Here is a 576,716-nt window from a genome sequence, read left to right as displayed (position 1 = left end):
CTTATACATTCAGATTGATTTCTTCTGAGGTTATATCAGCCTGACAAAAAAAACATATTTGACTGAAAATTGTTCTGGCCAAAGAGTACTCGAAAATTGAACTTTCTATACATTCTCATAGACTCCTACTGATGCTTCATAATATATATCCATACCTTGCCAATTGAACTTATTTCTGGTCAAAGGGGCCTCAAATGATTTTAAACTATATAAAGTTAATAGACTCTTTCTGATGATAAATCAGCCATATCCAGAGGTCCCTTATTGACTCACTGAACATAGTTCTGGCCAAAGAGTTCCTGAACATTAACTATATTAGCTGTTATATTAGCTACACAGAAGTCCATATTTGACCCAAGGGAAATATTTCTGGCCAAATAATCCTCAATCTTGAACTTTCTATACATACTCATGGATTCATTCTGATTCTTCATAAGCCATATAGATGTCCATATCTGGTGAATAGAACATATTTTTTGCCAAAGGGTCCTTAAAAGTGAACTAACTAAATACTCAGATTTTTCCAACGATACTTAATTTAACATTTCCCTTTGACAAGAAATAAGTTCAATAGGTCAGATATTGACTTTTGTATGGTTTATGAATCATCAGAAGGGGTCTATGAGTATGTATAGAAAGTTCAAGATCGAGGACTCTTTGGCCAGAAATATTTATGTTCAAATTGTGTCAAATATGGATTTCTGTATGGCTGACTCAGGAGTCAATGAGAATCAATAGAAAGTTCAATTGAGTACTCCATGGCCAGAAAGAATTTCAGTCCTAAAGGACTCTTTGGCCAGCAATATGTTCAGTAGGTCAAATATGGAATTCTGTATGGCTGATTTAACACCAGAAGGAGTCTATAAGTTTATATAGTTTAAAACCAATTAAGGACCCTATGGCCAGAAATACGTTCAATTGGTCAAGATATGGACTTCTCTAAGAACATCTATATATGGCTATATAGTCTTTGAGTATGTCTAGAAAGTTCAAGATTGACTATTATTTGGCCAGAAATATGTTCCTTGGGTCAAATATGGACTTCTTTTTTGGCTGACGCAACATAGGAAGGAGTCTTTAAATATAGAAATTTCTCTTGGTCAGAAATGCGTTTAGTAATTCATATTTTGAATAGTGTCTTCCTGACATCAGAAGAAATCTGAATGTATAAGTTAATATTTAAGGAATCTTTGGCCAGAAACATGTTCAGTATTTCAAAAAGGGCCCTCTGTTTGTCTGATTTAACATCAGAAGGAGTTTATAAATGTATATAGTTTAAATCCATTTGAAGACCCTTTGACCAGAAATTAGTTCAATTGGTCAGATATGGACTTCTATATGGATGGACACCTATATGGCTTATGAAAGCATCAGAAGGAGTCTTTGAGTATGTATAGAAAGCTCAAGATTGACTATTATTTGGCCAAAAATATGTTCGTTGGGTTAAAATATGGACTTCTTTTTTGGCTGACGTAACATCAGAAGGAGTCTATAAATGTATATAGTTTAAATCCATTTGAAGACCCTTTGACCAGAAATTAGTTCAATAGGTCAGATATGGACTTCTATATGAACATCTTAATGGCTTATGAAAGCATCAGAAAGAGTCTTTGAGTCTTTGAAAGCTCAAGATTGACAATTATTTGGCCAAAAATATGTTCCTTGGGTCAAATATGGACTTCTTTTTTGGCTGAGTGACATCAGAAGGAGTCTATGAGAATGTATAGAAAGTTCATGGTTCAATTGGTCAGATATGGACTTCTATATGGACATCTATATGGCTTATGGAGCATCAGAAGGAGTCTTTGAGTATGTATAGAAAACGTCTCGGTTACGTATGTAACCCTCGTTCCCTGAGTACAGGGAACGGAGACGTACGTCGGGTTACCCTGACGAAATTGGGATCACGCTAGGGAGCCTATTACCTTCGAGAAACTAACAAAAAGCCAATGAACATTGGCATGCAACATTTGCATTCCGCGGACCCGCCCGTCAGCGCGGGTATAAAAGCCGGAAGTAAACATTGCATCATCGCTTTTCGCTGAGGAGCCGAAGTAACGGACCCCTGCGAAGGTACAGCCACATGGCAAAGGGACGTACGTCTCCGTTCCCTGTACTCAGGGAACGAGGGTTACATACGTAACCGAGACGTTCCCTTTCGTCCAGGGAACTCCGATGTACGTCGGGTTACCCTGACGAAATTGGGATCCCTAATAAAACGCCATGGTGCTGGCCCCTTCCAGTGCCCAGCTAAGCCGCCCTACAGCAGTTTCGAATAATTTCGGGGGCTTGCTAGGAATCCACTGCTGTTCCGCAAGACCCACACAGAGGACATTGGATAACACTGGGAAGCGTACCTCAACCCCCGGGGGGGGGGGGGGGGCACACTGCGGAAAACCAGAATGCCTGAACTGGCCTGGAATACCCATATGAATTCACATAGTGAACATATGGAGTCCCTGAGATGGCCCCAACCATTGGAATTGAGAGCACATTCAACAAGGACGACGGAGCAAGTCCGTCGGGGGAAGACACGGCTGGACTGCACGTGGCAAAAGCGGTACTCAAGACCACTGAACACCCAGTCTGCTAGACAACTCTTGCTAGAGGAGCAAACCTGGCGCCGGGCGGTCCGCCACGCCGGGCACCGAGGGGGTGATGGAGGAACTCAACGAGGCTACCACTTAGGGTGCCAGCGGAGCGGAAGAGACGCACTTATCTGATTTACAGAGTGGCGCAGCAAGCCGACACAACCTATTCCCTCGACCCACTGGACGAAGCCAGAACCCGGGAGGAAACCGGTTCCACACGGAGGTTATAGAACCTAGCAAACGTGTTAGGTGTCGCCCAGCCCCCAGCTCTACAAATGTCTGTCAGCGAGGCGCCTTGAGCCAACGCCCAGGAAGCGGCAACACCTCTAGTTGAGTGAGCGCGCAACCTGGGGGGACAAGGCTCACCCTGAGCCTCATAGGCTCGGGTGATGGCATCCACTATCCAGTGGGCTAACCTCTGCTTGGAGATGGCCTTCCCCTTCTGCCGGCCTCCGTAACAGACAAGGAGCTGGTCTGAGGTCCTGAAGCTTTGCGTTCTGTCAACGTAACACCGCAAGGAGCGGACGGGACAGAGAAAAGCTAGGGCTGGGTCTGCCTCCTCCTGGGGCAGCGCTTGCAGGTTCACTACCTGATCTCTAAAGTGGTAGGAACCTTGGGCACATATCCGGGGCGGGGTCTCAGTGTTACGTGGGACAGGCCCGGCCCGAACTCTAGGCACGATTCGTCGACCGAAAATGCTTGCAGATCCCCGACCCTTTTAAAAGAAGCCAATGCTAACAGGAGCGCTGTCTTAATAGACAGGATATCAAGCTCTACTGTCAGCAAAGGCTCAAAGGGAGGACTCTGGAGAGCTCTCAGTACCAGAGTCAAGTCCCAAGGGGGTACAGAGTGTACAGGGCGAGGAGGGTTTAACCTCCTAGCACCCTTCAGGAATCTGATGACCAGGTCGTGCTTTCCCACCGACTTATCGTCAACTGCATCGTGATGCGCCGCAATGGCAGCGACATACACTTTGAGGGTTGAAGGGGACAGCCTACGCTCCAACCCATCTTGCAGGAAAGAAAGCACAACACCGATCGGGCAAGTTCGGGGGTCCTCCTGACGGGAGGAACACCAAGCGACGAACAGGTTCCACTTCAACACATAGAGGCGCCTCGTAGAGGGGGCTCTAGCGGAAGCGATAGTGTCTACCACTGCCCGTGGCAGACCACTCAGAACCTCCGCGTCCCGTCCAGGGACCAGACATGGAGTTTCCAGAGGTCTGGACGCGGGTGCCGTAGAGTGCCCCGTCTCTGAGAAAGTAGATCCTTCCTCAGAGGAATCGGCCAAGGAGGGGCTGTCGAGAGGAGCATGAGTTCTGGGAACCAAGTCCTGGTGGGCCAGTACGGCGCCACTAGCAAGACCTGCTGCTTTTCCTCCCTGATCTTGCACAGAGTCTGCGCAAGAAGGCTCACTGGGGGGAACGCATATTTGCGTAGGTCCCGGGGCCAGCTGTGAGCCAGGGCGTTCGTGCCGAGGGTCCCCTCGGACAGGGAGTAAAACCACTGGCAATGGGTCGTGTCCGGAGAGGCGAACAGGTCGACCTGTGCCGCTCCGAAGACACTCCAAATCAGCTGGACCGCCTGGGGATGGAGTCGCCATTCTCCGGGCAGGGGGGTGAACCGTGAAAGCTCGTCGGCCACACGGTTGAGAGCCCCCGGCACGTAAGCGGCATGAAGCGACCTCAGATGCTTCTGACTCCATAGGAGGAGGTGGGAGGCGAGTCGCGACATACGACGGGAGCGTAGACCACCTTGACGGTTGATGTACGCAACGGTCGCAGTGCTGTCCGTACGGACCAGTACGTGCTTGTGTCTGAGAACCCCTACGAGGCGACACAGAGCTAGATGTACTGCTTGCAACTCCAGGCAGTTGATGTGCCAATGCAGCTGGGGCCCCGTCCACAGACCCGAGACTGCATGCCCTTTGTACGTGGCCCCCCACCCCGTGGCAGAGGCATCTGTGAAAACCACAGCATGCCTGGAAACCTGGATCAGGGGCACTCCAGCCCGAAGGAACGCAGGGTCCGACCACGGGGAGAAGGTTTGGCGGCAGTGCGGGGTCACTTGGACCCGGAACGTGCCACTCTGCCACGCCCACCTCGGGACTCGATCGTGAAGCCAGCGCTGTAGCGGTCTCATATGTAACAGGCCGAGCGGTGTAATCGCCGCTGCGGCCGCCATATGCCCCAGGAGCCTCTGAAATTGTTTCAGTGGAACCGCTGTCCTGCCTCGAAAAGACCTGAGGCAGGTGAGCACTGACTGGACGCGCTCCTCTGTGAGGCGCGTAGTCTGGGCGACCGAGTCCAGCTCCATACCGAGATAAGAGATCCTCTGCGTGGGGCAGAGTTTGCTCTTGTCCCAGTCGATTGCTGCAAACCAATCCCGGGGACGGATGCATTCGAAAATGCGCTTCTGCGTGAGCATCTTGAAGGGGAGTTTGTGCAGGGCCCGATTCAAGGAACGCAGGTCCAGGATCGGTCGTAACCCACCGCTTTTCTTGGGTACAATGAAGTAGGGGCTGTAAAACCCGGACCTCATCTCGGCAAGAGGGACCGGCTCGATCGCGTCCTTCGCCAGCAGGACCGATCTCTTTCCGCAGGACAGGGGCATCCTCTGACCGCACACGGGTGAAGAGAATGCCCCTGTACCTGGGAGGCCGGCGGGCAAACTGAATTGCGTAGCCGAGCCGAATGGTGCGGAGGATCCACCGGGACGGAGCTGGAAGCGCTAGCCAGGCCTCCAGGAACCGAGCGAGTAGACCCACCCGAACCACCGGCGTACCCGCGGAGGGGCAGCAGGGCGGGGGACAGGGACCCGGCTCCAGCGACGACGTGGCGATCGCGAGCGGGGTCTGGGCGCAGGTACTGACACCTACCTGTCCCCACCGGGGGGCAGACGGCAGAGAGGGTTCTTCGTGTACCCTCTGCTGCGGGCCGCCCCGTGGCGAGGGGAGGGGGAGAGACGAGGAACGAGGCCCTGACTCCTCGCAGCCCCGTCTCTGCGCCTCCGTGGCCAGCCGCAGGCCGGGGCGACGCGAAGGGTTCCGCGAGGCCGCTACCCGCAGGCTGGGGAGAGGGGAGCGGGGGCCGTGTCGCACTGAGACGACACGCACCGCCGCTGCGACCCTCTCGCACGGGGGAGACTGCGTGCCCGACAGTCTCGGCCGTGAATGACCTGGAAAAGGATACAGAAACTGCTCCTCTATTTAGGAAGTGGGTACCACTGACTGTGTCAGTGGCGGAACACAAACAAACCAAGGATTCTCCACCCGGCCCTCCCCCGGGGGAAGGAGGCGAATAGGGACCGCCTCCCGAAGAGCAGCAGCATCCAGTTCCAAGTCGCCCGCATCAGGAACGACGTCCACCTCTCCTCTTCCTGGAAGGTGCAGGTGGCGTCGGAGCGGGCTGGGTCGCCCTCTTACGGCCCGACCTCCGTCCCCCCGGCTGAGGCTGCTGGCCTGGAGGGGGAGCGGCCGCAGGAGGACGACCTCGGCGACGAGCGGCCGGAGGCTGTACAGCAACAGGAGTTGGGCCAGCAGCGGCTTTCCTCCTGTGCAGGACATGCCGCATAGCTTCCGACTGCTTCTGGGCGGCGGAAAACTCTTGGGCTAAGTTATCCACCGCCACGCCGAAGAGGCCCCCTTGGGACACGGGAAAGTCGAGAAGTTTGTTCCTCTCAGCTTCCCGCATATCCGCAAGGGTAAGCCACAGGTGGCGCTCCTGGACCACAAGCGTGGACATCGCCCGACCCAGCGAACGTGCGGTAACCTTCGTCGCCCGTAGAGCGAAGTTGGTCGCTGCACGCAGCTCCTGCAGCAAGGCTGGGTCGGGACCACCCCCTGCAGGTCATGGAGTGCTTTGGCCTGGTGGACCTGAAGCAGAGCCATGGCATGCAGGGCGGAGGCGGCGTCTCCACACGCCTTATAGGCCTCCCCGGTTAGACCCGAGGAGAACCTACAGGCGCGGGAGGGGAGTGAAGGGGCACCCCGCCAGGTGGAAGCGGTCTTCGGACACAGCTGCATCGCGATAGACCGCTCCACTGTGGGGATTCCCTCGTACCCGTGCGCCGCCCCGCTGTCAAGGGTGGTGAAGAGGGAGGGGCGAGGAGGCCCCCGCCGGTACGCCAGAGGCGCCGACCAGGACTTCCTCAACTCCTCATGCACTTCGGGGAAGAAAGGCACTGGAGCGGTACGCGGGGCATCCGCACGTACCGCAGCAGGCCAATCATCAAGCCGCGAATGCGAGGGCCCGGGCGGAGGGTTCCACTCGAGTCCCACATTCGCGGCCGCCCTTTCGAGCATAGCAACCACCTCGGGATCAGCGTCAGCTGCAGCCACCACACCCGAAGGGGGTAGACCCGCTGACTCCTCACCCGAAGATGATTGCTCCCCTTCCGATGCCGCGATAGACATCTGGTCCTCCGGGGGCACTCCAAAGGAAACAACCGGAACCGCGCGGGACGGCCCCGGAAGTTCCCCCGGAAGCGCCGCTGGCAGCGAGCTACTAGAGGAGTGGGAAGCTCGCGAAGATATTTCACCACACGAGACATTCCGCACTGTAACCCTCATACGCTCACCAACGGGAATGACCGAAGTAGCCACCTGTCGAACTGAATCGACAGACGAACTAGATCGAGCATTAACCGAAGGGACTCCCCCATATTTCAGGGATCTCAGTCTCGAGCGGAGCGTCGCGATGGCCATGCTCCCACAGAGAGAGCATGACTCATCCAACAACGCTGCCTCAGCATGCTTTAAGCCCAAACATGCGAGACAGTGTTGATGGCCATCATCCGGAGGAAGGAGTCTACCGCATCCAGAAACGCACGGGTGAGTCGACATCCTGAAAAGGACGCAAAACACCCGCCAGCTCTTTTAGAAAGAAAAGAGAGAGAGAAAAACAAGAGAGAGAGAGAGAGAGAGAAAACGCCGAAGCGCCGAGGGACCACCGCAGCAGACAGGCGGGGGAAACTGCAACCCTTTGCTGCTTGAAGGCGAAGATCACTGCACCGCGCCGTCACACCAGCGATTCTGCTCTCCAGGTAAGATTGTTGTTCTCTAGAAGGCTTAGGTAGTCAACAGTAGTAACTGAGGCTCCGAAGCGAAAGGCGATGATGCAATGTTTACTTCAGGCTTTTATACCCGCGCTGACGGGCGGGTCCGCGGAATGCAAATGTTGCATGCCAATCTTCATTGGCTTTTGTTAGTTTCTCGAAGGTAATAGGCTCCCTAGCGTGATCCCAATTTCGTCAGGGTAACCCGACGTACGTCAGAGTTCCCTGGACGAAAGGGAACTCAATATTGATTATTATTTTGCCAAAAATTTGTTCGTTAGGTCAAATATGGACTTCTTTTTTGGCTGACGTAACATCAGAATGAGTCTTTGAGTATGTATAGAAAGGTCAAGATTGACTATTATTTGGCCAAAAATATATTTGTTGGGTCAAATATGGACTTCTTTTTTGGCTGACATAACATCAGAAGGAGTCTTTGTATAGAAAGTTCGTTTCGAGAACTCTTTGGTCAGAAATATTTTAATCTTAATCTTGACCAGAAATTAGTTCAATTGGTCAGATATGGACTTCTCTAAGAACATCTATATGGCTTATGAAAGCATCAGAAAGAGTCTTGGAGTATGTACAGAAAGCTCAAGATTGACTATTATTTGGCCAAAAATATGTTCGTTGGGTCAAATATTGACTTCTTTTTTGGCTGACGTAAATGTATAGAAAGCTCAAGATTGACTATTATTTGGCCAAAAATATGTTCGTTGGGTCAAATATGGACTTCTTTTTTGGCTGACGTAACATCGAAGGAGTCTTTGAGTATGTATAGAAAGCTCAAGATTGACTATTATTTGGCCAAAAATGTGTTCGTTGGGTCGAATATGGACTTCTTTTTTTGCTGACGTAACATCGAAGGAGTCTTTGAGTATGTATAGAAAGCTCAAGATTGACTATTATTTGGCCAAAAATTTGTTTGTTGGGTCGAATATGGACTTCTTTTTTGCTGACGTTACATCAGAAGGAGTCTTTGAGTATGTATAGAAAGCTCAAGATTGACTATTATTTGGCCAAAAATATATTCGTTGGGTCAAATAAGGACTTCTTGTTTGGCTGATGTAACATCAGAAGGAGTCTTTGTATAGAAAGTTCGTTTCGAGAACTCTTTGGTCAGAAATATCTTAATCTTAATCTTGACCAGAAATTAGTTCAATTGGTCAGATATAAGATATATTTCTGGATATTACATATATGAATATTACTTATTACTTATTTGTTGAATTGCAATGCATTCAAGAACTAACTCAATCTGAAGTGTGTTGACGGTATTTGCAATGCAATCTGCTGTTGCATTGCATTGCTTATTTTAAGCATTGTGCATTGAAAGTATGACAAATAAGTAATATGCACTTTGTTGCATTGCAATGCATTCAAGAACTAACTCAATCTGAAGTGCATTGAAGATATTTGCAATGCAATCTGCTTTTGCAATGCTTATATCAAGCGTTGTGCATTGAAAGTATGATAAATAAGTAATATGCATTTGCTGTTCCATTGCACTGCACCAACGACCAAACGTTATGCATTGAAGAATAAGAAATATGCACTTTGTTGCATTGCAATGCATTCAAGAGCTAACTCAATCTGAAGTGCGTTGAAGATATTTGCAATGCAATTTACTGTTCCATTGCACTGCACATACGATCAAACGTTATGCATTGAAGAATAAGAAATATGCACATTGTTGCATTGCAATGCATTCAAGAGCTAACTCAATCTGAAGTGCATTGAAGATATTTGCAATGCAATCTGCTGTTGCATTGCTTATATCAAGCGTTGTGCATTGAAAGTATGACAAATAAGTAATATGCACTTTGTTGCATTGCAATGCATTCAAGAACTAACTCAATCTGAAGTGCGTTGACGATATTTGCAATGCAATCTTATATCATTCGTTGTGCAATGAAAGTATGACAAATAAGTAATATGCACTTTGTTGCATTGCAATGCAACGATCAAACGTTATGCATTGAAGAATAAGTAATATGCACTTTGTTGCATTGCAATGCATTCAAGAACTAACTCAATCTGAAGTGCATTGAAGATATTTGCAATGCAATCTGCTGTTGCAATGCTTATTCAAGCGTTGTGCATTGAAAGTATGACAAATAAGTAATATGCACTTTGTTGCATTGCAATGCATTCAAGAACCAACTCAATCTGAAGTGCGTTGACGATATTTGCAATGCAATCTTATATTAAGCGTTGTGCATTGAAAGTATGACAAATAAGTAATATGCACTTTGTTGCATTGCAATGCATTCAACAGCTAAGTCAATCTGAAGTGCGTTGCAATGCAATGCAATCTTATATTAAGCATTGTGCATTGAAAGTATGACAAATAAGTAATATGCACTTTGTTGCATTGCAATGCAATGCAGATATTTGCAATGCAATCTTATATTAAGCATTGTGCATTGAAAGTATGACAAATAAGTAATATGCACTTTGTTGCATTGCAATGCAATGCAGATATTTGCAATGCAATCTGCTGTTCCATTGCACTTCACATACGATCAAACGTTATGCATTGAAGAATAAGAAATATGCACATTGTTGCATTGCAATGCATTCAAGAACTAACTCAATCTCAGCACCAGCATTATCTGACCCGTTTCGTAGATTGGTCATATTAAAAAACAAAATAAATAATTTCATGTATTCCACAGATGTTTGATTTGGTAAAAATGAACCAAGAGTTTAGTTTTACTTCACACTGTTTTAAAACCTATTGGAAAAGGACAGTCACTGTGGATCAGTCCAGACTAGGGTGACCAGATGTCCCGAAAAATTCGGGACAGTCCCGAAATCTGAGCTGTTGTCCCGAATCCCGAATCCGGCCCTAATTGTCCCGAAAATTATACTTATACAAAATCTTGAATAGAACTTGTATGATAAAACATTAAAAACTGTCCGTGGAGGTTGAGTTTCTTTTTATCTTAGAAAAAAAGAAACAAAAACAGATGCCGCAGCCAAAAGCAGCCAGTGTATTATGATATATGAGCCAGCCCCCGCCGGCCAGCGGCTCATTGGCTGCGGGCTGCGGCATCTTTTTTTGTTATCTTTTATTTCTAAGATACCGAAGGCGCGAATTTAGATATGCATAATGCATCACTTCAATCTTTAGATGCTAATAAAACAATTTCAACTCAAATTAATGTTTCATTATGTTTAATTTATTTGATAAGTAATTTTATATCGTTTGACCAGCAGGCGTCACCAGCACGCGGTGTTTACAATTTTTTTTTTGAACACTACAAACCACCCCCCCCCCCCCCCCCCGTCCCCCGTCCCCCCCCGTCCCGAATTTCAACCAATCGCATCTGGTCACCCTAGCCGGAACACGCCTCTTCTTTGCGCTGAACCGTCCCCGCGAGCGCAAGTTCATTCCCTAATTTACTGACGTGCGTCTGTGGAGGGAAAAGTCCGCTGTGCGTCGGGTGCAAAATAGGAATGATACATGTGTACAAAGTCAATTGACCGTTCGCAAAAGCCATGCCCCTTAGTTATTGTTACTATGCCCGTCAAACAATTGAGAACCATAGCCATGGCTGAGTTGAGATCCGTACATCAAGTGATTTGTTTTGGAGTAATGCAGCAGACATATCCTCCAGGGCACGACAGAAAGTATAGACTGAATAACGCACGGGAGCACATGCACAAAACAGTTTTGTAAAATGATATATCAATCATTTTTATTTGATCATATATCATTTTACAAAACTGTTTTGCGCATGTGCTCCCGCGCGCGCTATTTCAGTCACAACACTGCAATCAGAGGACGCGCTGAAACCATCCACTCTCGATGCTGTTCTCTTCATTCATAACTCGTAGCCGACTGACTGAGAAGGATATATTTGTGTAAATAGTTGTGCAACTGCGCGAACTTTGTTTTGAAGTTTAATGCTTGAGTTCCAGAGGAATTTGTGACTGTGCTTTTCTCTTTTTTTTCTCTTGTTTGCTGACTGATGAGGGGGCCGCAGTGCCGTAGTGAAACGGTGTTTGTACATGTAGCCTATTTTTTAATAATAGTTGCAAGCAATCATAAAATACAGCAAGTTTTAAGCCCGTGCAGACCTCACTGCCATAGGCGCATCATTGCACTATCTTGCTGAAATCGGAATGTTTGACGGAGGTCCTTCTCCTAGTTACAGTTGCTGAGCTAGGATTGGACGAGAACCGTTAGAGGGCGGGGTTTTGCGAACGGTCAATTGTGCGAGCCGGAAAAATGGACGTTTCATGAGTTTGACTTTGATTTCTCTCGTAAACAAGCACACACGCATGCATACTCTCCCAGGGATCATTTGTAAGTGTGGGTGATGATGATGTTGACTGTGGTAACGGCGGCTCTGTCCTTGCATTCATCTTTTCCCGTGCGAGATGATTAGATTGAGAAATATCGTTTTAGCGGGCATATTTCTGCCCCGCAAATCACCGGGAGCGGGGCCAGGGCCCCTCATCCCAGCCCTGAATCCCTCTCTTCCGACAGCAAGAGCGCACTGTGGCCTTGAGACCAAAGAGATTTGATTTGGCTCCATTTTTCCCTGCCACGCTCCTAGACACGCGCGCAACTGTGAAATACAACCTCGCAGCGCGTCTGCGAGGATCGCCGTAAACAAGCCGAGTGAGCAATATTAATCCCAATCCTACTTCATAAATCAGACGGGCTTTACAGGCCCACACGCCCTCCAATACAGCAGCAGAAAGAGAGAGAGAGACTGAACTAAAAGCCTGCACATTAAATTATGCTTAAGGCATGCTGGAACATGCATTTGCTTCTCAGATTTACATTAGCTGGAGGATGCTGTCGCTTGCTTTGAGCACACACACAAACATGCACATATAGATCTGAAAGAAATGATGGAAAGGAAGGAAGGAGCTTTTGAAAAAGAAAGAACACAACTAAGAAAGAAAAGTTTGATAAAACTGGGGGATCATGGGTAATAATACATACCATTTCTTGCAGTGATCCTTCAAAATAGCAGATAAAAGTGCGTATAAACCCAAAGGCTTGAGTTAAATTTAAGTGCAGTTTATTTAAATGTATACATTATATTATACAATTATGTATTATATTAACTTATTTAAATAATGTAATGAATATTTTTTTTAATATAACAATAAGCTATTTAAAAATAAATAATATTATATAATGAATAAGCTATTTTATTATATAATGTACATGTATTCTAATTATTGGACAAAAAATTTCCACACGTAATAACCTAGAGTACTGTCTAACACTTGATGGCTGCTCTGTTAAGTCTTCGTCGTCGGTTAGGAACCTGGGTGTGCTCTTTGATACCAATCTTTCATTTGAAAGTCATGTGTCTAGTATCTGTAAAACCGCTTTCTTCCATCTTAAAAATATATCTAAATTACGTCATATGCTCTCAATGAATAATGCAGAACAATTAGTTCATGCGTTTATGACCTCAAGGCTAGATTATTGTAATGCTCTACTGGGTGGTTGCCCTGCACGCTTAATAAACAAACTACAGCTAGTTCAAAACGCAGCAGCTCGAGTTCTTACTAGAACCAGGAAGTATGACCATATTAGCCCCGTTCTGTCAACACTGCATTGGCTGCCTATTAAACATCGTATAAATTTTAAAATATTGCTGATCACTTACAAAGCACTAAATGGTTTAGCTCCGCAGTACTTGAGCGAGCTCTTAACTTATTATAGTCCTTCACGTCTACTGCGATCTCAAAATTCCGGCCAGTTAATAATACCTAGAATATCAAAATCGACTGCTGGCGGTAGATCCTTTTCCTACTTAGCACCAAAACTTTGGAACAGTCTTCCTACCATTGTCCGGGAAGCAGACACACTCTGTCAGTTCAAATCTAGACTAAAAACACATCTCTTCGGCCTAGCATACACATAACACATTATAGACTTATATAATTAGGCTGCATAGTTTAGAACAGCCGGGACCGGGAACACTTCCCGTAAATCCTGATGTACTTGGTACATCATAATAAGGATGGCGTCTACGCTAATATTAGTCTCTCTGTCTATCCCGAGGTTTACTGCTGTCCACCGGAACCAGGCCGTATCCAGATCTGATGAAGGACCAGCGCCAGGACACGACGACGACGCCGCTGACCTGAAGTGTCAACCAGTCTCTCCTCCTCTCCACTCCGACTTCAACCAACCGGAACTGGACAAATACTCTGATTCATTCTGAACTTCATACACTGTTCACTCATTGGCCAGAGGAGAACTGGCCCCCGACTGAGCCTGGGTTCTCCCAAGGTTTTTTTCTCCTTTCTGTCACCTGATGGAGTTTTGGTTCCTTGCCGCTGTTGCCTTACCTTCTGGCTTGCTTAGTTGGGGACATTTAATATTCAACAATATTATAGATCTGCCTTAAAGGTGGATGATGATGAAATTGTTTTTTTGTATTATTTTCATGTTATCACTGTGAAGCTGCTTTGATACAATCTGTATTGTAAAAAGCGCTATATAAATAAAGATGACTTGACTTGACTTGACTATATACAATGGCATTAGAATTTATTAATTATATTCAAATACATACATAAATTATTTTCAAATATACATTACATTACACATTTTAGGTAACAATCTGACAACTTTTAGATTACTTTGGAGCAAACTTGTTTATCACATAGATTTCATAATCTTAATCCATATTGATAAAAGAAAGATAATATATTCCATTTTTTGTTATAACATGTTGTGCATTAAATATTACATTAAGTCAGGGTTTTCCAGCCTGCGGTTCGTGAACGAACTGCATGGGCCTTGTGAGTTTAATGAAAAGCTAATAGTTAAGTGAATCATAAAGATTTTTTTAATTAAAATCAATTTTAAAATGATAAAAAATATAATAAAAATGTGTTTAAAAGACAAAAAGCCTTCCAAATCCATAGCAATACATGGTTAAATGTCTCTCGGTGAGTGATAATTCAAATAAAAATGAATGTGCACTAGATGTTGCAATGTTAAGAAAACGAGTGAATTTTTTTCTGTGATCAAATGCGGCCTCTCAATTTTCCACGTAATTATAGCCACATGACAACACGCTGGCCTGTGTGTGCGCAAGTTCACCGAACTAGAAGACTTTCTGTGTTTATAAGCGATATGCTTTTAAGAAAGTACAATTAAGAGTAAAAAATCTATCAAATCTGAATGATGTACTGCCATTGTGTGAATAATATGAAATCAATAGCAAGTAACTGTAGTCTGATTACGAGTACAGCACTGTGTGTGTGTGTGTGTGTGTGTGTGTGTGTGTCTATATACAGTATAGTGGGAGCAACAAAAAAAGAAAATGTGCTAAGAAATAAATAAACAGGAAAAAGGGAAGAAAAATACATATTTGCAGGAAAAAGAAAGCATAAAAAAACTGTCATTATCAGTTTCCATCAGTTCAGGCCTGACCAATATGCCCGCCTATTCATCTTCCATGAATCATTTATTCTGTGATCGATTAAGCGTAATTGTTCAGTACAAGCAATTTGGCGGCAGCCAATGAGGAGCCGCAGAAACAGACGCGGCTTCATTTGCCACCGTCTAATTAATGCAATAAACAAAGACTGTAACAAATGAACACATTCTCCGTCATCTCTCCGGGAACTTTAGTTGTGGGGATTCATCCCGATCTGACAGAAGAAGGCACATCAAGTGTCCTGATGCATGTAGAGCACCTTCACAGCATAAACACACTTTTGGTAACACTCGCTATGAAGCCAGTTTATATAGCTAATGCATTATATTCTTAGTCCTGGATGCTGGTTGGTCAATCAATCCTTACTATAAAATATAAATACAGTAACAGCTAAGATGCGAGACACGTTAATGCACCAATAATGCCTTACAAAACAGCTTAGAATTATTATGAATACGTACGATAACTTATATATAACAGGTTAAAATGAGAATAAGGCATTGCCAATGGCTGTATAACGTATCATATACACAGACCTCATAGTGTTACCAAGAATGACTTTCTTAATTGAGATCTACAGAGGTAAGTGCTCATCTCTGATCTCTAGGGTGCTGTATAGCTAAAGACTTGGTATCACTATTAAAAAAAAATACAATTGGACGTCCTTTTTGATTAGATACGAGACTCGAGGGATCTGGAAAGGAATCTTCGAATCAATCAGCAGAACTTCCTGCAGGGGAATCATGTGACACTCGCTCGGGCTTTAATTTCAGCTTCTAAAACACCTTCCATCTGCAGATAGCGCAGCAGAGACAATGTGTGGGTGTGTGGAATTAATACAAAAAGAGATCCGAAAGCTCAGATTCGGAGTGGTTTTGGCCTGTCGGGTTTGATGAAAGACACCCGGACGCAGAAGAGACAGACCCTTCCACTCCCGTCCGACTGGTAACCAGTCATTCAAACGAACCCTCACTCTACTTTCCGCCCGAAGCCCGCCGGAAGATTCCGGAAGGGTTAGTCTAGCCTCTCCCTGGGGTAATTATTTTTACATTATTACACATGCTCATATTCCAGCCGCCCAGCTGAGGTGACAGGCAAATTTATCACTGCGGGGGTCCGTACAGGCAGCGGGGGCGGAGGGGGGGCTGACAAATGATAAAATAAAACCCCTCTCTGCTTAAATTGTTCCTGCTAATTCTTTTTGGGGGGTGAGATTTATGAGCGGCTATCCGCCCGTGAAGGGAGATGTGCGGAGATTTGTGTGTGTACGTACAGTAAGTGTGTGTGTATGTGTGTGGTGTGTTTGACAGAATGTAGGGTACACATACAAGCAGAGCTCATACTTTCATCCATCAGTCACATGATGATATCAGAGCGAGCTTGATGCATAAGCGCAGGCTTGCTGTGCGGGTTTAGACAGTGATCTGTCTAAAAAAAGTTCTTATATGACTGTCTTATATAAATGTTTAATTAAATGTTATTACATTATAATATTAGACATTGTACAATTACTTACATTTTAATTTAATATCAACAATAAGCAATTCAATACACTTTTAATTAATGTATAGCTCTTACGTTTATATTTTGAATAGCTTACTGTTGATTTTAAATTATTTTAAATGAGTTAACAATGCCTAATATAATTATTATGTTTATTTATAATTTAATATATAAACAAAATGTAATAATAATAAATATATGTAAAATTAATCAGTTTATTGTACAATTCAATAATTGTATAGTTCATTAATAATTTATAAAAAATTAAAAAGTTAAGATTAAAGGTTTATTATGTATTTTATGTAATAAATTGTAATATATTTTATAAACAAAATCTAGTTGTTTATATCAATGTATATATTAAATTATATTATACTTTACATTAAATTATGTATATTTCAATTTATATATATATATATATATTTTATATATAATATATAATTCCGTCACAACACCGCAATCAGAGGACGCGCTGAAACATCAATTCTCGATGCGGTTCTCTTCATTCATAACTCGTAGCCGACTGAGAAGGATATATTTGTGTAAATAGTTGTGCAACTGCGCGAACTTTGTTTTGAAGTTTAATGTTTGAGTTCCAGAGGAATTTGTGACTGTGTACCTGTTTAACCACATCAAAGTTTTGAATTAGTAAGTCCGTGCTTTTTCTCTTTTTTTTTCTCTTGTTTGCTGACTGATGAGGGGTCGCAGCGCCGTAGTGATACGGGGCCCTATTTTGACGATCTGAAACGCAAGTGTCAAAGTGCAAAGCGCAAGTAACTTTGTGGGCGGATCCCGGCGCTGTTGCTATTTTCCCGGCGGGATAAATGACTCTTGCGCCCGACGCAAATCTAAAAGGGGTTGGTCTGAAGTAGCTTCATTATTCATAGGTGTGGTTTGGGCGTAATGTGAAATAAACCAAACCTCTCACATTCCCTTTAAGAGCCGGCGCGCTTGTTCCATGGCGGATTGCTATTATAACGGCGGATTTGCCAGCGCACTCCAGGAGCGATTCACAGCCGAGGAGACCGACGTTCTCGTCAGGGCCGTAAAACACAGAGAAGTGACATTGGGGATGATGGGAGAAACCCACCCAAATTAGCTTCGGTTAAACAGGTGTATAATTTGGGTAAATGTGTAGCCTAATCTAGATAGATCTTTTCCACATCTTCACGGACACAACAATGATTTCCCTCGTGTGTTAATATTTTTCCTTGTAACAATGTATGATTTGCAAAAATGAAAACTGCTGCTTCTGTTTAGAATTATTAGCGAATCAAAGTGGATGCGCGTTAACATTATGGCCAAGCACGCGCCCTTAAAATACCATATCACTAACGCGCAATGCGCCACTGTCTTTAGACTGGGTTTTTCCTGGTCAGTGGCGGAAATGCTTTCTAAAACTGGAAAATAGCACAAGGGAAGTTTTGCGCCGGAACACGCCTCTTCTTTGCGCTGAACCGCCCCCCGCGAGCGCAAGTTCATTCCCTAATTTACCGACGTGCGTCTGTGGAGGGAAAAGTCCGCTGTGCGCGGGTGCAAAATAGGAATGATACATGCGTCGGTGTTCAAAGTCAATTGCGCTGGGTGCAAGATAGGGCCCTAAGAGTTTATATAATAAAAAAAACATTTTGAAGACCCATTGGCCAGAAATATGTTCATTTGATCAGATATGTGCTTTTGTATGGCAATGAGTTTACATAGTGTGTAGAAAGTATGTGTAGATAGTTCAAGTTTGAGGACTCTTTAACAAGAAATATGTTCAATAAGTTAAATATGGACTACTGTATGGCTGAAGTAACACCAACAGGAGTCAGGAGAATATATATTATAGACTGTTTAAGATCAAGTACTTTTTGGAAAGAAATATATCCAGTAGTTCAAATATCGACAACTGTATATTTGCAATACATGATATTTGCAATGCAATCGGCTGTTGTATTGCATTTCTCTTACGATCAAACGTTGTGCAATAATAACATATAAGAATATAAGAATAACATATGAGTAATATGCAATGCAATCTGTTGCAATGCATTAAAACCTTTTTCCGTTGTGCAAAGAACCTAACAAATGTCATTGTACATGAAGAATAACATATAAGTAATATGCACATTGTTGTCAATCTGCTGATGTATTGCATTGCACATACGGTCTGGCGTTGTGCATTGAAGAATAAGTATATGCACTTTGTTGCATTGCAATGCATTCAAGAGCTAACTCAATCTGAAGTGCGTTGAAGATATTTGCAATGCAATTTACTGTTCCATTGCACTGCACATACGATCAAACGTTATGCATTGAAGAATAAGAAATATGCACTTTGTTGCATTGCAATGCATTCAAGAGCTAACTCAATCTGAAGTGCATTGAAGATATTTGCAATGCAATCTGCTGTTGCAATGCTTATATCAAGCGTTGTGCATTGAAAGTATGACAAATAAGTAATATGCACTTTGTTGCATTGCAATGCATTCAAGAGCTAACTCAATCTGAAGTGCGTTGAAGATATTTGCAATGCAATCTTATATCAAGCGTTGTTCATTGAAAGTATGACAAATAAGTAATATGCACTTTGTTGCATTGCAATGCATTCAAGAACTAACTCAATCTGAAGTGCATTGAAGTTATTTGCAATGCAATCTGCTGTTGCAATGCTTATATCAAGCGTTGTGCATTGAAAGTATGACAAATAAGTAATATGCACTTTGTTGCATTGCAATGCATTCAAGAACTAACTCAATCTGAAGTGCGTTGACGATATTTGCAATGCAATCTTATATTAAGCGTTGTGCATTGAAAGTATGACAAATAAGTAATATGCACTTTGTTGCATTGCAATGCATTCAAGAACTAACTCAATCTGAAGTGCATTGAAGATATATGCAATGCAATCTGCTGTTGCAATGCTTATATCAAGCGTTGTGCATTGAAAGTATGACAAATAAGTAATATGCACTTTGTTGTATTGCAATGCATTCAAGAACTAACTCAATCTGAAGTGCGTTGACGATATTTGCAATGCAATCTTATATTAAGCGTTGTGCATTGAAAGTATGACAAATAAGTAATATGCACTTTGTTGCATTGCAAAGCGTTCAAGAACTAACTCAACCTGAAGTGCATTGAAGATATTTGCATTGCAATCTGCTGTTGCATTGCATTGCTTATTTTAAGCATTGTGCATTGAAAGTATGACAAATAAGTAATATGCACTTTGTTGCATTGCAATGCATTCAAGAACTAACTCAATCTGAAGTGCATTGAAGATATTTGCAATGCAATCTGCTTTTGCAATGCTTATATCAAGCATTATGCATTGAAAGTATGACAAATAAGTAATATGCACTTTGTTGCATTGCAATGCAACGATCAAACGTTATGCATTGAAGAATAAGAAATATGCACTTTTTTGCATTGCAATGCATTCAAGAGCTAACTCAATCTGAAGTGCGTTGAAGATATTTGCAATGCAATTTACTGTTCCATTGCACTGCACATACGATCAAACGTTATGCATTGAAGAATAAGAAATATGCACATTGTTGCATTGCAATGCATTCAAGAGCTAACTCAATCTGAAGTGCATTGAAGATATTTGCAATGCAATCTGCTGTTGCAATGCTTATATCAAGCGTTGTGCATTGAAAGTATGACAAATAAGTAATATGCACTTTGTTGCATTGCAATGCATTCAAGAACTAACTCAATCTGAAGTGCGTTGACGATATTTGCAATGCAATCTTATATCAAGCGTTGTGCATTGAAAGTATGACAAATAAGTAATATGCACTTTGTTGCATTGCAATGCATTCAAGAACTAACTCAATCTGAAGTGCATTGAAGATATTTGCAATGCAATCTGCTGTTGCAATGCTTATTCAAGCGTTGTGCATTAAAAGTATGACAAATAAGTAATATGCACTTTGTTGCATTGCAATAAATTCAAGAACTAACTCAATCTGAAGTGCGTTGACGATATTTGCAATGCAATCTTATATTAAGCGTTGTGCATTGAAAGTATGACAAATAAGTAATATGCACTTTGTTGCATTGCAATGCATTCAACAACTAACTCAATCTGAAGTGCGTTGCAATGCAATGCAATCTTATATTAAGCATTGTGCATTGAAAGGATGACAAATAAGTAATATGCACTTTGTTGCATTGCAATGCATTCAAGAACTAACTCAATCTGAAGTGCGTTGACGGTATTTGCAATGCAATCTGCTGTTGCATTGCTTATATCAAGCGTTGTGCATTGAAAGTATGACAAATATGTAATATGCACTTTGTTGCATTGCAATGCATTCAAGAACTAACTCAATCTGAAGTGCGTTGACGATACTTGCAATGCAATCTTATATTAAGCGTTGTGCATTGAAAGTATGACAAATAAGTAATATGCACTTTGTTGCATTGCAATGCATTCAAGAACTAACTCAATCTGAAGTGCATTGAAGATATTTGCAATGCAATCTGCTGTTGCAATGCTTATATCAAGCGTTGTGCATTGAAAGTATGACAAATGAGTAATATGCAATTTGTTGCATTGCAATGCATTCAAGAACTAACTCAATCTGAAGTGCGTTGACGGTATTTGCAATGCAATCTGCTGTTGCATTGCTTATATTAGGCGTTGTGCATTGAAAGTATGACAAATAAGTAATATTCACTTTGTTGCATTGCAATGCATTCAAGAGCTAACTCAATCTGAAGTGCGTTGACGATATTTGCAATGCAATCTTATATTAAGCGTTGTGCATTGAAAGTATGACAAATAAGTAATATGCACTTTGTTGCATTAAAATGCATTCTAGAACTAACTCAATCTGAAGTGCATTGAAGATATTTGCAATGCAATCTGCTGTTGTAATGCTTATATCAAGCGTTGTGGATTGAAAGTATGACAAATAAGTAATATGCATTTTGTTGCATTGCAATGCATTCAAGAACTAACTCAATCTGAAGTGCATTGAATATATTTGCAATGCAATCTGCTGTTGCATTGCATTGCTTATATAAAGCGTTGTGCATTGAAATTATGACAAATAAGTAATATGCCCTTTGTTGCATTGCAATGCAATGCAGATATTTGTAATGCAATCTGCTGTTCCATTGCACTTCACATACGATCAAACGTTATGCATTGAAGAATAAGAAATATGCACTTTGTTGCATTGCAATGCATTCAAGAGCTTACTCAATCTGAAGTGCATTGAAGATATTTGCAATGCAATCTGCTGTTGCAATGCTTATATTAAGCGTTGTGCATTGAAAGTATGACAAATAAGTAATATGCACTTTGTTGCATTGCAATGCATTCAAGAACTAACTCAATCTGAATTGCATTGAAGATATTTGCAATGCAATCTGCTGTTGCAATGCTTATATCAAGCGTTGTGCATTGAAAGTATGACAAATGAGTAATATGCACTTTGTTGCATTGCAATGCATTCAAGAACTAACTCAATCTGAAGTGCGTTGACGGTATTTGCAATGCAATCTGCTGTTGCATTGCTTATATCAAGCGTTGTGCATTGAAAGTATGACAAATAAGTAATATTCACTTTGTTGCATTGCAATGCATTCAAGAACTAACTCAATCTGAAGTGCGTTGACGATATTTGCAATGCAATCTTATATCAAGCATTGTGCATTGAAAGTATGACAAATAAGTAATATGCACTTTGTTGCATTTTAATGCATTCAAGAACTAACTCAATCTGAAGGGCATTGAAGATATTTACAATGCAATCTGCTTTTGCAATGCTTATATCAAGCGTTGTACATTGAAAGTATGACAAATAAGTAATATGCACTTTGTTGCATTGCAATGCATTCAAGAACTAACTCAATCTGAAGTGCGTTGATGGTATTTGCAATGCAATCTGCTGTTGCATTGCTTATATCAAGCGTTGTGCATTGAAAGTATGACAAATATGTAATATGCACTTTGTTGCATTGCAATGCATTCAAGAACTAACTCAATCTGAAGTGCGTTGACGATACTTGCAATGCAATCTTATATTAAGCGTTGTGCATTGAAAGTATGACAAATAAGTAATATGCACTTTGTTGCATTGCAATGCATTCTAGAACTAACTCAATCTGAAGTACATTGAAGATATTTGCAATGCAATCTGCTGTTGCAATGTTGCATTGCAATGCATTCTAGAACTAACTCAATCTGAAGTGCATTGAAGATATTTGCAATGCAATCTGCTGTTGCAATGCTTATATCAAGCGTTGTGCATTGAAAGTATGACAAATGAGTAATATGCACTTTGTTGCATTGCAATGCATTCAAAAACTAACTCAATATGAAGTGCGTTGACGGTATTTAAAATGCAATCTGCTGTTGCATTGCTTATATTAGGCGTTGTGCATTGAAAGTATGACAAATAAGTAATATTCACTTTGTTGCATTGCAATGCATTCAAGAGCTAACTCAATCTGAAGTGCGTTGACGATATTTGCAATGCAATCTTATATTAAGCGTTGTGCATTGAAAGTATGACAAATAAGTAATATGCACTTTGTTGCATTGCAATGCATTCTAGAACTAACTCAATCTGAAGTGCATTCAAGATATTTGCAATGCATCTGCTGTTGCATTGCTTATTTTAAGCATTGTGCATTGAAAGTATGACAAATAAGTAATATGCACTTTGTTGCATTGCAATGCAATTCAGATATTTGAAATGCAATCTGCTGGTCCATTGCACTGTACATACGTTCAAACGTTATGCATTGAAGAATAAGAAATATGCACTTTGTTGCATTGCAATGCATTCAAGAACTAACTCAATCTGAAGTGCATTGAAGTTATTTGCAATGCAATCTGCTGTTGCAATGCTTATAAAAAGCGTTGTGCATTGAAAGTATGACAAATAAGTAATATGCACTTTGTTGCATTGCAATGCATTCAAGAACTAACTCAATCTGAAATGCGTTGACGATATTTGCAATGCAATCTTATATTAAGCGTTGTGCATTGAAAGTATGACAAATAAGTAATATGCACTTTATTGCATTGCAATGCATTCAAGAACAAACTCAATAAGTAATATGCATTTTGTTGCATTGCAATGCATTCAAGAACTAACTCAATCTGAAGTGCATTGAATATATTTGCAATGCAATCTGCTGTTGCATTGCATTGCTTATATAAAGCGTTGTGCATTGAAATTATGACAAATAAGTAATATGCCCTTTGTTGCATTGCAATGCAATTCAGATATTTGCAATGCAATCTGCTGTTCCATTGCACTGTACATACGATCAAACGTTATGCATTGAAGAATAAGAAATATGCACTTTGTTGCATTGCAATGCATTCAAGAGCTAACTCAATCTGAAGTGCATTGAAGATATTTGCAATGCAATCTGCTGTTGCAATGCTTATATTAAGCGTTGTGCATTGAAAGTATGACAAATAAGTAATATGCACTTTGTTGCATTGCAATGCATTCAAGAACTAACTCAATCTGAAGTGCATTGAATATATTTGCAATGCAATCTGCTGTTGCATTGCATTGCTTATATCAAGCGTTGTGCATTGAAAGTATGACAATTAAGTAATATGCACTTTGTTGCTTTGCAATGCATTCAAGAACTAACTCAATCTGAAGTGCGTTGAGGATATTTGCAATGCAATCTTATATTAAGCGTTGTGCATTGAAAGTATGACAAATAAGTAATATGCACTTTGTTGCATTGCAATGCGTTCAAGAACTAACTCAATCTGAAGTGCATTGAAGATATTTGCATTGCAATCTGCTGTTGCATTGCATTGCTTATTTTAAGCATTGTGCATTGAAAGTATGACAAATAAGTAATATGCACTTTTTTGCATTGCAATGCATTCAAGAACTAACTCAGTCTGAAGTGCATTGAAGATATTTGCAATGTAATCTGCTTTTGCAATGCTTATATCAAGCATTATGCATTGAAAGTATGACAAATAAGTAATATGCACTTTGTTGCATTGCAATGCAATGCAGATATTTGCAATGCAATTTGCTGTCCCATTGCACTGCACCAACGATCAAACGTTATGCTTTGAAGAATAAGAAATATGCACTTTGTTGCATTGCAATGCATTCAAGAGCTAACTCAATCTGAAGTGCGTTGAAGATATTTGCAATGCAATTTACTGTTCCATTGCACTGCACATACGATCAAACGTTATGCATTGAAGAATAAGAAATATGCACATTGTTGCATTGCAATGCATTCAATATCTAACTCAATCTGAAGTTTATTGAAGATATTTGCAATGCAATCTGCTGTTGCAATGCTTAAATCAAGCGTTGTGCATTGAAAGTATGACAAATAAGTAATATGCACTTTGTTGCATTGCAATGCATTCAAGAACTAACTCAATCTGAAGTGCGTTGACGATATTTGCAATGCAATCTTATATCAAGCGTTGTGTATTGAAAGTATGACAAATAAGTAATATGCCCTTTGTTGCATTGCAATGCATTCAAGAACTAACTCAATCTGGTGCATTGAAGATATTTGCAATGCAATCTGCTGTTGCAATGCTTATATCAAGCGTTGTGCATTGAAAGTATGACAAATAAGTAATATGCACTTTGTTGCATTGCAATGCATTCAAGAACTAACTCAATCTGAAGTGCGTTGACGATATTTGCAATGCAATCTTATATTAAGCGTTGTGCATTGAAAGTATGACAAATAAGTAATATGCACTTTGTTGCATTGCAATGCATTCAAGAACTAACTCAATCCGAAGTGCATTGAAGATATATGCAATGCAATCTGCTGTTGCAATGCTTATATCAAGCATTGTGCATTGAAAGTATGACAAATAAGTAATATGCACTTTGTTGCATTGCAATGCATTCAAGAACTAACTCAATCTGAAGTGCGTTGACGATATTTGCAATGCAATCTTATATTAAAGGATTAGTTCACTTTTAAAATGAAAATTCTGTCATCATATACTCACCCTTAAGTTGTTTCAAACCTGTATGAATTTCTTTCCTCTGCTGAACACAAAGGAAGATATTTTGAAGAATGTCGGTAACCAGACAGTTTTTGGTTCCCAATGACTGCCATAGTATATTTTTTTCCTACTATGGCAGTCATTGGGAACCAAAAACTGTCTGGTTACCGACATTCTTCAAAATATCTTCCTTTGTGTTCAGCAGAGGAAAGAAATTCATACAGGTTTGAAACAACTTAAGGGTGAGTATATGATGACAGAATTTTCACTTTAAAAGTGAACTAATCCTTTAAGCATTGTGCATTGAAAGTATGACAAATAAGTAATATGCACTTTGTTGCATTGCAATGCGTTCAAGAACTAACTCAATCTGAAGTGCATTGAAGATATTTGCATTGTAATCTGCTGTTGCATTGCATTGCTTATTTTAAGCATTGTGCATTGAAAGTATGACAAATAAGTAATATGCACTTTGTTGCATTGCAATGCATTCAAGAACTAACTCAATCTGAAGTGCATTGAAGATATTTGCAATGCAATCTGCTTTTGCAATGCTTATATCAAGCATTATGCATTGAAAGTATGACAAATAAGTAATATGCACTTTGTTGCATTGCAACGCAATGCAGATATTTGCAATGCAATTTGCTGTTCCATTGCACTGCACCAACGATCAAACGTTATGCATTGAAGAATAAGAAATATGCACTTTGTTGCATTGCAATGCATTCAAGAGCTAACTCAATCTGAAGTGCGTTGAAGATATTTGCAATGCAATTTACTGTTCCATTGCACTGCACATACAATCAAAAATTATGCATTGAAGAATAAGAAATATGCACATTGTTGCATTGCAATGCATTCAAGAGCTAACTCAATCTGAAGTGCATTGAATATATTTGCAATGCAATCTGCTGTTGCAATGCTTATATCAAGCGTTGTGCATTGAAAGTATGACAAATAAGTAATATGCACTTTGTTGCATTGCAATGCATTCAAGAACTAACTCAATCTGAAGTGCGTTGACGATATTTGCAATGCAATCTTATATCAAGCGTTGTGCATTGAAAGTATGACAAATAAGTAATATGCACTTTGTAGCATTCAAGAACTAACTCAATCTGAAGTGCATTGAAGATATTTGCAATGCAATCTGCTGTTGCAATGCTTATTCGAGCGTTGTGCATTGCAAGTATGACAAATAAGTAATATGCACTTTGTTGCATTGCAATGCATTCAAGAACTAACTCAATCTGAAGTGCGTTGACGATATTTGCAATGCAATCTTATATTAAGCATTGTGCATTGAAAGTATGACAAATAAGTAATATGCACTTTGTTGCATTGCAATGCAATGCAGATATTTGCAATGCAATCTGCTGTTCCATTGCACTTCACATACGATCAAACGTTATGCATTGAAGAATAAGAAATATGCACTTTGTTGCATTGCAATGCATTCAGGAGCTAACTCAATCTGAAGTGCATTGAAGATATTTGCAATGCAATCTGCTGTTGTAATGCTTATATCAAGCGTTGTGGATTGAAAGTATGACAAATAAGTAATATGCATTTTGTTGCATTGCAATGCATTCAAGAACTAACTCAATCTGAAGTGCATTGAATATATTTGCAATGCAATCTGCTGTAGCATTGCATTGCTTATATAAAGCGTTGTGCATTGAAATTATGACAAATAAGTAATATGCCCTTTGTTGAATTGCAGTGCAATGCAGATATTTGCAATGCAATCTGCTGTTCCATTGCACTTCACATACGATCAAACGTTATGCATTGAAGAATAAGAAATATGCACTTTGTTGCATTGCAATGCATTCAAGAGCTAACTCAATCTGTAGTGCATTGAAGATATTTGCAATGCAATCTGCTGTTGCAATGCTTATATTAAGCGTTGTGCATTTAAAGTATGACAAATAAGTAATATGCACTTGGTTGCATTGCAATGCATTCAAGAACTAACTCAATCTGAAGTGCATTGAAGATATTTGCAATGCAATCTGCTGTTGCAATGCTTATATCAAGCGTTGTGCATTGAAAGTATGACAAATGAGTAATATGCACTTTGTTGCATTGCAATGCATTCAAGAACTAACTCAATCTGAAGTGCGTTTACGATATTTGCAATGCAATCTTATATTAAGCGTTGTGCATTGAAAGTATGACAAATAAGTAATATGCACTTTGTTGCATTGCAATGCATTCAACAACTAACTCAATCTGAAGTGCATTGAAGATATTTGCAAAAGCAATCTGCTGTTGCATTGCATTGCTTATATTAAGCATTGTGCATTGAAAGTATGACAAATAAGTAATATGCACTTTGTTGCATTGCAATGCAATGCAGATATTTGCAATGCAATCTGCTGTTCCATTCTACTGTACATACGTTCAAACGTTATGCATTGAAGAATAAGAAATATGCACTTTGTTGCATTGCAATGCATTCCAGAGCTAACTCAATCTGAAGTGCATTGAATATATTTGCAATGCAATCTGCTGTTGCAATGCTTATATCAAGCGTTGTGCATTGAAAGTATGACAAATAAGTAATATGCACTTTGTTGCATTGCAATGCATTCAAGAACTAACTCAATCTGAAGTGCGTTGACGATATTTGCAATGCAATCTTATATTAAGCGTTGTGCATTTGTAGATTCAGAATTATTTCTCTTTTCCCCGGTATTGATTCACGGGACGAGACACCAGTTATCTTGCCAAGAAAAATCTTTTATTCTTATATGTCAGGAGAGAAACTTTGAGAAGATGTTGTATTCACGCCAGGTCTATGCGTTTCCGTTTTTCTCTGAAGTGGTACAGTGAAATTCAGCTTATATACATCACAGACAGACTTACAGCTTCCGTATAAGGTAACAAACATGTTGCTTTGAGCTTCTTAAAATTGGAACGTATATATGTCATGTACACGTCATCTTCAACATGTCACACTCTACTTCCATATTAAGAACTATTGTTGTTTACTTTGGTGATATACTTGGATCAGTGGAAACTGTTGTACACTGTACACACCCTTAGCAGAATATAGCTTCCCTCTGTCTGACATGTGATCCTCACATGGATCATGCTATCTATAGTCTCTTCATGCATTCAAACACATGCATTTAAACTCCATAAGATAATACAACTGATCATGAATACCAATAAAGAATAATAATACAGATACACACTATTTAATACTGAAATTATATTAAAAGATGAAATTTTAGATCTTCATTTCCCTCCACTGGAACTACGGCCGTAAGTTCCACACCATCAATCCCAGGTGGCCAACCTATAGAAGTGATAGTGAGGAGAAGAAATAGCAGACCAAGAAAAAGATAGAAAGGACAGAAGAATAGAAACAGAAAAGAAAAAAACAACAAAAACAACAAAAACCCCTTCCCAGGTTATGTTCCCGCATACTATGTGTCATTTAACGTCTATGTGTACGCATTTAAAATGACCCCAAACAACTAAGAAAAGAAAAATTAATAAGTCTTCACCGATGCCTTGACTCGTTAAGTAAGTACTTAACTACTTCAAGTTCCCGGCTCCAAAATAATAAACTAAAATAAACGTTGATGTTAAAGGATCCTATCCCTCGGGGTTGAAAACCAGTAAGCGGGTGTTCATTGTTTGTGAGGTTGTGTTTTGTAAGTAATGTAGTATGTAAAATCTCCTATTTCACACTGTATGTCCCATTCTTGGTTCTATCCATTTGGTTAGAAATAATCAATTTGACAGGTTTGGTACTTTTCCTTCCAGTAACACATATCATGAATTGTATTACTAACATGAACACAAGAACTCCTACCATAGTCAAAACTATCCAATCCGACCATGATAAATTTCCTAGGATTCGTGTTAGTTTTCTCTCAGACATTAATTTAGCTACTCCATTTGCTACGATAACATGACCCATTGCTTGAATTCCCTCCTCTTGAGCTGCTTTTACACTCTTTTTAACTATTCTAATCATCTCAAAGAGTTCATAATTCCGTTCTTCTACTAAATCATTATTCCACCATTGTGGCTCTAACTGCAACAGTTGCACATGTGGAACATGAATTCCTCCCAAGTGAAGAGGATAGAGAATCTCAAGGCAAAATTGATCAGGAGGAATTGGACACAACTTCCCTCCGTATATCATATTTTCACTTATTCCATCATGTAATATACACCACTGTGCTTCTGACACCTGCCATGCACCTGTGGCTTGATCTAAAGGAACTACTTCCCAAACTGCAGAACCATTAAGAGATAGACTAAACATTGTAGAGCATGAGCAAATTACCCACTCATGTTCCTCAACACAACAATCTGTAGTAGAAATCATTGGTGTGTCACCTTCAGCCCAATATCCATTCCTACCTAATCTAATTACTGAATTTCCTTGTCTAACCCCCATTGATTGGAATTGCCTGACTGTCATAATATTACGTTTCCCATATTGAGGCCATATCATAATCAAAGGTAACATCCCAGATCCTGACAACGAATTTTCATTAATAGCGATTTTAACTAATGGAATATGTTTAGCAGACGTTAAATTAAGTTGATTACCGAAAACCACTAACAAAGATTCTGTTATTCTCTCAGGAATTTGTCCCATTCGAATAACTTGAATATCCTCTACCATCTGATCCTTTAGATTCTGGGCTAAAAATAAACACGCCGCACGATGTGTCTCAAAATTAGATGATTTTGTTAATGCATCTGCCAATTCCTTCGCTGCGTTATTAAGATGCTGACCCGCTGCTATAATATGCAGAGAACCTTGAAGAGCCTCAGTGAGTCCTTTCCCAGTCATTGTTCCCACCCACTGAGTATACTCGCTTAGTTGATTAATTTGAGCAGTATTACTAATTGAATTGACAGAACCAAATACCCCCGCTATGTCTCCCCATATACTTCTAGGTTTACGATATTTACTACTCAGAGGATTTTTAGAGGTATAATACTTAATTTCTTTTTCCAACCAACTTCTTATTTGTGTAAAATTACCACAATAAGACTGATCAAAAACAGTAAGAAGGGATTGCAAATTATAATTAATGCGTTGTCGCACCATATGGGCTTCATTTATCAAGGTTTTTGTTTCTTTTGCCAACAAAATACCATGAGCTGGTGCAATAGTTGTATTTGGGCATGTTGTAGCTTTGTTTGTCTTTTCCGCAGACAGATAAAAACACCTTCCAATTTCCCCAGTTTCTAGCTCAGTCTCACAATATTCATTCTCATCTTCTGAATGCCATACTCGTGCATAATTTCCCTTGAATCTTGTTGTTCCCGAGGAAGTATCCCACAGAAACCCTTCACATGGTACCACTATGGGATAAATACACCCTTGGGCCAATGAGTCCCATATTGTAAGCATGTGAGTACGATTCAAAACGAAATTAATTTCCACATTAGTAGATGTTATGAGGTCTAACCCCACAACTTCGCATTTTTCTTTTGAACAAATATCTCGTCTTTGAGCACTACTAATATACCCCCCGTCTTTTACCGGCCAAATTACTCTGCTTTTGTAACATTGATGGTAAAAGTTACATCCTCCAAAGATGTCCTTACGATATTTAGCAAGGTCTTTATCATTATGTGGCACACAATCCCATAATCCCCATCTGGAAATAAAGGGTAGAGTAAAATGTTGGCCAGATTTCAGAGTTGCATTCCGAGTGATTCCTTGAACTCGAGGAGTCCATAAAGCTTGGCTTTCTTGATAAATGCCAAGTAAAATTAAAAATAAGCATACCATTGTCGTTGGGTATCGAGAATAACTTGCAACCATCTCTAATCAATGTCAATGGAATTGATTCCTGAAATGGAAGCAGAGAAATAATTAACATCACTTCTTTATTCCCAGTCTTTAAAACTAATGGATGAACATTGTTCAATTTCAGGCCATAAGCTATCATTATCATTTTGTTCATTCACTAAGCAAGGTTTAACTTGCGACCAATGGTACCATCTATCTGTTCCTACACCCTTCCCTTTAAGGCAAACACTTGTATCAGTAGTTAAGAGTATCTCATATGGTCCCTCCCATCGAGGCTCTAAACCTTTCCTAAAAATTTGTTTGATCATAACAAAACTGCCTAACTCGGGAATGTGTGGAATATCAGTAGTGGTGTGTTTTTCATCCCATTGCTGTTGAGCTTCTCGCACTTTCTTATTATTGTCTTTAGTAGCTTTATCCAGCATTGCGAGATAGCGTCGTAACTTTTCTTGGAACAAAGTAGAGTCCCCTCCTGTTCCCGCAGGTGGCGGAGCATCATGAGGTAGAACCATTGCTCTTCCGGTCATCAGTTCAAAAGGGGTTAGTCCTGTAACTCTGTTTGGAGTTGCTCTCAAGTTTCACAGAATAGCAGGTAATAACTTATGCCACCCTTGGCCAGTTTGCAGAATGGCTTTGGTAAGAGCGGTTTTCAACGATCTATTCATTCTCTCCACAAGTCCCGAACTTTCCGGCCGATAGGGAATGTGGAATTTCTGTTTAATCCCCATCAACTTCATTGCTTCCTTCATCAATTTCCCAGTGAAATGAGTTCCATTGTCAGAATCAAGTTCATATGGAAGACCCCAGCGAGGAAAAACTTCTTCCACCATTACTCGTGCTGTCGCTTCAGCAGTGCAAGTTTTTGTCGGGAATGCTTCCACCCACCTAGTAAATCTGTCCATGATTACAAGAATGTATTGATACCCTCCACTGGGTGATAAAGGTCCTGTGAAATCAATTTGGAGATGCGTCCATGGACCTGTTGGTCTGGGTGCATGTGACATTCGCACCTTTACAGATTTTCCCACATTTGCTTTCAGGCAGATCAAGCATCTCCTACAGTAATCATCAATGTCTCTTATCATTCGTGGCCACCACCAAGTCTCACTGATTTGAGCTTTCATTGCTTTTGCTCCAGCATGTACTTTTCCATGATACAGCTGCATTAGTTCTCTTCTTGTTCCGATAGGCATCACCACTTGTCCTGTTGGAATTCTCCAGATACATTGATCATCCTCTTTTGCTCCTGTTTTTATCCATTGTTCTTTTTCTTCATCTGTCTCCAGTTGATATGACAGAAGATGGAGCTCAGGATTATCTTTGCTGTTTTCCTTTACCAAGGTAACAGGAGTAAAAGGAAGTAGAGCTGCTTCTCTAGCTGCTGCATCTGCTACCGTGTTCCCTTGACTTTCTTTGGACTTGTCAGATTGGTGTGACTTTACTTTGATCACGGCTGCTTCTCTGGGTAAGTGGCATGCTGCAATTAAGCGACGAATTATGGAAGCATGTTGTATTCCGCTCCCACTGCTAGTGATAAGTCCACGTCTTTTCCACAGGGCAAGGTAGTCATGGACTACGCCAAAAGCATAACGACTATCTGTATAGATGTTGACTCGATCTCCTTCCGATAGTTCAAAAGCTTCCGTAAGTGATAAGCTCAGCTACTTGTGCTGACAATTTCCCAGAAAGAGCTCCTTTCTTTACAACAGTTCCATCAACTTTCACTACAGCCCATCCAGTATGTCGTTTTCCATCGACATAGTAACTGGATCCATCGACCCATAACTCTTTGTCTGGGTTTTCAAGAGGGATTGGATTAACTGGACCAAGACTATCTTCTTCTACCTGTTTTTCACACTCATGTGGTATTCCCTCATGTGGTTCCAGCATCATTGTTGCAGGGTTAAGAGACGTGTCCCTGATGATTTCCACTCTTAAATCTTTGTTCAACAAGGTTGCTTCCCATTTTACTCTTCTTGCGTCAGTTATGGTGAGATTTCCCATCACCTTCCGCATTCCTGTAACTGTTAGAGGTTTTGGAAGTTGACGTAATGCCTCTACACGCTCTGTTGTCATTCTCCTTCCCTCGATAGATATTTCCTGGCCCAAGTAGATCACCTTGGTTTTTGCCAGCTGTGCCTTGTCGGGGTTAACTTTGAATCCCCCTTTCCTAAGGGCTTGTAGGACAACATTCAGAGCAAATACATGACTGTTTTCATCTGGGCTTGCAATTAATAAATCATCAACATATTGGAGGCAGATACTTCCTGAACTCTCAATTTCAGCTTTTTGCTCCGTTAGGAACTGGTTCAAAGCTCTATGAAATACAACAGGAGAAAGATTAAGACCTTGTGGGAGTCTATTCCAAACATACTGTTTTGCGCCCACTGTGAAGGCCAATTTCTCTTGAGATCTTTCGTCAATAGGTATAGACCAGAAAGCCGACAGTACATCGAGTACCGTAAATATTTTAGCATTACCTGGAATATCATTCAAAATGGTGGCAGGATTGGCCACAATAGGATGCGGTTTTGGTGTTACACTGTTAAGTCTTGTGTAATCAATAGTTAGTCGCCATGAGTTATCGGATTTCCTGACAGGCCAGACAGGACTATTAGTGGTAGATGAAGTTTGTCTGATGATTCCTTCAGCTTCCAAGTCTGCCACTATCTCTTCCACGGCTTGTCTTGCTTCAGGTCGGATGGGGTATTGTTTATGAGGGGCATGTATCGGTCCTTCAATAACAATGGGATCAATGTTGGCTTTGCCACAATCCAATTTGTGTTTAGCCCAGACATCCGGATATACACTGCACAGAAGACCCCACACACCGTCTTTTCCCCAGTCTCTGATAATTGGTTTTGCTGTACCAACAGACCTTAGGTTACATGTGCGATCTTCATGTGGTATTATCCCAGCTGTTGTAGCGATCTGACGACTGTCAGTGAATATGATCATGTTTAACAACGGAAGAATGTCCATGCCAATAAGGCTTCCTTGTGAATTTGGCCCAACCCAGAAAGATGTCCATAAGACTTCATCTTCATGTATTTGCAGAGGAACTTGAATACTTTTGTGAAATTTTGTGATACCTCCTCCAACTCCTTCAACTTCCATTGTTTCATCTGTTGTAGGTAGGTTCAAATCTGTTATTGAAATTGCTGCTCCTGTGTCAACCAAAATGTCACATGGGTGGCCCCCTATTAATGCATTGATGAAAAGGCGATTGTCTCTTTTCTTACCAAAACAGGGGGCCGCTGATTCCTATTGCGGACGCATAATTCCCTCAATGAGCTGACGGACTTGTGCTTCAGTCCACGTCTTCCCTTGAGAGGTTTCATCATGGTTTTTTACACTGGCCTGTTTAAATGATTGACCTTGACCTTCTGCTCCACCTCCTTTAGCCCAGCAATCTCTTCTGACGTGGCCAGGCTTTCCACAATTGAGGCAAACAATAATATTTTTCCTTGTGTCCATGTTGTATTGAGCTGTTGCCACTCCTCTTCGATATGGCTTGTTTCCTTCTTCTTTGTTTGATCTCATAACCATTTCTAAGCAGCCAGCCCATTGCATAATTTGATCAAATGTCTCACCTGGATTGACTCCAAGTGATAAGGCTTGTTGGTATTTTGCGCTAAGTCCATCCACAAGTGTGTCAGTGAACTGTACATCATCTCTGTCAGGTTGTTTCTTGGCACAGAGAGCCCATCTCTCATAAGAATTCCACTTACGTAGAGCATATTCATCTGGAGATTCATCATCCTTTTGCTTAATCAATGTCACTAATGTGAAAGGAATTTTACCGCTGCCCAAGATTTCTTGGATTTCTTTTCGGAACTCATCTAATGCTTGCCAAAGACCCAGTGGTCGTCCCTGGCCATCAACCCACAAGTCTATCCATTGGGCTGTTGTGATCGATGCTGGCAAGCGTTCCCATCTGTCTCTTGGGATTTTTGCCTTTACAATGGTGTGTATGTCTTTTAATGTCATTTGATGAGCTTCGACCAATGAGTCTAATTCTCGCCAAAACTCTGTGTTTGGATCTTGTCTCTTCAGAGGAGGCAGGGCTGTGAGAATGGCTTGACGTTCTCCTGGTGTGAATGGTCTCTCTTCTGTCATCAGTTCAGATCCTTCCCTTTTAACAGCAGGTGAAGAAAATTCAGGTCCGATTTTGTCAACAGTGATCATGTCGTCATCTCTTGTCTCATCACCCCAGTCCGATCCATAATTACGAGCTGGTGCACATCGCAACATGTCTCTGTTTGGCTGAACTGATTTAGATCTCATTATTATTGGAGCGGCTTGTGCAGATGCAATATACATTTTGTCAACTGGACCTCCATTTGATCTCGAAGCTTGAGGCTGTATCAGAGGTTTAGATGAATCTATATATTGTTCAGGCAAAACTGGATAAATTGGGTTGTAAGGAGGCGGCGTTACAGTTGTTGCAGATTTCACTGGTGCTTGAGAATATTTCTTTTCAGCTTAAGTTATTATATTTGTCCAATCTGGATCAAATGAATCATTATTGGTTGTATTTTCTCCATCTGAACATTTAATGGACATAATTTTGTTCAATTTGTTATATGCTTCAATTTGAGGCTTCATTGCTTCGACAAGTGGAGTTGGGCACCCATCAATACCGCAACAAATTCCACCTTGTTTTAAAATCCAATGTGCGGCAAGGATTGGAAACACTTTTGACTTGGAGTCTTTTTGGGACTCAAACCAGCTTAACTGCACATCTATAGATGCGTTAATGTCCAATCCTTTCTTCAAAAACTTAGCTTGCTTTTTATTTTTCCTTTCCAGGTACCAAGCAGATATTGTTCTGCTATTATAACAACTTGCTGCCATTGCAGAGTATTCGTCACTCTGTGTCTTGTATACTCAAAACAGCAGGGCTATTTTTGTGTGCGTGCGTGTGTGTGTGTGTGTGTGTGTGTGTGTATGTATGTATGTGTGTGTGTGTGTGAATTCCAGGGGAGGCCCTCTGCTGCTCTCCCTCTGCTTCTCTCCCTCTGCTTTTCTCCCTTTTCACCTGCTCTAATTACTCAAAGAACAAAAAGGGGAAAAAAAGGAAACAAAAACAGAAACAAAAAGGTTAACTCTAATAATTTATGTGTTTTCTTTGTTTGTTTGTCTCAGATCAATTGATTGATTTATTTTTCCTACATATAATTTTATTTTTATTTTTAAAAGTTGCTCTCAGATCAGTCAACCTCCTTAAACACTGAACAGCTTCATTGTCAAAAATCAGAATGCATGCGATTCTAGCTCCTTTTCCATTGATTCCCTTCTTCTAAGGGTTCAATCCTCTGCGTATTTAAACGTTTTAGGGTTTCTTTGTATCTCTATATATACTGCACTAAGCTAACCCGGAGCACAGACCCGCCACTTTAAACCGCTATAAATCACCGCTTGTCACACTATCCTCGTCCCCTTCTGAAACGATTCTTCGGTGTGTTGGAAATATGTAGAGATAAATCTGCCATCGGTTTTTACAGTCTCATCATATTCAACCACCTCCCAGTCATAACAAGCTAATTGCTAAATCGCCTTACAGCTAATTCTACAAATTTGACAAATGGCCTTTTTCTAACAAAGGTCCATTTTCTAAAGTCTTTTCAAAAATTAAAAAGACTTCCCCAGCTTCATTCAATATTTCAGAGGTTTACTGACCAGAGCAACTCAAATAAGTCACATCAAATTCAAATTATTTAATTATTTTCCTTTTTCTGACACATATATTCATTGGCAACACAACTGGTACTTTGAATCACACAGTTCTTTTAAGCAGTTTCAGTCAATGTCTAATCATCAGGCAGACTTATAATTATTTAGAATAAAATAAAGTCTTACCTGAAATGATGAGACAAATGCCTGATCAGCCTGTTGTCCGTGACGCCAAATTGTAGATTCAGAATTATTTCTCTTTTCCCCGGTATTGATTCACGGGACGAGACACCAGTTATCTTGCCAAGAAAAATCTTTTATTCTTAATATGTCAGGAGAGAAACTTTGAGAAGATGTTGTATTCACGCCAGGTCTATGCGTTTCTGGTTTCTCTGAAGTGGTACAGTGAAATTCAGCTTATATACATCACAGACAGACTTACAGCTTCCGTATAAGGTAAAAAACATGTTGCTTTGAGCTTCTTAAAATTGGAACGTATATGTCATGTACACGTCATATTCAACATGTCACACTCTACTTCCATATTAAGAACTATCCTTGTTGTTTACTTTGGTGATATACTTGGATCAATGGAAACTGTTGTACACTGTACACACCCTTAGCAGAATATAGCTTCCCTCTGTCTGACATGTGATCCTCACATGGATCATGCTATCTATAGTCTCTTCATGCATTCAAACACATGCATTTAAACTCCATAAGATAATACAACTGATCATGAATACCAATAAAGAATAATAATACAGATACACACTATTTAATACTGAAATTATATTAAAAGATGAAATTTTAGATCTTCAGCATTGAAAGTATGACAAATAAGTATTATGCACTTTGTTGCATTGCAATGCATTCAAGAACTAACTCAATCTGAAGTGCATTGAAGATATTTGCATTGCAATCTGCTGTTGCATTTTATTGCTTATTTTAAGCATTGTGCATTGAAAGTATGAAAAATAAGTAATATGCACTTTGTTGAATTGCAATGCATTCAAGAACTAACTCAATCTGAAGTGCATTGAAGATATTTGCAATGCAATCTGCTTTTGCAATGCTTATATCAAGCGTTGTGCATTGAAAGTATGACAAATAAGTAATATGTACTTTGTTGCATTGCAATGCAATGCAGATATTTGCAATGCAATTTACTGTTCCATTGCACTGCACATACGATCAAACGTTATGCATTGAAGAATAAGAAATATGCACATTGTTGCATTGCAATGCATTCAAGAGCTAACTCAATCTGAAGTGCATTGAAGATATTTGCAATGCAATCTGCTGTTGCAATGCTTATATCAAGCGTTGTGCATTGAAAGTATGACAAATAAGTAATATGCACTTTGTTGCATTGCAATGCATTCAAGAACTAACTCAATCTGAAGTGCGTTGACGATATTTGCAATGCAATCTTATATCAAGCGTTGTGCATTGAAAGTATGACAAATAAGCAATATGCACTTTGTTGCATTGCAATGCATTCAGGAGCTAATTCAATCTGAAGTGCGTTGAAGATATTTGCAATGCAATCTGCTGTTCCATTGCACTGTACATACGTTCAAACGTTATGCATTGAAGAATAAGAAATATGCACTTTGTTGCATTGCAATGCATTCAAGAGCTAACTCAATCTGAAGTGCATTGAAGATATTTGCAATGCAATCTGCTGTTGCAATGCTTATATTAAGCGTTGTGCATTGAAAGTATGACAAATAAGTAATATGCACTTTGTTGCATTGCAATGCATTCAAGAACTAACTCAATCTGAAGTGCATTGAAGATATTTGCAATGCAATCTGCTGTTGCAATGCTTATATCAAGCGTTGTGCATTGAAAGTATGACAAATGAGTAATATGCACTTTGTTGCATTGCAATGCATTCAAGAACTAACTCAATCTGCAGTGCGTTGACGGTATTTGCAATGCAATCTGCTGTTGCAGTGCTTATATTAGGCGTTGTGCATTGAAAGTATGACAAATAAGTAATATTCACTTTGTTGCATTGCAATGCATTCAAGAACTAACTCAATCTGAAGTGCGTTGACGATATTTGCAATGCAATCTTATATTAAGCGTTGTGCATTGAAAGTATGACAAATAAGTAATATGCACTTTGTTGCATTGCAATGCATTCAAGAACTAACTCAATCTGAAGTGCATTGAAGATATTTGCAATGCATCTGCTGTTGCATTGCTTATTTTAAGCATTATGCATTGAAAGTATGACAAATTAGTAATTTGCACTTTGTTGCATTGCAATGCATTCAAGAACTAACTCAATCTGAAGTGAGTTGACGATATTTGCAATGCAATCTGCTGTTGCTTGAACACTATTACTGTAAGCGTTGTGCATTGAAGGATAACAATAAAAGTAACATGCACTTTGTTGCCTTGCAATGCATTCAACAACTAACTCAATCTGAAGTGCATTGAAGATATTTGCAATGCAATCTGCTGTTGCATTGCATTGCTTATATCAAGCGTTGTGAATTGAAAGTATGACAAATAAGTAATATGCACTTTGTTGCATTGCAATGCAATGCAGATATTTGCAATGCAATTTGCTGTTCCATTGCACTGCACATACGATCAAACGTTATGCATTGAAGAATAAGAAATATGCACTTTGTTGCATTGCAATGCATTCAAGAGCTAACTCAATCTGAAGTGCGTTGAAGATATTTGCAATGCAATTTGCTGTTCTATTGCACTGCACATACGATCAAATGTTATGCATTGAAGAATAAGAAATATGCACTTTGTTGCATTGCAATGCATTTAAGAGCTAACTCAATCTGAAGTGCGTTGAAGATATTTGCAATGCAATCTGCGGTTGTATTGCATTGATCACGATCAAGCGTTGTGCATTGAAGAATAAGTAGTATGCACTTTGTTGCATAATGCATTCAAGAACTAATGTATAACTAACATATTCAGTTGTTTATTATTTAAGCGATGCAACAGCAGATTGCATTGCAAATATGTCCAACACACATACGATCAGGCGTTGTGCATTGAATAATTAGCATTATGCACTTTGTTAAACTGTAATGTATTCAAGAACTAACTCATTCCGTAGTGCGTTATAATCTGCAGGTCAAATGGTCCTTAAATGGTTTTAAACTCTATAAACTTAGAGAATGCGTCTGATGTTAAATCAGCCATACAGAATTTCAAATTTGACATGAATATATTTCTTACCAATCTTGAACTTTCTATAGATAGTCTCCTACTGATGCTTCATAAGCCATATATATGTCCTTATCTGACCTATTGAGCTTATTTCTGGTCAAAGGGTCCTCAAAAGTTTTTAAACTATATAAAGTTATAGACTACTTTTGATAAAAAATCAGCCATACAGAAGTCCATATTTGACCTAATGAACATATTTGTGGCCAGAGTCAATGAACATTAACTTACTATAAATACTTCTCATACTATACAGACTTCTTGTGATGTTGTATCAGCTAGACAGTAGTTCATTTTAGACCGATTGTACATATTTTTGGCCAAAGATTCCTCAAATGTTTTTAAACTATAAAAAGATGGAGTTGTACACTGTAAAAAAATTCCGTAAAAATACGGTACAATGTACCATATTAATTTGAAGGAATTTTCCGTATTTGTCTTTTACAGGACTTTTACCCGTATTTTGAATTACGCGTTGCATTGTGGGAACTAGAACCTGATCGGCGCGAAAAGTTTGAGACGCAACCGCCATTACACACGCAGATGACCGCGGCCAAAGTTGCTTTATAAAGTCGGATTTCGGATGTGTGGAAGTTATTCTGACACTTCTGTGGTAAAAACCGAAAATTATATTTAGCTAAGAGTCAAATAAGCTGTTTACGTAATGTTATTTGGTTGCCACCCGGCTTGTTAGGCAAATGAATGTCGGAGCCGTCGCGTTTATCATTTTATGCTTATCGTCACACATTGAAATATTTATTTCACACTCGTGGAAGTTCCCCTGGTTGTATGTGTTATAGTGTCCTCGTTGTAACTGGTTTATTGGCTTTTATTTGGTCGGTGATGCGGTTTATTTCGTGCCGAGCGCACCCGTTAACCAGGATGAAGTGCAGTAACGTTAACGTTACTCGTGTTTTTGGAGCAGTTTAATGGCTTCAAACAAAAGCCACCAGATAAAATCGTCGAGAAAAGTAAAGGCCATTTAAGACTTGATTTAAAAGGCATGAAGATACAACGTGAAGACTGTGTGTGAAGATGCAGTACAGCTGGATAAAGGAAAACACCACGTTTTCTTCCAAATGAGGTACGTTAATGTTATGTTTACGTTAGACTTTTTATTGTCTTGTTTTTGTTTTAGACGACACACAGACATTATACACACACCCCAGATAGCAGACCAACATTGAATCTACATTGAATCAATGTTAATGCATTAACCAAAAGATCATTGAATCAATGTTTAAATTTAACATTGATTTTTCATCAGGTTTGCACCCTGAAATAATGTTATTTCAACGATGAAAAATCAATCAATATGGTCATAAAATCAATATTATTTCAACCATAATTAAATCGCTTATTTAACATTGAATCAACATAGAAACAATATAAAATCAATATTGCTTTATGTACAGCAATATTCTATGCTAGTTTGGCTTGTAATATGCTTGAATATTTTTGGACTATGACTCCTTTCAGACAGGGTTGCAATTAAATATGGTTTTTAATCAAAATGTCATTCAAAGTAAACTACATCCTTTAGTTTACAAGCAAATGTATTTATTTATGCCCCCAAAACTGAACAGGAAATATCACATTCAGAAAAAAGTGTAATTTCGTGGTGACAAAGACAAAAAACAGCGGAGGTCTACGGTAAGAAAGAATGAAACATTACTCTGATAAATAGTTCAAGTTCAATTTTATTTATGTAGCACATTTACAACAGACCAAAGTGCTTTACAGAAGAACAACATATAGTTGAACAAAGAAGAACAAAGATATCGTATGCATTAACAAATAAAACAAGATATAACATGCATTATATATATAAAACAAGATATAACATGCATTATATATATAAAAAAAGATATAACATGCATTATAAAATAAAACAAAAATAAGAGCAACATAACTAAGAGTTCTATAAAACAGGAGAACCAAAACAGAAATCAGAACTCAGATATAAATTAATAAAACCAACCAAAGAAAAGAATCAATATACTAAATAAAATAGGTAGGTTTTTAAAAGAATTGAAAGTAGATAGAGAAGGGACAGCTCTAATAGGCAAATGCTAGGCAAATGCACTTACCTCTACGCTTGGGTAGAATACCATACCGTAATGAACTCAGGGGTTTCCTCCACGAGCAATGCGTTGTTTAGTAAAAAAATGGCAGGCTTACTACAAAGAGAACCTGGAGTCTAGAAGAGAAATCAGCTTTGGAACACTGTAAGAGACAAAAAAAAGATCATTAAAAAAATACACATGACTGTTTTGAACACTTCGAAACAGTGAATCATTTTTTGAAGCAAATAGTTAAATTCAGACGGATGTATGACATCAAAGTACAGCAAGAGTGATTTAGCAGACGGGTCACGGGTGTACTGTACTTTCTGTACTTTGATGTCATACACTGATATGATTGATGACGTGTAGTGAAACCCCTGTATTACATCGTACAAACTGCATTTTCGGGACAAAAGTCCCCTGGTTATTTAAATACTTAACAAAATAAAAGTAATATAGGCCTACAAGCTTTAATATTGAGTAGTTTTAGAGCTGGGCGATATAAAGAAATATGTTGCTGATATAAATGATACAATGTTTTAGATTTAGCTAAATTATATTTATTAATTTACCCAGCAGATGAGTCAATGCTACTTTAAGTGAGCAATGATCATGACTGCATTAAATTACTAGCATGGCAATGAGAGATAGCCGATTAGGCTGAGATAGTAGACAATATTTTCCGAATGTCATGCAGGGCTCCGTAATTTTACTTCATTAATTTATTTATGCTTCTTAATTTTTCCATTAGGATTGGTGAATAAAAACAAACTCGGGATTTTACACTAGATGATGATAATTCACTGTATTTCAGTAAGACACAGTTCCGAAAGTGACAAATAAGACAATAATAGGCTACCAAATAATACAAGCCCTGGCCATTGTTTTGGGTTTTTTTGCGTACAATGGGAATTTAAAAACCTGCAGTGCTGAAAAGTGGGAAAAAAGTGACTAAAACAAATATTTATATGTCGATCTATAGCAAATATTATTATTTATGTCCTCAATTTAAGTATAAGTATAACTTCAATAAAAGTAGGTATAAATAAGTAACTATTTGAAGTAGGCTACTGTTAGGCTATAGGCCTATTGCACAGATTTACAGCGGTGTTTTTTTTTATAGTTAGGCTATAGCTAATGCCAGTGTTAATATTTGAAACTATTTTTTAACAGGTAAACAACAAGGAAACATGAGTTTGCCATTAAACATTTTATTTGCCAAAAAATGCAAGCATTGGAGAACAAATCTCGTAAAAAAAATAAAAATAATTAAAATCAGCTGCTTGCGTTCGGGTTTGTCCAATGTCTTTCCTTTAATACCGCGATTTATCATAATTTGCGTAAAATACCGAGTTTGAGCTGATCCACCGACCCTGATGGAAATATGAAGAAGCCAAGTGTAGCTAAAACAGCTCTATTAGGTAGGCCTACACTGAGGTGCTGTCACCAAGCATTCGTTTTTAAACAATAACTTTGTCTATTCTGTGTCTTAACAATAAAACATTAGTCAATATATCTTAACTACCATGGTAAACCGATAATAAGATTAACATAGTTAACATTTAATATTTCAAATCATTCACAAAAATAGTAACTTCATGCACATAAAGAATCGTCTAGGCCAATAAGATTGCTGTATAATAAGCCAATTAAATTGGGGGTGGGCGGAGCAACCTGTGTCACCCCGCCCCATAGTCCAGACTGCACTCTGGGCTACGCCGTGCGCGCGCTACGCGGTTTGGAGCACAGTCTGATTCAGGGAGATTGTAACTAATTTGCGGGCATCAGTCTGGCATAACTAGTCGATCACGAGTGGCCCAACAGGTAGATCTATAGATAAACTCATCTTTCAGGCATTTGACCGACCGGGTTGACACTTCAGCGTGAGAAATCGATGGTGTGGCGTGTGAAACCAACCAAATGCGTGTCTCACGGCCAATGCGTGAGAGTTGGCACAACTTGGCAGCTCTGCAATTAACGTTACTTTTGTAAATTATATTTGACCAGATTATAGGGACGTCTCGTCTTTGACCCTACAAATTACAGCTGTTTTTTCTATATATTTTGACCCCTTTTTGGAAGTCGTGGAAACGCTATCATCATGGATTTTAAAAGAAATAGCTAGCTATGGAATAACGTTACAACATTTATATTTTTGCCGTCGTCTCACGTGCCCAACTAACGTTATATGAACTCTCGATCGCTTCTAATTGCGCCTTTTTTGACTTAAGGGTTAGTTCACCCTAAAATGAAAATTAACAATTTACCCACTGTTGGTTTTATTCAATAAGTTATATTATTAGGGAAAATCCGGGCCGTTGGTTTGTGCACGGCGCGCGTTCATGTGACTAATAAATCTAACATTGCAGTTCATTCCGACTCACCCAGGAAAAACAAACAAGTTGTAAGAAATATAGATACATAAACATGCAAAATGAAATTGAGATTTAAGATTAACTTACCTAAAAACCACTCTGTCGTTGCCCGAATGCTTCGTCTGTCTGTCTGTTTTTCGCGCTTGAAATCTGTTATGTCGTGTAGAAATCTGTTATGCCGCGCTTTGATCTGATTGGCGGTTGGCAACCAATGTTAAGATTGTCTTGGCAACCAGTGGAGAAATTTAAGCTGACCCAAAATCAACATTGATTCAATGTTTGTCTTTTCAACACTGAAAAACATTGAATTATCAACATTGATTCAATATTATTTTAACATTGAATTTTCAACATTGTTCCAATATTATTTTAGCATTGATTTTTCAACATTGATCCAATATTATTTAGCATTGAATTTTCGACCTCAACCAAAATGATGATTCTGATGGAATTTCAACATTTAATCAATGTCACCTTGCTATCTGGGACGACACATATGACTTTAAACCCTTAATAATGACCTTGAAAGAATAATTTAACATGACTGCTATTATACTTTATTATAGTTTGTTTCATAGTTTCTGTTGTTTTCTTATCTATTGACAGGACTTTCCTTATGTAAGTTACTGTGCATCCCAAGCACTACCCTGCATGCTCCTTATGGGTTTGTATTTTGTTTTATTAGTATTTTATTATTATTAATCATTATGAGTTCTCAATATTGGCAAAACACATTTAAATTTAAAGTCTGAGGAAAAATGTTTATAGAAAAAGTTGGTTGCTGAATAGCCCCTTCAAAGATTTTTACGCTTATAGGTCAGTAGAAAAGCATTTTATAAGGAAGATTTAAACAACTGTTTTTGGAGCGGTTTTCTGAAGTGGTCGTGTAATGTTTTTCATTTTGTAATATCTTATTTGTTTAAGGTGATGGCTTTCAGGATTGCTGTCATTCAATAAGTTATTATTGACCACATCTCCTACCCTATTGAGGCAGTGAGCTACAAAATGGCACTTATCCTGGAGTTCATAAAGGTAAGCAACACATTTTTAATGAAATTATTTATAGAGCATGTTGTTGTGTTACTGTTTATAATTGAAAATAATGAAACATATAAGGTATAGTTGAGCAGACAAGCTAACATAACATGCAATTGGAGTCCACTGGAAACAGAAGTCTTAGCATTTAATACAGTGTTTGAATTTGAAAGAATTAGGGATGGCAGTTGATAATTTAACGAACGTAAAATACTGTACGATTATTTTTCAACCTCAACCTGGTCTGCATGATACTTTGTAGTTCAATTTCCTTCATTTAATTTCGTGTGTAGCTAAAAACATATATTTTTTTTCTTATGCAACTTTCCTGTGCAGAAATCCTGAATGAAGGTCGAAAAGGCTGAGATGAAGGAAACCAAACATCTACACATTCCTCCAAGACTGCTGAAGTTCCTGTATGAACAACTGAAAATCCATGTAAAGTTTAAAGGGATAGTTCACTTTGAAATTACATTTTGGTGTGTTTTAGCTTACCTGAAGTGCATCCAAGATGTAGGTGTCTTTGTCTCTGCAGTAGTTTCAATTTTGATATTTTTAGGTCAAACCATTCTTGTCTGTCAGTCATATAATGCAGGTATATAGGTACTGTCTCCAAAACCATGCAGAGAAAAGTCCAAATTAAAAAATGCCCCATCGTAAGTGCACATTGATGGCCTAAGACACGAAACAAGCGGTTTGTGTGAGAAAACGAACAGTATTTATATCGTTTTTATCTCTTTTACACAACCACGTCCATCTGATCTGTTTCCGTAGTCTGCGTAAGCGCCGTAAAGCTCCGGAAGTGATCTCCCGGATGAGTTCGCGCGAGCTTGCGTAAATGTATTTTTTTACATCGGTTTAAACATCCCGGATAAGTGCAAACTAGTACCATTTATATTAGCCCTTCCTACCTACAATCTCTGTTCTGTGCATAGGTTCTGGTGTAAACAATGAGTGACGTCCACACGCAAGAGATCACTTCGCCTTCCGGCGCTTACGCAGACTAAGTAAACAGATCACTTGGACGTCGTTGTGTAAAAGAGATAAAAACGATATAAATACTGTTCGTTTTATCACACAAACCGCTTGTTTCGTGTCTTAGGCCATCAATGTGTACTTACGATGGGGCATTTTTTAATTTGGACTTTTCTCTGCAAGCTTTTGGAGACAGTGCCTATATACCTGCATTATATGACTGACAAGAACGGTTTGACCTAAAAATATCAAAATTGAAACTACTGCGGAGACAAAGACGCCTACATCTTGGATGCACTTCAGGTAAGATAAAACATACCAAAATTTAATTTCAAAGTGAACTATCCCTTTAAGCTTTTGTCAAATCTCAAAATGGACCTTTAACTGAACATACCGAAGAAGGAAATTTTTTCACGGAAGTTGTTCACTCCAAAATTAAAATAATGTCATTTATTACTCGCCCTCCTGATGTTCCAACCCTGCAAGATTTTAGTTCATCTTCAGAACAAAAATGACGATTTTTTTTTTATGAAATCTGAGAGCTTTCTCTTCCTCTGTTGACAGCTTACGCAACTACCACTTTCAAGCTCCAGAAAGGTAGTAAAGACATCATTAAAGTAACATGGTGTCCTAACCAGATGCGATACGATTCTAGCAACAAGCTGTTTTTCAGCGATCTATATTTTGTGAGAAAAGATGTGTTTTTTTTTTCTTCACACAAAACATTTGTGCACATTTATTTCATAAATTTGAGGTTAAACCACTGGAGTCACATGGATTACATTTATGTCTGTATACCTTTCTGAACCTTGAAATTGGTAGTTGCGTAAGATGTCAATGGAGGGACAGAAATCTCTCCGATTTCCTCAAAAATATCTTAATTTTTGTTATGGAGACGAATGGAAGTCTTGTGGGGCGTGGAACAACATGAGCGTGAGTAATTAATGACAATTTAAATTTTTTGGTGAACTAACACTTTAAGGAATATGGTGTTCTCTTACAGAAAAATGGCATTAACACTAACATTTCACTCTACTATTGACTAAGTCTAAAGCTATTTTTAATGATAAAAGCAGCAGACCTGTATTCGTATTCCATTTGTTTTTGTTTCTTTCTGTATTGTATTTGTATTGTATTGCATTTGAAAATGTTTTGAATCTTGACTTTCACAGTTAATTAAGTTTTTTTTTCAAAGAATTTTGTGAGCTATTTGGTGCAACACCAATATTGTGCAAGTACCTGCTCATGTTTTCTTTTTTTAATTCTGTCTCTTGTTTGTTTAATGTCTAAACTTATTCCACAATACAAGCACTTTTTAATGGGTCTTTGTACATTGTTTCATTTGTCATATATATTTATATGTATATATCTTTACTCATTGAATGCATTTAAGAATGTTTGCATGAATATTTGTACAAAAATAAACCATGTTAAATTTGTATATATGGTTCTTGAATTATTTGCCACCAAAATATATGGTATAAAATTTCTATAAATATAGAAATTTCTGTATAAGGATTATCCGTTAATAGTACAGAAAATGTACTGTTAATATACAGAATTTTCCGTTTTAGAGGTGAAGGAACTGTCCGTAATTTAACGGAAAATGTCCTGGTAATTTTCTGCCAGTACATTATCCGTTTTTTTACGGAATTATTTTTTACAGTGTAGGTTAGGTTAGAATAGGCTGCTTCTGATGATAAATCAGCCAAATGTAAATCCATCTAAATAGAAGACCATATCTGACCAATTGAACCTTTTTCTGGTCAAAGGGTCCTCAAAAGGTTTCAAACTATATAAACTTAGTTATAAACTTCCTGATGTTAAATCAGCCATACCGAGGTCCCTTTTTGAACATATTTTTGCCCAAAGAGTATTTGAACTCTATCTTTCCAAACATATTGACTCCTTTTGGTGTTCAATGAGCCATACAGATTTCCATATTTGACCTACTGAAAATATTACTGTCCAAAGAGTCCTTAAAGATTAACACTATACATTCAGATTGATTTCTTCTGAGGTTATATCAGCCTGACAAAAGTCCATATTTGACTTGTTGAAAAATTTTCTGGCCAAAGAGTACTCGAAAATTGAACTTTCTATACATACTCGTTAACTCGTCTGATATTACGTCAGCCATAGAGAAGTCTATATTTGACCAAAGGAACATATTTCTGGCCAAAGAGTCCAGGATCTTGAACTTTCTATACATACTCATGCTGATGCTTCATAAGTCCAATAGATATCCATATCTGGCATATTGAACTAATTTCTGGTTAAAGGGGCCTTTACAGATTGTAAACTTTATAAAGTTATACTCTGTTTATGATGATAAATCGGCCATATGCCCTTTTTGACTTACAGGACAAATTCCTCAAATGTTTTTAAACTATATATAGATATAGGCTCCTCCTGATGATAAATCAGCCATAATGAGGTCAGAAGGCCATATTTGACCTTCTGACCTTCATATTACTGGGAAAAAATCCTTGATCTGGAGCTCTCTATAAAATATCATAGACTCTTTCTAATACCTCATATTAAGCCAAATGAAAGTCTAAACCCATCTAAATAGAAGTCCATTGAATGTTTTTCTGGTCAAAGGGTCCTCAAAAGGTTTCAAACTATATAAACTTATAGACTCATCCTGATGTTAAATCAGCCATAACAAAGTCCCTTTTTTGAACTACTGAACATATTTTTGCCCAAAGAGTCTTTGAACTCTTTCTTTCTTAATATGTTGACTCCTTCTGATGTTCAATCAGCCATACAGAATTCCATATTTGACCTACTGAAAATATTACTGGCCAAGGAGTCCTTATAGATTAACACTTATACATTCAGATTGATTTCTTCTGAGGTTATATCAGCCTGACAAAAAAAAACATATTTGACTGAAAATTGTTCTGGCCAAAGAGTACTCGAAAATTGAACTTTCTATACATTCTCATAGACTCCTACTGATGCTTCATATATATCCATACCTTGCCAATTGAACGTATTTCTGGTCAAAGGGGCCTCAAATGATTTTAAACTATATAAAGTTACAGACTCTTTCTGATGATAAATCAGCCATATCCAGAGGTCCCTTATTGACTCACTGAACATAGTTCTGGCCAAAGAGTTCCTGAACATTAACTATATTAGCTGTTATATTAGCTACACAGAAGTCCATATTTGACCCAAGGGAAATATTTCTGGCCAAATAATCCTCAATCTTGAACTTTCTATACATACTCATGGATTCATTCTGATTCTTCATAAGCCATATAGATGTCCATATCTGGTGAATAGAACATATTTTTTGCCAAAGGGTCCTTAAAAGTGAACTAACTAAATACTCAGAATTTTCCGACGATACTTAATTTAACATTTCCCTTTGACAAGAAATAAGTTTAATAGGTCAGATATTGACTTCTGTATGGTTTATGAAGCATCAGAAGGGGTCTATGAGTATGTATAGAAAGTTCAAGATCGAGGACTCTTTGGCCAGATATTATGTTCAAATTGTGTCAAATATGGATTTCTGTATGGCTGACTCAGGAGTCAACGAGAATCAATAGAAAGTTCAATTGAGTACTCCATGGCCAGAAAGAATTTCAGTCCTAAAGGACTCTTTGGCCAGCAATATGTTCAGTAGGTCAAATATGGAATTCTGTATGGCTGATTTAACACCAGAAGGAGTCTATAAGTTTATATAGTTTAAAACCAATTAAGGACCCTTTGGCCAGAAATACGTTCAATTGGTCAAGATATGGGCTGCGTTCGAAACCGCATACTTCCCTACTATATAGTAGGGGAAAAGAGTAGGCGAGCGAAAAAGTATGTACGAATCATAAAAGAGTAGGCGAGAATTACCTGGGTGACGTACTAATTATCGCGAGATTCGGACTTAAGTGCGTTCGAATATGCCTACTTTCCTACTATATAGTAGGCGAAAACAGTACGTGAAGGAAGAAGTACGTTCGAAACATCAGTATTCATAAATGAGTAGGCGAGGAGTTCCCGGATGGCTTACTGCTTCCAGACAGATTTTCGAGTGCAGTCCGATGGATACTCTTCTATCCCAGGAGGCCACGCGAGAGGATAACGTTACGTCATTATCAAACATCACGGAGATCAGCGACGCGCGGGGATTCAAATGTGAGTAAACACGGTTCCTTGTGTTAAAATTGCATGTGTTAAACTACTATAGAGTAAACGTTTTAACTGTTGAAGGTGTAAAGGAGTTAGACAGTATAGTATAGTTGTGATTTTGCTGTAAAAACACGTTTTATTATGTATAGCTCTAGCTGACAGGGGAGCTCCAGTAAGGACACGTAAGTTACGTCTCTAAAGGGGATTTACATAAACCATAAACATCTTAAAGACGCTCATTTTAAACGTCTATTTACATCTGACAGGAAAATCTTTTATAAGTATTGCAGTATTATCTATTTTATTAGTTCCTTAGTACTGTTGATAAATTGAGGAACATCTATGTTGATAAAAAGTTAAAACAACCTCAACATGTAAATGTAGTGTTGAGCTCATAAATCAAGGGACAGAAGAACAGATGTGTGTTTATCCGGTGGAGAGAGGCTCATGAAGCTGAATGCTGCCATCGAAGGCTTTGAGTGAGTATACTACAGAAATTAATAACAACAACTATTTAAATATTAAGCTGTAGTTTATTTTAATTATTGTAATTTCAATCAGAACTATTAAAGCACTTTTCTGATACTCTATTTCTGTGCATTTGCTGCTCAGCTGTTGTGGGACCTGCAAGGAAAGATGATGGCGGCATTTGTGAAAAAAAGCGTTCTTGTCTGCTAAATAATACTGAAATCAAATGACATTGTGCTGTTAAAATGACTGCTTTTGTGTTATGTTTGTGCATTTTTGTAGGATGTGAAATGTTAGCAGACTGGTGTGAGCACTGAGGATGAGGAGCACAGAGCTGAAGATCGTGCCATGGACGAGACCCTCCATCTCTCCAACGGCCCTTATTGCCTCAGATCGTGAAGCACAACACATCACGCAACAACCTCCGGCACGGCTCACCTCTGGTGGTCGGCTGGTTCATCAGAATAAAGCCGCAGAAGGGGAACCGCTGTGTTGAGATGGCAGTAGATGTGGTTCAGCGCCTGTAGTCTACATGATTGTAGTTTGAATAAAGCTTTGTTTCATGTGTTGACTTGTATATGCATTTGTTTATTGTGTGGTGACTTTCATTCATTCATTTACTCATTTATTAATATTTATCATTACTCTGAATGTATAAGTTAATCTTTAAGGAATCTTCGGCCAGAAAGATGTTCAGTATTTCAAAAAGGGCCCTCTGTTTGTCTGATTTAACATCAGAAGGAGTCTATAAATGTATATAGTTTAAATCCATTTGAAGACCCTTTGACCAGAAATTAGTTCAATTGGTCAGATATGGACTTCTATATGGACATCTATATGGCTTATGAAAGCATCAGAAAGAGTCTTTGAGTATGTATCGAAAACTCAAGATTGACTATTATTTGGCCAAAACTTTGTTCGTTGGGTCAAATATGGACTTCTTTTTTGGCCGACGTACCATCAGAAGGAGTCTTTGAGTATGTATAGAAAACGTCTCAGGTTACGTATGTAACCATAGTTCCCTGAGAAAGGGAACGAGACGATGCGTCGATGACGCTTTGGGAACGCGTACAGCGTGAACGAATCTGAAGCAGCTGTGTCAACTTAGTCCAAAGTAATGAATGAACGAGCGCCACGTGCGGGTGACGTCATGACCAGGATACAAAAGCGCACTCGGTGAAACCGGCTCTTCAGCATAAACTTGCCGAAGCAAGACAATCCCAGGAATGCAGGAAGTATGGCAGGGCGACGCATCGTCTCGTTCCCTTTCTCAGGGAACTATGGTTACATACGTAACCTGAGACGTTCCCTTTCGAGGGAACTCGCGATGCGTCGATGACGCTTTGGGAACGAGAATACCCAAACCGCCATAGTTACAAATGCCTGAGGGTAATACTGTCATCCAGAAAACACTAAGCACTAAGAACATGGGACCCTGGGGCAGCATCCAGGTCCAGGCTATAAAATCTGACGAATGTAAGCGGAAAGGACAAGCCCGCCGCATCACAAACGTCTTGGAGAGAAACTCCAGAAATTAAGGCTTTAGAGGCCGCCATACTTCTAGTGGAATGAGCCCTGACCACCAAAGGGCAAGGCTGGCCAGAGGACTCATAAGCAAGAGTAATAGCCTCAACTATCCACTTACTAAAGCAGGAAGACCTTTCTTGGGTGATCCGAAACAAACAAACAGCTGGTCGGCCTTCCTCCAAGAAGAAGACCGATGAACATAAGTGTCCAATGCTCGCACTGGACACAAGAGGTTCAACCTTTCCTGGTCCGATGAAGTGAACGGAGGAGGACAGAAAGCCTGCAGCACAATAGGCCTAGGAGTGATGGTAGGTACCTTAGGGACATAACCTTGCTTAGGGTATAAAAAAGCCTTAACCATGCCTGGAGCGAACTCCAGGCAGGTAGGAGATACCGAAAGGGCGTGAAGATCTCTGACTCTCTTAAGGGAAGAAATGGCTAGGAGGAAAATAGTCTTAAAAGTAAGACATTTTTCTGAGACCGACTCTAAGGGCTCAAACGGAGCCCCAGATAGGCCTTCTAGAACCAATGCCAAATCCCAAGCCGGCATCCTAGTACGAGTTGCAGGCCTTAGCCTCAGGGTGCCACGAAGGAAACGAGTAATCAGGGGGTCTCGACCCAAAGATGTACCACCCACCGGGGTGTGGAAAGCCGCAATAGCCGCCACATAAACCTTCAAGGTGGACGGACATAAACCTGACGCAAAGCGCTCCTGCAGGAACTCCAGTACTGTGTTTACTGAACAGGAAACCGGATCCCACTGTCGCTGGTGACACCAAGAAGTGAAAACTCTCCACTTTAAAGTGTACAACTTCCTTGTAGCGGGAGCTCTGGAGCTTAGAATGGTCTCAACAATCTCGGCTGAGAGACCACTCTCTACGAATTGGGCCACCTCAGAGGCCAAACCCATAGTTTCCAAATCTCTGGTCGGGGGTGAAATATCGTGCCCCCGGCCTGAGACAGAAGGTCTCTCCTGATCGGGATCTCCAAGGGAGGACCGTCTAGGAGATGAATCAGGTCCGCAAACCAGATTCGACTCGGCCAGCGCGGAGCTACTAGTAAAAGGCTTACTCCGCATTGGCGGACTCGCTCCAGAACTCCTGGGAGCAGAGCAACAGGGGGAAAGGCATACAGCCGTAGCCTTCGGCCACGTCTGTACCATAGCATCCAGCCCCAGGGGGGCTGGGTGAGTAAGGGAGAACCAAAGTGGACAGTGCATCGTGTGCTGAGACGCAAACAGGTCCACTTGAGCCTGGCCATAAAACTCCCATATTTTCTCCACCGCCTCGGGGTGGAGTCTCCAATCCCCTGGCCTCAGCTCCTGCCTCGACAGGACGTCTGCTCCGATATTCTGTACCCCCGGAATATACACTGCCCTCAGAGAGCGTAATTTCCCTAGGGACCATAGGAGGATCTGGTGCGCCAACTTGCACAGTGGCCGTACACGCGACCAACACAACACGCGACCGTAGACCTCCCTGGCGATTCAGATAAGAGACCACCGATGTGTTGTCTGTCCGGACAAGCACATGGTGGCCCCTCAGGTCTGGTAGGAAGTGCCTCAACGCATTGAAAACGGCCATCATCTCCAGGCAATTTATGTGCCACGTGAGATGATGACTCCTCCACAGACCCTGAGCTGAGCGGCCTTCCATTACCGCTCCCCAGCCGGTGAGGGAAGCATCTGTCGAGATCGCAACTCGATGACAAAGAGCACCCAAGGAGGACCCTGGGACAGGAACCAATGTTTCCTCCACATAACCAAGGCACGGAGACACCGCCGCGTGATCTTGATTACCCGAAGTGGGTTTCCCCTCGGGGAGAACCCTCTGGTCCTGAGCCACCACTGCAAAGGTCTCATGTACAGCAGGCCAAAGGGTATCACATTGGACGCCGCTGCCATGAGGCCCAACAGTCTCTCGAACTGTTTTACAGTGCGTGACTGGCCTAGCTTCAGCTCTTTTGTGGCTATCAGGATAGCAGCTACACGAGCGGGCGATAGAACGGCCCGCATCGTGACTGAATCCTATACCACACCAAGAAAAGTGGTCCTCTGTAATGGAGTCAGCACACTCTTCTTGGCGTTGAGCCTCAACCCCAATTTCCGCATATGAGCGAGAACAACACCTCGGTGCCGAACCGCTAACTGCTCTGATTCCGCTAGAATCAGCCAGTCGTCTATGTAGTTCAGAATACGTATGCCCTGCAGCCTGAGCGGGGCCAGAGCTGCATCTACGCACTTCGTGAACGTGCGGGGTGATAATGCTAGACCGAACGGAAGTACCCGATACTGGTATTCTTTGCCCCCGAAAGAAAACCTCAGGAACTTCCTGTGCTGAGGGAGGATGGAGATATGGAAGTAAGCGTCTTTCAGATCTATTGTAAAAAACCAGTCCTCGGATCTGATTTGAGTCACAATCTGCTTGAGTGTCAGCATCTTGAATTTGAGTTTCTGTACTGTACGATTCAACAGACGAAGATCTAAAATGGGACGCAACCCCCCATCCTTTTTTGGAACGATGAAATAGCGGCTGTAAAAACCCGATTCCCTGTCGGGTGGAAACACCTGCTCTATAGCCTTCTTGGCTAACAGAGCTTTCACCTCTTGCTCCATCACCAGAGCCTGCTCGGGACGCACTAACGTGAGCAACACCCCGTTGTAGCGAGGAGGACGAGAACCAAACTGGATTCTGTATCCTTTCTCTACTATATGCAGGACCCATCGAGAAACATTTGACAGAATCTTCCACTCTGACAGAAATTCTACTAAGGGAACCAGCCCCTTGGGGCTGGTCTCTGGTGTAACTGAGACACTCAGCTCGGGGACCTGAAACATACCGGCAGGAACTACCCGAACTGATTGTTTTTGAACCCCCCTCAGAAGGTTCATTTCCGACGCAATGTCGGGTCGACCTTGCGCCAGACATTCGCTGGGAACCACTGCGCCCCGAAGCACCAAGGGTGGCGGGGTTGGCAGAATGGTCCCCTGAGGACACCGAGGTGGAACGGACACCGTATCCTGAGGTGTGACCCGCTGCACCCCGGGTGGGGCTGCCCTCACTGGTCTGACGCCATTGGCATCAGGACCTTTTCTTCTGAGCCTTCTTAGCCTGAAGAACGGTCCTCAGATCCGGCTTCGGCTTCGAGGGCTTCGACTGAGAGTGTTGCGTCTGCTTCCAGTATTTTTGCGGAGGTGCACGAGACGCAACACTCTCCTTTTGCTGACCTCTATATGAGGAGCCTGATGGCTGGGGCTGCTCACACACAGCAGCCCCAGGGGGTTGGACTCGGCGAGGGAGACATTTTTTGAACGCCTCTGACTGCTTTTTAGCCTCCTGGAATCTATCGACGACAGAATTAATGGAGTCGCCGAAGAGACCAGAAGGCTCGACAGGAGCATCCAGCAGAAAAGAACGGTCTTTGTGCTTTAAATCTGCCAGATTCAGCCAGAGGTGCCTCTCAGTGGCTACAAGGGCTGCCATAGACCGCCCGATTGCTCTGGTGGTCTCCTTAGTAGCCCTGAGAGATAAATCTGTGGCCCGACGAAGTTCTCGAACCTCCTCGGGACCAACTCCCTCACTCTTATCCAAATCCCCCAGCAGCTCAGCCTGATATGCCTGGAGCAGTGCCATAGTGTGTAGACACGCTCCAGCCTGACCTGCTGCCGTATATGCTTTGCCCACTAATGTAGATGTCGTTTTTAATGGCTTAGTGGGCAAAGCCGAGGTCTTCAGAGACGATGCTGAACCGGGTGACAGATAACTCGCGAGCGTCTGTTCAGCCCGGGGCATTGACTCGTAACCATGCTCTCTCAGCCCTCTAATCCCCGAATAAATATGCACTTGAGGACTAAAGAGCCGAGAAGAATACGGTTTATCCCATGATCTAGACAGCTCACTGTGAAGATCAGGAAAAAATGGAAGACCTCGTGGTGGAAGTGAAACATTAGATGGTAAGAAACGCTCGTCTAATTTGCTTTTCGGACGAGCGCCCCTTTTCTCGGCTGGCCATTCAATATGTAATTTATCCACAGCACGAGTTATCACTTCCACCAGCTCCTCATATGCTGGAGAAGAGGATGGCGAGTCCCCTTCTCCAGTGATTGTGTCACTGCCAATGCTTAGTACATCTACCTCCTCGGAGCTAGAGCACTGAAGCATTGGGCTCTCTACCCGGGCGGAAGAAGCCGCAGAGCGGGCTTCCGACATCGGAGAGAGAGCACTGGATCTCCCAGGACAGGAAGGAGATAAGGTCCTCGGACCCGTCTCCAACCCTTCTGAGAGATCCTTTTGCGATCCCCAGGAATGCATTCTCCGTGCTGCCTCGGCAACAGCGGGTCCTGCACCCTGAGGATCGCGAGCCTGACCACTCTCCTCGAAGAGTGACAGACGGGAGCGGAGCATGCGAAGCGGAAGCTTCTCACAATGATGGCCCCCTCGAAGGCTGACACCGCATGCTCCACTCCCAAACACATTACACACAGCTCGTGTGTGTCCCCACCCGTTAAATAACGCGGGCAGGGAGAAGCACACAGCCTGTATAATTGTTTCGCCATAATACCACAAAATATATATTTATAAATCACGGACAACAGTAAATAGACAGACAGTCAGACACAGATTGTTTTGCTGACGCAAAAAAGCTGAAGTGCCGGTTTCACCGAGTGTGCTTTTGTATCCTGGTCATGACGTCACCCGCACGTGGCGCTCGTTCATTCATTACTTTGGACTAAGTTGACACAGCTGCTTCAGATTCGTTCACGCTGTACGCGTTCCCAAAGCGTCATCGACGCATCGCGAGTTCCCTCGAAAGGGAACTCAAGATTGACTATTGTTTGGCCAAAAATATATTCGTTGGGTCAAATATGGACTTCTTTTTTGGCTGACGTAACATCAGAAAGAGTCTTTGTATAGAAAGTTAGTTTCGAGAACTCTTTGGTCAGAAATATCTTAATCTTAATCTTGACCAGAAATTAGTTCAATTGGTCAGGTATGGACTTCTCTAAGAACATCTATATGGCTAATGAAAGCATCAGAAAGAGTCTTTGAGTATGTATAGAAAGGTCAAGATTGACTATTATTTGGCCAAAAATATGTTCCTTGGGTCAAATATGGACTTCTTTTTTGGTCAAGTCAAGTCAAGTCATCTTTATTTATATAGCGCTTTTTACAATACAGATTGTATCAAAGCAGCTTCACAGTGATAACATGAAAATAATACAAAAAACAATTTCATCATCGTCCACCTTTAAGGCAGATCTATAATATTGTTGAATATTAAATGTCCCCAACTAAGCAAGCCAGAAGGTAAGGCAACAGCGGCAAGGAACCAAAACTCCATCAGGTGACAGAATGGAGAAAAAAACCTTGGGAGAACCCAGGCTCAGTCGGGGGCCAGTTCTCCTCTGGCCAATGAGTGAACAGTGTATGAAGTTCAGAATGAATCAGAGTATTTGTCCAGTTCCGGTTGGTTGAAGTCGGAGTGGAGAGGAGGAGAGACTGGTTGACACTTCAGGTCAGCGGCATCGTCGTCGTGTCCTGGCGCTGGTCCTTCATCAGATCTGGATACGGCCTGGTTCCGGTGGACAGCGGTAAACCTCGGGATAGACAGAGAGACTAATATTAGCGTAGACGCCATCCTTCTTATGATGTACCAAGTACATCAGGATTACGGGAAGTGTTCCCGGTCCCGGCTGTTCTAAACTATGCAGCCTAATTATATAAGTCTATAATGTGTTATGTGTATGCTAGGCCGAAGAAATGTGTTTTTAGTCTAGATTTGAACTGACAGAGTGTGTCTGCTTCCCGGACAATGGTAGGAAGACTGTTCCAAAGTTTTGGTGCTAAGTAGGAAAAGGATCTACCGCCAGCAGTCGATTTTGATATTCTAGGTATTATTAACTGGCCGGAATTTTGAGATTGCAGTAGACGTGAAGGACTATAATGCGTTAAGAGCTCGCTCAAGTACTGCGGAGCTAAACCATTTAGTGCTTTGTAAGTGATCAGCAATATTTTAAAATTTATACGATGTTTAATAGGCAGCCAATGCAGTGTTGACAGAACAGGGCTAATATGGTCATACTTCCTGGTTCTAGTAAGAACTTGAGCTGCTGCGTTTTGAACTAGCTGTAGTTTGTTTATTAAGCGTGCAGGGCAACCACCCAGTAGAGCATTACAATAATCTAGCCTTGAGGTCATAAACGCATTAACTAATTGTTCTGCATTATTCATTGAGAGCATATGACGTAATTTAGATATATTTTTAAGATGGAAGAAAGCGGTTTTACAGATACTAGACACATGACTTTCAAATGAAAGATTGGTATCAAAGAGCACACCCAGGTTCCTAACCGACGACGAAGACTTAACAGAGCAGCCATCAAGTGTTAGACAGTACTCTAGGTTATTACGTGTGGAAGTTTGTTTTGTCCAATAATTAGAATCTCTGTTTTTTCTGAATTTAGTAGTAGGAAATTACTAGTCATCCAATGTTTTATATCAGCTATGCATTCCGTTAATTTTGTGAATTGGTAGGTTTCGTTAGGTTTTGAAGAAATATAGAGCTGAGTATCGTTGGCATAACAGTGAAAGCTAATTCCATGTTTCCTAATGATATCTCCTAATGGTAGCATATACAGAGTGAACAGCAGCGGTCCTAGTACTGAGCCTTGTGGTACGCCATACTGAACTTGTGATTGATAAGACATCTCTTCATTTACTGCTACAAACTGATAACGGTCAGATAAGTATGATTTAAACCATGCTAGTGCAATTCCACTAATGCCAACATAATGTTCGAGCCTATTTAAAAGGATGTTGTGGTCAATGGTGTCAAATGCAGCACTAAGATCAAGTAATACTAATAGAGAGATACAACCACGATCGGATGATAAGAGCAAATCATTTGTGACTCTAACGAGAGCTGTCTCGGTACTATGGTACGGTCTAAATCCGGACTGAAAATCCAGGCAGATATAATTTCTTTCAAGAAAGGAACACAGTTGTGAGGATACTGCTTTTTCTAATATCTTTGACAGAAATGGCAGATTCGAGATCGGCCTGTAATTGACTAGTTTTGTAGGATCAAGTTGCTGTTTTTTAACAAGCGGTTTAATCATAGCTAGCTTAAAGGTTTTTGGTACGTATCCTAGAGACAAAGATGAATTAATGATATTAAGAAGAGGATCTATGACATCTGGAAGCATCTCTTTCAGCAGCTTAGTCGGTATAGGGTCTAACATGCACATTGTCGATTTAGATGATTTGACGAGTTTGCAAAATTCTTCCTCTCCTATAGCAATGAATGAATCAAATTTTCCCTCAGGAAGACTACAATGCACTTCCTGATGCGATACTGTATTAGACGGTTGCATAGTTATAATTTTGTCCCTGATATTATCGATCTTATAAGTGAAGAAGTTCATAAAGTCATTACTGCTGTGTTGCTTGGAAACTTCTGGGCCTGAAGCTTTCTTTTTCGTTAGTTTAGCCACTGTTTCAAATAAATACCTAGGATTATGTTTATTTTCTTCTAATAGGGTTGAAAAATAAGCAGATCTAGCAGCTTTTAAAGCCTCTCTGTAAGCAATCGAGCTCTCCTTCCATGAAATCCGAAACACCTCTAGTTTTGTTTTCTTCCAGTTGCGCTCCATTTTTCTGGCTGCTCTCTTAAGGGCCTGAGTGTGCTCGTTGTGCCACGGCGTTGGACTATGTTCTTTAATCTTCTTTAAGCGCAGCGGAGCAACTGTGTCTAAAGTGCTGGAAAAGAGAGAGTTAAAAGTTTCTGTTGCAATATCAAGTTCTTCCAAGCTATCCGGGATGCTGAGATGATGAAACTGATTAGGAAGATTATTGATAAAGCAATCTTTAGTGGCAGAAGTGATCGGTCTAACATATTTATAACACGGAGACGGCTTTGCAGCCTTGGCTAAATGTAATTTACACGAGACTAGATAGTGATCTGAGATGTCATCGCTCTGCTGCAGTATTTCAACGGCATCAACATCTATTCCATGTGATAGTATTAGATCTAGAGTATGATTACGACAATGAGTCGGTCCTGACACGTGTTTTCTAACTCCAATTGAGTTTATAATGTCTTTAAATGCCAATCCCAATGCATCTTTTTCATTATCAATGTGTATATTAAAGTCACCAACAATTAGTACTTTATCTGCAGCCAATACTAATTCTGATAGAAAGTCAGCAAATTCTTTGATAAAGTCTGTATGGTGCCCTGGTGGCCTGTATACAGTAGCCAGCAGAATTTTCAAACGTGATTTATCGTTTACACTAGATATTTTTACATTAAGCACCAACACTTCAAAATAATTATATTTACAACTAGATTTCTTAGTGGTTTTGAAAATATTACTATAAATTACAGCAACACCTCCTCCTTTGCGTTTCAGACGAGGTTCATGTTTATAACCGTAATCTTGTGGGGTTGACTCATTTAAAGCAATGTAATCGTTTGGTTTTAGCCAGGTTTCTGTCAAACACAGCACATCTAGGTTATAATCTGTAATCATATCATTAACTATTAGCGCTTTTGAGGTAAGAGATCGAATATTCAGCAACCCAAGCTTTATTATTTGCTCATCCGTATTATATCTGTTTTTTATTTGTTGAACATCAATTACATTTTTAACCTTAGATGGGTTTGAACGTTTTTTGGATTTCCAAGTTCGGGGAACAGACACAGTCTCTATATGATGATATCTAGGTGAAAGAGGCTCTATGTGATGGGATTTATCTGACCTTGGTGACGTGAGGCCGCTAGCAGACGGTCGGTTAAGCCAGTCTGTCTGCTTCCTGACCTGAGGCCCAGATTGTCATGTTTTATCTCTAAGACTATGAGCCAAATTACTAGAGAGAAGAGCAGCACCATCCCAGGAGGGATGAATACCATCTCTTTTCAACAGGTCAGGTTTGCCCCAAAAACTTTTCCAATTGTCTATGAATTCTATATTATTCTGCGGACACCACCCAGACAGCCAGCCATTGAGTGAACACAATCTACTAACTATCTCATCACTCCTACGAACAGGAAGGGGGCCAGAGCAAATGACAGTGCTTGACATCGTACTTGCAAGTTCACACACCTCTTTAATATTAATTTTGGTGATCGAACATCATTAGTGCCGACGTGAATAATAATCTTAGAGAATTTACGTTTAGCATTAGCCAGCACTTTCAAATTTGCTTTGATGTCAGGCGCTCTGGCTCCCGGCAAACATGTGACTATGGTGGCTGGTGTCTCTATTTTCACGTTCCGTGTAATAGAATCGCCAATAACTAGGGCACAATCAGAATAATTCTCAGTGGGTGTTTCACTGAGCGGGGCAAATCGATTTGTTATCGGAACGGAAAAGTGGTTTTTTGATCCGCGACTAGAGCGATCTCTCACTGTCACCCATCTGCCCTGCTGCACGGGCTCTACTTCAGCCAGAACCGACTCATGTAAAGAGTTCACTAGGCTAGGCGCATCCAAAATAGTATCTAAAGCTCTAGCACTCTTCTTACTATTCTCGATTAAAGTTTGGATGCGTGTCTCTAGTTCTAAAAAAAATCTTCTCCGTCAGCCTGACTGTCTCCTTGCATTTATCACATATAAATCCTATGTTGCCGACAGAGAAGGCTATGGTAAACATGTGACATGAAGTGCAGGTGACAATAACAGGAGAAGACATTACTCACCGTGTTTGATGACTGATTCTTACTCACCTGGGCTTTTATGAACTCTTTGGCTGACGTAACAACAGGAGCCTTGAAATATTGAAAGTTCTCTTGGTCAGAAATGTGTTTAGAAATTCATATTCTGAATAGTGTCTTTCTGACATCAGAAGAAATCTGAATGTATAAGTTAATCTTTAAGGAATCTTTGGCCAGAAACATGTTCTGTATTTCAAAAAGGGCCCTCTGTTTGTCTGATTTAACATCAGAAGGAGTCTATAAATGTATATAGTTTAAATCGATTTGAAGACCCTTTGACCAGAAATTAGTTCAATTTGTCAGATATGGACTTCTATATGGACATCTATATGGCTTATGAAAGCATCAGAAAGAGTCTTTGAGTCTTTGAAAGCTTAAGATTGACTATTATTTGGTCAAAAATATGTTCCTTGGGTCAAATATGGACTTCTTTTTTGGCAGAGTGACATCAGAAGGAGTCTATGAGAATGTATAGAAAGTTCATGGTTCAATTGGTCAGATATGGTCTTCTATATGGACATCTATATGGCTAATGGAGCATCAGAAGGAGTCTTTGAGTATGTATAGAAAGCTCAAGATTGACTATTATTTGGCCAAAAATTTGTTCGTTAGGTCAAATATGGACTTCCTTTTTGGCTGACGTAACATCAGAAGGAGTCTTTGTATAGAAAGTTTGTTTCGAGAACTCTTTGGTCAGAAATATCTTAATCTTAATCTTGACCAGAAATTAGTTCAATTGGTCAGATATGGACTTATCTAAGAACATCTATATGGCTTATGAAAGCATCAGAAAGAGTCTTTGAGTATGTATAGAAAGCTCAAGATTATGGAAGCTTATGAGTAGCAATATTCAATTTGATATGTAATATGCAAAATGACAATTCAATATGTAAAATGGCAATGCATTTCTGTAATTACATTTACATTTTCCCATACATTTGTGCAACGTTTGGTGCAAAATGAAAATGAAAATGCAATTATATAATTTACATTTGCCATTTCATACACTAGGTTTAATATGTAAATTGAATACATATTTTAACGCTTTATAAGTTGCAAAATGAAAATGAAAATGTATTACAGAAATGATTAGATGTAACATGTTCAAGCAACAACTGTTGCAAAATGATCATTCAAATGTTATTTTTCTCAATTGCATTTACACTCACAGTCAAGACACTTACGATTGCATTTTCATTCAATGTCCCGCAATGTATATAGCAAAATTCAATGTGCACATTGAAAATGCATTCCGAGCAGATCACGTCTGTCTCCGCCCCCTCCCGCCATGTCAATCACTGCGTGAAGGCGGGGTTTTTATCAACAACGGCTCTGGTCGGGGTATTACGGCGGTATAGGTCAAGAGGGTTCAAGTGAGGGAACATGGACAAGTCAGTTCCACAGCTTCTCCGAGAAGCTGCCCAAGCAATAGAGCGACAAAGTGTAAATGCTGCCCCTTCAGAAAGGCCATCGTCCAGTTCAAGCATGACGCCTCCGGATCGAAGTGGTGGGACACGCGGTAAGTTGGCAGAAAGAGAAGAGGGGTCTGTCGTCAAACGGTTAACGTTAGGCCTTGGGTTGCCAACTTTCACTCGGGGTCTGGACTGTGTGGAGTGTATTTGACGATCATACTCTTACAACCATAGAGTGTCTGTACCAAAAGTGCTCGTTTTGGCCAAAAATACAATAAAAAAAAAATTACACAAAACAAAACAAAAAAACGGGGTGACACCCCTGCGGTCACATTAACGTTACTAACGTTATACTTTAAGCACGCGAATATAACCAAAAATTCGAGTCTATCCAAACAGTTAATATTTCACACCTAACGTTACTCCACTTCACTGCAAAAAGTTTGTGTTCTTTTATTTCAGGTAACTTAAAGGTCATGTCGGGATGTAGGCCTATCCATGGGCCTATCGATCTTTTATAGGTTACGTCATACGAATTCGCAATTCAGAGTTTACCAAATTTGAACCGCAGCAGAATTTGAAATGTCCTTGCATGATCTCCCTCCCCCACTCGCATGTGTTTGAATGCAAGTCAGTTGGCAACCCTGATATAGCATTAAACAGTCAATGTATTAAAATAGCAAAGACTAACATATACATTTCATAATGTTATGTCCATTTTATTGCAGCAGAAGTTTTAAGATTATTTGCACCATACCCAAATTCACGGGGCCGCTTGCCTAAACGTCACAACTCTGCTGGACCTTCAGCAAAAAAATCTAAAAGTGTGTCCTACACCCATCGTTTTTTTTGCCTATCCAAAAGAAAGAAATGTGAGGTCCCAAGTCCCTCAGTGAAAAACAAATTAGAGAGGGCAGGAATAGGAGAGAAGAGAATAACATTTCCAGGTAAGTCAATAAAAAAATCAGCTTGCATTTTTATAATCTAACTCATAATCAGAATTTAAATTGCATGTCTTTTATATTTTATCTTTGTTCTAGACAAATACTGCTCTCCACTGGATTTTTCAGACCATATTTTTCAGCATTTCCCCATCCTGAAAGAGTGTGGCGGTTTCCAGCTCTTGCGATCCAGAGGATTAACACGTTCAAAAATATTAGAAACGATACCCTGTCCAGACGATGGCTATTGCCCTGAGTACCTCTTAAGTGAGTCTGTCATGATTGGGCAGGCTATCATATATATCCGGCCACTCCAGAAAGATATAGATGTGCAGGTAGGTTTAAAAAAAGAAATAGTTAAAAACTGTGCTTAGTAATATTCTAAAAGTTGGGTAAAAGTTTAAAATACCAACATTAAGTGATAATCTACTTTTAAATAAGATAGTTTAGGATTTTACCTAAATTATTATTTCTTTCTATTTAAAGATAACCCTACTATCTGCTAATGTTTAGGTCTTTTTTATTCTTCTTGTGGTTCAGATTCTTGAGAGTGACCAGCCTGTATCCACTGGACCACTGACAGAATGCTTGTACTGCAATAAGAAGTATAGCCTGTCAGAAATACAAGACCATGTTGATGTTTGTGAAAAGTAGGTGACCTTTTAAAAAACATGATTACTCAACATTTTATATACATAGGCATTTTTTTCCTATACAATGGGTAACACTTTATTTTGACAGTCCACTTTACACATTCTACTAACTATAAGTAACTTTGCAGCTACATGTCAACTAACTGTCATTAGAGTATTAGTAGACTGTCTGCTTAAAATCTGCTAACACTTTATTTGTTGGTCCTCCAATAGATATTCTACTGACTATAAGTCACTTGGCAACTACAATTCAACTCATTCTCCAAACACCTAACCATAACAGTCTACTAATACTCTAATGAGAGTTAGTTGACATGTAGTTGAAAAGTTACTTATAGTTAGTAGAATGTCTAAAGTGACTATCGAAATAAAGTGTTACCAAATAGTGTATATTTGATGTGGTTCTCTAATCTCTTAATGCAGATTTATCATTTTTTGGACCTTTTTCACAGACCATGGTGATGCCTTTCCCCCCCAAAAAAGTATTACCTCATAAGTGTAGTGATTGTTTTTTTAATTAACACATTTATGCCAACATACTTTTATATTACTTGGACAATTAAAGAAAAAGGTATCACTATTGTGGTAAGGTTTGTAATACTGCTGCTAAAGGAGTGATGTTGAATTTGATATTTTTCACTGTTGTACTGTGGTTATGGTTATATCAGGTTACATGAGTCAGGCAAAGTGATATCAGATAACACTGGCAGTACAAGACAGCAAGAAATGTCAGCAACCATGTCAGAGGATAATGCTGAAAGGGAGGAAAGGGCCTCAACATCATTCACTGTTTTCTCAGCCACTACCAGCCCATCAGCAGAGCCTGCCACTGAAGGTGTCTCCATCTAAATGAACATTACCACTGAACATAGCTTTAGCACACACATCATGTTATGAAAATATTATATGAATCATATCGCAGTTATGTGTATCTTTTGAAGATTTGTAGTCATCACTTGTCTGTGTTTTCATAGAGTGGAAGATTGAGCCTGATCTTGAAACAGCTACCCGGCTGTTTCGAAGACATATCTTAAAGAATGCTGAGGACAAACCAGACCTAGTTGTTACACTAGATCTACACAGCTGTGAAAAGGATCGGGAACGGGAAATGTTAACTTTTTATAAACGTCCAAATGTTGATTGGACAAGTCCATTAACTGTAAGACTGAAAGGTATGAATATTTGTATATACAGGCATTTAATATATGATGTAGCATTCTTGCATACTATTTTCGTATTTTGTTTAATTTTAGTTTGTTTAGTAATGTGGTTTTGTACATTGTATGTAATCTGTGTTAAAAACAGGAGATGCTGCATTAGGGGATGGAGTAACACGGCACTTTTTCACATTGGTAATGGAAAAGCTCCACCATGGATTTGAACTTGACATTGGTAAGTTACAGTTGAACGTATCTTGGACATACCATTTCTTTGACCTCCACTTTAGTTAGGATAATACAAAGGGTAGGCAAATACAGAATGTAATGCATTTTAAGAAAATGTGTTTTTTTTTGTAGTTTTTTTTTGTTCAACTCAATGTAATAAGTATGAGTATAGTTAATAGAAAGGTTTATTAAGAATGGTCATCTGAGTGCATTTGTCTTGTTATAAATTTCCAGATAACTGTGGTAAAACACTTTTCTTCAATGGAGAAGATGATCACAAGGTTCCTTCGACATCTAGAGCACTTTTGGATGGTGACCTGTTCAGAGTTGTGGGAAGAATGATTGGACATTCATTTATTAATGGAGGTCCACTCTACTCAGGACTTAGTGCAGCTTTCTTCCCCCTTTTAAGTGGCAGTAAGGATGATACTCCAATTCTGGAATTGAAGGACTGTCCTGATACAGATGTGATTGAAGTTGTGTCCCTTGTATGTATACTCTTGTCTTTTGAATTTTTTTTTTATGTGGTAAAATATACATTTTAACAAGTTTAAGACTTTCTTTTTCACACATTGTATAAATCATAGCTGGAAAGCCAGAATGAATTGAATCCGAATGAAATGGACAGTATCAACAATCTGGCCATCAGTTGGGACCTGCCAGCAGTCAGCGCCATCAACAGAAGATGGTTGGCAGAAACCATTCTCTACCATGGGGTATGTATTATCTTATTTAAAGGTGAAAGCTGTTAACTGCAGTTGGATATTCTACTTGTACTGTCTCTACCACCACAAAATAAAAATAATCATCTTCACCTAAGTAGTTAGGACCAAAGTTTATCATGGTATTTATCATGGCTTGTATGGCATTTGTCCTATTAGTATGGTTTATTGTTAATTTCTAGGTTATTGGTCGACGTGAAAAACAGATCTCACAGCTGTGGAGAGGACTCAAAGATACTGGTGTTTTGAGAATGATAAAAGAACAACCCAGTTTAGCTGCAGTACTGTTTCCCAGATCTTCTGCACTAGTGCTGGAACCAGAGGTCTTTTCTACTTTATTTTATTTTTTATTGATACTTGCAGTGAATGAACAGTTTATTAGAGTTTCTAATAAAACACTAGGTAGTTGAATGAATAACTGAATAATTTTTGCTGCCCTGTGTTTAGGCTTGTATTCAATGCTGCTGTCTTTGTATTAGATGATACTTAAGAGAGTCATCTGGCCAGAACCTGACAGTGATGAAGATGAAGCCCAATTCAACCTGGAGCAATCTTGTGACGTTACGGCCTTCTTGCGTGAATATATTCAAACAGGTAAAAAAACAAAAACAATTGTGCTTGTAAATGTTTAACATAAAAAAACATTAAAAAAAAACATTTAATGCATGTTCAATATTCATCAGCAGATGATTGTATGTGTACGAATGATGCAATGGAAAATATTGTGTTTGACCCAAACTGATGCAGGATCACCTGCTGAACTGTGCGAGTTGCTGAAGTTTTGGACTGGCTGGACTGTTCTGCCTCAACATCTTTATGTTGAAGTATCACCTGACCTGTCATTTCCAGTGGCTTCAACCTGCCTCACAATACTTAAACTTCCTTTAAGATGCAGAACCTTTCTTGCATTTACACAAGCCATGAGAGCAGCAGTTTCATCCACAAGGTTTGGCTTTGGCCTTGTCTGAGTTGTTACATTTAAAATTGTTCATGAACTGATAAATGCATGTTTGGGGAAAAAATTGAATGACGTGTTTGTCGTCTTCAGCATTTTTATTGTCTTCATAATTAAAAAAAAAAAAAAGTTATGCATGTTCTTGAAAGGAACTTTCCCAGTTTTGCATTGTTCGAAATTCTTACGAGTTAAATGAAGTTAACATAAGAACAAATTAAATACAAATGTTAAAAGATTAGTTCACCTCAAAATGAAAATTTCCTTCTAATTGACACATCCCAGATGTTCATGTCTTTCTTTCTTCAGTGGAAAAGAAATTAAGTTTGAGGAAAACATTTCAGGATTTTTCTCCACACAATGGACTTCAACGGTAATTCAATTGTTGAAGTCCAAATCAATGCAGTTTCAAAGAGCTTTAAAGGAGAACTCCAGCGCCAAATGAACCTTTGGTCTAATTACACATTGTTACCTAGTCAACCGTTATCTGAGATTTGTTTTCATGATTAGCGAATGTAAATATAATATTTTATCTCTAAAAACAGTTTAGCCTATAAAGCTATAACGCTACTATATGGGGCTTAGAGTAATGACAAATAAAAATCGCTATTTAATACCACTAACAAGGCTCAAAATAGCCCCACACTACCACGGTAGCATTATGTAGCATAGATGGCTGCTGTCGGAATACGCGTCTTTATAAAGTAAGTTATTATTCATCTGTTTGTACACTTACAAAGTTCTCAATGCTTCGGTTTGCATGTAAGGACCCTCATTATGCTACCGTGGTAGTGTGGGGCTATTTTGAGCCTTGTTAGTGGTATTAACTAGCGATTTTTATTTGTCATTACTCTAAGCCCCATATACTAGCGTTATACTAGCTTTATAGGCTAAACTGTTTTTAGAGATAAAACTATTTACATTCGCTAATCATGAAAACAAATCTCAAATAACGGTTGACTAGGTAACAATGTGTAATTAGACCAAAGGTTCATTTGGCGCTGGAGTTCTCCTTTAAAGTGCTTCAAAGTCTTTACACGATCCCAGCTGAGGAATAGAGCCTTATCTAGCGAATCCATCACTCATTTCTAAAAAATAAATAATTTATATACCTTTTAAATCACAATTGTTCGTCTTGTGCTGGTCTGCGACGCGCCACGTATTATGTCATAAGTTTGTAAGGTCACATTTTTTTAATAATAAAAATAAATTAAAACAAAGATGACGATTTTGAAGTAGGAGAAAATGAGATTAAGTTTTTCGCCCTTTCCTACTTTTTTTAACCGAAGTACACAGACAAATAACTTAGATGACGTGAAGCCTGGCCTTTCAAACGTGATGACATAATGCGTGTCGCAGACCAGCACAAGACGAACAATTGTGGTTAAAAAGTATATACATTTATTTTTTAGTAAATGAGTGATGGATTCGCTAGATAAGGCTCTATTCCTCAGCTGGGATCGTGTAAAGACTTTGAAGCACTTTAAAGCTCTTTGAAACTGCATTGATTTGGACTTCCAACAATTTGATTACCGTTGAAGTCCATTGTGTGGAGAAAAATCCTGAAACGTTTTCCTCAAACTTAATTTATTTTCCACTGAAGAAAGAAAGACATGAACATCTTGGATGGCATTGGGGTGAGTAAATTATAAGGACATTTTCATTTTGAAGTGAACTAATCTTTAATAAGAAAACATTACTCTTGTTTACTCTTGTCATTACTCATAAAGACTTGCTGTAATTCAGGCATTTCATACACAATGTTACAATAAACTTACCAACAGAATGTCAGTTCATGGTGTCAGTCCTCAATGCTCCAAACAATAACATCTAATTATCTTAACATCTCTGTCAGTTGTGCCACTGTGGAATTAAAAACATTCACTGCGTCATTTAGTGGAACATCCCGATTGGGAAGACCTGCAATCTCCTCTGCAGTGAGGCTGCGTGGCAACTGCACATCTGGGATTGAAATGCTGTTTGCGTCTTCCATGGCATGTGGTCCATCCCAGTCAACACCATAGTCCTCATCAACCTTAAAAAATACAAGGACAGATGCTTTAATATTATGCATTTACCAAATTATGCAGACCCTCCAGGACAGGTTTTGAAAGCACTGGTTAAATGGACCAGAATAAGACTAAGTGTTAATTGTTCTTGAGTTAAATGTGCAAACATACAGTCCCTAAATCATCAGCAGCATCTCTGTTTTGCAGCCAAAGTTGATATGGAGATCGACCGTTCTCTGTTCTCAGTCTGTGCAAGTTCCATGCTTCTTTAAAAGTGTTAAGCTGGTGTTGTAACTGGGGGCAAAAGGTCCAATGCAGAGCAAAAAGGTGGATCTCATCATCAGGATTCAACAGTCCAGTCATTTCCAAATGGTAAAACAATGCGTGGAACAAATCAAGGACTTGTGTGTATTCAATTCTTCAATTCGTTCAATTCTAAAAAGAAAATAATTAACAAGTATCACACTATGATCAGTAAAATTCATAACCTTTTTATAGCACAAAGCCATATCTGCACTTAGATTTGAATAGTCTTGAACATGGGTGTTCAATCCCGTACCTGGAGATCTGGCTACCTTCAAAGTTCAGCGTTTGTAAAGCGGTTATAAAGAATAAATTATTCTGCTTTACGTTCTCAGGATCAACAATTTGATCTCAGGATCAAATATGTATTTATAAACTTTCTATAATTGTTTGCTGATGCCTTTACATTTTTTCATAAAATTGTGTTATTGGCATCAAAATGATTTGCAGGTCATGGGGTTGAATAATTTTGATTGCAACTGTGTATACAGGATAGAAATGGATGCATGTATGGAGCAAGTGGTGGTTTGTTGTCTCACTAGTGTCATCAGGTTCTGTGCTACAATTGGATTTTTATTTCACGGTTGTCGTAAGGAGAAGCCACACTGCATGACTGTGCCTCAACTTCTGTCACTGCCAGAATTTCGTTCTGGTAACATTTGGTTGTTATGGTCCTTAATTATCTGTTGGTGAACATGTCAAGCCAACATATATATATATATATATATCAGAAAAGCATCATGATTTCAAACCATACAAGTACTTTTTTTATTTACCTCTGATTGTGAACGCTCCTTCCCGTAATGTGAGAATTGCGGTTTTCTCCACGGTTCTGAACCATAAATTGAGCCACCTCAATATTTTCTCCTCCTTTATCTGAACGAACACGAGATGGCAACCCATACTGGCTAACAGCACTAAGGAAAGCATCCAGCACAGTGGTGGCATTATTGTTAGTAGCAGCATTCAGATATACTACAAGACGACTAAACCCATCAATGCCTCCATGGATCACGAATCGCCAGCTGATTTTAGACAAAAAGGATGACAGACAAGAAACATGAGTTAGTACACATTCTGAATGGAAAATTCCAATGACTTTTTTTATCACCATCCTTATAAATCTGTCTTGTATATAATTTGATAATGAATATAAATTATAACAACAATGTTGTAATTAAAAATATTATGCTTAATATTATTGTCTCACAGTATAAATGTGTAGTAAAAAAAAATATGTAGGTCCCTCACAAGATCATAATATGTGGGGGTCCTTGGCATCAAAACATTTGACAATCACAGTTGGGTGCCATCCAAAAAAATCGGATTACCGTATTAATTTATGATTTCCATCTATATGCCACATGCAATTTGGAGCAGGAACTGAGTACTGTCTGCGAAGAAGAGTCCGGTTAGCCAGGGCTCGAAGTTGTGTTCCCTCTGGGTCCACTCTGTGCAGTGATTCACGTACCCTAAAAACTTCAGATAATGAGATATTATTGTGATTTTTGTAATGTGTTTGCTTAAAGTTAATGAGAGTTGGGTAAAATCACTTCTACTTAAAGCAACACCAAGTAAGATTTTTTACCTTAAAATAATGTTTCCAAAATGGTTTCAGTGGTTCATCAAGTCGTAACAGGGTGAAAGGCACTTATGTCTCCACTTTGCGGTCCTTTATCTGCTATAACCACGCTATGAAAGATTGCCAGATCGGGTCGAGCTTCTATAGTTCTAATGAGACAATTCCACTTTCAACCTACAGGGCGACCGCAGAGGAAAAAGTTCCTTGGTGTTACTTTAATGCAAAGTAAATACAAGAATTTCAAAAAGAGTTACTGAGAAAAATAATAATAATAAAGACTAGTGGTTCAATTGAATTTTACAATTGAACAGTCCAGAATTGAACTGGACTTAATGTTTGTGTACACACACCAAAAATCGTATTAGCTATCTTGTGAGTGTAGACTGAAGGCTGGTTTATACTTCTACATTGGCCCAAAGTCGTGTGCTCTGTGTAGCTATGATGGTTACACCTCTCCATAATATAACTATACATTGCATTTACGCAGAATGCAAGTGCTGTGATTGGTCAGAACCAAAGACCCTCCCCAGGAATGGATTATACAAAATATTTCGTCAGTAGTTTCACATTCATTATGCCCGATTGCTTATAATGAAAGTGCAAAGGCTGATTACACACACATGTAGAAAGAAAAGCTCATAAAACATGAATCCGAATAAAGATTTATCCAAATAAAAATTTGTCATAATAACGTAAACAAATATCTGCTTCTGCTGTGCTTTCTTCCAGTAGTCAACACTGGTTTGACTGTATACTTGCAGAACAATACAAACACACCAAAGCAGATCTATAAATGCAAACAGCCACATAGGGCACCTCATAGAGGCTAGGCAGGTCTGCCATGGGTCCAATACAGAAGTATAAACCAACCTGCAAGTATGTAAACATAAACAAACTTACACTGAATCAAATGTCCACTTGCTTGGAGAAAAGCTCTCATCATACGGTATCCACACCGTGGGTGCTCCCTTTGAATTTCCATCACCAAACGGTCCAGTTCTGTATTGTCAATGCCAGAGTACAACTCTGAAACTCTGCGGAACAAGTGAATAATAGAGTGATATATATATAGCATTAGATGCATCATATATTTATGTGATTAACAGAATTGTGTAAAACCCTATACACATGTGTCTGTGTCTTAACTATTTGTGCCATAACTGAATGTCCTAGTTTAATTTCTAACTATCAGATAATACTATTCAATTGTATGTTTCTCTGTTGCTTCAAGACGTTTCACCACCACAAAGACTTAGCAGGTCTAAATACATCAGTCACACACAGATAAGACTTACCGGTAGTAATACTACCGTAGTATAGGGGTGTAACAATATTTCGTGAAACATCTTGATTAAGAAAACAAGTTGAGTAGATCATTTCTACATAACTGTTAAAATAAAAACACTCATTTTTTATTATAACCCCCATGACAGAATTCGGGGTAAACAGAGATTATGGCCTTGAGGCGTTTGTATAAAAGCATTAAAATATATTTAAGTTGATGTTTAACTTACCTCAGTCCACACTGCTGCATTCGTCGATGTACCGTCCATCGACTAACTCCATACAAGGCCGCGATATCTTTAACATTTAGCCCATACATAAGATACCCCTCTATGGCCTCTCCAGGGATCTCCACGGCTGGTCTCCCCACTCCCCTAGGCCTATCCGAAGACAATCGTTCTTTCACCACATTTAAGATGTCAGCAGCCAAACGGGTGTCAGCACCTGATAAGGCAGACAATTCTCCCAGACGTTCCAACAACGTATTTGTTCTATCACCTACATACGCGTAACAATCTTCGGAAATACTACCGTTTCTCTGTTCACGCTCCACTTCATCTGCTAGTGTATTTAACGCCCGTATTATCTCTGCCGCCGCCATGTTTCCAACATCTCAAAAAGCACGTTATGTTTACCTGTTGCCGTGCCCGTGCCCCGCCTTCACGCAGTGATTGACATGGCGGGAGGGGGCGGAGACAGACGTGATCTGCTCGGAATGCATTTTCAATGTGCACATTGAATTTTGCTACATACATTGCGGGACATTGAATGAAAATGTAATCGTAAGTGTCTTGACTGTGAGTGTAAATGCAATTGAGAAAAATAACATTTGAATGATCATTTTGCAACAGTTGTTGCTTGAACATGTTACACATATCTAATCATTTCTGTAATACATTTTCATTTTCATTTTGCAACTTATAAAGCGTTAAAATATGTATTCAATTTACATATTAAACCTAGTGTATGAAATGGCAAATGTAAATTATATAATTGCATTTTCATTTTCATTTTGCACCAAACGTTGCACAAATGTATGGGAAAATGTAAATGTAATTACAGAAATGCATTGCCATTTTACATATTGAATTGTCATTTTGCATATTACATATCAAATTGAATATTGCTATAAGCTTCCATAGAATGGATTTGGCTGACGAGCAAGAGACGGGTCCGTCCTTTTCACTTGCTTGTTCACCAGATCCACACGTTCCCTCGCGTGATCCCGAAGCGCACCCCGGTGCTTCTTCGGCTCACGCAGGGGACGATAATGAATCTCTTGGGTCTACGGACTTCGAGCAGCCAACCTCTGAGCGTTACTCGCGCGACGATAAATCTGTCGAGGAACTACTCGAGGTGGTTACTCGCGCGGTGGCCAGATTGCAGCTTGACTGGCCTCGCGAACAAGAGACCCCCAAACGCAGTAAGCTTGAGGATAGGTTTTTGTCCGGTGGCAGGGGGGAGGGCCCCTTAACATCAGTCTCTCCCCTTCTTCGAGGACCTCCATGATGAACTATCTAAATCATGGAGAAAACCATATACCTCTCGTGTCTTCGTGCCCTCGACGTCGACTTTTTCGACTATCGTGGGTGCGAAGGCGCGAGGGTATGCGGAGATGCCCCAGGTTGAAGAGACGCTCGCGAGCTATCTCTCGCCTGGGTCTGCATCTTCGCTTAAAAAACCTACCCTCCCCTCGAAGCCGTGTAAAGTAACATCTTCGCTCGTGGGTAAAGCTTACCAAGCTGCAGGTCAGGCTGGTGCTGCGCTGCACACAATGGCTGTGTTACAGGCGTACCAGGCTGACCTCTTGAAGGACCTGAGTGCGGGTACTACGATAGACGAGGAAGCGTTTTCTGAACTGAGCCGAGCCACAGACCTGTCTCTCCGTGCCACTAAGCAAACGGCCCGTGCCATCGGCCGTTCTATGTCTGCTTTGGTTAGCACGGAGAGGCATCTGTGGCTCAACCTCACGGGGATAAAAGACAAGGACCGTGTCTTTCTTCTTGACTCCCCGGTTTCTCCCTCTGGCCTGTTTGGCGACTCGGTCAACACAGTAGTCACCAGGTTCAGGGAGGTTAAGAAACATGAGGAGGCGTTTGTTCAGTTCCTTCCTCGCCGCACTCAAGGGGAGGGGCCATCGGCCACCCAACCTCTCCCCGGCCCTTCAAGACCTAGGGAGGTGAAAAAGCAGAGCGTGGCGAGCCGAGCTCCCCCTAACAAGATTTGGAGACAGGCTCGTCAGGCTCAGCAACCTCCCAAGCCAGACCTCAGGACTATCATCAACAGAAAGAAGAAGTCCTGATGGTCTGGCGCCCAGTCTGGTGGGGGTAGCCCCCCGCGGGACGGGGCGCGTATTATATCTAACCGCCTCTCCTCGTTACCCCCACGAAACCTCTCCATCCCCGCCACCTCTGGTGCCTCGGGGGGCAGCGGTTTCCAGCGAAATGTTAGATGTTCCGTTACTTCCTGCTCTCATCCAGGACGCGGAACATCTAACATTCCATCAAAAGGAAGTGTTAAAGCTGATACCACTATCAGAGAGTCTGGCAGCGTGGGAACTTCTGCCAGGCATTTCTGCTTGGGTACTAAGCACAGTTCAGATAGGATACAGAATCCAATTTATTCATCATCCTCCGCGTTTCAACGGCGTGGTCTCCACTTCCGTAAGACCGGAGCTGATGCATGTACTGTCACAAGAGCTACAAACTCTTCTGAGCAAAGAGGCCATAGAACATGTTCCTCTGCCAGAGAGGGAGTCGGGCTATTACAGCAGATACTTCCTGGTCCCCAAAAAGGACGGGGGGTTGCGTCCAATCTTAGATCTTCGAGGCTTAAACCATACAGTCAAAGCGCTCAAGTTCAAGATGTTAACCGTCAAGACGGTCGTGTCGCAAATACAACATCGCGATTGGTTCGTCACGATCGATCTGAAGGACGCATATTTTCACATACAAATATTGCCACAACACAGGAAGTTCCTGAGGTTCGCTTTCGGGGGCGAGGCTTACCAATTTCGGGTTCTTCCATTCGGCCTAGCCTTGTCACCCCGCACGTACACCAAATGCATGGATGCAGCTCTGGCTCCACTAAGACTCCAGGGCATTCGCATTTTGAATTACATAGACGATTGGCTAATACTAGCACATTCGCAAAAGATGGCGCTTCAACACAGAGACATTGTGTTAGCTCATCTAGTTTCTCTAGGGTTGAAAATCAACACCAAGAAAAGTGTTCTTTCTCCTGCCCAGAGAACGACTTATCTCGGAGTCGTTTGGGATTCGATCACGATGCGGGCACAATTGTCTCCCGCTCGAATCGAGACCATTCGGCTAACCATGGGCAAAGTCAGGTTAGGCCAAGATCGCACTGTTCGTCAGTACCAAAGAATGTTAGGTTTCATGGCCTCAGCATCCACGGTGATTCCTTTGGGGCTGTTGCACATGAGACCGTTTCAGTTGTGGCTAAAAGCCAGGGGATTTTCTCCAAGGGCCAATCCTCAAAGGCAAATAAAAGTGACGCGCTGAGGGCTCACGCAATCTGAACAGAATAGCGAGGCAGATTTTTCTCTGGGCCCAGGAAAAGTTCCTGTCAATCAGGGCAGTTTACATTCCGGGGTATCTGAATGTGGGAGCGGATTTACTGTCCAATGGGGAATGGAAACTCCACCCAGAAGTAGTAAAACAGATCTGGACCAGATTTTACGAAGCGGAGGTGGACCTCTTCGCCTCCCATCAGACAGCGCAATGTCCCCTCTACTTCTCTCTGAGTCACCCAGCCCCCCTGGGTCTGGATGCGATGGCGCACACATGGCCCAAAATGCGCCTTTATGCGTTTCCTCCAGTCGCTCTGCTCCCAAGAGTTCTAGCCAGAGTTCGCCAGCAAGGGTCTTGCCTCTTACTGATAGCGCCGCGTTGGCCGAACAGAGTATGGTTCTCAGAGATAATATCTCTCCTCAACGGCTCGCCTTGGGCGATTCCGGAGAGGAGGGACCTTCTGCCCCAGGCGGAAGGCACGATATTCCATCCCAGGCCCGACCTGTGGAACCTTCATGTTTGGCCCCTGATGGGTACCAACTGAGGGACACTGGGCTTTCGCCTGCCATTATTGAGACCATTCTAAGTGCTAGGGCCTCCTCCACTAGAAAGAGTTATGCCAACAAAATGGGGTGTTTTTGAAAGGTGGTGTGTTGTACATAATGCAGATCCGGTCAACTGCCAGATTGCTTCAGTTCTGGATTTCCTGCAGGAAAAGTTATCAACAGGCACATGCCCCGCCACTCTCAAGGTTTATGTGGCCGCTCTTTCGGCTTGCCACGCCTTGGTTGACGGGGTCCCACTCGGGAGAAATCCTCTGCTCACTCGCTTCATTCGTGGGGCCAGAAGACTGAGGCCTTCCGTCAGAACCAAGATCCCTTCATGGGACTTAGCAGTAGTCCTCGAGGGTCTGGTTGAGACCCCCTTTGAACCTCTAGAGTCAGCGTCTGATAAACTTCTGACCCTAAAGATGTTTTTTCTTATGGCTATAACCTCTCTAAAAAGAATCGGGGACATGCAGGCTCTGTCAATATCGCCATCCTGCTTAGACTTTGCCCCAGGAATGGTGAAAGTGATTTTGCATCCTCATCCTGATTACCTGCCTAAGGTACCATTCTCGGCTGTGCATCCGGTCACTCTTGAGGCCTTCTGCCCTCCACCGTTCATAACGCCGGAGCAGGAGAGATCTCACAGACTGTGTCCAGTCCGTGCTCTTCAGGCCTACGTCCACCGCTCTAGCCAGTGGCGTAAGTCAGAGCAACTATTCGTTTGTTATGGGGGCAGCAACAGAGGTGCTGCCGCCACTAAACAGACCATGTCACATTGGGTCAGGGATGCTATTGCTCTTGCCTATGAGGTGCGTGGCCAAGCTTCGCCAACGGGTCTAAGGGCTCACTCCACCAGAGGGGTCGCCTCCTCTGCTGCCTTGGCAAGAGGTGCCCCCTTGCAGTTTGTTTGTGATGCGGCAGGCTGGTCCTCTCCGCACACATTCATAAGATTTTATAGTTTGGATGTTCATACCACTCCGGGCTCTCACGTCCTTGAGTCGACATCGCAAGCTAATGTCTAGGGCTTTCCTACGTTTCTTGTGAGCACACCTACACAGCCGTAGGGAGTCCAGACACCTTCAAGCACGGCGGCGTGGGTATTCTCGTTCCCAATGCGCTACTTTGCCGTGCTGATGATGTCCCAGGACTGCTCTTCAGACAAAATATCCTGACGATGCACCTGCGGCTCATCTATTTATAGCCTCGCGTCGCGGGTGCGCGCCGATGACGCGCGCCGAAGACGTCACCGACCGAGGCTATATTACTTCCGGTCGATTCCATCGACGTGTTTACACACTATTTTCACAGCGGGTCACGTTTAAAGACGTTCCCAATGCGCTAAGCAGCGCAGCATCTCGTTCCGCTTTTTCAGGGAACAGGGTTACAGTCAAGTAACCCGGAACGTTGTATTGCATTGCAAATACGATCAGGCGTTGTGCATTGAAGAATAAGTATATGCACTTTGTTGCATTGCAATACATTCAAGAACTAACTCATTCCGAAGTTCTTTGAAGATATTTGCAATGCAATCTGCTGTTGCACCGCTTGCACATATGATCAAGCGTTGTGCATTAAAAAATAACATGTGAGTAATATGCACTTTGTTGCATTTTAATGCATTCAAGAACTAACTCAATCTGAAGTGCATAGAAGATATTTGCAATGCAATCTGCTGTTGCAATGCTTATATCAAGCGTTGTACATTGAAAGTATGACAAATAAGTAATATGCACTTTGTTGCATTGCAATGCATTCAAGAACTAACTCAATCTGAAGTGCGTTGACGGTATTTGCAATGCAATCTGCTGTTGCATTGCTTATATCAAGCGTTGTGCATTGAAGTATGACAAATAAGTAATATGCACTTTGTTGCATTGCAATGCATTCAAGAACTAACTCAATCTGAAGTGCTTTGACGATATTTGCAATGCAATCTGTTGTTGCATTGCATTGCTTATATCAAGCGTTGTGCATTGAAAGTTTGATAAATAAGTTGTATGATTTTTTTTGCTTTAAATGCAATGCAGATATTTGCAATGCAATTTGCTGTTCCATTGCACTGAACATACGATCAAATGTTATGCATTGAAGAATAAGAAATATGCCCTTTGTTGCATTGCAATGCATTCAAGAGCTAACTCAATCTGAAGTGCGTTGAAGAAAGTGCATGTTACTTTTATTGTTATTCTTCAATGCACAACGCTTGATAGTGTTCAAGCGATGCAACAGCAGATTGTATTGCAAATATCTTTAACGCACTTCAGATTGAGTTAGTTCTTGAATGCATTGCAATGCAACAAAGTGCATATTACTTATTTGTCATACTTTCAATGCACAACACTTGATATAAGCAATGCAAAAGCAGATTGCATTGCAAATATCGTCAACGCACTTCAGATTGAGTTAGTTCTTGAACGCATTGCAATGCAACAAAGTGCATATTACTTATTTGTCATACTTTCAGTGCACAACGCTTGATATAAGATTGCATTGCAAATATCGTCAACGCACTGCAGATTGAGTTAGTTCTTGAATGCATTGCAATGCAACAAAGTGCATATTACTTATTTGTCATACTTTCAATGCACAACGCTTGATATAAGCTTTGCAACAGCAGATTGCATTGGAAATATCTTCAATGCACTTCCGATTGAGTTAGCTCTTGAATGCATTGCAATGCAACAAAGTGCATATTTCTTATTCTTCAATGCATAACTTTTGATCGTATGTGCAGTGCAATGGAACAGCAAATTGCATTGCAAATATCTTCAACGCACTTCAGATTGAGTTAGCTCTTGAATGCATTGCAATGCAACAAAGTGCATATTTCTTATTCTTCGATGCATAACGTTTGATCGTATGTGCAGTGCAATGGAACAGCAAATTGCATTGCAAATATCTTCAACGCACTTCAGATTGAGTTAGCTCTTGAATGCATTGCAATGCAACAAAGTGCATATTTCTTATTCTTCAATGAATAGCGTTTGATCGTATGTGCAGTGCAATGGAACAGCAAATTGCATTGCAAATATCTGTATTGCATTGCAATGCAACAAAGTGCATATTACTTATTTGTCATACTTTCAATGCACAACGCTTGATATAAGCAATGCAATGCAACAGCAGATTGCATTGCAAATATCTTCAAAGCACTTCAGATTGAGTTAGTTGTTGAATGCATTGCAATGCAACAAAGTGCATATTACTTATTTGTCATACTTTCAATGCACAACACTTGATATAAGCATTGCAACAGCAGATTGCATTGCAAATATCTTCAATGCACTTCAGATTGAGTTAGTTCTTGAATGCATTGCAATGCAACAAAGTGCATATTACTTATTTGTCATACTTTCAATTCACAACGCTTGATATAAGCACTGCAACAGCAGATTGCATTGCAAATATCTTCAATGCACTTCAGATTGAGTTAGCTCTTGAATGCATTGCAATGCAACAAAGTGCATATTTCTTATTCTTCAATGCATAACGTTTGAAAGTATGTACAGTGCAATGGAACAGCAGATTGCATTGCAAATATCAGCATTGCATTGCAATGCAACAAAGTGCATATTACTTATTTGTCATACTTTCAATGCACAATGCTTGATATAAGCAATGAGCTCAATCTTGATCTTTCTATACTCAAAGACTCCTTCTGCTGTTACGTTAGCCAAAAAAGTAGTCCATATTTGACCCAACGAACATATTTTTGGCCAAATAATAGTCAATCTTGAGCTTTCTATACATACTCAAAGACTATTTCTGAAGCTTTCATAAGCCATATAGATGTTCTTAGAGAAGTCCATATCTGACCAATTGAACTAATTTCTGGTCAAGATTAAGATTAAGATATTTCTGACCAAAGAGTTCTCGAAACTAACTTTCTATACAAAGTCTCCTTCTGATGTTACGTCAGCCAAAAAAGAAGTCTATATTTGACCCAACGAACACATTTTTGGCCAAATAATAGTCAATCTTGAGCTTTCTGTACATACTCAAAGACTCCTTCGATGTTACGTCAGCCAAAAAAGAAGTCCATATTTTAACCCAACAAACATATTTTTGGCCAAACAATAGTCAATCTTGAGCTTTCTATACATACTCAAAGACTCCTTCTGATGCTCCATAAGCCATATAGATGTCCATATAGAAGTCCATATCTGACCAATTAAACCATGAACTTTCTATACATTCTCATAGACTCCTTCTGATGTCACTCAGCCAAAAAAGAAGTCCATATTTGACCCAAGGAACATATTTTTGGCCAAATAATAGTCAATCTTGAGCTTTCAAAGACTCAAAGACTCTTTCTGATCTTTCATAAGCCATATAGATGTCCATATACAAGTCCTTATCTGACCAATTGAACTAATTTCTGGTCAAAGGGTCTTCAAATGGATTTAAACTATATACATTTATAGACACCTTCTGATGTTAAATCAGACAAACAGAGGGCCCTTTTTGAAATACTGAACATGTTTCTGGCCAAAGATTCCTTAAAGATGAACTTATACATTCAGATTTCCTCTGATATCAGGAAGACACTATTCAAAATATGAATTACTAAACACATTTCTGATGAAGAGAACTTTCTATATTTAAAGACTCCTTCTGATGTTACGTCAGCCAAAAATGAAGTCCTTATTTGACCCAACGAATATTTTTTTGGCCAAACAATAGTCAATCTTGAGCTTTCTATACATACTCAAAGACTCCTTCTGATGTTACGTCAGCCAAAAAAGAAGTCCATATTTGACCCAACGAACATATTTTTGGCCAAATAATAGTCAATCTTGAGCTTTCTGTACATACTCAAAGACTCTTTCTGATGCTTTCATAAGCCATATAGATGTTCTTAGATAAGTCCAGATCTGACCAATTGAACTAATTTCTGGTCAAGATTAAGATTAAGATATTTCTGACCAAAGAGTTCTCGAAACAAACTTTCTATACAAAGACTCCTTCTGATGTTATGTCAGCCAGAAAAGAAGTCCATATTTGACACAAGGAACATATTTTTGGCCAAATAATAGTCAATTTTGAACTTTCTATACATACTCAAAGACTCCTTCTGCTGTTACGTCAGCCAAAAAAGAAGTCAATATTTGACCCAACGAACATAGTTTTTGGCTAAATAATAGTCAATCTTGAGCTTTCTATACATACTCAAAGACTCTTTCTGATGCTTTCATTAGCCACATAGATGTTCTTAGAGAAGTCCATATCTGACCAATTGAACTAATTTCTGGTCAAGATTAAGATTAAGATATTTCGGACCAAAGAGTTCTCGAAACTAACTTTCTATACAAAGACTCCTTCTGATGTTACGTCAGCCAAAAAAGAAGTCCATTTGACCCAACAAATATATTTTTGGCCAAATAATAGTCAATCTTGACCTTTCTATACATACTCATAGACTCATTCTGATGTTATGTCAGCCAAAAAAGAAGTCCATATTTGACCTAACGAACAAATTTTTGGCAAAATAATAGTCAATCTTGAGCTTTCTATACATACTCAAAGACTCCTTCTGATGCTCCATAAGCCATATAGATGTCCATATAGAAGTCCATATCTGACCAATTGAACCATGAACTTTCTATACTTTCTCATAGACTCCTTCTGATGTCACTCAGCCAAAAAAGAAGTCCATATTTGACCCAAGGAACATATTTTTGGCCAAATAATTGTCAATCTTGAGCTTTCAAAGACTCAAAGACTCTTTCTGATGCTTTCATAAGCCATATAGATGTCCATATAGAAGTCCATATCTGACAAATAGAACTAATTTCTGGTCAAAGGGTCTTCAAATGGATTTAAACTATATACATTTATAGACTCCTTCTGATGTTACGTCAGCCAAAAAAGAAGTCCATATTTTAACCCAACGAACATATTTTTGGCCAAATAATAGTCAATCTTGAGCTTTCTATACATACTCAAAGACTCCTTCAGATGCTTTCATAAGCCATATAGGTGTCCATATAGAAGTCCATATCTGACCAATTGAACTAATTTCTGGTCAAAGGGTCTTCAAATGGATTTAAACTATATACATTTATAGACTCCTTCTGATGTTAAATCAGACAAACAGAGGGCCTTTTTTGAAATACTGAACATGTTTCTGGCCAAAGATTCCTTAAATATTAACTTATACATTCAGATTTCTTCTGATGTCAGGAAGACACTATTCAAAATATGAATTACTAAACGCATTTCTGACCAAGAGAAATTTCTATATTTAAAGACTCCTGTTATGGAAATTTTACATTTAGATATGTTTCTTTTACTTTTATATGGGTACAACTTTTATTAACGTTGAAGATGTATTGTTTACTCATAAGCATTTAAAGGAATATAATCATATAAGCTAAGGCACAATAATAAAATATGTAACCAAACATTTAGAGATGCATAAGTTAGAACAAGCTTGCAGGAACAATATGTTCTAAGAAGAACTAAGTAGCAAGTGACTTTTTGTTCTCCAAGTGTGAAAAATGTGTGCGCAGCTTTGATCGAACTAAAGATAGACGAGATGTGTGAAAGAGAGCAGCAGTAAGAAACAGGAAACTTTTGCAGACATGACGTTGCTCAGACCAGTTAGAATTTGGGTTGGACATGAGCTAATGAGCTAAGACATCTCCATTTAAGGTAACAAAGGATTTTTACACAGGGTGTGTTAGGGTATATAACCTTGGCGAAAGGGACTAGCCTTCGCCTTCTCATGTCAGATGCTCTCTGCGTGAGAATGCCATGGGCCTTCTCATACTTAGACGCTGTCTGTATGTTGAACGCTTATTTCATGCATGAAATAAAATACTTTGTTTAATCTCTTGAGAATCGACTTTGTCTCCTTCATCCAGGTTTTAATATTGAGTAATTTTCCACAACAAATGGCGACGAGGATGCGATTGCAAAACCGATGATCGTCGTGAGGGGAACAGTTGACTGGCCATCCCGAGAGAACACTCTACGGCTCGATATCCTCAAGCTTGAGGAAAGAGAATTGTTCAACTCCTCACGACGACCTAGGTGGACGCAATTAAAGAACTCACAGACAGTGAGACTCACAAGACGGTGAGAGAAAATTTAAATTATTCACATGGTGGATAAGAAAATTATTTGCGTATTGAATATTTTTTCTAAAAGGGTCAGAGTTTTGGAATAAGCGTTTCCAAACAGGGTTTGAGAATAAGCCTAAAAGTAAGTTCTCAAATGCCATGTGTTAGTTCTTCTCTAAAAGGGCCAGAGTTTTGAGAATAGGTCTGATAGAAAATTTCTCAAACACCAGACAAGGTGCTCGTTCGAAGTTTCGGACATTAGAGGAGGCACTTGTTTGGGAAAGACCTGCATCGACGGAGACAGGCAATTTTGAAAGTCCTAGATTGACGAATTTAGGCATGTCGTGGTGGCCACGCTGAGAGAAGAATTAACACAGTAAATATAGTGCGTGGTGACCACGCGGGGGAAAATATTTAAATACGCAAATATAAATACTGTTGATTAAGAAGAAGGAAAGAGGAAAATTTATAGGTAAATATAAAGTAATAAAATAATTAATAAAATACGCAAATATGGATTAATAAAATTAATTAATATAGGGAAATTGAACAAACAAAATTGTCTAAGTAAAAATGGGTAACGGAAATTCAAAAAAAGAAGGATGGAGAACAGGTTGATTTCTCGAAGGGTTCATACAAAATAATGGACAAAGCAATAGGAATTTGGTATCATGAATATGTGCCGTATTTAAAAGAGCAATATGGGTTCAATGGGGGTTTAAGCGTGTCACATTTGACAAAAACAAAAGCAAAATTGGTCTACTCACGTTGTCAAGAGGAAAGACAAGACACATAGAGAAACGCATTATGCAATCTTAAAAATGACATATCTTTGAAAAATGACGTCTGACATTGTTTCTTCTTCTCCCTATTATGGCATTGTTTTTTGTTTGTTTTTGTTTTGTGAGAATAAGATAGGAGGACAGGATGTATCCGGCTCATCTTCCACCTCCTCGCAATCCTAACCAGATTCCAGCAGCCGCAGAAGGACGGGATCACGCAGTTCCTAACGCACCACACAAAGAACCATGCCACCGCTCTGCAGCCCTCCAGAAAATGAAGGTAAAGACTTTGTTCTTGGATGGATTGGACAGTGACATTTCAAAAGCAATTCAAAAGAGCTGTGTCGGATGGCAACTGGCCTCGACAGCAGAAATGAGACGACACGCAAGACATCATGAAAGTGCAGCGAAAAAATCAACGCAGCCAAGCAAGACAAAGACCTCATGTTGGCCCTGGTGACAATGCAAGGTGTGTATATGGGCAACAACGACTCCACCCATCACCAACAGAACCAGAGAGGCAATGGCAGAGGAAGAGGCAGAGGACGTGGTCGTGGAAAAGGACCAAACTGTCAACAACAACGCCAAGAGCCCTATGATCCAGACAAATGTTTCAAATGTGGACTTAAAGGACATTGGTATAATGATTGCCCACACGGCAAAGGCAGGAATCAGGCGGATTGAAAGGAGGAGGAGGGGGTGAGCGACGGGGTTCCTGTCTCTCCAACTGATGAGTATAATTTACCTTTATTTTCTGATTATGCTCTATGCAATGAAGACTTGCTTGCTAGGGTTTTCTATAAGACTCATATTTCTTTACCCTTGATAGAAATGACTGTTAATGACGTATCTTCACTATTTCTGCTTGACACGGGAGCTTCCAATTTGGTAATTAAAGCGACAAAGTTTGAAAAACCAATTCCACTCTCTGGTAAGACGACTTCTTCCAGAGGTGCAACTGGTCATGTGGTCATAGAACAATATTCGAAAACACTTGAGTGTTCAATTGAAGGGGAAAAATAAAATAATAATGTGCATTGTTTTTTAATTACTAAGTTATGCCCAGTGAATTTAATGCGAAGGGATTTACTTTGTAAGTAGGGTGTTTTTGTTTACTGTGGTGATCAGGGCTTATCAGCTGACATGAGAATGACGCATGAAACTGAAAGCACAGAGGATTTTTCTCTGTTTGTATATGAATGGCAAATTTCTGACACATGTCTGACCACAAAGCGGCTCATGACAGAGTGTTGCCATCTTCTGAATCTATGAGAGACTCAGATTTACATTGCACTTCTCATGTAAGCACTGATCATGATGATGAATATGCGCAGCGATGATTTAATGTTGACATTGATAATGTTGACATAGAAATTGTGACGACTGACTATGTGTATGGGACTGACCAATGGTGTTTTGAATGTGAAATTGACTGACAAACAGACAGTGTTTTATGACATGGAAAATGCACAAGCCTCATATCGCTGGCCAAACCAGTGAAGGCTGAATGGCGTGACGCGGGTCCCTTCATGGCCAGGTGCCATGAACTGACCGACTGGGTCATGATAGATCAAAAACGACTGATCTGCCAAAGTGAAATTACCGTTTGGTTCAAATAGCCATGTCATGGAACACAGAAGTTTGAGAGCAGTCACAGTGTTGGATGAGGAAGTGAAACTAAACAGACTGAGTTTAACACAACTCCCTGTCATAACAGACGGGTTGGAGAGAGTTTCCAAAATGTTTATGGGCTACTGATAAAAAAAATAAATAAATAAATGATGTAGGTCTGATTGCAGATTGTGAGCCGATTCAAATAAAGACCAAATCCGACTATAGACCAAAAAGAAAATGCACTCAAAAAATGAACTAGGAAGGTTGTACACTTTACATAATATATTTATATTTAGTTTACTTATAATAATTGTGTTTGTTGACTTGAAATGTTTTTTTCTATTAAGGTCCACGTAATTATGTCTCATCTTAACAGTACAAAATCCTAACGTGTTGTCTAAACACAAACCATTTATGTTAAGTAAAAAATTCTTACATCCAGAGGGTGGCGATATAGTGCGACGCCAACTGCCATTTTGCCCTAACTTAATTTGATTGTGTTCAATCTGCTTAAATATAAAATTTAAGTTTACTTAATCCGTTTGTGTTGGATTACATGAATGATTTGTGTTGCATTAAATGAAACTGGGCGGTGCTTGTTAGTTTCCCAGCATGCTTTGCATATGGTTAAATTAAGAGAGAATAAATGTTCAAATTAAGTGTTATTTTATGTTTTTTTGAGAAAATTAGAAAAGGGGAAGACTTGATAGTGTGTAATTGTGTTTAATGTTCAATTACATTGGAATTATTAGAACCTTTTAAATTACAGTGGGTTACCATTGTGGAGAAGAGTGGAGCATTTTGTTTGGCTGTGGACTGATTCGGATACGCATAACTGTTTTTGATGGAAGGAGTATGTAAATCTTAGCATTTACTAACATGTGCTACTGCTAGCAAATAGGTAGCTATAGTCTATCGATTTAATTATGTGACACTAAAATAAATGAAATATTAATGGATGATTGAAAATCAAAAACACTTGAATCATGTTGAATCATGTCAGAAAACCTTAAAATTAGTTGGGCTGACACTATTAAATTAAGCTGTGCCAAACCATAGTAAATAAGTTGAATCAACCTTAATAAATTAAGTTGACCCAACGTAAGTACATTAAATTGGAATAACAGAATTGCATAATGCTGAAATAAAGCAAGTTAATCATGTGGAAATCCTTTCCATGATTTTTTTATGTTCATTCAAAGAGTAATTTTTTTGAGTGTGCAGTATCCATTGAAGAAGAAAACAGATTAGCAGAGAAGGCTGCAGCTCGACTTCCTGTTCAGATAACCATAGCAATACAGCTGAATGAGGAACTAGGTGACAGAAGCGATGAAACAACACGCTTCTGCCTATGACAAGCGAAAATGGAGGAAGGCAGGCCGTGAATATAAAAATGGACGATGGGGCCCCAGCCAACCAATAAATAACAAACCATGTTTACCTTCTGATTTCTTTCAGGTATATGCAAGTTTGATGCATGGATTGGACCATGTCTCAAAAGGGAGGATGTTTACTATTATGCAAAATAACTGATTTACCAAAGTTTTTTTTCCACAGTGGCAGCAGATTTTTGCAGCAGATGTTTGATTTGTGGGACTAACAATGTGGGGAAGGGTCAGGCAATGAGACAGGTGGGGCATCCCAGGCCGCAGAGACCATTCTCAAATGTAATGCTCGATTATATTGAAATATCAAAATCTGACAAAAAGAGATACTGCATAGTGGCAGTCGACATGTTTTCAGAATGGGTAGAAGCCATGCCAACAACAAAGGCAGATTCAAAAGGAATGGCAAAACTATTCCTACAAGAAATTGTCCCACCATGGGAATTTCAAATCCTGAAAAATCATTAAGTGACAATGGTTCACATTTTGTAAACAGTGCAATTTCAGCAGTTGAAGCATTCCTGGGTACATCCGGAAGCGGGAGGAGCTAACTCACAGGAGAATGAGAAAGAGGGGACGCGCACAGCTCTCACCATTTGAGATTCTGTTTGCTCGCCCACCTCAGATGGACTGGGAGGCACGAAATCCTCGAACATTGCCTGACACCACTATTTGTGAGAATGACATGTTGCAATATTGTGTTGAGCTGGATAAGGTGTTCTGTGATATCTCAAAACAGGTCCAGGCAGCAGTTGCAGAGCCAGCTGAGACGGCCCTGCACAGCTTCCGAGGAGAGTTCGTGTTGATAAAGGATCTGAGACGAAAGCATTGGAAGGCGAAAAGGTGACAGGGACCATTCCAGGTTTTGCTGACAACTCAAAATGCGGTGAAAGCCGAGAAGCATCAGCTCATGCGGCTAGCTGCAACGGAAGAAGAATCCCACTCAAAGCTAACGAGTGCCAAACAGAGATCAGACTAACCAGAGACGTGTCATCCCGTAGGTTACCAATTTGAAAACCACCGTCACTGGAGAGCAGACGAATCAATAGTAAGAGACGATTGTGCAATTTCAGGAGTGGTCAGAACTGTATCAAGGACTTTGTGGAACTTTAACGGCGTGGGCATTGAAATAACCTGTCTGATCATATCAACTAGACCTGCCCTGAGACCAAAAATACATCGAGAAACGGGACTGATATCGTTCAAACAAGAACATTTTCTCGCCTGACAAGGTTGTAATGTGTGGCAATAGGTCACTAAATCTTATCCTCTTAATTAGTGTGGCTGTAAGCCTAGCACGAGATGATAGCATATAGAGGTGAAAATGACAAAGGGAAAATGGGGTAAGACCATGTATTTTTGTAAGGATCCATGTCAAGGGCAATATGTGTACGGAGGTAATCAGGATGCTATCAGAGAGGGTCTATTGACCAAGGCGGGGTATGTCTCACTTCAGGGTGATTAAATTAGAATATTAGAGTGATGCCAGAGTTTTTGGAATTAGAAGAAATCACTGAAAATTTAGGAGAATTAATAGGGTTAATTCCATGTACTATGTAGAAATTACTGAATGTGAAAATTCTATAGAAATCAAATCAAATTATCTCCAAAGAAAGTCAAAAGTCAGAACCCATCAGAACACAGTACTAGAGACTTTGACAATGTATGGGCAGTGAAACCACAATTAGGCGACGTATGTTTATGTAAATTAGGGACCCAACAAGGGGCAATAATGGCTGGTACAGCACACTGTAAAACCACGATAATCATGAATAATAACAAATGTATAACATCTAATGGTACAAATATCACATGTCCAGGTGACGACGATGACCTCGGAGAGACAACAGCTTGAACAGTATGTGCACACCCTTCCTAAGAAATGGATGGGGTGCTATTATCCAGGACTTTTAGATGTAGGAGGTTTATTTGAAAATATGCAAAATGTTAAGAACCTCTTGTTTTAATTTGACTGACGTCTATCAAAATGTATCAGACATAATAGAACACATGAAAATGGCCATAGCCACTCCAGATGAAATGTAATTTTCACTAGATAATTGGTTCTTGGGCCTGCAGGGGTGGACGAAATTGTTAATAAGTACGATTATGCCAATCGGATGTTTGATTTTCATTTTGATTTTTCTTTTAATGATTCCATGTTTAATGAATTGTATTTCTAGAATCACTGCTAAGGCAGTGACTGCCACAATGGTGAGAATGAGTCCAGGGGAATACACAACAGTGATAAGTAGAGCACCAGAGGTGAAGTTAATGTGTCAGTGGCTGATGATGATGAGGATTATGAGAACGAGAGCGAACATGAGTTTGACTAGGAAATTAAGTAACCATGGAAAAATTTACCTGTTGTGAATTACTATGATTATGGAAGAGTAAATGTAAAATTGTGTGTATGTTCTTTGAATGAACATATGGGGGATTGTTATGGAAATTTTACATTTAGATATGTTTCTTTTACTTTTATATGGGTACAACTTTTATTAACGTTGAAGATGTATTGTTTACTCATAAGCATTTAAAGGAATATAATCATATAAGCTAAGGCACAATAATAAAATATGTAACCAAACATTTAGAGATGCATAAGTTAGAACAAGCTTGCAGGAACAATATGTTCTAAGAAGAACTAAGTAGCAAGTGACTTTTTGTTCTCCAAGTGTGAAAAATGTGTGCGCAGCTTTGATCGAACTAAAGATAGACGAGATGTGTGAAAGAGAGCAGCAGTAAGAAACAGGAAACTTTTGCAGACATGACGTTGCTCAGACCAGTTAGAATTTGGGTTGGACATGAGCTAATGAGCTAAGACATCTCCATTTAAGGTAACAAAGGATTTTTACACAGGGTGTGTTAGGGTATATAACCTTGGCGAAAGGGACTAGCCTTCGCCTTCTCATGTCAGATGCTCTCTGCGTGAGAATGCCATGGGCCTTCTCATACTTAGACGCTGTCTGTATGTTGAACGCTTATTTCATGCATGAAATAAAATACTTTGTTTAATCTCTTGAGAATCGACTTTGTCTCCTTCATCCAGGTTTTAATATTGAGTAATTTTCCACAACACTCCTTCCTATGTTGCGTCAGCCAAAAAATAAGTCCATATTTGACCCAAGGAACATATTTCTGGCCAAATATTTGTCAATCTTGAACTTTCTAGACATACTCAAAGACTATATAGCCATATATAGATGTTCTTAGAGAAGTCCATATCTTGACCAATTGAACGTATTTCTGGCCATAGGGTCCTTAATTGGTTTTAAACTATATAAACTTATAGACTCCTTCTGGTGTTAAATCAGCCTTACAGAATTCCATATTTGACCTACTGAACATATTGCTGGCCAAAGAGTCCTTTAGGACTGAAATTCTTTCTGGCCATGGAGTACTCAATTGAACTTTCTATTGATTCTCGTTGACTCCTGAGTCAGCCATACAGAAATCCATATTTGACACAATTTGAACATAATATCTGGCCAAAGAGTCCTCGATCTTGAACTTTCTATACATACTCATAGACCCCTTCTGATGCTTCATAAACCATACAGAAGTCAATATCTGACCTATTGAACTTATTTCTTGTCAAAGGGAAATGTTAAATTAAGTATCGTCGGAAAAATCTGAGTATTTATTTAGTTCACTTTTAAGGACCCTTTGGCAAAAAATATGTTCTATTCACCAGATATGGACATCTATATGGCTTATGAAGAATCAGAATGAATCCATGAGTATGTATAGAAAGTTCAAGATTGAGGATTATTTGGCCAGAAATATTTCCCTTGGGTCAAATATGGACTTCTGTGTAGCTAATATAACAGCTAATATAGTTAATGTTCAGGAACTCTTTGGCCAGAACTATGTTCAGTGAGTCAATAAGGGACCTCTGGATATGGCTGATTTATCATCAGAAAGAGTCTATAACTTTATATAGTTTAAAATCATTTGAGGCCCCTTTGACCAGAAATAAGTTCAATTGGCAAGGTATGGATATATATTATGAAGCATCAGTAGGAGTCTATGAGAATGTATAGAAAGTTCAATTTTCGAGTACTCTTTGGCCAGAACAATTTTCAGTCAAATATGTTTTTTTTTGTCAGGCTGATATAACCTCAGAAGAAATCAATCTGAATGTATGTGTTAATCTATAAGGACTCCTTGGCCAGTAATATTTTCAGTAGGTCAAATATGGAATTCTGTATGGCTGATTGAACATCAGAAGGAGTCAATATATTAAGAAAGAAAGAGTTCAAAGACTCTTTGGGCAAAAATATGTTCAGTAGTTCAAAAAAGGGACTTTGTTATGGCTGATTTAACATCAGGATGAGTCTATAAGTTTATATAGTTTGAAACCTTTTGAGGACCCTTTGACCAGAAAAACATTCAATGGACTTCTATTTAGATGGGTTAAGACTTTCATTTGGCTTAATATGAGGTATTAGAAGGAGTCTATGATAATTTATAGAGAGCTCCAGATCAAGGATTTTTTCCCAGTAATATGAAGGTCGGAAGGTCAAATATGGCCTTCTGACCTCATTATGGCTGATTTATCATCAGGAGGAGCCTATATCTATATATAGTTTAAAACATTTGAGGAATCTTTGGCCAAAAACATGTTAAATCGGTCTACTATAGACTTCTGTCTAGCTGATATAACATCACGGGAAGTCTGTATAGTATGAGAAGTATGTATAGTAATTTAGTGTTCATTGACTCTGGCCACAAATATGTTCATGAGGTCAAATAAGCTGATATATATGCTGATTTTTCATAAAAAGTAGTCTATAACTTTATATAGTTTAAAATCTTTTGAGGACCCTTTGACCAGAAATAAGTTCAATAGGTCAGATATGGACATATATATGGCTTATGAAGCATCAGAAGGAGTCTATGAGTATATATAGAAAGTTTAAGATTGAGGACTCTTTAGTCCAGTAGGTCAAATATGGAATTCTGTATGGCTGATTTAACATCAGACGGAGTTCCTAAGTTTATATAGTTTAAAACTTTTTAAGGACCATTTGACCAGAAATAAGTTCAATCAGTCAATATATGGACTTCTAAATTGACTTATTATGGCTTATTAAGCATCAGAAGGAGTCTAAGAGTATGTATAGATAGTTCAAGATTGAGGATTATTTGGCCAGAAATATTTCCCTTTGGTCAAATATGGACTTCTGTATGGCTAATATAACATCACAAAGAGTCAATCTTTATGAATAGCAAGTTAATGTTCAGGAACTCTTTGACCAGGAATTTGTCCTGTAAGTCAAAAAGGGTATATGGCCGATTTATCATCAGAAACAGAGTATAACTTTATAAAGTTTACAATCTGTAAAGGCCCCTTTAACCAGAAATTAGTTCAATATGCCAGATATGGATATCTATTGGACTTATGAAGCATCAGCATGAGTATGTATAGAAAGTTCAAGATCCTGGACTCTTTGGCCAGAAATATGCTCCTTTGGTCAAATATAGACTTCTGTATGGCTGACGTAATATCAGAGGAGTTAACGAGTATGTATAGAAAGTTACATTTTCGAGTACACTTTGGCCAGAAAAATGTTCAACAAGTCAAATATGGACTTTTGTCAGGCTGATATAACCTCAGAAGAAATCAATCTGAATGTATAGTGTTAATCTTTAAGGACTCTTTGGACAGTAATATTTTCAGTAGGTCAAATATGGAAATCTGTATCGCTCATTGAACACCAAAAGGAGTCAATATGTTTAGAATGATAGAGTTCAAATACTCTTTGGGCAAAAATATGTTCAAAAAGGGACCTCGGTATGGCTGATTTAACTTCAGGAAGTTTATATAGTTTGTATAGTTTATAACTAAGTTTCTATAGTTTGAAACCTTTTGAGGACCCTTTGACCAGAAAAAAGTTCAATTGGTCAGATATGGTCTTCTATTTAGATGGATTTACATTTGGCTTTTGAGGTATTTAGAAGGAGTCTATGAGAATGTATAGAGAGCTCCAGATCGAGGAACTTTTTCCAGTAATATAAAGGTCAGAAGCTCAAATATGGCCTTCTGACTTCTTTAAGGCTGATTTATCACCAGAAGCAGCCTATTCTAACCTAACCTACAACTCTATCTTTATATACTGTAGTTTAAAAACACTTGAGGAATCTTTGGCCAAAAATATGTTCAATCGATCTAAAATGAACTACTGTCTAGCTGATATAACATCACGAGAAGTCTGTATAGTATGAGAAGTATTTATAGTAAGTTAATGTTCATTGACTCTGTGTTATGAGGTTGATGGAGAGAACCCAAACGCAGACACTCAAGGTTTATTTCGACACTAAACAGAAAACAAAACCCACGAGGGGGCAAAACATAGACAGAACAATGGAGACTAACTAGACTGTGACTGTGACAGATAACTACAAGAAAACAAACAACTAATACAGGTAATAGCGCAACAGGACAACAGCTCTTGACAAGATACTGACAGACTGACAAAGGTTTGACAAGGATCAACAATGAACCGACACAGGACAGCAAACACAAGGGGATTAAATAGGGAGACTAATGATAACATAACAGGTGACACAGGTAAAGCAATAATGACAAAACGAGGATAACAAGGAGGGTGGGGCTAGATGACGAGACAACACAAGCACATGGCCCAACAAAAGGCCATGGGCCCTATTTTAACGATCTGAAACGCAAGTGTCAAAGCGCAAAGCGCAAGTAACTTCGTGGGCGGATCCCGGCGCTGTTGCTATTTTCCCGGCGGGATAAACGACTCTTGCGCCTGGCGCAAATCTAAAATGGGTTGGTCTGAAGTAGCTTCATTATTCATAGGTGTGGTTTGGGCGTAACGTGAAATAAACCAATCAGAGCGTCCTCTCACATTCCCTTTAAGAGCAGACGCGCTTGTTCCACGGCGGATTGCTATAATAACGGCGGGTTTGCCGGCGTACGCCAGGAGCAGTTCACAGCCGAGGAGACCGACGTTCTCGTCAGGGCCGTAAAACACAGAGAAGTGACATTGGGCTTAATTAATTTACTGGCCCAAATTAGCTTCGGTTAAACAGGCGTATAATTTGGGTAAATGTGTAGCCTAATCTAGATTTAAAAAAAAAAATCTAGATAGATCTTTTTCACATCTTCACGGACACAACAATGATTTCCCTCGTGTGTTAATATTTTTCCTTGTAATAATGTATGATTTGCAAAAATTAAAACTGCTGCGTCTGTTTATAATTATTAGAGAATCAAAGTGGATGCGCGTTAACATGCTACATTATGGCCAAGCACGCGCCCTTAAAATACCATATCACTAACGCGCAACGCGCCACTGTCTTTAGACTGTTTTTTTCCTGGTCAGTGGCGCAATTGCTTGAAAATAGTGGAAAATAGCACCAGGGAAGTTTTGCGCCGGAACACGCCTCCTCTTTGCGCTGAACCGCCCCCGCGAGCGCAAGTTCATTCCCTAATTTACCGACGTGCGTCTGTGGAGGGAAAAGTCCGCTGTGCGCGGGTGCAAGATAGGAATGATACATGCGTCGGTGTACAAAGTCAATTGCGCTGGGTGCAAGATAGGGCCACATGTGTTTGCACATGAAACATGGGTCTGTCATGATCCTGCCTCAAGACTTAAAGAAAGGACTAGATGGCAGAATCATGACACTCTGGCCACAAATATGTTCATTAGGTCAAATATGGACTTCTGTATGGCAGATTTTTTATCAAAAGTAGTCTATAACTTTATATAGTTTAAAAACTTTTGAGGACCCTTTGACCAGAAATAAGCTCAATAGGTCAGATAAGGACATATATATGGCTTATGAAGCATCAGAAGGAGTCTATGACTATCTATAGAAAGTTCAAGATTGGTCAGAAATATATTCATGTCAAATATGAAATTCTGTATGGCTGATTTAACATCAGACGGAGTCTCTAAGTTTATAGAGTTTAAAACCATTTAAGGACCATTTGATGAATAAGTGAATTAACTGAATAAGTTAGTTATACATTAGTTCTTGAATGCATTATGCAACAAAGTGCATACTACTTATTCTTCAATGCACAACGCTTGATCGTATGATCATTGCAATACAACAGCAGATTGCATTGCAAATAGCGTCAACGCACTTCAGATTGAGTTAGTTCTAGAATACATTGCAATACAACAAAGTGCATATTTCTCATGTTATTCTTCAATGCACAACGCTTGCAGATTGCATTGCAAATATCTCCAATGCCCTTCGGATTGAGTTATTACACTTCGGAATTAGTTAGTTTTTTGAATGCATTGCATTGCAAAAAAAGTGCATATTACTCAAATGTTATTCTTTAATGCACAACGCTTGATCATATACGTTCAATGCAATGCAGATTGCATTGCAAATATCTTCAACGCATTTTGGACTGAGTTAGTTCTTGAATGCATTGCAAGGCAACAAGTGCACGTTACTTTTATTGTTATTCTTCAATGCACAACGCTTGATCGTATCTGCAAGCGGTGCAACAGCAGATTGCATTGTAAATATCTTCAACGCACTTCGGATTGAGTTAGTTCTTGAATGCATTGCAATGCAACAAAGTGCATATTATTTATTTGTCATACTTTTTTATTCTGCATGTCTTATTCTTCAATGCATAACGTTTGATCGTATGTGCAGTGCAATGGAACAGCAGATTGCATTGCAAATATCTGCATTGCATTGCAATGCAACAAAGTGCATATTACTTATTTGTCATACTTTAAATGCACAACGCTTGATATAAGCAATGCAATGCAACAGCAGATTGCATTGCAAATATCTTCAATGCACTTCAGTTCACGAGTTTACATGTTAATGAAATCTGATGTAATATTATAATGCATATTTGGCTTGCTGTCCGGGGGGAGGGCTCTGAGCTCAGAATTCGGCCCGACCCCAGAGTACTCCCCCCCATAACTTTAGAGATCATAGGTATCTAAAAAAAATATATAACTTTGCACGAGATTGCAACATGTGCAGACTGAGACTTGGATCTTTTTCTTTTCTTTCGTTTTTGTCTGTCTTAATGTTTTTTGTTTATCTGTCTGTTTCTGTAGAGTGTCTGTGTGTATGTGGTTTAGGGTGTGTGTTGACTCCCATGGTGCTCTCATGTTTTTTTCTGCAATATGTACCAACATGGATCCCTTCATTAATCACTGTATTATAATTACTATTTTTGTATTTTATTTTTTTGATAATTATGGGTAAAGGCCTTTACGTTGTGCACCTCAATATTAGAAGTCTACTCCCCAAAATCGATCAACTACGTGCGTGGTTGACCTATAATAATCCAAGTATTATTACACTATCCGAAACTTGGCTTACCAGCAATATCTCTGACACCGATATTAGTATAGACAACTATAAACTGTTTAGATCGGACAGAGGCTCAAGGGGAGGCGGAGTAGCCACTTATGTTTTATCAAACTTTAATTCTCAACGTATGGTTCCTAATGAGATTCCTGTGCATCTTGAAGGACTGTTCATTAAAATTACTCTTCATGAAAATAAGCAGCTAATTATTAGAAATATTTATAGACCGCCTAACTCTCCCAAATTGGAATCAATTAAAAATATTATTTCTACTGTATCTTCCTTAGTTTCTAAAAAGGAAATGATACTTATGGGTGACTTTAATATTAATTGGCTTCATTCATCAACACTAACTGAAAGAAATATGATTACTAGCTTAAACTTGACTCAACTTATAACTGAGCCCACAAGACTTACTCTTACCTCTAAATCTCTTTTGGATTGGGCTCTAGTTTCTCACCCTGAACGAATAATTAAATCTGGTGTTCTACCAGACTGCTTTAGCGATCACCACATGATTTATTGTATTTGGAAAATTGTGAAGCCACGTCTCCCTCCTAAGTTTATCAAGATAAGGCAAACCAAATTCTTTAATAGTGACCAATTTATTAATGATTTGCAACAAATTAACTGGGACAGGCTAAATCTAATTCCATTTATTGATGATGCATGGAATTGTCTATATACTGAGCTTCTGTGTGTTATAAACAAGCATGCTCCTTGGACCACTGTTAAAGTTAAAGGTAGTCATTTACCATGGGTAAATGGAGACCTTATTAATCTCTTTAAACAGAGGGATAGGGCTTGGTACAAGTTTCGACGTACTAAATATATTGCTGACTGGGAAGAATACAAACGATTAAGGAACATTTGCACTATGCAAACGAGAAACTCCAAATCAAATTATTTCAGAAATTGCCTAACGAATTCATTTAAAAACCCTCGACGATTTTGGAAACAGGTTAATAATGTACTTGGGAAATCTGGGCGGGCTATAACTAATTTGAACCTAAATAATGAAAGTATAGATGATCCAGCTACCATTGCTAATGCTTTTAGTTTGCATTTTTCCTTAGCACCACAAGTACAGACTTCTACTTATCAACTTGATTTGGCTCCTTGTTTTCAGCCAGGCAGTTCTTTCTCATTCACAGAGGTCAGCCCAGCTGATGTACAAAAGGCCATAAGTGAACTGTCCTCTATCAGTGGTGCTGGTCCAGATGGCATCGAGAATAAGTTTATTAAAATTGGTTCTCATGTACTAGCAGTGCCACTGGCCTCACTTTTCAACTTATCACTCTCTTCTTGTAAATTTCCTTTAGCCTGGAAAAGTGCTAAAGTTATCCCACTTCACAAAGGTGGTGATCCTGAAAATATTAATAACTACAGACCCATCTCAATCATCAATAGTGTTGTAAAAGTTTTTGAGAAAATATTTTTTTTGCAATTATCGAATTATTTAGCCGACAATAACTTATTATCTCAATGCCAATCTGGATTTAGAAAACATTTTTCTACCACTACAGCACTTCTTAAATTTACCAATGATGTGTTCTCAAGTTTTGATAATCGTATGTGTACTGGTGCTTTATTCTTAGACCTTACCAAAGCTTTTGACTTAGTTGATCATTATCTACTCTTAGATAAATTGTATTCTGTTGGTTTGTCTAATTCTTCTTTGCTTTGGTTCAATTCTTATTTACACAATCGTCGCCAGTGTGTGTCCTTTGGGGGCAGCATTTCTTATTTCACTGGCATTGACAGAGGAATTCCTCAAGGTTCCTCTCTCGGGCCTTTACTATTTTCGATATTTATCAATGATCTTCCGCGTAGCTGCACTGAATGCAATATTCAACTTTATGCTGATGACACGGTTATTTATTGTCACAAGCCTAATATTTATGATATCAGTACTACACTTCAAAATGGTTTTGATTCTTTGATTCTGATCTTTCTTTTAGCACTCATGTACATAATATAACTAATAAGCTCAATTACTCACTTAGAATTCTATACCAATCAATTAACTGTTTTATTCTTCCTGTCAGAAAAAGAATTGTTTCCCAACTTTTATTGCCAATTTTGGATTATGTCGACATCATATACCAAAATACTACAGCATCCTGCCTTCAGTCTCTTAACACTGCCTACAATAGCCTGTGCAGATTTATCCTCCGCTGCCCCTACAGAACACACCATTGTGAAATGTACCATCAACTGTCCTGGCTGACCCTACCAGATAGAAGGCGTTTTCATTGGTTACAATTTATTTATAAATGTATTTATATGGACTATCCTTCCTATTTAAAACAATATCTAATTCCATTTAGCTAATTTTATAACTTGCGACGCAATAACCAAATTTATTTTCTCATTCCTCAAATCAATAAAGAAATAGGAAGATATGCATTTCAACATAAAGCACCATATGATTGGAATAACCTTCCACCTTCAATTCGCTCTTTGACTTCCTTTCCAATGTTTAAAAATGCCCTAGCTCAACATCTTCAGAATACATGCAATTGTTTTTAATTATTATTATTATTATTTTTATTATATGTATGTGTATGTATATGTGTATATGTGTGTATGTATATATATATATATATATATATGTATTTGTGTATGTGTGTGTGTGTATGTATATATACATACACATATGTATGTTTTTTTTTGTTTTTTTTCTCTGTGCTGGTTTGAGGGCACAGGTCAGGACAGAGGCTGGAGCATTATTATTATTGGTGGTCACTATTGCATTACTGCTCTACAGTGGTTACCACTGATAGAGGTGATACCCTGAAACGGGATTAAATGAAACTTATTTTAAGCATGTTGCATTAATCCTTTAAACTTTTGTGTGCTAATGTGTTTACTGTGATGTTTAGGTACATATATACTACATGTGTTTACTCTGTTGAGGGATGAGTGAGCAACCTTTGGAGAGTCTTGTATGAGTGAATGTCTTGTTTGTATGAGTTATGTATTATATATTTTTTGTACGTACTATTATTATAAAGTAAGTTGTTGTTGTTGTCTTCTGTTTTATTTGACTGCTGCTGTAAGGTCAATGTTAATCTCTGTACTTGGAATTGAGGACCCCCTCGAAAACGAGATGGTTCATCTCAAGGGGTTATTCCTCTTCAATAAATAAATGTCAAATATATCTATGAACGGACCCAGCCGAATGTGAGGTGAAGGGGTGGAGGTGGGATGCTGAGAAATTAGTCATGAGACAGGAGGTAAAGAAAGGCTTTATTTATACTGGCTCCTTCTTGTGCTGATTGGATGATTACCTGAACATGCTCCTCCCTTACTTTGTTACATAAAACTTAATTTCACGAGTTTACATGTTAATGAAATCTGATGTAATATTATAATGCGTATTTGGCTTGCTGTCCGGGGGGAGGGCTCCGAGCTCAGAATTCGGCCCGACCCCGGAGTACTTCCCCAAATGCCAGATAAACGAAGGACAGCGAGCGCAGAATTTAACCCCCCAAAAAGTGAAGGGTATGTATTTACCAAGGAACGAGCTTGCCTGTTCGACTGGGAAGGCTCTCGCAACGTCCGACGGGAACTTGGATGCTCACGGCATCGGACGGATAAGCCCATTCTGCAGTTGAACTGACAGCTCGCTGACGCAAGAATTATGCGAGCGTGAATTTGTGGACAAGTTTAACCGTTCACCTAGGAGGGCTCTCGCGGCGTCCGATGGGAACTTATATATGCTCACGGCATCGGGCGGGTAAGCGTCGTCAGGTTGGACGGAGGGCGCCCGCTGGACTCGGTCGGGAAGGCTCGACCGGCGCTTCGAAGGGGGGGGCTGGGGCACGGGAAAGACCCCTCACGTCCCGACGAATGGGGAGCCCACCTGGCGACACGAGCGCGGACGTCCGGCGACGACTAAGACGGGCAGACTCTCACTGCAATTCGAACGGGAGGGCTCAACCGGCGTTTTGGAAGGGGGACGGAACCCGGCCTTGGAACGGGTGAGTCATCGCTGCGTGCGAACGGGGGAGTCTGCAGATGATTGAAAACGTTCCCTATGAATATTAAGCGAGCGTGCAAGCGGCGATCCCGGATGTAATCGGAAGGTTTGGTGTAGCGGATGTAACTGGAATGAGGCGCAGCAGGTGATAATTATAAATTGACTAATTAGTTAGGGCTTGGTGAGCATTTCTGATGTAAAAACGGCTGGATCTAATATAGGTTTTAAAGGCATTCGATGACCAGCGACCGAGGGTTTTGATTTGTTGTTGGGAGAGACCTTTTTGTGCGGCTGTGGTAGCTGCTCCGATGCGGAATGAGTGGCTAGAGAAATGCTCTGCTGAGACGCCGGATTTGATGAGGACTGCTTTAAGATGCTTTTGGAACCAGAATCTCATAGCTGGATGATTGGAGTCGTTAGTGAAAAGTGGGGCGAGTGGGGATTTGGACGTGGAACGTTTGAACTGCAGGTAATTAAAAAGCGCGTGGTACGGTTGGATGGGAGTTTGTAGATTGAAAATATATACGAAGTGACCTCTTTTATCTTTGTCCGTTTTGCTTTGTTTAATGAAAAATGATATGGTTTCATTATCTACGACCTGAAGGTCTGAAATAGTGGGATGGACGTTTGGGTCGAATAAGGAAGTGATGGTCAGTTCGGAACAGCGGAGGAAACCGAAGAATGGTAGGATGAACATAGCTTCTAACGTATAGGCGGTGTTGGTGGAGTGGTATCCAAGACGGAGTGATGAGATGCATCTGGTGAGTATATCGATTGTGATTGGTTGTCTGGTATCTGGACGCGTGGGGCGGGATCTTCGGATTCCCTTAACTAGAAGGGACGTTTGGGAGTTATTTATTGCAGGTGTAGGTTTACCGTGGATTAATTTATGGAAGAATTGAATGCCGCTTAGGTAGCTTTTAATGGATCCGGCTTGGAGACCTTTGATACTATGAAGATGAGATATGAATGAAGTAACTGTTAAAAGAGAAAATTCGGGAAACGACAGGTTGTGAGAGAGGTGGAATGATTTGAACGATTTCCATGCGGTGTAATATGTTTGCAGGGTTCTGGGAGAAACGGCTTGGAGGATGGATTCGATGGACGTGTCCAGGAGGGATTTTAGCGGATGGTTTATGGGAAGATCAGCTGAGAATAAGGAGGTACTGGGGTTGGAGTGGGGTCTGCTTCTGGCGCCAGCATCCTGAATTTCTGAAAAGAGAAACGGGAGAGAGAGTCAGCGATTTGATTTTGAGCCCCTGGGATGTGTTTTGCAGTTATTAAGAACTGGTCGCATGCGGAGATCCATATGAGGCGTCTGAGGAGTGGCATGAGCGCAGGTGAGCGAGAACGACCTTTGTTGATACAGTGTACGGTTGCTTCGTTGTCGCAATGGATTTGGATGCTTTTGGTTGACCATTCTTTCCCCCATAGGGAAGCTGCGACGACGATTGGGTAGAGCTCGAAAAGGGCAGAGGAGGCTGAAGACTGGGGTGTGTCTAGGAGCTGAGGGGGCCAGGAAGACGCGAACCAGCGTCCTTGGTAATAGCCGCCGAAGCCGATCGAGGGTGCTGCGTCTGTGAACAGTTTGATATCAAGGGGGAGAGAGATAAAGTCGTCGTAAAAAAAAGTTAAGCCGTTCCACTGATTGAGGAAATTAATCCATAATTTTAGCTCGTTTTTTGACTCGCCAGAAAGGATGATCCGATCTTCCAGCGCATGAACGGATAACGTGAGGGCTAGGAGATGCGTGATAAAGGGTCGGCCCTGTGGAATAATGCGCATCGCATAATTTAGGTGGCCCAGCAGCGAGAGAAGTTCGCGTTTTGAACAATCTGTGCTGTCTGTAAAATTGGATGCGATTAGGATGATGCGATCGATTTTTTCCTTAGGCAGCGAGGACTGGAATTTTACTGAGTCCAGATTGATGCCTAGGAACTCGATGGATGTAGTTGGACCCGATGTTTTCTCCCTAACGGAATCTCTAGCTCGGCGAAAACTTTTTTCACTATGAGGAGGTGAGCCTCGGGGATGGTGTCGTGAGGTGAAATTATTAGGAAATCGTCGAGCAGGTGGAGAAGATGAGGAATTGCGTAATTATTGGAAAGGATCCAACATATGGCTTCGGAGAGCGTGTCAAAAATTTTTGGGCTGCTTTTGCAGCCGAAAGTTAAGCGCACGGCGAAATAGTACTTTTTCTGCCAGTTTACACCGAATAAGTGCCATGAATCGGGGTGGATAGGCATTACTTTGAAAGCAGAGGAGATATCTACTTTTGCAAGCCATGCACCTCGTCCAGCTATTTTAATCATGGTTATGGCTTGTTCGATATCATGATAGTTGAGAGAATACTCTTCGAGAGGGATGAGACTATTGATGCTCGGATACGGAGAATTATGAAAGGTCAATTATCAACCGCTTTTTCCCAGAGAATTTCCTGGTAGCCACGCCTATGGGGCTGATGCGAAATTTGTCGAACGGGGGGGCCTCAAAAGGACCCATCATGAAACCGGATTCAATTTCTTTTTTAATCAGCTTATTCACTACTCCAGGCTCGGCTAAGGCGGACTGAAGGTTGGCGCAGGTAATATTTTGTGTGGGATGGCTTTCTACACCGGATTTAAAGCCTTGCTTGAGACCTGTCAGTAAATAATTTGTGAAGTTGGCATCTGGGTGGTGTGAAAATTCTTCGGCCAGGCGGAAAACATTCACAGGAGTCGAGAGATAGTTTTTAGCGTTTTTATTGACAGATTTTTTGACTGGGCATATCACGCGGGCGTGTGCGCCACCACAGTAATCGCAGACGTGGAGAAAACGACAGCGTTGTCTTGGGCATCTCCCTTCGTTGAAGTTCCTACAGACTTGTCTATCGGGTGCCGAGTATGGTGCTCTGATTGAAAAATCTTCTCTTGCGTGACGCAGAACGTAACTTGTGGATTTGGCATTCTGCTCTGGGCAGGGAGGGATCGATGGATTGATTTGGGGGCAAGCCGTGGTGGCATGGATTGTGGATCTGCAGATTGCGCAGGAGATATTTCTGCACCCGAGGAAGACTTGGTTATGGAGATCGGTGTCCAACGCTCCCCAATAGGGACACTGATTCCACTGGGAAACGCGGACGGCGCATTTTGCGGAAAACAGCTTGTGGTACGTATAAAAATGACTTCCCCCGTAAGACAACGCGAGCTGCGCTATGATGGAAAGATAATCGTTCAGCTCGCGCCGTCTATGGGGGAAAGATGAGCATATGATTTCTGTATAGCGGCTGAAGGCAATACAGAATTCGGCCAGTGACAGTGAACGCGATGTAACCTGTGCGTTATTTTTTAGAGTGACTGAAATGTCGCCGCAGTCTACTTGGCGATTGGACTCAGCTGGGGGAAACAAGGACAGGAGAGAACCCAAATCAACATCTGCACCTGTGAGGATTTGGGCTCTGATGTTGTTCGTCACTGGAGGAGGTTCTGTGGCTACTGCATTCGGAGGGGCTGGTTGAGGAGTGGCTGACAAGAGAGAGAAAGGAGAACGCATTTGGAGTGGTATTAAATGGAGGGAAAAACGGGGCTGTGGCCGTTTGCGGAGGCATCCTCGCGCGGAGATCGGCCCCCGGGTTAGTTGGAGGAGGAATAGGAAGAGCATAGTTTGGAAGGGGAAGGAAGGAAATGCGCCGGCGATTGACCGGCTAACGGAGGCATCCTCACGTTAGGGTAAACACCTGACGCTTGGGAAGGAGGAAAACTGAAAGAAGTAGAAGGGAAGAAAAATGATTGGGGATCGTGTAAGAAAGTGGAACTGCCGGGATCTAGAGTGAGAGGTACCGCGATGGGAGGGGCTGGGGAGGGGAGTTGACCTGGAGCAGGTTGACGCCCTTCCGTGACTGGTTCCGGGGCGCGGCCCAGGCTAGCGGAAGGTCTGCGACGACGTGGCGCGGGGGCGGGGCCCGGCGCTGCAAGTGAGGAAGGAGATACTGCGGGACGAGCGATCGGGGCCCGGCGAGCCTTGCTCGTTCGAGCCGATGGGATTGGAGCTGAAACAGAAAGGGGAGAAGATTGTAAGGTGACATATAAATCATATAATTCTGCTTTTTTCATCCTGCGGGAGAAATTTGCATCAGAATTAATTAGGGCTTGTCTTAGCCACTTAACTGTCCACTTCCCTATGGGAGGGATGTTTTGGGGAGCTGGAAGGTGGGAAGCCGCGGAGGAAGACGATGATGAAGATGATGAGTTCCTCGCTGGCGGTGGTGAGGGGAGTCTTCGGCGTCTTGGAGTATGCGGAGAGGATCTGGAAGGCCGACGTCCCCTGCCTAAGGATGGAGGCTCAAAGTTGTTGGCTGCTGGAGAAGAAAGAGTCGCTGGATCTGCGTTTTGCGGTGGAGATGTCTCCGTGATGAAAGATTCATCGTCGGAGGGGAAGAGCTCTAACTCTGACATGACTGCACGAAGGCGGAGTCTAATGCTGAGAAATTAGTCATGAGACAGGAGGTAAGGAAAGGCTTTATTTATACTGGCTCCTTCTTGTGCTGATTGGATGATTACCTGAACATGCTCCTCCCGAACTTTGTTACATAAAACTTCATATTGAGTTAGTTGTTGAATGCATTGCAAGGCAACAAAGTGCATGTTACTTTTATTGTTATTCTTCAATGCACAACGCTTGATAGTGTTCAAGCGATGCAACAGCAGATTGCATTGCAAATATCGTCAACGCACTTCAGATTGAGTTAGTTCTTGAATGCATTGCAATGCAACAAAGTGCATGTTACTTTTATTGTTATTCTGCACAACACTTGATGGTGTTCAAGTGGTGCAACAGTAGATTGCATTGCAAATATCGTCAACGCACTTCAGATTGAGTTAGCTCTTGAATGCATTGCAATGCAACAAAGTGCATATTTCTTATTCTTCAAAGCATAACGTTTGATCGTATGTGCAGTGCAATGGAACAGCAGATTGCATTGCAAATATCTGCATTGCATTGCAATGCAACAAAGTGCATATTACTTATTTGTCATACTTTCAATGCACAACGCTTTATATAAGCATTTAATTAACGCTTTAAATATTGCTATATAGCCAGGTATACAGTATAGGACTTTGGCAGGTAATTATTAAAGGGCACCTATTATGACATTTAAAATGTTCCTAATGTTGTTTTTGGAGTCCCCAACAACAGTTTTACATGCATGCAATGACAAAAAACACTTTTGTTGTCGTATAATATGCATTTATTTTTACCTGATTTGCTCACCGACTCCCAAATGATTCGTTCAACGACTCATTTTTCCAAACCCATCCTTTGCACGACGCTAATCTGCGTTGATTGGTCAGATGACCCTCAGTCAGTTGTGATTTGTGAACTTATTGTTTAACACGGAGTACAATGATGCTTTTATCAATTAAATTGTGTTATAATAATGATTATAGTCCACTGCTTTGTAGTTTGTAGTAAAAAACTAAAAATAAGATAAAGAATTGAATGTTATGTTAGCGAGCATAGCCCAGAGTTCATATTGTAAAAGCACAATCAGTCTTTGTTTGCGTTAGCCCGATGCATAAACATAACGTAAAAAAAAAAAAAATGCAGTTACGTTACTACGAGGTATTACTCTATTCTTTAAGACAACTCCGAAAACAACGACAAACACTTTACATATCTCAATGCAATTGTCATTGAAGACCGTCTCTGGTTACGTATGTAACCTTAGTTCCCTGAGAGGGAACGAAACGCTGCGTTTACGCAATGGGAAACACTTCCAAGTGTCTCGTCATGAAGCACATGTATAATCAGTCCAATGAATGAGCGGAAGTCAGGTGACGTCATAGACCAGGAAACTATAAATCACCCCTGAACGCAGAGCGTGACAGCTTCTGAAAAGCCTGAAGCAAGTCGATCAGGGCATGCAGGAAGTATGGCAGGCGAACGCAGCGTTTCGTTCCCTCTCAGGGAACTAAGGTTACATACGTAACCAGAGACGTTCCCTATCAAGGGAACTCCCACTGCGTTTACGCAATGGGAACCCCATACCCACTACGCCATAATGACAAGTGCCCATTCTGTGTGAAGACCTTGCACACACTAGAAGCAAGCAACCTAGCCCCAGGAGTGGAGAGGTCTAAGTCATAAAATTTGACAAATGTATGCGGCGAGGACCAGCCTGCCGCATCACAAATGTCGTGAAGGGAAACTCCCAAAATTAGAGCCATAGAGGCAGCCATACTCCTCGTAGAATGAGCCCGGACAGCCAAGGTGAAGGCTCTCCGGCTGCTTCATAAGCAAGTGAGATAGCCTCAACTACTCACTTGCTCATTATCTGTTTAGATGCAGGGCAACCTAACTAGTTAACCCAAAACAAACAAATAATTGCTCTTTTATACGCCACAGGGCAGCTCTGTGGACATAAGCATCCAAAGCCCGGACAGGGCATAACAGATTAAGTTTTTCCTGATCTGGGGTTTTAGGTGGAGGACAGAAGGCCTGCAGCACAAATGACCCGCAATTTTAGAAGGGACCTAGGAATACAACCCGGCCTGGGGTGAAGAAAGACTATCACCCTACCAGGTGCAAATCCAAGTATGTGCAGGCCTCAGCCTCATGCACCACGGAGAAAACGAAATTAAGGATCTCTCCTCAGAGATAACACAGCAAAGAAACATTAATTGCAGAAATCAAGTATTGTACCATCAGGGCAGATAACAAGATTCAGAAGGTGTTCTCCGCACCAGGCAGAGAACAGTTTCTATTTCAATCCATATTCAGTATTCTCGTGGGGGGAGCTTTAGACTGGAGTATGGTCTCCACGACCTCGGTCGAGAGACCTGAATCTATGAGCTGGGCCCCCTCAGAGGCCGAGCCCACAGTATCCATAACTCCGGAAGAGGGTGAAATATTGTGTCCCTGATTGGGTCTAAGTCCCTCCTGAACAGAATCTCCATGGGAGAGCCATCTAGAAGGGACAGTAGGTCTGAGAAACACTCTCGGGCTGGCCGGAATGGGGCTACTAATAATAGATGAGCCCCTACCCGGCAAACCCTCTCCAGAACTCCCGGGAGCAAAGATATCGGGAAATGCGTACAGGTGTAGCCTCAACCACACCTAGTACATCGTATTCAGTCCAAGCGGAGCTGGATGCATCAGGGAGAACCACAAAGGCAATGCGTAGTATAAACGATGCAAAAAGGTAGACTGAGTTTACCGAAGTTTTCCCAAAGGAGCTCCACCACCTCGGGGTGAAGTGTCCATTCCCCGGGCCTCAGCCCCTGCCTCAACAGGATATCTGCTCTGATATACGAGACCATCAGTGTGTTGTCCAAAAGGACAGGCACATGGTGACCTCTCGGGTCTGACAGGAAGTATTGAGATAATCGGAATACCGCCATCACTTCTAGCCAATTATGTGCAAAAAGGAAGATGGTCCTGCCAAAGACCCTTCGCCAAGTGACCACTCATGATCACCCCCCACTTGTGAGGGAAGCATCTGTCTTCCCTCACGGTTCTTCCACATGACCGAGGCACGTAGGCATAGCCGCGTGACCTTGATCATGTGAAAACGGATTTCCCATCAGAGAAAACCCCTTGGTCCTGAGCCACCACTGCAGGGGTCTCATGTACAGAAGGCCAAAAGTAATTACGTTGGACACAGCTGCCATGAGACCCAACAGTCTGAAACTGCTTCACAGTGAGTGACTGGCCTAGTTTTACCCCATTTACGGCGAATCGTTATAGCACACCTAGAAAAGTGGTCCTCTGAGCTGGGAGGAGCACACTCTTCTTGGTGTTGAGTCGCAACCCCAACATCTTAAATAAAACAGGACGACATCTCGATGTCGAACTGCCATCTGCTCAGATTGAGCTAGGATCAACCAACCGTCAATATAATATAATACGTGAATGCCCTGGAGTCTCAGAGGAGCCAGAGCTGCATCCAGGCATATTGTAAAGATGCGGGGTGATAAACATAGGCCGAATGGAAGAACCCGATACTGGTATGCTTCACCCCTGCAAGCAAACCTCAGGAACCTCCTGTGATGAGGATGGATAGATAAGTAAGCGTCCTTCAAGTCTATTGTGACAAACCGGTCCTCGGACTGAATCTGTGCACAATCATATTAGCGTAAGCATACTTTGAACTTGAGATTCTGAAACCTGCTGTTTAATTGACACAGATCTAGAATAGGACGCAATCCTCACCCTCTTTCGGAACAATGAAGTAACGGCTGAAAAACCCTGACTGTCTGCTGGGAGGGGGAACCCCTTCTATAGCTCCTTTTGCAGAAGTGTCAGCACTTTCTGCTCCATAACCAGAGCCTGCTCGGGGTCCACCACTGTGGGCCGAGAGTCCAAGATGTCGTGGACTCGGTAGATGGGCTCATCTTCCACGGGAACGGGAGGAGGAGGCACGTCATCCAGGGCAGGAACTGAGGAGGGAGGAGTGACAGGTTCAGTGTGAGGTTTCAACAGTGATACATGGAAGGATGGTGCAATTTTATACTCAGGTGGAAGGTTGAGACGGTAAGTGACGTCATTGAGCTGCCTCTGCACAGTGAATGGTCCGATGTATCGAGGACTCAGCTTTTTGCAGGGCAGGCGGAGTCGTATGTCTCGCGTCGAGAGCCAGACCTTTTGACCTGGGTGGTATTGAGTAGGTTCGGTTCTACGACGGTCGGCTTGTCTCTCCGCACTGCCTGCTGAAGGTGTACATGAGCTGAGTCCCATACCCTCTCACTTTGATGGAACCAATAGTCGACAGCTGGAACCTCTGACGGTTCCCCTGACCAAGGGAAAAGAGGAGGTTGATAACCTAAGACACATTGGAATGGGGTGAGTCCAGTGGTGCTTTGTCTTAGGGAGTTCTGGGCATATTCTGCCCAGGGGAGGAATTGGTTCCAGCTGTCTTGGTACTGGTGGCAATAGGATCTGAGGTATCGTTCGATCTCCTGGATCTTCCGCTCAGTCTGGCCGTTAGTCTGGGGATGATATCCGGAAGATAGATTTACCGTGACTCCGAGGAGTTTGAAGAAAGCTTTCCATACCCGAGAGATGAACTGAGGTCCTCGGTCTGATACAATTTCTTCAGGGATGCCGAAGTTTCGGAAGACGTAGGTGAAGAGAGCTTCGGCCGCTTCAAAGGCAGTAGGAAGTCCGGGCATTGGAATCAACTTGCATGATTTGTAGAACCGGTCCACTACGACAAACACACAGGTGTATCCATTGGATCGTGGGAGGTCAGTCATGAAATCAATGCCGAGGTGGGACCATGGACGCTGAGGAATAGGTAGAGGCACTAGTTTTCCTTCAGGGAGCTTTCTGGGAGTGTTGGTAACGGCACAGACTGAGCATCCTCTGATGTAACGTGAGACGTCCTGGGAGATGGATGGCCACCAGTACCGTTGACCGAGGAGCGAGAGGGTACGCCTACTACCTGGATGTCCAGAGCCCGGAGCGGTGTGAGCGGAGTCCAGAAGGGTGGTATGGAGTTGAGGTGGTACAAAGATGAGCCCTTCTGGACCTCCCGGCGGAGCAGGTTGGAGATTATTTGCTTGGGAGATTTGTTCATCAATGTCCCATATAATGGGGTTGAGGAAGATGGCTGGAGGGAGAATAGGTTCAGAAGAGTTTTCTTCGGAGGAGGATTGGTGAAGACGGGATAAGGCGTCTGCTTTGACATTCTTGCCGCCAGGGCGATAGGTGACCCGGAAATCGAACCTGGTGAAGAAGAGTGCCCAGCGGGCCTGACGAGGGTTCAATCTTCTAGCTTCTCTCAGATACTCAAGGTTTCTATGATCTGTTATAACCTCAAATTGGTGGTTCGCCCCCTCCAGCCAATGCCTCCACTCTTCCAGTGCCAGTTTGATAGCCAGGAGTTCCCGGTTGCCGACGTCATAGTTGTGCTCCATAGTTGTGCTCAGTTTCTTGGAAAAGGCGCATGGATGGAGTTTGGGAGGCTCACCCTGCCGCTGAGATAACACAGCCCCAACACCGGTAGATGAAGCGTCCACGTCGACGATGAATGGGAGATCGGGGTTGGGATGTACCAGTATTGGGGCAGTAGCAAATGCATCCTTGAGGTCGTGAAATGCTTGGAGGGCTTCTGAAGATAAGGACAGAGACTTGGGCCGGCCTTTCAGAGATGAGGTTAACGGAGTACTGATGAGACTGTAACTCTTGATGAATCTTCTGTAGAAGTTTGCAAATCCTAAAAACCGCTGGAGCTCTTTGACTGAAGTGGGTTGTGGCCAGTTGTGAATGGTTTCCACCTTCCTCTGGTCCATTTGTACTCCATGTTGGTCAATGATGTAACCCAGGAACTGTACGGAAGGGATATGGAATTCACACTTCTCGAGTTTTAAGTACAGTTGATGTTCTCTCAGTTTTTCTAGGACCTGGATGACGTTTTTCTAGGACCTGGATGACGTGTTTGCGGTGTTCAGAGAGTGAAGAAGAGTAGATGAGTATGTCGTCTATGTACACTATGACGAACCGATTGAGGTAGTTTCTGAAGACTTCGTTCATGTAACCTCATCGATGGCCGATGAGGAGGTAATTTGGTCGCTAGTTGTTTGCTAAACACATCCTGGAACGCCCCATACTCAGTGGGAATCGTCACAGAATGTTGGACTTCAGGACTCTCGACTGTGGTTGAATTGACTTGACACGATGGGTTAATTTCAGATGAAGAAGATGATTTTTTGATTGAAGACAAGCAGTTAGAAAAACAATGTTCACCCCAGCGTAAGATCTCTCCAGTTCTCCAATTGATAGAGGGTTGGTGTTGTACCATCCATGGGCGTCCCAGGATGAGTTCAGCGGTTGACTCCTCCAGCACCATGAATGACATCCTCTCAGTATGGAGACATCCGATTTGTAGAGTGACAGTGGGTGAAAAGTGACGGATTCTACCTCGACCCAGGGGTTTACCTTGAATGGTTTGTACTCTGAGATCTTGGTGAGTTCTGAGCCTTCAAAGGTTTAACTTTTGGAGTAGTTGGGTGGAAATGAAGTTCCCTTCGGCACCGGAGTCGAGTAAGGCTTGCGCTGAGACACAAAGACGAGGGGTGAAGAGTAGAACCATAGTACGATTGAGAGTTTCAATTTTAGGAGGAACTTGAATAGTGCTTACCGCAGTATGCGGAGGTCGAATGGAACAGCCACTGAGGAGGTGTTGATCAGAAGCGCAATACATGCACAAGTTATGCTGGATCCTTCTTTGCCGTTCGGTTGAAGTGAGACGAGAGGAGTCAATTTGCATGGGCTCTGGTGCTGGAGGAGCGGTAGATGATGCGGAGAACGGAGAACTGACAGCGGCTGATGCAGTATGTTCACATGCTGAGAAACGTTGTGAAACTTGAATGGTTTGTTGAATGAGATTTTCGAGACCAATTGTGTCATCAAAAACGGCCACTTGCTGACGGATTTTCAAACTCAAGCCATGTCGCAACACTGTAATTAAAGCTGTTTCGTTCCAGTTACTGGAGGCCGCTAGGGTGCGGAAGCGAAGAGCGTAGTCACAAACTGAAGTTGAGCCCTGATGTAAATTGAAGAGTTGATCGTGAATGGACAGTTTATCAGCAGATAACCCGAATACAGTTTTAAAATGTTGAAGAAAACTGGAGAGAGATTTTATGATGGGTGAGTTTGAATCCCAGATGGAATGCGCCCATTGGAGAGCGCGGCCAGATGACAGGGATATAATAAACGCCACCCGGGCAGAGTCGTTAGGGAAAAGATGGGGGTTGCATTTCAAAGTATAATGATACTTGAAGGAGGAAGCCGCTGCAGTTCTCCGCCTCTCCTGAGTATGTCGCCGGTCGGGCCATGGGACTCGCAGAGGCAGCTCCAGAAGAAGCGGGTATTTGCGGAAGTGAAGGAAGGAGAAGATCTTGAGGGACAGCAGAGACGATGGGAGGATTAGCTGGTGGATTTTGTTGTAAGGCTTGACCAACAGCTTGAACCAGATCAGCGAAAGTATCTCGCGGTGGTGGATCCTCGGTATCGGCTGCAGCTTGCATGATGGTCTGGTCTTCTGTCAGGTATACAACGGAAGCAGACAGGTGGTAAGTTGAAATGTAGTTTATTGAACAAGGTGCAAACAGATCCGGGATGCAATGGTGAGTAGTTCAATTGAAGATAGAGTTCACTTAGACTTAACTGAATGGAATCAATGTCTCTTGGTTGTAGATGCGGGCGAAAGGGTTCAAGAGGTTCTCAATGGATGGAAGACGGATGGCTGATGACGGAAGATCGGAAGATCGGATACCCAGGATACGGAAGGTAAGTAGCTTTCTCTGAGGTGAGTAGCGTGGGTGAGTCTGTATGTCAGTGGTATTTGACAGGACCAGACAATGACTGGTGAGTGAGAGTGGTTTATAAAGGGTGTGACTTGATGAAGTGGCCAGGTGAAGGTGATTAGAATTCAGGGGAGAGTGAACGAGTGGGTGGAGCGAGTGATGATGAGGATGGAGTGAGTGATGATGAGGGCGTGGCTGTGACACCAGGTATACAGTATAGGACTTTGGCAGGTAATTATTAAATAATAAAAAAGTAAAACAACATGAAAATCACCACAGTGGTAGTCTGTGAGATGAAGAACAATAATCAGGTGGAGTTTGCAGAAAATAATTTGATTTCGATTTATTATTAATTTATTAAATATTGCTATATAGCCAGGTATACAGTATAGGATTTTTGCAGGTAATTATGAAATAATTAAACAGTAAAAAAAACATGAAAATCACCTACAAATTACAGCCTGACAGTGAAAATCACGTACATGACAATCTGGGCCTCAGGTCAGGAAACAGACAGACTGGCTTAACCGACCGTCTGCTAGCAGCCTCACGTCACCAAGGTCAGATAAATCCCATCACATAGAGCCTCTTTCACCTAGATATCATCATATAGAGACTGTGTCTGTTCCCCGAACTTGGAAATCCAAAAAACGTTCAAACCCATCTAAGGTTCAGAATTGAATTGATGTTCAACAAATAAAAAACAGATATAATACAAATGAGGAAATGATAAAGCTTGGGTTGCTGAATATTTGACTCTTACTTCAAAAGCGCTAATAGTTAATGATATGATTACAGATTATAACATAGATGTGCTGTGTTTGACAGAAACCTGGCTAAAACCAAACGATTACATTGCTTTAAATGAGTCAACCCCACAAGATTACGGTTATAAACATGAACCTCGTCTGAAACGCAAAGGAGGAGGTGTTGCTGTAATTTATAGTAATATTTTCAAAACCACTAAGAAATCTAGTTGTAAATATAATTATTTTGAAGTGTTGGTGCTTAATGTAAAAATATATAGTGTAAACGATAAATCACGTTTGAAAATTCTGCTGGCTACTGTATACAGGCCACCAGGGCACCATACAGACTTTATCAAAGAATTTGCTGACTTTCTATCAGAATTAGTATTGGCTGCAGATAAAGTACTAATTGTTGGTGATTTTAATATACACATAGATAATGAAAAAGATGCATTGGGATTGGCATTTAAAGACATTGTAAACTCAATTGGAGTTAGACAACACGTGTCAGGACCGACTCATTGCCGTAATCATACTCTAGATCTAATACTATCACATGGAATAGATGTTGATGCTGTTGAAATACTGCAGCAGAGCGATGACATCTCAGATCATTATCTAGTCTCGTGTAAATTACATTTAGCCAAGGCTGCAAAGCCGACTCCGTGTTAGACCTATCACTTCTGCCACTAAAGATGGCTTTATCAATAATCTTCCTAATCAGTTTCATCATCTCAGCATCCCGGATAGCTTAGAAGAACTTGATATTGCAACAGAAACTTTTAACTCTCTCTTTTCCAGCACTTTAGACACAGTTGCTCCGTTGCGCTTAAAGAAGATTAAAGAACATAGTCCAACACCGTGGCACAACGAGCACACTCAGGCCCTTAAAGGAACACTCCGACTTTTTGGGACTTTAGCCTATTCACATTATCCCCCAGAGTTAGATAAGTCCATACATACCTTTTTCATCTCCGTGCGTGCTATAAGTCTGTTTGACGCACCCACCGCTAGCCTAGCTTAGCACAAAGACTGGATGTAAATGGTTGCAGCTAGCATACTAATCCAAATAAGTGACAAAATAAAGCAAACATTTTCCTATTTACATGTTGTGATTCGTATAGTCACAGAGTGTACTAAAAACAAAGTCACATGAGACACAGACATATTTTAAGCATATAAATACTGGGAACTATATTCTCTGAAGGCGAAGCACTGCTACTTGGGCGGAGTACCTGAGACGCGCCGTGGTGAGGAGCAGAGAGTTCGTTCAGAGCGCGTCTCAGGTGCTGCGGTTATCACTCCGCCCAAGTAGCAGTGCTTCGCCTTCAGAGTACTTCACTAGAGTAATGTCTGCTCTGTTAAGTCTTCGTCGTCGGTTAGGAACCTGGGTGTGCTCTTTGATACCAATCTTTCATTTGAAAGTCATGTGTCTAGTATCTGTAAAACCGCTTTCTTCCATCTGAAAAATATATCTAAATTACGTCATATGCTCTCAATGAATAATGCAGAACAATTAGTTCATGCCTTTATGACCTCAAGGCTAGATTATTGTAATGCTCATCAAGCGCTCTCGCATCTGCACCACATAGGACACAATGTTCATTGGCTCATTCCTGCTCTGATCTCCTTCCCATATTTCCAGAAGCAGAGCAAGAGGACCTCTCACCTCATGGCTATATAAGAGTTCAAATGGGGCAAAGCCCGTAGACGATTGTGGTACCTCTCTATAGGCAAACAGAAGGTAGGGGAGCCATTGGTCCCGATCGTTACCGGACTCAGAGACAAACTTACGCAGCATCTGTTTGAGGGTCTGGTTAAATCTTTCTGTCAGCCCATCTGTCTGAGGATGGTACGGGGTTGTTCTTAGACTCTTTATGCCCAGTAATTTGTATACCTGTTTCAAGAGGATAGACATAAAGTTGGTTCCTTGATCAGTCAAGATCTCACAAGGAAACCCAACTCTAGAGAACAATTGTACAAGACAGGTTGCCACATACTTGGCTTTGATGGACCTCAAGGGGAACACTTCTGGATATCGGGTAGCGTAGTCCGTTACCACAAGCATAAACCGGTTACCTGAGCGACTTTTCTCAACAGGTCCGACCACATCCATTCCCAGTCTTTCAAATGGAGTGCCTATGATGGGCAGCGGTTGAAGAGGAACCCAACATGGGCCACGTGTTGAGACCTTTTGACATTTGGGGCAACTTCTACAATATTGGGTTACCTCAGTTTTCAGACCAGGCCAGTAAAAGTGTCTTCTAATCCGAGCAAGAGTCTTTCCGTTCCCCAGGTGGCCAGCCCAGGGAATTGAATGGCCCAGGGTCAGAATAACTTCACGGACACTCTGTGGCACCACCAGCTGTCTCGTCGCACCAAACCGACGGTAGAGTATCCCCTGCTGAAGATAATAGCTTTCTTTTGTGAGGTTACCTTCAATATTCTCTACACCCTCTTGCTCTGCCCGCACCAGGTAAGGAACAAGACTGGCATCCTCCTGCTGTAATTTAGCAATGTTAGTTGGTAATTTAAAGTCTGGGGAAAAATCAGAGAAAGAGTCAACTGGCATCTTCGAGGCATTATATTGAACTTTTCCCAACCGTCTCTGTCGACGAGATTTCCTAGGCTTTGCCGAGTCAACAGCATGGTCAAAGAAAGGGAGGGCCCTCAGCAACTGCTCCTCTTCCCCCTTGTTCGCTTTAGCTCGGGTGACAGCAATATTACATGAGGATACTGGCTGCAACAAGTCCCAGAGCACTGGCACGTCATGGCCCAAAACCACCGGAAACGGTAAGTTGTCTGCTACGCCCACATCCAGAAGGTAAGTTTGACCTCCCATTTTGATATATACATTGGAGGTAGGAAGCAGTTTTTCATCACACAGCGAATGGCTTTCTTTTCACTAAAGTTCAGTAAGGCAGGTAGCCTGGCTAACGCCAGACCCAATTCTCGTTGAGACTTGGGTCTGGGAACCACATGTGCATTTTCTCGTATTTGAGTTGTGGTTTACGAATGCCCGGTGCCGTTTATTGGGTGCTAAGAATGTCTATCAAAAGCGCCTGTACGTAGCTCATAGCCAATCGTTTCCATTATACCAGATGACGTGTGTAGAGTGACAGAAATTAGACAAGGAAGAAGACGATGGGTAAGATATTTTTGAGGGAACAATGACGTTCAGCAACTATTGCCGTTTGTGCAAGATAAACATGAGGGTCGAAGGTATATATGGATGTAAACAAACTGCTTAGATGTGTCGCATATATGTCGTCATCGTCTTGCTGCTCCCTCACCGTTCTGTGATTGGTTCCCTAGATGAGGCGAAAATCTGGTCCATGGTATCCAGACTGCCTTTTAGCGTGAACAAAATCGCGCTGCGCAAAGGCAGTATGGGGAAACCCAGGCTATAAGGCAGGTGGAACATACTTGTGATGCACCAGAGTCTGATCACTCCCAGTGTCCACCAGGGCCTGCAATTCCCTTCCATTCACCTCCACTGTTACCATCTGTGGGGCCCAATCAGCTTTTACCTGTGAACTCGGATGACCCCTGGGCACATAAGTGAGCAGTCTTGGCTGTGTTCTTAGGGCACATCGGTTTTGTGTGGCCCTCCTGACCACATAGATAACAGATTGGCACCTTCCTAGGATTCTTTGGAGGAATCCCAAAAGCAGGTCCTCCAAGAGACTGACCGGCACTGGAGACATTTCTCTGGCTTTTCTGGGGAAGATTTAGTCGGCGATCATCCCTACTGGCTTTCCAGGCCCACTGACTCTTCTTCCGTGTAGCGATAATCAAATTTCGGGGAATAATTAATTAAAATGAAATTAATATGAATATGATTTATCGTCTATGAATATAAATTTACCCTTAAAAGGGAATAAGTTGCCCGTGCGTATATGGACACTCAAATACAAGGAATTTATATTTGATGATCCATACAGTTAGGCATAACTAGATCCATTTGTGTACATCAATAATTAATCATAACGAATTATAATTCAGCATTAATATATCACTTGTCTAGAATCGATCAATTTTCGGGATAACTTTTATGGAATCAATTTATCATCACACAAATCTATTCGTCCAGCGAACAGATCGCTGATCTTTATTGACTCTCATTAAAGCTACCCCTTTATAGAAACTCATGGAAAAGCTATTCCTCTGGCCATGAAAAATAACTTCCTGTTCTATAAAATTACTAATTTACGTATCAACAAAATGTAAAGCTTGTAGCTTAGATCGAACATTTTAGTGACTGGAGACATGAGCTTTAGGCAGTTCCAGTAAATGAATATAATGCATTTAATACATGAATTACAAAACAAACAAATGACGACAGTTACACGTAATATCTACAGAATAATAACAGTGAATAACGAAAGAGGAAGTAAGAATGAGAGAGGAAAGATGAGAGAGAGCGAGAGAGAGAGAGAGAATGAGAACGGCTTGTCTTAGGTCGACTCGGAGCAGGAGTGTGAGAGAGAGAGAGAAAAATAGATCATGAATGATCATAGAATAGCAAAATCACAGACCTTTTTGAGAGCCAATAGTCTCTAGCAAGAATGTTCATTGTTCAGATGAACCAATCATGAATTCAGCTTCATACGCTACACCTGTCTAGTACCTATGTTCAACGGGATTGCATCCGAACAGCACAACCCTGTTGAGACCAGTACAGAAGAGTTAGCGGGTCTGAATCATATGAATAAAACGAGGGACAAAGCCAAAACGAGTTAAGACAGACCATAAATATGTCCACTCGACCCGGTCAAAGGCTTTCTCAGCATCTAGCAAGAGAATGGCACGTTGTTCGTTAACCGGGCCGGGTGAGTCAATAATATTCAAAAGACGTCGCATGTTATCCGTAGCAAAACGTTCCTTAAGAAATCCCTTCTGGTCGTGGGCAATTAGAAAGCTAACGACTGTTCCCAAACGATGGGCTAGAACTTTAGCATATAACTTGACATCCATACCAATTAGAGAGATCGGCCTGTAGCTAGAGCAGTATAGGGGTTCTTTCCCTTTTTTCAACAGCAGAGAGATAAGAGAGGTGTTCTGGTCTCTATGGAAACAACCTGTAGCTATAGCATAATTTATGGAGTCAAGGAGGAGTGGTCCGATCAGATCCCATATCACCAGATACAGCTCCGGGGGTAAACCATCCAGACCAGGGGCCTTACCCTTATTCATAACCTCTAAAGCCTCCTTCAATTATTTTAATTCTTTTGGAGAATCAAGAAAATCACATTGCTCCTTGCTTAATTGAGGGAGATTTAAATTTAACAGAAATTCAATAACAGGCTGTTTTGTTTGGTACGGTGTATCAAAAATTCTACTCTTTTTAGTAAAATCGCCTTGTAGTCAGTTTTTAAATTCCCCAAGATTCTACTTTTCTGTTCCGTAAAGGTTTTTTTGAGATCCTTCTCTACACATTTGATCTGGGCCTCCAGTTAATTGTTTTACTCTGGATTTATTTACATAGAATACAGTTTCCTCTCAATAAACACTTGGTTGTTTCCCATAGGATTTGTGGATTAGTAGTTGAACTTGAGTTTTCTTTGAGAAACAGAGATCATTTAGAACGTAACTGTTTCACAAATTCTTCATTTTGCAAAAAAGTGGTATTCATACGCCACCTTTTGGAGCTTAGGGGAATTATCGGAGGAGATAGATTACAAATCACTGCGGAATGATCTGAAATTAGTATGGGTAGAATATCAATATGGTTTACGCCATGGGTAAGGGATTTAGAAATCAAAATGTAATCTAACCTTGAAAATGATTTGTGGCGTGCTGAATAAAAGGTATAGGCTTAATCTCTACAGTTCTCATTCTTCACTCTCCAGATATCGCATAAGTCGTTATCAACAGTAAACTCGTTTAAAGACTGCGATGCCTGATCACCATGAGCAGAAACAAGGGATCTATCGATTAAGGGGTTACAAACTGCATTAGCATCCATACCTACGACCAAGTTGTAGTCGACAAAGTTGAGGAATTTGGTAAGAGATGGAAAAAAAGTCTACCTCATAAACATTAGGGGAGTATTCTGAGAAGAGAACCATTTTTAAATTATTCCATGAACCTGAAGCATATGTAAACCGCCTGTTTTTGTCCCCAACCGTTTTCTCTACTAGAAATGGGAATCTTCTGTTCTGAAGAATAATAACTTCTCTTGAGGCACTATTATGCGATGATGAAGCTATCAATTTAAAATGTCTATTCTGAAAGCGGGTAACATCGGAAGCTTTGAGATGGGATTCTTGTATTAGGGCAATGTCAGCTCGTTTGCGATGCAGATAATCTAGGCATTTGGATCTTTTTATGGGAGAATTTAGACCATTAACACTCCACGATATCACATTAAAGTCCTTCATTCTGCCCCAATATAATTAAATGTGAGACAAAGGTAGCCATAGTAACCGAACGCATCGATAAGAGTTTCACCCCCATGAAACATATAAATAGCAATATAACAAGAACAGCAAACCCTGGTAGTTCTAACAATCGGCAGCTTGCAGAGAGGAAGAACACACCCTCTTTTCTGCCTGGAAAATAAATCTACTCGAGGCCATGCACTCGGACTATGAGTGGTAACAGTTACTCAAACATCAGCATCTCTCACCTGAGTGTCCATTACAGAGAAAATTAAACTTATATCCCTACTCGAAGTACAAAAATATATAAAAAATAAAAATTTAAAAAGTGGCCGAATTTACTCTTCAGGCATCCCTGTAGGCGCAATGATGTCCATCTCTGTAGTGGCGCTCAGAGACGAGATGAACCGCTCCAGGTCTCCAGGGGTTTTAAAAAACAAATGCTCCTGGCCGTTACGCACTTTGACCGACGCAGGGTAGACCAGAAATGACTCAATGCCTAGTAGTTGGAGGCGTTTCCTCCCTTCGGCCATAGCTTTTCTTTTTTGTGACGTTCCCTTGCTGAAGTCTGGAAAGAACAGTAAATTCCCTCCTTCATAACTCAGCGGCTAACCCTTACCCTAACCCTTCCATGTTAACTCCTTGTAGGATCGCCTGTCGGTCATTGTAGCGAAGGAGCTTGAAAATCAAAGTGCGCGCTCTATTCCTGAAGGAATCCTCGTTCGCGTACAAGCGGTGCGCCCGTTCGATCTCGATCGTCTTCCCCCGTAGAGCCGGAATCCACTTAGGAATATGGGTCAGCAAGAACTGAATTGCATTCCCTCCTTCAGCTCCTTCCCGTAGGCCCACCAACCTTAGGTTATTTTGTCTGGATTTATCTTCATAAAGAAATAGTTTCTCCTGAAGCTCATAGGCAGGACTTTTTAGCAATCGAGACTCTTTTAACATCCCGCACCGTAGCCTGCATGTTGTCACATCTATTGGCTAACAATTTGACAATCTTTTCCAGCGAGTCCAATCGCGCTGTGATCGTCGATATTTCCTCGCAAACAATCGTCGACATGCTTAGCTTTATGGCGCTCAGTTGTTTATCAAGCATTTCGACAATGGCGTCGTGAAGGCGCTCGTCATCTTTATGCTTTTTCTTCGCCGGTGAATGGATTAAATCTCGTTTAGATGCCATCTAGAGTGCCACTAGAACAAGGGATTTACATAAAATACGGCCAAAAACTTAACCCTCAGACGGTCCTCGGTCGGTTCTGACCGAATTTTTTTTGATTTTTTCAAAATCACAGCTTCATTGGAATGTTACGAAACTTTGTGACTTTTATGGCATTATGTATGTGAACACACAAAAAAATTGAGGTCATGATCCGAGCATGTTAAGTGGTCATAAAAAAAATAGTTACACTTGTGGTCTTTGGTCAAAAATGACCCCCATAGGAAATGAATGGGAAATTGACAAAAACACAAAAATTCACCAAATTTTTTTTTTAAACTTTTTTTAAAAGTACACAGCAGTAAAGGGGTGACACTCTAAAACATCTAGAGAGAAAAAAAAGAAAGAAAAAAAAAGAAAAAAAAAAGAATTTTTTTTTTTTTCATTTTTTTATATTTATTAAAAAAATATATATTTATATTTATATTAAACATCTCTAACTTTCTAACACAATGTTTAGGTTTGACTAATCATAATGCAAAAACTAACACTATTTCTAAAAATATATATATCTAAAACTTGATAAGAAATAGTTTTTGAGATTGTTTAAATATATATTCAAATCCACAAAAAAAAAAAAAAAGTAAATGTGTCCATTAAACAGCTGGGGAAGTCACATGCCTCTCCATAGAGTGCTGTTTATGCCATCTAGTGGTTACAACATGGTTCTACGCTTTCTCTCCATACTCTCACCAGATGGCGCTAATCTGCTTCAACTAAAAAAAACTAAACTAAAATACTGCATAAAAAAAAAAAAAAAAAAAAAAAAATTACAAATAAAAAAAAAATGTCTTTTTTTCAATGGCAAAAATAGACCATAAATATTGCATAAATATTAATAAATTCAATCAAATTCTCTCAAAATACAAAATTAAAAAGAAAAAATATTATAGAACAAAAATAAATTGCATTGGTTTTACTGGGATGGAGGAAATTGAATTTTTAGGTGTCCGGTCACTTCTGACCGGGAAGGCCCAGGAGGTGACTCCGAAACGAAGACCGTCAGGGATATATAAACCGAAAAATGGACAACTGAGGTAGAGCGTCGATATTAAGCAGCCATCACCGTCCGCTGCGCATGCGCATATCATTTTATTTACCTTTTAAAGTACTAGATTTAATCAATAAATAAATAGTAATTTAGAGGCACATTCTTTCAACTTATTCAAAATAACTCACAATTGTATGCCTAAACCTTTTAATTCAGCTCAAAATATCTTACATTGTTTTCCCCCTTTTCCCCACAAATGCCCCATCATCTTTCCTTGCAAGCTCTGCTCCACCACAAAAGCTCTGCTAAACGTCTTGTGGAAAAATAATAATATAGCATGATATTTCATGACTCTTGCCACTAGATGGCCTTATAGCACTATTAGGAGCAAAAGAGCTGTTCCGCTGGGTCCTAGTCATTCTCCTTCAGTATGCTTTCAGATACACACGTAGACATTGTAAATAACACGTAGAATTATTTCTATGGGGGTCAATGTGTCAACCACAAAACTCCTAGATTTTTTCATTCAATTTATTTTGTGTGTATTCATGGTTCAGGTGCGACCAAAGTTTTTTATTTCAATTTATTTTGTGTGTATTCATGGTTCAGGTGCGACAAAAGTTTTTTCATTCAGTTTATTAGGGGCCATGCCCGTAGGGCAAGGCACCTATTGTATCCGTTAGTTTTATTTAGGGGCCATGCCCGTAGGGCAAGGCACCTATTGTATCCGTTAGTTTTCTTATTAGGGGCCAAGTCCCGAAGGGGATAGACCCTATTGTATCCGTTAGTTTTCTTATTAGGGGCCATGCCCGTAGGGCAAGGCACCTATTGTATCCGTTAGTTTTCTTATTAGGGGCCATGCCCGTAGGGCAAGGCACCTATTGTATCCGTAAGTTTTCTTATTATTAGGGGCCATGCCCGTAGGGCAAGGCACCTATTGTATCCGTAAGTTTTCTTATTAGGGGCCAAGCCCGTAGGGCAAGGCACCTATTGTATCCGTTAGTTTTCTTATTAGGGGCCAAGCCCGTAGGGCAAGGCACCTATTGTATCCGTTAGTTTTCTTATCAGGGGCCAAGCCCGTAGGGCAAGGCACCTATTGTATCCGTTAGTTTTCTTATTATTATTATTATTATTCTTCCTCCTCTGTAAGTCTATGGCAGCCCTATGAACCGTACATAGGAAAATGATGAAATTTGGCACAGTTATAGATATGACCATGAATAGTAATTGGACCAATTTTTGAGACTCTAAGTCAAACTCTATAGCGCCACCACCAGTTCAAAAATTGAACATTTAAATAGTTATAACTTTTGAACCCTTTGATCTAGGAAAATTAATCTTAGTACACCTGAATCCACTCATTATGGTGATTGCAATCAATATCGTACATTAAGACTCCGCCCATTACAGTAGTAGCCATTTTGAAAAGTACAGTATTAAGTTTTTTTGCTACTACTCATTCAAACTTTGTTCAATTCTTACGAAAATTGGCTCACATGATATTTGGACTGAACCGCACAGAAATGACTGAACAGATTTTTTTAATTCATCTTTGATCAAAAGTTATGCTGTTGCAAACTTAACAAACTCGACCCAATATTGGTTCAGAAGCTCTATCTCGGCCAAAGTTTGATCAATCGAAAGGAAAATTGGTACGCTTCATCGGAACCATGATCTCAGGGTCCATGCCAAATTCGAGAACAGCGCCACCTACAGGTCATGAGATATGAAAAATTGATATTTTGGCCAATAACTTTTGTACAGTTTGTCAGAAAATCATGAATGTGGTATCTATGGATTCATTGGGTCATGCCGAATCCGAGGATGCCAATTTTGTCAGGATGGGAGGTACCACGTGTCCGCCATTTTGAATTTTGACATAATTTGCAATCATTTTTAAACTATTTGACATATCTTCACAAAATTTAGTATGGATCATCGACACAATGTCCTGAAGGTACATGAGAACAATGAACACAGCGCCACCTAGTGTTCCAGAGATATAAGGTATTTTTCAAAAACGCTTATAACTTTTGAAAACATTGTTCAAATTTGTATTGATTTATGTCATTATGTTCCTCGGCTTATGCCAATTCCGACGATATCTCATTTGTCATTTTCCAATAATGTGACTATCCGCCATTTTGGAACAAATGAAAAACAGTTTTTTCACTACTTCTCCTTCAAATCTTGCTAAATTTTGTCCAAAATTTGATCAGATGTTCTTTGGACTGAGACGCACAGAAATGACTGAATAGATTTTTTATATTTGCTACCGTTCCCGAGATATTCATCTTCGAAGTTGACCTAGCCTGTGTTTGTTGCCTTATGCTAGTTAGCTTAGCATAATAATTGGTTAGCATGCTAACCAGATGCCATTCTTTCTAATGTGGCTCTTCAGCTATCAGGATAACCATTAGCTTCATTAGCATTAAGCTAGCTTAGCATGCTAATCTCGTTAACATGATTTTGTGTGCTTATTCTTACACTGAAGCCTATCCTCTGCAGCTTTGAAAGTTACGTCCTCTGAGTGGCGCAATTTGATAAACCACGTGTCTCGAATCCCGAACCATTCTGGTCGTGGGTTCGAATCCCGTGTGACACATGCAAGAGATACTGTGGCCTTAAGTGGTGGAAAAGTTGTTTCAGTTCTGCACATGATGTGTATCTGAGAAAGGATCTCCATAAAAATAACATGCAGCAAATTTATATAAAAAATCTTCATTTTGAGTACATTTTCATAACTCTCTGTAAAATTAAGCAAACCACAGTGTATGAGTATAAAGCAAATGCTGAGTAAAGCAAAAGGCTATAACTTTGAAGATTGTTTAATCAAATCCGATGTGTAGCAAAGCATTAAACCATGTGAATTGTGGAATGTTCAAAAGATTCCTAATAAGGAAATAAGTGTTTTTTCCTCTTCATTCTGTGTTTGTTCTCATCAGAACTTCTGTTCATTTTTCATTTCATCCTATCTGTACTTCTGAAGATATCTGTTCTTCATGTATATTCTATTTCTGCTCTTTTATCTCTTCTGGCTCTGCATTGCGCTACAGCCCTTTCTGGGCTTGGCCCCGTGTTGCTGCTTGCAGCTATATTTATTATTATTATTCTTCCTCCTCTGTAAGTCTATGGCAGCCCTATGAACCGTACATAGAAAAATAATGAAATTTGGCACAGTTATAGATATGACCATGAATAGTAATTGGACCAAATGTGGAGTCTGTTGGACACACTCTATAGCGCCACCACCAGTTCAAAAATTCAACATTGAAATGGCTGTAACTTTTGAACCATTTCATCCACAAAAATGAGACATAGTACACCTGATTGCTCTCATCATACTGATCTGAACCAATATAATACATTAAGACCACGCCCATTACAGTAGCAGTCATTTTGAAAAGTACAGTAATCAGTCTGATCACTACTACTCATTCAAAATTGATCCAAATTGGTCCACATTTTGCTCAAATGATCTTTGGACTGAGGTGCATAAAAGTAATGTGCCCGATTTTTTATATTCGTCATTGTTCAAAAGTTATGACGTCACAAAGTTAACAAGGTCGACCCAAAATTGGTTCAGAGGCTGTATCTCGGCCAAACTTTAATGCATTGAAATGAAAATTGGTATGCTTCATCGGAAGCTTGATCTGAGGGTCCATGCCAAAGTTGAAAACAGTGCCACCTACTGGTCATGAGATACGGAAAATGGCTATTTTGGCCAATAACTCGTGAACGGATTGTCAGAAAATTATAAACTTGATGTCAATCGATTCCTTGGATCATGCCAAATCTGTATATATTGATTTTGCTATGGTGGGCGGTACCATGTGTCCGCCATTTTGAATTTTGTCGTAATTTGCAATATCTTTTAAACTATTTGAAATTTTTTCACCAAATTTGGTATGGAACATCATTAGCATGACCTGGAGGTACCTGATAAGTTTTATCACAGCGCCACCTAGTGTTCCAGAGATATAATGTTTTTTTTGCAAAAACGCTTATAACTTTTGCAAACATTGCTTGAAATTTGATTTCTTTATGCCATTATATTCCTTGGCTTATGCCGATTCCAACGATGTCTCATTTTTCATTTTCCAACAATGTGACTGGCCGCCATATTGGAACCAATGAAAAACAGTTATTTTGCTACTTCTCTTTCAAAATTGGTTCAAAATTGTCCAAAATTTGCTCACATGATCTTTGGACAAAGCCGCACAGAAGTACTGTCCCCGATTTTTCATATTCATCTCTGTTCAAAAGTTATGATGTCACAAAGTTAACGAAGATGACCCTAAATTGGTTCAGAGGCTGTAACTTGTAAACAATTGAAGTGAAAATTATAAAATTGGTGTCTATCGACTCCTTGCATCATGACGAATCCGTGGATATATAATTTGTACCATGTACCACATTATAAGTAATTGGCTAAATTAGCATTAAGCTAGCTTAGCATGCTAATCTTGTTAACTTGCTTTCGTATGCTCATTCTTACACTGAAACCTCTCTGCAGCTTCCTAAACCAGCATCTTCCGAGTGGTGCAAGCTGCTAAACCATGTGCTATGAATCCCGAACCATTCTGGTCGTGGGTACGAATCCCTCTTGGGGTGACTTTGTCAAATTGTATATTATGTGATGTCTATTCCTGTGTTGTTCTAATCTTTTGCTCTCATGGCTCCGCACTGCTCTTTGTGCTTAAATGCTTGCTGCACTGCTGTGCTTACAGTACTTGCTGTGCTTGATGTACATTGACATGTACATTAAATTTCTGATTTTTTTGCTCTTACGGCTCCGCACTGCTCTTGGTGCTTTAATGTTTGCTGCACTGCTGTGCTTACAGTACTTGCTGTGCTCTATGTACATTAACATGTTCATAACATTTAAGATGTTTTGCTCTTATGGCTCCGCACTGCTCTAGGTGATTAAATTGTTACTGTGCTGCTGTGCTTGCAGTACTTGCTGTGCTGCTGTACATGATGTGCTGGCTGTGCTATATGTGCCCCATGCTTGGTCTGTTTGCTGTGGCCTGCAGGGCATGGCCCCGTGTTGCTACCTGCAGCTATATTTTTGTGTGTATTCATGGTTCAGGTGCGACAAAAGTTTTTTCATTCAGTTTATTTTGTGTGTATTCATGGTTCAGGTGCGACAAAAGTTTTTTCATTCAGTTTATTTTGTGTGTATTCATGGTTCAGGTGCGACCAACGTTTTTTCATTCCGTTTATTTTGTGTGTATTCATGGTTTAGGTGCGACAAAAGTTTTTTGATTCAGTTTATTTTGTATGCATTCATGGTTCAAGTGCGACCAAAGTTTTTTCTTTCAATTTATTTTGTGTGCATTCATGGTTCAAGTGCGACCAAAGTTTTTTCTTTCAATTTATTTTGTGTATATTCATGGTTCATGTGCGACAAAAGTCATGGGGTCTTGGACATGCTGGTGCTCTATTTTCTTCATAGCCGTGCCTTTGTGCCTGCAAGTTGTTGCGTGCTGCGCTGTGCTTCACAATCTGGGGCAATACGGGCCGGTGGAGTGATGGAGGGTTTCATCCATGTTACTACACCAGTTCCAGGATTCAGCTTTGGCTCCCCATCCTCAGTGCTCAGATCAGTCTGCCGAGATTTCAGATCCGACAAAAAATAATAATAATATATATATATATAATACGAAAGCAGTCATTTTAACAGCTCAATGAAATTTGATTAGAAGTAACAAAATGATCGATCTTTATATTTTTGTTTCAGGTTTTTCCCTTTTTCCCCACAAATGCCCCATCATCTTTCCTTGCAAGCTCTGCTCCACCACAAAAGATCTGCAGCAAATGCACAAAATCAAGAATCAGAACAGTGAACAGCCAATACCTCTGTTTAAAATACAATAATTAAAATAAACTACAACTTAAATGAGTAAAAATATCAATTTAAATTGTATGTAGTATACTCACTCAAAGTCTCCACGAGCTCTCTCCACTGGAGCTCTCTCCACTCCACTTGTAAGAGCCATTGCCTTTTGCATGAAGCTCCGCTGAGAACCTCATGCAAATCCCAGATAACTTGCATATGCATACCCCAGATAACTTGTGCTCTTGTGCTGTTTTTGAGTCCGATGCTCATCTGTCCCTGAAACATCCAGACCTCTGTGATTTATGAGCTCAATACATTTTCATGTTGAGGATGTTGCTGATGTGTTAACTCACGTTTTATCTATCATAAAAGTTCCTCAATTTATCAACAGTACTAATGGACTGTAAATGGACAGTAAACTAGATAACTTATGTTTAGTTAGTTTAAGTAGATTTGTTTATTTACATAACTTACATTCATGCAATGTAAGCAGTGTTGACAACAGTGAATTCTACTATGCACACATAGTAGAACACGTAGACATCACTGATGTCTATTTCAGTTTGTGATGTGCTTATCTGAAATACTTCAAAGATTTTCCTGTCAGATGTAAAGACATTTAAAATAAGCGTCTTTAAAATGTATATGGTTTATGTAAATCCACTAAAGAGACTTATGTGTCCTTACTGGAGCTTCCCTGTTAGCTACATAATAAAGCATGTTTTTACATCAAAATCACAACTATACTATACTGTCTAACATCTTTACACCTTCAACAATCCTACTCTACAGTAGTTCAACACGTGATTTTAACACAATTTTAATTCACATTTGTAAATCACCGCTGATCTCTGCGGTGTTCGATAATGACGTATCCTCTCCCATGGCCTCCTGGGAAGGCAGGGATAGAAAAGTATCCATTGATGGATGCTTCAGAATCTGGTCGGAAGCAGTAAGCCATCCATGGAACTTCTCGCTTACTCTTTTGTGAATACTGAGGTTTCAGACATACTTTTTCTCTTACATACTGTTTTCTCCTACTATAAAGGATGCGGGGCGGCAGTGGCTCAGTGGTTCATGTAGGTTGTCTAAAAACCGGAAGGTTGGTGGTTCTATCCCCGGTTCCACTTGACCAAGTGTCGAGGTGTCCATGAGCAAGACACCTAACCCCAGCTGCTCCCGACGAGCTGGATGGCTCCTTGCATGGCTGACACCGCCGTCGGTGTATGAATGGGTGAATGTGAGGCAAAATGTAAAGCGCTTTGGTCTGTGAAAGCGCTATATAAATGCAGTCCATTTACCATAAACTAGGTAAGTAGGCATATTCAGACGCACTATCAATCTCGCAAGAATAAGTACATCACCTAGGTAATTCTCGCCTATATATAGTAGGGAAGTATGTGTAGCACGACTGGCGTTGCTGCAGTAAATGAATTCTGTTTGGTAAAACAATGAGACAGACACTCAAACAAAACACAAATAAACATGTTACAGCACTCTTATAAGTGTTTTTCTTCTTATACTCAGGTAGTGTTTTTCTCAGATAACTCAATACTCTTTCACGTAAAACATACATCACCATGTATTACAGTCTCTGTTGTCTGTGCAAATGTATCCTACTAAATACTGTATACCTAAATAGTTGAGCGAACCATTTAAACTGAATTACAGTACAGCAGATATACTTAATCAAAAGATAATTAGAACAACCAAATATCAGTAGTAACCTATATAACAGTATGCAAAGATTATATAATATTCAACAAATAACGTATATGTCTTATAACCCATGGCGATTGCTTAATACATCGCTTTTTATACTAAACACAATTATAAAGCTATAAACACTATTATCATCACATTACTTTGGGTATTCAGTGTGCTGGAGCCTCTATCCATTTAGATTGTATAATACTAATACCAGGCCAAACGCGGCACGTCCGCGAATGAAACGTCATTTTCCTAAACACAACACCGTCTCTATTAAACATCTTTACTTTACTCAGGAAATGTATATAACCCTCTTAAAACAGTGTACACACGGTATCAACATATTGTTTAATGTTTTTTATGTCCATGGTGATTGATTTCACCCACCTGTTTGGTAAAACAATGAGACAGACAAAGTTGTGCTGTTATCAGTACCGAGTCGCTCTTGTAATGGCGGCTTCTTCTCCGCGACTCAAAGTTACTCAGATAATCTCAGATCAGCACACTGTCTCCCCCTACTGTCCACTGAGTGTATTACTCATCACAAGTCCAGCATATTAACAGTAATTGAAACAATATCATAAACATAATAAAATAAATCAAATACATAAAGAAAAATAGAATTATTCCTGTGACTATACATATAGGGTGTCACATATGCGGTTTCGGACACAGCCTCTGTGTCTCACTCTGCTTGCTTAGCAGTCGCTAATTGGCCACAGCTGATGTTGAGAGTGTGCTGCAGAGACCAAACCATATAATAAAGCAAGAAAGAGTGTTGGAGGGAGGTTCACTTCTCCCCTGCTCCAGACTTATGCTTTAATTCTGTTGAAATTGAGAACTTGTGTGGTGTTCTGTTGTGAGTTAACTGTTAACCAGTATTTATGTGAACTACCAGTGTTGAGAGATCCTTAAACCTGTTAAGAGTAAACTCTGAATTAACTGTTGTCTGCTGTGATACTGCATACAATGTAGACTTAATGATTAAGGGAAAGATTTAAGGGATTCTCTACCTGGAAAACCCTTGTAAGAGCCATTGCCTTTTGCATGAAGCTCCGCTGAGAACCTCATGCAAATCCCAGATAACTTGCATACCTCATGCATACCCCAGATAACTTGTGCTCTTGTGCTGTTTTTGAGTCCGACGATTAGAAACGAGCTAAAGCAGTCATCCGGGAAGGTTGTTTGATGGGCCAGGTTGAGATAGTCCTCTAATAATCTCTCGAAGGAGCGATCTCCCTGTTCAAGGCACATCAGGCAAACTGCAGGGAGGTAAAAAGAAAAACAAACAAACACAAACTTCTAACCATAAAAAATAAAGGACTCAAACACTGCAAATCCCTTCTTTTGGTTGGGTCTTCTGTCACAAGAATAGAATACACACAAACACGATGATGAAGATAAGGCAGTCTTTAATAAATCCACAGGCAGATAAATAAGAACAGCTTACAACACATATCCCTGACAGTAAATTAATAGACACAGAGGACTTAAAGTGCCCCTATTTTGCCATTTTAAAGGCTCCTAATTTTGTCTTGGAGGTCTCCAACAACAGGTTTACATGCATTATGGGTCTTCATTTTCTCACAATATACATTGCACATCACCACATTTTTCGATGATTCTCAAATGACTCGACAGATGAATCAGTCTCTCTAAATCCTGCTCTGCTCTGATTGGCGAGATGTCCCAGTCTGTTGTGATTGATCTACCACGTACAGCTCCTGTTTCGGAAGCTAACTTTTACCAGTTATTACCATAACTGAACTATAACTATCCGGAGGCTTCCTCAGTCCTCAGCGATTGTACACACTGTACAGTCAATAACGATGACGTCAATTTTACCATATCAATCTGAGCACGAGTCCGATGAAGAAACATTAGAAGAACTAGTTATTCAACCCGAACCTTCATTCAAGGATGTCTTGAGCAGGACATTTCTCAGTGATACACTACTCAGTTTGAGGTACATTATGAGATGTTGCAGCTGTAATTTCTCATCATCAGCATTATACAACATCAACAAACCGATATATTTCTAATTTATTGTGGTGCACATGCGGGAACTGTATTAACCCTCTGGGGACCAAAAATGCACCGGTGCGTTTTGCTCGTGTTTTTTTTTAGCAATGCAAAATAAACTCAAAATGCTGTTAATTTTGATCTTTCATTTTCGTGTTATACATCAATCGATCCTGTTCAGTTTCTATTTTTTTTCTCTATACTCACAATAAAAATAAAGTGTTTTGCTTTTTGCCAAATAAAGAAAAATTAAAAATGCGAGTTCTGCACTCTCTCTGTCAATGAACTCCAATTTGAAACGCGTTAGAAAATGATCTGTAACTCCGCGAAACTGCAGTCAAACAGGCAAACATACCCACGGGCATAAAGCTTGAGATCGCATCTTTCAAATGAAGTAATTTATATATAAAAAACAAATATTCTCAGTTTCTGTAATCTGTATGAAAAGAGAGCGATTCCAGTCGAGCTCATTACGAGCTCATTGACTTTAATTCGTTCACGCCTACTCACGGAGCGCGCTATTCACAAGATAATGTGTTAAGCCATCTATGCAAAACAGGTAAACACCCCCAAGCAAATGCTTTAAGTTTCATCATTCAGTCACCTGCGCGTTGGGAAGATGGCACGATAATATTCTTCAACCTTTTTAAAAGGAATGTAGCTTCATCACTACATCACTGTCTCCTCTCCACCAGTAAGCTGGCGTGTGGTGGGCGTTCTGGCGCAATATGGCTGCCGTCGCATCATCCAAGTGGATGCTGCACATTGGTGGTGGTTGAGGAGATTCCCCCCTTCTATGTAAAGCGCTTTGAGGTCTCAGATAAAGCGCTATATAAATGTAACGAATTAATTAATTACCTCCGCCTGCAACCCGGAGTGCGCTTAGGAACAGATTCAGAAATCAGAAAGTCGTAAGTACATATTTACCCACTATTATTACAGATATTTTACAGATATTTTCAAAAATTAATATGGAAAACATGTCGATTTTACTGGTTTTCTAAGGCCAAATTAGAACCTGGAATTGATATCTTTACCGCAGTGCTGAATGAGAAGAGCCATTCATATTATTAATAAACTATTGTTTTCTAAGTCGGCTAAAAACATCTCTATCTCCGCTGTTAAGCAGATGCGCTTTTAGAGAGAAATGCACCTTTCATACGCATTACATAATCAGAATGTATTAGCTTTCGATTCGAATTTGTTCGTTTTAAAGTGGACATTTAAGCTTTATTTAGTTTCTTATTTATTTAATTATATATTTAGTTTCAGTTCTCGCGCTCCAGTTCACGGAGATCATGAAAGAGTGCCTGATTGTTTTATTTTATTTTACAAAAGCACAACGTTTTCTTGTTATTGTGAGTTTACACAAATAAAAGTAGTTGCGAATAATGTATTATTATTTTCTGTATGACCAGAAATGATAAGAGTATTTTAAGTTGTTTCCACTGTTGATAGGAAAATGCAAGTGTTCGCGTCCGCGGCTCTGTGCCAAGTAGTGCGCGCTCCACACTCCACACCACAAACCGTTGGATATGCGTCAAAATCTTGTGTTTATTTGTGATAATCTTAGCCCTGTATTATTATTGTCTAACCCGTATTATGAATGACATTTGACGAATTGCTTTGTTCATTTTTTGGATAAAAGCGTCTCTAAATTGTAGCCTAATAAATGTTATAATAATGATGATAATTATTATTATTATTTGTGTACACGGACCCCAAACACACCGCGTCTTCTAAGTCAGGTGACTGTAATTGCGCAAAAACTGTTTCTATTGCAGTTTTGCGAAATATTCCTTTTTGCACAGTTGGTCGCAAGATCTGTGTGCTTTGTAAAAGGACAGCTTGGTAAAAGGCAGGACACACCTTGTGGGAAATGCCAGGCATGCAATGTTCACTTGTGTCTTCAGTTGAACATTTAGCTCCTCCACAGAGGAATTACAATAAAACAGATTGAAAAACAAAACCTTTGAATCTCTTAGGCTTGCCTCATGATGGGCCATTGGGGGAGTGTCTGTCACACCCCGGGTCTGAATCTCATTAATATTGATGGACCATTACCACTCCTGCATAAACCTCTTCTGAAAAAAAAAACAGTCTTACAAAGTTTAAATCAATGTATTGTTTTTTGTGAACGATTAGGCAGGATGTTTTTCACATCATTTTGAAGCCAGAACTCGAAGCGACAATATCCATTAGTCAAAAGTCTTCGGAACACATATTTAGTATGCGTTTTGTGGTCTCATTTCAGCAACTTTCATTTTTATTTTTTTCAATAACCACGCATAAACATTATTCTCTTAAAAATACAAACATGTACATACATGTTGCTCACATATTATGGTAGCCCCGTTTGTGCTATATAGAGTGAATTTACACCTTTGCCATTAACATGTTTATAAATAACTGAAAAAAGCACAAATGTCAGGGCATTTCAAAACATCCCAAGGGCCCCAAAAACACCTTGGTCCCCAGAGGGTTAACTATCAATAACGGTGCATTTGTTTGCCCATCACTTACGTGAATGACTGATGTAATATAAATGTTTGTAAAACAAATATTGCTCCATCATTTATCTTTACTCAAAGTAGCAAGAACGACAGACAATCTGGATTAATAGATGCAGTTTTAGGTAATAGTGGCCCACAGCTGATTAGCAGAAGTATTTCAGTAAGACAGTAAGTTAACCGGTTAGCTGGAAACTTACACAACATAAAACACAAAACTATTTTGAACACCCAGAAAATATATACTGTACATCAATAATTATTCATACTTACAGGTTGTGATTCTGAGGAGCAAGCTGGTGCAAATAAACTGGGTACTGGGTAAATTTGCATTGAGTTACACTAGGCGGCGAGCTACATAGGCCTACCGTGCATTATATTTTAGTTTACAATTTAATATAATTGACCCCTCTTACTACACTACATTGATGCTTACTTTAAATATTTGTTTTTAATGATTTTAAATGACATTTGATAGATTGATAGATATATACTTTATTTATCCCAAAGGGTAATTTTAGACATCCAGTAGCTTATACACACACACGCGCACACACACACACACACACACACACACACACACACACACACACACACACACACACACACACACACACACACACACACACACACACACACACACACACACACACACACACAATCTAGTCGGTTATGTAGTTGGTTTCTTCAACATAGCTGAACTGCTCAGTTATGTCTGAGTCAAGACATGAGTCAGTGGGCCAAGTGACTGCAGGTCCTTCAAGGCATAGGGGATGTCATGGGACAAAACCAAAGTCCAGATGCATTGTGCATGTCCCTGGTCTTGTATATGGACCACTCGTGTAATTATGGGCAAACGCAGATTCTGATGCAAGATTAGCCAGAATGAAAGAAATACGTGACAAGAGATTAGCTGAACCACTGGAATCTGCTCACAGAATGACTGTAACTTGTGAACTTATACCAGACACTATTACAGAAGGTGATGGATATCACAGAGAATGCTACCAAAGATTCACCCTGAATCTCAAAAGACTCAACCAGAAGCCTGAACTATTAGCAGCAAGTTCAAGGCAAAGTCAGAGGGCCTCAACTGGTGACAAGGTGCTCTTCACACCTGACTGTATATTCTGCAACTCAATTACACGGAAGAAGGTCAAAAATAAAGGGATATGGACAACTGAGGGGTTAAGAGAGTTTGAGTGTGATGGGTGGAGAACAGTCCTCAAAGTTGCAGAACAAAAATTTGATGAAAATTTGCTTCGCAGAATTAGAGGAAAGGATCTATTTGATACAGAAGCTAAATACCACAAATCCTGTAGAGTCCAATATACACAAAATTTTGAAAAATGGAGAAGTGCAAGCACAGAAAACAAGGCCAAACAAATCCAACTAGTGGAAGCTCACGGTGAGGCATTTGGTGCTGTATCTCGAGTAATTGACAAGGAAATCATCGGCAGCAACAAAATGATGAAATTGACTGATCTGACCAAAATCTACATAGCTCATCTGGAATGCACAAACTTCCCCAATCCCACATTTCGTGGGGAAAAGCTCAAAGCTAAGCTAGAAACACATGGACAATACAAGGAAAAGGTGGCATTCTGCAAGCTAAACAAAAAAGGCAGTTTCTCGACATACATTTTGCACAACTCACAAAGTGACATTACAAACCTAGTGCAGTGTGCATATGAACTTGGTTCCAAAGACATGATCAAGGAGACTGGCCATTATCTACATGAGGAGATTCTGGAAAGCTTTGCAAAAGCTGATGAGTTGAGATGGCCACCCTCTGCCCAGGATCTTGTAAGCATGAATATTGTAATTCCATCTAATTTGGAGACATTTCTGTGTCATGTGATATGTGGCAAACCATTGATGTTGAGTGAAATGTCTCATAGTTACTCTCAGCAGCATTTGACAGCACTAATGGCACTTCACGCCTTCAGTGGTTGTGATACCACTAGTGCATTCAATGGGTTAGGCAAAGTCAGGCCATTGAAAACCCTCTCTAGGATGCCAAAGTTTGGAGAAACTCTTGCCAGGCTGGGAGACATCGAGGGATCTCGTTGATCTCAATGAGTTCACCTGTGCTCTGTTTAGTAGACCACGAGTACGAAGTGTTGATGTGTTGCGTTTCTTGCGAATGAGTGAGCGGTGCTCCAAAGATGACAAGCATCTAGCCCACTCAAGAAATGTGGACCTGGCTACACTTCCCCCATGTGGGAGGAGTTTAGAGCAACACATCAGGAGGATTAACAACCAGGTTGGAATATGGAAGGTTGCCCATATTGCCAACCCTGACATCCCTGATGCTTGCAATTGACACGGTTGGACACTGGTTGACCAAAATATTGAGCCTCTGTGGTATGAGGGATGTGTTCTCCCACAGCAATTGGCAGATATCATTGAATCTGTGAGTGGCAGGGATGAGGAAGATGAATCAGATGATGATAGCGTAACAGATGAACAGTACTTATCTGATGATGACAACTCTGAGTCAGACCAGGATTGAAAAACAGTTTGAGTGTCATGTTACACCTGACATATGTATGAAAGATGCATGTATTTTATTGATTGGTAAAACATATTACCCTAATAGTAGGTCATTATACCTACTATTTGTTCAGTGTTTCTTTGGGAAAGGGAAGCTATGTATGCTGTAGTTCTCTTACATCATGTGTTTGTGTGTGTGCATGATGTATATAGTTATTTTCAATACTGTATGTAATTCTTGTATATAGTTATTGTGTGTCTGTGTGCATGCTTGCATGCTGTATATAGTTCCCTATCAAGTGAACTCCCGCTGCGTTTACGCAATGGGAACACTTCCAAGTGTCTCGTCATGAAGCACATGTATAATCAGTCCAATGAATGAGCGGGACGTCTTAGACCAGGAAACTATAAATCACCCCTGAACGCAGAGCGTGACAGCTTCTGTTTCTTCACCCGTTTGAGACGGGCACCGCCCTATCTCAGCCTTTACCTGCTGGATCCAGTGTCTCTGCCAAGGGGAAGCCCTCCCTGCGGTTTCTTCTCCCCGGGTTGAGGCACCAATGCCGCAGCTATCCAGTTCCGAGGAATTGGACGCTGTCAGTGTTGATACAGGGGATTATGAGTTTTCGCCAGCTCATACCTCTTGTGATGAGGAGCTTATGGAGGTTTTATCTCGCGCTGTAGCTAAATTAAATATTGACTGGCCAGCCGATGATTTTGAATGTGATTCTAAAGAGTTTACTAGATGATCGCTATTTTCCATCTAGATCACAGCCTCCCCGTCGGGAACTCCCGTTTTAACGTTAAAGGTATTAAAGATTTTGGTTACGTGACAATGCCTCAGGCTGAAGAGACGCTTGCGAGCTATCTCTCTCCCGAGTCAGCGTCATCACTGAAAGCCCCGACATTACCCACTAAACCATTAAAAGCTACATCATCGTTTGTGGGTAAAGCGTTTTCGGCAGCAGGTCAGGCAGCAGCGTGCTTGCATTTTGCTATTTTGCAAGCTTATCAAGCCGACCTGCTGAGGGATATCGATCAAAGTGAGGAAGTTAGTGCTGACGCAATTCGAGAATTGCGTCGCGCGACAGATTTATCTCTCCATGCCACCAAGGAGACGGCCAAATCAGTGGGCCGGTCTATGGCAGCCCTGGTGGCCACGGAGCGCCATTTATGGTTAAATCTTTCTGAAATCAAAGATAAAGATAGATCTGTTCTTCTGGACGCCCCGCTTTCTCCTACAAGTCTGTTCGGCGATGCTATAAATTGTGTCGTTGATAGGTTTCAAGAAACAAAAAAGCAATCTGCAGCGTTCCAGAAGTTTCTTCCTCGCCGATCTGATGCCCCCGAGACTGCTTTTCGTAAAATCATTAAATCAGAGCAGCCTCGGCCGTCTACGAGCTCCTCACAGCACAGAGTGCAACAGAAACGTAGCGTCGCCGCTCGGGCTCCTCCACAACCTGGGGGGTCTGGGTGGTGGTCGCAGGCCACTGTCATATCTAAGAAGGCTTGGTCTAAGAAGAAGAAGTCCTGACGCCTATGGTGTCAAACTTCTGAGGGTGGTCCCCTCCGGGGAGGGACGGTTTCAAGAAATCGTTCCTCCTCGGCGCCCTCTGGGGGGCGACTTTCTGAGGAAAGTCCCAGCGCTGCCACAACGGTTGTTCCCTGCCGGTTCGCCGTTACAGGGCACCGTGGTGTCAGCGTCCCCATACGATCCTCCGAGGAGGGTCGTGGAGCGGTCAGTTCGGTTGTTCCCTGCCGGTTCGCCGTTTCAGGGCGCTGAAGTGACTGTTCAACCAAATCCAGAGGCCAGTCTCGAGAGACTGGTTCCCTTAGTGGAATTTCTGGCAGCGTGGAAACTTCTGCCAAATATTTCTCAGTGGGTCCTGCGTATGGTAGAAAAGGGTTACAGAATTCAGTTCGGTTTTCGTCCACCCAGATTTCTAGGGGTCCTCTCCACAGTAGTGGACCCAGAGCAGGCTCTGGTCATGGAGCAGGAAGTACTGACGCTTCTTCAAAAGGGAGCTATAGAGAAGGTTTCTCCTACCAGCAGAGAGTCAGGGTTTTACAGCCGTTACTTCATCGTTCCGAAGAAGGATGGAGGGTTGCGTCCGATTCTAGACCTGCGTCATTTAAACAGCAGAGTTCAGAAACTCAAGTTCAAAATGCTTACGCTAAAACAGATTGTGTCACAGATTCAGTCCGAGGACTGGTTTGTCACAATAGACTTGAAGGACGCGTACTTCCATGTGTCTATCCATCCTCATCACAGGAAGTTCCTGAGGTTTGCTTTCGGGGGCGAAGCATACCAATATCGGGTTCTTCCGTTCGGCCTAGGATTATCACCCCGCACATTTACAAAATGCGTGGATGCAGCTCTGGCTCCTCTGAGACTCCAGGGGATTCGCGTATTAAATTACATCGACGACTGGTTGATTCTAGCTCAATCCGAGCAGTTGGCAGTTCGGCATCGAGATGTCGTTCTGTCTCATATCAAGTTGTTGGGGTTACGGTTAAACGCCAAGAAAAGTGTGCTCCTCCCAGCTCAGAGGACCACTTATCTAGGGGTGGTGTGGGATTCGACAACCATGCAAGCACGATTGTCTCCAGCACGTATCTCTGCGATTCTCACAGCCGTAAAAAGAGTAAAACTAGGCCAGTCACACACTGTGAAACAGTTTCAGAGATTGTTGGGTCTCATGGCAGCTGCGTCCAACGTGATAACTTTTGGCCTTCTGTACATGAGACCCCTGCAGTGGTGGCTCAGGACCAAGGGGTTTTCTCCGAGGGGAAATCCTTTCCGCATGATCAAGGTCACGCGGCGCTGCCTACGTGCCTTGGTCATGTGGAAGAAGCCTTGGTTCCTCGCCCAGGGCCCAGTGTTGGGGGCTTCTTGTCGACGCTTAACGCTATCGACGGATGCATCCCTCACAGGATGGGGGGCGGTCATGAGTGGCCGCTCGGCGACCGGTCATTGGCAGGACCATCAGCTCTCTTGGCACATAAATCGGCTAGAAATGATGGCGGTATTTCATGCTCTCAAATACTTCCTGCCGGACCTGAGAGGCCACCATGTGCTTGTCCGGTCAGACAACATGTCGGTGGTTTCTTACATCAACCATCAGGGGGGTCTGAGGTCTCGTATACTGTGCAAACTGGCTCATCAGATCCTCCTATGGGCCCAGGGGAAATTGCTGTCTCTCAGGGCAGTTTATATTCCAGGGCATCTGAATGTGGGTGCAGATATCCTGTCGAGGCAGGGGCTGAGGCCTGGGGAGTGGAGACTTCACCCCGAAGTGGTGGAGCTCCTATGGGAGAACTTTGGTCGAGCAGAGATCGATCTTTTTGCATCGTACGATACAACCCATTGTCCGCTGTGGTTCTCCCTCACTCATCCAGCTCCTCTCGGACTGGATGCCATGGTACAGGTGTGGCCGAGGTCACACCTGTACGCCTTCCCCCCAGTATCAATGCTCCCGGGAGTTCTGGAGAGGGTTCGCCGGGAAGGGGCTCATCTATTGTTAGTAGCCCCGTATTGGCCGGCCCGAGTTTGGTTCTCGGATCTAGTGTCTCTTCTGGACGGCTCTCCGTTGGAGATTCCTGTCAGGAGGGACCTGCTGTCCCAAGCAAGGGGCACAATATTTCACCCTCACCCAGAGTTGTGGAGACTGTGGGCTTGGCCTCTGAGGGGGCCCAGCTCATAGAATCCGGTCTCTCGACTGAGGTCGTGGAGACCATCCTGCAATCCAGAGCTCCCTCCACGAGAAAACTTTATGCTTTGAAATGGAAATTATTCTCTACCTGGTGTGGAGAACGTAATTTGGATCCTGTTAACTGCCCGGTTGGTACAGTTCTCGATTTCCTTCAAGACCGTTTCTCTGCTGGATTATCTCCTTCCACCTTAAAGGTGTACGTAGCAGCTATATCGGCATATCTCACCCCTCTGGGGGCTACTTCTCTGGGGAGAGATCCTTTGGTTAATCGTTTTCTCCGTGGCACATTGAGGCTGAGGCCTGCACTGCACTCTAGAGCGCCGGCTTGGGATTTGGCCATTGTACTTGAGGGTCTGGCCCTGGCTCCCTTCGAGCCTATTGAAGAGGTTTCAGAAAAGTTCCTTACACTAAAAACTTTATTCCTACTTGCCATTTCTTCAATTAAGAGAATTGGAGATTTGCAGGCCCTGTCGGTTGCTCCAACATGCCTAGAATTTGCACCTGGTATGGTTAAGGCATTTCTTCACCCTAGGCCGGGTTACATTCCTAAAATACTGACTAATGTTGCAGGCCCAATTGTGCTGCAGGCCTTCTGTCCTCCACCTTTTAATACCCCAGATCAGGAAAGACTAAATCTGTTGTGTCCAGTTCGGGCTTTGGATGCCTACGTTCACAGAGCTGCCCTGTGGCGTAGATCAGAGCAGTTATTTGTCTGCTTCGGTTCAACCAAGAAGGGTTGCCCTGCATCGAAACAGGTTATGAGCAAGTGGGTAGTCGAGGCTATCTCACTTGCTTATCAAGCGGTCGGACAGCCTTCACCTTTGGCTGTCCGTGCTCATTCTACAAGGAGTATGGCTGCCTCTACGGCTTTGATTTCGGGAGTTTCCCTTCATGACGTTTGTAATGCGGCAGGCTGGTCCTCACCGCATACATTTGTCAAATTTTATGATTTAGACCTCTCCACTCCGGGGGCGAGGTTGCTCGCTTCTTAGTGTGCGCAAGACTCACACAGAACGGGCACTTGTAATTATGGCGTAGTGGGTATGGGGTTCCCATTGCGTAAACGCAGCGGGAGTTCCCTTGATAGGGAACGTCTCTGGTTACGTATGTAACCTTAGTTCCCTGAGAGGGAACGAAACGCTGCGTTCGCCTGCCATACTTTCTGCATGCCCTGATCGACTTGCTTCAGGTTTTTCAGAAGCTGTCACGCTCTGCGTTCAGGAGTGATTTATAGTTTCCTGGTCTATGACGTCACCTGACGTCCCGCTCATTCATTAGACTGATTATACATGTGCTTCATGACGAGACACTTGGAAGTGTTCCCATTGCGTAAACGCAGTGTTTCGTTCCCTCTCAGGGAACTAAGGTTACATACGTAACCAGAGACGTTCTTTTCCATGCTGTTTGTAGTTTTTGTATATAGTTATTGTGCGTTTGTGTGTCTGTGTGCATGCTGTATATATTTATTTTGAATTTGTGTGTGTGCATGCTGTATATAGGAAATGGGCTCATTAAGTCAACATAAGGCCTTAACTATATTCATTTTAGTCACTTACCAGGAAGCAGTATAGGGTGCCCTTTGACCTAAGTCATCATGTTAAGTTTGAGTGTGTATTGGGTCACCTAAAAGCTGTTCTGATTGACTCGGCCAATCTCCACGTGTTAAAATAGTTTAAAATCGTTTAGTTTAAAAAATAATTCTTTTTTAGGGTTTCCCTATTCACAGGGCTAAAACAAGTAGTGTATCCCACAATTTTCAATGTTAACATTCATATTCATATTCAACACATCCGACCTTTCAAAAAAGTATGGTTTTGTTGGGAGGTGGGGGGTGTTGCACGGTAGTTCTATGTAGCTCGCCGTCTACACCTTTTGAGAGCAGGGGACCATTTGGCTGGAAGGCCCACCCTCCTCTGTGTGTAAGTTATCTCTAAACTCTTAAAAACTTAATTACCTTTTGGTTTACTTCTTTGGAAATGAGATCTTTGTACCAGTTGCACTGAGACATTTCAAATGATACCAAACATGTATAATACTGTATGATAATTATTCACAACTTTGGTGATCTCAGCAAGAGGGAGAAAGAGTAAAGGGGAAGAACTGTAGATTAGGATGATTCGGAGGTGAGACTTTCGTCTCGGAATGTGATGCTACCTTCGCAAGAGTGGGTTCAAATGTTAATTTCCTTTGTTCTCTCTTCCAGTTCTTTCAGTTTTTTCCAGTCTTACAGTTGAACAGGAAGGGGGCCAGAGCAAATTACAGTGTCTGACATTGTAAAAAAGTGGATAAAAACAAACCGCATTCTCTTGACATTAGATTTACCTCTTTATTATTTATCTTTATCAATTAGTGGACAGAAATGGATCGTATTGGTCAAGTTGTATGTAATGCAAGAGAAGACCTATATGTATGAACAAATAAAAAATGACCCACATTTAAAATGAGTTTGATTGCAGTTTTTTTTTTTTGCCACTTACTATCAAAAATTTTACATATGTTTCCGATTTTCCTACAGTGGATATAAGATATTCACGAAAGTTGTTTAAGTGCTAAAACACAAACCATAAGGCGAAACCTAGCATGTTTGGTATCATTGACCTCGGCAAGGATTCAGGAATCTAAGGAGACGATTAATTTTCTTTCCCATGAAAATAAGTCAACCAAATCCAAAGTTATATGCATGTGAATATTTGATTTTACCATTAGGTGGCGCTGGTTCGACACTTCTTAGGCTCCTTCAGGGCATTGTTTCTTAACCATACGCTAATGCGTGCATAAAATACATAATTTTACTACAAAATTCTAAATGGCCAATCCTAAAATGGCCAATATCGGAAAATTGGATATCATTCAATGAATAATTCAATTGAAGAGATACAACCGTACGTCTATTTTTGCAAGCGCTACATAATAATATGCCCGTTTTTCTAAAACATTTTAACAAATCGACTTGAATTGCATAACTTTTTGTCGACATGGTCTGAAGATGATCTGGTTCAGTTTTCCTGAAAATCAGAGCAACCGCCTAGGAGTTCGAAAAAAGTTTTTTTTTCAGAAAATTCTATACCGCGGACACATTTCCATGGTGGAAAAGGAATCAGTGGGAAAAATAATTTAGTTTCTAGCCCTTATGGTTCAAAAGTTATTAGCATATATAACATGAGTGCAACGTAGGTGGCACTAGAGGGATTGAGTTAGAGATTCATGTAAGAGACACTGGTGACAGTCCAGAGTCCAGACTCTATCAGTGTGCCAAATAACTTGAGGGATCAAACGGTTCTATGGGGTGCCATAGACTTCCAGAGTGGAATAATAATAATAATATGAAAAAACATTTTGTTAATATCAAGCGTATCCTAACATGACCATTGCTACTGGAACACTGACATATACATTGCTAATGGAGGAAACACTGAGTAATATAAGATTGTATTGTCATCATTTAATATTCGGGTCGTCATTTACACATTTTTATTGTAAAGAACATTTAACTGTCATGAAGATAAAATTGGTTTCATTTTCTATATGAAAAAGTCTCTTAATTTTCTTAAATTCTTTATTTTTTGGTGATATTGTCCCTGTACAACTTGTACAAATCATTTCAAATAAAATAAAAACACTGACAATGTGAAGTCATATTACACAATCTCCACCAAGATTAATTTTTCAGGGGTTTGCTTAGAAGAGTGACTGCTTAATTTTTTGCAAATCAATGTCAATTATCAAAGTCTGTGCTTGCATCACTGTCCAAGGTGAATTTAACAGCAAAATAAAGAAATAGAAAGCAGTAGCAACATGAGGCTCTACCAAAAGGGGCACCTAAAGAGAATAAGAGAGAAAAAAAAGACTTAAGCAGAAGCACACAACAATCATATATCACAGGATAAAATAACACTTTCAGAACTATGTTGGGAAAAAAAATCCATACATTTAAATATCTGTTTTACACTCCTTACAATCTCTTAAGCAAGACAATAAAACACATACCATCCAATGTAACACTGGCACAGGTTTTCATGCGAAGTAGCTTGTTTGATAAGCAGCTCCACTTGAGTAGGTACGTCCAGGGTCTCATCATGGGAAAAGTCTCGTCCTAGGAGTAAAAATCATCCACATGAATCCTTTAATATTTTTTTTACTAGCTATTGATGTTTGATAATGTACTGTATGTTAGTGCTTGAATCGTAAATTAAGTGACTTAGAAATGTGTGCTTAGTCTTCAGTGGTCTAAAAAAGAAAAAGCCAGAGTTTTGCTTACCAGTTAGCTTGTCCCGCACCCTGTTGATAATTTGGATGGCTTTCTTGTTCAAGGCTTCAGGTTGCACAAGGCCATCTCCAACTGAAGGAATAAAAAATGACGAAACAATGTCAATGACAATCACACGGCCTGAAATCTGATTCTTTGTATGAATCCAGTAATATGACATAGTAAGCAGATTCTTTCTTTTATTTTCTTTTAAGCGTAAACGCTTAATTGGCTTAATTGGCCGTGTTATTGGCTTGAGAAGCCAACATGCTGATCTACTATTTCAATTAAAAATTATGATTAGTTGTGCTAGCAGAACAAGCATTATCATAAACCGGTAAGTGTATCTCGTATTTTAGATAATTACACATGAAACAGGTGTGCATTATTATTTATTTAAACTACGGGGCTGTTAAATGCTTGAATCTGATTGGTTGACGAACGTTCTAAGGTGTGCAATTATTTCCAGGGTAACGCACCGCAAAATTAGAAAGCATAAACTCTTTCTCCCACTCTCCCCCCCCTCAAACACACACACATACAGTACGGACACGCACTCGCACAGTAACGTGTTGCAAGTGCTGTTTTGAAAATTTTATCAGTAAAATAGTTTAAAAGCTACATGACATTTCTCACTAGCGAGGTAATAACGCCGTTTCTTCGAGCAGATATTGGTCACCTGTCGTCAATTATTCCTTACATAATTGAATCCTATTTTCCATGCCATACAATAAAAATGATAGGAATTTCTCTGCATGGAAGCATTAGTGGCTTAGTTGTCTAATACATAGATTAGTATATTTTGTCAATATGATGACCACATTATTTAATATTTCTTACAAATACATATATATGAAATGTTTAAAATTCATATAAAAAAGGTAATACGCCGATGTATTTGAATAGATCATGCACATACTTTGTTATTTATTATCTGGGATCTAATAGGATTAATAGGGATCTAATAAATAATATAAAAAACAAGGGATCTTAAATGAAAGAACAAATTAATAAAATGTTGTCATGTTTGAAATTAAACGAAAGACTAATTGGTAACAGTTTACAATAGTTAATGTATTTACTAACATGAACTAACAATGAGCAATACATTTGTTACTGTATTTGTTAATCTTTGTTACCGTTAGTTAATAGAAATACAGATGTTCATTGTTAGTTCATGTTAGTTCACAGTGCATGAACTATTGTGTACAAGATTTTAATAAAGTATTAGTAAATGTTGAAATTAACATTAACAAAGATTAATAAATGCTGTATACGTGCAATTCATTATTAGTTCATGTTAACTAATGTAGTTAACTAATGTTAACTAACGCACCTTATTGTAAAGTGTTACCAACTAATTAATAAAACATGCTTGTAAGTTCATATCATGTTTCTGCGTATCATGTGCTGGGCTTCGTGAATTACAAAAAAAGTATAATAATTACTAAACTATTTAACTAGGGGTTCAAGCGCAAAGCACAGAAACCCTATTGTAACTAAGGATTTATTATTTTATTGTTTTTATTCCGCCATTTTTTTTTTTTGCCATTTTGACCAAAAGCTACTTTTTCGAACTAGTCCTAGGTTTTTAGCACAATCGGAACCAAACCAGAGCAGAAATATGCTCTGGAGTCTAAATATCTATAATTATCAATAAACAAATTTCGATTCACGTGTGCAACAGGACGCCAAGATGTTTTAAGTGGGCGGGGCTACATTTACTAAAATGATTATAAAAATGGTACACACATGTAAGTGGTCTGAGGTCACAGCAAAAAATTAAATAAAAAATTGTAGAGTTTGGCCTCTTGGTGGCGCTATAACACATGACAATGGCTATAACCATGGGCCTAGAACCCAAAAGCATTGATGTCAATGAACTCGATGCTTAAACCCCGATAAATGCTGCTCACAGCTATATTTATTTTAATGATTGTTGTTCCAACCCAATAAGACTTTCATTCATCTTTAAAAAACATTTATCGATATTTATATATATTTTTTAATTTAATTTATTTATTTAATTTGACCAAGATTTAAACCTTTTCACACTGGTGATTTAACCCCCTACCTTTCGACAATAAATTCACTTGAGAAAGTGAGTTTATAATAAATAATATTAACTTAAAAGGTGAAACTAATATATTTTATAGACTCATTACATCCTAAGTGAGATATTTCAAGCCTTTATTTGTTATAATTTTGATGATTATTGCTAACAGCTTATGAAAACCCCAAATTCAAAATTAGAATATTGTGAAAAGGTTTTCATAGCTGTATGTTCATAGCCATAATCATCAAAATTATAATAAATAAAGGCTTGAAATATCTCACTTTGCATGTAATTTTAGTTTCACCTTTTAAGTTGAATTACTGAAATAAATAAACTTTTGCACGATTTTTCGAGTTTCATCTGTATACAATTAATTGAAATATTTGTATTACAAGTATAGTACATTTTATTACTCTTGAGTTTGCCATGAATTACTTGATGCTGGTATGGTGTTAATAAATAAATAGATAAAATAACATTAGCATGTTATCTCATACCTATTTGAATATATAATAAACGATCATTATTAATTAATGATCCGTAAGCATTATAATATTTATATAATGTTTGTTAACTCAAGCTTCCCTCGCGGGTCAAAAAGACCCAAGCCCAAAATCATACTTAATTTTTTTTTTGTCCAGAAAGCTTATTTTATTTCATTTTGATAATATTTGTTCTATCTGTTTTTATTTTATTTACCTTTGAATTACTAAATTTGATCAATAAATAATTATTTATATTTATAAATAGGCACATTCCTCACATTCCTTCAACTTAAGTAATTTCTACAAAATAACTCACAATTTCATGCATGAACCCATATGTAACAATATAGCTGCAAGCAGCCATTACGGGGCCAAGCGCAAGCAAGACGACAAGACATGCCAAAGTGGCTGGGAGTGTGAGACCAACTGCAGCAAGGATCAATTGAAGACATTTAAAGATGAATTTTGGCAAAATGGTTGAAAAATCACATACAATAACTAAAAATATGATTATCACCTTCGACCAATAGGTGGCGCAGTTACGAAACTGATGTGATGTGGTCAGAGTGAAGTGACAATGACACATACAAAGTTTGGTGTCAATATGTCGAGGCATTGCATATATAAAGCCTGAATAGTCATTTTGGCATCATGCCTCAATTTTGCCACTGCGGTATACAAAAACGGTTTCGTCTATCGACACGAAATCCATAACTTTTACTCGGCACCGTCTGGAGATGACACGATCCGATTTTGGTGAAAATCGGACGTTCGGTCTAGGAGGAGTTCGAAAAAGTAGGTTTTAAAAGAAAATAAAGATGGCGGACAGGAAGTTTGACTGACTACACCAAAATTGGTATCTATGTTTTCAGCATAACCCAAGGAATCTATTGAGATCAGTGTCATTACTATTGGCAAATTTATTCAAAAGTTATTAGCATTTTTGGAAATTTCATTATAACTTTTGACCAAAAGGTGGCGCTGTCTCATAATCTTTTGAGTACCTTTAGGGCGTTGTACTGATGACCCATACTGAGTTTCGTAACGATACGTTCATGCATTCATAAAATACAGCATTTTAGCACATAATTCAAAATGGCCGACAGCCAAAATGGCCGATATGGACAAATTGGATATCAGTCAACTCAAAATGACGCCCTGAATCTATCGAGACCACTTTTATGATTTTTGGACAAACCGTTCAGAAGTTATAAGCAAAAATAGCCTTTTTTCATATCTCCGGACCAGTAGGTGGCGCTGCGCCGAAACGGAGCATGTAGCCTCAGGTCACGCTTGTGATGACATGTAGGAAGTTTGGTTTGAATACGATTAAGCGTTGCGGAGATACAGCCTTACGTCTGTTTTCGCAAGCGCTACGTAAAATTTGTTTGTGGGTTTTTTCGAAAATTGCTAAGCGAATCAACTTGAATTCCATAACTTTTTGTCGGCATGGTCTGTAGATGATCTGATTCAATTTTCATGGAAATTGGAGCAACGGCCTAGGAGGAGTTCGAAAAAGTAGCTTTTTCGGAAAATTCAAAATGGCGGATAACTTTTCATGGCGCAAAATGACGTCATTGGGTGCAATCGAATCGTCACGAGGTCAGGAATCAGAGGAAAAAAGAATTTTGTTTCTAGCCCTTGTGGTTCAAAAGTTATTAGAATAAACATGAGTGAAACTTTGGACAGTTGGTGGCGCTAGAGGGAATGACTTAGACACACCAAAATTGGTGTATTTAATGTTGGGACTGTCCTCTATCCGAATGTCAAACCATTACAACTTTCCCGCGATCGGTTCTATGGGCTGCCATAGACTCCCAGAGCGGAAGAAGAAGAAGAATTATTTTTGGTACGGGAACAGATACAATAGGTGCCCGCACCTTCAGTGCTTGGCCCCTAATGATATTTCATGACTCTAGCCACTAGATGGCATTATAGCTTGGATAATTAGCTGTTCCGCTGGGTCCTAAAGTCAGTTTTTCTCAGTATGCATTCAGATACACATGTAAACATTATAAAATAATTCTTTGGTAAAGTTTTAGCATTTTTAGTTTGAATTTTGAGCATTTATAGGGTTTTCTATGTGTACTGAAGCATTCCTCGCATTCCATTCATTCTATGGGGGTCAAATTGACCCGCGAGGGAAGGATTTGTTACTATTTTAGATTTCGACCAAAAAACTCCTCAAATCCATTCATTTCTTTTGTGTGTATTTGTGGTTCAAGTGTGACAAAAGTCCTGGGGTCTTGGACCCCTCCGATGAACACTCAATTGAATTTTTTTCTTCAAAAAAAGATTCCGGGTCAAAATGCCCAGAGGGAAGGATGAGGGTTAATCATTGTAAATAGTAATCACCTGTCAAAATAATTTGTAGATTTCTAAAAAGTGCATGATCATACGAATTGAAAGTTTAATGACATTTGTAAGCATTTCAAGTTACATTAAATAATGATCTTTTAATCAAAATTGATTTTGATTGATTGGTTTAATAAGTTCCTTAATTAACATTAACAAGCACATTATCTCATATTTCTAGCTATGTGGAAATATATAAACTAATAATCTGTTAAGCATTTGTGTCAATGATTTATTCTTGAAAGTTATTATAAAGTGTTACCTGATGGGTGTACAAATGCTGAAGCGTGTCATGACAACCAGATACATTGCACGCCATTTTCCTATTAAGGCCCAGATTTAAAATACCTGACCAACAGTTTGCAAACATTCCTATGCTGCCTTTGCTGTTAGAAGTGGTGGTTAGATGAATATGTAAATATGTGCTACGCTTACCCAACAAACACAAGAATGAGAAAAGTGTAGTTGAGAAAGCATCTGATAGGGATCTGATAGATCCATATAAATGGCACGAGAAATAACATTCGTTGTATAGATACTGTACGCACTTTCATGAGATCGGGCAGAAATGTTCAACAAAGTTCATTCACCCCAATTTACATAGCCTACAGTACGTGTAATTTATCAAATACAGTTAGCGATATGAACATAACTGTTTAAAACAATATTATTTTGGCTTCCCAACACAGGTTTTGTTCAAAAGTCTCTGCAGCTTTGATGGTTTTAGCGCCTCATTTGACAACATTTCTCCACATTCAACACACTGCGCCTTCGGCTTAAGGGGGTCGCACACCGGACGAGAAGCGGAGCGGCACGTCTTTAAAATTCGAACACATGATTTTCTTAGTGTACACACACCGGCGGCTCCTGTCCGCAGTGCCAGCTACGGTTCAGGACGCTGTTCAAAATTCTGTCGCGCCACAAAGCGCCATTTACATAGTTTTATATAAAATTTACGCTGTGCTCTGCTTCTCGTCCATGTGCCCATTTAGTCTCAGTACCTGCCCTTATAAAACCAAATTTAATGTATTTAACGTCACCACACACTTTGAAGCTTTTCCTTGCACAGGTCTGTCTCCCACATCTGCTTTTCTTTTCAGAAAATGTCCGTATCCATAATCCATATTACAGTAATGTTACTGCATCTGATCGAACAAACGTTCAATCTGACGTGATTGGTGTTGCGATATTTAAACATAAATTAGCTTTTAGATAATGCATCTTGACTTGACTTGAGTGTTTTTGATCATATAAATTCCTAAGAACAATTAGATAATTATCTAATTGTTCTTAGGAATTTATATGATCAATTTTTATTTATTTACAAATCTTGTTATTTTCTAATTGTAAATAAAAAAATAATTAATTTAGGGGTAGTCTACCACTGCCTACATCTGGCCCACCAGATGGCGCTCCGAGGCCCACTGGTTGAGAATCACTGCTTTAGATCATAATCATGACTTCTGAGTTTGTAAATTGGGACTAGCAAGGAGGACATAACTTTAAGGAGTGAGGTTAAGTCTTCAAGGACTTACTGAAGGAGTGAATTGACTCAGGCACTGTAGTTCCTGGCTTTTTGTGGGTTGTTTCTCCCAGGTCAATACCCTCCATGGCTTCTACATGAAACATACCAAAAACATACCACAAAATTAAATCTATTACCATGAACATGCATTAGTTTTGATGGAAATTCTGGATGAGTACATCAGATGCCATATCATAACGTCACTTAAGTCTCTACTGCTTGGGAGTTTTTTGTAAATAAAAGCATTGTATACGGGAAAGCTCTGGCCGTGTGAACAAAATCATGCAATGCTAGAACAGTTGCCGGAACAACTTCTCAGTACATATTCTGTAATTTTTGTGTGAACAAGACTTTAGCTTGAGGTAATTTATATACTACTGTGCTTCTAAAAGTTGAAAAAAAAGAGACTGGCTTATTTCATAGGGGAGTTTAACCTATTATGGTATTGGAAATTAGAATGGGTTAAAGTCAAGACTCACCAACAGACTGTCCTGCCGTATAGGAGTCAGTTCTGGTTCTGGAGCGCTTGTTTCCTTTAGTGTTTGCTGTAGGAGAGAACAGAAACATCCAGTTCTTAACATTCACAAACATCTGAGGATTGACTGTCAACCTAACATCAATATTTTAGGTTAAAAGAAAGAAAGAAAAAAAAAGAATGGTGTAAGAAAAAGTATTTTTTTAGTTGTTGTGGCTAGTTCCCAAGGGACCAGTTTTTGGCTGGTTTGTTTTAGTAGTTAGACTATTCCTGCTGGAAGATGATACAGTACAGTAAACCTATTTTACAGTGCTTGTTATTCATGTTACATGTACTATAGTAATACAAATAAATTAGGCATAATAAGCAACTAAGTAAAACAAACCCTAACCATATAGACATACATATTGTTAATTATTATTATTCAGCACTTCTTTGTGTTGAATTCTAACCTTAACCCTAACTTGTAACAATGACACATTAAAATAGAGTATTTATCCATCTATTCTTCAAACACTTGTTTAATTACTGATAAGCATGGCATCTACTGTGATAAAATGAAATAGGTTGTTTGCAAAACAAACAAACAAACACACTGTTTGTAGCTCAGCCTAGACACGAAGGCGTCACACACAGACACATACATTCATAACTACAGATAATTTATTCTCCAATTCACTTATGCTGCTGTATGAGGTAAAAGTAGTGACTAATTAATAATTTCCTTTGAGCTTTTTTGACCCGTTTTACTTAAAGGTTGGGTAGGTAAGAATTGTCTAAAGAACTTTTTTTCAACAACAACACAAGTTACAATATTTTGGGCAACATGGTGGCTCAGTGGGTAGCACTTTTGCCTAACACCAAAATGGTGCCAGTTTCAAGTCCTGGCAGAGCCAGGAGATGTAGCTCAGCCTAGACACGAAGGCGTCACACACAGACACATACATTCATAACTACAGATAATTTATTCTCCAATTCACTTATGCCGCTGTATGAGGCTTGAGTTTATCAGAGTCAAGAGAGGGTCAACACCGCTGCTCATTTCCCATGCTTTCACATCACGCTAACCGTGACATTTAAAATCATTTTCAGCTCAAAACAACAGCGAGTCGAGTGTGTGAAAAAAAACTTCTGATTGCGATCAGATGTGGATTCTTGATCACCGTATGCACATAACATAAGAACACTTCTCTTTATACTTCTCAAATGAGACTTAATTGATTGACATTCACAGGAGTTGCAGAAAAAAAGAAAGAGATGAAAGAATGAGTATTAAGAGAGTGAGATGATGAAATCCCATTTTAGTTTTTAGCAATATATGCACATATAAGAAATTACCTGAATGAACCATCAATCATTGATTTAACCCATCTATTGTTTCTTAGGCAGGGTTATACAATTTTATATCAGAAAATGTAATGTTTTTAAACTGCTGATAGTTTGGATATCAATATCCACTGCAGAGCTGATAGTGATGGTTACAGCACGTTCAAGTGAACGCAGGACGAGTCATTTGCGTGGTCGTAAAAGTAGTGACTTTAATTAATAATTTCCTTTGAGCTTTTTTGACCCGTTTTACTTAAAGGTTGGGTAGGTAAGAATTGTCTAAAGAACTTTTTTTCAAATTGGCTTAAACTGTCTTTATATACCAATACATAATTAAAATGTAAGTACTTTGAAAAAGAGAGTATAAAAATTGAGTGACTATAGTGTATTTAATCTTCAAAAAACACTGCTCATTAATTCCATTAGATTCCATAAGCCTTTTCAAATTTTGGCTTTTGTAAATTTCAACATAAAAATATTCCACATATTTTTTTATAGGCTATTAAAATAAAGTCATTATGGACTAACACCCAACACTGGACAAACGTTTTTGTTGTTGTTGCCCTTACTCTCTGAAGGTCGCTGTGTAATTCACACCCAAAGACACATTAGAGGATTACTTAAAATAATCCTATGAATGCACTTAAAAATGCAGAATCAAATCGCAAACCTATGAATCGTGATTCGCTGTCAAAGATTTACAGCCTAATCAAAAGCTTTTAGCATTTTTTAAAATTTCATCATAAAATGAACAGAATGTGGTGCTGTTCAGACACTTTTGTTGTACCTTCAAGGCATGGTGCTGATGACTTAAACCAAGTTTTGTAACAATATGCTAATGCACTCGTAAAATATATAATTTTATGACATTTTTTTTTTTTTATGACATATTAGCATATTAAAATTCAAAATGGCTGATGGCCAAATAATACTAATATGGGAAAATTAACCAGGTGGCACTGTGCCAAAACGTTGCAAGTAGCCTCAGTTCATGCAGTTCTGATTCTTCCCTCAACTACTAAAAACTGCTCAGTCACATTATCCACCGCCATAGTCTCAGCTACCCTGTTATGATGAATGTTCAGTTTGGCTCAATTTGAAACCTTGAAAAATGCTGTTTAAACACGTTTTAGATGTAGTATAGCAAGTCACACAGCAGGCCAACTTCCCTTTAGTATATGAGCAGAGATGTTTACGACTCAACAGTAGGATTGTGTGGCTCTGGTATGTTTAAGTCTTGTGAATAAGGAAAAGTTGTGCTTACTATCCATAAGCCTCCAGTTGAGTAATGGGTCATAGACAAAGGCCTCCAGAACAGCCATGACACTGTCCCTGTGTTCACGCAGTACCTCCATCACCGTGTGACATGTAATACGGTAGTTACCATCCAGTCCAGTCACCTAAGAGGAAACATGATCTGTTATTCAGCCAGAAAGATAGGGAATGTCAATCATGCAAAATGGACAATGCAGGGATTATTTTAAGTGGATATCTGAGGCTTAGCATAGACATCTGTGGATGTTTCTAAGGCCATGGGCCCTATCATACACCTGGTGCAATGCAGAATCAGGCGCGTCGCAAGTGTCTTTTGCTAGTTTCAGCCCGACGCAGTTATCATTTTCACATCCTGCGCCACGTTGTTTAAATAGCAAATGCATTTTTAGCCAAAATGTACGCCCATGGTCTGAAAAAGAGGTGTGTTCAGGCGCATTGTTGGAGCGTTACTATTTTGAGGCAACTGATTTTTTTTGTTATTTAAAGAGCGCGTTCGTAATGTGCGCCTACAGGCGGGTCCATAACGCGCGTACACTCTGCCACACAGCCTCTGTCCCACATGGTGTTCCCCAGGGTTATGTTCTAGGGCCTTTACTCTTCATCATCTACATCCTCCCATTAGGTAACATCATCTATCATCATGGCTCAATCATCAACGCAATGCTCCTTTCCCCACAAATTCCATATCAGCTTGTATTGATGATATAAATGATTGGATGACCAGTAATTTTCTCAAACTCAACACTGATAAAACAGATCTACAATGACAATGTTAATATTGCGGGAGTTTTCGTTCAACCTTCCACCACTGTCAAAAAACTTGGTATAATCTTTGATTCCTCTCTTTCTTTCCTTCCACACATCTCCGTGCTAACTAAGTCTGCCTTCTTTCACCTTCTTAATATCGCGTGCTTATGTACATTTCTGAATATCAGCGATACTGAGACCCTAGTTCAGGCTTTCATCACTTCATGGCTTAACTACTGCAATTCTCTTTTCTATGACTTACCCAATTCATCAATATATAAGATCCAATATATTCAGAACTCCGCAGCTAGGATCCTCACATACACAAAGAAATCTTCCCACATTACTCCGATTTTACGCAGACTTCACTGGCTACCCGCTCGCTTTTAAGATACTCCTTATATCTCTCTATATCTCATCCATACCTACTCCCCAGTTCCCCACTTAGATCTTCCGATACCAGTTTGTTGACGATCCGTAGGCACAAACTATCATCGTTTGGTGGAAGGGCTTTTTGTACCGCTGCCTCAACTCTTTGGAATTCTATTCCCTAACACATCTGTGACCTTTCATCATTACACGATTTCAAAACCAACCTTAAAACATATATTTTTGCTACTTGCTTTCCTGACCCCTGACTCTATGATCTGATCTTTTTATGTATCTGTGCCTAGATCTATTCTGCTATTCATCTCAGTTTATTTGTATCGTTTCTATGTCATGTCTATTTGTACTTTATTGTAAAGCGACCTTGAGTTTTCTGAAAGTCGCTTTATAAAATAAACGTACTATTATTATTATAATAAATAAAAGGATTACAATGTAATAATGAGTATTAAGAGAATAGGGACAACCCTTTTAGACCAAGCGCTGGGCATGCCTACCATTTTTCCCGTCATTAAACTGGATTCGGATACGTCCTAAGTGCGCTTGCGCCGTGCGCTTTAGACTATGCGCTTAGATCATTAAAATAGGGCCCCATCTTTTGATAAAATACTAGAATATCTGTGTTTTATGTACCACTGTATAATGACAACTGCTGAATCTCCAAAATCATGGTAAATTAAATTGTATTTTGCCTTAGTTGTGAATATGTGTTTGCAGTCTAAATGAAATGTACCACAAATTAATGAAAATAATTGGTTGGTTTTCTATTGGTTGTCCTCGCAGGCTGCAAGCAAAAACAAACAAAGTGTAGTCTTCTCCCCACTCATTAAAGTCAATAGTTATATTTGGTGTGATTGCTGTCGTAGAGAGGAGGAGAATTACTTTAGGGAATTTTAGCTTCAGGTGTGCCCTGCTTATATTTCATGTAAAATAATTATAACATATCTGCTGCTATAACTCTTCTATGATAAAATTTGTGCCATATGTTTTTTAATGCATAGTTTGGTGTGGAGTTTGGGTACCTCAGCTTGTAATCGAGGTGTAAAATTTCTATGCTCCCTCATTTGTAGCAATAACACTGACTTTAAATGAGTAATCGTAGAATCGCAGACATAGTGGTCTGGATATGCTGGTCTATGTACAAAGAATTTAAACCCTTCTGGTTAAAGAATAGAACAAAATTACAGTGCTGAATGAATTTTATAGTGATTTTTATAAAAATTAACAAGCATGAAAAATAGCTAGTAAAGACGAGGTGAAAAAGATTTTAGAGCTTTAACACTCCAAATACACTCACATAAAAATGACCATCTTACCTCCATGGCATTGGTCAACATCCGGGTTAATCTGAAAGGTATTTTCTCAGGGAATTTTTCTCTGGTCATTGCAACCTTAAAATATAAAACAACATTTCAGTTATGAACGAACAAAACTACTGTATGTTGCTTATTTGTTGTAGTTTATAAGAAAAACTACCTCAAAACAATCCCCAAAATCGATATGCAGTATCTTTCCACTGAGCCTATCCAACATTAGATTGGAAGGATGTCTGTGGTTGGAGGGAAAAAAGAGATTATTCATAATATAATAAATAATGAATAAACTACATTGATAAATGCTGATAAAATGCAATAATTTTTGTTCAGTTTGTACCTGTCCCCAAGCCCTAAGATATAACCAACCATGGACATGACAGCTAGTGAGCGGGTGTAGTTGGTCCTCCTGTCGAACCAAACCTGCATAAAGAGGAAGCTATGTAAACCCATTTTTCATTTTGTAAATTAAAATAATAAAATAATGCATAAATAATTGATAGTATCTTGTAGAAACAATGGTATCTACAATGGCATACATTTCACCACTAGAAGGAGGGAAAAAGAACACATATCCAAATTATCTCCAAGAGTAGCAAGATCAAAACAAGACATGAAAATAAACGAGGAAAATCTGCACACAGTTTAACTATTCCCTTTATTTGTGAAATAAAGCGTCTGTGTGGACATGGTATAAATAAATATATGAAATAGAGAGTGCAGTTTTTCATCTTTATTTGAAATAAAACAGCAACATTTCAGATTTTCTTGTTTATTTTCATAATTTTAACCACTGAATCTTTTGATGAAATGCCCAGGTCAAATTTCACACCGAAATCAAACAAAACTATATTTTGCAAATAGTAAGTAAATCCTAATGTTACATAAAACAAATCTCATTTTCACTTTTGTAATATTTTAAATACATTAAAATAATCCTAGCTGGACACAGTAAATTTTTTCACAATACTAATTTTCTGTATTTATGGTAATACAATTAAATGCTTAAAACTGGTACTCAAATAGGCTTCATGTTGTTTATGCACATATCACTTGCTTCATGGCTGAATGAATCATACATTCAAACATATCTGTTGAATTACTTACTGAGTGATTCACTTTAATGAAAGTGTTTTGCTTAGTTTCATATTTAAAATATTTTATTTTTAAATGTATTTTTTAAATGTAATATTTTAATGTTCAAAATATTATTTTTAAACCAATCTCATAGCATTATTTATGCAATTGTAAATGCTGCCTTAGATGCACTGCAGAAGTGGCACAGAAGCAGGAAAAGTGGATTTTGTTGATACTGATTTCATTTGATTCGTAACATCCTATAGTTCCTTATTTTTATTGATTAAATGCAAGAAGTTGACATAATACATGATGCATACATCTAATAAAAAATTGCCATTATAAAGGAAAAACTCTCCAGGAAATCGGTTTTAGGGTGTACACAAAATATGAAGAATATGAAAAGCTTTTGGGAGAAAGCTGTCCACAAACAGCACAAAAACACTCAGCAAAATCTCAGAAAATATTGATATTTAGTATTTTTTGTCAATATCGCACACCCCTAATTCCTGCCTTATTTAAATTGAAATGTGCTTATACATTCCTTCCCATCAGATGCTCAGTAATGTTAGAAAGAGTTTAATATGAAGTACCTGGAATGGACTCTGATAATATGACCACATGCCTAAGTACAACACAACAGTTTTTTGATGAGAAGGAGAGAAGATAATGAATGCGAACCTCTGAACTGGGACTCTTAAGCCAGAGCAGTTTGGCCAGGTCGTCTCCTGCTGTATTGTTCACGGCATGCTCAAACACCTCCACCTTCTCCATGAGAGTCAAGTGATCATAGTCAGGGGCCATCTAACATAAATGACACAGTTTTAGTTAACAACTTCATTGAATAAGTTATTTCGGAGATCAGTTTTACTTCTTCCTGCACTATCCGCATAATGCAACCCTTTTATTTAGTCCATTTTACAGAGTGGCATAGTGTCTAAAGCTCAAGGTTTGCAACCAGAAAGCATGTTGGCTCTAGCCAAGAGTTAGCACTTATGTCCTCTTTTAAAGAATGCAACTCCACATTACTTCACAGGGAATTGTCCCTTTAATAATTGCCCCCACAGTTTATTTTAGATAAAAGTGTGTACTTCATGACTTGCTTATTTTATTTCATGTCTCATTAGCCATGTTTCCAGCTAAGGATAAAAAAAAAGGTTTAGCGCTTCAAAATGCTTACCGATGTCGAACACAATATTTAACTTTAATATTTAACATACATTTTATATAGTTCAAATATCGCAACAAATTAGTTATTTTGTAAAGAAAAGGGTCTTTATCACAAATAAATGTGGTGTCACATCAGGAAGCTGTATTTGTCATGCTTAAGACGTGTTACCCTAAGCATAATGCGGTGTTCAATGTTGAGTAGAATCTTCTTCTTCTCTCGGTAGTCTCGAATCAGTGCATGCAGCGTGTCACAGTGAGGAACCCAGCCGATCAGACCAGAGTTGGTGGAAAGTGGGATCACAGCATAGCGCTGAATACTGTTAAAAGACACATTAAAGGAAACATGAGCATTTTATCATCATAACCTACCTATAGGGGTAGGTGATATTTTGTAGTTTTGAAAAAGCAATGCAAATAGACTATGCTTATGACTTGAGAGTATGAGCAAAGGTTTCAAGTAACAAAGTACAAATAGTTTGTTACCTTATTTAAGTAGAAATTTCGCCAAAGCAAATTTTTGTCCCGACAAAGCCTTATTTGATCGTGAGTGATGTAGAATAGAATGACTGCTGCACTTGACAGGGTGCATAAGAACGAGCAGAGAGAGACTCTCTCGGCCGCGTGCACTCTCACCGTCTTCAAACAACACGAGCGCTGTCTTGCCCTCTCTCCCTCACGCATATTAATCAAAATCAATTGATACGATGGTAAGCATTCTGAGATTTTTTCTCCTGAATTACAGCGGGGTGTGAATTATGCTAAAAAAAACCTGTTGCCTTATCTTCTCTGAAAAGCGTTCCGCACATTCAGCTGACAAACCACAATTTAAATTAATGAAAAAACCTATCCAGTGATGAAATGCTTTCTGTGTTGCCACAAATCTTGTGTGAACGTCCACTAATGACACGTCTGATTCGCGAACTAATGACTCCTTTGAACCGATTCACTTTAATGAATGGTTAAAACAACTGATCTGTCCAACACTGAACTCACACGAGACGTCTGAATCGGTGTATAACAAGTTGGTAACACTACAGTAATGTTCCGTTTATTAACTCTAGTTGACTACATTAGTTAACATTTATTATTAATAAACTGCACTTCTACAGCATTGCTAATGTTAATTTCAACATTTTAGGCTACTTATAGCCTACATTATTTAAATCAAAAGTTGTATTTGTTAACATAGTTGCACTGTGAAGTAACATGATGAACAAACAATGAACAGCTGTATTTTTATTAACTAAGATTAAACAAAGATTAATAAATACAGTAACAAATGTATTGCTCATGGTTAGTTCATGTTAGTTATTAGCCTAATACATTAACTAATGTTAACAAATCAAACCATATCATAAAGTGATACAAACAAATAATTTACTCAGAACACCTCTTAAGTGTGCTTAGCCCATTTTTGGGCCCATCAGTGGCTAGCAAGATTTAACCTTAATGAACAGTATTTTCAGGTTATTTATATGACAATGTGTAAAAAAATTACCTAAAACAATAATGTAGACTAGTTTAGACTGGAGTGAGATGAAAACAGAAAAAAGTTCAAAGCAAGTTGTTGTTAGCTAGCGGTTCATTTTATTCAATTATAGGCCTATATGGTAGAAAATACTTTATTTTGACTATACTTAGTCAAAATAAACGTTTTAATGCTACTTTTTTAAAATTCCACTTTTTGATATTGATATGATTATATACCAAAATAATTATCAGGTATAGCAAAGAAGGATTTTATCTTATAAAGCTATGAAATCCAGTGGTAAAATCAGAGCTTTAAAAAAAAAAAAAAAGAGACAGTGTCTGTCGGCAACCACCGAAGACCATTTTTGAACCAGGACAAACCCTGGACACCCTATTGGTTTGTAGCTACGCAATCCATCGCACCTGCACATGACACAAATCACGTCACACTCAAGGACATAGCCAGTGTTGGTGTTCCAATTAAGGTTATTGATAACATTAATCGTTAATCTTCCGCTCCATGAAACACGTTAATGCTGAGTAGTACACATATATGGTTCTTTAATGTATTTGCATTGTACTAAAATGCGTTCATTTTCAATGGGCATATATGCGGCTGAGACATGTAGCCTAGTGCATCCCAATGTTTTCAACATTAACATTTTAATATAACATTATAGTAATTATGGCATTTAGATTTTTTTTTTTTTTGGAGGAGGTGGGGTAGTGCACTATCGCGGCCTAAGCTTTTGTCCTCAATGGCATTTCTTTCCTTACAGTTTTGAAACCAGTACTTTTAAACTTTTACTTGAGTAAAAAGCTTGAGTTGATACTTCAACTTCTAAAGAAGACTTTTTAAACCCTAGTATCTATACTTCTACCTGAGTAATGAATATTAATACTTTTGACACATCTGAGTATGAGCATAGTATAGAGTCATCCACAAATATAAGCACCCTCGGTGCCCTTCATAGCCCTTTATTTTCATAAAGGGCTATGTAAATTTGCCTTTTTAGACAAAAAATCCAAGAACAAATAAATGTGAAATGTTTTTGCCCCTACATTTGTGCTACAATTATTGGCAGCCCTAGAAATTCTTATGAGTAAAAATCTGAAGTATGTTTTCATTAATAATGTACGTTTTTATGTTCTTGTAAATCAGTGGTTCCCAACCTTTTTTTGTCTGAGACTTTTCCCAAGAAAATATTTTAGGACCCCCCTTCACATTTAATGATATTATCGCTCTTGTAAGCTTGCAGCAAGGATGACAAAATATGTTGTTTTCAAACAAACGGTATGTTTACTATAACCAGATATGTTTATGCACAAACAATAGCCTATAATATAGAAAATACAATAACAAAAACATCAGTAGGCCCTTTGTAATTTAAAAACGTAAGCCTAGGAGTAGCCTTTAAATTGGCCCTATTTGAAATGCAATAACATTATTCACACTGGTGGGTAGGTAAAAAAAAGAAAGAATATAGGCTATTACTAAATGACTGCTGTCTGGGACTTCAATACTTGCATGTTATTTGTGAGGCTATATCAATGTGAGGCTTTATTTTTGGCGCTATAGCGAGCGATAATAAACTTGCGTATATTAACAGAATAATGCGTCTTTCGGAAGAACATTGAAGCCGGAACTACTTCTCTCTGTGTACATCTATGACGAGCAGTGATGCCGGTAACGCGTTACTTAGTAATGCGTTATTCTAATCTGACCACTTTTTTCAGTAACGAGTAATCTAACGCGTTACTGTTTCCAATCCAGTAATCAGATTAAAGTTACTTATCCAAGTCACTGTGCGTTACTATTTTTGCCATTTTCCTTAGTAAAAATTAGGGCTGTAATGCGATATGAAACCGAAATCGGTGTGAGAAGGGAGAATCACGAAACACCCCTTCCAACTCCCAGAGTTATCCTTCCCGTCCAGATCCAACGCTACCACATCTTTAAATTACTATTAGTATTATTTGAAGTCAACATTATAAAATACGTAGACCTACACCGCAACTAGTTGTGGATAAATTCTTTAAAATTGGGCAATTCCAGCGTTATGGACGTGACATTTGCAGGAATATTTTTTAAATATAATTTTTGATATATGTTATGTTTAGAACCAATTTATTTTTTATTTTTCATTTGAACTCAGTAACTAAACTTTGCATTCTCAGATTACCTCAAATGTGTATGAATAAACAGTATATGATGGTTTACTGGTGACTTAGTATTTTCATGCAATTTTGTTCACAAAACCAGAATGTCTTGCAAGGGGTTCAATCATTTTGATTGCAAGCATATATTTAAAAAAAAGATTTTGTGAAAAAAAAGAAAGATTTAGTGAATATTTGAAATAAAAGACCAAACCAACAAATCAACAGCAAACAAGTTTTGCTCATATTTTCCAAAGGTGCCAATATCTGAGGAGGTAATTCCAGCTCTGCTCAGTGGGTAGCACTGTTGCCTCACAACAAGAAGGTCCTCGATTTGAGTACCAGCTGAGCAAGAATTATATGGGCAGTTTTGCAGTTCCCTCCGTGTAAGCATGGGTTTCCTCCGGGTGCTCTCATTTCCTCCACAATACAAGTGGACTGAACATACAAACAGAGAGAGAGAGAGAGAGAGAGAGAGAGAGAGAGAGAGAGAGAGAGAGAGAGAGAGAGAGAGAGAGAGAGAGAGAGTTGTGTGTGTGTGTGTGTGTGTGTGTGTGTGTGTGTGTGTGTGTGTGTGTGTGTGTGTGTGTGTGTGTGTGACTGCATCCCAGTACTGGGGTTGCATGAGTTACACACCCAGTGCTGGGTTGCGTCGGGAAGGACATCTGGTGTACAACCTGTTCCAAATAAATATGTGGTCACTGTGGTGACCCTTAAAGGGAGCATCCAAAAGTGAGAGAAAGACTGTAATGCCTAATCTGATTTTGTAATCTGATTTAAAGCATTAAAACATTAACATTAGTAAATTCAGTTCAGTTCATTTGTGGGAATCTTTTTAAACTGGCCACTTCAAGGAATCAATGCAAAAGATGTCCTTGCGTGGGATTTTTTATTAAAATGTTTTAGTGAAAATATGCAGTTGCACTCACAAGTTTGAATACTTGTTGCAGAATCTGCAAGCTGTTTTGTCATTTAAAAAATAATAATGGGGTCATACTTTTTTATTTTATTTAGTACCACCATGAATAAGCCATTTCATATAAAATATGTTTACATATATTCCACAAGACCAAATAATAGCTGAAGTTACACAAACTACCCAGTTCAAAAATTTACATTGCCTTGGTTTCTTTTATAATGGTGTGCAGCTGCCTCAATGATCAATTGTTGTGTGCATGAGTCCCTGCTTTGCACTGAGTAGTGAAGCTGCCCACTATCTGAAGCCTGCATTGGCTATATGACGATGAGATCCAGCTTTTCATACTTAGGACAATTGAGGGACTTTTAAACAACGATTATAAAATGTGAACATTCATTGATGTTCAAGCAGGCAACACACTACATTAAGATGTTAACTTTGAACATGATGATCTGTGTAAATTGTTATTATTTTGTATTTAGAAAAATATATATCTCATATTCCTGAAGGGCAGTAAAATGTTTGCATGTGTCAGTGATTAAAAATGCTAAATAGTGGCCGATATATAATACTGCAAATCGGTCGACTACTAATTTGAACTGTATCACGCTTCTTGCATCAAACATTCTGTATCTACTTGACAACGTCAATTGGTGATTCTACTAATCAAAAACCAAAATGGTATTTTTAAGTCATTTCAGAGAAAATAAATAAAGTGAGATTATCAATCAAGATCAACATCAATATATTTTTTGTTTTAGCTATGTCTTATTTGCCTGATATCATTTGTTTTAAAGAATGACACTGTGAGATGCTCTGATGCATGAATGCGAGAGGCTTGCCTTAGATTCTTGCGTAAGGAGGCTGGGTCATTTGCCAGTAGAGTGTTCACTAAGCCAAAAAGCTGCATGACCCTCTCGTCTTGCCGTAGATCTTCATGGCCCTTCAGCAGGAACATGAACTCATGACCGTTGCTACCTGCAGGGTGCAGAGGAGAACAGAGAAAGCTTTTGTCTCTCCATATCACCAAGGCAATGTAAGGGCAATCTAACTTCACATTGACAACCAAGATTACAGCATGTGTATGGAAAAAAACAAACTCATGTCTCATGTATCTTTACTTAACTTTAATTTTTTGTTTTATTTTTGCATTGAAATGTATGTGAATATAAGTGAATTTAATTTGTTAAAAATTAAGTTCACTTATATTAAACAGGCAGTTTGGTGAGATATGCTGTCAGACAAACTGACAGTATAGCTGCCCATTGCTCAGATCAAGCCATGAGCCTGATCAGATGTAAAACTGTGTATTTTTGTCTTTTGTTGATCATTTTCTTTACCCCTAGCATTAACCTAATTTACAGCCTATGCAAAACTGCAATTTTTCATTTGGCTCTTACCCATGATGGTGAGTTTGCGTGGCCGCTGTTTGGAGGTGATAACCTGCAGTGAGGGAGCAATGGACTGGATACGTATTATTGGCTGATTGGGGTCATATGTTCCGGGCACAGCCAACTCCAGATCACGACACATAAGCAGTTTAGGTGAGACGTACTGAAGCTCTAGAGAAGTGAGCTGTGGACACAGCAATATGCAAGAATGTTTCACACTTTTAACACCTTTATGAACAAACATAATTATATCCTGGCAAAAGTAAGAGGTTTATTTTAAAAGTACACCTCTTTTATACAATTTCACATCTGACATATCAACACTGTCAGATATACATGAAATAATAATAAAATCATAAAAATATAAAATCAGGTAAAAAATTAATGGCCTCAGTGATCCTCCAGGGGGGCCACGAGATAACTTTAATTTAAATATATTAATATAATTCACTAATTTTATTATTTATATGTTAAATAATTTTTTTTAAATCCTGTATGCATTCTGTAATTGTTTCAGAGCAACCCAAGGCGTTTCTCATCGTGCAGAGTGAAATACAGGCTGAACTGTGGCTAAAAACACCCAACTGCTTCATTAACAAAGAATATTAAAACTATATCTCTCACTGATATAGAGCAGAGCGAGCATTTTCAATTTAAGCGTGCGTGAGCGCGAAGCTCAACTTCCATAGGAATGAACTGAAAACGCTCGCTCTGCTTCGTGACAGTAGACAGCACCGTCAGTTGGGTAAAGATGGATGACAATTGATGAATGAAGGTAAAGACGATTTCAGTGACATACAGGAGTCCTACATTAGACATGCGCCAGTCCCTTATTATTATTGATGCACAAACAATGATGCTCTCTGCATCGGAACACAGTTCAATATATCCGTGCAGTTATCAAAATGAATGTACTGTAAGTGTTTTATAAAAGATGCTCGCCGAAGAAGTGTGTTTTGGAGAAGTTTGTGAGGATCAGTGGTGTTTATGTACACATGGGCATCAGACGCTCCAAACATAGACGCAAACGTGTTCTGACAAAGGAACTGTTCACTGATGACATGGACCCGCCTTCAGATCGCTGAGGTTACACACATTCAGAATGTTTAATTTTTTTTTACTTTGTTTACTAAGTTTACTTGGAGTTAAAATATTTTCATGATATTACTTCTGGCTAATGTAGATGATCTATTGATTATTCTGAGCACTACACCATTAGGAAACACTGTTGGCAGACCTGTGGCAGCTGTTTGGAGATCCTGCGGAACACGTGGTAGTACAGGTCCCAGGCCTGCGTCAGGTCCTTCACGTTTCCTGATCGCATGTACTTTCTGCACCAGTCCTGCGCCTCCATCAGGTCTCGGCCATAAGCCTGAAACAACAGCCACAGTTACAAAATGAAAAATCTTTATTCTCAGTAAAGGACTTTCTTGTATGGAATGAAAGTCGTTAATGTTTATATATTGAATGAAAGTGTTTAACGCAATCTCCAAAGAATACACAGATACGTAGTTAAGAGAAAGAAGAAAAAGACAAAAAATCCTAACAATTTATTAGATTGATTGTAAACTATAAATAATGCTGCATGACAACTTCGATTGCTTTATGTTACAAAATAAATGTTTACAAGGTTTACAAGTCTGTGACAGTAAATGGTTGATGCAGCTTAAGTGTGTGTCATTATAGAAACATTATAGACTGGTCTATATGGTTCTCAACCTTGTTTGGCTATTCATTAGACAGCATCTTAACAGATTTGACATTATTGACAACTACACTGAGAATAATTACATGCAAACCAATTTTCACTGTGTGTTTTTAATTTAATGCACTCTGAGTAAATATTTTAGGACAGAGTAAATAAAATAAATACAAATATTATAACAATAAAAAATCAGATTTTTCTATGACGATTTTATTATTTTCAATAACTTTTCCAGGCCTGGAAATCATAATTTTAAAATTCCACAATATTGTAGTTATCCAGGTTTACCATGACCATGGGAAACAATGGTAATACATATTTTAAATGAAAGTAAATTTTGCATCTAGTGGATTTTGTTCAATGATAGGCAAAGAAAGCACACATTTAGTGAAAAATGGAAACATATCACTGAAGATTAATGTACAGTATATGCACAAGAAGTCATGTGTTACAGTGCTCAAAACATCCATTAACTGAGGTAATATAATTCCTTTAGTACTTTAGGCACATAAAGGTCTTATCTTCTCAACTGATACTTTTTTTCACGAAGTATGTGCATTTTTACCTGATTAAAGGACGTTTCTTTCAAAGTTTGTGGCCCTCTCTCCATCATGGCATGAAGGGGCTCCAGGACGGCAAACATTCCCTTGACGTTCCTCTCTCCAAAGTACAGACGTGACGCCTCCTCCAGCCCTTCGTGCCACATTTCATGCCACAGAATAGCCACCCTGATCAGCTCCTCACTTACCTGAACATGGACAGAAACAGGGGTCATGTGGTGCTTCTACTTAGACTAATTTCACTTTTAGCAGATGTTTTGGATCATAATTGGCCCTTTGGCTAAGCTCTGCCTTAAAATCATTGCTTATCAATGCTTCTCCTGTACCTTAGCGATGTTTGTCATTTACCATGTTATCAGACAAGCTTTTTCTCTTTTCTGGTGTAAGTCTCGTTCTATGGAGGATCTGTGAGTTTGAGAAGGGTCTGGCTGCTGACTTGAACTTGCACTCTCAGACTTGCGCTTCCTCTGCCGGTAACGTTACTTGTAATCGGCAACCTGCATTTTCCACTGACTGCAACACCATCACAACTCAATGCATGTAGGCTATAGTTTACCGTCTGTTTTACTTTACATTCTCACAGTAAAAATGTGGCAGTGAGTACATGTGTGACTTAACTAAATGGAATGAAATTACAACTAAATGTAGCGTCTTTAATAGGAAAATCTGTGATTTTGGAAACACAAACACAACATTTTATATATAAAGAAAATTACTATTTGTCTTTAAAAAGTCATTTATAAAATTAAGACAGACTAAATGTAATATAAATTTGGTTGTATAATTTTTTAGGCAGATTTATTCATTTATTTTTCATTTTGTATTTATTTGGATGAGACAGTGCATATGGATGAACGTACAAGTATAAGTTGACGTAAATACGACGGATTTAGCACAATGCTAATTTCCATCCGTAGTCTTTCCTGTACGGCTTTCTTGTAGCTCAAACAATAGAGCGTTGGCGCTTGCAAGGTCATGGGTTTGATTCCCAGGGAAAGCAAGAACTGATAAGAATGTAAAATGTGTACCTTGAACTGCAATGTAAGTCGCTTTGGATAAAAGCGTCTGCCAAATGCATAAAAATGTAAAATGTAGTCCCAGACATAGAGAAAAACAAAACAAAAACATACATAACTAACAGACATATAGAGCTAAAAAGAATTAAAAGTACCTATACTATATAAAGTACTTGATATAATAATTATTTAAAGTGCATATTTTAAAATGCCTGTGCATAGACATCCCAAAGTGCTTGTTATGAATATATAAATCTACCTATCTGAAAGTGCATATTTTAAAGTGCCTATGCATAGTTCTTACTTAATATTCACAGTTTTGGTTGTTAGATATCTTTTAAGCTGTTTCTTATACAAAACAAAAGTGGGGCTACCTCTAATTACCGTTGGCATACTGTTTCAATTTGTGCAGCCTTTAATAGAGAGGATGTTTTGTGCAAAGGTAGACATTCTAAAGTGTACTTCACTTTTAGCAGTAAAGTGAAAGTTCCTTTAATTTTTTATTGGAACATTCATGCAATGTTATCGTTATTGTTTTTGGTTTATTGTAATTAAACACGCCTATATATTTCACAGAATTCATTCATGGTGGTTTTGAAGACAGGCAGCAAGTCGTGTGTGGAACACTCAAATGCTCTTGGTTCTGTTCAGCTGCCCAAAATACTGTGGGCAGCTGAACAGAATCTTGTTACTGTGTAACAAGACCAAGGCAATGGCCAAGTAACTGAAGGCTGAATGTCCAGAGAACAGGAATAATGCTCTGGAACCCCCTCCAACTTTGTTTTTACTCATATGCAGGATATGCTTATGTTCTTTGAGAAATTTGTTGATGTAATGAAATGTATTATATTCCTGCAATAGACACAAGCAGAAACAAAAATATTTTTTGAAAAAATAAATAAATAAAAGATAATAAATTTGTCTCATTTTATTAATGAATAACTTTTAACCATTTATTCCAGCAGCTTGGCCCCACTGGCAATCCAAACAAATTGTTGGAAAAATATTTTCGGTTTAAGTGTAAGTGTCAAGTGTAAGTGACGACGCAGGCAGCGGAGAATGCAGGTGAGGACTGCAAGTGACGAGGTAAGGGAGAGTACAAGTCTGAGAGTGAGTTGGAATAGTAAAAAAAAACAAAAAACATTCACATTCACAGAAAAACTCACTGTTTATGGAAACCTCTAGCTCATTCTTATAGCACATTCTGTAAAGGTTGTCTGAGTGAGCAAAAGCAACCAAGAGGGAGAGGAACATAGCCAAGGGCCAATGTGTACCTAATAAAATGTATTATTCAGACAGTCAAACTGAATGTGCACTCGTACCATAATGGCTTGCTGGACCAGGGTGTTGCAGTGCTCACACATGTTCTTCAGGATCTTGTTGGCTGCATTGTGGCGGGCAGTGGTGGTGGACTTGGAGGCCACGGTGAGTGGATAAATCAAAGCCTTTAAGTGTACAAACAGAAAGCCTATGAATCAATCTGTTGCTAACAAAGGTAACAGGCCATATGATTCATGTACACTACCAGTAAAAAGTTTGGGCACACCTACTCTTCTTTGTCATGACTATTTATCACATTTTAGAATAATAAGTCATCACAACTATGAAATAACACAAATGGTACTATAGGTGCAATATTTGTAGGTTCTTTGTCTAGATTCCAAAACTGCAAACTCATTCTGTCAAATGTCTTGAGTTTTTGTCTCTGAATTTTTCTGAGCTTTTAAAACAGCATTGAATGAATTCCCATGTGTGAACTTTTTTTTTTACTTCTGACTAAAATGTCAGTTTTGTAAAGAAATTCATACATAGACATAAACATACTGTATGTTTGTCTAATTAAACTAAAACCAGGTCAAGCAATTAGTCCAGAACCACATCAACTTAACCTACTTATCTCCATACACACAACATCGCGGGACCTATTATACAAGGACATGGTTTCCCCCACCATTGCTACATGTATGCTGATGACACGCAGCATATATTTTCATTTAATCTAGACAATCACATGGTTGTGAAGACAGAACTTCTTGTCTTCCCAGCTACTGTGATGGTACAATTAAGTTTCACCATCCAGCTAGGATCATTAATAATAATGCCAACCAGGTCAGCCAGAAATCTTGTAATCTTTGATGACCAACTGACCAATGCAAAGACAAATCAGTCATGCAAATTTGCATTCCACAATATCAGGAAGATCAGGACCTTCTTTAATCAGAATGCAGCAAACCTCTACAAATGATCCAAGACGCAGCAGCACGACTCTTTCTTTACCTCTCTGCACTGGCTATCGATTGCTTTATGCGTACAGAAAAGCCATGAGCACCACAAAATCGTACCTCCACTTATCGACTACAGGATTCTGGAGAAGATGTAGACTTGAAAGAGTTTACATCTCCTCCAGAATCCTGTAGTCAGTGAGTGAGCGCCACCTCACAGTACCATCACAGAAAGGCATACAATTCCATTCCAGACATTTTCATTCAATGTCCCTTGGTGGTGGAATGATCTTCCTGCAAAATCCCTGCAAAAGCTCTGACAATATTCAAGAAACAGCTAAATACTCATCTCTTCTGTGAGCACTTAAAAGGATTATTTCACTACAGAATACAATTTCACCCCCATGCCATCCAAGATGTTTATGTCTTTCCTCTAAAACCTTAATTTCTTTTTTTGGCTGAGGAAAGAAAGACACGAACATCTTGGATGACATGGGGGTGAGTAACTTATTAGAACATTTTAATTCTGGAGTGAACCAATACTTTAACTGCATCCTGCTGACTCTTGAAAATAATTATTTTCTATGCTTTCACTATTTCTTAAATCCTACAATACTAGACAATGTTTGAAACCTTATATTGTTAGCTATAGGTAAAAGTGTCTTATAAATAAATAATTTAAAAGAAAATTCACATATTTCAGGCTTTAGACCAAATGGCTGACATCACGAGAAACAAATTTAAGTTAGTCCAAACTTATGACTGGCAGTGTATGTGAATAAAATACCTTTACAATAACAAAGAGCAAGGAAATAAACTTGTTGGCCTACATAATCTGGAGCTTTGGTTTTGCTTATGTTTTTAAATAACAGAACACTATAAAGTTGTACACCAACTTTAATCAACAACAAAAACTCTTCTTGAATAATGTAAAAACATTTTTTTTGCTATATGCAGTAATGAAATACACTTTCCCTCACATCACCTAATGCAACCGAATGCACTGGGTATCACTGTGAATGTGTAACGTTAAGGTGATGAGAAATAATAGTGTGTGCTTTCAAATTCAGCCAAGTGCTGAAATAAGTAAAAAATACTTATTGGTATATTTGGTTTTTGATAGTTATGCATTCCACCAGATGAGCATCCAATTTCATGGTGCAGGAAAAAGTCACTTATCAGACCTCTATTCAACAGTATGTAGCCCCAACAGAGCACTTCTAAGACCAATTAACAGATTTTCATCAGATTTTTTTTTTAAATAAGAAGATGTGAGATGATACAAATGTGCATCATGGAGATGGAGCTTATTTGTGCATTACTCTAACCAATGCATAGTGATCATTACTAATTTTTATGTATACCTGGGGGTGGTAGCGGCCAATGTCGGTGAGTAGCTGGTGAATAAGACGTCCCACCAGAGCACGTGGGGTATCAATTCGTGCTATCAGTTGAGGGATGACCTGATTACAAGGAGGAATATAATACATGTTCTTTTTGCAGCGATTTAAAGCTAAATTCTGCCGTTAAGCAATTTTCTTTAATATCAGTATTTTTGCCTTGTTGTCCAGTAAAAAATATGTAAACATCCTTTAACGAACATACATTTGTTTGGGAAGCAAAATTGTGCAAAATAATAAGAATTCATAAATTGAGTTTATCTTTCTTACCTCATTAGCATGTATCTTACTTATTTTAAGCTTAAAACCAAATACATTTTGCAGATCTACAAATCTAATAAAATCTGATAAAACCACATTTGAACACAAAGTGCTGCTGCCAATGGTAATAGATTTTAATTATTAAACTTATGAGCATTTTTGTTGCAATCAGGACCCTGCTTATGTATAGAAAGCTTGAAATGGGCTTACCTGTAACCAGGTGTCTATTTGGATGGTCTTAATACCTTCAACTAGAGCTTCATTCACCTCAGGCCAGTGGCCATAATCAAACCATAAGGTCAGGACTCTAAATGTAAAGGAACAAAGACATGGTCATGCACAGTCACCCCATGAAGTTACACACTATGAAGTTACTCAATGAATTGTATTTAAATTCAATATATTTCAATTGTTTTTTGTTTGGTGCTGCACAGAAGTATCTATTGCTGGATTTCAGAGAAAGCATCTCATATCATCACACAAGTGCAGCTTTATTCTTTCACTGCTATAGGTCAAGAAGAACCAACAAAAATATTTACAAGCATCAAAATGCCCACTAAACTACTAAAAAAGGTGCTTCCTGTAGTTTTAGAACTCTTCTCAATTCTCAATCCTATGGACTGTATTCTTAGGGCATGCTGGCACTTATTTAAGTTGGCATGAAAAGGGAGTTGCATTTGTCTTTTCTTCCCTATTGTAATGTATATCCAAGTAAAATGGCTTCTGAAATATAGGGTGGAACTTGATTTTGTTCAATGGGACTGGAACATTGAAATCTTTGTCATCTGCCACTGCTGTGATTCATGTGAGTGACAGGTTGCTGGAGGGGGTGAGGTTATTGTTCTGCCCTTGTGCAGATGTCCTTGCAGGGGGAAGGGGAAGTCATTTTGATTAAAGATTATGAGGGCATAAGAATTGTCAAAGTTGATTTAATGGTTACTTTAACCACTCATCAAGAAACTTAATCTTTGTTAATTATACACCCATTTCAAATTCCATTCCATTTTGGTATAAAATATTCTAGAAAAACTTGTGTCTGCTCAATGAGATCTTTTTGCTGATAAATGGCATTTATGAAGAGAGTCAGGATTTAGACTCCATCAGAGGACATTGTGGACAGCTGAGCTGACACAAAAACATTCATGTTATTCATATTCTATGCGGTGGTCAGTTCACAGCAGTGACAGAAATTCACTTTTTTTTTTTATTAAGGGGCAATATTTGCAACCTTAAATTGATTTCCAGGGGCATTTTTACCTATATAAGGTAATTTCTTTCTAAACTTATTAGATGCATACGTCTAATGCGTCTAAGATGCGTCACCTTTTATGTCAAATTATATCATTCAAATGCAATTAAATTAGAATAATAACTACAAGTATTATACAAGAATAATAGTAACAAGGCTGTTACCAATCAAATTAAATCATTATCAACAAAATCCATCTTTACAGTCCAAAAGTTTAATTCAGTATTTAAATATATAATGATTTAATGATATAATGAATTTTAACTTTTTAATTAAAAGGTGCTTTAAATATGAAACTAAAACTGCCAGTAGATGGCGGCAAGTCACTGTCTTAATGAGCGAGTCATTCATTCAACCGATTCGTTCAAACGGCTGATTCATTCAGTCTTTATTGAATGGGTCATTGAATCATTAATTAAACCGATTCGTTCAAAACGCGGATTCGATTCAGTCAGTAAAAAACTAAAACGGCATATACAGTGAAAGTGTCAAACTGTTGCATAGTTAAAACAATAATTCCGATATCATCATAGACAATACATATCACACACAACTTTTACAATTGAATTTACATTTACCCATTTTCTTCTCTTCCTTTTGGTTGCAGTACATAGCAATGTTGTTTTCGTCAACGATGACGATAACGCAATTATTTCGTTGACGCACCTTTTTTTTATGACGATAACGTTACGATGACTAGCTAAAAATGGCTCCAAGGTGACTAAAACATGACGAGACGTTTTCTAGTTTTCGTTGACGAGACGAGATGGAACGAAAATGATTATAAGTATGACGTTCACAATGCATGTAATTTCTGCCTATAAATACGATAATTTTGACCTCTGTACGATGTACGATCAATAATGAAAAAAATCCCATAATGTACGATAATTTCATAAATTGCCCGCAAATTAGTTAAAATCTCCCGGAATCTAGATCGAGCAAGCAAGAGCGCACATGTGTAGCGCGCGCACAGCAGAGAAAGGGAGCGAGAGACCTTGCGTGTGTGTGCTAGTGTGCGTGTGTGCCTCACGAAGCGCATGTAAGGACCCAACCAATCGAATTATTCAGAAAGTCTAGTTTATTATGCAAAGGTTTTACTTACCTCAGAGTGTCCTGTAAGTTATTTCCACGTGAGAGTGAGATAGATCTGAAGAATCCTTGCACTGCAGGAACTGTGTACAGAAGGAGAGTCTTGGACAAATCCTGAAACATGAAAATCATAGAATTCAACCATAAACTACATGAAAGCCAACATAAAAAAAATAATAATTTCATATGTAAATCCATGTGATTTCTTTCGCATACACTTTTAAGAGTGTTGCATGTGCTAACTTCATGTTTCTGACTTCAGGCTCTTGGGACTGAATGTCAATTCATTTGCTGTTTATTTGCCCAAATGTCTGTTGATAAACATTATTTTACTTTCCATGCAATTCTGGGTTTTAAACTGTTGATAGGCTGATTGGTAGCGATTTGGTAGCGATCATTTGGTAGCGATCACGTCATTATCTACATAGCCCAGTTGATTGGTTGTTGCTGCATCAGCGGCCAATGAGCTGCGGCTCAACATTCAAACAAATAGAGAGCCTAAGTCCCGCCCCTCCGCTTCCGGCTCATGGGACCTTATTTCGGAAAAAATATGTATGGAAGTCAATGGCGAGAGATAACTTATCTTTTTATTCCGTCTGAACTGTCCCCTGAACTACACATATGATGTTTGTCAATTTAAAAGGTAAATATGAAAGTCAAGAAAGTCGCAGTTTGTCATAAAACAGAAGAGTAACGTTTAGTTGTATGTGAAAATCGCTCGATGAACTACATCTCTCGTCTCGCACTATGTAGCCTACGTCACAAGATCCGTTGCTCGTATGTGTGTATTCTGGCTCAAAACACGAGTCAGGCATGACGGCGTAACGTTAGGATTATAATGTAAGACTATAGAAAAAATGACAGACGTTAGCTTCAGTAAAGTTAGCTTCATTCATTGAGAGAAAAGGTATGACGTCGCATGTGCGCCTTCTGGGTTTGTAGTCTTTGTAATTACGTATTTTCACAGTCTTATACCTCAACAGTTTTACATCAAACTGCGACTTTCTTGACTTTAAAATGTATCTTTTAAATTGACAAACATCATATGTGTAATTCAGGGCACAATTCAAACGAGATCAAAATATTTGTTGTCTCTCGCCATTGACTACCATACAATATTTTTCCGAAATAAGGTCCCATGGTGGTCGACCGGAAGGGGAGGGACTTAGGCTCTCTATACTGGTAGTGTTGCTGGTAGCAGTATGCAGCGAGCTTTTCAGCATGCTTTCCCTCCACCTTCCCCAGCTCCACCTGTATAAATCTGCTATGGGGGTTAATTCATGTACGTTGCATGTGCAGCAACATGTCTTACATGCTTACAGCAATGTCTGTGTATTGGCAGTAACAAGTCTCGGTACTTGCTCTGCAGCAAAAACATTAGCATTGCCATATCCCTTTACCATGCTAATCTCTATTAACATACTACCGGTAATCTCCCAAGAGTTGTCATGACAGAACTTGTTTTAAAAAATTGTTTACAAGTTATTTGGAAAAACAGTAAAGGTGAATATTGGAGAAGCTTTGCACACAAGCTTCAAATAATACTTGAGTGTGTGATGTCTGGCTTTGGCTTGTTCCTCACCTCATTGACTTTCTTCTGTCCAGGGGAGGGTACAGGACTGTGCTCACTGTCTGCCTCACTGTCACTGTTACTGGCTTCGCTGTTGGCACTGGCACCACTTGCGTGCCGTAGTTTTTTCTTTTCATCCCGGCCCTGGTTCTGGTGCTTGTAGTGAAGCACGGCTTCAAAGTTCATTACTGCCCAAGCGTGCCAAGCCTGCAGAGGCAATATCTTTTATCTCAGGTTTTGACAAAATTGAAAAAAAACATCACAGATACAAATATACATAACTAAACAGAACAGAATATAATACACAACCGAACAGTTTAGTTGTTAGTTTGCTATTTTTTCAATCCATGTGATAGTGAAAAAAAAATGGTCAACTGCAAAAAAGACTACAGGAGTTACAGGATAAATAACAGCAAGCTGTATCCAATCAAAAAAACTTAGTAAATGACTTGAAAAGGGATGTACACAGGTTACCCCCTGAAAAAAAACCGACTGACAAAGTCCATAAAATTACTACTTAATTATTTTCATTGTTTTAAATGTTTCCAAAAATTGCTACATTGTTATTGAATTTGTATTTGTGGTCCCAAACTTTTTTATTTAAACTGTTAAGTATTTATGCATCATGATAACATAAACATCTAATAAGGATCAATGAGAATCAGATTTTTAGGTGACAAAGTGGACATGTTCTTGACAGGTTTCATGAGATTTATCCACATACATTTAAAGTTTGTGAGGTTGACGAACCTTGTACCAATTGCGATCATGCTCCGTTGAGTGACTGTAATATTGTAATACTTTAGGGATGGTACTCTCATTGATACCCTGAAGGCTGAGCTGCCACTCCCCCAGCTTCAGAAAACACCTGCACAGAGGAGAAACACATTAGAAAAATGTGGAAAATGTCTTGTGTATTTCCAGCAACCACTACACAAATAATCTCACCTAAATAAACCATGAAAGCAGGGACAGCATCCTGCTAAAAGTATAAGGCTTCATTCATACATAGGTGTCTGACCTGGCACTGCTTTAACTGGACGGAATTTGATGGCAAGGAGCCCAGACTGCCAGGAAACTTCCTCAGTTTAAAGCACATCAACTGTTGTTTAAGCAATTTATTTGTTCAGCCCTGAATTGACTACTTGCACTGTGCTTTGAGATGTACTTCCGATTTAAAATAAAGTGATGTGGTGATGTAGTCACCAAGTTAAACACCACTTAAAATCAGTATTAAAAATATGGTATTTTTTAGAGACAGAAGTAGTAGTTTTCAGAACATCTTCAGAAATCAATGGAAGAATACATTTTCAAAGTGATAATTTAACCCAAGCTGAGAAAGCAATGAATGTCACTGCATTAAAGGAATAGTTCACCCAAAAATGAAAATTATCTCATAATTTACTCAGCCTCAAGTCATTCTAGGTGTATATGACTTTCTTCTTTCAACCGAACACAATTGGAGCTATATTATAATATCCTGGCTCTTGTAAAGGCATTGAATAATGCCCAACGGCCGTACGCACATTCGCGAGAGTTACGTTGTTTCCGCAAGAGAAGTCTATTCTCACTTTGTGAACGTGTATGGCCATTGACGGAAGCCAGTGATTATAGTTTATAAAGTTTTAAATATGGATATTTTTCTTTTGTTGACGTGAACTCTGATCAATTTGCATATAGAACGGGAATTAAAGGTCGGACTTATATTAGTTTTGCGGAGACCCATTTAAACAAGTGTAAATGGAACCGTATTAACAAATCAGATAGCTATCCGATCAGTAGAAATACATGAAGTGAACAGGTGTAAACAGGCCCTGTGTTTCTTTGCCAGTGAGTTCTGTGCTCTCACGTTTCACACATACCTTCTTAGCCTTGAAAAGTCTGACGATCTAGTCTGTCAGTCTAGTTTTTGGTTTTGCTCACATTTCGCCTTTACCCAGTTTGTTCTGTGGTTGTCCGTCTCCTACAGAACACACCGGTCTCAGACTGCCCAATATAACGTTCCTGGTTCTGGATTCTAGATCCCCTTCCTGCCAGGGCCAGTTGCATAAACATAGCCATTATGTTAAGACTGTGTCTTAAGAACTAGTATGATCAACTAGAAGTTAGTTAGGGGTAATCAGTCTTACTGTTCGGTGTCAAATTAGACATTTACATTTATTCATTTAGCAGATGCTTTCATCCAAAGCGACTTACAAATAAGAACAATAGAAGCAGTTAAACTAACATTGGGACAACAAAATGCAAGTGCTATGACTCTTCTCAGACCAATCTACATTTTTATGTTACTGACTTAAAAAAGTTATTAACAGTCTTAAAGAAAAAATAGGCTGACTAGTAAGACTAGTCTTAACAGTTTATGCAACTGGCCAAACAGTATTGCTCGCTTCTCTGGACTGTCTAACTTTCTGACTTGCGCTCGCCTGTGATTCTATATTGCCTGATCTCAGGCTCTGATCTGTTTGCCTGCTTGTCCTCCTCTTTCGCTGATGATTCAGATTTGGTCACTGTTCTAACGGAGATCTGGGTTGACCCTCGCCTGGCTGTTCTCTCTTTTGCCTACACTTGCCTATTTATTGTCAAATCTTGTAGAGAGCTGTCCACCTATTTCAACTCAAGGCCACAAAACATGCTCTTGACAATAAGGATGTTCCAAAAGTAAGGGATCACCCTCATGCTAATAACTCATGTTGGCCAAAAAAAAAAAAAAAGTGGGCTGAAATCAACCACAAATGTACTTCTATTTCACACAGTAGTTAGAAGAACCAATAATTTAATATTATACCTATTTTTCTGTGTCATTAGCTTAGCAAACATGCTACTGAATGAGGAGAAATGCATTTCATTCAATAAAGAAAAGTATTACAAAAATAAAAAAAATTTACAATTTGTAATTGAGTGTACAAATAATTTTTGTGTTTACTAGAGTGAGCATCACATTGCTAGCTTGAATGATAATATCAAACTTTTTCGTAAAGCTGTTGCTTAAAGGTGCACTACGCAGGATTATCCCAAAAAATAAGTATAGACCTGGACAAAAACAATCCCTCTCAATCATTACTTACGATCCAATAGCATTGTGTGATGTTTGCTTTTACAGAGAGACTGTCCTCTGTCTGTATATTCTTTTTTCATTCTTCTATTTATATGCTCGGGATGTTTCTGGGCTGAAAACCACTGTCATCTGTGTCTGAAGCTCGGAAAGCTCTGCTAAGTTTTACGTTTTTATTAAGTTATATTTGCTATTAAATACGTTTTGTATGTTTAAAAAAGGTTAAAGATATGGTTGTGAGTTGTACTTACCGTGCCATTAGCTTGTGCAGCTCCAGTTTGTGCTGCTGGTCATCGGCTGCGATGGCGTGTTGTGCTTGCTGTTGCATCCCCTGCACAAAGTGCTGCATATGCTGGAATGCATCAATCTGAGAGAGATGCAGATAGAACAAATGCCTGAATATAGTGTAACGTGTTCAAAATGCTGTTCTGTTAGAAATAAGGATGCATGTAATGTTAGTGTTTTACTTTATTCATGTTATGTGAGTCAATGTAATTTGTTGCTCAAGTTCAATAGGGAACAAGGCTCCGCCCCTTGGGGGAAGTCAGGGGAAAACTGGGAAGTTAGAGAGGAGAAGAGTGCCTCGCTGGTTCAAGTGCGGTTCTCTGTTAAGTCGGGTGTGTACGGCGTGGGCTGTGGCCGACAACAGCCTTTAATAAACACCCTTGGTTATGTAAAACTGTCTCGTCCTTGCCTGAAACGCTACAATATCATGCAAGTAAATTCCTGGGAAAACAGTGATGGATCATGCTCAAACCAGCAACTTGCTAGTCCATGAGCATTAACCACTATGCCACAAAAGCTGATTTTCTAGAGACTTGAATAAGCTGGCCATTGCATTATGTAGATATAGTATTTTACTGTAGTAATACACATTCAATACAGAAATTGTTCAGCTCATTCAACAACAAACAACTAGTCAATTGTGTTTAGTGATTTCTATTAAAATGACCATTTGCAATTCACAATTCATTATATTTTAGTAATTTTGTGTATTTGTTTCTCATATCTTTACAGGAATATTTCAATGAGGCTGATGGCTTCTTATGTGTATGCCAATAATTTTGAACACAATGCTGGGCTGCGTGCAGGAACTGGCTCTCTGGTTTAGTCTGGGATTTTTAGTGCCTGGCACCTGTATAGACTCTCACAGACACAACATAAACTGTATTATTGGACATTGACGTGACGTCATCATACTGTCTTTAAAAGCTACGATTTTTCCTCTTAAATTTTCACCATTTGGCAACTTGCCTATTCAAATTGTGTTGTAGTTCTTTAAACATTTCCTGAGGTGTAACAGTCCTCGTAATGAACTGTAAAAAAAACATTTTCAAAATAAACAATGTGGATAAAAATTAAACTTAAACTAACATTATCTAATTAGATCATTAAATGACAGTCTATTTAAAAAAATCTGATCATGATTGATCAGTAAATATAATGGTCATTGTAGTTCTAGACTAAATGAGAGCATGCATTTACTCATCTCACTTGCACAAAACAGATTCATTATTCCTCAAAATAAATAAAGACTTTAATTATTGCAGGTTTACATAAAATTCTAAGTATACTTTATGTTTTAGTCTCATTTTGTTAACCAATGTCTTTGCTGCAGACCTTTGATGATCCTATAAATCCAATTCAACCATATGAATAATAAAAAATTATTTTAGATAAACATCACATTTGTGATTATTTAAAAAAAATTTAAGAGTAAGAGTCGAACTTCGCCTGCATCCTATTCTTTTGCAATCCAGAATGACAGCACGGCTGAAAATGGGTTTAAGCTGCGCCCTGTACTGTACAGATGTGAACTTGCATTTCCTTCAGCCTGAGGTTTATTTATTTTACTTTTGGAGTGAAAGGGACTTTACATTTGCCAAAAATAGAACTTAATTTTTTTTGTTATTAAAAATTAACACATGCATTACTTTTCATAAAAAGTAACTTAATAAGGCCCGTTCACACCAAGGACGATAACTATAAAGATAACGATAAAGATATAATTCTAAAAATCGTTCTCCATATTAAAGAATAACAGAGTTCACACCACAACTATAACGATAAAGATATGAGGAACGATATCGTTGGGATCACTTTCAGAACGATTTTTTCCCAGCTGTCCAACGATAAACACTGACAGCCAATCAGAATCCATTCTAATTTAAAGGTCTCGCGCATTTAAAATGGCAGATGACATCGCGTGCTTAGAATAAAAAGACTGTTATCGGTCGTTGGTGTGGACGCATATATAGTTATCTCTATCGTTATCTTTATAGTTATCGTCCTTGGTGTGAACGGCCCTTAAGTAATGCAATAAGTTACTTTTTTAAGGAGTAACAGAATATTGTAATAGATAACTTTTTATACAGTATGTCCATGTTCATTTTTCATATTTATAATCAAAAGGCAACAGCTCTTTACAGGGCAGTAGAGTTGAGAAACAAAAAGACTGGGAAGCTGAAAAGCTGAATGTAAAGCCACATGATCTTTCCACTCGTCTTGTTACATTCATCACAGCCAGTAGATTTGTTTCAAACAAGGATGTTTTTAAGAAACAAGTGTACTTTTGTGAAGTTTTTGTGAGTCAGTCTTCCTCTCTTGAAGGAGTGCTTCCATTGATCTTATTTAAAATGCTTTGTTAGGCACATGGAATGTTGTTGGCAAGGCAGGAATTTCCCAAAACTCACTACAGTCCTGTTCAATTAAGCAGTTTTCATTTGACAAACTAAATGGAATCCATAAATTTCACATGATTTTTTCTTAACCTCGAACACATATCGCATATAGAAAATATCTATTTCAACTTTTATTTATTTATATAGCACATTTAATAGAAACAGTGTTGCCCAAAGTGCTTCACAGCACTATTTGACATCTTTTTTTTTTTTTTTAAATAGCATTCCACAAACTGCTAAATTGATCTACTTCATCTTATTTTATGAACATTGCATTAGTGTTTGTTGTTGTGACATCCCAGTCTTTACAATGAATACAGGGCTCGAAATTAACTTTTTTACTTGGTAGCACCTTAACAGCACAACCTTGTTACCATCAGTATATTATAGTACGTACATTATATATTATTATACTACGGGCTGTTGAATGCTTGATTCTGATAGGTTGACAAACGTACTAAGGCGTGCGATTATTTTCAGGGAAACGCACGACTAAAGTAGTTCCAGGCAAGTCTGGACCGCATTAAAGTTCCATATCACTACGCCAAATGATTTCAGTTATTTCAAAGGTCGTTACAGCCTACAACAAAATAATCAAAACCCACAATGACACTGACCAAGCAAATAAATATAGTAAACAATAGGATAAAAACGACAAATTATTTCCAAGTTTTTTACCACAAAATTACGTCACTATGTATTAAGCATTTATTAGTTATTACGTAAAAGCACATCTCTTTCTTGAGCTCTCTCTGCTACTCAAACGCACACACACATACAGTACTATGAACACACACACGCATGTGTCAACAACGCTGCTCTGACGATTTTATCAGTAAAAAACAGTTTAGCAACTTAAAAGCTACATTTCTCGTTACTCACTAGGGAATTGCTTATAAACGTAGTTTTGCAATTACTGAACACTGTTGAGAGCAGCACAGACTAAGGTAATTCCCACACGCTTAACCTCTCTCCCTCTCTCTCTCTCTCTCTCTAATAACTGCATTATTAGACTGCTATCAGTGGCTCAAGTCTCCGTTACTAGCTCTAAAATTACATTTTGGAATTAGCAATGGAGGCTTGGGATGAGATGCATAAGAAATTAGAATAATTGACACCGGGCTGTTGAATTATTAGAAAAATAATGCACACCGAGGTGTAACGGCCACTCTGCTTTGTGTCGCATTTCCACCTTGGGTGTGCATTATTTTTCTAACAATTTAACGGCCCGGATAAAATCAGAATCATTATTGCATTTTGATGATTCCCTAATTATTTTGATATATTGATGGTCCTTGACAGTATGAGGCTCGGGCAGTATGAGCTCTAATTCTGATTAAATTGTTTGCAAATTTTTTTTATTGTAAATATTTATGTTATATAGATTTTTCACCAGTGAAAAAACCAATTAGCGTTGTCATGACATCATTTTCCTGTGACACCAGAATCGGATTAGTGAATAGCATTTATGTCTCCTTTGAGTAGTCTGTAGTCCCCATGAGCCAAGACTGCAGCACGAAAGTCATGTATTTCCAGGACTGAATTTAGATAAGCAACTGCTTATCTGCATTCTCTGAATGGGAATGTTAATAGATGGCTTCCTCCAGATATTGCACATTTATTATTGGAGATTTTTGCACATTCAAGCAGACAGAAGCTGTACTTGACTGTACATGACTGGAAATACTGTCCAGAGGGACTGATTCAAGTGTTTACCTTGCGAGTGCTCTTCCACATGTACTTCATATAAGCGTAGGTGACATGAGGGTGGGCGGTGGGCAGGGGATGGTCGAGCTGTTTGGAGGGATCCACACCGAGTAGGAGAACAAGCGTCTTATGGGCTAGTGCCTGAGGAACACAAGATTTGACATTAAATCTCAGAAACTAACAGTTTATCAGGGTTTTAAAAATGTGTTATTGCCATTTGCCAAACTATGTTAGTTAATCAGGCTTAGTCTTACTATTGATCTTTTATTTATGATAAAACAGGTTTGTGTGGGAACTACGGGGGGTTTGTGAGTTGATGGAAAGCCAGTAATTAATTAAATCATGAAAAATGTAAAAATCAAATAAATATATAGGGCTGCCAAATAATAAATAAATAAGTTCGAAATAAAACCAATTAAAATAAATATTTACTAAAAATATTTTATTTGTTTACCTGCATGTCATGTCATGACCATTAACTGACATCACAGAACCATGAACATGCAAATGCTAAATTGTTGCTAAATTAACTTTAGATTCATGAAATCTAATGGGGGGTACTTCATGACAAAAGGGGTTCAGATGACGAAAATAACTAAACAAAACAATGAATGAAAAAGCAAAGTGTCTGCTTATGTCTCTACACTGGTGTAACGATAAAAATAAGATGGCAAACATCCGCAAACTAAGTGAAGTGCAAGTTCAAGGCCCCTTTTAATTTTTGTTGCTGTGTGTTTACCTTATGAAACCTTGCAAGGTCTATGTAGCAACTGATTCACGTCGTGCCTAACAAAGCCCCTTAGCTATTCTAAAATAACTGTAAACCAAGGTTTATAGGGGCATATTACTGTAAATGTATATTTCCTTGTTGGCAAACTTTCACATCAAAGCTCAGGATAGTCCGTATTTATTTAAACATGAGACATGACAAACGTAGGCATACACATAGGTACAATACAAACATCAGTTTTGTGCACAGGTTTCATTTTAGCTCTTGGTTCTAAACACTGTGCCACATTTTGGAAGACATTTAAAACTTCCACAACTGAGTTTTTTCTTTTGTGAATTTGAGCTTTGAGCAATGATGTTGTATTTGTTACATAATGAGTTCAGTTCTAAGCTTGTGATTGGATGTGACACTGTTGTTCTTACTAGTCTTCCACTTTTTCCACAGAGGCTAGCATACTTCAACCACGTCCTCATGTCCTCATGTGGACTAATGACCAGGGAGCGCACCATCAAGATCCTCTGCCAGTCCTCCACAATACGCTGGCAACCCTGAAAATAAGCACATTTTTAGCTCTTACATATATAAACTACGCTGAAACTTGAATTGGTTAGATTAGACTTTGGAATTAAATGTTAAGAAATTGGTAAAGAGCAGCTGACAGCTCTAAAAATGGTGTGTTTGCCTTTAATTTAAGACAATTTAATTTGTTGACAGAGATGAAGACTTTTTGCCATTACCAATAGACATAGCCTACATAGCCAGACTTGACTAATGGCAAAAAGTATGGGTTAGTGTTGAGGTTATAAAGTGGGCAGTCCTTGGCCAGAATAAGCTGCTTCTACAAATGACATTTAGGGTTGGGTAAAGCTGAAAGCAGAGATTAGAGATCGCGATTCTGATAGAGATCGCGATTCTCCCACAACAGACAACTAAACAAAATAAACACATATCATTTACTAGAGGTTCTGATAAAATATTAATTGGTGCTATTTAAAAAAAAATCAGCTTGAATGAATGATTCAATGACTCACTCACTCATGAATACTTCACTTGTTTTATTACTGGACGAATCAGCGATTTTGAATAAATCTCTTGAATAAATGATTCAATTACAAATAAGTTTTTTAACAGTCACTTGTCACCACCAAGTGGCGTAACGATGCAATCAATGTAATCGTTATTTAAAGTGTCAAGTTTTTTTCAAGAGGTGATTTGCTCTATTTTGATCGCTACCGTAGACATCAGTGTTTTTTATCCGAACTATTAACTTTTATCCCAGTACTTCTGAGATAATTTGAATATTTGTAACACAGAAATAACTGTTTACTACTATACTAGCCTGCCCTGGATGCCAGCCTAACTTAGCCCCGCCCACAACATTTGAGGTCGGGATATTCTGACTAGAATCGGAGTATGACGACGTCAGGCACTTGCCTGACGTCGTCATACTCCGATTCTAGTCAGAATATCAGTGGATCAAAATCACAGTGGATCATTCAGGTCTGGGTTGGCATTGCCACTGACCCATAGAAAGCAGTTGTCATGTATAGTACTTACTATACATGACAACTGCTTTCTATGGGTCAGTGGCAATGCCAACCCAGACCTGAATGATCCACTGTGATTTTGTTAAAGGTTTAAAGGGGTCATATAATGGTACACGCACTTTTACAAGTTGATTGCACTGTAATGTGTGTTGGCAGTGTCTGTACACAACCATCATAAAATGATAAAAATCCATGCAGTGGTTTTTAAAAAAATCTCCTTATATGTTTTACCCTGTCTCAAATTGAGCTGTTCGATTTTGTGACGTCACAAAATCGACGCCCCTCCCACGATTGTTGATTGACAGCAGCGTTTCAACACAGACCCGCCCTCGCTCGTGAGCGAGCTGTCAATCATAGTCCGCGCGTCATTGTTGATACGCTGGAGCACTGTCTATGAGCAGAATGGCGTCTAAGCGATTGTGGTGTTCTGTTCTTGGGTGCAATAAGGAACACAGCAGTCATTTTAATGTTCCTAGATCAGAACCGCTGAAGACACAGTGGCTGAGTTTTGCTTTAGAAGGGAATATTCCCCAGGCCAATGTTTTTTTGTTTGCGTAAATAATTTTTCACCAGACTGCTTTACAAATGAGGGTCAATATAAAGCTGGTTTTGCTAAGAAGCTGCTCCTGAAAAAAGGATCTGTACCAACTATTCGTGTTCCTGCTCAACCTCCAGAAGAAGTGAGTGTAACGTTTTATTAACCTTTATATTAATCTTTATATTAATCTTTGCAAATCGCTAGCACGCTTCACGATGAATGCGGCTAACTTAATGTTTACACTCAGGGTAACGTTACATTACGGCATGTTTTTACGACGCTCTCAATATAATTAATAATTCCACGTTTATACTGAACAATGCGTTATAGTTATTATGTTATTACAAACTGTGTATGCAGGTGTTAAAGTTAACATGGTAACACTACACTAAGCTTACTTTTGGTCCGACTCCGGTTCGAATTGATACGGTTGCACTGTTGCACAGTATCCTCAGAGACTCCCGCTGCCATTCTTTAAAATATAGCCTCAACTGTTGTCAAGGCAACACTCTACGTGTGCTGTGTAAAAAACGCCCCACAGAACAGAGGGGCGGGGTGAGCAAAGCTCATTATCATTTAAAGACACATGCACTAAAACAGCGTGCTGAAAACAGAGCTGTTTTTGACCAGGTAAAATGAGTGTTTTCTTACAATACTAATGAGAATTTTTAATTAAAGTATATTACAAACTTTTAATTTAGACCCTAAATAATCATATTAGCTTATACAAAAATGGCATTATATGAACCCTTTAATAAGGTTAATAAGTTCAAGATTGAGATTCTTTAATGATTAATCGTGCAGCTCTAGCTGATATTGATGAAATCTGACTGTACATTAACCCCTACTAATACAACTGATCACAGTGTTCTGTGCCTGTAATTCTCCTAGACTGGAGTGGAGCAATAAACCTTTGACTAACATTTGTTTGTCAATGATACATCAGTTCTGCACTCTTACACCTTTGTTTATGAATGGAAAAGTCTGCAGGTTTGCACCATTAGTTCACATTGTTAATGGTTTGTTTTTCCCCAGTGGCATTACTGAGCATATAAAATAATTGCATGCTGTTACACTACATCAAAGCACCCTGCTGAGCTTATGTCAAGCCAACCACAAAATGTTTGTTTAATGTAACCTAATGTAAGCCAGGTCAGGATAGGATTATTGATGCAGGAACACAACCACAACAACAACACCAGATGGAAGTTATTGGTTTGAATCTGTTTGATGAGTCCTTGTTTATGTAACTTTTATCTTAAATTTTAGATATAGAACCCCAAATTCCTCTTTACCTTGCACTGCGCTGACACTATTGGATGAGAACTGAACTGAGCTGGACTATGACATCACTATTTTCTGCAGAACTGCTTTATAGATGAAATTAACTAATTTAACAATTGATGATCTTTACAACGGAACTGAATCAACACTGAACTGACTTCAGCTGAACAATGACACTGTTTTCTTTTAGAGCTGCTATACAGCCGAAAGTCAGCCAAAGTACAGCCAGTATTGGTATCAGGCCCGCTCATATACTCGTACTCATTAAAATGCTCTGATACCAACAACCAATAGGCCTACCACATAGCGTGTACAGTACAGTGCTTGTGACAAAGAAACATAGACAACAGAGCAAACAGAGAGCAGAATGGATATATCAGAGAAAGATGTCTATCATTTGAATGTATCAAATTAATAGAATGTTAAACAAACTAAATATTTATGCCTATATGCTGCTGTGCACAAGCCGATAAGCAAAACACACGGAGTGGACTGGGCACGTAGCGGTACAGACACGCAAACTTGTCGATCGCTGCACATCCCTTTTTTTCACAGACATTGCTGGAAAGTTTGTAGTTCGGTCGGATATGGCAATAACAAAGAAAGTAAAATGAGGAGCATATTACTAACTTTAACTGACAGTAGAAAGAGAGTGCACTTCTGTTGCATGCTCTTGATTGCTGATCGTTCACTTAGCACACATGCGTCATTTGAATTAAAGTAAAAACATGAACTGTTACATGATTTAAGTATAACGAGTGGTAGGGTTGGGTACCGTTCACATTTTAACCGGTACCTGAAATTCGGTGCCGGTACCAAACGGTATCTTTTTTCGGTACTTTAGACATGTTTACCTCAATAACTGTAGAAGTTTTGTAGAAGTGTTATTGACATTATGCCAGAGCTGCCTTGGTTGCTGTCTGCCATTGTCTGTGATGCTTGAATATTAATAAAAACATTTTAGAAATATATATTTTTTATTTCTATGAAATGTTTTGCTTTTGTCACAAATTGTGTTGTGAATTTTCTAGCAATCAAATGAAGACATAAAACATTCATTTAATTGATCTTTCATATGAAATTAAACTTTTTTGTCAAACAACATGAGCTTTATTCAGTTACAATTACAACATAGAAGAAAAAGTGTGATTATTCCTTAAAAAATACATTTTTGATAATGTATTATTATTAGTGTTAGTGTTATTATTAAATTGTGATATCTAAATTCTACTGTACAACAGTAATATATTATCAAGTTAAACCAAACTTTTATTTTGAAGGGTTGTGGTGAAGACCTTTGAGTTTCTGTGTGTTAATGATATATAACAATAGTTTTTCTTAAATTAAACTGATGAACTTCAGTGACTCTCACTTTCACAAATGAAACTGCACGTCTGCGCCACTCATTCACAGAGACACGCAGAACATGCAGGATTCGTATTTAAATAGTCTTACTCTTGCGCCCAGATGCGTTCTCAGGTACCGAAATTTGCCACCAATTGATTTAATGTGAATCGGTACTCGGTAGTACCGACGTAATTCGGTCTGTGCCATTAAAAGTAACAAGTTCGGTACCCAACCCTAACGAGCGGTTCCCTACATTTTTACAGTAATCACATGACGTTTTAAATAAGTTTTCTGTGCGCAAACATTCGAAGCGCGTGCCCAGAATGCTGCCTTAGACAGCGCGTGAATAGTCTATTAAATTGAGTTATTTGTCATGTCTTGCACGTGAACGGACAAATTCACACAAAATGATGTCAAAATGCCTCTATAGGTAAGTATTCTTGTGAAACACGATTGGTTATATCTTAAGTGAACGTAAACAGTTGGAAAGAAAACGTGTGTGTAACAGTATGTTGGATATGTGTATATGTGTATGGATATGTGTAACAGTATATATATAGATATTCTTTTGGTTTCTCTGTCCAATATTTGTAAAATTAAAAATGCAATGAAAATACAGGTATCGGTACTCGGTATCGGCAAGCACTAAAAATGAAAATAATCAATATCGGACTCGTTCTGGAAAAAGTGGTATCGGTGCATCCATAGTTTGCATCATTGAATTATTTTCCTATTATCACTGTAAAGCTCCTTTGTTTGAAACAATCTGTATTGTGTAAAGCGCTATAAATAAAGGTGACTTGACAAGGAATAACACTGCTGTTACCTGCAGCCTCTCCCACCACGTTTCCCTGATGATGTCCCTCCTTTCAGGAACCAGTTTATACTGGATCACCTCCTCTAACTCAGACAGCATCTGACATGACACCATGGCCTATAAGAGAAAGAGAGAGATAAGAAAAGAAAAAAAAATCATAGATTAGATATTAAGATCCATTATCTCACCCAATGTGAGATTATATGTGTGTGTGTGTGTGTGTGTGTGTGTGTGTTCATTAAGCTGAAATAATGTAATAGTCTTACTATGTAATAGTCTTTCCTGAAATGGTCTCGACTTTACCTCACATCCTGAACAGCATTCTTATCAAAGCAGTTTATGTGCGATTAAAAAGAAAATATTTGAGATGAATGATGATTTGACTTAAGCCTAAAAAAATCTACTGTATTAAGACTGAGGTATGTGTTCTTACCCCATATGCTCTACTGTAACTCTCTCCAGCCATAGCTGTGAGCTCAGCATCCAGTAGATCTCTGGCCTTGTCGATGCACTGAAATCACATTAACACACAACATTATACCATTGCTGAATGTTTTATTCTAGTTGTTTCACAGGCGTGGGAACCCTGGTTAAACTCTGATGCTATGCAAGAGCTATGTTAACTTTTCATCAGGGCAACTAAAGGAGAATTTAAGAGCTTGGATACAATGAATTAAGGATGAACCTATGACGTTTTCTTCTGTGTAGATATGTGCAGTTCTAATAAACTTTATGAAATTTAATTATTGAAAATATGAATTCAATAATTAAGAGCCCGCAATATTAATATTGTTCAACACATGTGCAGTATATTAAAAAATATCTATTATTATTAGTTTCTTATTTTTTCTAAAACATTTATGTAGGAACGTGTGGGCTGGATGGGCTGAATTTTAGGCCTAGTCAGGGCTGATGATTCTTCTCTTCTAAGGCCAGAAAGAAGACCTTCAAATAATAAAACTATTTAAAGTCAATTTTGTGCAAACGTTGTTATTGTTTCTAGAAACCTGTTTGCTTTGACCTCATATCTGGTGTTAATATATTTATGCTTTTAATGTGGAATATTTAGATATTTACAAACATACTCTTTGTATTAGAGATTAGTTTTAAAAAAACAACAACAACTAATTATTCTTGTTAAGTAAAAAAAAGTTGTGGCACCATAGGCCACTATGAAGTTCTATAAAACCTTTCTCTTTTTCTATAGCACTCAGGGCATTGTGTGTTCTTAATCCATGCATGTCAAACTCTCTGCTCATTGTCTATTAACTGAAATCTCAATGCTGCAATTTTAGCATAAAGGGAGTGAAGGAGAGATGGGAGGAGGGAAAGTATATTTCCGACTTCATATCTGAGCTGTTTGAGGACTCATTCCAGCTGGACCGGGCACACAGGACTTTGAGATCGAGACCAGGAGATGATCAACCAGCAAGGGCAAATATAGTGAAGTGTAACTATTTTCAGGAGAGGGAGTAATTACTTAAGAAAGCCACACACAGAGGAAGATTGTCATATCGGATGGAGACAAAATACACCTTCAGCATGACTACACCCAAAGTTCATGACTCATGAGACAATGAGCAGTCTTCAATGAGCTACGAGGTCTACTCAGACCCTGTGAGGGTGTACGCTACGGCCTGTTCTACCCTGCTGAGCTGAGAATCACTGTGAAAGATGGAGTGAGGCGAAGCTTTAAAGATCCAAAGCAGGCTATGGACTTTGTGAGAGACACTACATTTTTTTTAATTCAAAATCTACTGGGAAAAGTCGAGATACAGCCTTATTAATTCACAGAGATGTGCCATTTGAAGATTCAAAGGGGAGTACCGATAAGGAGGGCTGTTATGTTATTGTCTAAGGGAAACTGTTCAACCAACCAGTGTTGCTGGCCAACATATACGCACCTAATTGGGACAATGTAAAAATTTTCAGTGACCGCTCTGCACGCTTTCCTTTTTTTTTGCATGTTGAAAGTCGCCAGTTTATTTTAGGAGATTATTTTAATTGTATACTCCACCTAGTACTGGACCGATCCAAAGCCACTTCCAGGACACTTAGTAAATCAGCTTGATGTGTCAATGAGTTTCTGCAAACTTGTGGTATGTTTGACGCATGGAAATATAAAAAGCCAACACCGCGGCATTATAATTATTATTATTTTTCAGCAGTTCATCAGATCTATTCCAGGATTGAATTCATCTTTATAGACAAGATAATCTCACCATTACTTAGATAAAACTTTACGCAGCCATTGAACAACTGAATCAAAACTGAACAGACTTCAGACTACTGAACAATGATACTGTCTTATTTTTAGAGCTGCTTTACAGCATATATGAATTCAGTTTGCATCATTGATCAATACTTTCTGTTTATTAATGAAAATCTGCTTTGAAACAATCTGTACAGTATAAAGCACTATATAAATAAAGTGACTTGACTAGAAACAATGTGTTAGAATTTTTAAGACGATGCTGCCTCACACAAGCATTTCATATTCACCACACAGTGTCTGCAGACTTTGATCTTTTGCGCATGCTCACACGTTTTTTCTGCTATCTATCACCATAAACACCTTTTTGAAGTATTCAAATGATTGAGTTATCGAAAAAGACACGTTGGTGATATTTCAATCATTTCAATATATCATGCAGCTCTACTAACCAAAATGGGACTGTGTTTCATTCAAAATAACCTGTCACAATGTCCTCATGAGTAATAGAGCAGGTGGGATGACAGGATAATATTGATGAACACAAGGAGTACATGGGTGTGCCTGTGATGTTCTCCATGTGTATGATCTCATCTCCCACACACACACACACACACGAAAAAAGAACATCAAATCACCACAGGGTCCAAACATTAGCCAAGTAATTTTATGTGCAGACTGAGGGTAGCCTTTGACCAATATTACATAACAGACACAATGCACCACGCCAACTTTTGTGCTCCTCGTTTTGACTGAACAACTTTTCCCCTCATCTCCCTCCTGGTTGTTTCTTCCATGTCCAGTGAGTTGGACATTTTTAGATGATGAGAAATTAGGTCCAGCTCATTTAATATTAAATAAGTTGTTCATTATGTAGTACCTGTTGAGCCAATGAGAAGAGATCCTGATGTAGAGCAAGCACTGCCCTGTAAAAGGCTCCATCATGGGTGTCTCGTGGGATCATACAGGTATACTCTTCCATACTGTCCCAGTGGCCTGACAAACACACAAAAAAGCAAATTATAAATTGACTGATGATAATGACAGCATTTTAACTCTGAGTTGTGTGTTATCAGGTCAAAAGTCACAATAGAATCTTGTTGCTTCATTAAAACATATATTTTTGTGGCTGTTGTTAATTTTAAGCATTTCATATGAACTCACCTACTTGAAATATGAGTAGTGAAATGCAGCTTTTTTATTGGTAAGCAGAGACAAAGACACCTACATTAGGTCTTTAAATTTAAATATTTAGTGAATTACAATTATAAAAACAAATATAGCTGCAAGCAGCCATTACGGGGCCAAGCGCAAAAGCAGACGACGAGATATGCCTACATGGCTGAAAGTGTGAGACAAACTGCAGCAAGGAGCAATTAAAGACATTTGAAGATGAATTTTGGCAAAATGGTTGAAAAATCACATACAATAACTAAAAATATGATTATCACTTTCGACCAATAGGTGGCGCAGTTACGAAACTGATGTGATGTGGTCAGAGTGAAGTGACAATGACACATACAAAGTTTGGTGTCAATATGTCAAGGCATTGCAGATATAAAGCCTGAATAGTCATTTTGGCATCATGCCTTAACTTTGCCACTGTGGTATACGAAAACGGTTTCGTCTATCGACACGAAATCCATAACTTTTACTCTGCACGGTCTGGAGATGACACGATCCGATTTTGGTGAAAATCGGACGTTCGGTCTAGGAGGAGTTCGAAAAAGTAGGTTTTAAAAGAAAATAAAGATGGCGGACAGGAAGTTTGGCTGACTATGGCAAAATTGGTATCTATGTTTTCAACATAACCCAAGGAATCTATTGAGATCAGTGTCATTACTATAGGCAAATTTATTCAAAAGTTATTAGCATTTTTGGAAATTTCATTATAACTTTTGACCAAAAGGTGGCGCTGTCTCATAATATTTTGAGTACCTTTAGGGCCTTGTACTGATGACCCATACTGAGTTTCGTAACGATACGTTCATGCGTTCATAAAATACAGCATTTTAGCACATAATTCAAAATGGCCGACAGCCAAAATGGCCGATATGGGAAAATTGGATATCAGTCAACTCAGCATGACGCCCTGAATCTAACGAGACCACTTTTGTGATTTTTGGACAAACCGTTCAGAAGTTATAAACAAAAACATAAATTCTTCATATCTCCGGACCAGTAGGTGGCGCTGCGCCAAAACGCAGCATGTAGCCTCAGGTCATGCTTGTGATGACATGTACCAAATTTGGTCTGAATCCGATAAAGCGTTGTGGAGATACAGCCTTACGTCTGTTTTCGCAAGCGCTACGTAAAATTTATTTGCGCGGTATTCGAGAACGGTTATTCAAATCAACTTGATTTCCATAACTTTTTGTCGTCATGGTCTGGAAATGATCTGGTTCAATTTTCGTGAAATTCGGAGCAACGGCCTAGGAGGAGTTCGAAAAAGTAGGTTTTTCGGAAAAGGTTTTCCAGGCGAATCGTCGTGAGCTCAGGAATCAGAAGAAAAAATAATTTTGTTTCTAGCCCTTGTGGTTCAAAAGTTATTAGCATAAACATGAGTGAAACTTTGGACAGCTGGTGGCGCTAGAGGGAATGAGTTGGAGACTCCAAATTCACTATGGTGATAGTTCAGGCTGTCCTCTATCACTGTGCCAATTTTCATAAGTTTCCCGCAAACGGTTCTATAGGCTGCCATAGACGCCCAGTCGGAAGAAAAAGAAAAAGAAGCAGAATAAGAACCAGAACAGATACAATAGGTGCCCGCACCTTCAGTGCTTGGCCCCTAATTATATTTTGGGCATTTTAAAACACAATGTTAATATTAAATGGAATATAAAGCATGAACATTACATGATTGTATGATATTTCTGTAATAATAAATATTCTAATTTGAATGGCCTTCAAAGCACTTACATTAAGAAGTTGCCTTATTGCTTCATGTAACCAACTGTAGTTAACATCTAGCTTAATGTTGCTATGTATATATAGTATTGTCAGATTTGCATTTGGCTGCTGTTGCCGTCTGACATCAAGAATGTGTTGTACATTCGTGCACTAACCCCAAACAAAAACTCAAAACTACAAAAACTATGGAACAGCAGAACATAACAGAATTATGTAAATAACCAATTTTGCTCAAAATGTATAACTAAATTCACTCTAAAAGGTGAGCAGTTTGCATCTCTGTCCTATAGATGTGTATTTTTAATTATGCATCATTGTGTTAATGTGATTATAGTGCTGCCTTTTGAGAAATAAGTGGAAATTAAACAGGGGGCTTGCAAGCAGTGTTTTATCAAAACTAGAGAAACACACACACACACACATTCCTAAACTTCAACCTAATTTTAGTACAATGCAAAAAACAATGATGGGTCCCACTTTATATTAAGTGGCCCTAATACCTGTGAACTTACATGGTAACTACATGTGTACATAGTATGTAACTACAGTGTAAGTACACATTAGTACATAGTATCTACAACTGTAACATTTGCGTAACTACACATATGTAACAACCCTCAGAATGGTATGTGTAAGTACAAATGTGTAACAGGACATTGGTAACAACATTTTTTCACTTCAGTAAGTACACATGTGTAACAGTAATTATGTAACTACATTTTGTAACAACAATATGTAGCCTATTTGTTGTTCCACTTCCACATGCAGTTTTAGATACTGCAGTTACCAGTTTGGAATACATGTATTTATGACTGGCAGGACTAATGTTGAATTACGACTAAAGTTTCACCTTGTGATACCAGTGTTACATGGTAACTCCTCAGGAACTGTCCACTTAATATAAAGTGTAATTGTTAAGGTAATTGTTGTGTACATCAGTGTCGTTACATGATAATTCCATAGGAACTGTCCACTTGTTGGAAATTAAATACATTTATACCCAAACTGGTAACTGCAGTATCTAAGACTGCATGTGGAATTGGAACAACAAATAGGCTACATATTGTTAATACAAAATGTAGTTACACATGTGTACTTACTAATGTGAAAAAAGTGTTGTTACCAATGTCCTTTTACACATTTGTACTTACACATACCATTACGTGGGTTGTTACATACGTGTAGTTACACTAATAATACAGTTGTAGATACTATGTACTAATGTGTACTTACACTGTAGTTACATACTATGTACACATGTAGTTACCATGTAAGTTGACAGGTATTAGGGCCACTTAATATAAAGTGGGACCCAATGATGTTTTTTTTATTTATTAGGCAAAGCGTCTCATTTTTTCCTCCCCTTACCCAGTCCCCATGCTGCAGCTGCTGCCATGCGGGCCATCTTAGCTTGAGTCTCTTCACTGACCAGAGTCCACTCCTCACAGCACTGCTGATGCAGCTGACCCCTGACAAAGAAACAAGAGAAAGAGAATGAGAAAGAAGGACAGAAGAGGAGGAAGCAGCCTCACATAACCAGAATTTTGACTATCGGAGTAAAGTCTGATCCACAATAAAGCTTACTCTTGTCAAGAACCTTGGAGATTGCAATGCATGCTCATTGCCAGTACTTTTCTAGTTTGCACACTTAAGAGACACCAACTAGTCACAGAAGCCACAACAGATTTTTTTTCCCCGGTTATTGTTCTGTGAAAATCAACGTAAAAACAAGCATAAGCCGTTCCTCCGTGATGTTTGACAAGCTCCGTTCAGAAAAAAATAAATAAAGTTGCATCAGATTCTGTGAAACGCAATTTAAAGATTAATTTGAATCATCACTCAAAAATGTCCCTTACCACACTTAGCAAAAACTATTAGTAAATAATTCTGTTTATTAGTTGGTGCATTCATATACAATGCCTTGCGAGAGTATTCAGACCCCTTTATTTTTTTCACATTTTCACATTGCAGTCTTATATGCTACACCGCTTTACTTTTTTTCTTTACCCCATAATTTTTTTTTTTTTAAACACACAAAAAAAACTGATTTGTGATAAATGTACATTTATAAAAAAAAACAAAAAAAACAAAAAAAAAACAATTACATAGCATAAGTATTCAGACCCTCAGGACTCTGTACGTACTTTGGCACCTTTGGCGATAATTACAGACTCAAATATTTTGGGGTATGATGCAACATATTTGCACATCTGTTACAACAAAGTTGTTCCTAGGTCACTTTGTATTGTCTAGGCTGTGTGCTTAGGGTCATTGTCCTGTTGGAAGGTGGGCTTTCGACCCAGTCTAAGGTCCTGGGCACTTTGAACCAGATTTTCATTAAATATATCTGTATTTTCCTTTGTTCATTTGTTCATATTCATTCTTGCCTGACTAGTCCCCATGTCCCTGCCCCTGAAAAACACAACCACAGCATGATGCTACCACCACCTTGCTTCCCAATAGAGATGATATTGAGCAGGTACTGAGTGGTCTCTGGTATCCTCCAGACATGATGCTTGGAATTGAGGTTAATCAGACCGACCAACTATGTCTTTTAGGTGCTTGTTTCAAGTGTGGGTATCTGCAGATCGGAGTAATGAGCTTGCCGAAAGGCCTTTACAGTTGGTCGCAAAAGCTGCCTGTTAGGGTGTGGGGTAGGGTTAGGGGTTAGTTTCTCTTCTAGCACTGTTTACCTTTCAGCATGCCCATTACGACCTGCAACTATCCCTGTCTCGTTATTTTGAAAACTCCAACAAGTTCCTCAGTCTACACTGAGGTGAGGCTTCCATCTGAACAATCTGCTATAAAGTCAAGATCGGTGAAGTGCTGCAGTGATCTGATCCTTGTCCTTCCGTAAGTTTTTCTCATCTCCACATATGATCTCTGAGATCAGGTTCTTGGTCACCTTTCTTTATAAGGCCTTACTCAATTTGGCTGGGCGGCCAGTTCTAGGAAGAGTCCTGGTTGTTCTAAAACCTCTTCCAATAAAGAATTATGGAGACCACTGTGCTCCTATAAATGTTTAATGCAGAAGTTTTTTTTTTTAACAAAATGCTGCCTCAGTCAGTTCCTGCAGTCAGTTTCTTTGACATCATGGCTTGGATTTTGCTCTGATATTTTCAGCTGTTAGATCTGCATAGACCTGTGTGTGTCTTTCACAATCATGTCCAATTAATTGAATTTAAATTTAAATCCATTTAAAGTGAGAAACATCTCGAAGATGTTCCAGAGAAATGGAATACTCTTGAGCAGATTTTAAGTCTCAGAGAAATGGGTCTGAAATCTTATTCAAAGTATTTTTTCAGTTTTTTTTAAATATATATATAAATTTGCAAAGTTATTACAAATCTGTTTTTTTCTCTGTCATAATGGGGTGTGGGGTGTGGAGTGTATACTGATGTGAAAAAGTAATTTAAAGCAGTTTAGCAATGATCCAAGCATGCAATATAACAAAATGTGAAAAAAGAGGTCTGAATTTCTTCTCACTGCCTTGTATATTAAAAAAATTCTGTAAACAATATGAAAATGATTACCGGTAAATACAAATAAACAAGAATCATTATTGTGTTTATTAAATAAAAAGGGTGTTGAAAAAAAGAACAGGATTTAACATTATGCTGCCAAAGCACAAGCACACCATCTTACAGTTCATAAAGAACAAAAACAATGAACAGATGTGAAAGGTCAGCTACTCCTCAGTGAGAGCTTCTGTTTGTGTCCAAGCCAGGAACTTTTCACCAAAAACATCCCTTGCCACAGCTCGGGCTGTGATAAACTGCAAAAAGCAATGACATATCACATTTAGGAATGGTGCACCTTTAAAACAAATGGGCCCTTTGAGGCTAACAGTGCTGACACAGACACAAGCCAACCATGTGTGTCGTTGCTGGGGGTTGTGAAAAAGGGTCCCCACGATTAGCCCTGTGAGACACAGCTCATATGGGTTTCATGAGATGTGGTGGGGGATCTGAAACAAATGTGCTTTCCCTGACACCTGGAAAAAACATTACTTATGGGGCCTTGCAAAATACAAGGTTCCAGGCAGCAGACAGGCCTAAAACACAAAGACGCACATTAACAGCGAGACAGGAAAAAGGGCTCCAGTACCTTTACACAGGAACAGTCTGTTACTCACTGGAATGGAATGTCACATGGAAATTTGACCAACAAACAAAAACCAGCAGAAGTTTGAGAGGCGTCACGTGAATTACACGTTTAGAGGAGAGCTGGATACTTATGGAGGTGTGCAATGTGGATACTTATGGATAATTATGCTAGAGTAATGCATGCAGACACTTTAAACCTACAAACAAGCGCTTCATTTACAGTATGAAGCGTCATACAATACATATTGTGAAATACAATAAAACGAAAGCAATATGTCGGGCCTATAAACAGCTTATAGTATAAACTTCCAGTAGACTCTAAATTAAATATTGGTTTGATATAATACGTAAGATAAAGTATAATAGTAAATATCAGTATTAGCTAAAATGTTGTGAATTATGTTTAAAAAAAGAAGTCGGTGAGGTCTAGTATTGGTTAGGATTTTTGACACAACACATAAATTTTTTATTTTTGGTCATCTGATTCTATTTCAGTTTTCTTGCTTAATGCTGTAGAACCTTTCCCAATGACAAACATGCATGGAAAAATGAGCATAAACCTTGTATAATGATTTGAAGGCTTTACCATGCAATTTATAGCTTTAAAAGAAAAAAATATTGAGTCCAGCATATTTTTACGAAGCATTGGAAGGAATTCTTGATAACAGAATCAGGTGTGAAATAAATAAATGTACTATTGAGCAACAAACCATAAATCTCAAGATGATAAACCTCTGAGGTCATGACACTAATAATCATTAATCAGTGAAGCTTACTGAATATATAAGGAACTAGAGTTAATACTGTAAGTGCTTTTATATGCACACATCAGAAAGCTGTTTATAGTAAGACGTAAAACGACATTCATGTTCGCATTACATGCACTATGTTAGCGGTGTACTAATAAATCGCTGTATGCATGCGATGTAATTTTACAAATTTAATTTTAAATATTAGTGTTGTCACGATACTAGAATTTCTAACTTCGATACGATACCTTGAAAAATATCGATATTCGATACCATTTTCGATACCACAGAGAAGAAAACTGCCACAATATTAAAGGGGTATTTTTTTTATTTAAAGCTAAATATAACAAGTCTAGAACATGACAATGAGGTATATTTTACATGAACAAAAATGTCCTGAGTTCTATCTGTTAATTATATGTTTTAATTGGACCAGGGCTAACCTGACCCGTTGTATTTGTATAACCTACTGTTATCAAATATTAAAATATAGCCTACTGTAACAAAAAAGCACTTAACAGTATCAAATTGGAGGATAGAGTGTCAGTAATGTATAATAATAAGATTAAACATTCAATTTTCAGTTAAAGGCATTTCATTATTGAATTCAGAGATGCCATTGTCTAGCTGTTTAGTTTAATTAATATCTGTGTAATCAAATTGATGATAATCGCGAATGAAGGCAAATTGCAGAATTAAATAATAATTTTCTGAATAAAGTTAAATAGGCACAAGTTAATTTACATTTGACCACAGTTAAAATATTTACTTGTCTAAGATTCCTCAGTCAGATTATGTTAACTTTAAGAATTACGGTGAAAAAACGAGACAACACAGACTCATATCAACAACAATACTAGGCCATCTTGGTTAATGTTTCAGAAAAGTTAAAATGAGAAGAGTTACAGTGTTTTCCTTTAGGATTTTTTTAGCAGTGGGGAAAGGTCTGTCCAAACAACAAACACCCCTGATGCTGAGCGTAGCCTATGCTTGCTAAATGGTACCCCTGGAGCCTGTTCCTTAAGTCTGTTTTCACCTATAAAATAATTTGAAAAAGTGATGTGAGGGATTATTGATTGTCAAACAATCTTTTGGGTGCCCGCAGCCCGCTAGCAGTGTGAAGTGCGTGTCTGTGCTATTCTCTGACATACCCACTCGCAGTGTGAAGCGCGTGTCCGCGCTATTCTCCGACTCCGACATGCCCGCTCGCGGTGTGTCTTTACGCGTGTCTGCGCTATTCTCCGACATGCCCGCTCGCGGTGTTCTTTATCAATCAACCAAAGCCGGTCGCGGGGGCGCCGCCCTCGCCATCTTTCCATTCACTTCACTTCTGCTATTTAACCAGAGCGAATGAGACGAGTGCGTCACGTGTGGTGTTTGTCAACGCGCCTTTGGAGAGAAGTGAAAGTGACCGCTCGGCTAGTATTGATACTTCGGGAAATTAGTATTGGTAGCCTACCGTTCAGATATTTCAGTATCGATATTTATCAAAATATCTATATTTTTGACAACACTATTAAATATAGCTGCAAGCAGCCATTACGGGGCCAAGCGCAAAAGCAGACGACGAGATATGCCTACATGGCTGAAAGTGTGAGACAAACTGCAGCAAGGAGCAATTAAAGACATTTGAAGATGAATTTTGGCAAAATGGTTGAAAAATCACATACAATAACTAAAAATATGATTATCACTTTCGACCAATAGGTGGCGCAGTTACGAAACTGATGTGATGTGGTCAGAGTGAAGTGACAATGACACATACAAAGTTTGGTGTCAATATGTCAAGGCATTGCAGATATAAAGCCTGAATAGTCATTTTGGCATCATGCCTCAACTTTGCCACTGCGGTATACGAAAACGGTTTCGTCTATCGACACGAAATCCATAACTTTTACTCGGCACGGTCTGGAGATGACACGATCCGATTTTGGTGAAAATCGGACGTTCGGTCTAGGAGGAGTTCGAAAAAGTAGGTTTTAAAAGAAATAAAGATGGCGGACAGGAAGTTTGGCTGACTATGGCAAAATTGGTATCTATGTTTTCAACATAACCCAAGGAATCTATTGAGATCAGTGTCATTACTATAGGCAAATTTATTCAAAAGTTATTAGCATTTTTGGAAATTTCATTATAACTTTTGACCAAAAGGTGGCGCTGTCTCATAATATTTTGAGTACCTTTAGGGCCTTGTACTGATGACCCATACTGAGTTTCGTAACAACACGTTCATGCGTTCATAAAATACAGCATTTTAGCACATAATTCAAAATGGCCGACAGCCAAAATGGCCGATATGGGAAAATTGGATATCAGTCAACTCAGCATGACGCCCTGAATCTAACGAGACCACTTTTGTGATTTTTGGACAAACCGTTCAGAAGTTATAAACAAAAACATAAATTCTTCATATCTCTGGACTAGTAGGTGGTGCTGCACCAAAAGGCAGCATGTAGCCTCAGGTCATGCTTGTGATGACATGTACCAAATTTGGTCAGAATCCGATAAAGCGTTGTGGAGATACAGCCTTACGTCTGTTTTCGCAAGCGCTACGTAAAATTTATTTGCGCGGTATTCGAGAACGGTTATTCGAATCAACTTGATTTCCATACATTTTTGTCGTCATGGTCTGGAGATGATCTGGTTCAATTTTCGTGAAATTCGGAGCAACGGCCTAGGAGGAAGTTCGAAAAAGTAGGTTTTTCGGAAAATTCAAAATGGCGGGAAAACTATTATGACAGAAAATGACGTCATAGGGTGCAGTCGAATCGTCGTGAGCTCAGAAATCAGAGGGAAAAAGAATTTTGTTTCTAGCCCTTGTGGTTCAAAAGTTATTAGCATAAACATGAGTGAAACTTTGGACAGCTGGTGGCGCTAGAGGGAATGAGTTGGAGACTCCAAATTCGCTATGGTGATAGTTCAGGCTGTCCTCTATCACTGTGCCAATTTTCATAAGTTTCCCGCAAACGGTTCTATAGGCTGCCATAGACGCCCAGTCAGAAGAAAAAGAAAAAGAAAAAGAAAAAGAAAAAGAAAAAGAAAAAGAAAAAGAAAAAGAAAAAGAAAAAGAAAAAGAAAAAGAAAAAGAAAAAGAAAAAGAAAAAGAAAAAGAAAAAGAATAAGAACCAGAACAGATACAATAGGTGCCCGCACCTTCAGTGCTTGGCCCCTAAATATCCTAAAAAAAAACATTTGAATGCAATGCGAGCAGATCTAAATGTAATGCGCAATCGAGCCTTTTTTTATCCATTTTAGCATTTAACTTTAATCATGACAGTCATAATGTTTTTAGTTTAATTGTGTGGGGCATTTTTTTTGCCCCCATATCTTGAATTTAGGACCATTTATGTTTGTTTTGTTTGACACTTTTGCCCCAAGCCCCCTTTGATTTCTGACTCTGTTTCGGACTGATATGTGTGTAAAAAATCGCTTATAAAGTAAAGTTATAGGCTCACTAAAGAGACTTGAAACACGCAACATTATATAATATGTTGACGTAATTTCCACTGAAACAGGAAGACAAGTCAGGACATATCGAACAGCTCCTCTTCTTTTAAAAAAAAGGCAATAGCGTTTTGTTCATATCACCGAGCCAATGAGCTCGGTGAAAGCCAAAGTTTCTCCTAATCTCCTCCATATCACTATCACATATACCATTCTGTGTAGAATTCAAATGGGTCCAATACGTTTTGTGGTCTGTGCCGACTCGCAAATACGATCCACTCTGTCATCATTTACTTACCCTCAAGCCATTTCAAACCTATTATTCAAACCAATTTCTAAACCTAACTTCAAAACACAAATAAAGATTCATAACCCAAATGGATATTTATAAGAGAGTATTTTGGAATGTTCTACATAGGCAGAATGTTTCTCATGTGAAATGCACAAGAGACTTGGCTCACCAATATTTCCAACATAACTTGCTGTTAGTATTGAAGGGGTGGATTGGAATCCACTGCTGCTTCAATGTATATGTAAGTGATTATAATCAAGGTATTAATCAATATTTTTCCTTCTAAATATCAAATGAGTTGAATGACTTCTCTGGAGATTTTACTTTGTTATAGAAGTTACCAGTGTGATTACTGAAATGTTCTTTTCATGTATTCTTTAATGTATGTATTTGATATCTGAATGTAGTAACAGTGCTTGTTTATTTAGCCCGGGTACCAGAAATTAAATAGGGACTTGTTTTGTGTTTGAGAAAAGTCTTCAACGTTTTAAAACATATAGGGGTCATTGAAGCCAATAGTTTAAGGGACCATTTCTTTGTTAAAGCCTTACTTTCCAGTTAGACTAGAGTGTAGCTCTCCTTGAGAGAAAGAACGTAATTATCTTGATGTTTTGAGAAAACTCTCCTGTTTATAAGTTAGAGTCTGGCCAAATCCAACCTTTGAGAAACTGCGATTCCCTAGTGCTTTTGTGTGTGCGTTGGATGTTCTGTGCAGGTCTTGTATAGGAGCAATGGGACACTTCCATGCAACAACAGACCCGAAGACGCCTTTCTCCGTCCTCCAAGGTCACCGCAGACCTAAATCTAGGAATTGTGCGACAACTATCTTGACTAATGGCGACATACTCTCCTATCTATCCATGTGTGGAAATTTGCTTAGACTATATGTGTTCTTAGCCAATCAGAAACAACTGCAACCTGAAGCAAGGACCTAGCTTAGACCAGGGGTTCCCAAACTTTTCCATGACAAGGCCCCCCAAATACCACTAGGTTCTGGCCAAGGCCCCTCTTTTGCAGGATGTGATCTTTTGCAAGATTTTAGCCGATTTCCGATTTCATTTTTCTAACCACTTTACAGCACACACAATTTTTTATTTTCTATATAATTTTTTTTTTATAAAACACCGTATACTTTTACCCAAACTGAATAAAAAAAAAGTTGAAATGGGTAAATTTTCTATAAATATTTTTGAGTCTTCATTTTCTTTTCTGACATAGCCTACTCCAGTTCTTGTTAAAACACACTAGACATGCAAATAATGTGCGTTTTAGGCACTTTTTGTGTGAAATCATATTTATTTTGTCCATCAAAAGAGTGCTTTCCCTTTTCACTGCTGCTCACGCTCCTGCTCACGTTTTTTTTTTACAGCTAACTACTGCTATTGATTTCCTATTATTCCGTTTCCACTATTGCCATCTATTCCTGTCCTATTACCGGATTCACTGACTGCTACAAATCCAGGAAGTCAGCCCTCATGCCAGGCACTCTCCCACACAAACTGTTCCCAATAAATGACTGCCAGTAAGATTTTTTTTTCTTTCAAAAGTCGAGAAAAATAATCAAATGACAGCACTGTTTCCATGAGGGCAAAACAAGAAACAGTAAGAACACACACGCAATCTCTGCTTTTACTCACTCAATCACATTCTCACCTCATTGTGTCATCCTGTATTAAGAAGTATTATATTTCACATAGGAAATTACTTTCCATAGTGTAATTTTGAATATATCACAAGCTAGAGTTAATACTGTAAGTGCTTTTATATGCACACATCAGAAAGCAAAGAAAACTGTTTATAGTAAGTCGTAAAATGACATTCATGTTTACAGTACATCCACTATGTTAGCGATGTACTATTAAATCGCTGTATACATGCAATGCATTCAGTAACCAGCATTGTCCTCATCTTTCTGTTCTTTTATCCAATCATTTCCATGCACTCTTGACAAACCTGTAAGAACGCCACTTATGCATTTACATGGCTTCATAAGTCAGAATTGTAGTCAATTTTCCTTTGAGTATTTCACAGCTTGTGGTTAGCATGTTTTTTTCCCCCATCAATATAATAGGTTTCCTGAATTTATAAAATTATGTTTGGCACAAATGTAAAAATCAGTTCACAAATGAATCAGTAACTAATAACATCTGGGTAACATCGACAGCACTACAAACTGCCTGCTTAGAAACATAGACCTGTCCATCCTATCTATCACAAAAAAAAATAAACATGTACCTTCACTTGATGGCTGCTCTGTTAAGTCTTCGTCGTCGGTTAGGAACCTGGGTGTGCTCTTTGATACCAATCTTTCATTTGAAAGTCATGTGTCTAGTATCTGTAAAACCGCTTTCTTCCATCTTAAAAATATATCTAAATTACGTCATATGCTCTCAATGAATAATGCAGAACAATTAGTTCATGCGTTTATGACCTCAAGGCTAGATTATTGTAATGCTCTACTGGGTGGCTGCCCTGCACGCTTAATAAACAAACTACAGCTAGTTCAAAACGCAGCAGCTCGAGTTCTTACTAGAACCAGGAAGTATGACCATATTAGCCCCGTTCTGTCAACACTGCATTGGCTGCCTATTAAACATCGTATAAATTTTAAAATATTGCTGATCACTTACAAAGCACTAAATGGTTTAGCTCCGCAGTACTTGAGCGAGCTCTTAACTTATTATAGTCCTTCACGTCTACTGCGATCTCAAAATTCCGGCCAGTTAATAATACCTAGAATATCAAAATCGACTGCTGGCGGTAGATCCTTTTCCTACTTAGCACCAAAACTTTGGAACAGTCTTCCTACCATTGTCCGGGAAGCAGACACACTCTGTCAGTTCAAATCTAGACTAAAAACACATCTCTTCGGCCTAGCATACACATAACACATTATAGACTTATATAATTAGGCTGCATAGTTTAGAACAGCCGGGACCGGGAACACTTCCCGTAAATCCTGATGTACTTGGTACATCATAATAAGGATGGCGTCTACGCTAATATTAGTCTCTCTGTCTATCCCGAGGTTTACTGCTGTCCACCGGAACCAGGCCGTATCCAGATCTGATGAAGGACCAGCGCCAGGACACGACGACGACGCTGACCTGAAGTGTCAACCAGTCTCTCCTCCTCTCCACTGCGACTTCAACCAACCGGAACTGGACAAATACTCTGATTCATTCTGAACTTCATACACTGTTCACTCATTGGCCAGAGGAGAACTGGCCCCCGACTGAGCCTGGGTTCTCCCAAGGTTTTTTTCTCTATTCTGTCACCTGATGGAGTTTTGGTTCCTTGCCGCTGTTGCCTTACCTTCTGGCTTGCTTAGTTGGGGACATTTAATATTCAACAATATTATAGATCTGCCTTAAAGGTGGATGATGATGAAATTGTTTTTTTGTATTATTTTCATGTTATCATTGTGAAGCTGCTTTGATACAATCTGTATTGTAAAAAGCGCTATATAAATAAAGATGACTTGACTTGACTTGACCTTCAATAAGAATATGACTACATATAACTGTCTGAAAAAAGAGGGGTATTCAATAAATTTATCCTGCAACAAAATGTACAAATGGCATGCATGAACTGACAAATGCAAATTCCAAAAAAGAACCAAAGTTGTAAAAAAGCAAGAATGAGCCTGCTCACTTCCAGAAACTGACAAGTTATGTAATGTGTGCATACCATTCGCCTAGCGCTTCCAGACATCTCATGCGACCCAGAATTAGCTCCGGATCATCTTTGTTCATGTCAATTTTTTTATCGTAGGCAACCAGAGCATCTTCCCACTCATGAAGTTTCTCGTACCAGGTGGCCTGAATCTCCTGTAGTGGAAGACAAAACATAAAAGAATGAATGATGGAAATAATTTAAATGAACCAAAATCTCATAGCACACATCATATCATTATTAAAGGGAGCAGAAAAATCAGGGACTAAAATTTATTTAAGATGAAAATCAGTTTTTCACAATTGCTAAGACACTAAACCCCATTCTCTGAACCAAATTCTCAAAGGCCTAAGCTCATTTGTTGAATTAATCACTCTTTCTGCAAAACCTTAAACAAGCTCAGGCAGTTAGACACCATTTGCAAATGTCATGCACTCTTTTAGCAAAAACACATTCTCACTCACTAAAACACATTTTGCACTGTGATGTACTTGTTGCAAAACAGTAAACACAAGTGGCAAAAGTTACACAACTACAACACAGTTGTCATCGTTTGCACACAACGGCTCAACATTGTTCACACTTGTTTTTAATGATGTGATCAAACCAACTGTACAAAATATAAGCCAGCAGAGTGTGCAAGTGGCACATGTACACTTAATATTGATACGGGCAATGATCTGAGAAGGAGAGCAGAAGAATATGTGCAAGAGGAGGTGGACGAGGAGGAAGAGGATCAGGATGAGAAAGAGCAAGGTGTGGAGAATGTTGTCAAGGCTGGCTCCGGCACACCAGAGGTTTTTCTCCTTTGCCTGGCAAGAGAATTGTCTGTGATGTGAACAAAGTCCTCAGGCTGGACCCAACTTGAAGATGTGATGAAGAATTAATCTCTCATTGACTTTAATTTAGCAGCTGTACAACTTTATTGAGTGTACAGTAACATGCTTTTCATTTAGAGCTTTGACCTTTTGTGCTTGACATTTGGCCCACTGTATTTTTACAGTATGCAAGCATGTTTTTTATTTAAGTGCATGCTCTGGATGCTGTGTTTTTAATTAATTTATTTAGTGTCTAATAAATTATCTGTAGTGTTTTTAAATTGACTGAGGTGCGCATGATCTACAATTTGAGTACAGGTGAAATGGTTTTGAGATGATTTTGCCAGAAGAGTCAGGGGTTCTCTAATGTAGTTTAAAGATTTGGTTTTGTGTTTTGGTTGTGAGGAAATTAGTAAAGGTTTCAAGAAATTTGTCTTAGCAATTGTGTAAAACTTTAAGTATGCCAAATTAATTAAGCTCATCTTGGTAATTAAAAATCAGGATTTTCAACATCACACAATCACATCTATGGGAATGCAGACAGCAGAGTATAGACGGCTCCAATTGCTGTTCCAATATTTAATGGAAGGGGAAAGCAACCGTTTATTTGAACCCTCTGCGGTCTAAGGTGTTTTTGGGGTCCTTGAGATGTCCTTGACATGCCCTGATATTTGTGCTTTTTTCAGTTGCTTATAAACATATTAATGGCAAAGGTGTCATTACACTCTATTCAGCACAAACAGGGCTACCATAATATGTGAGCAACATGTATGTACATGTTTGTATTTTTGAGACAATAATGTTTATGCATGGTTATTGAAAAAAATAAAAATGTAAGTTTCTAAAATAAGGCCTCAAAACACACACTTAATATTGTGTCCACAAGACTTTTGACTAACGGATGTTGTCGCCTTGAGTTTTTGCTTCAAAATGATCTGAAAATCATCCTGCCAAATCATTCACATAAAACCATACATTGATTTAAATTTTGTAAGGCACTTTACTTTTTGTTTGGAAAAGCAATATGCATGAGGGTGATTCAATGATCATAAATACTGCTGTGATTCACACCTGAGAAGACAATGACCTGCATAATGAGGCTACCACAATAAAGAATGCAAGGACAAAAGAATATATATATATATATATATATATATATATATATATATATATATATAATCCAAATATAAATGAAAGTCAAAAGCACATTTTTAGTACATAGTCATACATGGAAACAAATCATGTTCAAATAGGATATATGGGCCATTCTACAGAATTGGTTCAAAGTTAGAGTTGGAAACAAATTTTGTATCTAAAAAATTGTATAATATCCAAGAAAAACATTTCTAGTAATTGTGCAGTTAATTATCATACTGTATTTTCAGAAAGTTTTGGAATATATCCTCTCCCCAAATGTGTCATATAATAAATAATTTAATGAGAAGGCTTATATTGACCTATCAAGATGTTGCTTACATCTACCTCTTAAAAATATTTTTTGCTATTTTATTAAAAGTTTTCACATGTAAATCAACAATAATTATAATGTTAACAATATTTCAAGTGTAATCTTTCTTTGTAAAAAGTATACATTTTATCATATGTATTTCAAAGATAAGGATTCATTAGTTTGAATATTGGAACAAACACTATAATAACATCTTAGTTGATAATTCAATATACCTACTTCAAAACTAATCAACGAAATCTTGTCTAAACATTAATATTTCGTCTGTAACACATCATTTTTATGATAGCATATGAATGTTAATTTGCAGTTTAATACATTGCTTATACAAAGACATTTTATTTAAACATATTTCAGTCGAATAGACACTCAACAGGAACGAATGATGTACAGTATAACACTTATATGTAAGCTCAAAATCAACAGAGTATTTTGATTCTCTTTTGCACTGATAAGAAAAAAAGCGAGCTGGCGATACCGCCGACCCCAGGGGGTTAAATTATGATTGAAATTATACAAATGTAAATTCAGTTATTTGTACCCTAGCAGTGTTGCCACAGTTACTTTGAAAAAGTAATCTGATTACTGATTACTCCTTTAAAAAGTAATTTAGTTACTTTACAGATTACTTGATTTTAAAAGTAACTAGTTAGATTACAAGTTACTTTATTAGTTACATTCAGCAGCTGCCGACAACACCCCCGCCGCCTCAACATAAAAATGACAACCGGTTTTGCCTACACTCACTTTATTGGAAGTGCATTTTTAACAGTAATGTCAACATGTATCTCCTGACATTTTAAGTTGAACTTAAAAACTATTTCCTGAAAAAAAAATTTTTTTTATAAAAAAAATTGTAAATAACTCACTTTCTCACTTAATTCACTTAACATAAATACATGTTTTTTTTCAAATAAAATAATGACAGTCTTTCTTGACCTGACTCCAAATGTTTCTTCAAATTTGATGTAGTTTTTTTTGTGTTTATTGTAGCTAGATAGCACTTTGTTGTCACCAGATTGTACAACGAACCTTAATATTGTCATCTTTAGCTGACACAAACTCAATATAGTTACGGGGTGATACGTTCATGTAACATGTAAGGGTGGCGTTGCCAATAAAGCACCTACAAGCTCACAAAGAACGTGCCAAAGAGAAATGCACATTTCATACGGATTACATAAGCAGAGAGCAGTCTGTTTTCGTTTCGAATTGTTCTGTTTAAAAGTAGACATTTCAATATAAAAATAGCTTCCGTGTCGTGATTATCTATTGTCTGCTATATTTAGCCTACTTCTTATTTATTAAATCCAGGCAATTGGTCGATGAAACATTGATTAAAATTAAGATACAATTAATACAAAACGAAATTCACTTTAAAGAAATGCTTTGTGCTTTCTGTTTGAGGTCTCTGTGAAAAAGCAGTATTTTAGTGCCGCTTTCAGAGCGGTCATGTCCGTAACGGAGAACTGTCACCGTGTCACGTCCGTAACATTGTTTTTTCCTCATAAATGCGAACACGAAAAATAAAATAAAATGGATATTTTATGTTCTCTGGAGAGCCAACCCTTCTTCATCCGGTGTTTAGTATTACTTTTGGTTTGCGCAGTGTGTATTTCTCTCATATTAGCCTAAATATAAAACGCATGTGTGTAGAGTAGACTGATATTTTTCTAATGTCTGGACTCCTTTATTAAGGGAGTATGCAGACGTTTCAATATATTGGTATTAAATGCATTTTCTGATCATTTATATTTCATTATATTACCGGTATATGTAAAGTTTTTTCCTGCAAATGTCACGTCCATAACGCTGGAATTGCCCAATTTTAAAGAATTTATCCTCAACTAGTTTTGTGGTGTAGGTCTACGTATTTTATAATGTTGACTTCAAATAATACTAATAGTAATTTAAAGATGTGGTAGCATTGGATCTGGACGGGAAGGATAACTCTGGGAGTTGGAAGGGGTGTTTCGCGATTCTGCCTTCACCGCGACACAGGTTCGTTGATCTGAATGTCGCGATTTCGGTTTCATATCGCATTACAGCCATAATTGTTACTAAGGAAAATGGCAAAAATAGTAACGCACAGTGACTATGTGCAAGAGGAGGTGGACGAGGAGGAAGAGGATCAGGATGAGAAAGAGCAAGGTGTGGAGAATGTTGTCAAGGCTGGCTCCGGCACACCAGAGGTTTTTCTCCTTTGCCTGGCAAGAGAATTGTCTGTGATGTGAACAAAGTCCTCAGGCTGGACCCAACTTGAAGATGTGATGAAGAATTAATCTCTCATTGACTTTAATTTAGCAGCTGTACAACTTTATTGAGTGTACAGTAACATGCTTTTCATTTAGAGCTTTGACCTTTTGTGCTTGACATTTGGCCCACTGTATTTTTACAGTATGCAAGCATGTTTTTTATTTAAGTGCATGCTCTGGATGCTGTGTTTTTAATTAATTTATTTAGTGTCTAATAAATTATCTGTAGTGTTTTTAAATTGACTGAGGTGCGCATGATCTACAATTTGAGTACAGGTGAAATGGTTTTGAGATGATTTTGCCAGAAGAGTCAGGGGTTCTCTAATGTAGTTTAAAGATTTGGTTTTGTGTTTTGGTTGTGAGGAAATTAGTAAAGGTTTCAAGAAATTTGTCTTAGCAATTGTGTAAAACTTTAAGTATGCCAAATTAATTAAGCTCATCTTGGTAATTAAAAATCAGGATTTTCAACATCACACAATCACATCTATGGGAATGCAGACAGCAGAGTATAGACGGCTCCAATTGCTGTTCCAATATTTAATGGAAGGGGAAAGCAACCGTTTATTTGAACCCTCTGCGGTCTAAGGTGTTTTTGGGGTCCTTGAGATGTCCTTGACATGCCCTGATATTTGTGCTTTTTTCAGTTGCTTATAAACATATTAATGGCAAAGGTGTCATTACACTCTATTCAGCACAAACAGGGCTACCATAATATGTGAGCAACATGTATGTACATGTTTGTATTTTTGAGACAATAATGTTTATGCATGGTTATTGAAAAAAATAAAAATGTAAGTTTCTAAAATAAGGCCTCAAAACACACACTTAATATTGTGTCCACAAGACTTTTGACTAACGGATGTTGTCGCCTTGAGTTTTTGCTTCAAAATGATCTGAAAATCATCCTGCCAAATCATTCACATAAAACCATACATTGATTTAAATTTTGTAAGGCACTTTACTTTTTGTTTGGAAAAGCAATATGCATGAGGGTGATTCAATGATCATAAATACTGCTGTGATTCACACCTGAGAAGACAATGACCTGCATAATGAGGCTACCACAATAAAGAATGCAAGGACAAAAGAATATATATATATATATATATATATATATATATATATATATATATATATATATATATATAATCCAAATATAAATGAAAGTCAAAAGCACATTTTTAGTACATAGTCATACATGGAAACAAATCATGTTCAAATAGGATATATGGGCCATTCTACAGAATTGGTTCAAAGTTAGAGTTGGAAACAAATTTTGTATCTAAAAAATTGTATAATATCCAAGAAAAACATTTCTAGTAATTGTGCAGTTAATTATCATACTGTATTTTCAGAAAGTTTTGGAATATATCCTCTCCCCAAATGTGTCATATAATAAATAATTTAATGAGAAGGCTTATATTGACCTATCAAGATGTTGCTTACATCTACCTCTTAAAAATATTTTTTGCTATTTTATTAAAAGTTTTCACATGTAAATCAACAATAATTATAATGTTAACAATATTTCAAGTGTAATCTTTCTTTGTAAAAAGTATACATTTTATCATATGTATTTCAAAGATAAGGATTCATTAGTTTGAATATTGGAACAAACACTATAATAACATCTTAGTTGATAATTCAATATACCTACTTCAAAACTAATCAACGAAATCTTGTCTAAACATTAATATTTCGTCTGTAACACATCATTTTTATGATAGCATATGAATGTTAATTTGCAGTTTAATACATTGCTTATACAAAGACATTTTATTTAAACATATTTCAGTCGAATAGACACTCAACAGGAACGAATGATGTACAGTATAACACTTATATGTAAGCTCAAAATCAACAGAGTATTTTGATTCTCTTTTGCACTGATAAGAAAAAAAGCGAGCTGGCGATACCGCCGACCCCAGGGGGTTAAATTATGATTGAAATTATACAAATGTAAATTCAGTTATTTGTACCCTAGCAGTGTTGCCACAGTTACTTTGAAAAAGTAATCTGATTACTGATTACTCCTTTAAAAAGTAATTTAGTTACTTTACAGATTACTTGATTTTAAAAGTAACTAGTTAGATTACAAGTTACTTTATTAGTTACATTCAGCAGCTGCCGACAACACCCCCGCCGCCTCAACATAAAAATGACAACCGGTTTTGCCTACACTCACTTTATTGGAAGTGTATTTTTAACAGTAATGTCAACATGTATCTCCTGACATTTTAAGTTGAACTTAAAAACTATTTCCTGAAAAAAAATTTTTTTTTATAAAAAAAATTGTAAATAACTCACTTTCTCACTTAATTCACTTAACATAAATACATGTTTTTTTTCAAATAAAATAATGACAGTCTTTCTTGACCTGACTCCAAATGTTTCTTCAAATTTGATGTAGTTTTTTTTGTGTTTATTGTAGCTAGATAGCACTTTGTTGTCACCAGATTGTACAACGAACCTTAATATTGTCATCTTTAGCTGACACAAACTCAATATAGTTACGGGGTGATACGTTCATGTAACATGTAAGGGTGGCGTTGCCAATAAAGCACCTACAAGCTCACAAAGAACGTGCCAAAGAGAAATGCACATTTCATACGGATTACATAAGCAGAGAGCAGTCTGTTTTCGTTTCGAATTGTTCTGTTTAAAAGTAGACATTTTAATATAAAAATAGCTTCCGTGTCGTGATTATCTATTGTCTGCTATATTTAGCCTACTTCTTATTTATTAAATCCAGGCAATTGGTCGATGAAACATTGATTAAAATTAAGATACAATTAATACAAAACGAAATTCACTTTAAAGAAATGCTTTGTGCTTTCTGTTTGAGGTCTCTGTGAAAAAGCAGTATTTTAGTGCCGCTTTCAGAGCGGTCATGTCCGTAACGGAGAACTGTCACCGTGTCACGTCCGTAACATTGTTTTTTCCTCATAAATGCGAACACGAAAAATAAAATAAAATGGATATTTTATGTTCTCTGGAGAGCCAACCCTTCTTCATCCGGTGTTTAGTATTACTTTTGGTTTGCGCAGTGTGTATTTCTCTCATATTAGCCTAAATATAAAACGCATGTGTGTAGAGTAGACTGATATTTTTCTAATGTCTGGACTCCTTTATTAAGGGAGTATGCAGACGTTTCAATATATTGGTATTAAATGCATTTTCTGATCATTTATATTTCATTATATTACCGGTATATGTAAAGTTTTTTCCTGCAAATGTCACGTCCATAACGCTGGAATTGCCCAATTTTAAAGAATTTATCCTCAACTAGTTTTGTGGTGTAGGTCTACGTATTTTATAATGTTGACTTCAAATAATACTAATAGTAATTTAAAGATGTGGTAGCATTGGATCTGGACGGGAAGGATAACTCTGGGAGTTGGAAGGGGTGTTTCGCGATTCTGCCTTCACCGCGACACAGGTTCGTTGATCTGAATGTCGCGATTTCGGTTTCATATCGCATTACAGCCATAATTGTTACTAAGGAAAATGGCAAAAATAGTAACGCACAGTGACTTGGATAAGTAACTTTAATCTGATTACTGGATTGGAAATAGTAACGCGTTAGATTACTCGTTACTGAAAAAAGTAAAGAGAATCGCTCTTCATTCGTCTCATTCCTCAATAGAATAGTAAAAATAATCAGCATCATTGCAACTAATTTATTTTCACTGACTGTGAGATAGGCCTATGATGGTCTTTTGGTGTATTTTTTGTTTGTTATTGCGCTGTTCCCTGAGGAATAGGCTTATGTTGCCCACCAACCTCTACAATATTAAATAGGCTATATTGTTGTCATCTCTATTTTTAACTTTTGATTCTATTTTTCTGTTCTAAAAGTTTGTTCTATTCGGTTTAAAATGTACTATTACATATTTCATTTTTGCTTTCGTTAAATTTAACCAATTCTGTTGTAGCCTAATAGGCATAGGCTATTTATTTTTTTTTTTTATTTGTTCTATTCTGTTTTGTTTGTTTATATATTTAATCAGTCTCATTCTTGTTGAAATAATGAAAAAAATTTTTTTTTACAATACGTTGTGATGTAAAAAAAAACAAAAAAAAGCAGATAGCCTACAAACAAAGATATATAGTTCACTGTTCGTTCAAATAATAGTCTATATATGTATTGTTTGTTTAAACAACATTAACCAATTTTTTTTTCTTTCTTTAATAATAAAATTAGCCTATTACTATAACATGCAGTTTCAACTATACCAAATATTAGGTTGTTTCATTACTGTACAGCAAATGTCAATAGCTCTTTTTTATTTTTCATGTTTGTTGTAGGCTTATTTGGAAATAACCATAGCTGTAGTATTTCATCCTTACTGTTAATTGACATTAGCCCCACTTAAGTTTCAAAATGCGGCAATTGCAACTGTTTTGCAAAATGTCCCTTTGCGCCACCTGGCAGTCATTTCACGAACGACTTTGAAATGGGATTGTTTTATTTTTGCCGCGCCAGCTGTCGCGGCGGTAATAGGCATTCTGGTTGACTACCTACTGTAGATGTGTAAACGTAGCAACATATCTTCCAAGACATGTCCTGTGTTTCTGGACAGCAGGAGACACTTTGAAGACAGGCGTACTGTGCATTACATGATGTCTCAAAACATCTCAACAGTTAAAAAAATACATTACTAAAAAAAAAAAAAAAAAAAAAAAAGCTACATAAATGTGAACAAAAGGCTTAGCTATTACGAAATGACTTTCAGATGAAGAGAGACAAATAGCTACTATTTCCCCTTAATTCTCATTAAAATAATGAGGGAAAAATATATTTTTTTAGGTGAAAAATTACCAAAACCTTTCTTGACAGGGTTTGTGTAATTCACCCAAGTGCTCATCTTTTGTAATCAATGCATAAATAATAAACAGATGAATAAGGTTGTAAAGCTCTTACCAGTTCTCCAAAGTGTTTCATGGCATACTCCAGCACTCCTGATGCGGCCTCTGGCTGCTGGAGCTTATTATTGATGCTATTAAAAGAAACAAAAATTAAAGTTTTAGTCCGGAATCGCTCTAAATCTACTTTAATACTACACATATGATAATGGCTAAAAGTTTTAGGTTGGCTGTAAACAACAGTCTCTATATTTCCTTCTCAGCTGAGGTCCAGACAATACTTTTTTGGAATAGTTATAATTTCCATCTGGGCAAGTAAAATAAAAATAAAATTCAAAATAGTTCAGCTCAGTGAGTACAGCTCCGTTGTTTTGACGGGCTGCTCACTTTAAACGGTATAAACAGTTAAATAGTGCTACAGTTGTCAGTATGTATCGCAGTCCAGTTGGAACACAGCCAGGCTCCACTGTTTGAATATGTCTGGAATAGACCCATTCAGAGACCTTTTGGCATTAGTATAGTCTCAAGTATACAAGGAGGAAAGTCATTCAACAAAGGCAGAACAAAATCTGCTGACACGAATCAATATAAGTGTAATATAATTTATAACTGTACAAAACGATAGTATCTCCAAGAAGATGAGGAATTAGCCAGTAAATTTGCACAATAAAGGTTCTGTCAAGTATTTCATTTTTATGTTTATGATGCTTCTAATGACCAATTCAAAAACTTCCCATCTGGAAGCACTCTTATGTAACGCAACTCTGAAGTTTTCCATGACTGCCAAACTTGCCAATATATCTTGTTTTACAAGGGTAAGGGAATCCCAGTGAAAACAAATGATGCCATGAATCCAAACAAAAAAAAAACGCATACATAGGTCATTAGTAAAACAATAATATATATATATATATATATATATATATATATATATATATATATATATATATATATATATATATATATATATATATTTGCAACTCATACCAAAATCATTGATGTTACAACACTAAAAGAAACAGCAACTATTATGGTAACGATAAAAAAAACACACACAAAAAAACAAACACATTTTACATTATGGGAGGCATTTCTGGTTCAAATCATAAAGTTGCACTATACAAATAATCTTTATCTGTCAGTTTGACTGAAAGAGCTGTACAATTTCTTCATGTTCTATTTTCAGAAGAATAACGTAATACTTAGTATATTAATGTCAAGTCAAGTGTATACAGCACTTTTTACAATACAGATTGTTTCAAAGCAGCTTTACAGATATAACAGGAAAATACTGCAAAAAAAGTTTGTTTCCAGAAGAAAATAGCGTCACAGTCCAGCTTAAGTAAGTTCAGTGATGTTTTATTTTTGTTTAAAAAAAAGTTATTATTTTGTTTCATTTATACAGTATAGCCGCTCGAGTAAACCATGATCGTCCAGCTCAGTTCAGCTCTTGTATAAAAGTGTCAATGCAGGCAGATCAATATTATTGTTGAATATTAAATTAAATGTTAAATTTAATGTCCCCAACTAAGCAAGCCAAGTCAATGGTAACAAAGGTGGAAAAAGGTGACAGTGGCAAGGAACCAGAACTCCATCAGGTGGCAAGATGGAGAAGAAATAAAACCTTGGGAGAACCCAGGCTCAGTCGGGGGCCAGTTCTCCTCTGGCCAATGAACGAACAGTGTATGATTATTATTATTATTAGCCCGGTTCTGTGAACTCTGCATTGGCTCCCAATTAAATATCGTATGAATTTTAAAATATTGCTGATTACTTACAAAGCACTAAATGATTTAGCTCCGCAATATTATCCAGTTCCATCTAATGTGACATAGTATAACAAGAATATCTATGGCAAAGGCTCTTTTCAGTCGCTGCAAACATTGTTTCTTCTTTCTTTTCTTTTTATTCCGCTGTAACAGTATGAAATACATACATACAGTACATACACACATATATACGGTAACACTTTACTTGAAGGGGTGTGCATAAGACTGACATGACATTATGAAGAATCATGACATGACACGTCATGAATATAAAGGAGGTTTTATGCATGTTTATGACAACTGTCATTATGTGTCATTCGCTCAATTATGACATTTGTAATGCAAATATGACATTGTTTGAGATGTCTCTGTTATGACAACTTGACATAAACCAATACATCTTAACCTGTCAGTGTCTTTGTCATGACAACTTGACATTACCAAGAGAACATAACCTGTCATAAATATGTCATAAACATGTCATAGCAGATTCATTATCCTACTTAAGAAACTACTTAGCTTTATGGATTGAATTTGTCATTAAAATGACATTTTAATGACAAATACAAATTTTACCACTGTAGTTGAGGTCAAGAAAAATATTCATGACACAGTTATAAAAAAAATTGACGGAGTATTAACACTTAATGACATTTTAATGACAAATTCAATTTGTACCACTAGTTGAGGTCAAGAAAAACATTCATGACACAGTTATAATGGCCTCATGACAGCCAACGTCAAAACCAACCACATGACCGTTTACTGTAATGTTAACCCATAAAGCTAAGTAGTTTCTTAAGTTTGATAATGAATCTGCTATGTCATGTTTATGACATATTTGTTGTCATAAACTTATTTTAACATAAATCAAGATTTATGTTATCTTGGTATTGTCAAGTTGTTAAGACACTGACAGGTTATGATGTATTGGTTTATGTCAAGTTGTCATAAAGAAATCTCAAACAATGTCATAAAGAAATCTCAAACAATGTCATATTTCCATAAAAATGTCATAATTGAGCGAATGACACTTAATGGCAGTTGTCATAAACATGCATAAAACCTCCTTCATATTCATGAAATGTGTCATGTCATGATTATGAAGGTGTCATGTCAGTCTTATGCACACCCCTTCAAGTAAAGTGTTACCATACATACTCATGTGAGTAAGAAAGGACACCTTTTATAATTTTTTGGTTTTACGTATCACAACATAATAAAAAAAAAGCATATGGTGGTTAGCAGGTCTTAAAATAAGGTAAATACAACTGCAGAAGAGCAACAACAAATGAGAAATTACACTGTGTCATTATTTATTTAACATAAAGCCAAGATGGAAAATCCATGGGTGACAAACTAAGTACACCCTATGATTTAATTGCTTGTAGAGACACTTTTAGCAGCAATAAGTTGAAAGAATCTTTTTCTGTATGACAGTATCAGTCCCTCGCATCGTTCTGGAGGAATTTTGGCCTGCTCTTCTTTACAACGTTGCTTCAGTTCATTAGTGGCTTTTGCACCGGGTAGTTCTAGGAACTAGTCACCAGGGTGGTTCCCTGAACAAAATGTTCCCTAGGGCCATTTTCCTGGTTGCATTCGCACCGCCGGTAGGAACTCTGAAGTGACGTAAGCGGCGCTTGATGTTGTGACCTTTCTTTTGACGGCGCAGAGAACACCTGAGCACACAGTGCTCGCATTCTCCGTGTTCAGTAGTTTATGATCTGTTTAACAGTCCTGTCTAATACGTCATTAGATAGAGTTGCAATACAAAGAAAGTAGACAGTATATGAAAAAGTATTACGGCTGTTTCACACCGCAAGCTTGAGCTTCACGTCAGCGTAACTACATCTTCACTGCAGATGCAGATGCGCGAGAGTATTCACACTGGAAGCGTTGGTGCAGCGTCACAGCAGCGGCTCCAGGGCTACTTATAACAAGCATTCCTTTACAAAGACAACTATAAAATAGTTTTTAGAAGTTGGTCATTTATAAACTTGATGGTCTTGAAAGTTTGTTCATATGGGGAGGTGTACATTCGCATGTAAATGGAAAACAACAAACACAACAAAGAAAACAGCTCCGATCTTGTCGTTTCAGTCATACTTTTAGAAGACACCAAACTCAAAAACACACACTCGGTTTGATGTGGGTAGTGCTAGCCTATTATATACCTGTCTGTGTATTACATAAACTAAAAGAAAGTTTATATATAATATATTCTGGCTAGTTTACTAGTTTCTTTTAAATAATACACCATACTTTCACCCAAACTGAATAACTAAAAACAAGATCCTGTCTTCAGGATCACTAGAAACTCACAGCTAGGTGTGTTTGATCAGGCTTGGAGCTAAACTGTGCAGGACAGTGGCCCTCCAGGACCGAGTTTGAGAAACCCTGGTGTAAAGCATAAGAGGTCCATCTTTTACCATTTTCAAAGTTCATAGAGTTAGATTGTGGAGTAAATAAATTGGCTATAATCTGTGTTTTTAAATGGCGGGTGCTGGCCAATCAGCATACGCTAACGTCACTGGTAGTTCCTATTGTGCTGGGTTAGACCCTACTCTGAAGTAGGAGCTAATTTAGCTCCCCCAAAAAGTTCCTAAAACTAAAATCATTCCCAGTACCTGCGGTGTGAACACGCCAAAAGCAGGTACTTCCACCATTAGTTCTAGGAACTAAGAAAATGTTCCTCTGGTGCAAAAGCCCTTATTGAGGTGTGTGGGTCTTTGTTTATGCACAGCTGTCTTAAGGTCCCGCCGCAACATTTCAGTCGAGTTGAGGTCTGGACTTCCACTGGGCCAGCACAACACCTTGATTCTTTTCTTGATTGCAGTGCATTTGTAAATTTTTATATTGGGTATAGAGAAACCAAAATAATATAAATCTTATTAGTTGGCCTAATTTGATCAATAAATATATATTTCCTTAAGTAATTTTAATGCTTACGCATGTTAAAAAGGATTGTATGAGCTTTTGTTACTTTCACTGTTCATTCTATTGTTCTATCATATTTTATATATAATTTAATTGCACAGCACATATTTAGAGCTGCTCTAGTAGGGCTCAGTGCTAAGGATTGGGTCACTGGTTCAAATATTTAGACACCAGTGAAATTTCGACACTACAGCGAAAACTACTAGCCTAATTAATGTAATATTAAAACTCTAGCCTAATTAATGTAATATTAAAACATTATTAAAGTAAGAAGTCAATAATAAAATGAGAACAAATAATGATGGATGGATTTGTTGCCCATATTGCCATTATTTGTTGTATGGTCTGAAATAATTTGGCATTCCTATAGTAAAGTGTGATATGAAAAGTGCAGTGCAGCTTTAGCTTTAGTTAAGTACAATGAGCAATTTTTTGTAGGGTGTGGGGTGGAATTGGCAGCACAACCAGTTCTCTCTGAGAAACTTCTGGACATTAAAACCATTGCATGCTCGATTAGTTCGAGACAGAACACAATTACCTGCTCAGGGCAGTTTGCTGTAAAAAAAGAAAGAACTCCTTAAAACGAGAAAGAGGCTAGTCTAGAGCAGTGCTTAATTGGGATAAAATCTGGATAAAAACAGCGATTAAAAAGTACTGTGACCGACACTGACCATAACTGAAGATTTCCCTGAACATAGTACAAGTGACGGCACAACTGTAGAGTTTTTGTGACTTGTGACGGCACAAGTTTCTGCATAGCCCTAACTACAGCTTAGTGTATTATTCTGTCACGTACATAGCTACGTTGAGACCAAAAATAATTCAGTTGATCAGTGATATTCTCTCACGGACGACATCGTTGCCTTTTCCATTATCGATTTCTGACTCTGACTGATCTAACTCCAGATGCTCATGTCTCCTGCTATCCTGATTATTATTAGCAGTTCTATCTTCGGGATTTCTTATTATCAGAAACACTACCAGCTTTACTCGTGGAAATTGAAAATGAAAATATGCTTGACTGAAAATATTTATTTATATTAGTAGAATTAATCAGGTACACTCTCTCTAAACTTGATACTACTCTGCAAACGTTAAGCTTTACTGCGTCCAAAACAATAAGCAGTAAGCACCAACCAATGATAGTGATTTTGAACTTAAGAAAGCTGATCAAATATATATGAAACCCCAAACTGGCAGCTGATTCCTGTGGACACTGGACAGCATCATGTCGAGGAGACGCTTTGCTCTACAAAGTGAAGGTAAAGGCAGTTTTTTTTCACTGCCCAAGGACGAGCATGTGAAGAATCTGTGGTTAAAATTATTATTTACCATGATAGAAGTTTAATCCTAAACTTTTCCTGTTACCTTTATTTTACTGACGAGACGACTGCTTCTCAAATATCGGAATTCAATGCAGGATTCGCAAACCGCTTGCTCTTGAAAGACAGTGTTCAAAATACTAGTTTTGAGTTTTACATTGTGTAGGTCTCCTGCTAACTGAAATATCCTTGTGCAAGAAGTAGAAGTAGAAAGCAGGAAGATGTCTGTTTAAAGCTCCATTCAGATTAAATGCCCACAATGGTGATGGTTTCACAAATCAACCCTTGCAGAATCTAAACCTAGATTATTTTGTGGCATTGTGTTAATTTTATTGAAAGCAATATTGCAGAGGAAACATTAAGTGAGAAGGAGAAGACATTTGTGTTGACTGCTAGAGCACTGCTTAATGTATCGGTACTTTAACCACAAGGTTATACCATCACCATAATAAATACAAAGGAGCCAACATTTTAATGATGTTTGAAAAAACAGCAGAATTTGTGGTGAAAAAACCATGATGCTGTACAGAAAAAGTCAAAACAAGCAAAATGTGCCAAAAGATCTCGTTAGCTCTGCCCACTCCCATGAAGAACACTGCAAATGAAGTAATCGAGTTGGTCTTCCTACACTCTCAAAATACTTAAATGTTTGAATATATATGCATATTTTGCAGTAAACTTAAAATATTTAGTTTTTTATATATATAATCAACAGTTTAAATCAGTAGTATTCAGTAGTATCAATAAAGTATTTCATACTTTATTGATTATATTGTTCGCAATGCTTCATGGGATTAAAGTTATTTCTATCACTTAAACCGTATTTTTGTCCGAAATTTCAAATAATTTTTACTTTTAAGTTTTGTAATGTTTCACCTCGTACCTTGGCTTGGATCGTGGCTTATAATGCTTTAATTAAGACTTTTTTGAAATCCCAATAGGAAAAATGAACGGAGAAATCTGAATAACATGGCTCTCAGACCACAAAGATTTTCTGTCCAAGCCATAGATGGATCAGTCATCCACCTCTTTTGAACTAGGATATGTCTTCCATTTTGTTGTGTGGATTGCAATATTTTATGTACAACTGTGCTATTGGTCTGTTAATTCAATCTTCACACTCTGCTTTTCCCGATAGAATCTGTAATCAGTGAAGATTGGTGGTACGGTGGAAAAGCCGCTAAATGCCTACATAGAATATTTGTTCTCACATTCTGACAGTCTTTTAGGAGGTCATCGGGTTTATGCTCACCCCTCTAAGACCCTTTCCCCCCGATTGCTCAGTCTGGCCAGGAGTCCAGGTCAAGGAAGAGTCCTGGTTGTTCCAAACTTCTTTCATGTAAGAGTTATGGAGGCCATTGTGCTCTTCAGAACCTTAGATACAACAGATTTTTTGGAGCCTTCCCCAGATCCCACAATTCTGTCTCTGAACTTTGCAAGCAGTTCTTTTGACCTTATGGCTTAGTTTTTGCTCTGATATGCATTTTCAGCTGTTAGACCTTAACGACAGATGTGTGGCTTTCTAATCAATTTACCACAGGTGGACAAAAAAATAAAATAATAATAATAATAAAAAAATAAAAAAATAATAATAAATATATATATATATATATATATATATATATGTATGATGGATACATTTTTTTTTTACTTCCTTGAACACAACAAAATCATAAAAACAACAAAACAGCAGTTTTTAGCATGGAGGTAAGGTTAATGAACAGAAAAAAGCTATATGGACCCCCTTTAGGATACTTTTAATGTCTCACCTGAGATAAAGTAAATCGTGTTTTTAAACCAGTTAAAGACTATGGGCCCAATCATACATGTGGTGTAATGCGGCGCCAGGCGTGACGCAAGTGTTTTTGCTAGTTTCAGCCCAACGCAGTTATCATTTCCATGTCCTGCGCCACGTTGTTTAAATAGCAAATGCATTTGCGCCCATTTGGGCGCCCATGGGCGTGCTGGTCTGAAAACGAGGTGTGTTCAGGCACATTGTTGGCACATTGCTATTTTAATGCAACTGAAATAGACTGACTTTAGACCAGGTTTCAGTTGGTCAATGGCGCAATGACGCAATATTTTTTTTGTTATTTAAAAAGTGCGTTATTAATATGAGCCTATAGGCGGGTCCACAACACGCGTATTACACACAGGGACACGCAGCATTACACAAACTAGCCAAATATGAAAAATAAAAGGATTACAATGTAAAAGATTAATATTGTGTACATAAAGATATGGTGGAATCCGGCTTGTCCTGTAGATGGTCTGCTTGCGTGCTTTAACCTCGCACATGAGCAGATCCGTTTCCTCTCTGGAGAACCATTCAGTCTTTCCGCTTGCAAATTCTGCCATGTTAATAGCAATCCACCATGGCACAAGTGCAACTGGCTTTTAAAGGGTATGGGAGATGAGAATCTGATTGGTTTACTGCACGTTACGCCCAAAACACACCCATTACTCATTAAGAGAATAGGGACAACCGTTTTAGACCACGCGCCGAGCACGCCAACCATTTTTAAACTAGCAAAAGTGGATTCGGACTTAAGTGCGCTTTAGACCGTGCACTTTAGACCATGTGCTTAGATCATTAAAATAGGGCCCTATAGTAGTCAAATTTCCTGTCCATGTCTGCACCAGAACAGAACATGTCTGCTGCTACAGCCGCATGAAAGCACTTAAGTTTACAGTATATTATATGTTCATCAGTAGCAGTGGCTCCCCATCATTTGGACTATATTATGGGTAGGACTACCAGCATTAGTGGTCACAAAATGTCAAAACTGCATTGTAATAGAGGACAGATGTGTTCACCTTTGGCTTTAGTATGATGAAATGGTCTGGTTATGATGTCTTTCTCTGAGAATATAAACTTTCAGAGGCAGAAAAAAATATGAGTTAACCCACAGTGCAATGAATAAAAATAATCCAGATGTTTAATGTCCAGATGTTTGAATGTTTTTTCCTCACCTCATGGAACGTGATAAAAGACTAAGCCATGCATTCCCAATTCAGCTCTGACAACACTGCAAGGTCAGTTAAGATTATATAAATGAAGTAGGGTGGACCCAAAACTTCTGGCCAATCCCTTTTATTCCTCTAGTAATATTCATGAAAGGTTTGACATGCAGTTTAGACAATAGTTTCCATTTGATTCCATTTGATCCAATGGCATTTTTCTGACGTGCTATTTCTGACACATGGTTGTACATGTGGATCTACTTGTGGTCTGACCAAAAAACACCACTGGAAGAAGTGATATTGTGTTATATAATATTATGTAAGCTGTATTATTGTAAGGGTCATGTTCAGTTTCTTAGTTTTCATTGTGTTTAGTCTATTCAGTCTATGTTAGCATGTTTTTCTTTTCTTTTCTCCTGTGTTAACTATTGTTCAATCTCTTTCACCTGTGTCCTGGTAATTAACTCCATTGTTCGCCCTCTTGTATTTAACCCCTCAGTTTCTGTTTGTCCGTTGTCCTGGATTGTTTTGCGTTGATGGTTATGAGGTCGTTTTATCTCCTAGTTATTCTCCTGTTGTTTGAAGTAAGAATAAAATATTATTCCCTTGGACTCCTTCGTCTTGTGCTTTGTACAGCCAATAACCATTACAATTATAGCTAGTTCATCATAATAATATGCCTGCTGGAGAGGTGGATAGCAGAGGTCAATGCTGAGTATGTTTTAGAGGTGAACAGCATAACACTCCCTTTATTACATGACATAGGAAATTAATTAGGAGGACTTAAACTCCCTGTAAAGGCAATAATAAAAAAAAAAACTCTAAACACATTATAAATGTTAGAAATGTATTGCTAAAACACATTACAAAGACTGTGAACTGTGAAGTACTGAATTGTGGAGTTAGACCGTTAAACAGTTTTTCACCGTTGCTGTGTTCAGGATTTTTTGGGCGGGGCTAAAACGGTGGCTCGATGATACACTGGAGCCACTGAGCTCCACATTCGCATCAGTTCACTGCTCAATCGCGAGTTACTGTCAGATACTACGTACTGTACAGCCTACTGTTTGCTAGCTAGCTATGCCTTTGTCACGGAAATGCGTACAGTATTACCTGGTTGCGATCACTTACAAAACGGATAGGTGTCCCTATTTAAATTTCCGAAAAACAACCATATTAAGAAGAGGTGGATTCATTTGTGAAGAGCCACCTTGATGAGGATCACCACCAACACCCGCCTCTGTAGTGATCATTTTACACGGGATAGTTTTATAAACTTTTGTCGGAGACAACTGTATTCACTGATAATCCACTGTTACTGGTGAATGTGGCCGAATCGACTATCTCAGCTTTTAAATAAAAGCAAAATAATGCATTTGTGTGCGTGTGTGTGATGACGTAAATATTGATTACAGATAGCGAACTGTGCTTGAAGATTTTCTGGGCAGACTTAACTACTCGCTCTAGTTCCCTCCTGTCAGCAACAGAACAATTTCCCCACCACAGTGATACAAGAGGAGAGGACACTCTCGATCAAACATCTGTAAAAGGATGTGAGGACTGTATTGTCAAGGCCAGCATGCTTCAATTTCCTCAAGAAACAAAGGCGTTGATGGGCCTTCTTTATCAGGCTGGCCTTACTGATACTCCAAATTAATTCCTTACTAATATGCACTCCCAAGTAGCTTGAGACCCCCTCAACAGCAACTCCTCCAATATCTAGAAGAGGAGGGATGTTGCCACTTTTCATAAAGTCCACAATCACCTCTCTTTTGAGCATAAAAAAAAACGCATAATTTTTTTTTCAATAATCTAATTCATCTAGAAACTTCATGTAATAAATATAATGTGGCATCATGAAAAATTTCGAGAAACCACCTTCTCATAAGATACTGGAATATTCTTCTGTCGGGTAAATGCTCAATAATGCGTACACCTCACTATTAGTTTTTTGATGGAATACTTCTCCACATGTAGCTTTTGAAATAACATTAAAACACCTGTTGACTCTTCTATATTGGTTGTAGCACCTCCTAAAGTTATTCTGTTAGAGAGTATTTAGTCTAAAGGAAAAGATAAAATAGTTAAACAAAACAACACAAATAAACTTAGTTCCTCAAACTGCTCTGACATGAGAATTAATTTTTGAAGTGGAAAATTGGAAAATGTAAGAAATCAGAAGTGGTGACAGAAAACACCAGGGGCCTGATGTATAAACGTTGTGTACGCACAAAATGGGCATAGAAACGTGCATACGCAATTTTCCACGCACATATTGTATATATACACAATAAAAAATGTATTACAATTTTTAAATAAATAAACTAGGCGTAAATATTATGCGCACACCGTACGAACACTCTAGGCCGTACCCACTATTTTTACTGGTGTGAGCAAATTAATGAAGTAAAAATAATTATTTTAAACACTGGTTTCATTTTGATAAACAAATTTAGATTAAATATGCCACTCTCATTAAGGAAGTTATGCACTCAAATTACATGAAATCATTATCCAGATTTTTTTTAAATCTATATATATGAATTTAAATAGAAATATTTGTAGTGGATTTGCTGCTTTTGAACACTTTTCCGGTGGCATTCTGTGTTTTAATCTTTTAACTACAGCGAGGATTCCAGCGAGGATACAGCACCTAATAATTCTGCTTTAAATTGTGTTCTAAATAGCAGAACTCATGTTGTATAAAAATATTATGATTTTATATTATTATGAAAAATACCACTGTATTTGAACAATAGAATTTTGAAGGAACCCACTGACTGGGTTTTATAAAGGGAATTTTGTGCAGGTTCTGGTGTAATCTTACGTGCACTTTTAGGATGAAATCTATGGAAAGTTTTATACATGAGGCCCCAGGTGTAAAGAGTGATGTGTCTCAGCTGACCACTTGTGACTGGATCACCCACGACGCATTTCATTACAAGACGTAAACAGAATCTAAAAGTTTATTGTGGTCCGATTGAAAAAAAAAGAAAAAAAAGTGACCAAGAAATTAGACTAAAAAAAAGTTGCACCAACCTCCAAGTGGTTTCGACAGAAAATTTTACATTTGAGAATTGGCACAAGCCTTACCCATAGGGTCAGTATACAAACATACATGACAGTGAAATTCTGAGGGTCAGCCTGCACATGTCTGGCTGAGGATGTGAAGATAATAATCATGATTAATTTCATGGTAAAATACTAACAGATGTGCAGACTCCGAAAATAAATCGTTGCATGATGTTTGGAAATAAGCAAGACACAGCGACAGGCGATATGACGTCAACTCCTCCAGACTGTTTATGTCATTCATTTGCTGATAAATGTGGGGCGTCAAGAGAATCTCTCGCGCCATCTGTTCCACTGTTAATGCTGATGTGAACATACATTGTGAACAGCTACAGAATCAGTTTTTCTGAGAATGTTTTTTTAAAAGGGGAGCTATTAAGCAAAATTCAAGTGTTGTGTTTTGGGATGTACCAATGCACATAAGAGTCTCCATAGCCTCCAGCCATCTGAGTCACTGAGGACATTGTGGTTAAATTTCATTTTCAAAGGAAATGTCTCAAAGAAAATGGCAATAGACTTATACGTTTGCGCCAATCATTGTGCGCTGGACTGCTTCACAAACAAGGGTATTTCAAAGCTGGATTTTCAAAAAGGTTGATTCTGAAAGATGGGTCAAAACCAACGCTTTGTGCACAAAATTCAGATCCAGACAAAGTAAGTATCACAGGAGTTAAGGATACGTTTTGTTAGTTTGAAGAACACATTTTGAGCCAAACAATGAAGTGCTTTAGCAACAGGTTCTGTCAAAGTTAAAGTTCTTTTCAGCTTCAGAGGCAGATAGCTAGATAGCTTTGTGACTTGAAAGATAAAAATGCAGCTCTTCAACCTGAGTAGATTTCAGGGGTACTGAAGAACGTTAATTAGCAGACACTTGGGGTCTCACAACAGTCTGAAGCTCACCAAAACTGCAGGGAAAACATCTGGATGCCTGGCTGTGGCCTATGGCAATCGGACAACATCCTCATTGATTTCAGCTGTGCTAATAGTACCTTTGAGTTGTGGAGCACATTCCTGAATATTTTCTGCAATAAAATATATTCAAAAACAAATCCGCTTTACTCTTTTAAAAATGTACACTAGTATACAAATTTGAATGAAATTGGCTCATTATAAGACAAAGGGTAAAGAAGCACAATAAAAAAGAAAAGAAAAAAAGCTTGCATGCAAAGACCCTGTCTAAGATGTTTTGCCATTTGCCTCTTTTGCATACTTTCACCAGACTTTTGCAGACTCACACAGCAGTATGACATCGTAAACAGCTTCCTAACACCCTCTCAAGAGTATCATTACTGCTACAAGAGCATGTCTTGTCTATAAGTGTTTTTTTTTTGGAGTCAGCACCCTGACATCTGTTTTCTTTTGTTGTCTGAACCAGAGGGAATACAACCTGTGATCAGTGTTGTCACGATACCAACATTTCAGTAGTCGGACGGTACCAGTAAAATATTATGGTTCTCTGTAATGCGACCATAGTATATCTTTTAATGGTTTAAAAAATATATTAAATTAAATGTCAATTTTTAACGTTAATAATAATTGACAATAATAAGTAATAATAAATTAATTTGGAACACAGCCTTTTTATACATTTTTATAAGTAAACAATGCTTCATAAAGGTTAAGTGAAAAGTCAGTAGTAAAATAAAGAACAAAGCTTTTATTCACATATAAACCAATGATCAATTCCTGGTTCTAGGAATTGATCAGCAAACATAAACAGAAGATCAACTGTACTTGCTTGCTACGTGAGAACAAACCTCATTGGTTCTTGCATGTCAAGCCAGCATGCTTGGGCTTTTGTTTACCACAACTAATTTAGCACACTAAATATCTCACGGGACAACGCAGGATTCTCTCCAAAGCCCTGTCATCAAAATCACTTGTTTGCTCTCTCATTTAAGAATACAATATTTGATTATTGGTTTGAAAAATTCATAGCTTTACAGACATATTTATTGATAAAATATGTCCATCATTTGAGTAGGTACAAAATAAATACATACCTCTGTGACATAAAAAAAAAAAAAGCCGGTGCAAAACTTCTATTCTATCCTAACTCTCCAAACTAATCCATAATGGAAATTATACTTCGCAATCCCCACAATAAAGGAGGTATATCATATATGAGAAGCTATTTCAGTTGACAACTACATCAACTTTAGAACACTTAAAATCTGCCTGGGAGGATGACTTAGGATTTGAGATTGCAAAGGGAAAATAGCAGGTAGTCATTAAACAGATATATAGCTCATCAGTGTGTGCAAGACATGGCCTCATACACTTGAAAGTAATACATCGGTTACATAAGTCTAAACAAAAACTCAAGGATATTTCCAGATGCAGCCCCTTCTTGTAATGTGGCTTGCACTGGCATCATTAGCTCATACAGTATGTTTTCAATAAACCAGAACAGTGTTTTTGTCAAGAATACAGCATAGGCTTATTGATTTAGATCCCCTGATGGTGGTTCTAGGAATTGTTGAGTCAAATATAGTTAAAAACAGGGCAGAACATACTACAGTTTCATTCGTCAATCTACTCTGGGGTTTAATGTTATATTTAATTGAAAAGCTACACCAACACAGTTAAATCTGATAAGGGATAATTAAATATTTGGTGCCAAGTAAAATTTGTTTCTCCATGAAAAAGAAAGAGTGGTTGGATTTGAGAAATTAAAAGAATGGGAAGCACATCTTCCTCTCACGAGTCTTCCTCTTTGATAAGAGGATGTCACACAGAAAACTACTTTTCTTTAAAAGAAAAGGTCAGAATATAAGAGTGTATGACCTTCACAAAATAAAGAGTCTTCGTGCAATCTTTAGTTTACAAACAAACTCTGCTTGTGCAGAATGGAAGCATTGTGAGGTGCATTGCACACGTGTTGACGGGTGGGACCAGACAAAAGGCGGAGGAAAATATTTTGCAAGGGGGAGATGGTGGGGAGGGCCGAGTGGTGGTAGGTGGTGGTGGTGGGGGGGTCAATGACTGTGGGCCTGAGCAAAAGGGGAGGGCACAGCACACGTGAAAAAATATTTAAGCTGCATCCGCTGTGAGCAGACATTTGATTCTGAACTGAAGAAAAGAGACTTGCCTGGAAAATATTCTACAGTTCTACACTTTATTCTAAAGAGTTACATTACTTACATTTATCTTTTGTCACTGTAATCTGACAAACATTCAAAAGAGCAACACAGCCAGGATCGATCAACATCTTCCTCAAAGCAAGAGCACTCAAAACTTTCTCCACACATAAGAATAATGAAAAGCATGAAGTTGACGGCTACAGCATTGGCTCTGTTACTTCTAGTCCTGGATCATGCGATGGCTCAGGGTGGCCTCAAGAAGAACTTGGCAACAACCAAACCGGCAAAACCAGCACAATGCTGCGATGAGGTGCGCTCCCTGAAGGTCCAAGTGGCCAATCTGAGCAGCATGTTGGAAGAAATGAACAAGAAACAGGAGTCTGATCTTATGAAGGTTGTGCGGCAGATGATGGAGCTGGAAAAGCACAATCAGCAGCACGAGGCCCGTGTCACAGAGGCCGAGAGCAAATATTCAGAAATCTACAATAAGCTTGAAATCATGCAGCTGCAGGCAGCCCAGTCCGCCCCACAGCAGAGCACTTCAGGTGAGTCTTGACACAGACAACTCAACATTTGCTTGAAAGCTTTTTTTCAAGCACACACCATGTGTTATTCTACTCTCTGCAGGGTCACAGGTCACATATGCTGGTTGTTGACATGTGTCAGTGATTGTCCTCTAAAGTCATGGGATAATGTAGCCCACCTACTTAGAATGTGAGATTTGCTATGTTAAAGAAAGATTGAAAATATGCCTTGGCCAATCATTCTATGTATAAGTATGGTACCCTATGTTCATTAACCAGGCATTATTAATTATAAAAATAAGCCATATTTCTTAGCAAAATCAAGCAAGAAATAGCAGAAGACTGTTGTACTTCATTTAGACCATTTGATTTAATTTAAATTACATTGACAGCCATTCACAATTCTCCCAAACTGTTGGCTGATAGAGGGTTATTTATGAATTCATTCTTTGCTTTCTAAAGTTTTTCCTGCAAAACTACATTTCCAAATTCTACTCTGGAAGCAGATCTTTACTTTGGAATGAAGGATAACAGCTCTATTATCATAGTACACTATCCAGTAAGCATCAAGATTACAGAAAAGTGTAGTGTAGAGACAAGAAACTCAGAGAGGAAAATAAAAACAAAGGTTTGAGTAGTTTTATCCGGACAGAATGCTTTAATGTATTTACATGAAATTCTTCAGACACACACGTTTCATTTGGAGAAACTTTAACATAGTTGTACCCAAGCTGTGAAATGTCTGGGCAGCAGTTGGAGGCAATTAGTAGGTAATAATACAGGTTACCTTGTGCAGGAATGTCTGGCTTTCCAACAGTAGCCAAGTCACAGCAGGTAATGTGGGCTTCTTACTCTGAACCCACAAGAACAAAGGAGCATTTTTCCTTCAAAACTATTAATCTTTCAAACCAGAAAGAGATGTTAAACGAAGCAAGTTGCAAAGCTGTAGTTTATTAGGCAATTAATTATTTGTCACGCTGTTTCCATTTTACTAGCGGCAACCGCACACACAGTGAAGCTTTGTTAGGAATGTGCTAGTTTCACAGAGACACATAGCCTAAAGTCAGCAGGAGTGCATACTAAATTAAGATTCTTCAGTTGGTTTGAAGGTGGATCGTGATGGATCCCATTAGGTTTAAATCCTTTGTTCTTCAAAAGCACCTGGTTTTTGACACCCTAAACTAAGGAATTCTCCCTCCCTTAGATGCAATCTATGATTGTGCATCCCTATACAGCAGAAGCTACAAAATCTCTGGAGAGTATAAACTACCAAAAGATGACTTCCTTGGAACACCTGAACTAAATGTAAGTCTGAATCATAGTCTTCATACAAGAAGCGACTTCAGTTTAAAAGAAGATTTGTCATTGATCCCCAGATTGTTTTTTTCAGGTATATTGTGACATGGAAAACAATGGTGGTGGCTGGACTGTCATTCAGAGACGCAAGATTGGTCTGACAAGCTTCGACCGCGACTGGAAGCAGTACAAGAATGGTTTTGGTACAATCCGTGGTGACTTCTGGCTCGGCAACGAACACATCTTCCGTCTGACCAGACAGCCCACAGTGCTTAGAATAGAGTTGGAGGCAAGTATGCACCAAGCACAATATTAGAATTAATGTGTAATCACACAAATTAATACTTCATCCTCATTAAAGGTGATCCGCCTTAAAGAAATTTGAATCCATGAATAATGCTTAAAGCACGACACATTAAAAGACACATTCTTTTTATATTCTGCTAGGACTGGGAGGGTAAGACACGGTACGCTGAATACGGCTTCTTCACAGTGAGCAATGAGATGAACAGCTACAAGCTTTTTATTGCCAACTACAGTGGGAACGCTGGTGACTCTCTGCGTTACCACAATAACACCAACTTCAGCACTAATAACAAAGACAATGACAAGTGTGTGGACAACTGTGCACAACTTCGCCACGGTAAAAAGAAACACCCACCAGACATGTTTCTGCTGTGCTAATGAACTTCATGTTTTAACCTTAACAACTTTATTTCACAGGTGGATACTGGTACAACTGCTGCACTGACTCCAATCTGAATGGTGTGTTTTACCGCTATGGGTCACATACCAAGAATCCAGACGGCATCTCTTGGTATGGATGGCATGGACAACACTACTCACTAAAACGAGTGGAGATGAAGATCCGGCCCCAGAGCTTTGTTCCGTAAAGACTTTCCAAAACAAACTTATGTTCCTGCTCACCACTAAACCTTGGATCAACATAATCTACAGCTTAAACTGGGCAAACATTTCTGGGGGAATGCATTTGTAAAACAGAGTTTTGAATATGTGAAAAAAAGATGTTTGATTGTAAATTGCATTTTATACAAGGTATTTATCTCTTAAATATTTTTATTTTCTTTAGCCTTTTCTAGAGGATTTTATGCACATGATTATTGAGTACAGCCAGAGCAACAAGCTGATGTAAGTCATTCAGACAATATGTTCAATTTGTGTAGAATTACAAACAATTTGACAGTTCAGAAACATTACGGTAAATTCACTAGTAGAGTAAATGAACTCTGTAAAAAGTTAAATATTGAATGATTAATAAATTGTATTTAAAAAAAGAAAAACATTTTTGCTTCACCTAAATTATGGGTCTGCATTAGTGCAAAATGAACAAACAGTCAAATTAGTAGTGACAAACATGAAAAAAACAACAACGAAATACACAAACCTTTACCAAACAACAGTGCAATTGTCCCTAATTAAAAGTACTAAAAGTACTTGTCTGGACCTTCAATAATGGCCACCCTATTCATTTGACTTTGTCAAGATCAGTTTACACAACTAGACAGGCAAAATAAAAAGGAGCAAGCACTTTGGTTATGCAGATAGCATGGCCATAAACCTTCAAAGGGCAAACACAAAAATAAATAAAGATTACATACAAAAAGCTAATAATGAGCAACCAGCAAAGGTAAAGGGTGAAAACTCATAGAGAAACCACCACAGCTATTAAACTAAAAACATAAATCCTTTAATTCCTTACACAGATACCCAAAACCTGGGTCATGAGCACATTCCACATGATCATTTTAACTGATGCAGAATCTCTGGGCATTTTGTGAGGTCCAGATGAGGATGAGGCCTTATATGAACTTTCAGTGCATTGGAGGACTTCCTGTGCCCAACTGGTTGACACACTTTGTTTCTCAAAGCCGTTTTTCATGTCATATAAGACCTGGCACAAAACCGTAGCTTAAGTTTTTTTTAAATGACTATATTAATTGAGTTCTTAATAAAGTACTGATCAAAACTCTGAATATAATGTAGTTAAAATATATATATATATATATTTAAAGTTTTTCAGTTAAGGGGTTTGCCACAGAAGAGTCCCTTTGAGAAGCAGCCAAGCAGAAACTATGTGCTTGTAAATGAACAAATTTTGTTCAACAGAGAGCACCGTTTAACACTTAAATGCAAAGCAAATTTGATCATCATCATGTGCAGAAAAAAATAAAATGTACCAGAGCAATATGCAACTGAGCACTGCCACTTACAGTATATAAAAATTATTTAAAGGCACAAAAGTTGAAAAGGAACCATTAACCATTTGATTACCCTCATGTCATAGCAGACCCTTATGACCCTTATGAGGTGTTTATTAATCTTGCAGATATATTTCTTAGGCAATAAAACCCAGAAGTAAATTTCAAAAGACAACATTGCATCTTATTGTACTTTAATCACATCGTTATCATTTTACGTAAGTAAAAAAAAAAATTCCGGTAGTTACCGAAAACTACGGTAATTCGATATTTTCTCCAATGTTCTCAGCAGCTTTATTTTGCCACACAAAAGAATATTATACTGACAAAACAAACAAGACCAAAAGACACCAAGGACCCAAGACATGGAACTCAATCAGTACCAGGACGGAGGACTGGCTCAGTCTTCAAAGTGTATTTGAAATTCCATGAGAAAACGCCTTACCACCAATTCAGAGACACATTATTTGGACAAAGGTGGACCAAATTATGCAAAAAAACAGCAACAAAACACCTTTAATTTTATATCAAGCACAACAAAGACAATAAAGGTGGTTTTGTTACTGCCAATCTGGACAGTATCAAATGTCTATATGTCTTTATATGTATATGTGGTGGTGTTTTTAATATGCTTTAAGACAAACCATGTACAAAAGCATGTCAACACCATTGCATAAGTATTTTCTCCTTAAAGGGATACTCCACCGTTTTTTCATATTAAACTATGTTATTCCCTTAACTAAGACGAGTTGATACATACCTCTCGTCTCAGTGCGTGCACTTAATCGCTCTGGCGCGCGGTGACACTTTGATAGCACTTAGCTTAGCCCAGTTCATTCATTAGGGACCAAACAGAGATCAAGTTAGAAGCGACTAAACACCTCCACGTTTTCCCTATTTAAATACAGTTACACGACCAAGTATGGTGACACAAAATAAAACGTGGCGCTTTTTAAGCGGGTAAAATGGATAACTATAATGTATGGCGGAATAGCACTTGGGAGCACTTCGACTCGGAGCAGCAATATTTCAGGAGTGATGATATTGCTGCACCGAGTCGAAGTGCTCCCAAGTGCTATTCCGCCATACATTATAGTTATCCATTTTACCCGCTTAGAAAAGCGCCACGTTTTACTTTGTGTCACCATACGTGGCGCGCCAGAGCGATTAAGTGCACGCACTGAGACGAGAGAGGTATGTATCAACTCGTCTTAGTTAAGGGAATAACATAGATTAATATAAGGAGTATCCCTTTAAAACTGCAGTCTCAAAAATGCTGTTTGAAATCGCTGGTGTTTCTGACGTCACAAACTACCTTGTAACAAATCACGTCAACGTGTGATCGTCAACGAGTGAATGTCTGAGCTGGTGTGAGTGAGTGGAGGCAGGGGTAATTTGTATATTCACAGAACAAGGAAAACATTTTTAAATATGTAATTTTGATTATCAAAGATGGTTTTTAAGGGATAAATTATTGACTACAGGGGGACTTTAAGGCATATACTTACAACTATCAATTTTAAGAGGCATATGACCTTTTTAAAACTCAATGAGGAGAGAGTACAGTGTACAAGAGAGTACGAGTATGAATGAGAGATGCAGTTTACAGCTTTCTTATTCTTGCTTATAACATTTATTTCACACTGGTCTTTTTTATTAATCATTACATGATTAAAACATTAAAATAGAAAAAATATTATATATATGAATTTTGCAATTAAATTAAATTGTTACTTTTTTTTAAAAAGTTAATAAAAAAATATTCTAAATTATTTGTTTATCACCTGTACAGGGTAGATACATGGTTTAAAAATCAACAAATTATTTATTCACAAATAAAATCAATATCATATTAGGGGGGAGAACAGTGTTTATGGTAACATCCTAAACTATAAAATGACTGTAAAAATGATGATTTAAACAACTTTTAGTGTTCAAATAATAAAACATTTGACAAAAACAAGTTTTATAAAAAAATATATATAATGCTTTATAATAAGTGTATGTTTATTTAAAATGATATTAAATAGCTCCACGTTCATCATGAGGGGCTGCCTGTGTGTTATTACGAAACATCCACTCGAGGCAGCAGAGGTGTTTTGTTCTGCAGCTCATAAAGGCCAATTTTTGTAATAGCACCAATGCTACTCTAACAAATTCAGTTCAATTGTAATTTAAGCACTTCCAAGGACCTACATTGGTTTTCACAAGCTTTCCAGTCTTTGAATCCATGTTTCAGAAATTAAAGTACTTTTAAATGCTTTCAAGAAGCGCGTTAACCCTGAACTGACAAAAAAAAAAAAAAGGTCCCACTTTATATTAAGTGGCTTTAAGTACTATGTACTTACATCGAAAAATAAGTACAATGTACTTATTGTGTTCATGTTGTATTGTAAAACACTTTTGCTGCTATTGCAGTGTGATACGGTAAGGTTAGGGACAGGTGTGGTGGTATGGTTAAGTTTAAGGGTGGGTTAAGGTGTAAGGGAAGGCTCAACAGTGTAATTACAAATGTAATTACATACATTAATTACAGCTGTAATTACATGCAGGTATTTTAAAAATATAAGTACAATGTAAAAACATGTATGTGCACAATAAGTCCATTGTATCAAATTAGTAATTTCAATGTAAGTACATAGTACTTAAAGCCACTTAATATAAAGTGGGACCAAAAAAAGCACTTTCATAACGCTGAAATAACAGAGCAACGGAATGAGCTTTTAGGTGCTGTCTGACACAGTCATTCTTCAAACATGCAGAGAACCTAAAGGGAATGTTTGCCAATTTGGTAAATTAACTATACATGTGGCAGAGAAGCTTATTTCTTTGGAGGACAAATTGGGATATACTTTAAGTTTCCTACCTGATAAGAGATTCTAAAATGAGCGGTGAAGGGCCCTTTTGAAACTCAAGTTCCTTGTAGTGCAGGGCCTTTGCATAGGCCCGACATTTAGCAGCTCTCTCCCCCAGCAGAACAATCCCATTGTCATCTCTCAAAGGAAGAGGGCCCTGACAAAATACAGAAAAGAAAGATTTTAGATATAGAAGAGAAGAACTGAATGGAATAGCATGTAACAGGCCAAAACAGAGCATCTAGCCCTGAAAATGCTGGAATAAAACTGAACAAATGTACCATTCATTCAGACTTCAAGACAATGAGATCATTCTAAATATGGAAAAGAAATGTATTCGTCCAAGTGCGCAGGAGAAGAACAAACTATAGTGCTCCTTTTAGGCTTAATTGTGCTGTAAAAAATAAATATTAATATTTATTAACATGACTGACCTCTCTGGATAGGATACATAAATCAGGGTTCGTACATATTTCTACCAATAAACTTTTGAGGCAAATATTCATGACCTAACGTTCCATGAAATGTCTGTGTATACATGCAAAATAAGAATAAAAAAATCCATGTTCAAGTTTTAAATCACAGCATATCTTAACTTATTAACGACAAGCTATGTGGTTTAATACAAAATCAACGCTGACACACAAGACGGTTAGATAAAATACTGTCTTACCCTCAGAACTCCACTATGTAGTAGTGCTGCTGCGATTTGTCCACGTAATCGACCATGCAAATTAGTCGACGGTATTTTTTTTTAGTCGAAAGTGTCATTTTACTATTGACCGCCTATTTATTTTTGGTCTCCCGTCTCAAACGGCTCACTGTAATTCACCTCCACACAACAATCTGTGCGCCCTGCTGGTTAATCTGCTATCCTCTTCCTCCCCGCTCCCCCCACCCCCCTTGATAAGAAAAATGGCAGAGACAGGTGACAGTGCTCTCACAGTGGGCTTGTTCGCTGCGGTCCGAGCGCGATTGTTCCCGGAGCCCCCCGCAGTGTTGGTCTGGTTTCACACTCAACTTAATTCTACCGAACCCTGGTGCGTTTGCGTGCATCTTACGCCATCGCAAACGTACACGGCGCATAATAGAAAACAGAACGCGGGTCAATATATATTTTTTATTTATTAATTCTGTAGTATTATATGCAGCTGAGTGAACAATGCAGGTTTAATGAGTGTGTGTCGCATACGGTGGCCTTCTGCTGCTTGCAAACGGACTCTTTTGAGGAGACAGTGTATTTCCAAATTTGTTGCCCTGATTCCATACACTCCAGGCTAACTCTCTCGCTCGTATCCAAGGTAAATCATCAACACTATCAACCCTTACATGTGTTTTATTTAACTTAATACATCATAATCAGCTAAAACGCATGCGCAGGTCACTTTACTTCCTGAACAAGTGCGCACCCGAGTCCGTGTTGAGTCCGTGTTGCTTTCACATTCACGCGAACCGCGCACGGACATGCACGCAAGTGTAAACGCGAGCTGCATAGCTGCGTGCCTGCCTGCTTTCAGCGCGATTCATTATTAGGCAAAGCTAAGCGTAGTAGGCTAGTCCAGACTCTTTCAATTCTATTCCAATTTATTCGTATAGCGCTTTTCACAATACATATCGTTTCAAAGCAGCTTTACAGAAAATGCATGCATTGCATATACTTTACAATTCAGAGTGATGTTATCAGTTATGCATTTCAGAAATGTACATATAAAAATGTACAGTAAGCCAATAATGTATTAATTTATTTAAGGCAGAAAAAAGAGCTAATTTAAGTAATGAATACATGTTTGTTAATAGAGGATTAGATTAGGACTCTGACTAATATGGTATAGCCTAATGGATATGCAGATATTATGCTCAGATTGGTAATACATAATGTTTTTGAACAGGTGACATTTTATGTTTTGGCCCTTCAGTTGAGTTCAAAATAAAATGGACACAATGGAATAACAAAAACTTGATTAAAAAAAAAACTAAATTAGTCGCTTAGATTAGTCGACTAATCGAAAAATTTGTCGAAAGATTAGTCGTTAATGGCAGCACTACTATGTAGCAATGAATTAACATACATCAATGGAATACAACAATATTAAATAAGTTAAAAAAAGTGTCCAGTAATACTGACAGTAACTTTACAAGGTGGCAGTGCCAGAGTCAAACTTTTGAAATACAAAATTTGGTAACTAAGAAGATTTTTAAACAGCTTTGCCTCCTATTTACCATCAATCTCATTGGATAACCATCAATCATCAACAAGATAACGTCCCAATTTGAATTCATTAAAAATAGTCAAGATTATGTTTTCATTTTTTGCAATTTACACCCAAGTACAAACTGCAACTGCCAGGTGTTACTCCATGCCAAGGTCAGAAATTAACTTTTTCATTAAGGGGGCCCTTGCAATTGATTTCCAGGTTCCAGGCAATTTTTATGATTACCTGCGTTGTCTTTTATGTCAAATGCTTGAATTTAACCAATTACTTAAAGCTGCATCTGAAATAGCATGTTACTCATAAATTATAAAATTAACTGGAACTCGGTACAGGGTCATTATTGTAAATGAATGCTCTTGATATTGTAATAATGATTATTAATGTTGATTAATAGAATACATCAAAATATTTTTGTGTTTGGGGAAACTGCACATCATATTCTGGCTACACAGATCTAAGCATCAAACCATTTATTAATTATTTTATTGTTTTTTTACAGACTTAATCGTGTCAGCATGTTGAATAACTATATTAACTGGGATAAACTGTATACAGTAACTGTAACTTCTGTTAATATCACAGAAGCTGACTACACTGCGACATGAATCTCTTACATCAAATCTGCACTTTGTTGTTTATGATGGGAGGATTCACGATTTCTTTCAGTCAGAGAAAGAAATTCACATTCAGTTTGTGCACTGAACAAAACTCTTCGTTTCAGCGATGACTAATCTGAATGCCTCTGATTGGCCCTCACATTCATAAGCTCAACAGAAACATGTGTGATTGGTTATAATGCTCAACGTTATCGTAGTTTGTTTAAACAACATTATAACTTATAACATATGTGACCCGTCACGAAAAGTAGGGACACAAGTCGGCAGCACAACTTTTGAGCAAAATGAGAAAGAAGCGGGTTTTTTTTCCAAAACTGGTGATTTTCGCTTTTTTGCAGAATCTGTTAGTTGAGATCACGAAGAAGCCTCTCCATGTTTTAGATATCAATATTGGTATATTTAAAATCGTAAATTTTTAGGTTGAAATCGGCTTGTTTTGTGAGATTATAGCTCGCAGTAGGGGCGTGTCATTGTCTGTGTGTATTTCCATACTGGATAAGCCGGCTTTTGTTTCTTTTGTTATTGCCCCCGCCCTCCAAGGGAACAGCGTGGTAGGACTGGGCGATATAATATCGATATAAAAAATATATTGATATATTTTTTAAATGGGATATGGAATTAGACCATATCGCATCGATATAGTTCAAAGTTGCGCTGTGATCCTTGCTACCAGCTGCTGCGTGCTTTTGAAGCAGTCCGTCTCAACAGCCCAGTGTACAACGCGACAAATACTCACATTAAATGTTTACGCAGAGGAACAGGACACTGCAGTTCTCAAAAGTTCATTATTTGCATGTGCTTTAAAGCCTTGCCGGTTAAACATGTCATTCGCTGCTGAAGCGCTGTTCTAATGCGCTTTTCTGCGCGCAAACAGCCGACGCGCGCATGCACTAAAAGCCTGTCTAACAGCGCCTGGATACTGGACTAAGTTATCTTTTGAGTCTTTTTGAGCTAATACTGTCAAATACACTCAAGGTTTACATAAAGAAAGTTGGTTATGTCTAAACTTTGTCTCAGATCAGTTACGAATAAGACTTTTATTCTTAATGACTATTTCACAACAAATGATCTTGACTTTTTTATGCTGACCGAAACTTGGCTGAAACCAAGGGAAAATAGTACTTTTACGGAGCTCCTTCCACCTGGTTGCTCCTTTTTTAATACCCCGCGAGTTTCAGGTCGAGGTGGTGGTTTGGTTTCTCTTTTTAAAGATGTGTATAGATGTAGATTATTACCTGCTTACTGTTACACCAGTTTTGAGGTACAATCACTTGTGGTCGACCTAATTTCACCTGTTTTATTTGCTGTTATTTATCGTCCACCAAAACCTAACAAAGATTTTATTTGTGAGTTTTCTGAGTTTTTAGCTGATGTTGTTCCAAAATTTGATAAATTTCTGATCTGTGGGGACTTCAACATTCATGTTTGCTGCCCTTTAAACTCTTTTGCTAATGATTTTAAAAATCTGTTAAACTCTTTTGGCCTCAATCAGTGGGTAGATGGGCAAACACATAATCTCGGTCATACTTTGGATCTTATTATTTCTGTTGGTCTTTCAGTTTCAGTCACAGAAATATCTGAATCAGGTTTTTCGGATCATTTCCCCATCAAATTTGAGATCACTGTCCCACAACCTCCTAAATTTGTACCTATAGTTTCTAAGCGTCGCTATTTCACATCTTCCTCAGCTGGAGAGTTTGTTTCAATGTATTTGGGCTCTCAGTTTTATGCTAATAATGGTATGGTCCTTCCATCTTCCTCAGATGATATGCTCTCTGCGTTTTATTCTACAACTACCAGAATCCTTGATTCTATTGCCCCTTACCGGTTTAAGTCTTCTAAAGCTAAACCGGACTCTTGGCTAAACGACAACACAAGAGCCAAAAGGCAACATTGTAGACAAGCTGAAAGGAGATGGAAGAAGGATAAATTGCAGGTTTCTTTGAGAACGCTAAGGGTTAGTCTTGTTGAGTATCAAAGGGCAGTAAAGGTGGCAAAGATGGACTATCTCTAATCTGTCATAGAAAATAGCTGTCATAAACCTAAGGTCTTATTTAACACTATTAACTCTGTTTTAAATCCATGTAATTTAGCTTTGACAGAGGTTTCGACCAGTATGTGTGAGAAGTTTTTATCTTATTTTATTGACAAAGTAGCTTCAGTAAGGCAAAATGCCAGTATCGATCTTAGTGCGATTGTACCTGCTGAACCTTTGTACTCAGCTGTTTTAGTGGAATTTAAACCTATCTCATTGTTGTTGCTTTCTCAGGTAGTACAACTCATGAAATCTACAAATTGCATTTTAGATATTGTTCCTGCCTGGATGCTCAAGGAGGTTTTTAGTACTATTGGGCCGAGTTTACTAACGTTTTTTAATTTTTGTCTTAGTTCAGGTTCTGTCCCGGATGCGTTCAAACATGCCGTGGTCAGACCCCTGATTAAAAAACCTAATCTCGATCCTAATGTTTTGTCGAATTTTAGACCAGTCTCACATCTGTCTCTTATGTCGAAGGTATTAGAAAAACTTGTTTTTAATCAATTACAAGATTTTTTACAACAGAATTTTATTTTTGAGAAATTTCAATCCGGTTTTAGATCACGTCATAGCACTGAGTCTGCACTGTTAAGGGTTCAAAATGATATAGCACTGTCTGTAGATTCAGGAAACCCTACGGTGTTAGTGCTTTTAGACTTATCGGCAGCTTTTGACACTGTGGACCATTCAATTCTTCTTGCACGTCTTGAGCACTGTGTAGGCATTAAAGGCTCTGCACTTAAATGGTTCACTTCCTATTTAACAAATAGGAGTTTCTCTGTCAGTATAGGAGATTACTCATCATCATCTGCTCCCCTTTATTGTGGCGTGCCTCAAGGTTCAATTCTGGGCCCCACACTGTTTTCTTTATATATGTTGCCACTAGGGGCTATAATAAATGAGCATAATTTTTCATTTCACTGTTATGCAGATGATCTGCAGATTTATCTACCTATGAAATCAAACGATAGTATCGCATTAAACCGCTTGCAAAATTGCATTAACCATATCAAGCAGTGGCTTTCTCAAAACTTCCTTACGCTAAATGAGGACAAGACTGAATGTATTGTTTTCAATACAAAATTTGGATCAGTAAAATCGAACTTAAGCTTGGGAGCGTTTACTTCATGCGTTAAGCAATCTGTGAGAAATCTGGGCGTGTTTTTTGACTGCAGCATGAAATTTGAAAAACAGATTAGCAATGTGGTAAAAATGGGTTTTTTCCAACTCCGTCTGTTGAGTAAAGTGAAGCCTTTTCTTAGCAGCTGCGATTTGGAAAAAGCGGTGCATGCTTTTATTAGTTCGAGGCTTGATTATTGCAATGCTCTTTATGTCGGTCTGAGTCAAACATCCCTTTCACGCCTGCAACTTGTACAAAATGCTGCTGCACGCTTTTTAACAAGTACACCTAGAAGAGCACATATTACTCAAGTCTTATTTACTCTGCACTGGCTTCCAGTGCGTTTTAGAATTGATTTTAAGATTTTATTGTTTGTTTTTAAAGCTCTGAATGGGCTAGCCCCCGAGTACTTATCTGAGCTTTTAACTTTGGGCGGACAAAATCGGCGGCTGCGGTCTTCGGATCAACGCATTTTACAGGTTCCTAAGTCGAGGTATACAAAGTGGGGTGACAGGGCCTTTGCTGTAGCTGGCCCTAAACTTTGGAACAAGCTCCCACCTGATATGCGTACTATAACAAATGTTGTCCTTTTTAAAGCAAAACTTAAAACTTATTTGTTTAAAAAGGCTTTTTCTACGCAGTAGTTGTGTAACATTTATGCTTCATGTTCTCTTTTTTACATTTCCTTTTCTTTGAATGTTGTGTTGTGTTGGATGTTGTGATATTTACACTATGTGAAGCACTTTGGACACCTGGTGGCTGCTGTAAAGTGCTATAGAAATAAAGCTTGACTTGACTTGACTTGACTTAAACTGAAAGCAAACCGAGAAAATTTAGAGAAATCTGCGTGTCATATTATGCGTACATATTAGACGCGTTGCTTTCAGGTCTTAAAGAGACAGTAGCCCTAATAGTAAACATGCAGCCGCTTGTCCTTAAAGGGATTGTTCACCCAAAAATAAACATTTTGTTATTCTTTATTCACTCTAATGTTGTTCCAAACCTGTATTTATTTATTTCTTGTGCTGAACACAAAAGAAGATATTTGGAAGAATGTGGGTAATCAGACAGTTGCTGGTCCCCATTGACTACCATAGGAAATAAATATAGAAGTCACTGGGGAACATCAACTGTTTGGTTACCCACATTCTTCCAAATAACTTCAACAGAAGAAAGAAACTTATTCAGGTTTAAAACAACTTGAGAGAGTAAATGATGACAATTAAACATTTGGGGAGAACTATCCATTTAATGTTAATAAAACAACATGTGCTTTACAGCTTTACAGGGGGAGCTTTACAGGGGGTATGGCTTATCTAAATGAGATGTAAATAAGCCATATTGTCACTCCCAGCAGCAGAGAGAGGTGAGAACTGCTCAATCTTTAGAGGCAGATTTCTCCACTTTGAATTTTTTTGAGTGCCTACCTTCAAATGGCCACAACTTGTCACACAAGTTGATGTGTTACACATCGTTGGAAAGCTTGGAGACTACACTTTCAGAATCTGTGAATAACTCAAAATGCCCCAGAACCGACTTGTGTCCCTACTTTCCGTGACCGGTCACATATATTCTATTATATAAATATTTATATTATATAACTAATTTCTAAGACTTTTCCAAAACTTTCTGGCTTTATTTATTTTGCCAAAACTTTTCCAGGCCTGAAAATGTAAACTATTTTAAAATTCTATGACTTTTCCAGGTTTTTCATAACTGTATGAACCCTGAGAAACATCTTGCATTTAGTTTCAAATGTAGTTTTTATTACTATTATTTAGTTTTGTTTTTTTCTTCACTATGAAGAAAAAATCTTCAAGCTGTAGCCTTCATTTGCAAGTGATATTGAATGCATGAAGAGAATACATGTTCTTTTCAGGACAGAAGTGTCCAAACTTAAATGCTGTATTTATGCCTTATTTTCAGATGTTTTAAAAAGCCTTTACTCTCTTGGCTTGTTGGGTTAGTTATTTGACCAAATGTACGATGTGGATCAGACATTATGCCTGATGTCAAATGTCTAGAGACAATAGACTTCATTACTGACCTTATCACTGTGCTCCATGAATTCTGCAAGATTGAGCAGCGTCTGTGTGACCTCAGCAATATCCTGAGAAGTCAGGGCAAGCTCAATACTGCGTATCAGTTCATCCTGCTGGTCTTCACTCAGCTCTGACCAGCAGGATAAGAATGCAGCATTAAAAAGATCCCTACAGAAAAGAGAAAATGTACACCCACTTTGATAACTGCAGGGTTATGTATGAGATGGCACTCTGTTGTCACATTGTCAACCTATCAATGCAGGTATGATTACAGATTTAACTGTCCCAAACAGCCGGTTCTTGCCGAAAGAGACCGTACTCCCAGAATTAAGGCTACTGAAAATGTTGCCAATCACAGAAAAATTCTATAAAAATAATGGGTTTCTGAAATGTTACTTCAACAGAAGAACATACAGAAAAGGGAAGGTTTACCTGGCGAGTGGTATATATGTCTGCGCCAGAGACCAGCAGGAGCGCAGGGCAGGTGAGGATGATTCTTTTAGCAAGACCACACTGAGACGTCTCAACCACTCCAGCCAGTCATCTTTGGACACCTTTCTGGCTGCACCCCAAGCCTGCACATAGCAGAAACAGGAGATAATAAACAGATAAAAGAAGCACGAGAGCTCTGTTCTAGCTGTCTGCCTCGGTCAGGTTTTAGGCCTGCCTCAGGGAAGAGGACGCCCCTGCCATGCATAGTCCACCATTGGAATTGTTGGATGTGCGTTAGACAGGCCTAAGGCCCAGCAGAAAGACCATCTAGCAGTAATGAATAATGCCTCAAAGCCAACTACATAGAGATCTGCCTTGTGGAACTGCATACGTGACTGATTTGAAATGCTCTATATAGACTCCAACTTCAACACAAAATGTTCACATAAAGTGCAGGGAAGATTTGATTCACAATTGATTACAATAGTTGGATGTTAGCATGTCTTAAAGGTAATTATACATAATTAAGATTTAAAATACACAGAACTCACTCACTCTCACACACACACACAATTTATATATTATATATATATATATATATATATATATATACAGTAGTCTCTTCTGCTCACCAAGGCTGCATTTATTTTTATCCAAAATACAAATATAAATTCAGTAAGGATGCATTTAGACTAAAAGCCTAGACACTCCATGGGTCCATCCATTGGTGAATGTTCAATAGTTAGGCAACAGAAAACTGAATAAAGAAGGTAATGGTAAAGAAGATAATGGAAAGACAACTGAGTCAGGCAACACATGTAAATGATTATGATGAGTTCATGAATCAGAGAGAACAGACAATCCCTTCAACCGTGTGTCCCGAAAGACACATCAAAAATCTCTGTCGGAAAAAGATGATCAAGTGTGGTGTTGAAGGCAGATGTTTCAAACCATACAAAATACAAAAAAGGAGTTCAATGAATATACTGGGCATGCCTTTAAGGGGACTCATTTCCTCCAAGTGTTAACGGTTTCCCATTCTTTACAAACTTAGTAACAAGTCAAATTTATTTTATGAAAGACAGTGTGATTCAATTTAATCAATTCAATATGTGATAAATGAGCACTGATTCAACCAAATACACCACAAACAATACCATTAGGTTTCAAAAAATATATTTGTTGGTGAATGAGGACATTATAAACTAGATATTATATTCAGATTTCCAACAGTAGAGCCGAAGTTGATTTTATTGAGATCAGAATGTCTGATATTAATAGACTGGTCTGCTTCAATATCTACATTAAAATCAATCTATTAATGGCACATGCAAATGTTAACACATCATCATTCTACAAACCTTCTGCAGAGCAGTTGTGCTGACGTGCAGTTTCTTCATGGGTCCTGATTCGACCGGGTTACTAGCCAGAGTGTCGCTTTGATTACTTCGTAATTGCCTATGTTGAAATATTAAAGGGTCCTCTTCCTCTTCCGCCAAAGTATAGCCCTGAGAAAGAGACACACAGCTCAGCAAAGACAAATCAAACACACACACAAATCTACATTTGTGTCAGCTTGAAAAAACCTAAATGCCCAAAACTTTCCACATATAAGGGACATGTAGGTCTTGAAACTCTAAATATAGAGACAAATGTTCATTTTTTTTAACAAAAGGTCTACTGACCACTGATTTGTGTGATATTTACTAGCAAAATGCATACAGACTAATAAAAATAAAAATAATGAAAACTCTTTTATTAAATTTCTCTCATAAAAAAAAAAATAAATAAAAAAAAATTAAACAGCAAACAAACATTTTCATATTATACTGCTTTTACACATCAAACATTTCGAATAGCATCAAATCAGCATCTCTATAATCAAATCTGTGCCTTCATGCTTTAAAAAAATAATGGGACACCAACTATTTAGGTTTTGTTGGCAAAAGGAGGCAGAAATATATTTGTAATTATACTGCGGGGCTGTTGAATGCTTGACTCTGATTGGCTGACGAACATTCTAAGGTGTGTGATTATTTTCCTGGAAACACACGGCTAAAGTAGTTCCAGGAAGGGCTTGACCGCATTACAGTTACATTTCACTTCGCCAAATTATTTACAGGTATTTAAGGTATTTACAGCCTACAACAGCAAAAAGAATCAAAACCTAATAAAAGCAAATAAATATAACAAATAAGACAATAATGACACAAACTAACACATATACTTTGTGTCAGCTCTGCCCCGGGACTTTATTTAAAAAAAAAGTTTCTCAACTGAAAAGCACATAAAGACTTTGCTATTATAAGAGACGCTGCTGCCGAACACATTTACATTTACATTTACATTTATTCATTTAGCTGACGCTTTTATCCAAAGCGACTTACAATTGCTATATATGTCAGAGGTCGCACGCCTCTGGAGCAACTAGGGGTTAAGTGTCTTGCTCAGGGACACATTGGTGTCTCACAGTGGATTCGAACCCGGGTCTCTCACACCAAAGGCATGTGTCTTATCCATTGCGCCATCACCACCCCTACACTGTTAAGAGCTGCACAGACTGAGGTAATTCACACACACTTAATCTCTCTCTCTCTCTCTCTCTCTCTCTCTCTCTCTCTCTCTCTCTCTCTCTCTCTCTCTCTAATAACTGCATTATTCTGCATATTAATGGATTAAGCCTCCATTAATAGCTCTAAAATGATGTTTTGGAATTAGCAATGGAGGCTTGAAATTAGATGCATAAGTAATTAGACTAACACACAAAAGCGTTTTAAGGACAAAAACCTAACAAATGTCTTGAAATAAAACATCTGAACAATGTCTTAAAGTGTGGTAGGCATAGTATAAGCAGAATAATTGACTATTTCCACCTCGGGTGTGTATAATTTTCTAATAATTTAACGGCCTTTCTTCAATTGTTTCTTGCATAAAACACTTCTTCTTGAAAGAGGGACAAGAACTTTTCTTTTACACCAGCATTATGTGTTGGTAATTCTATGCCCGTAGGAAAAACCATACATCTCAAAGCTAAAGACAAGATTAGATATGAATGCCAAGAGGCCACGTGCTGGAACAGGAAGTCTCGGTTCACTAGCAAAGAATGAGTGGTGGTTCACACAGGGGACCAAATTCAGGAAAAGGAGGCAGGCTTCTCCATCAGAACACAAGAGCTGGTTTGTTTCAGACAAGTTCTTCTAACAAGAACGTGACTGAATAGTCATCAGGGACTAAGTTTATGTAGAATTTTTGTAATGTTTTTTTTTGCAAAGAAACATTATGTCCACAGACGTGGAGAGGGTAGGATGCTGACCTTGACAATTCGACAGATGAGCACATCGTAGCGCTGGTGATTGATGCGATGTTTCAACATCACTTTATTAACCATAGGAATGAAGATCTGGTACTGTGAAAGAAATATGCATAAAAAATATTTTTCATACTAATATTCATGTCAACACAGCAAAACACTATTATGCTATTAAACATACTCATTTATTTAAAAAGTTCAATATTAATATAAATATTAACAAATAAAATTAAAACAATTACAAAGCCTTCAAGTATTTCTCAATTAAGTAAACACTGATTCATGTTTTTAAGTAATTATTCAAGACAAGTAAAAAAAAAAAAAAAAAAAAAAAGAAACAACATGTACTGAATTAAGTCATTGTACTCCGTACTAGGCTAGCATTGTAGAAATATTTGTATTCTTACTTATTTTTATTTTAGCATCAACTTGGTAGCAGTACTTCTCAGGAAAAGCATACTGGATTAATTTAGACTAAAAAGCTTTTGAGTATTGGGAGTGAATGAGTGCACATGTGTATACATGTGACTAAACCCCATCAACTAGGAAGTACACAAATAAAGTGTTGTTCCTCTAACACAGGAAACTGAGGATTGTGGCCAGCAGTGATCAAATGAATCAGAACTTGTGTCTGGTGCTCATGGTGGCCACATGTTGACTGGTAATTTTAAGAGGGTTTTAAGAGGAATGGTTAAAGCAATGACCTCATCCCTCTCTGATTGGAAACGTCTTTGTGCTTTAGCGAGACACTGGGGTATAATCTGAGGGCTACAATCTGAGGGCTACTTCAGACCATCAGTTAATGACATATAACTATGAGAATTATGGCTAAAAAAAGTTGAATAGTTTATTTTCAAATGATGAGGACAGCATTACAGATCCACTCCCCAGACTTGAACTAGGCTTTAAGATTGTACCTTTTTGCCAAGCTGAAAGACTAGTGAGGACAGCGTGTCCATGGAGGTGCTCCGCAGCTCTGGAGTAACGTCCAGTGCGCGCACAATGGGGTGAATAATTCTGGAAGCATAATCCGTGAAGTCTAAAGACTCAGTCAGGCGATCTAAAGTCTCCAAGGCAACCCTAAACACCAAAAATAAAACAACCAAACGTTCATTAAAACATTTATTGGCATTTTGTCACATTTTGTTAATAAATTGTAAAATAACAAGTAATAGACTGATATATAGGCCAGTAGTTAGACATTAAAAAAAATTGGTAGCAGAAACCATGTTGTCTTGGCTGATTTACAAAAGTGAACATTCCACCAAATGTTAAAGTCCGCGTGAACCGGAAGTTGCAAACGACTTTTCTCAAGTGTTGTGACGCATTTCCGAGTGAAACGGAATATTGAACAGAGGGCAGGGTTTTACCAGAGCCCGTCTACGGAGAGCCTGTTCACTCCCTATTAAGTCCTATTGTACCGAATTTTGGTTGTAGTTCCACCAGAGTTCCACTGGGGGCGATCACCCCCGAGTGCAAAATGAATGGGAGTCTATGGGGCTAGACGGCTAAATTTGTCCCTTTCAGCCGATTGCCGTTGAGAAATCTCAGATTTGATTGTAGATTTGGCAAGTTCAACATGGGTTATAGGTCGAAAATTGAATGAACGAGTACTTATGTCCTTTCGATTTCTTACAAGGTTGAGTTGTTGTTGTCCATAACACGCTAGCATTCTGCTAATGAACGCTGATTGGTCAGTGAAGGACTGGTTACGACCAGAGATACCGCTTGATGGCATCGTGGTATCTGAAGCGGGAACAGAATGTATTCTAGCAGAAACTCTTCTAGCCCGTGTATTTACCTGTGTCAGCTGTGTTGTTGATGCCTCGAGAGAAAAGAAAGTGCAGAGCGCGAAAGCACCACAGTGACTGAAGGATTGCCGTAAAGCAGTATCTCTGGTCGTACGATGTGTATGACGTCATTGACATTTTGAAAGACTTTTTAAAGCAAATAAGTGACTCTAAAAAATCTAACACCCAGCAATGTGCAATTTCTTTGCATCTCCTTTCGAATACAACATTCAAATTACTAGACAAAAAATTATATCTTGAGAAAAGTGGATTTTGAGGGGTATAGCTCCATAGACCTCCATTCATTCTGCACTCGTCCTGTGAGCGCCCTCATGTGGAATCAGAGTGGAACTGCAACCAGTCAGAAGCCGGAAGTGTAGCGAGAGTGAACCTTCTCCCCTTATTAGACATTCTCTGGTTTTACTTTAGCGCTCCTCCTCTCCATCTCTGCTCATAGCAGAGTAACGGTTTGAGGGGAGTGGTTAAGCGATTAACCAACCCAAGTAGTCAAGCCTATGTCATCAGAAAAGAACGCCATTCCAGACCCGGAAGTAACTTTTCAGACTTTGATTAAAGATAACTTCGGCAAACAATTTTTTTCCGTGTATTAACTTGCACGGATTAATTGTTCACCACAAGATTAGTAATATCCGCTAACAAAGTAAATAGGGTCAATTTTGATTTCATGCCGACTTTAAGCCTGGTTCACACGGGACGATTTTAAAATTGTCGGCCGATTTTCCAAACCTGAGAGACCCCACACACGGCGATAAAAAAATCACGGGTCTAACAGTTTTGGTCGTACAGTGTGTGGTGCGCAACCACACGGCAAAATCAACACATCACACACGAACCGATTTGACTCCCAAGCATTCCGGAAATCTCGCAAAATCCCTCGAGATCAAACGTGACTTCAGAGTAAACAATCATGGCGGACAAAGAGGATGCAGTGGCGAAAGTTTGTAGTTTGTTTTTAACCGAAAAAAAACCCTTTATCCTCAATCTCCAACGTCCACCGGACTTTCTGGTGCGCCATGCCGACGGCTGTTTTGATTTTGTTTCCCGGTGCTTCCTCGCCGCCTCGTCACCTCGCTTTCTGATTGGCTGCACGCCACAGTCCACAGGCTGCGTGCTCGTTTGTCCCCGGGGGACACCACACACGAGGAGAAATCAGGCCAAATAAATCCAACATTTTGGATATCCCCGATTTGAGATCGGAGCGGCCCCGACGTCTTTCCGAGCAGACGAGAGCCGTCTTAACACGCTACACACGGCAGGAATATCTGATCAGATTATTTTACGATAATCGGAGCATCCTTAAGATTGTCGGAAGGGGGGAATCGGGGTTAAAATCGGCCTAATTATCCTGCCGTGTGAACCAGGCTTTAGTTTCAAAATGTAATCTTGTTCATAGATATCAGATAGATATCAGAAATTTTTTATAAAAACAACAAAAACAAATAGTCAAATGACAAATAAGTGTTTAACCCTCTTTGCGTGTTGGTCAAAAATGACCGAAATGTATTATTTTATTTCAATCAAATTAATGTTCTAGATTTTTGTCCGATAACGTTTTTTATTTATTATTTTTATGGTACTAAATTATATTTATCCATTTACTAAATCCATTTATTAACTTTTTGAGCATAGACCCGAAAATTACATTTCCAACTTAAACTGTCGTAAATCGTGAATGCTTTAGAGTACAGACTTAAGTTAAGCTCTTTGAAAGACGACACTTGGCAGATTATTGCTGAAAAAAGTTTTTAAAAGTGAACTTAACAAAAGTTACATAATTTTAAGTTTATTGTTGTGAAAAATGTGCAAGTATTTTCAAATTTTATTTGAAATATATATATTTTCAAAAACATGTTGAAAAAACCTCTAACTGTAAGAACTGTTAGAAAACTGTAAGAAAATCAAAGCCATAAATCGAAACAAGATGTCTTCAAAATTTGAGCCTGATTTCTAAAAAAAAAAGAGCTTTCAGTAAGATTTTGTTTGGCTGCAGTACCAAAAGTTTTCACTAGATGAAATTCCTCTCCCATTAATTTCCAATGCGGCCATTTTTGACCACAAGGAGCACACGTGTGACTATTTTTTTTTCAGGACCATTTAACCTGTTCAAGTCATGTCCATGATTTTTTTTTGTGTTCACATAGCAAGTGCCAAAACCTTTACCAAGTTTCGTACCATTCCGATGAAGAAAAAGAAGAAAAAAGTTAAATTTTTCAGTAAAAAAGGACCGAAAAGCACCATTGCAGCAAATGTGCACGTTTGCTTTTTTAAATTATATGACATATATTTTCATTTGGCCACCCTGCTCTCTATATTGCCATTGGCATCCGAATAGCTTTTAAAAAAATATTTGTATCAGTAAAGGAGACACGACCTGGTAATTGTTTGAGGTTTTAAAACCGAGTTTCCAAATATAAAAATATAGAAAGCCCAACCAACACACCCGCACTGTGGTGCAGCCAACAAAATCAAGCACATTAATAAAATACAATCCGTCTACCTTTCTCTTCAAAATTCCTCCTCAAACTCAGCCCAGTACTTATTCAGTAAAACAATACAGATTCTTGTCTGTAAAAAAACTTTCACAGAGAGTAATAGCAGAATAAAAGCTGGCCAAAGCCACTTTGTTAATGTGATCCTGTATTCATAGACTCTGGGGTTACCTGATTCACATTCGTCCTTACCACTGCTGTGAAAACACTCTCACTGCCTCAAATTACCTATGTCCACATTTAAGTCAACTGGAAATCAAAATTAAACACATTTACTTTAATACATGTTCTTGATCTCATTGTTTATCAGTGACAGAGAACATTATTTTTAAAAAACAACAACAAAAATCCCTGAAACAAATGTACTTTTTTTCTGCTAGTGTACACAAACAGCAAAATAACTATTAAGGCATTTATTAATTATTATTTAATTAACTATTTAATTCAGGTGTGGCTCCAATCTGGTAAGAAACCAGATTTTTTTACCATCCAACCAATTCCCTAATAATTAAAATCAAGCCTAGTTACCCTACATTCTTGGAATAAATATATTCTGTTTAACTTGCAAACATTTCATATCACAGTTATAACATGGGTTGCAAATGGTGTTTCATGTTGACCTGAAGTTGAGACTTGTTGATACTTTTATAGATAGTATAGCAAATTAAGTAAATAATAAAAAAATTAAAAAGCTTTCCACATATCATGCTAACTACTGTAGCAACACACAGCTTATGTTTACTTTCACTACTTCCCTGGTTTGAATAACACTTGTTTAAAAAGAAAAGTAATTTCTTATGGCGCTTGAACAGAGCAGAAGATTTTCATACTGACTTGCGGGCCTGCAGGGGGACATCGGGGGCATCGAACAGTTTAACTACGGGAGGCAGCAGTAGGTGGAGGTAGTCATCCAGGTTAGCTCCAAACAGCTGGATGGCCATGAGCAGCTAGGACACAGAAGAAAACTGCCTGAAAACTGTGAAACTGGTGCATCAAGAAAAACAGTACATCTCTGGAAAAAAATGGTTAAATACATCAGAGCCGCACATAGCACTTGGCACGCAGTAAACCATGATATATAAATCCTTTATACAAATTTGATTTAAAAATTATTGAAAAAATAATCTACATCGTAATAAACACATTAAAACATTTGTTTGAACCCTATAGCAAACCACTAATCAAAAATGTCTTTATCTTTTATCCACAAATGAGGAACACAAGAAAGCGAACAAGTGCTAATAGGAAAGCTTAACAGCATTAGAAACAGTAACTACAGTGAGTAAGGTTTAGTGGAAGGTCAGTTCTACGTCACGGACGTCACACAACTTCTAACAAGCTTACCTCATGTTGTGACTGGACGCTACAAAGATCGATTGCTCCTGTCTGCCTTGCTGTGACTGCTGCTGCTGTGAGTTTGTTTGCTGCGTCTAAGCCTCGTATTAGCTTCGTATTTCTTTCTGTTTTGAACCATCATTTATTATAAATTCTAGTTGTTTATACTACTAAATACAGCTTACTCAACATCTCAGATTAACCTGACATTGCTAGCTTCCGTTATTGTCAGCACAACACGCTAACTCGCTAGCCTTTTAACGCACCACCCGTGCGCTCAGTTATTTATTTTTCTCTCGCGCGCCCGCGCCCTTGAGTTCATAAAAGCCCAGGTGAGTAAGAATCAGTCAACAAACACGGTGAGTAATGTCTTCTCCTGTTATTGTCACCTGCACTTCATGTCACATGTTTACCATAGCCTTCTCTGTCGGCAATATAGGATTTATATGTGATAAATGCAAGGAGACAGTCAGGCTGACGGAGAAGATTTCAGAACTAGAGACACGCATCCAAACTTTAATCGAGAATAGTAAGAAGAGTGCTAGAGCTTTAGATACTATTTTGGATGCGCCTAGCCTAGTGAACTCTTTACATGAGTCGGTTCCGGCTGAAGTAGAGCCCGTGCAGCAGGGCAGATGGGTGACAGTGAGGGATCGCTCTAGCCGTGGATCAAAAAACCGCTTTTCCGTTCCGATAACAAATCGATTTGCCCCGCTCAGTGAAACACCCACTGAGAATTATTCTGATTGTGCCCTAGTTATTGGCGATTCTATTACACGGAACGTGAAAATAGAGACACCAGCCACCATAGTCACATGTTTGCCGGGAGCCAGAGCGCCTGACATCAAAGCAAATTTGAAAGTGCTGGCTAATGCTAAACGTAAATTCTCTAAGATTATTATTCACGTCGGCACTAATGATGTTCGACTCCGCCAGTCGGAGATCACCAAAATTAATATTAAAGAGGTGTGTGAACTTGCAAGTACGATGTCAAGCACTGTAATTTGCTCTGGCCCCTTCCTGTTCGCCGGAGTGATGAGATAGTTAGTAGATTGTGTTCACTCAATGGCTGGCTGTTTGGGTGGTGTCCACGAAATAATATAGAATTCATAGACAATTGGAAAAGTTTTTGGGGCAAACCTGACCTGTTGAAAAGAGATGGTATTCATCCCTCCTGGGATGGTGCTGCTCTTCTCTCTAGTAATTTGGCTCATAGTCTTAGAGATAAAACATGACAATCTGGGCCTCAGGTCAGGAAGCAGACAGACTGGCTTAACCGACCGTCTGCTAGCGGCCTCACGTCACCAAGGTCAGATAAATCCCATCACATAGAGCTTCTTTCACCTAGATATCATCATATAGAGACTGTGTCTGTTCCCCGAACTTGGAAATCAAAAATACGTTCAAACCCATCTAAGGTTAAAAATTTAATTGATATGTAAAAATATATAGTGTAAACGATAAATCACGTTTGAAAATTCTGCTGGCTACTGTATACAGGCCACCAGGGCACCATACAGACTTTATCAAAGAATTTGCGGACTTTCTATCAGAATTAGTATTGGCTGCAGATAAAGTACTAATTGTTGGTGACTTTAATATACACATAGATAATGAAAAAGATGCATTGGGATTGGCATTTAAAGACATTATAAACTCAATTGGAGTTAGACAACACGTGTCAGGACCGACTCATTGTCGTAATCATACTCTAGATCTAATACTATCACATGGAATAGATGTTGATGCCGTTGAAATACTGCAACAGAGTGATGACATCTCAGATCACTATCTAGTCTCGTGTAAATTACATTTAGCCAAGGCTGCAAAGCCGACTCCGTGTTATAAATATGTTAGACCGATTACTTCTGCTACTAAAGATTGCTTTATCAATAATCTTCCTAATCAGTTTCATCATCTCAGCATCCCGGATAGCTTAGAAGAACTTGATATTGCAACAGAAACTTTTAACTCTCTCTTTTCCAGCACTTTAGACACAGTTGCTCCGCTGCGCTTAAAGAAGATTAAAGAACATAGTCCAACGCCGTGGCACAACGAGCACACTCAGGCCCTTAAGAGAGCAGCCAGAAAAATGGAGCGCAACTGGAAGAAAACAAAACTAGAGGTGTTTCGGATTTCATGGAAGGAGAGCTCGATTGCTTACAGAGAGGCTTTAAAAGCTGCTAGATCTGCTTATTTTTCAACCCTATTAGAAGAAAATAAACATAATCCTAGGTATTTATTTGAAACAGTGGCTAAACTAACGAAAAAGAAAGCTTCAAGCCCAGAAGCTTCCAAGAAACACAGCAGTAATGACTTTATGAACTTCTTCACTTATAAGATCGATAATATCAGGGACAAAATTATAACTATACAACCGTCTAATACAGTATCGCATCAGGAAGTGCATTGTAGTCTCCCTGAGGGAAAATTTGATTCATTCATTGCTATAGGAGAGGAAGAATTTTGCAAACTCGTCAAATCATCTAAATCCACAACGTGCATGTTAGACCCTATACCGACTAAGCTGCTGAAAGAGATGCTTCTAGATGTCATAGATCCTCTTCTTAATATCATTAATTCATCTTTGTCTCTAGGATACGTACCAAAAACCTTTAAGCTAGCTATGATTAAACCGCTTGTTAAAAAACAGCAACTTGATCCTACAAAACTAGTCAATTACAGGCCGATCTCTAATCTGCCATTTCTGTCAAAGATATTAGAAAAAGCAGTATCCTCACAACTGTGTTCCTTTCTTGAAAGAAATGATATCTGCGAGGATTTTCAGTCCGGATTTAGACCGTACCATAGTACCGAGACAGCTCTCGTTAGAGTCACAAATGATTTGCTCTTATCATCCGATCGTGGTTGTATCTCTCTATTAGTATTACTGGATCTTAGTGCTGCATTTGACACCATTGACCACAACATCCTTTTAAATAGACTCGAACATTATGTTGGCATTAGTGGAATTGCACTAGCATGGTTTAAATCATACTTATCTGACCGTTATCAGTTTGTAGCAGTAAATGAAGAGATGTCTTATCAATCACAAGTTCAGTATGGCGTACCACAAGGCTCAGTACTAGGACCGCTGCTGTTCACTCTGTATATGCTACCATTAGGAGGTATCATTAGGAAACATGGAATTAGCTTTCACTGTTATGCTGACGATACTCAGCTGTATATTTCTTCAAAACCTAACGAAACCTACCAATTCACAAAATTAACGGAATGCATAGCTGATATAAAAAATTGGATGACTAGTAATTTCCTACTACTAAATTCAGAAAAAACAGAGATTCTAATTATTGGACAAAAAACTTCCACACGTAATAACCTAGAGTACTGTCTAACACTTGATGGCTGCTCTGTTAAGTCTTCGTCGTCGGTTAGGAACCTGGGTGTGCTCTTTGATACCAATCTTTCATTTGAAAGTCATGTGTCTAGTATCTGTAAAACCGCTTTCTTCCATCTTAAAAATATATCTAAATTACGTCATATGCTCTCAATGAATAATGCAGAACAATTAGTTTATGCGTTTATGACCTCAAGGCTAGATTATTGTAATGCTCTACTGGGTGGCTGCCCTGCACGCTTAATAAACAAACTACAGCTAGTTCAAAACGCAGCAGCTCGAGTTCTTACTAGAACCAGGAAGTATGACCATATTAGCCCCGTTCTGTCAACACTGCATTGGCTGCCTATTAAACATCGTATAAATTTTTAAATATTGCTGATCACTTACAAAGCACTAAATGGTTTAGCTCCGCAGTACTTGAGCGAGCTCTTAACTTATTATAGTCCTTCACGTCTACTGCGATCTCAAAATTCCGGCCAGTTAATAATACCTAGAATATCAAAATCGACTGCTGGTGGTAGATCCTTTTCCTACTTAGCACCAAAACTTTGGAACAGTCTTCCTACCAATGTCCGGGAAGCAGACACACTCTGTCAGTTCAAATCTAGACTAAAAACACATCTCTTCGGCCTAGCATACACATAACACATTATAGACTTATATAATTAGGCTGCATAGTTTAGAACAGCCGGGACCGGGAACACTTCCCGTAAATCCTGATGTACTTGGTACATCATAATAAGGATGGCGTCTACGCTAATATTAGTCTCTCTGTCTATCCCGAGGTTTACTGCTGTCCACCGGAACCAGGCCGTATCCAGATCTGATGAAGGACCAGCGCCAGGACACGACGACGACGCCGCTGACCTGAAGTGTCAACCAGTCTCTCCTCCTCTCCACTCCGACTTCAACCAACCGGAACTGGACAAATACTCTGATTCATTCTGAACTTCATACACTGTTCACTCATTGGCCAGAGGAGAACTGGCCCCCGACTGAGCCTGGGTTCTCCCAAGGTTTTTTTCTCCATTCTGTCACCTGATGGAGTTTTGGTTCCTTGCCGCTGTTGCCTTACCTTCTGGCTTGCTTAGTTGGGGACATTTCATATTCAACAATATTATAGATCTGCCTTAAAGGTGGATGATGATGAAATTGTTTTTTTTTTATTATTATTTTCATGTTATCACTGTGAAGCTGCTTTGATACAATCTGTATTGTAAAAAGCGCTATATAAATAAAGATGACTTGACTTGACTTGACTACAAACCAGTACTAAAAAACAGACTTATTTATAAGACTCAATTTTATAATTTTTCCATATTGATATGAAATGTGACTTGAGGATAGTTTTCCAACAGCAGTCACTAAAAAAAACAGCAAACAGGTTAAAAAATAAATAAATAAATTCAAAAAAAGAAAATGGCTATAAGGAGGCCATCTTTAGAATAAACCCCTTTTTTAAAATCAAAATATTGCCCCTCACAAGGTCAAAATCTTGCCTGTGCATCTCACATGAATGACTGAGCTTTTGTTTTCTTATTCGGCCCGTAACAACTGTTAGGCAGTTTAAGAGCTCCTGTGGGGTGACCTCACTGCTCCCAGTGATGCAGACGGTAGTTATGGGCTCTACAGACGTGCAGAGAGAAGACTCATGTGGATGTAGGAATTACTGAATTACTTGAGTGGGATTTGTGGGTTTGGCCTGGAGCTACACACATCTGTCAGGAGCTGAAGACTGGCGGAGAAGATGCCTAATGACAAAGGAGCTCTGGGAAACTGATATTCATTTACTTTTTTTAAAATGTGAATGGGGATTATGAATGTATCTATTTATTTATTTATATTACATGTCTTCAGTATAAAATAAAATGATTTTCTAGTATTTTACATCTGCTAGTTACATTACACTTCATCTATAATTAAATTAATCTGTGATGGTGGTCAACCAATATACAGTTTCTGGTGGAGATACTGATATCTTGATATTCCAATCTCTTAGAGTGGAAGAGGGCCGATATAAATATGCTATTTAATTATAGAGAGTTAATAAAACATGCTGCAATTATATTTATTTTAAATAACATTTACTTAATTAGAAATCATTTGTAAATGAAACAATATAAAAATGTGATTTCAACCTCTTTAGATAGCAACTTCTTGATTTTGTAATTTTATTTAAAAAAACTAAACTAAAATAAAAGAACCATTAAAAACATTTCGAAAAGTAGATTGTAGTCATATTTTCTGGAGAGAAACCCCCCCCACAAATTTTACGAATAATGATGACAAAGGCAAATTGGATATAGGGCAACATAGTTTGAATTCAAGGTTTTAAAGTTTGGCCAGAACACTCCTGACCCCACTGAATTCACACAGATGGACTGTCACACACAGATTACACATACTTTTGTACAATATGCACACTTCAGAGAATCTAACAGCTGGATTAGCAGAAGTTTGCAATGTTCATGCAAAGATTTATTAGATATTCCAAGACTTCTTTACATGAAATAAACGCTAATGTACAGAATGACGATGGTAAACGAGAGAGATATTATAAATAACAGAAAGACAAACACTATAATACTTAAAAAAATATATACCGGTATATCCCGTTTAGTCTGTGGATATTCACTAGTCTGTGAATACAAAAAGGATTCCTCCTAAACTGCTCTGAAACACAGGTTATCAGATTACCTAAATACAGACAGAGGGGAAGGTTTGGTGGTCGTCAGAGGAGCGCAAGGTTTAGATCACAAGGTTTAGATGAGATCATCTGACACCCGAAGGTGAACTCCGCACATATTGGAATAATGTGAAACAGGTGGCACAGACAGCAGACGTACAGTGCTTACACACATTCAATTACCATAAAAATTCCACATTGACTTTTTAGGTAAATCCATAAATGTGTTTAGACAAGCAGCAGCATTCATCCTTTTTTATACTGTTAAAATACCATTTCACACATCAGAACTAAAATACCAGTAAACTCTGTTATATCAATCAACAGAAATTATCTTTAAATGCTGCACTGTTTTCTTCATCTGCCAGGGTGAGGAGAAGTGCTTTAGTTCTACTCTCTGTCTAATCTGGCAACACTGTTTGACTTCTGATTGACAGACATAGGGGGCTCACAGAGCAATTGCTTTAGAAAAATAAGACATTTTATCGTTGATTACCGACAAATTACCGAACAAAATGACAAACATCCGGTTTCTTTCTCAACTGTTCAATTATGACAAAACCGAGAGAATACTTGCCGAGACGGGTTTTAGATATTTTGACATAATTTTGTGTGCATGTGTCCTTTCAAGAGCAAGTAAGTGCGGAAGAGGAATCAATTCGGTGTCCGAGCGCAGTCTGAAACGCGCCTCTCTCTCAGCGTGTGTGTGCGGCTGTGCGCCTCTTCTTCACCGTTTGAAATCCAAAAGATAAACTTACACTCTATGATGGTTAAACTTAGCAGTTAATCCGCGAATAACATGCATGTCGAACGTAAGGGCCTGGTCCGTACGGTTCACAAATCAACTGCGATCCGTTGCACGCCTAGTAGATTTTCAGTGTGATAAACTACCGACTCCCAAGACCATATAACTGCATGACGTAAATTACGTGAAATGCAGATTTTAATTGTCTGAAGGACAATATGTAACCTGAGACGTTCTAGTGGAGTCTTAACTCCTAGAGGCGAAGAATGTGACCGAAGCGGGGGCACGACGTCACACATCTCCTAAATTGATCACCTGACATTTTACAGACTAACTCCTATTCTTAGTCCAAACACACACACTTTACAATCCTATTCTCAAACACACGCTGAACAAACATGTGGCTCCTGAAGACAAAGAAGCTGATGACGTGCATTTCAGCCATCTATTTATGGCTTCGGTGTCGCTGTGCCATGTCATCACGCCATACGCTCAGCTAATTGACTTGCCGGCAAGCGTGTATACACTTGCATCAGACACTGGTTCACACAGAAGTGTTCCCATAGTGTCAACGCATGAAGCAGCGGCAAAGTTCTTACTCGAGAAGGAACGCTGCTTTTGAAAAAAGAAAAGAAAAAGTCATCCCTGAAACTTTGACTACGCAAAAAGTGTGCACCACTTTGCTATATGAAAGGTTCGTTTTCACTTAATTCCAGTAGAGTTCTCCTGGACCTGATAGCGGTCGGCCCCTCTCTCTCAAGTTTACGAGGTAAAGCTGGAACTGCTCAGTCCAGGACAGGTAGCCAAATACCGTCCGCTCTCAGGTCTAGAAGGCACATCCAAGGAATCACACTATTCTGACACCAAATTGTTGTGGCAAAAATTCTCATTAAACATCATCACTGCGTAAGAGACACTCTGAATCAAATAGTCTTTTAAAAAGTATTTATTCTTGCAAGAAGGTTCAGTCGCCACACAGTTGTTACGCTGCAGGGGGAGTGAGACATTAGACAGGAAGCAATGGGCAGCCTTTATACCATATTCAAGGTCTTTCTCCATCCCACATGGTGGAAACAAACCTCCATGCCCTCTATACATAAGAGACCCATTGTTATATAAGTTTCTGTTGATCACTTAAGACCACCAAAAGTCAATACTGGGGTCAAAGGTCCTGTCCCATATGCTCCTTCGTTCGTCGGTTAGGAACCTGGGTGTACTCTTTGATACCAATCTTTCATTTGGAAGTCACGTGTCTAGTAAAACCGCATTTTTCCATCTTATTACTATATCTAAAATATATCTAAATATATCTAAATACGCCATATGCTCTCATTGACAAATGCGGAACAGTTAGTTCATGCGTTCATGACCTCAAGGCTAGATTATTGTAATGCTCTACTGGGTGGTTGCCCTGCACGCTTAATAAACAAACTACAGCTAGTTCAAAACACAGCAGCTCGAGTTCTTACCAGAACCAGGAAGTATGACCATATTAGCCCCGTTCTGTCAACACTGCATTGGCTGCCTATTAAACATCGTATACATTTTAAAATATTGCTGATTACTTACAAAGCACTAAATGGTTTAGCTCCGCAGTACTTGAGCGAGCTCTTAACGCATTATAGTCCTTCACGTCTACTGCGATCTCAAAATTCCGGCCAGTTAATAATACCTAGAATATCAAAATCGACTGCTGGCGGTAGATCCTTTTCCTCTTTAGCACCAAAACTTTGGAACAGTCTTCCTAACATTGTCCGGGAAGCAGACACACTCTGTCAGTTCAAAGCTAGATTAAAGACACATCTCTTTGACCTAGCATTCACATAATGCATTATAGACTTCTATAACTCAATGTTAGGCTGTGTTACGGCGTCTAGTGAGATCCCCAGTACTCAGCCCCTTCCCCTGAGTACTAATTATGCATACTAGCCTCCTCGTATGCATCATTGGTGCTCTGATCACCTTCCACCTGTGTGTAATGAACTCTGAGCTCAAGCCTATATCTAGCTTGTTAATTCAGCGCTCTTTGCGAAGTATTGTCTCATTCCCTTGTTACATGTCTGAGCCTTCTCTGGATATACCGCTGTTATTCTGATATACTGATCCTGGATTTGAACTAACCTCTCTGATTGTGTGCAGCCTGCCTTTTGAACCCCCGCCTGTGACCTGACTCTGATACTCTCCGCCAGCCCTGAACTTCTGCCTAACTCTGACCTGTATGCTTGCTGCCAACCCCGGACTCACGCCTGGTTTACTTCTACACTGCTTGCTGCTGTTTTGAGTTCCCTTATTACTACTTTTATGTTATTAATAAATTGTTGCACATGGATCTGTCTCTGCCTCCTGGTTCACAACAGAATACTTCGCCAAACGAAGATCCAGCAACGATGTCAACCTTGTCAGCCGCTTTCACCGCACAAGCCTCACAAATCGCTACTCACCATCATCAGCTGTCTCGTCTAACTTCTGTGACGGAGGAATTAGTGAAAGCGGTTCAGAACATGCAAAAGCCCACGGTGGAATCCTCAGCGCACGCCGCGTCCATTCATGCACTTGTGCTCGCGTCTGACTCCTCAAGCTTCAGCGCTCGCCTCTCACTCCCTGAAAAGTACGAGGGAGACCCAGGTAAATGCAAAGGCTTTTTACTTCAATGTTCTTTGTATCTCGCCCAGCAGACCGCTCAGCACGCTACGGACATGGACAAGATTACATTCATCTGTTCATTACTCACTGGACGTGCACTGGAATGGATCACCGCAGTCTGGAGAACAGATGGATCAGCTTTCGCTTCGTACAACGAATTCCTGGAGCGCTTTCAAGCCGTCTTCGAGCATGCAGTGGAGGGAAAAGGAGCGGAGGACCGCTTGCTGGAGCTCGCTCAGGGACGGATTCCCGCCTCGGAGTACGCACTCAAGTTTCGTACACTTGCAGCGCAGACTGACTGGACGGATAACGCTCTTAAGGTGGTTTATCGACGGGGTCTCAACCAGGAGCTTCAAGCTGAACTGGCTTGTCGCGATGAGGGAAGGAATCTGGACCAGTTTATTCATCTCTCCATACAGATTGACAACCTCATTAGTTCACGCCGTGCCAGCATCCGATCCTCGACTCTCTCACGCAACGTCTCCACCCCACACTCTCCGAGTCACGTGGCTACGGAAGCCGGTGAGCCTATGCAAATTAACACTTCCCGGTTATCTGAGGAGGAACGTGAACGTCGGAGGACTATGAAACTGTGCATGTATTGTGGAGGAACTGGTCATTTCCGTCTGCACTGTCCTCAACTATCTACACGCAAAGAAAAGGCAACGGTGAGTCTAACTCTTGATAGTCTGAATCCTCTCTCTTGTGTCTCTGTACCACTGGAATTCACTAAGAATGATCAGTCTTTCTCTACATCTGCATTAATTGATTCTGGGGCGGCAGGAAATTTTATGTCACAAGATTTTGCTAAACAGCACAAGATAGCTCTAATCCCCTGCATTTCCCCTCTCACAGTCGAAGCCCTTGACGGACGGCCCCTTGGCGTGGGGCGCATTACTCACGTGACGCAAGAGCTTCAGATGCGCACAGGACTGTTGCACTGTGAGAATATTCATTTTTACGTTCTGCATGCTCCACACACTCCTGTCATACTGGGTCTACCCTGGCTAAGAAGTCACAATCCTCACCTGCAATGGACTACGGGTCAAATTATCCGCTGGGGTGAAGATTGCTTCTCCAAGTGCCTAAGTCCCGTTAAGCCGCTACCTGTTCGAAGCATCTCAGAGCCCTGTGAAAATTCCGCTCTTACCAGTCTGCCTATGGAATATATAGGCAGAAGCCTTCAGTAAAGGCAGAAGCCTGGCTGAAGCCTTCAGTAAAGCCAAGGCTATCCAGTTACCTCCTCATCAAGAATATGACTGTGCCATCGATCTCATCCCAGGTTCCAAGCCGTCCAGGGGATGCATTTTTCCCCTTTCTCAGCCCGAAACTGAAGCTATGGAGAAGTACATTGAGGAAGAACTGGCCAAAGGATTCATTCGTTCTTCCACCTCTCCTGTGTCCGCTGGCTTCTTCTTTGTCAATAAAAAGGATGGCGGTTTACGTCCATGCATCGATTACAGAGCCCTCAATGACTGCACTGTGAAGTTTCGTTATCCCCTACCACTGGTTCCTGCCGCTCTTGAGCTTCTCCGCAAAGCGAAATTCTACACCAAACTGGACCTTCGCTCAGCCTACAACCTGGTTCGTATTCGTGAGGGAGACGAGTGGAAGACGGCTTTCTCCACGAGCACTGGCCACTATGAATATTTGGTTATGCCCTTCGGGCTTTCTAACAGTCCAGCTGTTTTCCAGTCTTTCATAAATGACGTATTCCGAGACATGCTTCAGCGCTGTGTGATCGTCTACATCGACGATATACTGGTTTATTCAGATACCTTCGAGGACCATGTACAGCATGTACGAGCCGTGCTCCGAAGACTCATTCAGTTCCAGCTTTATGCCAAGTTTGAAAAGTGCGACTTTCATCAAACCTCCACTTCCTTCCTGGGCTACGTGATCAGCCCCGAGGGCGTGGCCATGGAGGAGGGCAAAGTCAGTGCGGTGGTGGATTGGCCCCAGCCTACCACTCTCAAGGAACTGCAGCGCTTCCTGGGGTTTGCTAATTTCTACCGGCGATTCATTCGTGGATTCAGTTCTGTGGCAGGACCTCTGACAGCTCTGGTGCGGAAAGGAACCACTCGGCTACCCTGGAACGAGAGCGCTACACAAGCTTTCAACCTACTCAAGCTCCGCTTCACCACGGCTCCGATCCTGCATCATCCAAATCCTGAACTACCGTTCGTGGTCGAAGTAGACGCCTCCAATGCGGGCTTGGGCGCCGTTCTCTCTCAGCGACAAGGTAACCCTGCCAAGCTGTTCCCCTGTGCATTCTACTCCAGGAAGTTGAACTCTGCGGAACGGAATTACGACGTTGGAGACCGTGAGTTACTGGCAATGAAGTCAGCATTTGAGGAGTGGCGGCATTGGCTTGAGGGAGCTTCCCAACCGTTTACTGTCTACACTGATCACAAGAACCTTGAGTATCTTCGCACAGCTAAGAGATTGAACCCACGCCAGGCCAGGTGGTCTTTGTTCTTTTCACGTTTCCAGTTCACTGTAACCTACCGCCCTGGGTCTAAGAATACTAAGGCTGATTCCCTGTCTCGTCAGTACGACTCTGAGGTTTCCAGTCTAGTTCACGAGAACATTCTCTGTCCCGATCTGGTCCTTGGTCCCATCCAGTGGGACATTGAAACTAAACTAGAGCAAGCTAACGCCAACGCTGAGATTCCATCCGACTGTCCTCCTGAGAAGATATATGTGCCAGAGGCACTCCGTGAAGAGGTGTTGATACACGTTCATGCTCTGCCCAGCTCCGGTCATCCAGGAATCACTGCCACCGCTCATCTCCTCCAGAACCGCTACTGGTGGCCCACGCTACTCCAAGACACGACTAAATTCATTCAGCAATGCCAAAACTGCAATACGCAGAAGTCGTCACGTCTCCTACCTGCCGGCCTCCTTCAGCCCTTACCAGTACCTCAACGCCCGTGGTCTCACATAGCGATTGACTTCGTCACGGATACACCACCCTCTGATGGTCACACAACTATTCTCACTGTAGTAGATCGCTTCTCCAAAGCCTGTCAACTGATTCCCCTTCCAAAACTGCCTACCGCTTTACAAACCGCTGAACACCTCTGCAATCTGGTCTTTCGGTTCTATGGACTACCTGATGATATTGTTTCCGACAGAGGACCACAGTTTACCTCTCGGGTCTGGGCAGCTTTCTTTCGGATGCTACAGGTGAACGTCAGCCTCACGTCTGGGTACCACCCTCAGGCCAACGGCCAAGCTGAGCGACTCAATCAGGAGATCATCCGTTTCCTGCGGTCATACTGTCACCTTCATCAGGAGGATTGGAGCCGGTATCTCATGTGGGCTGAATATGCTCAGAATTCTATTCGCAAACACTCTACAGGTCTCACCCCTTTCAAGTGCATTCTGGGTTTCCAACCACCCTTGTTCCCCTGGTCCGGCGAGCCGTCTAATGTTCCTGCTGTGGATGACTGGCTTAAACGCAGTGAGGAAACTTGGAACCTGGCTCACACTCACCTTCTACATGCTGTGTAAGAGGCAGGCTGATCGCCACCGCCGCTCCAGTCCCGTCTATCAACCCGGCCAGTGGGTGTGGCTTTCCACCCGGGACCTCCGGCTCAATCTGCCATGTAAGAAGCTCAGTCCCAAGTACATGGGTCCCTACAAGATAATTCGTCAAATCACTCCAGTATCCTTCCGCCTTGCTCTGCCCAGTCATCTCCGCATCTCTCCCACTTTCCACGTCTCACTGTTGAAACCGGCCACTGCTCCCTCTGAAACTAGGAATGTGGAGTCTGAAGATCTTGCTTCTCAACCCATCCTTGTAGAGGGCGAAGAGGCGTACCGTGTGTGCCATCTGCTGGACTCTAGACGTCGTGGAGGGCATTTACAGTATCTTGTGGACTGGGAGGGCTTTGGTCCTGAGGAGCATTCCTGGGTGAACTCTAGTGACATTCTGGACCCCCTTCTAGTTCAAGACTTCCATCGTGAACACCCTGACAAGCCTGCTCCTCGTCCCCGTGGCAGACCCCGTCGCCGTCAGTTTTCTCGCGCCAGGAGTCGCTCCCAGGGGGGTCTGATCACCTTCCACCTGTGTGTAATGAACTCTGAGCTCAAGCCTATATCTAGCTTGTTAATTCAGCGCTCTTTGCAAAGTATTGTCTCATTCCCTTGTTACATGTCTGAGCCTTCTCTGGATATACCGCTGTTATTCTGATATACTGATCCTGGATTTGAACTAACCTCTCTGATTGTGTGCAGCCTGCCTTTTGAACCCCTGCCTGTGACCTGACTCTGATACTCTCCGCCAGCCCTGAACTTCTGCCTAACTCTGACCTGTATGCTTGCTGCCAACCCGGACTCACGCCTGGTTTACTTCTACACTGCTTGCTGCTTTTTTGAGTTCCCTTATTACTACTTTTATGTTATTAATAAATTGTTGCACATGGATCTGTCTCTGCCTCCTGGTTCGCAACAGGCTGCATAGATTAGGTCAGCCGGAACTGGGAACACTTCCCTTAAAACCTGATGTACTCGTTACATCATAAGAAGAATGGCATCTACGCTAATTTTAATGTCTTTGTTTACCCCGAGGTTTTCCCACAGCCTGCCGGATCCAGGCCGTATCCAGATCTGACGAAGGACCTTCGCCTGGACCCGATGACAACGCAGTGCTGAAGTGCCAACTAGCCTCTCCCTATGGAGGATCCTTTTATCATTCTACAGATAAAGCATTGTGGAAAATTTGCGGATCTCCCCCGTAGTGATAAAATAAAATAAAATTCTGTATCAAATTTATAGGCAGGACAAGTAGTTTATTTAGGCTTGGTTTGTAGAGAATTACAAACATGCCCACATATATTCAAACGCACATAACTATAGAATTAATCATTGATGCGCACGTGAGCGCCATCAGTGTTTACCACAGGTTCACGTTTAAAGTCTGTGTAGAGAGAACGGTGTCGTCTTAGCGGCCCCTAATTTAATAACTAATTATCCTTTCGACGGAAGTGAATCAATCAAAGCTAGCTTTGGCTGGAGAAGAACATTATTCAAGAACCGCTATAAAGCCAAAACAATCTTTTACCTTAAATTATACGTTTATCTCTGTAAAGCAGCTTTGAAACCATCTACATTGTTAAAAGCGCTATAAAAATGAAGATGACTTGACTTGACTCCTAAAGTGTCCTGGATGGAAGTGCCAAACATGCATACAATAGAAACATGTGACACAGACTACCTTGTAATATCTACTACTGATCAATGAGAATCAAAAATTGCCATAACAGCATAAATATGTTGTATAGATATTGACGGAAACCAGAACTGAACTTCACATAGTGTTACACAAATAATGTTTATATAAAATATATTAAAAAAAACATGTAGGCTTATATGCAGTTATAACAATACTATGTGTATCAATCTAGAACATTTTTGATGCATTGGTGAATCAATAATTCCCGAAACCTAGTAAGAAGCATTGCTAGTTTAACACTCATATCAGTGTATGCATTTACCTTAATGGTGACGCTACGTCCAGGGCTGTTGTCGTGCATGAAGACTCGCAGCATATGTGGGATGAGTTGTGGCAGGTAGAGTTTGAATTCTCCACCTAGAGCCACCACTATCTGCTCAATCAGCAAAATAATGGTGTTCTGCATGGGATTGTTTGGAGTCCAGTATTCCTGTAGAAAAGAAAAGACCATATCCCAGTGTTCCCTACATGAGTTTGTTTTTGCAGTGGGGGCCAACATCTCCCCCAAGTTTTATGTTATACTATGAAATATATGTTTTGTTTTTTAAATAATAAAATACTATTATTTATACAAACAAATACAACTCCAAAACTGTACAACTCAGTCTAGACAGTATTCACACCACTGATACTTGGTTAATTGCATTTTGGGAAGCAAGTCGATTTAGCTGTCCAACTAATCCAGTCCATGATTCAGACTGCTTTGATTCTCCATTCAATCAGTTAAACCGGTTCATTAAAAAAAATAATCAAGTGATTAATTTGCAAAATAGACACATTGAGCTATATGTTCCTTTTAGCATTCTTTTAACAAAGCGACTTTGTTAAAGAACTTTTCCTCTTCGGTCGCCCTACAGGTTGGAAGCGGAATTGTCCATTACCGCTGTCGTAAATAATTTAGCCTACTGTCACATGCACACTCGCTGTTTATCCAACACCGACTTTGGAATGAACGATGTCCACAGACAAGGTAAGAGTATGTTGCATGATTTCATGAAAGTATGATGTATTGCGACATCAGAAACCAAGAAAAACAAAATTATGAATATTGTAATGCTTGAAATTTCAAGTCAAATTTGTAGTTTTCTTATGTCTCATTCGAACGACAGAAACGCTACCCGTTCTGGCAAACTTGCATTGTGTGGTTATAGCAGATATAGTGCTGCAAAGCGAATCCAGAAGTGCCTTTCACCCTGTTACGACTTGATGAACCACTGATACGATTTTGGAAACATTATTTTAAGGTAAAAAAATGTCTTTAGTGTTGCTTTAATAGAAAGTTGTGTTGTCAGTATATTACTGCATTTATTAATATTGTTTTTTCGCAGCAGAGTTTTTCTCTCTCATTACACACGGTTAAAAAATTCACAAACTAACTAAAATAAATAAACAATTAACTATCAAAATTAATAAATAAATGATTCTTGTACTGTGGCATTGCAAGTTCAACAGCGATGCCGAATAGCAGTGAAAAAAATGTGGAATTGGAAGTTGTGATTTTGCGAGTGGAAAGAGTGAATCAAGAACTTCATAAAGCTCCCAATATTCTCTACTTGTTTAGTACTAAGACAGCCACAAAATGACAAAGTGTCAAAGACTCTAGGGGCCTATTGACACTTGTCACTTAAAGTGTTTTTACTAATCAGATAGCCATTCGTTAAAACAACTAAAACGGTTTCATTTACACTTTTCCACATAAATGTGTCTCCACAAAAAGAATACAAATCAGATCTTCAATTCAAGTTCACGTTACTGAACGCAACAGACTGGTGACACCACTTTTAAAGGGGTCATGAATTGAGAAATAAAAAATATCTCTGACCTTTTGACATTTAAGCGGCCATTGTACTATAAAAAATATCCTGTAGGTTACAGAACTCTAGTCTAAACTTTCTTGTTAGTCCAAACAAAGTTTTTAATGAAACCTAGCTCAGAAAACGATTTGCTTCATGAGTACTAGTACGACTCGAGTACATGTACATGAGCGCAGTATCGGGCCCGATAACGGTACCTATACTGAACAGTGCATCCCTAATTAAGTGCACATTTTTGAGGCCATAATATTTTGTTTCAGTGGGAAAATGTGTGAATGAATCTCTCACCCGGATTAGTGTGAAGATATCATCCATGTACGGCCGGATGTGGATCTTGACAAAGCAAACAACCATCCCCATCTGCTGGAAAAGGAACTAAAAAGAAAAAAATCTGATTAAAATTAGAGAAAGACACAGAAATAGACAACAGAATAGGTACAACCAAAACTTGATTGCTAAAGAAATCCCAAAATCAGAAGTAGGGTACTCTACATGAGGTTGATTTGATGTCAGGTTCAAGTTAAAGAAATATTTTAGGTATGGATATTTTTCCTAACAAAATTAAATAATAAATCAAATAATAAATACACACACACACACTAAATAATAAACTCTAATTCTCACTCTTAAACTCCCAAAATGGCAGCTCAAATTATGAATAAAATGTTAAATGCAATTTAATTACCTCACATATTGAAGCATCAACTACCGGTATATATTTTATTAAATTAAATTAAATATATTGTGTATATTTCATTATCAATCCAGTATAATCCTGTCATAATTAAAGCTGCAGTCGGCAAGTCTGGCAGATTGAGGGGACCCCCTCCCCCACTACCACCGAGCACCCTCCCATCGAGCTCGTGAACTCGTCAGTGCATGTGCACTTTTTCTCTCCGCCATCACGCTTCGTACAATCCAACACACCTGCAAACTTCAGGCATGTCACGTGTGCATGTGATATTGTAATGTGCGCGAGGGGGGGGGGAGGGGGATCTAAAAAAATAACAGGCTCCAAGTGGAGGTGGAAGCGCGTTTTTTTTTTCTAAAACAGGCTGATTTATGTTGTTCTGTCGGAGCATAGTGTCGGTTTCAGTGAACATGAATATTGCCGACTTCAGCTTTAAATCTACCTTTCAATGTCTGGTAACAATTTACAATAAGGTATCATATGTCAAGGAAGCTGTTTATGTTAATGTTAAGCATCATTAATGTATTAACTAAGATGAACTCATTTAAAAAAAATCTTTATTAGTTAATAAAAATACAGCTGTTCATCGTTTGTTCATGTTAGTTCACAGTGCACTAACAAATACAACTTTTGATTTTAATAAAGTATTAGTAAATGTTGAAATTAACATGAACTAAGATTAATAAATGCTGTAGAAGTATTGCTAATTCTTAATTCAGGTAAACTAAAGTAGTTAACTAATGTTAACTAATGAAACATTATTTTAAAGGTCCCATATAGTCAAACCTTAGATTTCCTGGCTTTTTTTCATGATAACAGAGGTCTAGGGGTTATAAAACTACCATATAAGTTTTAAAACAGTCGATCCACAGACAAATGGACACAGCCTGCATAAAGTAGCTAGCTGTGCCTTTTCACAAGCCGTTGTGACTTTCGTATAAATGTGATATCAGAACTACTCAGTCACCGCCTTCAGTCACCACCCCCACTAAGGGTGGGTCACTCAGAAAGCAACGGGCCAATCAGAAGATAGGCTCATGAATATTAAGTAGAGAGGCCAAAATCGACCTGTTCTTGGCAGAGCTCCTGAGAAAGGACCTGTAAAATATATATTGAGATTTCAGCAGCCATATCACCCTGTAGTCCAAGGCTGGTTGCCCACTGAAGCTAAGCAGGGCTGAGCCTGGTTAGTACCTGGATGGAAGACCTCCTAAGAAAACCAGGTTGCTGCTGGAAGAGGTGTTAGTGAGGCCAGCAGGGGGCGCTCACCCTGTGGTCTGTGTGGGTCCTAACGCCCCAGTGTAGTGACTGGGACACTATACTGTCAAAGAGCACCGTCCTGCGGATGAGACGTAAAACCGAGGTCCTGACTCTCTGTGGTCATTAAAAATCCCATGGTACTTCTCGTAAAGAGTAGGGGTGTAACCCCGGTGTCCTGGCCACATTCCACCCATCGGCCCTTGCCAATCATGGCTTCCTAATAATCCCCATCCACTGAATTGGCTCTATAATTCTCTCCTCTCTCCACCCATAGCTGGTGTGTGGTGAGCGCACTGGCGCCGTTGTACTGTGGCTGCGGTCGCATCATCCAAGTGGATGCCGCACACTGGTGGTGGTTGAGGAGAGACCCCGACTTGATTGTAAAGCGCTTTGGGTGTACAGTAGTACACATGAGAGCGCTATATAAATGCCTCATTCTATTCATTCATTCTATGTTTTTTGGAACTTATACCGCAAATATATATTCTTAAGGACATCAAAACCTAAAATAAAACTTCAGAAAGGTGTACAATATGGGACCTTTAAAGTGTTACCCAATGTCCAAATGATAAATCAATTATTTAAACCATCTCAAACAATAATATCAAATGCTCAAACCGACATTTCAAATCGCAAATCAAATGCTCAAAATGACAAAGCAAATGATAAAGACGTCAAAAGCTCAGCAACATGACTACTAGCCAGTTATTTATTTGCCCTGTTCCAATTTGGGAAGACCAACTCACAATATTCCCGCACAGACGATTGAGGCATACTTAATGAATCCTGTCAATGCAGCAGAAAACGCAAAGTTGTTCTCTATGAAGAGTTGCTACATAATCTAGTTACTTATTCCATTTAGCCTATGCTCGCCATCTATATGTCACATAACACTAACTGTATGGACCTTATAACAAGTCCATTGGGGCTAGACACAAAGCTAATCTGATGGTTAAACAAAATCCACAGTGCATTCAGTACCAATTTTTTAAAGACTCCAGAACGTCATGTATTGCATGAAACTAACGACCCTGTAAGCTTTTGGGATATGCAGCTGAGGTAAATTCGGGGACAGCCTAAGCTCATGGATCACAATGATTCATTAAATGGCAAAAGTGCCAGAAGCGGGACAAAACAGAGCTGCTCGTTTGAATCGCGAGCCACATGGAACATTTATCAGCTCAGCTCAAAACATACGGCAGCGTGAGCTTTGAGTCGGTCAGCGACCACTAAACAGAGCTGTGAGATCCAGTGAGAAGTGCTCGAGTTCGGTGCTGAGTTCTCCCACACAAACCACAAATCAAATGCCAGATGAAACAGTGCTGACATTCTCAACAACACTGATGTGAAAAACAGAATACGATACAGTTAGAATGCTTTTCAATCCACAAGTCGCCAACATTTACAATGATTTACTGCAGTAACACTAACTGAAACCATGGGATTGTGGCAGAAGTGTGGGATATTCATATTTAATTTTATTCTATTATTAATGTACACGTTAAATTTATTAAACGTAAGGGAGTAAGGGAATAAGTAAAATATGCAGTATTTTTGGGTACTAAGCTATAGCTTTTGTGCATTTGTTGTATTCATAACAAAATACCAAAGCAACAAAAAGTTACTATTTTACAATGGTTATGAGGTGGAATGCATGGTTTAAACGGTGGTTAACATGATCCGAATACTACGGAAGACCAAATGTTCCGCTATAAAAATCAGATGCTACTGTTTTCGTTAATGAACATAAATTTTAATTTGCATCTCAACTCAAGCTCCTGCTACTGCCGCTTGCTACTTGACTCTTTTGAGAACTAAATTATAGTTTAATTATGACAGGTTTATGCTGAATTGATAGTGAAAATAATGAATAATGCATTCTAAAAACAAATTAACTCCTGAAAAAATGTATGTAGTGACAACAGCATTTACAACATACTATGCAGTGTATACTCAACAACTAGTTGCTAATGATTTATAGAAGCACGCATCAGAGATGTGCAAGAAAACCACAGGAAAAGAGTTATGACCCTCATTGGTGTTGCCAGATATTGCTAGAAAAAAAGGCAAACAAAAACAAACCCATTTATTACTTATTTATTTTTTCCTCTTTAGTTTCTTTAGTGAGAATTCTAGGACAGAGACTCCTCCACAGCACTTGTGGCAACCGATTTAAGAAGCTAGATTTTGAAAGTGAAACTGAAAAGTGAAAGTCTCACATTTTCTCTTTCAATTTTCTTCATTGAAACAATCTTGTGAAGTGTCCTCTTTATGTTGTGAATTTGAGCTGGGTCATAACACCATAATATTAAATTAAAATGCTTTATATTGGAAATAAGACCAAAATATTGCAACCTGCACCTGCCCCCTTTATTAACTCTATAAACTGGATTGCAGAGCCAAAAACAAAGCCAAAAGATGCTTATTATAATAAGTGGACATAGTATTAGTTCAAGAGAGTGCTCTGAGAAGCAGTCTTCCAAGTATAAACAAAACACAGTGCATCTTTCGAGTGTTGTTTGGTTAAATGTGCGATTCGACCCAGTATTTAAATGTAGCTGTTGTTCCTGAAACTTTACAGTCTGTGCTTGGCCTGAGTGTGTGTGTGTGTGTGTGTGTGTGTGTGTGTGTGTGTGTGTGTGTGTGTGTGTGTGTGTGTGTGTGTGTGTGTGTGTGTGTGTGTGTGTGTGTGTGTGTGTGTGTGTGTGTGTGTGTGTGTGTGTGTGTGTGTGTGTAGCCATATTTAACTGCATTTTGTCACAGTTTGTATTTCCCCAAATTAGGAAATGAAATTGCATTTGCATTTGATTTATTATTTGAGAATTGTATTTATTATTTGAGCATTTAAGAATTTAATTTAGCATTTGATAAGAGGTTTTTAAAATGTATCATTTTAATTTCATCAAGATAAAACTTCCATATCTAAGTTCAGCACAAGTTCAGCTCAGTCGATTTGAATTCAAACTGCTTTACAGATATAACATATTAAGAATTGTAAATAAAAAAATAATATTTAGAATTGAACGTTAAAGCATAAATCAAATGAAATCTTTTGTACAAAGCATTACCTCATAAACAAAAGAGTGTCCAGAAAGATCAACAGAAACTGTACCTCTCTGATGCTGGCATCACACACCCTGATGACGTTGAGAAAGGTGGGCATAACCTGAGGCAAGAACTGCACACATTTCAGGCCAAGCGATTTGAAAATGAAGGTGACGGCCTGCACCACCATGGTGTGGTGATTGGACAGTGACGGGTCACGCAGGATACGCATCAGAGTCACTATGGCAACTGCTGGGTAAAACTCATCTAGTGGCAGGTTGCCCATGTTGACCAGCATCTCACTGGTACTGTAGTCAGCTGTTGAGAATAATAACATTCAAAATGTTAGATGGTAAGGAATATTTTTTTCCCCCAAATAATTTCTAATGCATATTCTCATCTTTTTTTAAAAAGATTGTTCTAAAAACAAAACTCAAAAATATATATAAATTATTATTTATTTTTTTAATCAGCATAAAGATATCCTCTTAAAATTAGTATAACCTCCAACCTGTCTTAAGATGTTTATTTTATTCGGCCGATATTATAATATTAAGCATGATGATCGGTCATGATTATGCGTGACATGATTTTTTTTCTGAATTAGAAAGTCAGCAACAACTCTAAAAACAAAAACAAAAACTCTGAAATAATGAGTCAAAAAGGGACACTGTTTTTAATCTAATAATTACAACATCTTTTTTTGCAGCATTCATCACATACGAGAGCACCCATACACAAAACGTGTTTACTCTGGCAGCACAGAGTAAACTGTTCTTTTTTTCTATGACATTGTTTGAGATGTATTTGTTATGAAATAAACCAATACATCATAACCTGTCAATGTCTTGGTAATGACAACTTGACATTACCAAGACAACATAAATTGTCATAAATATGTCATGAGGCCATTATAACTGTGTCATGAATATTTTTCTGACCATTTTTCTTTCCAGTGGTACAAATTGAATATGTCATTAAATGTTAATACTCTGTCAAATTATTTTATAATAGTGTCATATCTACTTTTCTTGACCTTAACTACAGTGGTGCAAATTTAATTTGTACTGTAGTGGCGGTTTTATGATATTCATTGATCTTTAGTAAAATATAGATGATTCAAAGAATGTCACATGTGTGACTCTCACTTGTAGTGAGAGAAGATTCTTTTTATGTACCTGGGGAGGCAGAAGGGAGAGACACTCCAGAGAACAGACGAACAAGGACCTCTGACCTAGATGTCAGAAGGCCATTTGGTGAAGGAGGGCTTAGGAGTTGGCTCTAGTGACGAATCGAAGCTAGTGTTATGGCTTCCTTGTCTATGGAAAATTACTGAATGGAAATCTACTGTGGGGGGAAGGCTTTGCGGAGAAGGCCTTGAAGATTAGGATAAAAAGCTAGTTCAGTCTGTCTGGGGGTGTGTCACTCTTCTGCACAGGGTAACAGCTGTGTATTAGACTGCTCCTTCTTGCAAGAATAAATACTTTAATTTTATAATTTGACTCTGAGTCTCCCTTACGCAGTGATGTTTGTTTGATGAATTTTTGCCACAACAATTTGGTGTCAGAAAGTGGGATTCCTTGGACGATGCCTCCTGGACCTGAGATCGGACGGTGTTTGGCCACCTGGACTGAGTAAGTTCCAGCTCTACCTCGTAAACTTGAGAGAGAGAGGCCGACCGATGTCAGAGCCGGGAGAATCGGACACTGGAATCAAAAGAACTCGAGGTGGCTCGGAACAGCATCCCTGAGTAAAGGTAATTAAATCAAGTTTAATTGGGGGAAGAGTGAAATTGAACCATATTGGCTGAGAACTGTTTTCTGTGGTACGTAATCTGAAATTAATTGAGATCTACGTACAGATCAAGATATTTCAAACAGATACGAGGAAAATAATCTGAAATTAATTGAGGTCTGTGACAGAACAAGATATTTCAAGCAGATAAATAATCTGGAATTAATTGAGAACTGTGACAGACCAAGACATTTCATACAGATAGGTACCTGGAAATTAATTGTTCCACCACGGAGCAAATTATTTTTGGGTGCTGAGGCTAATTAGGGGGAGCCAAGAAAGTCGTAACAGATTTTTTGGTAAACCGGAATTAGGAGGACACTAATAGTGTAACCCGTCCGACTGGGTTAAAAGAAAGGTCGGGTTTGTCGGGGACGCTTGACAAATAAAGAGAACGCGCGTAAAAGAGAAATCCACAGAAAGCAGATAAGCGGTCAATATGGGGAAGTCTCAAAAGCAAGCTTGCGAAATTTGGTACACCGGTGTTTTGTCAAATGAGATAGAAATTAAGGGCAGAAATGTATGATATTGAGAACCACAAGATTAAAGATGGTGCGGGAATCAGTTGAACAGGGCAGTGAGAAACAAAGGTTGTTGTGTCTGCGTTCAACGTGTGTAAAAGTGTGAAAAGACAATGAGTTGTTGGCTTGAAGCAGATAAAAGAGAACGGAATCGATGTAGAATGTATTTCCATATAGTAAGATTGAATATAACTGATAAAAGGTTTTTATTTATCATCCATTAGATGGATGCATGACATTAGATGTCAGAAGATTTTGTTTGTAACTAAAGTGAAGGATTGAGATATGAGTAATATGATATTTTGGTTTCTGTAAAAACAGTAAGTAGGATAAGTGGGACAGAGACAGTAATGATAATACTTGTTGAATCTGCAGACTAACCATTTTGAGAAGAAAACAACTGTAGAAAATGTATGTTATGAAAATAACATTTCTGATAAAATTTATGGAACTATATATGAACGCCTGTTAAGTCAGATTAAGAAATGGTATGAAAAGTGAGGTTCAGATTAAAAATAATAAGGTATTGAGTATGATTAACAGGGATTAACATGAAATAAAGATAATGAATGTTTCATTTAGCAAAATGGGGAACAATTCTATATTTTAGTGGTAAAATAAAGAGTGAAATTATGTTTACTTTTGGTTTGACAACCATTATCTTTTGAACCTAAAGACTCCAGCTATGCTGGGAGTACAGCAACAGCGCGTGCTTATTCAGCCTGGCTTCCGGATGTTAAATGTGTACTTGCTATTGTAATCACTGTTGTTGATGATAATACCGAATTAGAGAAATGTAAAGACAGATTTTGGAATTAAATAATGTAAAATGTCGGATATTTTGTTGATATTAAGTCAATGAGGGAAAAAGACATTGTCTGTTTTATAAAGGAAATTATGGGTCGGGGATAATTTCCCTGGACAAGTGTTAAAGTTAAACAGAAACTTTGTGAAAACTTTGTGAAAACAATTTATGCATTTCCGTGCAGAAAATTAATGTTCTGCCAATAATGATGAAAATTATGATTTGGCTAGTGTGACTGAATCCGCCACTGGTGGACTGTAAGAGGAACAGAGAACTGCTTATCAGCTCTGTTTACATTCTGATTGGGACACACTGCTTCAAGGGTGTCAGTAAGCTGGAGCTGCTAGAAAGCTCACAGAGAGATCAAGTGTGCAGTAGGCAAGGGGACAGAGAATGTTTTAATTGTGGTCCGCTGCATTTAGCAGTAACTGAAAATGACCACTAAGAAAGGTGGAAAAGGAAGTTGATGGAATGTGAAAGTGACGTGTATTAATGTGGGTTTGAAAGTAGAACAGGATTTGAAGACGATATTAAAGTTTTCGTCTGAGAAAGAACTAAGAATGTGAATGCAGTGCTAAGTAAATAAAAGAAAAAAGAAAGTTGATAGATGGAAGTCGTAAGTAGATTGAAAGAGAAAAGAAAGTTGAAAGATTTAAGTCGTAAAGAAATCCTTTTAAAAAGGAAAATAACTAAAGTACTAGTAAATGTGAAATTAAAGATAAGGAAATATTTTAATTGAAAACCTGACAACTAAAATGTAGATGTTTTAATGAAACGTTATTGAAAAATAGAATAACTATTTGTTGCTAAATGTAAAAATGTAGAAAGGGATCTGATTAAACAAACAGCTTGGTAGTGTTGACCATGAAGCAGCTAGAAGATGTTTTGGTTTCAAAAGATAAGATTGGGACTTGGCTGAAACTGACTCAATATGAGTGGAAATTTGTAATGTCTAAATTCCCTGATGTATGGGCAAAAGACAACTATAAAATTATTCTAAAATTGAAAAGCGTATGTAATTTCTGGCTCTGATGCCTTAAGCTGCCAGAATTAAAAGATAAAGTAGAGAATGTTCAGTATGACAAAAAAGTGTACCAAGTCCTGAAGGCCTCAGAGTCTCTGTCTCATTCAATGTCAGAAGGCTGTTATCTTAGCCTGTCATGACAATAAGCTATTTAGTAAAGCACAGTGTTTCAGTTGAAAATTATAGACACAGATGTTAAAAGAAATCATGTTAAAGGAAATCATTGCCATTCAGAGGGCAATTAGTACTTAAATATTTTAGATTGTAAAACTGAATGACTTTAAAGGAGTCTTTAAAATAATAATGTAGACCTGAATGACAGAAGTGACATTTTTGTACTTTGTTATTTTAGGACCAGTAACGTATTTGTCTGATCTTAGCCTTCACCATGACACAGGACCTATGACCATGCTATAGATGTACACTGAATAGATGGATGTGAATAAAGTTCACTGTGATTTTGTTGATTCAGACAGGTCTAACAGATTTGAGTGATTAAATACTGTTGTTATTAACCTGTCTCCCTTAACATTTATTAGGCAGTCCAGATGGAGGTGACTCTTAAATGTGCCTTTCCTAAGCTCCAGAAAACAGCTGAGTTCTGTTGAAGAAACTGATTGTGTGATGCGAGCGGGTCACCAGTGGGTACGTGACTACTCAAAGACGGGATGATTTTCCTGGCCAGGAAACAGCCTAACGCAGGGGGTCCCGGACACTGCATCTCCGGATGGAGGTGTTAATATGTGAGAAAGGTATGAGAGTTGAGCGCTGACTACTAGAGGCCAACTGGGGTCAGCAGAGCATTGTGGGGTCAGCAGAGCATTGTTTGACCGAGAAAATGTGAGTTCCTCTATACCACTCACCAGAGAAAACCCCCCCTCGCAATTCACTGTATGGCTTGTTTTCAACTGTGACAAGTCTGATGGAAATTATAGATAAAGAGCTGATGGGAGATGTGCTTTCAAGAGCCAGCTGAGACCATCTGATTGTCATTATTTGTTGGGGAGACAGTGACATAACTTATTAATTTATATCAGGAACATGTTGGTTGCCTTATGGGCAAGGAAAATTAAAGAAGTTGATTTTGAACTAATATATCTATAAGATGGTTTTAACTCCTGAAAATCATGAGACATGGTGGGTGGCTAAAGATTAAGACAGTTTTTAGTAGAGTTTGGATAACAAAAGTTAGGTGAATTGAGAATTTATACAAGTATTCAAACTAATGTATTTTATGATTATTGTAATGGTTCTAATTTGAGTTAAACATTTGTATATTAACATTTGTTCTAGACTATGATTAATTAAGTTTCAGTCTTAGGAGGCTGTTTGAAAAGATTATTTGTGTAAGAGAGACTGCTGAGTGGAGGAAGGGACTTGGTACTCTGTTTGTCTTTCTGTTATCAGGCATGGTAAGGCAAGCTTAAACAAAATAATGATAATGAACCAAAACAACCCAGTTGACTTTTCTAAAGACAAAATGAATAATGAACAGATAGAACATTTGAAAGGCCATGTAAAATTATATAAAAGCTACAGAAAGATGTGAAGTTTAAATCTTATTTAAACCTTAAATATTATACTTTTAGAGTTAATATTAAAAAAAAAGCGAACATTGTAAATGAGCAGTTAACATGCTGTATGTGTGTCTAGCCTAAGTGTGTGTGATGGGGACAGCACTTTATGTCTTGTGTTAGTTTAGGGCAGCTATTCCGCCTGAATAGTGAGTATATTGTGTCTTTAACCTCTGGAGAGTGGTTTATCATTACAGATGTGTTGAGGCAAGTGACAAATTGTAAAGAAGGCAAATGCTGAGTGAATCTGATGAGAAGATGATAGAGAACATGGGACTTTATTTGAGTTGATTGGTCATCACGCTCCGTCTGGTAGTAATTACTTTTGTCATTTATGATGTGGATTTGAATTACTTTTGGATAAGTTTAGGTATTTATATAAATTGGAATTGTGGAGTTGTAGATCATGGGTTGAAATAAAAGAAGATGTTATAGATTTGACGGCAACAACAAAGTGAGACATTGGCTAAGTCAATATCAAATTATGCAGAGAGCAATTTATGATTATCGTAAACAAGAGGAGAATGTTTTTTTGTTTTGACTGACATTGACCAAGTCTGTACAGCACGACCTGACCTGATAAACTATTGATGACTTTAAAATGGTTGAAGAGGACTGAGTTGAGAGACCAAACAACAGGCCTGGAAAAAAGCAGGATACGCTGTGAGATGGGCTGTTGCCCTTCAAATACTTCGATAAGAAAATGAGATTGTGGCTTTAAGTGAAGAATGTAATATTTTTGTTTCAGAGACAGAGAAAGATGTCTGGAGGAAATTTGTCTGAAGACACTATGTTAAATGTTATGTTAAATTGATGATCGAGTTGTGTCGACCATCAAAAGGGGGATGGTATAACAATTGCCAAATATGGTTTATTAAGGGGTAATCGGGTAAAGCCCTGAAAGAAGCCTTTCTTCTGCCTAACAAAATTGCTGTCTGGATTGTTTCAACAGGAAACGCCAGGACATCGAAGGGGCAGCATGTACTTTACTATCTGACAATAACCTCAAAATTTGTTTTGCTTTACAGAGAGCATGCAGGATTGGGAGACAGGGCAAAATGTGCCCAATGAAATAATGGCAGAGCATAACTTTAAAATTTTCCTGTTGCAGAATGTCAGGATGGATTGCATCGAGCTGAACTGATTCTGCTTCCAAATGTATGAATATTGACTTGTGAACGATATGTGTTTTTCAGGGGAAAAGGACTCTGACTCTAATAAGCAAGAAATGTCTAATGATAATATGTTTCATTTTGTAAACAGATGGTGAAAATTCCACAGGTCACACCAAAAGGGACGAGGGAAAGACAAGCAGTCACTAACAAAATACTTAAGGTCTCCATTCACAGGTCCATGGGGCGAACGAGATGATCAACACGCCTGGAGGAGGATGTGGACCAACTAATGAATTAAGAATGTGGTTTTGTGATGATTTTGAGGATTTTATCTGATTATATTAAAATAGGGCTTAGTATTGATATTGGTATATGACAAATGATTTGATTGGTTACTGATTTATTAGAGAATATTTGAGGCAAATGTTTTCAGGAAGAGAAGATCTATTAATTAATGTAAATTATAGGGATTATTGAAGCTTATCAAGTAGAACCACTGCCTGATTGAATTAAAGGTAAAAGAACAAAATATGGTTAGGGAAATGGATATGGGGAAAATGTTGAATGTGCAGGAGTTATGATTGTATGTGTTATTCTGATAATTTTGTTATTCATGGGTGAATGTGAGAAAACTGGAATGTCTGTTCAATTGAAAATGACAGTCTATCTGGATGATGATGATGATGAACAAAATTATGCAGATGATTCAAGTAGAGATTACAGTTAAATGTGTTGATGTTTTCTTTTTCTTTCTGAGAACGATTGATATGTAAAGAGGGTTAAAGGTAGCAGTCATCCGTGTTACGAGATGGCGTACAAGGACAGGGTTTGAAACTGAGGGATTATTTAATTTTTTTTATTTTTATTTATTTATTTATTTATTATCTGTTTGTTTTCCTACTGTGCTATAATCTTTTTCCTTACTAGTGTGACTGCGGTAGTGAGCCCGGCATTAGTAAATTGTTTACTTGCTTGCTAAATAATTAATGGGGCTTTCCCCCACAAAAAAACAGCCTTATGCTTCTTCATTCTAAACTTTTTCTTCACAGGTTCAAGGAGAGTGATCTTTTATGATGTGTGATGTAATGACTTGAACTTGCATTTATTATTGTTAGGGGCCAAGCACTGAAAGTGCGGAGGCACCTATTGTTTTTGTTGGCGTTCTTATTATTATTAGGGGCCAAGCACTGAAAGTGCGGAGGCACCTATTGTTTTTGTTGGCGTTCTTATTATTATTATTCTTCCGTTTCTTCTTCTTCCGCCATTGAAGTCTATGGCAGCCCTATGAACCGCTTGCGGGAAAGTTGATTTTATTTGACATTCTGATAGAGGACAGTCCCAACATTAAATACACCAATTTTGGTGTCTCCAACTCATTCCCTCTAGCGCCACCAACAGTCCAAAGTTTCACTCATGTCTATGCTGATAACTTTTGAACCGTAAGGGCTAGAATCAAAATTCTTTTTTCCTCTGATTCCTGAGCTCACGACGATTCGATTGCACCCTATGACGTCATTTTCCGTCATAATAGTTTTCCCGCCATTTTGAATTTTCCAAAAAAACTACTTTTTCGAACTCCTCCTAGGCCGTTGCTCCGAATTTCACGAAAATTGAACCAGATCAACTCCAGACCATGACGACAAAAAGTTATGGAATTCAAGTTGATTCGAATTACCGTTCTCGAATACCGCGCAAATAAATTTTACGTAGCGCTTGCAAAAACAGACGTAAGGCCGTATCTCCACAACGCTTTATCGGATTCAGACCAAATTTGGTACATGTCATCACAAGCATGACCTGAGGCTACATGCTGCGTTTCGGCGCAGCGCCACCTACTGGTCCGGAGATATGAAGAATTTATATTTTTGCTTATAACTTCTGAACGGTTTGTCCAAAAATCACAAAAGTGGTCTCGTTAGATTCAGGGCATCGTGCTGAGTCGACTGATATCCAATTTTCCCATATCGGCCATTTTGGCTGTCGGCCATTTTGAATTATGTGCTAAAATGCTGTATTTTATGAACGCATGAACGTATCGTTACGAAACTCAGTATGGGTCATCAGTACAACGCCCTAAAAGTACTCAAAAATTTATGAGACAGCGCCACCTTTTGGTCAAAAGTTATAATGAAATTTCCAAAAATGCTAATAACTTTTGAATAAATTTGCCTATAGTAATGACACTGATCTCAATAGATTCCTTGGGTTATGCTGAAAACATAGATACCAATTTTGCCATAGTCAATCAAAGTTCCTGTCCGCCATCTTTATTTTCTTTTAAAACCTACTTTTTCGAACTCCTCCTAGACCGAACGTCCGATTTTCACCAAAATTGGATCGTGTCATCTCCAGACCGTGCCGAGTAAAAGTTATGGATTTCGTGTCGATAGACAAAACCGTTTTCGTATACCGCAGCGGCAAAGTTGAGGCATGATGCCAAAATGACTATTCAGGCTTTATATCTGCAATGCCTTGACATATTGACACCAAACTTTGTATGTGTCATTGCCACTTCACTCTGACCACATCACATCAGTTTCGTAACTGCGCCACCTATTGGTCGAAAGTGATAATCATATTTTTAGTTATTGTATGTGATTTTTCAACCATTTTGCCAAAATTCATCTTCAAATGTCTTTAATTGCTCCTTGCTGCAGTGGGTCTCACACTCCCAGCCACTTTGGCATGTCTTGTCGTCTTGCTTGCGCTTGGCCCCGGTGATTGCTGCTTGCAGCTATATTTATTCTTCCGTTTCTTCTTCTTCTTCTTCTTCCGCCATTGAAGTCTATGGCAGCCCTATGAACCGCTTGCGGGAAAGTTGATTTTATTTGACATTCTGATAGAGGACAGTCCCAACATTAAATACACCAATTTTGGTGTCTCCAACTCATTCCCTCTAGCGCCACCAACAGTCCAAAGTTTCACTCATGTCTATGCTGATAACTTTTGAACCGTAAGGGCTAGAATCAAAATTCTTTTTTCCTCTGATTCCTCAGCTCACGACGATTCGATTGCACCCTATGACGTCATTTTCCGTCATAATAGTTTTCCCGCCATTTTGAATTTTCCAAAAAACCTACTTTTTCGAACTCCTCCTAGGCCGTTGCTCCGAATTTCACGAAAATTGAACCAGATCAACTCCAGACCATGACGACAAAAAGTTATGGAATTCAAGTTGATTCGAATTACCGTTCTCGAATACCGCGCAAATAAATTTTACGTAGCGCTTGCAAAAACAGACGTAAGGCCGTATCTCCACAACGCTTTATCGGATTCAGACCAAATTTGGTACATGTCATCACAAGCATGACCTGAGGCTACATGCTGCGTTTCGGCGCAGCGCCACCTACTGGTCCGGAGATATGAATAATTTATATTTTTGCTTATAACTTCTGAACGGTTTGTCCAAAAATCACAAAAGTGGTCTCGTTAGATTCAGGGCGTCGTGCTGAGTCGACTGATATCCAATTTTCCCATATCGGCCATTTTGGCTGTCGGCCATTTTGAATTATGTGCTAAAATGCTGTATTTTATGAACGCATGAACGTATCGTTACGAAACTCAGTATGGGTCATCAGTACAACGCCCTAAAAGTACTCAAAAATTTATGAGACAGCGCCACCTTTTGGTCAAAAGTTATAATGAAATTTCCAAAAATGCTAATAACTTTTGAATAAATTTGCCTATAGTAATGACACTGATCTCAATAGATTCCTTGGGTTATGCTGAAAACATAGATACCAATTTTGCCATAGTCAATCAAAGTTCCTGTCCGCCATCTTTATTTTCTTTTAAAACCTACTTTTTCGAACTCCTCCTAGACCGAACGTCCGATTTTCACCAAAATCGGATCGTGTCATCTCCAGACTGTGCCGAGTAAAAGTTATGGATTTCGTGTCGATAGACAAAACCGTTTTCGTATACCGCAGTGGCAAAGTTGAGGCATGATGCCAAAATGACTATTCAGGCTTTATATCTGCAATGCCTTGACATATTGACACCAAACTTTGTATGTGTCATTGTCACTTCACTCTGACCACATCACATCAGTTTCGTAACTGCGCCACCTATTGGTCGAAAGTGATAATCATATTTTTAGTTATTGTATGTGATTTTTCAACCATTTTGCCAAAATTCATCTTCAAATGTCTTTAATTGCTCCTTGCTGCAGTGGGTCTCACACTCCCAGCCACTTTGGCATGTCTTGTCGTCTTGCTTGCGCTTGGCCCCGGTGATTGCTGCTTGCAGCTATATTTGTTATTATTATTATTATGTTTGATTAATAATGATAAAAAGTGAGGAGTTGTAGTGGCGGTTTTATGATATTCATTGATCTTTAGTAAAATATAGATGATTCAAAGAATGTCACATGTGTGACTCTCACTTGTAGTGAGAGAAGATTCTTTTTATGTACCTGGGGAGGCAGAAGGGAGAGACACTCCAGAGAACAGACGAACAAGGACCTCTGACCTAGATGTCAGAAGGCCATTTGGTGAAGGAGGGCTTAGGAGTTGGCTCTAGTGACGAATCGAAGCTAGTGTTATGGCTTCCTTGTCTATGGAAAATTACTGAATGGAAATCTACTGTGGGGGGAAGGCTTTGCGGAGAAGGCCTTGAAGATTAGGATAAAAAGCTAGTTCAGTCTGTCTGGGGGTGTGTCACTCTTCTGCACAGGGTAACAGCTGTGTATTAGACTGCTCCTTCTTGCAAGAATAAATACTTTAATTTTATAATTTGACTCTGAGTCTCCCTTACGCAGTGATGTTTGTTTGATGAATTTTTGCCACAACAGTACCACTGTAGTTGAGGTCAAGAAAAATATTCATGACACAGTTATAATGGCCTCATGACAGCCAATATCAAAACCAACCACATGACCGTTTAATGTAATGTTAACCCATAAAGCTATGTGGTTTCTTAAATTTGATAATGAATCTGCTATATCATGTTTATGACATATTTATGACAATTTATGTTGTCTTGGTAATGTCAAGTTGTCATTACCAAGACATTGACAGGTTATGATGTATTGGGTTATTTCATAACAAATACATCTCAAACAATGTCATATTTGCATTAAAAAATGTCATAATTGAGCAAATGACTCTTAATGACATGTCATGTCAGTCTTATGCACACCCCTTCAAGTAAAGTGTTACCGATCATTTTAAATCAAACCTTAAGTCTTATATTATTTTTCATTCTTTTAATCAATGATGCAGTGTCATATTATTTGGTTTATTGTTTGTTAGTTGTCATATTCTTAAGGCCCCGATATACTTCAAGCGAAATCGAAGAATGAACTGATGTGACGTAATTTCAAACAAAATCAGCCTGAAACTAAGTTCGTTTTGAGTTCATTTTTCTGGTTCGAAACAGCTTGCCAAAGCGAACTTTCCGGAAAAAATAGCTTTGGCTGGTAAACACCTTTGTACTATAATTGGTCTGTGGTGATTAGGTAATCGGTGTAATCGGCTCCGCCTTCCCTAACGTGAAAATCTTTTCTGGTTCATTTGGCCTGTTCAGTCTGTTGAGGTGAGACATCAGCGAGTGAAAACATGAATCCACATATCCACATATCCACATTGCTATGCTTTCCTTAAGCTTTATTAAAACGCTGTTTTCTCAATTTTGTTATGTTTATTTTGTTACTGAAAGCATGGAAAAAGGTACAGGAAAACGTGCAGCACTTATTTACAATTTAATCTAAACACCACTCTCAGCAGAGTAGGCGGCGTCAGATATTCGATAACAGTATATCGCTGCTCACGTATTCCGAAATTCGTTTTACCCCTAAACGAAGAGCTTCCCATAAGTATATCGGGGCCTTTATTGTGTTTTATGCTATATTATGTAAAGCACATTGGTCAACAGTTGTTGTTTTAATTGGTGCTTTTTAAATAAAGTGACATTGACTTAGTTAATAGAAGCTAATTGATAAACAAAATCTACTAAGAACATTATTTTTGTAAACATCCTATACATTTTTTCCCAAGTGGCTAAAATGTTACACAGTACTGGTAGATTTCTCCAATTGTCTTGGATATTCCAAAGTTCTTATGGATTAAGTCTGTTTCAGTTTTCTTCCGTCTCTTAATGAGAGAGTTATGTTATATTTTAGAATTGGAGAAATAAAATATTAGTAATGAAAGTCTTCTAAATATGCTACTGACCAAAATGATTCAAGATCCTGACAGCCGTGTATAAACTTTCTTCTTGCCCACCATTCACTGAGCTCACCTTCAGCATTAAACTTCCCATTGCTCTGTTATCACAATAAGAGGGTGAGCAGGCAGTTCTCAGCCTATGAGAAGATATTTTTCTTAAAGTGGGACAGGAGAAAAAGTACAGACCCAGACAGCTGCCCCAGACGGTGACCTTTACTTTATCCTAATGCATCACTGGAGAGATATCTATACTTCCTGCTGCATGCTTCTTTATGAGGCCCTGCTGTTAAAACTATTTATTCTCTCTGCACAACAGGAGATGAAGGTTTGAGCTGCTGGACACTGATACTCTGAAGAACGACTAATGAGGCCAGACACTTGCCATGAGGAGCTGTAATACATAATGACACACTCAATCTTCGCTCATGGACCCACGGAACAATTTTAAGCCAATATTGTCAAGTGTCATGTGAGTAGTACAGCTAAATGTATGTGACTCTAGAGCCTAAATAAAATGGCATCAGAACGATGGTGATCTGGTGGCACCTTAGCAGCCAGATGGTGTACAGCATTGATCTATATAATGACTGGATAGCTCATGATGTCATAAACAGTGAAGCCACCGCGCCACCATATTGGTATTCCCTAGTGAGCTCACGCGTTCTATTAAATCAATAGGATTTGTAATGATTTGACTGAGAAAACATTGCCTTACGAGAAACCGTTTTTAAATCTAAAGTCTCCCTCTACATCTTACAATGCCAACATCCTAAGCTTTTAAATTGTTATTTTTTTATAGTTGGACATTTTTCCTGCTTATTAAAAATGGCTTTTTTGCAATCAGCATAAGCTGATCTTATATCCTCAAAATGTATTGTCCCATAGACTACCATTGTTAATATGTACACATAATTTTTTTTCTCTCACAATCTGTTATTATTATTTTGCTACATTATGCCACAAAATGCTGCTGTAACTTGTATTCAGGGAACATTCCATTTAAATTCTGGATTAATAAATAGTGGACATGTTGTACTTGGGCACTGTGTTCACAACAGTGGGAGAAGAAATGTCTTCATCTGATAACTGAGAACTGTTTGTTCTGATTTTGGGGCACATGCATATGAAATTAGGAAAAGAATGATATGGGTGGAAAACAAGTGATAATGATATGGGTGTAAAACGACGGCATTGTAATTTGATTATACCTTTAAAGGGCAGAGTACGGAATTGCAAATAAATTAAAAAAATTATGAAGAAAGTCACCAATAACAGGATGAAATGTTTGTACACATTTTTGTGAAAGGCCAAACAATCTGTGAGCACGCTACCCAGGAGTATTGGCTGGCTCTCGTTCTGGAAAGAAAAGGATAAAATGAAGATGTGCACTGTTTGCTCTGGAGAACGTGACGTGTGTGTTGGATGACCAGCCTCTTCTATGCATCTGTGATTAATTGAGTTGATGTGAACTCACATTAGTGTGCTGAGAACCCACTGTGTCTAGATGTGCATGCTCAAACAAGCTATGGGTGCATCTGATCACCTGAATCCTGGCTGGACTTGGACTCTGACAGGCTGACAGCCGAAGCATCACGAGACTGGTCAATCATACCGATGTTCACCTTGTGTTTGTAGGGATCCAGAGCTCCAAGCAGACCTAACACACGTATAGCCTAACAAAAGTGACAGAAGCACAACTTCAACTTAAAAATGGAAATGGTTTCATATTCTAGGGTCTGTTGTATTACACATTTATTAAATTTTTAATTTAGGTTCCAATGCAATAGTATATAAACTGAGAAAGTTGAGTACATTGAATTTAGCATTTTAAGGTTATGATGATGATATCAGAGTTTCCAGCCAGAGATTCCTGCCAGTCCTGTTCTCTCTATTGTAAGTTAAATGAGTCAGATTACTGAGATTACTCTCACCCTTTGTCTTTAATGGCTCTGGGAGCCCCTGGCCTAGTCATTGAATAGTTAGGCTGAATGGATTTGAATGACACTGTTGAGATCAGGAAACAAGCTGAATCCTGTACTTCATTTACATGCCACCTCGATGTAAATCCCTCCCCTTTGGAATGTATATAAACTACAATGTCCACTGACTTAGTCAGACTTGATGACTGCAGCTACCGACAGCTCGTGTTCTCAATAAAGAATCCTGCAGAAGATAAATTTTTTAAAGCAAATTCCATCTTCTATAGAGACAGTAAACTATTAAATATGTAAGAAAAAATATTATCTAACATAAATTTAACAGATGAAAAGCAGCTATTTTTAAGCACATTAATTATCAATTATCACACATAATTTAAGATATGTTCTACTGATAACCAAATTATAGTAACATTTTAATGATTTACCAAAAAATAATTTGTAAGAAAATTGAATGAGATATATTTTGCATACCGGTACATCCTTGTAAAAGCATAAATTCCCCCATTAAAAAAGTATAGTCACATAAAATTTTCTTAATTTTTATACAAATTGTATTGACTACATTCATCAAGCTAAAAAAAAAATCTCTATTGAAAAACATAATTTTATCAAAACCTACAAACCAAAATTTGGTCCCAAACTATCTAGCCTCTAATGAGTAATCGTTGAATTTATACGTTTACATTTAGCAGACGCTTTTATCCAAAGCGACTTACATTGCATTTCAAGGTACACATTTACATTCTTATCAGTTCTTGATTTCCCTGGGAATCAAACCAATGACCTTGGCGTTGCAAGCACAAACGCTCTACTGTTTGAGCTACAGGAAATTTATGCTAAATGTGTAACCCTATTATCCATTCTTATTTTTTTGTATTTATTGCACACATTTTCTTATTTTTTAAGGTTAAAAAATGATCATTGCTAAAATAATAATAATAAAATAACTAAAACAACTAAACTAAACTGACCTGAGGTGGAATTTCCTACATGGAACCCAAATTTATGGAATAGGGCATTCAGTGACAAGAATAGAAATCAATACCTCTCTCCTAATCCCCTGGTTCTGTTCAGTCTTCAGGAAGTTGAGTAGCACCTCCAGTAGAGATGGGTACTTCCTGTATGGCTCCACCACATACCCAGTACTGGCTACTTGTTGACCCAAAGTCCAAAGTGCCACCTGATGGGACAGAAGACAATAGTGTGTTATTGTGTATTTTATTTATGATTACCAAATATTCATTATAGGTGTTTGGCTATCATAATGATTTTAATAGGTTTTGTGTTTGGTCTGTAACATTTCTAAATGCTGTATCATGACATTACTTCACTATCTTTTTCCCGTATTTCCTGACAGTGTATGAGAAATTTATATTGTTGGATATAAATGACAGTGGAAAACATGTCACATTATTTTTTATTCGATTTTACGGTTTTATTTCTCATTTGCGAATAAAGCACTGTTCCCATCCCATGTGTTCAAGAGAACAAAATTGTCACTTCTGGAATAAAACTGGAAGTTGCTATAGTCTGCTTTTTTCCCCTACAGAAATCTCTTGCATCTCAGAGGGTGCAGACGAAACGCAATAAACGCTGTCATGTTATCTTGTGTTGATGCTTGTGCTTGATTCATGATGCTTGGTGTTTGAGAATGCAATCATGTGAGACACTTCTGGGAGGGAACTTTTTTTTTAAATTAATCTACTGACAGAACTGGAGTCTTTATCATTTGAGTATGCATGATTTTAAACCTATTTAAACAAAAGTACTATACATTTCTTTCTTTGCTTTTTTGCCCAATAAGGAAATATTACTGAGTGCACTTTTAAGCTGTTTTATTGAGAAAATGACTTTTAAAGATTGATCTAAAAAGACAAATAAAGCCCCAGACACAGTCTAAAGAAGGTAAAGTATTTAGTTACATGAGCTTCTGTGAACCTCAGGCAACCTAAAACATCCAAACTCTACAACACTCCTGATTGCTAAAGCAGAATCTCACAACGTCACACCAAGAATGAAAGCTTTGTGTAAAGTTTTGTAAATGTTGAAGACATCTGACCGCACCTCATAACGGGACTATAAAACCTTTCAGACTCAAAGTGTGCACTCTAGACTGCCTCCAAATATTATTCAAGTATGCAAGTATGTCAGAATGTTTCCATTGTTGTTATGGAGAGGGGAAAGTAAAGTGCCTTTAATAACCAATAATGCTTTGCAAAGGACAAAACCCAAACTGCTTCAGAGGCAAGAAAATAGAAATCTTTTTTTTTTTTACAGAAAAACTTTTTTCTATTAAAAACAGCCTAAGCTTACCCCAAAATTGAGACAAAAATAAAATTATATTAAAGCTACACTGTGTTTCTAAAACCAACAAAAGACAATATGTTTTTAATGAGTTAAAAAAACTCTTCCATTCAAACCATGTCTTTCCTTTACCCAACTCCACTTTGATCAACCTATAATTTTACATTTTAGAGCTGTTAGGACAGATTTCACTGGAAATTGCATACATTTGTTTTTCATTACAATTGGCTGCCCTCCAAGCACCAGGGAATTATAGATAGCACTGTTGCTCTTCTGTATGGACCAGGTTTTTAAGAATACTGAGCAGGTGTTGATATATAAATGTCCATGATTGTATGTTAATGAGCTAAAGGTTGTGACATCTAAAACATGATGATTTTTTAGTCATTTTTGCAGTTTAGCTTTAATAAATGGTCAATAATTTGATAAAGAGTCAATCCTTGACATATAACATTGAAAGCATACAATTTTTTTTTTCTGAAACAGTATTGAGAGAGTTTGGTCCAATCTCACTACCCGTGTTTCCACTGTCGGGCCAAAAGTGAGCGTGCAAGAGTGTGCCAGGGCCAGTTACGTTTTCACTGTCACTTCCGGGGCTTGAAGCTCCATGTCGGAGCTTCATCGCGGCCAGGGTAATTTGGCCCGCCGAACACCTTGGTACAAAGCGGGTCAACTGGGGCTTGAGGAGTGGTCATGAACAAAGACGGAGTTTATTGGAGCAAAAGACGGTCAACACCGCTGCACATTTCCCATGTTATCATACCAAGCTAACTTCAACATTTTAAACAATTTTCAGCTCAAAACCAGCGAGTGTTTGAAATAACGTCCTTGCGATCCGATGGTGATTCTGATCACCGTATGAGGCAGAAATATATTTGTTTGGGATGCTAAAGGCTACTTATGTAAAGGCTACTTACCATTGCGATAATAATTTCACGTTTATAAAAAATAAAAAGAGAGAGACTGGCTTGAAGAATGTAGACAAATCATATATGATTATAAACGTGTATTTATTTAGTTTAATGTTTTATCTGTCTCTTTCCTGTGCCTTTATTGATACCGGACTAATGCATCCGCATATTTCATAAAAAACATGCATTTCTGTTAACTTGTATAACTAATAACTCCTGTTTTCTTCTCGTGAGCTCCCTCTGTTGCTCTGGTAGAAAGGATAACAGTATAGTGAGGCGGGAGAGATCGCTTCATTTTAAGGAAAATTAAGAAATGCTCACACTTTCTAAAGAAATATGACGTAAACACATATTTTATCATAACATTTTTCTAATTGTGTAAGCCTTTGAACTTAAACGCCTTAATGTAGATTTGTTTTGTGCATTCCTGTGACCAAATAAATGGAAGCAGGTGCAACTGAATAGGTATGTGTTCTTTTATGTGAAATGGTAAATACCAGTTTGATTCAGCATGATTGATGTGCACTCCTGATACAAATTACCGGTAATAAATTACTGTCACTGTAAAAACATTTTTTGTAAAACATATGTCAAATATCAATGGTGGAATTTTAAATCTTTAAGTAAAGACCAAACGTTCGCTTCCGTCATGCTCATTTTGCGTTCTAGATTGTTTTCAGTCGCTGGTAAAATGGTGAAGTCGTTCTATGGAGGCGTGTTAAAGGCGGGCTTTAGGGTAGTGTTGCGGTGCTACTGGCCCGACAGTGGAAACCGAACTTGATTTTGGGCTCTGTGCTTGATGTCTGAGGCTATTGGCCCTGCCTGGCACGTCTTTAGCCCTAGCTTGCACTGGCCCGACAGTGGAAAAGCGGCTATTGAGGTTAATGAAAATGCCAAAACTCAGATCACACTACCAAGCAAGCATTACGATGGGCCATAAGTTTAACATGGGAATGAGCAAACCTGTCGCTTGGCTAATGAAGATGAGTCCTGCAGCATGTCCATAATGATGGGGAACAGCTCATCCATCCATTTCCTCATCTCCAGTCCACTCACCTGGTACATATTAAAGAAAAGGACACGGTTAACAACATTTCAACTGGACAAAATCAATGAGCTTTCAGGGTTGACTTTTTGAGTGTAATGTCATTTTGAATGTGAATCATCCAGGTGGCTCTAGTCCATTGTTTAATACCAACCATAGTAGTCATATCTAACGTCACCATTTATTTGCTTTGGAAAAAACACTTTGGAAAAACACTCTTACACTTAATCCCTTTTCTCCAACCTCCTTCTTACCCATTGTCCATAAACATTCTGTCTCTATGTTTGTCTTCACAACAGAGTTACCCTGACCATTCTCCTGAAAGTTTCCTAAATATTGTGCAGCACTGAGTAGGAAGTAGACATGGTTATTTTAAAGGTACTGTAGATGACGTCAAAAGATCAGGCTAGAAAATCATCCATTACCTGGGCAAGTTCTCCAATGGTAGCTAAAACACTGATGACGACTGCAGGGTTTGGATCAGGATCTTTCAGCTTTAAGATGAGGGCCTGTGTGAAGAACAAAATTGGAAAAATACATCCCAAACATTTAGTCACACTTCAAGACCATCACAATATCTACAACCAGAAAAGGGACTGGCAAGTTATTATATATGGGAATCATAATGAATTAAAAATTTACCTCAATAATTATGCTTAGTATAAAGTACTATTAATAGCAACAAAACTATACTGAAAAGAAAATCTTAAACAACACATTGTCACATGAACGAGACGGTAATTAATCCGCTGCTAAGCCCCACTTTGCAAAAATTGACTGACCAACCCTACATTATATGCTGACCATATTAAAGAAGATTTTCTCTTTTCTAATGAAAGTCTGTGTGTTTATCTAGTTTTACAAATGTTTAAAAAATAAATAAGTTAAAACATTGTTTACAGGGCAAAATAAATATTGATTTTTGAAAATTCATGCTGTGGATTAAACTGTGAAAGTCCTCATTCTGAAATGAACGTATAATATTAGTAGAACACTAACATTTCTCAAATCTCAACTGCAGAATTTATTTTGGCTCTTTTCCAAGTACAAACAAATAAACTTCCTGTTACAAAATTTCACAACACAGTTGACAACATCCCTAAAACACATGCAGAGGTATTAAGGATGTGACTGTACCTTGAGAATGGGCTCCATGTATGGGCGGATGAGTCTGGGAGCATTAGACACCAAGTGACCCAACATGCGGGCACTTTGCTCTTTGTTTCGGCCCACACCGCTATGTTCCAGCTCAGTCAGGATCTGGACAACATTTTATTGCATTAGACAGTACCAAGTTTGGCATTATTAAATTTTGTAACTACAGACACATTCATAACAGATGTGCGACAAAACAATTAATATTTGATCTAAACAGAGACTGTATTATATTATAATAAAAACAAATAAAACAAGAACTCTTCTAATGAGAAGGCAGTAATAGCAGCACACTTAACATTAAAGGTGTCCAAGCAATATGAAATCTGTATAAGTAGCTGGCCAACAGTTAAGTGAATTTGTTGAGGTGCCAGGGAAAACAGAGTCAGACAAGGCTGACCAGAGCTATGGTGAAACAAAACAGCTGCTATTTCAGCAGAAAAACATTTACTCACTGCCATCTATTGGTAACTGAGATGAAGTAAAGTCATAGAAAAGAATGGCTACAACTCCTTGTAACAATTCTGCAGTGTTTAGTATGAGTTTATTATAACCTACTACATTTGGCAAAATGTGCAGTATAAAAAAAAGAGAACACTGTGTGGAATAGTGTATCCCACAATCTTAAAGATATCTATTTTAACTACCGTTAATTGTATTGGTCTGCCAAGACTGAAGACATTTTTACACTAAATTTAGATACAGTAACTGTACTGCAGAAGTTATCTGTACTGTAGTACTTTTGAACCTAAGGCTTCCCCTACTAGAGGACAACTGTGTGTTTAAGAAACAAAATTATATTCATTTTAGATTTGTAGCAATGACAAATTGTCTAATTTCATGCATATTTTTATACAGTCTACAATCACAGTTATGCAAGTACACAATTGTACTAAAAGTCTTTTCAAGCGAGTTATTTTTTAAATGGGCTTTAAATTACATTCACTTAAAATGACAAATTACAGTTACTTTATAATAATGAGATTAAGTTTGTATAAAAATGTATTCTAAGACATTCCTAGAAATACAATACAGTAGGATATCAGCAGTTGTTCTAATTTTTGTTACTTTTTTCAAGTGTTTTTACAGACACATTGAGAAATGCGAGATAAAAAAGTATATAATAAAAGACACAGTTGTGAGATATACCGTGTCAAGTGGCAATTTCAGTCTCAAGCCAATATCACTAGGGCTTGTGTTGTTTAATACACTTAAGAGATGCTTTTCTCCAGCAACTTATATTTTACCTTTATTTTATATACTCTATAAATGTTATGAATTGAAATTAATCCGCATATTTCCATTTTGCAAAACAATTTGTCAGCAACATTGTCCAACTTTAAAGATGGAGAAAAATCTGTTAATCTATGTTAATCTATTAATATGCATTTTAAACAAATTGTTGTTGTTGGATATCATATTTGCACAAGGATAAGCATTTAAAAAAAAAAAAAAAACATTTGGCTGTATTGTTGTATTATCGCTAGTATTATTATTAGTTCTGACTTTAATTTTTAATGCTGGTGCAAACACATCAGCTGTTGGTGATACCATCTGTACAACTTGGTGGCACCAGTACCAACACTCTCATATGTTAGTCAGGAGCACTGAATATTGAAAATATATTGAGTAGTATGTATGAGTAGTATGGTAGGATGCCATTTCAAATATAGACATGCGCTGTGAAAAATTTAAATACCTGAATAAGCATCTTGCGCAGGAAGGGCATGACAAAGGCAGGGTTCATACTGCTAAGACGGCCGATAGTGCAGATGGCCAGTTCACGAATCTCAAACACTTCATCATTAAGTGCCACAAACAGAGCCTGGAGGTTTTCTGCTTGTGCCAGGTGGGCATCAAAGCGTTCGTCCAGGGAGGCCAGCACACAGTATCGAATATCAGGGTCTGAGAGGAAGCCACATGTTCAGTGCACAGCATAAATGAGTACACCACCTCTAAACTTACAATTTAGCAATTTCTCTTCACATAGAAGATTTCACATTAAAAATATGGTAGATAACTTACCAAAAAAGCATGTCAATATTAAAGAAGAAAATACGATTTTTTATCAAAGTGATAAAACGAGTACACCCTCCAGAAGTTACTAAATTAAAACTTAATAAAACATGCAAGTTCAAGTAATTTTTTTTATCAACAAGTGAGTATGTTGAAATAAAAATGAAAGTAGGAGTCTTTTCTTCGTTAAATATTTGTTACTGAATCATTCTTAGATTCATGTTGACAACAAAAAAACACATTGAAGAGAATGGTCAGGAGATTTCTTTCTTTATACAAAATAGGAGAACGGTCAAATAGTATTAAAAAAGTCATTGCTGCACAATGGTGAGCATACTATAAAAAAATGGGAAGGACTTGTAACAAGGTCCCTGAAATAATAAGGCCTTCACTTTAAGGCCTCCACCTTGTGATTTTTTGATAAGAATAAAAATGGCAAGCAAGTGTCTAAGAGCTGGTGAAAGCTAAGAGAAATGTGAAATACATGGTTGCTGTCTAAAAAAAAGAGAAAGTACCTAAAGTACTCTCTTCAAGTCAAACATTTTGGATCTAACAACATCCAAAATGTATGTCGTTGTAAGGGGTAGGAGTACAGTCAGAGGAAGCTGGTCCTCACAGTGAACACGGCAGTTAAATTGGCAGTTTGTAGTTTAAATAAACCATACATATCATATATTTCAACAGGACATCTTGCTTTATTAATATTTATTGTGAATTTTTTAACCAAATTTGAACAACATAAGTGCATATCCCTTGAGCGCAGCTGATGACGCTTTAAAATGATGCTTAAGTGATCAAGAACATGATCCAATGTTCAAAAAAGCTTTCTTTTGATTCCTACATCTTCATTTTCTTTCCTTGTATCCTTCCCTCACATCCTAAGGTGGTGGAGTTAGGAAGCGTGGAAAAAAAGCAAGGATGCACAAATAAAAAAATGAGAAGCACCCATTAACTCTATTCTCCCAAAGTGAGTAGTATTTCACCTGACCTTAACATTACTGAGCACCATTTTGTAGAGACAAGTTGAGCAACAATTCCCATTAAACAAGAAAGTCATCCTTGAGGAGTAAAACAGGATAGATGTGAGAATATTTTGGCCTTCCGAAAACGAATGACATTAGGAATCATTGGTGAGGTTTTTATTTTTAACTCTGTTCCTGAGCAGTACAACCCAAAAGTTAGTTTGTGTACAGCGCATTTTATGGAGTACAGCTTCCTGAACCTGGTAGAGTACAACGCCGGCACTACACAAGTCGTGCTTGCAAGGTTGCTTCCGATCGATCTGCTTGATCATTCACATTTTCATAATCTGACTCGGGCTTGAACTGATATGGTAAAACCGAAGGCAATAACTGTTTGCCGTTTACAATTGCTTAAGAAGCCATGGAAGCTGAAGCTTGTGTTATGGAAAAATGGGCTTTGTAGAAACTGGAACTCAAAGTGTTTCAGACAGACTGGGAATAGAGGTACTGCAACAATCTACAGTATGTGAAAAATAAAGTGTTTTTAATATTAAAGCATGTTAACCTATTCCAATACACCCAATAATCATAATGATGAACTTTTAAAATAGCATTATATGACACCTTTAATAAATTAAACTATTAACAGAACCCCAGATTCTATGCATTAAACTTTACTGGCTAAAATTCAGCTTATGTAATTCTATTTCTTAAGTAGAATCTCCACTATGCAAAACGTTTTCATTCAATTTATGAACGTATACATTTACATGAGTATAAACGTACTTGCACACAGAAATGTGCTAACACGCATTTAAACAGCTGTGTCTCTCACCTGGGTCGGTGATGCCAACCACCAGTAACTTGCTGAGAACATCAGCCACCACCTGCACAGCGGTTTGACTGACCACATGTCCGTGGCCGCTGATTAGTTGAATGGACGGGGTGAGCAGACGTGAGCAGGTACGTGCTGCCTCCATGCGGATCTCCTTGTGCTCGCTGTTCAGGAAGTGGTCAGCACAGTGGCGCACAAACTGGGTCAAGGAGTGACCTAAAAATTAACCAAACAAGAAAGAAAAAAAAGTATATTTTCTAAAGAAAATAAAAACAACCAAACATTGTACATAATAATCAAAATACCCTCATCATGAGCAGAAAAAAAAGTTAACTAGAAATTTCAAAGTTTTTGTTGACTTTCTTTGCCATCTACAAATAATTTTCCCAATTACAGCAATCATGTGTTTTTTTAAATGCTCTTACATGCTGATTAATAATGCTAAATCTACCGTAGATGAAAAAACGTCTCTTCACAAACCTGTTTTTTTCTTTTTTTTCTGTGTTTTCTGCAGTGTTTTAGCAAAAGTGTCAAACTATTTTACTGATAACTGTGTTTCTACTACTGTTGTTAAAATAGCCACGTCATCTGCAGCTCTTCGTGGTGCTTTAGTGTCTTTAGCAAGGAAAAACAACGCGCATGGTCAGAAAGAGCTTGAATGAAGCGATTTTACTTATGAGTGCATATACAGCCGAAAAATCATTACCATAAAGGACCCTGAGCACTTGTGGTTTGAACCGCTCCGTTGTTTTGACGTGCTGCTCACTTTAACAGGAAACGGTAAAATGGTACAACAGTTGTCATTATGTCTCGCGGGCTGGTTGGAACCAAGCCAGGGTCCGGACACGGATCACGGCCTGCAATTTGAATATGCCTAATTTAGGGAATATTGGTGTCTATGTCTAGATAAACAGTTTATTTTGCAGTAAACAATTTGTATATACTTTATAGCAATAACTGTTCTATCCAGACCGTCAAATCATCATTTGATGATAATTTTTTCAGGTTGCTCCATTGTGCTTAAATAATTATATACTTAAATACTGTTCTGAAGAATTGAATACAGTATTGTATACCGTTTAAGGCATGCCTTATGATGGAATACTAGTTATTGTAACCTCATCTATATCTTGCTGCCTATCAAAATAATCCTTGTTTAACATTGGTGTATATCTCCTCCTTGTAACATGCATTGTACGCTTGTTATATTAATCAGACTATAAAGGGACACAAAACTACCAGCCCACTCTGATCACGCACATGAGTCAGCTTCCAAACAAAGGAAGCTTTTCCCGCTTGAAAATTACACCTTTCTCGGTCAAGCCAAATTCGAGAGGTGTGACCTCCACAGAAGTTAAAGGGCACTGTTTTTTTAGTGCTCTCCCTATTCCGTCTTCTTCTGGTTGCTGTTCGTGTGAAAAGAGTGGCGACATCCGGTCTAATTGTGGTACCTTTCCCCCGGTGCGCAAGTAAGTACATGTAGTAAAATGTAACTACATCACCTTAAAATAAAGTCTCTAATCTCTTTAACCTGGCATAACACATGATCAAATTTCTATAATTCACCTCCGTTAAAGGATTGTTAGGCTGAATAAATTAGGTCAACCCAACCGGAACCGGGAACGCTTCCCATAACACCCGATGCACTTGTTACATTGTAAGAAGAATGGCATCTATGGTAATATTAGTCTCTCTGTTTATCCCGAGGTTACCGTAGTCAGCCGTATCTGCTTTGTACCCAGATCAGATGGTGGACCTGCACCGAGACACGACCACAACGAAGCCCTGAACGTCAGCTGAGATCCTATCAACTAAACAATCCCCTGTGAAGGCCTCGTCGACACAACAGCCATTGGCACAGATCCTTAGCAAAGATGTGCAGACAAGCCCTCTGCACAGACCTATGACCAGTTTCTTCTCCATATTGGAGTGATGAATCCGATCTTCAAGAAAAAGGAACTGGATGAAATATTTGAACGCTACGATCCACAATCTGATTTTTGATTTATAATTAAACCTGAATCATAATCACACCGTGTTTGTTCTTTGGCCAGATGACAACTGGCCCCCAGACTGAGTCTGGTTCTCCCAAGGTTTTTTCCCCATTCTGTCACCTGATGGAATTTGGGTTCCTTGCCACTGTCCCCTCTGGCTTGCATAGTTAGGGTCACTTAATATTCAACAACAATATAATAATGACACTATTGGAAGAGAACTGAACTGAGCTGGACGATGACTTCACTATTTTCTGCAGAACTGCTTTATAGATTAAATTAATTGAATAATTATTGATCTTTACACTGGAACTGAATCAACACTGAACTGACTTCAGCTGAACAATGACACTATTTTCTTTTAGAGCTGATGTACAGCCTAAATAAACTGTTTGCATCACTGAATCCTTTTCCTGTTATCACTCCAAAGCTGCTTTGAAACAATCTGTATTGTGTAAAGCGCTAAATAAAAAGGTAACTTGATGTGACTACAATAGGTGATAGTCCAGGTTACTAGAAACTTCCAGGCTGGTGTGTTGGGAAAAGGTTGTAGTAAAACTTTGCAGGACATTGGACAGCAGAAAAAGGATTAGACATCTCTGCCCTTGACCAATAGGTGCCTTTTAAGACACTATTAATGAAAGTACATAATTAATAGTAGATCTTTGCAAAAAAAAATATTTAATAATTTATGAATAAACTGAAAAGAAAATGGCATTTTAACCTCAGGTGTCATCTAAAGTGTCTTGTACCTTCAAATTCAAAGCTGCCGAGAGTACGCAGTGCCAGAGTGATGCTGCCCACATCGCTAGCCTCAGGGATGTTGGTCAGGCTGGGTGATGCCAACTGGTATGCCAGGCCCTTGGGCATACCTGGGTGACGCAGAGGCTTATGCATGAGCACAAGTGAAAGCATCTTTAGCAGACCATCCTGAATGTCCTTCTTCAGCTGTGGGATCTGCCTGCTCAGGTCGTAAAGCACTGCGGTGAGAGCAGGACTAAAGAGAAGAGAGGGAGAGAATCAGACAGATGACACAAAAAAATATTTCTGAATCTTCTGGCATGTAGAATAGAGGTCTGCACAGGAGACTTTAAACTGAAGCCCGAACCCGTTTGACCCGACCCGATCCTGAACGGTAGTGTTAAAGTGTAAGAGCGAACCCGAAATCTCGCTGTAGAGGTGTAAGCCAAGACAGCTTTGTAAGACCTACACTACACATAACCACTGAGCTTTTATTGGTTGAAACGACAAGATCATATCATACAAGGTTTAAAACATAATAGACACATCAAGTGGTATAAATTGTGAATGATTCAGAGAGACGCACAGAGACGCAACAAGGCTATTTGACTACCTATCGCACTTTCTTTTATGCATATAGTTTGCACTAATTTATTTATCATATCGGTCAATGTTTTAAACATTTAAATACACATATCAAATAGTAGAAAATGTGTATGATATAGTTTTAGTTGATAGCAGCCTTTTGACAAAGTTGATTTCTGAGAAACGCGAGAGAAACAAGGCACAAGGAGAGAAATTTGAGAGAAACAAGGAGAGAAATTTGATTATGAATGCACATGCTCATTTCATTCATAGAGTTTTCACTCATTTGTGTCATAATATCGTCTATCATATCGTCTCTCAAGGTTTAAAACATTTAAATATACATATCAAATAGTAGAAAATGTTTATAATGCAGTATTTTATTGATAGTAGGTCTACTCTTGACAAAGCTCTGACTTCTGAGAGACACAGAGACTGTGTTGTGACTGAAAGAGAGGGCGAGATCACACGCAAAAAACAGTTCTGGTAATATATAAATAATATATATATATGTGCGCTCTTTTGGCCACAACACAGTAGACGGCACTCAAGCCTTAACTACATATAGTTTTTCTTAGTTATAAACCCGAACCAGACCCGAAGTCATTAACCCAAACCCGGCCTGAAAGCTGTGAGTTCTTCGGGACACGTCGGGCTCAGGTCGGGTAGCAGACTTCTGATGTAGAATCAACTGCATTTATGTTTAGTAGTTTTATTATTAGTTAATAATAACTAAGAAATGAGAATAAAACACTAACTCAAAGTAGTTTAACTGGTACAGTACCTGAGACCAACAGCTAACATAGGCTCCAGAAGTTCTTTGACGTCCTGTTGGATGCTAGGCCCCATAGCTCTGGACAGCATACTTATACAAGTAAACACAGTAGCATCCACCTGCATAGTCTTCTGCCTCCTAAAAGATTACAACATGACAGAGGGAGAAAAAGAAAAGCAAAGAAAATTTACAACATTCTTAATTTTTCATGTTTAGTGAAACAGTAACAACGAGTACATTTGGAGAGATTCCAAATCTGATTGTGTTTGTAGGTTCAAAGTCATGATTTAACAAGTATGAGCAAAATTTTATATTGAACTCTGATCATGTTGCCTGGCACTAATAAACATTGGACAGCAAACTAACTAACTTAATATTACTAAAAGTTGTACTCCTAGAGGTTGACGAAATTAAATGTTATCAGATTTTGTACTTGTAAAATTTACAGTCTTTTGCTTCCAGGGAAATACAAAATGCTCTCTAGAATGAGAACCGCCCCCATTCTGAAAATTATAAATACAGCCTGCAGCCGAACATAACAAATAATGATAGCAAATTAGCAAAAAAAAAAAAGAGCAAGTAATAAATCAGAGTATCTGACTCTTGGTTCTACTAACAGTTGTATTTAAAACATTATGATAGTGGCTTCGTTTCTTTTGTCTATGGTACAAGCTCTCAAGTGAAAATGCTCTACATGAACAAGAAAGAAACTGATCAACAGCCAATTGCATGGGATCAACTGAAGAAAATAAATAAATTGTTTAGCATGGATCATAACGTTGCCATAGTCTTTAAACAAACAATAAATCATTTGAAGCTGTATGGTTCATCTGCTTAATAATCACTATATGCCCTCTTATTGCTTTAATTTTTTTAGGCCTCTAGATTAGTGGTCAACTGATATATCGCCAAGGCCGATATATTGGCCGATATTTGGCATTTTTTAAATATCGGCAGATAAGTTTTTTCTGATTGGCAGATGTTGACGGGCGGCGCTGAGAACACCAGCTGAGAAGAGAATGGCAGCGTCGCAACCTGATCACACAGCGCTCTCACATTCTCCGTCTTCAGTAGTTTTCGATCTCTGTCAGTCATATCTAATACTTTGTTTGACAGAACTTGTAAACAAAGTAAATGGTATGCAAAAAGTAAAGCGTTTGCTTTTATATTATTTGTAACAGAAAAGGAAAAAAATCAGGCTAAAATGCCTGATGTTGCCCAATGTGTCATATTTATATCGTTTTCACTGTGATGTATGTAAAATTAGCGTTACCTTGTCTTTTTATTTGAAAGACAAAAAAATAAGATTACCAGTGCACACGAAATTACTAGATTACTGAGTGCCCTTATTTCCTTTTTATTCACATATTCATGTTTTTAAACAATTACTTTATTTGTGAAAAATAGTGTAATAGGATTGCAGATTCAAGAAGTTGCCATCTAAACTAAAGTATAAGCATTTTTATTTTAAAGATTTGTTTTCTAATTTATTAAATATTGATTAAATTAAATATAAAGTATATACAGTATATATATATATATATATATATAAATATGAGCTTTATATCGGCCTCTCAAAGATATCGGTATCGGCTACCAAAATAACAATATCGGTCGACCACTACTAGATAGTGCTTGGATCTGAGCTGTGCACTGAAGAAAGTTTGTATTTGAATGGTTTCAGATTCTTACTTGTGTGCAAAGTCTTTAGGTGGCAGTGCAGCTTTAATAATTTCCAGGATCTTGGTGAGGAAGGGCTGAATTTCAGCCCTCACAGCCACCACCAGCAGACCCAATGCTTGAAACGCTGCCGTCCGTTCCTTTTCTTTTTTCAGGCAGCCCAGCAGGTGCCCCATAGTGTCCTGCAAATACTGATCTGAGGGTAGAAGAAAAAATAGAAGAAAAAATAATAATATAGTCAATCAAAAAAAAGTAAAGCCAAACAAAAGTATTATTGTAATATGCACAATAGCACCACAATATATATTTAAAAAATTAAGCTTTGTTAAAAAGACATTTAATTATTGATATAAAAAATGAGTTGGTGGGTTACCAGTAAAAATGTGAGGCTGGAAGGCAGCGAGTCGAGGCAGAAGGTTTAGGATAGTCATCTGGATTAGTGGATTCTTACTGGTCCTGTATTTCAGCACCCAACGGCACACCTGATACAACAGCAGAGCCATAATGTCATAACATTTGTGCAGTTTGTTCCATTCATAACAGTATTCAGAAACATAATAGCAACATAAAATTCTATTATAAATGTGAAAAGTTCAGAAACTGAAACACAGATGTTTTGGGCCATTTAGAAAATATAGATAATTTCTGAATCATATATTAGCTCAAATTTGACAAATCAAAACATTTTTGAAAACCTTTTAATCTGGAGAATCTTAAAATACATTCCAATTTCCAAGCGAGTTAGACAATTCACCCTTTTTTTTCAGAAAATTCAGGAATTCTATATGACCATTTGATTTGAGGGTATTGATTTTAGCCCATACATTTCTGCAATCATTGGCACACATGTAAATGTACTTATTATAGCGCCAGCTAGACTCAGTGGGAAGAAAAACGTCATATGATAATGGCTGCATGGTATTGTGATAAACAATTTTTTAGTTGCAAAGGTTTACAGAACTTTTGTGGACATACGAAAAATTAAATATTTTCTTAAATTTAAAGGAAATCAAATATAAACAAAAAACGTATTTTTCTGAAGTTTTTGTGAACTCGATAACCATTCACTTAAAAAAGGACACTGCAAAACTGTAATTTAAGGAACATCAAAGAAATTTCAAACAAACTGAAATGGTCTTTGCGCGCTTTCGAGACTATATATATATATATATAGTCTTGGATTTTTAGGGCCTGAAATTCAACATAGTTGTACATTTAAGCTGTGAATATTTAAATTCAAAAAGTTTCATTCAAAGATTTTCATTATTAAAAATTCAATAATCCATTTTCGGGGGAGAAAGCTGGACAGACTCTGCAGACACAAGCGTACTTTAAGGGTCTGCTGGGAACGTTTGGCCGAGTCTCCTGTCAGAGAGATCTTCAACTCCCACCTCCGGAAGAGCTTCAACCGGATCCCGAGGAAGGCTGGAGATATTGAGTCCGAGTGGACCATGTTCTCCACCTCCATTGTCGACACGGCCTCTCGGAACTGTGGCCGTAAGGTCTCCGGTGCCTGTCGAGGCGGCAATCCCCGAACCCGGTGGTGGACACCAGAAGTAAGGGATGCCATCAAGCTGAAGAAGGAGTCCTATCGGGCCTGGTTGGCTTGTGGGACTCCTGAGGCAGCTGACGGGTACCGGCAGGCCAAGTGCGGATGGTTGTGGAGGCAAAAAACCTAGGAGGAGCTCGGTGAGTCCATGGAGAACGACTACCGGCTGGCCTCAAAGAGATTCTGGCAAACCGTCCGGCGCCTCAGGAGAGGGAAGCAGTGCCCCACCAAAGCTGTTTACAGTGGAGGTGGGCAGCTGTTGACCTCAACTGGGGATGTCGTCGGACGTTGGAAGGAATACTTTGAGGATCTCCTCAATCCCGCCGTCACATCTTCCATTGAGGAAGCAGAAGCTGAGGGCTCAGAGGTGGACTCGTCCATCACCCAAACTGAAGTCACCGAGGTAGTCAAGAAACTCCTCGGTGGCAAGGCACTGGGGGTGGATGAGATCCGGATGGATCAACTGGATGTTGTGGGGCTGTCTTGGCTGACACGTCTCTGCAGCATCGCGTAGCGATCGGGGACAGTACTCTGCCATCCTCTGGGATGGCAGACCGGGGTGGTGGTCCCTCTTTTTAAGAAGGAGGACCGGAGGGTGTGTTCCAACTACAGGGGGATCACACTTCTCAGCCTCCCCGGGAAAGTCTATGCCAGGGTACTGGAAAGGAGAATACGGCCGATAGTAGAACCTCGGATTCAGGAGGAACAGTGCGGTTATCATCCAGGCCGTGGAACACTGGACCAGCTCTATACCCTCTCTAGGGTGCTGGAGGGTTCATGGGAGTTTGCCCAACCAATCCACATGTGCTTTGTGGATTTGGAGAAGGCATTCGACTGTGTCCCTCGAGGCATCCTGTGGAGGGTGCTCCGGGAGTATGGGGTCCAGAGTCCTTTGCTAAGGGCTGTCCGGTCCCTGTACAACAGGAGCAGGAGCTTGATTCGCATTGCCGGCAGTAAGTCAGACTTGTTCCCAGTACATGTTGGACTCCGGCAGGGCTGCCCTTTGTCGCCGGTTCTGTTCATAAATTTTACTGGGACGGTTTGCAGCCGAGTGTGAAGCGGCTGAGATGAGAATCAGTGCCTCCAAATCCGAGGCCATGGTCCTCAGTCGGAAAAGGGTGGCTTGCCCACTTCAGGTTGGTGGAGAGTTCCTACATCAAGTGGAGAAGTTCAAGTATCTTTGGGTCTTGTTCACGAGTGAGGGACGGATGGAACGGGAGATTGACAGATGGATAGGTCCAGCTTCTGCAGTAATGCGGTCGATGTACAGGTCTGTCGTGGTGAAGAAAGAGCTGAGCCACAAGGCGAAGCTCTCGATTTAACGGTCAATTGTCCTTGACCATGATCCTGTATTGTCCTGTTATCACTATCTCCGGATCTGATCTGTTCGCCTTTTTGACCTCTTCTCTCTCACTGACAACTTGGACTTGTTCACTGTTTTGACAGGTTAACTGGTTTGACCCTTGTCTGGCTGACTACTCTTCTGACTTCTCTCCTTGAATTGGCCAAGAGCCAGGAGGCTCACACCATTTACATTTTAAATGTTACTTATTAAATCAATTCTAATTAAACATCTGTCTGCTCGAGTCTTTCCTTTTCAGAAAACCCTGACAAAAATGTGATTTATTTTTTTTAGTTAGAAAAATATTTGAGCTGTCAATCGATAATTTTTTAAAACTCGATTGATTAAAAAAACTGTGATTAATCGCGATTAATCTCAATTAAAAACACTTACGTTTTTAAAGGTTTATATTAGTTTATATATTTTATAATGTAATAATTTCACAGTTAACTTCCAAATTAATGTAGAGACAACATAAAGACTGTATATTTTAAATACGTGTTAAATGGCATCTTTTTACGAATCAAGATCAGTTTCACTGATACTAATACAGCTATTGATGTCTGGATAAAAATGTTTAAAAATTGATAAAAATGCTGGACATCCAACATTACAGCATAATTGAAAGCTATACATTTTATTTATTAGGTTTAAAAAAATAACAATCCTCACATAAACCCATAATATTTATTAATAATAGTCATATTTACCTATGCCCTTCCTGTTTAACAGGTAGGACATGTACAGAAATTGAATACAGTTATCAAACAGTCTGTACTGCATAAATTATAAATTAAATAGATTAATCCTTATTAAAGCCTGAGATGTAAAGTTCAGTAAGTAAAAGTCCTCCTCAGTATTTTGTTCCAGTCCCCTGGATTTGCTCATTAGCACAGTTTTTCAGCCAGGAGACAATAATGAGTGAAATCAGCTGGCATGGGTGGAATAAACATATGGCAGGACTTTTACTTTCTGACCCCTGGACTTTACACCTCTGATTAAAGCTACAAAAGTTCTTTAGTCAAGAGCAGTGAGTAAGTTTCCCTTTGTTCTTTTATTAACTTTACTGACAGAAAGCTTTATTGGCTGCTGTCCCTTTAAAACCAGACACTGCTGCAAACGACGCGGATCTCACATGCGTCTCATTCTCTCACAACTCTTTACGTTCATTTAAGACTTTATTTAACTAATTTTTAGACTGCTCTTATGTTACAAACTGATATTTTGGCATAATTGTGTGTGTTATTGTTCGTTCAAGCGCGAAAGAGAACTGTATCCTGGAGTGCTGTCTGTGCGCACGATACTGGCACGTGTCTTTTTGTGCGTGTTGTGTGTGTCACAAACAGGACATTCACAGGCCATTCTCTTTTGTCTTGTCGCGCCCTAATGGTTTAAAAAGCATTTGCATGAATAAGGGTGGGATCATATAATGTAACACTACCCAAAGGATGACAAAAATGTACGGATGCTGCATTAATTGCGTTAAATATTATTCTTATTAATATTAATCTAATATTAATCTAATTAATATAATAATGAATCGCATGCGTTAACGTTGACAGCCCTAAACAAAAATATTTTCTTCAATGCACATACAACTAAATGGTAGACTGACTCAAAAAGAAAGAAAACAGATAAAAATGGTACTGTCTCTTCCAAAACATTTCCTCTTCACTACAGTAATAAATACAATCACCTGGTCAAAACGCTCCTCCATCAGTTCTCTGCAGTACCGGCTCTCCACCAGCGTGCTTTTAGAGGGAACAGGTGCAGCTCCAAAACTTAGAAAGCCCTGTGGTGTGCTATATCCCAGCAGCCCCAGCAGAGCATTGGACTGCTGTGGCTGCACTGACTGAAAGCTGGTGAAGGGTGTGATGTGCCGAGGCTTAGTACTGAAACCCATCAACTCCTTACAGTACTTATCATGAACCATCTGCTGCTGCGTGATCTCCTCCATCTCTTCTCTCATACGCTTCAGAAATAAAAGAAGCAAAATCATTAATCAAATAAGTAAAACCATTGAAGCAATGAATTATGCCAAATGAGTGAAAGATCAAACAAAATGAAAAATACAAAGAAACTAAAATAAACAAAGCAAGCAAAAATTGTGAAACAAAAGAAACAGACAGAAACTAACATGCAAAAGGAAAACAAGATCAAGCAAATGAACGACTGAAAATGGCAAAAGATAAGGAAGATAACAAAAGAGCACAAAAGAAAGAACAAAGAAAAAGAAAAAGGCAAAACGAGAAATAACAAACGAAAGAACCAAATAGAACAAAGAAAAATAAGATTTACATTAAAAATAAGAAAAACAATAAGAAAAAGAACCAATAAAATAGAACAAAGAAAATAAAAGAAACAGTAAATAAGTTTTAGTAGCCTTTAGTAAGGCAGTGTAATGTGAGGTAATCATGTGTCATGCTGCCCGTGGCATGTTAAATATCATACCTCTCCCTCCATACTGCTTATTCGCACTAGTTCATTGAGAATGAGTAGAGCTCCATGCACACGGTCATCCTTATTCATGCCTTTCTCTTTAGCCAGAGTTTCATCAAAACCCTTCTCGGCTTCCTCAAATGTTTGCTGTTAATGACAACAAAATACAGAGAATGTGTGAGTGCCCGTATACCAGTAGCATTCATGCAAACATATTTGAAAACAGTTAAAGCTGTGTTGATTCTGACCTTGTACCACTGTGGTTTCTGCATCTCTTTGGTCTCTCTCTGTGTGGTGAGGATCAGACAGGCTCTGAGTGCAGATACTGCACCCTCACGAATGGCCTGTTTGGAGTCCCACACAGCATAGAAAATGTTATCAAAGAACGGTTGCACCTGCTGGAAGAAGAATGTAGGCGCGCTAACGGCGAGCTCTCGCAAAACCAGCACCTGAAACAAAAACACAGTGCCAAGTGGGGTCAGTGGAGTGAGTCACACAGTGGTCACTGAGGAGAGCAATGAGATTACATAGACTGAGACTAGTACTGCCCAGGAAGCTAAAATAACCAATAAAGTTGAAGAGATTCTGATATAAAGTTTGTATCGCAACATATCCGTGGCATTAATTTAAAATAATCCTAGGAAAAATGCTACTTTTAGTCTACTACCGTACCGTACACAATAATCTGATCCAACTTAAGTTTACTTGACTATCTATAAAATACTTTTTAATCATGTAAAATGCGAGTATCAATTATGAAAGATCAAGCTTTTGATGAACGTTATTTTGTACATCTCTAAATCATTGTTGTATAGCATTGCATTACGTTTGCCCCACACAATAAAACTACATAACTTTAATCATAAAACTAAGCATTTAAATATACTCTTACTAAGACAAATTATTGTGAGAAATAGAGTGACAACTGATATGTTTTCAACTATGCATTTAATGTTGTCTGCTATACTGTTATAAAGATCTCATTGTTTTACATTACAAGCGATCAGAATTTAATCTTATTTTTGGCAATATAAATATCAGTTTTTGCTCAGTTTTGATCTCTCTCTCTGTGTGTGTGTGTGTGTGTGTGTGTGTGTGTGTGTGTGTGTGTGTGTGTGTGTGTGTGTGTGTGTGTGTGTGTGTGTGTGTGTGTGTGTGTGTGTGTGTGTGTGTGTGTGTGTGTGTGTGTGTGTGTGTGTGTTTTTCCTTGAGTGTGAGTTTTATATTCTCCTATATAATACTATCAGGGCTTGACATTAACACCAGCCAAACCCGCTAAATGCAGGTGGATTTCAGCAGTGGCATGTAACATTAGCCATTCCTAGTCCTATCTAACAGTCACTCCTATTAGCCACTTTTGCTGGTAGAATTTTATATATAATAAATATACATTTCTCAATTGTAGTCTTTTAAAAAAGCATCTGAAATATAAAACTAAGTGCAATGTAGTGTTGTCAAAAATAAACAAATGTCAATACAAATCGATACTGAAATATCTGAAATGATTCCAATACTTATTTTCTGCAGAATAGATACATAATACCAGCTGCACTTTCTCTCTCTCTCATCTCTCCGACAGCGAGTTACACACAAACACGCTTCCCCTCACTCACTCTTTTAATTTGCTCCAGATGATTATTGTTGGTGTTACAGGGCAGATTGTGCGTATTGTGCATCATTTTGCTCAATTCCGCATATTTTGTGCTCACACCCAAAGTGTGACCCCATAAAGCCGTCTCTCAGTACTAAATTGAGTATTATTCAGCTGCTTATTGTGCTTAGTCAAATATAAACAAAAGAATGTAAAAAAAAAATGCTTGTCTTGCTAAGTATTCACATAAGCACAGTCAGTTCTTTTCTGAATGAACGTAAACAGTTGAGAAAGAAAATGCATGTGTAACAGTTTAATGAATCCGTGTGTCAGGTCTTAAAGTGACAGCAGCTTAATATATCTACTGCCAAACTATAATTTGGATAATATTAAAAATATCTACATGGCCCTATGGTTTTTCCCCATGGTATGGATGTCAAAATCGTGGCCAGTGAAAATGTTGAGTGGCTAGTAACTTTGGAAAACCACTAGCCACAGTGAGTAAAAAAGTTCTGCAAACTATATATAAATTATGAACCTCAACAAAAATCACTTGCTTTTTTAATATAAATTTTATCTAAAGGTTCAATAAACTGTTCCATTTAAAAAAAAAAGATTTTATTTCACATGTCAGAGTCTACCATGTTAAGAGCTTCAAACAGACTCCAATTCACTGTGACTATATATGATGCAGTTACGTGTCTCTACGCACCGCTGCATGCCGTCTTCCTTCATTCCTGTCTGCTCCCAGCCATTCGAGAGCTCTCTTCACCTCAAACTCCACATACTCTGCAGTGAAGGTGTCTCCCGCCATGGACAGATGACCCATGGCCTTAGAGGCCATCTCCATGACCACTGAGTCACTGGAGGGAAGCAGATTCCGTAGGTAGTTCGCAAATCGGCTGATACGGGTGGCATTTCCCCCCTCCACACCAATCAAACTCACTGTAGAGAAAGCATTACACAATAACATCACTTCAAACCAAGCAATGCAATGGTGAGTCACTTTCAGAGCAAAATTAGTTAGATCTAGCAAAATGAAAACATAAGGTAACATAAGTTTACGTGTTCCATTATTTTATTAAAAATAAAAAAATATGAGCTAGAGAGTGATTGTCATTTGATTCATACTCACCTATGGCAAGGATACCGCCTTTTTTCTCATTCACATCTGAGCTGGAAACCAACTCGAATATGTGGTGGTTCAGCTCATCATAGAAAGTAGTGGCTTCGTCTTGGCTCAGCTTGAGTCAGATGCAAAAACAGAACACAAATGTTGGAATCTCACAATTCAATTAAAACCAATTCTTGGGGTCCCGGTTTGATTAAAAAATGATTCTCAGTTTTTTTTTATCGAATTTCGATTCAATAATCATAGATTTGATTCCAAACTTGATTTTGAATTTTATTTTATTGTCCTTGAAGCCTTCCCTGTAGCCCCCAATTGATTGATATTAAATACAAATCAAAGGTGTAATTAAACTTTAATTAAAGTTTTGTTGAATTATTATTTTTCAATCTCATGCTATTGTTTTACTTCAATCAATTGTAGTCCTCAATATAATTTACTTATGAACACAAAATGTTCCCCATTTGTAAAGAACAGCATAGAACATCAGCGTTGCATCAGCAATGTAAACACATCCACACATCAGATCCAGAAGAGCAACAAAGATCTAAGTAGCATTGTCCTTCAACCAACTAGGCTTCCGAACATCATGTTTGGGTCAAGTGGTATGAGTGTAGTGTGCATTGCTCTAAGCCGGGGTTGTTAAAGTGCATGGAAATGCAGTGAGATGGGAAGCATTCCATTGGCCTGTTGCACGAAGGTGGTTTCAGTTGCTACCCAGGTAAGTTCGTAGACTCTCTCACGAGAAGTAAATCAAACTGACGCTCTCCATGTTCTGTGTGATTGGCTGTTTGCTGCATGTGTCACACTTTCAGTTTTTGTTATTGTCAATATTTTGTACTACTTTATTGACAATATTATGTCTAAGATGTAGGCTACTTCACTTATATCAGCTTAAACTTATCCAATGTTTTAATTTATTAATTCTTTATTTCATAATTATATACAATTGGATAAAGTATAAAATAGTGATGATCTCAATTTATCTTAAACAGTTGGCAAATATTGCTGCATTCAGCCATGTCATGTTCAGATCCTTACATCTTACCTTGCATTCTTCAAACTTAAAAAAAAACCGCGCTTGAATTAATGCTTGGGCTCGACTTCTGTGAACAGTAAACCCGCCTTCTTTGGTTTGATTTGATTGGCCATCTCAAACATTTTGACTTTGGCGAGTGCTGAAGACAGAGCATGCCAAATCAGTTAATCATTTTGAGTCATGTGGGGCACAAGGGTATTCACCTGGGCTGACGGAATTATACATAAATGTACTATTATTCCATCTTTATACATTTACATAGCAACAGGCCGGCCCACATTGTCCAGTGGCTCACTAGGGAAACTCCCGGTGCTCCAGATGGCCTGTGCACCTTTGCTAAATAACTATTGTATCTAATTAATCTATATTTAATTTATGCAGTGAATAATATGCTTTTAAGACTATGCTTCAAGACTATGCTTTTATTTTACATTTGAAATTGTAGTATTTCTTTCCTGAATACTAGTCTTGGACCTACCAAAATAATGCTATAGTTCTTGAAATTAGGATTGTGAAATTTCACTGGTATGTAAAATGTTGGTGTCATAACATTATTTAATAGAATATGAAGTTACATAAAAAAACAATGAAAACAACAACTTTTTTGCAGTGGGGGTGGGGCCAGGGAGGATTTAGGCAGGGTGAGTAAAAAATCTGAACCGTTAGTGTGATCGGGCCACTAGAAAATTAAGAAAATCCTTAGCGTTGAGCTGTAAAATCTAAATCATCCTATTAAAGTAGTACTATTTGTTACTGGCAGTATTCCTGTTAGCGAATCTTGCAGAACATCTACAAAGACCTGTAGTCATGCACATGCAGTTATGCTTCCATAAGTGTATTTACTGTAAATATGTTTCCTTTCTTGTTTGTTTAAACACACGGAAGGACAAGTCTATATTTTCTGACAGTCACAGACATTACATTTAGTAAAAATATATAGAATATTCCTTTGACTGTGGTCAAATATAGGCTTCTGAAAGACTCTGCTGATGAAGTTTAATTATGTAAATAGATCAAAGTTTACCTCTCTTAGTTCTGTAGTGACATAGTGCTGGAGGTCTTTGGCAGATTTGGCACGTGTGTCTTCATTGCGACTCTTGAGACCACTCACAAATTGCTGCAGAACTGTGGCAGTGCCAGACATGCTGGCGGCTGGGATGCAGCTATCAGTAGATCTACCTGTAATTTAAATCAGAAACAACTGTGTTATTGTGACTGTAGAATCTAAAGTGAAGAAATAGTCTGATGTCCAGGATAAGCAGTGCTTTCTGAGACTGTACTTCGGAAATTAAGAAACTTTTACAACTTCCAGGAAATAAAAAGCATTCCATTGAAAATATATTTGACATTCAGTATCCCTTTATGAAAAATAGATTTGCCATAATGTCATGAAAAATGTGTATATAAAACAACAGTATGCTAATGTCTACAGTAAAAGTAATTCATCCCTTGTAGGGTTTGAACTAAGTCTTTCGGTTAACAGCTCAGATTTTCACTACTACAAAGCCCATCCCCATTTCATTAATAAATAGACACATACAGGAGTTTACAATTTTAAGTGATTAAATCCCCAAAATAAAATTAGGTGTCCAGATCAAGGATTTAAACTAACCTCGTACAGCTCCTAGCCCAGATCTTTAACCACAAAGGCTACACAATCTCGACTGTATTACACGGCATATTATCATTATTAAAGCATGCTCAGATAAAAATAAGAGACGCGCATGTAGAATAATATAGAATAATGGAAGAACACAATAACAGGACGCATACGTAAGTGGTTAGCCAAAGGTGCTAACCTACAATCATCATTTAGCACCAGTGACTGTTAACCGTTTACGTAATATCAAACAGAACATTGGAACAAAGGATTCATGTATTTTAAAATGCAATATTTCTTACTTGTGAAAATGGTTTTGCACTAACGTTAGATGTGTTGTACTCGTGAAACTGCAAATACATTACAGAAGGCGGGCACAAAACTGAGTGACGTAGCTTCCGCCTATGAATGTCCAGTTTTGCTTTAACCAACCATTTGCTCGGACAGAAACAGGAGTAAAGTCACATAGGGGAATTTAATTTCACGTACAATCACTACGTACTAAAAATTAGTAAAATATTGATAATGGCATTAAAAAAAACAATAAGGTAGTAAGACAGAACCCCATGTGTTTTGAATAATAAAAGGTTCAGTTAAAAACTGCGAGGCCAGCCTTTACTTTGAAAAACAGTCAACCACCATTGTTTTTGTGGTTCGTACATTACGGTAGCATGTAAAAATTAATTTAAAAATGAAAGCTATCTTCCTCTGATAATGATGCCGCATACATTTATTAAGTCAGTCGGTCTGTCAAATAATTAATTAATTATTAAATAACGTATATAATAAAGTAAATAAATATAAATAATACAAATACTAAATACAACGCATGATAATGTTCAAATACATTTAAATGTTAAATAATAATAAATGTTGAATTTCAAAATTACTGTCTGGTGTTGAGTTACAAAATAAAAGCCCATTCAAAAACTCATAGAACCTGTTTTGTCTAAAAAGGACACTTATAAAGTCAATGTTCTTGTTGACACTTTTTATACCAATCTGAATTTATAGGGAAAAGCGAGTTTTTAGAGGGCTTTTCTTTTGGAATTAAAGGCTACATATATCAGACTGTGTGAGTGACACTCTGTGAGTGACACTGTGTGTCTGTGTCACTGTGTGAGTGACACTCTGGTATTATCAGGCATATTTTATATTTTAGGAACACCGGCAAATGGGAACAGGGGAAACAAAAACAAAACACATTGAAACTAATGTAGTGGCGGTTTTATGATATTCATTGATCTTTAGTAAAATATAGATGATTCAAAGAATGTCACATGTGTGACTCTCACTTGTAGTGAGAGAAGATTCTTTTTATGTACCTGGGGAGGCAGAAGGGAGAGACACTCCAGAGAACAGACGAACAAGGACCTCTGACCTAGATGTCAGAAGGCCATTTGGTGAAGGAGGGCTTAGGAGTTGGCTCTAGTGACGAATCGAAACTAGTGTTATGGCTTCCTTGTCTATGGAAAATTACTGAATGGAAATCTACTGTGGGGGGAAGGCTTTGCGGAGAAGGCCTTGAAGATTAGGATAAAAAGCTAGTTCAGTCTGTCTGGGGGGGTGTCACTCTTCTGCACAGGGTAACAGCTGTGTATTAGACTGCTCCTTCTTGCAAGAATAAATACTCTTAATTTATAATTTGACTCTGAGTCTCCCTCACGCAGTGATGTTTGTTTGATGAATTTTTGCCACAACACTAAAAAGAAACAAGGCTGTATTTTATGTTTGGGAGTTTAAAATGTGACTATGCAGGGTCCAAAGAAGAGACAGCTAGTTTTAAAGTTGAGACATACTCACACTTACACGTCTGGTTTATTATCTTTGTGGGGACTCTCCATAGACACAATGGTTTTTATACTGAACAGACTGTATAATCTATACTCTTACACTAACCCTACCCTGAAACCTGCCCATCACATAAAGTTTTCTGCATTTTTACATTTTCAAAAAAACTCATTCTGAATGATTTAGGGTTGTTTCCGCATGGTGACCTCAATTTAGGTCTTCACCGTGACACAAGTCCCCATAACTTGTTGTGCATTCAGTTTGAAGTCTCCACCGGCAAAGAAAAACATGTACACACACATTCTTATACATCTATCTTTGCAAGGACCTTTATTGACTCAATGCAATCTCTAGCTCCTTACCCTAACCTTACCCATCACAACTAACCCTTACCCTTAATCTAATTATAAATTTATCCCTAAACCAAGTCTTGAAACTCAAACAGGCCTTTAAAGTCGTCTCAGAAAGTGAGGACCGGCCAAAAGCGAGGACCGGCCAAAATGTCCTCACTTTACTCTCTTTGTCCTCACTCCAATGGTCTAAACTCAAACCACTAATGAGGTGGTGGAGGTGAAGATAATGAGGAAATGACATTGTCTTTCATCCCTTAGAGTTAAAACTTTTGGACAAAATATTTTGTTTTAAAAAGTCTTATTATTAACTTGCTTTCTATTAATTTAATACATTCAATGACAACTGTCTGTGGTGTCCCAGTGGCTTACGTTTTGGGCAGATTAGTGTTAAGTGATTAATTTACATCAAAACAAAAGATGCATGCCTTTATCTCTGAAAAAATAATTTAATCATCATATTTGATGAATGACACTTTACTAGAGAACTGGATATTAATCACATGTGGTTTCAGACAAACTACTGTACACCTTCGGGGCCAACACTGACTTCATAACTATAGATACTCATAAGGTACAATTGTGATTCAGTTATAACTAACATATAATCAATGTTCCACATCCCCTTTCATCAGTTTATAACAAAAAAACATCAATTTAAAATCAAAGCATGTATAACTAAATATGCTATTGGCACTTTACTGTCACATTTTATGAACAAATAAAATATGAAACTCAGAACATTTTACTCCAAATGATTTAACAGTCTCTCACAAATGCTTAACCATAAGCAGGTCACTGGAAAAACTTTGGGTTTGGTCTTGATCTTGATCTGCCTGATCGAGTCACATAACGCTTTTTTTTCAGAGTCTTTGGCAGGTACAGTGGCCTCTGATGTTAATTTAGAGTCAGTAGATGTCACTTGTGCATTCGTGTGATTTGCGAGGAAACTTTGATATTTTACTTGTGTACAAACTTCCAAGTGATCTGCAGGGATGTATTCATCATTTTATGATGGCAAGGTTGTAGGGACAAGCAACAATTCAATTAATTCAATTCTACAATTCAATCCCTCCCCTCTGATTCCACCACATACGATGTTGGTTCCTTGCAGATGTCTTTGATGATTCACACTTTATTCCCACATCCTTGAGGTGTTTGTAACCTGACTACTTCTTTGAAAAGAGGACGGAGGGGCTTGCTGCTTTTGTCATAATACAGCTTCTGTTGATGACACTTGTGAGTAAGCCGTTTTCTGACCGAGACATGGCTGCTGGGTTTTTGCGTGCATGTTTTACAACTGGGTGCACTGCTGGGTTCAGTTGCATTGAATATGTTACTGGAAGCTTACCAATCTCATCCTTGAAAAGGTCTGAATATTCAGAATGAATTTGGCTTGCAAAGCTTGAAAATTCATCTGCTGTCACATGATGAATTTCTTTGTTGAACGAGACCAGTTTCATTTAAGCAGTCTGGCAGACCTATCAATGGTTGCACATTTCTCTTTACAACGTATGAGAGGTCATATGCCCTTTCTGATGAGTGGCAGGGGAAAGTAGCAACACCTGCTGTGGTTCTCTTTCTAACATTCGTTCGGTATCTCACTATGGGAACGCCTCTGGGCGTGACCGATCGCGGAAGCACCAATTACACCACGTCTGCCAACCATGGCAGACCAATCGCTGCAGCGATCAGGGAGTCCCTCTCCCTGTATATAAACCGCAGGTACCTGCCGTTTCGTCATTCTCGCTCTCTTCCCCGTGGAAGATTTCGGAAGCTGTCCTCAGCAGACTTTGGGAACTATTTGCTTAACAGTTTTCAGACGGAGCCGACAGGTAACGTCCCAAACGCAATACTTTCCTGAAGTGGTTGAGTGACTTCGTCACTTAAGAGTGCGATAACTAACGTGTCAAGACGAGTTTTCCTGCTCTTAAGTTTCTCTATCCCTTTTCCAAGTTTTTCTGGGCGCTTACCACGCACCAAAAAGATAAGGAAAAAAAGCTAGCTCTCTATTCGCGACACAGCTCCGTACCAGTTATCACGTTGTGTGAAAGCTTACCGTACGAAGAGAGTGCAGGCCCACCATCATGGCCACCGCGATAGAACCGGAGAGTCCCGGAGGAAAAGGTCGTCCTCCGCATTCGTGTGCTTGTGGAATGTGGATTTCTGCTAAGGATACACACGGCCTCTGCATCTCCTGTCTGGGCGCTAAACACGCTCAGGCCGCACTGTGCTACGTTCTCGTCTAAGACCCGAGAACGGAGAACTCAGAGGTTTCTGATGAAGAAACTAAGAAAGATTCTTGTAATACTAATATGTTGCGCAGCTATCAACATAGGTATAGGTGACCATTGATTCTATTGTAAAAAAACACAGCATCAACAAAATAATAGTATTAAAAGACATTACAGGAGACTGTAAATAATTCACAAAATGTTCTGGGATGCATGCTCATTTATAGATCAGTTTGTCGATAAATGAATGCAGGAAAGTCTGTAAGACACTAAAATTAGCGTAGATGCCATTCTTCTTATGATGTAATGAGTACATCAGGATTTATGGGAAGTGTTCCCAGTTCCGGCTGACCTAGTCTATGCAGCCTAACATTGAGTTATAGAAGTCTATAATGCATTATGTGAATGCTAGGTCAAAGAGATGTGTCTTTAATCTAGCTTTGAACTGACAGACGTGTTCTAACGCATGTTTAGTCAATAAAATATTAACACAATAGTGCATATTTGACCATTATTTTTTTACATTATAGGGGAAGCCGAGCTTCCCTTGGAGTCTTAAAGAATACCCACTGATTCACCAACACTGAACAAAATGATAAACGCAACCCTTTTGTTTTTGCCCCCATTTTTCATGAGCTGAACTCAAAGATCTAAGATTTTCTATGTACACAAAAGACCTATCTCTCTCAAATATTGTTCACAAATCTGTGTTAGTGAGCACTTCTCCTTTGCCGAGATAATCCATTCACCTCACAGGTGTGCCATATGCTGATTAGACAGCATGATTATTGCACAGGTGTGCCTTAGGCTGGCCACAATAAAAGGCCACTCTAAAATGTGCAGTTTTATCACAAAGCACAATGCCACAGATGTTGCAAGTTTTAAGGGAGCGTGCAATTGGCATGCTGACTGCAGGAATGTCCACTAGATGCGTGGTTGGCGGTGGATACGCACTATTGCAATCTGTCAGGATTTGTCGCTTCAGTCAATTTAAACCTGCTATTGTCACAGTGTCTGGTGGTTCCCTGGGTTTAACACTAGAGGTCTCAGTTTTCACGGTGTCTAGGCATTTTCACTACATTTCCCATAATCCTGTCTGTCACTGATTGTTCATTTCCTTCAGCTGTTTCTCGTCACCTTGTTTGCACTTGTGTATATATACCCTGTCTGTTTCAGTGTTTGTCACGGAGTCCTTGTTTAATGTCCCCACACTTCCGTTCCTGTTGCTCATGTATGTCTTGTATTCGTTGGATTGCCTTTTGTTTTTGACCCTTGCCTGGACTGGATTGTGAGTACGGATTACCCCTCAAATAAACTACTGCTATTGGATCTTCTCATCTTGTGTGTGTTCGTGACAGCTATTTGGCCAAAATGGGCTCTCTTTATAGGCTTAGGCTACGCCCATTTAGGCGCACTCTGACGTGCTATGGCGCCAAGTCACTTGATTGGTTCGCGCATCAGAGGCGCTTGGCAGTTGCCGCAGCACAGCCAATGGACGAGCTAGACGCTCTGCTGTGTTCGCTGTGCAGGTGCACTGCGTTTAAAATTATTCGCTTCAATATTTCTCGAGGAAAGGAGTTTCCCCACTGCGTATTAGCTATGCAATACTCTTTCCCTTACTCTCTGGGAACCGAGGTTACGTTAATAACCGAGTATGTTTTCTCCTGCAATAACAGAAGGTATGACCTACTATCTGAAACATCTCATTGTAGAGCATCATAGTCTCTTTAAAGAGTTATACCCACATAAGATTCCAATTTGATTCCAAAACTACATTACATGTTACACTGTCCACGTTGCATACGCAAGATTGGTCCATTAGTACATGTATGTGTCATGACAGAAACACAGAAGCAATATTGCAAGTAACTCAGAATGTATTTATTAAGAAATAAAGAAGAATGTCCCGGAGAAACAGGATTGTGACGCAGGGACTTCGATGGTCAGATGAGTGCAGAGACGAGGTGCGCTGGTGAAGGTGAAGACAAACTCTTGACACGAACCAATCCACAGGAGCACCGAACAGGAACACGGAACATGAACTGGAACACCAAGCAGGAACAGGACCAAACGCACAGAGAACCGGGACTGGTGGATTAATGCGAGAATGAAACACGGCTTTTACTTTAGATGCATGGAACACCGGATGAATTCTCCTGTACGCCAGAGGAAGATTGAGGCGGACTGCCACCGGACTAATGATCTTGGTGACAGTAACACTTGATGGCTGCTCTGTTAAGTCTTTGTCGTCGGTTAGGAACCTGGGTGTGCTCTTTGATACCAATCTTTCATTTGAAAGTCTTGTGTCTAGTATCTGTAAAACCGCTTTCTTCCATCTTAAAAATATATATAAATTACGTCATATGCTCTCAATGAAAAATGCAGAACAATTAGTTCATGCGTTTATGACCTCAAGGCTAGATTATTGTAATGCTCTACTGGGTGGTTGCCCTGCACGCTTAATAAACAAACTACAGATGGTCCAAAACGCAGCAGCTCGAGTTCTTACCAGAACCAGGAAGTATGACCATATTAGCCCCGTTCTGTCAACACTGCATTGGCTGCCTATTAAACATTGTATAAATTTTTAAATATTGCTGATCACTTACAAAGCACTAAATGGTTTAGCTCCGCAGTACTTGAGTGAGCTCTTAACGCATTATAGTCCTTCACGTCTACTGCAATCTCAAAATTCCGGCCAGTTAATAATATCTAGAATATCAAAATCGACTGCTGGCGGTAGATCCTTTTCCTATTTAGCACCAAAACTTTGGAACAGTCTTCCTAACATTGTCCGGGAAGCAGACACACTCTGTCAGTTCAAATCTAGACTAAAAACACATCTCTTCGGCCTAGCATACACATAACACATTATAGACTTCTATAATTCAATGTTAGGCTGCATAGTTTAGAACAGCCGGGACCGGGAACACTTCCCGTAAATCCTGATGTACTTGGTACATCATAAGAAGGATGGCGTCTACGCTAATATTAGTCTCTCTGTCTATCCCGAGGTTTACCGCTGTCCACCGGAACCAGGCTGGAATCCAGATCTGATGAAGGACCAGCGCCAGGACACGACGACGCCGCTGACCTGAAGTGTCAACCAGTCTCTCCTCCGCTCCACTCCGACTTCAACCAACCGGAACTGGACAAATACTCTGATTCATTCTGACTTCTGACCTGTAATGCTCCTGAATCATAATCATCCACTGTTCGTTCGTTGGCCAGAGGAGAACTGGCCCCCGACTGAACCTGGGTTCTCCCAAGTTATTTTTTTCTCCATTCTGTCACCTGATGGAGTTTTGGTTCCTTGCCGCTGTTGCCTTGCCTTCTGGCTTGCTTAGTTGGGGACATTTAATATTCAACAATATTATAGATCTGCCTTAAGGTGGACGATGATGAAATATTTTTTTTTGTATTATTTTCATGTTATCACTGTGAAGCTGCTTTGATACAATCTGTATTGTAAAAAGCGCTATATAAATAAAGGTGACTTGACTTGACTATAAAAGTTTTGGCCGGTTTCACAGACAAGGTTTAAGCCTAGTCCCAGACTAAAACGCATATTTGAGCTGTCTGAACTGAAAGTGACTTGCACTAACATATCTTAAAATATGTCAGTGCCATTGTTTTGTCTCAAGATGCACACCAGTAATTTTTTCTCTAAGGCACGTTTATAAAAGCTACTTAAATGTCCTAATTAAACTAAGGCCTAATCCTGATTTATTCTAAGCCCTGTCTGTGAAACCAGGCCTAGATTTCTTAAATTGAGAAAAACATCTGATTGAAACTCTATATTTGGAATTCTGTCAAAAAAAAAAAAAAAAAAGAAGAAGTACATTATAAGTTCAGTAGTTGTTTTAATGACTCCTGTATTATAATCTGTTTTATTTATTATTATTATTATTATTATTTATTTTATTATTATTTGCTATAGCCTATCTAGCCATGTGTTTATATAATATTGTCTATTTCGATTTAGTTTTATTATAATAATTATTTTCCTTACATAGGCTTTACGAAATGTTCACATGTACTAAATATTTTTTTATGTTGTTAAAATGTCATGCCAATAAAGCTTTATGAATTGAGAGAGAGAGAGAGAGAGAGAGAGAGAGAGAGAGAGAGAGAGAGAGAGAGAGAGAGAGAGAGAGAGCGCACACGCGAGAGAGATAATCCAATTTCTCGCGAGAGTTTTCCGTAAGACGGTTAACGTTACCTATAAACAAGATCACGAAGTTTAGCTCTTTGGCTGTGCTCAGCTGCTCAAAATGACACTGTTTAAGTGTCAGCATTGTATGGGAGAAGATAAAGCAGCAGAGGACACAGATCACGTGGAGGTTTGGTGTTATTCATGTTATACAGCAGCTGTTTTACCATTGAAGAGAAACGCCTGAGTTTATGTGAGCTAACGTTAGCTGCTGGCTAACGTTAGCACAGATGACTCTATTCATATATATACTTTATCGTTAACACTACATTAACATGATATAGCTCTTTAGCCTATTAAAGTTGTCTTTTAATGAAAGAAAGTTTTGCTTACCATTATGAATCTTTATCATAGTTATAGAACAGTTATACCATTGTATAATAACCGTAGTTATTAACTTACCTTTAGGTAAAACCATGTGGCTCTTCAATGCAATAGGTTTTTTTTACAAACCGAAATATGTTTTGAAAAATAAAACACATGAAGGACCAATCACCACTGCTGCCATAGTCAAAATGTGACGCATTATATAATGCTATAAATCTTACTGCCAAAACACAATAGGCTAGTTAATAAAGCTAAAGTTACTATACGAAATACTTTTTTAATGTAAATAATATTATCTGGCATTGATTTCATTGTTAAGTGATTGTAAGAGTATTTTCCATCAAACTATCATTAATGTGAAGAAAAAAAAACTCAATAAACATACACATAATAAATTGTAAAGTATGGAAGTATCTGCTGGACTGCATATAAGTTATGCTGATTTAAACACAAATTCGTTGTACTGCAATATTTCTTCAAAAACATGTTATTATAGTAATGATAATCCAAATTTAATCTTTATTAAGAACAATAAAAATGACACACACAAAAAAAACCTTCAAAAGTAAATTACAGTAATTAAATCTGAGGCAATAAATGTGTTTAATTGGCGTGAATATTTCACAATGCAATTAAAATCGAAGGTGACAGAGCAATACAATCTTGACCTGGACATATATTATTGTGAAATTAATTCAGTGTGTTTTATTACCTGACACATTGTATTGCAGAAAATCTTGCCACCAGGGTACAGTCATCTGCTGTGTCGTCATGAACTGCTGGAAATGTCAGGGGATGTTGAAAACTTTCGAGCGGGTCTTAAGTTGCAGCTGACTACAGAGGAGGAGGTCCAAAAGTGGCTGGAGGACTTCCAAAAGACCTCAGCTTTAACATGGAGGAAATCCAGGACATACCCTGATTCTGGACGCTACAACAAATACAGAGTAGGAACAACCTGTTATGTGTGTGACAGAGCTTTAAAGGCAACCTGATATCAAAATTGAGTCTGTATACTTTCTTAAGATGTTCCTGTTCTTATTGAATGCAATTAATCAGAGTAATAACATTCTATAAAATGATTAATGACGATGTACTAATGGTTACAGGATTAAACCCCCCGATTCCATGTTAAGTTTAAAGGGGTCATGACATGGGTTTTTTTATTTTATTATTATGTTCCCTTAGGTGCAAATATAGTATTACTATTGTTTTTTTTACAAAAAACTTTTAAAATGTAGTGATTTATGACCTTTTCCCACCCTGTTTCTCATCCTCTGATTCAAACAGCCTGTTTTGGGGGGGTTTCCCCTTTAAGAGTTCAGTGTTAACGCCCACTGCTATGATTGGCTAACGTCAGTGCCTATGCATCAATTATTAACGCCCCCAGCCAGAACATTTGCGTATTCAGCGTATTTAAAAAGTAGTTTAAAGTTTTAAACACATTACTTACAGTTTGCGTCGTCGTTGTTGAGCCCAGAATAGTCGGCAAGGACTTATCTTTGAGCAACAGTTTTCTGGCAAAGCCAGCATCATTTTGGGATTTGTTCTCAAAACGGTCATCCTTCAAATGTATCTACAAACGCTTAAACTAACACTGCCGTGACTGAGACGTCCGCAAAAAATAAAGTGCATCCATTTTTCCCTGACGACTGGATCTTTCGCAGCGTATTCAAAGATGTTGTTTGTCCACAGCCAGGAACAGCACATCTGTGGCATCCATTTCCCTGTACACAGACCCACTCGCGCTGTCCGTCGACTGAACACTTGTGAGGCGCGCGGCGCGCGGGCGCGACAACGATACGAAATGAGCGTAGTTGTCTTGCGCTTAAAGCGTAACTGTCTTGTGCCTGGAGGCGGTCATATGCAAACGCTGGTACGTCACTTCGTACCGTGATGTCACTTCTTACCATGAATCCAGAACGAGCTGTATTTAGAGCTTGATTAAATAAATGATTCGTTTATAATGGGGAGGACGTCTTAAGCTATGAAACTTGCAGGACGTTTTAATGGTACAAAGACCTCTTATATACTAAAAGATCAAGGGAAATTTGGTTTCTCATGTCATGACCCCTTTAAACATTGAATGTAAGGCCATTCTCTCAAAACTGCTTAAGTATTGTATTTTGTATATACCAGGTGGATCTGAGATGCCAACACAAAACGTACAGTTCATCATCCAAGACATCCAAAAATACCAACTGCCCTGCTACCATGTTTCTGATTCTCAAGAGACATATGTATGAAAGAAAGTCCAGGTGAGATAAAAATAAGACAAAGGTGATGCACTACAAAACCACAACATTTTTGCTCAATAGAAATTGAATTAGAAATAGGTCATACAATCTATTTTGAAACTCTGTGTTAAAACAAAATCCTACCTTATCTAATCTATCCTTCCACAGATCAGGAGACCCGCACATAGAAGAGGGCTATTTCCTTCATGTTAACTTGAGGAACGAACATAATCATAGACTGAACACTGCTGAGGTGATGAGGTGGAGAGATGTGTCTAATGACACCATTGAAAAGCTACATCAGCTCTACAGAACTGGTCACTCTCCTTCATCTGCACTCAAAAGCATTAAATACAACCTGCAGGAAGAGGAAGGTGATAACTACATTTACGCTATTGCAGATCGATCCATTTGCCCGGACCTTCAGTTCTGCTACAGGTCTGTCATTCAAGGGTGTTTGATAAACTAGTAACATCTATATTTAAAATGTGTTATGTAATGATAATGTAGTGAAGCTGTTTATGAGTCAGTAACAACAAAAAATTTTCATTATAAAAATATCTCTAGTTCAAAACAATATTTGCATTCATGTTTATTTATGTTTTATGCTAAATATTGTGATGTTTCTATAAGATTTTAAAATTTTACAAACTTAACTAACAGATTTTCCATATTTTACTTTTTCTTTGAAAAATATTTTAATAAAACTTTTTTTTAACACCACTTTGAGATTTATACCCCCACAAATTGAAAACACGTTAATTGCAGAAGTGCATTAATTCTGTTTTGTGTTAATATACATGTTGTTACTACTGAATACTGAGCCCTACTTTTTATTATATTTCACTACAGATTATACTACAAGCTTTTCCAAAAGTCATATGCTGAACCTGCAGGTAAGATCATTCTGGCAAACCTGCAGTGTCTAGAAAACAGTTTAGAGCAGTGCAGCGGAGTCAGTTTATTGCGGCCATGTTAATGAAGTGGGTCACACAGGTGTAAGATGTTAGAGTGGACAGAAGAGTTTTGTAGATTAATCTGGCAGGTTTGATATGTGTTTGTGTGTGTGTAATATATATATATACAGTAGTCAATATTTGAAGTGGATCAAAACCTTTCATCAAAGTTATACATGAATTTTGTTCAATACCCATTCTTGTCTTAGGACAGCTTTGAGGAACTTTTTTGATCCACTTCAAATGTTGACTGCTGTATTTTATTAATATTCGAAATTATAAAACAAATAGTTTGAGTCCCAGATGCGAATCCATCTGTGCTAAAATACACCATATAGAAACAGCTGTTACAAGGGTGCATGCTGGGGGACTGATGTTGAACTTTTATTTAAGTAGGAATAAATGTATGATAAATAGGAAATAAACAAAGACAGTACTGAATTCAAGGAGGTAACGTTACAATCAAGCAATAAGGTATAATGATATATTGTGAATATACTCTTGTGTTTGGTACAGCCTTTAGCAGTGACTACATTCACAATATAACATGGCCTCTGGTATTTTTTACAATATGTGTATAAATAGGATGGATACTTTAATTTGAAAAGTGCTACAAATATATTCAACATTTAAGTCCTTTTAATCAAATCAAATGATTTAAATTACATGCAATTGCAGAAGATTTGTTATTAGCGTTGTTTAATCCCAGCATTTTTCTTGTGAAATATGGGTGTCTATTCAGAGAAGGACATTTCAGAAGAGCTTTTTAAACCATTAGAATTGGAACAGTCATGGGAGACGACAACAGTGACAGGTGAGTATGTCCCTGTTGAAATGAAACAAGACTATATCAATAATAGGTGTCTACAAAGAGATATCATAGAAATGATTTAACAACATTTTGCCCTTTCTCTAAACAGATGGACACACTACGTGCATTGAAGATGGGGTGTCTGTTACTACTCTACCAGTCATCACCACAGGTGAAGCAACTCATCTTTTCTCACTTTGTTTGACTCAAATCACGTGTAGATATGAAACAGGTCAGCAATGCAAGAATTCATCTGTCCATCATGTAATGCTAAATAACTCCATTGCTATAGCAATACATTTCATGTTTATGATCAGTAAATATTCTCACCCGCCTTATTATTGTAGCAAAAAGCTCATTTTTGTCAGGTTTTCTGGTAGGAAGGACCCAAGAGCAGACAGATGTGTAGTCAACTTTACTGAGAAAGTTCAAAATAAAAAAAACAGTGAGCCTCCTTACTCCAGGCCAATTCAAAACAGCCAGACAAAGACTGGTCAGCCAGGCGAGAGTCCAGTCAGGAGTCCATCCGATCAGTTATCAAATCCAAATTGTAAGCAAGAGGGGAAGTCAGACAGGTGAGCAGGTCAGAAATAGAGATTAAACGGGAATAACCAGACAGACCTAAAACAGAGTCAAGGGCAAGCACAGGTCAGACACAGGCCAGAAGGGCGAGCTGAACCAATCCAATCTCCAGAGCCAGGGATGTAAAGGTCAGCATCAGGATGGGCAGTCCGAGACCGCTGTGCTCTGGAGGAGACAGGCAACCACAGATCTAACTGAGCGGAGTACAATTTCATGAGCAAGACAGGAAAATGGACTACTAGACTAGATCGACTGACAAGATTAACAGGCAAGTGTGATACACCGGCAAAGAAACAGAAATTATGAATGTGGATGTGAATGAGAATGTGGAGGTCAAAATTTGCTTATTTGTTTTGACTCTTTATGTGAGCTGTGTTTCAATGTTTTCTTAGATTAAGATTTAATATGGAAGCAGACATTTTGTTTATTTGTATTTGTGTCTTCTGTTTAGAAGGAGAAGATTTTACAGAAGACAATGAGCCAGGCCCAAGTACGTCATTTTTTTTTTTTAAAGCATTTTACATTAAAGGCATTCTGTCATCATTTACTCACCCTCAGGTTGTTCCAAACCTGTATGAGTTTCTTTTTTTTCTGTTGAACACTAAAGACAATATTTTGAACTTGAAGAATGTTAGTAAACCAGACAGTTGACGGAAAAAAATACTTTGGAAGTTAATGGTTACTGTCAACTGTCTGGTTACTAACATTCTTCAAAATATTTTATTTTCTGTTCAACAGAAGAACAAAACTCATACAGGTTTTTGTGGTTCACATAAAAAGTTAGTTGGGGGGGGGGGGGACTATCCCTTTATTAAGACTAATCCTGTTAACAGACAACACAGTCATTATCATTGTATACTGTATATCTGTTAAGGTGGAGCTGAAGAGGTCGTTGGGTCTTTGGATGGACAGCTCGAGGAGATTTTTGGGATGCTAAAACAGAAGCTAAACGAGGATGCAAGTTTTACACCACCTATAAGAGCATTTGTGTCCAATTTCTTTCAAATAAAGACTGACAGTGCTCTGCAGTCATCACTTTTTTGTTTTGGTAAGGCCACTCAGACAATCAATCAGATCAGTGTACAACCAGCGGCAGGTCCACGGAGGAAAAGGGCTCTGGCTGGACGTAGAGCTGTTGGCAGACCCCCAAAGACTTCAAGAAGAGAGCACCCATACTGCAACAGGAAATCCAACAACACTCCCCAAACTCTCACATTCTGTTTGCAGGAGAATAGCACCCTTGAGAAGACAGTCCCCAACACACCACCACCAGCTTTTGGTGTGTGTGTAGATCCAACTACTGTCTAGAGGATATTCAATTAATAAGCCTTAAGAAGTTGGGCTTTACAGTGAACATCATGAAATCATCTACTTTATATTTCTGGTCTTATGCACAATTCAACAGTGCATGTTGTTCTAGAAGAGGAAATGTTTGTTCGTATATTTAATTACAATGTAACAACTTATTGACTTTGTTCTGATATGTGGGTATGAAACACACTTTTCACCATGCAGTAATTCACTATGGATGAAATCAAGTCCACCCTTTTTTTTCCTCATTGAATGTTTTAACTCTGCAGTGTCACATTATGGAAGTAAATTGATTATAATGACTGCCATATTTTTAAAGGTGTCCAGACACCCAATGTTACGGTTACCTTTTAGGTTAACAACCTTATATAAAGAGAACATTTGTTCCTGATATCTTCATTTTACAGACCAATGCAACTTCTTGATTTTTTTTTTTTTTTGCAATGATCTTTACTGTTGTGTAAACAGCACCTAAGTTTTATTCAGATCCAGTACTGCAACAAGCTGTCTGTGGTGGCCAGTTTAATGTGGTTTCATTATTTACAAAACATGACAAATGGTCCAATCTTACTCTTTATGCACATGGACAAAACATATTATGCATTGTTTTGTTGTTGGACAAAATATCACTTGTCAATTATTTGTAAATTCATGGGTTTTCAGTCCCATGAATGGTATGGTATATTAGCATAATTGTGCTTTATAGACAACGTACAAATAGTTTGTTATTTTCTCTGGAAGGCACTACAAATGTGTAGTTATTGGTTTATTACTTGCCTTTGTAAAGTACTCCATAATAAACCTGTAAGATCATGATTAATACCAATATATCTGTGATTCAAATATTTTATATTGCATTGCTGCCATAAATGTCATCACAACAAAGGAATATTTAGAAAATTCACTGAAAGGAGGACACCATCCTGGGAACCTTTAACATTTTATGAATTGGAAATGCACTAACCCTAATCTGGTATTCTGTCTAAGGGTATTGTTATAATTCACCCATGCAAAATTAAATGGTTATGTTGGTTGTCCACTGGAAAGCTTGATTTTCCAAGAAAGGTTATTTCAAATGGAAATGCATTTACCCGGTTAGAAACTATCCCTAACAGCTATTTTTCTATTGACAACAACTATGGGATTTGTTTGATTAATTCCAAAGGTCAGTTGCATCAAACACATTTACATGTACTCACGAGTCAAAATCTTTAATGAAATTGTTTATTTCATAGATGACAAACCCCAGCAGAATGAATAGGTTGTACAAAATATCTTGGCACCTGAGAGTAAAAAAGACTTTTCATAGCATGGATAGAATACTAAAATTTCCCAGATTACTTGAATTGGTTTTATATTGAAAACTGCTTTGTTATGCATGGTGTATGTCAAAGAACAACAACTTTCTTGTAGCTCAATCAGATCTTCCCTGGGTCCTCCTTGAGTGTAACGGTTCTGTTGAACACCAGCTGGGGAGGAAGAGGTGGCAGATGAGACAAGTGTTTTCCTCTACTGTATGTTCATCATTTTGACAATTTAATGTTTCTGGAAATACCTTTTCAGATGTGCTATCAGGGTCCAAAGAAAAATAACCCACTCTTTCAAACTGAAATTTATCAAACACTTTGGCTTTGCCCACGGAGCGATCCACTAAGGCACTTTCAATCACTGTTAAGGAATTCTAGAAATGAAAAAAAAAGAAAGAAAAGAGAACTTTATTAATCTTTTAAAAAAATTAGAAATGTCAGTAACACTTTAGAGTCTTTGTTACATTACATGTACTTACTATTGTAATAACTGTAAATTATGCATAATTATATAAGGAACCAATCCTTTTCCAAAAAGTTACTTAATAATTGTAACCAAAATATCTGTATTATTGCGTTAATTTTCTGCGGTTGCATATAGCACAAAATCATTAGTGGTTAGGTAATCATTTAGGGGCGGTTTCCCGAACAGAGATTAAGCCTAGGCCTGGATTAAAATAACCTTTAAACCAGATCAACAGAAACCTACTTTCTCTCTCATGGTTTTAAATATTCCTAGACTTGGTCCAGTCCGTTGTTTAATACGCTGATTTCACCATGTCCTTTAGGGGCTTACCGGTAGTAGATTCCACAGCTGATGTGTGCAGGTTTTCTTTGCTGTTTGCTTCAAAAGAGATCTCTTGTTCAGTAAAGTTTGTTTGATTACATTCTTTTTCTGATGCCATTGTTTTCCTTGGATTTGCTTCTCAGTTCCATGCAATTTTAAGATTTTCTTGGTTAATTTGATGTTTTATATAGCCTGGTTCTACCAGACTCTCGAACATTTCATTTGTACAGAGAGTCTGGCCTCTCTCCATTGACAAGCGTTAACTTCCTTGTAGGCGGGTAGTTTAAAACTATTGGATCTGCCCAAAGCCACTCAGGATCTGCCATAACCAATCGCTAACGTTTGGTCGTGACGTATATATCATGCGCCGGAATTGGCCGTAAACACGTATCCGAATGATCAGAGGATTGTGTTTAGAATAAGATGTCTGTCAACGAGAGCTGCAGGTTTTGTTCTTCGAATTGAAGAATTCACGGAACTACAACTCAAACTAACGCACGACATCAACGTTATCGTTCTCAGCCACTCCCTCTGTTCGCTGATTGGACCGGTGAAATTTTGATTTCAGAAAACCAAAGAATACACCACAATCCCAGACCTAGTACTGAAGGAAAATGAAAAATGAGTGGAAGTACGTAGGAGGGCGGAGCCAGGCTATGTTTTATAGGCAACCTCATGCTAATTCAGATCAGCACAGTTGGTTCAAAATTAATCTAGTTTATTTTAGTTCAGAGTCAGACTCTATAGTCCAGGTGTTAGTAATCTGTACTTAATCTGTTTCAGAAAGCCATTTTTTAAACCATGATTGACTATTCTAGATTAAGGCCAACTCCTGGCTTAATTTAAACTCTGTCCGGTAAACCGCCCCTTAGAGTTTGCACTTTGAAGCATAGGTCATTTTAGTTTGCTGTAAACAAACTTTATTTAAAAATTCTAGTTTATCCTATATAATGTATTGCCTTACAGGGTTAATGTCACTCAGGAATCCAGCAGGAACTTCAGCTGGGTCCTCTGGGTGTTTATGGAGAAAACTACAGACAAAAACATTAGAGTGAGGGTAAAAAAACGTACACAGTCTGTCAAAAAGACGCGAGACAAAATACTAAAATGAAATAAAAACCTCTGGTTTGTCAGCACACAAGGAAACTTACAGGCTTTCATACAGGCGCACTTCACACCGCAGTGGCTCGCTCACCCAATGAATGAATGCTTTGGGTTTCTCCGCAGAGTCTGAGCTGACACACGTCACCTCTAGCTCGCACACTTTACCACAGTTATCCTGACAAGAGAAAAGACATTTAACTCTACAAAGTCTATTGTATTATATTTGATATGCAAATTTCTAAGGCCTCTAAATTGGCTGAGAAGCCTTTTGTACACAAACTTCTAAATTCCTTTTGATCAATCAGCTTATTATTTTTTTAGGAACTAAAGCACATGCAAACTTTAAAAAAAATGTTATGCAAACTAAGTGGATCATGTGAGCTAAGTGAGTGGTGTTTCACCTTGATGATACGCTGTACAGAGATGACGTATCCCGCATGTCTCAAGCCTACCGGCTGATCTGGAGTCAGGCGCTTATAGCCCTTCTCCATTACCTACAGCAAACACACGAAACAGCAAAAATCTGTCACCTCTGCTTATATGGAATGCTGGTTCAAGTCAAAACAGATCCTCATGAAATACTCTTAAAAACACCTCTCTAAAGTCACTCTGCTCAATAAAGATGGTCTTTGAGAAGGAAACCACGTGGCTGCCCTTGGCTTCATTGGCTGGGAAGTCTGGGACTCGAAGCTCCTTCTGAATAGGGGAAAAAACAGAGAAGTGATCCACTGCCGTTATGAGAGTATGCTTGCTACAATGTTGCTACAATCTACATGTATCATTAAACTCCATTATCACATGGCTGTCTGGAATACTTGATTTTGATTGGTTAAATCGCTGCATTAAGCAGTAAATATATATTTTTGGTTAACCTAAACTATGTTTGACTGGGACCATAAGGGGCCGGTGCTTAGAAGATCGTGCGGCAGTCGAAGGCGGGGATCTCAACAACCCGATCCCTGGACACGCAAACTAGCTCTAGGGACGAGGAACGTCACCTCGCTGGAGGGGAAGGAGCCGGCGGGTGACGATACTCTCATTGTGCGTGAGGTTGAGAGGTTCCGAATAGAGATAGTCGGGATCACCTCTACGCACAGCTTGGACTCTGGAACCACCCTCCTTGAGAGAGGATGGACTCTTCACCACTCTGGAGTTGCCCATGGTGAGAGCTGGTGGGGGTTTGCTCATAGCCCCCCAGCTCAGCCGCCATGTGTTGGAGTTTACCCCAGTGAACGAGAGGGTCGTATCCCTGCGCCTACGGGTCGGGATAGGTCTCTCACTGTCGTGTGTGCCTACGGGCCAAACGGCAGTGTAGAGTACCCGGCCTTCTTGGGCTCACTAGGAGGGGTGCTGGAAAGTGCTCCGACTGGGGACTCTGTCGTTCTACTGGGGGACTTCAACGCCCACGTGGGCAGCGACAGTGACACCTGGAGGGGCGTGATTGGGAGTAACGGCCCCCCTGATCTGAACCCGAGCGGTGTTCAGTTATTGGACTTCTGTGCCAGTTACAGTTTGTCCATAACGAACATCATGTTCAAGCATAAGGGTGTCCAACAGTGCACGTGGCACCAGGACACCCTAGGCCGTAGGTCGATGATCGACTTTGTGGTCATTTCATCTGACCTCCGACCATATGTCTTGGACACTCGGGTGAAGAGAGGGGCGGAGCTTTCAACTGATCACCACCTGGTGGTGAGTTGGATCCGATGGCAGGGGAGGAAGCTGGACAGACTCGGCAGACCCAAGCGTACTGTAAGGGTCTGCTGTGAACGTTTGGCCGAGTCTCTTGTCAGAGAGATCTTCAACTCCCACCTCCGGCGGAACTTCGACCGGATCCCGAGGGAGGCTGGAGATATTGAGTCCGAGTGGACCATGTTCTCCACCTCCATTTTCGAAGCAGCCTCTCGGAGCTGTGGCCGTAAGGTCTCCGGTGCCTGTCGAGGCGGCAATCCCCGAACCCGGTGGTGGATACCGGTAGTAAGGGATGCCGTCAAGCTGAAGGAGGAGTCCTATCGGGCCTGGTTGGCTTGTGGGACTCCTGAGGCAGCTGGCAGGTACCGGCATGCCAAGCAGAGTGTAGCCCGACTGGTTGTGGAGGCAAAAACTCGGGCCTGGGAGGAGTTCGGTGAGGCCATGGAGAAGGACTACCGTCTGGCCTCGAAGAGATTCTGGCAAACCGTCAGGCGCTTCAGGATAGGGAAGCAGTGCCCCACCACAGCTGTTTCCAGTGGAGGTGGGCAGCTGTTGACCTAAACTGGGGATGTCGTCGGAAGGAATACTTCGAGGATCTCCTTAATCCCGCCGTCACGTCTTCTATTGAGGAAGCAGAGGCTGAGGGCCCAGAGGTGGATTCGTCCATCACCCAAGCTGAAGTCACAGAGGTAGTCAAGAAACTCCTCTGTGGCAAGGCAACGGGGGTGGATGAGATCCACCCTGAGTACCTCAAGTCTCTGGATGTTGCGGGGCTGTCTTTGAAGACACGTCTCTGTGTTTTTGCTGACCGCGTGGCGGTCGGGGGACAGTACCTCTGGGATGGCAGACCGGGGTGGTGGTCCTCCTTTTTAAGAAAGGGGACCGGAGGGTGTGTTCCAACTACAGGGGGATCACACTTAGCCTCCCCGGGAAAGTCTATGCCAGGGTACTGGAGAGGAGAATACGGCCGATAGTAGAACCTCGGATTCAGGAGGAACAGTGCGGTTTTTGTCCCGGTCGTGGAACACTGGACCAGCTCTATACCCTCTCTAGGGTGCTGGAGGGTTCATGGGAGTTTGCCCAACCAATCCACATGTGCTTTGTGGATCTGGAGAAGGCATTCGACTGTGTCCCTCGTGGTGTCCTGTGGAGGGGGGTCCGGGGTCCTTTGCTAAGAGCTGTCCGGTCCCTATACGACAGGAGCAGGAGCTTGGTTCGCATTGCCGGCAGTAAGTCAGACTTGTTCCCGGTGCATGTTGGACTCCGGCAGGGCTGCCCTTTGTCGCCGGTTCTGTTCATAATTTTTATGGACAGAATTTCTAGGCGCAGCCAGGGGCCAGAGGGTGTCGGGTTTGGAGACCAAATGATTTCGTCTCTGCTCTTTGCGGATGATGTTGTCGTGCTGGTCCCTTCAAACCAGGACCTTCAGCATGCACTGGGACGGTTTGCAGCCGAGTGTGAAGCGGCTGGGATGAGAATCAGCACCTCCAAATCCGAGGTCATGGTCCTCAGTCGGAAAAGGGTGGCCTGCCCACTTCAGGTTGGTGGAGAGTTCCTGCCTCAAGTGGAGGAGTTTAAGTATCTTGGGGTCTTGTTCACGAGTGAGGGAAGGATGGAACAGATGGAACGGGAGATTGACAGACGGATCGGTGCAGCTGCTACAGTAATGCGGTCGATGAACCGGTCTGTCGTGGTGAAGAAAGAGCTGAGTCGCAAGGCGAAGCTCTCGATTTACCGGTCACAATCTACGTTCCTACTCTCACCTATGGTCATGAGCTTTGGGTCATGACCGAAAGAACAAGAATGCCGGATACAGGCGGCCGAAATGAGCTTTCTCCGCAGAGTGGCTGGGCGATCCCTTAGAGATAGGGTGAAGAGCTCGGCCACTCGGGAGGAGCTCAGAGTAGAGCCGCTGCTCCTCCACACCGAGAGGGGTCAGCTGAGGTGGCTCGGGCATCTGTTCCGGATGCCTTCCCGGAAGGTGTTCCGCGTCCCACCGGCAGGAGACCCCAGGGAAGACCTAGGACACGCTGGAGGGACTATGTCTCCCGGCTGGCCTGGGAACGCCTCGGTGTCCACCCCGGAAGAGCTGGAGGAAGTGTTTAGGGAGTAATAAGGTAATAAGTGTTAATAAGATACATTTACTTCATTGACAGCCTGCTTTTTTATCCCCTCTGTTGTCAGTGTTTCTTTGTCTGGGCACGAACACTGTACTCTGTACACACGCTGCTTGGTATCGGTTGTTGGTATCGGGGCATTTTTACGAGTACGGGCCCGATACCGATACTGGTATCTGTGCATCCCTAATTTGTTTAAATGTATCTGACCAAAAAGCACGTCGGCCCACCAGATGGCCAAACCAAACTAACCAAACTAACAATTAAAGTTTCTGAAATAAGGCCACAAAACACCTACTAAATATGTGTCCACAATGTGGATGTTGTCGCCTAGAGTTTTTGCTTCAAAATGATCTGAAAATAATCCTGCCAAATCATCCACATAAAACAATACATTGATGTACATTTTGTAAGACACTTTTGCTTGGAAAGGCAATATGCGCAGGGGCGTGAATGGTCATGAATAATGAATGGTTCACACCTGAGAAGACAATGACCCACATAATGAGCTGCATAATGAACCTTTTATTTAGGTGTGTCACTGAGCCACAAGAAAGAATGCAAGGACAAATATGTATATATTAGTGCTGCCAAACGATTAACATATTTAATCTCTCTCTCTCTCTCTCTCTCTCTCTCTCTCTCTCTCTCTCTCTCTCTCTCTCTCTCTCTCTCTCTCTCTCTCTCTCTCTCTCTCTCTCTCTCTCTCTCTCTCTCTCTCTCTCTCTCTCTCTCTCTCTCTCTCTCTCTCTCTCTCTCTCTCTCTCTCTCTCTCTCTCTCTCTCTCTCTCTCTCTCTCTCTCTCTCTCTCTCTCTCTCGTCCGTTAACGTTAATAATAATAAACTACATGCCTCGTTTGTTTTACTTTCTTTGCCATTGACATCCGACTGAACTACAAACTTTTCACTGACGTCTGTGAAAAAAGGATGCGCTCGACCGCGTCTGTGCCGCTGCGTGCTCAATCCACTGTGCATTTTTCTCTTATCAGCTAGCACACAACAGTTTAATATTCCACTAATAAGATACATTTACTTCATTGACAGCCTGCTTTTTTTATCCCCTCTGTTGTCAGTGTTTCTTTGTCTGGGCACGAACACTGTACTCTGTACACACGCTGCTTGGTATCGGTTGTTGGTATCGGGGCATTTTTACGAGTACGGGCCCGATACCGATACTGGTATCTGTGCATCCCTAATTTGTTTAAATGTATCTGACCAAAAAGCACGTCGGCCCACCAGATGGCCAGTCCGCCCCTGACATTTCTTTTTTAGAAGACTTATTCTGGCATATTGAGCGTTGCACTTTTCCCCATTCAAAACAACATGAGTGATGCGTGCATGCGTCTTGTGTTATACTATAGTCTTTGCTAATATTCAGCTGAGAGAGACCTCCGGTGGCGAATGGAAGGATTTTCAGGATTGGAATCCATGCAAATCATTACCACGAAATAACCCTCTTCTAATTAGCGAGAAAAGCTTGTGTCAGCTTGTCATTATTACAAAATAAACATCTTAAGGGCACTTAACTGATGTTTTTTTTTGTTTGTAATAATGACTGGCTAGCATGTAACAAACATTCATGCACTTATGCATTTTTTGTACCTGTGCACTGGTTGGTAGGTTAGTGATGGTGACTTTCAGGGGCTCGAGTATGGCCATGGCACGAGGGGCGATGTCATTAAGGATCTCCCTTACACATGACTCCAACAAGTGTGGCTCCATGGTGGTCTGGGCAACAGTCACACCCACCTAAAAACAACAACAACAACAGATGTTAATAGCAGGGTACAGTTTCTAATAGTGGTTAACCAACATATCAGCAACGAATAAAGGGGCCAACATCTGGAATTATAATTTTTTTAATTATCAGAATCGGCCAATTAGTTTCCTGTTTGACAGTTTGTGGAATTCCAAATAAGTCTTGCATCTAACACCAATGAAGCACACAACATCTATACCATTATATATAACAACGCTATAACAGGGCTGCATGATTAAGCCTCTGGGGTCTAAGGTGTTTTTGGGGTCCTTGAGGTGTTTTGACATGCCCTAACATTTGTGCTTTTTTCAGTTGCTTATAAACATAATAATGGCAAAGGTGTAATTACACTATTCAGCACAAACAGGGTGTTTGTAATAATATGCGAGCAACATGTATGTACATGTTTGTATTTGAGACAATAATGTTTATGCATGGTTATTGAAAAAACTAACAATTAAAGTTTCTGAAATAAGGCCACAAAACACCTACTAAATATGTGTCCACAATGTGGATGTTGTCGCCTAGAGTTTTTGCTTCAAAATGATCTGAAAATAATCCTGCCAAATCATCCACATAAAACAATACATTGATGTACATTTTGTAAGACACTTTTGCTTGGAAAGGCAATATGCGCAGGGGCGTGAATGGTCATGAATAATGAATGGTTCACACCTGAGAAGACAATGACCCACATAATGAGCTGCATAATGAACCTTTTATTTAGGTGTGTCACTGAGCCACAAGAAAGAATGCAAGGACAAATATGTATATATTAGTGCTGCCAAACGATTAACATATTTAATCACGATTAATCACATTCATGTCATAGTTAACTCGCGATTAATTGCACAATTTTATCTATTCTAAATGTCTCTTGATTTCTTTTTGTCCCATTATTTTTTCTCATTTTAATGCTCTTAACAACATGGAAAAGTGGATCGGCTTGCTTTGTGCAAATGTTTTTTTTTATTGAAAACAACATTGGCATATACTGTGTTCAATTTCACACTAACATTCTCCCATGGAGCAAATAATCTCTCACACAATGTAACACTGTCCATCAATAAAAGGGTGAAAGAAATACTGACAAGGTAACGTTACTGATATTGACGAGTGGGCGTAGAAATGCATCAGCTGTGTGTGTGCTTGGCCATCAAGTTGTATTTCAGACTGGACATGCTGCGATGATAGCTCAGTTCACAGTGACAAAACACAGATCACTTTGGTCTTGTCAATTGAACCATTTGGCAACTTTCTAAAACGTAAACTTTCCATTCAGAATCTTATTGGAATCCATTTCGGCGTCTCGCGCTCATCATTCATACACTGAATGGTTGCAAAGACCGGTACCACGACAAATATGATGAAGACCTTGAAAATGCACGGAGTAAACATAAGAGCAGAAAGTTGCTCCGTCTTCGACTGGTAAATAAAGAGATACCTTGTTGATCACTCTGACAGTGTTTATTGCAATAAATAATAACCTACTGAATGTACACTGCCGTTCAAATATGTGTTGGTTAGTCAGAATTTTCTTTTCAGTAAGGATGCATTAAAGTTATCAAAGGTGACATTAAAACATTAAATAAATGCTTATCTTTTGAATTTTTTATTCATCAAAGAATCATGAAAAAATTTATCATAGTTTCCAAAATATTAAGCAGCAAACTGTTTTCATATTTCTGAAGGGTCATGTGACACTGAAGTAATGATTTTGAAAATTCAGCTTTGACATCACAGGAATAAATTAAATTTTGAAATATATTCAAATAAGATTTTAAAATGTGTTATGTAATCTTGTTAAAATGGATTTCATAAAATTGCTATCGAAAAAAGTATCGTTAGGCACCGGTATCGAAACTGAGGTATCGAAATTGGCACCGGATCGAAAGATTTTGAACAATACCCAGCCCTAGTTCCAAGTGAGAATGTTAGTGTGAAATTTAACACATATGCCAATGTTGTTTTCAATAAATAAAAAACATTTGCACAAAGCAAGCCGATCCACTTTTCCATGTTGATAAGAGCATTAAAATGAAAAAAAAAAATAATGGGACAAAAAGAAATCAAGAGACATTTAGAATAGATAAAAATGTGCGATTAATCGCGAGTTAACTATGACATTAATGCGATTAATCGCGATTAAATATTTTAATCATTTGACAGCCCTAATATATATATATATATATTAGGGGTGGAGCCGAACCCGAATACGGTATTCGGAAAGGCACAAATAACGTGTTTTTTACAAATACTTATTTCGAACAAATACTTTAAAAAATATTTGTATTCGGGAACAAGAAAAACTTTATTTCAAAAAGCTGCGTTTCCTCATGAGACCGCAGTGCACGACGCCCGGATGAGTGAGTGAGTGACGGACACAGGCTGCTCCACAGTCCACACAGCAACAGAGAGCGCTCGGCTGATCGAAAAAACACTTAACTCCATCACTATTTTTGTTGAATAGATGTTTGTACCTTAACTGGGTTCCTGAGGCAGTTTGTAAATTTCGAGAAGCGATCGGGAGATTATTCCATTACGCGGCATTATTGACGTCTGCAGTCGGGTGCTCTCATGCTCGCTCTGTTTACGTAACGTCAGCTGTTTAGCGCGGTAATTTAGACAATAGGCTGTTGACAGAGTAACGTTAACGTTTGGTTAAAACGTTTAAAAATGCTTGTGTAGTTTTGTCGAATTGTACGCACGTGTGGGAGTTACATGGTACGTAAGTTACTCTGTCTTTTGCAGACAGCAAGATGTAGGCTGTAGGCTTCATAATGTTCACAATGGTATTTTATTAGTTGTTGGTTTAACCATGATGAGGTAATGGCTGTTATGTTATTTTCTTTTCAATGACATTCCTTGTTTCATTGCTGGATTTATGGAAAAACATCAACCAATATTGCATATCCATAATTATTATAATGGATATAATTAAAGAATACTTACACATAACGTAAATTAGAAGTGTAACGCAAATTTTTTTTTTATGATTACGATTTTTACGCCTATTTTGAATTTTACTCGAATACAAATACAAATACTTTTCCCCCCTCAACAAATACAAATACAGATACAAATAGCGGCTGCTTTGCACACCCCTAATATATATATATATATATATATATAATATACTTTATATTTATTTTAATCAATATTTAATAAATTACAAAAACTTTTAAATAAACATGATTCTACTTTAGATGACAACTTCTTCAATCTGTAATCCTATTATAGTATTTTCCACAAAGTAATTGTTTAAAAATATATAAATATGTGAATAATAAGAAAGTAAACTGTAAAAGGGCACTCTGAGGGTAAAAAGGGTAATCTGGGTAATTTTGTGCGCACAGGTAATCATATTTTTTCAAATAAAGACAAGGTAACGCTAATTTTACATACAGTTCACAGCTAAAACGATATGAATATGACACAGTTGGCAACTGGATATAGCACAGCATATTTTAAAATGAAGGCTTTAAAGTTTTCCGATCGCGTCTCCTGTGAAGCTGATCTTCTGTTCGCATCCACTTACTTCACACGGACCGACCGTCACTCACGTTTATGCAGGCTACAAATGCACACTTCACAAGAAATCACAGCTGGATTCGATTAAATCTGCAAGTTTTGTGAAATTGAATGTTTATTAGATATTCAGAGATTTGTTTAAATTATGTAGATGCGCATTTGCTGAATGTTGACGGCAAACGAGAAAGTATTTTAGCCTGATTGAGTGAGTGAGTGAGCGAGAGAGTGTGTGTGCGCTACTGAGTGAGCGTGCGTTTGTGTGTGTGAGTGAGCGCGAGAGTGTGTTGTGTGTGTGTGTGCGCACGCTGTTTGTGTGAGTGAGTGAGCGTGAGAAAGTGCGTGTGTGTGTGCGTGTGAGTGTGTGTGTGTGTGTGTGAGAGAGAGAGTGAGCGCTGTTGTGTGTGTGTGTGTGTGTGTGTGTGTGTGTGAGTGAGCGCGAGAGAGTGTGCGTATGTGTGCGAGTGAATGTGTGTGTGAGATGGCACGCGATGACTGGTCGGAAAGCAACGTGTAGTTGACATGTTTCTTGTCCATGACAAGAAGATAAAGCCGCCATACTGCGACATCTACAGAAACGGAGGTTGTAGTTCACCAGGTCACACCCCGTTTAAAACGTGATTTAAATTATTATTATTATTTTATTTTAGTTTTTTACATCGATTTTTTGAGCTGGAAATCGATGTTGTATATCATGAATATAAAAATCGCGATGTATTGCTGTATCGATTTTTTAGCACACCCCTAATCAATATGCAGTATTCGTAAGAGAAGGAATACCGTTAAAACCTTAATGATACCCATCCCTACCTATGCATGTGTCATGCGTTTGTATAGATTGTTTCATTCTTTTTCTTTTCATGAAAGTGGTGTGCTTTTGCTCCTCCTTAAAAGCCCAAACTTAAGGTGCAAATCAGTAAAATCATGTAATGTGACTTTCATAAAATGCAGTCTACTGTGGGACATGATTAATATTGAAGTTATTAAAAGTGTTTAAAGTGTGAGTGTGAGTGTGCTCAGAGGATCACAGATTAATTAAAAATGGCTGTAAAATATCGACATTGATTTTTACCGATAACGGATATCACAAAGCAACTATCACTGCCGATTACTCTGCAAATTATGTACGTGTGTGAACCTCAATCACCACAAATTCAAAACACAACATTTAATGCTATTTGCAAGACATTTACACGAATAGTTCATCAAAAATTTAAATGGTAATTTTTAGGAATAAATTGTCATTTTCTCATATATTTAAATTACTTTTTTCCATAATGCACAAATTCCATAGTGGCAAGGAACAAAACTCCATCAGGTGACAGAATGGAGAGAAAAACCTTGGGAGAAACCAGGCTCAGTCAGAGGAGAACTGGCCCCCGACTGAGCCTGGTTTCTCCCAAGGTTTTTTTCTCCATTCTGTCACCTGATGGAGTTTTGGTTCCTTGCCACTGTTGCCTTGGCTTTTGGCTTGCTTAGTTGGGGACATTTAATATTCAACAATATTATTATATATTATTATACAATATTATCTGCCTGTATGCTATATTCAAATTAATGAATCCTTAACTTTGAAATACGTATGATAAAATGTATACTTTAGTTTTTTACACTTGAAATATTGTTAAAATTTTAATTGTTGTTGTAATTGTAACCTTTTTAATAAAATGGCAAAAAATATATTAACAAGGTAGATGTAAACTAAATCTTAAAAGGTCAATATAAACCATCTCTTTAAATATTTTTTATTGTGTTTTATTAGTGACAAATTTGTGGAGAGGATACATATTCCAGAGAATATGCATATTTCAGAATTTTCTGAAAATACAGTGCGAGAATGAACTGCACAATTTCTAGAAATGTTTACCTTATTATACAATTTGCAAGTATACAGAATTTGTCGAAAAAAAAAAAAAATTCAAGATGTTTCCAACTGAACCAATTTTGTAGATGTATATATATTAGGGGTGTCATTTAAACGCGTTACTCGTCCACTCTTTGGCCGGTTCGCAAGCCAAACAAGTGTGTGCGGCGTGCCTGTTGTTTTGTTTCTGGTCTAGCTAGATCCGGTATGGTGTTGTAGTTTTTATAACGTTACTAGCTGTTGCAAAAGCATGTGAAAAAAAACTGCAAAGTTTGCTAGGCGTTAATCTCGCGATAAAAAAATTGACGCCGTTAAAATGGGTTTGCGTTAACGCCATTAATAACGCGTTTAACGGACCACCCTAATATATATATATATATATATATATCAGCTTTATATCGGCCACCCTGCTCTCTAAGATATCGGCTATCAAAAAAACAACATCGGTCGACCACTAGTCGAAAGTGCATGATAAATAAAGTTCTCCCAATAGAAAGAATCGAACAGACTAAACGAGTCGTCAGGAATTCCAGTCTCACTTCCGTGGTCTGCAAACGTAACGTCTCTTGTAGTTATCATTAGCTCCTGGTACTATTAAATCTTTCAAGTATCTTGATTTGAACTACTTATGATATCATACAATGTTGCTCCATTTTTCTCTCACCCGGGCACAGAAATTGTTGATAGCTAGTGGAGGGAACCCACGTCTCCTGAGAGCTGTGAGGGTGAACAGTCGTGGATCATCCCAATCTCTGAAACATACAACACAGGACACAAACATAATCCAAAAATTCACAAATAAATGACCAAAAATAAATAAATGTATGTGCGCGTTACCTAACAACTCCTGTTTCCACCAGTTTTATGATCTTTCTCTTGGAAACAACAGTATAAGTAAGGTTGAGTCTGCCATATTCCCACTGCACCGGGCAGTACACATCCAGAGCATTACACAACCAGTAATATGATGATCGTCTGAAAGAGGAAAAAAAATATCATGTAATACATACATACTATAGCCTCAGATATATGCACACAAAGAAAGAACAGTGTTATTATTCTGAGCTTGATTTCAACTTCTTAAATAAAAAGTTTCTAAGGATAGTTGGAGCCATGAATGCTGATTGGTTAATACAGTGTTCCAGTTGTACTAAACTACACAATATGGTAACAGTCGTAATGTGAAACCTATTAAGTAGCTACTCTGTACAGTGGAGAAAATAATTATTTGATCCCCTCATGATTTTGTGTACAGTGGAGAAAATAATTATTTTTTTAGTTTGCCCACTTACAAAGAAATGAAGGGTCTATAATTTTGATGGTAGGTTTTAGGGCTGTCGCGGTGAAGGAATTTCCCTTGCGGTAATTTTGAGTGGCTCAATAGTGACAATACAATAGAGTGGCTCAATATAGAATAATATGCGGTATTATCGCCATTTATTTATTTATTTATTTGGATTAGGGCTGAACGATTTTGGAAAATAATCGAATTGCGATTATTTTGACCAATATTGCGATTGCGATTTAATATGTGATTATTTTTTAAGCTCTTTATCTTTTATATTATTCAACAAACACAAGCAATAAATCATTGTAAAATATGGATGGGAATCTTTAGGCACCTCATGAGCCGATCAACTTTTTTTATTTATTAATTAATCTTATTAATAAAACTTTTAATATTTATTTAATGACATATGTAATTATAAGTAGGCTACTTTAAAAATAATTACACATTAAAAAACTAAATTAATACAATTACATGTTAAGAATTTTAAATAGGCTATATAAACGAATAGCTTCAAAACATAAAAGTTATCAATAACAAAGAGGGGAAAAAACATTACAAGCAATAAACAAAGAGTGCTTTCAGTATTTAAGAGTAGTCTGAATGTTTTCCATTCAAGAGCTGTGATTAAGTGATTTTTCTTTCTCAGTTTAGATACGATAAGCTGCTTCACACTTATGCACAGATTTCTTTTGAAATATATGATGTGGTTTGTCCTGTCTGTTTAATAACTTAAGACATAACTGACTGTTTACATTAATTTCGCGTCTTAACGCATTTTGGGATGCAAGTATAGGCTATATTTAACCACGTAGACAGAGTCGCTCACAGCCGCATGTGAGAGCGCTCTTCACAAAGCGGGCGTGAGTATTTGAAATTGAAAGCAGCTTCTGTCGATGGTTTTCATATTTTTATTTTTAATATATAAGCCAACTGCATTCCAAAAGACATATGATGCCTTTATAGAGCATTTGTAAGGAAAATAACGGCGGGCGGGACCGCGCACTACTAGAGTAACATCAAGCGCGCGTATTTCACAGCGAGTGCCATATGATCTTCTAGTCAGTGCAATGAAGCCCGCGAATGTCCAACAATTCGCTTCAACTTTTCCGAACTGTAGGCTATGAAAGACTATTTTTCGGAAGGTTCGAATGTGTGTGTGTGACAGAGGAATTAGAAGCAAGCTTCTGCGATTACAAAATCGCGTTTCATCATATCGCGATATTATCGCAAATGCAATTAATCGTTCAGCCCTAATTTGGATTTATTTAAAATAATTTGTTGCTATTTAAATAAGTGTTACGATGTGGTCAGCATGCACAAAAACGAGGACATTTTTCAGTAACCATGTAACCGAAACTAAACAGCGTCTCTGAGCATTGAAAGGCTGTCACTCAGCGCACAGTTACATTGTTACGGCAACGGACTGTCTTTGAGTGAGTCATTAAACCGATCATTCAACTAACACATTCAAAAACGCTGATTTATTAAAAGATAGATGTAATGAAACAAGGTGTTAATTATTTTTAACATTGAGCTCCACTTTTCAAGGCTCAGCTGACCAGCAATGCGTTGCATGGTTAACGCTGAAGCTGATGGCATTGATTCAATGCGTGACTCGCTGATATTTTTTTCCCGTGGCTTCCTCGCGCTGTGGAATGCTGACCAGCGCTGACGCTGATGCCATGGTAAATACCTTAAACGTTAAAAGGGTGATACAGCAAATATTTCGCTTTCCTTGGACACGGCAACCTTTTCATAAATATATATGACTTGACCTCAAAGACAGACGCAGGTAATCGCAGGCGCTCAGTCGCTCTCATTCACTGTCTGTTTAGAATTAAGTGCAAATCCACAAAGCCTCTGTACAAATCACCATGATAAACAGTCTTGTTATCATTATTAACTTATTTAACATTCAATACACATGCACAAAGTTCAAAACAAGAAGGGTATAGCATTATGAAAAAAGAAAACGTGAATATCGCGGTTGCTGCGGTTACTTGCATTCCTCTGCGGTTGGCTTGTCAGTAGCTCGGTACTACAATATTGCGGTTATCGCAACAGCCCTAGTAGGTTTAGTTTAAAGGTGCTGTATGGAGTTTTCAGCGACATCTAGCGGTGATGTTTCAGATTGCAACCAATACGTTTACAAGCGAGTGCTCGTGCGCGTGCACAACATTATTACACAAGTCTTGCTGGATCCCTCTTCATTGTTGCTTTTGTTGATACTGAATCAAATCAAAATCGAAGAGAAATCAAAAGCTTGTGAATTGGAATAGAAATTAATCATGAAATCTGTCTCAATACCCAGCCCTACCTGATAATCTGATAAAATAATGAGTGACATACCTGGCCTGAAACTCTTTGGTACACAGTGAGTGTGTGATGTGTTCAATGGAGTCACACAGACAATGTGTGTAATCATACGTGGGGTATATGCACCTGTACACAAGAACAGAGCGGCATGAAATTAAGAAACTAAACCACACCATGTGAGCAAAACAAATTGTCTTACCATGTGTCTTCTGTCCTGTGATGTGGCGTGTATTTGATCCGGTACGCCACAGGGTCCATTTTCCCATCTTCCATGACCATCTTCATTCTGAGAGTGGCTTCCCCTTCTGCAAACATGCCCTTCCTCATCCTGTCAAACAAAACCAAAGACTCGCCCACGGGTCGCTCTCTCCATGGGGAGGGAGGGACATTGTGACCCTTAAGCTCCTCTCCATGCTGGTGGCACACATACGCATGACCCCTTACACAAAAACAAACAAAAAGGATTCAGTAGTCAATAATATAGACCGCATTCAAACACACACACACACACACACACACACACACACACACACACACACACACACACACACACACACACACACACACACACACACACACACACTAAATGCCATTGTTTTCTCAGGTAATTATATATAATTTATTTTAAAGGATCATATCCGTATCGATTCTCTTATCGCACGGAGAAGGACAACTATATTTCGCCCTATCTATATTTTGTCCCACCCCTAGTGAGAAATGACTGGCTGAATAATCACTTAAGTCTGATGTGCATTTTAATTGGCACATGAATCACAATGTAATACAGCCTGAAAAAACAAAGTATTTGTATACAAGTATTTGTACTTCCACTATATATTCTGCTGTTAAAGAGCATTTATAATCTGAACCAGTGAACGTTCCAGAGTAAAGCGTGTGTTCGTTTACACACAAGAAAGTCATGATCCGGTGTTTTCATTGTCTCAGAGTAATAATACATTTTGTTTTTCAGAAAGTAATCTCCTAATCACTGGACATTTATTTTGATTTAGTTAATTCTCTCACAGCCTGGACGGAGGAGCTTAATATTAACAAAACAAAAGAAATGTGTTGTGAGGCTAATAATGCACGTACACTTTTTAAGCGCTGTAGCCCCTGAATGAAAATTTTAGAAGCACAAGCAAAACAAAATAACTGTAATACTGACACATTCTTTAATAATAATAATAAATAGACTTAACGTACAGATATTACAATGCGCAGTTTTATTTTATGTTCACAGACTCCAGACTAACATTTGAGGGCAGCAGCACTGGAGTTCTGCAGAGTCCTGTTGGTCATCACATTAAAAATAACATTTATATGAGATATTATAGTTTTGAAGTGCTGGAAAAAGATGTGTAGTACTTGTAAGCGTTTGACTATTTCTGTCATAATACCATAGTTATGGTTAAAGTTAATACATTGGCCTAAATCCATGGTGAATGTTGCTGATTTGTGGACTGAAAGCCTTCTATAGGTGTTTCTCCTGGTTTCCACGTCAGCGCTGTTTGATCTGATATCTATGGTTTATAACAGATAACTCTGCACCGAATCGAAATGTTTCTCACTGGATCTCGCAGAGATAATGCTATTAATTCTGTGGCGAATTCAATGGATTTCTTCACTGGATCTTCAGAGTCTGGGGCCCTGTAACAGTGTTGCGTTTTTCGAGATCGGCCCACGACTGGCAAGTTCGGGGCGCTGCGCTGTTTATCATTTGTCCGTACTAATAAACGGTCTGTGAAGCATAAATTAATATTATTGATGAATGAATTGATGAAAAATTAATACAACTATATTCACCTTTTTTTAAATAATCCATTAAACCTGCTGAGAAACGAGGAGCGTGAACTAAAATGAACAGTTCCACGCGCATGCCCGGGAAACTCATAAATATTAATGTAGGCTCCGCCCACTGCCTCTACAGATGCACAACTCACTTTTGCTCAACTCTTCTCAGTGCAAAAGGGAGAGCGCACGAAACTTGTTACTTGAAAGCGAAAAACAGTGTTTGAGATTCGTCGCAGCAGATTCAAGCAGTTGTAGTATGTACTTGTTTTTGTGCTAGAAAAATATCCAAGACATTTGTGAGAATATTCTACAAGTGTCCAACTCTCATTGGATGAATGCACATACTGATTTGCGGATGTGCAACATTTCTCTGTGACTTCACATTTGTTGATGTGGTTGTGTGAATGCGTTTTGCACCATATTCACTGCAGCAAAAATGTGAGCGTACAAGTTTCTTAATTTGTGATTTGTAGAATAGGATTTGCGCACCTGCAATGCAGAATTTGAGAAGGTCTAACTGTTGTGTTGTGTTTGTGGAAGAGAAAAAAAATTCTACAAGTTTGCAACTCTTAAAACATTTCTCTCTGTGACTTCAAATTCACTGATACACATTCAGTGTGGCTATTCTCTACAACTACACATTTCACTGTCACAGGCGTTCAGATGATTTGCACCAAATATACCTTCATACCCTGAGACATCAGGTTTGTAATCTCACCTGCGAATGAGATCAACAGCAAGATCGTAGAGAAGCTGGAAGTTATCAGAGGCGTGCGTGACACAGTATGGTCTGTACCCTGAGTGATGGTGAAGAACAAAAACAAATATACATGTATGTGTGAAAAATGGTCGTCAATAGAAAGGTACACATTTGAAACATTTGTGTAACTAGGGCTGCACGATTAATCGCAATTTACATGTAATCGCACTTAAATCGAGATGGCTTATTATGAAATCGCAAAGGCTGCGATTATCTTTGATGCGCAGCTCGTCATTGATGTACGGCTCTGTAAACGCTGCTCCATCTGAAAGCACTGTGAGTTTGAGTTTCATATAACGTCCATTTGAAAAAGCAACGCGCGTCAAACATCTGTCCAAACATGAGAAGCATATATGAACCTCTTGTCCAACAAAAGACAACATTTAATAACATGCATTTACTCCAAACTCACTTCATAACGACAGATGAGCATCATTTGTGAGATGATGTGGCCTCTTACACAGAATAAGGCAGTCGTGTATTTATAAGTCATGTTTAATCAATCAAAGCATTTCAATCTTCTGTTTTTTTCAGCTACAGCGATAGGGATTTCCTGAAATGATGCGCGTTATTGTACTTCTGCGGCAGAGCATATTTATCGTGTGTGTGTGAGAGCGCAGACTTTGCCAAATCGCGTGTGGTTTTATTGTGATTAATCATGCAGCCCTAATTGCAAGCACACACTGCAGCAAAGTCTGTTATAGCAAGTGTCAACTTTCTCTTTTCGAGTAACTACTGTAACAATGAGCAATCGTTTGAAAAGAACAGACCACAAGTGAGATAAGGTGCTCAACTCAACTCAACTCAACAAAAAAAAAAACGGTACACAGGATTAGAACCACAAGACGGTGAGTAAGTGATGACAATTTTCATGTTTGAGTGTACTGCTCAGTCTCAGCAGACAGCTTGTGATTGGATCAGCCAAGTCAGATCTTAATACTCACCAAGCCACTCCACCATGTCTTTGATGGCAGTGAAGTACTTCTCCTCCTCTTTCTCTGGGTTTGTGTCGTCATACCGCAGGAAACAGATGCCATTATTGGCCTTCACACAGACACAAAGTCAAAAAGGATTTTTTTTGTCATGCAAAGTTGTTAAGGTGAGTGTGTGTGTGTGTGTGTGTGTGTGTGTGTGTGCATCTATGTGTACCTTGGCAAAACCAAAATTGAAGTTAATTGCTTTGGCATGACCAATATGCAGAATACCATTAGGCTCAGGGGGGAAACGGGTGCGGACCTACAAAGAGAGAATTTGATTTAAACAGAAAATACTGAACACAAGTTTAGTTCCTTAATGTTCCTAGTCTTATTGTGCACACTTCATTGCCACTAATTCAAAAGACAAAAAGTGCATTCAGGTCATACCTGTCCTCCAGTGACTTCCAGGTGCTTCTTCAGCAAATTCACTGTGTTGGGTGTTACAACATAACCCTCCGTTTTGTAATTCTCCCCTAGAGAAAAAACAACAATAAATCACAATTCACTTTTAGCCATTAAAAAGAACAAAAAAATCCCCCGATGGTACATTGTACAAAGCCTCAATATGCAAAGCTTAACCCAAAGTCTATGGGTGCTTCTCAATACTCAAATGGATGCTTCCTCATTCCTCCATCATCCAGCCTGTGACATCTAAAATATTTCAAAGGGCTTCTTGATTCATATTTATTATGAATTTCTTAAATAACCAAACTTCAACAACATAAGGGCAGATCCTATGTACGCAGCTGATGACGCACTGAAGTGACACTCGAGTAATCAAGAATATACAAATAAGCTTTCCTTGATTTAGGGCTGCAACAAATTAATCGGATGAAGAATTTTTTTTTATATACATTTACATTTTTATTCATTATTTTAAACAATATTATTCCACATCCTACTCAATGCTATCCTCCAAACAATGTGTACTATAAAGCATATAAAAAAAAACAAATAAAGTGAATGTATCTCTACAGGCTATGCTGCACATTATTAGAAAAAAGGGCTAAAATAGATTTTAAACCTAAAATCAATCAACTGCTTACCTTTTTAAAGCAGAAACTAAAATGACTAAATTAAAACTGACAAACAAAAACTTAACTTGTACGAGATATGAAGAACACACACATTCACTCATCCTAAGCAATAGTGCATTTTATGTTACTGCTCTCGTAAATATGACTTCTCGTGCTACACATATAATATTAAATCTACACTTAATTTCGAAAAAAAAAATTTTGTAACACATTTTTGCAAAATGTGCATTTTAGTCAGAATTATTGTCCCTTAAAAATAAAAAACACTCATGTTTCAAATAACTTGGATCATATACCTTTCCCGCAGCAGCTCACTCTGTGTCCTTATGCTCACTATTCTCCATATGCATTTTGTTAATAGAAATGGGTTATTCGGTTACTGTAAAGCAACGTGACTGGCTGATTTTTCCGTCCACAGTGCACACACGCAACTAAAAATCAAATTTGTTGATTATTTAGTTGTTGCAGCCCTACTTCGATTCCTCCGTCCTCATTTTCTTTCCCTGCATCCTTCCAAGGGGGGTGGAGTTAAAAAGAAAGAAAAAAAAGCACGGAAAGAAAGAGGAGATGCACAAATAAGCAATGTAGTAGCACCCTATGTAGCGAACTGGACACCGATATGTCAACACTCTCACCTGGCTTATGGAACTTCAGCGCCTCTCCTCTCAGCTGCTCCATCAATGATTTCCCTTCTGTTTTTCCTTCACCTAGAGAGAGAAAGACGGAAATAGACTTTTACATTTTAAGAAGAAAATATGTTAGGGTGCAAGGTGGTTTTACACCCTCCTTTAAAGGGATAGTTCATCCAAAAATATAAACAAAAAAACTAAATATCAACAAAAAATTATCTGAGAAATCCTTTTGTTGTCCATAAAATAGCAGTCTATGTTCACCAAACCTTTGGTTACAGAAGAAAAGGTCATGCAGGAATGACACGAGGGTGAATAAATTATGACAATTTTCATTTTAGAGTGAATTACCTCTTTAATGCAAGTCCATGTGTCAGATTCAAAATAGCCCTTCACCAGCACTTACAGTTCTTCTTCCGACACACAATATGAGACCACTACGCTTCACTAGGTCAGTCTCACAGGCACTCATTCCAGTTCCCCCATACAAAAACTACTATGGTCAGAAATCCTTTTTCTATATACTCTAAAATTTGGAATGACATTCCCCATCACATCATTCGAACATTATCATCCATCACATATTTCAAAAAGTACAATAGCACAAATGGCATGGGAAAACTAAATGTCAATGTTTCAAAATTAAAGATAGGGGGTTTATTCAAATCAGTATAATTTGAACAAACCATACTACATGTGAAAGAGTGAGCATACTTTGACAAAAGTTCAAGATCAGTTAATTTTTTTCACCAGATTTCTTCAGTACATTAAGTTTTGAGGTCTATTTAACAATAAAACACTGCAGTCTTCGCTGTATGAATTACATATACATTGATTCTTATTAAAGCTACTTAAAGGGATAGTTCACTTTGAAATTAATTTTTGATATGTTTTAGCTTACCTCAAGGGCATCCAAGATGTAGGTGTCTTTGTTTCCACAGTATTTTCAATTTTGATATTTTTAGGTCAAACCGTTGTTGTCTGACATTCATATCATGCAGGTCTATGGGGTCCACCTCAAAGAGCATGCACAGAGAAGTCCAAATTAAACATGACTTAATGACTCGTAAATGTAAGTACACATCGATGGCCTAAGACACAAAACGAGCGGTTTGTGTGAGAAAACGAACAGTATTTATATCGTTTTTACCTCTTGTAACACAGCCACGTCCAAAGTGATCTGAGGGCGCGAGCGCATCCTGGTGTGTGACGTGTGCGCAGACTGGTGCATAGATGTATACACTAGATGTCGCCTTGGCTACGGCAGTTCATTGGAACGAATGTCTTTAATGCGACATCTAGTGTATATATATCTATGCACCAGTCTGCGTACACGTCACACAGAAGGAAGCGCCCGCGCCCTCAGAGTACGTGGACGCGACTGATTACAAGAGGTAAAAACGATATAAATACTGTTCGTTTTCTCACACAAACCGCTCGTTTCGTGTCTTAGGCCATCAATGTGTACTTACATTTACGAGTCATTAAGGGTGTATTCACACCAGGAAAGTCCGATAGTTCACTTGCTTTGGTCCAGACCAAATAATTTGTTTTGTTTTTTTGTTTGGTACGGTTCGCTTTCACACTGCTCTTTTTGCAAGTGAACCAAAATGTGTAAACAAAACCACACGTGTGCTAAGGTCGTCCATTCATTGGACAAGGATTCTCAAGTAGAGAAATCAGGAAGTGCAAAAAAAAAAAGGCTCGGAGATATAAAAAAATAAAAAATAAATAAAAATAAATTTGGAGATATTTCGTACTGCAATATTTGTTCTTTTACTGTTTTTGTGTTATTCTCTACAAACGCAATATGAAGAAACTAATGAGTATCATATGACACAATGTCATCTATACGATGTTATAATTCGGATTTTGAGAAGACGACGATGTGCTGCGGTTCCGGCGGAGAGAACATGCTCTCATGTGCGCCTACCATGGGATGCTGACAGTGGGTATAAAGTATAAAGTTTAGATTCATAGAGAGGGGCTATGTTCACACATTCAAATAATGAGATTCGTATTGTATATAGGCTACTGCTAACAAGTGCTGTCAACGTTAACGCTTGTGATTTAAGTTTGACCAGTTTAACGTAAATTAACGCAGCACCCCCCCCACACCCACCATCCCTGTATTGTAACTATCGTTACATTATATGAACTCGTATTCATGCAAATGCTTTTAAAGCATTTATGCGCGATTAGACTAAAGAGAACGCTCTGTATGTGAATGTCCTGATGCGCACACACTCATTCATTCATTCCACTCCAATGATCAGTGTTGTGCCAGTTCATACTTAAAAAGAACTAGCTCAAAGTTCAGATAATGAACTAGTTCATGTTCATAGTTCTTTTTTTTTTTAAATGAACTAAGTTCACGTTCATTTGTTAAATTATTTTAACAAAGATGTAGGCTATTATTAATCCGGTGACGCGTGTATTGATTTTTATTAATAAACAAGTGTTTTCTCTAAAAGTGTCGACTCGGCTGCAAAGATGAAGTTGACGATCGCCATCTCCGTGTGAACGCGCTTATAGAGAGAAATGCACATAAATAAGCCTAATAATGGATTACATAATCAGAGAGTAGCCTTTTTCGTTTTGAATTATTTCGTTTAAAGACATTTCAAGCTTTGTGTATTTGTTGTATTTGTCATGTCTGTGTGAGGCATACACTGAGTTTCGTTAAGTTAGGATGTGCTCTAGTTCACGTGCAACGCAAGTGAGTGCGCGGGCGCCTCCGTTATATTTGTTTCGTCGGCCTATTCATTAGGCAATTGGTTGATGAAAAATTGATTAAAATTAAGATACAATTTATACAAAACGAAATTCACTTTAAAGAAAGGCTTTCTATAACAACTTCAACTTCAACGGTCAAAATCATGTCTGACCCGCTCCATGTCTCATATTGCGCATCCTATCTCGGTCGTGCTGTTCACTTTTCATAAATCAACATAAATGGGAAAAAAATAACATTATAATATTTTAACAAATATGAAACGCGCTTTTTTAATGGCTACAACAGTATAGTAGGCCTACATATCCTACTCTCTATTTGTACAAATTTCTGCACATTAATTTAATTCTAAATTTTGCACACACAAGTTGAAAGGCATTTGTTTAAATCAAGTTCACGGATAATTGTGCGTGCATTTATTAGCCTAATCATTATGATACTAAAATCCTAACAAATAGGCTATGCTATGTACAAAAAATCAGATGAGTTCTCTCGAAAAATCTCTCGTTCACGTTCATTGTATGAAAAGTGATTCGTTCAGTTCAGCGTTCGGCGAAAATATGAACGTCGTTCATTGAACGCGTTCATGCACAACACTGCCAATGATGCACACACGACGCGCAGAAAGACGCGCAACAGTAGTGGCCAGACAGCGCGCCGGAATGGAATTCTCTTTCGCACTTGAACGAACAATATTGGGTCGATATTGATATTGGGCCGATATTGGGTCGGTTCATGTTCACATCGTAAACGAACCGTACCAGAGTTCGTTTGGAACCGTACCGAGACCACCACTTCAGCTGGGTCTCGGTTCGATTGTTTGGTCCGCACCCGAGTTCGATTGCTGTATTCACACCTGCCCAAAAGGTCCGCACCAAGGGGGGAAACGAACTAGAGTTCGATTCAATCGAACCAAACAAGGCAGGTGTGAATACACCCTAAATCATGTTTAATTTTGACTTCTCTGTGCATGCTCTTTGAGGTGGACCCCATAGACCTGCATGATATGACTGTCAGACAACAACGGTTTGACCTAAAAATATAAAAATTTAAAATACTGTGGAAACAAAGACACCTACATATTGGATGCCCTTGAGGTAAGCTAAAACATATAAAAAATTAATTTCAAAGTGAACTATCCCTTTAAGTTGTTCAGTCAAGAGCAGTGAGTGATTTTCTCTTTTGATGTTTAAAGGCCGTGTTGCAGGTACAATTTTTCAACGAATTTGTGCAATTTGCTTGTTGGTAATGAACATTTAAACTGTTATCCATTGTATTTTATGTTGTTGGGCATCACAAAACGGAATATAATACGAAAAAGTAGGTACTATCTTACAGCGGCAACGATTCTCCTTTCCGCCACAATGCATTCCATGACGTCACATTGGGGAGAGAGTTTACCAAAGCCCGCCTGGAGAGCGTTGAGAGTGACTAGAGAGACGAGTAGTAGACGAGAGTATTCAGATAGCGCAGATCATAGAACATGATCATGGTCTATACAACACATCTATAACTCTGTTTAAGTTGGTTCATAAGACTTCGTGAAAAAAGTAAACAAACAATTAACATAGGCTACTCGTGCGTGCTGGCTTGAAGGGGACCATGATCCTGAGATGTGTGTATGCTATCTTCAGCACAAACGGATTCAGGCAGCATGCATTCAGCATTCAGTCACATCTGGTCGCGGGGTGAGCTCCTCGACCAGCGACCAAAACGCACTCACTGCCCTACAGCACAAGCTTTCCAACGCAGTTTCCACGGGACGGCACCGCCCGCGTGAGCACCTGCCAAACAGACGTGCGGCGGCTACGTTTGCAACAACATTTTCACCGGAAGGAAGAGAAACGCTTAGAAACGCCCATATAGCTAGCACGATGCCTTCTATTTCTAGATGACAAAGACAAATTTTACCAGTACTATGACAAAGGCTAGCGGTAACGTTACTTATCTGAACTAACGTCATGATCACCGCCACTATAAAGAAAACGTTGATTTTTCACTCGGTGCTATTCAATGACAGTAAAAAAATATGTGTCGTTATCTCATTGCTGCGTTGCTAAATGATAGCAACTCACCAGGACACTTCACCAACTCTCCACTCATTCTCCTCGGACCATGCATTTCATCGGCTTTGACGGCCATCAGGCTACCTTTCCTCCACGTCTCCCCAACGTGACGTCATCACCGAATTGCGTGAAAAAAAACGTTAATACCAAAAACGTAAAAAACTGGTATTTAAGACCATTTTTGAGACATTTTAAAAATGACATACATATCTTGAGTGATTTATGTACCCATTAATCGACAGTGGTGGTTAACCTGCAAGTAACATTAAGTAACATTATCAGCATAGACAGAAGAATTATATTAGAAAATGACATTGCTGTCACTGTGACCTAACACACGGACCTAATATACACCTTAAATTAAGTAAGCCATTTCCTGTGACTGTGTGAAACTTACGATTCATTAGCTATAGGTAAATAAATAGAACATAGTGAAAAAATGAGAATATGATCAAAAAAAAGTTTTACAAATACCAGTTTGCAGTATCAAGCAGCATTCCAGACTGTTTTTTTTACCTTAACTGAACAGCTTCGGAGTCATTGGAATGGTTATATTAGTTTTTTCGGGTTGAATGGTGGTCGTCTCGCACCCCCCTATCGCCTGTGAGCGGAAAACTTGCAACTTTGGGCCGGCAGGCCGCCCGTGTATCGCGTGATATCAGGTCTCGCGATGTAACGAATTGCTTTACGGCAAAAAGAAATCTGCTAAAATTCTGTCATTATTGCACTCCCTCGTGCTGTTCGAACCCGAATGAAGAAGACGTTATAAAGGGATAGTTCAACTTTAAAAGGAAAATTCTGTCATCATATACTCACCCTCAAGTTGTTTCAAACCTGTATGAATTTCTTTCTTCTGCTGAACACAAAGGAAGATATTTTGAAGAATGTCAGTAACCAAACAGTTAACTGGTCCCATTGACTTCCATAGTAGGAAAAAAAAAATACTATGGAAGTCAATGGGACCAGTTAACTGTTTGGTTACTGACATTCTTCTAATTATCTTACTTTGTGTTCAGCAGAAGAAAGAAATTCATACAGGTTTGAAACAACTTGAGGGTGAGTATATGATGACAGAATTTTCATTTTAAAGTGAACTATCCCTTTAAAGAATGTCCCATCTGCTTTGATGTCGTTGATCAATAGCCTCTGGTATCTGAGGGTCGACAACAAGTTTTTCAACAGTGTTATCAATTATCTATTCCGAAGCTGTAGGGGGAGCTCTATAGAGAAACCTGCGAGCAAAAAGCGAGAATACAGCAAAGAAATTCCCGAAACTGCATAGTCCTGCTTTAAGACAGTTAATGGTAGCTTTTGCTGTAGTGTCACATTTATTTTGTCATTAATCGGAAATAATCCAGTGAGATTTTTGTATGCACAAGGAGATCTGATCTCACCATCATCGAGTCCATATGGGATTACTTGAAGAAACAGAAAAAACTGCGACAGACTAAATCCAAAAGAACTGTGGCAACGTCTCCAAGACTATTGAAGAAACCTCTATCAATAGAAACTTCATATCATCGCCACAATATATATTGTCATAATGCCTAAGCCTAGCCCCTAAAGCAGCATTTCACTAACAAAACTAAAAATGCATAAATCACATTAAAGTGCAGTAAAAAAAAATGTCTCATAGCTTTCTGTCTTACCGTTTACTTCAGAAACCTGCTCAATCTTCACATCTTTCTCTGCAGCTTTGGTTTTGGCTGCCTGTGATAAAAAAGAAAAAGAAAAAAGGCAGCACATTTCACAGCTGCATAGTTGACATAACTACATAATTATCTGCAATAGATAGATATATTGTTTTATTTAATGCCATGTCAGTATAGAAGGCTATTTTCATGGCAAAAATGTAATTACAAAAATACAAATATCATATAAATACAATAAAACCAAGCAAACAAACACAACAAGTCATATTATTATTATTTTTTAAAATTAACATATGATAAAAAATCCAAACCATTTTCAGGCATAATCTTACTACATACCGGTAAGTCCTTAAGAGAAATAACTTCATAAAAGACCATTCTACTTGTATTATACCCAGGACAGTCCGATAAAATATGTTTAACAGAGAGGGAAATCGTACAAAACATGCATAAAGTTGGGTTTTCACCTTTAAGCAAAAAAGCATGAGTCAAACTTGTATGACCTATACGACATCGGGTGGCCCTACAAATCCTAAGGTTGCCCTACAAATAAAGCTGATCCGTCAGTTTGACTGGATAACTGTCAGTTTTCCTTCATGATTTATTTTCAGGCATCATGAGAATAACGTTATACTTGGTATTTTAACGTGACATGTTATAACAGGAATATCTACGGCAAGAGCTCTTTTTCAGTCGCTGCTTTCATTTCCTCGTGATTATTTTCTTTTTTCCCTTTGGAATCCGCTGTAAAAGTATGAAAAAGGACACATTTGTGGTCTGTACTCCCGAATTTAATTTACGATATATTCCATTAATTATTCACTGGAATGCACAAAGAATCTCTCGTTATTCTCCTCAAATCATCACGTCTCTTTCCAGGTTTGTTTTCACAGGAAAAATGCAATTTATAATATGTCAAAATGACGGAAATCACTTTGAAATAGAATCACGTAATGCTAAAGTTAATGAACATTTTTGATTAGGGCAACATAAGTTGCATAATACATATATTACTACAGTGATATTTAACCAAAGACTCACGCTTTTGGGCTTATTTGGTCTGTTGAAAGTACCTTGTTGATGCTTTTACACTTTTAAATTTCCTTTAAAATTTTCGATGGTTGAAGAGTGAGTAGATTTTTTAACGTATTGCGTTCATAGAGCGAACCTTTCACTGATTGTTTACAGTTTAACGGAAGTTACACCCATAATTCGAGCAAAACGTCATGAGGCGTAGGAATAAGGAATAAGAGGCATGGAAGTTCAATTAATGGACTGCAATAATCAGTACTACAAAAGTCTTGTTTTGAACTATTGTTTTATAAATATAATTAATTCGACCACAAACATATGGAGGATTAAATAAGATTGAATTTATGCAGTAAGATTTTACAACTAATCACTGACCCTGTACCAGAACCAGGTTTTACGTTTCTTAAGCGTCAAATAACAATGACTCTGAATTTTATTCACCGACATCGGGATGTTGTCAGTGCAAGTCATGGTACCACAAGAGCTGTGGAGAGGATAATGGCATCTGAGAGGAAGATGGTTATACCTGCAAAGACTGCCTTTGAAGAAAATGCAGCAAAATATTCAACTGGCCTGACTAGGCGATGTGATGGTATAGCTACATGAAATGTTAAAGTGCAGGGAACTACACTAACCTTTTCCACTGGTGGCACTTGCGCTACTAACTTTTTCAGTTACTGGCGCAAAACATGATTTGGTCGCACAAATTATTTATAGTAAGCCGCTCTGGATAATAATGAACAATAATGAAACTGTATTGCATACAGATGTGCTTTTTATTTTACTTGCCATCTTTTAAACCACATGCCTTCTTGTTTTCTTTAACAGTGGTTGGGATAGATTTAATGCAATAGAAAATACAGTACACAATGTGCTAAATGAATTTCTTTTGGATTTCAACATGCTATGGTTGGCACAGATGGGCAGACTCCTGAACTCTTAAGGAAAAATAAAATAAATATAATCCATAAAATAATATATTTTCAACAGCTATTGACTATTCGGTATTAAAGATACAAAAAAAACAAAACAATGCATGTCCACTTCACAATTAAAGGGGTCATGACATGGTTTTTTTTATTTTATTATTATGTTCCCTTAGGTGCAATTATAGTATTACTATAGTTTTTTTTTACAAAAAACTTTTAAAATGTAGTGATTTATGACCTTTTCCCACCCTGTTTCTCATCCTCTGATTCAAACAGTCTGTTTTGGGGGTGTTTCCCCTTTAAGAGTTCAGTGTTAACGCCCACTGTTATGATTGGCTAACGTCAGTGCCCATGCATCAATTATTAACGCCCCCAGCCAGAACATTTGCGGATTCGGCGTAACTGTTTAATAGCGGGTGATGCATGCGAAGCGATGGCTCTTGCAATGATAAAACCTTATATGTTTGAGCCGGAATCAGAGGAAAATGAAGCATCACCACAACAACGAAGACTGGATCAGCCCGTGTCCACATGGAAAGTGAAACTATTTTGAAATAATAAAAAAAAATTAACCCGAGACACTTGAAAACGGATTATTGTTGCATAATTATCTTATAGCTTCATTTGCTAACAGTTTAACATTATTTAACTAATTCCAATGAAATGATAGGGTGTACCACGGACAAAAATGCATGCACAGGCCATCTTTGAAGATGCAGCATTGATAAAGGCAACATTTTTAATTTTCTATCACATGTAACGTTAGGCCTACTAGAAAGGCGACATATTTTCAAGATTCTCTTATACAAATATGTTTATATTAGCCATGGTAAAAAGTAAGTTTGCGTCGTCGTCATTGAGCCCATAGTCGGCACGGACTTATCTTTGAGCAACCGTTTTCTGGCAAAGCCAATCATCATATTGGGATTTTTTCCTCAAAACAGTCATCCTTCAAATGTATAGAACACTGCCGTGACTGGGACGTCCGCAAAAAATAAAGTGCATCCATTTTTCCCTGACGACTGGATCTTTCAGCGTATTTAAAAAGTAGTTTAAAGTTTTAAATACATTACTTACAGTTTGCGTCGTCGTTGTTGAGCCCAGAATAGACGGCACGGACTTATCTTTGAGCAACAGTTTTCTGGCAAAGCTCAAAACAGTCTCAAAACAGTCATCCTTCAAATGTATAGAACAAACGCTTAAACTAACACTGCCGTGACTGAGACGTCCGCAAAAAATAAAGTGCATCCATTTTTCCCTGCCGACTGGATCTTTCGCAGCGTATTCAAAGATGTAGTTTGTCCACAGCCAGGAACAGCACATCTGCGGCGTCGTAATCTCCCTGTACACACAGACCCACTCGCTCTCCGTCGACTGAACACTTGTGAGGCGCACGGCGCGCGGGCGCGACAACGATACGAAATGAGCGTAGTTGTCTTGCGCTTAAAGCGTAGCTGTCTTGCGCTGGAGGCGGTCATATGCAAACGCTGGTACGTCACTTCGTACCGTGACGTCACTTCTTACCATGGATCCAGAACGAGCTGTATTTAGAGCTTGATTAAATAAATTATTCGTTTATAATGGGGAGGACGTCTTAAGCTATGAAACTTGCAGGACGTTTTAATGGTACAAAGACCTCTTATATACCAAAAGATCAAGGCAAATTTGGTTTCTCATGTCATGACCCCTTTAAGTGAAATATAATAAGCCACAAATAAGGCTATATTATAAGCTACATTGAACTTAATTATCAATTCAGATTCCTCACTTGCTTGGTTTGCTTGACGCCGAAATGCAGTGGGGAGTGCTGCTGCGTCATGGGATATGTACCCGTCTCTACACTTCGCGTGCTTCATACTGTCATTGTGAAGCTTCAATTTACATGAAGCTGCGCTTACATGGACACTTATAATCGGATTGACGGCTCAATCGGACTAAAAAATCTTCATGTAAACACCTTAATCGATTGGATTGAGCTCGATCCGAATGAAATTTCGATCGGATTGAAAGGGGTGGTTTATTCCTTTTGTAATGCGATCGAGAGAACATTTAAACACTTGATCGGATTGAAAACCGAAACTGAAAGGACTGCGCATGTACAATGACGTATGACGCGCGGAACGAGCTGTTCTTCCTGTTGAAAGTGTCATATAAATGAGTGTCCCGTCATTCTAAAATTCTCATTTTGTACTGCTGTGACATATAAATTTCCCCCTGGGGATTAATAAAGTAAATCAAATCAAATCAAAATTTCACTCAGTGTCTGTGAAGTGAAGCAGGACCACGTCTCACCAGTCCTTGTTTTGGATTCTCATCCACAGAAGACTGGTTTTGGCCGCGGGGAGGGGCAGTTTTTACTGCGTGATAAATATAAGCAGCACGGCAAAACGGTTCAATGCTCATTGTTTCCAAATCATGACCAGAGACGGATTAATATTACGTCTGCTGTTTAAAACAAACAAAGAGCCAATAGAGGAGAATAGTTATGCGCGAACAGCGTGAAACTTGTGACATATAAACGCGCACATCAACACGATTACTTTATAAGTCGCGGGGCTGAAGCCAACTTTATGTGTTTGTAAGACTGAAAATAATTCAAGACATTTCAAATGAACTGAGAAATGAAATACTATTTTTGACCCCTTCTCCTCCAATGACCATTTGCCCAAAGACACAGTGGGGTTCCCTGCTGTTTCTGATAACGATCAAGACCTGTAGGCCAAGATGTTTGTGTATGCACGGGGGAAGTGTAAATACCTGATAGGTCAGTTTTGAATGTCTCACAATTTGGGTTTTAGTCACATGGTCAAGAAGGATAAATTAGGTTGAAACTGTTGTTCTGCCCCTTTTTTCCTTTTCTGGAGCTCTGGCTCTCACATTCTCGTGGGCTCTCTTCCTTCATCTCTCTCTCTCTCTCTCTCTCTCTCTTTATCTCTCTATTCTATCTCTAAGGTAACATTTACATGCTGGTTAAGATTATTTGGTTTAAGTTATCATCAATTCATTAATCTACTTTGTAACTATTTTAAGTGTAACCATCACCATATTTTGTCATTAAATCTTTCGATTACAGCTAGTGTGCTAGTTTTGATTTGGTCTTAACTTTTGTGCTACATAGTGCAATACAATACTATCACTCTCTTTAGTCTATAGCAACGCTCTCCCACGTATGAAGCTATTGTAACTGTACTTATTTTCCGTCATTGGTATAAGTGGCAGTGAGTGGAACAGACAAGAAATGTACAGCTTTAAACCATCTTGCTAATAACGTTTCTTTAGTCGCTCGGCAGTCTTGCAGTCTGAACCCCTGAAAGATTTCCACTCTTACATGTTGAATGCTCAGAGCACGTTATAAAACGTATTCTTAAAATACACATTTCTGTTTTAATAAATGCTCATGGTAAATCATAGCATATTGCCTAAAACATAAGGTAGGTACAAAAATAATCAGTGATACATTTGCGACCCATTAAAAATTAGGGTCGCAATGGCATTTCAAAAGGTCGCATATGCGACCATTTTGGTCGCAGTGTAGTTCCCTGAAGTGTTTGTGTGTTTTGTTTGTACATTAGCAGGAATGTAGCACAATATGGAGTTATAATTAGCCAATGTGACAAAATTAGTTTTGGTTAAAATCAACAAATAATCGTGAGTTGATCGTGATCTCAATATTGATTAAAATAATCGTGATTATCATTTTGGCCAAAATCGTGTAGCCCTAGGTGATCCTCTTCAGCTTTAGCGCGCGCAGCTCAAACGGCAATGCACGACTAATAATGACTATATTGGGACTGTCATATTACATAACATTATACAGAGAACAATATTGTAATAAAACATTGTTAATTATTTGGGTTTAGTTGCCGTATCGCGTTGCTCCAGGAAGAGCGTCATTCTCAATGGCACGTAGCTTAGTTCAAATTCACTTGTGCATTCTCGTAATTTTGTGCAGATATAATTTGTAATATTATGTTTATTTTGTATATATCTGATTAATCACATATAGCAAGTGTTTCTTTGAGTTAAATAACGCGCTAGCAAAGTGCTCCAGTTTACCGGTATTCATTCAGCACGTGCAGCTCAAACAGCAATGCACAGCTGTTACGTTATTATGTAACATCAAGATGTGTGGTTTGGAAGTTCTTTGTAGTTTTTCGTTTCTTTGTATTGTTTTCTGTCGCTGTCCGTTTCTACTTTCTCTTTTACAGGTGATGTGCTGATTGGTTCACCTCTGCTGTCAATCAGCTGAGGGGAGGGTTTTGGCATACTGACGTCGGAGGACGAAAGCCAATCATATTGTTACCGGAAGCCCGGGGAACTACAAAAGGACACATAACCTCAATAGAGGCGGCGGCCTTTTGTTTTGTGAACTTGACCTGATTGTGCGCTCGGTATTTTTTGTTATGCTTGTTTTGGGTTATAACTTAAGTCTTGTTAGTGTGCTTTGCCGTCCTATTTCCTTTATTGTTGAAAAGAGCTGAAAGTGGTAACATTGTGTTTGGCTGGATAGAGGAAAAGGGATAGGCAAGTTATGTCACGTGACGTACATTGTGCACACTTAGTTTGAATTTGCATGTGCCATTTGTTGTGATTTTTGTTTTTATGCAGGTAGAGTAGGGAAGTATAGGACGTCCTGGACGTTGAAGACTTTTTCTTTCTACATTTTTCTTTATAGATAGGTTAGTTAAAATGGGTTAGAAAGATTATTTTTGTTTTATTCTTTTCGTTGTGTTGGCACTGTCTAATTTTCCCTTTTTCCTTTCCAGATCGGGTATAATATAATTAGTTTTCTTTGTCGTGACTTTTCTTTCGTTCTGATTGTAAATGATAATTACTTGTTTAAATTGCTGTTTTCTTTGTTCTCTCTTTATATATATATCTATATGTACATAGATATATATATATTTATGCCCGATTATTGCACACAATAAATGTGTTCATATACTCTGCTGTTTCCTGATGGTCTCAATCGCTTCCCCAGTGTTTTAATGGTAATGGTTGTTGACGGGTGGCCTAATGTTTCCCTTCTAAACTCCCTAGACTTTTAAAATCAGTGATGGGTCGTAACAACAGCTGATAATAACGATGAGTGGGACTGTCATATTACATAACATGAGAACACTATTTTTTTAAATCGTTGTGAATTCATTGGGTTCAGTAGCCGTTTTCAGCGTGTTGTTCCAGGAAGAACGCGTGCACAACAGTCACACATTCTGACAAGCATGCATCTGAGGTGCCATTGGTGACACGTTGTATTAGTCGGTATATTGGATTATTAAATACTTAATTAAATTCAATGATCAAACACAAATGTTTTACAATCCTACTAGCCCTTTTTTTAGATTAAAAACCATTCTCATTAATTTGGTGAGGAACATGTACCGTAGTTTTGAGCAGCATTTGCAGACCCTGTCATGCTGTTGGCCATTTGCCACAGCAGCAGATGCATATTGCAGTATTAAAGGAGAACTTGGCAACTTTTTTAACTTAATAAAACTGTTTAGAAATCATTTGGATTGTTAAACAACCTGTTCTGGTGATATTGGTGATTTTCCCCGCTTCCCCCAGCCTTCCCAGGCGGAAAACCAACCTTGCAACTTGGGGACTACCGTCCCGGCAAGATAGAAATTGTAAGTCTCGTGAGAAGCGAGAACGAGCAAGAAACACGAACTGAAAAAATATATACCTTGGGCTTTTTCTCCAGATCTGCCTCAGTTTTTGGACCCAGAAGGTGCAATACCTAAAAGCCAAAAGAAATATTCACATATAACATTATATAATTACATATAACATATATTCACTATAACATTAACAATGATTTAGACTGATTAGAGCAAGGTAGTAAAACTGTCACACAAACCTGCATATCCACTTCATTCTTGACAATCTTTCCATCAGCCCATTTGAGAGCGGCTCTGGCCTCACCTGAAGAGCACAAACAGACACTATTCCTCACCAGCACAACACATGACTCTCATATGACATATGACCATGCTGCCTCACCCATGAGTATTCCCATGTTGAAGCGGTATCTCTCTGCCGACAGCTGATCTTTGTGTTTCTTGATAATTAGTTCCACCTGTGGAATAGTTATTAGGTCAATGGCGGATAAGGATTCTTATGAAACTATGAAAATCTAGCATATTTTTTAACATTTTTTAATAGTGTTATACTCAATTTTAATAAAAGTACTATAAAATTATCTAAAATATAGAGAGGAAACAATTTCAATAATTGGCCACTAAATAAATAAAAATAAATATGACAATAGAGAACAGTTATAAACTAACTACCGTACTTGATATTTCTGCACTTTAATTTGGAAATACTCCCTATAGTTAGGGCCTAAAATTAACACTTGCCAAGAGCCAAATGAGAGTAAAAATCAGAGTTGGTGAGTATATGAAACTGTGACGCCAGTAACATTTTTATGAATTCTAACAATACATTAATGTGAACAAACATGAACGACGCTCAGGACAGTTGACGGGTCGGCGCTGCATCATCACGATAGTGTAAGCCCTGACAATTTAAATATTCAAGCACAAGAAGACGCAAAAGGGAGATCAATCCAGTATTTGTGTGCTGTGTGGAAAGTCTTGTGTGCTGTGTGGTAAGCATTACGTGCGCAAAGATCCGAAGAGTGCCCAGAAAGTTGCGTCTCAGAATTCTAAACTGAGCTCTTTTTCACATCTTCTTCCACTTGATGGGACTAAGGCCCTGTTTACACGAGAACGTATTTTCTCGGATGTGCCTTTCGTTTACACGGCGACAGCGTTTTTGGGGCTTAAAAACGCAAAAAAGTGAAACCACCATCCAGAGGGGAAATCTTAAAAATGCTCCACCATCGCGTTCCCGTCTAAAGGGTAAAAACGGTAAAAACGCAAAAGTCTGCTAGACAGTGAAGGCGTCGCGTACGCGTTTACGTCACAGGCATGCGCCAGTACAGGAAAATAACAAAACATCATCAAACTAAAATATAGCATTAATTTCATTGACACATTTTTTTAATTTTTTTTAAATTTTTGAGTGACACGCGAAGAGCACCGAGGGTTAAAACAGCAGCTTTATCGTATTAAACATGTGAACTGTGTCAGCGGCTCTTTCACTTTCAGTGCTTCACATTGCCACCTAGCCGCCTGGAGTGCACACTACATCGAATTGCACACACTTTTGCGTCACCATTTGCAAGCAGATTTCCCCCCATAACGCTCGTCTAAACGCAGAATAAAAAGTGATAACGCAACGGCACTTTTGCGTTTTCTCTTCAGATCGTTTCCATGTAAACATAGCCTAATTCACACAAAATCATGTCAAAAACTAAAATAACGAGTATCCTAGTACTAGTGAGAACTTAATCTGGAGAATTTTGGAAATATTCCAAGTTGGAAACTTAACAGGAATTTATGGGAATTAATTGAAAAATTGGGGAAGGTAATTTTTTTTGGTAATATACAAAATAAATATATATTTTTTTTGTGGTCAGGAGCTGACGAGAGGGTGTCTGAATCTGAAGACTGGAGTAATGCTTCCATTCGAAGTGAAAATGATTCAGTGTCACGTGATCCTTCAGAAATCTCTAGACCTTCCCATTACACAAGAGGAGAATAAAATTGCAATAACCTCTATGAAATCCTGCAAATCACCAGGGGTGGACGGGTTTCCAGCTGAATTCCAGCTTTTTCTAGAAAGTATGTTAACATAGTGGCCCCAATTCTAACAGAAGTCTATATAGAGGCATTTGAAGCTGAAGTATTGCCTAATACTTTCATGGAAGATAACACTGATACCTAAAAAAGATAGGGATTTAACAGATCCGGTTAATTTTAGGCCAGTAAGTCTTATTAATGTGGACTGTAAGGTGTTGACAAAAATGTTAGCTTCACGGTTAGAAAAGGTTCTACCAAGTATAATTTAGAAGGACCAAGTGGGCTTCATTAAAGGAAGGTCATCAGCCGATAATATGAGAAGGCTAATTCATCTAATGTGGCTAAATTCTTCAGAAAACACCCTGATCGCAGCTACATCCTTAGATGCCAAAAAGGCTTTCAACAGGGTGGAGTGGGGCTTTTTGGCCGCAACCCTGTCGAGTTTTGGATTCGGTCATACTTTTAGGTCTTGGGTTAGTTTGTTAGATAAAAATCCTAGAGCGGCAGTGATGACAAATGGCATGACTTCCCCATTTTTTACAGTTTCAAGAGGTGCTCGTCAAGGATGCCCATTGTCCCCGTTATTATTCACAATAGTTTTAGATAGTGCTGGGCGATATGGCCAAAAAAAATTATCCCGATAAATGTCAAATCTTTATTTCTTTCAAGTTTAAAGACAGATTTTTGCTCCTAAGTGAAAGTTGTAGAAACCAGAGTGTTAATTGTGGTTTTAAACTACTCTTTATTGTCATTACATATCATGACAAACACTTGCCAAACAGGTGAACATTTCACAAATCTGAGGTAGAACATTCAAACATTTGTATTTTTTCCTTACCAAAATAAATATCTTTATTGGAAAATTAATTTCTTAGTTGCTGCATGTGCTAATGGATATATTGTTTCAATTCTTGAAACAGGTTTGTGTTGCCTGACTTTGATGGCACGTATCTTCAGCATAGTTTGCAGTGCAGGCTGCAATATTGAAACGCATATTTGACAGTTTGTTGACAGTAGTATTAGCTTCAGTTAGGATGCAGATTTACTATGTTAAATGTAAGTTCATTAAAATAAAACAGTAACATCTGTTTTAAAAAAAAGTGTTACGACCATTTTTATTTGGTAAAATGTAATATTTTGACTGTCTGAGTTTTATTAAAATTAACCATTGGTCATCCAGTATCATGCATTTAGATCATGATAACCACAGATAAAACCAGGCATAGTCTATAGCACCTCACTATCATGGCAAAATGTAACTTTATGGGTTCTATGGTATTTGTATGAAAAACAGTAGCCTAAATAGATTATTAAATACTGTAATTATATTCCATTAGTCCTTTATACATTGTCTACATTAATAATATAACAAAATTCAATATTCCACATTTCATGGTGCAGTTAATATTACTAAGCTAACTTTACGTGGAGGATATAATGTTATTGAATTATGAATCACTGCTGTCAAAGATACAAAATAATGTGGACAAATGGGTGTTCAATTATATATCCATGATGATACCTGTGAACATTCCAGACCCTATCTTAAAAAGATATGACAAAATTATCAAGGACTTTTTATGGGAAGGAAAAAGACTGAGGATTAAAATTAGCAAGTTGACCTCCCCAAGAGACAAAGGGGGCCTTGGACTACCTGATGTGAGGATGTATAATATCTCTTTTGAAATGGCCAAACTGGCTAAACATTGGGACGAGACAGATTCTGAGTTGGACTGGATCAAGATAGAACAGAAACTGGCCTCACCATTTCATCCCATTAGCATTCTTTACACAATGCTCCGGAGATAAATGGGACTCAAATCCAGTGACAATACATTCAAGACATGTTTGGAGCAAAATTCATAAAGTGTGCAGGACAACACATTATAAACAGTCATAAGCATCATTGTGGAATAACCCTGAAATTTGTATAGGTAAAGCAGTGGTGTTTTGGAAACATTGGCAGCTTAAAGGGGTAACTGTAATTGGTGATCTGTATGAGAACGGAATTATGTCATACTCTGAATTGGTGAAAAATATAATATTGGGGGCCAAGAAAACTTTTGAAGTATCTGCAGATTAGATATTGTGTCAAGAACAAATTTAATGCAAGTGATAACCCTGTTTATGCCTATCTTCAGTTGCCACGTGAAGCTCAGAACGCTTCTATGTGTTACAAATCAATGCTTAGTGTAACTGCAGATACCTGTAATAACCTGAAAACAATATGGCAGAAGGATTTGGGGATTAATATCCATGATAATGACTGGCGGTACATCCTATCTAACATGGGTAAGAATATACGGGAAGCTAGGGGGAAATTCATTCAGTACAAAATAGTACTACATAGATATTATTATACACCATAGACTTTACAGGATGGGGATAGCTGGAAATAATCTATGCTGGAAATGTAATGAAGAAGAGGGTACTTATTTACATATGATTTGGGAATGTTCTTTAGTTCTGGTGTAAAGTTCTGGCAGTACTTGAAGAGTGGATGGGGTCTAATTTACCTGTAGAACCACGACTTTGCCTTCTTGGAGATAAATCAGTGATACCCAACACAGCAAAAAATACATTTACCCTTATTAAGAGTAATGATGCCAGGATGATTTTACGAAATTGGAAATGCCCCAAAACCCCAGACCTGAAAGACTGGGTTGAGATGGGATGATTGAAATGGCTTAATATGAGAGTATGTTGGGGAGAATGCATAAATAGGGAGAAATGAAAAACATGAGATAATTTTTGGCAGCATATAAAAATGGTGTAAATGAATAGGACTGCTCAACAATTGTTTAATTTCCTTGTGTTTTTGTTTTGGTTGTATTCCACTGATTGTGACTAGTGGCTGAATGTGTAATTGCAAAGACTATTACTGAAAAATGTGGTAATGTACTCTGAAGTGTTGAGTGTTGAACAATAAACAAAAAAGTTGAATTACATAAAATAAAAAAAATGCATTAGGGACAAGAAAATTGGTTATTTGTCAAATTCGAAGAATGTTTTTGTAATTTATGACAGTGTGAGTGAGTTTAATTTGTTGATTAATAGATTGTTAATCTAGTAAATGATTCTGAACACTGTGGTAATATAAAAACTCTCCCAACAGCATACCATTTCTTTTGAGCCTAATTCCTAGTAAAATAAAAAATTATATAGTTGTATAATATCACTTGTGATGGTATTGTGATGGCCAGACGTGCAGTCTATCAATAACATTAGAGCGACAGCACTACCAACGCCCACAAGCGACTTCACAGTACAGAGACTAGCAACACACAGCGCCAAAGTCGCTGGCGGTGTGAACGGGGCTTTACAGTCGTTAAGTGTGTCCTCGGCCTTAGGTGACTTATGGGGGATTTTTTTTTCAGGGGGGAGTGTGTGTGTGTGTGTGTGTGGGGAGGGTAATTTTTGACCCTGTTTTTTATTTTTTTTAATAATCTCACCTAAATGTCTGCTCAGGCTACATCTACATTAATCCAGATACGTTTGAAAAAGACATTTTTGTTTCAAATCGATCTCCGTCTACGCTAGCATTTTCAAGTATTTTCCAAAAGTTTCTTGTCCAAACTGAAACACCGGAAAATGCTAAATTCACCTTACAGCGAATGAGTAAACCCTCATAAAAGCTCAGAGATGATTAGAGGCAGAACAATAAATAATAAAGTTATCACGCAATACTTCTGGCAGGATCATTTTATTTAGCTAAATCTCTCACCATTTACTGATGCATCCAGGTCACTCTCACTCACTATTCTAAAACTAAACTGTTTAAGCAGGTCAGCAAATGCAAGTAAATGTTCTGTCATCTTTGCAGGACTGTGATATGATCAGCATCAGGGAATAACATTATAATCTCGTTCACGGTAGAGAAAGCTGCTTTTATGTACAAAGTTAAATGTAAACACAGCTTTTGTGTCTTTAACAGCTTTTTCTATATATATATATACTGGCCCTGATAATCATCACAAATACTTATGTGAAATGTTGAATTTTCTGTCAAATTTGAACCATGGTATTTGTAGAAGCGAATTTGTAAAGCGGAATTTTTTTTAACAGAAATTTGCCTGTCGAATATTATAGGTTGTATTTTCAAACAGAATTAATATTTTGGAAGTGAAATCTGAAAGTTGAATATGATATTATTGAAATGAAATAATGAAAATGTGTGTGAAATGTTTTGAATTGAAACATTCACAGCTTAAATATACAACCATGTTGAATTTCAGCCCATAAAATTCAATGCATTAAAATGCAAGCACTATTAATGCAATGCATACTTTTTCAATTAGTGCAATTCAACAAGCTTTTTTCTGTCAAAAACATTTGCCATTATTTTACTTCCGTATCAATAACCCTAAGTAAGTAGTGTGCTGTGTACATGTGATCGAGGAACGTTTCCAGCCTCGAAAGTTGCCAGAATTGTGCAACCCTAGTGAAGACTATGCAGTGTTATTTTACATTTGCTTAAATAATTAAATTGCTGTACCTGAAAACTACTGTTAGACCTACTTGAAATAACTGAAAAGCACTGTTTATTTAATGTGTACTTGTTACTTGTCTTTAATAATGTTTTACATTTATATTAGTTAGGCTAGTAGTTTTAACTGTGGTCTTAAAATTGGAATAGAGAATTGTGAATCTTGAATGGTATCTGAAATTTTGCTGTCATTACTGCCTGTTTTGGCAAAAAACATTTCATGGCCGGTAAAATATCTTTCCCCAGAATGTGTCTGAAGTTTCAGCTCAAAATACCCCCCAGATCATTAATTATAGCTTGTCAAATTTGGCCCTTTTTGGGTGAGAACAAAAACGCTCAATTTTTGTGTGTGTCCCTTTATATGCAAATGACCTGATGCTCCCCGCCTCCGTTCAGAAGGTGGCTCATCTTGAAATTGAAAGCTTGAAATGTCTACTTTTAAACAAAAACTATTCAAAACGGACTAGGCTACTAGTCTACGGTTCTTTGTGACATTTTTCATGAACGGGTCAACACCGCTCAATAGTTAATATTGTTCTTTGGTGTTCAGTTTATACAGGTTTTTCAAATGTTATTTAAATAAAAATATTTGTTTTTCTATCTCAAAACCTCTCTTTTTTTCTTGATTGCCATATTTGTTCTCCTCCTATAATATCTAGTCTATACTCACACCACAGAAAAACTTTTTGTGAACATTTGTGAATGAAGCGTCCTTACTGCATCCTCTATCTGCTCAGGTGTGACCAGCACTCCCACCCCACAGGCAGTCTCAAACTCACGCCGATCCACATGTTCCTGAGGGTGACTTTTCACAAAGTCCAATGCCGCTGAGAAAAAAATAACAGCAATAAAAATGTCAACAAGTGGTGAACAGCAAATTAGTAAACTATGAAAAAGGACCTTGCTCATGAGAACTAATCATGCGGGGGAGAGACAGTATTTTACATTTACATTTATGCATTTGGCAGACGGTTTTATCCAAAGCGACTTTCATTGCATTATCCTATACATTTATACATAGCATAGGTATGTGCAATCCCCTGGGATCTAACCCACAACCTTGCGTTGTTAACCACTGAGCTAGAGGAAAGCTATTAACATTAAAGGGATGGTTTGGAGTAATTTCAACCCAGGGTCCTTTGCACCATGACCTTGAGTCAAACACCCCACCCCCAAAAGCTTTTTTTTCCTTGGTTGAACACTATTAAAGTTAGAGCTTATTTAGAGATTTCCGGCGAATGGCTTAGTGGAGGCGCTAATGGATCCGAATGTTGTATCTCGTAAATTACCCCACTAATAATGCCCGGAATGGTATCAGACTTCTACAGTAGTACAAATAGGTTCTGTACTCATAAAACGAGGCATTGTAAAGTTAAGTACATCAGGAGTTTATTGAAATAACACTTGCCTGATGGCTTATGCTACACTAACACGGACGTCAAGGTCACTTCAGTGATTTGGGAAAAGCCCGTAAAAGTCTTGCGCGATCACCTTGCTTAAAAAGTTTTTGGGTATATCCAATTTTTTTTTTTTTTTTTTACGAAGTGTTGACAACTTAGTGTTAACTAATAATTGTTGCAAACTGGTACTATCAACAAAAAATGTGTGCATTCCTGGATCTGGGCGTCGTTAATCTACATCCTTATGCATCGCTTTCTGCCAGGACTTTTATCCAAATCACAGAAGTGACCTCGCCGTCCAGGTTAGCAGTAGCATAAGCCATCAGGCAAGTGTTATTTAAAGAAACTCCTGATGTACTTACAAACTTTACAATGCCTCTTTTATGAGTACAGAATCTATTTGTACTACTGTAGAAGTTTGGTACCATTCCAGGCATTATTAGTGGGGTAATTTACGAGATACAACATTCGGATCCATTAGCGCCTGCACTAAGCCATTCGGCTGATATTTCTAAAAAAGCTCTAACTTTAATAATGTTTGACCAAGGGAAAAAAAGCTTCTGGGGGGTGTTTGGCTCGAGGTCATGGTGCAAAGGACCCTAGGTTGAAAATACTCCGAACCATCCCTTTAAGTGACATGGCATTTGGCGCACAGAAGCCAATGGCACTTTTCGATATACTTAGAGACACATCCGGTCTTCAATGGCATGTGATAGTGGAGAGTGGCATGTGCCACTGACATTGTCGCCAAACACGGACACTAACTGACACGACACCTGACTGACATCGAGTCACGGAACATGTCATAGTATGTTGTGACACCTCCAGTAGTGACTGACAGATGAATTGAGCAGCTATAATGATCTAATTGTGCCACAAAAGCCTAAATAAACAGCCTAATTTAGTGATATTTTAAATGTCAATTAAATGCATTAAAGTTGGTAATATTTTTGTCAGTTTGTGTGGCACATGTATTTGAGTGGCATGTGCCATTGGATGATTTGACCAATTTATTTATTATACACATGGTAATTCCATAAAATTATTTTTGATATATTAAAGCCACTGTTGAGAATCTTGCGCTGGCCAGCGTTACACTTACTTACACTGACACCTACCGGCATGTCCCAGAGCAGCAACATGCAAAAATAAAGGTTTACAGTAACAGATGCAACTGTTAAAGGGGTGGTTCAGGATTTTAGACATCGGGCCTCATTTTCAAGGTAGCCTGGTTGTTATTCATCAGTGGAGACAGTTTAAAAAAAAAATTCATCCAGTCCTTACAGTTGCATAGTTCTCCAATGCTAGGCTAGCGCCGGTATTTTAATTTTTTTTTTTTTATTGTCTCCACTGATGAATAACAACCAGGCTAACTTGAAAATGAGGTCCGATGTCCAAAATCCTTTAATGCGTTATTCGTGGTGACATATTGTAGATTTATTTTGTGTCTTTCCTAGAATGGGCAGTTTGCGACATTGCGTGATAAACAACGTACAGACATGACACAAATAACATGTTTGAAAAAAATATTACAGACCTTAATGCGTTTAATTGATATTTAAAATATCACTAAATTAGGCTATTTATTTAGGATTTTATGTCACCATTACATCAGAAGAGCTGCTGAATTCATCTTTCAGTCACTACTGGAGGTGTCACAACATACGACAACATGTTCCGCGACTCGGGGTCAGTCAGTGTCAGTGTTTGGCGACAATGTCAGTGGCACCCACTATCCACTATCACACGCCAATGAAGACCGGATGTGCCACCGGATAGCAAATCGACATGTGCCATTGGCTTCTGTGTGTCAAGTCTAGTGTTCTCTGCTACAGTTTTCTCTTTTTAAATAGCCTTTTTGTACTCCACAAAACATTGGTGCTGCATCACTCCTATTTTATTTATAATAATTTCTCATTTGTTTAAAAAAAAAGTTTAAAATGACAAATTCTTGATTCGTAATCAATTATATTGATATACATAAATTAATTTAAGAAAACAAAACATTATAGACACTAAGAAGAAGAAAAAACAGCGTGACATAATAATAAAGACAATCAGATACCTGACAACTGCAGTTCCGTGGTTATTTTTCGTGTAATGATGTATTCTGTGAGGAAAGAAAGTCGATGCGTGTCTTTAAGTCGTGTCACCATACTGTACAGCAGAGTGCCTGTAGTCTTGTCAATGCCAGCGGACCCAAGCAGCCCTTGAGCCTGAGAAAAAAACACATCAGCAATATTACAAAACTTTTTCAAACACCTCTCGTAATGTAAGGTAAGGAAATTGCCATGCAAGTTCTTTAGAGGCTAATGACTTTTACAGCGCACAACAGCAATTATTCATTATGCGTATTAATTCATTATGTAGCCTACCACTTCGATGGCCTTCTTGAGTGTTGATGAGAGCAATTCATTTTTCAGGGTTTCCTTAGCTTTCTGCTCACTAAGGCCAATTGACATGAAAATAGACACAGCGTCCGCCATTTTCCTTCCTGCACACACGCCGGTTTACACTTCCTGCAGAAGGCGTGGATTCAGATTTGTACGAACCATACTTTCTCCAATCAGATTTGCTTTCACGCATCCTTCCACCAATCGTCGGTGCGCCTCTAGTCTGTTGACACTTGGTTGCATCAGTCGAACCAAAAGCCACTGGACGTTGAACTTGAGCGACCGTGGCATAGACATAATAAATACATATATATTTATAGTATGTATTTATTATGTCTATGGACCGTGGTGTAGTTTGCCTGAGGTTAGCTTTTTTTGTGGCGATTGTATTTAGGATTCAGAATTCATAAAGTTGGGTTCATTTGTCACTGATCAGAGCTTTTTTTATTTTGGGTTTTTTTGGTCGAGGGATTATGATGTCTTTTTAATAATTGTTTTATTACATTTTTTTTGTACTTCATTTTTTCTTCCAAAACATACAGAGATGACATGTTTATGACAGCTACAACTTTGTATACAGTGTACAAAATGTAACAATATGTTAAATATCATCAGAATACAAATGAGAAAAGAAGAGTTAACAAAGAGCTGAAAAATAAAAAATAAAAATAAAAAAATAACATGAGGGTAAGATATTAATCTGTACATCAGTTACATTGTACAAATTAAAGTCCTTACAAATTGAAGATGTTCTACTTGCTTTCTTGAACGTGTAATTGTATTAAGATACATTTTAAACTCTCAAAAACTCAGAAAATAATGGTTTGTTGTTGGTAAACTTACATTTATGGATAGAAAACTAAGAATATAAATTTAATTCATAACAAAGCAAGCGTTATTTTTAGTTGGATCAGGATCAAAGTAACCAAAAATAATTTATTTAAAAGTTATGGATAGGCTATATCTTGCTGCATAGAACATTAAAAGAAAGGCAGACATAACTGAAAGATTTCCAAAAACTTTACATTAGAGATTACATTACATTTTCACATCACATACTTTGCTTTGCTTTGCTTTGCATAGTGACTTTTCATCCCTCTCATTGTCTCAAGATATATAATAAAAAACTCTTTAAAAAAACAATAATCTTGGAGGAATTTTGAAAAATTTACATCTGTGTATGTAAAATTTCAGCAAAAGCAACACATTATTTATTATTACAGAAGACACCTTTTTATCCTTTATTAAACGTAACAATTTCCCATGTATCAATATCAGTCCTGCAGGTATTCTTTGTTGCATCAAACTGAACGAATCATTCCAGAATGCGTACACCAAATTAGCTACAATGAAAAAACAAGTGTTCATCCGTTTCTCTAACTTGCATATTTGAAATAAATTTAAAACACAACATTAAATCTTATTCTTAAAAATTGATTTGCAGGGTATATATGATTCATAATTTTAAAGTGCATCTCCTTACATTTAGGGTTAACAGGAAATGAGAGGAATTTTATTTTTATTTTTATAATGATGGAATATATAAGTTCCCTTTACAGGTCCTGACATTGTTGTAATAAGCAATTCCTTTAAAATTTGTTAGAGCAATTTCAAAAATCAAAGCTTACATTTTCTATCAAAAGATCATGTATTTTAGGTATTATCATTGAATATTTCAAATGTTAATTTACTCATTTAATCATCGGCATTGGAATAGGCTTGAAAATTGTATCATATATTTTAGAGGAGCAACTTAGATTGTATTGACCACAAAAAGCATCATGGCCCAATACACTCCCTATCCATAACATGTGTTGCTGACCATATGCTTTTCTGCCACCACTCATCAATAAACAAAGATTGCCTGCTCACTGTTATACTACAGTATACATCTCCAACAGTATCGAGCTCCAACATAGAGCGTGGTTTCCTCCCATTGACAGACAGATCATGACATGCGTGATTGTCCACATGCAAAGACTTTCGGGGTGAACAAGCAATGTTGTGACCTGGAGGTACATGAGAAAACGCTAAAATCATTGGGTTGAAGACAGAATAAGTAATTTCATCAACTATATACAGTACAGATGAACTGTATATTAACAGATGCCATGAAATGGGTCCACAATCGGTCCTTGGTATCGCCAGGTGTAGAAATGAACAGAATGAACAGTACAAAATTCCAGAATGGTACCACATAGGGCATTTTCAAAACACATGCATATGAGAACCTACTATAGATTTGTTACAGAGATGACAATAAGGATCAGATCTAACCTTCATTTTATATAGAACATTTGGAGTAATGTATGCTCTATTAATAAGATTGTAGTGGATCATCTGATGTGCAAGGTGGATGCAATAAAACACCTGGCTTTGAAAACACGAAGACTTTTCTCCACCCAAAATCTATGTAATAATCAGGGTTTTTCCTGGCTCAAAATGAGGCGGAGGTGCTAAAATCCTGATCATGTATTTTATTAAGATAATTAAATGTGTATTTTTCATTGACCATCATATAGCCTACTGTGTTTCCCACAGTATTTTGTGGGTGGAGCTCGGTACCTGGCTAAAGGTACGATTTTTTTTTACATTTTAAAGATAAATTCATTAATCTGGTGCTCTTTGAGTCTCCCGAATCCCCTGTTAAAAATAAATAATCCCCCAGCCAACCGCCCAAACCTATATTCTCTGATTTAGATATCTGCATCACGTTACAATTATTATTATAAATTAAAGCTGCAAGCAGCGATTGCGGGCCCAAGCCGGTGGCACCACCACCCTGGTGCCTTTAGTGGAACTAAAGGCACCGGGTGGCGGTGCCACCGGCTTGGGCCCTCCATCGCTGCTTGCAGCTTTAATTATATATATATATATATATATATATATATATATATATATATATATATATATATAATATAAAAAAAAAATATATATATATATATATATATTATGTAAATTCTTTTTTCCCCCTATTTTTAACATATATATTATTATATATATAATAATATATATATATTATTACATTTTTGGATGCTAAACTATTCTTTTTATAGGCTTTGTACTTTGTACACTCACGTTCCAATATAGAAAAATTAAAAAAAATATTATGAACGGCACAAACTGTACAAATGACTATTTAAACAGAGCAGTGTAATTTTTATATGTAAGGTTGACTATTTTATTATTATATTTTATTAAGGCTATAATGAACATTCTGCGATGTCAAGATTGCAATGCTGGAATGCTGTGTGTGTGTGTGTGTGTGTGTGTGTGTGTGTGTGTGTGTGTGTGTGTGTGTGTGTGTGTGTGTGTGTGTGTGTGTGTGTGTGTGTGTGTGTGTGTGTGTGAAAGAGAGAAAATACACATTCAAACCACAATATCTGACTTCCTGTTGGTCGGAGCTAATGACTGTAAATTAGAAAGTTGTCCGGATCGAAGAGAAGAATATACGTACCGAGTTTGGTTACTGTAGGTAAAACTATAACTAAGTTATAACACACTTTATGCATCCTTTTTTAATCATAAATTTGTTTCCTCGCCACGGCCAAACCGTTCGAGATATCAAAAATCCCCAGGCAATTTATCATCTTCCATGTCTTGACTTCATGCTGACCGAGTTTCGTGGTCATCGGATGAATTCTCTAGGAGAAGTGTTTCAAATGCGAGAGCAAGCGTTCTCCAATCAACCCGTAATAGCCGACTTCCTGTTGGGCTGGCGTAAAACTTGACCCAGGGAAAGTTGTTCGGCCCGATTAAATCTATATGTGTACCGAGTTTCATATTAATTCATGCAAGCGTGTTTGATATACGGACAAGTGTTCGAATCCCATTCCAGGGGGCGCTGTCGAGCCCCCCTGCCACGCCCGGGTACCAGCTTCAGCCTGGCCCTAATGGTCGCGGGTTCTGACCTGTGTGCAAAATTTCAAGAGTTTTCGAGCATGTTAAGGCCCTCAAAAGTGCCAGAGATTTTGCACACAGCAGAGAAATGGTTAAATTAAACTAGCCCCCCTCCTCACACACACACACACAGAGGGGCAGAGGGAAAATGCTCCAAACAGTACACATTTAAACCAAAATATCTGACTTCCTGTTGGTCGGAGCTAATGACTGTAAATTAGAAAGTTGTCCGGATCGAAGAGAAGAATATACGTACCGAGTTTGGTTACTGTAGGTAAAACTAATACCCCATTTTTGACTAAAGGTGGCGCTACTGAGCCCCTTACCACGCCCGTTTCTGAAACTTCGCACATGTCTATTACACAATAAATGTCAAATGCATGTTGAGTTTCATGCAATTTGAAGGATGTTAAGAGCCTCAAATGCATCCAAAAAGAGTATAAAAGTTTAAAGCGTTGCCATGGCGACAGTATTAAAGATATCAATAATCCTTTCACAGGTCTACATCTGTCGTGTGTTTACATTATACAGATGAAGTTTGAAGCAAATCGGGTAAAAATAAGAGGGTGATTTCAAAGCATTTCAAAAGTGACACACTTCCTGCTGCCAGTTGGTGGCGCTATAACTTTGACTCACAATAGTCACATCCATGTGATCGGCCTCTTACAGCGAACACACTGCTGAAGTTTCATCAAGATCAATTAATGTATGAAGATGTTATAACACACTTCCTGTTTCCAATATTCGCCATAAATTCGTTTCCTCACCACGGCCAAACGATTCGAGATATCAAAAATCCCCTCGCAACTTTTCATCCTCCATGTCTTGACTTCATGCACACCGAGTTTCGTGGTGATTGTTTGAATCGTCTAGGAGGAGTATTTTAAATTCCATTGCATGTGTTTTTTAAACTACGCCAAATAGCCGACTTCCTGTTGGGCTGGGGTAAAAAGTCAGAGCATGAAGGATATATGAACCGATGAGATCTATAAGTGTACCGAGTTTCATATTATTTCATGCAAGCGTGTTTGATTTATGGACCAAGTTTTCGGACCCCGTTCCAGGGGGCGCTGTCGAGCCCCCCTGCCACGCCCGGGTACCAGCTTCAGTCCGGCTCTAATGGCCGCGGGTTCTGACCAGTGTGCAAAGTTTCAAGAGTTTTTGAGCACGTTAAGGCCCCCAAAAGTGGCAAAAACCTTGAAAAAAAATTTATTATAAAGAAGAAGAAGAAGAAGAATATATATATATAAATAAATATAGCCGCAAGCAGCGATTACGGGCCCAAGCCTGTGGCACCGCCACCCCGGTGCCTTTAGTTGCACTAAAGGCACCAGGGTGGCGGTGCCACCGGCTTGGGCCCTCCATCGCTGCTTGCGGCTATATTTATTTATATATATATATATATATATATATATATATATATATATATATATATATATATATATAAAACCGCCACCCCGGTGCCTTAGATTTCCTGTGCACAACGGGCAATAACGTAACTCTGCTTTGACTGTCGAGAAGAAGTCTGCTTTAGAGCTTGCATCAGTGTGGGTTTTGCAAAAGTGCGCATCGAGGGCACATATAAGAAAAAAAAAAAATATATATATATATATTAGTGTTGTCAAAAGACCCGGTACTTCGGTACCATTTCGGTACTAAAAAAATTAAATGGTAACGGTACCAGCTTTTCTTAAGTACCGGTGTAAATTCATCATTTCATAAATTTGTTTCCTCGCCACGGCCAAAACGTTCGAGATATCAAAAATCCGTCCGCAATTTAGCATCCTATTCTAGCATGATTTACCTTGATTTACCATGTTATAGGATGATTTACCATGATATACCACATTCTAGAATGATTTACCAGGATTCTAGCATGATTTACCTTATTTACTATGATTTTCCATGTTTCTAGCTTTAATAACCATGATTTACCACGTTGCTAGTAATTATGTGAAGCATCAGAACAAATGAAGTGATAAACTGACAAAATATGATTGTGTTATAATAGTAATTGTTATATAAGGGATTTTTTTAGTGTCTAAATGAATGCAAAAGCACATGTGAAAAGACTATTAATAAGTAGAATGTCCAGCAGAGGGCAGTAGAAGACCACTTATTGACTCACTTTCATTTTACAAGTCTTGATGTTTACCAGTATTTTGCACCAAAGCAAACCAGTTTTTGCATGTTCATTATGCATGCTTACACACATTACACGTCCATCATAATAACAAATATATAGCTTTAAGCATTTGTTTGTTAGCCAATGCTGAAAGCTGATAAAAAGATTACAAATATAATCCTGCTGCTCTCTCTAGTGAACGACAGTGTTATTACAGCCTCCATCTTACAGTTGAAGTGAATGAATGAATGGAAATTTGGTTTCTCACATATATTTTGGGAACGAGAGAGCGAAAAAATCTGAAACTCGGAGCTTAGATAGTGCTCGAGGTGCCCTGTGTAATGAGACCATCCCAGTGTTGGTGGGCGATTGGGGCCGGGAGTTATTCCCGTTCAAATGCAAACATTTTTTGGCTTATATCTCGGGAATGCCCAGGCCAAATCGCACCAAAATCGAATCGAAGCTAGGTAAGGACAGGCCCTTTCCAACAAGCTATTCCACAAGGATCGGGGTGGTCTGGTTCGAGAGTTACAGCCGATCAAAGGTCGGAGGTCTCGGGATTTTGTGATCGCCGGGGGGGGCGTTCCCGAGTTCCGCGACAATATATTTCGATCAAGAGCCTGGAGAGGACCTTACCATCAAAATTTGAGCGCGCAACGACTTTCCGTTTTCGAGTTATGAGTGAATTTGTACTGCGGGGGGCGTGGCCTAAATGGCGGCCTCCGTTTCACTTTCACTTTCAAAATTCCCATTTCTCAGTGTGATACAATTGTCAATAGTAATACTCCAATACATGAATTTTGTCAAAATGTGATTGTAAATGTTAAAATAGTGATTTTATAAAGTCTAAATATGAATTATAGAACAATATTAGTGAGTAGTATGACCAAGTGATATACTTTCGCTTTCAGGCTTCCCATTTCTCAGTGTGGCACAATTGTCAATAGTAATACAACAACAATAGATGAATTTTGATCAAATGTCATTGTAAATGTTAAAATACTGATTTTATAAAGTCTAAATATGAATTATATAACAATATTAGGGAGTAGTATGATGAAGAGACAGCAGGGGGCAGTATAATACCACTTATTGGCTCTATAATTTTAACAAATCCCTTACACCCTGTGGCAAGGGGGGCGTGGCCCAGCGGAGCCTGTGACGGGAGAGAAGATTGGGAGACAGGTGCGGTGTAAGTGGGTCAAGTGCAAATGACGAACACCTGTCCCTTATTTCAGTGATTGGTGTGGAGAGAGAATAAAAACCACCTGAAAAGGAGATGAAGGGAGAGAGACCAGCGGAGAACTGTGGGTGCAACGCGCAGAGAGCTGACAGAGAGTGGGAAACCTGGGACGAGAGAAGCCAGAGAGCGCGAGGAACATATTGGGTGTTTCCTGACACTTGTGGACTGAATTTGAACGCTGTGTGCAAGAAAGTTGTTTTGTTTATTTTATTTCTTTGGTTCCAATAAATACCCACAGTCTCCGCAAGCTGACCCTGTCCTCTTCCTTCCCTGAGTCTTTAACATATTTGAAAAGTGCTACACTGGTGCCGAAACCCGGGAAGGGAGATGGAAGCCGCCGCTAGCCAACTAACTTCGTCTGCAACATCGTCCCCACTTGCGGACGTTATCACCTCCCTTGCGGCCCTCCACCACGAACACCATCAGGCCCTGGTGGGTATGAGGAGCGACCTGGAACGACGTTTCGAGCTCCTCGTCCAGGGCCAGCAAGAGGACCGCGAGAGGTTCCGGAGCTGGATGGATCGAGAGGGTCGGACCGGAGCCACGCCGCCGCCGGCCGAGCTCCCCCACCTGACCATGAGCAAGATGGGGGCCCAGGATGACCCGGAGGTCTTCCTGGACCTCTTCGAGAAGGCAGCAGAGGCAGGTGGGTGGCCGAAAGAGCATTGGCCGGTGCGCCTCATCCCATTGTTGTCCGGGGAGGCGCAGGCGGCTGCCCAACAGCTGCCGGTCCAGAACCTCCTGGTCTTCGACGACCTGAAGAGGGCCATCCTGCAGAGGGTTGGCCGAAGCCCTGAGCAACATCGCCAGCGGTTTCGGTCGCTCGATCTGGGCGATAACGGCCGGCCCTTCGTCATGGCGCAGCAGCTCCGGGACTCCTGCCGCAAGTGGCTACTGGCCGAGGGAAGCGATGTTGAGAAGATCATCGACCGTGTGGTACTGGAGCAGTTCATAGCTCGGCTACCGAAGAAGACGGCCGAGTGGGTCCAGTGCCACCGCCCGACGTCGCTGGACTCGGCCATCCATCTGGCGGAGGATCAGCTGGTGGCGTGCTCCAGGGTCGGCGACACCCTCCCTAATGTCTCTCTCTCCTCTTCTTTTTCAGTTCCCCCCCCCTCTACCCCATCACAGCGACCTGTCCCGCTCCCAAGGACCCGTCCGCCAGGTCCATTCAGAGGTCCACCCCGGGCCCGCGCTGGGATGGCGGCGGACCAGTCAGGGGACGCCCGCGGGCCGCCCAGGGGCTTCACCTCTGCTGGAGCAGAAATGTCTCCTCCGCCTTCCACGCTCTCTCCACGCCAATCCCTTGGCCCACTTCCTGCCACTAGGGCGGCGGGGAGGTCTGGGCCGGCCTGCTGGCGTTGTGGGGACCCGGACCATTTCATTGATAGGTGTCCCATGATGGACATAGGGACAATGATCCGGGTCCCAGATGTTCAGCAGGCTGCCCACGATCAGGCTGGCCGGTACCAAATACCTGTGAGTATTAAGGGGGGTACCTATCAGGCTCTGGTGGATTCAGGCTGTAACCAAACCTCGATCCACCAAAGCCTGATTCAACCCGAGGCATTGGATATGAGCCGCATGGTTCGGGTAAGGTGTGTGCACGGGGACGTGGTGAAGTATCCCTTAATGTCAGCTGTGATTCAATTTAGGGGACAAAAGCATAGAATAGAGGTTGCAGTTAACCCGCACCTCAGGCATCCACTAATTCTGGGAACGAATTGGCCAGCATTTAGTGATTTAATCAGGAGTTTATGTGTGGATACCTCTTGTGGTCAGAAAACGCAGGATAGCGAGGCGACGGTGCGATTGGGAGAGGCGGAACCGGGACCCTCGAGACTAGTGTCAGGGGAACAGAGTGCAATCGAGAGACAGATTCTCTCGGAGCGCGATGATTTTCCCCTGGAGCAGTCTCAAGATGAGTCACTTAAACACGCTTTTGAACAGGTCCGTACCATCGACGGTCAGCCTCTCCAAATTGACCGTCCGCTTAGCTATCCTTATTTTGCGATTATTAAAGATAGGTTGTATCGAGTGACACAAGACACTCAGTCAAAGGAGATTACAACCCAATTATTGGTTCCAAAGAGCCGTCGGGAAATGCTTTTCCAGACGGCTCATTCTAATCCCATGGCAGGACATTTGGGACAGATAACTACACTGAATCGTCTCATGGCCCGTTTCTTTTGGCCGGGCATTCACGAGAACGTGCGCAGGTGGTGCGCGTCTTGTCGTGAATGTCAGCTGGTAAATCCGCCGGCCTCCCCAAAAGCGCCATTGCGCCCACTTCCTTTAATGCAGGTCCCCTTTGAAAGAATTGCGATGGACCTCATCGGGCCATTAGAACGATCCGCACGTGGACATCGATTTGCATTAGTGATAGTGGACTATGCAACCCGATATCCCGAGGCAGTGGCTCTCCGCACCATCTCAGCTAAGAGTGTTGCGGATGCACTGTTTCGTTTAATCTCCCGAGTGGGGATCCCGAAAGAGATCCTCACTGACCAAGGCACGGCGTTTATGTCACGTACATTACGCGAACTTTACGAGTTATTGGGCGTTAAGTCGATTCGTACCAGCGTCTATCACCCACAAACAGACGGACTGGTCGAACGATTTAATCGCACATTAAAAACCATGATTCGTAAATTCGTTCACGAGGACGCCAAAAATTGGGATAAATGGTTGGAACCCCTGTTGTTTGCGGTGCGCGAGGTCCCGCAAGCCTCCACGGGGTTTTCCCCCTTCGAGCTCCTTTATGGACGTCAGCCCCGCGGGGTGCTGGACGTCCTAAAGGAGACTTGGGAGGAAGGACCTTCGGAGAGTCGTAACGAAATCCAGTATGTCCGGGACCTGAGAACAAAACTCCACACTTTGGGGCGGCTTTCAATGGAGAATTTGTTACAGGCTCAGGGCAAACAGACCCAGCTATACAACAGGGGAACCCGACTTCGAAAATTTTCACCGGGAGATAAAGTCCTTGTATTGCTCCCTACGTCAAGTTCTAAATTACTTGCAAAGTGGCAAGGGCCTTTTGAGGTCACACAGCAGGTGGGTGATCTCAATTATGAGGTACTTCGAACGGATAGGAGCGGGGCACGTCAAATTTATCACCTCAACCTCCTTAAAAAATGGAATGAGGTGGAGTCAGTGATGCTGGCGACGGTAATTGGTGCGGAAGAGGATCTCGGACCAGAGGCGAACATTAAACAGCAATCATTCGCACTGGCCCCGGGAGGAGATCATCTTTCACCGTCCCAGCTTGCTGACGTAGTAAGGTTGCAGGCAGACTTTGCCGACGTGTTCTCGCCCCTACCCGGTCGAACTAATCTTATTCAGCACCATGTTGAGACCGAGCCGGGCGTGGTGGTTCGCAGCCGGCCGTATAGGTTACCTGAACACAAAAAGAAAGTGGTTCAGTCTGAATTAGAGGCGATGCTCGAGATGGGAGTAATAGAAGAATCCCACAGTAATTGGGCGAGCCCGATAGTTTTAGTACCTAAAACCGACGGCTCGGTTCGTTTCTGTGTGGATTACCGCAAAGTTAATGCTGTGTCGAAGTTCGACGCGTATCCAATGCCGCGGATTGACGAACTGCTTGATCGGCTGGGCACTGCTCGCTTTTATTCGACACTGGACTTAACGAAAGGATACTGGCAGATCCCCTTATCACCGTTATCTAAAGAGAAAACAGCCTTTACCACGCCGTTTGGGTTACACCAATTTGTTACACTACCGTTCGGGTTGTTCGGGGCTCCAGCCACCTTTCAGCGTCTCATGGACCGAATTCTACGGCCCCATGCCGCATATGCCGCTGCCTACTTGGATGACATCGTCATATACAGTAATGACTGGCAGCGGCATATGGAGCATGTGAGTGCTGTCCTGAGAGCGCTGAGACTGGCTGGACTCACGGCCAACCCGAAGAAGTGTGCGGTTGGGCGGGTAGAGGTCAGGTATCTGGGCTTCCACTTGGGTCACGGGCAAGTGCGGCCGCAAATTGACAAGACCGCAGCAGTTGCAACTTGCCCGAGGCCCAAGACCAAAAAGGAGGTGAGACAGTTCCTGGGGCTGGCGGGATATTATAGAAGGTTTGTGCCTAATTATTCGGACCTCGCCAGCCCGCTGACTGATCTCACTAAAAAGGAAGCACCAGACCCGGTCCAGTGGACGGAGCAGTGTCAGCAGGCCTTCACCCAGGTAAAAGCTGCCCTGTGTGGCGGCCCTCTATTACATTCTCCCAATTTCTCTCTCCCTTTCTTGTTGCAGACGGACGCGTCGGACAGGGGGCTGGGAGCGGTCCTGTCCCAGGAGATAGAGGGAGAGGAGCGACCGGTGCTGTACATTAGTCGCAAGCTCTCAAAGAGAGAGACTAAGTACAGCACCATTGAGAAAGAGTGTCTTGCCATCAGATGGGCCGTCCTCACCCTCCGCTATTATCTCCTGGGGCGGGAATTCACCCTCTGTTCAGACCACGCACCCCTCCAGTGGCTCCACCGCATGAAAGATACCAACGCGCGGATCACCCGTTGGTATCTGGCCTTACAGCCTTTTAAGTTCCAGGTGGTCCACAGGCCGGGTGCACAGATGGCTGTGGCCGACTTCCTCTCCAGGAGGAGGGGGGGGGGGCCGCAGGCCGGATGGCTCCCCGACCTGAGTCAGGCGGTGGGGGTATGTGGCAAGGGGGGCGTGGCCCAGCGGAGCCTGTGACGGGAGAGAAGATTGGGAGACAGGTGCGGTGTAAGTGGGTCAAGTGCAAATGACGAACACCTGTCCCTTATTTCAGTGATTGGTGTGGAGAGAGAATAAAAACCACCTGAAAAGGAGATGAAGGGAGAGAGACCAGCGGAGAACTGTGGGTGCAACGCGCAGAGAGCTGACAGAGAGTGGGAAACCTGGGACGAGAGAAGCCAGAGAGCGCGAGGAACATATTGGGTGTTTCCTGACACTTGTGGACTGAATTTGAACGCTGTGTGCAAGAAAGTTGTTTTGTTTATTTTATTTCTTTGGTTCCAATAAATACCCACAGTCTCCGCAAGCTGACCCTGTCCTCTTCCTTCCCTGAGTCTTTAACATATTTGAAAAGTGCTACACACCCCAAACACACTAACAGAGGGAGGAGGGGAGAAAATCCTCCACAAGTCCACATTCAAACAAAAATATCTGACTTCCTGTTGGTCGGAGCTAATGAGTGTAAATTAGAAAGTTGTCCGGATCGAAGAGAAGAATATACGTACCGAGTTTGGTTACTGTAGGTAAAACTAATACCCCATTTTTGACTAAAGGTGGCGCTACTGAGCCCCTTACCACGCCCGTTTCTGAAACTTCGCACATGTCTATTACACAATAAATGTCAAATGCATGTTGAGTTTCATGCAATTTGAAGCATGTTAAGAGCCTCAAATGCATCCAAAAAGAATATAAAAGTTTAAAGCGTTGCCATGGCGACAGTATTAAAGATATCAATAATCCTTTCACAGGTCTACATCTGTCGTGTGTTTACATTATACAGATGAAGTTTGAAGCAAATCGGGTAAAAATAAGAGGGTGAATTCAAAGCATTTTGAAAGTGACACACTTCCTGCTGCCAGTTGGTGGCGCTATAACTTTGACTCACAATAGTCACATCCATGTGATCGGCCTCTTACAGCGAACACACTGCTGAAGTTTCATCAAGATCAGTTAATGTATGAGGATGTTATAACACACTTCCTGTTTCCAATATTCGCCATAAATTCGTTTCCTCGCCACGGCCAAACCGTTCGAGATATCAAAAATCCCCTCGCAAGTTTTCATCCTCAATGTCTTGACTTCATGCACACCGAGTTTCGTGGCGATTGGTTGAATCGTCTAGGAGGAGTATTTTAAATTCCATTGAATGCGTTTTTCTAACTACGCCAAATAGCCGACTTCCTGTTGGGCTGGGGTAAAAAGTCAGAGCACGAAGGATATATGAACCGGTGAGATCTATAAGTGTACCGAGTTTCATATTATTTCATGCAAGCGTGTTTGATTTATGGACCAAGTTTTTGGATCCCGTTCCAGGGGGCGCTGTCGAGCCCCCCTGCCACGCCCGGGTACCAGCTTCAGTCCGGCTCTAATGGCCGCAGGTTCTGACATTTGTGCAAAGTTTCAAGAGTTTTTGAGTATGTTAAGGGCCCCAAAAGCCCCCAAACCCTTGAAGAACAATAATAATAATAAATAAATATAGCTGCAAGCAGCGATTACGGGCCCAAGCCGGTGGCACCGCCACCCCGGTGCCTTTAGTTGCACTAAAGGCACCAGGGTGGCGGTGCCACCGGCTTGGGCCCTCCATCGCTGCTTGCAGCTATATTTATTTATATATATATATATATATATATATATATATATATATATATATATATATATATATATATATATGTATATATATAAACCGCCACCCCGGTGCCTTTAGGGTTCTTGTGCACAACGGGCAATAACGTATCTCCGCTTTAGAGCTTGCCTCAGTGTGGGTTCTGCAAAAGTGCGCATCGAGGGCGTGAGCACCGTTCTAAAACCTAAAATGAAAAATTAGACACCCTACAGTTTCATGGACTTAACGGACACATGAAATCAGCAGCCATTGTAAGTACACAAGACCAAAAATTCATATGAAGTGTGGTATATATATATATATTAATTTTTTTAAGGGACAAGACAGATCATTTGACTTGCCTGGCCTGATTAGAACAGTGAAAAAATAAAAATAAAAAATGGGTTGTGCAAAAAGGCGCATTTTTTGCTAGATTTTGAAAAAAGTTTAAATATATCAAAACAGAAAGATTTTTTTACATTTAAAAGCGTGCAATGAAAAACACGAATAGGGGAGGGGAATGACCGACAGAGAGAGACAGAGAACTTTTGAAACTAAAAAAATAACATCCTAACTTTGACAGAAAGTAGTCTTTGATAATGTTTAAATATACATAAAAATGCAGCATTAAATTAATTGAAATTAGTGTACTTTAAAACACTTGTTTAAAAGAAAAAAAACACATTTATACATAGTTTAAAACACTAGATGGCACAACCTATTTTTAATAGTCTTTCTGCCCCCCTCCCCACACAGACAAACACAGGAGGGGCTGTCTGTGTGTGTGGCTGCGATGTCAAGATTGCAGTGTGTGTGTGTGTGTGTGTGTGTGTGTGTGTGTGTGTGTGTGTGTGTGTGTGTGTGTGTGTGGGTGTGTGTGTGTGTGTGTACGAGGATCGATCGAAAAATGGAGACATAAAAACATACTCCGTCATTTTGTTCATACAGGACATCATTCAAACTGCTAAGTGTTTCCTTATATTTGTGTACACTCGCAATAAAACACAACATTGTGATTTTGTTAAACTATAAACTCTTGTCAAACTGTAACATACAAATGTCACCCAACCAAAATCACACACACACACACACAACAATGTTGACTGTTTTTGTTCTGTTTCAGCAGCGAAAATAGTTCAACAAAGATCACAGCAGAACCATCGCGCATCTCAGTGTTTTTTCATTAGTGAATGATTCCGCATTTTGAAAGAATCGCTTGACTCAAAGATTCAATGATCAATCCATAAAGATCTGTGTCATTCATGAATGATTCAGTCGTTCGAACGACTCGTTTGAACGAATGAATCAATGACTCGCTCATTAAGACGGTCGTGTTTTTTCATTAGTGAATGATACCGCATTTTGAAAGAATCGCTTGACTCAAAGATTCAATGATCAATCCATAAAGATCTGTGTCATTCATGAATGACTCAGTCGTTCGAACGACTCGTTTGAACGAATGAATCAATGACTCGCTCATTAAGACGGTCGCCTGGCGACACCTATAGGAGGTTTAGTGTTATGTTTAAAAGTAGCCTTTCATTCTTTGCAACGATCGTTAATTAACTTATATTTAAAACAATCTTATAACATTATTTAATGCATTGTTATTTTTAAGTGTAAAATATTTAATTTGATCAGCCACAGGGTAGGCTAACAGTCCTATAGTGTCTTATTATTCTAAATAATTTAATTTATTGATCAAATTTAGAAATTAAAAATGAACTATGAAGCATACATTTAATAAGAGTAGGGTGTGACTAGGTATAGATATTACAATATACAGATATTCAAATATAGTGGGCACTAGCCTATTAAAACCTGAACGTGTCCGCTTAATAAATCGTGAGCTGAATGAGTCACAGCAAAGATCAGCACAAGGAGTCCAATTTCATTAATCATGGGTGAAAAGCTGACTGAAAAGATTAAGAATAATAGGCTATTGAACACGCAATTCAAGCAATCCCACCCCCGAAATGGCGCTATGTTTAAAATTAAACTAAATGCTCACGGCTGCACGGGCAATAACGCGTTCACGGCGAGGAATGAGCAGAACAGAGTGAATGTGTTTTAGTTCATTCATACTGGACGTCCATACTTACTTTGGCTTTTAAGTTAGCGATTTAAAAGCCCCCGCTTTAATTGCACATCGATTAACCGGTAGGAAAATATTCTAACAGTCACTATTTATATAGATACAATATACAATGGGCCTACCCGATTTTGATCACAAGAGGGCAGTATTGCCCTATGTATGACTTATTTTTTGACTAAAAAGTGCATTCTGGCTGTTTTTTAACTTATACATAATTCTTAAATTGAAATAAAAGAACAAAATGGGTTTAGTTCTGATATTTGTATACTTTTATATAGAAATAAATGTTGTATAATAAATTTTTTAGAAGATATGAGGCTTTTAGTGTTTCCTTTTTTGGACATTACTTTAATCCCTCGCCATAGCAAAACCGTTTGAGATATTTAATATCCGTTCACAATTTAGCATCTTTAATGTATTTTCATCATGTTGAAAAAGTTTGGTGTGAATAAAATAAACCACCGCTAAAAACTCGGAGTCTAAAATATACATTCACATTCAAATATCACATTCAAACCAAAATATCTGACTTCTTGTTGGTCGGAGCTAATGACTGTAAATTAGAAAGTTGTCCGGATCGAAGAGAAGAATATACGTACCGAGTTTGGTTACTGTAGGTAAAACTAATACCCCATTTTTGACTAAAGGTGGCGCTACTGAGCCCCTTACCACGCCCGCTTCTGAAACTTCGCACATGTCTATTACACAATAAATGTCAAATGCATGTTGAGTTTCATGCAATTTGAAGCATGTTAAGAGCCTCAAATGCATCCAAAAAGAATATAAAAGTTTAAAGCCTTGCCATGGCGACAGTATTAAAGATATCAATCATCCTTTCACAGGTCTACATCTGTCGTGTGTTTACATTATACACATAAAGTTTGAAGCAAATCGGGTAAAAATAAGAGGGTGAATTCAAAGCATTTTGAAAGTGACACACTTCCTGCTGCCAGTTGGTGGCGCTATAACTTTGACTCACAATAGTCACATCCATGTGATCGGCCTCTTACAGCGAACACACTGCTGAAGTTTCATCAAGATCAGTTAATGTATGAGGATGTTATAACACACTTCCTGTTTCCAATATTCGCCATAAATTTGTTTCCTCGCCACGGCCAAACCGTTCGAGATATCAAAAATCCCCTCGCAAGTTTTCATCCTCAATGTCTTGACTTCATGCACACCGAGTTTCGTGGCGATTGGTTGAATCGTCTAGGAGGAGTATTTTAAATTCCATTGAATGCGTTTTTCTAACTACCCCAAATAGCCGACTTCCTGTTGGGCTGGGGTAAAAAGTCAGAGCACGAAGGATATATGAACCGATGAGATCTATAAGTGTACCGAGTTTGATATTATTTCATGCAAGCGTGTTTGATTTATGGACCAAGTTTTCGGACCCCGTTCCAGGGGGCGCTGTCGAGCCCCCCTGCCACGCCCGGGTACCAGCTTCAGTCCGGCTCTAATGGCCGCAGGTTCTGACCCGTGTGCAAAGTTTCAAGAGTTTTTGAGTATGTTAAGGGCCCCAAAAGCCCCCAAACCCTTGAAGAACAATAATAATAATAATAAATAAATATATATATAAATAAATATAGCTGCAAGCAGCGATTACGGGCCCAAGCCGGTGGCACCGCCACCCTGGTGCCTTTAGTTACACTAAAGGCACCGGGCTGGCGTTGCCACCGGCTTGGGCCCTCCATCGCTGCTTGCAGCTATATTTATTATATATATATATATATATATATATATATATATATATATATATATATAAAAAGCCGCCACCCCGTTGCCTTTCGGGTTCCTGTGCACGACGGGCAATAACGTAACCCCGCTTTGACTGTCGAGAAGAAGTCTGCTTTAGAGCTTGCATCAGTGTGAGTCTTTCTGCTCCCCTCCAAACACACACAGAAAAGGGGGGGGGCTGTCTGTGTGTGTGCCCTCCCTCCCTCCCCACACACACACACACACACACACACACACACACACACACACACACACACACAGAGAATGGCAGGGGGAACTCTGTCAGAGAGAGACAAAACCACATTCAAACCAAAATATCTGACTTCCTGTTGGTCGGAGCTAATGACTGTAAATGAGAAAGTTGTCCGGATCGATAAGCACAATTTACATACCGAGTTTTGTGACTGTAGGTAAAAATAACCCACCCACTTTAGTCAAAAGTATCTTGAAAGTAACACACTTCCTGCTGCCAGTTGGTGGCGCTATAACTTTGACTCACAATAGTCACATCCATGTGATCGCCCTCTTACAACAAACACACTGCTGAAGTTTCATCAAGATCAATAAATGTATGAAGACGTTATAACACAATGTGTTTTTCTTTTCTCGCCATAACTTCGTTTCCTCGCCACGGCCAAACCGTTCGAGATATCAAAAATCCGTCCGCAATTTACCGTCCTCAATGTCTTGACTTCATGCTGACCGAGTTTGGTGGCGATAGGATAATTTTTCTTGGACGAGTATATCAAATTCCAGGGGCATGCATTTTCATACAGCCCATAATAGCCGACTTCCTGTTGGACTGGCGTAAAACTTAGAGCACGAAAGTTGTTCGGCCCGATTAAATCTATATGTGTACCGAGTTTCATATTATTACATGCAAACGTGTTTGATATATGGACCAAGTTTTTCGGACCACGTTCAAGGGGGCGCTGTTGAGCTCCCCTGCCACGCCCGGGTACCAGCTTCAGCCCAGCCCTGATGGCCGCAGGTTCTGACCTGTGTGCAAAGTTTCAAGAGTTTTCGAGCACGTTAAGGGCCCCAAAAGTGCCCGAGAAGTCCCACACAGCAGAGAAAGGGTTAAAATAAAGCCCCCCTCCTCTCTCACACACACAGACACTGAGAGAGACTGGCAAAATTCCCATCAAATCACATTCAAACCAAAATATCTGACTTCCTGTTGGTCGGAGCTAATGACTGTAAATTAGAAAGTTGTCCGGCTCGGGGAGATAAATATAGATACCGATTTTTGTTACTGTAGGTAAAACTAATACCCCATTTTTGACTAAAGGTGGCGCTACTGAGCCCCTCCACCGCGCCCGTTTCTGAAACTTCACACATACCTAGTACCTAATAAATCTGATATGCATGTTGAGTTTCATGCAATTTGAAGCATGTTAAGAGCCTCAAATGCACCCAAAAAGAATATAACAGTTTAAAGCGTTGCCATGGCAACAGTATTTAAGATATCAATAATTCTTTCACAGGTCTACATCTGCCGTGTGTTTACATTATACACATAAAGTTTGAAGCAAATCGGGTAAAAATAAGAGGGTGAATTCAAAGCATTTTGAAAGTGACACACTTCCTGCTGCCAGTTGGTGGCGCTATAACTTTGACTCACAATAGTCACATCCATGTGATCGGCCTCTTACAGCGAACACACTGCTGAAGTTTCATCAAGATCAATTAATGTATGAGGATGTTATAACACACTTCCTGTTTCCAATATTCGCCATAAATTCGTTTCCTCGCCACGGCCAAACCGTTCGAGATATCAAAAATCCCCTCGCAATTTTTCATCCTCCATGTCTTGACTTCATGCACTACGAGTTTCGTGGTGATTGGTTGAATCGTCTAGGAGGAGTATTTTAAATTCCATTGCATGTGTTTTTTAAACTACGCCAAATAGCCGACTTCCTGTTGGGCTGGGGTAAAAAGTCAGAGCACGAAGGATATATGAACCGATGAGATCTATAAGTGTACCGAGTTTCATATTATTACACGCAAGCGTGTTTGATTTATGGACCAAGTTTTCGGACCGCGTTCCAGGGGGCGCTGTCGAGCCCCCCTGCCACGCCCGGGTCCCAGCTTCAGTCCGGCTCTAATGGCCGCGGGTTCTGACATTTGTGCAAAGTTTCAAGAGTTTTTGAGCACGTTAAGGCCCCCAAAAGTGCCCAAAAGGTAGTAATATAATAATAATAAATAATAATAAAGAAGAATAATCCGAAGGAAAACAATAGGGCCTTCGCCTTTTCAAGGCTTGGGCCCTAATAATCCTTTGGAAAACAATAGGGCCTTCGCCTTTTCAAGGCTTGGGCCCTAATAAATAATAATCCTTTGGAAAACAATAGGGCCTTCGCCTTTTCAAGGCTTGGGCCCTAATAATCCTTTGGAAAACAATAGGGCCTTCGCCTTTTCAAGGCTTGGGCCCTAAAAAACAAAAAACCCTTAGAAGAACAATAGGGCTCTGCGCCCTTTCAGGGCTTGGGCCCTAATTATCAGCGTTAAGCATGATAATATGGTAAAATATAACACTGAAGTAGGCTGATTTAAAAATAACATTTATTTTAAATAAAAGTTCTTCTTTTTTCAAAATTACATTTCCTTAAAAGCCTTAATAGGCTTTACTCCCTTCAAACTTAAATTGTCAATGTATCATTACTCTGTTGGAAAACACTCTTATCAGAATATTTTTGTTTAGCTTTATAGGGCATTTTTTCCCTAATTTTTACTCTCTATACTCTTTCCCTACTCTCAGGGAACTGAGGTTACGGTAGTAACCGAGTAAGTTATTTCTAATTATTTTTTTTTTTTTTAAATCAGGACATTTATCCGGTTGGGCAAGTAGGCTACATAAGCATCAAAGGATAAGCAGAAGAAGAAGAATGATAATTATGAAGTGTATAGACTGCAGGTGGCAGTAATGCAACTTTTTGGATGCCAACATCCGTAAAACACCAAGGAGAAGCAGAAGAAGAAGAAGAAGAAGAAGAAGGTAATGCGTCGAATGGTGTTCAATCTGTCATAAAATTCAATCGAAAAAAGAACAATGTTGAAGATTAGCCGATGGGCTGTCAGTGCATTAAGTGAAAACATGTTTATTCGACGTACTGAAAAAACACGTCTGAAAAACGCTCTCTTGCCTACTTCCCTACACAGTTTTGTTGTTGTTGTTAACATTGGAGGCTCGACTGCTCTGCCGATGCTGAAACATCAAGATGGGTCTATTTATCTTTTCAGGGCTGATCAAGATAAACCAATCATATCGTTTACTAAGCTTACTAGGACGGGTTTCGATTTGTATCTCAAGATACCAATATTTGGAATTCATGTTTAAGCAATTTATTTAGTATATACATACCTATGTAACAATAAGAATTGAGGGAAAAAACAAACAAAGTGAGATTTGAATGCACCGTCAGCGCCCCTTGTCCATAGAATTAGCTGGCAACTTTTTCTGCTCAATAGACTGCAATAAAAAGTCGTATAGAATATAGACAGCATGCACAAGATATATTAAGTAGGGTGTCTCTTTGTGCGCAACAGACCTCATTTATTTAAACTTTTCTTCTGTGCAAACCCGTGTATTTCCATAGCATGTTTTAATTTGTTTAAGTTCATTTTATTCTTTCCTTGAATTGTTGTTATTATTATTTCTATTTTGTTATCACAGTAGCTGTCTTGATTTGTCCTGATGGTGTAAGGATCAACCTACGTAATGTCCCAGCATGCTCTGCTCTCTGTGGGTTGTAAGGCATGGCGGTCACTCAGATGTCCACAGTCAGAGCTTCGGCTGGATCTCACTCTGGGATGTGGTCAGACCTTCAGGTAAACTATATTCTACTGTTTCATTGCTCTCTTCAAAAGAAACATTTGTTTTAAAAGGGTCACATTCTATGCTTTTGTAGCATTTTATTTCGGCTACTCCCTGCAGTCCATTTATAATGTTAGTCATTGTTTCTCCCAAGCCAATCTTAATTTTTAATTTCACACCGTCTCTCACCCTAAGCATGCTGTTTTTATACTGTACCTTTAAGATGTCTGTGTAAATTGTGTTTTGACTGGCCAGATACTGAGTAGGTACTGCTATGTAAATATGGGCTGTATTTAAAAATACAGTAAGCAGCATACCATAGCACGCTGTAAGTAAAGTAGTATTTCATTCTGTACAATGCCTCAAAATAAAAAAAGCTGATTTTTGACAATGTTTCTTTAAGCGTATAAATGTCTGTGTTCAATTGTTCATTATTGTCTATCTTTTTAGATGGCGTGAGACTGCAGATGGTCACTGGACGGGAGTAATGCGGGGAAAAGTGTGGACGCTTACTCAAACAGAGGATACGTTGTGGTACTATGTTTACAATCATCAAAAAAATTCAGGAACAGAAAACAGACCGAAACAAAAAGTGGAAGAGGAGGAGCAGTTATTGGGGAAGAGGTCAAAAAGAATGATTGACATGAAGCAGGAAGAGGTGGGAATGTGCACGGTTATGTCAGAACCTGACAACAAAGAGGAGGAACTTCTGAGGGACTATTTCCAGTTAGGTGTTCAATTAGGGGATCTCTACAGGAACTGGAGCACCGCAGATCCACACTTTAAGCATACAGCAAACATCTTTACAGGTACATATCTAATTAATGGAATAATTCACCCAAAAATGAAAATTCTGTTGTAATTTTCTCATGTCATATAATTTCCTCTTCAACACAAATGCAGTTATGCTGAATTTTCGTGATGTTCTTTTCCATGTATTGAAAGAATCGTAGTGGCGTAGCGCAAATCTGCAAACGCATGTCCGTCACAACCCCTGATCGCTGAACAAGAGAGGTCGCCATATTTTTGACCTTTTTTCTCTTTTGGCCAAAAAGCGAAAATGCCATTTTTGGCCGAAAATTCTGTGAATCCCTAATTTTTACCCTTTATGGGCATTTTTACCTTTTTTAAATCCATTTTTTTAAACCTTTTGTCAATTTCATAAATTTAATCAAATTTAATAATAATAATAAGACACAATAAGGCTGTTACCAATCAATTTAAATACGTATCAACACAATCCATCTTGGGCAATGGAGAAGGAGAAACAAAAGCTGCATTTGAAGTGGCATTTACTATAAATTGGTAAAGTATTTTTTTTTTTTAAGCATTTACTAGTGGTAAAGATGCATTTACACCGACAGTGTAATGCAGCTCAGGTGACAAATTAACAGAGGTGGACAGTAACAAAGTACATTTACTTAAGTACACTTTTTGAGTATCTGTACTTCACTTGAGTATTATTTTTTCTGATTTTTCTTTTTTTGACTTTTATTGTAGGCTACTTTGTCTTACAGGGACAATAAGTATCTTTTTAGGTATTTTATTATCTAAAATCAATATTTTTATTCATAAATATGTCCTCAATGGTGTACAAATACCTCGGCCAATTATCTGACTTATCCTTATAAATGAAGAATTTATTATCTTTATATACATGGGACGGGTAGGTCCACGGAGGCTTCCATGTAGTTCCGCCATCTTGCAAAACTATAATAGCAGAGAGGGACAAAAAGTACTAAACCAACGCGTTTCCACAACGCGTTTTCGTTCAGAGCCAGCCGAAACCAGCAGAAATGCAGGTGCAGAGCAGTGAGAGGCGCTTGAAACTGCACCGGCAAGTTTAAAAGTCTGGATTGCATTGTTATTATGGACCATACATATGCCGCGCCACAGGAGAAGAAAACATTGTCGTCAAAAATAGAACGTAAAAGGAAACGTGACCGCAGATTACAGAAAACAAGAGTTAATGTAGCTAATGTGGCTAATTTTATATAGCTCTCCTTTTTCAAAAACAATCCATTAGCTCAAGTTGTGAATATTTTGCGTGGGATTTCCCCTTTCTGGTCAATGTATCCCTGCCTCTGCTTAATTATTTTTATCCCCGGTGGGGATAAATGTATCCTCCCCTCAAAGTGATCATAGTGCTACTGTGGTGAGACGGATCACAAAACTTATCACGGATCCGTGGTTTGATTAAAGTCAATTTTATTTTAAAATGATTACTCACTCACTCTTGAGCGTCTGGCGCGAGTGATTTTAATGTAAAGACGCGTTTATGCGCGTCTAGAGGTCCTGCGGCACGGTGTTTAGCGCGGTGCGGTAGACGCGAGCCTCATTCTACTTGCACGAATGAGGCGAATTGCTATCAAATGTCTTTTCTATCATTTCACTGTAGCTCAGCATCGCGATGTAAAGTTAACGTTATTGTATTATCACAGTTCATATGTGTGGGGAAAGATAAGCTATTAGAGTAAAAACATTGCGTTAGGCTACTTCAGTTAATAAGAAAAAAGATTTTACTTTTTTAGTAAATTCCTGCAATTTTATTTATTTATTTTATTTAATTCCTGCAAATGCAGTGATGAAGTTCATGTTCTCATGATTTATTTTTATGAATAACAATGTTTCAAACATCCTACAATAGCATAACTACAATATTTCATGTTTTTCACAGTCAGTAATTCATACTGTAACATTCGTTTGTTTGTTGTCATGTTGCAGTTTGTTTGAAATAACACCTGTTCACCTGAAGGAAATCTCGACGAAGTGCTATTAGAAGACATCCTGTCAAAGCTTTTTGGTGCATATCGCCTACCGTAGATGCAATGCGCATTTGAAAAAGCGAGGCGCTGGAGAGCAAAATTAGTTTGAATGCAAAATACAAATTCACCACTAGATGGGAGTAATTCCTACATAATGTCCCTTTAAGGCTGACTAAGTATGTTTTATACCTTTAAAGGGTTAACTGTTACGCTGGGGCTTACCACAGTTGCGGTTCTTTTGAACATCTATGACTGCACAACCTTATGTGTGTTACTTGTCCAGACCATCTGTTCTTTTGACCGATAGTTTAAGTAGCCTAATAAAAGCTGATTTATTTTACAGGAAGCAGGTTGCTTTCATAGGCCAGACATGTTAAAATCACATGACCACAAGCCATATACAGTACTACTACAAACTTTGTGTCTATAGATCCACGATGACTGACATATTAGCAAGTGCAACATAAACTAAAATTTACTAGTGAACAGTGGTTCTTAATTTAAAAAATCCCTTTTAATGTGTGTGTGAATGTGTCTGTCTTTTTGAATGTCTCAGGAGTGCGCTTGTTACGTCAAGATCCAGTGGAGTGTCTTTTCTCATTCATCTGTAGCTCGAATAATCACATCTCACGGATTCAGGGCATGGTTGAAAGACTGTGTCAGACACTCGGGACTCTCCTCTGCAAGATTGATGATGTGGCCTATCATGATTTCCCCCCTCTGCAAGATCTTACAGGTAGAATTGTAAAAAAATAAATAATAATATGACTTGTTGTTTGTTTGCTTGGTTTTATTGTATTTATATAATATTTGTATTTTTGTAATTGAAATTTTGCCATGGAAATAGCCTTAGATGCTGTCATGGCATTAAATAAAACTATATATCTACAACCCGAATTCTGGAAAAGTTGGGACATTTTTTAAATTTGAATAAAATGAAGACTAAAATAATTTCAAATCACATGAGCCAATATTTTATTCACAATAGAACATAAATAACATAGCAAATGTTTAAACTGAGAAATTTTACACTTTTATCCACTAAATGAGCTCATTTCAAATTTGATGCCTGCTCCAGGTCTCTAAAAAGTTGGCAAATGGCTGAAAAAGCAAGACATTTTGAAAAGATTCAGCTTGGAAAACATCTAGCAACGAATTAAGTTAATTGATATCAGGTCTATAACATGATAAGCTATAAAGGGATTTCTTAAACCTCGTTTACACTGCAAGGTCTTGATGCCCAAATCTGATTTGTTGCCTACGTGTTGTAGCGAACCGCTAGTCAAAAGGAACAAATATTTAATTAATAATCATAATAAATCACAAAAAATAAATCTATACAATTTCATTATAATCATGAGAATTTGTTCGAACGAAAAACTAAAAATGGCAACAAAAAGAGGTGTGGTTTTTGAGTGACGGAGAAACGAAAATAAAAGAGGAAGTAGAGAAGCGGAAGAGAGAGTCTGGTCGGGAAGTTGAATCCGCGTCTGGAAAAGTCTGAGGGAAAACGAGGTGTTGTTTCAGCGTGTCGTGAAGTGCGCTGTGGGATTATTGTTCATGTCGACAATGTCTGAACGTCTGCATTATGGAATATTGGCGTACGGACGCGCATGCAATGATTGAGTGGCTGATCGAACTGGAACCTGGACGCCGCGGGTGAACACCAACGCGAAAAGAGAAAACTTGAGAAACTGCAGAAATCTCAAGTTTTACCCTGTGAGTGTTAATCCCTTCTGTGACAAGTTTCCGACGTATTGATCATCGAAAGGTTAACGGAGAATTAAGTCTTCCCTGCGCTCTCAACTTTCTGACTCTTTCCCTCTTCTTGCAAAACCTCAAACTCTTCATCAGGAACGATTATTATCCCCTCTATCTGCTACTAAAATATTATTTGATTTAATTTCGTTTTGATTATAATTTTACTTATATTTTGAACTGTTTTGGGATTATTTTTGTTGTAGTTTTATTTTGTCTAATTGTGAATTATCTCAGTCTGTGCGCAACCGCGCTGGTTTTCCAGTTGTAACAAACTGATTTCTTTATTTGATTTCTGAGAGCTTGCTGCTGGACACTGATTGATTTAGATATTTTTTGTTGTGAGAAAAATCATATAAATGGACTTGATGAAACTCAAGACTCAAGTTATGTTTTTCTGTAATCGGAGAGTAAAAATTGTTTGTCAGTTTATTTAAACTGTCTGGCGCCCAACGTGAACATTACATTTTTTTTGAGTAACTCACCGTTACAGATTGGCGCCCAACGTGGGGCCCGAACACTTTACTTGAATCTGAAATGAACATTGAACATTTAATGCTGGGTTGTTTTCTCTAAAATGTAATTTCATGCTTGAAAATGGAAATGTTTTTGGCAGTCATTTATGATTAATGATCGTAGGGCTGTATGTGTTTTGATCATTGTGGTGATTGTAAAAATTGGTACTCTACAATTGTTATTTACCATGTCTCATTCAAATCACCATTCTTTTCCATCTCCTTTGATGTCCCCTCCAGACATTTCCACTCCGTTAAATGTCCCTCTTCTTAGCTCTAGGGATCATCATCTAAACATACATGCCCCCATTCCCAGAGACCCACCTTCCTTCCTGTTACAATCGGCAGATATGGACATTGCAACCCCTGCTTCTTTTTCCCCTGTTTTGGAAACCCACAATGAACCTCCTGGTGTGTTCTCCACTGGTGAGCGAGCCTCACTCGAGTCTGAGATTCAGTGTGAACTCCCTATGATGCTTCCTACCCCTGGTAGAGGATGGGGTCAACTTACGGAGCAAGTCCATGACAATCTGAATAAACTGTATCAGGATTTGGGTAAACAGGACAAGGTTCTAAATGATTTAATTAAGCAAGTACAAAGAAGTAGATTTCATGTAGAGTCCAAGATAAACAAACTAGCAGAACAAACAGAGCAAAGTTTACGGAATCTACATGGGGTATTGTCTTCCGCTAAGGACAAAAATGAAAGTGAGATGGATATAATAATGAAGGCAATCAAAACTGTAGTGTCAGAGGAAATGGACAGAGTGAAAGTTTCTCTTGTGTCTGAACTCGGATTTATGGTGGATCAGTTGCAAATTGAGGTTCAGCGAGACTTAAAAGATACCCAGAAAACAGTGCAAGAAAAAAACACAGACCTGGTAAACCATATTTCTGAGTTACCCTCAGTATTAAAGAGGTTGTCTACAAAAGTGGATGAAATGAGTGGAAAGCTTGATCTACTCTCAGTGGCTCACATAAGGAAAATGAAAGACGAGGAAAAGCCATCAACCCATGCAGCTTTCTCCCGTTTACCGGAGACTTCACCCTTGACAACTACTTCTGCTCTTACCTCTGTCCCTAAAACTGATCACATTAAATTAGTCTTTCCTACATATGGGAGGCTAGGAGATGATCCTGACCCCCTACTGTACTTATCAAAGTGTCAAGATTTCCTTGCTTTGCACCCATTGTCTGACATTGATCTTCTTGCTACTTTTCGCACTGTTCTTCATGGCACCGCTCGAGATTGGTGGGAAACGACACGTTCCAAAGTGGCATCTTGGACGGAGTTCAAAGCTTCCTTTTTATCCGCTTTCTTAGCCGAAGACTATGAAGACGAACTTGCGGAACGTGTCAGAACTAAAAAACAGGGTGAACATGAACCTGTCAGAGACTTTGCATATTCTTACCGAGCTCTCTGTTCAAGATGGAATCCAGATCTCACTGAAAAAGACATTGTTAAGCTCATATTGAAACACATAAAACCGCATCTTGCCAGTCAACTCCGTGGAAGGGTGGAGGATGTGGATGAGCTTGTGCGTCTGGGTCATCAGATGGAAAAGGACCACGAACTACAACTGGTGTATGAGCGTAACATTCATGCCAGAAGAGCGAGTCCCATACAGAAAGGGTTACATCCTCCTAACGTGCCTCAAGAAGACAAAGCCCCATTGTGTTGGCGTTGTAGAGGTATACATTCTCCTGGGTCATGCCCTCAGTATAATTCTTCATCTACGCAAATGAGCAGTCAATATAACAGACAAAAATCTGCTAAATCCAGATCCAATGGATACCCTAGTAACTCCGCTGCATCAGCTGTGACATCATCCAAGCAGTCTTTTAAGGTTGACACTTTCCAGGCTAAGGAGTCTTTGTCCACTGTAAAACAACCTTCCCCTTTGAATCCCGAAGCCATTCCACAACAGCTGGTTGTACCCATACTTATTGAGAATTGGTATGGCAAGGCTATCTTGGACACAGGAGCCAGCTATACATTGATGCATGAGAATCTCTGGGCTGAATTGAATAGCTCAAGAGAAAATCTTAAGCCTTGGTGCCGTGGTCCCTTGTATCTTGCCAACGGAGAAGCGGAGTCACCTCTAGGCTGGACAGCTTTAGACATTGAAATACAAGGGAATGTGATAAAGTCATCAGTGGCTGTACTTCCTTCTAAGGCCTTGGCCTATGGAATTGTGTTGGGACTTGACTTCATTTACCATAGCCAACTACAAATAGATGTCGCTGACCAGGTGTACGGATTCAAACACACGCCTTCAATCACATATCCTTTCCAACCTGGCAGTGCCTCAATATCTGGGTGGAACACATGGGAAGTAAGGAACCACAAAGGTAGTAGTAAACCGAAGCATCAACTTGGCCTTATCAGTTCTATACCTCCTCCGGGGTTTCGATTGAAAGTGGATCGTCTTAGTGTTCAAGACTATATAAATCAGGCTGTGTCTTCTGCCAATCTACAAGCATACGAAAAATCACAACTGTACGACATCTTACAAACAAATCCTAAAGTGTGTACCCATGAAGTTGGCAGAACCAATGTTTTACAGCATCACATCTATACAACTGCCCACATTCAAATTCCTATAAAACAAAAACCTTACCGCATGTCTTCTGTAAAACAGACCATTGTGAAAGAACAGCTCGAAGAGATGTTACATGCAGGTATCATCGAGCCCTCACGTTCTGGTTGGTCCTCCCCGGTGGTGCTGGTACCTAAAAAAGATGGTGGACAAAGATTTTGTGTGGATTACAGGAAACTCAATTCACTCACGGAAAGTGATGCTTATCCTCTTCCATCCATCACTGAGATTCTGGAGTCCCTCTCTGATTCAACCATTTTTTCCACTATCGACTTAAATAGTGGTTACTGGCAAGTGGAGATGGGCCCAGAAAGTAAATTCATGACTGCCTTCATAACTCCAAAAGGCCTCTACCACTTTAATGTGATGCCTTTTGGACTTAAAAATGCACCAGCCACATTCCAGAGATTAATGGAGTTAGTCCTGGGAGACTTACGTGGTCAGTGTTGCCTGGTGTACTTAGATGATATAATCATTTATTCTTCCTCTGTGACACAGCATTTCTTGGATCTCCAGATGGTGTTTGATAAACTCCAACAAGCAGGACTAACTATCAACCTGAAGAAAAGCACGTTCTGTCTGGAAGAGATCAAATTTTTGGGGCACATTGTCAATACTAACGGCATTTCAGCAGATCCAGAGAAGGTACGCTCCATTCAGCAGTATCCGGTACCAAGGAACCTCAAGGAGGTTCAAAGATTTTTGGGAATGTCTGGATGGTACCACAGGTTCGTTCCTGGCTTCTCAAAAGTTGCTGAACCCCTAAATAACTTGAAAAAAAAAGGGCATTCTTTTATCTGGTCTCTAGAGTGTCAACATGCCTTTGATCAATTAAAATCTCATCTGACCTCTTCTCCAGTTTTAGGACATCCCAAACCAGATCTTCCATTTACGGTGTATACAGATGCAAGTGAAACTGGTCTTGGAGCCGTGCTTGCACAGAAAACAGGTGTAGACTCTGAGCAAGTAATAGCATATGCTAGTAGGACATTGACCAAGGCTGAAGTAAACTATTCCGCCACAGAAAAGGAGTGCCTTGCGGTGGTATGGGCCTTAGAGAAATGGCAATACTATCTAGAATCAAAAGTATTCACCGTAGTCACCGACCATTCTGCCTTACAGTGGGTTCTGACTTCGAACAAATCTACAAGCCGTCTACTGAGGTGGGCTTTAAAATTGCAGAAGTTTGATTTCATAGTAGAGTTCAGAAGAGGCAAGCTCAATGTTGTTCCCGATGCTCTCTCTCGAATACCTTCGACTGTTGGCTGTAATGTGTTCTCGGCAAATACAAAGATAGAGGACCTACCTTTTTCTGCTGATATGGTGTGGGCAGAACAACACCAAGACCCTGAGATTGAAAAGGTGTTCCGTGCTTTAGCGGAAGGAGATTCCGTCATGATGGAAAAATATACAGTGCTGGAAGACAAAGTGTATAGGAAAACGCAGGTTTCTGATCACCAAAATCACTACCGGATTTATATTCCATCCTCGCTAAAATCCAGAACGTTACAGGCGTATCACGAGAACCCCCTATGTGGACATCTGGGCATCTTCAAGACCTACAAAAGGCTTCATGATGTTGCATTCTGGCCTAGGATGTGGTCCGAAGTAAAATACTTTGTTAAATGCTGTGAGAAGTGCCAAGTCCTGAAAAGTGACAACAAAAAACCTCCAGGGAAAATACAACAGACTATTGTGAACAGACCAAATGAGCTACTGGGAGTAGACCTTATGGGCCCATTCCCACGCAGTTCACAACAACATGAATACATAATGGTCGTGGTAGACTACTATACACGTTGGGTTGAGATTTTCCCCATGAGAACCGCAACAGCTTCCACCATTACCCGTATCCTCAGAACAGAAGTTCTCACAAGATGGGGAGTTCCAACATACATTCTGTCGGATCGTGGTTCCCAATTTGTTTCGTCCCTTTTTCAGGAATTGTGTGAGCAATGGAAAGTTATGCCAAAACTTACTACAGCGTATCACCCACAAACCAACATGACTGAGCGTGTTAATCGTACCTTGAAGTGTATGATTGCATCATATGTTGAAGATAATCATAAAAAGTGGGATACGTACCTTCCTGAGTTCAGATTCGCATTGAACACTGCAGTACAGGAAACTACAGGACTGACGCCGGCTGAACTTCAAGTAGGCAGGAAGCTCCAGAGTCCTATGGACCGAATTCTTCAGTCAGCAATCCCTGTTCTGCCCGAGACTCCATTTTATGAAACTACGGATAGACTCCATCAACTTCAAGAAAGGGCAGAAGCTAGTCAAAAAAAAGCCCGTTTCAGACAATTAAGAAACTATAATAAAAACAGAAGAGAAGTGACTTACCAGTTTCAAGACCGAGTGTGGGTAAGAAATTTTCCCAAGTCAAGTGCCCCACATCAATTCACGGCTAAGCTGGGTAAGAAATGGAAAGGTCCGTACCGGATCGTCCGTCGGCTGGGGCCGATAAATTATCAAGTTGTCCTGGAAAGCTCAGGCGAAGATATGAGAAATATTAATGTTTGTAACCTGAAACCTTGTTATCCTACAGCTAAAGAGGTGGAAAGACAAGAAAACAAAAAAATTCTGGAAATCTTTCAGGACTCTTCGGATGAAGAAGAATTCTTAGGATTCTAAGAGTAGAACAACCATGGGTTGACTTTCCAATGGGGGGAGGATGTAGCGAACCGCTAGTCAAAAGGAACAAATATTTAATTAATAATCATAATAAATCACAAAAAATAAATCTATACAATTTCATTATAATCATGAGAATTTGTTCGAACGAAAAACTAAAAATGGCAACAAAAAGAGGTGTGGTTTTTGAGTGACGGAGAAACGAAAATAAAAGAGGAAGTAGAGAAGCGGAAGAGAGAGTCTGGTCGGGAAGTTGAATCCGCGTCTGGAAAAGTCTGAGGGAAAACGAGGTGTTGTTTCAGCGTGTCGTGAAGTGCGCTGTGGGATTATTGTTCATGTCGACAATGTCTGAACGTCTGCATTATGGAATATTGGCGTACGGACGCGCATGCAATGATTGAGTGGCTGATCGAACTGGAACCTGGACGCCGCGGGTGAACACCAACGCGAAAAGAGAAAACTTGAGAAACTGCAGAAATCTCAAGTTTTACCCTGTGAGTGTTAATCCCTTCTGTGACAAGTTTCCGACGTATTGATCATCGAAAGGTTAACGGAGAATTAAGTCTTCCCTGCGCTCTCAACTTTCTGACTCTTTCCCTCTTCTTGCAAAACCTCAAACTCTTCATCAGGAACGATTATTATCCCCTCTATCTGCTACTAAAATATTATTTGATTTAATTTCGTTTTGATTATAATTTTACTTATATTTTGAACTGTTTTGGGATTATTTTTGTTGTAGTTTTCTTTTGTCTAATTGTGAATTATCTCAGTCTGTGCGCAACCGCGCTGGTTTTCCAGTTGTAACAAACTGATTTCTTTATTTGATTTCTGAGAGCTTGCTGCTGGACACTGATTGATTTAGATATTTTTTGTTGTGAGAAAAATCATATAAATGGACTTGATGAAACTCAAGACTCAAGTTATGTTTTTCTGTAATCGGAGAGTAAAAATTGTTTGTCAGTTTATTTAAACTGTCTGGCGCCCAACGTGAACATTACATTTTTTTTGAGTAACTCACCGTTACAGTGTATATCCAATTTTTTTTACCGTCCGTTTACACGTTCTATCAATTGTGACCCATATCCGATTCATGTGTTTACACTTGACATACCATCTGAAACGTTGGGTATACCCTTAAAGGGGGTTCTTGCACAGACGGACGAACGCAAAATATGCTTGATGCTAGCTTTGCGATATATGCGTAGTTCGCCAAACATCACCATGATTTTGAGGTGGAGGAGGACGTAAAGGGCCATCATTGTAGCCTGTGCATGCTTCAATTATAGAGGGTTTTCACAACACATCATAAATCCGGAAGTCGGCCATATTGGCGGCACTGAACGTAAACAATGGCACTGAACGTAAACAATGCCACTGAACTGAACTTGCAAATTTGGCTGATTATTGCTGCTGAAAAATGGTAAATTATTGTCGTGTTTTGTTGCACTGGGAAAAACATGTGGAGTTATATAGACTGCCAAAAGTTTAGGTTAAGGAGAGTTGTGCAAAAAACGGAGGAAAGAAGGTGTTTACATACTGGGAACTATATTCTCAGAAGGCGAAGCACTTCATTAAAACAATCATCAAAATTATAACAAATAAAGGCTTAAAATATCTCACTTTGCATGTAATGAGTCTATATAATATATTAGTTTGTAGTTATTGTAATTGTAGTTAGTGACATTTTTGCCACAATATCTTGTTCATTTCAGACCCTGGTACATACCAAATAATTAAAAGAATAGACATGAAATGTTGATTTGAGTTTAATGGTTAGTTCACATACAAATTCACCCTCAAGTCGTTCTAAATACTTAAGTCTTATTTAATTTCTAATTTCTGTCCCTCCATTAAAAGTACATTCACCCAAATCTTCAAAAAGTTAATAAAATGCAAGAACGTAATCCATATGAATTTGGCAGTTTAAACCAAGTTTGGCTTTCCTGTAGCTCAGACAGTAGAGCGTTGGCGCTAGCAACGCCAAGGTCATGGGTTCGATTCCCAGGGAAAGCAAGAACTGACAAAATGTAAAAAAATGTGTACCTTGAATGCAATGTAAGTCGCTTTGGATAAAAGCGTCTGCCAAATGCATAAATGTACATGTAATGTAAATGTAAGTTTGATCGCTTTATATGATTTAGGCTTTTGTTCACAATATAAAACAATGATCAACGCACATACTGTACATAGAGCACATCAAATATGATAAATAAAAACTCAAATGTGCTTGCATTACACACGAGAATAAACCTCATGTGGATCAAGCAAGCACATTTGAGTTTCTATTTATCATATTTGATGTGCTCTATGTACAGTATGTGCGTTGATCATTGTTTTATATTGTGAACAAAAGCCTAAATCATATAAAGCGATCAAACTTGGTTTAAATTTTATTTGAGCTTCCAGAAGAACCAAAGAGGTTTGTTCTCGCGCATCGAGCATGTAACGTTGAGAATCCTTTTACCATATTTGATGTGCTCTGTGTATCTATGTTGATTTAATGTTTATATATGAATAAAGGGCTAAATTTAATCTGTTCAAGAACTTGGGTGAACTATCCCTTTAAATAATTATATTTTATGAGAAGAAAGATCATAGACTTACATGAGAGATGTGAGAATAGCACATATATGTAAGAAATGGGTTGCCTGTGACAACAGTTATTTATATAGTTTAGTATATATTCTTATACCAAAATATTTGGCTGCTGACCAATATTTAGAGTAAATGTGTTTAAAAACCAAAATCATTGACACACCACAATGCAAAATTAAACAAGCACTGAAAAGGATAATGCTTTATTTGAATGTTTGTTTGTATATATGTGACAGACCCAAGTGTGGAGATGCGTTTGCGAGACTTGGGTTTTGGCTACCGTGCTCGTTTCCTGCAGCAGAGCTCACTAATCATTGTGAACTCTCATGGCCCTGACTGGCTCCAGTCACTCCGCAGCGCCCCCTACCTGCAGGCCAGAGATGCACTGAGAACTCTTCCTGGAGTTGGTCTCAAAGTAATTATTTATTAAGCTAGCATTTTTGCATGAAAATACTCTATGCATAGCAGTACATGAATGCATACACTTTTATCCTCGCAATTGCAACGCAAGTACACGTTGCATTCTCAGCTTTGCTCAAAGGCGTGTGATACCATGAAGTTCCATCTTCTATTGAGGATTTTCTCTTCCAGCTCAATCACTATCATGGCAGTCTAAAGCTGAAGTTAAAGTTAGGTAAATTGTTAGTGCTTAAAGCTACTTGATTAATATTAACATATTCAAACCAAACTTTTGATTAACTCCATTGTTATCAAGTACAGTATGTACAATGCAACACATTTGCATAGAGTATGCTTCTAGCATTTGCTCCTTTATTGCCTCTACTGGCGTACTTCCCTTAACATGAGGGCTTTTATTTTATTTCAGCCTAACTGTCCTGATTGTTCTAGCTGTTAAACGCATAGATTTATCCTTTCTGTAAACATCTGTGTTACATCTGAAATATATGTTTGCTTTGGATCAGGTGGCTGACTGTGTATGTCTGATGTCACTGGACAAGTTTGAGGCTCTTCCTGTGGACACACATGTGTGGCAGATCGCCAAACGTGACTACAACTTTGCTGCCGGAAACAGCCAGAAGACCTTGACTGATAGAGTCTACAAAGAGATTGGTTAGTACCCATAATATACTCTGCCTGGCAACCACACACAGCAATCTTACAATTTGTGCCTGTGAGTTTTGAACTGACAAATTCCACTTGCGTTTTCTTAAACAAAAAGAAAGAAGTAAAAATCTACTTTAAAAGTAGATTTTTTATTCTCTTTTCCTAGGTGACTTCTTTAGAAAACTCTGGGGTCCCTATGCTGGCTGGGCACAGTCTGTGAGTAATACTGTACAACTTTCATTGGATAATAATATTTATATTTTTTTCACATTGATGACATCTTTGTTGTGTCTTTTTGTTTCTCAGGTACTTTTTTGTGCTGATCTAAAGAAGTTTCAGAAGCTGAGAGAAGAGGTTCCTGTAATGAAAGATGAGAAGACTGAGCTGATGAACAAGATGAAAAAGAGAAGATATGACGGATACAAAGAAGAACAGAAAAGAGAAAAAGGCAATAAGCATCAGAGGTCATAAGATCAAATGATAACATTTTGCAATTATCAACTCAGACAGCAGTCTGTGTGTTTTTTTAAAAAGTGGGGATAGGATGCATCTTTTGAATATCTACTTCATATATATATCGATCATATATATATATATATATATATAATCAGAATTTCAAACCGCTCAATTTGATTGGTAATTTCAAGGTAGGAACAATATTTTCCACTGTGTATATTAATGGTTATAAATAAAACTGCATTTGAGAAACATAAATTCAAAATCAATCTTTTTTCACTTTTTTTAAAGGTGCATTAAGCAACTTTTCATGTTAAAAATACCCATTTTCTAACCCATACATGCTTAAACAATTGCCTGATGGGCTGAATGAGCCCTTCTCTGATCACTGAGATTGTCTCTATAATCCTGTAAAGTAAAATAAATAAGAAGGATTCGGGCCGAATTTGAGACTGGGCGTGACGTCATGCGCGTTCACGGCACGCTCACATAGCTATGTCTGGCAGGTTTGTGTATTCGCCGGCATTCTCCGTAGAAGATGGATTGTAAGAGACCTGCTTGTAGTTCATTTCAAACACTAACACAAACTCCACGTAAGATAAAAAAAAGAAAACTTTTGTCTAGTGCAACCAAAAGGGCCAAATTGGACTCAGACAGTCGTCGGAATAAGACGAGAGTAAACATAGGGAAGGCTTTCAACAAATGGAGAGATCTCCGGTCTGCTCTAGGGCTCAAACGGGATTTATAACTTTATTACCTCTGAAGACATTATGATTGTAAACAAAAGATTTGCGGCTGATGCTCCTTTGGTTATGAACAGTTATGAACAGCTCGTGCTCATGCAAGCGTGCGTGTGCGTGTGGTCCAACCATGAGCGTGCACATCTCTGGCTGCAGTTTCGCTTGCCGCCAGAGGTGGCATAGTTCTGCAAAAACTCAGAATGTTGCGCTATGCACCTTTAAGAAACGGATAAAAGATACATTTTAATAACTATTGCTTTCATATGTTTTTTTTTTCTTCTCAGTTTTTAAAAATAATAAAATTCAGAATTTGCCTGAATTTTTCTATTTTGTTGAAGCAATGGTCTCATGGGCAGAGCTCCAATATGTCTCGCAGTAGCATTACAGGTGAACCACGTTCAATTACTGACTTGGTCCTTTCTTGATCATGTGTCCAAGTCTTCTCCTTTGTTATTTCCTGTCTCTCCTTCACTCTTATCCCATAAAGGCTCTCGGTACATCAAATTCAAATATGCAAATTCACTCTTTGCCAGTAGGTATAGCGGTTACATAAAGCAGAGCTGCACTTATAATCTCTACATTATTATAGGCAGTATACAGAGGCAATAATAAAAGAATAATAATGGCATCAAAACTTTACTGGCTGAAATGCTCATTTACAGGTATGATCTAGACACCATAATTTAAAACAATTGCTTGGCATAAATGTGGGCAATTTGGTGGTTGCAAACTGCTCTAAAAGCGCGAGCAGATTTGAGACTCAGATATCCACATGCAAGTTACTGAATCCGCATTCAGCGCGGAGTGGCTCTCGCACTGTATGACGTTACAAAAAAGTAGTCTCTAGTCCTGTTCCGTTTACACAACAAGGTTGTGTAAGGACGAAAATACAGTTACGAGTCCTGAAAAAACACGGGTAGTGTGTGTTCGTTTATAGAATGTGGTTGCCACTGCTGTAAGCTCCCATATATATAAATAATTATTTGAAAAATATAATTTTCGTGCTGCCAGCAACTAACAACTCAGGCCCCAGACTGCCGATGATGATCCACTGTACCAGATCTGGTGCTCTCTGTTTTGTGAGATCAGTCAAGGGGCTGGTGACACCCGAATAGTTGTGCACAAGCTTCTTTAATGGCCAGCCAGTCTCGAGAACTGTCTCACCTCCTTTTTAGTAGTAGGTCTCAGGCAGGCTGCAATTGCAGTTGTCAATTTGCAGTCGCACCTGCCCATGATCCGTGTGTAAAGCCCAGATTTTGTACTTCCTCTCGTCCAATTGCGCAGTTCTTTAAGTTTGCTGTGAGTCCCACCACAGGCAGCGACCTCAGAACTGCTCTCGTGTGTTGAATATGCCGCTGCCAATCATTAATGTAAATGATGTCATCCAGGTTGGCTGTGGCATCTGCCTGGTGGGGACGGAAGACACTGTCCATGAGGCGCTGGAACGTAGGTGGGGCCCTGAACCGCTACCTCGGTTGAGAAGCTGACCTCTACACCTACACGATAGAGAAACCGAGCATAAAGAAGAGAAACTGAGAGCATATACATCTTTAGATGCCCATAACTATGTGCTGAATGGCCACGTAGGCTTACAAGACTTTGTGTGGTACGATCCGCAGTTCTGCCGAGCCAGCGCCAAGGCCAGAAGACGACAATGTAAAGAGTGACATTACGATGCAATTTTAATTATGTGAATATTTTCTAGAATTAGGAGCTACCAGATATAGGAGCAGATATAAAAAACTGGATGACTAGCAATTTCCTACTACTTAATTCTGAAAAAACTGTATACGTTCGACGTCATACTGGCTGCGTTCGAAACCGCATACTTCCCTACTATATAGTAGGGAAAAAGAGTAGGCGAGCAAAAAAGTATGTACGAATCATAAAAGAGTAGGCAAGAATTACCTGGGTGACGCACTAATTATCGTGAGATTCGGACGTACGTATACTAATAGTGTGTTCGAATATGCCTACTTTCCTACTATATGGTAGGAGAAAACAGTACGTGAAAGGAAAAGTACGTTCGAAACATCAGTATTCATAAAAGAGTAGGCGAGAAGTTCCCGGATGGCTTACTGCTTCAGCACAGATTTTCGAGTGCAGTCCAATGGATACTCTTCAATCCCAGGAGGCCACGCGAGAGGATACGTCATTATCAAACATCACGGAGATCAGCGACGCGGGGGGTTTCAAATGTGAGTAAACACGGTTCCTTGTGTTAAAATTGCATGTGTTAAACTACTATAGAGTAAACGTTTTAACTGTTGAAGATGTAAAGGAGTTAGACAGTATAATATAGTTGTGATTTTGCTGTAAAAACACGTTTTATTATGTATAGCTCTAGCTGACAGGGGAGCTCCAGTAAGGACACGAAAGTTACGTCTCTAAAGTGGATTTACATAAACCATAAACATCTTTAAGACACTTATTTTAAACGTCTATTTACATCTGACAGGAAAATCTTCTTAGTATCGCAGAAGAGCACATCACAACATGAAATAGACATCCGAGTGATGTATGTGTGCTATTATGTAGAACAAATCTATAAAGTATACTAAACATAAGTTATCCATTTTATTTGTCCATTAGTACTGTTGAGCATTATGTAGCAGGTGTATTTAGCAGTAGCATTGAAGAAAATAATTAAATGAACAAATATGAAATTAAAACACTACATAGACTTCACTGTATAAATTATACATTGATTCTTAAAAGCTACCATTAAAGTTCTTAGTCAGTGAGTGATTTTCTCTTTGTGTTTTGTTGTTTTATTAACATTAAATGGATAGTTGCCCCATAAATGAAAGTTGTCATAATTTACTCTCTCAAGTTGTTTTAAACCCGAAACAGTTTCTGTGGCGAGCAGGACGAGGTCGAGGGACGTGAGAGAGCGGCGCGAGGCCGGTGGCGTGATTAATGCTGAACGACACCTGCGCGACGCACCGGTCTCATATCTCTCACGGAGGAGCGGAAGCAGGAGGAGAAGATCAGTGAAGATCAAGAGAGGAACAGGCCTGATTTTCTCTCTCGATCTTCACTGTCGTCGCTCCTCCTTTTATGCTTCTGCTCCTCCGCGAGAGATACGAGACTTGTACGTCGCGCAGGTGTCGTTCAACATTAATCACGTCACTGGTCTTGTGCCGCTCTCTCATGTCCCTCGACTTCGTCCTGCTCGCCACACTATACAACATACAACAACTGTTGCACTGTAGAGGATTTACGGTTAGAGAAACGGAGAAGCGGCGAACAAGCCAAGCCAGCGTCCTCTCCTCTCTCCTATCATTGATATATTTGAAAGCAGTTCAGAAAGAGATTAGACAGATAACAAATGACTGTAAACAGAAATATAAACGGCAGATTGAGGCGTGGGGCAGTGGCGTGGGCTTGAGGCGTGGGCAGATTGAGGCGTGAGGCGTAACCTGAATCATGCATGGCTAGGGATGTATACAATGATAGGGAAGGAAGAGAAGAAAAGGCACATAGATACAAATGGAGATGATCAAGCATTTGCAAATGAACTGAATGGTTTTTATGCACGGTTCGAAACATCAGACTTTCTCCTGGAGCGTGATGCCATTAGACAGCAGCTACAGTATGGTACTCCTCCACCTACAGCAGATGAGGTGCATAGAGTTTTTAATAAAATTGATTTCAAAAAAGCACCAGGCCCTGATCAAATAAGTGGAAGAGTCCTGCAGAAGTGTAGTGAACAACTTAGCCTAATTTTCTGCCAGCTTTTTCAAAAGTCATTAGATACACACTACATTCCTAAAGCCTGGAAGTCTTCGCTCATAGTACCGTACCAGTACCTAAAGTAGCAAGACCAGCTGATTTAAATGATTATCGTCCAGTCGTCCTAACATCAATCGTAATGAAGAGCTTAGAAAGAATCGTTCTGAGACATATTCTTAATGATGTGCAATGTAATATCGACCCTTTACAGAATGCCTATAGAAACAAGCGGAGCACAGATGATGCTCCATAATATCAATTGCCATCTGGATAAGCCCAAACGATATGCCCGGGTTCTCTTTATAGATTTTTCTTCCGCCTTTAACACCATCAGGCCCCACATTATGATGGAGAGGCTAGGGCAGTTAAGGGTAAATCCTAACATAATTAGGTGGGTTGAGGCCTTTCTGACGGAAAGAACACAGTGTGTAATGCCTGGCCCACACTACAGGAGTTTTAGGCCGATTTATGCCCGATTTCCCCCTCCCGAGAATCGGAGAAAAAATCTTGTCGAGGACCTCGATCGGTTGCGATGTTCGGCACAGATTATCTGGTAATGTGAGGCTTTCACAGATCGAATCTTGCCCCACCCGATCTGCTCTCACACAAATCGGGCTCGCCCCGATCATATCAAACATGTTTGATATTTATCGGGATGAGCAAGATTGTGATTACGTCAGTACTGTCACAATAGCCAATAGGAAACAAGTCTACGAAGAGACGGAAGTGACAGACATTTCTTACCTGCATTTCTCGCTGAAGAACTGACAATCCATGTTCAGTCCGTCTCCCCAACCATTTTCTCATCCACACTCGTTTATTCTTCCGCTTTTTCTCACAACAAACGATCATTATTGATACAGCAAGTTTTCGTGTTACAGTATCCATTTTGTTTACATCCGCTTTTCCGCTTCCGATCTGCTGCGTAGATCACGTGAGGCGCTTCCTCTGGCACGATAATCTTAGTAACATTTTGTAGTGTGTAATGTGCCGCGATTTTCAAATCTTGTAGTATGAGCATGTTTAAGATTTGAGGTAAGAAAATCTGCAAAGATTCTCCTAAAGTGTGTGCTGCAACCAGATTTAAAAATCGGTTAGGATTTCAAAACTCCTGTAGTGTGAGCCAGGCATTAGGGTAAATGAAGCTGTGTCCTCCCCGATTATGACCAATACAGGATCCCCACAAGGTAGTGTCATCTCACCAGTATTGTTCACTCTTTACACTAACGAGTGTAGAAGTAATACATCTGAGCATCTCACAATAAAATATGCAGATGACACAGCAATATTGGGGTTAATACAGAATAGCGATTGTGCTTGGAAACATCACAGTGGAGCGGTGCTTACTGTGAACGGTACGAACTGTACAACTGACTATTTAAACAGAGCAGTGTAATTTTTTTATGTTAGGTTGACTATTTTATTATTAAATTTTATTAAGGCTATAATGAACATGCTGCGATGTCAAGATTGGAATGCTGTGTGTGTGTGTGTGTGTGTGTGTGTGTGTGTGTGTGTGTGTATGGGATGAAAATAGTATCTAAATTATTAACTCATGCAAGCACAATTATCAATGAACTTGATACATGTTGCAAATATGTTTTATCCATGTCTTTCAACTTGCGTGTGCAAAATTAAAAATTTAATGAATGTGTAACAATTTGTACAAATGCAGACATTTTTGTGAATACAAATGTTTTCTTTTGTATTAGTGTATCATAATTTGCGCATGCAAAAAAGAAGATATGCATGTGTGGATCAGATGACACGTGTGCATTCATTGACGTCTTTTCTGAGTCGATCTCATTTGATTCATTTGGATTTTGAGACTTTCTTTTCGCTGTTTTTAAGCATTTCACAACACACACACAAACAACTACACATGAATAGGCTTGGTGCTAATAATTAATGTGTGCACAACTACCCTTCTATTTGACAAATTCACAAACGTGCGTCGCTACATTTAAACTAATACAATACAACTTGTGTGTGCAAAATCCAGAATCACAAGAATGTGCAGCATTTTGTACAAATAGAGACATAGTTGTTCCTCAATTTTGTATTAAAAACCTCAATTTTTTATTAATGTAGGTCAGAATGTGTGCATGCAACAAGTATAATGTGCATTTGTGGATGAGGTGACACGCGTGCATTCATTGACTCGTTTCTGAGTCGATCCTGTTTGATTCATTTGGATTTTGAGACTTTCATTTCGCCGGTTTCGCCTGGCACGATCCACACACAGCTGTCTGAGAAAACCTGCTACCACTAGATGGCAGTATTCTGCTAAAACCGACAACGGCAGTGTAATCACGCGTTCTTCCCCATTTAAGACGCTTAATGGATTTGAGTGATATTGAAGTGATATTTAGTACACAATATAGGCCTACCTTATTAATAAAGCATAGCTATAGAGGCAAACAGATTAAATCAGATTATGAACAACCCATATTGCTAACGTGCAATAGCGCGTTGCATGTTCAATAAGGTGTGAGTTATAATATCAGCGTCTTACTGCATTGATGTTAAGCTTTTTCTTAATAATCGGCTCTATGGGAGGAAAACTATATAGCCTACAGACAAGAGCCCATATGAACGCGAAGCGCAATGTTTCACGTTAATGGCATTTTCCTTCCTGAGCCTGTTAAAAAGAACGTGAAATTTCGCAGTCGAGTTCATAGGCTTATTTTTATCTGACTACACATTGTATACAAGTTTTGGAATTTGAAAATGTCTGTTTTTAAATGTTAAAAGACGATTTTCGCAGGACATTTGTTTTCCCTTGACCCTTGCCACTGTTATATAGTCTTACTATAGCACGATGAGTTTTAACAATATGCAACCATTGTATATCGACATGAAATATTCATTGAAAATCACCTAGGCCCTACGTGTGTATTGCTGCATACATGAGAATGCTTTGACGCGTTACCACAGCTCATGATGCACAAGGGAACGTCTGCCAATTACACTAACTTCGTTAAAACGTATCATTTGTTTTCATTAAAATTACTTTTAATATTTAAAATCACATTTTCAAATTCCAAAGCTCGTAGAAGGTTCCTGTAAGACTGACTTACAAGTAAAATTTGTACAATACTTCCCTTCATGTATGTAGCCTGTATTCTGAGGAAAAAATTACTGTAATTCACCAAAAGGGTTTTTGGTGACTTACTACAGGTGAATAATGCAAAATCTCACATGACGATCACTAGGAACGTACTAAAACTTTGGAACATGAATAGAAAAACTATTTAAAGTAATAATAAAAAAAACAAAACAATGTACTGTTCAATCGAGATATTGGCTGGACATACAGTAGGCTAAGTCAGTCTGCCCACTAGGCATTTACTATAACACTGGAAGTATCGTTCATTTGAATGAATGATTGGACGTTTATATTTTTTTGACTGTGAGTGGAATTTGCTGATGGTCCCTTTAGAAAATGCAGCGAATATCAAACCTAAAACCTACTTCACTGCGCTCTCGGAGCGGTTGCTCTCCCATACACATGCAAAGTTAAACGCAAGTGCAGAATTTCATGTTAAGCTTTTTAATTTTAACAGGCTCAGGAAGGAAAATGCCATAAACGTGAAACGTTGCGCGCCGCGTTCATATGGGCTCTTGTCTGTAGGCTATATAGTTTTCCTCCCATAGAGCCGATTATTACGAAAAAGCTTAACATCAATGCAGTAAGACGCTGATATTATAACTCAGTAGCCGATACACCTCATTGAACATGCAACGCGCTATTGCACGTTAGCAATATGGGTTGTTCATAATCTGATTTAATCTGTTTGCCTCTATAGCTATGCTTTATTAATAAGGTAGGCCAATATTGTGTACTAAATATCACTTCAATATCACTCAAATCCATTAAGCGTCTTAAATGGGGAAGAACGCGTGATTACACTGCCGTTGTCGGTTTTAGCAGAATACTGCCATCTAGTGGTAGCAGGTTTTCTCAGACAGCTGTGTGTGGATCGTGCCAGGCGAAACCGGCGAAATGAAAGTCTCAAAATCCAAATGAATCAAACAGGATCGACTCAGAAACGAGTCAATGAATGCACGCGTGTCACCTCATCCACAAATGCACATTATACTTGTTGCATGCACACATTCTGACCTACATTAATACAAAATTGAGGTTTTGTATTAACAACTATGTCACTATTTGTACAAAATGCTGCACATTCTTGTGATTCTGGATTTTGCACACACAAGTTGTATTGTATTAGTTTAAATGTAGCGACGCACGTTTGTGAATTTGTCAAATAGAAGGGTAGTTGTGCACACATTAATTATTAGCACCAAGCCTATTCATGTGTAGTTGTTTGTGTGTGTGTTGTGAAATGCTTAAAAACAGCGAAAAGAAAGTCTCAAAATCCAAATGAATCAAATGAGATCGACTCAGAAAAGACGTCAATGAATGCACACGTGTCATCTGATCCACACATGCATATCTTCTTTTTTGCATGCGCAAATTATGATACACTAATACAAAAGAAAACATTTGTATTCACAAAAATGTCTGCATTTGTACAAATTGTAACACATTCATTACATTTTTAATTTTGCACACGCAAGTTGAAAGACATGGATAAAACATATTTGCAACATGTATCAAGTTCATTGATAATTGTGCTTGCATGAGTTAATCATTTAGATACTAATTTCATCCCATATGTGTGTGTGTGTGTGTGTGTGTGTGTGTGGCTCGATCGAATGGAGACATAAAAACATACTCCGTCATTTTGTTCACACAGGACATCATTCAAAGTGTTTCTCTATATTTGTGTACACTCGCAATAAAGCACAACACATTGTGCTTTTGTTCAACTATAAACTCTTGTCAAACTGTAACCTACAACTGTCACCCAACCAAAATATCACCACACACACACACACACACACACACACACACACACACACACACACACACACACACACACACACACACACACACACACACACACACACACACACACACACACACACACACACACACACACACACACACACACAGAATGGCAGAGAGACAGACAGAGACACAATCCACATTCAAACCACAATATCTGACTTTCTGTTGGTCGGAGCTAATGACTGTAAATTAGAAAGTTGTTCGGCTTGATAAGATCAATATACACGCTGAGTTTTGTAACTGTAGGTAAAACTATAACTAAGTTATAACACACTTTATGCATCCTTTTTTAATCATAAATTTGTTTCCTCGCCACGGCCAAACCGTTCGAGATATCAAAAATCCCCTGGCAATTTATCATCTTCCATGTCTTGACTTCATGCTGACCGAGTTTCGTGGTCATCGGATGAATTCTCTAGGAGAAGTGTTTCAAATGCGAGAGCAAGCGTTCTCCAATCAACCCGTAATAGCCGACTTCCTGTTGGGCTGGCGTAAAACTTGACCCAGGGAAAGTTGTTCGGCCCGATTAAATCTATATGTGTACCGAGTTTCATATTAATTCATGCAAGCGTGTTTGATATACGGACAAGTGTTCGAATCCCATTCCAGGGGGCGCTGTCGAGCCCCCCTGCCACGCCCGGGTACCAGCTTCAGCCTGGCCCTGATGGCCGCGGGTTCTGACCTGTGTGCAAAATTTCAAGAGTTTGAGCACGTTAAGGCCCTCAAAAGTGCCAGAGATTTTGCACACAGCAGAGAAAGGGTTAAACTAAACTAGCCCCCCTCCTCACACACACTCACACACACAGAGGGGCAGAGGGAAAATGCTCCAAAAAGTACACATTCAAACCAAAATATCTGACTTCCTGTTGGTCGGAGCTAATGACTGTAAATTAGAAAGTTGTCTGGCTCGATGTGCACAATATACATACCAAGTTTTGTGACTGTAGGTAAAACTAACCCCCCCACACTTTTGTCAAAAGTAACACACTTCCTGCTTCCAGTTGGTGGCGCTATAACTTTGACTCACATTAGTTACATCCATGTGATCGGCCTCTTACAACAAACACGCTACTGAAGTTTCATCAAGATCAGTTAATGTATGAAGACGTTATAACACATCGTGTTTCTCTTTTCTCGCCATAATTTCGTTTCCTCGCCACGGCCAAATCGTTCGAGATATCAAAAATCCGTCCGCAATTTAGTATCCTCAATGTCTTGACTTCATGTTGACCGAGTTTGGTGGCGATAGGATCATTTTTCTAGGAGGAGTATATAAAATTCCAGGGGCATGTGTTTTCATACAACCCATAATAGCCGACTTCCTGTTGGGCTGGCGTAAAACTTAGAGCACGAAAGTTGTTCGGCCCGATGAGATCTATATGTGTACCGAGTTTCATACTAATTCATGTAAGCGTGTTTGATATATGGACCAAGTTTTCGGACTCCGTTAAAGGGGGCGCTGTTGAGCCCCCCTGCCACGCCCGGGTACCAGCTTTAGCCCGGCCCTGATGGCCGTGGGTTCTGACCTGTGTGCAAAGTTTCAAGAGTTTTCGAGCACGTTAAGGGCCCCAAAAGTGCCCGAGAAGTCGCACACAGCAGAGAAAGGGTTAAACTAAAGCCCCCCTCCTCTCTCACACACACACACACTGAGAGAGACTGGCAAAATTCTGAGATTTTCTCCCATTCAAACCAAAATATTTGACATCCTGTTGGTCGGAGCTAATGAGTGTAAATTAGAAAGTTGTCCGGATCGAAGAGAAGAATATACGTACCGAGTTTGGTTACTGTAGGTAAAACTAATACCCCATTTTTGACTAAAGGTGGCGCTACTGAGCCCCTTACCACGCCCGTTTCTGAAACTTTGCACAAGTGTACTAGGCAATAAATGTAAAGTGTCTGTCGAGTTTCATGCAATTTCAAGCACGCTAAGAGTCTCAAAAACATCAAAAAAGAATATTAAAGTTTGATGCGTTGCCATGGCAACAGCATTTAAGATATCAATAATCCTTTCACAAGTCTACATCTGTCGTGTGTTTACATTATACAGATGAAGTTTGAAGCAAATCGGGTAAAAATAAGAGGGTGATTTCAAAGCATTTTGAAAGTGACACACTTCCTGCTTCCAGTTGGTGGCGCTATAACTTTGACTCACAATAGTCACATCCATGTGATCGGCCTCTTACAACAAACACACTGCTGAAGTTTCATCAAGATCAGTTAATGTATGAGGATGTTATAACACACTTCCTGTTTCCAATATTCGCCATAAATTAGTTTCCTCGCCATGGCCAAACCGTTCGAGATATCAAAAATCCCCTGGCAATTTATCATCCTCAATGTCTTGACTTCATGCTGACCGAGTTTTGTGGTGTTTGGATGAATTCTCTAGGAGGAGTATTTAAAATGCCAGAACATGCGTTTTTAAACTACCCTAAATAGCCTTCCTGTTGGGCTGCCGTAAAAAGTAAAATATAAATATATGAACCGATGAGATCTATATGTATACTTATTTTCATATTATTCCATGCAAGCGTGTTTGATTTATGGACCAAGTTTTCGGACCCCGTTCCAGGGGGCGCTGTCGAGCCCCCCTGCCACGCCCGGGTACCAGCTTCAGCCCGGCCCTGATGGCCGCGGGTTCTGACCCATGTGCAAAGTTTCAAGAGTTTTTGAGCACGTTAAGAGACCCAAAAGTGCCCGAAAAGTCGTAAGAAAAATAATAATAATAATAATCCTTTGGAAAACAATAGGGCCTTCGCCTTTTCAAGGCTTGGGCCCTAATAACAAAAAATCCTTAGAAGAACAATAGGGCTCTGCGCCCTTTCAGGGCTTGGGCCCTAATTACAGAACTGGGAGCCAGCTTCACCAGTGTTTGGTTATACATGGAGAGGATGTTGCGATTGTAGCCGAGTACAAGTACTTAGGCACAATAATAGATAATAAGTTGCAGTGGAACAGTAATACCGACACCATCTATAAAAAGGGGCTGCAGAGGCTGCATTTTAGAACAGAAAAGATGATTGTCATGTTTGCAAGGCGCCGTTAATCATTCACACTAATGATTCACGGGGCTGTCGCCGGTCAACATGATTGCCGTAATTCGATAGTAATTTCAGACACCTGTCACGCCTTTCGAAAGGGAACCCAAGTTTTGCGATCCAGGATCAGCTAACCCATCTTTCTTTTGTGACAGTTTTTCAAAGCAAAATTGGATTGGATCACCCCGACCTAGATACACACTTTTTAAAATCTGGATTAGAAGTGTGTCAAATGGGGTTACATTTCACAATGTAGGCTGCCAGCCATGTAATTTTTTAAGAGAGAAAATAACACCCCCATCCATTTTCAATTTATTTTAAACATTCAGACTCCTGATTGTTTAAAACAATATAACAAAAAGGTAGTGATGTTACATGACACTGAAGCTTCAAAGCGCATATAGAGTATGCAGCACAATTTCCTGTTGAACCTCTGGTGCCAGAGCACGTATTGTTTTCAGCGGAACCCATGATCAACCGAAAACTAAGCCTCACTTTCTTTCCAGTCTGCCAGGCAGGGAGTATCCAGAAACAGTGCAGGAACCAAAACATGACAAGACTCGACAAGACAAGAGATAGCAAAAATAAAGGCTGATAAAGTTACTATGACTACAGAAACAAAAATAAGTGAGAAGAGAAAACTAGAAAAACTAGAAAAATAACTGGAGCACAAACTAAAGCATGCAACCTTGCAGGGAACTTGAGGAGAAAAGAAACTTAAAGTCGTGAATGCAACAAAATCAAAATGGAAAAAGATAAATAAATAAGACTTTGATGAACCAGCAAAAGGACCAAATACACTTAAACAGACAGGGAGTAACTGCACATATCACTGTCTAACAAATCACACAAGTTCAGGCAAGCAAACATGCATGTAACATACCAGCCCAGATATAACGGAAAGGAGCACAATAAATAGGGAGCAGAGCATATGAGTATCATGTGAACAAAATCAGGCAAACGAGGCCTAAACAAGGGGGCGTGGTAATGGAAAAAAGGAGGTGGGACGACGATAGGAGCACATTGACACAAACAAAGGCTACGTTCAGTCTTTTTTTTGTGCATATATGATTGAAATCCGATCAGATTTAGCAAGTGTGAACGGGCAAAAAAGCTCAGTTTCGAGCTACATTCATATGTGGTTTGAAATCCTATTCAAATTGTATTTCTGGAAAACCATTTAAGTCTGAACGCCCTGGGGTGGGTTTCCCAAAGCCAACTATAGTTGCAAGTTCAGTCTTTACCAACACAATTCAAAGGAACTTGTGACCGTCTTTGGCTAACGATGCTTTTGGGAAATGCACCCCTGATCAGATTGCACATGGTTTATTTGGTGACTTTTTATTCCACGTCAGACGTTGTTATAGGAAACATGCTAAAAGTCGCTGCAGAAACAAGGTTGTGTTATTGCAAAGTGCCGAACAAGCAGACAATATAATGGAGACATGTTTTGAAACCGGCAGAGACGACAGCACAGAATAAAGCCGCTCATACCAACCTCCTACATTTCTGCTGCTTCCTCAGAAGACGCAGTAGTCCAGTGCGGCGGCTACACATGGTCTTGTTGTAAATAAAACAACATCTGTATTCCAAACCCCTCCATGTTGCAATTGTTGTTTTTGGCGTATGCCTAGCAACGCAATGTCATTGCCATAGAAACATGTAGATATTCCAGAAAACGAAAGAGTGGCATGGGACACACAAATTGGATCTGAACAGTTGCGATAAACAATGTAGACAGTCAATAATTTTAGATCAGATATCAATTGATACACAAATAATCGTATTTGGCCTGGCAGTGTGAACATAGCTAAAGACAGAGCCATGTGCTCAAGCACAAGACAAACAAAGACACATTAAACAGAGACTAAACAGACAGAGGCTTGTTGCACGCAGCTATTTGAACAAACCATACAAAATCCAACCTGGTTTAGATCAGGGGCCTATTCCATGAAGCCGGATTAGGCAACCCTGGGTTTTAGGCACTTAATCCACTCCATCTGTTTCGCTCATCAGCTGGCTCACACTAGCTATACTGTATATGCGTAAATATTTAATTTGTTTAACATTCTATTAATTTGATACATTTACTTCATAGATATCCTTCTCTGATACATCAATTATATTCTGTGTTTGCTCTGTTGTTGGTGTTTCTTCTTTCACAAGCACTGTACTGTATGCTGCGTGGTATCTGTTGTTGGTTTTGGGGCATTTGAATGAGCGCAGTATCGGGCCAGATACCGATATCGGTGCATTCATACTTTATAGCATCAGATGTCACTTTGCTCACAGCTGATTGGTTCAGTTTTGGTTTGGAGCCTGACACATTTGCAAAGAATTCCAAAGTTTTGACAGTGAATGCAAAGTTTCTTAGGGCTAAACAACATATTTGCAAGAGAACGCAAAAGTATTAAAATACATTTTCCCTTCTATATTTTTGTCCCATCACCATATCCTTTTAGGGTTTCCATGGCCCCTCATGTGACCCACAACAAAAACTAACAAATATAGATGCAATAAGGATACAGTTGTTAGAAACTACTTTTAACTGGTAGAGAAAGTTAGGCATTTCTTTGGCCAATCTGCAAAATTTTTTCTTACCAATAGCTTTTTTTACCATGTGTTCCTATAGGTGTCTAGTAACACCTCCCAATTTATCCACGGCCAAATCCTCGGGGAAACACCTGGAGAGGCGTTTTTTTTTTTTTTTTTTACCAATATTAGCTTTTGAGATGTCTAACTATGGGTTTTTATGGGGTGCTGAATCTATCCCAGCCATTAGTTTTGAGTAAAAATGACTCCAAATCCATACAAAATCCATAAAAATATTTAAAACAATTACAAAACAAAACTTCCTAAGTCAGTTTAAAATTTACCAAACCTCATTCAACTCCCCTGCATCTCCCTCACTCCTGTTATCATCTGGCTGGTTGATGTCCTGGCAAGAGTTACCATGACAGTTCCCACAAACAGAAATACACTTGACTCCTTGCTGCACCTGAGAGTGTCACAGTCCTCAGCACAGTTGCAGCTGACAAACTTCAGAAGGTAGTCCGGTGCAATGGGATCTGTTGTAGGGACTGGTGCATAACCTTGTTCTCCTTGTTTCCATCCATACTCAAGGACATACAGTGATGGACTTTGTCAAGTCACCTTTATTTATATAGCGCTTTTAACAATACAGATTGTATCAAAGCAGCTTCACAGTGATAATATGAAAATAATACAACAAAGTTTGCTTCTAGAAGAACATTGCGTCATCGTCCACCTTAAGTAAGGTAGATCAATAATATTGTTGAATATTAAATGTCCCCAACTAAGCAAGCAACATCATTGTCTTTCTCCATCTGGGCTGTTTACTGAGCTGAAAACTGTTCTGGATACAATGGAAACCAAGCACAAGGTCAAGTCATCAGATCTGCTCCCAAAATCTATGGAGAGAAGCACCTCCGGATTACCGTGGTCTTTGACGGATACGGTAGCTCCACCAAGGACCATGACCACCTGAGACGTACAAAAAATGCATGCTGTGACATTCAGATTCGTTCAGACTTAAAAAAAAACATTGTTTCACGGGAAAAGTTCCTTGACAACAAGCACAACAAGGCCCAGCTCATTCTGCTCCTTGCTGAGACCTTCCAAAGAGGCATAGACACAGGCGGCCATCTTACCCGAAGACACAGGCGTCAAGGTGGCCATCTTGTCCGAAGACACAGGCGTGGTGACGACCATCTTGTTCGAAGACGAGGGCTCAGGCGTGGCGGGCATGCCGTGAAGAAGCTCTGGAAAGGTGGTCTCGGCAGGACGAGACTCCGGAAGGGTAGATCCGATGAGGCTCTGGCGTGCGGTGTGAGTACTGGAGTTGCCAAAGAGGGCATGCCATGAACTGGCTCAGGCTTAGGAGATACTGTGAGCTTGCAGGGATCCTCATCTGCAAAGCCCACAGTAAATGGCGAACCGCTCAATAAAAGGGCAAAGCCAATATATTGCACTAGAGTGTAGTGAGGGGTATCGTCAGGCATGAGGAAATGAAGAAACTTATTAAGTCCATGGCCAAACATGTCCTTTAAGACAGCATCATTAAAGTCCACCCCATGGCAAAGCTCACAAAACTCCTTCACATATTCCTCCATCGGACGGTTACCCTGGCGGAGGCGGAAGAGACAATCTGCTGGATCCATGTTATGGTCAGTTCTTCTGTCACGGTAGTTTGAAGCAGAGGAGGAAGAAGGATCCACGTGCAGCAGTACTTTATTAAATAAACTTATAAATACATAAATATAGACTCAGACTCAGGAACAAGACTCAACAGAGTTGACCAGAACAAACAACGTTAAGAACTGACAAAGATTGAAACTAGACACAGGGCGTAAATACAGAGGTAGACAAGCTAAACAAGATAACAAGAGGGCGTGGCTAATAGGAAACACCTGGGGAGACTAATAAACATTAAACATAACGGGGAGCTGCTAAACATGGAACAAGACGGGAACACTGACTAGAATCATGACAAGGAGAGGCTACTAAATCATTTTTATTAATGTAATGTGACGGCACATCCATATTTCATATTTTCCTAATGTCTTGTACCGTTAAACATGTTATCACGTGGATGAATAATCATATGCAAATTATATGCAGATGAGGATATGCATAGTAAAACTAGGCGTTGTAAGGTTATTTCGGGGAGGAGACGCATGTGTGCACAGTCTTCCGCTGACTGGGATTTATAAAGTGAATTCTGCACAGGTTCTGGCATACGCACGGTTTTATAAGTCTGAATATTTTTAGCTTTCGGGGTGTACACCAATGCTCTTGTAACGTAAATGACTTGGACTCTGGGTCCATGCGAATTAGCTCAATAGGGAATTTTGGAAATATGAATAATCATAACTCATGGTCATAATTAATAAATCGCACATACATTTACTTTATCAATTTTCGGTATTTACCTATTAACTGATCTGGTCTCGTTTTTAAAATCAGTCACTTGTCCACCAAGTGTACCTATGTAAGATAGCTTATCACAGATCAGCAAAGGGTATTACCGTGTTTACAAACTCCAAGAAAGTTTATCTTCTGGCCATGAACATAAGACTTTCTGAGTTTATGAATTAAAACTACTCAAAGTAGTCTATAATATCGAGCGTGTAGCTTAATTAGATCTTTGGCATTTCAGTGACTTCATAAAATGTTTTTTTCAAACACAGAGACAGTCAAAGTATGAATGGGTTTTAATAAATGTCAAAACTAGAGATTACATGAGCTACAACTATAGGCTAAACGTACGTAAAAATGCAAACAATAAAACAAACAAACATTTAAACAAACAAGAACATAAGAAATAGCGTGATCAGAGTGGATGAAATGAAAGAGAGAAAATAAGAAGAGAGAAAGAGAATAGCTGGTAATAATTACAGACAGGAACCTAATTTCAAGAGACACCTGGAACCAGCTTTAAAGAGGTCAATACTTGCTAGTTTGTTCTCTGTTCGGGTGATGCTGAGAGGCAGGGAGCGCGGACGGTGTCCTGTTTCTGCTGCGTCTTCCGGTGTCGCGGAAAGCTTAAAAGGATCACTGAATGTAACGTTACCGGAAAATAAGATTCATCTCCCGTAAAGGGAGAGGCAAATAACTTAGTTGCAAAAGAACGGCAGCTACGACTCGAACATGTGGTGTCCAAGGGAGATGACCGGAGGTGGAGTCAGAGAGCGAGCAGCGCGCGTAAGAGCGCGGAAGAGGTTTTCTTCCAGCTGGGGAGTTGGATAGAATTCGAGAGCATTCGAGAGTTGGAAAGAGAGAGAGGCTCTACCTTTTAAAAACATATGTTTACGCCTTCTTTTTGGGACAACAGCAAATCAGATCTTATGATCTGGAGCGGGAAAGATGTTTCTTTGTTTGTGAAGAAACGCCTACTTTGACTATGTCATGTGAGAGATCAAATTTAACATTCATATTTAGAAATATGGTATTTCCTAGAATAAATGCATATTATTGTACTTTGCAGACAAGATTCGACTCCGACATGTTTTTCCCATTACAATGACACCTCGAATGACGTTTTTTGGATGAAAGAAATACAGGGTTACCTAATTTCCTCATAATCACTAGCATAGTGATTTTTGATTAACATAATAACGTTGCATATATATATACCTCAGACATTATCTTGACCAATTATACACATAAAAATATATATATCAAGAACATTGCTATTGGATCATATGTGGAAATTTCAGTTTCATGAGAGTCCATGAGTGTGTGTGTGTGTGTGTGTGTGTGTGTGTGTGTGTGTGTGTGTGTGTGTGTGTAAAAAGTCAATGTCTTTAAGGCATCACGTGATCTTGGAATGGGAGTTTGGGGGTGTGTTGAGTTACTCAAAGTTCGGACGTCGTGACGAACCTTTGGGGAGTCAGTAATCATATCAGTGGACAATGTCGGTTTGTGTCCTGAATAGTGCTTTTGTGGGTCACTTTTGACGCAAAACAGGGTAATCTTTGAAAACTTAAAGAACAGGGCTGTGTTCTGGGTGTTATTCATTAACTTAATCAAGTGGTCAATATCCTGTGCTTAAAGTCCCAGGGGTCTTCTTAGTCTCTGGCAAGAATGTGTACATTGTTCAGATAAACGAATCATGCATTCGGCTCCCATACGCTACACTCTGATGATGCTGACACTTCTATCGTGTGTGCATCACTAAATGAGGCAATAGAGTCCTCTGTTGAGGTGAGGGCCGAGGACACAGACGTTATGGTTATGCTGGTCCATCATAGGGCATACCACCCGGTCTTCCTCACAACAGCTAAAGACACATCTTATGATGTTGGAAAGATCTGGGTGGCCCTCCCGGAGAGGTTCTGTTACATACCTGATCTTCCTACACAGCTTCTCTGGCTGCGATACCGTATCAGCAATTTCTGGGTTTAGCAAACCAACTTTGCTCACCAAGCTCTGCAAGACTGACAAAGCAGAGGGGGCCATGGATGTGTTCAATGACATCAGAGCCAAGAAAAGTGACATCATCAAAGCTGGCTGCGAACTGTTCAAGCTCATATTCTGCGGAAATCCACCTGAAGATTTGATATCTTCACAAGCGGGCCGCAGCCGGGAGCATCAAGCCTGAGAAACTGCCTCCGACTACAGGAGCTGCAGCACAGCACTCTCTGCGGGCATATCTCCAGACCAGAGATAGGCTACTGCTATAAAGTCTGCTACACTAGTCAACTAGTCTCTCTCCTGTTTACTGAAGTCAGCTGGATCCGGGCCGTATCCAGATCAGATGATGGACCTGCGCCTGGGCCCATCCACAAAGCATCCCTCATCAGCCCTGTGAAGGCCTCATCGACACGACAGCCATCAGCACTGATCCTCAACAAACCCGTCTACAAACCAACGTTTTGGTTCTTTGCCACTGTTGCCTTGGCTGTTGGCTTGCTTAGTTGGGGACAATTAATATTCAACAATATTATTGATCTACCTTACTTAAGGTGGACGATGACGCAATGTTCTTCTAGAAGCAAACTTTGTTGTATTATTTTCATATTATCACTGTGAAGCTGCTTTGATACAATCTGTATTGTTAAAAGCGCTATATAAATAAAGGTGACTTGACTTGACAAAGTCCATCACTGTATGTCCTTGAGTATGGATGGAAACAAGGAGAACAAGGTTATGCACCAGTCCCTACAACAGATCCCATTGCACCGGACTACCTTCTGAAGTTTGTCAGCTGCAACTGTGCTGAGGACTGTGACACTCTCAGGTGCAGCAAGGAGTCAAGTGTATTTCTGTTTGTGGGAACTGTCATGGTAACTCTTGCCAGGACATCAACCAGCCAGATGATAACAGGAGTGAGGGAGATGCAGGGGAGTTGAATGAGGTTTGGTAAATTTTAAACTGATTTAGGAAGTTTTGTTTTGTTTTGTAATTGTTTTAAATATATTTATGGATTTTGTATGGATTTGGAGTCATTTTTACTCAAAACTAATGGCTGGGATAGATTCAGCACCCCTAAAAACCCATAGTTAGACATCTCAAAAGCTAATATTTGTAAAAAAAAAAAAAAAAATATTGGTTTTTTTTGGTACCCAGGCCCTCTGGGCACCCCAACTTTGATTGCCTCTCCAGGCGTTTCCCCGAGGATTTGGCCGTGGATAAATTGGGAGGTGTTACTAGACACCTATAGGAACACATGGTAAAAAAAGCTGTTGGTAAGAATTTTTTTGCAGATTGGCCAAAGAAATGCCTAACTTTCCCTAACTATGGTTCATCTATGATGATTGTGCCACGTAGTTTATATACAGTGTTTTTAATGGTATAATGCCCATTTTTACTAGATGTAAAATAACTCTCTGATGGGAGAAGTGTCACAGAGCTGATCTTTGAATACATTTTCATGATCTTTATTATTGCTATTATTGCTGAGAAATGGTCGTACCCATGTGTATAAATTCTCACTCAAGGAAGTGGTCAGTTAGTCTATGACTGGTGTCAGTGAGTGCAGTATCTGCTGAGTACTCTGATTTAATTGTTATAACTGATCCAAGGTTATTTTTAATTTTTTTTGTATATTGAAGTTAGACTTTTTCTTAATTTTTTTAAGAATTCTTAAAAATTTCATGTTTTTGCACTTGTGAGCACCTTGCACTTTACTAGCTTGGGAGAAACTAAAATAAACAGAAAACTGGCATTTAACGTCCTCCATGTGTTGTTTGAAGAACTCTAGACAGTATCCCTAGTTGATCCGTGACACAACTAAAAACTTAAAACTTTTTAAGCGTTTTGGCCTATCGTTTACACGACAACGGCGTTTTGGGTGTCTGAAAATGCAAACTTTTGAAAATGGGTTTCAAAGTACAAGTTTTTGAAAACGGTCTCCATGTAAACAACAAAAACGTGACGATGAGGTCCTGCACATGTGTATTAGGTGTTCCATCTATAGTGTTTCATCACCATCTAACGGCCTGGCAGCAGAATATAGTTTTTTTTTATTCGTTTTCAATGGTGTAATTGTACACGGAAAACTCAAAGAAAAACTTCTCAGTTTTAAGTATATTGTTGTCTTGTTAACATACCCAAAGTTATACCATCACAGTTGATTATTTTACCATGGTTGGAGCACTATATGGACCAACTGCCAGATACCAAACTCTCAATTAGCTTGATTGAGAAATTTGGAAGCAATCAGTATGGAAGCAATGTTCTCTAAGCATTTGTCTCTTTCACAACACCAAATATTAATAATTCACACTGGAAAAAGGTTATTTCATGGCACTTATGTAAAGCTACTGAGGAGGAATATTCATACTTGATTATGTTGTTTGTAAACACTTGTGTGTACAGTATGTGTGTTTGGGCAATGTTTGTGAAATTCACTCATCTTTAGCTTTGTTTGTTCTGAGGTGGTTAGTTCTGACTCTATAAGATAAACTAAGAGAAACTGCACAGAATTTACACTGAAGACTTTCAACATTTCCATTAAACAAGCACAAAAAGACATCTGTTTATACCAGGTCACCCAACTGGAAACACAAACAGTGATGCTAAAAAAGGAAACTGTATTGAGTCAGTGGCTTATGTAAGTGTGACCCATGCCATGCTTCAGTGTTCCTTCTCTGAGGGGCTTACAGCATGTCAAAGTAACTTTCATCACAATATAAATGCTTTACCAAAGGACCAATTTATAAACTTGGCCACTTCCCACGCAAGTTGTGATCTGTTAAAAACAAACTTGACGGGAGAATGTGCACACCTGTAAGTAAACTCTGAGCCGTGCGTACGCTCATTTTGGAGACAAAGCAGTTTGGCGACAACGATGGTGAGCTGAGGGACTGACGGCAGATGAAGGAAAACAACTTGTGCACTCCAGAACCTGCGCAAAATTCCCTTCATAAAACCCAGTCAGCTGATTTCATGTAATTTAAGTGCTTAACTCCATTAATGAGAATGGCATCTAAATGTGTATATCAATTGTAAAACATAGTTTAAATCATTTGTTTATTTATTTATACTGTTATTGTGTGCATGCACTGTATTTATGATTAGGACTCATAACTTGAAAATTCAAGTTTCCTTATCGGTCGGTCACTCTCGACGTACTAGAGAGGCCAATCTACTTCGAGTGAAACTTAAAACAAGCCAATGGACTAGTTGCCCGTGGCCGCCATGTTTGATTTCCGAACAGCGAGTGTGCGGTTAGACACTTCCGGTCTCGCATTACGCCCGGTGCAGGGAGCCGGAGAAAGCCGAAAATGACCTCTTATAGTTGTTTATAGAATCAATTATATAACTTAAAATACTACCAAGATCCGTATTACTATCACACGAGCCAATGGCAATTAAATGCAGCATACACAATGACAATTATGCCTACTGTAAATATAGTTACAACTACAATTAGAGTTGTTAAATAAAATACCTCGTGAACATTCACACGTTTGCCCTGTGATAGGCTACAATTTATCTCCATAAATACTATTTTTTTAATTCTGCGCATATATTTTCACTTACTTACATCAATTGCTCGATCAATATTTTCATCACATACAGTCATGGCCAAAATTGTTGGCACCCCTGGTAAATATGATCAAAACTGGCTGTAAAAAATAAATCTGCATTGTTTATCCTTTTGATCTTTCATTCAAAAAATTGCCAAAATTCTAACCTTTCATTGAAGCAAGAGAATTGAAAGTGGGGCTAAATCACATTATGAAATAAATGTTTTTCTCCAAAACAATTATTGGCACCCTTTTATTAAATACTTTTTGCAACCTCCTTTTGCCAAGATAACAGCTCTGAGTTTTCTCCTATAATGCCTGATGAGTTTGGAGAACACCTGACAAGAGATCAGAGACCATTCCTCCATACAGAATCTCTGCAGATTCCCAGATCCATGTTGGTGCTTCTTCTCTTCAGTTCAGCCCACTCATTTTCTATAGGGTTCAGGCCAGGGACTGGGATGGCCATTGCAGATCTTGGTTTTGTGCTCAGTGACCCATTTTTGTTTTGATTTTGATATTTGTTTTTGGATCACTGTCCTGTTGGAAGATCCAAACATGGCCCGTTATAAGATTTCTAGCCCCGGCTGTTAGGTTTCGATTTTTTATCTGTTGGTATTTGATCCAATCCATGATGTCATGTATCTGAACAAGATGTCCAGGACCTCTGGCAGAAAATTAGGCCCACAGCAGTAAAGATACAGCAGAGTATTTCATTTTACACATGGGGGACTTTTTTATCCCTGTGTGCACCAAACCCATCTTAAGTGTTTGCTGCCAAAAAAGCTATTTTTTTGTTTCATCTGACCATAGAACCCGTCCCGTTTGAAGTGCCAGTCGTGTCCGGTACTTTTAAAACGTTCTATGGACAGAGGAACCAAAAAAATAGCTTTTTTGGCAGCAAACACTTAAGATGGGTTTGGTGCACACAGGGATAAAAAAGTACCTGGTTTTCACCGGAAGTACTGGCCCGCACACTCAGGGTTCGAACGTCAATGGTCGCCATACTGTGCACGGAGCGAATACACATTGGCGTGCCATCATTTGCATCAGCTGTTCAGCCTCGCAGCGCGGGTATATAACAAGCAGCTGGGGTGATTGCACTTCAGCTTTTTGCCTCGGAGCCAAGCACTTCGATGCCTTCTTTAAACCTGTCCACACAGCTTTGTGAAACGAGAAAGCAAGCCTCTTCAGGACCTCTCCACCTCGGTGCGGGCATGACAGCACAGCACAGCTGAACAGAACTTCACCCAGGCTTTGCTCTGTCCCGTTCGTGCTCTGCTTATGTACATGGACAGAACTCAAAGCGTAAGGACCTCAGACCAGCTCTTTGTCTGTTATGAGACAAAGTTCCCTGTCTCCAAACAGAGGATGGCCCACTGGATAGTGGATGCCATCGCCTTGGCTTAGCAAGCACAAGGCGTGCCCTGCCCGCTCAGGTTGCCTGCACACTCCACGGGAGGCGTTGCATCCTCCTGGGCACTGGTACGTGACTCCTCGCTAACAGATGTCTGTAGAGCTGCGGGCTGGGTGACACCTAACACGTTCGCTAGATACTATAGCCTACGTGTAGAGCCAGTCTCCTCCCATGTTCTCACCCGAGACGAGCTCTATCGGCTTGCTGCACCCTACTGTGCACCCTTATTTCTCCAGAGTGAAAAACCTGTTTAGTCCTCCAAACACCCTCGGCCCGGACATGACGGAGCGTCCGGCAGCAGGCCCTTATCCGCTGAATCCCTGAGAACCGGATCTAGGCTGGGTTCCATATGTGTGACCCTACGAGGATCCCATATGTGTATATTTCTCCACGGCTGCTCCTAACGGAAGTCTGTGTCTTTCCCTTGGGCTAAGTCACCCACTATCTCATATTAGTGCAACCTTCGGGCTAGTCCATATGTATTCCCCACATAACTCTTTGAAGAAAGTGGATTACACAGCGTTCCCCTCCCTCAGATTGGGGCACGGTTTCCCAGTGTTACCCAATGATCTCACTGTATGGGTTATCATGGAACAACAGTGACAGATACACTCTGAGTAAGCCCTCTGAGTAAGGCAAGAAGGTGTAGAGGCTTGCTCAGGGCGCTGGATGGGGTGCAGCAGCTGTGGCACTTTGGTAGGGATTCCTATCAGTCAGTCACGACGTGCGTCGAGAGTGACCGACTGATAAGGGAACATCTCGGTTACATAAGGTAACCCTCGTTCCCTGAGGGAGGGAACGGAGACGTACGTCCCGTCACCACATCTGCTGGGGCGGCCAGCTTTTCAGGCTTGGCTTCATTGCAATCACCCCAGCTGCTCGTTATATACCCGCGCTGCAAGGCTGAACAGCTGATGCAAATGATTGCACGCCAATGTGTATTGTTTTAAGTTTCTCTTGAAGTAGTTTGGCCTCTCTAGCGAGATTCCTTTCAGTCGGTCACAATGTACATCTCCGTTCCCTCCCTCAGGGAACAAGGGTTACGATATGTAACCGAGACATTTTCCTTCATCTGCCGTCAGTCCCTCAGCTCATCATTGGTGTCGCCAAACTGCTTTGTCTCCAAAATGTGTGTATGCATGGCTCAGAGTTTATTTACAGGTGCGTACATTCTCCCGTCAAATTTGTTTTTAATAGATCACAAGCTTTGCACGGGAAGAAACGTGCCACGTTTATAAATGAGACCCCAGATATTAGACAAAGTTATTTCCGAACTGCATGCAAGTCTGTTGTTCCACCACCCTCAAACATTGTATGTCTATATATATATATGTAATACAGTGTCAGCCCAGATCATGGGTCTTATTCAAAGTCAAATTCTCACTGAATAGAAGTCAAGGACATACAGAAAAAGACACTTAACTTGAACACTTAAGACAGAACTAAAATGTATGTCTTTCCAGTATATAAAAATTCAAGCACAAAACCTTTTCAAGCCACATTTCACAAAAATATCTGCTACTGTTCAAAAGGACAAAGATATTGTGACACTTGTATTGGTATTGTGCATTTGCCAAATGTATAAGTGGAACATGTCCATAGTTAAAATGATATACTACTACTCTGCAACAATAAGCGAAACTTGAACATGAATTTACATTGGTTTAAAAAAAAAAAAGTGAGGAATTTGCTTCCGCAATTCTGAACACCACTGCATGCTACACAGAAAATATAATACTACTTTTTATGAAAAACATCTGGGCTGTAAGCCAATAGCATCAACAGTGATTTGATCTCCAAATTAAGTGAACTGAACTGTTTTTTTCCCCATGTCTTTATTTGAATATAGATTTAACCTGCACAGCATATATGACAAATTAAGCAATAAATAGTGCAAAATTATATAATGGAATATATAATTGACATAATAAACAACCTTGAAGCTCCTTCCACTGGGCAATTAAATAATTGCTCTAGACATGGGTTTTCAAACTGTTGCTAAAGCCTCGCTAGAGGCTTCAGGAATAGTTTGAGAAAGCAATCTCATCTGTCTTGCCTTGTGCCATCAGACAGAATGGCTGTCTGTTCCTCACGTGTTTGACTGCATGATTCACCCCATGGCTGCCCAGTGAGCAGTAATGACATCACACTACACACCAACATTGTCAGATAATGCATTCATTTTTTGTACTATGCTCACTTTTGTACTATTTCACTCTGTTTATGCCTTGCGTGGTCTTGATGTTGATGCCAGCACTTGAGCTTGCATGAACATAACCTAATTCAGCATAATTTGAGAATGTACCAAAGAACATCTTAATGACACAAAATTGCCCACATTTTATTAGTGTCCTAGAAATGCACGTTAAATATTTCTTAATTTTACACCATGACGCAACTTTGTTTGACATATTTCAAAATATTAAAGCTGTATGTTTATGTCCATGTTTAAATTAATTCTGAAGTTTAAATGCTATCTCAAACATTTAGAATATAGTATGTTTACAGTAACTAAAAGTTAATGCAGAGGGTCCTACTGGTTGCATGACAGTGAATGGTTTGAAAATGGAGGAAACAGTATTATGTAATTTAATATGTGTGAGTGCCAAAAGAGAAGATCACGTCAGCGTAATGACAAGTAGGTATTTACAGCCTCACAGGAGAAACAACAGATTTAGGCCACCAAGAGTATGTGTATGGCATGAAGCCAGATACAGTTGCATAATCACCGCTGAGAAGCGCACACCACACATATACACATGCCAAAGGGGCCATCTGATGTGGACAGCTATGTTCATAAATGCCACCTCAGTGGAGTACACTTGTGAGTAATGTAGCTAACAATAAAGGCAACTAATTCTTGACACCATAATAAACATTAAAACACATACAGATACATACATAGAATGCAGAGTTAAGTATTATTGTTAAGAATAAATACACAAGCATATTTATAGGTAGAAACTTAATACAAAAAGCTATGATGTCGCATCGAAAAATAGTCCATCCCACACATTTAAAAGCTCTCCAATAGAGCACTTGTAAAATAACGGAGCACTTGTAAAACGGAGCACTTGTAAAATAACTATAATAGTATGATTAAATATCAGGAATATGTTGTTGGCAAACATAATAAAAAATTGTCACATACATAGCAATTTTTTTAATGAATCAATACAGAAAAATTCTCCCAGAGTGTGTAGTTATGGCATCTATCCATCACCGCAAGAAGGCCCATGTTTACCAGCCAAACCTTGACCCCTGTATAGACTCTATCTATACCATTTTGGATAATTATATGAAATTGCATTGTCTGTGAAGGTTATATGCAATGCTGCCTTAGAATTTGGACAAACAAAGGTATAATAACGCCCACTACCTTTCGGAACAAAGTTAAAGAGGTGTCACTAGGTTAAAGACCAGGGCCCGTATGTATAAAACTTCTAACAAATGCTCTTAAGAATAGTCTCAAGCTTTGACTTAAGTATCAAAAAAAACTTAGGAATGCATTGGTGAGTGATCAGTTTGAACAGGCTTTTAGTTTTTTTTAGGCTTTTTTAGCTCTGTTCCAAAACATAAATAATTTCAAGGCAGAATAAGCGTTAGGTAAATCAGATGGTTAGGTAAGGAGGATTGTTCTTTTCGCCTAGCAACTGTGACAGCTGCTATTGATGAAACCGTAACGTTTATACTGCACTTTTTTGAAAGTGGCATTAAACTGTCTAAAACTTAACTGTTTTAAAAAATGATATCATTAGATATTTGAGTAAGTTAAAAACCCAATACTTGAGTTTAAAAGTGTAATTCATCAACTTCTCTAAAAAAAATCCTGTCGTCACTGACGCGCAACAAATTCTGAGGTAGGCAAGGCCTTCCAAGGATGCAGCCTCTGAATTGGGACTCAGCTTATATATAACAAACACACTCCCTCAGTCATTGGTCTGACCTCATCTGATGCTACAGACTGCTTATCCTGCTACTTACCTGCTTTATGTTCCTGATTACTGCTGTTACATCATCCACATCATTTTCCAGTCATCCCCCATCTCAGCGTTGGTCCCTTGTGTGTGTGTGTGTGTGTGTGTGTGGTCCACCAGTTTTGTAAGACAAAGACTCATAGTTATCCATACAAGTCTATTTTATCTGCTGCGATATCAAGAATCACTGCTTACCTGTTTAACCATTGTGTTCCTGCCATATCTAATAAACCTGTTTTAGTTTTACCTCTGTTCTGGTCATTTGCACCTCAGCCTGACTGGGACATATATAGCCCTTGTATTTCCTATGTTTCTTTTGAGGTCTTGTCCTTCCATTGCTGTTGAATTATAAAAAAAAAAAGAAAAGAAAAAACTTTACTTTTATTTTGTTAGAGACTTTTAAAGGTTGATTGAACTAATGTAGAAAAAGCTGAGATTAAAGTAAATTGAGTAACGTAAACATAAGCCATTTAGTAGGAACAATTTATACATATAAATAATGAGAACTTATAATGTCAAGTCTGGGGATGAAGGTAGAACTGACAGGCCTGAGCATGCTCCGTTTGATCACTGATTCTCAGTTCTGAAAAACCATTTGAGGCAAAACAATTCCACCTTTCTTACAACTGCTATTATGCTATTACAGAGAGTCTTTATTGCAGGATTATTTAACATGTAGTGTATTTTTGAAATGTAAATATTAATTTATAACTGAGCCAACATAGAACTGGGCTTATCCAGACAAAGATGACTTGGATGGGACCAGCGGAGACTGTGGACCAGCAAATATGTGGGCAGTTTGACTTTGCTTTAATGCAGAGCTATAAAGGCTAAGCACGTTGAACTTCATTTTGTTGCATCTATTACAGAGCATTGAGAAGCACTGTGGCTGGAGGGAATACCCAATCCCTTGCACTTAAATAATTTTATTTTGTGAAAACATGGGGAATGATAGTATAAAACGTTTATTAAATGTGTTTAAAAAAACAAAAACAAAAAACGCTGGAGTTTGTCCAGGTGTGTGAGCCGGCATCAGCGTCTGTCCTCGAGGGCATATTGGTGGAGTTCATCGGCATGGATTGGAGCTCAGCCCACACTCCCATCATGGCTGAGGTACATAAACAAAGCTGTAGCTCAACAGAATTAATATTGGGTGAGCTGGATCTGTGTTTCTTAATGCTCTGTAATAGATGCAACAATATGAAGTGCAACGTGCTTAGCCTTTATAGCTCTGCATTAAAGCAAAGTCAAACTGCCCACATATTTGCTGGTCCACAGTCTCCGCTGGTCCCATCCAAGTCATCTTTGTCTGGTTAAGCCCAGTTCTATGTTGGCTCAGTTATTGCTGGCAGTTCCAAGTTGTCTTAGTTTTCACTAGCTCAGCCAAGCACCAAGACTTCTTTTGTTTTTTTTTCTTGTAAATCTTTCTGTATGCTATATTATTACCAAATATTGGATTTTTTTTTTTTTTTTGGTCAACTTGTTTTCTTTCAATTAGTACAGGTTTTGTGTTTCTTTTTGGATCTGATTGATCATAGGACTCATTGATCTGAACATATGCACCCAAGTTTTTGAGAGAAGAAAGTATTGTTTGTGGACATGTGCACACACACACAAACATGCGTGCACACACTATTTTGCTATTGCTATTTTGTCCTCATAATGTAGTGTTTACCTGGATCACACACACACGCACGCACGCACGCACGCACGCACGCACACGCGCGTTTTGTGAGGACTTTCCATAGACATAATGATTTTTATACCGTATAAGTCCCCTAATTCAACCCTAAACAAAACACTCAAAATCAAATAATCATTTAGAATGATTATAAAAAAAATTAAAAAACATAAGCTGTTTTACTCATGGGGAAAAAATGTCCCCACAAGATTAAAAAAATTCTGGTATTACCATCTTTGTGGGGACATTTTACCCCAATAATGTTGGGAATACCTGAACCACAAACTCACACACTTGTGAGGGTCTTTGCCCCTGCTGCAAAAAAAAGTATTTCTTTCAAGCGAAGAATATAAATGATGCATAACACATTTTCATGTTGTGGCAGAACAATGGCCAAATAACTGTCAAAGATCTTGAGAGAAGAATGGAATACAGGATGATCTTGCAGGGAAGGTGCATTAGAACTGAGGTCTTTACCCTGCTGTTCTGAAAAGCTTAGTTCCAACCCTAATCAAACATACCTGAACCAATCAACTAACCAAGCTCTTCAGGATCACTTGAAACACACAGGCAGGTGTGCTGAAACAGGTTGGAAATAAACTTTGCAGGCCAGTGGTCCACAGAAGCAGGGCTAAAGATGCATTCAAAGATGTATCACAAGGTCAATGGTCTAAAACTTAGCTCCTGGAGATCCACGGCCCTGCAGAGTTAAGCTCCAACCCTAATACCCTAATTAAACACACCTGATTCAGATAATTAAGCTCTAAAGGATTACTAGAAACTTCCAGGCAGGTGAGTTGGAGCTAAACTCTGCAGGACAGTGTTCACAGAGCATATGCTACAGACCTTGAAGTAACAGACGAGGAACAATCTTCTGATGATGGGCCTAGCTGAGGTTGCTGTTACATTCTGGTCAAAGGATGAAAATTTGTTCTGGTCTTCATCCCAACCTAATAGGAAAGGCAAGCCTGCAGAAAATGTCATCAAGATGACCCCATGGCTCTATTTCTGACAGATACATAGTGATTAGGACCAGAAGATTTTTCCTCATCATTTGTTGCAAGATCTTTAATCAAGAACATCCGACAGCTTCTTGGCCATTGTTCTGCCACAAAATGAACGATAAGAAATGTGCTATGTGGCATTTATATATCTTTACTGTGCTATTAGTAAACCTTTCTCAGCTTCTTTGTGAAACATGAAAATCCCCAAACACATTGTCATCATATTTTTTTTGGAAGATGTGATAAAATAAAGAACATTAAAGAAATATTTTTTGTCGCGGGTCACTGATGACCAAAGACAGTTTAAGTGTGTGTGTGTGTGTGTGTGTGTGTGCGCATGTTTTGTAATATTGGATGGATAAATGGATATTGGATACAGTTCAGAATAGGATAAAGTTTATCTCTGTGAAAATGAAAGCATGTAATACTCAACATAGTTTTGTGTGTGGAGCAATGTGTGTGTGTGCACGAGTATGGTAATGCTGGATGGATGAATGTGTCGTGTTTTCTCTTTAAGAAAAAGTATCTGTGAGTCCCACATTTGCATGAACGTAAAGATTATTCACTTCATCCGCACATCACAATGACACATCCCCTCTCCCTAGGTGTGTCTTCCCCTCAACCTTCTCGCTCCTCCCCTCATTACACAATCTGCCACTTGCATAATATTGCGTACACCTCCCTTTTTCAAAAAAAGAAAACAGGAATTAAAAAAAAAAGTTAAAACTGTACATGTCATTTGACTTTTCAAAACCAATACAGATTATCTTATTTTAAGAACACATCAATGTTTAGTCTGTTAGGTTTAATCGTGACTCTTCCTGACCAGGTTCTCTGTATTTCAGGCTGTGCAAATATAAGAGAATGTGGAGTAGATACAGTGGGTGGATCTAGAACAATATCTGGTGTAGGCTAGTACAGTTTTCAACCTCCAGAAATGGGAAAGGTATCAAATGACATCTGTTTGCAGAATACACTTATACAACAATTCAAGGGGCTTTAACATCTGTAACCCAGACTTTACATCCAGACTGTAGATTGGTCAGTTTTCTGACTCTATGACACATGTCGTACCACTTAGTGTTCACACTTTTCCTCATTTGAATGAAAAGTATCACCATCAGGAAGGGAAGGTTTGAGTAACTGAGGAAGAATTGGCACATTAGTCATCAGTCGCCTCCCCAGTTGGCCCCACTATATCCATTTAGCAATGGAGTAGATCTGTATTCCAGCATTCAGATGCTTTTGATCAGATGCCTTTATTCAAGAGATGTTTAATAGTTTGAATGGCATGTTCAGATTCTTGTTGCTTTGTGGACATCTATCCTGTCTGTTGCTTGAAATCATATCATGACACAAACTGATGTTTTATTAACAAAGTTCGGGAGGAGCAGGTTCAGATAATTAACCCAATTAGCACAAGTGGAGATCAATCAGTAATCAACTCAATGACAAGGTAAATACACAGCAGACCTACCTCTGTTCATTGACAGTTTATCAGCATCCCTCCTCCACCCCATCTTCTCACTTCTAGTTCCATCTACTCTTACCACAACCGGGGGGAGTACTCTGGGTTTGGGCCGAACTCCAAGCTCGGAGCCCTCCCCCCGGACAGCACGCCAAATACGCATAACCTTTATTGTATTAATTTTATGTAGTCTCGGGGATGCCATGCCTCGCAAAGATTGATTTGTATGTGTAATTAGATCTTATGACTTGGTTTGAGACAGGTGAGCCATCAGGGTAACACAGAAAACAATGTCAAAAAACATTAAACTGAATATTATACAATGTAACACAAAACATATAGGCCCTACTAACAAAAATATAAAGGAAACAAAACATCTAAAAGAAAATAACACACATTGTTTTCAGGGCTTTAATTGAAACATTGTACATGGGTTAGGTCACACAGTTCCAGTGTATCTGTCTTCTTATCTAAAGCCTATATGCTTACCTGTAGCCTATGAATGGAAATGAAAATCCAAGATGCACTCATATTTTCTTCAGAAAAATGTAAATCCCTGAAAAATCAGAAAATGCCTGATCTCAGAAGTATTCTTAGCCTATGTGCAAGTACATTTTTGTTTGTTTGTATATGTTAGACAGATATAGGTAGGTCTCTCACAGATAATCTCTCTCTCTCTCTCTCTCTCTCTCTCTCTCTCTCTCTCTCTCTCTCTCTCTCTCTCTCTCTCTCTCTCTCTCTCTCTCTCTCTCTCTCTCTCTCTCTCTCTCTCTCTCTCTCTCTCTCTCTCTCTCTCTCTCTCTCTCTCTCTCTTAGAGAGAGAGAGAGAGAGAGAGAGCGAGAGCGAACAGGGGCTGTATTTTGTGTCGCAATGTCTCTCCACGGGCAGAATCGCAGAAGGAAATACAAATGAAAATGACTGAACAACACGACGCCAACTACTTGACTGCAGCAAACGACAAACTCACACGTAAGAATGTTTCATTTATTCCTCTCTGAAAACACATTGTTAAATATTAATGAAAACGCGTCGCGCGCGCGTGTGTGTATGTAACAAGACGGTTCATGACCATGACAGCTACCTGCGCAGGGGAACTCTTTCGACTTGACGTCTCTCACGAAGCGTTTATGTTCAGATGAAAATGCATTATTGGAGATATATGTTACTGTTAATTTTCGTGTCGTTGCGTTACGGTAAGCGTTGCGCTCGAGGACGTATCTACAGGCCTACAGAAAAGAAAGGGAATCGACTGTCGCATGTTTAGTAGCGCAAACCTGGACAGCAGATTGTTATCTATGCTAAAGGCTCATACTCCATAAGATGCCCATCGAATAATAAAAAAAACAAAAAACATTCTTACTGCACAAAATTGCTTCCCGTGTATACACCCTATAATGTTTTGTTAGGTAGGCTAACCTAATATGTGCCTTTTACTTTAAATAGTCAAAATATTATTTATTAGGTTTAAATTTAGCTGAGACATGAAAGTAATTTTAAGTGTATAGTTTTAATATCATGTTTCTGGAGGTTAGCTAATGAAGTGTTTTGCACACAAAAAAAGAGGGGGAAAAAAGGATTATTGTCTATTTTCACTCTCTGTCAAAAACACTTATTCAATCACAGCATGTGTGATGTGAGTTTTGATAGTCAAGATGGCCTGCGCTGTAATAGAGCCATATGTTTGAGATCCTGAAGTAGAAGAAAATGAACTAACACAACCACAACGATTGCAGCAGACTGTTTCAGCGTGGTAATTGCGGACACTTGCTAAAATCTATTTCTATATAAAACTATTATGTTGAGAATAATTAAGAAAAGAGCCTATTCTGAAATGACACGAACAAATAAAAAATTGTTCGATTGATCAGGCATATTTTAAACAAATTTCAGCCAGGCATTTTTAATAGTTTGATCTTTTTGAAGTGAAAGGGTATGCAGTTTTTGGAGGTGCAGTATGTCTATAAGGGACAGAACAACATCAGACAGTCTATTTGGGCGGGATTAGTTTTACATGCAGAGGTGGTGTAAAGCAATTATTACCATAGCTTCTCAGTGATTTTAGTCCCATCCAAATGTGCCATCTCAGTAATCATTACGGACAATGTCAATAAAGATTATGGTGATTTTTACCTTCTGTAACCTACAAATAACCTCAGGTAATGCTAATTCTGTGCGACTAGACCAGCTGTAAATATGTAGGCTACTTAAATATGGAGGTGCTTTAAGAAGCATTCAGTTGTGTTCTAAGCGGTGGGACAAGTCTGTGGCAAACCACAAGTGTTTTCCGCATACCATTCAGATAAAAAAACAAAACAAAACTCAAAAGCACTTGTTAGAGGCACAAAACTTCTTTTAGCTTTATAGGTAAATGCCATTTATCATTAGAATTCAATCAGAATTTAATTAATTTAATTAATAATCCTATCCAAATAGGTTTTTACTCAATATCTTAGACTCACACAGCACTATTGATATTGAAACTAACCAGACTAAGGTTGTTTGAACATTTGAGCAACTTTATACTGGTGTAATTTCATCACACTGTGAAACCTTGTTTGGCTTCACAATGGTAAACCAAGCTTTGGCAACCACAAGTTAATTGACTTCTTTGTTACTGCATTTATATGTTTTTATTTTACTGCTTTGTCAAAACACTAAAATTTAAATCCTGTCTGCCACAGTTGAAGCAGAGTATACAGTATTACCCACAAAAAGTGACTTTACACAGACTGACAATAGAGATAAAAGCAACATTAACCATTGACATTTTCCATTCATACAGCATTTGAATGACCTCATGGCTATTAAACTGGATAGAGCAGAAGCTGTTTTAAGATTGAAAATCAAAACTGAAATCTCTAGGATACAGTAACATTTCTTTTTATGGAAAGCCTAATTTTGACCTGTTATAATGTTTTTGTTTCCATGAAGAAAATATAGACAATAAAATTGACCAGATTGATTGACCTATGATTAAAAAAAAATGAAACACCAGAAAACACACACACACACTCACACACTCACACACACACACACACACACACACACACACACACACACACACACACACACACACACACACACACACACACACACACACACACACACACACACACACACACACACACACACACACACACACACACACACACACACACACACACAAATTAAATGGTTAAAGCTAAATGGACTCTGATCTCAGTGCCTACAAATGGGCCTCTGTTTTGGGCCTGGAAACATTCACGGAAATGTACGGAAATGTCTGACTGTATGGACTCTGAGCGTGCATGAAAGGAAAAGAGGGAGACTAGCTGCAGTAACAGGCTCTCTTTCTTGAGAAACTGGAAACTTTCTTGATACAACCACGCGGAATGTAACTTCTTTTTTTAGTTTTACTTTATTTTACTCTCTTTTAATGTACTTGAAAGTCTTTGTATTACTCTTACATTTTTTTTAGCTGTTAAAACATTCATAATTAGTTAAAGAACACGATGATTATATCTTTTCTCTGTGTTGATGCAATTCTTACAGACAATGAGTTTCATTCATGAAACACGAGCAGAATACATTTTTGTGTAAATCGTTCATAAAGCTGTTCTGATGAACATTTTAGTTTTTTCGAAATGTTAGTTGGTATGACAGAAATGTACACCTGCTCCCTATGTAAATGGTGCGTAAAGTATTAGAAAGTTCTGTGCTATTTTAGGCAAACTGTTGACTGCATTTTGATAATATTTGAGAGTTTAACATTTTTCAAGGTTGGGTAAAACACTGAGTTTGTCACTGTCACTTTTTACCCAGCCGTCCAATCAGAGGGGCGGGACAAATACTACACCGACCAACCATCCTACTTGTACAACGACTGAACAACAATGGAGAAGTTAATATTGCTGGTTACTGCAATTTTTATATTCAGTAATTTTTTTCTAAACTTATTAAATATCTATGTAATTTTTTATGTTAAATTCTCAAATTTAGTCAATTAAATAGGCTGTTACCAACTAAATCAGTATCAACCAAAGCCATCTTTGCACTGCAGAGGTGGCAAAGAAGCTGAATCTGAAGTTGCTTTTAGATGTATTTATACAGTTTTAAGGTGCAGTTTAAATGCTGTTGATATTTGAAATCACCAAAACAAACATGCGCCTACCCAAAAAGATCACACACCTATCTTGATGCCCACATTTACGTACACTCTATGCAACACAGGCAATGACTAACGCGGAATCTGCTGTGCCTGCTGCCTGAAGGTATCATGTCGTCAATAAGTGAAAGCAATTTGTGTTACATTACGATAATTCAGATCAAATGCCTAATTGTTATTTAGCTCCTCTACTCCTTTGATGGCAAAGTCATCCCTTCCATCCCAAAAAACTACACAAACTGCACAGTTTTCATGAACAGCTCCCTACATAACACGATAGTCGTCCAAGTAACTAATACATTACAAATGTGACAAGATTAAGATGTTATATCGATTACTAAAAGGGGAACCAAAATAATGTTATCTCGCTTTTCGGACACACTTTGGGAGACGATGCTTGAAACGGGCAGTGGAGGTGTTATAGCCGTTCCAGGCTTATAATAATAATAATGCTTTTTTAACAGTGTTTTTCAAAAATCACTTTCTGCACTTTAATGCTGCTCAGAGGGCAGTAAAAAAAAGAAAAAGAAAAGAAATCCGTAAAAAAAACCACACCAAAATAAACACCAAATCTCCAAAACCATAAGCTATTTCTCAGCCTTTGACTCAGGTTTCAATTGTAATTTCAGACATGCACTAAAGTGTCAGAAACTGTTCTGCCTTTTATGTACAAAACTGAAGTCGGACAATGATGGAGATACTCAAGAAGAAGTGACGTAGAATGCAACAGGTTGTTTCTGATTGGTTAGTTAATGAATTTATGTAGCTGATGTTGAGTTAAAGGGACAATATGTATCTTTTTAGGTATTTTATTATCTAAAATCAATATTTTTATTCATAAATATGTCATCAATGGTGTACAAATACCTCGGGCAATTATCTGACTTATCTTTATAAATGAAGAATTTATTATCTTTATATACATGGGACGGGTAGGTCCACGGAGGCTTCCATGTAGTTCCGCCATCTTGCAAAACTATAATAGCAGAGAGGGACAAAAAGTACTAAGCCAACACGTTTCCGTTCAGATCCAGCCAGTCAAGTGACGTGACTGAAACCAGCAGAAAAGCAGGTGCAGAGCAGTGAGAGGCGCTTGAAACTGCACCGGCAAGTTTAAAAGTCTGGATTGCATTGTTATTATGGACCATACATATGCCGCGCCACAGGAGAAGAATAAATCAAAGATAGAACGTAAAAGGAAACGTGACCGTAGATTACAGAAAATAAGAGTTAATGTCACTAATGTGGCTAATTTTATATAGTTCTCCTTTTTTAAAAACAATCCATTAGCTCAAGTTGTGAATATTTTGCTACGTGCATAGAACTGTACAGACAATGAAAATTCATTGCTATTGCTAGACATAAATTGTATAAACCTCGGTCGCTTCTCTTCTCTGCCTTTGTATACTTTCAATTCTATCAAGATCGTCTCTCGTAGCTGCCGGCATCTTTGTCGTCGTGGTATTGACTCTCGCTCTCCTCCTCTTCCTCGTCGTCCACCTCCTCGCCTAGATCCCACTGATCCACTGCCTCTCTGTCCTCTCCCTCTCCCTATTGTTGAATCATCTGATGATGATATCTAACAATGAACATAATTCAGAAAATATAACGAATAAAGAAGGCATAACCTATAATAAGAAGGGGGGGATGCGCGTCTAGAGGTCCTGCGGCGCGGTGTTTAGCGTGGCGCGGTAGACGCGAGCCTCATTCGCGCGTCTAGTTTGCGCGAATGAGGCGAATTGCTATCACAGATAATGTCTTTTCTATAATTTCACTGTAGCTCAGCATCGCGATGTAAAGTTAACGTTATTGCATGATCACAGTTCATATGTGTGGGGAAAGATAAGCTATTAGAGTAAAAATATTGCGTTAGGCTACTTCAGTTAATAAGAAAAAAGATTTTACAATTTACAATACGAAGTTCAGTTCTCATGATTTATTTTTATGAATAAAAATGTTTCAAAACATCCCCCCCTCTGTTTTTTTCACAAATCGCACCCTGGGCATAACTAAGTAATATTTCATGTTTTTCACAGTCAGTAATTCATACTGTAACATTCGTTTGTTTGTTGTCATGTTGCAGTTTGTTTGAAATAACACACCTGTTCACCTGAAGGAAAACTCAACGAAGTGCTATTAGAATACATCCTGTCAAAGCTTTTTGGTACATACCGCCTACCGTAGATGCAACGCGCATTTGAAAAAGCGAGGCGCTGGAGAGCAAAATTAGTTTGAATGCAAAATACAAATTCACCACTAGATGGGAGTAATTCCTACATATTGTCCCTTTAACTATCTTCAAGTCATTGATTAGCATATTCTTTCATGATAAACTGTAAATCGCTAGTGTGGGAACTGTTGCTATTGCATTTGTGTTACGTGCTCTATTGCAATTTGCAATAAATGTGAAAAGACGGATTTTTGAGAAGTCAGCTTGAGCAGACTCCCAAATGTGCTCTACTACAACAACTCTTCCTCTTCTCAACACTGCCTCAAAACTTTGTTGCTTGCATGTTTTAGGGATTTTTGTTTTGTAGATTTTAGGGTTTGTGATGTCACTAGCCCGGGAGGAAGCTTGTGTAGTCCCTACCAACCGTTTGTTGTAGTCTTTAAAAACCGATTTCTGCAAAAGAAAATATATCTCTTTGCTTTGAACTTTGAGCGTCATAACTTTGCACGCTGTTGCACATGTTGTTTATGCTCAAACAGCAACATTACACACTAACTAAAGTTAGAAAAGTTAAATCATAACCAACCACCCCTTTAATGAATTCAGCCTTTATTCAGCCGATTAGGGCTGATTCATTCAGTAATCAAAATCAAGTGGCTCATTCAGGAACGAAACAACACTCTGTGCTCCCACTTGGATTAAGAAATATTGCCAGTAGGTGGCAACAAGTCACTGTGTTAATGAATGAGTGCTTTATTCAGCCGATTAACGCTGATTCATTCAGTAATCAAAATCAAGTGGATGTCTATGGGGTGTTGAATCACTCACTCAACCAATTCGGTCAAAGACCTTTGCGGTATATGAGTTATATAAATACCTCATTCCTTCATTCACAACACTGTCTGAAGGATGATGCAACTCTAGAATTTGAACAGGGTGTATGATTTCTGTTTTATATGATTTATTCTTTTTGGGTTCCAAGATAATTTGTCATTACTCACCCTCAAGTTGTTTCAAATTTGTATGAGTTTCTGTCTTCTGTTGAACACAAAATAAGATAGTGTAACGAGGTTCGTTGTTATGGGAAGAAGGAGATGGGAACCGGCGAACATTCAACACTTTTAATAACAAAATAAAACAAATACAAAAACAAAATTATAAGCCAGCAGCCCCTCGCTTGACTGCAGGCCACACAAAAACAGAAACAAAACACAGGCATGTTCCTCTCTCGATCTTCACTGTCGTCGCTCCTCCTTTATGCTTCCGCTCCTCCGTGAGAGATACGAGTCCGGTGTGTCACGCAGGTGTCGCTCATTATCAATCACACCACCGGCCTTGCGCCGTTCTCCCACGGCCCTCGGCCTCGTCCTGCGCGCCACATACTCCCATCGCCCCTCGCAGGCCGGGAGGTACCCACAAGACTGTGTCTCGGCACTCCTCCGCCGCCTGGTGGATGGCAACGGCTCCTCCGGATGCGGGCAGACGGCAGGAGTCCCCCGTTCCCTGCTCCATCCCATCATGGCGAATGGCAACAGCGAACGGCGGCGACTCCTCCGCTCCCTCACGGACTGCAGCCGCCCCTCCAGCACCCAGGCGCCCGGCAGCGAGCTCGACTGCCCCCCCGGCAACTCACTCTAGCGCACCGCCTCGATGCTCTGCCCACCATGCTCGATGGCACCGCAGATTCCCCATAGCGGCGAGGGCTCTATGACAGTTCGCCTCTGTTAAGATATTAGCAGTTGCTACTGTCAATTTGGGGGCGATTGGTCTACAAAGTTAGACAGGAAAGATGTGTATTTTCATGTGTCCGATTATAAGCTGCACAGGAGTTATGTAAAGCTGAAAAAGTTCACAAAAGTGGCTGAGGTGGCAATAGCTCTGCTGAGGGAAAGGGGAGTGAGATTTGTCATGAAGATTATTTCTTATCTGGGCAAAGATGTGACATCAAGCATGGGAGCACACAGCAATATTCGTGCCCCGTGTGCAGACTCAAGTGCTGCAAAACATGTTTACAAAATCAAGTGGAATATATTTGTTTTGTGGTGAGAGCAGCACAGTATAGTGGCAGCTAAGTGTCCCATAGTTCACATCTTGACATTTCTAAAGGAACTGCTAGAGCAGTGCAAGTATTAACCTTAAAGGTATATATATATTAGGGATGTCCGTTAAACACCAGTCAAGTGCATAGCAGAACTTGAGCCACCGATCTTGCACCAAGTTCAATGTGGATGGCTCAGGCATCACTCTGCGACTAGTGCGTCTTTTATACCAAAAGTCCCTAGCACCTACTCATCTTTTTTTATCTTCCACCAAGATTCAAGGTTTAGTGTGCTTGAATCTTGTCACTGGAATGTTAGGCTGATGGTTTCTAACTGTGTTAACAGTTATTTGTTTGTTTTGCCAGAAAAGGGATAATGTTTAAGCAGAGATTGTCACACTGGTTTGTTAAAGGCACATTGGCATAGCAGTGTGCAGGGAAGGAAGCCCCTCACTGCCCATTCTACTAGAGCCAAGCCATTGTTGTGGGCACTGCTTAAGGGAGTTTCTCTGGAGAAAATTTGCACTGCAGCTAATTGGACTTCCTCACATTTTTTGTAAATTACCACCGATGGAATATCACCCACCTCATATTGCTCATGCGGTTCTATGAAGGGGCTGTGTTATCAGAATCAGTCGTGTAGGAATATTTTAGGTTTGCAGGGGCCTTCTTCCATAGAGAGGTCTGTGTCAAAAGACTTGACCAAAAGACCAGGGGCATTCAGAGCGAATGATTCGAAGTATGGATAATTATTAAGTTGAGGGCATGACCCTAGACATGGATTTTTCACTGAAATATCACCATTGTTTCAACATTAACTCCGGGTGTAAAGAGACATTGAACCAACATCTCTCTTTGTAACGTTAATTCAAGGGTCCATTAAGGTTGTGAGGCCCATGACACACCAAACTGACAGTTGGCATTGGCCAATCTAAGGCTGTTGGCCTAGAAGAAAAAACAAAGTGACAGTGTCATTATGTGTCTAAAGTTAAGTTTATCTGTTTATCTACCTACCTGTTTACTGCAGCATACAATACAGCTCCATCATTTTATAGTAGTTATAGTGGCAGTGGCTCAGTGGTTCATGTAGGTTGTCTACAAACTGGAAGGTTGGTGGTTCAATCCCCGGTTCCACCTGACCAAGTGTCGAGGTGTCTAGTCAAGTCAAGTCAAGTCACCTTTATTTATATAGCGCTTTTTACAATACAGATTGTATCAAAGCAGCTTCACAGTGATAACATGAAAATAATACAAAAAACAATTTCATCATCGTCCACCTTAAGGCAGATCTATAATATTGTTGAATATTAAATGTCCTCAACTAAGCAAGCCAGAAGGTAAGGCAACAGTGGCAAGGAACCAAAACTCCATCAGGTGACAGAATGGAGAAAAAAACCTTGGGAGAACCCAGGCTCAGTCAGGGGCCAGTTCTACTCTGGCCAATTAGTGAACAGTGTATGATTATGATTCAGGAGCATTACAGGTCAGAAGTCAGAATGAATCAGAGTATTTGTCCAGTTCCGCTTTGGTGAAGGCGGAGTGGAGAGGAGGAGAGACTGGTTGACACTTCAGGTCAGCGGCGTCGTCGTGTCCTGGCGCTGGTCCTTCATCAGATCTGGATACGGCCTGGTTCCGGTGGACAGCGGTAAACCTCGAGATAGACAGAGAGACTAATATTAGCGTAGACGCCATCCTTCTTATGATGTACCAAGTACATCAGGATTTACGGGAAGTGTTCCCGGTCCCAGCTGTTCTAAACTATGCAGCCTAATTATAGAAGTCTATAATGTGTTATGTGTATGCTAGGCCGAAGAGATGTGTTTTTAGTCTAGATTTGAACTGACAGAGTGTGTCTGCTTCCCGGACAATGTTAGGAAGACTGTTCCAAAGTTTTGGTGCTAAATAGGAAAAGGATCTACCGCCAGCAGTCGATTTTGATATTCTAGGTATTATTAACTGGCCGGAATTTTGAGATCGCAGTAGACGTGAAGGACTATAATGCGTTAAGAGCTCGCTCAAGTACTGCGGAGCTAAACCATTTAGTGCTTTGTAAGTGATCATCAATATTTTAAAATTTATACGATGTTTAATAGGCAGCCAATGCAGTGTTGACAGAACGGGGCTAATATGGTCATACTTCCTGGTTCTGGTAAGAACTCGAACTGCTGCGTTTTGGACCAGCTGTAGTTTGTTTATTAAGCATGCAGGGCAGCCACCCAGTAGAGCATTACAATAATCTAGCCTTGAGGTCATAAACGCATGAACTAATTGTTCTGCATTATTCATTGAGAGCATATGACGTAATTTAGATATATTTTTAAGATGGAAGAAAGCAGTTTTACAGATACTAGACACATGACTTTCAAATGAAAGATTGGTATCAAAGAGCACACCCAGGTTCCTAACCGACGACGAAGACTTAACAGACAGTATTCTAGATTATTACGTGTGGAAGTTTTTTGTCCAATAATTAGAATCTCTGTTTTTTCTGAATTTAGTAGTAGGAAATTACTAGTTATCCAATTTTTTATATCAGCTATGCATTCCGTTAATTTTGTGAATTGGTAGGTTTCGTTAGGTTTTGAAGAAATATACAGCTGAGTATGGTCGGCATAACAGTGAAAGCTAATTCCATGTTTCCTAATGATATCTCCTAATGGTAGCATGTACAGAGTGAACAGCAGCGGTCCTAGTACTGAGCCTTGTGGTACGCCATACTGAACTTGTGATTGATAAGACATCTCTTCATTTACTGCTACAAACTGATAACGGTCAGATAAGTATGATTTAAACCATGCTAGTGCAATTCCACTAATGCCAACATAATGTTCGAGTCTATTTAAAAGGATGTTGTGGTCAATGGTGTCAAATGCAGCACTAAGATCAAGTAATACTAATAGAGAGATACAACCACGATCGGATGATAAGAGCAAATCATTTGTGACTCTAACGAGAGCTGTCTCGGTACTATGGTACGGTCTAAATCCGGACTGAAAATCCTCGCAGATATAATTTCTTTCAAGAAAAGAACACAGCTGTGAGGATACTGCTTTTTCTAATATCTTTGACAAAAATGGCAGATTAGAGATCGGCCTGTAATTGACTAGTTTTGTAGGATCAAGTTGCTGTTTTTTAACAAGCGGTTTAATCATAGCTAGCTTAAAGGTTTTTGGTACATATCTTAGAGACAAAGATGAATTAATGATATTAAGAAGAGGATCTATGGCATCTCTTTCAGCAGCTTAGTCGGTATAGGGTCTAACATACACGTTGTCGTGTATGTTATCATTTAGATGATTTGATGAGTCTATGAGCAAGACACCTAACCCCAGCTGCTCCTGACGAGCTGGATGGTGCCTTGCATGGCTGACACCGGCGTCGGTGTATGAATGAGTGAGTCAATGGGTGAATGTGAGGCAATATGTAAAGCGCTTTTGGTGGCCATTGGGTCTGTGAAAGCGCTATATAAATGCAGTCCATTTACCATTTACAACTATTCACACAAATGGAATGCTCTTGAAGATTTCTATACTTTTTAGAGCACATATCAGAATGAGTTGCGGTTTGTAATGATAGTAGAGCTGTGTGTGATTGATGCTACTTAACTTTTAGGAGTTCACACTTACATACAATTAGAGGGAGTAAGGTTTAATGCGTATCTGGCGTGCTGTCTGGGGGGAGGGCTCCGAGCTCCGAGTTTGGCCCCCAAAAAATAAAAAAAACAGGACAACCAACTACATGTAACGTTTAGAACTGACAAAGAACAAAACAGAACACCAGGTTTAAATAGACAGAACTGAAGAGCAAATTAACAAGACACACCTGAACTGAACTAACAATCAATCAAACACTATAAAAACAAACAGGCAGGGGAGGTAGAAAGACAGAACTGAACTAATTGACAGAACACAGACAAAGACAGAAATCAAAACAGACTGAAAATGTGACCGACACCATTATCAAACCGAATACGACTAAAAACACTGTATTCTGCTGCCAGGCTGTTAGATGGCGATGAAACACTATAGACTGAACACATAATATGCATGTGTAAGACGTCATCATCTTCCTCTTCTCGCGTTTTTGTTTAATCGGAAACCGTTTTCAAAAACTTGCACTTTGAAACACGTTTTCAAAAGTTTGCGTTTTCATGCACCCAAACCGAAAGTTGTCATTGTCATTGCCTGGAACTCCCTGTTCCTTTGATTACCATCCTCGTGTATTTAAGCCTTTTAAGTTTGTTGTCTTGTTTTCAGTGTTGATCATAATATTGGTTATATTCATTCAGTCAAGTCAAGTCAAGTCCATTTATATAGCACTTTTAACAATGTAGATTGTTTCAAAGCGGCTTTACAGTGATAAACGGATAATTTAAGGTAACAGAGAATTGGCTTTATAGCGGTTCTTGAATAAAGATATTTTCCAGATAAAGTTAGTTTTGATTGATTCACTTCTGTCGCAACGATCATTAGTTATTAAATTAGAGACCGCTAAGACAACACCTTTCTCTCTACACAGACTTTAAACGCGAACCTGTGAGAAACACTGATGGCGCTCACGTGCGCATTAAGAATTAATTCTATAGTTATGCGCATTTGACTAGGTGCGCAGGTTTGTAATTACCTACAAACCAAGCCTTAACAAACTACCACATTTTCCGGACTATAAGTCGCTCTGGAGTATAAGTCGCATCAGTACATTTACTTTGTTACATTTACTTGAGTATTTTTTGGGAAAATTTTGGCGTAATTTAGATATATTTTTAAGATGGAAAAATGCGGTTTTACAGATACTAGACACGTGACTTTCAAATGAAAGATTGGTATCAAAAAGCACACCCAGGTTCCTAACCGACGACGAAGACTTTACAGAGCAGCCATCAAGTGTTAGACAGTATTCTAGGTTATTACGTGAGGAAGTTTTTTGTCCAATGGAACTGAACTGAATTAATAATGAACTGACTTGAGCTGAATAATGACACTATTGACTACAGAATTTGTTACAATTGTGAAGCTACTGTGAAACAATCTATATTGTATGAAGCACTTGACAGGGTAGATTCTGGAATCCACTGGTTCTTCAATGTAAATCTGATGAGTGATCATAATCAAGGTATTACCGGTACTCAGTATTTTTCATTCTAAATATCACATGAGTTGAATTACTTCTCTAATCTTATGAGATTTGACTTAGTTACAGAGGTTACGAGTGTGATTACTGAAATGTTCTTTTCATGTTGTCTTTAATGTCTGTATTAAATATCTGAGAGTTGACTGAGGGTCTGGCCCATGCCAGGAATGCAGTGCTTGCTCGTTTAGGCCCGACTGCCAGAAATGAAATATGGATTCGTTTTGTTTGAGAAAGGTGTTGGAAACTTTTCCTTCGAAGCAGAGACCAGGAGACGTTGGGATATCTTTCAAGCAGAAGTTATTCTTTATTGAGGACTTCGCTGTGCGTTGCTGTAGTCATCCAACTCTCAAACAGTATACATTGTAGTTTATATACATTCCAAGGGGGAAGGATTTACATAAAGGGGGCATGTAAATGTCAGCTCGTTTACAGAGATTTCCTGATCTCATCAGCATAACAGTGTCATTCAAATGATCCAATCAGCCTAAGTAGTTAACGACTGGGCCAGGGGCTTCCAGAGCCATTAAAGATAAAGGGTGAGATTTAAGTAATCTGACTCATTTAACTTACAATAGAGAGAACATGACTGACAGGAATCTCAGCTGATATCATCATCATAATCTTAAATGCTAAATTCAATGTACAGAACTTTCTCAGTTTATATACTATTGTATTGGAATCTAAATTAAACATTTAATAAATTTGTAATACAACAAAGGTCTTCAACATGTGTTAAAACATATATCTGTTCTTCTAGCTCACCATGACGACTATAGGTCACATGGGTCATTGGAACCAATAGTTTAAGTGACCATTTCTTAGCTAAAGCCTTTACTTTACTCTTAGATTAAAGTGTCCTCTCCTTGAGAGAAAGAACATTATCTTGATGTTTTGAGAATAATCTCCTGTTTATAGTTAGAGCCTGATCAAATCCAACCTTGAAGAAGCTGTGTGTTAGTATTCTTGGTTACAGGTTAAGGAACAAGTGGCATTATTGGAGATTGACTGACATGTTGGCAACTAGACACACAGTCTTGTGACCTTGGAGGGACACAGGGTCCCTAACTCAGGGTCCTGCTGGCAGCTGTACAGACTATGGAGATGTGCTTCAGTCTATCAGTCCATGTGTGGAAAATTACTATGTTTATCTATTTCTTAGCCAATCAGAATAATTTAACCTGAAGCAAGGACGTAGCTTAGACCTTGGTGGAGGGTATAATTACTGTGATCTTTGTCAATTTAAGAGTCACAAACTCCTTGTGACCCTTGAAGCTGACTTCTGCCTGATGAAACTGCAAACTATCTTCAGTAAAATTTTCTTTCATTTATTATAATTCTGACTGCTGTCTGTCTTTCTTAATTTGTCTGCACTTCTGACTCTGGGTCTTAATTAATCAAATCTGGTCCTTGGGTCCTTTACTGTATATCCCTAACACGCTTTAGAAATAAAATTGACTTTCTGATGTGTTTGTGTGTGTGTGTATATATACAGTATGTGTGTATATATGCATGTATGTATGTAGGCCTATACTGTATAAATATATGTATATATATAATATATATTTACACTATAAACACTATAAACAGAAATGCAAGGGGGTAAATTTTTTATTTTATTTCTCAAAACACTGAGTTTTAATTTCTAAGTGAGTGTGGAATTTAAATGGCAAGTGTTTCCCAAATGAAACATAAGATCTAATAGTTTTGAATGATGTGTGTAATGCAGAGAACTGGGTTTAGAGTTTTGCAAAAAGTTTGTTTTACAATATCAAACTGAGTTTAAAGCACTTAATTTGCTTGTAGTTTGCAGACTTGGTCTAAAGATTAGGTATATGAGTGAATGAGGCTCACTTAGTAGGGCCCTATCTGGGTGCAAGATAGGGCCCTAAAGATTAGGTATATGAGTGAATGGTTTCACTAAGTGAGCCTCAATTACCACTTTTAGGGCCCTATCTTGCACCCAGCGCAATTGACTCCGACGCATGTATCATTCCTATTTTGCACCCGCGCACAGCGGACTTTTCCCTCCACAGACGCACGTCGGTAAATTAGGGAATGAACTTGCGCTCGCGGGGGCGGTTCAGCGCAAAGAGGAGGCGTGTTCCGGCGCAAACCTTCCATGGTGCTATTTTCCAGTTTTAGAAAGCAATTGCGCCACTGACCAGGAAAGAAACAGTCTAAAGACAGTGGCGCGTTGCGCGTTAGTGAATGGTATTTTAAGGGCGCGTGCTTGGCCATAATGTTAACGCGCATCCACTTTGATTCTCTTATATAAACAGATGCAGCAGTTTTCATTTTTGCAAATCATACATTATTACAAGGAAAAATACTAACACACGAGGGAAATCATTGTTGTGTCCGTGAAGATGTGAAAAAGATCTATCTAGATAAAAAAAAAAAAAATCTAGATTAGGCTACACATTTACCCAAATTATACGCCTGTTTAACCGAAGCTAATTTGAGTGGGTTTCTCCCATCATCCCCAATGTCACTTCTCTGTGTTTTACGGCCCTGACGAGAACGTCGGCCTCCTCGGCTGTGAACTGCTCCTGGCGTGCGCCGGCAAATCCGCCGTTATAATAGCGATCTGCCATGGAACAAGCGCGCCGGCTCTTAAAGCGAATGTGAGAGGATGCTCTGATTGGTTTATTTCACGTTACGCCCAAACCACACCTATGAATAATGAAGCTACTTCAGACCAACCCATTTTAGATTTGCGCCAGGCGCAAGAGTCATTTATCCCGCCGGGAAAATAGCAACAGCGCTGGGATCCGCCCACAAAGTTACTTGCGCTTTGACACTTGCGTTTTAGATCGTTAAAATAGGGCCCTTTGTGTCTAAGCAATTAAAAAAAAACTTGCTGTAAAATGTCAAATAAACTCAGACACTTCATGAAAAGTAACAACGTAAAATAATTTCAATTCATGCGTCACATTTAAATACGCAGCGTAATACGAGGCCGTCAAACCGCCAAATAATTTCATTGCATTTTACATCAGGAGCAGCTGTGCAGTACATTGAGAGTTGAAGCGCGCAGAGACAATCAGCAGAGAAATGTTACGGATGGTTTTATTCCATCCACACGCACTGAAACACTAGCAGTTCTGCATGTTCACATTCTTCCACCAACGAATGGAACTGTTGAACACTTTTAGTGTGTGTACAAGAATAAAACTAATGTTATGCCGGTTTGTGCAATTGCTTACTGCAGTGTTAATGTCAGGTAAAAGGGAAGCAAAACGTTCTGAAGATGATAATTAATGTTATGTCTGCTGGCATTATTTCTTCAACAGCTTCAAGTTTAAAGCACTTTGGTGTTCTATACAGGCCGTTTCGTCTAATTCTAAATCTTTTTTTAAGACTGTTGACAATCTTCTTAAACCAACTAAGGCCATTGTTCACTCCTATATATATATATATATATATATATATATATATATATATATATATAGATGCTTTAATTAAATGTTACACTAATTACGTTGTCATAATATTACGGTACTATGAACCGCGTACATGTGACATCACATGGGGCGGCGCAATGCGAACCTCCAAACTCCACCTGAGTCCGTTTCGCCCGATGCCTTTATGGCTGATGCCTTTTAGTCTTGAGTCCATTTCATCCGATGCCTTTATGTCTGCTGCCGTTTCGTCCGATGCCTTTATGTCTGAGGCAGTTTCGTCTGATCCCTAATTGTACGAGACCTGACACTTGACATTGTTTTTCCTGAGACCTGAAGCTTTTCAGTCTGAGGCGCGATGCCATTTTGTCCAATGACTTAAGCCTTTTAGTCTGAGGCATAATGCCTTATCTTTATATGGCTGAGGTCTGAGGATGTTCTAAAATTTACACCGTACATAGGACTAGTATTAAACATAGTGTAGTCCGGTCGGGGAAGTACACACTCTCTCGCTCTGAGTCAAATGCAGCGTGCAGCTAAGCTATGACAGTGTGCTACCTTATTCATGAACATGATTTCTGCTCCCGTCGTACTGATTTCATCGGCTGTGGAGGTGAAGATGTCGAGTCCCATGATTCCACACTCCTTCACTGGACCATCAAGCTATGATTGTTAGTGTTGAATACCAGACTGCTGCAGTGAATGTACTGTGTACTAAGTATGTTACCGATATCTAGATAGCTTTAGCCACAACCATGTGGTATCTTTAACAATAACACAGCATGTTGCAATAATCGGATAGAATAAAGACAGAGCATTTTTCCAATGCAACCAGATAAGCATAAAACAACACTTGATTACTACAGCATGTGCTGAGGACAGTATGCGCTATAATACTAGAAGCCTAAGTAACAAGCATATATTCGATAGCATTGCACTAGCTACTACTATACAGTACTGATAGCAGTGTTGCTGAAATTACAGCATATACTGATACCTCATAAGCTTAGCACAGCATGTGACAATGACACCAGATATAAGCCTAAAACACTGCCATGTTCCAAATATTGACTGGGCTAAATAACCTTAAAAGTACAACAACCATGTTTCCAATAGCAACTAACAGCTTTTAATGCAAGCAGTTTTCAATAGCCACTAGATAGGCCTAGCCTTTAGAACAAGCAGTGTTTCAATAACATTTTTTTTTTTTTTACACTAAAAGTACACAGCTTAAATGTACAACCATGTTGAATGTCAGACTATAAAAATAAAAATGCCTTCAAATGCAAGCATGGTATAAAATACACTATAGCTTTAAGAACGCCGTGTTTCCAAGAACTAGATAGAGCAAGCGTGTCCGATAACGCTTTAAGGGACTTAACTGAATAGTGACTGTTAACTGTCTTTTTTAGAGCTGTGCCACAGCAGAAATTAGTTTGCAGTTTGCACCATGAATTGTTAATTCACATCACCGAAAGCTGCTTGAATCTGTGCTGCATAGTGCTAAAAGCCAGTGTGCGCAACGCAAACTGTTGCCAATGACAACAGATAGTAGCGCACATAGCCAATATGATCCCATAAGCCTAGGAAGAGTATTTTAATGAAAACGACCAAGTTAGATAAGCCCAAGTGCCACACGGATAGCATTAGCAACAAGCATGTTGCCAATACACTGATAGCTTTTAGCAATGAATATTAAAAAGGAACTTAGCTTCGTGAAGACTTACAGAGATGAACGGAGAATGAATCACGTCGAGTCCTGTGTCAATAATGCAGCAATGCGAGCAGCAATGCAAACTGAGGTCACTTCCAAATCAGGCAGCTTATAATCAATGGGGCGACTCTCATGTTCAAGTTCACGAATTTGAATTAATCTGAGGGGAAATCCTTGTGGGTAACGAATTCCTCCTGCTAAATTCCCGATTGCACGATTCTTTGTGAGATCATGTGGTTTGCCTGCCGAATTTCGACATTTAATTCGCTCCTGAGAAACGCGATAGCTGTTGATAATACTGAAGGAGCTTATATATGTATACGGTGATAGGCGTCGTATTCCTATAGGTAGATCTGGATCAGATGAGAGTCAGCTGATGCGAGCTTGACTAACGTTACCTGCCAGAACTAACGCTACGCTTGATTTGACCTCAGTGCTGCTTTTGACACTATATGTCACTCTCTTCTGCTAGATAGGCTGGGAAATTGGCTGGGTCTTTCTGGAACAGTATTCAGTTGGTTTTGGTCTTATTTAACGAATCGTGCCCAGTTTGTAAGATTGGGTAATTACAAATCTGATACAGTGCCTGTTTTGCCTGAGTTCCTCAGGGTTCAGTGTTTGGTCCAAATTTATTTAACATTTACATGCATTCACTTTGCAGATCATCAGGAAATATGGTCTTGGGTATCACTGTTACGCGGATGATACGCAGATTTACACCACCACTAGTCCTGATGTCCATTGCTCATTAATAGCTTTGCGTAGTTGTCTAGCAGATATCAGTAAATGGATGCAAAATAACTTCCTGAAGCTGAACGGCTCCAAAACGGAATTGATGCAGATTGGTACAGTGGCGGCTACTTGTAAGGCAGAGCAGATTAGTTTGATTGTTGACATGATTGTTGGCATGTTTTGATCCACAGTTAACATTTGAAGCACATATAAAAGATATTTCTAAAATTGCTTTTTTTCTGGCCTTCCAGCTAAATCTCTGAGCAGGCTACAGTACAATCAAAATTATGCCGCTCGTGTGCTCACTCGTACTTCTCCTCGTGAACACATTACACCGGTGCTTTCACAGTTGCAATGGCTTCCCATAAATGTGAGAATTGATTTTAAAATTCTTATTTTAACATACAAGGCGGCACTATATGGGACTGTACCAGAGTATCTTTGTGATCTCATTAGCCCTTATACTCCATCACGTAATCTCCGTTCGGCGAAATCTCTGTTACTACACCAGCCTTCATGTAAGCTCAAGACCATGGGGGAAAGAGCCTTTTCATACAAAGCCCCCAAGCTATGGAATGTGCTTCCTCTTACCATCAGAAATGCACCAACGTTGGGACATGCACTTTATTAAGTTTATTAAGACACATTTATATAATGCTGTTTTTCTTTAATTAATTGTTTTATTGCCCTTGTTTCTGTTTATTTTACTGTAGCACTTAGCTGTAGCATTTGGGTTTAGGAAAAGCGCATTACAAATAAAATTTATTATTATTATTATTATTATAATTACTGTTTGTGAGTTTAATTTTAATGTATTTGTTTCTCTCTGCAGGAGAAGAAATGAGAAGAAACGGTGAGCATATATAGGCAGTTTTGCTGTAGGGCAGATTGTCAGTATGGTGCCTCCACTCCAACTCTTTCTTCTACTGCCTCTAATTCATCCAATCATAAGTCATGTCCATGAAAACTCTCTTTCTCCTCTGACCACTCATTCAAATCATAGCCTGTTTTCCTATTGTTCAAAAAAACCTGATCATAGACTGACTGCCAATGCTGCATTAGAAGTTTTCAGACCATTTCTTCGTGGCTTCTATGGGAAAAGTTTCATGAAATCAATTGGACATTCAAATGAATGGACTGAAAGCAGAAAAACTGAGGACATATTTTCAGCAAAAACGTCACATACTGAGATAACTGGGTCAAGGAGTAAATTTGTAGTATCACACAAAGACAGAGTGAAAAGAGGTTCTACTCAAAATGTAATACTACCACAAGATGCCGCTGGAAAAGAAAACGAGACTGTTGATGAGACAGAGTCAATGACAGATGACACATTTACTGAATTTAAAGAGAAAGACTTATCATCCGTTGGGTCAGATGATGTGGTAATACCTGAAAAAAATGGCTTTGCTAGGTTGTCAACAGAGGATATACCATATCTTGGTGGAGAGCATGCCCAGAACAGACAACAAGTTCAGACTGCCCATAGTGTGCTGGCTAGTTTGGCCACAGTACATACAAATCCAACAATCAACCCTTCACTCCAGACCAGCCCTTCTGCAACTGCACCACCTAATGACAAGCCGGTATCCACTTCCAATGGGATGAGACAATTGGACAGCAACAGGACTCGACTGGAAATAGGTATAATACAGATGAAGTAATGCTACGTTCACCTAAATAACCGTAATTACAATGTTATTTTACTCAGTTACTTGCAACATTTATAGTGAAATAGTTAACAGTATATTTCAAAAGTATGTTAAATACACACACACACACACACACACACACACACACACACACACACACAAATATATACAGGGCTTGACATTAACACCCGCCAAATGCGAGTGGATTTATGCAGTGGCGTGTAACGCAGTCACTCCTACTAGCCACTTCCGGTGCTTGAATTTTATAGGTTATATAATATATATATATTTTTCATTTATATTCTTCTAATAATTCATCTAAAAAATTATGTAAAAAATTACAGTCTTGGTGAGCATTCACGTAAACACAGTCAGCTATGTCTGAAGTGAACGTAAAGTTAAGAAAGAAAATGCATGTGTAACAGTATAATGAATCCCTGTGTCCAGTCTTAAAGTGACAGCAGCCTAATATACCTGCTGCCAATTTATGAGATGATATTAAAAATATCTATATGGCAGTTTTTCTCCCATGGTATCGATGTAATAATTGTGGCCAGTGAAAATGCTGAGTGGCTAGTAACTTTGGAGAACCACTAGCCAACTTTTGGCGAGCAAAAAAGTTAATATCAAGCTCTCTCTCTCTCTCTCTCTCTCTCTCTCTCTCTCTCTCTCTCTCTCTCTCTCTCTCTCTCTCTCTCTCTCTCTCTCTCTCTCTCTCTCTCTCTCTCTCTCTCTCTCTCTCTCTCTCTCTCTCTCTCTCTGTGAGTGCGTGTGCGCATGTGCGGGCGTCTGAGGAGTGTGCGAGCGAGTTGCAGCGTGTGAGTGAGTTTTTTTTTTTTTTTCTTTTTCTCCTTTCCTTTCCTTTTCCTTTTTTGTTTTGTTTAGTATTTTTTTTGTCGCCGTTCTTTCACCTAAGGGTGGAAAATGGGGACAAATTCAGATGGCTGTGCTTTTTTAACCGCTGAACACGGGTGCAAATGTTTACTAGATGAGTCCATTACAGTTGAGGATTGTCTAGTTGCGATCAGCAGTGAAGTTGGGGCTTGTAATATTGTGTCTGCATCAAGGATGAACAAGGCGTTTGTTGTTTTTTTGAAAGAAGTTTCTTTGGTTCAGCATTTAGTCGAATTTGGTTTATCAGTTAGAGATACTTTTTTATCAGTTTTGCCATTGTCGAATCCTTCAAAGAAGGTTATCCTTTCGAATGTGCCCCCGTTCATTACTAAAGATTCACTCGAGCGTTTGTTAGGACGCTATGGTAAACTAGTGGGGCCAATAAAAATGATCCCTTTAGGATTAAAAATCCAGAACTCAAACATGTGATGTCTTTTAGACGTCAGACTTTCATGATCCTGAACGCCGAATTTCAATCCTTGAACACGTCAGCGAAAACCACTGTGCTGGGTAAAGATTATACCATTTACATCAGTACTGAATCAATGAGGTGTTTTACTTGTGGGAAGTACGGTCATACACAACTGGTATGTTCAAGGAATGAGGAGACTAACAGTAATGTGAATGAGCTTAATCCTTCTGCGGAACAATTACCTCTTGCTCCAGTAAATGATGAAGGTGGAAAAAATAACAGTGTCACAATTGATCAGGTTATCGATGCGGTTTCTTTCTCAAAAGATGGAGTAAGTGCGAATGAGCTTATAATGAACGAGCACGTTGATTATGTGGAACATTCTTCCGTGAATACCGTTGTTGTAAATGTAAATGACAGCACAGTGAGCGCTGAAGTTGAGCGCGCGGACGTAGATCCCGTCGGCGCGATCGGTGAACCGGAGCGAGCAGCAGAGCGGGCTGAGCTCGTGATGCCTGACGGCGAGTTGGTCGTTTCGCAGGCATCAGGATTTAGCCTGTCTCAGGGCGATGCTGGTATGGTGATGGAAGGAAGTGAAGTTCAGTCAATGGATTCTGATAGTGACACTTCTGATATAGCAGAACATCTTGCTATGGCAAATTCTCAGGGAAGTTCTGTAGGGAATAGTCAGACTCAGAATCCTAAAATAAAACATCCCTATTATACAGTTCACCAAATTAATGATTTTCTAGACCATACCTTTAACCAGCGAGGACCAAAAGTTGAACAATACTTCCCAGATTTACAGCTCTTTGTTGATTCATGTACAGTGATGTTAAGAAAGGCAACATTGGAGGAGCTTGCTCAGCCTAAACGCTACAGGCTCAAAAAATATCTGAGCACTGTTAAAAAAAAGATTAAAAACTCGGTATAAATATTATAAATGGAGTCATGATTGTCAGTTTATTTTTTTGGGGTTTTGGATACCTTAGCATTATCTTTTCCATGGCATCCCTAAATATTGGATCCTTTAACATCAATGGATGTCGGGATACAACAAAGAGATTTGCTCTTTTTAATTATTTACAATTAAAAAAGGCAGACATTATTATGCTCCAAGAGACTCATTCTGATTTGAGGAATCAGACACAGTGGAATTGTGATTGGAAGGGAAATATATTAATGAGCCACGGGACTAATGTTAGTGCTGGTGTTGCTATACTTTTTTCTCCATGTGTCTGTAATCAACCAGTTATGTTTGAGATAATACCTGGTCGACTTTTGAGAGCAGATCTTATGGTTGGACAAGTAAGTTTTTCGTTTTTTAACGTATATGCTCCTAATGTGGGACAAGAGCGTAAGAAATATTTAAAAAAATTGTCAGATGCTTTGTCACAGTGCCCACAGGATAATGTTGTGGTAGTGGGAGGTGACTTTAACTGCACAATAAACCCTGATTTAGACAGAAATCATGATGAACCCCACTCAGGCTCTGCAGAAGTTTTAAAAAATGTTATTGGATATCATGATTTTGTTGATTTATGGAGAGATAGTTTTCCTGGGGTCAAACAGTATACCTGGTTAAAAGCTAACTCAAATTTCTTGTCTGGAGCGAGACTTGACCGATTTTATGTGGCTAAGAGTAATAGTGGCAGGTTTTACAATAGCCTAATAGTACCATCTTTTTTATCTGACCATCATTATATCTCAGTAGCTGTTTCTGTCCTGTCTACTAAAACTCAAAAATCACACTGGCACTTTAACAACAGACTATTGCAGGATCACTCTTTTATTCACGCTTTTGGCCTCTTTTGGCAATCTTGGAGAGAGGAGAGATGTAGTTTTCCTTTATTAAGTCAGTGGTGGGACATAGGCAAAGTGCATATCAAGTTATTTTGCCAACAATATACTGTCCATACCACCAGAACTCTCAAGGAAAAAATGAGATCACTTGAAGAAGACATTCTGAGACAAAGTAACCATGGTGACTCTGCTGACTCCATTGAGAGGAATAAATTTCTTCTAAAGACTCTGTTGGAGGAGCAAGGAAAAGCAGCCCTCTTAAGGACTAGATATTCTCAATTAAATGAAATGGACGCTCCCTCTGCATTCTTCTTCGGTCTTGAAAAAAAACCAAGAGAACATAAGTATTTCCATAAACTGAATCTACCACAGGGTGGTGTGACAACTGACCAGCAGGAAATCCGTACTCATGCACTTTCCTTTTATGAGGACCTCTACTGTGCTGAACCATGTGACCAATCAACAGTAGAACAAATTTTAGATGATCTACCACGGTTATCAGAGGAAGACCAACTTATCCTTGAGAACCCTATATCCTTTGCTGAACTTTCTCTTGCCGTCCAGGAGCTGAGCGCTGGCAAGTCGCCTGGTTTGGACGGTCTTTCAGCTGAATTTTATCGTGCCTGCTGGAATGTGATTGGAGAGGACTTGTATGCAGTCTTCCTGGAAATTTTAACCGAGAGAAACTTCCATTGAGTTGTCGGAGGGCAATTATAACGTTGATTCCAAAAAAAGGGGATCTTGGGTTCCTTAAAAACTGGCGACCTGTGTCACTGATCTGTGTTGATTTTAAGATTTTATCTAAAACATTAACTAATAGACTTAAAAAATATATGGCAAATGTTATCCATGAAGATCAGTCATTTTGTGTCCCTAAACGTTCAATTTTTGATAATCTGTTTCTTGTAAGAGACATTATTACAGTTGCACAAAGACACAAATTGGACATTGGACTTCTATCCTTGGATCAGGAAAAAGCTTTCGACAGGGTGGACCATCATTATTTGTTTAAGACCCTTGAAGCTTTTGGTTTTGGCTCACAATTTATTTCTCTTGTCAAGCTACTGTACAGTGACATTTACAGCATGATACGCATTAATGGGTCTTTAACTAGACCTTTTTCTGTGACCAGGGGAATAAGACAAGGATGTCCTCTGTCTGGGCTTCTGTACTCTATTTCTATTGAACCTCTGTTAGTTATGCTGAGGAAACAGCTGTGTGGTATTGGTGTCCCAGGTTTTCCTGAAATAATCCCGGTGAAACTAACAGCTTACGCAGATGATGTGACAGTAATAATCAAGAGCACTGATGATGTTACTAAACTTATTTACTGTTTGAACAAGTATCAGAAAGCTACATCTGCTCGTATTAACTGGGATAAATGTACATCCTTGTTGTTGGGAGACTGGCTAGATATAGGACCTCCCCGATTACCACAACAGTGTAAATGGGTTCAAGATGGATTTAAAGTGCTTGGTGTGTTTTTTGGGACAGCTCAATATACTGAAAAGAACTGGGAGGGATTAGCAGATCGGGTGATCGGCAGATTACAAAAATGGCGATGGCTTCTTCCACAGCTCTCCTTCAGAGGGAGGTGCTTGATTATCAATAATCTGGCTGCCTCAATGCTATGGCATAGAGTAACTGTTTTAAATCCTCCCAAGGAATTGCTCACTATCATCCAAAAAGCTTTTGTTGATTTTTTTTGGAACGGTTACCATTGGCTTATTCCTGGTATACTTTACCTTCCTGTGGCAGAGGGAGGTCAAGGACTAGTACATATAGAGTCAAAAATATTAGGAATGAGATTACAAACATTACAGAGGATTATGTATTGTTCTGCTCCTTTACGATGGGTTTCATTTGGGTTGTCTATATTAACAGATTTAGGTGGGATAGGCCTTGATAAACAGTTGTTTTTAATGGAAAAGCCCTTTGAGGAAAAGGCACGTTGTTTTTTTCCTAACTTTTACGGGTCAGTAATTAAATCATGGAAATATTTAAACTTTACAAGAACAGAAGATGTGCACTATGGGGTTTCAGAACCCTTGTTCTTTAATCCCCTTATAAAACTACCATCTAATTTGTCTGTTTTTGTTCCACAGTTTTTAAATGCTGGGGTCAGTAAAGTTATGGATTTAATTGATTTGACACAATGTCAGTGGCGAACTGTGTTATCACTTGCTGCACAGGTTAAAATGAAATCTCTGAGAACTATGGATAGGATAATCAAGTGTATTAGGGATGCTTTTCCCCCTGCATTAATGTCCTTTATAAACTCAGCCTTGGTTGATGGTTTTACACCTCAGAACTTCCCTGAGCTGAAGGTGACCCCTAAAGATGGGAGAGTTGGGGGTAATATAAACCAAAATACATTGTTGAAGGGATATGGGGATTTGTTTTTTCATGATGTGGCAAAGAAAAATCTTTATTATATTTGTGTCAAATCTGTGCATGTTGGGCACTTGCAAGGGAAAACAGATACTAAATGGAGGGCTAAGATCTCAATTTGTGAAGAAGTACATCCATCATGGAGAGTATTGTACAAACCTCCTATCTCGAAGCGATGTGGGGATCTTCAGTGGAGAGTACTTCATTGTGCTATAGCCTCTAATAGTTTGGTTTCAAAATTTAATAAGATTGTTTTATTATGTCCCTTCTGTAATGCTCATGATACTGTTTTTCATATGTTCTTAGAATGTCCAAGACTTGGTCCTGTATTTTTAATACTAGAAAAGTTGATCACAAAATTAGGTTTTTCATACAGCAATACCTTGTTTATACTGGGATATAAATATAGAAGGTCATGGCAACAACAATGTGTTCTTGCCAATTTTTTAATTGGTCAAGCTAAGTTAGCCATTCTGAAATCCCACCAGTGTAAAAATGCAGGAACAGAGGTTGATATGGTTGCTATGTTCAGGTCTTTAATAGAATCTCGAGTGACCATTGAGTATACATATTATAAATACACTGATAATGTTGCTTTGTTTGAATGGAGATGGGGTGTGAGAGAGGCACTGGTGACAGTGAGTGAGAACGGAAGTTTAGTTTTTAATTGGTAAAATGTTGGTGTTTTTGTTGAATTGTTTTGGAAATGTTTTTGCTTTGTAAGTTGGTGTAAAACCCTTAATTGTTATAAATAAAAAAAGGGGTTAAAAGTCTCTCTCTCTCTCTCTCTCTCTCTCTCTCTCTCTCTCTCTCTCTCTCTCTCTCTCTCTCTCTCTCTCTCTCTCTCTCTCTATATGAAATATACATTTACTAGATTAAAATTCATTGTTTTTATGTTAATGCTTTAACAAAAACTACAGAAAAAACTGTTTGATGTTTTCTTTTGTTTATCAGGTAGTTTGGGGAGAACCACTCCAGCTAAAATTCAGCCAAAAATACAGTTTACCACTTTACGATCATATATTGAAACCACCTCACTTAGCACAAGCAAAACCAGTCTACAACTAGAGGCACCATCACCAGGAGTGGACATCGTTAGTTCCAACTATTCACAACCACAAAGCACTTCACAGTCATCTTCAAAAATACCCAGTGACCAGTTAAAGGAACCAGGAACTAAAAGAACAGTGATCGATATAAAGAACACTAAAGGTATGAATTATTTGTCTGAAGGATGAAAAAAAAAAAAAAAACCTGGGGTTAATTTCCTGGTCTTTTGGAACATTAGTGTTTTTAGTGTGAGTGTGGCCACCTGTGAGACTGAGATAAATGTTAAAGGCCTACTGAAGTGCCTTGGAACGTGCAGCTTTGTATGATGCATTGACGTAATTTCCACTGAAACAGGAAGCTAAGGCGGGACATATTCAATGGCTTTTTCAAATAGCCAATGGCGTTTAGTTTACCTCACAGACTGCAAGTCGTACTTGACAGCACCATTGAAGTGAATCCGAGCGCTGATGATACGTTGGATTCAATAGCAGAGGTGTGAATAAATTCTAGCCATTTCATTCCTAATTAACAGAATAAAACATGAGCAACCGAACACACATCTCCAACCAGTGGTATAATTTTGTTTTAAAAAGTGGGTGGGACAGTCTGGTGTGTGGGGTGTTAGGGGGAGGAGGTTGCAATACAATTCAAAGATATATGTGTACAAAAAAAAAAAAAAAAAAAAATAACATTACGATGTCCAGATATCTATATCAATAGTACATTAGTAGATCTCATTAAATGGCTAATTAAATCCAATGTATATTGTTAGTGGTGAGAATTTTCATGTGAATAAATCCATAGATCCGTGACTACAGCTTGTGTACTTTCATGGGCAAGCGTGTCAGAGGTTCTGGGTTCTATTCCGCACTCGTATAGTTTCTTTTCCTCATCAAAACTGAATATGTTTATCAGTGGTTGTATATAAAGCAGGGACACGTTTGTGTGCAGTTTGTTTTGTGATTTCACCGGAACGAATAGAGAGTCTCCACAACGGCGATAGATTGAAACGCGTGTCCGAGTGAAAGACTGTACGCGCGTCTTGTTAAATTTTTCTGATATTTTGAGTATGGTCTAGGAGTACCTGGGGTGGGTGTCACTGCACAACTGGTCCTCAAATCACTATCTGAGAGACAGAGAAGTCTGAGCCAGAGCCTGCTACCTGGGTCATCCCGGAGTCGACGCAAGCTGCCCAGTCCATTCCAGAGCCAGAAGCATATTTGCCTAATAGATCTGTAGTCCGTGGATCCAGTCCCTCGAGTCGCCTTCTCTGCCGGTCCTGTTCGTAAATCTTCCTCCTCCAATTTTCCCGCTCGACTTCCTGGCCCCATCTCTTCTGCTGGTTACGTCCAGTCCCCTGGATCCATAGGCTTCGCTGGTGTGGTCCAGATCATCTGCTCTGCCCCCGCCCCTAGCTCCGTGTTTCTCTTCAGCTCTGCCTCGAGCTATTCCTCCATAAGCCCTCCCTGGCTGGACCCCGGTGAACCCAGTTAACTTTCTTCCCACCCACTTTCAAGAAGGTCGGCCGATCGAGGACTATGTAGAAGAGTTCCTTGATCACGCGCATGAAGTACCCTGGAATGACGACATATTAAAGACCGTCTTTTGGTGTGGTTTGGACGATCACCTGTATCAGCAAGTTCCTGCAGCTGCAACAACAGGTTCCTTGAGGAGGTAAATTGAATACGTTCTAAGGTTATGTGTATCGTCTTATACAACAGAGGAAGCCGCTCCAGAGTCTCGTCCCGCCGAGACCACCTTTCCAGAGTCTCCTCCTGCCGAGACCACCCTTCCAGAGTCTCCGCCTGCCGAGACAACCCTTCTAGAGCCTCTCAAGATGGCCACCTCCATTCCAGAGCCTTATCTCATGATGGCTGCCGCCACTCCAGAGCCTCGTCCCAAGATGGTCACCGCTGTTCCAGAGCCTGGTCCCAATATAGCCGCCGCCATTCCAGAGCCTCATTCCAAGATGGCTGCTGCCACGCCTCCTGAGCCCTCAGTCAAGATGGCCACCACCACGCCTAGATCCCTAGCCTTCGCCCCAAGTCCGGAAACGACTCCCATCTTCACCCTGAGTTGGGAAGCGACTCCAGTCCCCATCTTCCAGAACCCTGAACTCCCGCCCAACCTCCCTCTCCCACCTCCTCCCATCTTCCAGCACTCATCATCTCCACTGCCCACTGTTAGTCCTGCATCTCGCCCTTAAAACCTTTTGGAGAGGTGGGGTTGCTGTGGGACTACCAGCCCTCAGCGCCATCTTGGTCAGTGGAAACTCTGCCCGCCGAGGCCAGGATTCTACATCGGCCCATCGGTCCACTAACTCAGCCTTGGCTCTTACCTCCCTAGTCTCCACTGTGGCCCATCAGTGCTCCCTCGTATCCGCCATGGTCGTTCGTCGACCTGCCCTCACCTCTGGACTGCACTCCTCTGGCTCCGCCTCGTCCCTTCGGCTCATTTGGACTCCTCACTCCCTTCAGCTCCTCCTTGGTCCTCTGTCTCCACCATGCCAGAGCCATCGGCTTCCCCATGTCCCTCTGAATCCTCAGTTTCACCATGGCCCGTCAGACCATTCATCGTGTTCATCCTTCACCTGCACAGAGATTCCAGTTCAGTCATCGCCAGCTAAGTCTTCATCACCCATCACTCTGCTTTTACTTGAATAAATCATTTCACCTTACCATCTGTTTGTTCCCTTCTGTGAGTGTGACAAAGAACCTATGATGTAACATCAATATTTTTTTTATCTTTAAAAGAATATTACCAGCTCAAGAATGCAGTGAATGTAAATTTTTAATTAAAGGGGTGGTAAAATGCCATTTCCACAAGATCTAAAATTAATCTCTGATGTCCCCGGAGTGTGTGTGTGTGTGTGTGTGAAGCTTAAGCACAAAATACCCCACAGATATTTTTATATAGCATGTTAAAGTTGTCACTTTTTGTGGGTTCGCAAAAACGCACCTTTTGTGCCTGGCCCTTTAAATGCAAATGAGCTGCTGCAGAGGGTGGGGTTTCAAGAGCTCTTGTGTGTTAGCAGCTGCGATTGCCTCATGCAGACACACTAAAATGACAGAAACTGTTCTGCCTTTAATGTTAAAACGGAGTCAGACAAAGATGGAGAGACTCAAGAAGAAGTGACAACATGTAGAATCCAACAGGACGTCTCTGAATGGTTAGTTGATGAATTTATGTTGCTGATGTGGAGTTAACTATCTTCAATTAGGATATTCTGTCATGGTAACCTATAAATCGCTCGTATAGGAACTGTTGTGAGATGCACACAGAGTGACTTTCTATTGCATGTGAAAAGATGGATGCTAAAGAGCTTACTCACAAATGTACTCTTTTACAATAACTTTTAGTGTTCCCGGGGGTGGGGTTTATGTACATTTTAGGGTTGGTGATGTCACTAACCCGGGAGGAATGTCGTGTAGTCCCTACCAGCCGTTGGTTGTAGTCCTTTTCTTTAAAAGCAATTATCTTCCTTTGCTTTGAACTTTGAGCGTGATAACTTTGCAGATGTTTATGCTCAAACAGCAACATTTCACATTAAAGTTAGAAAAGTGAAATACACCCCTTTAACTTTTGAACTTAATAACTGCTGAATCTAAGTTGCTAAAAAGAACCACTAAACTTATTTGTAAGAGTGTAGTTAAATATACAGTATATTTATATAGAGCTAAAATGCTATCATCTATGGGAGAATGACTGCCATATTTAATTGTGTATGTGCTATTGTGCCTCATGTCCCCAAGAACATATTGTATGATTATGTCCGTCTCTTTCATAATTTTTTAAAATCGAAATAAATTCTTTAATACTAGTTCAATAGTATAAACTGCATTTGTCATAAACTTTTTACATTGTCTTTTTAAAATTTTGACTGTAAAATGATTTTCTGGTGCTGTCTGTGTTAACATGTACAAGTGCGTGTGTTTCAACAGTATGTTTCTAGTACATTTGTTCAGAATTACTTTGTGTATGTAGTTTATTGTTATGGTTTCTTGGCATGAGAATGTGTATGAATACATAGGTATTCACATAATAGACATATTACAGATTATGTTTAAGTCAAATAAAGGCCAGAATACACTACATTACTTTTTGCCCAAGCAAATTCCTGAAAGTCATAGCAAGGCTGCAGATATTGAGCAGTCAGAGTTGACAAATTTTGAAAATCATGTAGTGTTATGATAGGCACAGAATCGGCTGAATCTGTAGTTTATTGTATAATTCCCAATAAAAAAGTTTTTCCTCTGTAACCATTTACAAAGTTCAAGTGTGTGACGCATATTCTTTTAAAACGTATTCAGATTTTAAAAGTTATGTAGTATATTCCAGCTTTATTTTTATGAGCATTCCTGTTAATTAGAGATCAGTTTGTAAAATGTACAAATTGCAAAAGGATTGTATATTGTTGAATGTGTTTTGTAGTTACATGCCTTCCTATTGTTTGTTTTTGTGTTTTGCCAGTTACCACAATAATATTTCCTGTACCTCTTTTTATTTCCACAGGTATATCATCTTTTCTAAGTACAAGTACAACCTCCCCTCGCTCGACTGGACATGGCCATTTTGTATTCTCTGAAAATGATAGAAGAGTTACAGAGACGGACCAGTCAGTCTCACAGAAAATAGTTCCATCTTTGAAGTCAAACCCTGCCTCTCCAACCCATGCCCAACCCAAGGACCCTTGTGGCACTGTTGTGGGCCCCTGTGTTTTTTCCAAAGATCAAAACAATGCTGACAAATATGGTGCAACAAATGGCAGCTTTTTAGTGTGGGCAGACTTAAAACGCACACTGTCATTTGCATGGGAGCTGCATGTATTTGGTTCTGCTGCCCTGTCCCTTCTGCTTACTGTTGGCTCTGTTCTTGGCTTAGCGTTAGCTCCCAGGTTGAATTGCCCCCACTATGGTGAACTGATACTTGCTAATAGCCTCTTGCTAGTTGTGGGTGCGGTTAGAGCTGTCCACTTTTTGCTTGACCCATATGGGACACGGTTCCTCCTGCCGCCTCCTGTAATAATAGCTTTATACACGTTGCCGTTACCTCTGTTAATTTTGGCACAGGCTGCATTAGTGATATTGGTACTAAAAAAGGCAGGAGTAACTTGGCTACCACCAACACTTCAGCGCCCCCCTCTTTTAGGAGTATTAGCTGTTTTACAATGCACTCTCCTACTTGCTGCAGACTTACTTTCCCCTGCACTTTCGCCTGCTGTTCCCATCGTCCTACAGAGCCTCACGCTGACTGCAGGCCTGACACTGTGTTTAGGCTACCTTTTCTTTGCACTGCCACGCCTCTCACACACACATGCAGCTCGGGGAAGAAACAAGGGAATAGGTGAAGAAAAAGTGAGGGTTTTAGCATGGGTACTGGCAGCATGCGCTCTTCTTGGGGCACTGTGCTGTCTTTTGCATATTTATTCTTGCATGTGGCTATATGGAATACTAGGAGACTGGAGGCGCTTCCGTTGGGCATGGTGGCTCTGTCAGTTCTGGGCACGACTGTTGGAGCTTGTCTGGGCTTTCTGCATGCTTTTGGTGTCTTCCTGGGTCTTCTGGAGACCCAATGGAGGCCACATATGTGGAGCACCAAGACAGGAAGGGGCTGCCACAGAAAGCTTGCCCTCACCCTCTCAATCATCAAACTCTACCAGCAGACATACATGCTGGGCAAAGATTGTGCAGAGCCTCAAGGTAAGGCAACAAAGGAAATCTGAAAGCAATGGAATTGGAGGGTCCAGTAGTAGTGCAGTGGCAGGAGAGTTGCCCAATAACTGGGCAGGACAGGAGCGATCAGGGGCGGATATTAGCAAAAGCCTCATTCGAAATCAGGATCCACTCAAAGACCGCAATCTGAAAAGCTTTGCAGGGGGCTCTGCTGGTTCATTGCTAAGGGTGCAGCCACATGCTCATCCACCTCAGTGCTCTTCAAGTAGCAGTCTGGACAGGGACAAGGAGTCAGCCTTCTCACTCAGCGATTTTGACCTGCGGCCTCCAACCCCAATTGACCTTGGCCGCAGTATTGATGAGGCACTTCATCGTGAGCATCTGTTAGGGGGCGAAAGTTTATTCTATCCACTGCGACCACTATCATCTCCTCCATTTCCAAACCTGTGGATGCGACGAAATAGTGACCCCCAAATAACACTGTCATCGAGCAGTGATGAACACACATTGCTCACAGAGTCTTCCACAGGTCTGGATCGCTCCATTCCTAGTGCTGTGCCCAGCCGACAGGTCACAGCTCCCCCTACACCGACTCATCAGGGCTTCCGTTGGGTCTCTGAGGCACTAGTGCCTTCCTCTTTGTCCTGCCCGGTCTCACTGCACCCTTCCCCAAGCACAAGCCATACCCTTGTGACCAGTCCCGAAAACACAAGGCTTTTTCTAACCCCTGACCTTGAAAGTTCACAATCAAATAGTAGAGGGGGGCATAGATATTTGAAAGTCACGCGAAATGATGACTCTGCCAGTGTTGGCAGTGAAATTATTGACCTTTGAACATGGTTTGGCACACAACAATTCCAGGTTAAACCGCATTTGCATTCTCCAAAAATCAGAGATTACATATTTAATCATGACTTGCTCAGATGAACCGAGTCTAATTGTAGTATAATGGCACTTAAAGGGGAAGAGAAACACATTTATTGGCTTAATGAGATTTTTGGAAGTGGAGTCAAATGTGAATAAGTGCAATCAACACTGAAAATATTTACTTCTGATTTTTTTCTTCTAAAGTCTTGTTTACAGTTATGTACATACAATAGAAGTCTATGAGGCAAGTCATTCCAGAAGTGTGTATTTTGTTTTCACTATTATATATGTTTTTGTATAAAATGTTTTTTTATTTGGTCCGGAAAGTTATCATAATTGTCTTTTTAGTGGTATGACCACTATTATAGGAAAATTAATTTTTAATAATCTGTTGTTTGTGTAATTTCTGTTGGTGGGGTATCTCCATGTAAAGGACTTCATAAAGAGTTACTAGTCTCCTGTCATTACTTGTAATATTTTGGTATTGTGGCTATACCTGTGCAGTAGTGCGTATGTTAATGTTTATGCTGTTGCAGTGCCTTGTCCCATTACAAACCTGTGCTACTAAGCATTGTAAAGTCCTGAGTCTGGATAGTATTATTTTTCTTCCTTCTCTGCACTGCATTTAAACAGAATTTATACTGTATGTGCCAGAACATGTTGACTTTCTAGCCCATGCTTTGTACTTCCAGTTTATTCCCGCAATACAGCATACCGTAAACATACCAAACTATTCCCACAACTGGAGTTATGTGTAGTAAAATCATTGTTATATAAATGACTTGGCAACTGACAGAATAGCAGACCAAAACTGTGTTGGTGTATTCAACAGTTTAGCCAAATTTCAACACAGTTGGATGCTCAACTCATCATTACTTTATACAATACAGTAGAACTCATGTCTGAGCAATACATGAAAGAAAGCTGTGAGTATATCTAAAACAGATTATATTTTTGTTTATAAATAATGGTGTATTGTGGTTACAGGCAATGCATTTACTGTGAATGACAATCTTTCCTATTGCAAGAATATTAACTGATCCCAAACAAATACACTACTGTCAGTCAATGACAGATTCATAGACAAACGCATATTACTATTTGTAGTTTTCCTTCTTTAAAAAGATAAGTGTCATAGTATAAAATAAACTTCATCACATATTAACCAGGCACTATATGTGCTTGAATTGTGCTGCGACATATATTTTTTAATGAAATAGTTATCTTTCATTTCAGCTTAAAAACATTCTGAATTAACTGTTTGCATGGTACTGACACATGCTGTCATTTTATTGATCAAATGATGCTCAAATAAGAGTATTTTAACCAGGCCAAACCCCACACATGGTATACTGTCAAGCACACTTTCAGCATTTAAAGATATGATTTATGAGGGTGGAGAAATGCTGTGCAGTTCCAGCTAATTATGCCAGAATGTGGTAGTCCCACGTATCTATATTCATGTCTCTATGTATTTTTGTGGTCAAGTTTGCTTTTGAATAAAACAAAGTGTTAACACCAACATACAGCACTGTACTATATAAAAGCCTTTTCACGAGTTTACATGTTAATGAAATCGTCTTTGGTTACGTATGTAACCTTAGTTCCCTGAGAGGGAACGAAACGCTGCGTTTACGCAATGGGAACACTTCCACGTGTCTCGTCATGAAGCACATGTATAATCAGTCCAATGAATGAGCGGGACGTCAGGTGACGTCATAGACCAGGAAACTATATATCACCCCTGAACGCAGAGCGTGACAGCTTCTGAAAAGCCTGAAGCAAGTCGATCAGGGCATGCAGGAAGTATGGCAGGCGAACGCAGCGTTTCGTTCCCTCTCAGGGAACTAAGGTTACATACGTAACCAGAGACGTTCCCTATCAAGGGAACTCCCGCTGCGTTTACGCAATGGGAACCCCATACCCACTACGCCATAATGACAAGTGCCCGTTCTGTGTGAAGACCATGCGCACACTAGAAGCAAGCAACCTAGCCCCAGGAGTGGAGAGGTCTAAGTCATAAAATTTGACAAATGTATGCGGCGAGGACCAGCCTGCCGCATCACAAATGTCGTGAAGGGAAACTCCCGAAATTAGAGCCATAGAGGCAGCCATACTCCTCGTAGAATGGGCCCGGACAGCCAAGGTGAAGGCTGTCCGGCCGCTTCATAAGCAAGTGAGATAGCCTCAACTACTTGCTTGCTCATTATCTGTTTAGATGCAGGGCAACCTAACTAGTTAACCCAAAGCAAACAAATAATTGCTCTTATATACGCCACAGGGCAGCTCTGTGGACATAAGCATCCAAAGCCCGGACAGGGCATAACAGATTAAGTTTTTCCTGATCTGGGGTATTAGGTGGAGGACAGAAGGCCTGCAGCACAAATGACCCGCAATTTTAGAAGGGGGGGGGGGGGGGGGGGGGGGGGGGGGGGGGCAATCCCCGACGAGGAGGCTGAGATATAGAGTTTATATATATATTCATTATATTCTCACTCTCAGAATCATTATATTCTCACTCTCATAATGTTGGCTGGCCAGTAAATATTTAACTTAGCAACAGCACTAGATAAAACCTCCTTTTATAAGCTCCTCTTTATTCAACAGAGTTATGAGCTAACTTAATTATTTATTATAGAAACTCATAAACATCTGCCTTATTATATATATATTCTTTATTGTTTTGTTCTCTCTTTCTTAACAAAACATAAACGATACCAGTTCCTCGGAACTGGAAATCGTAGCATAAGTGCCTCATCGCGGGGAGGAGAAACGCAGCGCGTGCTTCTCCCCGAGAAAAGCCACTAAATCTGGCAGATGAGAGCCGAGATAGGGCACTCCCGTCTCAACCCCCGCTGTCAGATCCGTTTGCGAACCCCACGAATCGAGTCCCCGCCGCGCCTCGGCAACAGTGGGACCCGCGCCTCGGGGAACGCGAACCGAACCGTCATCCTCGAAGAACGGCCGGCGGGAGCAGAGAGTCCTCACGGACAGCTTCTAGCAATGCTCACAGGCAGTCCCCTCGAGAACTGACTGTTAACATGCTCCACTCCCAAACAAGCTGATGTGTGTGTCCCCGCTCGTAAAATAACGTGGGCAGGGAACAACACAACGCTTGTTTGCTCTTTTTTGCCATAAAATATATATTGCAACTTGACAGACAACAATAAATAAGACAGACAGAATCAGACAGATTCACACAGAGAGCGCTTCGCTGAAGAAACAGAAGCTGTCACGCTCTGCGTTCAGGGATTTATAGTTTCCTGGTCTATGACGTCACCTGACATCCCGCTCATTCATTGGACTGATTATACATGTGCTTCATGACGAGACACTTGGAAGTGTTCCCATTGCGTAAACGCAGCGGGAGTTCCCTTGATAGGGAACTAATGTAATATTATAATGCGTATTTGGCTTGCTGTCCGGGTGGAGGGCTCCGAGCTCAGAATTCGGCCCGACCCCAGAGTACTCCCCCCATAACTTTAGAGATCATAGGTATCTATGAAGGGACTCAGCCGAATGTGGGGTGAAGGGGTGGAGGTGGGATGCTGAGAAATTAGTCATGAGACAGGAGGTAAGGAAAGGCTTTATTTATACTGGCTCCTTCTTGTTGCTGATTGGATGATTACCTGAACATGCTCCTCCCGAACTTTGTTACATAAAACTTCATTTAATTGAAGGGTCAGTTTATCCACTGAGTTATCTTACTTCCCACATGACTTTCACAAACTTGAATCATTTAGATAAGCACTGCATTTGTGCTTGGCAAATTTAAGCTAAATTAATTTGTATTAACATATTGGTAAAAGTATTATTTAAACAGAACTAAAAAAGATGTTCTCATAAATGTGTTCTTTCACGAGGTATAAAAACATTACCAATTTTTTAAGAAATTAGCCAATGAGAAATCAGCCTATACATTTACAGTATAGTTATCTTTGTTGCACGTTTCATTGGGATAGAGAAACATACTGTATCTTATAATTAGAAAAATGTTTATTATAAAAAACATTCTGACAATTTATTTAGTGATAATTCTGGTGCAGAAGGTCCAGAACTCAAGTCAAGTCAAGTCAAGTCACCTTCATTTAAACAGCACTTTTAACAATATAGTTGTTTCAAAGCAGCTTTACAGTGATAGCAGGAGATTACAGGAACAGAGATTGTTTAGGCTTTACATCAGCTCGAGAATAAAGTTGTTGTCCAGATAAAGTTAGTTTTGATTGATTCACTTCCGTTGCAAAGATCATTAGTTATTCCAGTAACTTAGGGGCTGCTTACATGACACCGTTCTAACAGAAACGCGCTCAGGCCGCTCATCTGCACAACAACAGTAATAAACTAATTTAGTTTATTTAAACTAAATAAAAAATATATGTTGCCTTGGCAACTTGCTTTTATTTAAAGGACAAGTTCGGTATTTTACACTTAAAGCCCTGTTTACAGATCGTATCTGATGAAATAGAACGGTTAAGATTAAAATTTGGACACATGCTTCTGTCCCGAGAATTTTAGTTTTATTTAGCGTTTGTGGACCTATTTTGCCAAACGCGTCACACCCAGATTCTTCCGTTGAGAGCTTGAATAATAGACACCAGTTGGTGGCGATAATGCACCTTTGCCGATTGCAAGCAAACCGCTGGCATTTCATTTAATACACAGAAGAAGAAGCGGCGGAGGAATAACGTACCTCACACAGCACATTCAATACAATCAATGGAGTTGGACAAACACTACGATAAAACCTGTTGGAAAGCATCTTTTTCAGCGTTTTTTTTTGGGACCGTATCAGTGAACACCCTTGACCACTCTGTGAGTTTCACGTCTTTGTAAACGAAAGTTTAATGTGTTTTAGGAAGGAATCTGCCAGTGCACATAGACAACCATTGTGGGGGTGGGGGGGAAAAGCTAAATAAAACTAAAATTCTCGGGACAGGAGCATGTGTCCAAATTTTAATCTTAACCGTTATATTTCATCAGATACGATCTGTAATCAGGGCTTTAAGTGTAAAATACCGAACTTGTCCTTTAAGCAATAAGGTACGAGAGGCTGTGCTGTATCATGAATAAGTCACGGCTGAAGGGCGTTGTTAGGCACAACGCGGAACTCAAGTATTAAATCTCAGTGCGGAACTTGACAGTGGTATTCTTCATCTTCTGCTTGTAGACTTCATCAAACTGTTCATTTTGTGCCACAGTGAAGTGATTTTTCCAGTCTCCAACTTTGCCTTTTGTAACACAAACAAAGACAAGATAAAATAAAATAATAGGACATAATTTAGAAGTCTAAATTACATCAGTGGTTTACCTTTCCGCATAAAGGGTGAGATCTTGAAGTCCATAACTGGGAGAGTGGAATAGTTAGTCATTTTGTTCTGTTTCATGGCATCAAACTGAACCCCTTTTGTTATTTTCTCCCTCTCTTCAACTGAAGTGGACAAACCCAAGAAGGAACACAAACGTTCCACCTCATGTCCAGTGTCCTGAGTAAGACATGGAAAAACACATTTAACTTTCATGTTGATTTTATGCTTCATAAAAATGTCACATTATGACCTGAACTTACTTCCACCAAATCTTCATAGAACAAGTAGAGTAAGTTAGAATATGTCTCCTTTTTCTTCCACCATCCACTGACATGGTCAAACCAAGGACCAAACACATCTAGGGAATATTATAACAATTCCTCAGTTGTAAAATTCTTGATTCATGTAGGTCATGTAGACACATTTTACCTTTTATCTCTCCAAATGTTTTTGTAGTTATAAAAACACATTTTAATATAATAATATATATAAATTGAATATATAATCTCCTGACATTATTGGTATTTTAGTTATACCCATTGTAATTGACTAATATGATTTAATTTCATTACTGTACAAAATATTTTACTTACTCTTTCCATCCATAAATTTCTGTAAGAATGTGTTCCAGTCTCCTGGTTCGGGTTCTGCCATATTCATTCGATCAAAATGAAAATAGGAAACTGCATTGTCTTTTGCATTCCGAGCTACATACACAATCTGGAATGAGTGGACAAAAATTATGACAAGAAACAAGATTTGCATTAAATTCACTTAATTAAACAACTAATGCTGTCTTAAATAGAGGGAATTTAGCTGTGTTTCAATCCATAGGGTCCCTATGTTGGGTTCACGGTTCCCTACTAACTTAGTACATAGTGTCTGTTCAAGTTCAAGTTCACTTCACTTGACAAAACACACTGCAGTGTTATCAAACACAGACGAAACTTAGGTCACTCATATTAGAGAAGATTGAGATTTAATGTGTTTGGCCCACCAGGTGCTGCCAGAACAGCTTCACCTTGGCACTGATTCGGCAAGTCCCTGGAACTCTATTGGAGGCATGGAATACCATTTTTCCAAAAGATGTTTTCTCATTTCGATGGTGGTGATGGTGCTGTCCTAACAGTCTAAAATCTCCCATAGGTAGATCTGGAGACTGGTTGAGATCAAATGCCATACCATATGATTCACATTTTTTCATACTCATAAAAAGATTCAGTGAGCCCTCGTGTTATCTCGTGTTACCTCATTGTTATCTCGGGAAAGACCACTTACACCAGAATAAAAAAAGTTTCATCTTAGGATAAAAGTGATTACTCAACAATACTTTATTGATTTGAAGGGGACAAGTGGGTCTAAACCATGCCAGTAAAATTGATAAATCCACCAGATCTCCTGTATTTTCCTTTTGTTTTTCACCCATCTATGAATATTCCTAAATTTAAATCATGTTTCTAAGTTTGGTAGTATGAGATTCACATCTATTATAGATTGATTGCTTGTTGTCACCAACATCACATCACAGTGAAATGAGCCCATATAATTTACCATTGAGTTCTGCTCCCAGAAGGACTTGGGCACAAGCTGAACAGGCAAATGAGTTTTGATGAGGCGAGGAGAAGTGAGCAGATTATCAGCCAGCTCTGTCCCTGAAAGTGACAAATAAAATGTGGTTCCAATGTTAGTATCCTTCAGTATCTTAGTTGTCATTGTGGTTAAACCAAGACAGACAGTAAATAAACAATACCATTCTAATTTGTTTATATTGGTAATATAATGGACCTCACAGAACAAAACTATGCTGGGTATAAGAAATCACAATCCAGTTTACATCATGCATATAAGCGTCATACCCATTCACACCTCAAAAATGTGAGCCAATGGACAACTTGCACTGAGCTTTGTTACTTCTATTTTCAAATATTGCAGCTCACTAGTTCCCTTTCAATATGGTTCACTTGCATTGCTACAGTTTCTGACTCTTATGGGGAAACTCCGTTTTCTCCGAATACCTCATAGAATCAGCCTGAGTGGTTCACATCTGTGCTTTTCACAGACAAATGGCTTTTCGAGAGCATGAGTCTCACACAGCTGCGCTCGCGGATCGCTTCCTAATGAAAAGGAAGTGATCCTGCCTCGCACACTCTCCTGTTCTCTTCCCCACTCGAGCCAAGACGGAAGAAACAGGCCCCCCACTAGCGACCAGCCCCGTTCATCCCAGAAGTTCATGAAGAACACACAAAGTCGTGGTGGCACACCCCCTACTCAGCGTGTATTCATCTCTCCTCTTCAAGTCACCATACTTGATAGCGCAGAGGAAAAGGGCTACACAAAGCTTTCCCAGCTAGAGGGTGCTATCACCACACATCACCACACGTCCACCCATGGCCCTTGGCTTGAAGATCAAAGCCTTCCAACCATCCAAGCCCCCCCGGGTCAAGTCAAGTCACCTTCATTTATATGGATATGGATTGTTATGGAATGTTTAAAAGCAGCTTTACAGTGATACTAGGAAATTAAAGTAACAGCGATTGTTTTGGCTTTACAGCAGCTCTGTTATTGTCCAACTAAAGTTAGTTTTGATTGATTCACTTCCGTCACAACAATCATTAGTTATTAACTTAGGGGCCGCTAACATGACACCGTTCTAACTGAAAACCCTTAATACAATCCGGCCGCTCATTTGCACAAAACAGTGCCTGGTGGCTTGAGAACGCATACCATGAAATAGGTTCCTAGGTACAAGCCTTGAAAAATTTTATAATACAGAATTTTATTATCACTTCTGTGTAGTTACGGCCTCACAGAATGACTTCTGTTCTGCGCTTGGTAGCACAGCGTTTTGTAGTCCGTTCCCCATAAGCGTCAAACTGACGCAATGCGAGTGAACCGTATTGAATGGGAATGCTCCAGTTACTAATGTAACCTCGGTTTTCCTGAGATAACGGAAACGAGCATTGTGTAGCTTGCCATGCTACTGCGAGAGTCGACGCTTCCACTGTTCATTAGGGAAAAACTGACTAAATGGCCTTTTTGCGCGACTTAAATAGGTCGGCCTCACCCTTTCTGGCGGGCTAAAAAGCCATTTGTCTGTGAAAAGCTCAGACGTGAACCAATCAGGCTTAAGTAATCTGAGAAAATGGAGTTTCCCCATAAACATTATTGTGTACACAGCATTTGTTACTTTACAAATTCAGTGGAACATGATGTTTTGAAAAAAAAGAAAAAGAAATCAGGTCAGAAGGGCTTCAGAATGAAATAAATGAAATATGTTTTGTGAAATATATTTAACACAAGTAGCACATTCTTTCAAATGTTTCATTGAGTTGTGTGATTTTAAAAGGCTGGAATAAGAGCAGCAACACACACATGTTGTGTTTTCATGTTTTATGGGGACTATTCATGGACAAAATCATTTTTATACTGTACAAACTATACATTCTAACCCCCTACACAAACCCTACTCCTAAACATACCCGTCACAGTTTACCTCATGGGGACCAAAAATTTCCCCAGAAGGACAAGGATTTCGGATAATGCCATCTTTGTGGGGAAATAATGTAGGTTTTACACACACACACACACACGCACGCACGCACACACACACACACAAACTCTTTATGGCTGCAGCTTTTCAAAGTCATTTATAATAGTCTAGATGGGATGTACCCAAAAAGTGAAAGTGAGGAGCATTTATGGGTACAAGTCGGGAACCGGCCTACTTTACATATTTCAAGGGTGCTGAATCCAAAAAAACTGGTACCCAAGCGAAATTGTGAGTTTTTGACCTTCTAATTTGCATATCAAAATGGCCGCCAAATTGCCTATCTTGCTCAGTCCTTGGACCATTTTCCCCTAGTTTTTTTGTAAGTAGGCAATCAAGATGAGGAAATTAAGTTTCTAGATCGATAGTCAAGGGTCAGAGCAAAGATATAATGGAGGCTCACTGCCTTTTTTATGTATATATATATGCAAAATACCAACTTTTAAGTTGAAATTAAGCATTATTTGTGTCATTTTTTAAGGCCGACATAAATATTCAATCAATATCACTCTTAAGCCCTATTCGCACAGGATTAGTACTATCTGAGGACCACGTGTGATTTAGAAATTACCTCCACACATCTGAATTTCGTGTGGCGCATTCACATGGGATAACCGAAGCCTGTGATTTTACTCAAATTCACTGACTGACTTATCTCCCTGATATGCCGTCAATAGGCTTTACTAGGAAATGTCTTGCCGTTATTATAGGTCTAGCTGTATGATATATCATAAACAGAAGAATGTTCCTTACCGCATGCTGCTATACATGTCATTCATCTCCATCTAATCATTCTTTTTGTTTAAGCTTTCTCTTTCTGCAAATTGAATAGTAGTTGTATAGCGATATGACCAGGCACCCAAAACACTATCAAATCACTCCAACGCAGCCTCCATTCTTCGCGAAAGATGGAAAAAAAGGCGCGCATGAAACAAAAACATTGAAAAAATGATATACGATCCCGCCAAATCACAGAGATGCCGATTCGCACGGGACTAATATTATCACAGGACCTCGGTGTTCGGCGAAATATGGTAGGTCATTTGCGGGGGAATTTTTACTTTACAAATTACAGACATGGTCGATTCGCACGGGATTAAGATCACAGACAACCTCCGCAATTATTACAAATGACTAGAGGTCCACATATAGTACTAATCCCGTGCGAATATAGGGCTTTTAATGTTCCCAGTGTATATATGATATGTGATGTATTCCATATTACATAATAACTAAGAAAAACACCATTGCAAGTTGTCTGAGATTTCATTTTTTTATGCAAACAAAGCATTTATGCTCTTAATTCAAACATCGAAAAACCCAAGTGAATAGGGAAAAAAACACCATGAAACTTCCCTTGAACAGATCTGATCACATCTTGTTTCTGTATATTTTCTTTCATGTTTGTAGCTTAATTGCTTTGCTTTTTTCTGTTAGATTTTTAGTTCTGTAGTTCACTCCCTCTGTAAATTGTTTTTGGTAAATTGTTTTTATACCTTTTTAGTTTGCTTGTGTGTCATTTGTCTTTGGAATTTCATTTTGATTGGTATTTCTTTCTGCAGTCCTTTTCCAAGTTCTTTGGTTACCCCTTGCCTTGGTATACATGAGGACTACAACTCCACATTTAAACAAGGACATTGGTTATCACTCTGACATGCACACATTGCAGTGCATAACAGCCCTGATTTTCGGCATTTGCACTGGTGTGTTGTACATTGTTTTTTACAGGTACACAGGATCATTTCCAGGCAACTTTCAGGTATTGGATTCTGTGACATAAGAATGGGCTGTAGTCCTGAACCGCCATGTTTCCATCCCATGTCCAAGGGTGAAGGAAGCTCAGGTGTGGCATAGTGAGGATTTCTCCAAACCATTGCCTGGTAGTGTACTCTCAGCAGATGGAAGTGGAGCGCATCGCTTGTCGCCGGCATTGCTTCTGGTTTACCTGTCCTGGAGAAAAGTATATGCCTTGCTGCATCAACAGAGTCTGTTTTATGCACATCATATATTCTGCAGAAAAAAGCCTCTGAAGATCTTTGAGTCTCCTCCGTGAGATCACCAATTCCGAGGTTGCTGAGCAATTGATGGTGCATTTTCCAGACTTTCCACGATGTACTTTTGGTGTATTTGTACTCAACAGTGCATGTAGACACTCAACAGTGTCTACCCTAAGCTATTCACGCAAATGCGTGGGCAAAGCTTCCCGAGGTATCATAATGGGTGCTGAACATTATAAAAAGAGGCTACTCGCTGCAGTTCGCTCGACGTCCCCGCCGTTACACGGCGCGGGACGAAACTACGGTAAAAAAACGAAGTAGCTCATCTGCTTCGAGCCAAAATAGCGAAACTATTGAGCAAAGGGGCCATAGAGCCTTTATCTCAAGCTCAGAGCGAAGGCGGTCTATACAGCAGTTATTTTCTGGTACCGAAAAAAGACAGGGTTCTCAGACCCATTCTAGATCTAAGACAGCTGAACAAAGTGCTTGTGAAACGCCAGTTCAGAATGCTCATAACCAGGAAAATCCTCGCGCAGATTTGCCAAGAGGACTGGTTTATGTCAATAGATCTGAAGGACGTGTATTTCCAAATACAAATGATGCTTCCAGCCTCTCTTCTCAGACTCTCTGTGAGTCCCTGGTGATTATGCACTATATGAGCCCCGGGCACCTGCCCTTGGGACTTTGGTGTTGGATCCCAGCACGCACAGCGTTTTACACTGTGTTCCCCATAGCATAAGATATTACGCAGTATGAGAGAACCTCTCGTAAGAGAACGTACTCGGTTACTAACGTAACCTCGGTTCTCTCTAGAAGAGGGAACAAGTACTGCGTATCTTTGCCATGCCTGCAACACGCTCTGGTTCGCTTCGGCGATGAAAAAACAGATTATATCAGCCCATCGAGCTGTATTTATAGGCCCAGGCCACGCCCATTTCGGCGGGACGTGACGTAGTGGGCGCGAAGCCCCCCCTTTGGATCTGACGTCACGATGGGCCTCTCTCGATAGGCTGCTGCAGTTGCCGCAGGACAGCCAATAGGCACGCGAGCCGTCTTGCCTATGTCTGCATGCTGCCGCAACGCGTTTTACATTAATTCAAAATTAAGGATAATTTTTGGCTTCACTATCTCGTGGAACAGAGGTTTTCCCCTGTTGTACTGTTTACTGTTGTAAACACACTGTTGTACACCATCAACAGTGTATTTACACAACAGTAATGTGTAATAACATAACATTATTTAATATTTGAATCACAGCTTAGGCTATAGGCTAGTGTTTTGACATCGACAGCCCAAGTGCATTTTACCTCAAACTTGCGACTAGTTAACTTTCTAAAAGTTAATCGCTTCTCGGGTCGATATTAACACTGTCACGGACTGCTCGGAGACCAGAAAGTTTAGATCCAAATGCAGCTTTAATCAGAAGTGGACAATCCAGACACGTAAACAAATGAACAGGCAATAGGTCAAAGCACAGGTAGGCAGTCCAAACAAACAAACACACAAGGCTGGGGACAAGGCAAACGGTTAATCCAGAGACAGGCAGGGGACAAGGCAAACGGGTAATCCAGGGACCAGAGGCAAGAGAGTAATCCAGGGACCAGAGGCAAGAGAGTAAACCAGGGAACAGGGCAAGATATCCAAAAACCAAAAGACAAGAAAACCGGGAGAATGCTCAGAAATGCAGTGTGACACTAAAACAAGACTTCGCGGAGAGTGAATGAATAAACATGGTATAAATAGACTGAGACTAACAGGATGATGAGACACAGGTGAATGCAATCAGTGAATGAGGTACAGGTGACTGTGATCAGTGATGATGAGTCCGGGGGTGAGTATGGGAAATGTAGTTGTGGGTGATAGTCTATTATGGAGTGCCCTCTGGTGGCTCTCAAGGGCACTCCAGCTGGTGACCGTTACATAGCCCCCCCTTTAAGGAGCGGATTCCAGACGCTCCAAAAACTGTCCAGGAGGGAGGTGGAGCGGAGGCGGACCTGGGGGCGGGATGGAGGGCCAGGCCCGTGGAGCGGAAGAGGGCCTGGAGATTGAGGCTGGACAGACGACCAGAGCGGAGCAGGCTGTGCAGGCGACCAGGGCGGAATAGGCTGTGCAGGCGACCAGGGCGGAGCAGGCTGTGCAGGCAACCAGGGCGGAGCAGGCTGTGCAGGCGACCAGGGCGGAGCAGGCTGTGCAGGCGACCAGGGCGGAGCAGGCTGTGCAGGTGGCCAGGTCGGAGCAGGCTGTGCAGGCGGCCAGGGCGGAGCAGGCTGTGCAGGCGACCAGGGCGGAGCCGGCTGTGCAGGCAACCAGGGCGGAGCCGGCTGTGCAGGCGACCAGGGCGGAGCAGGACGTGACCTTGGCGGAGCAGTAGGACCTTCGGGCGGCCCCGGCGTTGAAGACCCCTCGGGCGGCCACGGCGGTGTAGACCATACCTGTCAACATTTGGGTACTGAAATACGGGAGATCTGAACGGGGGAGGGATGGGGGATGGGGGGGGGGACCACGCTTGGTTAGAAACAAAAAAAATTATGTGATTACTCACGATAAAAAAACTTGTTTTTTATATATATTATAATGTCATAATTTCACATTTAATCTCCAAATTAATGTAGAAACAACAAAGACAGTATATTTTAAATATTTGTCTAAAAGGTAGGAAATGTACAGAAATTTTATAAAGTTATCAAACAGTTTGCACTGCATAAATGTTAAATTATACATAGATTAATCATTATTAAAGTTACAAATGTTCTTTTGCCAAGAGCAGTGAGTGTTTTTCTCTGTTCCCTGTGTTCTTTGATTAACTTTACTGACAGAAAGATTTTTTGGCTACTGTGTCTTTAAGAGCAGCCGCTGCTGACAGAGAGAGACGCACGCGGATCTCACACGCGCATCATTCTCTCACAACTCTTCTTTATGTTCATTTAAAACTATTTAACTAATTTAAGAATGCCCAGTCTGCTCTTATGAGGATAGGCTACTCGACAAAACGGACATTTTTGCAGAATTGCGTGTTAGTTCGGTCAACTTCAAGCCGAAAGAGAACTCGATTTTGGCGCTCAATTTGTCTTTGCGTGAATGGTTTAAAAGCATTTGCAAGAGTACAAGCGCATCATATAATGTAACGCCAGCCAAAGGATGACAGAAAAAACGGATGCTGCGTTAATTACGTGAAATATTTACCACTGAGTCTTCTCCTCCCATTTCTACCAGTGATCGCTTTATTCAACTTCCCGCGTCGATCTGCGCACGTCAACAGCGCAACTGAGTTGTAGGTTGCCAGGTTGAGCTCACAAATGGGTTGAAATGTGTATGATGTATTGATTGCGCGAGAAGGATGGGTTTCATACAAGATCTGACAACTGGGCAACCTTGGAATAATATATTGATGTGATTATTCATATAACAACGTTTGGGAACACAAATTACGGGAGTTTCACGGGAGAAAGGACAAAACGGGAGGGGGGCGGGAGATGGGTGTGAAATACGGGAGAGTCCCGGTGAAAACGGGAGTGTTGACAGGTATGGTGTAGACCCCTCGGGCGGCCACGGCGGGGTAGACCCCTCGGGCGGCCACGGCGGTGAAGACTGTGCAGGCACTCGGGTGACCACGGTACAGGAACAGAACCCGGCTCAGGAACAGCGACAGACACCGGCTCAGGAACAGCGACAGACACCGGCTCAGGAACAGCGACAGACACCGGCTCGGCGGCGGCCATCTTGTCCGGAGACACTGGCTCGGCGGCGGCCATCTTGTCCGGAGACACTGGCTCGGCGGCGGCCATCTTGTCTGGAGACACTGGCTCGACAGCGGCCATCTTGACCGGAGACACTGGCTCGGCGGCGGCCATCTTGACCGGAGACACTGGCTCGGCGGCGGCCATCTTGTCCGAGGCCTCAGACGTGACGTGGACAGTCTCTGGATCGGCAGACGTGACGTGGACAGGCTCTGGATCGGCAGACGTGACGTGGACAGGCTCTGGATCGGCAGACGTGACGTGGACAGGCTCTGGCTCTGGATCGGCAGACGTGACGTGGACAGGCTCTGGCTCTGGATCGGCAGACGTGACGTGGACAGGCTCTGGCTCTGGATCGGCAGACGTGACGTGGACAGGCTCTGGCTCTGGATCGGCAGACGTGACGTGGACAGGCTCTGGATCGGCAGACGTGACGTGGACAGGCTCTGGCTCTGGATCAGCAGACGTGACGTGGACAGTCTCTGGATCAGCAGACGTGACGTGGACAGTCTTTGGATCGGCAGACGTGACGTGGACAGTCTCTGGCTCTGGATCGGCAGACGTGACGTGGACAGTCTCTGGCTCTGGATCAGCAGACGTGAATTGGACAGTCTCTGGCTCTGGATCGGCAGACGTGACGTGGACAGTCTCTGGCTCTGGATCGGCAGACGTGACGTGGACAGTCTCTGGCTCTGGATCGGCAGACGTGACGTGGACAGTCTCTGGCTCTGGATCGGCAGACGTGACGTGGACAGTCTCTGGCTCTGGATCGGCAGACGTGACGTGGAGCGCAGGCTCGGTAGGGCCGACGTGGAGATACTCAGACTTGGCCAGCTTGACGTGAAGAGATTCAGGAACAGCGGCCATCTTAGGATATGGCCCTGGGACAGTGGTCTCGGCAGAACGAGACTCTGTTCGGACGGCCCTCTTGGCCGTACGTGCTGACATTAGCGGTGGATCTGTCGTGTTGGAAATAAGTCCTGGACGCCCATAGACCGATCTGGTGGCAGGCTTTATGGTTGGCGTGATGTGAAGATTCTTAGGCTGGGCAGGTGTGACATGAAGATCAGGCTGAGAGGATACTGCGGGTTCACAGAGCTCTTTCTCTTCAATACCCACAGTAAACGATGAACCGCTCAGCAACAGGGCCAGGTCTATATATTGTTCTAATGTCCCATGAGGATCATGGTCGGGCATCAATGACCGGAGCGGTTCAGATAATCCTCCGTGGAAAAATATCATTAAGCACTCTGTGCTCATTAGCGTGAGATGTGCCAGTTCAATAAAATCTGCGACGTAGTCTTCAATGGACCGATTCTCCTGACGGAGACGCATGACTTGGACGTCTGGACACATGGTTGGCATGGCTGCTGGATCTTGGTGTGGCGTAGTTTTCTGTCACGGACTGCTCGGAGACCAGAAAGTTTAGATCCAAATGCAGCTTTAATCAGAAGTGGACAATCCAGACACGTAAACAAATGAACAGGCAATAGGTCAAAGCACAGGTAAGCAGTCCAAACAAACAAACACACAAGGCTGGGGACAAGGCAAACGGTTAATCCAGAGACAGGCAGGGGACAAGGCAAACGGGTAATCCAGGGACCAGAGGCAAGAGAGTAATCCAGGGACCAGAGGCAAGAGAGTAAACCAGGGAACAGGGCAAGATATCCAAAAACCAAAAGACAAGAAAACCGGGAGAATGCTCAGAAATGCAGTGTGACACTAAAACAAGACTTCGCGGAGAGTGAATGAATAAACATGGTATAAATAGACTGAGACTAACAGGATGATGAGACACAGGTGAATGCAATCAGTGAATGAGGTACAGGTGACTGATCAGTGATGATGAGTCCGGGGGTGAGTATGGGAAATGTAGTTGTGAGTGATAGTCTATTATGGAGTGCCCTCTGGTGGCTCTCAAGGGCACTCCAGCTGGTGACCGTTACAAACACACTGACAAAATTATATTCAGAATTTAAAAGATTATACCACTTTTTAATGCGTGATTGTGTAAAGGTGTTCACGAGATACCAACCTTTTGCGAACTTGCTTTTAACGTTGATCACTCATTCTCATGGAGACGTGGCGTGCACGGAGGGGGAGGGTGGTGTGCCTGCGCTCGCGTGCATGTGAGTGACAGAAAGACTATTCACCTGGGTTTTTCCCGTCTTAGAATTTAGAGAACAAATGCTTAATTTGCATAAAAAAAATAAATCTCAGACAACTTGCAATGGTGTTTTTCTTAGTTATTATGTAATATGGAATACATCACATATTATATATACACTGGGAACATTTAAGTGTGATATTGATTGAATATTTATGTCGGCCTTAAAAAAATTACACAAATAATGCTTAATTTCACCTTTGTTGGTATTTTGCATATATATATACATAAAAAAGGCAGTGAGCCTGCATTATATCTTTGCTCTGACCCTTGACTATCGATCTAGAAACTTAATTTCCTCATCTTGATTGCCTACTTACAAAAAAAAACTAGGGGAAAATGGTCCAACGACTGAGCAAGATAGGCAATTTGGTGGCCATTTTGATATGCAAATTAGAAGGTAAAAAACTCAAAATTTCGCTTGGGTACCAGTTTTTTTTGGACTCAGCACCATTGAAATATGTAAGGTAGGCCGGTTCCCAACTTGTACCCATAAATGCTCCTCACTTCTTATAGAAGGCCATTTTTCTGAAATCCGTCTAGTCTATAAATAGAAAGTCAACAGGTATAGATTATTATTAATAAGTGGGAAAAACCCTTAATAAGAAGACCAGCACTGGATTTCCCACAGGTTAGTGAGAAAATATATTAATCCCGAACTGCCTGGTTTAATGTAGAACACGGAAGAAGTTGTGCAAATAGTCCATTGGATTTTGAATACAGTGTTAAAAAATTAAATAAAAATGGGAATATTTTTGCCTTGATGCTTAATTATCACAATTAATATAGTAAAATATTATCGGTGCTACAGATTCATATATTTACAGTAACTGCAGCAGCATGTGTACAGCAAAGCCAGCAGAGGACCCAGCAAACACATTTACGATGTGGCAACGTCTCTGGCACGTTGCATTTCTTCTATAGCAACGTCGCTGTCTACGTGCTCGCAACATTGTAACAACGTAGAATTGTAAGACGCGTCAGGGCTGTAGAAACGTCGTTACGCGACATTCAGCAACTGAGAGACGACGTTCTGACAATTTTTTTTATATGCTGATAGACATAGATAATCCCCCATTTAGCATTTTAGATAATTATATTATTTTTAAATATTGTTTATCCTTATTAATATTTAATGGGACTATCAGTAAATTAGCCTAATTATAATCAACACCTGCAAGTGTACACTTTGAAGAGTAAAAATGACAGAAGGTTTCGTTAATTCAACTTTATTAAAACTGCATATGGTAGCCTAATCAAATTGCACTTCCAAAAGTCATACATTTTGTGAAAATAAATAAATAAAATTAAATAAACGATATTACAAATTTATTTTAAAGGAGAACTCCGGTCAATTTTAACATTGAGCTCAATTTTTTGTCAATTTGGAGTGCTGTCAATACAGAGAACAACGACAAAAATCGGTGTTGCCTACACCGTGTTATCCTCTTTTTAAAATTTGCACCCTATTGACTTGAATGGGGCAAGTTTTAAACCTGCTTTTATCCTCTTAACATCCTTGATGTGTCATTACAAGTGCCCAGCCATGTTGAGTGATTCCTTCAGAGTGAACACGGTGAATATGACTGTATTCGATGTGAAAGATATTAATAAAAATGATGTTAATTCAATAAGCGGACATACCTGTATTTACTTCATGTTTTCGGTCGAAGTCCACAGTAGTCGATTGTCGAGTTCACGCGCGTGATCATAGGTAACTAAGCAACAGTGGAGACTCAGACTGTCAGCTGTCAGCCGAAGACGGTGCTGTGTGGTGTTTTGAGAATATCAGCTCTGATGGATATTTGTACAAAAAATCATCTTAGTTACCTATGATCACGCGCGTGAACTCGACAGTCGACTACTGTGGACTTCGACCGAAAACAGGAAGTAAATACAGGTATGTGCGCTTGTTGAATTAACATAATTTTTATTAATATCTTTCACATCATTTTCACTTCCTGAACGCGTTGTCTTCCTGAACGCGTTGTTTGTGTTTGAGCTCCGTCGATTTGATTCAAAATCCGGGATTTCTCTCTTTAAACTCACTTACAACTAATATTTTCTACTTTTTCTCACTGAGAAACACTGACGCTCAAAATATCGTAGTTACAACGCGGACTGTTGAGTAGACGCGTCTCAAACCGATTGACCCAATACCGGTCCGTTACACCTGTGGGTCGGACGGCTGAGCGCGTCTTCTTTACACTCACTTACAAACGAACATTTTCTACTTTTACTCACTGAGAAGCACTGCTGCTCAAAATCTCATAGTTACAACGCGGACTGTTGAGTAGACGCGTCTCAAACCGATTGACCCAATACCGGTCCGTTACACCTGTGGGTCGAACGGCTGAGCGCGTCTTCTTTACACTCATTTACAAACGAACATTTTCTCGCCTATCGTGCGTCTACATCACACCCGTACCATTAAAAAGACAGATTATATCCAAGATTTCAGTTATAAATTAGCGTTAATATTGATAGCATCACTGGTAGCGTCGTTGCTAACTTACTTTCCATCTGTTTAAATGGCGAATATATCAAATGTAACGTTATGTTGTCTACCTTTTGGTGCAGGTGAGGACACATTCGAGCTGCAGGCGGTGCAGTCTGAGCTGGAAGCTGTAGAAAAGCAGATCCGCGACCTTCTAGAGAGACAAGCCGAGCTAAGAGACCGGCGTTTAGCTCTTGAAACATCTCGCGTCGATGCACACAAATCAGTTAATAATCCGCAGACTCCGATTGCGTCAACACCGTGCGTCTCTCAGCATTGGTCCCGTGCGCCAAGGCGGTTCTCACAAGTTTCATACACCCCGGCTCCGAGGCGCCGTCACGAAGCTTGGGTTGTTTCGCAGCGGAAGACGCGAAGAATCTCTCCGCCCCTCCCGGTTTTCGAGATTTCCACTCAGAACCGCTTCTCCCCTCTTCGCGAAACGGAACGCGATGCTGTGATTATCGGCGATTCAATTGTTCGGAACGTCCACGCTACGTCAGGTAAAAGTAAGGTGCGTAGCCACTGTTTTCCTGATGACCGTGTTTCTGATATCGCTGCGCGAGTACCCGAGATCTTGAACGGTGACGAGCGCGTCGGAGCTGTCGTCTTTCACGCAGGAGCGAACGACGTCAGGCTGCGGCAGACGGAGGTTTTGAAAAAGGATTATAGGAACCTAATCGAGACGGTACGCACCGCATCGCCTGAAATAACGATCATCGTGTCTGGGCCGCTTCCCACGTATCGACAAGGGCATGAGAAGTTCAGTAGATTATTCGCGCTAAATGAATGGTTAATGTCATGGTGCAATGAGCAGAAACTGCTCTTTATAAATAATTGGAATCTATTTTGGGAGCGTCCTAGGCTCTTCCGCGCTGATGGCTTACACCCAAGTAGAAATGGAGCGGATCTTCTGTCGGATAACATCTCCAAGACGTTAAAGACCGTTTGACTAGTTACCAAAAATCCAAATCACAGTCTCTGCTGCACCAAATTAATTGATATAAATACTAGTGTAGAACATTTAATAGAAACTGTGTCTATTCCTCGTTTAGTGAGATCAAATAATAAATCTACTGTAGGATCTAGGAAAAATCTAATTGTTATTAAAACAGAAAATCTCGCTATTAGTGAACAAAAACAATTTCTAAAGCTAGGTCTTCTGAACATTAGATCACTCACACCTAAAGCAGCTATTGTAAATGAAATAGTCACAGATAATAGCATCGATGTACTTTGCCTTACTGAAACCTGGCTTAAACCAAATGACTATTTCGGTCTAAATGAGTCCACTCCGCCAGGATATGGTTATAAGCATGAGCCCCGTCTGATTGGTCGTGGCGGCGGTGTTGCAACAATCTATAGAGATATTCTTAATGTTACTCAGAAAACAGGTGACAAATTTAATTCGTTTGAAGTACTTGTATTAAATGTTACGCTCTTAGATGTAAGGAAAAAATCCCTATTATCTCTAGCCTTGGCTACCGTATATAGACCGCCAGGGCCCTACGCTGATTTCCTAAAAGAGTTTGCAGATTTTCTCTCAGATCTATTGGTCAACGTCGATAAAGCATTAATTGTTGGAGATTTCAACATACACGTAGATAATTCAAATGATGCGTTAGGGGCTGCGTTTACAGATTTATTAAACTCCTTTGGGGTCAAGCAAAACGTCACCGGACCAACTCATCGTCTTAATCATACACTCGATTTAATTATATCATACGGAACCGATCCAACCGATATAGATATCATTCCACAAAGTGATGGTGTCAGTGACCACTTCCTGGTAACTTGTATATTACGGACTACAGTACTATGTCATACTGCGCCGCGTTACCGACCAGGCAGAACAATCCTTCCATCCACCATAGATAATTTCTCAAATTGCTTATCTGATTTGTCTCAGTTACTGCCTGAACCCAAACAAACAGACGAATTAGAGGAAGTAACTAGCACTATGAGCACCATTCTCTCTAGAACATTGGATATTGTTGCACCCATTAGATTAAAAAAGGTCAGAGAGAAAAGTAAAGCACCATGGTACAACAATACTACGCATGTTCTAAAGAGAGAAACCCGTAAATTAGAGCGTAAATGGAAACAAACTAATTTAGAGGTCTTTAGAATCGCGTGGAAAGACAGTATGTCACGTTATAAAAAGGCCCTAAAAGCGGCAAGGGCTGAGCATCTCCGCAAACTAATAGAAAACAACCAAAATAATCCAAGATTTTTATTTACCACCGTGGCTAGACTAATAAATAAACAAACGTCACCTGACCAAAGTATCCCGTTACAGTTTAGCAGTAATGATTTCATGAACTTCTTCACTGAGAAAATAGAAAGCATCAGAACCACAATTGTAAACACTCAATCTTCAATCGCGCCTTATAAATCAGCCTCAATTATCACCCCGCAAGAACAATTACAGTGCTTTACAACTATAGAACAAAAAGAGCTAAATAAACTTATCACTTCATCTAAAACAACAACGTGCTTATTAGATCCTATACCAACTAAACTACTGAAAGAAGTGTTACCTGTAGTGGAAGAGCCTCTTCTCAATATCATTAACTCGTCTCTATCTTTAGGTCACGTTCCAAAAACATTTAAACTGGCAGTTATAAAACCACTCATTAAGAAACCACAATTAGACCCACATAATCTAGCAAATTATAGACCCATTTCAAATCTTCCATTTATGTCTAAAATATTAGAAAAAGTTGTGTCCGCTCAACTGAGCTCTTTTTTGCAAGAAAATGACATCTATGAAAAGTTTCAGTCTGGATTCAGGCCACATCATAGCACTGAAACTGCGCTCGTTAAAATCACTAATGATTTACTTTTAGCTTCAGACCAAGGCTGTATCTCAATACTAGTTTTACTTGATCTTAGTGCTGCGTTCGATACTATAGATCACACAATACTCTTAGATCGACTACAAAATTATACTGGCGTTCAAGGACAAGCATTAAGCTGGTTTAGATCATACTTATCAGACCGCTACCATTTTGTCTATTTAAATGGAAAAAAATCGATCATAACTTCAGTAAACTATGGAGTGCCGCAGGGATCTGTGCTAGGCCCTCTATTATTCTCAATATATATGCTGCCACTTGGAAATATTATAAGGAAACATGGAATTAGTTTCCATTGTTATGCTGATGACACTCAATTATATATTTCATCACGGCCGGATGAAAACGCTAAATTATCAAAATTGACAGAGTGTGTTAAAGATATAAAAGATTGGATGACGCGTAATTTTCTTCTATTAAATCCAGACAAGACGGAGGTACTACTCATCGGTTCAAAAAACCGCCCACAAAACCTCACACAATACAACTTTAACATAGTAGGATGTCCTGCTACTTTATCCTCTACAGTAAAAGACCTGGGTGTCATACTAGACTGCGACCTGTCTTTTAAAAATCATATTTCATATGTTACAAAAACGGCATTTTTCCACCTTAGAAACATTGCTAAGCTACGTAATATGCTGTCAGTTTCTGATGCAGAAAAGTTAGTTCATGCATTCATGACCTCGAGACTAGATTACTGTAATGCTCTATTAGCTGGTTGTCCTGCATCCTCAATAAACAAGCTACAGTTAGTCCAAAATGCAGCCGCTAGAGTTCTTACCAGATCAAGAAAATATGATCATATAACACCGATCTTATCATCTCTACACTGGTTACCTATAAAGTTCCGTATTAATTATAAGGTATTGTTACTGACTTATAAAGCCCTAAACGGCTTAGCTCCAGTTTATTTAACGGATCTTCTATCGCCCTATAATCCATCGCGCTCTTTAAGATCGCTAAATTCGAGGCTTTTGGTTATACCTAGGATATCTAAGTCCACCAAAGGAGGGAGAGCATTCTCACATTTAGCTCCAAAACTCTGGAATAGCCTTCCTGATACTGTTCGTTGCTCAGAGTCGCTCTCCCAGTTCAAAACTAGATTAAAGACGCATCTCTTTAACCAGGCATTCATATAAATGTTTTAATCTTACAGTTAAATCCGGCCTCTAGTTCATAAACCGCCAGAGGAGAACTGGCCCCCGACTGAGCCTGGGTTCTCCCAAGGTTTTTTTTTCTCCATTAGGTCACCTGATGGAGTTTTTCGTTTCCTTGCCACTGTTGCCTTTGGCTTGCTCAGTTGGGGATATTCAATTTAATGAATCAATCAATATTACTATTGATTAGCATTACCAAACATGGACGTTTTATTATTATTTTAATTTAATACTGTGAAGCTGCTTTGATACAATCTGTATTGTGAAAAGCGCTATACAAATATTCTTGACTTGACTTGACTTGACATCTAATGCAGTCAGATTCGCCGTGTTCACTCTGAAGGAATCACTCAACATGGCTGGGCACTTGTAATGACCCATCAAGGATGTTAAGAGGATAAAAGCAGGTTTAAAACTTGCCCCATTCAAGTCAATAGAGTGCAAATTTTAAAAAGAGGATAACACAGTGTAGGCAACACCGATTTTTGCCGTTGTTCTCTGTATTGACAGCACTCCAAATTTACTAAAAATTGAGCTCAATGTTAAAATTGACCGGAGTTCTCCTTTAATTATAATAAATAAAACATAAAGATCAAAGGCAGATCAGAACATTTAATGAACAAAACCGGGTTCTGTATGGCAGACAGTAACGTTAGTCGAAAGCCGGCCGATAAAGGACGGTAACCAGGGACAAATCCTGAGGAGCAAAGAAACGAATGAGACTAAATAGCGGACAAATCAAATGAAAAACTAAAACAGTACGAGCGAGGCATTAGTCACATAACATTAGATTAAAGTTGTAGGCTGTGTTTGATAGCTGTGCAATACGTATACACTGCTTTGCGGAAAAGTGGAAGTTTTCTGACGTCATTGTGAAAAGGGCCTACTCGCGTATCTGCTCGATGATGAATGAGAACACAATGAGCCCAACAGGTGATTGGAATTTAAAAGGCTGATTTTCACGCTTCAGGGCAGTGACGAGTACATTATGTAGTCCAGTGGTTGTCCAGACACCCTCGGCACAACCTTAAGCAATGGCCCTGAACGGTGGTTTAATGTCAACATTGTGACAACGCTGTAACAACCTTCACCACACAACGTAGTTAAAGCAACCTTTTGGCCATGTCGTTAAAACGTTGTTAGAAGGTCGGGTACGTTGTGCCAACGTTCTGTGTTTGCTGGGGACCTCAGCATGTGCTCAGGGAACCTTTGTCTTACAGGCGCAGCATTTCTGGAGGAATACAGAGAACTGGCTCTGATTTTTGAAACACAGAGATAATAATAGGCATTTTACCTTTGCTGAGTAAAAAGCAGATGATTTAAATCAATCTATCATAGTATATAAATTACAGAATATGTGGCACACAGAATCCATGATGCACGACTTGGAATTTGGAATAGCAAGAATGAATGAGACACTGATAAAAATTGACAAACAACAACAACAACATAAAACACACATTATTAATTCAGTGAACACTCATTACTTTGTGGTCTCTGACCTGATTGTATCACTTGAAAACATGACTCCAGGAATGGTACTCTCATATAGATAGGCTGGGAAGTCTGGCGCTCTGGAGTATCCTTACCAAAATACAGAAGGTCAAGAATATATGAAACCCAGGTGGTACCTAGAGGAACATAAAAACCTTTAAAGGAGTATAAAACCTTTTCTTATAAACATAACAATGATAACAAGATAAGAACTAGCATACATAAAATTATATTAGTAGTACTGAAGTGTAGTTTGAAGAGAGAGAAAACATTTAAAATTACATTACCAAAGCCCTATTTTCATAGTTTAAAGGGGCCATATGATGAGGAATGTAACGTATTGAAGACAGCAGGCGAAGCAGAGGATCTATACGCAGGGTATTTTAATAAAGTCGCTCATAAAACAGGGAACAGATCTCAGAGAACAAAGGAACAAAACCAGACAGATAAGAGACAGAGGCAACCATTACATGTACAACAACTGACAAGGTAACAAGTGAAACACAAGGGCTATAAATACACAGGCAAACAAGATTAACAAGATAACAAGGGGGCGTGGCTAATAAGAAACACCTGGGAACTAATCAACATAACGGGGAATTGCTAAACATAGGACAAGACAGGGGAACACAGACATGAATCATGACAAGGAATCAATTTTGGAACTTGTAGTCAAATTAACTAAATGGGCATTTGGGCATCAGGTGCAAGTTGTCACGGTGTGGTGCAGGCAGAAGAAGAGTCAAAAGTTCCAATGCAAACTTTTACTCACAATATAAATCAAACTGGTACATCAAAGACAGGCAGAAGGTTCACACACACTTAGTACAACGTAGATCGGACAATGAACAAGGTAACTGTTACGTTGTCCAGTCCTGGTGATCTTCTCTGTATTCAGCCCCGAACCCTCTCTCCTGAATACTAAGGGTTTTTTAATACTTCAGCTTAATATGGATCGTGTCGCCCTGATTGCTTCGCATCAGCGTTCTATATCAGCGTTGGCCCTAAGCTATATCTGCCTTGTTACCTCGGCGTCCTGTGCGAAGTATTGTCTCACCCCGTGTTTAATGTCTGTTTCGTTTCTCTGACCCTGTTGCTAACTTATCTGATTGTCTGCGGTAGGGATGCAAACGATTAATCGATTATCGATTAATTGTCGATAATACATTAATTGATCAAACTTATCGATCATCGATTAAGCAGGTTCATGCGCGTGCGTGCTGCTCAACCGCGAAACACAAGCGAGCGCGCCGTAGTTATGTTTGGGACTGTTTTACACCTTCATCATGACTATAAGTTTGCGTGTGCATTCGCAGCCTTTTGTTTTGTGCAAATGTAAGTTGTAATAGTTTATTATGTGTACGTTTATTATGTGTATTATATTATGTGTATCTATATCTGATTTATCTCATAGCCTATATTGGATGCATTTGGTTAAGAATTGTTGAAGCGTGATCTTTAGCGCACGCAGCTCAAACGGCAATGCACGACTAATAATGACTATTGGGACTGTCATATTACATAACATTATAAAGAGAACAATAGTGTAATAAAACATTGTGAAGTATTTGGGTTTAGTTGCCGTGTCGCGTTGTTCCAGGAAGAGCGCGTCCACAACATGAGTCATTCTGAATGGCACGTAACTCAAATTCACTTGTGCATTCACGTCATTTTGTGCAGATATAATTTGTAATATTATGTTTATTTTGTATATATCTGACTAATCTCATATAGATTGCGCTTCTTTGAGATAAATAATGCGCTAGCAAAGTGCTCAACGGTTATTCATTCAGCGCGCGCCGCTCAAGCAGCATTAATGCACGACTAATAATAACGATGATTAATTTGGGACTGTCATATTACATAACATCAGAACACTATTTTATCACTATAGTAACATAGCGTTTTGAGCAAACCCTGCATGCTGTTGTCCATATGCTCTGCAGCAGACGCATAATTGATCATTAGCCTAATTTAAATTACGATCGATCATGGGAATTTGTGAAAATTGACATCCCTTCAGTTCTATATTTGAAGTTTCCAGGTCTAGTAATCTTACTGTTACCTTTCTCAGACCAAGCATCAATAAGTGCTGCTGCTAATGTTTCAAGTTTTTCAAGTTTACCAGATAGATTATTATGTAGAATATAGTTTAGGCTAAGCCTACCCATATAGATTTTTATTTAACATTTATTTTATGTTGCTTAATGTTTGCAACAGGTGAGCCAGTGCACAATTATTTTTTATGTATTTAAATTTTCTGTGCATAAATGCCATTCTGTACCGTATCCAAACTGTTACAATAAAACATCATTTGAGCAATATAACATGCATTTTTGTTCAGTATATAAGCAATATTTTGCTTTTTATGTTAAAGACACTGTTGATACCGTGAGAAATGTACATTCTCAGGAAAATAGCCGCTTATCAGTTAATCGTTAATCGATCGATAAGGTCAATCAATTAATGATTAATGAATTAATCGATAATTTGCATCCCTAGTCTGCAGCCTTCCTTGTGACCATTGCCTGTACCTGGATTCTGATACTCGCCGCCTGTCCTGACCCCAGCCTGTCTTAGTTATTCGTCGCCTGCTGTCTACCCAGACCCGAGCCTGTCACTGCCCAGATAGCCGCTTACAGCTCGACGTCCTTCCTGGACCTATTCAAGCATAGCTGCCTTTATGTTTGCTTATTATTGAATCGTTTATGTTTGCAAGAGACTGTTCATTAAATTGTTGCAAATGGATCTGCCTCGGACTTCTGATTCACAACAGAATACTTCGCCACACGAGGATCCAGCCACAATGACCGCCCTGTCGGCAGCTTACACCGCCCAAGCCTCTCAGCTAGCCACTCATCACCACCAGTTGTCTCGACTGACCACGCTAACGGAGGAACTGATAAAAGCGGTACAAACCTTGCAGAAATCAAACACCGAGACGGCGCCCGCGTCTACACCCGCTGTACCTGTTCTTCTCCCGGACTCACTCACTTCCGCGAGCGCTAATCCACGCCTCGCGATGCCCGAGAAATACGACGGAGACCCCGGTAAATGCAAAGGCTTCATTTTACAATGTTCCCTGTATCTCGCCCAGCAGACTTCCCAACACGCCACGAGCTCCAGCAAAATCACCTTTGTTTGTTCTCTACTCACCGGACGTGCGCTGGAATGGATCACCGCGGTCTGGAGGAACGATGGAACCGCCTTCGCTTCATAAGAGGAATTCCTGGAACGTTTCCAAGCCGTCTTCGAACATGCCAAGGAGGGGAAAGGAGCGGAAGATCTTCTTCTGGAGCTTGCTCAGGGGAGAACACCCGCCGCGGAGTACGCACTGAAGTTCCGTACTCTGGCAGCTCAAACCGATTGGACAGAGAACGCACTCAAGGTGGTTTATCGACGGGGTCTTAACCACGAATTGCAAGCCGACAATCGACGGTCGGCCACTAGGCACTGGCCGCATGACTCACGTTACTCAGGAACTCCACATGCGTACTGGATTACTTCACTGTGAGACAATACACTTCTATGTCATCCATGCTCCTCATACCCCTGTCATCCTGGGCTTACCCTGGTTAAGATCTCACGATCCTCATCTGCAGTGGACCACAGGTCAGATAATCAGCTGGGGCGAGAACTGTTTCTCCAAGTGTCTTACTACAGTCAAGCCTCTACCGGTCCGAACTGTCTCAGAACCCCGGGAGGATTCCGTGCCATCAAGCCTGCCTGCCGAGTACCATGACCTAGCCGAAGCCTTCAGCAAAACCAAAGCTACCAAGTTACCTCCTCATCGTGAGTACGACTGTGCCATCGAGCTCATCTCTGGTTCTCTACCACCCAGAGGCCGCATATTCCCTCTCTCTACGCCTGAGAATGAAGCTATGCTGAAGTACATTGAGGAGGAGCTAACCAAAGGGTTCATTCGTCCATCCACCTCTCCCGTGTCGGCTGGCTTCTTCTTCGTAAAGAAAAAAGATGGAGGTCTGCGACCCTGCATCGATTATAGAGCACTCAATGAACGCACTGTCAAGTTCCGCTATCCGCTGCCCTTGGTACCCGCTGCTCTGGAGCTTCTTCGCACGGCCAAGTATTACACCAAGCTGGATCTCCGCTCCGCCTATAATCTGGTACGGATTCGCGAGGGAGATGAATGGAAGACAGCTTTCTCAACAAGTACAGGACACTACGAATATCTGGTTATGCCATTTGGGCTTTCCAATAGTCCAGCGGTTTTCCAATCCTTTGTTAACGATGTGTTCCGGGATATGCTCCACCGCAGTGTTATAGTCTACATAGATTACATTTTGATCTACTCCGATACTCTCGCAGCCCACATTCAACATGTCCGAGCGGTGCTCCGAAGACTCATACAATTCCAACTCTACGCCAAGATAGAGAAATGTGACTTTCATCAGACGTCCACGACATTCCTGGGATATGTGATCAGTCCCGAGGGTGTGGCTATGGATGAGAGTAAAGTGAGAGCGGTGGTGGATTGGCCTCAGCCCAGTACATTAAAGGAACTGCAGCGCTTCTTGGGCTTTGCGAATTTCTATCGTCGTTTCATCCGAGGTTTCAGTTCCGTGGCAGGACCTTTGACGGACTTGGTCCGAAGGGGCACGACACGCCTTCCCTGGAACGAGAGTGCTACCCGGGCTTTCAATCAGCTAAAGAATAGCTTCAACTACCGCCCCTATTCTACACCATCCAAATCCTGACTTAACTTTCGTGGTGGAGGTGGATGCCTCAAGCACAGGTTTGGGAGCGGTTCTTTCACAGCGACAGGGAGTTCCCTCTAAATTGTATCCATGCGCCTTTTACTCCAGGAAATTGAATTCTGCAGAGAGGAATTATGATGTCGGAGATCGTGAGTTACTGGCCATGAAGTCTGCACTTGAAGAGTGGCGGCACTGGCTCGAAGGGGCTCTTCATCCTTTTACGGTGTTCACTGACCATAAGAACCTGGAATATCTTCGCACGGTCAAGAGACTTAACGCACGCCAAGCCAGATGGTCTCTGTTCTTTTCACGGTTCCAGTTCACGGTAACTTTCCGATCTGGTTCTAGAAACACCAAAGCGGACTCCTTGTCACGTCAGTTTGACACCGACACAGAAACCCATGCTCCTGAGTCTATCATCTGCCCTGACCTGGTACTTGGATCCATTCAGTGGGATCTTGAAACGGAACTCCTTCAAGCCAATGCCAATTTAGAGATTCCATCAGACGTTCCCACCGAGAAGATATATGTTCCGGTAGCTTTCCGAGGCAAGGTGCTCGAACACGTTCATGCCCTCCCCAGCTCAGGGCATCCGGGGATCGCGAGCACTATTCAGCTTCTTCAAAACCGCTACTAGTGGCCCACACTGCTCCAGGACACTAACAAATTCGTTCAGATGTGTCAGATTTACAATACTCAGAAATCCTCTCGACTGTTGCCCGCAGGTCTGCTCCAACCACTTCCCATACCTCAGCGCCCATGGTCACATATCGCCATAGATTTTATCACAGACCTGCCACCCTCAGAAGGTTACACTACCATTCTCACTGTCATTGACCGCTTCTCAAAAGCCTGCCGGCTCATTCCACTTACCAAACTGCCCACGGCTCTGCAGACGGCTGAACATCTCTGCAACCTTGTGTTCCGGTTTTACGGATTGCCCGAGGACGTAGTATCTGATAAAGGTCCCCAATTCACCTCTCGGGTCTGGGCTGCTTTCTTTGAGAAACTTCAAGTCAATGTGAGCTTAACCTCAGGTTACCATCCCCAGTCCAACGGACAAGTTGAATGCTTGAACCAGGAGATCACTCGTTTCCTCCGCTCCTACTGCCACAGTCATCAGGAGGACTGGAGTAGATATCTTATGTGGGCAGAATATGCACAGAACTCCATACAGAAACATTCTACTGGTATGACCCTGTTCCAATGCATCCTCGGGTTCCAACCACCTTTGTTCCCCTGGGCTGGAGAACCGTCTACTGTTCCTGCCGTGGATGACTGGATGAGACGGAGTGACGAGACATGGAATCAGGCTCATATTCATCTCCAACGTGCCGTTAGACGCAGCAAGAACTAAGCCGATCGTCATCGTAGACCTAATCCTGAGTACCAACCGGCTCAATGGGTATGGCTTTCCACACGGGATCTCCGCCTCAGACTCCCTTGTAAGAAACTCAGCCCAAGATACCTAGGACCCTTCAAGATAATCCGCCAAATCACTCCGGTGTCATTTCGCCTAGCCCTGCCTAACCACCTACGCATCTCTCCCACTTTTCATGTGTCTCTTCTTAAACCAGCCGGGTCTCCATCCGAGGAGGGCTCTGTTACGGTGTCCAGTCCTGGTGATCTTCTCTGTATTCAGCCCCGAACCCTCTCTCCTGAATACTAAGGTTTTTTTCATACTTCAGCTTAATATGGATCGTGTCGCCCTGATTGCTTCGCACCTGTTCTGTATCAGCGTTGGCCCTAAGCTATATCTGCCTTGTTACCTCGGCGTCCTGTGCGAAGTATTGTCTCACCCCGTGTTTAATGTCTGTTTCGTTTCTCTGATCCTGTTGCTAACTTATCTGATTGTCTGCAGCCTTCCTTGTGACCATTGCCTGTACCTGGATTCTGATACTCGCCGCCTGTCCTGACCCCAGCCTGTCTCAGTTATTCGTCGCCTGCTGTCTACCCAGACCCGAGCCTGTCTCTGCCCAGATAGCCGCTTACAGCTCGACGTCCTTCCTGGACCTATTCAAGCATAGCTGCCTTTATGTTTGCTTATTATTGAATCGTTTATGTTTGCAAGAGACTGTTCATTAAATTGTTGCAAATGGATCTGCCTCGGACTTCTGATTCACAACAGTACCACACAGGGTTTAAATACATTTGGAAAAAAGACACAGCTGACAAGACTAATGATGAAACAGGTGTGACAGATGAACTAATGAGGGTTACCGTGGAAACAAAGGAGTGGCGGGAAACCAGAACAAAGGAAGACACGTGCCTAATAAAACCAAGACTCCGCAAACTGGAAACTAGGACAAATGATAGGGAACACAGGCAAACAGGAACCTATGAATTAAATTAAATTAAGCCAAACCAGAACATACACGTTTAAAACCTAAAGTGAGAACTATTTACGGTTAATAAATTGCTAAACAAACCATTATCTAACTCTTGGTAATACTTTATTTTACAGTGTGCTTGTTACACATATTACATGTAGCTACTATAGCAATTACTTTAAATTGTGCATAATTACATGCAACTAACCTTAACCACAACCTAAACCTAACCCTCTACATGTAGTTCATTATTATTACTCACTACTTAAATGTATAACTACACAATAACACAGATACCTTAAAAAAGTGTTATCTAACTATTTATATATAAGCTAATTAAACAATAAGTTATGAATTACAGTGACAATTAATTAACTCATTTGTATATAGTCTAATAATGTATTAAGTACAGTTTATAAAAAAATAATTAACTATAAACTAATAGTTTGAAAATTATTTGTAAATACTTTATTACTGTATACCAATTATAAAGTGTTACCCATTTATTATTATTATTATCACAGTAGACAGTTTAAAACAGAAATATTTTTTAACATTGTCTTTGCCATCACTTTTGATCATTTTAATGCATCTTTGCTGAATGAAAAAAAAGAAAAAAACTGTAGCATTAGTGGTTATTTTTCTTTAAACCTGTAAAAGTTCATACAGCACTCTCACCTGCTTTGGGGTAAGTGGCGATAAGAATGTCATCAGGTCTTGCTTGAAAGTTTTTTACCCTTTCCCAGTTGTCAGTGAAGTAGTGTATCATTGAAACACCCTCAAAATCAAACAACTCAGGTCGACTAGGTAGTTTCATCTGTAGAATTAAAAAGTGTCAGTTTAATGCTGAAGCTTTATTGCATGGTCATTATTAGATAATCATCACTGGCCATAAACAGTCAATGTCAAAATGTTAACAAGCAATATTTCAGAGTATGTAATAAGTATGAAGAAAACAATCATGCTTTTAATTGTCCTAACTTGGTACCTTAAGGATACATGAGTATCTATGTATTAATACCTGAATCAATGCTTACTTCAACATGAACTAATAGAAGTAGAGTACTCTACAGAGTAGAGAACACACAAACTAATCAAGAATAAATGAAGAGCTAACCTTACCTATGATTGGAGTCATTTGGATTTATGCATGAATAACGACAACCTTAACTTCATTGTTAGTACATGTTTGATAGTTAATGCATTAATTAACATTTAGGGGTAATATTTCAATGGCCCAGACACACGCAAGTGCTTCCTTCTCAATGGTCGAGTACTTGCGTTCAGCAGGTGACAATGTCCGGGACGCAAAAGCAACAATGCGCTCAGTCTTATTCTCTTATTCTCACACACACACACACACACACACACACACACACACACACACACACACACACACACACACACACACACACACACACACACACACACACACACACACACACACACACACACACACACACACACACACACACACACACACACTTCAGTGGTTCTGGAGATTTATCTGAATGTCTCATAAACAGAATGTTGAAAATGTGAAAATAAAACAAAGTGGTACAAAGCAGACACACATATGACAGTAAATATCTTATAGACCTATTCTAAACTTTGGGTCTTGAGGTGCAAGTGAGAACAGGTATGCACATAGATTTTTCTTCCTAAAAAAAAAACAACAACTTACAATGTAGTTTCAGAACCACTTTTCAGAACCATTTCAGAACCACTTTGTTTTATTTTCACATTTTCAACATTCTGTTTATGAGACAGACACACAGACACACAGACAATTCAGATTTATCTGAATGAGGAAAATTATTCTGAAATTAATGGTTTAAGGAGTATTCAACAGTTTTACAAATTACAACTTTTCACATCTAGACTTTGATCTAGACATGCGATTGTGTGTGCGCGCGCGTGTGTGTGTGTGTGTGTGTGTGTGAGAGAGAGAGAGAGAGAGAGAGAGAGAGAGAGAGAGAGAGAGAGAGAGTGTAACTTTTCCTCCATGCTTTTCTGACATGTCTTTGCTCCCAGTCAGATAATTCACTGATATTCTTCAACTTTCCTTCTTCCCTTCGTTTCTTATTTCTTTCTCTTTCTTTCCTTAAGTATTCCTCATACTTCCCTGGGTCTTCCCTCAATCTTTTTTTGTATTCTCTCTGTCTCTCTGTTGTAGGTTTTCTATTTTTTTTTAGGCATGTTGGTGTTTTATGTCAGTCTCCCTGTCAAGTTAATCATAGAAATTAACATTACTGACAACAACCTTCCACCTAAGCTAGTATCATCACAGCAAAATCCCCAGAGTAAAATTAACTCTGCTCAGAGAACTTTGGTCCCTCTCTACAGAGAGTAAAAATAACTCTGAATCAGAGTTAACGTTAATGAGATACTTAAGTGATTAATTAAGTGATGATTGGGCATTATTTATGAACACCTGCTGTCAACAAGCAGAATCACTGAAGGAAAGAGAAACAACAAGAATAGAAAATAGAGAAACACAAGAACTAAAACTGACTTCCAGCCACAGCCTTAGATAAAATCAACTGAAGACAAAAGAAGACATTACATCTCTCCAAGATCTCAGCAGAGGAGGATTAAACAACTCCACAAACAGCATTACCAGCTTCACTTATTACTAACCAGACAGACTTTATTTCTGTCATACATCTACAGGTCTTAGTGAGAATGAAGAGAGGTTTAGATGTGGACGATTTATTGAAAAAATTTGATCACCATTCTGGTGACCAGTGTTTCCTTTAGTTGGATAGTTTGACATTTTTTGAGAGTTTGTGGTTTTTGTAACAATTTTTACCAAAACACGTAATTTGTTACAAAGAATGCCAGAAACAAATATAATCAGTTGATACAGTTTCAACAACAATAAGTAGAATAATGCACTTATCTCATCACTGTCCAACAGTGGTTATTTGATGTTAATAGATTATATTCAGTAACAATACTCTCTTGCCACAGATCGGACAATCTGAATTTAGATTTTTAAAATACATTATGGGAATTTTTGTTTTTTTTAGACAGAAATCAAGAATCAGCGTATGAATCTCAACAATGGTGGCATGTTTCATGCCGCAATGCATGCTGGGAACCACAATAGTATAAAACTCACGGCTCCCAGGATGCATTGCGGCATGAAACATGTCACCATTGTTGAGATTCATATGCTGATTCTTGACATCTGTGTCTTAAAATAAAAAATTCCCTATAATGTGTTTTAAATATTCTAAATTCAGAATGTCCAATCTGTAGCGATTATCGTTGGTGAATATAATCTTACTAATATCCAATAACCACTTTAGGACAGTGATGAGACAAGTGCATTACTCTACTTTTTGTAATTGAAAATTATATCACCTGATCATCTTTGTTTCTGGCTTTCTTTGTAATAATTTACATGTTTTGGTAAAAACTGTTACAAAAACCAAACTCACACAAAAAAGTTAAGAGTAAAACTGCCCAACTAACGGAAACACTGGTCACCAGAATGGTAACCAAAAAATGTCAATAAATCGTCAACATCTAAACCTCTGTTAATTCTCACTAAGATCTTCTGTAGATGTATGACAGAAATAAAGTCAATCTGGTTAATAAGTGAGGTTGGTAATGCTGTTTGTGGAGTTGTTCAATCCTCCTCTGCTGAGATCTTGCTGTGGCTGGAAGTCAGTTGTAGTTCTTGAGTTTCTCTTTCCTTCAGTGACTCTGCTTGTTGACAGCAGGTGTTCATCATTAATGCCCATTCAGACTTAAAGGGGTCATGACATGAGAAACGTCTCGGTTACGGATGTAACCCTCGTTCCCTGAGTAGGGAACGGAGACGTTACGTCGAATGACGACGAATGGGGTTCGCTTAGAAGCCTATCCTCTTCGAATATTAATAAAACGAGCCAATGGCAAGCAAATGCCATGGGTCTGCTGAATTTGCATAGCGTAACTCCGCCCCACTCTGTGGGTATATAAGGAAGTGAGCCGGCAACATGCAGATATGTTTCTTCGCTGAAGGAGCCAAGCTGAACTCAGGCTGTTCCAGCGGTACAGCGGAAGTGGCAGGAAGACGTAACGTCTCCGTTCCCTACTCAGGGAACGAGGGTTACATCAGTAACCGAGACGTTCCCTTTCGTTGTCACTTCGAGTTACGTCGAATGACGACGAATGGGGTTCCCAGTCCAATCACGCCACCTCGGCTGTCTTCCAGTGCCCTGCGTAAGTCTGAGCTCCCTGTCGTGAGACTAGCACGGACGAAGGACTCCTACTTAACACAGGAATACCAAGGTACACTGGGAAGCATATCACAGTGGAAATATGCAATCAGTGCCCGCCCGAAGGGGGGGGGACTTAAAAAACACACATATGACCCGGAAGGGGGTGCATACGAGAACACTGGGGTGTCCAGCCCGTAGGGTGGAGTATTTCAACCCCAGGGGTGGCAGACTGGCTTGCCAAGGGAAAGACACATGCTCGAGAGAGGCTTACAGTGGAAATACACACGTGGGGGTCGCCCAGAGGGGGAACCATGCACATGGTGGCACCTAGCCAACGCGAAAGCTGCCGGAGGCATAACTCTGGCGTTGACGTCAACAGCGCTGGAGGAACTCAGGGCTTATGAGGCTCACCTGAGGAATATCGCACGTATCCAGTCCGTGGAGTGGAATGGCGAGCAAGCGAAGACACCTGAGCGGGTCCTAGCACCGGCTGGTGAAGCGAGTACTCGGGAGGACACTGGCTCCACTCGGAGATTGTAGAATCTGGCGAATGTGTTGGGTGTCGCCCAGCCTGCAGCTCTGCAGATGTCTGTTAGCGAGGCGCCATGCGCTAGAGCCCAAGAGGAGGCCACACTCCGGGTGGAGTGGGCCGTCACACCAAGGGGGCACGGTCGACCTTGCTGCTGGTAAGCCAAAGCAATGGCGTCCACTATCCAGTGAGACAACCTTTGCTTGGAGAGAGCCTTTCCCTTCAGCTTCCCACCATAACAGACAAAGAGCTGGTCTGAGGTCCTGAAACACTGCGTTCTGTCTACGTAAGCACGGAGGCGCGTACTGGACAGAGCAATGCCAAGGCTGGGTCTGCCTCCTCCAGGGGCAGCGCTTGCAGGTTCACCACCTGGTCCCGGAAGGGAGTGGTGGGAACCTTGGGCACATATCCAGGCCGGGGTCTCAGGATCACGTGAGAAAAGGCCGGCCCGAATTCCAGGCACGCTTCGTCTACAGAAAATGCGTGCAGGTCCCCTATCCTCTTGATGGAGGCCAAAGCAACCAGGAGTGCTGTCTTAATTGACAGGAACTTAAGCTCCACTGATTGCAGAGGCTCAAAGGGAGCACTCTGCAGGGCAGTTAGTACCACTGAGAGGTCCCAAGAGGGAACGAGAGGAGGGCGAGGAGGCTGTAGTCTCCTCGCTCCTCTCAGGAACCTGATGACCAGGTCGTGCTTTCCCACGGACTTACCATCAACTGCATCGTGATGTGTGGCGATAGCGGCAACATATACTTTCAGGGTGGAGGGAGACAGCCTTCGCTCCAACCCATCCTGCAGGAAGGAAAGCACGACACTGATCGGGCATGATCTGGGGTCTTCTGAGTGAGAAGAGCACCAAGAGACGAAGAGGTTCCACTTCAACGCGTAGGCATGTCTAGTGGACGACGCTCTAGCGGAAGTGATGGTAGCCACCACCGCTGGTGGTAGGGTACTCAAACCTGCCTCGTCCCGTCCAGGAGCCACACGTGGAGGTTCCAAAGATCGGGACGAGGGTGCCAAGGGGTGCCCCGTCCCTGAGAAAGGAAGTCCTTCCTCAGAGGAATTGGCCAGGGAGGTGCTGTCGCGAGGAGTACAAGTTCGGAGAACCAGGTTCGGGTGGGCCAGTGCGGCGCAACCACTATGACCTGCTCCTCGTCCTCCCTGATCTTGCACAGGGTCTGTGCAAGAAGGCTCACTGGGGGAAACGCATACTTGCGGAGGCCCCGGGGCCAGCTGTGCGCCAGAGCGTCCGTGCCGAGCGTGCCCTCGGTCAGGGAGTAAAACTGGGCGCAGTGGGACGAGTCGTGGGAGGCAAACAGGTCTACCTGTGCGTCCCCGAACTGATCCCAAATCAGCTGGCCGCCTGGGGATGGAGTCTCCATTCTCTCGGAAGAGGCTGAAGCCGTGAGAGCTCGTCGGCTGCACAGTTCAGGTCTCCCGGAAAATAATGGCTCGAAGCGACCTCAGATGCTTCTGACTCCATATGAGGAGGTGGCGGGCGAGTTGCGACATACGGCGGGAGCGTAGACCACCTTGTCGGTTGATGTACGCTACTGTCACGGTATTGTCTGATGGGACTAGTACGTGCTGGTTCTTGAGCAGCGCCCGGAAGCGGTGCAGAGCGAGACGTACTGCCAGCAACTCGAGGCAATTGACATGCCATAGGCGGTGGGGTCCTGTCCAGGAACCCGCGGCAGCATGTCCATTGCACATGGCGCCCCAGCCCGTGGAGGAGGCATCCGTTGAGACAACAACATGCCTGGAAACTCGTTCTAAGGGCACTCCGGCCCGAGAAAGCTGAGATTCGTCCACGGGGTGAAGGTCTGATGGCAGGTCGGAGTAACTGGTACTCGGAACGTGCCCTGACGCCATGCCCACCTCGGGACTCGATCGCAAAGCCAGTGCTGAAGCGGTCTCATATGAAGCAATCCGAGCGGCGTTGCCGCGGCTGCAGATGCCATATGCCCCAGGAGCCTCTGAAAAAGTTTCAGTGGAACCGCACTCTTGCCCTCAAATTGTCTCAGGCAAGTCGGCAGTGACTGCGCGCGCTCGCTCGTAAGCTGCGCGCACATGGCGACCGAGTCGAATTTCCTACCGAGAAAAGAGATCCTCTGCACGGGGCAAAGTTTGCTCTTCTCCCAGTTGACCCGAAGGCCCAGACGGGCTAGGTGCCGGAGCACTAGGTCCCTGTGTTCGCAACCCTGGTCCGAGAGTGAGCTAGGATTAGCCAGTCATCGAGATAATTCAGGATGCGAACCCCGTGCTGCCGTAGCGGCACAAGGGCTGCCTCGACGATCTTCGTGAAGACGCGAGGAGACAGGGCCAACCCGAATGGGAGAACTGCGTACCGGTATGCCTGCCCCTCGAAAGCAAACCGCAAGAACGGTCTGTGACGAGAAAAAATGGAGACATGAAGTAGGCGTCCTTCAGGTCGATCGCTGCAAACCAATCCTGTGGCTGCACACATTCGAAAATGCGCTTGGCCCTGAGCCTCTTGAACGGAAGCCTGTGAAGGGAACGGTTCAAGACGCGCAGATCCAGGATTGGCCGTAACCCACCGGATTTCCTGGGGACAATGAAGTAGGGGCTGTAGAAGCCGGACCTCATTGCGGCTGGAGGGACAGTCTCGATCGCACCCTTCGCCAGCAGGGTGGCGACCTCCGCACTCATGACAGGGGCATTGCCACCGACCATAGTGAAGCGGACTCCCCTGAAGCGGGGAGGAGACCGTGCGAACTGAATCGCATAGCCGAGCCTGATGGTTCGCGCGAGCCAGCGGGACAGGGGGGAAGCTCTAACCAGGCTCCCACGGACTGTGCCAGCGGGGTCATGCGAACGACAGACGTCCCCCCGGGGGTGCAGCGAAGCGGAATGACCGGCCCAGACGTGGGTGGCATAGCGGCCCGGTGTGGGGGCACGGTCATTAGCCGCGTCCTGCCAGAGGAGGCCAGGGAAGGACCAGCGTTCCACAGGGGCGTGCTCTGGCAGGGGTCTGGCGACAGAGGGGGACGAGAGTGGCGAGGCCCGTGAGCGTGCGCACTGTCATCCGAGAACTCTGTGACAGAGGAGGGCGAGAGTGGCGGGACCCGAGGGTGGCGCGCACTGTCGTCCGAAAACTCTGTGTGCTCAGAGATGGGAGAGACAGTTCTTTGGAAAAAGAGGTTTTCCCCCCGGCCCTCCACCGGGGGAAGGAGTGGCCCTGCAACCACCTCCTAGAAAGAACTGCAACCCATCTCTGGGCTGCCCGTAACGGGAGCACCGCATTGCTGCGGGGCTGGTACGGGCTGGGGCGCCTTCCTGCGACTACCTCCACGGCACGGCCTGGGTGAAGGGTGCTGCTAGGGCCGGCAGGGAGTGTCGCAGGAGGGCGCCCTCGGCGGCAAGCGGAATGAGGCAGCTGAGCCGGCGGCTGAGCAGCTGGCCGCGGGATCAGAGCCTCAGTCTGCTCTGGGCAGCCGAGAACTCTGGGCAGAGTCCTCGACTGCGCCGCCGAGGAGGCCAGTCTGGGATATGGGGAGTTGAGGAAGCGGGTTCACTCAGCCTCGCCCATATCAACCAGACTAAGCCAGTTTTTGTCTCTGGACCACATATGTGGACATCACCTGACCCAGGGAGCGTGTGGTCACCTTCGTCGCCCGTAGAGCGAGGTCGGTGGCGGCACGCAGCTCTTGCAAGAGCCCTGGACCAGCCCTACCCTCGTGCATTAGCAATGAGCACCCCTGGCCTGGTAGACCTGAAGGATGGGCATAGCATGCAGTGAGGTGGCAGCCAGCCCCGCAGCTCTATAGATCTCTGCCACCGGAGTAGACAAAAACCTACATGCTTTGGGGTGGGTGGGTGCTTAGGGCCGCCACGCCAGTGGAGGCGCTGTGGGGACACAGTTGTGTTGCCACAGAACACTCCATAGGGGGAACCCCAGTGTACCCACTGGCCGCGACCTCATCGAGGGCAGAGAAGGCGGAAGAGGCCGCTGAGTAATCTCATGACCTCTTCATGCACGTCCAGGAAGAAAGGAATTGGGGGCGGGCCGACGTGTGCCGGTGCGTCCCCAAAAACCGATCATCAGCCTTAAGCACTTGGGACATGGCGGAGTGTTCCACACAAGCCCAAATGCTCGCGACTGCCCGGGGAAGCATGGCAGAGTTCTGGTTCAGACTCGGGCAATGCTGGCACACCCGGAGGAGGCAGCACAGCCGAGTCTTCTCCAGCGTACTCACGCCCACCTTGTGATGCGGCGATAGACAAGATTTCATCTGCCGGGGCATCGAATGAAATGCTGGACCAGCCCGCGACCTCTGGCCGGGACTGGTCAGCGATCCCATCCGGATACCACACGGGTTGCAATGTGAAGAGGAGTGTGTGGACCGAGGATAGATCGTCGGGTTGGTTCCACACAGCAGCCTCTGATCACCCTGGCCACCAGCCGAAGTATTCCCTCTTGCGGAGAGAATAGATCGGGGTGTGGATGAGGGGACTCTCTCTCGAGGAGGTCATCGAGTCTCGATCGTTACATCGCGATGGTCATGTCCCCGCAATGAGAACATGACGCATCCACGAACGCTGTCTGTGCGTTTGCCCAAACACATCAGACAGCGTCCGTGCCCATCAGCTGATTTAATCTGTGTATCGCACCCAGAAACACACGGGCGAACCGTCTTTAAAAAGACGCGCCGCGTGCAGCTCTTTTAGAGAGATAAAACTCAAACAGCAGTGTTGAAGCGCCCAGGGAGAGACACACGACTGGCAGACCACTGCGCAGATCGGCAGGCAATATGAAGCTCGCTGGAATTCGCCGTCACACCAACACTTCTGAAGAGTAGCTCGTCTCGAAGAGTGAAGAGAGATGATCTCAGAATGGCTTGTGGAGTGAAGAATGCTCTTGGCTCCGAAAGCGAAAACATATCTGCATGTTGCCGGCTCACTTCCTTATATACCCACAGAGTGGGGCGGAGTTACGCTATGCAAATTCAGCAGACCCATGGCATTTGCTTGCCATTGGCTCGTTTTATTAATATTCGAAGAGGATAGGCTTCTAAGCGAACCCCATTCGTCGTCATTCGACGTAACTCGAAGTGACAACGAAAGGGAACCAAATTTACCTTGATCTTTTGGTATATAAGAGGTCCTTGTACCCTTAAAACGTCCTGCAAGTTTCATAGCTTAAGACGTCCTCCCCATTATAAACGAATCATTTATTTATTCAAACTCTAAATACAGCTCGTTCTGGATCCATGGTAAGAAGTGACGTCAAGGTACGAAGTGACGTACCAGCGTTTGCATACGACCGCCTCCGGCACAAGACAACTACGCTTTAAGCGCAAGGCAACTACGCTCATTTCGTATCATTGTCGCGCCCGCGCCCTGCGCGCCTCACAAGTGTTCAGTCGACGGACAGCGAGTGGGTCTGTGTACAGGGAAATTACGATGCCACACAGATGTGCTGTTCCTGGCTGTGGACAAACGACATCTTTGAATACGCTGCGAAAGATCCAGTCGTCAGGGAAAAATGGATGCACTTTATTTTTTGTGGACGTCTCAGTCACGGCAGTGTTAGTTTAAGCGTTTGTTCTATACATTTGAAGGATGACTGTTTTGAGAACAAATCCCAAAATGATGCTGGCTTTGCCAGAAAACTGTTGCTCAAAGATAAGTCTGTGCCGACTATTCTGGGCTCAACAACGACGACGCAAACTGTAAGTAAAGTAATGTATTTAAAACTTTAAACTACTTTTTAAATACGCCGAATCCGCAAACGTTCTGGCTGGGGGCGTTAATAATTGATGCATAGGCACTGACGTTAGCCAATCATAACAGTGGGCGTTAACACTGAACTCTTAAAGGGGAAACACCCCCAAAACAGACTGTTTGAATCAGAGGATGAGAAACAGGGTGGGAAAAGGTCATAAATCACTACATTTTAAAAGTTTTTTGTAAAAAAAACTATAGTAATACTATAATTGCACCTAAGGGAACATAATAATAAAATAAAAAAACCCATGTCATGACCCCTTTAATTAATCACTTAAGTATTTCATTAACTTTAACTCTGATTCAGATTTTACTGTGATGGACTGCAACCTTAAGTAATTGTAACCTCATCACATTACAGAATTTGAACAGAATCTGGCATACTAAAACACTAAAACACTACTAAAACATACTACAGTAGTAATTATTTGCATAACTGTACTAAAATGTAGTTTATTCCTCCAAATAAAGGATTATGTGTTCCCTTTTGTCACTACCAAAACAATAATGTCACAACCGAAACTTCAAGACATGTTTCGGTTGTGACTGTTTTGGTAGTGACAATTTTAGATACTTTTGAGCCTAGCTCGAAGATGCTAATCAGCACATGGTTAGCAATCACTGGTCAGAACAGATGAACACATATATAACAACTACATTTTATGGAATAACATCCCAAAAAGTTTTCTCAATAGCAGAAAAAATTTGTTTGGTAGTGACATTCCTTAAACTTACACACAGATTTTTAGACTTTAGGACACATTTACCTCAAAATGATGGGATCAATCTACTCACCATATAGCACATGAGAGAGAGGGACACAGGAATATTTCCTGATCAAAAATGTAGGGGTGTGGTTAAAATCAGTCTCAGCCAATGGACTACAACCTTCACTGTTTTGGTACTGACATGAAATTGCAGGACACTATTTTTTAGATAAAGTTTCATGATTTTAAAAAAATATATAATATAGAACTGGACATTTGCACACATATACATTTGTGTATACATATGTTTTTGTGAAAATAAGATGCAATATATGCATCTATGAATGTAAATGTGATTTATTTGGATTGTTTAGGTGTGATTGTGTTGTGATGGTGATTATTACAGTTTTGAATGTATATGTAGGTCATAAATCGAGATCCCAATTTGTCGGTATGTTCCGACGTGACGTCTCCGTTTCCTCCTTCAGGGAACGGGACGTAACCTAGATGTTTTCTGTCTTATACAGAACCATCATCATCCTACATGTTGCTGCTCCTTATCAACAGTTTAATAAAGCATCAAGAGTTTTGCATTGAAACGCGTCATGAATTTAAAATACTTAGACTCTTAGATAGTGGTTTAGCTAAAGAAAGTAAACTGAGTGGTTGGATCGACCCAGTAGGGTGAGTTATATTGTTGTTATTTTTCAAATTATTAGTGTGTTTTTCTACGTTTGATTAGATAAAATAATCATTAATCATCCAATCCAGTGTAGGTCATAAAAATTATTATAATTATATAATTACAATTATTTACATTTTATTCAAGGTCAGAGAACTTGTTGATTATTATAGAGCCTACTTGATTTACTTTACCCCTAAATGTTAATTAATGCATTAACTATCATTTACTTAAGGTTGCCTTTATACATGCATGAATCCATATGACTCCGGTCATAGTTAAGGTTAGCTTATTAATTCTTTTTTTCAATACATGGCATTCATAACAAATATACAGAAAATCCACTATGTAACAAAAATAGGGAAACAAGGAAGGAACATTCTTAACCCAATCACACAATATTTCCCCCTTCCCATATTAGCCCTTTACTCATTCTTAATTTAGCTCATGCATTCACTCATTAGTCCATGTTGAAGTATTAATTCATGTAATTAGCACATGATTATGATTATGCACACTTATTGTAAAATGTTACCATATATATATATATATATATGTATGTATGTATGTATGTATGTATGTATGTATGTATATATATATATATATATATATATATATATATATATATAAAAGCATATCTATAATGTGTTTAATAATTGTATTTTCATACTTTATTAATGATCAGTTAATCATTTCTAAATGAAGTATTGCTTTATTTACAAACCAGTTATTTTGGAGTTGTCAGTGGTTGTCATAAGATCACTTAGAAAGTGAAAGTAAACTTTTAAATGTACATTCAAACATCTTATTATTCATAAATCTAGTAATAGTTACTTAGTGTGTTAATAAATGCTTTATTAACATGTATTTCTACTGTAATTCTTATTATAAAGCATTCAGTAGTGGTCAGTTAACTATTTTTGTGAGCTCATCTAAAGTGAGGACTATTTATGCCTTGTAAAGCATTTACAAAAGAGATTTAAAGGCTCAGTTATCTTCTAAAGAGAAAAAGGAAACAAACACAACACAGTGAAACAGAACATATGTATATGTATTCGAGGTCCTGACTCTCTGTGGTCGTTAAAAATCCCAGGATGTCCTTCGATAAAGAGTAGGGGTGTAACCCCGGCATCCTGGCCAAATTTGCCCCTTGGCCTCTGTCCATCATGGCCTCCTAATCATCCTCATATACTGATTGGCTTCATCACTGTCTCCTCTCTCCACCAGTAAGCTGGTGTGTGGTGGGCGTTCTGGCGCAATATGGCTGCCGTCGCATCATTCAAGTGGATGCTGCACATTGGTGGTGGTTGAGGAGATTCCCCCTTCTATGTAAAGCGCTTGGAGGTCTCAGAAAAAGTGCTATATAAATGTAACGAATTATTATTATTATGTATTTCACAATGCAAAACAAATAACTGAGCCTTTAAATCTATTTTGTAAATACTTTACAAGGCATAAATAGTCCTCACTTTAGATGAGCTCACAAAAACAGTTAACTAACCAGTGACCACTACTGAATGCTTTATAACTAGCTGAATTAACCATGAATTACAGTAGAAATACATGTTAATAAAGCATTTATGATCACACTAAGTAACTATTACTACATGTCTAAATAATAAGATGTATAAATGTACATTTAAATAGTTTATTAATAATTTTCTTACACTTTTGATCTTATGAACCTCTGACAACACCTAAATAACTGGTTTGTAAATAATGTAATACTTCATTTAGAAATGCTAAATTGATCATTAATAAAGTATGAAAATACAATTATTAAACACATTATAAATATGCTTACAAATAAAAAATAAAGCACTTATAGCTGTATTTAAAAACTGCTTATTAACGTTTATTAATGCTTTGTAAATAATGAATTAACTGTTTAATGATGCTTAACTAATGATTACTAGCATGCAGTTATTATAAAGTGTTAGCCTACTTTCTATAGTGCATTTAAACTGCAATCATGTTACTTTCTTTATTTCCAATCATATGTTGTCAATTATTTCTCATTTCTCAACTCACCCATCCTCATCGCCAAATTTTCACACCCAAGGGGGAATGAAACAGCTTTTGATTTATACATCAGGTAAGGTATTTATTCAGTTATTTCCTAAAATATTTTCAAGAAATGTATTTACTCACTGAGGACAAGTCTGGGATTTCCATTATGTTGAAAAAGTGTTGTTCCTGTAAATCTCTTATCCTTTTTGTTTGCTCCTCTCTTCTGCTCTCCTAAAATGTTTCATGCAGCTCTTCCGTGTTAAATTATATTACGTGGTGTAATATCCAGTGCTTATCCTCTCTCTCTGTCCCCCTCTCGCTCTGCACTTTACACTCAACCTCAAACAACAAGTTATGTAAGTTCAGACAGCCTTTCCTCTATTCACTTTTCACACAATGATTATCACAGATGAAATCTGAGTCCCACTCCTCCTCCTCTCTCTCTCTCTTTCACCCCCACCCCCACACTTACACACAGGGGGTGTGGCCTGAAGTCTGAATATCCACCACAATATAAGGACTTTGGTCCTCATAATATAGACCCTTTTACAGCCCACGTGATCAAATAGTTGCGCGCACATTTTGGCAACGGAAGTGGTGTTGTTCCCCACTGGCTCTAACGTGTTAGCAACTCCAAAAGTTTATCAAAACGGTTTCCCAGCATCAAAATGTCTGGTTGTTACATTTACGGTTGCACTAATCTATATTCCACCAAGGGGCTTAAAGGTTGTGTAGGTAAGAATTGTCTAAAGAACTTTTTTTCAAATTGGCTTAAACAGTCTTTATATACCAATACATAATTAAAATGTAAGTACTTTGAAAAAGAGAGTATACAAATTTTGTGACTATAGTGTATTTAATCTTCAAAAAACAGCTCATTAATTCCTGCCGGGACGAAACAAGTGATTGGCTTGCGCGACTGTCACTCTCCGTCGCCATGACTACCGCCGCTATTACTGGCTCTGCCCACGTGCGCGCAGTCGCGCACCCGTTTTTAGGTGGGAGTGATGAGCTGTGTCACTCAGTTTTTTATACTCTCTATTTCAGAGTACTTGCATTTTAATTATGTATTGGTATATAAAGACAGTTTAAACAAACTTGAATTCATTTTTTTTAGACAATTCTGACCTACCCTACCTTTAAGTTTTATAGGATTCCGACAGGATCACGGCCATTTCAGTAGAACCGGCAGGGCCTGTGGCTGCAGGCGATTAAACGTGTTGATTGGAGCGAAAGACATAATAAAAAATGCTCGCGTCTGCAGGACCCACTTGTTTATATACTGTCTATGCTTGACACTCTGCTGATTCTCGCCATACTTCCGTTGCCAATATGTGCGCGCATACGTTGCTACGTCATCATTGTGGTCACACACACACACACACACACACACACACACACACACACACACACACACACACACACACACACACACACACACACACACACACACACACACACACACTTTCTATTGTTTTTTGTTTGTTTCCTCATGGAGATTGTTGGCTGCATGGCTCCCATAATGTAGGTGAATATTCTTTTGTTACACTATAATATCCTATAATTTATCCACAAATTCTTTCTCCTTAAAAGCTTTTTAAGTAGAGCACACCATACCTTTTAGAAAACAACAACAAACAAGGAAACAAACAAACAAGCTATAAACAATTAACAAACAAAAACAAACAAACAAACACTTTGTTAACAGAAATTTGATTTATGGTGTTATAAGACTCTTCCCAGGGCCAGTGGAGCCCCTAAAATACTAGTTTTTGGTTGGTACAGGAAGTTAGTGTTTTTCTTGGAGACTGCAACAAGTGTCCCCCCCCCCTTTCCCCCATTGGTTCCAGATTAGTTCCAGCTAGGCTGTGTTTTCTTTCTGAAATCCTGGAACTCTGTAAAGAAAAATCTTAGGAATGTATTTCATTTTCAAAGTGTATTTCATTCACTTTATACTCAGCATTATTTTTTAGGATTTAGGCTGTTCATGGTAGATAATATTTTATTTTGAGATGTTTAAAAAATATTATTAATCTTTCTCTATCTCTTTCTGTCCCTCACTTCTTTTAAATTTCCCTTTACAACCTCTCTTTCAGTTCTTGTAATTATCATAGGCTGCATGTCAAGTGTCAAGTGACTAACATCACTTGACACTTTTTATATATTTTATAATATATATATATTTCCCATATAAAACCACCACTAAGACAAAGCATTATAAAATTGTTTACTTACGGTTTGTAAAGTGAACATGCCAGGGCCTTTCACACGGAACACGGCAGTCACGAGTGTTTAATTCATTTTCAATGGTAGACATGTGGAAATCGGCAAAACACAGCTGATTTCACTGGCGGCGTGGTGGCGGTGCGAAAGCGGTGCTTGTGCATTGGAAATCTTGCCGCTTCCACAAGCATGGCTTTAACCAATTATTGAACAGATTATTAGAAACCAATAATAAAACATTTCACTGAGCTTATATCGGAGTGTTGAAAACATGGAGAAGATTGTTTTAAATGTAATGGACCCTTTCTGGAGTTCTCAAAAGTGGAAGTTGTCATAGTTAGGTAAACATCTATAGTGATGAAAGGAAGATGACGGAAATATTTTTGTATTCCTAATTGCTCCAATAGCAAAAGAAAAAAAATCATGATAGCGTTTCCCCAAAAAGAAAAAAATATACAGAGATTACCCAGCAAACACAGAACGTTGGCACTACGTACCCGACCTTCTAACAACGTTTTAACAACATGGCCAAAAGGTTGCTATAACTACGTTGTGTGGTGAAGGTTGTTACAGCATTGTCACAATGTTGACATTAAACCACCGTTCAGGGCCATTGCTTAAGGTTGGGCCGAGGGTGTCTGGACAACCACTGGACTACATAATGTACTCGTCACTGCCCTGAAGCGCGAAAATCAGCCTTTTAAATTCCAACAACCTGTTGGGCTCATTGTGTTCTCATTCATCATCGAGCAAGGATATGTGAGTATTGTGTTTAATATAGCCTCAGCTATCAAACACAACCTACAATTTTAATTTCATGTGACTAATGTAGCCTCGCTCGCACTTTTTTAGTTTTTCATTTGATTTGTCCGCTATTTAGTCGTTTCTTTGCTCCTCTTGATTTGTGGATTTTCTCCATCCGGTTACCGTCCTTTATTGGCCGGCTTTTGACAATGTCTGCCATACAGAACCCGATTTTGTTCATTAAACGTTCTGATCTGCCTTTGCTTTTTATGTTTTATTTACTACTTAAAATAAATTTGTATATTCGTTTATTTCTTTGTTCTTTTGTTCTTTTTTTTCTTCACAAATGTAATTGCAAGTGAAATTTGATTACCATATGCAGTTTTCATAAAGTTAAATTAACGAAACCTTCTGTCATTTTTACTCTTCAAAGTGTACACTTGCAAGTGTTGATTATAATTAGGCTAATTTACTGATAGCCCCTTACTGATAGCCCCATTAAATAATTAAAAGGATAAACAATATTTAAAAAGTATATAATTATCTAACAAATTGCTAAATGGGGGATATAGGCATATCTAGCAGCATATATATATAAAAAAAAGTCAGAACGTCGTCTCTCAGTTGCTGAATGTCACGTAACAACGTTGCTACAGCCCTGACAAGTCTTACAATTCTATGTTGTTACAATGTTGCGAGTACGTAGACAGCGAAGTTGCCAAAGCAGATATGCAACGTGCCAGAGACGTTGCCACAACGTAAATGTGTTTGCTGGGTAATTACGCTTCACGTTTCATGAATTCAGTGACTCATTCTCTGTCCTGTGTGTGTGTGTGTGTGTGTGTGTGTGTGTGATTACTTGTGGGTGTGTCTGCTGATTGTCTGATCACTTCAGCATCAGCTGTGGCTCATCTAGCTCAGCTATTTAATGTCTGTGATTTCCATCATTTGTTGTCAGATCGTTGGGTTTTTGTGGTCTAGTCCTGTCCTGTTCGTGTCCCTGGTTTTTCGTCTCCATGTTTCCTGTTTGGAGTGCCTGTTCCTGGATCCCTGCTCGTCCCTGAGGAATTCCATGTAGGATTGTTGCCAGTAATTTCACGGAGGATTGTTGAGGATTGTTGCCCATCCTGCGCTTTTCTGTACATTGGATTATATTACAATAAACTAGTTTCACTCGCATTGGAATCGGACTCAACTTCTAGACCAAAACCTGACAGAACAATCTGACCACACATGGATTCAGCGAGAGAGGAGAGTCTGCAGGAATTTCTATCCCACAGCAATTCACACATTGATCATCAAGAGGAACAGATGGCGGCCACAGGTCACGCGGTACAGGTCTTGGTGGCACAGGTGTCCGAGCTCACCAACCAACTTCGTCAACTAACTGTTCCCACTGCGCCAGCCCCACCACCAGTTCCCCCCACTCATACTACCGATCGTCAGCCTGAGCCGTGCCTACCCACACCAGAGTGTTACACGGGTGCTCACCAACTCGTTCCATGCACTCTCTGAGGAGATAAGGCGGGTGTTCGATCGTGTGGTGGCGGGTCGTGAGGCGGCCCGTGTGCTCGCTGACCTCCGTCAGAACAACAGACTCTGATTATTCTATCGAATTCCGGACATTGGCGGCAGAGTGCAAATGGAACGAGGAGGTGCGGTGGGACATGTTCCTGCATGGGCTGGCTGAGCGCATTCAGAAAGAGATCTTCGCTTTGGAGCTTCCCACTATTCTGGATGGATTGATTGAGTTAGCGTTGCACGTGGACGCGTGATCTTCAACGTCAAGATCAATGGACACGTCAAATTCCGGATCTTCAACCCTCCCAGTATTCTACCACCAGTGCCAAGAATGCGGTCAGCATGGCTTTCCCGGGAGGAGAGAGAACGGCAGAGAGCTAGAGGACTTTGTTTGTACTGTGGAGGAGCTGGACATTTCCTGGTGGATTGTCCAGTAAAAGACCAAGCCCTGCAGTTGCACTGAGGTTACTGTCGGAAAAAGCCTCATCAGTTACTCTCCTCCTGGTAAGACTGTGTTAGGGGGGTAACAGTTATAAGACCCGAGACCAGATATGATGAAAGAAGACCAGGAGTCGTGAGGTTCAATCAAAAAGATAAAGATTTACTGAAGAATAGTTTGCAGTTTCATCGGTAGAGTGAGCGTCAAAGTCTCACGAGGAGGTCGCAAGACAACTCTACCTTACACAAAATAATACACCAATTATACCATTTTGCAAGGGCAAGCATCGCATCATCATACATCTGATTGGCTAAGAGAATATAGAACCATAAACAATTTCACACATGTGAGCAGATAAAAGGTGCCTATCGCCATTAGTTAGGATAGCTGTCGCCAATCCTTAGATTTAGGTCAGCGTTGACCTCACAAGTTAGAGGAGAGCGTCGATGAGGCTGAGCGTTGGGTCCCAAATGCCTACGTAGAAAGTCAAACACAGACACACACATAACATCACCAAGGCCGAAGAGTACTTGAGCTTCGTATTATCAGTTAGCCAAAACATAGCTCCTCAGGAAGAAAGGGAGAGAAATTGCATTGCTCTCATGAGAAAATTATAATTTCACAAGCACAAAAGAATATAGAAATGACTATGTGATAATGCATATATTTGATTATTGATTTGTATAAAAGTAATGTAAGCATTCAAAAGGATATAGAATGAAATGTATATATAACTGACTGAAGAGACAAGGGATTTTGACCAACCCTTCAAGTCCCCCGTTTTAGACCTATGTGGGGTCCAATACCGCCACGTCTGGTCTAACAAGTGAGGTCGCTACGGAAGGTGGAGTGGTGACGCATGATTCCCTGGCGGGTCACAATTGTCTCTTCGCCTTTTTACGGACATGCTGGAAACTAAAAATTCCAGTCCCCATTCCAAGGCTCTCCCACCTTCCACTCACAACAGGGCATCAATGTTGTTCTTCCTCAGTTTATCGCTCAGGCGGTTTGTCAGCTTTATCAGTCTGCTTTCCTCCTCAACAGGATTCAACTTACTGCAAGAAGACCTGCAAATATATGAGAAGAAGAAACGAACACACATACACAGAAGAGCCAACCATTTTGCATAATGAGGGTACTACCGGGATAATTTGGGGAGTGACCAAGCCAAAAGGTCACCGTCTCATTTCCGTCCAAGCGATAGCAGCGACAATTAACGTTCTGATACATGGTTGGAATTAAATTTAGACCCTCAGTTGAATTTAGGGATGGGTATTGAACCCATGATGGACGGTTATCAATCTCCTCACAATCCCAGTGAGTGGAGAACGCATTAAGTCTACCGGTCCAAATTGAAATCTGAATCCACATCAGGAATGATAAGGCTATTATAATCAAAGCCACAAACGAGAGAGGGAGTACCAATCGAATGATGGCCCGCCTCACTTTCCTAAAGAATTAGCAGCTTATCGTCGGATTACGCCATCTGTAATGGTAAAACATTGTTACAGAATTTTTACACTATCACACATATAAATGACAGACCTTTACGAGACAGTTCGTTATTATGATGCGGTGATTTGGTTGGAACCTTTATCGAGTGGTTTCACCTGTGACCAATGTCTCCAGACAGTACCCAGAACCCCTCTGTCAAGTAAAACAGATGTATTAATTGTCAAGAGCACCTGGTAAGGTCCATCGAATTTTGGACCTAGAGGAGAAACAATCTCTCTTTGCAACATTACATTGTCACCTATTTAGGCAAGGCAGGCATGTCTTTTTGCTCAACATTATCTTTCTCTGCTTGTCAGACACTGACACTAACTCATGTATCGCGTAAACAGTTATCCAAAGCCTTCAGATAATTTTGCAAAACATCTTTCAATGGCCCGGACGGTCCCTCATGTTGCAGGGGAGCATCCCAAGACAGTTGCATGTAACAACCTGTCATTATTTCAAAAGGGCTGATCTGAGTAGTTTTGTTAGGACTGCCTCTCATACTTAAAAGAATAATTGGGACAGCTGCGTGCCACCCCTTCCCCCACTCCAACATCTCTTTCTCAATGAAGTTTTAAGTGTTCTGTTTGTACGTTCAATGGAGCCGCTAGACTGAGGCCTAAACGGGATGTGGAAGTGTTGCTTCACTCCCATCAATTTCATGACATTTTTCATTACCTTTCCCGTGAAATGTGTACCCTGATCTGAATCAATTTGTAAGGGTAAGCCCCATCTTGGGAAAATTTCATTCAACATTACTTTTGCGGTTGCGTCTGCGGTGCAGTTTCTCAGTGGAAATGCCTCCACCCATCTGGAGAAAAGATCAACAATCATTAGAATGTATGTGAACCCTCCACTAGGGGGCAATGGACCTATGAAATCAATTTGGAGGTGTGTCCACAGACCCTGAGGTCGAGGGGCATGTCCTAAGGGAATTTTCAGCTTTGAGGAAGAATTAACCTTAAGGCATACTAAACATCTCTTACAGAAATCATTGCAAGAAGCCCTCAGCTTTGGCCACCACCAGGTTTTTGAAATCATTGCATGTAATTTCTCAGGCCCTGCATGTGCCAACCCATGATACAAGGACATTAGTTCGGTTCGAGCAGAAACAGGGCAAACAAATCGTCCATTAAATTTTCAAAGTCTTTCAGAATTTTTCTGTGCTCCTAACATTGTCCACTGTACTATCTCTTCAGGGTCATCCTCTGCATAAAGTTCAAAAATGTCTCTGGAAGTCTCATTCTCCTGAATGGAAAGAGCCATCACACTCACACATGTTTCAGTCAGTTTTGCAGCCTCTCTGCCCACTCTGCACAGTCACATATCAACAGGCACGGATGTTGCCCTGCTATTGAAACAGGAATAGGAGCAGAATAATATCCTACCATCCCATACGAGTTCCGGCCCGGAACCTTTTGACCCAGAGCAGCGGAGTAAGACCGGGTCCCCACCCATGTCCATAGGTGGAAAGGCCTGCTTGCATCGGCATGTCGTAATGCTGGGGAGGAAGCAAGAGTTTCTTAGATACTCACGAAAGCCTCCTCCATCTCCTCAGTCCAGTCGATCAAATCCGATCCAGGTCTTCCTCCTTTCAGTGCCTCTGTGAGTGGTTTAGAGAGTTCAGTGTATTCAGAAACAAAATGGCGGCAGTAATTCAAAAGACCCATCACTTGCCTTAAACCAGTGACAGTGTTTGGCTTTGGAAGTTCAATAATAGCTTTAACTCGTTCGGGGGTGATGCGTCGGCCATGCACCCCCACAATCTGTCCCAGATAAGTCACTTCAGGTAATGCTAGCTGTGCTTTCAAAGTTCACTTTGAATCCCCCGTTTTGGAGGGCCTTAAAAACAGTCTGAACAGCAGTCAAATGTTTAAACTTGGTTGGACTAGCAATTAATATATCGTCCACATATCAACAGTTTCACCATGTTCATTTACAACAGCCCAGCCTGTTGAAGCGTGTTTCATTTCTCAAATGGGTATTGTCTTTTGGCTTCATGCAAGAGACCTGGGATGCTCAGAGGCTGAATCTGTGCCAGACTACAATCATATTTGTCTTTTGCCCATACATTTTTGGAATTTAGAAATTATAAACTTCCACTCAGGGCGAGCGTCAGCGATACTTACAGAATCAGCCACTGCAAATCTCTCCTCATGGTGGGGGACAGTCTGAGATAAGCGAATTGTTTCATTGCAGCCAAGCACTAGCTTATTTTTAGAAAGCAAAACATCAGCTTCAAGGTTTTTCAAAATGTCAACACCAATAATTGTCCCTACAGTGTTTTCTCCTACCCAAAATTCAGTCCAATATACATTTTTAGAGTTAGAAATGGTTAGAGGGACAGAAACAGATTTGTGATACACCTGTTTGCCATTTAGACCTTCTATATACAAAGTTTCAGAAGTGATTTCAAGCTCAAGATCGGTAATTGGGTCAATTGAGCAAAGGGTCCATCATACTGGTTCTCAGTCTGACCGGCTAAAGCTGCCGCCTGAACAGTCTGAGAAGAGATGGTGGGGGCGGAGGGAGCACGAGAGACCGTCTCACATTTCGCAGTCTTGTCTGCTTTGTCACACACAGCCTCTAACCCTTTGGCCAAACTACACAAATCACACCCTACATCTTGTCCGATAATTTGTGCCATCCTATCTTGTTGAGCGATCAAGCTGGACCACCCATTAATCATGTTAGGGATTTTTTTTTCTTCCAGGAGTTATTGGTATCCCACCCATCTTACAAATCCATGAATAGGCAAACACGGATAAAAATTTGACTTTATCAGCTTCCTTTTTTGTTTTCAGCCAGTCTAACTGCTGTGTGATTTTCCAATCAGAATCAAACCCCTGACTGACCATTTTCTTTATGAGCTGTGCGTATTTCTTTGATTTGAGCTCGTCAGAGCAAAGCTGTTTACAGCGTTCGCTCTCTTCCATTTGGTCAGGACTATTTTCTTTATCAGTCATTCTTATTGGTCACAGATGAAAAACCACCACAGAAAAAGATTTAGCAGCAAATACAATCAATTTGGCGGAAAAATACGTTTAGCAACAATAGTGAGACTTCTACACAATGAAACCACAAAGTATGTTTCGCTTCCCAAGTCACATATTCTGGTCTATGCCAATTTGGGTCAAACTATATATATTTATTTGTTTGGGACCGTTCCTGATGCATCCCTGGCAAACAACCCTATATTTTACTATTTTTATTTTATTTTATTGATCTAACTAACATCTTGTTCCCTACCTGCCTGAATCACTAACTTCGGGGATCCCCTATCTGAGATGGAAGAGATTGATCAGGTTTTGCGGTGCCACTGGACCTAATCCAGGGACGCCCTCTGCTGGGGTGGTGTCTCACACCAGTATTGCCCCCCTGGGCCCCCACAGAGTGCGTATCACTTCTGCTGTTTTAAACAAAACAGCGACCCTTTATACTCTCGTAGTATAAATAATCTTCACTCGCCTCGTCGGAGTGAAGCTCTCCTGTTCCCCTTCAAAATCTCTTCCAATCAGACAGCCCTAATAATTAATAAAATCTCTTTCTACCTTGTTTGCTGATTTGCCAGAGATGTCACCACAGAATGGTTGCCCGCATCCTCCACCAAACTGTTAGGGGGGTAGCAGTTATAAGACCCGAGACCAGATATGATGAAAGAAGACCAGGAGTCGTGAGGTTCAATCAAAAAGATACAAATTTACTGAAGAATAGTTTGCAGTTTCATCGGTAGAGCGAGCGTCAAAGGCTCACGAGGAGGTCGCAAGCCAACTCTACCTTACACAAAATAATACACCAATTATACCATTTTGCAAGGGCAAGCATCGCATCATCATACATATGATTGGCTAAGAGAATATAGAACCATACACAATTTCACACATGTGAGCAGATAAAAGGTGGCTATCGCCATTAGTTAGGATAGCTGTCGCCAATCCTTAGATTTAGGTCAGCGTTGACCTCACAAGTTAGAGGAGAGCGTCGATGAGGCTGAGCGTTGGGTCCCAAATGCCTACGTAGAAAGTCAAAGACACACACACATAACATCGCCAAGGCCGAAGAGTGCTTGAGCTTCGTATTATCAGTTAGCCAAAACATAGCTCCTCAGGAAGAAAGGGAGAGAAATTGCATTGCTCTCAAGAGAAAAATATAATTTCACAAGCACAAAGGAATATAGAAATGATTATGTGATAATGCAAATATTTGATTATTGATTTGTATAAAAGTAATGTAAGCATTCAAAAGGATATAGAATGAAATGTATATATAACTGACTGAAGAGACAAGGGATTTTGACCAACCCTTCAACTGCAATGGGCAACCGGAGGTCATCACTGCCAAGCTCTGTTGGAATCAGGAGCTGAAGGTAATTTTATGGACTTCACCCTCGCACAACACACCCCCGCACAACACCGAAGAACTATCGTTTCTACTTACTATCGAGACTCCATCTGCATCCATAGTTCTTTTTTAAAAATTGTTTTAAGAAAAGCATCTCAAGCACAATACAAGCATCAGATTGTTACACAAGAAATGGAAGGGAAAAAAAACACAAATTAAACAAGCATAATAAATGTTCACATATGAATAAACATATAACCACAGTAACATATGCATATAAACAACTAAAAAAATAAATAAAAAAATAATAAAAAAAGGTTTATCCAGAGCTTGTCTCCTTAAAACAATCTAAAATTTTCAAGAAAAGATTTGCATCCATAGTTCTGGGCTACCCCTGGTTGCTTTGGCACAATCCCACAATCGGCTATGGTTCCATCTCGGCCTGGAGTGATCAATGTTATGCTTCCTATCGTGTGTCTGCCTGTTCGTCGTTGACTTGTTCTTTGTTGCAGGATGAGCCGGTGAATCTGTCAAACGTGCCTGAAGAGTATCTCGATCTGAAGGAAGTGTTCAGTAAGTCCCGGGCTGCGTCTCTTCCTCCGCATCATTCCTATGACTGTGCTATAGATATACTGCCAGGTACGTCTCCGCCTAAGGGCAAGTTATACTCACTTTCTGCTCCAGAAAGGGAACCCATGAAGAAATACAATTCTGATTCTCTAACAGCCGGGTTCATCCGTCCTTCTTCTTCTCCAGTGGGGGCAGTTTATTATTATTCTTTTTTTACGAGGAAGAAGGATGGTTCTCTGCGACCGTGTATTGACTACAGAGGGCTGAACAACATCACGGTAAAGAATACCTATCCTTTGTCTTTAGCCTTCGAGTGGTTGCAGGGAGCATCCATCTTCATAAAATTGGACTTAAGTAATGCTTATCATTTGGTTTGCATAAGGGAGGGGGATGAGTGGAAAACTGCTTTTAATAGCCCCAGGGGGCATTTTTGAGTATTTAGTCATGCCTTTTGGGCTGTCTAACTCCCCCGCGGTTTTCCAGGCACTTGTGAATGACGTGCTGAGAGATATGGTAGATCAGTTCATATGTCTACCCGGATGACATATTGATATTTTCTTTTCTATTTCTGGGTTATATCATCTCCTCTGAGGGAGTGCGCATGGATCCCGACAAGGTTAAGGCTGTGGTGGGTTGGCCAACTGGGGTTCGCAAATTTTTACAGACGTTTCATTCGCAATTTCAGCCAACTAACTGCTCCTCTAACTGCCTTGACTTCGTGGACTACGTCTTTCGATTACATGGCCTCCTGATGGATGTGGTCTCTGACAGGGGTCCCCAATTTGTTTCCAAATTTTGGAGATAATTTTGTCGTTTATTGGGGACGAGTGTCAGTCTATCTTCAGGGTTTCCTCCCCAGAGCAACGACCAGACCGAGCGTGCCAACCAGGACTTAGAGAGAACTTTGCGATGTTTAGTTTAGCAGAATCCTTCCTCCTGGAGCCAGAAACTCTCATGGGTTAAGTACCAGTGTCATCCACATGCCTATCTCCGTTTGAGTGTAGCGTAGGGTGCCAGCCACCTATTTTACCGAAGTCACGGGCTCACGCGTTCGTCCAGAGGTGCCGCCACACTTGAAAAAGAACCCGCAAGACTATCCTCCAGGTGGAAGCGCACAAAGGCTCAGGCCTATCGCCACCAGTCGAATCCTCCCGTATCCTCCCGTTGTGGGTCAAAAAGTGAGGCTTTTTTCCAAGAACATTCCTATTCGCTCCGCTTGTAACAAATTAGCCCCCAAATTCATCAGCCCATTCACTGTCACCAAGATTCTTCGTCCCGTGGCCAAATTTACACTCCTGAGCCGATGTTTCAGAAACACACCCGCAGCAGTGTTATAAATGTGTATTAAAATAAAAAATAAAAACTTTGGTGAAAGTCTAGGTTCCAATTCTCACTATTAGCTAGATGTTTCTCAGCATGCATATTACTAGGATATTGGCTGTTTATTAGTACTTATAAATTACATATTAATGCCTTATTCTACATGGCCTGCACACATACAGTATACCCCAATTCCTACCCAATACCTAAACTTAAAGGATAATTCCGGTATTTAACACCTTGAGTCTATATTGTAGTTTGTTTTGGATGAACAAGAGTGGTGGACAACATTTTTTTTGACAATGGTTCCTCTCTCTCTCTCTCTCTCTCTCTCTCTCTCTCTCTCTCTCTCTCTCTCTCTCTCTCTCTCTCTCTCTCTCTCTCTCTCTCGAGTTTTTGACTATAATAGAATTGGCCATGGACCCATTTAACATTGGAGTCAATGGGCATGTCCGAAAATGTCATTAAAACAGCCAATAATGTTCGTTTACAAAACTGTTAAACTCACCGAGTGGTTAGTGGTGTTCGTTGATGATTATAAACAATATATCGTCGCAATATATGATTCCAATCCGTTTATTTTGCTATAGTGGAACTATTTTTTCAGACACTTCACAACCGTGTAACTTCCGCTCAATATTTGAATCTGAAGCGTTAGCACACTCCCGACCACTTGATGGCGATAACCGATGTTTATGTCTCGCGGGACACTCACGGTCACAGTCGAGTTCAACTTCATATTGCACTGGTCAGTGGTCACGTCTTTCAATATGGTTAGAATTTGTGCGGTCAAAAACTGCACAGTTGCTCTGCTCGCTAGCCTTATGAGAAACGGAAGCGAGCAAAAAGACTACATCGACCAAATGTAAACAGCCCCCTTTCCGTTTGCGGTAGCGCATTTATATTAACGAGCACTCAGTCCTTCAACAGAATTCAATGGGATTTTACAAAATGACGAATAAAATACGACAGAAACTGTATTTCGCAACACTTTTTGTTTCTGGAACATCAACTAAAATCACTAAGGGACTGTTCGTTATTTATTTAAGGGGCCACCGGAGGAGTTTTGGATCTATAGTCAAAAAAGACTGGACCCTCCCTTCGCCAGCAATAATTTTTTCTATGACCCTCCAAAATGATTGTGAGAAAAGGCATGACCCTACCTGATCATTTATTGATTACTTCTGTACTGGTTTGCGCTTGGCAAAGATGTTCAGATATCTCTATGCCTAGACCTACACCAAACGTTCATTAAAAGACTCCTGCACACCAGCCTTTTTCAAACTGGCGCAGCGCTGACTCGCGATAGATAGAAACTGCATGATTTGATTTGTTAAACATGAGGATTATCCGACTGGCATCGCCGCTCACTCTAACGTTAACCTAGATAATTGTTCGCTGTTCTTAGGCGCATAACCAAGTGTGTGTGCGGAGTGTGTAGCGCGCACTGCATGACATGGAGGCGCCGATGCGATTCGCATTTTCCTATCAACAGTGGAAACAACTTAAAATACTATATTTCTGGCCATACAGAAAAGAATAATGCATCAGTCGCAATACTTTTATTTGTGTAAACTCACAATAACAAGAAAACCTTTTGCTTTCGTAAAATAAAATAAAACAATCAGGGCGCGCTTTCATGGTCTCCGTGTACTGTAGCGCGTCAAAAAAAAAAAAAAAAAAAACAGAAACATATCGTAGGCTATATAGCATACTAGCCTCAAATATATGAAAAAAAATATCTATATAAAGCTTGATATGTCCACTTTTAAACGAAAAAAATCAAATCGAAAGCAAATATCATTTGATTATGTAATCCGTATAAGATGCATTTCTCTTAAAGGGGCACTTTACAGCGGAGATGTATGGAGACATGTTTGCAGCGGACACTGATTTAAAAAAAAAGAGTTTATTAATAAACAATTAAAATGCATCGTTATTTTTAAATACAATATTTATTATAATTAGCCTGCTTTTGCGTCAAGATTATACATGCCCTTGAGCGCAGAATGGGCTATATCCCATGCAGTATTTAAGCAGAAATTAACGTGCGACTAGTCAAATATTTAGTATATGGCAACAATACATTTACTATATTTGACATTATTTAATTAGCAAGTATCCAGCTCTTTACATTACATTTTTTGAGTTAACAATTAGGCTAGTTAATTAACTAATAAAATAATAGAACAAGTTAAGATGCTAACTATAATTCTATTTAGCATGACTTGTTCCACCACTCAAATGACTGTTTTTAAGGTGACAATCTGTTTTCACATCTTCCCATTTGAAGATTTCCTGTATCTTGAAGATTGTTGTATTGTGTTGTATCTTCTGTTACAAAGATTGACATTTCGTTAATTAAAAAAATGAGCACATAAGGTTGTTAAAATGTTCTGTTAGATGTTCTGTGTTTACTACTTTTTGAATTGTGTATAATAATATATCTAATAACGATATATTAACAAAAAAATCTTATATATTATATATAAAACATAGCCTAGGCTATATAAAAAAAAAAAAGGTCCTCATTGGTTAATTTTGCCTGGGGCCCCCACTCAGTGTTGGTTCGCCTCTGTCTTGCGATGAATAAGGGGCTGTTTACACCTGGCCACTTCATGCGTGTTCTGTGATGGGATAGCTATCCGATCGTGAAAAGACCAGGTATAAATGCCCTCCGAAACGTATTCGAGATGGATTTGAATCCGATCGCTCAAACCACTTCAGGAGGTCTGGGCCACATTCCCGACAAAACTGGACATGTGTAAATGCATCTGGTTGTGGAAACCACATTTATGCGACCACACCAGGTGTAAATGGAAACGTTTTGATAAATCAGATAGCTATCCGATCTGAGAAAACGCATGAAGTGGCCAGGTGTAAACAGCCCCAATGTAGCACGCGTCATTTGTGTTTGTTTTCAGACATGATAGCCTAACAGTCGTTTTATACTTGTGCTTATGAGATATCACAATTTTTGATCGTGGATGATGTAATATCTCCACGATCTGCTTTTGAAGAAATATGGTAGCCTATCGTGCTACAGCGCACATTCTATCAACTGCAGTTCTGGCGCCTCAGTCCCAAACTCGACGTAGGCTACATATCACATGCAGCGGTAGAGTTACACTCACAGGACACTGCTTGTGATATTCGCAATCACAAAAGTTTATTATTTGCTCGTGGTAAACATTTCATTGGCGTTCTGTTCTGACATGATGCACTTTTTCTGAGCGCGTGCACACTGTCAAACAGCGCCAAACTGGACTTGATCTTTCCATCTTTCGCGTCTGATTTTTGTTGGGTCAGACCCATCTGCTAGCTATGGGGGGACCGAGACTGAGAGAGCTACATGGAAAAATATGCACAAAACAAGCCACTTTGAAAGTTTGTTGTTTTCATGAATACAAAAGTTGTGTGACCCTCCCCCTAGACTAAAAAAAGTTGGATGACCCTCCCCTCAACAAAGAATAAAAAGGCATGACCCTCCCCTATTTTCCTCCGGTGGCCCATTCCATAAATACCGAACGGTCCCTAATCACTCGGTGAGTTGCACAGTTTTGAAAACTAATGTTAAAGGTTGTTTCCCCTTCCTCGGCACCCTCAATTTTGGCAAGTGATGCATTCATGACAAAGCCAAAATAAAAAGATTTCTGCTCAGAACTCATTCTGAATAGACACATAACCAACATATATTTAGAAAGCCAACCCTTGAGAGTTTACAGTTCAAGACTCAAAATTCATCAAACTGTTATAAATATTGAGATATATAAGGTCAAACATAAAACAAAAACAACAAATATTAAGAATATATTTATTAAATGTATAAAATATTTTTTTAAATGTAGGATATCAACTTATAACCACAACTAAAGTGTAGCTACAAGTGTGGTCATGCTTCATTTTAAATCTGAGGATGATATCACTAAAAGTATGCATTTTATGAAGCCTATTATAAGGTCATATCATGGGAGGTTTTGGAGAAGTTTTCATGGGAGGCTTTGGAGATGCTTATCAGATATTTTTATTGCCCTAAATACCCATTTACAGTCTTTGACTAATGTCTGGCGAGGAGAAATGGCCCATTAGTGTAAATCGACCAACATTTAACACTTCTGCCAGTGAGAGACTTAATCTGCCATTATTCTTTTATTCTTATTCTTTTGTTTGAGATCAGCCATAATAGCCTGCATTCCTGTGTTATTTGCTTGGTCATCTAAATCTCTGCCATCCCACTAATACAAGTAATCCATATATTATCTTCAGTCTACGAACAAAATAATAACTGTTCTTGATGTGGCCGTTCAAACGTTATGCCAGGAAATAAGACACAGCCATAACATCTAAAGAAAATGGGTTCTTTTATTCCTGACTGAGCCTCAAATGAGACACAGCATTAATATATATTTTTGTTCAGGAGAAAAGCAGTTCTAGAAAAATCTTCCAATTAATAAGTGGAATTGGCATAACAAAATAAACTGTCCAACTATCCTGCAATGAGTGCAGAAAAAGTGATAAAAGTCTTACAAAGCAAAAACAAATAATAAAAAAATGGTTTTCACTTTGATAATCTCAGAAACAAATAAAATGAGTGCCAAAAACAATGGTAGTGACCTGTATGTGCCTAATGAAAGAAATAAAGAACAGCATACATGAGAAATCTGCACATTTCACCACATGAATACATTACATTCCACAGTTTGACCCCTTCTGTTCAAATCAATCAGAAATTAGACCCAACGAAATAGTATACACTTGAAACAGGGTACAAATATTCTTCTAAACTTATTCATAAACACTTTAAGAGAATGAAATGATCAGAACTCACTCTTATTGAGACTTTGAAGCACACAGAAAAAGCTCACGTGGTAGCTGGTGCACGTGCAATATCACGTGTCTCTGTTCTCCCCTCTAACACAACATAAAGAAAAATAAGTGCTCAATGTTACAGTAATATATGAAATAAACTGTTATTTAACCTTGCAACAACTTTTTATAACATATTACAGATTAACTCACGCTCAATCTTCCCCAACACCTCAGGATTTCCTTTTCCCACGGAAGATCTCTCACGTGCAGGAACACAACACTCGTTTGAGCAGCGAAATCAACCATACACTCGACACTATCGCACGACTGTTGTCACCACAGATTTACAAGTCAATCTCAACCTGGAAACGTTCTCTTTTTAAACGGTTTAATCGACTATTTCTCACTCTGTGTCTCTGTCTCAAACTGCGCTCTCTTTCAGTCTGACGCGCTCGCTCTCATTTTCGCATGCACACACTCTTAAAGGGGACAGCGCGCTCAGCTGAGTCAACGCAAACATAAGGGCAACTCACCAGGGAAATTAATTAAATATCAGGCTATTCCTGCCCCGGTTACACTCTCCCCTGCCTACAGTCAACGTCCTCGATGACTACAAACATGCTTTAATCATCCACTACTCCTTGTAGTTTTCCAGATGTATACAACACTATTCCAGCTAACACTTGGGAAAGAACATCGGGACTGAAAGACACAGAATTGCAAGCCGATTTAGGCAGTCTGTTTGGATTGCTATGAGCCCCAGCAGTAGACCGCTGTGTCCTGCGTGGTGAAGGACAGGGTGTATCCACCTGGGCACTCTCTGCCCTGGGCTTTCGGGGAACAGGAACTGGCCTAGTCACCACCACATCCAATGCTGAATCCTTTCTTTCTGTTTCAGGCTGAGAGAGCTGTCCGACAACACTCGCCTCATCCTCTACTGGTACTTCATCATTGCTCTCCGCTTCCTCTCCTATTTCAGCATCATCCTCTGACTGCATCACTGGCTGCTGCAACCTCCCAAGCACTTGTTCCACCGGATCCTCCTTAGTCCATCGGGTTTCCTCCACAAGCACGCATTCTGCATCCAGTGCAGGCATCCCTTCTACCAACTCCGAGGTAGGAACTTTTACAGGTGTCACTCTTCGCCTAGGCGTCGGCACTGGAACTGGTTTTGGACAGGGCCTGATGTCTGACCTATGCACTCTTTTTGCCAGACCTCCTCCCACCGGTTCCACGGTGTAGGTTGTTCCATGCACCTCTACCACCTTATACACTGTGGGTGCCCAGGCATCCTGGATCTTGTTCCGTCCTGGGGGACGATATCGTAAATACACCTGCTGACCCACTGCCACCTCTGGACAATACACCACATTCTCACGCTTGGCAACACGGTCCGCTGCCTTTCTTTCGGCATACTCTCGTGCTCTGGTGTGTGCATCCTGAAGCCGTTCCTTATGGACAGACAACCAGGTAGGCTCTGTCTCCCCTCCTGTCTCCTGACCCAGCAAGGCATCTACTGGTAAGTGTGGCTGCATTCCAAACAGCATGTAGTATGGAGAGTAACCGGTGGAAGAATGGGGAGTCACATTGTAGGCGTACACCAGCTCAGGTAAGTGCTCTGGCCACCTCCGTTTCTTATCAGGTGGTAATGAACGCAAGAGATCGTGCAGAGTTCGGTTGAATCTCTCACATTGCGCATTTCCCTGGGGGTGATGTGGCGTAGTGCGGGATTTCCTTACACCGTACAGTTTACAGAGCTCTGCAATAACAGCACTCTCGAAATTCCTCCCCTGGTCTGAGTGAAGACGCTGTGGCACACCATACTTGAGGAACCACTCCTTTAGAAGGACCTTTGCGGTAGTGTCCGCCTTCTGATTGCGGGTGGGGAACGCCTGGCTGAACTTAGTAAATACATCGGTTACCACTAAGACATTCTCCCGCCCATCCGATGCAGGCTCTAGTGTGGTGAAATCCATCACGACCACCTCCAATGGGTGCGACGCCAAGAACGGGGCCCAAGGTGCTTGTATCTTCGGCTGCGGCATTTTGGCTAACACACACCGCTGGCACTCCTTCACCCACTTATCCACAGCATCACTCATCCCAGCCCAGTAACAACGCTGTTTGAGCAGGCCCAGCGTTCTCTCAATGCCCTGATGCCCCATCTGATCATGGACACTTTGCAACACCAGCTTGACCAGACATGCAGGGAGCAGCAACTGTCGGCATTCCCCATTGAACACATCGTCGATGACTCTGAACAACAGCCCCTCTCTCTCTTGGATCCTATCCCACTGCTTGAGCAACAACAACACTGGTCGAGACAAGCCTCTTCTCTCATGATTTGTGGGTTTCCTCTTCCTGTCCCAGAAACACTTAAGCATGCTGATGGTCGGATCTTCCTCTTGAAACTGACAAAGCTCATCTTTCGTGTATCCAGGTAATGTTGGGGTATTTTCCAGGAGTTGTCCCTCTTCATTCCCTTGATCAAACGTGGCTGATTGGAGCTGTCCTGTCCCTATGTATCTAGGTCCTGCCATTAGCTCTGACAGATCAGCCTCCACTGCAGTCCCGGTGCGGAGCCCGCTGCAAATAGCCACACAGCCGTCGTACTCCGAATCTTCAGTTACCACCTCCATTCCCTCTAGCCCTGGTCTTCTAGAGAGAGCATCGGCTGCAGTGTTACACCGACCAGGACGGTACTGCACATCAAAATCGAATACTGCAAGCTGTGCAACCCACCTCTGTTCAACGGCGCCCAGCCTGGCTGTGTTGAGATGGCACAGGGGGTTGTTATCTGTTAAGACAGTAAACTTAGATCCCAGCAGGTAACTCCTGAACTTCTCTCCCACTGCCCACTTGAGTGCCAGAAGCTCCAGCTTCATACTGCTGTAGTTCCTGTCATTTCGCTCTGCACCCCTCAACCTCCGACTTGCATACGCAATCACAGTTTTTCTTCCCCCTTGCTGCTGGTATAGCACAGCGCCTAATCCCAGGTTACTGGCATCGGTCTCTAGCACAAACGGTAGGCTGAAGTCCGCATAACCCAGCGTTGGAGCACAGGTAAGCTTCTCCTTGAGGTGCTCAAAGGCCTGTTGGCATTCTGTCGTCCAGGAGTCCTTGAGCAACTTATTGGCCTGAACAACACTCCCCTGGCGAACACAAGTGTTAACCACATCATGGAGCGGACCCGCCACTCTAGAGAAGCCCTCCATGAATCTTCGGTAATAGCTGCAGAACCCTAGAAAGGATCGCAGCTCCTTCAGAGTGTTAGGGATCGGCCACTGCTTCACTGCACTCACTTTGTCTGGGTCTGTAGACACCCCCTGAGCTGACACAACATGCCCCAGGAACTTTACTTCGGACTGCAGAAAATGGCACTTTTCCACCTTGACCTTTAGCCCAGCCTCCCTCAACCTTTTTAGCACAGTCTCAAGCCTCACTAAGTGTCCCTCAAATGTACTTGAATAGATAAGCAAATCATCCAAATATACAAGTACCATTTGAAAGACCAGATCACTCATTATGCCCTGCATGAGGCGCTGGAATGTTGCAGGAGCATTACAGAGTCCAAAAGGCATCCTCTTATATTCATACAGCCCAAAGGGTGTAATGAAGGCTGTTTTGTCCCGGTCCTTCTCATGAACTGCCACCTGGTGATAGCCACTCGCAAGATCAATAGATGAGAACACCTTGGCCTTGCTCAAAGCATCCAGACTCTCGTCGATTCGTGGCAATGGGAATGCATCACGTCTAGTTTTAGAGTTCAGCTTCCTGTAGTCCACGCATAGCCGGAGACTCCCATCAGACTTACGAACTAACACCACCGGGGATGCATATGAACTGGAGCTTTCTCGGATGACACCCTTCTTGAGCAGTCCGGAGATATGGTCCTTTACCTCCTCAAATTGGTTTGGGGGTATTCGTCGGTATGGCTGTGAGACAGGGAGATCATCGTTCAGGGGAATCTCATGTTTTACCAGGTCAGCATAACCAAGGTCTTCGTCACAGATGGCAAACACATCCAAGTATTTCACCAGGAGTGCCTTCAGCTCTGCCTGCTGTGTAGGTGTACCACCTATCTGCACTTTCTCCAATGGACACTGCAGGTCACTCCCAACCCCTGTCATTGATCTCTGGTGGACAGTAACTTCTTCATGATCTGCGGAGATACGATGGAATGAAACCTCGCAGGAGCTACCCTCAAAGCGACGACCCTGGGTAAGTATCCCGAGTTTCAACTTAGGTGGCAACCACACATCCTCTGGTGACAAGTTTACTACCTGCACTGGGAACACTCGACTACCCGATGACACCAAGGTAGGAACCAGGACCAGGCCACCTGGCAATGATGTATTACCTGGTTCAAACAATCCTAAGCCCCTATTTCCAATCAGTTCCTTGTGTGTTTTTGCCTGAATTGTAGCAACTGAGCCTGCGGGTACATATGACTTATGTGTGCCTACCGTCCGGACCATAGAGGTTGCCTCGACTGGGATGGCCTCTTGCACCTTGTTAAAGGCGGCTCTCCAGTCAGCATCCAACGTCCCTTCCAAAGAATTGTCAAACTCGGCCAGAATCAACTGTTTACAGCGCTGCGCTATGTTCATGCCAAGTATGCCTGGGGGTGCCGAGTCGGTCACCCCATCATCCTCGCCACGAATCACCAAGAACCCGCACCCAGGTATAGTCAACCCCATTACCTGGATATCGAGCTCGACATACCCAAGGTAGGGAAGCGGCAATCTATTGGCAGCGGTGATCTTCAACCACTTGGTCGTACAATGCATGTCTCTATCTTCTCCATGAAGATGCTCTTTAAAGAAACTCTCTGTCAACGTACTCACATTGCTACCAGTGTCCAAAAGGCATCTGACAGCTACCCCCCCAATGTGTATTTCGACTTCTGGGCACTTGCCCACTGCACGCTCCAGGAATCGCTCTTTAGTCAGGGTGTCACTTTTTGAGCCATCAGTGCCACCTCTCATTGCTCGGCTCTTCGCAATGGAGGCGCACAGTTTCCCTGAAGACTCTGGGACTCAGGTGTAGCTGGCACAGGGTTTTCATGGAAGCGTGGCACAGTGCATTGCCGGGCTATGTGTCCAACGCCCTCGCATCTCAAACAAATGGGTTGGCCATCACGGGTATACCTTGGCTTAAACCTGGCCTTACTAGGTTTCTCACCACTTTGGTCGGGCCTCCGGATCGTGAGATCACGAACAGCATTGGTAAGTTCCCCGATTGCTTTCCCTTGTTGTGTAATTACCTTAATTACCTCTTGCAGGGCTACATTCAAGTCACTTGGTACAGTGGCGGACATTCTCGCATGCTCTACATTTTCCCCCACACCCACTAGGTTTCGGTTTCTAGCTAGATTAGCTGCACGGGGTCTCTCTTCCAAACACCACATGAGGGCCTCCTCACGGACATCAAATAATGTAGCGTGGGGTCGCTCTCGAACTACCTTACGCAGTTCCCTACGAAGAGTTGAATCCCTCACCCCCTCTATAAACTGATCTCTCAATGCCAGCTGCATGTTCGGAACAATATGGGGTGACTGCTGGAGTGCAGCATTGAGCAGCAAGGATAAGGCGTGTGAATAATCACGAAAATCTTCACCATCTAATTGTTTCCGTGCATAAAATGCATGCAACAACTGGGGGGTGCTTCGCTTTTCCCTGAAGGCTGCCCTCAAATAGGAGAACATGTCTTGAGGCAACTTATCCTCCCCTCCCATACACAACCTGACTTCATCTAGAGCAGAACCCCTTAAGTGAGATAGGATAAAATCTACCTGATCCTCTGTGTTTAAACCCCTCACTCTGATTACTCTCTCAAGTTCCTCAATGAACTCATCCACATTTTGACAATCTTTACCCGGATCCCCACTGAAAGGTACAATTTGTTTTTCTCTTGGGATATACACATAAGATCTAGCAGGTACATTAGTCATGTTAGAAAGTGTCGACATTACGTGATCATGTCTCCGTCCCAACTCCAGGATCTGTGACTGTAACTGCGAGATGGGGTTACCTCCCTCAATGTCCATTTCCGGAACTGCAGCACCCGCACCTTGAATGTCCTCAGCCTGGGCGGCTGCATCGTCCATGCCCTCAGCGTCCATGACTCGCAATTGCAAAAAGTCTCAGTTCTCAAACAATCAGTTCAAAAAGCACCGTCCTTCACAGTCTGACGCAGCAGTCCTGGTTTGCTGGCCCTCGGTCCTCCTGCAGCTCTCTTCAGGATGGCACACAATATTCTGCAGGTCCTTATAGCACTCAGCCGCTCTTAGCCACTACCATTGTTTGCACCCTACTATTTTAGCACTCTTATCACAAAAAATAAACCAACCCCCAAACAAAAACGGAACCCCACTCCTGGTACCAAATTAGATGTGGCCGTTCAAACGTTATGCCAGGAAATAAGACACAGCCATAACATCTAAAGAAAATGGGTTCTTTTATTCCTGACTGAGCCTCAAATGAGACACAGCATTAATATATATTTTTGTTCAGGAGAAAAGCAGTTCTAGAAAAATCTTCCAATTAATAAGTGGAATTGGCATAACAAAATAAACTGTCCAACTATCCTGCAATGAGTGCAGAAAAAGTGATAAAAGTCTTACAAAGCAAAAACAAATAATAAAAAAATGGTTTTCACTTTGATAATCTCAGAAACAAATAAAATGAGTGCCAAAAACAATGGTAGTGACCTGTATGTGCCTAATGAAAGAAATAAAGAACAGCATACATGAGAAATCTGCACATTTCACCACATGAATACATTACATTCCACAGTTTGACCCCTTCTGTTCAAATCAATCAGAAATTAGACCCAACGAAATAGTATACACTTGAAACAGGGTACAAATATTCTTCTAAACTTATTCATAAACACTTTAAGAGAATGAAATGATCAGAACTCACTCTTATTGAGACTTTGAAGCACACAGAAAAAGCTCACGTGGTAGCTGGTGCACGTGCAATATCACGTGTCTCTGTTCTCCCCTCTAACACAACATAAAGAAAAATAAGTGCTCAATGTTACAGTAATATATGAAATAAACTGTTATTTAACCTTGCAACAACTTTTTATAACATATTACAGATTAACTCACGCTCAATCTTCCCCAACACCTCAGGATTTCCTTTTCCCACGGAAGATCTCTCACGTGCAGGAACACAACACTCGTTTGAGCAGCGAAATCAACCATACACTCGACACTATCGCACGACTGTTGTCACCACAGATTTACAAGTCAATCTCAACCTGGAAACGTTCTCTTTTTAAACGGTTTAATCGACTATTTCTCACTCTGTGTCTCTGTCTCAAACTGCGCTCTCTTTCAGTCTGACGCGCTCGCTCTCATTTTCGCATGCACACACTCTTAAAGGGGACAGCGCGCTCAGCTGAGTCAACGCAAACATAAGGGCAACTCACCAGGGAAATTAATTAAATATCAGGCTATTCCTGCCCCGGTTACACTGAAAATTCTTTAAAAAAAATATTGTATGGAATAACGTTAGTCAAGCTCATGTAGCAGGTGCATTTAGCTCATCATGTAGCCTCAAGCTAAATGACACAATATAATTTATTAATATTACAGTTTTACTTAAAGCTCACTTTAAAACACCATCGAGTATTTGAATCATATTCCGGTCGCGGTTTAAAATGGCTTCAAGTCAAAAAAATATTTTAAAATATGTTTTATTTAGCATTTTATACGAAGCTAGGGGCTATCTGTACTAGCATGCATACTGTAACATTATTTGTTCCTATATAATAACCAAAATCGAACAGAAAGCACACACACAAACCAGATATACTTGAATCCTGAATTTATTAGCTTTTTTTAATCACACGAAGAGATGTTTAGTTGCGTTTGCCTCGTAGCTCAGAATGAGGAAGTAAACAGACAGCGCGTCAGTGAAGAAGGACAGCCTTTTGGTCACGTTGGGACACGTGGATGATTGACAGATTTAGAAACGAATCATATCGCGCTGATGTCATGGTTTACTCGAGTCAGGAAGAGTAGAGTCATCGCTAGCCTTTAAAGTAAACTCCCTGAAAAGATGTCTTGTGAACCCGGTGTCGTTATGGTTTTTCATTCCTAATAATATCTTCAACAAACTTGGTGGCCTGTCCTTCCTATTAAAGTGTAACTTTTTGCCTGGCAAGTTACCCATTTCCTTATCAAACTTTCATCAACAATGCCTTCTATCGTGGAAATTGTGTTTTGTCCATAGCTTTTCTCCCCACAAAGTTCTCATTTGGAACAACGCGGATATGACCGTCAGGAAAAAGTCTCTCTTTTTTCCTAGATGGTTCAACAATAACTTTAATTGCATTATATCTGTCTTTGATGATTTTGGTCATATTCTAACTTACAAGCAATTTTTGAATTTCCATAATTTTCCTGTTCCACCAAAAGAATATGATACATTGATAAAAGCTATCCCAGCTGGCTTAATCCAGTTAATTAAAAATCATCTTAACTTCAGTAAAGTTAACAGTGTTTATCCAGCCTTACGCTTGGGCGGTATTGACTTTTTGGATCGTAAATGCAACAACAGACATATTCGCACAATTTTTCAAATGAAGAGAAAGATTACTCCAAGGGGTAAATTCTATTGGGGATCCCTTGTAACAAACGTAAATTGGAAAAAGGCCTGGCTTTTGCCTTCTAAATTTTGTGTATCCAACAAAGTTAAGGAAATTCATTATAAAATCCTTCATAAAATCTATCCTGTTAACTTATCCATCTCTAAATATTTTGATATTGATGAAACTTGCTCTTTTTGTGGTTTTGTTGAAGAAACAGCCGCCCATTTATTTTGTAATTGTAATGTAACCAATAGATTTTGGGTTGAATTAAGCTCTTTTCTTTTTAGCCCTACAAATGTGACCCACACCTTCACTCTCAAAGAGGTTATCTTTTATTATGAAAACCCAAAGTTGCGGTCCCTTGAATATATTGTTAATTTCTTTATCTTGTATGCAAAATTCTTCATCCACAAGCAAAAATGGCTCAAGTCTCCTTTAAGCTTTCCTCTTTTTCTTGCTGAACTTAACTCTTTTATTTCATCCCTTAAACTTATAAATAACAAAAAAAGTGCAAAATTTTTGATACATTATGATGATTTATTCAAAGATATGATTTAACATTATTGTTATGCTTTTCTTTTCTTTTTTTTGTGTATGTATATTTACATAATTTGATGTATGCAAATCCAGGATATTCATGTTTTCTGTAGTGTATCATTGTTTGTTCATTGTAAATGATACATCCTTGCTTAACATCCCTAAGCTTGTTGTTATGTATAAGTTTGCAATAAAAAAAAAAAAAAAAAAAAAAAAATAGAGTCATCGCTAGCTCTGTTAGCTGTTTTTAGCATTTTTGATCGCTTATTTCAAGTATATTTGAATAGAAATGTGTTTCTGCATTATAAAATATTTTAAAAAAATGTCATAATAATTCATTATTTCTCCAAATGTGCGCACCATTGGACTAATATCCCTCGCGGATCGTGGATATTGTATGTATATGAACACAAATAAACCGGAGATGAGATGAATGGCTGCTGTATAAGTGATGATTTCTATTCCAAATAACGAACGTTACAGATTAATTATTTTGCACTCCTGGGATAAATTAAGAAATTAATGTCACTGAAAACCAGTTTAATTATAAACAGTGGTCAAATATCGAAGCTGGAGTTTTAAACCATCCTAATAAAGCTAATATTGTCCAGATTAAGTAAGAGTGTGATGTTTTTAACTAGTAATGAAATTAACAAAAAAAATATTCAGGATCACCAGTGATCCTTGCGGAGGAAGGGGTTTTAATGACATTTTCGGACATGCCCATTGACTCCAATGTTAAATGGGTCCATGGCCAATTATTTCATAGTCAAAAACTCGAGAGAGGAACCATTGTCAAAAAAATGTTGTCCACCACTCTTGTTCATCCAAAACAAACTACAATATAGACTCAAGGAGTTAAATACCGGAATTATCCTTTAACAACTACATTACTAACTATTAATAAGCAGGAGTTTATTGAGGCAAAAAAAAAAAAATCATAGTTAATAGTTAGTTAATAGTGAGAATCTGACCCTAATATAAAGTGTGACCAAAATGCTACTAGATTTGTGATGTTGATATCGGTGAAACAAGTGTCATCATGTTCTGTGAAAACTCAAGGAATTCCCAGAGTTGTATGACCCATCAAAATCTCATACAGTGATATAACTAAAAAAAAAACAGAGTGTGAGCGCACTGTTACGAATGATTCACTGGAGGATCCTTAGTAGATCCTTTTCCTATTTAGCACCAAAACTTTGGAACAGTCTTCCTACCATTGTCCGGGAAGCAGACACACTCTGTCAGTTCAAATCTAGACTAAAAACACATCTCTTCGGCCTAGCATACACATAACACATTATAGACTTATAATTAGGCTGCATAGTTTAGAACAGCCGGGACCGGGAACACTTCCCGTAATCCTGATGTACTTGGTACATCATAAGAAGGATGGCGTCTACGCTAATATTAGTCTCTCTGTCTATCCCGAGGTTTACTGCTGTCCACCGGAACCAGGCCGTATCCAGATCTGATGAAGGACCAGCGCCAGGACACAACGACGACGCCGCTGACCTGAAGTGTCAACCAGTCTTTCCTCCTCTCCACTCCGACTTCAACCAACCGGAACTGGACAAATACTCTGATTCATTCTGAACTTCATACACTGTTCACTCATTGGCCAGAGGAGAACTGGCCCCCGACTGAGCCTGGGTTCTCCCAAGGTTTTTTTCTCCCTTCTGTCAACTGATGGAGTTTTGGTTCCTTGCCGCTGTTGCCTTACCTTCTGGCTTGCTTAGTTGGGGACATTTAATATTCAACAATATTATAGACCTGCCTTAAAGGTGGACGATGATGAAATTATTTTTTGTATTATTTTCATGTTATCACTGTGAAGCTGCTTTGATACAATCTGTATTGTAAAAAGCGCTATATAAATAAAGATGACTTGACTTGACTTGACTGGAGGCAAGCTGGTTGAGAACCCAAATGCAACTTTACTTCAAAACATAATCAAACAGAAAACAAAGGCATAAAACAGAAACAAGACCATCGACATGAAACATTCAAGACTAGACAAAGACACAGGGTAAACATGACGGCTTAAAGCGGCACTCGGTAACTCTAGCCACCGCTTTGCTGATTTTCTCAACGAGCTCCCCCTACAGCTGCTGTGCGTATATTTTTCACATCACTGTCGTAAAGTCACTTGCGGCGCGCCGGCGCACTCCTCCCCCTTTCTACCGCTGCTCATGTGCTTTTGTTATGGTCGGAGCCGGTGTGGTGAACAAATGAGTCCCAGATGCACCAACTTTATCGTGTGGAGCATGTCTACCGAGGTGGGTACATCATACACAGTATCATTTAACATTGACATGTACATTTTGTATTCCGTAAAGCAGTTCGTGTTTCTCGCTCTTTCTTGCTCGTTCTCGCTTCTCACGAGACTTCCTATTTTCAACTTACGTTAGTCCCAATGTTGCAAGGCTGGTTTTCCGCCTGGGAACACTGGGGGGAGCGGGGAAAGTAACCATTCTCACCAGAACAGATTATTTAACCATCCAAATGATTTCTAAACGGATTTATTAAGTTGAAAAAGTTACCAAGTGCACCTTTAAATACACAAGACTAATGACTAGACAAGGGACACCTGTGAACAATTAAACAATGAACCAATAACAACATGACACATCAGATAAGGGAACACATGGCTAGACCAAGGGATCACATGACATTCATGAAACAGGAACAAGGAACAAGGAACAAAACCCAAACCGTCACACGCACAAGTTGTTTTGGCAGGTAAAAATACAAATACATGCTAAATGTCATAGTTAATTGTGACTGACATGAAAACTATGCTAGTCATATTATCATGAAATTATAACGAATAACAAAAACACAAATTTCCAATTATGTTTTATTTATTTAGTTGTTTGTAAATACAACTGTGGCCATGTTGATTGTAATAAAAGTTGCATTGCATAATTATTACCATTAATACATTACTACTGGCACCATAAGGACATGTTTCTGACATTTCCCCCCAATAAGACTAAAAAGACACATCGTTGGGTTTCATTCATATAATGTATTTAATAACTGGACACATTTCTATAATTGGAATATAATTCTGTCAGACACTTGATCATTTATTTAGTTACCCACTAAGACAAAGTCTTAAAAGTTAGACCTCTTATTTTTTCTTTAAGACTGTTCATAACTTTATTTTTTAAATCAGTTACATAAAAACGTAGATTGGCCTAATTTGAAACTGAAAAGTAAGACTGAATGGCCCTTGATTAACTGCTAGTGGGTCATACTAGATTTTAAGACACTGTCTTAACATAATGGTAAAGTTTATGCCACTGGCCCCTATAGAAATATTGAGAACTCAAGTCTAAAGTTAAATCTCAGTGCGGAACTTGACAGTGGTATTCTTCATCTTCTGTTTGTAGACTTCATCAAACTGTTCATTTTGTGCCACAGTGAAGTGATTTTTCCAGTCTCCAACTTTGCCTTTTGGAAAGAAAAGATTAAAGCAAGTTAAAGGACGGAATTCAGAGGGACTAAATTAGATGATTGAGTAGTTTCTTAACCTTTCCGCATGAAGGGTGATATCTTGAAGTCCATGACTGGGACTGTGGAATAGTTGGTCATCTTGTTCTGTTTCATGGCATCAAACTGAACCCCCTTTGTTATGTTCTCTCTCTCTTCTACTGAGGTGGACAAACTCAAGAAGGAACACAAACGTTCCACCTCACGTCCTGTGTCCTGAAAAAGACAGAAAAATATACACCTTAGACACATATAACATACTGATTTTACGCTTGATAAAAAAAAAAGAACTTACTTCAACCAAATCCTCATAGAACAAGTATAGTAGGTTAGAATAAGTCTGTTTTTTCTCCCACCATCCACTGACATGGTTGTACCAAGGACCAAACACATCTAAGAGGAAATGTCTGATGTTAAATCATGTTTCTCAGTGACAAATTTCTTAATGTTTTTGTAGTTTATAATATTATATTTATATTTGTTTTATTTATTTATTTTTCCCAGATATTAAAATGGTTCTTTAAAAAGTTTCAAATCGTAACTGAAATATAAATAAATAATAATAATACTATATCCTTACTCTTTCCTTCCATAAATTTCTGTAAGAAGGTGTTCCAGTCTCCTGGTTCAGGCTGTGCCATGTTCATTCGGTCAAAATGAAAATATGAAACTGCATTGTCTTTTGCATTTCGAGCTACATACACAATCTGGAATTAGTGAACATAAATTATAACATGAAACAGGACATTTAAAATTACTTTTTTTTTTTTTTACTGAAGTAACTTTATCGAAAGATTATTTATATAGAGTGCTGTAACAGTGACAATGATGAAGAAAAAACAATGATGAAGAAATAGTTGTGTCACAGCTAAAAATTAAAACCACACCTAAAATGTAAAACTGAATGTTGGTATGAGGTGCCATTTAAATTTTTCGATTACCAGAAATAATCAGTACCTAATTGCTAAGTAAAGCAACATTTTAGAGATGAAAATGTCCTAATATCAACACCATTTTTTGTGTGAAAAATACCTTTGAGTTCTGCTCCCAGAAGGACTTAGGCACAAGCTGAACAGGTAAATGAGTTTTGATGAGACGAGGCGACGTGGTCAGATTATCAGCCAGTTCCGTTCCTGAAAAAGTTAGTGAACAATGTGGTTCTAAATTTTATAGTAGCCTATATAATATAGTATAGCATTTGTTAGACATTGTTATATTTTTTACGGTGAAAATGTTAAACAAAGTTTAACAGTGAACATGAAACAAACAAATTTAGTGAACATCCATTATACTGTGATCTCTGACCTGATGGCATCATTTGAAAACTTGACTCCAGGAATGGCACTCTCATATGGATAGGCTGGGAAGTCTGCCGCTCTGGATCATCCTTACCAAAGTACAGAAGGTCTAGAATATAAGAAACCCATGTTGTACCTAGAAGAAGAATGGAGAGTAGAATTCTGCATGATTAAAACCCTCTTTTAGAGGAATTATATATTAAAAAATAATTTGATGTGTCTGAAATCGGTAATGTGTACTACATCTAAGGTGACATCTAGAACAATTGTGGGTTTAGAATCAAGCTTTGAATTTTAATTATAAGATTTTTTTTTAAATGTCAGTATATACTGCTACAATATAACATAGACCTAAACACAAACACTTTCAGAACTCAAAAAAGACCAAAGAGAAGTCCTAAAAGAACATTTATTGAAAATGATCAGGGACGGATTAACTGTGAGCATTGAGGCACATGCCTGGGGCACTACATCTAGGAGGATTTTATAAATGTTTTCAAAGGTTATTCTATCATGCTTGCATAATGATCACTCAGAATGAGTCCACTAAACTAGTGCTTCTCAAACCAGTCTTGGGGACCCCCCACACTGCATATTTTGTATGTCTCCCTTCAACTGGCAATTTCAACTAATGAGCAGATGAGTTGAATCAGGTGTGTTAAAAGGGGGAAGACATCCAAAATGTGGTCCCCAGGACTGGGTTGAGAAGCACTGCACTAAACCAACAACTGCACATTCTCCTGCCCCCTCCTGATTACTGATTTTACTAAATCAACCCTCCTTCCCTCCTTCCCCCCCTCCCTCCCTCAGTCAGAGGGCAGGGTGGCCTACATACCTAGTGACCCTGAAACCAAACTTCCGCAATTTTGAGATGTCAGATGAAAACATCTACATGTAGGCAACACTTATTCAGTATTCAGAAACTTGTCAGTCCAGATAAGCCGGGTGTACGACTGTAAGGCCGATTATGAATGTAATTTGATGCTTACAACTGATCATACACAAACATGCAGAGTCAGAGACAGTTGCGTTCAGTCAGTGTTTAAAATGTGCCCCAGTCATTGGTAAGTGTGTTATGCCTGGTTCAGATTACACGATTTTAGCCCGATTTTGGCACGATTCGTTTGACGCAGGGTGTCGTGGGGATTCGTAAACGACAACGGGCGTCGGGACGCAAGATTTGATCGTTTCATCTCGTATAGTGTGTCATAGTGGGCGACAACCTACGTCGCGTCTGCGATGCTTCACGACATCACGACAAAAAGACTAGCATGTTTGATTTTTTTTCGGTCCTCCACGAAGAGAGTGAGTGAGTGAGCGAGCGAGACAGAGTGTGTGCTAGTGAGTGTGTGTGCTAGGGTGACCACCTGGCTATATTGCTCTGTTGCAGGTCAGACCTGATTTCGCGGGACACGAGGGAGATAACTTACTATTATTATAGGTGAATAAATATTGATTTTATATTAACGTTAGATGTCTTTGCTAGCTTTATAAAAATGTTAGTCTATGACGGCGCTGACCGGCGCTGTGAACGTCACTAATAGCCTAATATAAAACTCATTTTAACAGCACGGGTCTATTCAATCTAAATAATTAAGTGAAAATAATAATCCAATCGCTAAAAAGCACATTTCCAAATAAACACAAATTCCATTAGGAAAGACTACAGATTAAATGCGTTCTTACCGGATTCAGTAGCCTATTTTTGTGTCTTTTCCATGCGTGATGGTGAAACTTCGGTGGCTACACAGCAATCTCCTTTTTTAGGGTCACCTGTAACTGGTTTTAACCATGTATATATTTTTTTCTCCCATTCCTTACGAACAAATACGCTTTTTCTTCTCGGGAGCTCCGGATAGATCCATTTTTCTATTGCAGAATTTTTTTTTCTTTTCTCAGTGTTTGTTTTCCCGAATTCCCGCTCTGGCTAGAACCAATAATAACGGCTGCGCACGTTCAGTGTTTTCTTATTAACTTTTTTTTTTGTATAATTGTAATTTAAAAGGACGATTAAATAAAATGATGCAGACAAAATTAAAATGTGGGACACTGCTTATGACTTGCGGGACAAAGCTTCAAACTTCGGGACTGTCCCTCACCCCAGTGTGTGTGTGTGTGTGTATACGTGTGAGAGTGAGTGCGTGTGTATATGACATAGTATGTGCGAGTGAATGTCTGCGACGGCACGCGATGACTGGTCAGAAAGCAACGTGTAGTCTGACATGTTTCCTGTCCACGACACGACAAGATTTTAGGATTCAAAATCGTGTAATCTGACACAGTGACTATCGTAACCGACAAAAAAATCGTGTAATCTGAACCAGGCATTAAGTTCAGTCTTAGAATGTTTCAGCTAGTCGTTAAGTGTTTCCCCGGCATTACCGTGAAGAGGGTAGTATAAATACTCTTTCTTATCCAAATAGAAAACAGCTTTTATATACAATATTATTATTATATATAATATTTCACAATATTACTGTTTTTACTGTATTTTTAATCCAATAAATGAAGCCAGGGTGAGCATAAGAGACGTCTTACAAAAACATAAAAATATTACTGACCCAAAATTTTTAAACGTATGGCATGCATGTATACTGTATACAGATCCGTGGTCACATCACATAAATGTATTAATCATGCAGCACCCTCACCTGCTTTGGGGTAAGTGGCGATAAGAACATCGTCAGGTCTTGCTTGAAAGTTTTTCACCTTTTCCCAGTTGTCAGTGAAGTAGTGGATCATAGAAACACCCTCAAAATCAAACAGTTCAGGCCGACCAGGTAGTTTCATCTAAAGTATTAAAAAGTCTTGGGTTATTTCTGTGGTTTCACTGCATATAATCAGGTTTTTCAGGTTTCAGAAGAAGAAAAGAAATATTCAAAACATACACAAAGAAAAAGTTTTTAAATACAGCATTTACAAACCTTTTAATAAAATATATTATTCTGTATATTTTCAAATATAGGCCTACTGTTAAACCGCTTAAACATATTGATCAATCATATAGGTAAATGTATTTTCTTTTCATAAGGGACACTGTTTCCAGGAAACATGTCGTTCATCCCGGAAACCGTAGCAAACCGGTGTGCACCGGTTTGAGCTTGAACGTGCCCCTGAACATGACACAAAAACCAAAACAACCCGTTAAAATATATAGACATTGCTCAATTGCCATTATAACTATCTCACCTAAATATTTGCTCACTCAATGTATTTGTGTTTTTACAATGGGGTAATTTTGCTGCAGTAGCCAAAGAAAGCTTGATTTCAAACTTTGAATTGAATAAAAAAAAAAGACAAGTCAACAGTAAGTAATAAAATAAGAAAGAAAAAAAAATCACTAACAATAGCACAAATAAACAAAATGGAACAAAGACAAAAATTAAATAAATTGGCTTTAGGAAAATAAAAAGGGTTTCTGGTAGGTCTAACAGTAGCATGGCTAATCAGGTAAGAAATATTACAACTGAACAACGTAATTAAATGTAAAATGATCTTTTTCATTGTAGTAAATATAAACAGATGAACCAAATAAAGTTACAAAAGTTATTCAGTCAAGAGCAGTGAGTGATTTTCTCTTTGCCTTTTGTTGTTTGATTAACAACTTGACTAAGAGCAACAAGCTGCGAAAAATAAATCATTTTGGCCCTTGCAAGCTGTTTGAGAGGCAGCGTGTGTGCACACTTTGGATGTGAGCACGGGAAGGAAAATTATGTGCAGTTCCCAAGCCGAAATTCAGACCAACCCTTCTTATGATTTGCATTTTTATTATGAATGTGTGTGTTATTTGTTGTTATTTGAGACATCAGGCTGATGGCATATAATAATATTTGTTCTCTTACGAGAGTACTCTCGTACTGCGCAATATCTTACGCTTGGGGAAAAACTCTTTTCCACGAGATATTGAAGCCAAAAATTATCCTTCATTTTGAAATAATGTAAAACGCGTTGCGGCAGCATGCAGACATAGGCAAGACGGCTCGTGGCCTATTGGCTGCCCTGCGGCAACTGCAGCAGCCTATCGAGAGAGGCCTCTCGTGACGTCAGATCCAATGGGGGCGCTTCGTGCCCACTATGTCACGTCCCGCCGAAACAGGCGTGGCTTGGGCCTAAAAATATAGCTCGACAGGCTGATATACTCTGATTTTCATCTCTTCAGCGAAGCTCTCGCATCGCTGGATCCTGAGAGGAAGTAGCCGCACCGTATGAAAAAGCCTTCTTGCGGGAAGAGCCTTTGCATCTGAAGCTGCTGGTCGACAACTCGCCGTTTCCGTCATGGATGACGATGAAGAAGCCGCGTCTGTGGAGGATGACAGCTGCTCTATCCTGGCGTCTGACAGTGAGGATTAGTCAAGCTCTGTGGATCTCGCCTCCTCTGCTTGCCAGCCTTCTGGGAAAAGGGCCATTGAAACAGAGCTGATGCGTCTGCTCACGCAGGCCGTAGAGAGCCTCGGCCTTGAGTGGTCGACGCCCGAGGTGCCTGCACACAACCGTCTGGATGGATGTTTCCTGCAAGGGTACCCCGTTTTGCCGTCTTCAAGACCCGCGTATTTTCTTCCTGAGCTTTACGAAGAAGTCGCGAAGTCTTGGAAAGACCCCTTCTCAGCCAGAACCTCTGTCTCAGCAGCATTCTCCGTGGTTGACGGTGCTAAAGACAGAGGATACCATTCTCTTCTCCTGTGGAAGAAGCTGTGGCGGCCCATCTTTGTCCGCCCTCCGCTGGACGGCGTGCTAAGATAGTGCTACCATCAAAAGCTTGCCTGGACAGGCTGCATCTGCGTTGCACTCTATGAGCGCTCCCGTTCCGCAGCAGGCCGCTCAAAGCAGCCGTCTGCTCGACGCTACCAGCTGCAGCCTCTGCCCGCCGCCGCTTCCCAGCGTCGACAGGCCCGGGACCCGAGACCACGCTTTCGCTCTGTTGGCCGCCGCCCCCCTCCGCGTGGGCCCCGACCTAAGATTGTGATAAAGCCCGAGGCCTCAAAGTCTTAGTCCCCTTGGAAAATGACGGTGTTCAAGTCGGAGAAAAACTTCTCGCTCGTTTAGTTCCAGAAAATGCGACTGTTCCAGTGTATCTTGCAGTAAACAAGCCGGTACCACAGCCCGTTTGCCTGCACACAAACGCCGTCTTTACGGCGACCCAGACAAATCTCATAAAGAGTGTATTTTCTGGTATTCTGGCCACGGCCGATGGTGTTATAAGTGTAGTAAAAATGCCCACGGCCCAGTGCTCATTCCTACACACAAGCACAGCCCGCCACATTCCAGGGCTCGCACACATAAAATCGACTCATGTCGATTGTGCATTAAATGTAGTGAATGTGCCCACGACCCAGTGTCCACAAACACTACACACTGCATGTCTCACAGTTTCTGTAAAAACGAAACCAGAGCACATACAGTCAGCTCAGGCCGACGGTGTTTTCAGTGTAGTAAATGAAATGTGAGATTCTTGAATTTCTGCTTCTGCCTGTTATTATTGGACTTCTTTATTTTTTGCCTGTGTCTCTTTGACCCTGTTATTGTTTGGATGGTTTACCCTGTGTTTTGACCTCTTCCCTGTCTTTGGATTACATTTTTGGACAGAAGACTTCACCACTAAAGGATCCAGCAGACCTACAGACTTTCCAGATTTTTATCTTATTGACTTTTATTGTTATGGACTCAATGATTATTACCAATCTAAACTCATCTGTGGTTGCTGATTGAGTTTCTGGACTATGCCCTGCTGTTGAGTGGTTCCTTATTCAATGTCATTGCATTCAGCTATGCACTGATCAATTGCTCCTTTCTCACACGCTGATCGATTGTTCCTGTCTGCCTTGCTGCTGGTTTGTTTCTGTCTGCTCCGTATAGCTTTCTGCTTTGAATCTCTATTTACTATAATTCCTTGTTGTTTATATATAAATATAACTTACATAATATTGTCTAATATTATATTAATCTGACATCACCAGCTTTTATCTAAAACGTTATCGCTAGCACAACACGCTGGTATCTCTCTAGCCTGTTAACTAGACTGTTTCTCGCTAGTCTGTTAAATGATTCTATTACACGGAACGTGAAAATAGAAACACCAGCCAATATAGTCACATATTTGGTGGGAGCCATAGCGCCTGACATCAAAGCTAATTTAAAAGTGCTGGCTAATGCTAATTGTAAATTCTCTAAGATAATTATTCACGTCGGCACTAATGATGTTCGACTTCGCCAGTCGGAGATCACTAAAATTAACGTTAAAGAGGTGTGTGAACTCACAAGTACGATGTCAGGCACTGTAATTTGCTGTGGCCCCCTTCCTGTTCGCCGGAGTGTCAAGTCAAGTCACCTTCATGTATATAGCGCTTTTAAAAATATAGATTGTATCAAAGTAGCTTTTTATGTGTATGCTAAGCCAAAGAGTTGTGTTTTAGTCTATATTTGAACTGACAGACTAAACTGCTTGAACTGACAGACTGAACTGCTTCCAGAATAATGTTAGGAAGATTGTTCCCAAGTTTTGACGCTAAATAGGAAAAGGATCTACCGCCAGCAGTCAATTTTTATATTCTAGGTATTATCAACTGGTCGTAATTTTGAGATTGCAATAGATGTGAAGGACTATAATGCATTAAGAGCTCGCTCAAGTACTGCTGAGCTAAACCATTTAGCGCTTTGTAAGTAATCAGCAATATTTTAAAATTGATACGATATTTAATTGGGAGCCAATGCAGAGTTGACAGAACCGGGCTAATATGGTCATACTTCCTAGTTCTGGTAAGAACTCTAGCTGCTGCGTTTTTGACCAGCTGCAGTTTGTTTATTAAGCGTGCAGGGCAACCACCCATAATAGCATTACAATAATCTAGCCTTAGTGTGAACGCATTAACTAATTGTTCTGCATTTTTCATTGAGAGCATATGACGTAATTTAGATATATTTTTAAGATGAAAAATTGTGTTTTTACAAATATTACACACGTGACTTTCAAACGAAAAATTGGTATCAAAGAGCACACCCAGGTTCCTAACCGATGATGAAGACTTGACAGAGCAGCCATCAAGTGTTAGACAGTACTCTAGGTTATTACGTGAGGAAGTTTTCTGTCCAATAATTAGAATCTCAGTTTTTTTTCTGAATTAAGTAGTAGGAAATTGCTAGTCATCCAATTTTTTATATCAGCTATGCATTCCATTAATTTTGTGAATTTGTAAGTTTTGTCAGGGTGTGAAGAAATATAGAGCTGAGTATCATCAGTATAACAGTGAAAACTAATGCCATGGTTCCTAATGATATCTCCTAAGGGTAGCATCTACAGAGTGAACTGCAATGGTCCTAGTACTGAGCCTTGTGCTACACAATACTGAACTTTTGATCGATAAGATATCTCTTCATTTACTGCTACAAACTGATAACGGTCAGATAAGTATGATTTAAACCATGCTAGTGCAATTCCACTAATGCCTAATAATTTTCGAGTCTATTCAAAAGAATGTTGTGGTCGATGGTATCAAATGCAGCACTAAGATCCAATAAATTGTAGCACCATCGCCAGATGTTGATAGATAAGGCATACATGTTCTATTTTGTTGACTTATTGCAGGACTAAAAGGTTTCTTGACATTTTGCTAAACTCAGACGAAACACAGGTTTTGTGATTTACTGCATTCCATAGTGTCTTCCCTTCTTTTTCAACACATTAACGTTTGCTGAAAGCTTTTAGCTGATTCTGTGCGTAGATAAGAGAATACATCCCGGGGTTCTTTAATTTAATTATCGCGTCTGTTTTATTTCACAGGGACGCCCGCAGTGACATTTCCTTTCATGTATTGTTATAAGCCGAACACGCAAACATGTTTTACACCCCAGGAGGTCAAACAGGTCACACACGTATCTCGCCCGTCCCACACACACACGCCCGGTGGGGGCAACAGCAGACACACACACGCACAGAATTCTAATAGTGAGAAAAACGTTGTTTTGTGAGAATGCAACATTCTGTTTGAAACGGCGATTAACAAGCATGCAGAATCTGACGTAGAATGCGCTTTTGCCGGATTAAAACAACCAATAGAAACGCATAATACCTAAAAATCATTATAGTTCCCTTTTTCATTATCTAAACTCTAGCATATTTGGTATGGTCGCAAATCAGGAAATTAGACGAATTCGAATCTGTTTTGAGAAACAAGTTATTATGCATTATGAAACATTTATTGAAGTGTAGAATAATGTCAGAATAAAACTCCGGGCCTCCCCACGTGCTGAATAGGCGTGACGTTCAGACAAAGGAAATCTTGGCGCCACAAAATTCCCACTCGTGATTGGCTCCCAGACTCAGAATGGGCGTGCTCCGGTTTCATTCATATTTTGGAGACGAGCCAAAGTTAGTTAGTTCTTTCTCTAGTTCTTCACTTCCGCTCTTCAATTCTAGTTTTCCACTCTAGTCTCCAAACTCTAGTCTAACGGCTAGGTTCGCTAACTCATAGCTTTAACTTAGCTTCAGAGAGCCTTGCTCTCCGTTTACTTTCCGTTTCTAAGACTAAGTCTTTATTTTTATACAAGTTTAAAGTTACTTCCTTGATCCAGCGTTTTAACGAACGAAAGCTTAGCGCCTCCACCCTGCGTCAAACCAACCACGGACGCACGCAACCCGGAAGCCCGCGAGGTTCCAAAAAGAAACAACACGAGTACCAGACGACTATCCACACGACAACACAGTAGGCTAAGTCTGATCTGATCTTTGAAACAAAGCTAGTTAAGGTTGTCTGAGCATCCTCTGGTCTCTTGATTATTGAAAGTTTTCCTTAAACTGTGTACTCTCTCCCATACCTCACTCTCTCTCTCTCTCTCTCTCTCTCTCTCTCTCTCCATCTCTTTGGTTAATATCGTGTAATTATATATACACGCTACGTAATCGTTTTATACTCATTTGTTTTGTTTATGCATATTGTTATACTCTTGATCGTGTAACCTACGTACTTTTAAATTGTCTTTTATTAAACTTCATTGTAATCTTCGTCTGAAGTTGTGTTTTATGAATCCATAATCTGAAATCCCTGAAAATCCGATTTTCTATGCTACCTTTTAAAAACGCTCTACCACAATTTTAAACATTGCATAGTTTAAATATTCCCGATCTGATAATCTTGAAGGGTAAATTACCTCCATTAAATGGCCATGTGGACGTGTTTTGCTTGACAAGAACTAAACGGATCGAAGTGTTGATGTAAATATTGTATGTACACGCATTAGTGGTTAAAGTGGTGTTTCCAAGTACGACTGAATAAAATCATTCCCCTTCCCTGTATGAATTAGTATCACGAGTAAATCGGATACATATTCATATAGGTTCAAGGCGGTACAAGCCCATATTTAGAACCATTTTAGAGCGTATGCAAATAATATTCATCAAAACCATGATTATTTAATTTCCCATTTAAGTGCTAATTTCCCCAATTTATACTCAAAGTCAGTGTTACTACAAAATCTAATAGAGAGATACAACCACGATCGGATGATAAGAGCAAATCATTTGTGACTCTAATGAGAGCTGTCTCAGTACTATGGTACGGTCTAAATCCTGATTGAAAATCCTCGCAGATATAATTTCTTGCTAAAAAGGAACACAGTTGTGAAGATACTGCCTTTTCTAGTATCTTTGACAGAAAAGGTAGATTCGAGATCAGCCTGTAGTTGACTAATTCTGTAGGAACAAGTTGCGTTTTTTTTTTTAATCATAGCCAGCTTAATTTTTTTTGGTACATATCCTAATGACAAAGATGAATTAATTATATTAAGAAGAGGATCTATGACCTCTGAAAGCATCTCTTTCAGTAGTTTAGTCGGTATCGGGTCTAACATACATTTTGTCGATTTAGATGATTTAACGAGTTTAGAAAATTCTTCCTCTCCTATAGCAATGAATGAATAAAAAATTTCGTCTGGGAGACTACAATGCACTGCCTGGTGCATTGCTGTAGTAGACAGTTGCATTGTTATAATCAGTGTTGGGGAAAGTTACTTTTTAAAGTAATGCATTACAATATTGCGTTACTCCCTTAAAAAGTAATTAACTCCCTTAATTGCATTACTTAAGTTACTTAAAAAAAAAAAGTAATTTGTTACATTACTTTTGCGTTACTTTTTTCCCACCTGGGCTGGGCTTGTTTTTTTATAACACAAAAGTTATATTTTTGGGCAAATGTAAAGACCCTTTCATACCAAAAGTGAAATAATAATCCTCAGACTGAAGGAAATGTGTACAGTAGAGGAAATTTCTATCTTTCTATAGTCATTTTTTCTTATTTAACTGAAACATCGAAGGTCAGAAGCAAGTACATTGGTCAATAAAGTGAGATTAAATGCATACAAATTTGTTTTATTTAACACATTTAGTTATTGGAGGTTTGCATAGTATTCTGATTCTGCATTTCACTGATTTTATTCATTTTGAGGAATATTGAAATTTTTGTGTGCACGTGAGATGAGTAAATGCTCACATTTAGTCTAGAACTACAATAAACATCATGTTCACACACACACACAGATACTTAGTAGACTGTCCTCACTCAATGGCTGGCTGTCTAAGTGGTGTCCGTAAAAATGATATAGGGTTCAAAGACAATTGGAATAGTTTTTGGGGCTGACCTGACCTGTTGAAAAAAGATGGTATTCATCCCTCCTGGGATGGTGCCACTCTTCTTTCTAGTAATATGGCACATAGGGCCCTATCTTGCACCCAGCGCAATTGAATTTGTACACCGTCAATGTACCATTCCTATTTTGCACCCCCGCACAGCGGACTTTTCCCTCCACAGACGCACGTCGGTAAATTAGGTAATGAACTTGCGGTTCAGCGAAAAGAGGAGGCGTGTTCCGGCGCAAAAGTTCCCTGGTGCTATTTTGCAGTTTGTTTTAGAAAACAATTCCGCCACTGACCAGAAAAAAACCTAGTCTAAAGAGAGTGGCGCGTTGCGAGTTAGTCATATGCTATTTTAAGGGAGCGTACTTGGCCATTATGTAGCGTGTGAACAACGCGCATACACTTTGATTCTCTAATCTAAACAGACGCAGCAGTTTTTATTTTTGTAAATCATACATTATTACAAGTAAAAATATTAACACAAGAGGGAAATCATTGTTGTGTCCATGAAGATGTGAAAAAAAATAGGCATAAATCTAGATTACACATTTACAATTATTATACGCCTGTTTAACCGAAGCTAATTTGGGTGGGTTTCTCCCATCCTCATACAATGTCACTTCTCTCTTTCTTTTACGGCCTTGACGAGAACGTCGGTCTCCTCGGCTGTGAAGCTCTCCTGGCGTGCGCCTGGCAAATCCGCGGTTATAATAGCAATCCACAATGGAACAAGCGCGTCTGCTCTTAAAGGGAATGTGAGAGGATGCTCTGATTGGTTTATTTCACGTTATGCCCAAACCACACCTATGAATAATGAAGCTACTTCAGACCAACCCATTTTAGATTTGCGTCGGGCGCAAGAGTCATTTATCCCGCTGGTATAATAGCAACAGCGCCAGGGATCCACCCACAAAGTTACTTGCGTTTCGCGTTTGATACTTGCGTTTCAGATCGTTAAAATAGGGCCCATAGTCTTAAAGGATTAGTTCACTTTCAAAAATGTTTTTGCTGATAATTTACTCACCCCGATGTCATCCTAGATATCCATGTCTTTCTTTCTTCAGTTGAAAAGAAATTAAGGTTTTTGAGGAAAACATTCCAGGCTTTTTTTTTTACACAGAATGGATTTCATTTTGGAACATTTGGAAGTTGTTCCGAGTCTATTAAAACGAGAGGGTTTAAAAGCACAATATGATCTGCACGTTCGTGAGGCACCTCTGGGAGAGGGCCAGTTGGTCTATCTTCGTCATTTTGGAGTAAGAGGTCGTTCTAAGATCCAAGATTTATGGAGCCCAGTGGTATACCAAGTGGTACAGGCACCTAGGAAGGGAGGATCAGTGTACACTATCACACCTGTTGGGGACCTGGAACGGTGCGATGTGTACACCGGTCACTTTTAAAGCTTAGAACCCAGCGGGACCCTGATCTAGTTGACCCTGCAGGGGATTTGCCAGTTGAACAGACCCCCTCCTCAGGGGTTGAAGAACAAGAGGGTGATTTGTTTCTTATGGCACCAGAAACTTTGCCAGTTCTGTCAGGGCAGGGGAGTAGTGATTCTCAGAGTTCGCCAGGGCCATCGGCCAGGGTTATGCAGCCTGGAATTTCTGATATGTCCCGTGTAGTTGAAGTAGCAGGTCAACCGCAACTTGAGTTACTGTCTGCGGCGCCTTCATTGGAGGACGGTGTGTTACGGCGGTCGCAGTGAGCAACAGCTGGCCAACATTCTAATGTCTATCGTCTCCCATGATCACTTGGGGAGAATGCAGTAGTGACTACACCCCAGGCTAGGTCGATTTCTAACTGTCTCTGTGATTTTTAGGCCCTGGGATAAAGGCACCATATTTGAGAATGTATCATCGGTGCGATGATACAAGAACAGGGGGTAAAATGTGGTAGTATAGATGTTTCGCTTCGGGCTACTATTGGTTGCTTCGGGTGTATTTATTAAGCCTATCACGGCTAAAGGCGGAGCATATATACCTGCTTTGTATTGAATCACGTCATGGAGCATCTTCCTTGCCCTTCCGGTTCATGCGGGAAAATAGTTTGTTTGGTCCCTCTTATGGCATGTAGGAGAACGAGTACTGTTTCCCACGGCTGATGTGTCTGCAGCCTCTTCACATGTAGGAACGCGGTTGTTTGTAGAGTCTATCCTTCCCTTATAGGGCAGTGGGTAAATCAAAATGCCTTGTGTTCTACTTTACAGCGTGCATGTTGATTTTTCACTTTGGACTACCATGATTGGGATTCCTCGCACCCCAAGTATGCAGGTTATTTGTATTCATGCGTTGTGCTCTATGATATTTCATTTTCATTATTCCACTCTGGCTGTGGCCGAACAAGAAACTGTTACTGCTTTTGCATGCAGGTTGACTGGAGGAATATTGCTGCCCTGTAGTTTCATTTAGTGTGTGTGTGTGTGTGTGTGTGTACGTGCGAGTGTGCGTGCGTGTATGTTTACAAGGAGAGTTTTGTGTTTTGTTAGGTAATTGTATTGTTTTCTTTCAATTGTTTATTGTTTAGTTCATTTTTGTAGTGTTGTTATTTTGTATTAGTGTTTCTACTGTGAACTGTGTATTTAATCAATCTATGTATGTGGTTCTGTCGTTTATTTTCGTTAGGGGTTGAGTGTCCAAAAGCAAAGGGGCGGGGCTTGACTGGTGGATTATCTTATGATGTGCTGTGTATGTGCACCGGTGTGAAGGTGATACTGATTTGGTTATTGCTTTTTTTTTGTGTGTGTGTGTATTTCTTGTGCTACTTATTTGAGTGTTGTGGTGCTCATTGAGTCTACCCCTGTTGGCTACACTCAGTCCTGTTGTCTGGTTATTTTTGAGTGCTGCCCTTTTGATTAAGTGTATTTCTTTTGTATTAATTTGTGAAGTTTGTGCTAGTCAGCGCTGTAGTATTCTTTTGAACATTTTCCTTGTAGTGTCTTTGTCTTGAATTATTTATTACATTTGTGTCCTTTAATAAAAAAGAAAAAAGAAGGAAAAACCGCAGCAAAATGATCTATTCCAGGTTCCGTATTCTATCACAGGTTGCTGAAAGGAGGCGAACAACACAGGACATTTGTAGAAATTAACTGAATTTAATAATATAATCACTGACAATACTCAGAAGAACACAAACAATAAAAGATGATACGGAACAATGAACAGACAGAACTCAGGGAGAGAATGTAATCAAATAGAAACAGAACAGGTGTGTGGAAATTAGGGAAATTAGTGGAAACTAATTAACAAACAGGGAAACTAGGACCTCAGGAAAGCAGGAACAGAGTGAAAACATTTTTTTATTTAAAATATTGATTTACTCACTGAGGACGATTCATGGATTTCCATTATGGTGAAAAGATGTTCCTTTATAACCTTTTTCTCAATCTTTTATTTCCCCTTTTTGTTTTGTTCTTCTCTTTTGCTCTCATCAAATGTTTCTTCTTAAAGCTCTTCTGTGTTAAACTACATTCTGTGCTGTCAGTCTTGCAATGCTTATATGTACAAATCACAGCTTATCTTGTCCTCCCTCATGTACATTCAAGTTCAACTCTCTCTCTCTCTCTCTCTCTCTCTCTCTCTCTCTCTCTCTCTCTCTCTCTCTCTCTCTCTCTCTCTCTCTCTCTCTCTCTCTCTCTCTCTCTCTCTCTCTCTCTCTCTCTCTCTGCACTTTGTTCTCAACACGAAACAAGTTTCAAGTTCAGAAAGTCCACACTCAATAAACTTTTCCACAATCATGACAGATGTAGTCTCTCTCTCTCTCTCTCTCTCTCTCTCTCTCTCTCTCTCTCTCTCTCTCTCTCTCTCTCTCTCTCTCTCTCTCTGGTGTTGCATGATGGGAGTGAGTGCGGTGTGTGAGAGGCACGTGTGAGAGCGTGAAGTTTTTTACGTTTTTTTCTCATGTTTAAAACTTTTTTTTTCTCACGGGATTTATTTACTAATTTTTTCTTTTCTTTTTTTTCTTTATATTTTTTTCACTTTCTGGATCACTGGTTATTGGTTTAAGTTTGTGAGGCGTTTTTTAGTAAAACGGGATGGCGTCTTTCCCTGCGGGGGAAGAGTCGTCTTTGTCGCTTCGGAATGGTTTCAGGTGCGTTCCCGAGGCAGGTACAGCGATTGAGGAGGTGCTGTTAGCAACAGGAGAACAGGTAGGCCATGAAAACATTGTTTCTGCATCTCGTATGAACAAGGCAGTTGTCGTCTTTTTAAAAAACGAACAACTAGTCATCAGGATTATTGAAAGTGGCATTTGGGTGAAAGAAACATTTGTACCCGTTACACCTCTTTTTGCTCCAGCTACAAAAGTGACGATTTCCAATGTACCTCCTTTTATCAAAGATGACGCGATCGTGCGGGAATTAACTAGGTTCGGAAAGATGGCTAGTGCTGTAAAGACGATTCCCTTGGGTTGTAAATCTACCGAACTTAAGCATGTGTTGTCTTTTAGAAGACAAGCGTTTATGTTTTTGACAGCTCCTACTAAAACGCTGGATGTTTCATTTCGAGTGACATGTGGAGAGAGCTCTTATATGGTTTACGCGAGTACGGATACTTTACGTTGTTTTGAGTGTGGAGATATTGGCCATAAGAGATTGTCTTGCCCTCATAAACAACGGGCCGAGGAAGAAGCAGGGACGTCGGGTTTGACGGGCGCGAGTCCTAGTGGAGCGACTGCGGTGGAAAAGCCGGTGAATCAGAGTGATGCAAGTGTTCGGAAAGAGGATAGAGATGCAAAAGGAGGAAAGGAAGATGGTGATGGAGTAGAGGTGAAACACGTCTGGAATTGAGGGTAGAAACGAAGAAGTGTCGTCTATTGGCTGTTTTGTCACTGGTGCGTCAAGCTTCAAAGACGATAGAATGCAGGAAGACGCTGGTTCAAATGATGAAGCGGAAAAAGAGTCCGAAGACGAGAGTATTAGAGATGATGATTCTTGCATCGATGTAGACGTCAGTAGATATGGAGATTTGTATTCTGTTGAACAGATAAATAGTTTCCTGGATGAAACCAAAGGGAGGAGTGTTGATGTTGAGGAGTTTTTTCCTGACTTAGAGAAATTTATCGCATCCGTAATGAAAGCTCGTAAAGAGTGTAACGTTGAGGTTTTGACGCAGCAAAAACGTTTTAGACTAAAGAAATATTTGACAGGAGTCAGACAAAGAATTAGAAAGATGAAGGGTAAACGTAGGTCTACTAGAACTAGCTCTAAATAAGTACACATGGGGGTCTGGCCTTTTCTGTATTTTTTTTTA

The 576,716-nt window shown here is 39.6% G+C and overlaps 11 protein-coding genes across 16 annotated transcripts; 6 read left to right on the top strand and 5 right to left on the bottom strand.

Moving 5' to 3' along the window:
• Positions 1 to 66,895: 66,895 nt before the first annotated feature.
• Positions 66,896 to 69,657, top strand: LOC307011789 (uncharacterized protein; the record flags this gene model as incomplete). Its single annotated transcript, XM_079637801.1, has 6 exons — positions 66,896 to 66,932; positions 67,160 to 67,413; positions 67,513 to 67,641; positions 67,830 to 67,970; positions 68,127 to 68,241; positions 69,647 to 69,657. 6 exons carry the CDS (start codon positions 66,896 to 66,898, stop codon positions 69,655 to 69,657), a joined length of 687 nt encoding a protein of 228 aa, XP_079493927.1.
• A 516-nt stretch (positions 69,658 to 70,173) lies between these two features.
• LOC307011808 (uncharacterized protein) lies at positions 70,174 to 74,432 on the bottom strand. Of its 2 annotated transcripts, XR_013800489.1 has the most exons (6): positions 74,008 to 74,432; positions 73,394 to 73,527; positions 72,243 to 72,390; positions 71,688 to 71,936; positions 70,780 to 71,043; positions 70,174 to 70,634 (listed from the first exon to the last, which is right to left on the bottom strand). XR_013800489.1 is itself a non-coding variant. In XM_079637820.1 (5 exons), exons 1-5 carry the CDS (start codon positions 74,376 to 74,378, stop codon positions 70,493 to 70,495), a joined length of 1,044 nt encoding a protein of 347 aa, XP_079493946.1. In that variant the 5' UTR covers positions 74,379 to 74,432; the 3' UTR covers positions 70,174 to 70,492. The 2 variants fall into 2 exon arrangements, 1 of the variants encoding a protein (XP_079493946.1); XM_079637820.1 differs by lacking the exon at positions 70,780 to 71,043.
• Positions 74,433 to 145,359: 70,927 nt separating this feature from the next.
• Positions 145,360 to 319,824, bottom strand: mtor (mechanistic target of rapamycin kinase). The gene is made up of 58 exons (XM_079637383.1): positions 319,748 to 319,824; positions 318,870 to 319,024; positions 316,813 to 316,921; positions 316,390 to 316,622; positions 314,335 to 314,535; positions 314,099 to 314,233; positions 313,344 to 313,619; positions 309,130 to 309,238; positions 308,769 to 308,952; positions 307,086 to 307,214; positions 305,728 to 305,972; positions 302,982 to 303,197; positions 300,868 to 301,073; positions 299,151 to 299,273; positions 298,439 to 298,522; positions 297,932 to 298,024; positions 294,799 to 294,933; positions 293,357 to 293,486; positions 278,881 to 279,131; positions 274,106 to 274,192; positions 272,266 to 272,433; positions 256,829 to 256,941; positions 252,612 to 252,774; positions 251,698 to 251,790; positions 249,746 to 249,892; positions 248,385 to 248,527; positions 247,958 to 248,120; positions 239,937 to 240,082; positions 217,943 to 218,018; positions 208,493 to 208,632; positions 197,580 to 197,680; positions 194,182 to 194,297; positions 191,523 to 191,600; positions 191,099 to 191,206; positions 185,979 to 186,104; positions 184,836 to 184,967; positions 180,690 to 180,805; positions 178,137 to 178,254; positions 177,399 to 177,593; positions 175,830 to 175,930; positions 173,686 to 173,782; positions 173,179 to 173,277; positions 170,915 to 171,037; positions 168,582 to 168,764; positions 167,549 to 167,683; positions 166,321 to 166,495; positions 165,763 to 165,898; positions 160,544 to 160,691; positions 159,886 to 160,008; positions 158,468 to 158,550; positions 158,291 to 158,363; positions 158,131 to 158,205; positions 155,670 to 155,805; positions 153,084 to 153,149; positions 152,615 to 152,695; positions 146,196 to 146,276; positions 145,925 to 146,030; positions 145,360 to 145,756 (listed from the first exon to the last, which is right to left on the bottom strand). The coding sequence occupies exons 2-58, from the start codon at positions 318,987 to 318,989 to the stop codon at positions 145,741 to 145,743; spliced, it is 7,545 nt and encodes a 2,514-aa protein (XP_079493509.1). The 5' UTR covers positions 318,990 to 319,024; positions 319,748 to 319,824; the 3' UTR covers positions 145,360 to 145,740.
• angptl7 (angiopoietin-like 7) lies at positions 232,968 to 236,152 on the top strand. Its single transcript, XM_079638834.1, has 5 exons — positions 232,968 to 233,576; positions 234,760 to 234,860; positions 234,946 to 235,140; positions 235,299 to 235,494; positions 235,575 to 236,152. The coding sequence occupies exons 1-5, from the start codon at positions 233,207 to 233,209 to the stop codon at positions 235,742 to 235,744; spliced, it is 1,032 nt and encodes a 343-aa protein (XP_079494960.1). The 5' UTR covers positions 232,968 to 233,206; the 3' UTR covers positions 235,745 to 236,152.
• Positions 319,825 to 327,946: 8,122 nt separating the features above from the next.
• On the top strand, positions 327,947 to 335,292 carry LOC307012250 (uncharacterized protein). The gene is made up of 9 exons (XM_079638674.1): positions 327,947 to 328,163; positions 329,092 to 329,304; positions 330,497 to 330,615; positions 330,763 to 331,032; positions 331,447 to 331,490; positions 332,293 to 332,364; positions 332,471 to 332,533; positions 333,395 to 333,433; positions 333,818 to 335,292. The coding sequence occupies exons 1-9, from the start codon at positions 328,095 to 328,097 to the stop codon at positions 334,249 to 334,251; spliced, it is 1,323 nt and encodes a 440-aa protein (XP_079494800.1). The 5' UTR covers positions 327,947 to 328,094; the 3' UTR covers positions 334,252 to 335,292.
• An 18-nt stretch (positions 335,293 to 335,310) lies between these two features.
• Positions 335,311 to 381,745, bottom strand: qars1 (glutaminyl-tRNA synthetase 1). Its single transcript, XM_079638673.1, has 23 exons — positions 381,537 to 381,745; positions 381,227 to 381,377; positions 378,479 to 378,588; positions 371,630 to 371,705; positions 371,487 to 371,551; positions 371,313 to 371,366; positions 363,663 to 363,723; positions 357,220 to 357,291; positions 355,935 to 356,020; positions 355,720 to 355,806; positions 355,515 to 355,614; positions 354,529 to 354,607; positions 352,219 to 352,458; positions 352,053 to 352,145; positions 349,250 to 349,387; positions 349,077 to 349,164; positions 342,864 to 343,010; positions 338,047 to 338,148; positions 337,854 to 337,946; positions 337,500 to 337,627; positions 337,313 to 337,379; positions 335,810 to 335,935; positions 335,311 to 335,723 (listed from the first exon to the last, which is right to left on the bottom strand). Exons 1-23 carry the CDS (start codon positions 381,645 to 381,647, stop codon positions 335,673 to 335,675), a joined length of 2,325 nt encoding a protein of 774 aa, XP_079494799.1. The 5' UTR covers positions 381,648 to 381,745; the 3' UTR covers positions 335,311 to 335,672.
• Positions 381,746 to 388,864: 7,119 nt separating this feature from the next.
• Positions 388,865 to 393,861, top strand: LOC307011828 (uncharacterized protein). Its single transcript, XM_079637842.1, has 2 exons — positions 388,865 to 390,301; positions 393,612 to 393,861. The coding sequence occupies exons 1-2, from the start codon at positions 389,150 to 389,152 to the stop codon at positions 393,612 to 393,614; spliced, it is 1,155 nt and encodes a 384-aa protein (XP_079493968.1). The 5' UTR covers positions 388,865 to 389,149; the 3' UTR covers positions 393,615 to 393,861.
• Positions 393,862 to 401,851: 7,990 nt separating this feature from the next.
• ogg1 (8-oxoguanine DNA glycosylase) lies at positions 401,852 to 418,257 on the top strand. 3 transcript variants are annotated; one of them, XM_079638179.1, is made up of 8 exons: positions 401,852 to 401,980; positions 402,671 to 402,825; positions 403,262 to 403,620; positions 406,133 to 406,312; positions 415,918 to 416,096; positions 416,605 to 416,752; positions 416,913 to 416,962; positions 417,053 to 418,257. In XM_079638179.1, the coding sequence occupies exons 2-8, from the start codon at positions 402,716 to 402,718 to the stop codon at positions 417,215 to 417,217; spliced, it is 1,191 nt and encodes a 396-aa protein (XP_079494305.1). In that variant the 5' UTR covers positions 401,852 to 401,980; positions 402,671 to 402,715; the 3' UTR covers positions 417,218 to 418,257. The 3 variants fall into 3 exon arrangements, with proteins under 3 accessions (XP_079494305.1, XP_079494304.1, XP_079494306.1); XM_079638178.1 differs by having other exon boundaries at positions 401,877 to 401,992; positions 402,674 to 402,825; XM_079638180.1 differs by having other exon boundaries at positions 401,917 to 401,992.
• A 32,239-nt stretch (positions 418,258 to 450,496) lies between these two features.
• Positions 450,497 to 484,200, top strand: LOC307011559 (uncharacterized protein). 2 transcript variants are annotated; one of them, XM_079637384.1, is made up of 4 exons: positions 450,499 to 450,649; positions 469,842 to 470,653; positions 477,116 to 477,373; positions 481,724 to 484,200. In XM_079637384.1, the coding sequence occupies exons 2-4, from the start codon at positions 469,906 to 469,908 to the stop codon at positions 483,715 to 483,717; spliced, it is 3,000 nt and encodes a 999-aa protein (XP_079493510.1). In that variant the 5' UTR covers positions 450,499 to 450,649; positions 469,842 to 469,905; the 3' UTR covers positions 483,718 to 484,200. The 2 variants fall into 2 exon arrangements, with proteins under 2 accessions (XP_079493511.1, XP_079493510.1); XM_079637385.1 differs by lacking the exon at positions 477,116 to 477,373 and having other exon boundaries at positions 450,497 to 450,649.
• Positions 484,201 to 487,318: 3,118 nt separating this feature from the next.
• On the bottom strand, positions 487,319 to 529,890 carry LOC307011560 (cytosolic sulfotransferase 3). 2 transcript variants are annotated; one of them, XR_013800436.1, is made up of 9 exons: positions 529,590 to 529,890; positions 516,237 to 516,375; positions 508,519 to 508,647; positions 490,608 to 490,708; positions 489,650 to 489,776; positions 489,317 to 489,414; positions 489,059 to 489,233; positions 488,715 to 488,978; positions 487,325 to 488,244 (listed from the first exon to the last, which is right to left on the bottom strand). XR_013800436.1 is itself a non-coding variant. In XM_079637386.1 (8 exons), the coding sequence occupies exons 1-8, from the start codon at positions 529,611 to 529,613 to the stop codon at positions 488,866 to 488,868; spliced, it is 906 nt and encodes a 301-aa protein (XP_079493512.1). In that variant the 5' UTR covers positions 529,614 to 529,890; the 3' UTR covers positions 487,319 to 488,865. The 2 variants fall into 2 exon arrangements, 1 of the variants encoding a protein (XP_079493512.1); XM_079637386.1 differs by having other exon boundaries at positions 487,319 to 488,978.
• Positions 529,891 to 558,559: 28,669 nt separating this feature from the next.
• Positions 558,560 to 575,288, bottom strand: LOC307011489 (cytosolic sulfotransferase 3-like). The gene is made up of 9 exons (XM_079637212.1): positions 575,137 to 575,288; positions 574,791 to 575,078; positions 563,501 to 563,639; positions 560,857 to 560,985; positions 560,584 to 560,684; positions 560,132 to 560,258; positions 559,847 to 559,944; positions 559,593 to 559,767; positions 558,560 to 559,512 (listed from the first exon to the last, which is right to left on the bottom strand). The coding sequence occupies exons 2-9, from the start codon at positions 574,812 to 574,814 to the stop codon at positions 559,400 to 559,402; spliced, it is 906 nt and encodes a 301-aa protein (XP_079493338.1). The 5' UTR covers positions 574,815 to 575,078; positions 575,137 to 575,288; the 3' UTR covers positions 558,560 to 559,399.
• Between the last annotated feature and the right edge of the window lie 1,428 nt (positions 575,289 to 576,716).

This window comes from Phoxinus phoxinus (assembly GCF_949152265.1).
Source record: "Phoxinus phoxinus genome assembly, chromosome: 15".
Taxonomy (NCBI): domain Eukaryota; kingdom Metazoa; phylum Chordata; class Actinopteri; order Cypriniformes; family Leuciscidae; genus Phoxinus; species Phoxinus phoxinus.
Note: the sequence above shows the minus strand (reverse complement) of the source record. Positions and strands in the feature narration are given on the sequence as shown.

What these genes read in the sequence shown, in the direction of transcription:
- angptl7 (XM_079638834.1), top strand. Translation starts at nt 233,207, where the DNA reads ATGAAAAGCATGAAGTTGACGGCTACAGCATTGGCTCTGTTACTTCTA. An exon ending in TTGGAACACCTGAACTAAAT is followed by an intron (nt 234,861 to 234,945) that starts GTAAGTCTGAAT and finishes TGTTTTTTTCAG; the next exon opens with GTATATTGTGACATGGAAAA. An exon ending in TGCTTAGAATAGAGTTGGAG is followed by an intron (nt 235,141 to 235,298) that starts GCAAGTATGCAC and finishes ATATTCTGCTAG; the next exon opens with GACTGGGAGGGTAAGACACG.
- qars1 (XM_079638673.1), bottom strand. Translation starts at nt 381,647, where the DNA reads ATGGCGGACGCTGTGTCTATTTTCATGTCAATTGGCCTTAGTGAGCAG. An exon ending in ATCTGGAGAAAAAGCCCAAG is followed by an intron (nt 363,724 to 371,312) that starts GTATATATTTTT and finishes TTTTTATCACAG; the next exon opens with GCAGCCAAAACCAAAGCTGC. An exon ending in GCAGGTTTCTGAAGTAAACG is followed by an intron (nt 357,292 to 363,662) that starts GTAAGACAGAAA and finishes TTCTCTCTCTAG; the next exon opens with GTGAAGGAAAAACAGAAGGG.
- LOC307012250 (XM_079638674.1), top strand. Translation starts at nt 328,095, where the DNA reads ATGACACTGTTTAAGTGTCAGCATTGTATGGGAGAAGATAAAGCAGCA. An exon ending in AGGACACAGATCACGTGGAG is followed by an intron (nt 328,164 to 329,091) that starts GTTTGGTGTTAT and finishes ATTGTATTGCAG; the next exon opens with AAAATCTTGCCACCAGGGTA. An exon ending in GTCATATGCTGAACCTGCAG is followed by an intron (nt 331,491 to 332,292) that starts GTAAGATCATTC and finishes GTGTCTATTCAG; the next exon opens with AGAAGGACATTTCAGAAGAG.
- LOC307011560 (XM_079637386.1), bottom strand. Translation starts at nt 529,613, where the DNA reads ATGGAAATCCCAGACTTGTCCTCA. An exon ending in CGCCACTTACCCCAAAGCAG is followed by an intron (nt 508,648 to 516,236) that starts GTGAGAGTGCTG and finishes ATGTTCCTCTAG; the next exon opens with GTACCACCTGGGTTTCATAT. An exon ending in CTCACCCTTTATGCGGAAAG is followed by an intron (nt 488,979 to 489,058) that starts GTAAACCACTGA and finishes GTGTTACAAAAG; the next exon opens with GCAAAGTTGGAGACTGGAAA.
- LOC307011828 (XM_079637842.1), top strand. Translation starts at nt 389,150, where the DNA reads ATGGAAGCCGCCGCTAGCCAACTAACTTCGTCTGCAACATCGTCCCCA.
- ogg1 (XM_079638179.1), top strand. Translation starts at nt 402,716, where the DNA reads ATGTCCCAGCATGCTCTGCTCTCTGTGGGTTGTAAGGCATGGCGGTCA. An exon ending in CCCTCTGCAAGATCTTACAG is followed by an intron (nt 406,313 to 415,917) that starts GTAGAATTGTAA and finishes TATATGTGACAG; the next exon opens with ACCCAAGTGTGGAGATGCGT. An exon ending in TAGAGTCTACAAAGAGATTG is followed by an intron (nt 416,753 to 416,912) that starts GTTAGTACCCAT and finishes CTCTTTTCCTAG; the next exon opens with GTGACTTCTTTAGAAAACTC.
- LOC307011559 (XM_079637384.1), top strand. Translation starts at nt 469,906, where the DNA reads ATGGTGCCTCCACTCCAACTCTTTCTTCTACTGCCTCTAATTCATCCA. An exon ending in CAGGACTCGACTGGAAATAG is followed by an intron (nt 470,654 to 477,115) that starts GTATAATACAGA and finishes TTTGTTTATCAG; the next exon opens with GTAGTTTGGGGAGAACCACT. An exon ending in CGATATAAAGAACACTAAAG is followed by an intron (nt 477,374 to 481,723) that starts GTATGAATTATT and finishes TTATTTCCACAG; the next exon opens with GTATATCATCTTTTCTAAGT.
- LOC307011808 (XM_079637820.1), bottom strand. Translation starts at nt 74,378, where the DNA reads ATGGCGGCGGCAGAGATAATACGGGCGTTAAATACACTAGCAGATGAA. An exon ending in GGAAATCATAAATTAATACG is followed by an intron (nt 71,937 to 72,242) that starts GTAATCCGATTT and finishes GTCTAAAATCAG; the next exon opens with CTGGCGATTCGTGATCCATG. An exon ending in AGGAGCGTTCACAATCAGAG is followed by an intron (nt 70,635 to 71,687) that starts GTAAATAAAAAA and finishes GTATTTTTTAAG; the next exon opens with GTTGATGAGGACTATGGTGT.
- LOC307011489 (XM_079637212.1), bottom strand. Translation starts at nt 574,814, where the DNA reads ATGGAAATCCATGAATCGTCCTCA. An exon ending in TTTTCAAATGATGCCATCAG is followed by an intron (nt 560,685 to 560,856) that starts GTCAGAGATCAC and finishes TAACTTTTTCAG; the next exon opens with GAACGGAACTGGCTGATAAT. An exon ending in ATCACCCTTCATGCGGAAAG is followed by an intron (nt 559,513 to 559,592) that starts GTTAAGAAACTA and finishes TCTTTCCAAAAG; the next exon opens with GCAAAGTTGGAGACTGGAAA.
- mtor (XM_079637383.1), bottom strand. Translation starts at nt 318,989, where the DNA reads ATGTCTGGCACTGCCACAGTTCTGCAGCAATTTGTGAGTGGTCTCAAG. An exon ending in CGGCAGCTTTGAATTTGAAG is followed by an intron (nt 303,198 to 305,727) that starts GTACAAGACACT and finishes GTTAATTTTTAG; the next exon opens with GTCACTCCTTGACCCAGTTT. An exon ending in GACGTAGCGTCACCATTAAG is followed by an intron (nt 256,942 to 272,265) that starts GTAAATGCATAC and finishes TCTGTGTCCTAG; the next exon opens with CTGCTCATGGCCATCCAGCT.